The sequence below is a fragment of the Rhinatrema bivittatum genome, chromosome 10 (assembly GCF_901001135.1).
Source record: "Rhinatrema bivittatum chromosome 10, aRhiBiv1.1, whole genome shotgun sequence".
Taxonomy (NCBI): domain Eukaryota; kingdom Metazoa; phylum Chordata; class Amphibia; order Gymnophiona; family Rhinatrematidae; genus Rhinatrema; species Rhinatrema bivittatum.
In genome coordinates this window covers 26,111,568-26,688,283 of record NC_042624.1, presented here as the reverse complement: position 1 = coordinate 26,688,283, position 576,716 = coordinate 26,111,568, and the positions used below count along the sequence as shown (strand labels likewise).

The following is a 576,716-nucleotide window of genomic DNA, read 5'->3' as shown; positions in this document are numbered from 1 at the left end:
GGACTAGCCCGATGAGCCAAGCGGTCCGGGTCATACCCTGGGGTTCTGACCCTGAAATGGCGGATTCTGAGGTCCATTCTGTAAAATAGCCCTTGCCAGATCCCAAATCCTCCCTCCAGACCAGGAACTCCTGCAGGAGACCGTCCCCTGGCAGGGCTGTTTCAGGTTGGTCCTTATTATGACTGGTCTGGGCACCCAATGCTGTTGTGGGCACACAGCCACCTCTCCTGGGCACCTGATGTTTTTGAGTGCTGGGGATGCACAATTTGTCCCTTGTGCATCCTTTTTAATGCACCAGCTTATTTAAATATTACATCGGGTGTCCAGGAGAGGTGGCTGTGTGTGCGTTAGGAAAACGGGTGCTCAATAATGAGCACCCATTTTACCAAACATGATATTGCATCGGCCCCATAATGTTTAATAAAATCATATCCATTGTGGAGAACCCTAAGTAACAATAAAAGTTCAAGCTGCTAAATCATATAAACCACATTAATTCAACATACCCGGCAAACAAAGGACATCTTCCTACAATGTCTCCTCAAATTTTTTGTGGGCTATATGTGCAAAAATGTTCTGTGCAATGCAGTGTACAAATGTGTGTGAGGTGTTCTTTTAAAGATCTCACACTGGTAAACAAAGGTTTTGTTTCCTTCAGGCTTTTTGGTGTTCAAAATAGATTTTTTGATGCTGATCACAGATATTACTTCGAAATTTGTACATCACGTAAGGTTTTTGAGAAACAGCCAATTTTGTGTTACAATAATTGTGAAATTTTAAAACAATCTCGTGTACATATATTTTCTTGCTGGACAGTAGTTTTTATGATTTTTAAAATTCATGTCGTATTTTTGACGACCTTAAGCAACGTAACATGTAACAGAGACTAACCTTTTTTAAAATACACCAAGAAACTCTGCCTGATCATGCCAGAACTTGCTCGGGCAAGCCCAGCTCGGCTGCAAGATTCCAACTTGTTTCCATGACAACGCAGCCTTATATAAGCAGCAGCAATGAATGGTCTCCTATGCAATGTCTGTTTGAATGAGCAAATCGTATCACTAAAACTGTTTAGTTTAAAGCTTGTGGATTTAATTTCATATACTTTATGAAATGTCACGCCAATGTCGTAATAGCCGTGACACATTTTGTTACATCTGTGGTGAGTTTACTCTGAAAGCACAGAAAAGGAGTATGACTGCACTCATTAAGAAGGCATATGAGTTATACTTCAGGTTCAAAATTGGTAGCCAGGACAGAGCATGGGCTCCTCATATATGTGGCGCATCTTGCGGCAGTAGTCTGCGAGCTTGGCTGAAAGATGTGCGACCATCCATGCATGACGAATGTGTCAGTATACTCAAAAACAGGAAGTTTGAGTATCCTAACTTTGCATCGGCAATGAGACCAGTGCCACATAATGACAGCCTTCCTGCTCCAAAACCGCCAGAGGTGTGGACACTTGATGACGAGGTAGGCGATGATGGCGAGCTGTCGCAGATGGAAGCTGTGGCTGATTCTGACTTTGTGCCATCAACATCCAGCGATCCTCATTTAATATCTCAGTCAAAGCTGAACGATCTGGTCAGAGATTTGGCTTTATCGAAGAGTCAGGTGTTGCTGCTTTGGTCAAGGCTGCAAGGATGGAATCTTGTCATCTGATATTAAAATTTCAGTATTTCGCAGCAGTCATGAAGATTTGACAAAATATTTCAACCAAGTAGACAGTCTGACCTTTTGTTATGACATCAATGGATTGTTTTGTGCTCTTGGATGTGATCACGACCCAACAGAATGGCGACTGTTTATCGATTCATCAATCTTAAGTTTGAAGGCTGTTTTGCTGCACAACGGCAATATCTACCCATCAATACCTGTCGGACATGCCGTTCAGATGAAAGAAACGTATGAGAACATGCAGCTACTGCTGAACCATATTGAGTACTTGAGGTACAACTGGAATTTGTGTAGTGATCTCAAGGTAGTTGCAATCCTACTGGGTCTGCAGCTTGGTTACACCAAGTATTATTGTTTCCTTTGTGAGTGGGACAGTCGAGCAAGAGATTTGCATTACATCAGAAAAGTCTGGCCTCTCCGCAAGAAGTTGGTTCCAGGGCAATAGATGTTGGGCATGACCCATTGGTGGATCCAAGTAAGATATTTCTTCCACCTTTGCACATCAAACTTAGGCTGATGAAAAACTTTGTTAAGGCAATGAACAAGCAAAGTAAAGCCTTTGATTATTTGTGGCAAATGTTTCCACGCATAAGTGATGCCAAAATAAAAGAAGGTGTTTGTTGTCGCACAAATCCAAGCTGTGATGGACAGCCACTTTGATGGTCTTCTGCAAGGTACAGAACATGTTGCGTGGACAGCCTTCAAGAATGTCGTTTCTAACTTTCTAGCAACTATAAGGCAGCAGACTATGTTGAACAGGTTGAAAATCTGCTTCAGGCATACAAATTGATGAAGTGCAACATGTCATTGAAGATACATTTTCTTCATTCCCACTTGGACTTCTTCCCAATCAACCTTGGTGCTGTGAGTGATGAACATGGTGAAAGGTTTCATCAAGACATTGTCAAAAAGGAGAAATGGTATCAAGGCAAGTGGACTCTCATCCGCCAAGCGTCGGACAGTGATTACAAACAAAAATCTGTGGCAAAACATTTTTTAGTTTTGTTTTCTGGTGCTAACATTGCCATTATAGCTTATGCCGCTACAGACACGTAACAATGCTTAATGTATATCACACTTTTCTGGCAAACGGTATGTGATACAGACATAATAAATGCATATTTGTGTTCAGCTTGTTAAAATCTACTTGCTTCACCGAAGGTTGTGGAGGAAACAAAAAGTTCCCAGAAATTAGTTTACCAGAGAGATCTTTCTATCTTCCTTTTCTTGTGTGCACTATGGTTTCCTTTGCATGCTTGATTCATAATCTGTGCATGCACAGCTTGCAGGGAACACTGTCCTCCCACCTTCTCACATCCTTAAAGTCTCCCAGGACTGGAGCAGGGGTGATGTTAATCCTCAGATGTTTGAGTTTTCACCACCAAGCTTATTTTCTCATTCAGCTTTAGATTTGTTAGCTTGAGACGGCCAACTCTTCCAAAAGGGGAGGGATGGACTGCAGCGGCAACATAAAATAGGAGAGCATGCTGTGTCCACTTACAGTCTGACGTTCTGCTCACAATCTCCCTCATCAGGACCCTAAAACCGTTCAGTGTGACTGCATCCTGGTGGCAAGAGGCTGAATCAATAGATGTGGCAGTGAGCCAGCAAGGTTAAATGTGGCACTATTAGCAAATACCTCAGCATGGGGCTACATATAAAGACCTCCCAAAGCTAAAATGAAGCAGAACGGCCCTCAGAAAGTTAGAATTCACTCTATGAAATGCCTTTTCCACTTTGAGGGGGCCAAGCAAAGAAGGTTTTTTTTGTTTTTTTATTTGCTTACTAGCATGATTCCCTAAGTGTGGTAAGCACTATCAAGGCCCTCCTATCACTTATAAAACCTGTTGGCCTCTTAGATTTGGTGAAAGATGTTCCGTGTGGATTGCCAGGATTTTTGTGAGAATTATCTCTGCATCAAGCGCATGATAGGCCGATAAGAGCCTCGGTTCACCCTTCTCATCTAAGACTGGAAGGAAGGCCAGAAACATTGATTCAGGTTTCAACGCTGTGCTGGGGGTAATTATCTCTTCCTCCCCTGCTCAGAAAGTTTAAGAAGAATATGCAGCTTCCTGCCTGAACAGAAAGCTCTCCCTCGGGCTCAGGCTGAGGTCTGCTTGGCAGCACAGAGGAGAGTTTCATGGCTCTTTACCAGGGAGCGAAAATATTCACCTCAGGGGGAAAAAGAAACCCAGCACAAGGCAGAGCAGCCCATCCTCCTAACTGGATTTCCTGCTCTGCTCATGCAAGCAAACCACAAGCCTTCCAGGGACCGACGCATGGTGGGAAGGTTATTTAGCAAGGATTTAAAGTATTACAGGACAGATGTCTTGTGTTGTACAGCGATGTCAGTGCTCAGATTGGGGGGGGGGGGGGGGGACTATGAGGCTGGAGCTCCTTCCCTTATCTGGACAATCCTCCTCTGCTGCTGACCTTCCCCTCCGGTGCTACTGATGGCAGAGATCTGAAATTGTATACAGGAAAGCAGTGATGAGAGCATCTGCAGATGTGATTCAAGAAGTGTATCGAGTAGAGATTGATTGTTAAAAAAGGGACGAAGGGGCTCAGAGCACGGGCCCGGGGAGGAGGGAAGGGGCTCAGGGCACAGAGCGCGCCCGGGGAGGAGGGAAGGGGCTCAGAGCGAGCGCCCGGGGAGGAGGGAAGGGGCTCAGAGTGAGCGCCCGGGGAGGAGGGAAGGGGCTCAGAGCACAGAGTGCGCCCGGGGAGGAGGGAAGGGGCTCAGAGCGAGCGCCCGGGGAGGAGGGAAGGGGCTCAGAGCGAGCGCCCGGGGAGGAGGGAAGGGGCTTAGAGCGAGCGCCCGGGGAGGAGGGAAGGGGCTCAGAGCACAGAGTGCGCCCGGGGAGGAGGGAAGGGGCTCAGAGCGAGCGCCCGGGGAGGAGGGAAGGGGCTCAGAGCACAGAGTGCGCCCGGGGAGGAGGGAAGGGGCTCAGAGCACAGAGTGCGCCCGGGGAGGAGGGAAGGGGCTCAGAGCACAGAGTGCGCCCGGGGAGGAGGGAAGGGGCTCAGAGCACAGAGTGCGCCTGGGGAGGAGGGAAGGGGCTCAGAGCGAGTGCCCGGGGAGGAGGGAAGGGGCTCAGAGCGAGTGCCCGGGAGGAGGGAAGGGGCTCAGAGCGAGTGCCCGGGGAGGAGGGAAGGGGCTCAGAGCGAGTGCCCGGGAGGAGGGAAGGGGCTCAGAGCGAGCGCCCGGGAGGAGGGAAGGGGCTCAGAGCGAGCGCCCGGGGAGGAGGGAAGGGGCTCAGTGTGTATCTGAGGGGTGGGAAGGGGCTCAGGCTGTAGAGCTTTGTGGGTTGGGCAGCTCAGCTGAAGAAATAAGGAAGAGCATCTCATGCACAGGGGGCCACCACTAGAAGGAGCAGGAAGGAAGTCAGGAGGCTGCGCAGGGTGAAGAAGGAGTAGAAGCAGCGTTGGCTGGGTCCATGCATCAGAAGACAGGAAGAGTCTGAGGCCGCATGGGGGCTGAAGGTTCAGGAACATCGTTGGCTGAGTTCCCACTGTGAGAAGATAGGGAGCTTCAGCATGTACTCAGGGCAAAGGAGGAGGGAACAGCGTCTGCCCACAAACAGAAGAGGGGAGAGAGAAGACGAGTTGAGATCTGAAGGGCTCAAAGATCACTAATCCATGACAATCTCTGGCTGACTGGAAATCAAAGTGATAAAAGGGATGAAAGGATTCTCCTATGAGGAAAGGCAAATTTAGGGCTTTTCAGCTTAGAGAAGAGACAGCTGAGGGAAGAAATGATAGAGATCTATAAAATAATGAGTAGACTGGAATGGGTAAATGCAAGTTGGTTGTTTACTTTTTTTCAAAAACTACAAAGACTAGAGGATATTCAATGAAATTACTAAGAAATACATTTAAGACAAATAGAAGGTACGGTATATTTTTACACAATACATAATTAAACTCTGAAATTCATTGCTGGAGGATGTGGTGAAAGCACTTATTGTAGTTGAGTTAAAAAAAAAACAACAGTTGTGACAAGTTCCTGGAAAAAAGGTCCATAAACCATTATGTTGGATTTGGGGAAATCTACTGCTTATTCCTGGGATAAGCAACACAGAATCCATAGACCTATTGGGATCCTGCCAGGTACTGGTGACCTAGAAAGGTCACTGTTGGAAAAAGGATACTAGACTTGGACCTTTGGTCTGACCCAGTATGGCAAATTTTATGTTCTTATATTAAAGTTCCCAGGTATGGAGAGTGGGAGATTTATTTTACCCTAATTAGTTTTAATTTTTGGGATGTTATTTGATGTATCTGCTCTTTTAAAATATATTATTGCTGTTTGGGCAATTTTTAAAAATTTGTATATGAGTTTTTAATTATTGGATGTTATTCAATTCATCTGCTGTTTTGAAATGTTCTTTTTATTAGTATTGTTTTACTGTAATGATTGATGCTTTTTATATTTCATGATTTTGTTTTCTGAGGAATAGTGGTGATTCTGTTTTTCCTTTGTTGCATGCATATAGAATCTGGTGTGTTGTGGTTTCTAGTTCAGCTTTTGTCTGCATGTTTCTATTAATTTTATTGTCTCTATATTTGGTGAGAATCTGTATTCTGCATGTGTGACTGAGGTGCAATATTCTGCTAGCGTGTAGTTTCTGTGTAGGGATATATAACAGCTTGGCTTATTCTGTTTTTCTAATAGGAGGTGTGTTGGAGTTTTGGGCCTGGGGTAATATTTGCAGTGTTACTGTTTGAGTGCTGGCAGTTAGTGCTGTTTTGGTATGGGATGTTTACTGCACTGTAATTGTAATTCAGTTGTGTTTAATGCAGGGTTTTCTTGTTGGACCAGATTAATGCATGTAAATATAAACATGTTGTTGTAACGATATTTTATCTCAGAATGTCTTTTTTTTTTTGCCATAATCTTTTTTTATTGAATTTTCAGTAACACACAAAGAAATCAAACTGTGGTTTGAAAAACCTCCATACAATTAATGCAAATCTTAAACTACAGCCCCCCACCCCCTGAAATTTCAGCAATAGTGAAATCACAGAGTACAAATAAACATCTTTATATAATAAAATATGCAGCAACACTGGGTGAAGCTAGTCATTTTACAAAACTCCCCTACATTCAAGCTGTATAAACAAAATTAAGATGCAATTCCATAGGTAGAGAAATAATAAATGCATCCCATATGTTTCTAAATTTCCCTAAATAGAGTTGGGGTTTAATTGTAATGGATTTAAAGACCATGCATAATAAATCCATCATATTTGCCTTCCACATTTCCAAGCTTGGCAATGTATCTGTTATCCACTTAAGCAATAATACAACATTTGTAAAAGAATATATCTTCGGTGGTGCCATCATGGCCTAGCAGGCATAAAGTACGTAATAGCACACAGGTAAATATGAAGAATATCTTAACAAGCTATCCCGACTCCCTGCTGGTTACGGAGGACGCAGGGTCTGAAAGCTCCTGCAGTGCTCCTGAACAAAAATAGCTGCCACGGGATACTCCCGATACCTTTTCTACCCACAACAAGAACAGGAATTAGAGCTGACAGAAAGGGCGGTCAGAAACCACGGGATACGAGCTGTAAGATGCCGTGCACTGCATGTGCCAAAGTGAAAAACAAACATGGGCCAGCAGTGGGAGGCGGGACAAGCTTAGTGGCCACGTCTGGAGAGATGGTTGCGCAGATTTCAAAAAGCAGGGCTGCTGCGATAGACATTACAGGGAGCCACAGAAGGGGTTAAAAAGAGCCTGGACGCAGCAGAGTTTAAAACTTCCTCTCAGGAGGAGGATAGGACGCTGCAGCTCCAGAGAGAAAGTGCCCAACTTCAGGCCCAATAACAAACGCTGGCTGAGAGGGATGAACGCCGAGAAAACGGACAATGGAGGAATAATCTCCAAATAATTGGCCTTTCCAAAACAGTTAAAGACGCTGAATTGCTATAATAGAAAATTGGCTCCCAGAACAGTTTGGAATAACTGAGATGGGAAAGAAGCTGATGAGGGAGGTCAGAGAGTTGACAAAGATAACCGACCCCGGTCAGTGGTGGCAAGAATCCTAAATTGGGACCATAAAACAAAAATTCTTGAAGCGTTTCAGAACGCCGAGGCATTAAATTATGAGGGTGAAAAATTGCAACTCTTCAATGCCGATTTGGCGCCTTTTCTTCTGGAGCTCTACAAAAAGGGATTCCCATGAGCGCTGATGTTTCCCACGAAAATAAAGCTCCAGTTTCAGGGAAAGTCGTGGTTTCTCACTTCCAAGCATGAAGCTCAGGGCTTGGTGGCAGCGCTACCAGGCCCAGCTGTTTGAATCGAAGGCAATGCGAATCGGGCGGAGGCTGACATGAGCGCATGTCCCACAGAAACGTGGCGATGGACACGGGCTGACTAAACAAGGGTTTTATCATACTCAGAGTCACTCTGAGATGGGGACGAGACAAGTACTTGCTCCTAGTTGTGCCGGTGTAGGTGCCGACTGTTCGTTTATTCCAGATTACGCTTTCTGAGTTGCTTGGGGTCTAAATACAATTAGGCTGAGGGGCAGATGCATCTTATTAGTGCAGATGAAGGCTGACAAACGTTACATGCTGGAATGGGCTGCCCAGGCTGGGGGTCACCCAGGCTTTTCCAACTACAACAAAAACTGCTGCTGCCACATTGGTGGGGGCAAACAAGATGAGACACTGCAGCAATAGGGTAAGGATTAATGTTGGAACTTTAAATGTGGATGGAATTCACTCGCCGAAAAAGCAAAAGAAAATGCTGTGTCCATTTAAAAGCATGAAATCTTATATAGTGTCTCTACGAGAAACATACAAAATGACAGCAATACCGGGCACAGCAATGCTCGCCGTCAAAGAGGGACTGACATTTTAATCAGCCTAGAAAAGCAAATTCAGGGTGAGGAAGGCATTGACTCCTCATTCTGCTGGGATCTAGCCCCGTGTAATGTTTACGCACCCAACACGTATACACATTCTTTTTTCCAAAATATACTGACAAAACTGCTGGGTTATTCAGAATACTCCATCGCTATGAGGGGAGGTTTCACCGTGAGCAAATACAACGTTAGACTGCAAACTTTCCAAAGGAAAAAACCCGAGAGGAATTCTGCCTAGGGGTTAATTTTGTATGGAAAGAACTGGGCGTGCTGGATGTGTGGTAGCTTCTCCACCCAAGGGAGGCGGATTACACGGCTTACTCTAATCCTCACAATACATACTCCAGACTCAATCATATCCTTTGGTCTGGAAGTCTCTCTAACATGACAGATGCTGAGATAATGAGATGGGTCCTATCAGGTAATGCTCCGGGAAAATGGAGACAGACATCGGGGAGCTTAAAACAAAGGCCTAGGCCTGGAATGACTCCCGGGTTATATTTACAAGAGGCCTGGAAGGACTACCTGGTGTAAAATGATCTTCCCAAAGCAGCACTGGAGATGTTTGAGGAGGCAGGAAAAGCAGTCAGGAGGGCACAAATAACAGCATTCACGGGCTAAACCAAACTAAATCAGGACTGCTGAGATTCTGAAATTATATAACTATTACAGGAAATGCAAAATAAGCAGAAAATGACTTATTAGGGGAGCGAAAACAGAAAGATACAAATTAATAACCTACATCATAAAGCTGCAAAATCCTTGCAATGTTTCCAATATAAATTATACAAATATGAAATAAAGTGAGTAAGCTACTGGGTAATCTAGCAAAAATCACTTCTCATGAGTACAAAAATAAGCAAGCCCGGCTCCATACTGCTCCAGAAAGGAGAGTTTTGTCCAGTATTATGAAACTTTATAGAGCGCTCAACATCTAGATTGAACCAGTGGGAGCAGCTCTTTCTGGAGTTTTTTTTTTTTTTTTTTCCCATTTATAACTTTTATTGGCAGAAAACAAGACAGAAATGCACTCTGACCACAGATCACGGAATTTGAGTGGAGTCGGTTGAACCGGGACAGCACAGATTCTGAGGTGTTTCGAGTTGTAGGGCTTGGGAATGGAATATTACGAGAGCCTAAAGTTTCCCATGCTCACGCCACTGGCTAAATTCTACAATGAGACACTAAGACCGACCCCGTTGTCCCCTGACAAATCAATCTGCGATTGTGCTCCTTCCAAAAACGGTAAAGATCCACAGGAAACTGGCTCATAGCACCCAATTTCTTTGATCAATGTGGACCTCAAGGTGGCAAATAGGATTAATAGCATTCTACCAAACCTCATACACCTTTGTGATGGGGAGACATGGGATAAAGAACGTGTGCCGACTGATAAAGTAGGAACCACGAAGCCATGGTCCTCAGCTTAGACGCTGAGAAAGCCTTTGACGCCATATCCCGGGATTATATATTCAGGGCACTTCAGAGGTGTGGCCTTCAAAGAGAAATGTTAAAACGGCTCCAGCAATTGATAGTACTCCTACTGCACGCCTTCTTATCAATGGGACAAGGGGTGCACCAATGGTCTCCCTTGTTGCTCCTCTTACTTCTAAGCTATTGAACCGTTTTGTCCAGTATTATGAAACTTTGAGTGGAGTTTGTTCAAACAAATGGTGTTGGAACCCACGAGAGAAGGTGCTATACTCGACTTATTGCTCAATAATGCAGATAATGTCTCAGATGTCCAGGTGGGCGCCCACCTCAGCAGCAGTGATCATCGAACGGTATGGTTTAATATCACTAATAGAATAGGGAAAAGAACCACAAAGACCCGAGTTTTACAGTTCAAAAACACAGACTTTGAGGAAATGGGAAAGTACCTGGAGGAAGAACTTAAAGGATGGGAGAACGAGAGAGATGTGGATCAGCAGTGGACCAATCTAAAAGGAGCAATCACCAAGGCAACTGCTCTATATGTTAGAAACATAAAGAAAAGCAAAAGAAAATTGAAACCTATCTGGTTCTCAAAGGAGGTGGCTGACAAAATTAAAGCTAAAAGAACAGCATTCAAGAAATATAAAGGATCCCAAAGGGAGGAGCACAAAGAAGAATATTTGTATCAACTGAGGGAGACGAAGAAAACAATCAAGTTGGCAAAAAATCAAGCAGAAGAGAGGATTGCCAAGGAGATAAAAAATGGTGACAAAACATTTTTCAGATACATCAGCGAAAAGAGAAAGGTCCAAAGTGGTATAGTGAAATTGAAAGGTGGTAATGATCAATGTGTGGAGACAGACGAAGAAATGGCAGAAATATTAAACGAATACTTCAGCTCTGTGTTCACTAAAGAAGACCCTGGAGAAGGACCATCTCTACACAACAAGAAACTGGAGGGAAGTGGAATAGATGAAAATCCTTTTACAGTAGAAAATGTGTGGGAAGAGCTAAAGAACCTGAAAGTGGACAAAGCCATGGGGCCTGATGGGATTCATCCAAGGATATTGAGGGAGCTCAGAGATGTTCTGGCGGGTCCGCTGTGTGACCTGTTCAATAGATCCCTAGAAACGGGAGTGGTGCCGAGAGACTGGAGAAGAGCGGTGGTGGTCCCGCTTCACAAGAGTGGGAACAGGGAGGAGGCTGGCAACTACAGGCCGGTTAGCCTCACTTCGGTGGTGGGAAAAGTAATGGAGTCTCTGCTGAAAGAGAGAATAGTGAACTATCTACAGTCCGGAGAATTGATGGACCAGAGGCAACATGGATTCACCAGGGGAAGATCCTGTCAGACAAATCTGATTGACTTTTTTGACTGGGTAACCAAGGAATTGGACCAAGGAAGAGCGCTCGATGTCATATACTTGGATTTCAGCAAAGCTTTTGATACGGTTCCGCACAGGAGACTGGTGAATAAAACGAGAAGCTTGGGAGTGAGTGACAAGGTGGTGACCTGGATTGCAAATTGGTTGACGGACAGAAGACAATGTGTGATGGTAAACGGAACCTTCTCTGAAGAGAGAGCGGTTTTAAGTGGTGTACCGCAAGGATCGGTGTTGGGACCGGTCCTGTTCAATATCTTTGTGAGCGACATTGCAGACGGGATAGAAGGTAAGGTTTGTCTTTTTGCGGATGACACTAAGATCTGCAACAGAGTGGACACGCCGGAAGGAGTGGAGAGAATGAGACGGGATCTAAGGAAACTGGAAGAGTGGTCGAAGATATGGCAGCTGAGATTCAATGCCAAGAAGTGCAAAGTCATGCATATGGGGAGCGGAAATCCGAATGAACTGTATTCGATGGGGGGGGAAAGGCTGACGTGCACGGAGCAGGAGAGGGACCTTGGGGTGATAGTGTCTAATGATATGAAGTCTGCGAAACAATGCGACAAGGCGATAGCAAAAGCCAGAAGAATGCTGGGCTGCATAGAGAGAGGAATATCGAGTAAGAAAAGGGAAGTGATTATTCCCTTGTACAGGTCCTTGGTGAGGCCTCACCTGGAGTACTGTGTTCAGTTCTGGAGACCGTATCTACAAAAAGACAAAGACAAGATGGAAGCGGTACAGAGAAGGGCGACCAGGAAGGTGGAGGATCTTCATCGCATGACGTACGAGGAGAGATTGAAGAATCTAAATATGTACACCCTGGAGGAAAGGAGGAGCAGAGGTGATATGATACAGACTTTCAGATACTTGAAAGGTTTTAATGATCCAAAGGCAACGACAAACCTTTACCATAAGAAAAAAATCAGCAGAACCAGGGGTCACGATTTGAAGCTCCAGGGAGGAAGATTCAGAACCAATGTCAGGAAGTATTTCTTCACGGAGAGGGTGGTGGATGCCTGGAATGCCCTTCCGGAGGAAGTGGTGAAGACCAGAACTGTGAAGGACTTCAAAGGGGCGTGGGATAAACACTGTGGATCCATAAAGTCAAGAGGCCGCCAATGAAGAGTGGGTGACTCGCCAGAATGATGGCTACTGCCTGGAGACAATACCCTTAGTCAATAAACATACACATGGTTACTGTGACTCCAACATCACTCTAAGATTCAACAGCAAGAGGAAATGTGGAAAAAAGGATTTGCACTCACAATGACGGGAGTAGCTGGCTTGTTACGGCGGTTACTACCCCAAACCAAATATCCAAATTACTACCTCCACCTTCCTCTATTCCTGATGCCTTTCAACTAGCTTGATCACTCCATTCTTATACTTCACTTTCAATGCATATCCAGCATAGTTCTCTGCTTCAACAGCAGGGGAAAAGAAAAACTGTTACTTCACACATCCAGCAGAGCTCTCTGCTTAAACGGCAGGGGAGAAGAAAAAAGGGTTCGCACTCACAAAGCGGGGAGTAGCTGGCTTGTTACGGCGGTTACTACCCCAAACCAAATGTACCTGATACTTCACTCTCGACGCATATCCAGCATGGCTCTCTACTTCAACGGCATCGGAGAAAGACTGATACATCATGAATTTCCAGCATAGCTCTCTGCTTCAACGGCAGGGGAAAAGAAAAACTGATACTTCACGCATATCCAGCATAACTTCAACGGCAGGGGAGAAGAAAAAAGGATTCACACTCACAAAGCGGGGAGTAGCTGGCTTGTCACGGCGGTTACTACCCCAAACCAAATGTGCCTGATACTTCACTTTCGATGCATATCCAGCATAGCTCTCTGCTTCAACGGCAGGGGAGAAGAAAAAAACTGATACCTCACGCATATCCAGCATAGCTCCCTGCTTCAACGGCAGGGGAGAAGATAAACAACCAATAAGGGCTGTATAACATAATCTGGGTAAAAACAAATAAGCATGGGTGTAGCTTGCTTATTGCGGCGGTTACTACTCCTACTACCTCTAACTAATCAAGCTAGATATTTCACTTGGATGCAGCTCCTCCACCGCTCTCTACATTAATGGCGGGGGTGGAAGGGAATTAGAACCAAGAGCTAAGAGAAACAGATAAATATGGGAGAAGAAATGAGGGAAGCTTGCTGGGCAGACTGGATGGGCCATTTGGTCTTCTTCTGCCGTCATTTCTATGTTTCTATGTTTCTATGTTTCTATATGTAAAACTACAGTCTATGAAGGAATATGAGAGGGAATACAAATTGGCAGGCTTCACTTAAAAATGTCTCTTTTTGGGCGATTGTGTAGAAGCACTGTGAGCGTGGAGCTTCTCTTGCGGATATTTTTCCTAATTTCTTTCTTGCTAAAATGCCGCATTCGGCCAGAAAAAGGCGTGCACGGGAGAAAGCATTACCTGGGGCTACTCTCGAAATGCCAAATTTCGGCCCGATGGACGCCAACGTTACATGAGGAGCTTGTGCATCGGAAGGAGAGTCACTTCAGCAGCACTAACTCCAAGAAATGAGACAGCAATAGCCCTGCCCATGAAAAGGCAGCAGCTCATCACCAGCGCAATATAAAATTGAGAAAATACAACAAATAAGGCTGATACAAACCTCTAGTAAAGTCCCTCATCTCAGTCACATACACACAGAGCACAGACAGACCTGCCTTCACCAAATATAGAATAAAGACCACAAATTACAACAAAACCTGGAATGGAAACCCCAAGACCCCTTCTGCATGGAGACTGGAAACAGAAATATATTTCCTCCTACAAAGAGAGAAGAAATGCATATTCTCAAAACTGACATAGGATGGCCCTTGTACCCGGTCACTCCCCTCCATGCCCCCAACTACTCAATCGTCCCTTCACCTGCTCATATCCCTGTCACCCCCACCCCACATCCTCTTCCCCATGCTCCCTCCCTCCCTACCCAGAATGCCTCTGATCACCTTTTCTACCCCTTCCTGCTCAGCATCTCCCATTCCCCACTCCCCTGTCCCCCAAGTCAGCCACCCCACCCCACACCTCCACTTCCATCTCTCCTCCCTGCCCAGCAGCCCCCAACCTCCTTCCCCCACCCCTGACTCCCTATCTTCCCACGCCTTCCTGCCCAATACATTTCCCCCTCGTCCTGGCTCCCAGCCAGCAGAAAAAACTTCAGTCTGATCCAGTCTCCCTCCTCCCTCTTTATCAGCAGCAGATGAGGGCAAGACTCACTGATGAGAGGAAGATGAGGAGCAGCAGCAGTGGATCTACAGAGCAGGCACCTCTCTCCCTTATGCTTCTGCTTTTACATCCAGGCCCCATGGGGTGAAGAGGGCATCAGCAGCCTCACTGCCAGGCCAGGCAGGGGAACATAAGAACATAAGAAAATGCCATACTGGGTCAGAGCAAGGGTCCATCAAGCCCAGCATCCTGTTTCCAACAGAGGCCAAACCAGGCCATAAGAACCTGGCAAGTACCCAAAAACTAAGTCTATTCCATGTAACCATTGCTAATGGCAGTGGCTATTCTCTAAGTGAACTTAATAGCAGGTAATGGACTTCTCCTCCAAGAACTCTCCAATCCTTTTTTAAACACAGCTATACTAACTGCACTAACCACATCCTCTGGCAACAAATTCCAGAGTTTGTGCGTTGAGGGAAGATAAAGTTGGTGTCCTGCCGGGCCTATATGAACAGGAGTTGGTGATATCGCCCTCTGATCTGGGAGGAGGAGGGAACAACCTCTCACTGGCCAGGGAGAGGAGAAGGAAGCAGGAGCAGCTTCCAGTCACACCCAGTAAAAGAGAAGCCAGGCGACTCCTGCCCAGACTGATGAGGAAGGATCAGCCGTCTGCCGGCTCTGCGACAGCTCCCGGGACTTCCCGACACACCTGGTCTAGGGCACCTAATACCCTCGCACCGAGCCCTGCTGACACGTGAAGGTGGCGAGGAGAAACGCAGAAAATGCATGAACACAACCAGGCTCCTTTCCCCTATCACTGATGTTCCTGGAAAGGGCTGATATAACCAAAAGGAGCGCACACTGCACCAATAACTCTGAAAAAGGCAGCGACGACCGATTTCCCATCAATGTCTTTTTTTGTTTTTTTACAGGAAGGATGGTGGATGGCCCTCTCAGGAGAGGTGGTGAGAATTCAAACGGGCGTGCGAGAAACGCAGAGGATGAGGGAAAGAGATAACCCCTGCTAACTATTATAACCTGCGCAGAGCAGCAGTTACCCTGAGAATAAAATCATCGTAAAAACTAACTTGCAGGACAGACTGGATGGACCACGTGGGTCTTCTTCTGCAGTCATCTACCTCTATTGCATCCTGGCAGGAGCTTGCCTCGGCTTTCTCGCACTCTGGGACAGCAATGCTGTCCTGCCATCTGCTGATCTGAGAGGTCAGATGCTGTGCCCTCTGCTCCTGCTCCCCGAGGCTCTTTAGACAGTGCAGGACAGAGCGAGCCAGTGCCGACGACGTGGGGAGCTGGACCCACAGAGAGTGAAGCGTGACCCTCGGCCCTGGTGACATCCCAGCCCTCTGCGCTCTCTGGCTGTCTCTTTCTGTCTTGCAAGCCAAGTCTGGAAGGTTCATGCCACTGTATCTCCTAAGTGAAAACAAGCTTCCTGACTACCCCCTCCCCGTGCTCCCCGCCCTATAAATACACCCTGCCCTAAGCTGCCTGCCTCAGACAGCTGGAGGAGTCTCTCTCACATGTCAACTGCAGCAGCTGCTCAGTAAACCCAAGCCATGGCTCCAGCACAGCTGCTTTTGCCGCTGCTTGTCCTCTGCCGGGCCTCAGTAGCCCTGGGGAGTGCAGACCCATTCAAAAGGGCCAATGACCAGAATGGCAAATGCACCTACACCTTCACTGTGCCCAGCCAGAGCGAGGAGAGCTGCCCGGATCCGGGCCAGACCATGTCTGCCATCCGAGCCCTCCAGCAGGAGCACAGAACCTACCAGTTGGACCTGGACTCCGTCAAGAGCCGGCTTGGCCTCCTGGAAAGGCTGTTGAGCCAGCTGGATAGGATGCATGGAGCAGCAGTGCCAGGAGCAGGAGAGCTCCAGCGGGAGGTGGAAACCCTGAGGAGGGAGCGGGCTCAGCTGCAGGGAGCAGCACGCAGGCTGGAGGAGGCCCTGAGCAACCTGCAGAGGGAGAAATCTGCTCTGGAAGAGGAGAGGCACAGGCTGCAGCGAGCCAACAGTGCCCTGGTGCAGAATCTGGAGAGCAAACAGCGAGAGGTGGCAGAGCTCCGGCAGAGGCCGTGCCCGCAGGTGGCAGAAGCCTCCGTCCAGGATGCCCACCTGGAGCCCAGGCAAGGTAAGGGCGGGGTGCAGGGAAGTGGGATATATTCTGCACCACGGGGGCCCTAGAAGCTTCACTTTCTGCAGCTCTTACTCTGCCCCAGTGGGAGGAAGGGAGCAGAGCTCTCTAAAGCTCGTCACAAATATATTAAGTCAGCCCAATAAAAAGGTCCCACCTTCAACTTCTTTGCTGACCTTCAACTTCAGAAGCAAAAAGTGTGTGTATGCAGGTATATAATTGTAAGTCAAAATATTAAATCTGAGTTCTAAGGGAAAAAAAAATTGAAATTGTTTAATTTTCACTCATATTTGGGGTTTTTCACAATTTTGGGAGGTAAGAAAGCTTTTAACGTGCTTCTTCTGGGACTGAAATGAGCCCCTTTGGGTTGTTTTGTTGTGCCTGCTCTGGAAGGTGCGACCGGGCTGCTCTGCGCAGTTAAACCACATCCTCGGGCTCCCAGCGGCTGCAGAGTGAACGTGGAGCGGGAAGCTCGGGATGTCTTCACTCCAGAGGCTGTGAGAAGAGCAGCACTCGTCTGCTGACATCACCTGGACAGATTCCCATCCTGTGCTTCATCCTCTTCTGCCACTCTGCAGTAACTGAGCATGGAAAGAAGCAATTCTGACCAGCAAAGTCTGCAGATGAGAGCCAGAGGTCAAAGAGCAGCTGCGCATAGGCGACTCCATAGGCTCATGATTAGTCTGTGACTTAAAAGCAGAGAGACATGTCAAGGATAACTAAAAACCCCTCAAAACAAGCAACTACTTGCATTGGTTATTTTATAGTTAAGAATCCATCCATCCCTCTCCAGTCTTCCCCTAGTTTCTCTCCCCTTTCTGCAGGAGAATATTGCAGGTGTCCGAATAGCACAGTCATGGTGTTGCTGTTCTGTTTATCATCAGAAACCGCTGTTGCAGACAAGCATGAGCAGGGCTTACAGAGCCCTTGGCAGGAGTGAGACTGTTAAAAGCAGTAAGGGGCCCTGGCCTTCCCTGTGACTTTCCCCCAGTACAACATTTTTTTTTTTTTATACTAAGGATTGAATCAATTAGGAATCCTCCTAGGAATACTTGTGAACAGAAAATAAGCAGAGTGGAAAACATCAGCAGCAAGAAGATGACAGATAATAACTCAAGTAACAGCAGCAGGAGGAGGGCTGGAGAAGGTTGCTGAAACGCAGAGGATGTGGAGATTCAAGAAACATTTATTGCCAGGATAATCCAGGATAATTTATATGCCTATTGCCGAAATAATGCAGAAAGTGGTAAAAAAAAAAAAAAGTACAGAAGAGAAATTACCCAGCTGATTCCAGCGCTCTGGTGCTGCTGTTTAGCATTATCTCTGGTCATGCTGGGGTCAGTTTTCAGAAACTTACTGACTCACGCATTTAAATTAAAGGAATAATTCAGCTTCCTAAAAATATTGGGCGTAAAATTGGCTGCCAAAAATGCAAAGGCATTTTGGGGGGACATATTCTTCACTTATGTGCATATATTTAGCTGCATAACAACTCAATAGCCAAACCCAGTTTATGAGGATATTTGTTGTCTGAAAATTGTGCTTTGCATGGGCTTAAAATGAAATTACACACATAACTTTGCTGAAAAATGTACTCCTTTATGTAGGATACATCATAGTTTACAGCCATAGCTGCTGTTTCTCCTGGGTTTCTCCTCCCCCCAGGATTATTCAGAGTTTTTCCCTGCTCATTCCTTTGTGGGAAGTTTCTCCATGTATTTCTAAAATCTTTGCATTTTGCAAAGCACGGGAGGAAATGCATTTTTGTTTCCATTTCTCTGGTGTTGCATTCCATACAGACTCTGGCTTCTTGGGGTTACAGTTAGGTTTTGACTGCACATTTCTACTTCTACTTTTCTGTCGATGATCAGGGCTGAATTAGCCTTGACATGTGGGCAACATCATCTGGCAGCACTGAAGGGACTCGTGTCTCCTAGCTAGTAAAGCTTTGAGCTCTCCTGAGCATGTGTGGGAGTTCCCACATGGCAGTAGTGGGCAGCAGGTAATAAGGGTCATTGGCCCCTAACCACCTATCCGAGGCTAGGAGAGAGTGCTGTGGGTCCTTGGGCACTGCCCTATTGCGCGGATGGTCAGTCCACCCCTGCCACGTGAGTGTTGCCTCGGGAGCCTCCTCAGCACTTTTTCTCCGAGCACCAGCATGGATGTGTACTCAAGTCTCTCCTTACATTTTTTTCTGTAAACTTTATATTTGATATTTTGTCTTACTAATTTCCTATATTTAGTTGCCTTGCTGCCTCTGCAGCACCCCCAGAAGCATTTCAAGTGCTACTTACAAAAAAGAAGAAGAGAGAAAGTTGTTGTTTCAAAGGCCTTGCCTCCTCAGAACATGTCAGGAAAGGAAAAAACGATAAGCAGATTCAAAAACTGCATCACGGCAAGGATTATAAGAACATAAGACTTGCCATACTGAGTCAGACCAAAGGTCCAAGAAGCCCAGTATTCTCTTTCCAGCCGTGGCCAATCCAGGTCACAAGTACCTGGCAGGATCCCAAAAAGGTCAATAGATTCCATGCTGCTTACCCCAGGGATAAGCAGTGGATTTCTTCAAGTCCATCTTAAGTTCCAGCTCTTGCCAATAGCTGCTTCCAGCCAGGCTTCCTCAATGGGAGAATCATCAGCCTAAATCCATGCAACAGGCAGAGGTGAAGCCTGGGCCCAGTTTTGATCACTCTGAACAATCCTTACCCATTCAGTTGGGGACAGAATCCAGGTTCTCATAGAAGCATGGCGTCAAATAACCAAGGACTAAGGTTTTCAAGATCGTGTAGTCTGGATACAGTTTGTGTTTCTCCCAGCTACCATTCCTTCCGCATCAACAGATCTCAGTCAAAATCCATCTCATCTAGCATAACTTCACCTGGAAAGCCAGTCATTGCTTCAAAAATGAGCAATAGACTCAGGCCCTGTGTTCCAACATGGACGGGGTTTCTGCTCCCAATACGTATTCGTCCCAAAGAAGTTGAGAGGATTGAGACTCCTATTGGACTTGAGAGACTTAAACATCTCCAGGAGAAATTCAGAATGAATTCCCTCAGCACATTTCTCCCTTACATATAGAAGGTTGAAAGGACGGGTGCCCTGGACCTGAAGGATGCATATGCTCACATACCCCTCCATCCTTCTCTATGGTGCTACCTTTGCTTCAAGGTTGATTCTTCCCAATACCATAAGAACATGCTATACTAGGTCAGACAGAGGGTCCATCAATCCCAGCATCCTGTTTCCAACAGTGGCCAATCCAGGCCATAAGAATCTGGCAAGTACTCAAAAACTAAGTCTATTCCATGTTACTGTTGCTAGTAACAGCAGTGGCTATTCTCTAAGTCAACTTAATTAATAGCAGGTAATGAACTTCTCCTCGAAGAACTTATCCAATCCTTTTTTAAACCTAGCTACACTAACCACATCCTCTGGCAACAAATTCCAGAGTTTAATTGTGCGTTGAGTGAAGAAGAACTTTCTCCGATTAGTTTTAAATGTGCCCCATGCTAACTTCATGGAGTGCCCCCTAGTCTTTCTATTATCCAAAAGAGTAAATAACCGATTCACATCTACTCGTTCTAGACTTCTCATGATTTTAAACACCTCTATCATATCCCCCCTCAGCCGTCTCTTCTTCAAGCTGAACAGTCCTAACCTCTTTAGTCTTTCCTCATAGGGAAGCTGTTCCATCCCCTTTATCATTTTGGTTGCCCTTCTCTGTACCTTCTCCATCGCAATTATATCTTTTTTAGATGCGGCGACCAGAATTGTACACAGTATTCAAGGTAGGGTCTCACCATGGAGCGATACAGAGGCATTATGACATTTTCCGTTTTATTCACCACTCCCTTTCTAATAATTTCCAACATTCTGTTTGCTTTTTTGACTGCCGCAGCACACTGTACCAACGATTTCAATGTGTTATCCACTATGACACCTAGATCTCTTTCTTGGGTTGTAGCACCTAATATGGAACCTAACATTGTGTAACTATAGCATGGGTTATTTTTCCCTAAATGCATCACCTTGCACTTGTCCACATTAAATTTCATCTGCCATTTGGATGCCCAATTTTCCAGTCTCACAAGGTCTTCCTGCAATTTATCACAATCTGCTTGTGATTTAACTACTCTGAACAATTTTGTATCATCTGCAAATTTGATTACCTCTGCTCCAGCATGATATAGACAGATTTGGTTTACATATCTCATACAACTCTCCAGCAGTCCCCTCATACATCTGTTAGCCCAAGATGAAGGGATGCTTTATCATCCCTCCCTCACAGCCCTCAGCCCAACAGCTTGGATGTTGAGCACTGATTGTGAATCTAGACTTGCCTAGGTAAATTAAAGACATTAAACTTATCTAGAAAGTCATCAAACAGAAGAAATTATGGGTTCAAATGGACACAGTTGTTCTCCTGTGATCCCAACCATTTGCTTAAATATGTGCTCCACTTTTCTGTTTCAGGTCTTGCCCTGTCTTCAGTGTAAGTACATCTCAGTGCCATAGAAGCATACTATAATCTGGTTGATATTGAAACATAGAAAATGATGGCAGAAAAGGACCAAACGGTCCATCCATTTGGCCCAGCAAGCTTATGGAAGCATCTGCCGCACCATACAAGTCACTCCCTTACTTAGTTTCCCAAACCGTGAAAGTCAGGGCCCTTGTTGGTTGGTGTCTGAGTCCAATTCCATCTTACCTCTTGCCATTGAAGCAGAGGGCAGTGTTGGAATTGCATCCAAAGTATCAGGCATATTGGTTAAGGGTAGCAACTGCTACACCAGCAAGTAAACCAATTTCTACTCATCTGTTGATATCTAGATTCATGAAAGGTTTATCGCATGTCAAGCCTCCAGTGCAAAAAATGCCAGTTCCATGGAACTTAAATGTCCTCTCAAATGATAAAGCCTCTTTTTGAGCCAGCGGAGTCAGCTTCACTAAAATTCATAAACATGGAAAGTAGTGTTCCCCCGTAACAGTTATTTCAGCTATGAAGAGTTAGCAAACTCCAGCCTCTAATTCATTGCTCACTGTATATATATTTCTTCCATAACAGAGTGGTCCTCCATACTCATCTGAAGTTTCTACTGAAGGTAGTCTGTGCTTTTCATTTTATTTCATTTCATTCAACTGAGTGTATTGCCTACCTTTTTCCCAAGACCTCATACACAAGAAGGAGAAAAAGCCCTTGGAAGGTAAGAGATTACTAGAAACAAACTCAGCTGCATCCTCTCAGTCTTCTCAACCAAGCGCACTTTGGATAGCTGAGTGCATTCAACACTACTTCATCTTCGCATGATTGCAGATCACGGATTCCTTAAAAGCCCATCAAGCGAGAGCTATGGCTTCTTCTATTACTCATCTCCAAGAAGTGCCTCTTGAAGACATCTGCAAAGCTGCAACATGATCTTAAGTTCACACTTTTTCATTCCATTATTGTCTGGACAATTGTATCAAGGACTGACAGTAAATTCACAAAGGCAGTTTTCTGAAATCTGTTCTTGTAGTAGTCCACACTCCATGTTGAAGTCCAGGTTGCTTAATCAGTAAACACTCTGCTGCAACCCTCAGCTTGGGATGTCCCACCTGTAATGGCTAATTCAGCCTGCTTGACAGAAAAAGCAAGTTTGCTTTTCCATAGCGCACAGGATGAATTAACCATGGAATGCCCACCCATGTTCCTGGAGGGGGGTTGACTACTCAGCTAGCATTAGCTCTGTTCAGGGCCGGTGCAAGGGTATTAGGCACCCTAGGCAAACCTTACAGTCTGGCGCCCCCTTTATATGCATTTATAACATTTTACATGAAAAATGACATTCTGAGGTAAAATTAATATACAAGTTGTTGTGATAATTTCATGCACTGTTGTGATGCCAACAAGAAAACTTTGCATCTTGGAATTCATATGGCATCATACCTATTATGATATATTTCGGCATGGTCCTTCCATATCAACACAGTACTATCTGCCAACACTCAAAGAATAACAACCCTACCTATGAAAAAGAATACCACAAATATTACACCAGAATCTAAAGTATCAATACACCTCCTATCAGGAAAACAGAACAGGCCAAGCTACTACAGATCCCTACAGAGAAACCACATGCTAAAAGAATGCTTCATCTCAGTCTTTGCATGCAGAACACAAACCCTCACCAAATACAGAATAAAGCCACATAAAGTATAAATAGAAATGTGCAGACAAAAACTGAACTGTAAAACGTATCACGCTAGACTCTATACAGTGTAACAATGGAAAAACAAAAATTTCACCATTCCTTGTGAAACAAATCAATAAAATAAAGATATATAAATCATTAATCATAATTATAAAATCATACAAATAAAATAAATTCAGAACAGCTAATGAATAGAATATACAATAATTAAAGACTCATGCAAATTTTGAAAGCTTTACCAAACACCAATAAAATATTTCAAACAGCAGACACATCACGTACTACCCAATAATAATAGTAGTCAATGAAGAAAAATGAACTTAAAAAGCCACCTTTACTTACCCTCTCCAGCAGTTCTCCTACTCCTTTTCCCTTGCAGGTCATACCAGAAGCAGCAGTAGCTGCTGAAGCTGTCCTCACAGTCCTCTTCCTTAGGGACCACAACCAGTCTCTTCTCTCTCTCACATACACACACACCAGTCACACCCTCTGGACCAGTTTCTGTCTCTCACACACCAATCATCTCCCCAACCAGTCTCTCTCTCTCACACACACACCAGTCATCTCCCTGATCAGTCTCTCTCACACGTCACCTCTCTGGCCAGGCTCTCTCACTCATAGAATCTTCTCGCTCTCTCTTACTTACACACAGGCTTTCAATCACACACATGCTCTATTTCACTTACAAACAGACTCAATCACACACATGCCCTCTCTCACAGCCACAAGCCAGCCAAAAACATGCTCCCAACTCTCTTGCACACACACACATTGATGCACAGAAGCACCCTCCGTGACTCACATATACACCACACACATACATGAAGCACCCTCCCTGTTTCACATACACATTACTCTCACAGAAGCACCTTGCTTTCAGACTTGCAGCATTTTTCACTTTTACTAAAAGTGAAAGTGATGCTCCCAACCGTTAAATAAGAAAACCACATTCCTATCAAAAGGCGAAATGACACCCTTCCTTCAGGTTCTTTCCTCCCAAGGGACAGCCACCCACACCGTACAGCTTTTCTTGTTTTACGCTTTCAGGCAATAAAGCAAGTGTCTTTCTTCAAACTCAGTGGTATGATTATTCATGTGGGAGATATGGAACAGAAAGACATCCTTAGTCGGCTTCCCTTTTAAATGGGAAGATTCCAGTCTTAGTCATTTAAAAATATACATTTTCTAAAGGCTTAAAAAAAAAAAAAAGAAAAACCATTTCGGATTCTATTCTAGTTTCATGCTTAAATTATGCTTAAAAAAACAAACCAAAAACAAAAAAAAACAAAACACAAACCCTACCTGGCATCAGTATCTTAAATTTGTGATTTTGCTGAGATGAACATTTTAAATTCTTTAATTTTTTTTGCTTTAGTATTTGTGTCTACCCACTTTGAGTTAAATATTATTTTCCAGGATGCTTAAAATTCAGTAATCCCAAAATCCCGTGCTCTCATCTACAAAAAAAGTTCTAAGTGAACCATCCTATTTTTATTTCCTATCAATTGTAATAAAATATATAGAAGAAAGAGGTAAGTTTCATATTACTGGTGCATGCCTCCACGGCCTTGCGCCCTTCTTGTGATATAATCATCAACTTGCCTCCTTCCTCCTTTTGTTCTTTTTGTTTATTTTATAAATAATTTTAATGTGATATTAATCAAAAAATTTTTTTAAAAAACAATTGTAATCTCCACTAGGCATAAAACAGGATAATATAACATATTTTTTCTCGTATTGCTTTCAATTTCATTTAAATTTTTATTGAATAGCTAATTTACGTTATCCCTATGCTTGTGGGAGATTGTATCTCAATCTCCGTTTTATCTATACGCCTTTCCTTTAAATACCCCAGAAGGGTTTTATGAACGCCAAGATCTTATATTTTAGACTGCCAATGTCCAAATAAAAACTGTTAGAGACTTATCTCCCGACACAGCTGCGTTTCGTTCTTTCTTCGTCAGGGGAGTATGTCCATTCCTGTTGTCTATTCTATGGTTAATCCAAAGTTTGTAGCTTATTTGTTCAGGCTATCTGTTCTCTCTCTCTGGCTCATAAGCTCCGAGTGGCGGCGTTGTTTTTGAGCGCGTCTTCCGTGTTTTAAAAACTGGTCAGCAGATCATAACTCGACCAATGGGGTTGGATCCGTGTTACGTGCTACGTCATCTTCACAACCAATTGCTAGTTGGTGGTCTCAAAATTAAAGAGCCGCTTGTCCCGAGTGGACATATGTCAGTGCCCCTTCCTTCTTAGATTAAACTCGCCCACTCCACTTCTTCATTTAATCCTCGTGATGCCCCTTCCTTCTCAGATTAAACTCGCCCACTCTACTTCTTCATTTAATCCTCGTGGTGCCACTGTATTCAACCTAAAGATCCATTGTTGTTCAATATAGTTCAATTTCCTCCTTTCGTCTCCACCTGTGTGATCAACCTTATCGATGACTGTCCATCTTAATTGATCAAAGACATGATCGTATTCAATACAATGTTGCACCATAGGTGCTTCCACAGTTTTTGTATTTAATTTCGATCTATGCTCGATCAATCGAGTTCTTATAACCCTTGATGTCCTGCCTATATAGTTTTTAGGGCAAGGACACTAAATCAAGTAGATCACATTTTTTGATGTACAATCGGTGTCTCTATTTCTCATTATACAGTATCCTGTAACGGGATCCTTCCATTCATTGCCCTCAATGGTGGTATCGCACATGTCACAACGTTGACATGCCATGTGATTTCTTCTTATAGTTTTCTCTTCAGTTTCTCTAATAATATCTGCGTGAACCACCATATCTTTTATGTTAGATCCCCTCGTTGTAGCTATTAGTGGGAATTCTCCAAATGCCTCATGTACGGATAAGATAGGCCAATGTCTTCTTATGGAAGCTGTAATGGATGCCGTTGCTGTACTTTGAGGAATAATGCAGGTTAGTCTACCTTGTTCCTTCTTTTTTCGGTATTGGAGCAGTTGGTTACGATAAGCATATTTTGCTCTTTTATATGCTCTATTTATAATTTTTTTAGGATATCCTCTATCCTTAAATTTATTCTTCAAGTATTCTGCTTGTCTCTCAAATTCTTCAGAGGTGGAACAGATTCTTTTATATCTAAAAAATTGGCTTGCTGGTAATCCTTGCTTCAAAGACAAGGCATGATGACTGATATTTCAGGAGAGTATTTCTCTCAGTTTTTTTATGATGTACAGTTGTCTCCAATGTTTGTCCTTTTCTTTCTATTAATACATCTAAGTAAGATATTCTTTGTTGACTACTCTCTGATGTGAACTTTAAATTCACATCTACTGTGTTTATCCACAGTAAAATCTTGGACCACCATCCCAATGGTGGTCCAAGATTAAATATTGGCGTTGATACATCGACGACGTCTTTTTGATTTGGATGTCAACTAAAGAAGAATTGGAAAACTTTTTACTGTGGATAAACACAGTAGATGTGAATTTAAAGTTCACATCAGAGAGTAGTCAACAAAGAATATCTTACTTAGATGTATTAATAGAAAGAAAAGGACAAACATTGGAGACAACTGTACATCATAAAAAAACTGAGAGAAATACTCTCCTGAAATATCACAGTCATCATGCCTTGTCTTTGAAGCAAGGATTACCAGCAAGCCAATTTTTTAGATATAAAAGAATCTGTTCCACCTCTGAAGAATTTGAGAGACAAGCAGAATACTTGAAGAATAAATTTAAGGATAGAGGATATCCTAAAAAAATTATAAATAGAGCATATAAAAGAGCAAAATATGCTGATCGTAACCAACTGCTCCAATACCGAAAAAAGAAGGAACAAGGTAGACTAACCTGCATTATTCCTCAAAGTACAGCAACGGCATCCATTACAGCTTCCATAAGAAGACATTGGCCTATCTTATCCGTACATGAGGCATTTGGAGAATTCCCACTAATAGCTACAACGAGGGGATCTAACAAAAGATATGGTGGTTCACGCAGATATTATTAGAGAAACTGAAGAGAAAACTATAAGAGGAAATCACATGGCATGTCAACGTTGTGACATGTGCGATACCACCATTGAGGGCAATGAATGGAAGGATCCCGTTACAGGATACTGTATAATGAGAAATAGAGACACCGATTGTACATCAAAAAATGTGATCTACTTGATTTAGTGTCCTTGCCCTAAAAACTATATAGGCAGGACATCAAGGGTTATAAGAACTCGATTGATCGAGCATAGATCGAAATTAAATACAAAAACTGTGGAAGCACCTATGGTGCAACATTGTATTGAATACGATCATGTCTTTGATCAATTAAGATGGACAGTCATCGATAAGGTTGATCACACAGGTGGAGACGAAAGGAGGAAATTGAACTATATTGAACAACAATGGATCTTTAGGTTGAATACAGTGGCACCACGAGGATTAAATGAAGAAGTAGAGTGGGCGAGTTTAATCTAAGAAGGAAGGGGCACTGACATATGTCCACTCGGGACAAGCGGCTCTTTAATTTTGAGACCACCAACTAGCAATCGGTTGTGAAGATGACGTAGCACGTAACACGGATCCAACCCCATTGGTCGAGTTATGATCTGCTGACCAGTTTTTAAAACACGGAAGACGCGCTCAAAAACAACGCCGCCACTCGGAGCTTATGAGCCAGAGAGAGAGAACGGATAGCCTGAACAAATAAGCTACAAACTTTGGATTAACCATAGAATAGACAACAGGAATGGACATACTCCCCTGACGAAGAAAGAACGAAACGCAGCTGTGTCGGGAGATAAGTCTCTAACAGTTTTTATTTGGACATTGGCAGTCTAAAATATAAGATCTTGGCGTTCATAAAACCCTTCTGGGGTATTTAAAGGAAAGGCGTATAGATAAAACGGAGATTGAGATACAATCTCCCACAAGCATAGGGATAACGTAAATTAGCTATTCAATAAAAATTTAAATGAAATTGAAAGCAATACGAGAAAAAATATAAGTTATATTATCCTGTTTTATGCCTAGTGGAGATTACAATTGTTTTTTAAAAAAAATTTTTGATTAATATCACATTAAAATTATTTATAAAATAAACAAAAAGAACAAAAGGAGGAAGGAGGCAAGTTGATGATTATATCACAAGAAGGGCGCAAGGCCGTGGAGGCATGCACCAATAATATGAAACTTACCTCTTTCTTCTATATATTTTATTACAATTGATAGAAAATAAAATTAGGATGGTTCATTTAGAACTTTTTTTGTAGATGAGAGCACGGGATTTTGGGAAGACATACACTTATATTTCTCATTACAAGCGGAGAAGGATACAGATCATTAAAATTCAGTAATTTCATCTTTCATCCAACTTTTCTAAAGTTCAGGTATATGTATTATCATATTTCATTTTTTTAAACTGGCAGATTCGTTTCTCACATACACACACACTCACAGAAAGAAGATCGGCGCTAACCAATGGCACCGTTAGCCCTGTCACATGGTAGGGGCTGAAGGCCATCGGTGCCATTTTGCTTAGTGGCAGCAGAGGTCCTGGGAGTGGCAGATCGCTCCCGGGACCTCCGCTGGACCACTAGGGGGGGGTGTCGGGAGGGTGGCACTGGCGGGGAGGCAGGGCGAGTCGGGAGCTGGCTGCCTGCCGCGGCGCCCCCTAAGTCTCGGCGCTCTAGGCACAGGCCTAGCTCGCCTAGTAGTTCCTCCGGCCCTGGCTCTGTTACAGGCTAGGAAGCTCATGAGGCAATTCTCTCAATTCTCAGTAGAGCTAAAAGCTCTACTAGCCCTAGAGAGAGAAGTCTATTTGGTGCTGCTGTATGACATCACCTACATGTAGTGCCTAATTCATCCTACTATCTACAGAAAACACTGTATACGGTAAGAAAACTTGCTTTTATGGTCACTTTATTCTGTATATCTGACAAAGGTGAGGTGGTCTGCAAGTGTATAGTTTTTCTGTAGGGCCTTTGGGAGGCATGGACAAGATGAACAGCAGCTTGGGGGGCATCAGCCTGCTTTGTTAGGGTACAGGATGCCAGAGGTCCATACCACTGGTACAGAGGCTGGGGCTCTCCTGAGTACTTATACAGCCATATCAGAGGGGGGCTGTTCAAATCATTCAAGAGAGTCCTAGTCCTCCCATCATTGGCCCTGCCCCACCCTGTGGTGAACTTTTCCCCATGGTCTGCTGGTTGTTCCAGCAGTGGGCCTGGATCTGTAGCAGTTCAGCTTGTTCTCTTTTCCAATCTGCTTCTCCCTATAGGAGGTGTATTGGTGTTCCAGGGCATGTTGCAGTATTACCTTTTCATCAGTAGGGCTGTTGCTAACTGAGCTCTGTTTTGGATGGGAGGTTTAATACACATGTGCTGAATGTGGGGTTTGGGGTTTTTTTTGCAGTTTTGTGTTACTTCCCTCGAGGTGGCGGGAGTCTGTGTCACTGCTATTGAGGTGACACCTGAATCTAAATATTCTGTTTTGTATGGTGAGTAGTTAGAGGAAATCTAGTTTTGCTCTGCCCCCGTTATTAGACATTTTCTGGGGATATGGCACGTCTGTGTGCAGAACTGGAGTTCTGTCCCGTTCTATATGATTTTGTATCAATAATAGACCTCACATTTCAGACTTATAAAGGAAGATTGGGCGAATGGTGCATGATCTACCCTCCCATTCATTTGGCATTACAAAGAAGCAGATAGAGAACAAGCAGTGCCATTTCTCACCATTGATGGGGGTATTCATTACTGCTTGGGTGGCTTCCAGCTCAGTCAGAACCAGGGTTGGAATCCAGTACCAGAAGCCTTTATTTGCAATTACCTGGGGATTTTTTTGCCCTGTTTTAGAATCTCCTCCCAGCTCATCTAGCACAGCTACAATCCTCAGCCATGGACCATGCACCAGGGCTCCTCTCTGCAGCCATGGCCAGCTCAGGGAACGACACGACCCACAAACTGAACCCCAGGACTGTGGTCTGGTAGCAGTGCCACTGAACTACTGGGCTGGCCTCTGCTTCTGCTCTCCATGTTCCCACCGTAGCCACCCTGCTCAGTAGCAGACATGGTCTCCCTACCTTCTGCTGTTAGCTTGGAAAAGTGCCAGAGAAGCAGCACGGACACCGAGCTCAGGCAATGTATAAGAAGAGGGAACAGGTCAGTAACACTAGGAATAAATGCTTTGCAATAGTGAGAGTGACCCATGGGCCCTGAAGTCTGCATTGTATAAAAGGTAATCTTTACCCAACAACTACGTTGGCATTTTGTTTTAACCACTTTTAGTATTGATGGGTTAAACATGCTCCTCTTATTACTGTCATTCTCTAGGTGTAGTGCGCTGCTATACAGACAACTTACAAATGCCATTTGTGAGGGAAATAGGACGCACATGGTGGAACAGTAAAACCCCAGGGGAAATGCATCAGACCGGATGGACAACTGACCCTTACTGAAGCAAACACCTCCAGGTGCAGGACCAGTTACTCGCCCGGGACCTGCATCAGCTGCCGCTATAAGCAGAAGGAACGCTTGGCACCGTTCATAAGCCAGAGTTATCTTCTGCTGAGCAGGAACCAGAAATAGGATGTGATGAGATCAGCACGGACATTGCAGAGCAGCAGGAGGTCCTTTTCCTGTGCCTCCTATCTAAAAGATGGAACTAGACACAGGCGTTTACTTGGGCAGGCTTTGGCGTGTGACGTAAGCTTTATGGCCAAATATGTGCCAGTAAGGAATCGCTTAACCTGAGAGGCGTTACAAAACATTTAGTTTTTCTGCCAAACTCTTTGTGGCTGGCACGGGTCCAGTGCAGAGAAAGAGAAGAGGTGAGACTGGAGGGAAGAGCAGGGGTCCTTGTGCTCTTGCTTGATTTATCTATATATACACTAAACCCGCAGTGCACTCTCCTCAGTCCAGATATAACCCACATAAATAGGAGCAGTGAAATACATTCTGTAATGGTGAAAACTCAGCACAAACTGTTCCTATATAAGAGAGTGTCAGCGAGCCAGGCAAATATGCAAGAGCACCTAAACAGGCAGTAGTCCGGACCTCTCTATCGTTCACAATTAGCGTTTGGAAAAGGCCACGTCGATAAACAGCATATACTATAGCACTATGTGTCATTACTTATATATTAAGCACTGTTTTTTTAAGCAAATAAAAATGCCTATAGGCAGCTCAGAGAAATTTACATGATAAAAGAGAACAAAAACTCCAACGTTAGCTGGTGTTTCGTATCTCCTGCGTCAGGGGGACTTATTCAAAACAAGCGCTCCATCTGGATCCACGGATCTCCAGCGAATTAAAAGAGGCAGTGCTCGATTTATTGACAGTGCTGTTGGTTTTATCCACCTGACTGGCACAGAGAAAGAAGCCGAGTAAGATGCTGCTGGTTCTCCGTGAGAAAGTTTTCTACAGAGAAACCTACCCAGCCACGGGATTGCAAACAGATCACGTTAGAGGGATTTGATCCACGGAGTCAGAGGAATCGTGCCATGTGAATAGTATTAAAAGAAACAAATCACAAGCAATGGAAGATATAAAACAAAAAAAACTTTACATAGGATGCAGTGGTAATCTCTAGAACAAACCAAAAAGGAAACCAAAGGCAACTAGGTCTGGACTTGCAGTGGCCTTCACTTGCAACTCCAGCTACAATAGAGAAAAGGTTCCCGGTGATTTGGCAGAAAAGTCACCACTGCTAGGACAGTCTCTCTTCCCTCAACCATTATGAAGAGGGAGTCTCTTGCTGAAAGCTATAGTGACATTATGCAAAATACAATATCATAGGCTTGCAAATTCCTACCCCAACAAGCACCAGCAAAACTCCATGAAAACTCAGTTCTATTCAATATAAATCAGTAGATTTTCTGTAAATAACTGAGAGAACTTCTGAATATAGAGAGAAAATGACCTAGAGAAAAAGGTGCATATTAAAGCAAAGGGTGCCTATATCAGGGGTATGTGAAATTTGTCCATGAAGTGTATGTGTGCGAGGGAAAAAGGTCAAGTCGTTGATCTCCTTTCTGGAGCTCCCTCCTTTGGGAGGGAGCTCCAGAAAGCAGGATCCGCCACCAAGGTGAACCTCCTTTACTGAAGGTAAACTTAAAAGATGTTTTTGAGCAGAGCACAACTGATCCAATATAAGAAGTTCTTTTATTTCAAGAGACCCATGGGCCCTGAAATCACACAAAAATAAATGAACAGGATCTTGAATCAATGATAAAGCAGCAAACAGAAAAAACAAAAACAAACTACAAACAATAAGCACAATCCAAATAAAATGAGATGCGTCTCTCGGCTTTCCCCCTCCCCTGTGTGCACCTGCCCTCAGGATACCCCATCCAACAGATCAGTACTGAATCACACCAACATCCATACCCACTCGTACAGCCTCTCAACAGTTAAGCATGTAATGCTAGAAACCATGCAAACAAAGATTGAGTTTCCACCGACAAAGTGGCAACAAACTTATTTTATAACTGAAGAGATAGATATATAGATATACACACACACACACACACACACACAACACATTCATACACACACATATAAATATATATATATATACATACATATATACACACACACACACACACACACACACAACACATTCATACACACACATATAAATATATATATATATACATACACATACATATATACACACACACACACATATATACACACACATACACATACACACATATATACACACACATACACATACACACATATATACACACACATATAAATATATATATATATATATATATATATATATATATATATATATATATATATATACACATACACACACATACACACATATATACACACACACACCGACATTCGATCTGAGATATCACACCGGTTTACATTCAGGTACTGTAGGTATTTCCCTATGCTCAGAGGGCTTACAATCTAAGTTTTTGTACTTGAGGCAATGGAGGGTAAAGTGACTTGCCCAAGGTCACAAAGAGCAACAGCGGGACTCGAACCCTGGTCTGTAACCCACTGCTCTAACCACTAGGCTAGATTCCTTCACCCTGATAGACTTTTGCCATTGTAAATGTAAAAAGTCAATATAAAAGTAAGTTGCCATTATCTGCTCCCACTGGGTAAGACTGGGAGGGGAATCAGATGCCCAATGAGTCAAAATAAACTTTTTTACCCAGCAAAATAGCCAAATACAGGAACTGATTTTCCATGGCCATATAACTATCCTCCTCTATATCAACCCCCAAAATAATTAATACAGCCGTCAAGTCAACCTGCTTCTCCTCGAGCGTTCTTATTCTATTTTGAATACCCGACCAAAAAGACTTCAACTCCTCACACCAGGCAAACAAATGTATGCAAGTCCCAGCATCCCTCTGACACTTCAGACCTGGGTCTGTATCCCAGAAGCCAAATCTGCATCCTCTAACTATCAAGATAAGCTCTGTAGAGATGTGAATTGGAACTGAAATCCGAACCGATTCTGGTTCCGATTCACATCTCTAAAGCTCTGTGCAGCAGTTTGAACTGTGTTTCTCTGGTATAAAGATCAGCAGTTAGCTTATATACAGAAGAGAAGACTCGACAAATCATCCTCAACTAATTCAATTCCCAAGTCCCCAGACCATTTGTATGCTAAAATCTCAAAAAAAACAGATGTCAGCCATATTTCACAGGAGTTTACACCACTAGGCAGTCTTATTCAGTTTAGCAGGTCTATTCTTTATCTGCTTGTCTAGTGCCCTCACTGAAGATCTCACAGATTGTTGCTTGGAAAGTGACATTACAAGATGACGTGCCTGTAAATAAGCAGAGAAACCAGGGGAAGGAATATTCCACTTTTCTCACAACTCCTCGAAGGATGCGATATCAGAGGAATCAGTACACAAGAAGTCCCAAACCCTATTCAGACCTCCAGCTTTCCACATGTGAAAAACACCATAGTCTTGACCCAGAGAGGATTAAGCATTGATTAATGAATTGTAGAAAAGATGAGATGTAAGGAGATAATTTGCAAAAACTCCAAAGGTACCTCCAAGCTTGGACTAAGGCGTGAAATACGTAAGAATGACAAACTCCTTTACAATGCAACAAGTTAATTAAGGATATGGGGCTGTTTTCAGCTTGTAATATAGGAATATCATAATATAGGCCGTCAATAAATCTGCAATTAATCTCATCTGGCAGGCTCCATTATACCAACGCAAGCCTCCCAGTCCTCTGTCATTTACCAACTTGTAACTGATCCTGGCTGATTTCCCTTGCCAAATAAATAGTGGAGCTGCAGATTTAAAAAGCCCCAACATCACCCTGTTTAACCCAAGAAGGAATCATCTGGAAGGGATATAAAAACTTCGGTAATGCTATCATTTTTACTATAAAGGGAAAGCGTTGGATGGGCTACCTTCACCAAGATTTGAGCACTAGGAGAACTTTACAACGTCCGATGCCACTCATCCCATGAAATCCATATTCAGACAAAAACCATGATGTGACCAATTGTCCTTGTCAAATGCTTTTTCAGCATCTAAACTGAGAAAGAGCATTAGGGTCCTTAAAGACAAGCAGTAACTATATTGACCAGAAAAAATCTGTTATGTATGAAGACCACTTGATCCAAGCTTACTAACGAAGGGATAACCCCAACCGAGTGGCCAGAATTGAGGCAAACGGCTTCATCTCTGAGTTGAACAGGGAGATGGGCCTAAAAGATCCTGGTGACAAAAGATCCTTCCTCTTCCTATGCAGGTTGGTGATTAACGTTATTCATATCCTTTCAAAACTGACTCTGTTCTACCGCTTCCAATGAGTGCATCCACTCCTGCCTCAATACCTTGTAGAAATCATGCTCCAGAACATCTGGTCCAGCTGCCAAGGCCAGTTTCAATGATTGAATTGTAATTTACCAAATCTGATTTTGGACTATTTAAACAGGATATCTGGGCTTCCGTTAACCAGGAAATAGGTAAGGTCTGAAAGAAAAAAAAAAAAAAAAGCTTGAGAGAGAGGACTGACCCAGGTTGTGAAGGATACAACATCTGGAAGAAGTCAACTAGTATCTTTGAAATTTCAGAAAGTTTTGTGCTCTTATTACCTTCACTCATCTTTAGAGAGAGCTATGTATATAATGCAAAGTCATGCTAACAGCCTCCCAGCCTTACTCCCAAATGTATGCAGATTAAAGTTACAGAAGATAGACTGCACTTGAGCTCTCTGTTCAAGCAGTTTATGCAGCTGCTTACGAGCTTCTTGCAAAATTATTTAGTCTGAAGCTTGCAAGGTGCACATATGCATCGGTTTCAATCTATGAATATTACGGGTCACCTGCAAACTACAGACTTCACTCTTCCACATCTTTCCCACCATGTAAGCAATGATAGGTCCTCTTAAGATGGCTCTCAGCCTCCTAAAAGGTTACCTTACTTATATCAGAAGTTGAATTGTCTGCATAATAAGTTGACCGAGCTTTGGCCATAATAAAGATTAGCGTTCATCCTCCAAGGGCGAGGCACAGCTCTTTCCCCACAAGTTAGAGCCAGAGAAACAGAGTGATCAGACAATACATCATCAAGTATCATAGCAGATGCAACCTTTTTTGTAAATGAGATATTAGAAATGGCAAAGGCGTCCAGTTCTGAGTAAGCACCCCGAGAGATGTATAAACTCTCCAGATGTCCAGGAGTTGCAATTCCAACAAGAGAAGATTTCTACCATAATGACTTTGAAAACCCTTTATCTACCCTACCGTCAGCTGTACTATTAAATCTATCATATGATAGCCAGATAACTGGGTTAACAAACATTTGGGGCATACACATTGCAGAGGGCAAACTTGTTTACCCAGAACAGAGCATAGACAATAACATATCGTCCCCTTGGGTCCTCAATACATTTTTTCAAGTGGAATGGGACATTTTTCCATATTAAAATGGCAACACCACAATTCCAAGAGGAAAAAGAAGCTGCAAACCAGTGCCTCACCCATCCTTTACACAATTACAAATGAATTTCCTGCAGAAATACCAACATCTGCTTTGTGTTTCCTAAACAATGTCAGGATCTTTTTTACCTCTCATTAGGGGAATGGACACTGTCTTTTTTCCTAAATAGAGTTAAAACTAACCATTACCCCAATTTAAGAGACACCATCTGCAAAGACATAAAGCAGTGGCCAAATGGTACCTGCCAAACCCACTCACACTCAACCTGCTATACACACAAACCTCCCCACCTCCTCTTTTCCAAATCCCACCGACCACACCAACCACAGTAGCAACCCAAGAACCATTAACTGTTTCCATCCTACCAACTCTACCCCCTTCATAAAACCTCAGCCCAAGAAGCACTCTCTTCTTCTGCAAACCCCTCTATACAAAGTTTCCAGTATATTGAAAATTTAGATCCTGGACTTCACATTTAAATCCCGCACTTTTTATACACATGCCGTAAATGCAAATATAAATATTAAGTGCAATGAATTTTGGGAGCATTCATATCCTTTCTAGAAAATTCTACACAGTCTACAGAATGAGATGTAGACATTTTCTCAACAAAAAAATTGAAGTAGTTAACTCCCATTAAGTCCAAGTTTAAAGAGAAAGTATATGTGCTGGATAACACAAGACCTGCTAGAAATAAAATACGGATATGATCTCATACTGGGCAAAGAGAAAAGAAAGCCACAGCTCGTTCCTAGAAGTCAGGATAATAATGTCTCCCGTTAGCCATGGTAGCAAAGTCGGCACCAAACCATTGCAGATCCTCTGCATGAAGTAGTGCGGTGCATATCTTGCACTCAGGTGCGAGGCTCCCACTCCCCTACATTGCCGCAGCCTCCATGCACCGCCTAAAAAACAAAACAGGGCAAAACATGCTCCGCCCCCTGACTCACACTGGTGAAGGAGCTCTGATAAATAAATAAAATACTATGATCAGTGTGAATAGGGTGCGTGTGCAGGGAATGGGGTGCAACTGGATAAATGTCTGTATCCAGGGAGGAGGTGGATAGAGGGTGTGTGAAAGGTGAAATAAGTACATTTATTTCTTCAAAAAAAAAAAGGGTACTGATCTTATTGGAAAGGTATTTGTATACTTTGTTTGCAATAACACAGATTGCTACAATCCTGTGTTTTAGCATCGAGGTGGGACACAGATAGCGTGGTCTACCAGGAGCTGAAGTCTGAGAGATCAGAGGTCCCTGCTTCCACACATCTTCAGGAGAATCCCTCTTTTCCCAACAGACCCAGCAGCACAGAAGACATCAATACTGGTAATTCTCAATATTGTCTTTTTCTTGGCCCAAGCTGCTTTATAAGAGAGTGAGTTTTTCTTGTCCTGACTGCAGATTTGCCAGTCTATCCTGCCCCCTTTCCTTGCATACATTATTTGCAGGGCCCACTCAACTCTGTTAACCTCATGAGATCCACAACAGTTCTGTGGGTAGAGTCAGAAGAACTAGAGCAAGAGAAGGTCTAAAAATATCATAAAACAGCAGTGGTGAAAGACTCAGAGTCAACTCAAAGCCAGAATTATTGAGGAGAAAGGAATGAGTAGCACTTACACACTGAAGTGATAAGTGCTGAACATAAGAACATGCCATGCTGGGTCAGACCAAGGGTCCATCAAGCCCAGCATCCTGTTTCCAACAGTGGCCAATCCAGGCCATAAGAACCTGGCAAGTACCCAAACACTAAGAAGAACCCATGCTACTGATGCAATTAATAGCAGTGAATTTAATCTATCAATAGAATCCAGATGCAAAGAGCCTAACTCACAGAATAACTGGAGATCTGCATGCATAGTACACCCAGTGATGAATCTGCAGTACTGATTTTTCATCTACACATGATTTAATGCACATGATTTATCATGTGCATTAATACACATTTAGCCACAGCTCTGTACCAGCTTATACCAAATGCAGAATTGGTATAGCACCACTAACTGCTCCTTCCATACTAACACTAGGAAGTTTGATTCATGGCTGATCTAATTCGCTGGATTAGAAGACTAGTACAAGGGTTGGCCCAGTGGCTATGCTGTGCATGGCCATGCAGAAAGTCCCCGCTTCAATCTGAGTCAAATCTCCTTCACACTGGGTTAGCTGGGACGGGAGATCCTGCTGAGGTAGCATTCACAGTCCCCAGGGTGGGGGCGAGGGTATTGCAGCCAATACTCAAGGGTGACACCTAGAGGTTGGAGTTAGGGTCAATAATTACAGGGTTCCAGAAAGAGCTTTGAGCATGGCTCCTAGTCCAAGGCTGCCACTGCAATGAGCAGACTAGGTGCATTGGAGTCGGGATAATTTAAAAAAAGACCATTTCTCCAGGTTCCCAGTCCTAATTCCAATTGTGTTGGAGGCCCAAAGGAACAGGAGGAAACTGCTGGGTAAAAGAAACAGAACTACACGAACAGGATAATATATATAAATAATGCAACATTAAGGTCAACATTTTTCCATTCAGGACCTGTTTTTGAGCTATAAACAAAATCGCAACAATTGATAATATAAGTCAGAGTGAGATCCTTTAAGCTTTAATGTAGCATATGGGGTGATGGACATTGACAATATCTGCCCACGGTGTTGCATATGTCATGTTTCTGATTGATTTACTTGTGTGGGGACCTTCTCTTGCAGCTCTCAGAAAGCTTTTCTGGACCCACAGCATAGGAACCAAAGGAGAAAGCCTGTTCCACTGGTTACCACTCTCCTCGTTCTTTAAATAAGGGCCAGGCAAGGAGAACAGTGGATGCAACTTCTTTTTATGGTTTATATAGGACAACATTGTAAAAGTGATAGAAACTTAAAAATGAAGACTTTTGTTGCAAATTGACTTGGAGAACATGACGCCACATCTCCTGCTCAGCTTTATAGTTCCTTCCGCTCCACGCTCCCTGTCGCTACCATCTTCAGAGGGAGGCTGCTCCTTGAATCAACCACCCCTTCTATAGAAAGAAAGATTCCTTAGATCACTCCGGTCTACTCCCTTTCACTTTCCTCCCGTGACTCCTCATTTCAGAGCCTCCTTTCCAACGAAAGAGACCCACCTCCTGTGCATTTATTCCTTAGAGATATTTAAATGTCTTTCACAGCTTTCCTCTAGGGCAGAGGTGGCAAACTCTGGTCCTTGAGAACCACAAACAAGCCAGGTTTTCAGGATATCAAAAAGGAATATGCATAAGATAGCATACAATGGAGGCAGTGCATGCATATTCATTGCAGATATCCCGAAAACCTGGCCTGTCTGTGGCTCTCGTGGACCAGTGTTGGCCACCCCTGCTTAGGTTATTCATCTTTTGCCCCGATGACAGCTCCTGATAACCCCCAAAATGCTACAGCTCATGCCCAAGAAATGGAAGTTCCAAGATTTCCCAGTTGCATCCACTTTGTGAATGACCCTAATGCAGCGTAAAGTCACTTAACCCATTTTATTAAGTTCATAGCCTACGTTCAGAAATTCATATAAAATGGTAGAGAAACTTATGGTGCTGAAATATGTGGAAGATATTTCAGCACTAAGCCCATAATTTTCTCTACCACTATATGACCATTAGCATGTGCAGAAGAGATAGCAGAGGTAGAATTATGCAGCACCTTTGTCAATACAGTGTAGAGAGGATCCTGTGCTCATGCACTGACCCAATGGGATACAACAGTAACTTAAATTATTTCAAAATGTGTTATTAAAAGCTGTGAAAATCTGATGAGTAGTTTTAAATAGCAGCAAAAATGTACATGTACCAGGTATTTCACAGAACCAGCTGCTCGGTAGCTGTAGTTGTGTCTTTGGTTTTGAAATTAACCAATCAGGCTCATTTGCTACAGCTGCTGAGAAAGAAGGGTTAAGTTTAGAATTTCTTTGACAGATTAGAGATTCTGACCCAGGAAGTTCCCCTATGCTAGTTGCTGTCTTCTGGTCTTGCATAAGTCAGTGAGCAGTTTGTCTCTCTCGTTATTTCACAGACTGTGGAGAGCTAGTGTGGGTCGGTGAACCCGTCACATTCCGCAGGGCCGAGAATATCGCTGGCAAGTATGGGGTGTGGATGAGAGACCCAGAACCTGTGCCACCTTATACTCATGAGACCACATGGAGAATAGACACCGTGGGCACCGACATACGACAGGTCTTTGAATATGAAAATCTTGATCAGTTCATGAAGGGCTATCCCTCAAAAGTTCACGTATTACCACAGGCCGTAGAGAGCACGGGGGCTGTTGTATATAAGGGTTTCCTTTACTACCAGAGGCGTAAGTCCAGGCTCTTGTTCAAGTACAACCTGAGAATGGAAAGTCTGGCTCTTCAGAAGGAACTTCCCAACGCCGGCTACCACGGACAGTTCCCCTACTCCTGGGGTGGATACACAGACATTGATCTGGCCATTGACGAGACTGGGTTATGGGCAATCTATAGCACTGACACGGCCAAAGGTGCCATAGTCCTCTCCAAACTGGATCCAGATACCTTGGAGGTGCAGCAGACCTGGGAAACTGCCATCCGCAAGCAATCCGTTGCCAATTCCTTCGTGATCTGTGGCACTTTATATACAGTCAGCAGCTACTCTTCACTAGATGCTATCATCAGCTTTGCTTATGACACCAGCACTGGGGAGAGCAGGCAACTAAGCATCCCCTTCAAGAACCGCTATCGATACAATAGTATGATGGACTATAACCCTACCCTGAAACAGATTTTTGCTTGGGACAATTTCAATATGGTCACGTATGATGTACAACTGTCCAAGATGTGAGGGTGTGTGGAACAGTCAGAGAGCAAAGTTATCAAAGGCTGATAAACAGCACACAAAGAACCTGTCCATGAAGGAAGAACAGAACACATGTATTTTCCTCCTGCTCTTCCCTTTTCCCACAGATGCATGGATTTCTGGCATGGATCACAGAAATAAAAACCCACAATCCGATTCCATGTCATGAGGAGTTAGCGTAGGTCTAGCTTTCTCACATATTAGTTCTTTTTGGCACATGGAATCCTGCTATTTAGGCCAAGTACCAGAGCAGACGTCAGTCGGATCAGAGCACCGACGGAGTGGAAGTCTTCTGGCAACAATTGTGTCTATACGAGCATTTTTCAAAAGCTGACGTGGTTTGTAAAACCTTGGTTGAGTTGCAAAAGGCATGGAAAAGTAGTTTCTAAAGCGATACTATCAATGACTGAGTGACATTTTAATGACAATAAGTCCATTGTATTATTTGTAAACATTTCTACAAACCTTTTCTAATCTATTGTACATTCTCAGCTGAAGCAGCCATTAATATATTTGAGGTTTACTTAATGAAAATAAAAAATGGCTCTATTAGTAGCCTGGATAACCAAATATCGATGTTTAAATGTTGCAGGTGTGCAAATAAGAAAGTGCAAGTCTTCCATTCTGACAGAAATAGAACATAAGAAACGCCATGCACAGTGATCCATCGAGGCCACCATCTTTTCTCTGATAGTGGCCAACCTAGATCTCTAAGAAGACACACCAAACAGATCATTTACTTTTGTTCAAGCTCGGTACAGTAAAAAGTTGGATTAGAATGCAATATTGCAATTTACAGTGGGGAAAGAGGGAGGGGACGTGCATCTGTCACAGTCTGAGAGGCAGACAGAGGGGTGATGGGGGGTCTCAGGTCTCAGAATCATTTGCTGCAGCCTGGCGAGAGCTTGCAGAAGAGGCAGAGAGCTGTACTGGGGGAGTAAACATGGAACCCAATACCGATTAAGTCTGGCCCCATCCAGAACTAATTCATCCCCCTTTTAACTCATCATCATTTCTGGCTAGAAAGGCCAGTGGCCTAGTTACCGCTCTCTACTTGGAAAATTGACCATTTAGCTTTTCCATTTCTTATCCTTAAACCAATTACATTCACAGTAGAACTTTTTCTCCTATGCCCTAGCTTCAGGAGGGGCTTTCTGAAATGTTTTCTGAAAATTCGGTTACTACAGGCACCTGGCTTACCTTTGTCTACATGTTCAAAAGGATTCTAATAGTAGGGTATGACTTCCTTTGCTAAATCCATGCTGGTTTTCCTCCATTAAGTTAGGTTTATTCATATGCCCAGTAATCTTGTTTTTAAGTATAGCTTCCACCGTTTTGCCTGGCCCCAGTATCTCACTCACTTGTTTGTAGTTTCCAAAATCATACCTGAAACCCATTTTAAAAACTGATGTAACATTGGCTATCCAGTATAGTGGCAGATTATAATGATCTGTTACAGATTACCAGTAGGAGGTCTCTAATTTCATATTTAAGTTCCTTTACCAGTTTGGAGTTGAGTACCATCAGGTCCTAGTGATTTAATACTATTTAGAAATGTATAAGTTTGCTTCATACAGGCCCAAATGGAAATAAAGCTACTTGACCAATTTGTATTTCATAAAGGGTTTTTATGAAGCTGTTTATTATCCATCTTCTGAAACTTTGCATAACTGCTGCTGGCTAGGACCCATAATTTAAGTATTTTGCAGCTAGCTGGAAGAGAAAAGTAGAATGGTTTCCTGCAGGAGGCAGAATCACACTTACACATGAGGAGGACAGAGTGAGTTTGGAAAATGGCACAGAGGTGCAGTTATTCAGTTCTCCATCTAGATGGCCTAGGGGGATGGTACACGATTACAAAGCTTTTAAAACGACTACTTCTTGCTTTTCTGAATTTAAGACATTTTTAGCCCCGTCACCTTCTCTGTGAAGAAATGCCTACTGCTATTATCTCCGCTGTGGACTGAATTTCAATTTTCAACAAAACCTGCCACATGCAGTACTGATACTCAAGATACTGCAGTTTCATACTCCTCCTTCCTTTCCACAGGGGTGGGCAAGTCCGGTCCTCGAGGGCTGCAAACCAGTCGGGTTTTCAGGATACCCCTAATGAATATGCATGAAATAGATTTGCATACAACTGAGGCAGTGTGTATGCAGGTCTCTCTCATGCATATTCATTAGGGGTATCCTGAAAACCCGACTGGTTTGCAGTCCTCGAGGACCGGACTTGCCCACCCCTGCACTACAGCATACTAGTTAGGTCCTAAATTATCAGCTGATAAGGCTTACAGTCAGGCCGAGCGCACAGTTTAACCCCGTTTGGCCACGCGTTTTAGATGCGCTATTATTACCCCTTATACTGTAAAGGGTAATAGCGTGTGGAAGATGCATGGTCAAACCCCCCTGAAACTAATAGCGCTCATCACATGCAAATGCATATTGATAGGCCTATTAGTTATTCCCCCAGAATACTGAAAGTAAGGCCTGGCCAAGGGCAGGCGTTAACTTGAAAGCACCAGGAAAAGTGTAGAGAAAAAACTGCTTTTCTGTACACCCTCTGACTTAATATCATTGCGATATTAGATCAGAGGCACCAAAAATACAAAATAAAAAAAAAAAACCTGCCTGCTGATTTTGCGAATCCGTGGCTGTCAGTGGATTAAAAAAACAACGCCGGTAAAATTAAGCGTCGATTGTCGGACCCGCTGACACAGCCGCCGCTTCCGCTAATAAGGAGGTGCTAGGGACACACTAGTGGGTTCACAGCTGTCAGAGGTTTTGGGACTGGAGGTGAAAGGCACCAAAATAAAAGTGGATCGAGCCCATATAACTTGACCCTTATGCCAGATATAACAGCAGGTCTAGAGCTATTATTGCTCACATTTATAGTTCTGTGGAATCACAGAAGCAGCTCAATGTTGGGTGAACTTAGTTACCAGGGCAAAAGAAACTTCATCTTTCGGGACTTCTCTCAGCAGAAATGTCTGCAAAGCTTCACAAAGGTGAAACACCAGCTGAGGCAAGAGGAGACCAACCTGCCATGGTCTACCCGGCAAAGCTTAGGATCTTGGACAATGAGAAAGCTGTTTTCTGGATTTGTCCTGAGGAGGCGAGTGACTTTGTGCAGCAAAACCTGAAGGGAACTGCAGCTACTTGAGCAATTCTGGATGGAGCATTGGCTGAGGCACAGAAGATTTGCTTTCTATATGTTATGTTAATGCTACGCAATGGCACAGGGTTCTTATATAGACTTCAGTTCCAATGAGTATGCCATTTAAAATTGCTTCTTTGAATATTTTGGGAAAATCTACTCTTGACAAATGGTCTAAGATATTGCAGTTTAAGAAGCAAAACAGGACAGGACCCAGAAGGGAGATGTTATTCTAGAAGGGACCCTGTTTGATGACTATTACCAGGGTCAACGTATGTGAGCCTAATGATAACCATGGAGAATTTTACCAATCTCTCTAGCTAGCCTAATCTGTGCGTTAATACTGGATGCTAAAATTCAGCACACAGTTTAACGCACAAGTTAAATGTGTTTTTTAAACTCCTGATGCAGTAAGTTAATGCATCAGCAGGTCAATACAATATGGGAGCGATGAAAACAGGCACTCATTGAGGCGCTAGGGGAAATCGTGCATCCCTAAGCATCTCCTCAGCAATGGGTACCCGGGAGAGGTGGCTGTAAGTGCGGGTTAGGAAAATTGATGCTCAATACGAGCGTCCGTTTTCTCCTGCTACCAGCACAATATGCATGGCCTGAGCTGAACACAAAGAGGGAAGTAACTCCTTCTGTTTTATATTAACTTAAAAATCTAAAAAAATTTTTTTTGCAAAGTATTATATCGGAGTTTCACAGTGCACAAAACCAAAGCATCAAATGCACACAACTCTGTGCTTTTCTAATGGACTACTGGACAGATGATTAAATATGATCCACAAAAGTGCAAGTGCAGCACCATGGATGTTATGAAGGTCCCTAAGCTACAAATGAGATATGTAAATAAAGTTTGAGCCTTGATACCTATTTAGCTAAAAACTCTGGTTACAACGTCTTCTCTAGATTATATCATGCGTTGAATACTCTTTTTGAAGAATTTTTCATTTTGGTAATTGAAATCTCCCATTATTATTGCACTGCCAAATTGGTTTGCTTCCCTGATTTCTCTTAGCATTTCATCATCTGTCTGACCATTTTGTCCAGGTGGACGTTAATATACTCCTCTCACTATATTCTTACCCAACACACATGGGATTACTACCCATATAGATTCTACTGAGCATTTAGTCTCTTGTATGATCTTTATCCTGTTGGACTCTATACCCTCCCAGACAAAGTGCCACACCCCCACCAAGTTGATCCTCCCTATCATTGCAATATAATTTGTACCCTGATATAGCACTGTCCCATTGGTTATCCTCCTTCCACCAAGTCTCTGTGATGCCAATTATGTCAATCTTATCATTTGCTGCTATACACTCTTAACTCTCCCATCTTACTTCTTAGACTTCTGGCATTGGCATACAGACATTATAAAGTGTGGTTTTTGTTTATATTAACAACCTGCTTTTCAGTTTGGGATAATTCAGAAACCTATTAGCTTCAGTGATTTTTTACATACAGGCATATGGACTGGGTTTGCTTTTAATGGAACCTCTCTGTCGGGATGCCCTAACTCTCCTGTTTCATTAGTATCCTTCAAGGATACATTTCTTCGAACCATGCATTTCTTTTTGTATGCTAGTCAGTACTGTATAACTTGCATCTTCATTATCGAGTCTACGCTGTATAACACACGTGGTGAATAACCTGTAATTTCCAATTTTGAGATTGGCCCAACCCACCAGTCAACTATGCCTCCTTTAATCTGCGACTGCTCATTATTCTATCAACTCGGACACCACTCAAATATTCCTCCTTTAAGATTCCACCAAAACACACACCACAAAACCACACACAATAAAAGAAGGCTTATTCTGATCCCCACTTTCACTCGCAAACAAGCCATCAGTCTCTCACTCATTTCCATCATTTTGCTCAACGCCCAATCCCTCCAGAAGAAAACACATCTCCTACATGGCATTCTAACTGACTCCAAACCAGAAATATGTGCTGTCACTGAAACCTGGTTTAAACGACACTCCCCTCATCAACCAACTTCCCACAGACAACTACGACGTGTTCTCAATCCCACGTAAAAAGAAAAGAGGCGGTGGCCTACTCTTAGCTGTAAAAAAGGATCTCCAACTTCTATCCCAGAAGTGCGATCTCCCAAAACAGTACGAAGTAGGCTTTTTCAAATCTAAGTCGCTACAAATCTGTCTCATTTACACCCCCCCAGGTCTACTAGAGAAAGACTCATCCCCACTTATTGAATTCTTTGCTAATTCCCTCTCTGCTGACATACCCACAATTCTCCTTGGAGACTTTAATTTACACGTGGATGCCCGCCCACAATCCCCGGCCTGTGAATCTTTCATTTCCTCCCTCGAAGCTATGGGTTTCCAGCAAATTGTCCACTTCCCTACACACAAAGCTGGCCACACCCTAGATTTGATTTTCATCAACTCACCCATCAACATAAGCAATCCCCCATCCTGCCTGGCAGTACCCTGGTCTGATCACTCCATGATTCTTACCAACCTCACTCTCCCGCAAACCTCACCCACTTCACTTTGCCAGCCCATATCCTTTAAATACCGTAAAACATGTACTGTGGACACTATCACACAAGCATGCTCTGACATAGACAGTCAAATTGACCTCTCTTCCCCAGACAACGCCTTCTCTTGGGTTAACATCACCCGGAGCATTGCCAACAAGCATTGCCCTATAGCAACAAAAACCCTCAACCCGAACAGTAGAAACAGAAAGCCCTGGTACACTCATGACCTCAAAATTCTTAAAACTCAGCTTAGAACTGCCGAAAGATGCTGGCGCAAACACCACTCCCCTGCAGCCAAGACCAACTATTACCAGCGCATGCACGAATATAGAAATGCCATCCTCCATACTAAGCGCGAATACTATGCCAGAAAAATACACGGTCTTCAACATAACCCCAAGGCCCTTTTCACTATGGTTGCAGACCTTACCACTCCCTCTCACACCCAACAACGAACAACCCCCTCCAAGAACCGATGCAACGATTTAGCACACTTTTTCAGAGATAAAGTTGCATCCATCACAGCACACTTTTCACACAACAACAACAACGCTCCCCTTCCTAGTATCAGCACTGCAGCAGCTCTTTCCTCCTTTGACTCGTCTTCCTCCTTAGAAATTGAGAATATCCTAAAAAAGATGAAACCCTCCTCTCATCCCTCTGAAACCATCCCCTCTAAGCTTCTACTATCTATACCCAAAGTTATTGCCAAACCTCTATCCAACATTTTCAGCTGCTCCCTAGAGCAAGGCACAGTTCCTACCTTTCTCAAACAAGCAGTAGTGAAACCGCTACTCAAAAAACCCAATCTGGATCCTGCCACATTGTCCAATTACAGAACAGTTTCCAACCTACCCCTACTAGCCAAAATTCTTGAAAAACTAGTTAACTCTCGCCTTTCTCTCCACCTAGAACAACATAACATTTACCCATCAACCCAACATGGTTTCAGGAAGCATTTAAGTACTGAAACCCTGCTACTCTCTCTTTCTGACACTCTTATCAGAGGAATAGACTCAGGATCCTCCTATCTGATTGCCATGCTAGACATTTCTGCTGCGTTTGACACTGTAAATCACTCCATTCTCCTCAATATCCTCAGTAGTATTGGGATCTCTGGAAGCGCACTCTTCTGGATACGATCCTATCTCCAAAATCGCTCTTTCACTGTCTTAACTGATAACAATGAATCTGAACCTATCAGTCTCCCGCAAGGTGTTCCCCAGGGTTCTTCCCTCTCCTCTACTCTCTTTAATATCTACATGCTCCCCCTTACCACCCTTCTCTCAAACCTTCACATCAAGCACTTCATCTATGCAGACGATGTGCAAATTCTCTTCCCCTTTACGGACTCCCTCCAAACTGCCCTACAAAACTGGGAATCCTGCCTTGCAGCAATTAACCATCTCCTCACAGACATGCACTTGGCTCTAAATCCCAACAAAACTGAACTTCTTATCATCTCTAATAAGCATCCTCTCCCAGCTATTCCACCCTCACACGCATCTACATCCTTTTCCGCACACACTCGCAACCTAGGAGTCATCATTGATAACCATCTCACTTTCAAACCATTTATTAACGCCATCTTAAAGGACTGCTACTTTAAGCTACAAACGATAAAAAAAAACTCAGACCATTACTTCACTTTTCCGACTTTCGCACAGTTCTCCAGTCTATTATCCTGTCTAAAATAGACTACTGTAACGCACTCCTCATTGGCATCCCGTCAACGCATACCAAACCATTACAACTTTTACAAAACGCCGCAGCTCGTATACTGACAAACTCGAGAAAAAGAGACCACATTACTCCAACACTTATCGGGCTTCACTGGCTCCCAATACCCTCTCGAATACTTTACAAAGCGCTCTCCCTCATCCATAAAAGTTTGTTAAATGATAACCTCAACTGGATCAACCCCCCCTCCTCCCCCGCACTTCTAAGAGACCCACTCGCCCAGCCCTACAAGGAACCCTCTGCAATCAATCAAATCTATCAAACTCTCATCTACCATGAGCAGAGCATTTTCCCTAGCTGGCCCCACTATATGGAACTCCTTGCCACCTGAATTACGCATTGAGACCTCTACTCCTAAATTAAAAAAAAAAAACTTAAAACTTGGCTGTTCCAACAAGCTTACCCAAAGGGGGTAAGCTTGTTGGAACAGCCAACACCTCCCACGCAGAAGAACAGCCAACACCTCCCACGCAGAAAAACCTCCAACAGCAAGCGAGTAACAAGTCGAGTAGCTGACCCGGTACCCCCTCGCCGAATATGATTAAGAATGCTGTAAATATACTGTACATTGTAGTTATCTTATGATAGTTCTGTTTATTTATATTTATATTTACTCAGTTGTATCTGCTACCCAGTCTCAACAATAGTTACTGTTACTGTAATTGCATATTATACCCCTATTTTAGTTACTTTGTCATTTACTAATTATCTTCAACTGTTACTTGTAAGGGCCCTGCCCAAAGGTTATTTGTTCGATGTAAACAGATACGATGTGTGAACGGCTATCGGTATAGAAGAGACGTTAAATAAATAAAATAAATAAGTGACTGTCAGCTTTCCCCCTTGTTCTAGTTTAAAAGCTGCTCTATCTCCTTTTTGAAAGTTAGTGCCAGCAGCTTGGTTCCACTCTGGTTAAGGTGGAGCCCATCCTTTTGGAAAAGTCTCCCCTTTCCCCAAAAGTTTCCCCAGTTCCTTACAAAATTGAATCCCTCTTCCCTGCACCATCGTCTCAACCACGCATTGAAACTCTGGAGCTCTGCCTGCCTCTGGGGACCTGCACGTGGAACAGGGAGCATTTCAGAGAATGCCACCCTGGAGGTTCTGGATTTCAGCTTCCTACCTAAGAGCCTAAATTTGGCTTCCAGAACCTCTCTCCCACATTTCCCTATGTCGTTGGTGCCCACATGTACCACGAGAGCCGGCTCCTCCCCAGCACTGTCTATGATCCTATCTAGGTGATGCGTGAGGTCCGCCACCTTCGCACCAGGCAGGCAAGTTACCAGACGGTCCTCATATCCACCAGCCACCCTGCTATCTACATTTCTAATAATCGAATCACCAACTATGATGGCCGGCCTAACCCTTCCCTCCTGGGCAGTAGTCCTGGGAGATTTGTCCTCAGTGCGAGAGGACAATACATCACCTGGAGAGCAGGTCCTTGCTACAGGATCACTTCCTGCTACACCAGGGTGATGTTCTCCTACTGGGAGACCTTTCTGATCCAAGGCAGCACTGGGGCTGCCAGACTGGATTTGGGACTTGGCTACTATGTCCCTGTAGGTCTCATCAATGTACCTCTCTGTCTGCGTCAGCTCCTCCAAGTCTGCCACTCTAGCCTCCAGAGATCGGACTTGTTCCCTGAGAGCCAGGCGTTCTTTGCACAGAGTGCACACATACAATCTCTCACCGGCGGGTAAAAAATCATACATGTGACACTCAATGCAAAAGACCAGAAAACCCCCCTCTTGCTGCTGGGCTGCTGCCTTCATCTTAGTTTTATTGAGTTCCTAGTTAAGTTTAGGATACTAAGGGTGTTGGAATGAGAGTAGTTTAAATTTACAGGTGAATTTAATCAATCAATCAGCTAGTGTCCTACAAGGGGATGATTAAACTTTCACTGAGCTTTTCCCCACAAATCCATATCAATCTAATGACTCCAGTGTTTCACATCCTGCTACCATGTTAAACCACACAAATATTGCTCTTCAAACTGTAATACATAGCAGTTGGGCATGTCCGGTACCATCGCCATCCCCATTGCTACTCCATGTATTTGAAGGTAAAATGGAAAAAAAAAACAAAAACAGGGATCCATGTTGGGTTCAAGCTAAGTAATATGTATCAAGATTTTATTGCATGTGAAAAATAATTTGAAAAAAGTGGACAAATGAGGACATTTACTGGTGCCTTTGGGTTTGATATATGAAGGTCCATCTCTAATCTTAAAATGTAAAATGATAGGAATCTTTTCAAATTTTTGTTTTTGTCCTTTCAAGGAGTCTCATTGGCCTGTGCCTTTTTGTAGAAATGTCATGTGAAAGGGAAGAGTATAGGAGTGGGTATATTATTACATCAATGAAATGTTAATGTAACCCCTCCTTTGCAAGGACTCACCTTCCAAGCCAGAGAAAACGGTGGATGAGAGAGAAGTTCTGGGTCCTGTGGAATAAGGGCAGACAATCCTGCAAGGCCACAGAGAGGAAGCTACATCTCCAAAAAGCATGGGCCACATGAGGTTGTGCTCCAAACAAGAAAAAAAGCTTGAGGAGAAAAAAAATAGTACAGTTCAGCAATTACAGCAGTGAGTCCATAAAAGTTGCACTGCCAAGGAAAAGCAAATCTCTGTTCTTCAAAAAGCACTCTCAAAGCACAGTTCTTACGCAAAGTCAGTCAGTTAATCTCCAGAACTCCCTCCTCCCACTTGTACTCTGTTCAGCCCAGGAAGGAAGAGACAAGAAAATAGTCCCTCTTGAAATGTCTCCAATTACTCGCACTTTGCTGAGCTGCCCAAGTTCAATTTCCTACTTTCCTCTGGGTGGATAGAAAGTTCTGGCTCACTGTTGCCTTCTTGCAATGAATCTTTATCTTGCCCAGAAACAGTCCTGGCAGCCCAGGTTAGGGGACCCAGCTCCTTGCTGCTCCTTACTGTCTTCCAGTTTCTTCACACAACACTCGTCTTTAGCTTCAAAAATCTCCTCACCAACTCCAATCTAAGAACTCCCCCCAAACCCTCAGTGAGTGATCTCAGCAACAACCATTTCCTAGCTTAACTCTTGAGTGAGTCCTTCCAGACCCCTTCCCAGTGCTCTTGGGAGCACAATATATATCCTCTGAAACCCCCATACACCTTTAGGAGGAAGAATCAATGTCTCTCAATGAAACACATCCACTCTCTGAACCTTCCATTGCTAGAAAACTGTTAGAATATAGCACATCTCCGGGTTTTTAATTAATTTATTTAGCAAATTTTCTAGACCATCTTTCAGTTATAGCATCACAAGGGTTTACATAATTAAGAGCTGAGCGCACCGTTTAGCCCCCGTTTGGCCATGCGTTTTTGACGCGCTATTGTTTTCCCTTATACTGTAAGGGGTAATAGCGCTTCAAAAACGCGTGGCCAACCCCCCCCAAAACTAATAGCACTCATCACATGCAAATGCATGTTGATGACTATTAGTTAGTACCCACAATACAGAAAGTAAAATGTGCAGCCAAGCCGCACATTTTATTCTCAGAACTTAACGCCTGCCAAAGGCAGGAGTTAATTTCAGATGGCAGCGGGCAAGTGTACAGAAAAGCAGAAAACACTGCTTTTCTGTACACCCTCCAACTTAATACAGGTTCAACAATAGACGCCGGTAAAATTAAGCGTCGGCTGTCAGACCCGCTGACAGCCGACGCTTCTGCCAATAAGGAGGCGCTAGGGTCACGCTAGCATCCTTAGTGCTTCCTTATTAGCATGGGCCCTAATTTAAAAAAATAATCACGTGCCCAGCGCACATCGGGAGAACAGGCGCTAGCCTTGGAGCGCCAGCTCTCCCACGCACTTTACTGAATGGGCTTGTAAGTCATCTAAAATAATTAAATATCAAAGCCATAAAATATAAGTAAAATAGAGATAAAACAAAAGAAATGTTAGTTTACATTCAGGTCTCAGACAGCTCCATTATAGGCTCTGCTAAACAGCCAGGTTTTCAGATTTCTTTTAAAAACCTTAAAATCGGATTGCATTCTCAATTCAGAGGGTAGCTCATGCCACAGTTTCGGATCTGCTAGTGACACTGCTCTCTCTCGCACTTGACATAGCCTTGCCAAGCTTACAGACGGGATAGTCAAAAGGCCCTTGTTCACTGATCTAAGATTTCTCTGTGGGGTATGTAGTCGTATAGCAGCTTTTAGCCAGTCATTTTGGTATCCGTATATTACTTTGTGTAAAAAGTACAAAACTTTAAAATGAATGCGTGATTCAATCAGGAGCCAATGGAGGGCGATTAAGAGGTGTTATGTGATCTATTTTTATTTTAATCCCCAACAGTATTCTCGCTGCAATGTTTTGTTACTCCAGTGTTTAGATAAATATCTCACTGAAACATGCTACATACGTAAAAGAATTTTTTCCCCCCGTCTACATACCATAAATGACTCTTTCATGGAGCAGCTGGTCCTAGAACAAACAATAGGGGGAGCTACTTTAGATCTAGTTCTTGGTGGAATACAGGACCTAGCACAAGTGGTAACAGTTTAGGAGCTACTTGGAATTTAGTGGTCATAATGAAATCAAATTTGACAATGATTGGAGGAAGGACATCAATTAAAACTATTGTAGAATAATTTCCTTTTATTAAAAGGAGACCTCAACAAAATGAAGATATTTAGTGTTTTGTAATCACTGCTTTTGAGTATTTTTCCAAAAGTTAAAAGTTTGCATGAGGCATGGATTGGGTTTTAAAATACTATAGTAGAAGCCCAGCTTAAATATATTCCACACCTTCAAAGTTAACGTAAAACCAGAAAAATATTACCATGAATAAATGTTGAGCTGAAAGAGGCAGTTAAACCAAAAAGCCATCTTTCAGAAAATGGAAAGCAAATCCAAATGAGGAAAATGGGAAAGAGCAAAAGCACTGGCAAGTTAGATATGAATCACTAATCAAGCAGGCCAAGAGAGAATTTGGAAAGAAGCTTGCCCTAAGAGGTAACATAGTAATATAATGATGGCAGAAAAGGACCAGATGGCCCAACTAGTTTGCCCAGCAAGCTTATTATGGCAGTATCTGCCACTCCATGCATGATACCCCCAATGTTTCTCTGAAGGGTAGTAACTGCCACTCTGTGCAGTTACCCCCCCTAGTCTTATGATAAGGATAGTAATATTTACAATCAAAACCAAGCAACTGTCAAACCCATAACAAATTACTGCTAGCAACAATTTTACTGAGAGAGGAGCCTTCTTGATGATAATTCAGACAATGCTGCTTGTCATTCTTTGCTTTGGGATTTGTTCATAGAAGTTGTCCTGTGCTTTTTCTCTAATGTCTGTGTGGCAATACCCCAGACCATAAAAGTGAGGGCTCATGTCTTTTGTTGTCTGACAGTAGGAGTGGGGGGGAAGAGGAATTGGATACAAAGTGGGGCCTGTTGTCACAGCTGCATCAAAAGCATCAAGACAATTAATCTAGGGTAGTAATCCCCATGCCTTCTATTAAGGGTAGTAACTGCCGCTCTGTGAAAGTTACCTCTACAGACCCTCTTCTTTCCATCCTCTGGCCTTTATGGATCCACAGTGTTTATCCCATGCCTCTTTGAATTCATTGACCATTTTTCTTCTTTACCACCTCCTCCAGTAAGGCATTCCAAGCATCAGTCACCCTCTCCACGAAGAAATATTTTCTGATGTTGATTCTGAGTCATCCCCTTGGAGTTTCATTTCGTGATCCCTAGTTCTACTGTTTCCTTTCTGAGCTGAAAATTAATAACTTTTTTTGAAGTAAAATGCCTATGAGAGAGTCAGTTGGGCTCCTAGATGACTAAGGGCATGCACTCAGGGATTACAAAGCCATAACAAAAAAATTAAATGAATTCATTTCTGTCTTTACTGAGGAGGATATTTTAAGGGGATACCCACACTGAATATGCTCTTTGAGGGTGATAACTCAGAAACTGAAGCAAATGACTGTGCATATGAAAGATGTATTAAAACTAAAGAGTAACAAATCACCAGGGCCAGATGGTATTAACCCAAAAGTTTTGAAATTCAAATATGAAATTGCAGACCTATTAATCATCTGCAAGCTATTATTAAAAACAGCTAAAGTATCTGAAAGATACCAGCATTTTTAAAAGGGCTCTGGAGTGATCTGGGAAACTATGGGCCAGGCAAAATGGTAGAAATTATTCTTAAAACAAACGTTATTGGCAATAGGGATAGACATATTCTTAAAACAAACGTTATTGGCAATAGGGATAGACATATTGGTTCTTCCTCATTAGAGGAAGAACCAATATGACTTTAGCAAAGGGAAGTCTCAAGTTACCAGTCTACAAGATTTTTTTTTAAAGCTGGTGTTAAACATTTGAAGGTGATGCTCTGGACTGGTAGCTGGTTAAAAATACAGAAGTTCTAAATGGACTAATTGTACATGTGCTTGATATAAAAAAAAAAAAAAAAAAAAAAAAAAAAGGACTAGGAAAGGTAAGTAATTTCTTTGTATCTTTCTTGATCTCCCATCCATCCCTGAGCTCATTCTTTGATTTATAAACCCTTATCCCATAGAAGAGGACAAGAGCTTTTCACATAAAAAAAAATCAGTAATGTATTTATCTAAAACAAGAGTGTCCTAGCCCTTAATTAATTGTTCCCTTGATGGTCATTGCCAAATCATCATTAAATACACCACATGATTTAAAGGATTTCACATCCCTATTCTCATAACAACCTAAATTAAGAGCTCAACAATATTAAGGCGTGGACAGTAGTCCAGCAGTGAGATGGGGCCTTCCAGTCTTTTGCATTGAGTAATCCTATGTGTATAATTATCTACCAGTTGGTGAGAAGTTTTATGTGTGCGCCCAGTGCAAGAACTCCTGTCGCTTAGAGAACGAGTCTGATCTCTGGAGACTAGAGTGGAACACCTGGAAGAGCTGAGGCAGACAGAGGTATAAAGAGGAGACCTTCAGGGACATAGAACTTGACTAACTCCAGTCTGGCAACCTCTGTGCTGCTTTGGAGAAGCAAGGTCACCTGGTTGGACAGCATCACCCTAGTGTAGCAGGAAGTGATCCTGTAACACTGATCTACTCTACAGGTGGTGCATTATCCTCTCACAGTGAGGTTGAGTCTCCAAGGGCTAGTGCCCAAGAGGGAAGGGTTAGGTTGGCCAACATAGTTGGTGATTCGATCATTAGGAATGTAGATAGCTAGTAGATGTGAGAATCGCTTAGTAACTTGCCTGCCTGGTGTGAAGATGGCAGACCCCACCTATCACCTAGATAGGATTTGAGATAGTGCTGGGGAGGATCCGGCTGTCATGGTACATATGGGCACCAACAGGAAAGTGTGGGAGGGAGGTTCTGGAAGCCAAATTTATGGTTTTAGATAGAAAGTTGAAATCCAGAATCTCCAGGGTAACATTTTCTGAAACATTTCCTATTCTATGCTCAGATCCCAGAGGCAGGCAGAGCTCTAGAGTCTCAGTGAGGATGGAGACAATGGTGCAGGGAAGAGGTCTTTAGGTTTGTTAGGAACTGGGGAACATTTTGGGGAAGGGGGAGCCTGTTTTGAGAGGATGGACTCCACTTTAACCAGGGTGGACCCAGGCTGTTAGTACTAACCTTCAAAAAGGAGAGAGCAACTTTTAAACTAGAACATGGGGGAAAGCCAAAAGTCACTCAGCAGCGCATGGTTCGGAGGGAGGATTCTTCAAAGGATTCTAAAATAAGAGAGAAATGAGGGCAGCCCAATAGAGAGGTTCCAAATAAAAGCAAAAGTAGTGCATGTGCTGGAAGTAAAGAACTACCTGAATTAAAAGATTCCAAATTACCCCATCAACTGTTAAGCAGATTGTTATTACAGATTGTTATTACAGATTAAAAACATGCATACAGAGATTTCAAAGTCAGTGCCAGAAATCTAAAAAGTAAGATGGGCAAGTTAGAGTGTATAGCACTGAATGATGAGAGACATAATTGGCATCTCAGAGAGATGGTGGAAGGAGGATAACCAATGGGACAGTGTAATACCAGGGTACAAATTACATTGCAATGATAGGGAGGATCAACTTGGAGGGGGTGGGGGTTGGTGCTTTGTTAGAGATGGCATAAAGATCCTGCCAGAGACTAAATGCACAGTAGAATTTTTAGGTGTGGAAACTTCTTGTGTGATAGGGAAGAGTATAGTGCTGGGGGTATACTACCATTCACCTGGCCAAAATGAACAGACTGACAATGAAATGCTAATAGAGTTTAGAGATGATAACATATTGACTGGGTAAATGTAACATCAGGACATGGTAGGGAGGTAAACTTTTAGATGAAATAAACGATTGCTTCTTGGAGCAGTTGGTCCAGGAATTGACAAGAAGGGGAGCCATTTTAGACCTAATTATTAGCGGAACATAGGATTTGGTGTGAGAGACAATGGTGGTGGGGCTGCTTAGCAACAGTGATCATCATAGTACCATCAAATTTGATGGTACTAACTGGAGGAAGGCATTAAGAAAATCTACAGCTCTAGCATTACACGTTCAAAGAGGAGACCGATAAAAAGAAGAAAATAGAAAAAAACTGAAAGGTGTTACAAAGGTTAAGAGTTTACATCAGGCATGGTCACTGTTTAAAAATACCATCTTGGAAGCCCAGTCCAGATGTAATCAATGCATTAAAAGTGGAAGGAAGGCCAAACGGCTGCCAGCATGGTTCAAAGGTGAGATAAGAGGGTATTTTTAGGCAACAAAACTTCTTTAAAAAAGACAAGCAGCCTTGAATAAAACCAGTCTGGTCAGAATGCACTACAGTTGGCATAACATGCTCCAGACAAAATGTAAGTATTTTAGCAGAGGTCTTGATGTCAGCATTAATAAGGGATGTGGGCGAAGTACTCCTGCGGGAATTCTGCATGCTTTATATTGGTCAGAATAATACTACACAGTAAAATCATAGCTTTTGAGTAATTTAAAATGTAATAAAGAAGTTAATACTCAGAGGCAGAGTTTTTTTTAAATATTTTGAACAGGATTTCCCTAGAAGTGCACTGTAAAGTGTCCCACCCTTTCTCCCTACTCCCCTGGCCAGACACCTTTAACTTTGCCCTCTCAGTGGAGGGTGCAGGAACCGGGGCCTCTCTCCCCTTCCCCCTCTAGGCTCAATCCTTACACTATCTTCACATCTCAACCCTCCACTCCCAGAGTTTGATCCCTCTGTCCCTCCCTCTCTCACACACAAGCTCCCTCTCTCATGCACACACACCCTTTCACACAGGCTTCCTCTTTCACAAGCAAATATGCACTCTTACTCCCTCATACATATACACCAGCAACCAATCTCTCCTCACATTCACACACACGCACCCTCACACAGGCTCCCTTCTCTGTCTCTCTTGCACACATATCCATGCACCCTCACACAGGCTCTCATTCTCACACACAACCTTGCACACAGACTCCCCCTATCTTTCACACACACACACACACACACACACACACACACACACACACACCCCACCTCTCTCACAAACAGACATGCATCCTTACTCCCTCATACACACAAACACACACTAGTTTCCAATCTCTCAACTCATATGCACTCCCTCATATTCAGACACCCATGGCATGAACCCTCGCACAGGCTCCCCCCCTCTCTCTCATACCTCTGCACATAGGCCTGGTGAGAGGGAGCCTCTCATCCCATCGAGCATGTCGCATCTTCACTGTGAATGGTATGGGCTCTGCTCGCAGCCACCGGGCCTGCCAGATGTTTGCCGCAAGTGGGATAGACTCTGCTTGTGGCCCGCTGCCAGTGTCTTCAAATTCTACACAGAAAATGGAAATTCTGCGCTCTACAGAAGCACAGAATTTCCCCAGAAGTAGCCAATTCCCCTTTGATTTATTAAAAAAATATAAAAGTCATTTATGGCTTCCAGTAGATCACTAGAGGCAGGAACAGACATTCCCATACAATTAAATAACTTTTGAAATATTGGAAGAAGATTTGTCTGGAAGTATTTCTAAAAGACGAGCAGAAACCCATCCAACCCAGGACTTTTATTCACAGCCATATTTACGTGCTCACATAATTTAAAAGTCAGCGATAGGATTGTCTAGAGACAAACATAGTAACTTTACAGAATTTAAAAATTGCTCAGTGTCTTCTGCATTAGTTCCCCCTGGGTCCACATATAAAAGATCAAAATGAGTTTGAAAAGTATCCAGCAATTGCAGTGGACACATCCTCACTATCTTTATCAGCAGTGATTATTGTTATCTTCCCTTGAATTGTAAGCCACTTTAGCCATAAGGGATCCCAGCTTGTTCCCACTCTTGGAGAATTTTTGTCTCGCATACCACATAGATTTTTTGATCTGGGTGCTCTGAAGAGTATTCAGTTCGTCCCTTACCAGCCCCAAGTCCCTGTAAACCTTCTGAGAACCTCCTTCTTTACGGTTGACTTCTAATTCCCTTAACCGAATCAAGAGCTGCTCCTGCTTCAACAATCTCTGCTGATCAAGAAGACTAGCAAATGCAGTAATACATACCTGTAAAGCTGTTTTTAATGTTTTATATTTATTTATTTTTATATACCGATGTTCCTGTATAGAATACATATCGCACCGGTTTTCCAACAAAGCAAGGGATTGAAAGTATCTGATAATTAAAATTAGCAATAGCCTCCCTAATTAGGAAACCAAATTCTCTCATCTTAACCATAGAAAGATTCTTTCCAGCCACCCCTCCTACCCTCCCTATCTAACAAGAAGATAGTATTAGAGACAGGAGGATAGATAGCAGGACAAAATATCACAATCATCGATCCTTGCTGATGAACGCTGAGAACATGGGAAATAATCTAGCCTACTATTTGTCCCAAGGCATGGAGCGTAAGGAGTATAATCTTGACTACTTGGAGTCCATATCCTCCAGATATGTAAGTCCAACCATTGCATTCCTGTCTGCATACTACAAGGGGGTGGGGTGAAGTAATGATGGGAGGGGTTACGCCGATCCAATTTAGGGTCAACACAGACGTTCCAGTTTCCACCCATGATCAAATTAGATGTAAAGGTACCAAGCCTAAGAGACAGGTGGATGCAATAAAGTTTTGCTCACAGTGGTCTCTTTTGTGCATGGAAACCTTACGCCAATGCAGCAAAGGGTTTTATGCATGTAAATCTGTGCAGATTGCTTAGAGCCCTTGAATGAAAATCCCATGCAAATGTGGGGGTTACGCAGAATCTCCAGTGCAGAAAGGCTTTCAGGTCTAATCCAGGTTCTCTTAGCACTGGAAATTTAACTCCTGGTCAGAGCAGGAGGAAAGTTTCCAGCAGACAAAAACTGCCAAGTTCTGCTGCTTCAGCCATTCATGATCCCAGGTAGGAAGGGAAGGGGCTTTGTGGGAAGTCTACAGGGGAGAGAAACCAAAAAGTTACATATTTTTTTAAAGCCAAAGCCAGGCAGGATCAGGGCTGATTGGATGCTGACTAGCAGTGGGGAGGGCCGGGGTACTTGACTCAGTGACTGAATTCAGCCCTCCCTACAGCTAAAGCCAGGCCCTTGGTGCCAGAGGGTTTAAAATGTGCATTTGGCTTGAGCTGAGAACACACTTTCCAGCCTGTGCCCTTTTTATAAACTCCTGTAGGTCAATGCAATATTGGGCACTCAGGCCAGCGCACCGGTTAACTAACACCTGATGCACTAACTGGATTAGCGCATCCAAAACGCACATGCAATCAAGCGCATAGCTCATCAGATGGAAATTCATGTAAATGAGGCTAGACATTACCCCGGGATGCAAAAAGTGACTGTGCACCCAACTCGCCTTGTTTAATATGTACTATGCACCCCAATCCTGCTAGCACAAAATACTGTAATGTAAGTAATAATAATGTAATAATGTAAGTAATAATTTTGTGTATGTTTTATCTTGTAAACTGCCTAGACGGATAGACTCCTACCCCACTGTGCAGTATATAAAAACTTTTAAATAAATAAATAAAATTTTAATGCCAGTCCCGGGGCTGGTGTTAAGTCATTCCACGCTAAAAGAATGACTTAACACCATGCTTTCTGTGGTTCCTCCTACAAACAGCATCAGTCATGATTCTAAGTAGGCACCCTGAAATTTCCCCCTACTAAAGCTTCACGCCTCTCGATGACCAAAGACAGAGCTTTTTCGATAGCTGGCCCATCTATCTGGAATAGCATCCCTTCAAGTCTCAGATTGGAGCCTTGCCTGTTAACTTTTAGAAAAAGACTTAAAACCTGGCTCTTTCACCAAGCCTTCACCAACCCACCAGACAATCACTAGTTGTCCTTCACGCTTACCCGTTATGATGATTATACTCACGAATGGACTCTGACTCTCCCAGGTTAAAGCACCATTAAGCTTTGACCCGTACGCCCTATGGCATCACTTCATATTTATTTCCTGCCTTATCTTCTTTCCAGCTTGTTGCAAGCTTCCAAGTTCTCTTCCCTGTTGATTGTAACTTTGACTCATTCCTACTTACTGTTTATCTTTCGTTTACTTGAATAGTTACCCCAGTTTTTTATTCTTGTTAATTGTAAACCGATCCGATAGGGTTATTTACTATGAAGGTCGGTATATAAAACTGTTAAATAAATAAATAAATAAGTAGGAGGAACCACAGAAAGCTGTATGAAGACCAAAAAAAAAGGTTTGACAGGGAAGAAAAACATATGTTCATATCTTCACATATGACATGCTGAAATCATATGTGAAGATAGCCCCGAAATAATTATCGGGATCTCCGTGAATGAGTAAAGTGGAGTTTGCACCCGCAGAAATATTGCGGCTGAGAACGCCGAGCCATGCAAGTCAGCCATAAACATCCCTGAAGCAGCGGACCGCGAAACGCGTGCGCGTCTGACTCTGGCTTAAAAATCTAAAAAAAATTTTTTTTGCAAAGTATTATATTGGAGTTTCACAGTGCACAAAACCAAAGCTTCCAATGCACACAACTCTGTGCTTTTCTAATGGACTACTGGACCGATGATTAAATATGATCCACAAAAGTGCAATATACAAGTACTAACTTGCAGCACAGTGGATGTTATAAAGGTCCCTAAGCTACAAATGAGATATGTGAATACTAAAGTTTCAGCCTTGATACCTATTTAGCTAAAAACTCTGGTTACAACGTCTTCTCTAGATTTCAATTACCCCAATATTGACTGGGTAAATGTAACATCAGGACTTGCTAGAGACAAAGTTCCTGGATGTAATAAATACTGCTTGATGGAGCAATTGGTTCAGGAACCAATAAGAGAGGGAGCTATTTTAGATTTAATTCTTAGTGGAACGCAGGATTTGGTGAGAGAGGTAATGGTGGTGGGGCCACTTGGCAACAGTGATCATAACATGATCAAATTTAAACTAATAACTGGAAGGGGGACAATAAGTAAATCTGCAGTTCTAAAACACTAAACTTTCAAAAGGGAAACTTTGATAAAATGAAGAAAATAGAAAAAACTGAAAGGTGCAGCTGCAAAGGTTAAAAGTGTTCAACAGGCTTGGACATTGTTTAAAAATACAATCCTAGAGGCGCAGTCCATATGTATTCCACACATAAAGAAGGTGGAAAGAAGGCAAAACGATTACCGTCATGGTTAAAAGATGAGGTGAAAGAGGCTATTTTAGCCAAAAAACCATCTTTCAAGAACTGGAAGGAACCATCTGAAGAAAATAGAATAAAACAAACATTGTCAAGTTAAGTGTAAAACATTGATAAGACAGGCGAAGAGAGGATTTGAAATGAAGTTGGCCACAGAGGCAAAAACACATAACAACTTTAAATATATCCGAAGCAAGAAACCTGTGAGGGAGTCGATTGGACCATTAGATGACCAAGGGGTTAAAGGGGCTCTTATGGAAGATAAGGCCATTGCAGAAAGACTAAATACATCTTTGCTTCCATGTTTACTAATGAGGATGTTGGGGAGATACCAGTTCCAGAGATGGTTTTCAGGGGTGATGAGTCAGACGAACTGAACGAAATCAATGTGAACTTGGAAGATGTAGTAAGCCAGATTGACAAACTAAAGAGTAACAAATCACCTGGACCGGATGGTATGCATCCTAGGATACTGAAGGAACTAAAAAATGAAATTTCTGATCTATTAGTTACAATTTTTAACCTTTCATTAAAATCATCCATTGTACCTGAAGACTGGAGGGTGGCCAATGTAACCCCAATATTTAAAAAAGGCTGTAGGGGAGATCTGAGTAACTATAGACCAGTGAGCCTGACTTCAGTGCCGGGAAAAAATAGTGGAAACTATTCTCAAGATCAAAATCATAGCGCATATAGAAAGACATGATTTCACGGAACACAGTCAACATGGATTTACCCAAGGAAAGTCTTGCCTAACAAATCTGTTTCATTTTTTTGAAAGGGTTAATAAACATATGGATAAAGGTGAACCGGTAGATGTAGTATATTTGACAAAGTCCCTCATGAGAGGCTTCTACGAAAACTAAAGAGTCATGGGATAGGAGGCGGTGTCCTTTCGTGGATTACAAACTGGTTAAAAGACAGAAAACAGAGAGTAGGATTAAATGGTCAATTTTCTCAGTGGAAAAGGGTAAACAGTGGAGTGCCTCAGGGATCTGTACTTGGACTGATGCATATATATATATAAAAAAGTAATACGACAAGTGAGGTTATTAAATTTGCAGATGATACAAAATTATTCAGAGTAGTTAAGATCACAAGCAGACTGTGATACATTACAGAAGGACCTTGCAAGACTGGAAGATTGGGCATCCAAATGGCAGATGAAATTTAAAGTGGATAAGTGCAAGGTGTTGCATATAGGGAAAAATAACCCATGCTATAATTACACAATGTTGGGTTCCATATTAGGTGCTACCACCCAGGAAAAAGATCTAGGCGTCATAGTGGATAATACTTTAAAATCATTGGCTCAGTGTGCTGCAGCAGTCAAAAAAGCAAACAGAATGTTGGGAATTATTAGAAAGGGAATGGTGAATAAAACGGAAAATGTCATAATGCCTCTGTATCGCTCCATGGTGAGACCCCCACCTTGAATACTGTGTACAATTCTGGTCACTGCATCTCAAAAAAGATATAATTGCAATGGAGAAGGTACAGAGAAGGTACAGAGAAGGGCAACCAAAATGATAAGGGGAATGGAACAGCTCCCCTATGAGGAAAGGCTGAAGAGGTTAGGACTTTTCAGCTTGGAGAAGAGACGGCTGAGGGGGGATATGATAGAGGTCTTTAAGATCATGAAAGGTCTTGAACAAGTAGATGTGACTTATTTCCTTATATTTCTGCACAATAGGGGAAAGCTGTTGAGAAATAGAGCTCTGCCGCTCTACGATGGCATCCCAGAGCGTCTCCAAAGTAAACTCAGCAGATCTCTGAACCGGAGACAGCGATGAAGACAAAGAGTTCCCCAGAACTTCCCCGGCATCTGGCACTGTTCTACCCCATATTCAGTCTCGTAAATCATCCTCAGGCAGCTGTCCTAGAGCAGCCAAAGGACCGGCAGCTGCCGAAATTACCCTGCCACTCCCTGCGGAGAGTGCCATAGGCAGAGCCAGATCTGCCAGCATCTCAATTGGGTCCTGGGGAATTCTTGCAATTGTGGGATGCCAGGCATATTCCCTCTGCTGGGCTTAACTGTGAATGAGAGCGGAGCTCAAATTCCCCTCCCACTCTTTCCAGTGGCTGTGCCTCCAGCTTTGGTCTGCTGAGGAAAACATGGGTATCCATCGGGCCTGCCGAAGAGGACGTTGGAAGGGCTGCAGGGAAATGCACCATCCTTGGTTTTCTCTTCCTACCCAAAGGAGAAAAGAGACCGAAAGCAAAGAGAACAAAAAGGTAATCACCCGGAAAGGAGTCCACATGCTGCAACCTATTGGTCAGCCATCTTGGATCCCAGTGCTCTGGATTCTAAAGTTTTAATAGATTATGAGTACAGGAGTGCACCCTTTTCAGGCATCACCACTAAATATGGTGACACCAGACATCTTGAACACAATTTATTGTGGTGTGAAAGCTGTCCCCACAGAGGTTTTCTCCACTAGCCAATTCCATCAGCATCGGATATTGCAAGCCATTTTCTCAGCCAAGAGTATCCTTTCACCCTAGTAAGGAAAAGTATAGTTTGTTTTGAGAATCATCATATAAACATTGAACTACAGCTTCTGAATTGGTAGGATAAATTAATGTGCCTAATAAGTTGTTACAGTCTGGCTTCTGTACATCAGAACTAGCATGTTTTAGCTTTGTCTGGAGGGTATAGATCACCCCTGTGCATGGCCTATAAGGGGGTAAAAATATTCATGAATTCATTGTCATGGTATTTGTCTGCCAATCATGTGGAAAAATAAATTTTGTAGCTCAACTATGGAAGGCATGCGGGCTCTGGGAAGGAGCATCATATGTAGAAATGTATGCCTGGGTAAGAGGATTCATGTAGGACACAGATTCAAATTAGACTTATGGAAGACTGGAGCTGTGTATTTATGAACAAGCTATCGGCTCCAACGAGGCAGCATTGTATGGAGCACAGCACTCTGGAGCTGTAGGATTACAACTGAGGGTGCATGGGACTTATTTAAATCCTCTGAGCACCTTAAAAACTGGTGACTCCTTATGGATTAAATGAAGCTTCGGCATGGAATTCAGTCATTTAGGTCAGGGGTACTCAAACCAGTCCTTAGTGTCCCCCCTGCCTATTCATTAAGGTTACTCTGGAACCCTGATTGACAGGGGCTCAAGGAGCAGGTTGAGTGCACCAGATGTTTGCTTCGTAGCATTGTTTCCTGAAACGAGCATGTTCTGGTGGTAACCGATTAGAGAAGCTTAAGCAGTAGATCATGCTGGGATGACTAAACCTACTTACTTTTTCATAACAAAAAAAAAAAAAAAAAAAGGGAGCCTTTGTTTCCTTTTGCAGTTTCAGACGCTGGTGAAGCAAACCCTTAATGTTTTGCTGAAAGCTGTAGATTAGCTGTGAGCCCCTGCTGCAGAGCTACATCTCAAACCGTGGATCTAGGTCAGGATTAAGCTAAATACTCTGTGCAATGTACCAAGATTTTATTGTACATATTTACATGAAACAATGGATAAGTAAGGATCTCTGGCCGCTCTCGGGTTTCATAAAGAGCCATCTCTAACCTTACGTTGGCTGTGTGAAGAGGACGGGTCTTGATAGAAATACATTCATCCAAAATAAGTCCTATCCATACAGATTGCACAGTATTTTATTTCTGGTGGTACTTCACCTGCTTGGCTGCCATCCTTATGATATAGGGTTAGCCAGCCACCAAGAGGATTAGCCCTCTGCCGTCACTATAATCCGCATCCTGCTCTCAGTGCGCCATGGGTTATGTTACAGCACAGCCCAGATGACCTCTTTAGTAAGTACCATGTCTACCGCTCCACTCTTACAATATATTTGTATTCACAACCACTTTATTAGCAGCTGATAGAGGCAATTCAGAATCTTTGTGCACTTTAATTGTAGCAGAGGGTACTTCATCCTTTACCCCAACTTCTATTGGCCTATACGAGGGTCTGTTATGCCAGTATCATTAGAAGAAACCTCCAAACCCTGTACAACCTCACATCTAGTTTAAAAGCTACTCTCCCTCCTTTTATGTTAGCACCAGCTGCCCATTTCTAGCTGTTATGGCTGAGGTGGCCCCTACCTCACAGGTTCCCTCCTTCCTAATAAGTCTAGAGCTGGTGTTCAAGCACCATTGGCCTAGCCACCCATGGAGACAGAGCAAGCATTTTTAGGACTGCAACACTGCAGATTCTGAATTTCCATATCCTACCTAAAAAGTCTTAAAATGTGGTTTCCAGAACCTCCACATGGTTGGCAGCTGCTTGAATCTTATTGAGTTGCTAAAATTATGCAAACATTTGTAGAAGGCAAAGGGGCTTTGTTAATTCCATTTAAAATAAACTAAGCTAAATTCCCTTAAGTTTATGAATATAAATCAATGACCTGCAACCATAGAATTTAAATCCCTGACAACCATAGAAGAGAAACTTTCAGTCTATGGCACTGACAGGGGAGGATGGAAAAGAAAGCAGTGGTTATTACTCCAGGAAGCAACTCTACCTCAAAAGAATGGACACTTGCAAGCAATTAATAAAAAACCCCACAACCAATTTTAATCATAAACCCCTCTCGTGCAAGCTTTAATTACACTTTATCTAGCAGACCTGCTCACTGACCAGCAGAACGAATTGGGCAATCTGCACTCACATAGGATTCGTTTTAAAGCAGGCTGCTTCACTATCAACTTAGAGACCACTACAGTTAAACAATCAACTTATTTTACTTTTTCTTCCACTAGCAGGGAAAGCAGTTTGGATAAGGTACGAGATGAAGCCCAAGCAATACAAGATAAGATCATGGACTAGATGGGACACTGGTTAATGCTACTGAACATGCACCAGTGGCAAGAGATGTAGAAGAAAGGGAGGAATCCCAAAGAGATCCAGAGTGAAAGGAACAGGATGGAAATGCACTTGGAATGGTGATATTCTCTTTTGCAAGTCCTTTAGAGTTGGAGGAATTACAATATAATAAGTTGTCTGCACTTTAAAGAGCTGTGGAAGATTTAAGATGCAGAAGATTGTATCCTGGCTAATAGTTTGAGTAAAAGTGATCTCATGCACAGAAGTCGTGAACCAAGAATAACTTGGAAGAATGGTTTTATTGGGGCCACTCTACCTATGAAGGGTTCATGAAGACTATAGCAGCATAGAAGATTGAGAACATGTTAGGATATTGCAGATAAACTCACTCTTAACAAGGACTGGCAAGAAATTCCAGGAGCATAGTGCAGTGGAGAACAGACGTAAACACTTATGGATCTATTACATTACTGATGACTAAAGGATAGAATCTAGAACTAATTGCTACCAAGACCAGATGGCCACTAACAAGCATAGGAGAGCAGACTGGCCTCAAACTGCCACGTTGGCCTGTGATCCTAGGCCTCAGAGGCAGATGCAATAGAGTGCGTCCAAAACTGGGTGCTTTTTGTTTTTAAGCATCGAGGGTACTAGCTAATAGCCTCATCAATATGGCATTTACATGTGATAAGCACTATTAGTTATGTGCTGATCCCCTTATTGCATTAGGGATTATGGAGATGCATCCAAGTGTGGGTTACCTGTGTGCACAATATTGTATTAGCCTGCTAGTGTTTTAAAACACTGGTCTGAGGACCACCAGCAGTTCCCTGTGGAATGGCTCCTCCTGCTCACCTGCAGCCACAAGTAGGACAGTTTTTGCTACCCCAAGCCACAAAGGTCAAAGCATCCTGTGGTGGCTTCACTCTAGGCCCCAGTGTTGTACACGGCTTTGGTTTCCAGCTGTGGGGACAGACTAAGGACACTTCACTACCCCTGAACAGACCAGACATGAAAAGATTGGGTTCATGTGAGCCCCAGAATGCCCTCACTGTGGCTCTATAAATAAGAGAAGAATATCCAAGGGGCTACGGGAAGGATCCTGAGGTAGCATCTATCCCAGGCCCTGGCTATGCCATCCTCTACAAAGAGAGGGAGACCTGATTTTTCCCCCCTCCCCTGTGTGCAAGGGAAGTTTGTTAACATTAGAGGGTGGCTGGGCTGAGACTCCTGAGGAGGAGAGAGAGTGCATATACTCCTGGTGCACTTTAACCCTAGGGAGGAGTGCCTGCTCCCCCTATCCATCAGGAGCCTCTCCGCACCTCTACACCAGTTTAGGAGTTCACAATAAGGAGGGGCCATCAGGTATCAGTCTGCTGTCAGGCAAAGGAACTGCTTAAAATACTAAAAAGTGTAAATCCTATGCCGGTGGGATCAGAGGTCTGGCAGAGAATAGATATCAGTTTTTTTGGAAGTCATTTTGCTCTGCCAGACCTCTGATTCCACTGGCATAGGATTTACTCTTTAGTATACCAGATGCCACTCTTTAGTATGATACCAGATGCCACCTTTTGAGGGACGGCCCCTCTGTTATTGTGTATTCCTTGGTGAGGGGCATTACTATTGGTGCATTTCCTGGTATTTAGGAGGAGTTTGGACAACTGGCATTAAAACTATGGAGCCTGGCTGCTTGCTCTCCTCCCTAACACATTCACACTCCCCCCTCCCACAGACAACCAAGAAAGAAACATTTAGGCCATGCTCTCCAGATTACTTTGGCGAGTTGCAGCTTTATTTTATGCTGAAAGAAAGTCCAAGTGCCCACAGTAATAAATACAGAACATGCACAAGTTACATGAGATTTCTGTGCAGGCCACAGCAGTGCCCTGCTCTTCAGTTTGCTGTTACTCAGGAATACCCTCAGCAGGAGACGGTGGAGGGGCTGGGGGGTAGGCTGCCAGAGGGGAAGGGATCTCCCTGGACAGCGTTATGTGCACAAAGCTCACATAGGAAACCTTGTCCAGCAGGCACGGCATCCTCAGGGCTGCTCCTCGGTTCTCACTGTAATGCATTATCCTAGCAACAAAGCAATTAGAGAAGCAGTTTTACAAGTTATATTTGAAAGGCCATGCTTTATTCTGGTAAATTGCACCAAACCTTGGGCCTGAGAAACACTGGACGGTACCAGCAGTCACCAAGGATGCCCAAGGTGTCTCCCGCAGAGCGGCGAGATACTCTGATTGGTCTAAAGACCAGGAGTCAGAAGCAAGTTAATGAGAAGCCAGGAAGCTCGCAAAGTAGGGGCAGGTGAGCCTAGCACAGGGGTGAGCCTAGCACAGGGGTGAGCCTAGCACAGGGGTGGCCAACCTTTCATGTACAAAGAGGGGGAGGGAGTTCCCAACAGTATCACTCCCTCTCTCAGTCCTCCCACCCTGACCCTACTGGTTCCTCTCAAACCCATTCTGTCAGTCCCCAAAACCTGTCCTCAGTCTCTGAATCATATCCTGCTCTCAGTCTCCCTTAATCCTCCCATCCTGTCCCCCACCAGGTCTCCCTCAATCCTATTCCCCCCCAATCTCAGTCTTCCTATTGGTCTACTTCAGTTTCCCAAGCCTGCCCCCACCAGCATCTATCTTAACCCTCCTACCCTGTGAGCAGCATCTCCTCCTTCTCTATCATGCTCTGCCCAATAGCTGTGTCTTATCCCCATCAGTAACTCAGTCCCCATCCCTGTACCTAGCAGTATAACATTCCCTAAACCCTTCCAGAACAGCTCCGACATTAACCCTTCCCTTCATACCACTAGTGCGAGTCTGCTCCCCATCAGTATCCCCACTACTCTCGTTCTCTTGCATACATCCTAACCATTACCCATTTTGCACTACTTCCCCATGTCTTTTCCAATTAATTCCCCCTCCAAACATCTCTGGCTTCACCCCTTCCCTCTCCCCCCCCCCCTCTACCTATGACTAACCTATCCTCACTGCCTTTTAAATTTGTCGGCTCACACCCCCCCTCTCCTCACCCACTGCTGAGTTTGATACCCTCGCCTTCGCTGCTGGCTCTCACTGCTCCATTTTTTTGAACCCCTTCTGTCCCCACCCTGGGCTCTCATTTCTCTGACAGTTATACAACTCCCTATCCCAGCCCTCACTCTCTATGACCTGGTCCCATCTTCCCAATTTCAGAACAGGTGGCAGCATGGACCTTGGGGAGTGCCACACAGTCCAGTTTGCATTGCTGACTTCAGGGAGATGGGGAGGGAACCATCTTCCCCCAGCTTCTCCTTCTGCTCTTCCCAACACTTGCAGCATTAATTCCTTTCCACAACACTGCCCCGGAAGCATTCACCCCCTCTTGCACCAGATCTCCTGCAAGTATTCACACCCCCTCACTTCATGCACTGCTCCTGCAAGTACTCATCAGTCACAGCGACTCCCTCTTGCCACAAATTATTCTGGCCTGACCAGAGGTCTGGGTGACTTCTCCCCTCTTCTGTCAGTTGAATCCCAAGTCTTAGGAGCCCAGCAAGTTGCTGAGCCTGGTGCCGTGTACACTCCAGCCCGCAGAGCAGATAAGAGCACTTTACTGCAGGCAGCAGGTGGAGTGGGGTTTGGGGGAAGGATGGTGAGGGCTGAGAAGAGACCAGCTGGCTCTGTGTCCTGTCTGCTCCAGCCTCATCCCCTCCTCTCCCGGCTTCCACTGTTGCCAGGAAGAGCAGATCTGGGTTGAGCACAGAAAACCCTTTGATCCCTGCTCCAGCCCCTCCTGTCTCTGCAGCAGCACTGAGGTCATGAGGGGGCTGAATAGCTCTTCTCTGCTCCTTTTCTGACCTCTATTGGTATTCAGAGGCCATGAGCTACAGGCTAGCAGGTCTCCATATTTAATAGATTTGTTATGAATAGCCTTTCATAGCTCCCAGCATGCCTCTGGGCATCTCTGCTTGAGTAGGAGCTTCTACAGCTCTCCTTTGCCCTTTTGAAAAAATACCCAGGGTAGATAATTTGTCAGATTTTAAAGCTTGTGCTGTGTGCATGAGGTGATTCATTTCCATGGCTGCCACATTTTCTATTAACATTAAAAATAGTACCGGCATTAGAAATGCAAGCTTCCCACTGCCATATCAATGTGTTTCAACCTCCGCTCTGAAGGACACATCCTTCAAGCCCCAGAGACTTCCCTTGGTACCTGGACAAATCAACTCAGTCACATGGGGTGGATTTTCAAGAGTTCTAGCTACCCAACTACAGAGTTAGGTACAGAGTTAGCATCCGACTAGCTGAGGTTTGTCCCTGCAGAGTGGCCAGCTAAAATGATAGCCACTTATTTTCACTAAGCAGTGATACTGACCTTCATACTTCTGATCATCCCAACTCACAATTGAACTTTCATGAATAAGCCTCAGAATAACTTCTCTCCAACCAGAACCTACATACCCTCCTCCTCCCACATCATACTTTCTGGACTTGAAATGTTTTAACTTCCGTTTAATATCCACCTTGTTATACTTGTTGCACAACTGTTAAGAAAATGTATATTTTGTAAACCCGAATGACTGTATATAAGACTCAAATAAATAAATATTTAGCTGCTTTCAGAGACAGCAGCCATTCCTGGGGCATTACCTTAGCTGATTGACTTGAATGTTCAGTCCTTGCTGGCTAAGTTTGGCCAATGCCATTGACATAGGCAACTAAGACGCCTGAGGTGGTGGGAATGGACCTGAAGTGTGAGCCATGCACTGCCTGTGCCTTACCTCGACATGCTCCCAACATGGAGGTGGGCCATGGGATCCAGGCAGCATATGATGCCATCTATCACACTGGGAGAGCACACAAATACCCCCCACCCCCAGCAGCTTTAGCTATGTTTGGGTGACTTCAGCCACATCCTAGCTGACATGCAAGCTTAGTTGACTTAGTTGTCTTGGCACAGAGTTGCTCATTGAGCAAAATTCACCCTACAGTTACTATCTGAAGTGCGTTTGGTCCTTCTTGACTGAAGGAAATCTGAAGTCATGGTCTACAGAGTCAAAGTTCTGAAATGTTGTGCCATCTATTATTCTGTTGTAATGGGGCTTGTCTAATTGCTGGTCACACTCAGCCAACCTCAGTTAGTAAAGGAACTGTCAGCTAAAAGAAAAGTCACTGACACTTGCTGCAAATGCTGTTATGATTAGAGTCCTCTCTAGATGTCTTTGGGAACTATGGCTATTGTTTAAGGGCTATGAAGATGTCTATATTCAAAAATGCTTATGCACTGAACCTATGAGAAAAAACTTAGTCAAAGTCAGACAAACTGGGAGTAGCAGGGCACAGAAGCAAAATATCAAGTACCAAGTTTTGAGAAGCAGATGTTTGCAACTGATAAAAACGATGGAAGCAGGGTTAGGAAAGTCCTATAAAGTGAGCAAAGCTGTAAGAATCTCAGCATTGTTGTTACTTGTCAGACTTCAAGCTGATACTGCAGACAAATTCCTTTGACCCATTTCAACTTTCATTGGGATTGCAAGCTTTGCTATCTTTATATGTATCTTAGTACTTTTCTAGTAGTTATTTGCTTGCAATCAACTCTAGTGCTTGCTGTTATGTATTTTGTGTTATCGTTATGCTTAGCAAGTGCTCAAATAAGCTTATCAATACCTGGATCCTGGTATACTGACTGTATGTGTGCATGTTTGTTTAATCGGAGAAGCCCCAAGACATCTCCCTCTTTACAGAGGATGAGCTCCAAGGTAGGCCTGTGGGAAGACAGGCAGAGTCCCTCAATATATTCTGTGTCCTGAACCCCTAGGTCTCCCACCTGTGCTGAGCATGCTGTCAGGTGTAGCTAACTTATCAAAGGCTTAGGCACACATCGAGATCCAGACTGAATACTCTTTGCTCCAAATTTGGTATAGAGAACTGGGTACCAAAATTGTTGGCGAGCCAATCTGAATTGAGGAAAGTTACCATGACATCTTGGATCGGAGTCACATTTTACAGCTCTGGAGAGAGTTCGAGTTGATCTCCGTTACCTAAGAAAATAGATTCTGTAACTTTTGAATATTTTTTTTCACCAAAGAAGGAAATGCTAGAAAACATGGAGCCAAAATGAAGTGAGGTGACATCAGTGGCTCAGACTAAGGAAAGATTAGTGGCTAGTACGGTCCAGACAGAGAAATTCTGACTGTCAAATTCGCAGATCTATGATCTCTATGCTTTCATCCCCACACCCAAACATCCCCTCCTGGAGGCTGCAGGCATACTTTGATATTGTACTCACCGTTGGCACATGGTAGAGCGCCGCCCCAGCACTATCATGGCAAGGTCCTTATAGGTGACGGCACTACCTCTGTTTCCAGTGGTCTCCTGCACCAACTTCTTCAGCTCTGAGGGGGTTCGGAAAAAGCCCAGCTCCCTTATCAAGATGCTCAGAGTGTCATAGTCTGAAACAGATGGCACTAGATAAGATGACGCGCTCGTAAGGACTCTTACAATTTGTTATATATGGCTGCCATGTAATGCCTTTGTGCTATCCCTATCTCAGGTTAAACCGTCGGCCCTGACAGTCCTATCTTGCCTCGTAAACTTTCCATTTACCAAATGGGGTTTCTACTTGCCTCTGGCCAAGTTCCCTGTTCACAAGCTGTTCCAAGGGTTTCTAGAGTCACTGCAACCCAAGGTCATGTTTTTCCCGGGAAGGCATTCACAGACCATTTACTAAAACTACTACAATGCTATAGCAACTCATTTACCTGGTTTGCTAATCAATCAAGGCATAGTGAACTCTCAAAGCTGAACACAGGGGAAAGAAATGGGATTTTCCTAAGAGTGACTGATGTACATAGATCTGTTGGTCTACAGGTGATGCAGTGCATTTCTCAGATAGAATCCCAAATAGCCTTTTGCTGCCAACCCACAGCTGTTCTCCCTAGCTAAAATGGTTCAGTTTCCAACTTTTCCTCTCTCCAACAACAGAGTGTCATCAGCTCATTCAGACTCATCATCCTTGTCTACTCCAGCTACTGACGACTATAATACTATATCGTATGCTGCCACCTACTGGCCAGGTCAAGATCAGAAAGTGTGTTTTACGGGACAAATACTAACCATTCAAACTCTTTCATACAGCACAGTGGCATAGCCAGAACTGATTTTTTTGGGTGGGCCATAGGCATACAGGTCTATTTGTATTCTTATTGATAACTGATGCCATATACTGCACCCTACAATAGCTTTCTACAGTCATTATGCATGAAACTAAACATGTCACCTTATTTCAAGCATTTACCAGCATTAAAAATGCATTAATCTGTTTTATATTTATTGCAGTTTATAAATGCACAAATATATCATGTAAAAAGTAAAGAAAACATTCAAACATTAACAAAAATCCATGTATTCTTCCATGAATCATTTTTGCAGAAAGCCAGAAGTTAACTACAATAAAATATCAATTAGAACATGTGCAGAGCAGAGGTAGGACAATTCACAACCAACAAAAAAATTCTGGTGTCAACTCAGCAAAAAGATATCCCTCCATTGCTAACACATTTTATGAAATAAACTCCTGCAAAAAAAAAAAAATCCCACATGACATGTAGAGCCTTGCCATACAATCACAACCCCGACTCAGGACTCAAACAGCAATGCAGATACGACACCAGGCCCTAGAACATTAATACACCACCTATGGGAGTAACAGAACAAGCTGGACTGCTACAGAGAAACTACATGCTAGCAGAAATACTGCACTTCAGTCACACACAGGCAAAACTGAGACCGACCCTTACCTAATATAGAAATAAGAGACTACAAATTACAAACAGAAACATGCAGACAAAACCAAGATAGAAAGCCTGAGAAACCAGACACTGAAGAACAAGATACAAAAATAAGGAGTGCACATTCCAATTGCTAAAACTGGAAAATACAAAGGTAAAAAATTTTGCAATTAGTTGGTCCCAGTCTTCCCCACTTTTCCCTTTTTGGTCACTTAATTTCAGGGAATCTTCACCCCCCAGCTCCCATTCTTGGCTACCGAATGTCTGAAGAGGACATGGGTGAGTTCATGTGCGGGTAAAGAACACGCACAGGGCTTTACTACTTTTCTCACACTGATTTCCTGTGGAGTCAGGGGAGTGAGACTGCTCAGTACATTACGTGGCCCTGTCTGACATCCCATGAAGAGCACTTCTAGCTGATCACCATTATAGCACTACAGCTGTGAGAGACTTAGTGCTACGGTCTCCCAAGCAGCAGGAAAGGATGCTTTACCGATTTCTCCTCTGCGTGAAGAATCATACTTCATGAACATATCTGGAAGAGAAGAGGGAGAAATTTAATGTCTGGGAAAGGACTAGCAGCCATCCTCACCACTCTGCGGATCTCTCTCTTAAAAAGAGTTCTTGGGACATTGACAGGCAGTTTTGTTTCTTTCTGGTTTCACTTTGAGGGAAGCGACTCTTAGCAAGAATCTCCTCCTCCGTATCCCCTCTCCCTCCCCATGTGTTACACACGCTCTCGTTACCCCTTATACTGTAAGGGATATGCAAATGCAGGTTGATGAGCCTCTTAGCTGCAGGATACTGAAAGCAGGTGGTGTGGCCAAACCGCACATTTTACTCTCAGATATTAACTCCTGCCCAAAAGCTGCCGTTAATCAGGGACGACACTGGGAAAGGTGTTCAGAAAAGCAGAAAAGCTGCTTTTCTGTACAGCCTCTGACTTAGTGTCATGGTGATATTAAGTCAGAGGTCCCAAAAATATTTTTAAAAAAAAGCTGTCCGCTGGCCTGCGGGTTGGAAACGGATGCTCAATTTTGCCGGCGTCTGTTTCCTGAACCCGTGGCTGTCAGCAGGTTCGACCAGTGACACCGGTAAAGTTAAGCCTTGGTTCTCAGACCTGCTGACAGCCGCTGCCGCCTCATTAGCACAGGCCCCAATTTAAATCAAGAACCGTGAGCCAGGCACGCGTCGGGACAGTGGGTGCTCGACTCGGAGCGCCGGCTCTCCCGCAGAGTTTACTGAACTGAGACAAGCCTAACCCCCAAAACCCAAGCCTACTTTGATCTTGCTCCTCAGTGCTGCCTAAAGAAGAATTTTGAAGGCATTAACTCCCAAATGGCAGTGCATAAAGTTGGAGAGACATGGATAGGCAGGCCAGACAGGTCATGGGATCTTATCCGCTGTCCTACTCTATGTTTATTGTTAGTACGGCTGAAAACGTCTCCTGCTCTCTTCTCCCACAGGCATTGCTTAAATTTTGCAGAGGGGAACTGTGGTGAGTGCAGACAGACAAACCCAGAAACAGTTCAAAGAAGTTTAGTGACCGGTGGGCCAAAACAGACTCTGCTTCTTAAACAGTTTATGAGTTTGTAACGGTGCAGCTGAGGCGAGAGGTACTGCCATCCTGGGACACCGCTCCTCTTGCAGGCGCTTGATCACAGATGTCTCTGCACTGGGGAGAGCAGTTCCCCAATCTAGAACCTTCTCCTGCGAGGCCCGGATTAAAGAGATGCAGCTTTGGTTTCTTGTGTCAGAGGTTTAGACATTCCTGTACTGCAGCTTGCAACCCACACAGGGAGAGGAACGTGCCTGAATCCCTTAACCAAAGAAACTTACATTTCAGTTTTTCCAGCTTCCCTTGGAGATCCCCAATATCCTGGAAGGGTTCATCAGTAAGGTAGTCCTATAATCACAGGACAAGAGCGAAGGCACAGTGAGACAGGAGTAAACGCCCCATGGAGCTAAAATCTCATTAGGAAGCTGAAGATGTTAGTCTGCCACTTACACAAGCCAGCTACTGTTACAAGAGGCTTAGGATGATATCCTTGCTCTGCAGAGGCAAGTCCCGTCTATGCTGTGTGTCAGGTCTGTGCAATATCGGCGTGCATTAAGCACCCACTCAATGCATGCGATCCAGCACTCCCGAGCACCCAATTTTATATTTAAGTGGCCTACAGTGGTAAAAAGACGGCACCAGGGAAAGCTGCATGTCCCTGATGCCTCAATGGCAACAGGCACCCAGGAGAGGTGGCCGTCAGCGGGTTAGGAAGACAGACACTTGCTAACTGAGCACCTGTTTCCCTAACCTGACCCGCAGCGCACTTCACACTCTCCCTTAATACCTTCACAATATTAAGAGTGAGGAGCTACAGAAAAGCGTTACTGCTTCTCTAAACATTTGGGACACCAAGAATTCGTGCCTGCTCCGGGGCAGGCGTTACATTTTGGAGGGTAAGAAGGTGCGCACTGGGTGCATTCCCCCCACCCCCCACACACACCCGGGTAATAGCTGAGATCCTCAGCATGAGTTTACATGTTGTTATGAGCAGTATTAGCTACGTGCTCCATTAGTCACGCTAACCCCCATTTCGCACACGCGTCCAATCGTGTGCAGAGCCGTGCGCTGGCCACAGCGCATAGAATTGCAGTGGCCTGAGCGTATTTACAGCACGTGGCTTTATCTAAGCCATACAGCTAAATACCTGCAAGCATATACAAGTCTAGTCTTCAATTAGACACTATTGCTACAGTGCTAGACTTGTGCAGCACCAGACACCACTGCCTATTTCTCCCTAAACGCCCCTTTAATTGTTTCACACAGGTAAGAACATACGCTGAACTCTGAAGCCTGTTTTCACAGGACTGGAGAGCTCCAGAAAAAATGAGATTTTAGCTAACTGAGCAGACATCTTGAGTCCTAGCAACTGCTCCTAGAAGACTCCTAATGCACGAGCTGTCAAAGTTGTCACCTTCTTGCTGGCCAATGCAATATCGTGCACGCAAAGACACAGGTTCATGCCCTCTCTATGTAACACTCAAGCGAGCTGGCGCACTGAAAGGGACACACAATGGATAAATTGCATGTCCTTAGTATCGAATGTCCAGGAGATGTAATTTTGCACAGGTAAGAAGATGGACACTCCGTTTTCCGAACCTGACCACTGGCAAGATGTTTCTTCTCATGCTGCAGCTTTGTGATTCCTGCTGCTTAGTATTGCAACGATATTAGTTAGGAGGAACCTCAGAAAAGCTGTAATTTTTGCTTTTTGAGCATGGCTTGGGTTGAGGCCAGCTCTGGGCTGCCATTAAATATTGAGGGTTAAAATGTGAACTTTTTTTTTTTTTTAAACATTGGGGTACTAGCTAATAGCCTCATCAACATGGCATTTGCATGTGATGAATACTATTAGCTATGCGCTGGTGTGGACACGTGTCTAGAACACACTAAGCCAGCAATTGTACTGGGTATGTTTAGCGTGTCCAGAACGTGCTTATCTCACTGCCCGATATTGCATCGGGCCCTTGGTTTAGATGCATCAGCACCTCTCATTCATGTAATCGGGGAAGAGTTACCAGAAGCTGAAAGCTGTGAGCAGTAGCACCGGGAGGGGAAGGGCCAGATTAGTTGTACTCTAGGGCACCAGCCCTGTATGCCATGCTGATGTAGAAATGATGGCAGAAAAAGTCAAACGGTTCAGCCAGTCTGCCCAGCGAGCTTATGGTAGCGTCTTCCGCACCACACAGGTCACCCCATCCAAATTAAGGCCCTTGGTGGCTGCTGTAAGAGTCCAGTTCCCCCTTACAGTACCTGAAGCTGGTAACTGTCCATATTACTCATTGTGTACCCTTATAATTTTAAATTACTGCTATTAGCACCATTTCTTCACCTAACTTCGTGTGGTGCTTTGCATTACAAGATTTTTGTAATAAAACTTCCCTGAATATAGATCTGAGAAAAGCAGCAGTGGTGTCTCTTGCAATCTCAGTTCCTCACTGGTGCTTCTCCCCTCATCTCATGACGGTAGCACCGGAGGTACAGCAGGTAGAAGCACTGCTCTATGCTCTCCTATGTTATTACCTGCAGGAGGGAGGATGGGAGAGATCGAGCTCTGACTAAAGCCTACAGGTAGTTCAGCTACCTGGGGTGGGCACACCCCGGACACAAGGCTGGGAGAAACACTAGAGAGAAAAGGCTGCTGCCTACAACGCCAAGATCCCAGGGTGGCAACATGACAGCCGGCATTAATTGGGCATTGCCCAAGAGGAGAAGTGGCTGCTGCAGCTATACAGGTAGTGACCCAGCCGATCACAGCCACTTTGCCCTATACCCTCCCACCCCCCTTTCCAATCACCATTACTGGGAGCCCAGAGGCTGGAATGGAAAGCAGGAAGTCCTTGTGCCTGCATTCAGCAGCAAAGCACGCGCACTCGAGGAGGAACAGAGCAGGAACAGGGATGCATGGGAAGGAAGAGCACCAGCAACCCTGGCCAAGGGACATTGAGGACGGGGCAGCAGCACTGCAGACCTGAGCACTAGAGGAGGAGAACAGGTGCAAGTCACGCTGCAGCTTAAGTCAGCCAGGGGTCATTTTCCACCTGGGAAAGAGCCATCAGGGGGTTGCAGAACAGGAAAGGAAAGGCTGGGTCAGAGAGCAGCCCTAAGGGGAGGACAGGGTCTCAGGAGAGGGCATGGAGGGAGAAAGGTGGCTGAAGAGGAGAGAGGAAGTTTGTAGATTAAAGGGGGAAGAGAAGAATGGGTGGGGGGGGGGGGGGGGGAGCGTCCCCAGGTGGAAGAGCAGGTATTTGGATTGGTGGTGGGGACAGAAGGAAGGAATGGGGGGGGGGGGGGGATTGAGTGAGAGCAGGAACGTGAGGAATTGGGGGAGGGGGAGAGCACAGGCTTGGGTGATGTGGTGAGGATGCTTGTGGAGGGGGCACAGGTACGTAGCTAGAGTTTCACATAAGGCACCGAATATCCTTGCACCAGCCCTGACGGAACATAATCCCGAGTTCCCCATCCATCCCTCCCCCCTCCCCACTAAGGAGGGCACTGCAGAGTAACCACACCCCAAGTACAAGGGCTGCAGGACATCAGTGGGAAGGCTTGGACATGGGGGACACATAACGTACAAGATCTTACATGGTTTTACCTGCAGCCAGGCAGCTCTGAAGCAGTAGCTCCAACAATGTTTTTAGAAGAGAGCACAAATACTTATAAAGAAAGAGGCATCCTGCAGTCATAAGAGAACAGAGGGCCAAGAGACAGCAAGTTAGCAAGGGCCTTTGCTCTTTAGTAGAACGAGCAGGTGGAGTCTCAAGATCTTAGTGCAGAGCTTTAGTCGGGATCAGCCTTCTACTCACAAAATATCCAGGACAGGTTTTATAACATCAGAATGCAGGTACTCTAGCCCTGGATATCACTTTATGGACGTTTTCCTATGTGCTTAAACTCGATCTAACAAAGCCAGCTCAGACCAGTGACCTTCCTTCAGCTTAGTCCCTCACCTAGGGCTGTGCTGGGGTTTCTCCATGTGCTTAAACGCGATCTAATAAAGCCAGCTCAGACCAGTGACCTTCCTTCAGCTTAATCCCTCACCTAGGGCTGTGCTGGGGTTTCTCCATGTGCTTAAACGCGATCTAATAAAGCCAGCCCAGACCAGTGACCTTCCTTCAGTTTAGTCCCTCACCTAGGGCTGTGCTGGGGTTTCTCCATGTGCTTAAACTCGATCTAACAAAGCCAGCTCAGACCAGTGACCTTCCTTCAGCTTAATCCCTCACCTAGGGCTGTGCTGGGGTTTCTCCATGTGCTTAAACGCGATCTAATAAAGCCAGCTTAGACCAGTGACCTTCCTTCAGCTTTGTCCCTCACCTAGGGCTGTGCTGGGGTTTCTCCATGTGCTTAAACTCATCTAATAAAGCCAGCTCAGACCAGTGACCTTCCTTCAGCTTAATCCCTCACCTAGGGCTGTGCTGGGGTTTCTCCATGTGCTTAAACGCGATCTAATAAAGCCAGCCCAGACCAGTGACCTTCCTTCAGTTTAGTCCCTCACCTAGGGCTGTGCTGGGGTTTCTCCATGTGCTTAAACTCATCTAATAAAGCCAGCTTAGACCAGTGACCTTCCTTCAGCTTTGTCCCTCACCTAGGGCTGTGCTGGGGTTTCTCCATGTGCTTAAACTCGATCTAACAAAGCCAGCTCAGACCAGTGACCTTCCTTCAGCTTTGTCCCTCACCTAGGGCTGTGCTGGGGTTTCTCCATGTGCTTAAACTGAATCTAATAAAGCCAGCTCAGACCAGTGACCTTCCTTCAGCTTAGTCCCTCACCTAGGGCTGTGCTGGGGTTAGTTTGGGGGCACACACACTGCCGTAGCTTTTCACACATTTCTTTTCCTGTTAGTAGAACAAACATCTCAAGCTTACCTTGATAACAAAGTTAATCTCCCTCTCTTGAAAGTCCTGCTCTTCTAAGTGGAGAAAGAAACAGAAAACACATGAGAAGGTACCAAGACATCCCACACAACTCACAGAGCAGTTGCTTAAGGCTCTGAAAAAGCCACCAAGTCTCAGAGTAAGGAGCAGAGAATAAATTATATAAAAAAAAAAAGCAAATCTACTTACCAGAACACATGTTTTGTTTTTTTTAACTCAAAATAACAGGCTTAGTGTCCCTCACCCCTTATAAAGGAAGCAGAAGCACTGCTCGGCTGCTCCGCCCATCTCAAGAAGCTGAATAATTGAATAATTGAAGCCGAAAGCTCTCAGATTAGCGCTTACTTTGTTGTCAATCACAATCAAGCGATTTCCTCCCCTCACTCTCAGAGTTGTGCGGTATCAAACGGGCTCTCAAAGCCACATTGCAATCAGATCAGGTGTCATGATGTCCACAATGAATATTCATCAGATGGATTCGCAAAAAAAATAATGTTTTTGGCTAAGATCCATGTATAAAGCTGAAGCCAGAAGCTGAAAATGGACACTTTTTGGGGTTAATTAAGAACCTATAAGACACAGAGCTTCCCAAACCTTTTCTGGTGCCTGCACAGTCAGATGGGTTTGGCGTGAGATACGTTTGCATACACTAAAAACCCAACATATGCAAATGTATCACATGCATATTCATTCCAGATACCCTGAAAGCCCATCCATCAGGTTATGGAGTCAGCAGCTCAGATTTGGGAAACCCTGCTGTATGATATGGGGGAGGGGGACTTTAACTCCCTGCAGGAGGACCCAACACTATGGACCCTGGACCTAAATGGAAATAAGAAAATGCCATACTGGGTCAGACCAAGGGTCCATCAAGCCCAGCATCCTGTTTCCAACAGAGGCCAAACCAGGCCATAAGAACCTGGCAATTACCCAAATACTAAGAAGATCCCATGCTACTGATGCAATTAATAGCAGTGGCTATTCCCTAAGTAAACTTGATTAATAGCAGTTAATGGACTTCTCCTCCAAGAACTTATCCAAACCTTTTTTGAACCCAGCTACACTAACTGCACTAACCACATCCTCTGGCAACAAATTCCAGAGTTTAATTGTGCCTCATCTTAAAAATTGCATTTTCACCTGGTGTAAGCAAAGGCTTCTTTGCACAGCTTGGTGAGCCTGCAGCGTTTGCATCCCTCAGGATCATGGGTGAGAGCCCCTAGATTACAGGGGATCTCTCCATCGCGCTCCTGCCAGCAGAGCCCTCGCTGCCCCAAGGCTAATTTGGCCTTAGTGATGGATACTGTCCAGCAAGCGTCCCGCTGCTGCTGGAAACAGCTGCCGCTCGCCCTTTCTCATTTCAGTTTTGCTAATTTAGGATTTTATTGCTTGGTTTGGTACATTTCTTTCAATCTGATGGATGCTTTACAAATGTGACTATGACAGGGAGCTAAGTTAGCTGTTGTTTTTACATTTTGTAACAAATCTCATGACTTTCTCACATTTCCTTCTGACTGCTTATGATTTTCCTGTCTTTTAGCAGCGCCATTCCCTTTGAGATCCTCGTGATTTATTCATTTCCACTGATCAATGCTATGCATGCAGGAAGGGCCCAGCACACTCTGTAGCACCAGGGCAGGAGAAGTGGCAGAGGGGGGCTCGTGTGAGAGGAGCAGCTGCTGAGTGTGGGCAGGGGCAGTAGAGCCAGGGAAGTTTCTGGGGTGGGCTTTGGTGTCAGATTACAGGGGCAGGGAAGGACTCCTCACTGAGGGAGGCCCTGAGCAGTAGGGTAACAACAGATCTACTTGTGTGTGGCTAAGAGACTCTCCCCACCCCACATCCAATCTACAGCAACCTTCAGGTGACAAGAATGCAAAGGTTGGTGCCAGCATGCAGAGCAGTAATTGGGCTCTAATGATCTTTCACCCTAGCTGGAGACTTTTCACAGCAAATCACTTAATGTTCTTCAAGGCCAAAGAAGCCTTGGCTGCTCCAGCCCTTCCCCCCATGGTGCTGCTTCTTCTGTCCCCTCCTCCTGAGATGGACTGTGGGGCACAGGATCAGCTGCTGCACTTCCCCCCCCCCCCCCCCCCAACTTCCTGCTGCTCTGCCCTTGCCTGTGGTGCTGGGGGGAGTCAGTGGCAGGAAGAGGATAGAAGCTCTGGCACGGAGCTACCACGCTCAGGAGACAAATACGAAGGAAGGGGGGATGATGGAAACAGGGAGGACTGGAGAGGGAGGATGGAAAGTGAGCAGAGGGGGATGGGGAGGAAGTGAAAGTGTGAGGGAGAGGATGATTTGGGAGAAGAGAGGGGTTTCAGACAGGAAGGATGGAGGCAACCGTTGAAGGAAAGGATCAGGGGGAGCCAGGCAGCTGAAAGGAGACCAACAAGAGGCAAGCAGAAAAAAAAAAGACGAGGAGCAAGTCCTAAAAGAAACAAACTGTGCAGGCAGAGGTGAGGAGAGGGGATCTTCAGTTCTCCTCACCTTTTGGAAAGAAGTGCAAAGTACACAGCAGAAAGAGAATTTCCCTTACTGTCAGCTTGAGTCCCAAACTCTTTATTTATTTATTTAGTCTTGCAGTAGAGATCATTTTGAAGATGACGGGTGAGTTTCTCTTGCAGATTCTCATGGCTGCCCTGTCCGCTCTCTTCAGGCCACACAAGATGGAGAAAGTGGCAGCGATCAGAAGGGACACAGGCTGGCAACGTTTTCTAAAGCTTCGGCAGGAATCCCCGCATTTCATCATATGGAGGGGCTGCTACTGTGGACAGAAAGGCTAGACTGCTATAAAAAGGTTATATTTTATATACGATAAGCGGAGAGTTTGTAACAATTTAAATAAAAAAATTAAATATCCAGATGACAAAATTAGAAAAAAAGTATTTTATTTGCAGTTTAGTGAATGTGACGCTTGGTAACGTGCCTCATGTGATGCCTTTTTATTTTGCACAGTACTCACAATTCTCTTTCTTTTTCTCCTTCAGGCTTCCAGGAAAGAATTTACTTCCACATTTTTCTTTCCAATCTGTTGTCACGGGAGGTGGAAGGAAGAGCAGGGGCTGGGGGTGATCTTAAGGTGGATAAAGTGACAGTAAAAGCCAGAAATATGCCTGGCTGCATAGGGAGAGGAAAGGGAGGTGATATTGTCCCCTGTACAGGTCCCTGGTGAGACCTCACTGGGAATACAGAGTACAAGTCTGGAGACCGCACCTTCAGAAGGATATAAACAGGATGGGGGTTGGTCCAGAGGGAGGCTACTAAAATGGTCAGTGGTCTTCATTCTAACGTATATGGGGATAGACTTAAAGATCTAAACATGTACACCCTGGAGGAAAGGCGAGATAGGGGAAATGTGATAGGCACAGAAAAACCAAGTGCACGATGCATGTGCAGAGCCGACATACTGTGCACACTGATGCCTGTAGAGGGCAGCGGAACATGTACGAAAGCACACGAAAATGGCTGCCTCTGCCTACCATGCAAGAAAAAAAAGCCTACGTACAGGGCCTCCGGGGGCCACTCAAACCACAAAGGCTGCCCAGTTCCCCACCCCAACGGGAGCAGGAAGGAACATTGGTTTGGAACGCTGAGCACGGAGACCGGAGGAAGTCCTACAACTCCTTTGTCTCTGATTCAAGGTAAAACTTTTTTTTTTTTTTAAATCTTATCTCGGCTCAGCGCTTACCAGCTGAGCACAGACACGGTCTCCAGCTGCGGGGAGAGAGGGCAGCTGCTGCCAACACTGTGCTTGGCCTCCTGCACCTGTTGCCTTTCAGCTGAACTAGCAGCTAAGCTCATGCCAGGAAACCCAGCTACCGGACCAAGGCCCACCTCTGAGGGACCACGGTAATCATCTCAGGAATTCTCAACTGGGAGAGGGAACTTTAGGTATCACCGCAGGAGAGTGGGACTTTCTTTCCCTGAATTTAGAATTTCAAATTTCTCTTTCCAAAAAGCTCGAAGCAATCCCCATAGGGAGATGCATGTCCACTAGGGATGTGCAATCGTTTTCCCCGAATTAGGCAATTGCCTAATTTGGAATTTATTTATTTATTTATGAGCTTTTCTTTACCGACATTTGTAAGGCACATCATGCCGGTTTACAATGAACTGAAAGGAGGAAAATTACAATAAACAAGGGAGCGGAGATTGGGCAGGCAAGAAAAGGGTGAAGAGGGAAGGGGAAAGAGATGAGGTGGAAATAAAGGAAGGAGTTGGAAATCAATAATAAACTGGGTACAAAGGAACTGCGTACCAGATAGAAGTGAATGCAATAGGATCTATATACATCTTATATATCACTATGTACATCTGTAGACATCTTATCCGTCAAGGCTGCTATCAATTGCCTAAATATGTAGGAAGTAAAGGGGGGGAAATGAGGGAAGGTAGTTGGGGAGGAGCTACGGTGGGAGCGCTGGGGTAGGGAAGGGCAAGGTGATGGATTGAGGAAGCCATAATGGCAGTACTGTTCAGGGGAGACAGTCTATGTTTGGTTTGTATCAGGGTAGGCCTGCTTGAAGAGCCATGTCTTGACTCCTTTCTTAAATTTGTGCAGGGATGGCTCTAGACGGAGGAAAGTGGGGAGGGAATTCCAGAGGGAGGTACCAGCAATGGAGAAGGCCCTTTCCCTGGTGAGGGACAGATGCGCAGATTTGAGAGATGGGGTGTGAAGGGTGCCTGCAAGGGCGCCTCTTGTGGGGCAGTCAGTGGAGCGGAAACGTGGCATTTTGTCTAGCCAGGTGTGATTGTATTTGTATAGTGAACAGTGAAGAACGATAAGAGTTTTGTATTGTGAGCAGAAGGAAATAGGCAGCCAATGCAGGTCCTTTAAAATGGGGGTGATATAGTCCCTTTTACAGGTGTTAGTTATGACCCTGGCCATGGAGTTTTGCAGAATCTGGAGGGGTTTGATGGTGGAGTCGGGAAGGCCAAGTAGGAGGGAGATACAGTAGTCCAGTTTCGTGAGCATAGTAGTCTGCACTACAGTACGGAAATCTTGAGTGTGGAGTAGGGGAGATTTAGTTTGGGAAATACTTAGTTTGTAGAAACCCCCCTTTAGGAGAGATTTGATGTAGGGTTTGAAATTTAGGTGTTGATCTATGAGGATACCCAGGTCTCTTACGGAATGCAGCTGGGTGTGGGCTGTGGCTGTGTTCTGGAGTGTGAGGAGGGAAGTGCGGTCATGATTGGAGATAAAAAGTAGTTCCGTTTTTGATGCATTTAGAGTTAGGTGGAGGTTGGATAGCAAGGAGTTTATGGATTTAAGGCATGATTCCCAGAATTGCATGGATTCATTTATTGATTTTTGAATCGGGATGAGAATCTGCACATCATCTGCATATAAGAAAAATTTCAGGCCTAAGTCGGTCAGTAGGTGGCATAGGGGTAGGAGGTAAATATTGAAAAGAGTGGAGGATAAGGAGGATCCTTGGGGGACACCTTGTGTGATGGGGATGTGTGAGGATTCGTGCCTATCAATTTTTACTATGTATTCTCTGTGGTTGAGATAGGAGGAGAACCAGGAAAGGGCTGTGTCTGCAATACCTATTTCTGCCAGGCGGGAATGGTTCGGGAGAACCAAAAAACGATCTATTTTTTCTGTCTCCATCTGCTGGAGGGTAGCAAAAACCCACCGGTCCTGCGTCCATCTTTCTACATGCTAGGAAAACTGGGATTGTTGCTGAATCTGCAGGAGGCTGCAAGAGCTGTAGATGGCCACAAACCTCTGTCCTTGGAACTGTCTCCTTCCTAACCTTGATGCCTAATACATTTGCCAACATATTCAGAAACCTGGAATAAAGGATGCCCTCTGTGCGGTGGAGCGTCAGGCAATGGGTCTGATGTTATTTCTGTTTAACCCTCCTCTTACCTTGGTACAGGAGAAATGCTGATTCATTACCCCAATGACTGAGTGGGTAGACCTCTGCTGCTTTGGAGGGGCCATGCCCCGGAAGGAAGCTGACCTAGCTGAAGCTCCTTCCTCATCCTCTGACTCAGAGTGGGACTCCCATGATCACAGGAGACAGGCTGCCACTCTTGTGGTGGGTTACACACTGGTATGGAACTAGGTAGTGCCCCAGCCTGCAAGAATACTTCCATTTTGGATAGAAGAGGTTACAAGGCTCCTCTCCTATCTTTAGGAATCAAATAAATTCTTCACCAGCTCAGTGAGCTGGTCCATCAGCTGCATGCTCTTTGGGCTAGAGGCGAAGAGGAGACATTCTTTTTAGAGACCCATATTGGCTCCTCAGACCTCTGAAAGAGCTGATGTACTTAGCTCCTCAGAACCTAATCTTAACTTGGAACAAAATGCCAAACTGGTTGGGCTCTGTGCAAAGGATCTGATGTCTGTGCTGGAGTGACCTTGTCTGGCATCTTTTTCATTGACACCAAAGGTATTGTGGATGGAATCTCTCTCTAAAACCTCTGTACCAACAGAGCTGTAGAGTGTGAGCACTGTACTAAGACAGAATGCGCCAGCACCATAGGGTCTTTTAAATGACAAGAAACAAGAAGGTAGGTCTAAATAGTCAGTTTTCCAAATGGAGAAAGGTCGTTAATGGAGTAACACAAGGACTGGTATTGGGACCTGTGCTGTTTAACATTCATAAATGATCTGGAAAAGGGAACAAGGTGATCAAATTTGCAGCTGAGACAAAATTAATCACATTTGTTAAAACAGCAACAGAATTACAGAAGGACCTCATGAGACTAGGAGACTGGGTTACTGAATGGCAGATGAAATTTAATGTGGAAAAGTACAAGATGCACAAAGGGAAAATAATCCCAACTACAGCTACACAATTCTGGGTTCTGTAATGGGAGTCACTAGCCAGGAAAAGGACCTTGGAGTTCTTGTGGATAATATGTTGAAATCCTTGCCTTGGTGCATGGCAGTGGTCAAGAAAGCAAATAGAATGTTAGGAATGCTAACGAAAAGGAATAGTGAATAAAATAGAATATATATTACCTCTGTATTGGGTGCAATTAGGTCACCCTATCTCGAAATGTAGCGGAACTAGAAAACGTGCAGAGGGCAACAAAAATGATAAAGGATGGAACATCTCTCCTATGATGTGAAGCTACACAGCTGGAAGAGATGGCTGAGAGGGGACATAATAGAAGTTTATAAAATCATGTGTAAGGTAGAACAGGTGAAAAAAAGGACAGTTACCCTCTCAAATAATACTAATACAAAGGGACACTCCATGAAGTAAACAGCATTTTCAAAGCAAATCATAGAAAATACTTTTTCACTTAGCTCATTATCAAGCTGTGGAATTTGTTGCCAAAGGATATGATCAAGTTGACTTACATAGCAGGGCTTAAAAGAAGTCTGGGCAAGTTCCTGTAGGAAAAGTCCATAACACATTATTAGCCAGGTAGACTAAAGAAAGCTATTATCCTTGAGAGAGAGATCTGCTTTAAGGGACCTGCCAAATTTGTATGACATAGGTTGGCCACTCTCAGAGTCAGAATGCTATGCTCAGTGGACCTTGGTCTGACCCAGCAATTCTTATGCATCAACACAACCCTGCTTAGGTGCCAATAATGACCCCACAACTGGGACATATGTTTTATTTATCTTCAGCTCTCACAGGTTCTGCCTCTGCGCCTCTTCAGTATTGAGCTTTTCTGCACTTTGCTTGACCCCTTGCTTGAGGTGGATCTGGAACTCTGTGCAATAGGAAGGGAGAGCCTTAACCGCAGAGCAGGGGTGCGAGGAGCTCCCTGTCAATGCTGAGTGGTGTGAGATGACATCCCACTCCAGGACAATGATCAGCTCCGATGTCTATATTCATGTGGGTGCTTACCCTTAAGTGCTATTTTGAGATCTCAAATTTTCCAGGCTCAAAATTATTGAACCCCGGGGCACATACAACTAAAACTATAGTAATTAACCAGGTCATGGTTTCAACATCTGACATCCACAGATACAGGTCTTGAAGCCACTGATGGTTGGCTTCTTCTTAGGTCTTTCTCTGGACATTAAGAGTATATCCTTCCTCTTTTATTCAGTACCATTTAAAAAATGCTATTGCGGGGCTGCCAAGGCAACAAAAACTTGAATATGTAACAAAGTAGATAAAAAATGCAATGAAAACAATATGAAAGTTACACATTTGTGTAGAAGCTCAGACAAAATCAGACTTACCCGACAGTAAATGTGGGGAAACTTCCACGCATGATCAATAAAGTTTTTACTGAGTTCTGAGAGATGGGTCTGTTTGATGCCATCTGGTGAAGTCATCCATGTGTCATGGCTAATTCAGCTCAGCTTGGTGATGGAGAACCATTGTATTAGGAAAGCGTAGAGTTGGATAAGTCACTAACCCAAGTGAGAGAAAGGGCTTTATCATTGGCTGGGCCCATACTATGGAACACGATGCCCCCCGAACTCAGATTACAGAATAATCTCAAAACTTTTCAGAAAAATTTAAAAACATGGCTCTTTAAAAAAAACCTTCACTAAAGAGTGTGGAGGGTAGAGAATGAAAGTACAGAGAAATGCAGATGAGAATGAATTTACTCAATCCTACATTTAAGAAGTAATATCTCAAAGAGATAGTAACTCAATAATATACCTGGAGTTGACCAACATTACTCAAATAATGATTTTGTTTATTAAATTGTAACCGAACTTTATTGGCACCTGTTAGAATGTACGATATCCTAGATTTACTAACCTTAGTCTATGTGCCTATTTGTAAACCGTTGCGATGGTATATAACTTAGCGACGGTATAGAAAAGTTTTAAAATAAATAAATAAATAGAGCCTGGAACTCACTGGCTGTGTGCTTGTGACTGCCAACAAAAATTTGACCTTCCAGGTCATTTAATTCAGCTCATGAGAGTCCAGAGGCTTAAAGAGCTTTCATCAACTTGACGATTACCATGGTGAGGTCCCATGATACAGTGGGAGGCTTGATGGAAGATTTCAACCAAAGCAAGACAAAGGCTGTATGGAAATGGATTTACCCTTCCATGATGTGGTATTAAGCACAGACTACACTGAAGTGAACCCTGAGGTGGTTCTCAAAGCCAACTGGAGAGATGTAGAAGGTAGTCAAGCAATTTTTACATGAAACAGGAGAAAGGATCTAGTAGGGATGTGCATTCGTTTTCTACGAATGTGCAATCCGCAACGCAAAGTCCCTATTCTTTGTATTCGTGGGTTTGCGAAATGCATGGCGATCCCCCACGAATAAAACATTTATTTATTTTTAATTTTTATATACCGACATTCTTACATCCGATGTAAATCATACCGGTTTACATTAAACAGAATAGCAGGAAATAAATTTCCATAGTCTAATACAATGAACATTTCTAATTAAAATTGTACTTCAGAGAGTAGTGCTAGCCCAAGCAGGAGCAGCACTCTGTCAGCGACAGCTAGTACTTCCTCCTCTACTTCAGTATGCCAAAGCCATGATGCCCATAAAAAATCATCTCTTCTGGAATGGGCTAGAGAGAAAGCCTCTCAGCCCACCCAAGCAAAGGAGACACCAGCACAAATGTCAGTGACACGGTATCTCTCAGAGCCCACAGATTCGCTGGAATATTGGGCACACAAGTCCACTGTCTGGCCACACCTAGCCAAAGTGGTTTAGCGATATCTGTCATGTCCACTAACTGGTATGCCCAGTGAACGTGTATTTTCAATGACAGGGGATATCATGAGCCCTCATCGCTCAAGGCTGGCACTAGTTGATGGAAATGCTAGTGTTTTTGAAAATAAACATTCCTTTGCTTCGGTTTCCAAATTTTCCCTGTGAATGGCAAGATGAATAAAAGCAATTGAAAGCCTTGCAGCAGCTCCAACTGCCTCCTATGCTGCAGATAATATCAGCACATGTACCTGACCTGAAACGCTGTGTCACTCTGTCCAGGCCGTACATCCCTGCAAGGGCCTGACCTCAAACGCTGTGCCTGTCTGAGTTTAGTTCTAGTATTTCTAATTTCAGTTTCATGTATTTGTGCATCACTTCTTTCCAGAATATTCTTTTTCCTGTTTTGCAACATTTGGAATGTAAGAACATAAAAAGCTGACAAGATATTTGGAGCTTGCATATTTCATATGCTCAATAGTTTTCATGACCTTATTAATATGGGCCATTTTCCCTAAATCTTTCTTAGGTGCCAACATTAATGTTTCTAGTACTATAGAAAACTGGTGGTAGTTGCACTCTAGTTCATCCTCTGTGTTCCCATAGTTTACAGAGGTACTGTGTAAACTACAAAGTCAAAATAGGTTGATATTGTAGATTTGGACTTGAGTAGCGATTTTCATATTTCTGAGAGCTCTTCAAGTTCCTTTGTTATCAGCTGAAGTGCATAAGTACAGTTAATAGCTTCTGGGTATTTACAAGGGCTTGGCCTCTAATGCTGTGCCTGTCTGTCCAGGCCTTACGTCCCTACAAGGGCTTGACCTGAAATGCTGTGCCTGTCTGTCTAGCTTGGATATTTCATATGCTCAATAGTTTTCATGACCTTCATAATATGGGCCATTTTCCCTAGATGTTTCTTAGGTACCAACATTAATGTTTCTAGTACTATAGAAAACTGGTGGTAGTTATACTCTAGTTCATCCTCTGTGTTCCCATAGTTTAAAGAGGCACTGTAGGGTACAAAGTCAACATAGGTTGATATTGTAGATTTGGACTTGAGTAGCAGTTTTCCTATTTCAAGTTCCTTTGTCATCAGCTGAAGTGCATAAGTACAGTTAATAGCTTCTGGGAACTCACTAGAGGCCAACGGAACCACCACACTCTAGGGGCCAACCCATTTCAGGGAGCCCTTTCCTGCACAAAGGAAAGGGAACTCTCCCCGGGCATAGCTAGCCTCTCTCTCAGCACCCGTTGACCCATGTTGAACCGCTGTTCACATGGAAGCCTCCTCCATGTCGACTTGCCATGCTTGAAGGCTCGTGCTCCACTCTAGGGGCCAACCCTTTCTAGGAAGCCCTTTCCTGTGCAAAGGAAAGGGAACTCTCCCTGGGTGTAGCCAGCCTCTTAGTACCCTTTAACCCATGTTGAACCAGAACCAATGTTCACATGGAAACCTCCATGTCAACTCACCACGCTTGAAGGCTCGTGCTCCACTCTAGGGGCCAACCCATTTCTAGGGAGCCCTTTCCTGCGCAAAGGAAAGGGAACTCTCCCCGGGTGTAGCCAGCCTCTTAGTACCCTTTAACCCATGTTGAACCAGAACCGATGTTCACATGGAAACCTCCTCCATGTCAACTCACCATGCTTGAAGGCTCGTGCTCCACTCTAGGGGCCAACCCATTTCAGGGAGCCCTTTCTTGCGCAAAGGAAAGGGAACTCTCCCTGGCTGTAGCCAGCCTATCTCTTAGCACCCGTTGACCCATGTTGAACCACTAAATCTCCTCCACGTCGACTCGCCACACTTGAAGGCTCATGCTCCACTCTAGGGGCCAACAATCCATTCTAGGGAGCCCTTTCCTGCGCAAAGGAAAAGTAACTCTCCCCAGGTGTAGCCGGCCTCTCTATTACACCCGCTGACCCATGTTGAACCGCTGTTCACATGGAAACCTCCTCCGCCTCGGTCTTCAAAATTCTCGTTTGTATATCTACTACGGCCCTCCAGATTTTAAAAGACCAGCGAGAGCTCACTAGACGCCAACGGAAACACCCCACTCTAGGGGCAAACCCATTCTAGGGAACCCTTTCCTGCGCAAAGGAAAGGGAACTCTCCCTGGGGCCAGCCTGTCTTGCCCCTATCAAAACCACAGGGACCCCATTACCCTCAGCTCTGCCAGTCTGTCTTGTCCCTATCAACTTTCTGCCTTACACCAGACGTCTCACTCTACTCTCCTTGTGGTGTTCTTGCCATTATCATGGTTCAGTGTGCTGGTGCTAGTCTTTCTGCTGCTTTGTCCCTTTATCGGCACCTTGTGTTTTTTTCTGACACTCTGTTTGCTATGTTCCCCCTTCATTGTGCTGTAGGATGTTGATGCCACTTGTCTTGCCACTTTGCCTGTCATGCTGCCTTCGAGGATTCATGCAACTGTTATCTCTTTTGAAGCTGTGGTATGTTTTTGACACTCTTGCTGCTGCTTTGCACCTCTGTTAAAGTACTCTTGCCACTCCTGGTACCCCTTTGCCCCTTTACAGTGCCTTACGCTATTCATGCCACTTTGCCACAGTTCTAAGTACCTTGGAGCTCTTTTCTCGTTCTGATGATTGCTCCTCAGAAGTTTCATCAGAATTGATAAGAAAACCCCAATTCTGCAGCCAAAAATAGGCTGCAAATACTTCCCACATTGACTTTAATGGGAAAACGGAAAACGAATAAAACTAATCAACGAATTGGTTATTCCCTTATGAAACTAATGCAACGAATTTGGGTCCCAGCGAAACGAAAACCGAATCGAAACAACATTTTTCCTTCTGCACATCCCTAGGATCTAGGGCCATTCCCTCACACCACATAAAAGACTTCCATTCTAAACCACAGGATTTTCTTGTGAAATCCTTCTTGGGAGCCAAAAGAATAAGACAATTTACTGGACAAATTCAGGAGTTACAGGGTTAGCCTTTCAATGTCCAGTCTCAATTGCATCCAGGGAAAACTGGAACCCATTTTATAATCTTAATATTTCAGAAACATCCCTACAGTCATTTCTGGGGCTATGTCTAGAGCCTGGACAGCCTGATCCTCTATTGTTACCATCATCCAGTTATACATGCTTGGGTAAGGAAATACCATAAGTTTTCCAAAGTCACAGAGTGGCAGACTATTCACATTTGTGTCCCAGAACTTTGACTTGTAGCTTTCTGATTATTAGACTGCACTTCCTTCTTATAATTTATAACAGGTGTGTACAGCTGTTTCAGTAAACAAGACAGGAATACAGAGCCTTTCACCAATATGCCTGCATGGATTAGTGGATTGTCGTGGAGGCAAATTTGTTGGGTAATGTAGGAAGGACTGTATTGTTCTCACTACCAGCACTGTACACATACTTATTCTGTGGTGGTGAAGTGCATTAGTGGGTGGGAAATGAAACTTCAACAGCAATAAATCTTCAAGGAAAAACAGCATTCATTTAAGTTATTTAGAGAATATTTTATTAGTTTCTGTAATCAAACCAAGATAATGTAAAGACCTTACATATTTAATACAGTGCATTAATCCCCTATACAAATGTGAATTGTTTTCATCTGACGTTTTCTTCTAGACCAATATGGCTGTTAAGTTTTCTGTACAACGTCAATTGAACACAATACTAGTGGGATCTACATTTCTCTTTCTAGCATCCTTCCCCAAAAAGTTGACATCACAGCTAAAGTTTAAAAAAAATTCAAATTATATATATATATTTATATATATATGTATATTAAAAAAAAGACAGATCTGCCAAACATCATAGCAGCAACAGCCTTTTCCAGCCTCTGCACTGCGTGACCAAAATTATACAGATTACTTTTAGCTCACTTGGTTGAAAAAAACAAAACAAAACACCAAAACAAAAACAAAACCACCACAAATCAAAATAAAGCTAAGATCTGGGGTTATTGATGTGGTACCTTGGCTTATTTACTAGTTATCTTGATCATCTTCTGGAGTCATAGCAAATCCCCCCCCTCCCCCAAAAAAAAACCACCCACAAAGATCCTCCCCCCAATCCCAACCTCTGTCTAGAAGATCATCATTAAAAAGAGCGGTGGTATAACAATGTCACAACTACGCATTATAAGCAGGTACAGAGCATTTTACATTCAAGTATAGTACAATACTCTCCTATAGCTAGACTAGCAGAGCATACAATTCTTTTGCATTTTTGTTTAAAAAGGTGTTTGGTTTGACTTGATTCTACTTACCAGGAGCTCCAATCAAGAGACTGATTTTTCTGGTTTTGAGAACTCCTTTTTTTTGTAGTTAGATGCACAATGTTAAGCGCGCCCTGGTCTATGATGGACAGCCAGGGCAGTTTCTCCACTTCTTTTTAATTATACGTGTACATCTGCTCAGCTTTTCTAGACAAGTGCTGGGTGAGAATTATCACTAATTGTATTCAGTTATTTAGAGCCCTGGTGAGGTCTGATACAGCAGAAGAACCTGCCCTCTAATCTCTCCAGGCAGAGGAAAGCTGCTTTAGAGACACAGTGGCTCCAGTCTGGGACACAGAGTGCACACATACAGAGCAGGAAGTGACAGTCCATTGTCCCAGAAAATAATGAAACCTTATCTGTGTCACTGAGAATGCAGATCCAGACGCAGCCAATGAATGGGCTCTGGAGGACAGGCAGACTCATCTCATGGCAATGGACATCATGTGACTTGCATATGTTATTATTCTTAATGTATACCCAGAGACATGCCTCAAAATTTTGAACAAATAAACTCAGCACAAATTTGAGAAGTTTCTAGTTGTGGGTGAAAACAGCCACCGACCCAGAGCAGGTTCCCAGTGCTGCTGCTTTCATCATGTATTATACATTTCTACACATGTATGTAAGTGTAAATAGAGGTATATATAGATATACATATGCACCTATCAGCAGTGGAACTCAAGTTACAATACAGCAGCAGCCAGGTCAGATGAGAGTTAGCATAGAAATACAGATTTCAGTGGTACTGCTAGAATGGCTTTCCATGAGTTGCCATCACTAGCTCCTATGACCTTCATGCTGCTCACAGAACCCATGAGACTGAGATCATACCGATCTCCCAACAGCTTGGGATTCTGCTTTTTTAGCTATAATTTCCCTGCACTGCTACTATGTAAAATTAAAACCATAAAAAGAAAAATCCAACAAAACCTGCAGCTGAAAACCAAAAGGAAATGTATAACCCCCCTTCTAGCTGGCTTCAGGACTTAGTCTCTTCTGTTTTGATTGATTGAGGTTTGATTGGTCCAGTTCGGATGGGCTTTGCTGCTGGGGTTGGTGGCGGGGGTGGGGGAGTGGGTATCTCCTGAACATTGTCCTGCATAACGATAGGGGTATCAGTCACAGTCTCAGGGGAGCTGGCTGCATTGCCATCCAGTTTGGGTGGCTTGTGCTGCTGCTGCTGCTGCTGTTCAGAGAAGAATCGCTGTGTGGACTGCAGGACTTCAGCTCTCTGTTTTGCCTTAAGAGAAGGGGAGAAGCACATTCAGAAACCAGGTAGCACAGAGTTACAAGAAAACGGCAATGAAAGGAATCAGAGGAAAATGTGCACCGCCACACCAAGCAGTTCACCACCCCACAATTCCTCAATGACCAGTTTACTACTTCCTAATCAATTACTGCAGCTTCTGCTGTGCTGAGAACTAAAAGGAAAATTGGTTCTTACCTGCTAATTTTCGTTCCTGTAATACCACAGATCAGTCCAGACAAGTGGTCTTTGCAGAAAACCACTTGTCTGGAGGCAGAGCACAAAAACTTTGCAACACTGCTACATATCTGAGAATGCCACCTGCAGTCTCTTAGTATTGACCTGTACCCAAGCCATAAAGTAGATAGAATTCCCCTTACCCAAGGTGAACCAGAAAAACCCAGGGTTGGAACCCCCTGAACTGAAGATCAACATGTCTCCAGTCAAAAACTAGTTTCAACCATGTGAAAAAATCTTTGATATATAGTGAATACATCCACCAGGAAATTCAGTCTTTCGGCAGCAGGTCGGGCGGGTCTCTGGACTGATCTGTGGTATTACAAGAACGAAAATTAACAGGTAACAACCAATTTTCCTTTCCTGTTCATACCCGGATCAGTCCAGACAAGTGGGATGTACCTAAGCACCCCTACACCGGGCGGGAACCCAAAAGACCTGCTCTCAACACACTTTCACCGAAAGTCGGATCCCTCTTGTGCTCTAACATCCAACCGGTAATGTTTGGTGAAAGTATGCAGTGAAGACCACACCACAGCCCTGCACATCTCTTGGGGAGACACTGACTGACACTCCACCCAAGAAGCCACCTGTGCTCTAGTCGAATGTGCCTTGAGACCCATCAGAACTGCACGACCCTTACAAATATAGGCAGAGCAAACAGCCTCTTTCAGCCAATGGGACGACGTAGCCTTTGAAGCTTACTCCCCTTTCTTCGTTCCACCAAACACCACAAAGAGATGGTCTGTTCGCCAAAAACTATTAGTAGCTTCAAATATTGCAACAGAGTGTGACGCACATTGAGAAGATGAAGGTCCTTATCCTGCGCAGAATCCCTAGATCACTCTGGATACGCAGGCAATTTAAGTCTGATTCACATGGAAAGCAGAAACAACTTTTGGCAAAAAGGATGGAACCATACGCAAGGTCACCCTGTCATCAGCAATGCGCAAAAAGGGATCTCGACAAGCCTGAAGCTCCAAAATCCTCCTGGCTGAACAAACAGCAATCAGTCTTAAGCATAAGGTCCTTCAAAAGAAAATAGTCTTAAAAGGATCAAAAGGAGCTCCACAGACACTTACAAAACTAAACTGAGGTTCCAATCTGGACACACCTTCTGAACCAGAGGTCATAAATGCTTAACTCCTTTCATGAAATGAACTACATCGGGATGAGCAGCCAAAGCCCTTCTCAGTCATTTGTCCCTCAGACAACCCAAGGCTGCAATCTGGACACAGAGCAAACTATAGCCAGGCCCTCAGACAAGCCCTGTTGCAGAAAGGACAAAAATGTGCGGGACTCTCACCCACAGAGGATCCATCTGTTGCTGAAGACATCAGGCCTCAAAAACCTTCCAACCCTGATATACGCCATAGACGTGGAGGACAGTGGAAATTACCGATTCCGAGTAACCTTTCAGGCGTAGCCGCTGCCTCTCAAAAGTCAAATTGCGAGACAAAAGCGAGCCTCCCGGTCCAAAAACATGGGTCCTTGCCAGAGCAACCCTGGCAGGTGAGCCAAATGAAGAGGCTCATCCACCACTAGATACACCAGATCCATGAACCATGAGTGACACAGCCACTCCGGCGCCACCAGCACCAGTATCCCTGGATGTGACTATGCGCCTTAACTCGACTGATGAGTGGCCAAGGAGAAAATATATTCAGAAGAACCGCTCTCGGTCAGGGGTACATGAGAGCGTCCAGCCCTATTGAACAGAGCTCCCTTCGGCGACTGAAAAATCGTGCTGTCTTGGCATTGGCTCTCATTGCCATGAGGTCCAACTGGGGAATGCCTCATCTGGCACAAATGCGATCCCAAACTTCCACAGCCAAATCCAGCTGTTGTAGGCTCGGAAATCTGCCTGAACGTTGTCTGCACCAGCAACTGAGATGCTGCAATTCCCTCAAGGTGCCGTTCCGCCCACATAAACAGCTGCCGAGTTTCCCTATCTAATGCAAGACTCTTTGTTCCTTCCTGGTGATTGATATACCCTACTTTTGTCGCATTGTCCAAGAAAACTTGAACCATCCCATCCCTTGACCCAGGGCAGGAACACCTCCAGAGCCCTGCACACCGCTCTAGTTTCCAGACAATTGATGGGCCAGGATGCCTCTGCCACTGACCAGAATGACCCATATACACTGTACCCCATCCCGTGAAGCTGGCATCCATAGTCACTACCACCCAGTCCGGGGTCTCCAGGTCCACTCCCTTTTTCCAGGTTGCGTCGCTATAACCACCACGAGAGACTGGATCTGGACTCTGCTAGAAGTGGTAACAGCAGATGATACTCTTCCAACAATGGACTCCATCTGGACAAAACTGCTCTTTGCAATGGACGCATGTGAGTGAAAGCCCACGGAACCAAATCCAACGTCGAGGCCATGGAACTCAGCACCTGCAAATAGAGCTAGACTTTTGGAAATGGCAGACGCTTCACCTGCACCTTTAACAATCCGTCTGCTGTCAGGAACACTCTGCCTTTCTGGATATTGAAGAGGGCTCCTAGGTACTAAAATGACTGAGACAGAACCAGATGACTCTGTCAGATTGATCACGCAAGCCAGCGAACTCAAGGTATCTCTCACTCACTGCACAGACTGAAGACACTCCTTTGCCCGAATAAGACAACCGTCCAGATATGGATGGACCAGAACCCCCCTCATCTAAAGGGCTGTCACCACTACCACCATCACCTTTGAGAAGGCTCGAGGAGCTGTGGCTAACCTGAAAGGAAGAGCCCGAAACGGAAAGTGCTGCCCCAGCACCATAAATCGCAGAAACTTCTGATGGTCTTGACGAATGGGGATTTGAAGATAAGCTTCGGTCAGATCCAAAGGTGCCAGGAACTCTCCTTTGCAGACCGTTATCGCAGTATGCAACGTCTCCTTGTGAAAACGCAGCACCTGCAAGGCATCATTGACCTTTTGCAAATCCAAAATATGATGGAAGGTGTCCTCCCTTCTTGGGAACCACTAAGTAAATGGAGTACCTCCCTCGTCCTTGTTTGCCCTGCAGAACTGGAACTATGGCTTCTAAATCTAGTAACCTTTGCAGAGTCCCTCCCACTGCATTCCATTTGCTTAGCGACGAGCAGTGGGACTCCAGAAAGGTTTCTCTGACTGGGCACGAAAATTCTAAGGTGTAGCTGGTCTCTTACTACCTCCAGAACCTACTGGTCCGAGGTGATCTTCAGCCACTACCCGTAAAAGTGGGACAACCTGCCCCTATCACTACCACCAAGTAAGTGGCCAAGCCTGGCTTCATTGCAAGGCCTTTCCCCTCCAGTCCCCTGACTGGAACCCTGAAAGGACTGCTGGCATCCTGACTGCCTCGACCCTGAGGTTGTAGCCCCTTTGCTGTAACGTAACTTCCTCGAATCCCGGAAACAGGACCTGGGAGGAAAGGTCTTCTTATTGCTCTTCTTATCCTCCGGAAATCTGTTCCCTTTGGACTCATTTAGGGACTTCATCAACTAATCCATATCCTCCCCAAACAGTAACTTCCCTTTAAAAGGAATATTACACAGTTGAGTCTTGAAACACATGTCCATTGTCCAATTGCACAACCACAGAATCCTTTGCGCAGCCACCACCAAGACCATGCTCCTGGTGGACGTACGCATCAAATCATACAATGAAATCACATATGCCACTCCAAACGCAACGCATGAACTTCACTGAACGCGCCAGTAGATGACTGCTCTTGTGCCTTCTGAACCCAGCACAAGCAGACCCGCTGCATCACGCTGGCAAAGACCGTGGCACAGAGGCCCAGGGCTGACACCTCAAATATTGCTTCAATTGAATCTTCAGCTTGCGATCCTACATATCCCTAAGAGTGGTGGAACCCGCCACTGTGCTTGTGGTAATCTTAGTCACCGCAGAGACCCCTGCATCCACCTAAGATGTCTTCAGGCAATCCAAATGGTCCTCCATCAAGGGATACAGCTTCGCCATAGCCCTACTGACCCTCAAGCCTGCTTCCGGGAAATCCCACTCCCAACTGATCAGCTTCTGAATCTTCTTAGGTAAAGGAAAGGGACTCTGTGGACCACGCAGTCCATCCAGGATTGGATTCATGTCTTCACTATCTGACTCTTCCTGAGTAAGCTTAACCCCCAGTTCCTGGAACAACTGAGGGATGAGAGGGTGCAGCTCCTCCTTCTTAAATAGATGGACCAGCCGAGGGACATCACCCTCTGGCACAGCACCCTCATATGGATCAGGATCATCCTTGTTGAAATCAGGATCAGGAGTCTCACCTCCATCTGGATCCATGTCTGGGTCTGCCCCCCTGCGGAGGCGCTGGATCCTCCTGAAACTCATCTGAGTCATCCAGGTCCTTGAGGCCGCCCTCCGCTCCAGCGTGATGCAACCCAAGGCGCTTGAGCAACTCAATGGTCTTTTGGGCGGAACAGGCCATCTCTTCTTGGACGTCTTTGCTCCCGTAACCTTCCTAGCCAGGAAGGCTTTGCGCATAAGCAGAACAAACTGTAGAAAAAACCCCTCTGGATGCTTGCCCCCTGCTCCAAAGTCTGCTCCCTCTCCTGGCCTTCCTCAGTCCCTGCACCGCAGGAGAGAGAGGAGGAGGGCAATCACCAGACCCTGTCAGGTGGGGACCCCTGAGCGTGATCCCCTGTGGGCACTGAAATAGCAGAGACCACAGCTGTGGTCTGAGAGGATCAGGGGGCCATTCTGGTCCTAGCATCCCCCTGCCCCTGAGGAACCCTACTCCCCGATGTATAGCCCTGCAGAGTGAGCGGGCCCTGCAAGCTGCCATGCATGGCGTCGCCGCCATGAGAAACGTGATCGGCAAATTGAATATGGCCCAAGCGCATCGCTCCGAAGTAGGCATCACGTGTCCAAGCTGCTGAGCCACGCAACCCCGCTGACAGAAGCACCGCATGGGAAACCTTTGCTGGGCAGACGCGACTCTCCAATGGGCTTGCCGCGCTCCAAAGAAAATCCACCCCCTCCCGGAGGAAAACAAGAAAATTGTGGCACCCACCTAATTCACCCTCCTGCCAATCTCAGCAGCCCAGCTGACTGCCCCACACTGAACAGAGACAATCTCCTGTCTCTGTGCTTTTTTTTTTTTTTTAAATAAACTATTTCCCATAAAGAATAGAAGGGGTTCTTTCCTGAAAAAGACAGCAGCAGGCAGGAGGGGGCCTTCAGAGGCCCAGAGGGAGCTAGAGGCTATCAAGGCCTCCGGATACCAGCGAGCTACAACAATCAGGGGCATCCAAGACCCTGGTCTCCTGGTTCGACCTGAAGGATGGCCCACAAAGGAACCCAGCACCTCAGGGAGCCACTCCAATCGACTGGAAGCCGAACACTTCTCCTTAACTCCAAAAATGTTAAACTCTCAGTCAGAACTGCAGGTTTGCACCTCTACCATCTGCTGGAAGCAGAAAAATACTGAGGGACTGCAGATGGCACTCTCAGATAAGTAGCAATGTCTCAAAGTTTTTGTTATCTGGGCCATGTGCTGTAGGGATAGAAAAATTACTTTGTCTGGATTGATCTGGGTATGAACAGGAACTATGAATTAAACTCAGGTAAATCAGTGCAGGAACACTCTGAGGACAGATACAAAATTCTTAAACAAAATACTGAGTCATCTGTGGGTTTTCAGAGCATAAGGGGCACAGAATTAATGGCCTCTCTTCAGGGTGATGCACCAGTAAATAAAAAACAAAGCTCAAGTCAAGTCTAATGCAGTCGTTTAGAAATTGCAGATAAAACTAAGCTGATTCCTCTAGAAAATTGTCTGCACAAAATGGACTGTCAAAGTATCACCACCAGACTGTCTATAGCTCCAAGCTAAGCGACGCCTTCCTCCCAATACTCTTATCTGGCAATCTGCAATCCAGGGACTGGGACATGAAGATTCTTTTCGTGGCAGTTTGGAGTCCTGGTTCCAGTCTTCGAGGGGGGATGGAGCCTCTCTCTGGCAGTTCAGCATCAAGGGCAGGGAATCAAAGTCCTCTCTGGCTGATGCAGAGCCAGGGCTCCATTCCATGGGGAGTGGGTGTGTGCTGCTGATACGACACAGTCAGGGTTCTTGTCCCTTGTGTTGGGGGGGGGGGGGTTGTGTGGAGCAAATCAGAGTTAGAGTCCCCTGTATGTGCCAAGCACTAACCTTCATATCTTGCTCAGCCTTCATTGCAGCATTGCCTTGGTTAACTCTGGCTCCAGAGGGTGGCCCAGGAGGACCCCTGGCCATGTGATGCAGGCGTGGGTGATTCATTAGGCCTGCGGGCATCTGTGGGGGCATCTGACTGGTTAGTGCCATCGGTGGCCTCTGAACAGAAGCAGGAAAAGTGTTTGTATGTGGGGCTCTTACCAATGGCGGGACCAGGTTGGGCTGAGAGAGGATCTGAGTGAAAAAGGAGAGAAATATTTTGACTGTTAGAAAATTGCCAATTATGCCTAAACTTTTTATTACCTCATGGTGCCTGTAGTCAAAATGTCTGCAGTAGTGATACACAGGAGTTGTACTGGGCTCAGTTGTTGTGAAAAGTGTGTCCTCAAAACCTTTACAGGGAACACTGAGTCCTTCCAATTCTAGCACAGGTGATGGGCACACTTGGAGCCTGCTGTTGTAAGGTTGAATTAACCACCAAATACTTGGCCAAGAATAAGGTGAAAAAGGTAAGATGTTTGCATCAAATGTCAGACAAGATATTGAATCTAGTTGCCTACATTTTCTAGACTTATTACTGGGCTTGCTGAAAACAGAGGAAGTATCACTAATGAAATATACTCTCATCATGACATCACAGAACAGGCTAGCAGAATTTGAAAGAAGAACTTAGCTTACTAATTAAATCTGTTATCACAAATTAACATTTATTTTTATGTATTTATTTAAAACTTTTTTATACCGACATTCACGGGGATATCACATCAGTTTACATTGAACAGGAGATGGAAATTAGAAATTACATGTAATGATGGGAGCTAGAACAGAGTAAGCGCTAGAGTAGCTGAGTCAGGTGTGTGCAAGGTTTGATAACAAATAGTAACATAAACAGATATTCACAAAAGAGGTTTAACAATTATTTACAAGTGCTCCAAGCCGACCACATTGCTCCTACCATGTGACGGGGCTGACCAATGGCACCGGTAGCCCCTGTGACATACTAAGGGCAAAGGGCCACCGGCGCCAATTTGAGCTGACGGCCCAAGAGCAGAAGATCGCTCCCAGACCCCCGCTGGACCACCAGGGACTTTTGGCAACTCTTGGGGGGGGGGGGGGGGTTTGTAGTTAATTAAATTTAAAGGATTGGGGTTATTTTTTTTTTCCCCAGACAAAGAGAATGATACAAGTTTTCTGATCCGGGGAGTGGACCGAAATGGCCCTCCCCAGACCTGAAAACTAAATGGGGACATAAAAAAAAAATGTTATGCACTCCCCTAATTTGCTCCATGAGATGCACAGACACCTGGGAACAGAGACGGTTTAGCACACCATATTTTTTAAAATTTTATTTCCCCCCTCTGAATCCTAGGTGCGTCTTATGGAGCGAAAAATACGGTATCTTTTTTTCTATTCACAGGTAGCTGCTACTAATCCATACTGAGAGGACTATCTAGCTAAATGCTAAAGAAAATGATCAGTATTAGTCTCCAAATGAAAAGACAATGTCCCCAACATGGCGAGAACACAAAAACTGATAGTGATGTTAGTCCTGTGGAGCCCAGAATTCCCCTCCAGCGCAGCATCTGGCAGGTCCCGGCATGTCGTGTGCAGGATGGCCTCTCCCAGGTCAAAAAGGTTGAGAGGCTTAACGCTGAGCTAGGATAATACTATTACATGTTACTGTGGAAGGCTTTAGTGTCATCAGGTCAACTATATATGGAGTTCCCATTGACAAACTAGTGGTAGGAATAATTACAGTATGCGTACTCTGGAATTGGTTTTCAATCCAGGCTTGTGGATATATTTATTTATTTATTTATTTATTTAACAACTTTTAATATACCGACGTTCGTGAGGCACATCACGCCGGTTTACAAGTAACTCAGTTAAAGGAGGAAATTACAATGAACAGGGGGCCGGGGGATGGGAGCAGGCCAGAAAAAGGGGGGGGGGGGTAAGGGAGACAGGAAGGAGAGAGGGAAAGATAGGTAGCATGAGTGAGAGTGAGAGTATAAAAAACAACCGTTAACATAAGAAATAAAAGGAACTTATTTACAGAAAAAGGAATATTTACATTAGTGACAATTAGCATAGGATTGATTATATCGGACTAGAATGAACAATTTTGTAAAATTGTAGGAAGATAAAGGGGGAAGGGCGGGCAAGGAGAGGCGAAAGGGAAAGCCTTGGGAGGGGGGGAAAAGCCTAAGGAGGGGGGAGAAAAAGGCCTAAGGAGGGGGAAGAAAGGGAAAAAAAGGGAACGCCTTAGGAGGGGGGGGGGGGGGAAAAGGGCGGGTGGGGGGGGGGGGATGGAGGCTGGGAATCTGGGTGGGGGGGGGGATTATGTGGGAATGTATAGGTTTGGTTGGTTTTGGGGTAGATTATGTGGAAATGTTTAGGTTTGGTTGGTTTCCGGGTAGGCCTTTCTGAAAAGCCACGTTTTTATGCCTTTTTTGAAGGTGGCCAGGCAGGATTCAAGGCGGAGAAAGGTAGGGAGAGTATTCCAGAGTGAAGGGCCCGCTATGGTATAGGCCCTTTCTCTCGTGGAGGTGAGATGGGCGATTTTGAGGGAGGGGGTATGTAGGGTACCTGCGTGGGAGGATCTGGTAGGACGGTTGGTTATGCGGAAGTGGGGTGAGTCCTTGAGCCAGGGGTTGGGTTTGTAGAGGAGGTTGTGTAGTATGGTGAGGGTTTTATACTGTATACGGAAAGAAATGGGTAACCAGTGAAGGTCCTTCAGTATGGGGGTGATGTGGTCTCTTTTTCGTGTGTTCGTTAGGATTCTTGCCATGGCGTTCTGCAGGATTTGTAGGGGTTTGATGGTCGACTCTGGAAGGCCAAGGAGGAGGGAATTGCAGTAATCCACTTTGGAAAGGATAGTGGTCTGCAAGACTAGACGGAAATCTTGTGTGTGGAGTAGTGGTTTTAGCTTTTTCATGATGTGAAGCTTGTAAAAGCCTCCCTTAAGAAGGGATTTAATGTGGGCTTTGAAATCGAGGCGCTGGTCAAGTTCGATGCCAAGGTCTCTGACAGTTGGAGATGAGACGTGGGGGGAGGATGTAACATTGGGGAGGGTAAGTTCAGGTTGATTAGATATTATGAGTATCTCAGTTTTAGAAGCATTGAGGGCAAGGTGGAGGTTGGAGAGGAGAGAATTGATGGATGTAAGATAGGAGTCCCATAGTTGGAGGGTTTCATTTAGAGTATTTTGGATAGGAATGAGGATTTGAACGTCGTCGGCATATAAGAAAAAGTTCAATCCTAGGTCAGAGAGCAGGTGGCAGAGGGGCAGTATATAAATATTGAACAGAGTAGAAGAGAGTGAGGACCCCTGAGGAACTCCTTGTGTGAGGGGGATGTGAGAAGACTCAGCTTTGTCAATTTTTACTATGTATTCTCTATTGGCGAGGTATGAGGAGAACCAAGATAAGGCAGTGCCTGCGATGCCTATTTCTGCTAGTAGGGAAAGTAGGATTTGGTGATTGACTGTATCGAAGGCAGCTGAGATATCAAGGATTGCGAGGAGAAAGGATGTCCCTTGGCCCATACCTATGAGTATGGTGTTGGTGATTGCTAGCAGGAGATTTTCTGTGTTACGCTCCTTGCGGAACCCAAATTGAGATGGATGTAAAATGTGGTGGTCCTCGAGGAAGTCTGAAATTTGGGAATTGACTACCTTCTCAAGTACTTTGGCAATCAGGGGGAGGTTGGATATAGGACGATAGTTTGCTGGGTCAGAGGGGTTGAGGGATGGTTTTTTGAGGAGGGGTTTCCAAGTAGTTTGTATGTGGAATAAGAGAAAGACTATGGATTTGCCCTCACACCAGATGGAACTCTCCATTTGAAACCATGACCTGCTGATTAATTCATATAGAAGCCTGAAGAACCTCAGATACTATCAGGTTGTCTGAGTATCAGAAGTTCCAAAGCATCCTTGGGTAATGGGTACAGCTTGGACATAGCTCTTCCCACCTTTAAGGCCTTCTTCAGGGGTATCCCACTCCCTGACCACAAGTTTCTTTAACGACCTATGAAAAGGAAAATTCATCACTGGCTCATGCAGACCCTCCATGACGGGGTCTACTCCCTCATGATCAGATGCATCCTGGGGGACCTTAATAACCAATTCCTGCAACACATGCAGAATTAGTGGTCTTAATTCATCCTTTCTGAATAGCTTGACCACTTTGGGGTCATCCCCCTCAGCTACTGGGACCTCCTCTGGATCAGACATTCTTATTTATTTATTTATAACTCTTCTATACCGAAGTTCAAATAACAGAGTTAATTATCACTCCGGTTTACATTGCAACCATAAAAACAGTGACAAAGTTGTCTTACATAGAACAGGGGGAGAGAAAAACTTGGATACAGCTTAAGCATGGGGAGTAACATGTCCTAAACTGGTAAGAACTGATAAGAGTTGGCTTTTTGGGGTAACAAGGTGGTAGGATACATTCTTATCTGTATCCCCATCTGGTATGTCCCTGCCAGATCTCCTGTTCCATCCAAACCACTCTCTGGTTGTCCCCTGAAGCTGAGAAGACAAAGGATTCCTCCCGACTGCACCTGTGGGTACCGTTTGCCTACCTTAGTCTGCTTCTGGACTTCCTGTGGATGAGCTTGCTTAGTTGCTAGCCCCTTCTTTACTAAATAAGCTTTATGTAGGAGCACAAAATCTGTGGTAAAATCCTTGGAATCATCTGACCCATCCTCCATGGGCTCTACTGCTGCACCAGCAATGTCCCCTCCCCTAAGCGGAGCAGCCTGCTCATTTTGTACATGCAGACAAAATGGCTGCCATTCCCATGTCTTCAGAGGCCCGAACTGCCTACACCCAGCAACTAGTTCACTCTACTATTGCTCTGATTGCTGCTGGCCGCTGCCAAACTGCCCACTCCACCAATGCGAATACCCACATGTCCTGCACCTTTTTCTACGGTTTGCCGATGCCGCCATTATGATTGCATCTAACCCCTGATTCCTGTCGCACACACTGCTGACTCAGAGATAACTTGCCTGTTTAGTTCGCAAGAACCCTTCTTCCCTTTAGCGGCTCTCCTGAACTGAGTGGATCTGTGTTTTTTCACTGCCGCTGATTGACCCATCCAGGAAATCCAAAATAAAATGTTATACTTTCCTGACAACTGGCCGAAGGGGTCACAAGAGGAAAGAAGGTCTACTGGGAAGTGAAGGGAGCCAAGAACACTGGCTTTCAAATCCCTCACCCCCCTCCGATTAACTGCAGGCAGAGTCACCTCAGGACCACTGACCCTCTCTGCTCGCCCTGCTCACAACCAGGGTTATAGTCCATCCAGGCACCCAACACTAAGAGCAAGTTTAAATGGGAAATTTCTTCTTGATTTCGTTTTTTTTTTTTTCCCCAAAATCTCCAGACTGCAGGATCTTGCACCTCTACCATTTGCTGGAGACAGAGAAATACTGAGAGACTGCAAGTGGCACTCTAGGTTATGTAGCAGTGTCAGTGAACCTTTTTGTTCTCTGCCTCCACCTGCTGATAGGGATGCAAAGCCTGCTGCTCTGGACTGATCTGGAATATGAATACGAGCCCCTGCTGCTCTGTATCACCTCTGATAGGCCTTCCACAATTGCACAGAAAACACTTCAGGGCTCCTCATTTACTACAAATTTCCTGTGCTGAGCAGATAAACGAAATGTCTTCGACTCGTGTTACAGCGGAAGAAATAGAGGCAAAACATCGAAACTCACCCCCAGAGCAGCTCCCTCATAGTCCTGCCATGAGGAAACCACAGCCATGCTGCCCAAGCCACCAGCAGCTCTTTTTTGTTTTTGTGCACTTTACCATACCACCATAACAAAACAAGGCTTCAACTCTGTCTTATTTTTAAAGCGAGAGGAGCTCCAATATAGAGAAGCCTGAAATTAGCCAGCAGCAGCCAGGACTGGAGGGCACAGGGGGGAGAACAAACTAATGCAAGTCCTACTAGCCACGCTGGCATCTCACAGGTCCTGAAACCACGTCTTTCACTATGGGAAGTCACTGGATAAAAAGCAAAAGAACCCGAACACTAGGTTTTCACCTTGGGAGTACCTCCAAATAGCTTTTACTACCTTAATCCGGTCTATAGCATGGGATACTAATCCATCATCTGCTGGAGACAGAGAGAATAGCAGGCTGAGGTTAGCACAGATGCATATAAAGAATAACATCAGCAAACCTGTTTGGTGAACTGGACTGGTCTGACTGGATGAAGAATTTTAGAATAGAGACGTAAGGGTAATTGGAACTGATATTACTGTAGGTTAACAGGTGTTGCTATGGCTCAGCTGTAAAGAATGAAATAGGCCAAACTTGTGTACAGTATCTTAAAGAGCAAGACACTTGTAGCAACAAGTGAAATGTAACTATAAATTATATTTATAGCTACTCAATATAAAAAGTGCCATAGGAAAATTGGTTCTTACCTGCTAATTTTTGTTCCTGAAATACCACAGATCAGTCCAGACATGTGTTTTGCAACCCTACCAGCAGATAGAGGCAGAGAATAAAAACTTTTCAGGCACTGTTACTTAACCAAGAGTGCCACCTACAGCCCCTCAGTACTGACCTGTACTCAAGCCAAGATGTCTAAGCCCAGACTCCAAGGATCTCTCCCTCTAAAGCTAGATGAGGAATAAGTTGGAACTCCCAACCAAACTGAACTCTGAATTAGGGTAAAGAAAAGGAAATTTTGAGTCTTCAATAACTGAGAACTATGTACAATCTCATTCATAATTCTGCAGCACCAACTTAAATTTTGCATCACCAGCTGCATCCAGAAGCAGGAGAGTTCTTTTGAAAAATGAATCATAATGGGACGGGAGTCTGGACTGATCTGGGGTATTCCAGAAACGAAAATTGGCAGGTAAGAACCAATTTTCCTTTCCTGCTCAGACCCCAGATCAGTCCAGACAAGTGGGATGTACCCAAGCCCCTCTACACTAGGTGGGATCCAGAAAGACCTGCACGCAGCACACTTTCACCAAAGGAGGCCTCCTCTGGGGCCCTCACAACCAAATGGGAATGTCTAGTAAAAGTGTGCAAAGAGGGCCAAGATGCTGCTCGACAAATCTGCGGAGACACCAACTGACTCTCTGCCCAGGAGGCCGCCTGTGCCCTAGTGGAATGCGCCCGCACTCCCTCAGGGATCGACTGAACCTATCGCCTCCTTTAACCAGTGAGCAATCATACTCAGTTGCATTGCAACCCTTCTTTGGTCCACTGAATAATACAAAGAGATGGCCCGAGCTCCGAAATCCATTATTCACCTTGAGGTATCTTAGGGGAACCCGACGCACATCCAAAAGATGAAGTTCCCTCCCATGGGGAGAAGCAAACGTCAGGTATGAAAACCCCAGCAACTTCTCCATCTGGCTAAGATGAAAAGCTGACACGACCTGGCGCAAAAAGGTAGGAACAGCAAGCAGCGAAACACCATCAGAAATCCGCAAAAAAGGCTCTCTACATAAGGCCTGGAGCTCTGAAATTTGTCTCTCTGAGAAAATCACCACCAGGAAAACAGTCTTCAGGGTAAGGTCTTTCAAAGAAGCCCTTCTCAAAGGCAGGATCACATAGCACTCGAAGAACCAAATTAAGATTCCAGGACGGACAAATCCTAAAGACTGGAGGATGCAAATGCTTCGCTCCCTTAAGGAAACGTATTATGTCCGGATCGGACGTTAAAGGTCGTCCCTACAACCTACCCCTGAAACACCCAGGGCTGCCACCTGGACTCAGAGAATTATAGGCTAAGCCCTTTGACAAGCCCTCTTGCAAAAAAGCCAAGACTTGGGCAACATTCGCCTGTAAAGGATCAGCACCATGGACCCCACACCAGGACTCAAACAATCTCCAAACTCTGATATACCCCAAAGAAGTAGAGAATCTTCTAGCCTGAAGAAGAGTAGTAATCACTGGCTCTGAATACCCCTTCAAGTAGAAACGCTGCCTCTCAAAAGCCAGGCCACTAAACAGAAGCGATTAGCTTGTTCTGAAAAGATGTGTCCTTGAACACAGCACTCCCCCCAGGTGGCTTAACTGAATGGGCCCGTCTACCACTAGCTGAACTAGATCCACAAACCAAGAACGATGGCCACCGGTGCTACCAGGATCACTCTTCCTTGATGTTGCTCAATGCGATGCAACACTCGACTTACGAGTGGCCACAGGGAGAAGACATATAGCAGAAGCCTCCATGCCCAAGGCTGAACTATGGCATCAATCCCTGCAGAGCCGAACTCCCTCTGGTGGCTGAAAAACTAGGGATCACCCCACCTGCACCCAAATGAGCGCAAAGCCCTTCGCTGACAGCTCCCATTCCCCTGGGTCCAGCTGTTGTCTGCTAAGAAAATCTGCCTGTACATTGTCCACTCCTGTCACGTGAGAGGCTGCAAGCGCTGTTAGATGAAATTCCACTCAGGCAAAGAGTTCGTGAACCTCCTGAGCCACCAAGCGACTCTTCATTCCACCCTGCCAATTGATATAGACTACAGCTGTCGCATTGTTTGAGAACACACGTACCCATCTATCCCTGAATCCGAGGAAGAAAGCAGCAGCGCCCCCCCCGGACAGCCCGTTTCCAGATGGTTGATTGACCAGGATGCTTCCATTGGGGACCACTGCCCTTGGGCTGCAGATCCCTGACATATCGCTCACCAACCGCTGAGACTGGCATCCGTGGTCACTACTACCCAGTCTAGAACTTCCAGATCCACACCCTTGTCCAAATTGGGCTGAGACAGCCACAACAAGAGACTGATCCTGGATTCCTCCTAGAGTAGCAACGGTAGCTGAAATTCCTCCAACAATGGATTCCAACGGGACAGGAGCGCCTTCTGAAGAGGACGAATGTGCGCAAAAGCCCATGGCACCAAATCCAGTGTAGAAGCCATGAACCCTAGCACCCGTAAATAATCCCAGACTTTGGGGACTGGCAGATCCCATAGATGAACCACTTGCACCTGAAACTTGATCATCTTCTCTGGGGTAAGAAACATCCTGCCTAATCATTTCTCAGTTCTGTAATATTTTGTTTAATCTACAAACCTATTTCATAAATGTTATCTTCTGTTAGCAACCATTTGAACCGTTTCTGGAAACACTGTTAAACATCGTAACTTTGTAAACCGTTGAGATGGCAAAACTGAACGACGGTATATAAAGCTCGACAAATAAATAAATAAATAATTCAGTGCCAAATTGTGCTCCCAGATAATTCAAGGGCTGGAATGGTTCCAGATGGCTCTTTGCCAGGTTTATCACCCAGCCCAGGGATCTTAGACTTCTGTCATTAGCTGAATGGAAGAGTGACACTACCTCAGACTTTGCCCGAATTAGCCAATCGTCCAGGAACGGATGCACTAGTATCCCTTCTCTTCTGAGGGCCACCACCACCACCACCATTTATTTATTTAAAAGGTTTTGTATACCGCAAATTGGACATTGGCATGACAGTCTAAGCGGTTTAGAAATAAAACATACATAATTCAAAGTAACGATTCAAAAAACAATAAAACATACCTCTTAAAAATTACATTTAACGTTAAAATACATAGTAGTTAGATTTGATAATGGTTGCGTGGGAGATTATTATTAATATGATAAAAGTCTATCAGATGATTGTATATGCCTTGGTGAAAAGATGTGTTTTTAAAGCTTTCTTAAATTCTTTGGTGTTTGCCATTAAACGAATTGCCTTGGGAAGCGCGTTCCAGAGGATTGGTCCAGCAATCGAAAAAGCACAATTGCGTGTCAATTCCAAGTGTGCTAATTTTACTGATGGAATTTCCAGAATTCCTTTATCCATTGAACATAAGTGCCTAACTGGTTTGTAAATTCTTAAAAGTGTACAAAGCCATACTGAATTGGTGTTATATAATAAATTATGTATAATTGTAAGAATTTTATAAGTAATACAATAGGATATTGGCAACCAATGTAAGTGTTGTAAAACACTTTGTAAACATTCTTGGTGCAGAAGCCAGCCCGAAGGGAAGAGCTTGAAACTGAAATGCTCTAACACCATAAAGCAAAGAAACTTCTGATGGTCTGCTCTGATGGGAATGTGGAGATCTGCCGCCATTAGATCCAAGAAGACTAGAAATCCTCCCTTGCACAATGCTGCAATCACTGTCCGCAACATTTCCATCCAAAAACAAAGCATGCGCAAGACTGCGTTGACTCTTTGCAGATCTAGAATGGGCCAAAACGAGCCCTCCTTCTTGGGAACCATGAAGTACACAGAATACCTTCCTTGACCTTGCTCCTCTTGCAGCACTGGGATGATGGCTTCCAATCGCTGCAGCTATAGATGAGTGTCCCGCACTGCTGCCCGCTTGACAGGCGAAGCGCAATGGGACACCACAAAGGCCTCTTTGAGGGGATTGACAAAATTCTAAGATGTAGCCGTCCCTTATTACTTCCAGAACCCACTAGTCGGAAGTGGTTCTGGTCTACGCCTCGTAAAAACAAGACAACCTTCCTCCGACAGCCACCAGGGAGGAGTGAACCAGCTCACCTTCACTGGGCAGGCAACCCTGTGCTGCACTATCTCTGGTTGGCCTACGGGCTTCTCGAAAGGTCTGTCTTACCAAACCCTGCCTTTTGCGTGGATCCGGAAGAACTTCTGTTGGAGCAAAATCTCAACTCACAGAAGCGAGCATGCGGCGGAAATGTCTTCTTGCTTCTTTTATTATCCTCAGGCAATCTATTCCCTTTAGAATCCACCAAATGCTTCATCAGCTTCTCCAGGTCCTCCCCAAACAACAACTTTCTTTTGAAGGGGAGATTACAAAGCTGTGCGTTTGACCACACATCTGCTGACCAATTATGTAACCACAGGAGTCTGTGAGTAGCTAAGGACACCTCTCCAAATGATTCAGAACACGGCAGCAAGAATCCTAACAAACAAGAGGAGAAGAGATCACATTACGCCAGTCCTTAAGGACCTGCACTGGTTGCCAATCCACTACAGAATAATCCATAAATCTCTCACCACAATCTACAAAAATATTCATGGACTGGCTCCACTCCATCTACAAACAGAACTCAAAAAACACTCCTCCAACAGACCCATCAGAGAAACATACAGAGAATATCTACAGGTACCACACGCCAATACCACCCAACATATAACATTGAGAGACTGGGCCTTCTCTACAGCAGGCCCACCACTATGGAACTCAATCCCCTTAGATTTACGACAGGAACCATGTCTTCCAACCTTCAGAAAAAGACTTAAAACATGGCTGTTCAGGAAAGCCTTTCCGGACCCTTACTGATTCTCCTACACCAAAATACAGCAAGACTGATCATCATCTATTAAACTGATATAGACATTAACAACCACCGCAAAGTTCTACTTCTTGTTAAACTTCTATCATCCTCTTCTTCTACTCCCAGTTAGAATCATCCCTGTTTTATTGTAACTTCTTTTTCTGAGCACTTGTTATAATTTGTTATAAGTTGTTATAAGTTGTAATGTATACGCTCAAGTTAGTTATGTATTGCTCACCCCTTGTTTTATGTAAACCGACATGATACGAACTCCGTGAATGCCGGTATAGAAAAAAACACAAATAAATAAATAAATATTCCTGGCCGAATTGTGAAGCATATTATAGAGGGCATCTGCCACATAGGCCATCCTGCCTCCAACTGAGCATCCTGGCCAAGATCAGCAGAGCCCCCCTGAGGTCTTTTCCTACGCCTTCTGCACTCAGTACAAACAAGTCCTCTGCATTAGACTAGTGCAGATCGTAACTCTATGGCTCAGAGCCAAGACCTCAAACAGCTTCTTTAACAGGAATTCCAGCTTCTGGTCTTGGACATCCTTTAATGCCTCAGACCCTGCCACAGGGATGGTTGTCTTCTTCCTCACCACAGACACCACTGCATCCACCTTTGGAAGCTTCCAAAGCTCCAAGGTTTCCTCTGGCAGGGGATAACAACCTGGCAAACTTTAATCCTGCTTGGGAAATCCCATTCCTGATCAATCAGCTTCTTCACCTTCTTCAGTAAAGGGAAGGCCTTCGGTGATCCATGCAGCTTGTCCAACATCGGGTTTACCCCCTGGTTGTCTGAATCCTCTTGCACAAACGTGATCCCCAGCTCCTCCAGAACCTGAGGGATGAGAAGCCGCAACTCCTCCTTATGGAATAACCTGACCACCTTTCTGCAGAAGAACATCCTCCACATCTGGGTCACCACTCACCAGGCCAGCTGCAGTCACTATGCGGATCCCCCTGAGGATCATCGCCGTCAGAATCTTCAGAGTCCTCTGCTCGTGACTGATCCAGGCCCAATAGGCGCAAAATGCCCCCCGACTTCGGAGGCGCTTCAGCTCGAGACTTCTTAGCCTTGCCTTGGGTTCTCTGTGTGGCTGGCCACTTACCTGCTAGTTCCTTCTTGGCGAGGTAGGTAGGCCTCATGCAATAACAAAACAAAATCCTTGGAAAATCTATCACGGGCCCCCTGCTCTGCAGCTGCCATGTCCTCCCCTGGTCCTGCTGGCACCTCTCCAGATTCCTGGTGCACTGGAGGGGAGCCTCTGTACTCCCTGTCTATGGCAGGGCTCCTGCCATGTGGAGCCAAAATGGCCACTGTCTCTTTCACCCCCTGGGGCCTCCTGTACAGGGCCTGCCGCACAGGTGCATCTGCCTGCTTATCCCTCTGCTGACGCTCCCTTGCCTCCAGAGGTACAGCCAGTGCAGAGGACAGCTGCACTGAGATGGGATCGTTTCCTCCTGCAGGCCTGACAGACTTTCCCACACTTTGCAGGAAGCGGCATGATCAGCAAAGTAGCTAAAAATAACCACGAATGGGAGCGAAGAAAAACAGACACTGTCCCAGCTCAGAGTGCTGAAAAACAGCAAGAGCCATGCGGGTTCCCTGCACATCCTGATACCAAGATCAGGCCTGCCCGACACTCCCCCCCCCCACCCCAAGAAATAGCCTCCCAAGCAGCCCAGAAAAAACAAAAAAAAGTTATACTTTCCTGTTTCTGGGTGTTCCTGGCTGCTGCAGATGGCCGGATTGGGTGAGAAGGCCTCGGGGGAGCGAGGGAACCAGGACCCTTGGCTTTCCCTCCCCCTGGAATCAAGGGTTGAGCTTGGCCAGGGAAGTATAACTCCCCGTTTGCCCTGCTCAACCAGAGGGATAGCCCATGAAGGAATCTAACATCTTCACTTCAGTCTTCTCTTTAAAACCTATTCTATCCTAAAACTATATCTTTTCTCCTTTTTTTTTTTAAACTAAGATCAGACTGCAGGTTTGCACCTCTACCATTTGCTGGAGACAGAGAAATACTGAGGGTCTGCAGGAGGCACTCTCGATTAAGTAGCAGTGCCTGAAAAGTTTTTCTTCTCTGCATCCATCTGCTGGTAGGGATGCAAAATCCACTTGACTGGACTGATCTGGGGTATGAACAGGAACGAGAAAGATTGCCCCAGATCTTACATTTGCACAGTCTAACAGCAATTCCATTGCATACATTAACATGATCAAAAATACAGGCAGAAAAAGAGAAGAGAGTGTCAGTCAATCAAGCAATTTCATTCTCTGAACTCTTCATAGTGCTTTCGAATACCATTACTAAGTACTTTTGCAATACAATATTGATGTAAGTAAAGGTTGTTATAGCTTTTACACACTGGTCAGCAGGAGACTAGAAGTGACCAAAAATCATGCTGCATCTTTAGTCAGAAAACACTGTCCACAGTAAACCCTCAGCCACTGTACCAGAGGCGACCATCTGCCTGACATCTAAGCCATCACAACTAGTCCTGTAAAACAAATGATTAAAAACAAAAAACATCCATCGCGATTAGAAGTCTTCCCCAAATCTGGGAATCTGTCATACTATTGTATGGGCAATTTCAATTCAAAGTTATAAATTAAAAACATCTATTAAAATATGCAGAAGAGGTCCCAATTTCACCGGAAACGGTTTTAGCTGTAATCCTCCCCATATACCTTTTTCAAAATTTTATATAGCAATCACAAAACACACCTTTCAACATGAAACGTGAGCAGGATTTGTAACCAGGATGCAGAATTTTGATTTTTCTGACCATCTCTTTACCAACACTGAATGACCAACACTGTGACAGAAAAACCACATCTATGTAGCAGCTGTCTTACAAGACACACTTTCCTCTTTCTTGCTGCTGTGTAAGTACGGTGTACACAACTTCTCACTAAAATGCAGGAAGCCCAGAAACCTGATCCAGGTCTTGTACCTGTCATATGAAATTAATTCTGCAATATAATCTTTTCAGAATCTGAAATAAGATTTGTTCTATTTTCTCTCCTACTTCAAGACCATACTAACATACATGTTAAAGAGCAGCAGTAATTCATTCTTGCACTCATTATAGTTTTGCCTCAACTTAAGTTTTTGAAGTTCCTGCCTGCACTTATCCAGAATATTTCTCAGCTATCTGCTTTACAATTATGCTGCAAAAGCACATGCAGTCATAGGAAAGCCAAGGCTGGCGCTGCATGACTTAACTGCTTCTAAGGGAATGGGAAAGAGCTGCTATGTTATTTACTGGATTACAAATAGATCAATGTACATTCAAGAGATCTCTCCCTCAAGTGCTCCTTTAGCCTTCTCATGAGCTCCATACTACCCCATTTCTTGTTACCATCCTAAAACAGATTTTGAACCAATGCTCAGCGACCTACCTGTGGTGGGAACTGAGCAGGAAAGGGTTGTGCCATCCTCACTCCTGCAGCAGCCGTTGCAAACTGATGCTTCTGGTAGACAATGCTGTTCAATTTACTGGTCTGGCTGTTGGGACTTGTAGAACTGGCCCTGGGAAGAAAGGAGGTCTGCTAATAACCTGGTTTTACCTTTTTTATGAACATGTAAAAAAAAAATGTATTTATGAATTTTCCATAAACATTTCAAGAAAATCACTTGAATTGCAAACAAAGACAAAAAAAGAAAATACATTCTCAATGGGAAAAAAGAAAGAGGAAATTGGAAATATCTGTCTCTCATAATCCAAGTCCACAACCTCAGGGAACTTTCTTTCCAATCATTACAAAATAAGAACTAGCATATACAGGGCCCATACCCAATATAAACACTCATTGCTAGAATCTTTCACAGAGTCTGAAGCAATAGGAGAAGAACTTAAGACAGACGGTGCTTTATCGCTCAGAAAAAAGGAAAGCTGTGCAGGTAAAAATAAATAAATAAATAAATATATGAAGCATTCTAGTATTTAATAATACATTTGTGGGGAAACCTGAGGAGGGAAAAAAAGCACTCAGTTCTAGTACTCTGGGCTTTAACAATAAGAACTGTCTCTTCTTCCTTTGGGTCTATCTTGCCAAATCCAGATAAAGACAAACTTTGAGATCCAGAAACATGACCATACAATGACGAACACATCTTTAATATTCATTCTCGGTAGGACTCCAAGAGAAAGAGTTGCTTACCTGTAACAGGTGTTCTCACAGGACAGCAGGATGTTAGTCCTCACATATGGGTGACATCATCAGGATGGTGTTCCCAATCACGGAACACTTTTGTCAAAGTTTCTAGAATTTTTGACTGGCCCTACTGGGCATGCCCAGCATGGTACCAACCCTGCATCCAGCAGGGGTCCCCCCTTCAGTCTCATGTCTAGTAAAAAGTATGTGCGAAAAATAAAACAAATCGCAAGCGTACCCAACTCCGCGGGGTGGCGGGTGAGTTCCGTGAGAACACCTGTTACAGGTAAGCAACTCTGCTTTCTCACAGGACAAGCAAGATGGTAGTCCTCACATATGGGTGAATAGCGAGCTGAGGATGCCCGAGCAATGTACCAAAAGCACCCAAAGGCGTGCAACTGGCACAACAGGGGTGACTTTGGAAGAGGGCATCCTGAAATTCCCAGCGGGCCGTTGGAAGGAAGTTGGGTATTAAGCTGAGAACAAATTGCGCAGGACAGACTGGCCAAAGATAGTGTCTTGGATGCCAGCCTTGTCCAGGCAATAATGAGCTGCAAAGGTGTGGAGAGAACTCCATGTAGCAGCCCTGTAAATGTCAGCAAGAGGTACAGACCGAAGAAGAGCTATCGATGTTGCCATTGCTCTAATAGAGTGTGCTTTAACGCGTCCCTGGAGTGGAAGGCCTGGTTGTTGGTAGCAGAAGGAAATACAGTCCGCCAGCCAGGAGGACAGGGTCTGCTTTCCCACTGGGATTCCCAGTTTAATTTTATCAAAGGAGACAAATAGCTGGGTGGACTTCCTATGGCCTGCAGTGCGTTCCAAATAAAAGGCCAGCACACGCTTGCAGTCCAAGGAATGCAGAGCCTGCTCACCTGGATGTGAGTGGGGTTTTGGCAAGAAAGTAGGCAAAACTATGGATTGATTTAAATGGAACTCAGAGACTACTTTCGGTAGAAATTTAGGATGAGTGCGAAGGTCCAACTGATCATGAAGAAATTTTGTGTAAGGGGGATAAGTAACCAACACCTGTAGCTCACTGAAGCTGTATGGATCCCAGTGTGAATCTGAGGAACGGTTCCAGACAGGATAGTGCTTGAAGCTCAGAGATGCGACGGGCTGAACATATTGCCACTAGGAATGCAGTCTTCAAGGTCAGGAGCCGTAGAGACAGATCGTGTGTAGGTCTGAAGGAAGTTCCCGCTAGGAAGTCTAGTACTATTTTGAGATTCTATAGGGGCACCGGCCACTTTAGTGGAAGTCGGATTTGCTTGACCCCTCTCAGGAAGTGGGAAACGCCATATTGTGATGATAGACTGATGCCGTCCACTTTGGCTCTGAAGCAGGCCAGCGTGGCCACCTGAATCTTGAGGGAGTTGAGAGACAATCCCTTCTTCAAGCCGTCCTGCAGAAATTCCAGGATCATGGGGATTTTGACTGTTCGCGGAAGGATATCGCAGTCCTCACACCAGGCTTCGCATATTTTCCATATTCGTATGTAAGTTAGAGACGTGGAAAACTTGGTGCTCGGAGCAAGGTGTCAATCATTGCCTTAGAGTATCCGCTCATCTTCAGGCGACTCCTCTCAATGGCCAGACCGTAAGAGAGAATAGAGTTGGGTCTTCGTGGGGGATTGGTCCTTGCCGGAGAAGGTCCCTGTGTGCAGGTAGGCACAGAGGGTTCTCCGCAAGAAGTCTTCGCATGTCTGCATACCATGGCCTTCTTGGTCAGTCCGGGGCCACTAGAAGTACTAGCCCCCTGTGGTGTTCTCTCTTGTGGATGATCCCGCCCAGTAGTGGCCATGGGGGAAAGGCGTACAAGCAGGTCTTCCTGTGGCCAGGTCTGGACGAGGACGTCTATTCCCTGGGATTGTGGTTCTCGTCTGCGGCTGAAGAACTTGGGAACTTGGGCGTTGGACCAGGTTGCCAGGAGATCCATGGCTGGGGTTCCCCAGTGGTTTACTATCAACTGGATGGCTGTGGTAGACAGCGTCCATTCCCCTGGGTCTAGACTCTCTCTGCTGAGGAGGTTCCCAGTGACTTTGTCTTTTCCAGCGATGTGGATGGCTGAGATCCCTTGCAGGTTTGCTTCCGCCCACGCCATTAGGGGGTCTATTTCCAGGGACACCTGTTGGCTTCTGGTTCCTCCCTGGCAGTTGATGTAGGCAACTGTTGTGGCGTTGTCAGACATGACTCTTACAGATTCGCCCCGGAGTCTGTGACTGAATTTTAGGCAGGCTAGTCTGAATGCTCGGGCTTCCAGTCTGTTTATGTTCCATCCCGACTCTTCATTGTCCCATTGCCCCTGGGCCATCAGTTCCTGGCAGTGGGCTCCCCACCCCTGCAGGCTCGCATCAATGGTGAGCAAGATCCAGGTCGATGGGGATAGTCTTACTCCCTTGCTCAGATGGTCTTCCTGTAGCCACCATTGGAGCTGGGTCCAAACCTCTGCCGGTAGCTGGAGGCCAATGGAGTAGCTCTGGGACATTGGGTTCCATCGTGACAGTAGGGAACGTTATAGTGGGTGCATGTGGGCCCTTGCCCATGGGACGACTTCTAGGGTTGATGTCATGAGATCGAGAACTTGGAGGTAGTCCCATACCTTGGGGTGAGTATAGTTCAACAGTTTTTGCAATTGGTCCATTAGTTTCCTTCTCCTTGTAGGGGGAACAACAACCCTGTCTTGTTTGGTGTCGAACCGGACTCCCAGGTACTCTAGCGATTGGGAGGGCTGCAGGCAGCTCTTGGCTGTGTTGACAACCCACCCGAGAATCTGCAAGAGACTGACTCTGGTGGTCGCCTGGTGACTTTCCTCTGGAGATTTTACCCTGATCAGCCAATCGTCCAGATACGGATGTACGAGGATGTCTTCTTTCTTCAGCGTCGCTGCTACTACCAGCATGATTTTGGTGAATGTCCGAGGAGCAGTAGCTAGTCCGAAGGGTAGTGCCCGGAACTGGTCATGATGGTCCAGTATTGCAAAGCAAAGGAAGCGCTGATGGTCGTGGTGGACCGGGATGTGGCGATAGGCTTCAGATAGGAATTCTCCCAGTGTACTGCCCTTATGACCGAGCGTAGATTTTCCATGCGGAAGTGCGGTACCTTCAGGTAGCGATTGACAGTCTTGAGGTCCAGGATGGCCTGGATCGTTCCCTCCTTCTTGGGAACGATAAAATAGATGGAATAGTGACCAGTATTTTGTTGATGCATGGGCACAGAGGTTATCGCCTTTAAGCTGAGTAGTTTTGTCAGTGTGGTTTCCACTGCCATCCCCTTGGACAGGGAGTGGCACGGTGATCTCACAAATTTGTCTGGAGGGATGGTGTGGAAGTCCAGATAGTATCCCCTCTCGAATCATGGTTAGGACCCACTTGTCTGACATTATCTCGACCCATCTTTGGTAGAAGAGAGTAAGTCTTCCCCCTTTTGGCTTCTTCCTGTGGATGAGTCTGTTGATTCTCATAGTGGGGTGCGGCCGGGGCCTGTACCTGAGCTGGCTCCCCCCTCTTGTTGTGTGTGTTCCAAAAGGACTGGGCCCTGCCAGTGCGGCAAGGTGCTTGGTATGTGTTTTTGTACGGTCTAAAACGCTGGGCTCCTCTGCCCTTGGTTCTTCGGAGAGAGGAGCGCTGGGTTCTTTTGTTCATGTCCTTCGGTAACCGGGGTATTGAGGATTCGTCCTATTTGTTGGCTAACTTCTCCAGTTCACTTCCGAACAGGAGGGATCCTTTATAAGGCATTCTCGTGAGTTTCATCCTGGAGGTCGCGTCGGCTAACCAATTTCGGAGCCATATTTGCCTTCTGGCGGCCACTATGGATGAGACGTCCCTTGCTGAGGTGCACAACAGATCAGAGGTCGCATCCGTGAGGAAAGATATCGCTGGTTCTAATATTTCGGCGGAAGTGGTTGCCTCCCTGGAGAGCAAGCAAGCAGGCACGTGTCACAATGGCGCAGCAGGAGGCAATCTACAGGGTCATTGCTGCGACATGAAATGACTGTTTAAGGATAAGAACAAGCCATACTGGGTCAGACCAAGGGTCATTCAAGCCCAGCAGCCTGTTTCCAACAGTGGCCAATCCAGGCCATAAGAACCTGACAAGTACCCAAAAACTAAGTCTATTCCATGTTACCGTTGCTAGTAATAGCAGTGGCTATTTTCTAAGACAACTTAATTAATAGCAGGTAATGGACTTCACCTCCAAGAACACAGATACTAACTGCACTAACCACATCCTCTGGCAACAAATTCCAGAGTTTAATTGTGCATTGAGTAAAAAAGAACTTTCTCCGATTAGTTTTAAATGTGCCACATGCTAACTTCATGGAGTGCCCCCTAGTCTTTTTATTATCCGAAAGAGTAAATAACCAATTCACATCTACCTGTTCTAGACCTCTCATGATTTTTATTTTATTTTATTTATTTAGGTTTTTTATATACTGGCATTCATGACAACAGTCACATCATGCTGGTTCACAGTAAAACAGGGGTGCATAATAAACTTCAAACTGGAACTATGGTGCGGAAAAAAGCAGTTACATATAACAAGGGTAGATGAACAATTTTAAACACCTCTATCATATCCCCCCCCTCAGCTGTCTCTTCTCCAAGCTGAAAAGTCCTAAGCTCTTTAGTCTTTCCGCATAGGGGAGCTGTTCCATTCCCCTTATTTTGGTAGCCCTTCTCTGTACCTTCTCCATCGCAATTATATATTTTTTGAGATGCGGCGACCAGAATTGTACACAGTATTCAAGGTGCGGTCTCACCATGGAGCGATACAGAGGCATTATGACATTTTCTGTTTTATTCACCATTCCCTTTCTAATAATTCCCAACATTCTGTTTGCTTTTTTTGACTGCCGCAGCACACTGAACTGACAATTTCAATGTGTTATCCATTATGATGCCTAGATCTCTTTCTTGGGTGGTAGCTCCTAATATGGAACCTAACATTGTGTAACTATAGAATGGCTTATTTTCCCCTATATGCATCACCTTGCACTTATCCACCTATCTAGGTGATGCGTGAGGTCCGCCACCTTCGCACCAGGTAGGCATGTTACCAGGTGATCGTCACGCCTGCCAGCCACCCAGCTATCTACATTCCTAATAATTGAATCACCAACGATGACGGCCGACCTAACCATTCTCTCCTGGGCAGTAGGCCTTGGGGAGATATCCTCGGTGCGAAAGGACAATGCATCACCTGGAGAGCAGGTCCTTGCTACAGGATCCTTTCCTGCTGCACCCGGTTGATGCTCTCCAATCATGAGACCTTCTTCCTCCAAGGAAGCACTAGGCCTGCCAGTCTGAAGTTGGGACTTGGCTACTATGTCCCTGAAGGTCTCATCTATATACCTCTCTGTCTGCCTCAGCTCCTCCAGGTCTGCCACTCTAGCCTCCAGAGATCGGACTTGTTCTCTGAGAGCCAGGAGCTCTTTGCATCGCATGCACATGTACAACTTCTCACTGGCGGGTAAAAAATCATACATTTTATTTATTTATTTATTTATTTAGTGTTTTTCTATACCGGCATTCATGATAAAGTATCACATCATGCTGGTTTACAATTAACAAGGGGTGTAAAAGAACTTGAAACCTGGAACAGGTGAATAGAAATCATGAAGTTACAATAAAACAGGGCTATTCAAACTGGAGAAGAAGAAGCAGCTAGAGAAATTTAACAGAACAAGGAGAAATTATGTACAATGTGACACTCGATGCAAAAGACTGGGAAGCCCCCCTCTTGTTGCTGCCTTTATCTCAATTTTGTTCAGTTCCTAGTTAAGTTTTAGGTTGCTATGGGAGTAGGAATGTGTCTAATTAACGTCCTTTAAATGTATTAGTGAATTCACAATATGTCTGGTAGTGGCCTACAAGGGACTGATCAAACTCTCAATAAAGTATTTTTTTTTTTGTGAAAGTGGCACCTGCCTATAAATTAAAGGATGAGCTAGGGTTGGGAAATCCAAACAGTCTAACTTCAGTTAGTCAGCCAGAGGGACTCACTGCTCTCTTGATTACTCTTGATTATCAAATGTTGGTACCTAATCAAACCAAATCACATTACCTCAACACCTTTCCAAGGTGAGTAACTGAATTGAACTTTTCAACCTTTTTACTTAGATATACACTGCTCCTAGCTTATTTCTAGCTTCTGGCTAATTTTTTTTTTTAAATACAAACAAACACTCAGTTCTGCTTACTAGGTGCCTTACAGACTTTTAAAAATAAACACACTAACTACTGCTCACTAGCTGCCTTACTGACTGACCACTTAAAAATACAAACAGTCTAAGCCGGGCAAAAGCTTGGGCATCCTTGAGTGCAGCTCCTCCTTCGACTGGGATGGTAGTGCACTTTGAGTGCAGACCATGGCGTCCACTTTGGGGAACCCTAGGAGTTCTTTGGCTGTGGGTTCCAGGCGGTATAGGGCTTCTAGGGCCCATCCTCCTTAGCATTCCATTCCAGGTCAATCAGTTGTTGTATGGCCTGCTGCATTAGACATAGCATGAGGCCTGACGGAGGCCGACCAAAACTGGGTTCGTCTTTGGCTCCACCGTGGTACTGGTGCCAGGAATGACCAGCATCTTCAGGCTCAGACACACGAGATCTGGTAACTCGTCTTTGGAGAAGAATTGCATCATGGTTTGGTATGGTTCCATCCCTGGAGGGATTTCCCCTTCCTCCAGGGAGTCAGGCTCTTCCCCCAAGGTGTCTTTGTCCCATAGGAGGAGGCTTTTGCCCGGCTTAGGCACTTCTTGGGGGGGGGGGGGGGGGCCCCAAGAAGGGCTTGGAAGGTCTTGCCCTTCTGGTGGAGACTGTGGCTGTGTCGCAGGCCGTACCGATTGCGCCTGGACAAAGGTTTACAGCCCTTTGAAGAATTCCACCCAGGAAAAGGTCCCTGGGTCCATATTGAATCCAGTGGAGTTCCCCGAGGTGCCCATCTGAGGAGGGTCCGAGCTGGAGATAGAGGTACGGGGTACTATCATTGGTGGAGCCGGATTCCTGTACTGGCTGAGGAGGGCCTTGATTCGGTTCCCCCAGAGTCTCTTTGCACTGCAGGCATAGGGCGGAGGCCACTTCGGGTTACGTAGCTCTCAGGTGGCAAGTTGGGCAGAGGGCTTGTCCCTTGGCTTTCTTGGCCAGCGGTGCCATGATTTGTACGTGTGGAATGGCTCAAAACTCGTCTGTGCGCACGCCGGGAGACTTAGTTGTGTGCTCTGGGTGCGCAGACGATGTGCGTGCAGGCCGCTATTGGTGCGCTTAGCGGGGATGCACGCGCCGCTGTGCACACAGGCCTATCTGTGCGCCTGGCACAGATGCGCCCAGCTCAGTTGAGTGGGCAATGCGGCGATCAAAGGAGGGATATGGTGCAGACGACCACGTGGGCAAGATGGCGACCCCCCCCAGAGGGTCTCCACGTGTGAGGACCCTCGCACCAGATCGGGGTCTAGCCTGGACGGGGCTGCTCAACCCGATTTAACAGACGCCGGAAGGACGGTCTGTGCGGCTAACCGAGCCTCGGAGACCGGAGACTTAAAGAAAGTTTTCTACCTTACCTTGTCTCGGCGCTTCCCGGTCTCATGCCGGGTGGTCTCCGGCTGCGGGGGGGAGAGGGAAAATACCTTCACCGCCGCACTCGGTATCGCACCCGCTGCCTCTTAGCCACTCTGGGGGCTAAGTCCATGCCGGGACCGAGGCTTACCTCTGAGGGATCTCAGAAATCACCTCAGGAATTCTTGACTGGGGGAGGGACCCTTAGGTATCACCGCAGGAGAACGAGGCTCATTTGTAGAGGTAAGATTTTTTTCTTCTTTGGTTTGGATTTTCTAACACTGTGCAAGTGTATGTAGTGTCCCTAACTGCTTAGGAGAAGGAGAGATACTGAAGAGCTAAGCTTCCTGTACGGGCATATGTAGGCTGACATCAGATTGAAATCTGACTCAGTCTCCCAACTGCTATCAGGAGAGCACAATACCCATTGGTCCTGAGTCCATCTGCTACATGCTAGGAAATCTTTAATTTTAATTTATTTAATAACATCTACAGTACTGTGTGTTTATATGTTTTACAGGACAAGGATTAATGCCTAGTCCTCACTTTATTGTACACCGATGTGAAGTGCAAACAAATGTTCGGTATATAAAAATGCAAAATAAATGAATAAATAACTGAGCTACCATCCCCTGCTGAGGAGCCTGTTAGGGGAGTTCCAAATTCAGATGCCCCATCTGAGATATCTTTACCCAGACCTACCTCCGGCTGGGAAGAACCAGGCTTAGCGAAATCAGAGAAAGACAAGTTACCCTGAACCTCCAAACAGCGCTGGCACAATTCGGCGGGCACTCCTGGCTGAGACGCATGAATATGACAAGCAGTGCAAAGAGAGAGACGCTTAGGCTTCTCAGGCACAGGTGCCTTAATGGCCGACAAGGCTTTACTGGGTGGCCAAAAAGTTGTGTGTCCAATATTTATGTGCGTGCACACCTAGGCGCTCACCCAGACGGCCAATGGGAAAATGCACAAAAAAAAAAGCACACAGTGCTGGATGTGCACTGATGTAGGTGCGCGGTCACTAGGCGGCACTTAATGTGGACACTCAGAGGATAAGGCCTTACTGTTTGCCCAAAAAACTAGGCGCACAAACTAGACACACAGTGAGATGCACACACCAAACTGACAAGCCTGTAGAGGGCAACCTAATAAAGCACGCTAAAAAGCATTGCGGCCTACCACAAAGCGCGCAGTGAAAGCCTCGGAGCGGAGCATAGCCTAGATAGGCTGTTCAACCCACCAGGCTGCCCACGACCTTCAACTTCCCACATAGCGGGAAGAATGTCGGAACGGTGCATGGAGACCGGAGGGAGAAGGAAGTCCTAAAAGTAAAACCTCCTGCTAAGTCTCTGAATTTTTTTTTTTCTTTTTTAAACTTACCAGAGCTCAGTCTTACCTGGCTGAGCACAGAGACGGTCTCCAGCTGCAGGGGGAGAGGGCATTTGCCGTCACTGCTGTGCCTGGCTTTCAGCACCTGTTGCCTTTCAGCTGCTCAAGCAGCTAAGCCCATGCCGGAAAACCAGCTACCAGGTCAAAGCACAGCTCTGAGGAACCAGCAAAATCACCTCAGGAAATCTCAGCTGGGAGAGGGACCATTTGGTATCACAGCAGGAGAGAGGGGCAGTAATTTTCTTCCTTAATTCTCCTTCTTAAAATTGAAGCAATCCCAGTAGGGAAATACACATCCACCATCTGCTGGAGAAGGAGAATACTGGCGGGCTGTGGTCACTGCAGGGGTATATGTACTATTGCTTCAGCTTGCTCCGTCTCCATCTGCTGATGGGGGTGCATAACCCATTTGTTCTGGAGTCATCTGACTGGACGCTAAGAAATTCTTCCTTTTTTTTTTTTTTTTAAACTTACTGGAGCTCAGTGCTTACTAGCTGAATACAGACTGTCTCTGGCTGTGGGAGGAGAGGGCATCTACCCTCACCGCCCTCGCTCAGACTCCTGCACCCACTGCCTTTCAGCTGTACAATCAGCTAAGTCCACGCCGGGAAACCCAGTTACCGGACCAAGGCACGCATCTGAGGGAACTTGGAAATCACCTCAGGAACTCTCAACTGGGGGAGAGACAACTTGGTATCACCACAAGAGGGCGGGGCTTTTCCTCATGTAATTTAAAATTCTCCTTCCAAAATCTGAAGCAATCCCCATAGGGAGATGCACGTCCACCATCTGCTGGAGAAGGAGAATACTAGCGGGCTGTAGTCACTGCAAGGTTACATATACTGTGATGTCAACTTGCTCTGTCTCCATCTGCTGGCAGGGGAGCATAAACCCACTGGTCCCGAGTCCATCTGTTTATTTATTTATTTTATTTATTTAAAAACTTTTTTATACCGGCATTCGTAGGACACATCATGTCGGTTTACAAAAAACTGAGAAGGAAAGGAAATTACAAAGAACAGGGTAGGGGGTAACTGGGTGAATATACAAGTATAAGAGAGTAAAGTTAAAAGGCAGCGATACAACTATTTGCATTCGATTCGGATTAGATATGCAAAAGAACTAATATACAATGTTACATGGCATGTGCATTTGATACATTTAGCATATGGAACTTATTTACAGTGCAACATGGCATGTGTACTTGATATACAGTGATGGTTGCGGGGTGGGGGGTGAGGGGGGAGGGGGCAGGGGGGGTGGGGAGGGTTGAAGAGAATAAGGTAAGAGGATATAGGGTAGGGTGGGATTGAGGTGAATCAAGGAAAAATCTGTTAGGATTGGGTGGAATTAGGGTATGCTTGTTTAAAGAGCCATGTCTTGATTCCTTTTTTGAAATGGCTCAGGGACGGTTCTAAGCGGAGATTGACGGGTAGGGAGTTCCAGAGGGTGGGGCCCGCAATGGAGAAGGCTCTATTCCTAGTGGCGGTGAGGTGCCCAATTTTAAGTGAGGGGGTTTGGAGAGTACCCGCAAGGGAGTTTCTAGTGGGACGGTTAGCTTGACGGAATTGTGGCATGTCTTCAAGCCAGGGTGGATTGTTGTTGTGTAGCGTGTTGTGGAGAATGGTAAGTGTTTTATATTGGGAACGGAAGGTGATGGGGAGCCAATGGAGGTCTTGGAGTATGGGAGTGATGTGGTCAGTTTTTCTAGTGTTTGTTAAAATTCTTGCCATGGCATTTTGGAGGATTTGGAGTGGTTTCATGGTAGAGGATGGGAGTCCTAAGAGGAGGGAGTTGCAATAGTCGAGTTTGGTAAGTATGGTGGTTTGCATAACCGTGCGGAAGTCATGGGCGTGGAGAAGGGGCTTCAGTTTTTTGAGGATTTGTAGTTTGTAGAAGCCCCCTTTTAGAAGGGATTTAATGTGAGATTTGAAGCAGAGTTGATTGTCAAGGGTTACTCCTAAGTCTCTGACACTAGGCGATAGTGTGTGAGATTGTGAGGCGTTGAGGATCATTTGGTGGATTGAGTTGAGGGGTTGGTTAGCTAGGATGAGGATTTCGGTTTTCGAGGTGTTAAGTGCGAGATGGAGATTGGAGAGGAGAGAATTAATGGATGTCAAGCATGTTTCCCAGTATTGTAGGGTTTCGCTGATGGATTTTTGAATTGGAATAAGTATTTGTACGTCATCAGCGTACAGGAAGAATTTTAGTCCAAGTTTAGAGAGGAGGTGGCAGAGAGGGAGTAAGTATATATTGAAGAGGGTGGAGGATAGAGAGGAGCCTTGGGGTACCCCTTGTGTGAGGGGAATGTGTGTGGATTCAAAATTGTCAAGCTTGACTAAGTATTTGCGGTGGTCTAGGTATGAGGAGAACCAGGATAAGGCTGTGTTTGCGATGCCTATCTCTGCTAATCGTGATAACAGGATTTGATGATTCACGGTATCGAATGCGGCTGAGATATCGAGAAGGGCGAGTAGATATGATTGGCCGTGGTCCATGCCTTTGAGAATGGTGTCCGTTAATGCGAGTAGGAGTTTTTCGGTGCTGCGGTCTTTACGAAAACCATATTGGGTGGGGTGTAGGATATTGTTTTCTTCTAGGAAATCGGAGAGTTGCGTGTTTACTCGCTAGGAAAACATTGAATATTGCTGATAATAAACACGTAAACTTAAAAAAGCATAAACAAGTATAGTATTCCTCTACTCAGCCATTTATTTCACCTTCAGTGTCTCTCCTCCTTGCTTACCCTGGCAAAGCATAAACAATTTTGAAACAGATTCAAAACAGACCTTTAAGCAAGGCTCCATTGTGTCCTCTGCTTATTGTCTCTCTCTGTCCTGGAAATATTTGCTATTACACAGATGTTAGAGACACCTTGCACAAGAGTGCTGTCCTTTCTGAACAGCATCAGATTATTTTTTTTATTTGTATTACTTACCGGAAAGGACTGGATGTTGGAGTGGTGCTCCTGCCAGCAATGGGAGGAGTACCTGGTTTAACATGATCCATGCTACTTCCATAAGGCTTCAAATCCATTTCTGTCATCTGCCAAAGAGATGACGGGATATTGGTAAGTAACAGAGCAAACCTTACACAGTCAGTATCCCACAAAGTAGTGCTGTAAAGCCTGTTAGCATAAGTAGGTTCAAGACTTGAGCAGTAGATCAGAGGTCATTTCAGATAAGGGGGTCATTCATATTGCACAAGTACAACAAAAATGGCCTTGGGCAACTGTAACAGAAAAATGTTGCTTTTTCAGAGATTAGTAAAATTGTGCTTTTGGTGAGAACATACATTTTTCATTAGCAGAAGATTTATTTGGCTGTGCTAAAAAGGACTATGAGCTTTATTGGTTAGTGAGGCACATGCTTTGCTGGCTCACTGTAAGAGACCCACTGCTATATGTAATCCAGATTCTGCCCTATCAGGAAGATAATTTTGGCATCAGACTGTGCAATTGATAAACTCTCTGTATGAACACGAGTCTCAATCTTCTTGTTCTGTTGTCACTTGAAGCTGAACCCCATGACACAACACTTAATTCCCATTTCACATACAAGCTTGAAAGAGGGAAGTATGGGGATCTCCAGGGGTGCAGATTATGACACTCACCTGCCTCTACAATATTTATTTTATTTAAAAACTTTTCTATACCGTTGCTAAGTTTAAATACCATCGCAATGGTTTACATGTAGGCACATATTTAATGTAAGTAAAAGTGTACTATAGTACATTCTAACAGGTTTACATGTAGGCACATATTTAATGTAGGTAAAAGTGTACTATAGTACATTCTAACAGGTTTACATGTAGGCACATATTTAATGTAGGTAAAAGTGTACTATAGTTCATTCTAACAGGTTTACATGTAGGCACATATTTAATGTAGGTAAAAGTGTACTATAGTACATTCTAACAGGTTTACATGTAGGCACATATTTAATGTAGGTAAAAGTGTACTATAGTACATTCTAACAGGTTTACATGTAGGCACATATTTAATGTAGGTAAAAGCGTACTATAGTTCATTCTAACAGGTTTACATGTAGGCACATATTTAATGTAAGTAAAAGTGTACTATAGTACATTCTAACAGGTTTACATGTAGGCACATATTTAATGTAGGTAAAAGTGTACTATAGTACATTCTAACCGGTTTACATGTAGGCACATATTTAATGTAGGTGAAAGTGTACTATAGTACATTCTAACAGGTTTACATGTAGGCACATATTTAATGTAGGTAAAAGCGTACTATAGTACATTCTAACAGGTTTACATGTAGGCACATATTTAATGTAGGTAAAAGTGTACTATAGTACATTCTAACAGGTTTACATGTAGGCACATATTTAATGTAAGTAAAAGTGTACTATAGTACATTCTAACAGGTTTACATGTAGGCACATATTTAATGTAGGTAAAAGTGTACTATAGTACATTCTAACAGGTTTACATGTAGGCACATATTTAATGTAGGTGAAAGTGTACAAAGTACATTCTAACAGGTTTACATGTAGGCACATATTTAATGTAAGTAAAAGTGTACTATAGTACATTCTAACAGGTTTACATGTAGGCACATATTTAATGTAGGTGAAAGTGTACTATAGTACATTCTAACAGGTTTACATGTAGGCACATATTTAATGTAGGTAAAAGTGTACTATAGTACATTCTAACAGGTTTACATGTAGGCACATATTTAATGTAAGTAAAATGTACTATAGTACATTCTAACAGGTTTACATGTAGGCACATATTTAATGTAGGTAAAAGTGTACTATAGTACATTCTAACAGGTTTACATGTAGGCACATATTTAATGCAGGTAAAAGTGTACTATAGTCATTCTAACAGGTTTACATGTAGGCACATATTTAATGTAGGTAAAAGTGTACTATAGTTCATTCTAACAGGTTTACATGTAGGCACATATTTAATGCAGGTAAAAGTGTACAAAGTACATTCTAACAGGTTTACATGTAGGCACATATTTAATGTAGGTAAAAGTGTACTATAGTTCATTCTAACAGGTTTACATGTAGGCACATATTTAATGCAGGTAAAAGTGTACTATAGTACATTCTAACAGGTTTACATGTAGGCACATATTTAATGTAGGTAAAAGTGTACTATAGTACATTCTAACAGGTTTACATGTAGGCACATATTTAATGTAGGTAAAAGTGTACTATAGTACATTCTAACAGGTTTACATGTAGGCACATATTTAATGTAGGTAAAAGTGTACTATAGTTCATTCTAACAGGTGCCGTCAAAGGTTCAGTTACAATATATCATTAGACATAGTCATTTAGCAAAGTAGTTCATGACCAATTGTACCAAGGTACTTACACGGGTAGTTTTATCATACATAGTATTATAGTTATGGTTTATTGTGGTGTGGAGTTCATAGACTACTCTACTGTATCGTCCTAAGGACTGTGTGTCGGTGCCTTTCTGTCTTTTCCTGAAATATTTCTCTATTCTCTTGTCTCTTTGTAAAATGCTTGTTTAACAAAGAATAGCAATACAGTATATGCTGAATCTTTGTAGGAGATGGCTATAAAATGATTGATAGCTTAAGATATTCATGCCTACAGTACCTTCCCCGATGCCTACTGACATTATACTATATGTCAAATATGACAAGAACAGAGGTGCAGGAACTTCAAAGTCAATAAAGTTTATCTTTAAAATTTCATTTTAATTTTTTATGTATTATATATTCTTATTTTATATATATATTTTTGTATCGAGATATGCTATCAGAGAATCAAGGTGCATAGATTTAATCCACTCTTTTGCTCGCAGTGGGCTTCAGGCAGTATCAGTATTGAAGCCCCAACAAATCAAATCATTTACCATAAACTCTATAATAGAGTCAAGAAAATTCTTTATTTTTATCACTCACTTTTATCACTTTTTTTTTAACCAAACGCAAAATCTCAAATTCCTTAAAATTATGAGAAGAAATCTTAAACTTTCTTTATATATTTTTCCCTGTACGTACCCAGATCAGTCCAGACTCCTGACTTTTGCCTCCCCTCCAGCAGATGGAGACAGAGAAAGTTTTACTGACACTGCCACTTAACATGAGATGCCACTTGCAATCCCTCAGTGTTTCTCTGTCTCCAGCAGATGGTGGAGGTGCAAAGTCTGCAGTCTGATTTAAAAAAAAAAAAGAAAAGAAAAGATTGGACTACAGATTTCAGTGGTGCTTGCATCCCAGGGGGGTTGTTAGGTCCTGTGGGGCCATCTCCCCTGGCGGACGAGCAGGAGGTCGGGGGGGACCCTTTTGTAGCTCGCTCCTTGATTGCCGGGGGGTCCTAGTTCACTCGCCCTGGGGGACGGACTGAGCCTGCAGCCATTCTTTGAGGGAAGTGCTTATTCATTCATTACACTTATTTATTACTTAAAGTTTTTGTTTGAAAAAAAAAAAAAAAGATTAAGAGCAACAGAAAGGATTAAGAGGACAGCTCAACGAGAGAACAGGCAGGGGCGGCTATGAACAACTTGTTTTTGCCCAGCTCTGCTCCTTACTTGATCGAGCGGCTTGGTTGTTTTCTTCCCATTCCTCTGGTGGTTTTTGCGCTTGTTGCCTGGCGCCAATTTTTATGCCGCTTGGTACGGCCTGTGCGGCTTGCAGGGACACGCAGCAGCAAATGCTCCCGGTGCCTCTCTGGTGGGGAGGGCACGTCGGGAAACACAGCAGCAGTTGTAGGCCCGGCGCCATGAGCCTGGGAAGCTCTCGCTGGTGCGGCAGCCCAATGATCCCTTTCTGCTAAGCACAGGAAGAGTGGCCATTTTATCCAAGTTCAGGGCTGCTGCACGGGCCCGTGGAGGGGGATTTCCCATCTCAGTTATCTCAGGTGGTGGTGACCTCCAGGGGAGGTCCAGGCACCAAGAGGCCCCCCCTTTAGGAAGTGAGAAGGACCCCAAGGAGCACTCAAATGCTGCTGCTTCTTTCTCCTCAGATTTTGCTCTTTTGTTGCACAAAGCCTATAAGGCCAGAAGGACCACAAGATGCATATATGAGAAGGGGGCTTCTGTAAGGCTGGCAAAGAGATCCAGGCCCTTCGGGGGGATGCAATGGCCACGAGGGTCAGGTGACTCCTGAGGACCCTGGCGTTGTCGCCCGCTGAGGACAGCTCCTCAGAAGCTTCAGGAGCGGATGATCAGCAAGCACAGGACTCTCCGGGGTTAGATGTGGGTTTGGTAGATCAGGACCCAGATCAGGGGCTATTGAAGGACTTGACCATTGACGGCGATGATCCAAAGGTGGTACGGTTGTTCCACAAGGAGGAGCTAGGTCCCCTCATACCCGCGGTTCTGGAGGAACTGGGTATAGAAATCCCGCGAGAACTCCAAATTGGGTACAGTGGACCCAGTCATGGTTGGCCTCAGGGGTCCAGCGAGGTCTTTTCCATTTCACTGCTGTTTAGGGAGTGGGATGCTACCAAAACAGGCCTAAAGGTCAGCAGGGCCATGGATAAATTGTATCCTTTGCCTGAGGATACGCTTGAGCTTCTGAAGGGGTCCCAAAGGTGGATGCATCTGTTTCGGCTGTTAAGAAGACAACCATTCCGGTTGCCGGTTCTACAGCTCTGAAGGATCTTCAGGATAGGAAGTTGGAGGTGCACCTCAAGAAGATTTTTGAAGTGTCTGCTATATGTAGCAGTTTTATGTTGAGGGCAGCAGTTATAAGTGGACAGGTCCTTGTCTGAATCTGAGACCCAACAGACAGAGTGAATGCCTTGTACGATCTCCTCAGGACCTCCTCCAAGACTATTATGTCAACAGTTTCAGCCCGGAGACTCCTCTGGTTGAGGAACTGGTCAGCAGATGTTTCATCCAAGTCTCAGCTGGGAGCTTTGCCCCTTAAAGGGAAACTGCTCTTTGGCAAAGACTTGGAGGAGATTATCAAATTTCTCGGTGAGAAAAAGGTTCATAAATTGCCTGAAGATAAGCCAAAAGGGAAAAGGTCCTTTCTTCCTCGTTCCCACTTCAGAGGGACTTGGCGCTCTCAGGTGGCCAGAGCATTGGAGAATACACAGAGGCAGATCTCAAGCAGACAACCGTTCTGGAACCAGTCATTTCGGGGGTGTAGGTCTGGCAGAAAAGACTTGTCAGGGTGGAGGAGGAACCAAATCAGCCTAATTATGTGAGGCTGGTCCACTCCTTGATTCCAGTGATAGGAGGCGGGCTGGCTCTGTTCTACAAGGAGCGGACCAAGATCACATCGGACCAATGGGTCTTAAGCATGATAAAACAAGGTTTCACTTTCGAATTTGCTTGGGGCTAAGAGATTGGTTTATGGTCTCCTCGTGCACTTACAAAGAAAAAAAATCTGGCAGTGCAAGAGACCATTTGTTGCCTGTGCAGACTGGGAGCCATTGTTACCCTTGAGGAGCAGGGGGCAGGTCGCTATTCCATTTATTTCATAGATCCCAAGAAAGAGGGCATGTTCTATCCAATCCTCAATTAAAAAAAAGGTGAATGTGGCTCTGAAGGTTCCTTGGTTCCGAATGGAAACCCTGCGTTCGGTGATTTCCTCGGTGCACAAGGGGGTGTGTTTCTGGCGTCTCTGGACTTAACAGAGGCTTACTTGCACATAGGGCTCGATCAGAGATATCAGACTTATGATTCTGGGAGAATATTTTCAATTTTGTGCTCTGCCCTTCGGTCTGGCAACAGTGCCCAGGACCTTTACCAAGGTAATGGTCATGGTGGCTGCAACTCTCTGGAGGGACAGGATACTGGTCCACCCTTATTTGGATGACTGGCTGATTCTGGTGAAATCGGAAATCCTTTGTCAGAAGGCAGTGGACTTGGTCCTCTGGTGCCTGAGATCAATCGGTCCAAGAGTCATCTTGTCCCTTCCCACATTTTGTAATTCCTGGGGGCGCATTTTGATACAAGGGGGGGGGGGGGGGGGGGAAGGTATTCCTCACTGAAGATCCGATTTCCAAGTTGCAAGCGCATGTTCTTGGATTGTTGAAGTAGCAGGTACCCAAGGTCTGGGATTACTTGCAATTTCTCGGGTCTATGGCTTCCACCTTGGAGTTAGTTCCATGGACGTTTGCTCACACGAGGTCCCTCAGTTGGCTTTACTATCTCGCTGGGACAATTTCAGCTACCTCTCCCTCTTCATGGAGTGTGCTTGATCTAGTCTTTCCTGGTGGCTCCTTCGGGACAAGTTAAGACTAGGTGTGGATTTAGACATTCTGGTCTGGACAATCATCACCACCGATGCCAGTCTCTCGGTGTGTGAGAACCAGTCAGTACAAGTGCAGTGGTTGGTGGAGGAAGCCTCGTGGTCCATCGATCGTCTAGAGACAAGAGCTGTTTGCTTGGCCCTGCAGACGTTTGTACCCCTGGTGAGGGGAAGGCCGGTGAGGGTCTTGTTGGACAATGCAACATAGTGGCTTACATCAACCGACCAGGGGGGGCACCAAGAGTTGAGCAGTAGCTCAGGAAGCCCGAACTTTGATCGCTTGGGCAGAACAACATCTGGAGCGGTTGGCAGCCTCCTACATGGCGGGCACAGACAATGTGCAAGCAGATTTTCTGAGCCAGCGGCAGCTGGATCTCAGAGTGGGAGCTGTCAGAGGTGGGGCACGCAATGCGTGGATTTAATGGCGACCTTCCGCAATGCCAAGGCCCCGTGTTTCTTTAGCCGGCAAAGTGAAAGAGGAGCAGAAGGGGTAGATGCCTTGGTTCTGCCCTGGTTGGCGGAAGTTCTTCTGTATGTGTTTCCTCTGTGGTCATTACTAGTCAAGATCTTGCAACGCATAGAGATTCATACTGGCAACATGATTCTCGTTGCTCTGGAGTAGCCAAGGCGTCCATGGTTTGCGGACTTAGTCAACCTAGCAGTGAATGGACCATTATGGCTAGCTCATCTGCCGAACTTTCTGCACCAAGGTCCCGATTGTTTAGATCAGGAAGATCGCTTTTGACTAGCAGCTTGGCTTTTGAGAGGCAGTGTTTGAGAGATAAAAGTTATTTGGAAGGAATCATCGCCACCCTCTTGCTGTCTAAGAAGACTTCCATGTCCCTGGCCTAAGTGAGAGTTTGGAGAGTTTTTGAGGCCTGGTATTACAAGCACAAAGTGAAGCCTATGCGAGCTTCGGTGGTGCATATCTTGGCCTTTTTGCAGGAAGATTTGGTCAAAGATTTATCCTTTAATTCCCTCAGGGTTCAGGTGGTGCTGTGGGATGTCTTCAAGGTAAGGTTTGGGAGCATTCCTGGTGGCTCATCTGGGCGTTATGCATTTTCTTCGGGAAGCGAAACATTTGCATCCCCCGATTCGGAAGCCTTGCCCTTCCTGGAGCCTTAACATGGTTCTAAAGAGCATGTGTGCACCTCTGTTCGAACCTCAGATGAGCGGATATGAAGGATCTCACCTTGAAAGTGGTTTTCCTGGTGGCAATCTGTTCGGCTCAACGAATCTCCAAGCTTCAGGTCTTATGTAGGGAGCCCTTTTTGAGCATTTCGGATGAGGGAGTGTCCTTGAGAGCGGTTCTATCCTTTCTACCGAAGGTGGTGTTATTCCACTTAAATCAGTCAGTGGAGCTCCCGTCCTTCCCAAATCTAAATCCTATGGCACCTCAAGCTAAAGAGTTACGACAGTGAGATGTGACGTGCACTTTGTTGCAGTACCTGGAAGTTATGAACAGCTTCTGTTTATCAGATCATCTCTCTTTGTACTGTGGAGTGGTACCAAAAAGGGTCATAAGGCATCAAGAATCACAATTGCACGGTGGTTGAAAGAGGCAATTAGCTCTGTGTATATCTGTCAAGGTCACCCTATTCCAGAGGGGCTACGAGCACATTCTACCCGTTCTCAGGTGGCCTTGTAGGCCGAGTGTCAGCAAATTTCGCCATAGGAGATCTGTACAGCAGCTACTTGGAAGTCATTGCATACTTTTGCCAGGGATTATTGTCTGGATGTCCAGGCCCCAGAGACCATGGGCTCTGGTGAAAGTGTGCCTCGAGAGGGACTCTCACAGTCCCACCCTGTTTAGGCAAGCTTTGGTACATCTCAGGAGTCTGGACTGATCTAGGTACGTACAGGGAAAGGAAAATTGGTTTTTACCTTCTAATTTTTATTCCTGTAGTACCACAGATCAGTCCAGAGTCCCACCCACTGGAGGAAAGGGAGAATTGAAGAGTCTGCTCGATTTGGTTTTTTTTTATGGGATTACTTTGAAGAATGGCAAAGGTGATGTTAGTCCTACACAGGGTTTTGTGTGGGAGCAGTTTTCAGTTAAAGGTTTTCTCTTCCCACTGCTTGTTCAGGGGAGGTTAATTATTCAAGATGTTGGTTTTGTTTCTTTCATTTCTGGCTTGGGTACAGATTAATACTGAGGAACTACAGGTGGCACCTCATGTTAAGTGTCAGTAATACTTTTGTTTTCATCTGGTGCGAGAAGGCAAAACCCAGGAGTCTTGTCTGATGTGTGGTACCACAGGAACAAAAATTAGCAGGTAAGAACCAACTTTCCTATATATCTCTCACAAAATGGCTGTCGAAAAGTACTTAGCTTCACTGAATACTAGAAAATCATGTTTCAAGACCACAATTCAAATGACTCATTCAGGACACAGCATCCTGAAAGTACCGAAAATATATCAATGAACTTCTTAGGAAGGCATATCTTGCCAAAACATGGGCCATGCTTGAGTCGCCTGAATGAGTCATTTGAAATGTGGTCTTGAAATATGGTTTTCTGGCATTCAGTGAAGCTAAGTACTTTTCGGCAGCCGTTTTGTGAGATATATATATATATATATATATATATATAAAGAAGGTTTAAGGTTTGTTCTCAAAATTTTAAGGAATTTTAGATTTTGGGTTTGGTAAAAAAAATTGTGATAAAAAATAAAGGATTATATTATAGATAGTTTATGGTAAATGATTTGATTTGTCTGTGCTTCAATACTGATTTTGCTTGAAGCTCATTGCAGGTAAGAGACAGTGGATTAAATCTATGCACCTTGATTCTCTGATACCATATCTCTCTACAAAAACAAATATAAAATCTACCTTATAAATGGGCTCTGACAGATGGCCCGCAAATGCGCAGTAGAGAGCAGCTCTACTGCGCATGTGCGGAACAAAGAGCCCTGCCCAACGTGCCGCGCATGCGCGGGTGAGAGAGCACGTCTGTTAGAGCGGTGGACGTGGCGTTTTGCGGTATTGAGGAGCAGCGGCAGCAGCGGTATGTGAGTGTTGGTCGGGCCAGCAACGTAGAGCGGTGGACGCGGCGTAGAGGAGCAGCGGTGGTGGTAGCTGAGCGTCGGGCGGACCAGCAACGAGCCCGGTGGTGAAGCGCGCACGAGATCGCCGCTCCAAGAAAAGGCTCCTCAGACATGTTAACAGCCTGAGCTCGGCCCTCTGTCGCTGGGAAGGGGGGGAGGGAGGAGGTCCCTCCCAGCCGGCCCTGTAGAAGAGAAAAAGAGGGAGTGGAGGAGGGCTGAGGGAGAGGGAAGGGGTTGTGGATGACGTGAGAGGGGAAGGAAAAGGAAGATGAGAGGGGATGGATGAGTGAGTAAGTGGGAAGGGTAAAAAGTTGTGCAGAAAAAAAGGAGCGGAGGAGGGCTGAGGAAGAGGGAAGAGCTTGTGTTGTGCATGAGGTGACAGGGGAAGGAAAGGGAAGATGAGAGGGGATGGAAGGAAAAGGGATGAGTGAGCAAGTGGGAAGGGTAAGAAGTTGTGCAGAAGAGAAAAAGAGGGAAGATGAGAGGCGATGGAAGGAAAAGGGAAGAGGATATGAGTAAGTGAGAAGGGTAAGAAGTTGTGGAGAAGAGAAGAAAGCGGGTGTGACTAACGGAATCTCGCCCGTTTGAACGGGCTTAACGGCTTGTATGAACATATAATACATAAAAAATTAAAATGAAATTTTAAAGAAACTTTGATTATTGACTTTGAAGTTCCTACAACTCTGTTTTTGTCATATTTGATTTAAACTGGGGAGATGGTGCTCTTTTGTGCCTAGATTATAATATTATGTAGAAGAGGATTGCAGAACACTTCCAGGGCTACCAAACTACTTTCAGCAGGTTCTAACAATGTGACAGCAGAATAAGGACCGGTTCTATAACAGCACTGATGCTTGCATCTGTCGTAGGCAAACAAGGCTGGAGAAGTTTGAATACAATTGCTGATTACTGAACAGCAGCAAACATTGGGATAGGAAATACAGCATACACATTGCAGAAAAACAAAAATGTAGGGAATAAAACAGGTAGTATGAGAGCTGAATGTAGATAAATGCATAACATTGCGATGGCATGAGACCAGAAAATGGAATAATTATTTTTTGGGTTTTTAGCCTGTCCTGCCAAATAATGCTCAAGGCGGCTTACTACATTTGTTTTTAGAATTCCGGTACAATGTACATGTCTGTATTTGTTGCTGATTCCTGCTGATTGAAAGAATGTCTCCCTAACATCTCAGGTGTCATATAAAAGCCTTATTTATTTAAAGAATTTTTTTTTATTTAAAGAATTTTTATATACCGGGGCACGTAGCAAAACATCACCTCGGTTCACAGTGTAACATAACATAGCAAATAGCTTTACAATGAATATAAATAACGGTTCACAATATAAAATGATATAGTAGCAGGCTTTACAAAAGATTATTATCTGCTTGTAAACTATATACAAGAGACTGAAAATTAACTATATACAAGGGAGGATGCAGTCAAATTTGACTGATAACATGGGCAACAGTAAAGGTTTGGGGAGGAGGGGGGTGGCGGAGAGGTAGGGTGAGCTGAAGGGAATATGGAATGGTAACATGGGAAACAGTAAAGGTTAGGGGAGGAGGGGGGTGGCGGAGAGGTAATGTGAGCAGAAGGGAATATGGAAGTGGGAGGAGGAGGGAGATGAGAAGGTGGGTAGATGCGGGAAGTGTATTAGTAAGTTTGGATCAGGTAGGGGGGTAGAGTTGTAGATGTGGATGGTAGTCAATTAGTCGGGGTATGCTCGTTTGAAGAGCCATGTTTTAAGATTCTGTTTGAATTTTTTGTGGCATGGTTCCAGGCGTAGGTGGGGGGGGCATATTATTCCAGTGGGAGGTTCCTGCCATGATGAAAGAGCGTTCTCTAATAGAGGCGTGTTTCATGAGTTTGGGGGACGGTGTTGGGAGTTTGGCCTTGTGTTGCTGTCTAGTTGGTCTGGTAGGGTTGCGGAGTTGGAGATGTTCAGTGAACCATTGCATGTTTTGGTTGTGAATGGCTTTATGTATGAGTGTGAGGGCTTTATATATTATCCTTGAGGCTACAGGGAGCCAATGTAGGGATTGAAGGACAGGGGTGATGTGTTCGTGACGGTGCGTGTTGGTGAGAATGCGGGCAGCAGCGTTTTGTAGCAGTTGAAGTGGTTGGAGGGTATTTTTTGGTAAGCCTAGGAGGATAGCGTTACAGTAGTCAATCTTGGATAGGATCATGGCCTGTAGTACTGTTCGGAAATCGGACGCATGTAATAGGGGTTTGATTCTTTTCAGGGTGTGAAGTTTGAAAAATCCGCTCTTAATCGTAGCAGAGATGAATTTTTTTAGGTTAAAATGGTTGTCTATCCATATGCCTAAGCTGCGGACCAGTTGTGTGGAAGGGCAGGGGGAGAGCGAGGGGGGAGAGAGGTTGAGAGGGGGGTTATTAGGAGGATAAAGGATGAGTAGCTCTGTTTTGTTGGTGTTGAGTGCTAGAAAGTTATCTGTGAGTAATTTGTTTATTTCAGATAGGGCGGAATTCCAGATCTTCATTGCGTTTGTGATGGAATCAGTAATTGGTATGAGAATCTGCACATCATCAGCATAGATGAAGTGCTGGAAACCCAGTTTGGAAAGCAGTTGGCAGAGGGGGAGGAGGTAGATGTTAAAAAGGGTTGACGAGAGGGACGAGCCTTGGGGTACTCCTTGTGAAAGCCTAACAGGTTTGTGGTTATGGCACTGAGTGATCATTTACCAGAGGTCCAGTGGATCATTTACCAGAGGTCCAGTGGAATGACAGACCTAGAAGTCCACATTATCATAGGTACCACCTACCATAGAACACTACTTCCTGGTTTATCATGAGGTTACCTTGCCGGCGATTATACTGTGCTGGGTCGCAGTTGGTATCAGGCCTCTGAAGGGCTGATTTACTGGTGCAGTCCTAGCCAAGTTCTGGTGTTGAGGCTGCGGTGTAGGCTGTAGGGAAGGCTGCAGGGATTGGGGTAGAGCGATTAGAGGCTGCCCAGCAGTGGATCCAAAATTGGGAAGGGAGAGCTGTGAGCCTTGCAGTGGTACAGTTACCTAGAATACAGAAGAGGCAGAGTAACTTAGGTCATTTTATCCAACATGCCCCAAACAAAATATATCTTCAAGTTTTTCAAAGTTCTACTCCTTTGCAAAATATAGACCCAAGTAAATTAAAGTGCTACTCTACTGTTTACTACCATCCTGAGCAAATGAAAACAAATACAGCATGACTACCTGAAGAATAAAATACAAAGCTTATAAATTAAAAATATGCCCTTCCTGAAAATGTGAAAACTGACTTTCCTCTGGGGCTTTACCTTCATGTACAAAGAAACATATATCAATTTTGAAACTTGATGAGAACAAATGTGATTTTAAGATTTGTTAGTTTTGTATGTAAATTTAATCCTGTTAGGTTGTTTTAGATAAAACGAAAAATGGTTTTAATTATATATATTTTAGCTGCAAACCACTGCCAGATAAGGAGGTATAAAAATAATGCAACTAAAAAGAAATAAAGACCAAGCAGCACCCTGACAGTTCAAGGATGGATATGGCATGACCAGAAGCGTGACTAACCTCCGACACACCCAAAGTGGAATACAGCATGAACCACTAAAGTTGACGTTTGAGCGGAGAAGCACAAAAAAAAAAAAAAAAAAAGGGGGTGGGAGAGGTAGTTCTCAAAATCCAACACCATAAAACCAAGACTTGAGCCAAGAAAGGAAAACTGGTTATCATCTGCTAATTTTCGTTTCTGTAATATCACAGATCAGCCCAGACAAGTGGGTTTAATTCATCCCTACCAGCAGATGGAGGCAGAGGACAAAACTTTGGGACACTGCTACTTATCAGAGAGTGCCACCTGCAGTCCCCTCAGTATTGACCTGTACTCAAGCCAAGATAACTTAACAGGGCGAACTAAAACCTCCTGGGATGGATAACCCGAAATCGGATAGCCACCAACCAAAGTAAATACAACCTCCAGTAAACTGTAAAACTCCAGAAAAAAAGGAACAATCTGAAACACTTTCTAGAGAGCACTTAGGCCCAGCAGCAGAACAAGCAGTCTTTTGGCAAACATACCAAGGGTGGGCTTCTGGTCTGATCTGTGGTATACAAAGCAGGCGGTGTAAATAGCACACAAAAAGTTTAGGATGAATGAAAATAAAAACGATGGCTGCTGTGTTGTGTCTTTCAGCATTGGAACTTGTCAGTACAGCCCACAATTTAGAGTCTCACCCGATCCCAACTGGATAGTCCTTATTTTTCTTCATTTTTCTTCATTTTATGTATGTAGTGTGCTTCAACTTTGTTTACAGTTCTCATTTTTATTTTCATTCATCCTAAACTTTTTGTGTATATCCTGATTGGTGCACTTTGGATCACATGTTCAAATTTTGGCGCGATTCCCTCTTTACTTAACTCAGACATGGTTAGCTCTACACTACTGTTTAGACAGTCAAAGAATTTTTCTGCAAAAAGAGGTTTGTTTGAGGTCTGTGCGCTCAACTATTCTCTGAGTTTTTTACATTTTTTCCTACTTCTCACCACGGCTGTTTCGTTCCTTTGAAGTCTCTGTTTAGCCGACATTTTGTAATTTGTTGCTTTTTGTTCCTACAGCGATATTATATTATCTCATCTATTTGAGATTCCACTCCGGACACACGTTCCGTAGAGGGGACGCAGATGCTTAATACCGTTCAGGAAATGCACGACAGAATGAGAGGCCAAAGACCTGCCCTGTACCTTCCCTTCTGAGACAACCCAGGGTGGAGACCTGGACCCGAAGCGAGCTATACGCCAAACCCCCTGGACAAGCCCTGCTGTAAAAAGGACAAAACGTGCGGGACTGAAACCAGCAGATCTTACCTCTGCTGACCACACCTGGTCTCAAAAACCTTCCACACCCTAGAATAAGCAATGGGAGTAGCAGGACATCGAGCCTGAAGGGTAGCAATAACTGGTTCCAAATAACCCTTCAGGCGCAACCCCAGCCTCTCAAAAGCCAGGCCGTGAGACAGAAGCGATCTGCCCGATCCGAAAATATGGGTCCTTGGCGAAGTAACCCCTGCAAATGAACCAGCTGCAGAGGCTCGTCCACTGCCAGATGTACCAGATCGGCGAACCATGGACGTTGCGGCCACTCTGGCACTACCAGCACCAACGACCCTGGATAGGCTTCTATACGCCTGAGCACTTGCGCAATGAGGGACCACAGAGGGAAAACAGAGAAGGATCCCTGTCGACCATGGGTACACTAGAGCATCAAGGCCCACTGCCCCAGACTCCCACCTGCGACTGAAGAATCTTTCCATCTTGGCATTGGTCCGGGTTGCGTCCAGCTGAGGGGTCCCCCAGCGAGCACAAATGTGATTCCAGGCTTCCAAGGACAGCTCCTACTCCCCTGGATCCAGTTTTTGCTGGCTGAGAAAATCCGCTTGTACAGTGTCTACTCCTGCGACGTGAGAGGCAGCCATGCCTTCAAGATGAAGTTCCACCCACACAAACAAGAGCTGAGTCTCGTGAGCCACAGTGGGACTCTTGGTTCCTCCTTGGCTTTGATGTATGCTACTGTTGTCGCACTGTCCGAAAACACTTTCACCATCAGACCACGAACCAAGGGTAGAAATACCTGCAGGGCCCTGCACACCACCCTGGTCTCCAACTGACTGATGAACCAATTCTGCTCCGACGCTGACCAAAGGCCCTGGGCTGACTTCCCTAGACACACCGCCCCCCAGCCCCTGACACTGATAATCTGTGGTGACCACCACCAACTTCGGGACTTCGAGGGGCATTCCTTTCTCCAAATTGTTCCCCGACAGCCATCACGCTCGACAGGATCTGGCCTCTCTCAAGAGAGGCAGTGGAAGAAAGTACTGTTCTGACAGGGGGCTCCATTGGGACAATAACACCTTCTGCAGCAGGTGCATATGAGCGAATGCCCAAGGAACCAGTTCCAATGTCAAAACCACTGAGCCCAGAACCTGCAAATAATCCCAGACCTTCGGGACAGGGAGGCGGAGCAGGTGAGTTATCTGAGCCTGGAACTTGGCCACCCTGTTGGCTGAGAGAAATACTTTGCCCAGCCGAGTATCAAACCGGGCCCCCAAGTACTCCAGGGACTGAGAAGGCACCAGATGACTCTTTGCCAAATTGATGACCCAGCCCAGCGACTCCAGCAGAGACCGCACTCAGAGGACTGAATGCGAACACTCCTCCTGTGTCTTCGCCCGGATGAGCCAGTCATCCAGATAGGGGTGCACCAACACTCCTTCCCTTCTCAGGTTTGCCGCGACCACCATCACCTTCGTGAAGGTTCAAGGAACTGTGGCTAGCCCGAAGGGAAGGGCCAGAAACTGAAAATGCTGATCCAACACCTTGAAATGAAGAAACATCTGGTGGTCCTGCAGAATGGGGATGTATAGGTAGGCCTCTGTGAGATCCAGGGACGCCAAAATCTCTCCGTTTCAGACCACCAAAATCACGGTACGCAAGGTCTCCACACGGAAGCACAGCTCCATTAAACTCCGATTCACCTTTTGTAAGTCCAAAATGGGGCGAAAGGTGCCCTTCTTTGGAATCACAAAATAAATGGAGTACCTTCCCTGCCCTTGCTTGGACAGTGGAACCGGGACTCTAGCCTCTAGGCTTATCAATCTTTGTAGCTTCTCCTCTCTGGCCACACGTTTGCTTTGGGAAAGACAGCGCGACTCCAGAATGACCTGTCTGGGTGGATGAGAAAACTAAGGCTTAACCTTCCCTGACAACCTCCAGAACCCACCGATCGGAGGTGATCTTGGTCCACTCCTCGTAAAAGCGAAACACCCTGCCTTCAATTGCTGACTGCGAGGAGTGGACCGGCCTGACTTCATTGGCAAGATTTCTTTCTGCCCGCTCCCTGAGCAGGCTTGTCTTAGAAGGCTTTCCCAAACCCCGAAAGGGCTGCCTCATCACTGAGGTCCCAGGGCCCCTCCCGGAGTGAAACCTCCTCGGCTCACGAAACCGGGACGAAAAGGGTTTCTTTGGCGTTTTCTTATCTTCCGGTAGCCTGTTGCCTTTGGTTTCTCCCAAGGACTTCGTAAGCTGGTCGAGGTCCTCCCCGAACAGAAGCTTGCCTTTGAAAGGAAGGTTACAAAACAGACTTAGATGACAAATAGTTGTCCTGCCGCCATCACGGAAACCATACGCCGCGCCGTGATGCGCATGAGATCATACAAGGCATCCGCCACATACGCGACCCCTGTCTCAAGACCGGCAGCTTGGCCAGGTGACATCTTTCCCGAGAAAGCCTGCTCCTGTGGCTTCTGGATCCAGCATAAACAGGCACGCAGCATCAGAGTGGCACAGACTGCAGCATGGAGACCTAGCGCGGACACCTAAAAAATCCGCTTAAGCTGAATATCCAACTTGTGGTCCTGAACATCTTTCAGAGCGGCTGCAGCAGCTACTGGGATGGTGGTCTTCTTTGTGACTGTCGACACGGTGGCGTCCACCTTTGGCGTCCTGATGCGATCCAAATGTTCCTGCAGCAAAGGATAAAGCTTTGACATCGTTCTCTCTACCTTCAAGCCAGAGTCCAGGGAGTCCCACTCCCAGCTAATCAGCTTCTGGATCTTATCTGGAATGGGAAAGGCACTCCCCCCAGTGCCTTTCCCATTCCCTGGGAATGGCTTGCAAGGCCCCCCCGCCTTGCAAGCCGTCCAGAACTGGACTGACACCCTTGCTATGAAGAGCTTGACCCCAATTCCTCCAACACCTGGGGGATAAGAGGTCACAATTCCTCCCTTTTGAAAAGGGGGACCACCCTAGGATAATTGCTCTCCGCCTCAGACCCCTTGATCGAGATCTGATCGTCCCTCTGGATCCTGGGGCTGCGCTTCGCCAGGATCTGCATCCATCCGAATCCTCCAAGTCCCTTGGATCTGAATCCACGCGTGCCGAATGGGATATCCAAGGCCGCTCACGCGGGCCCATGGAACCTGTCAGGGACTCCAGAGGCCCTTTGGCGGAGTCCGAAGGACTGTCCTTAAACCTCTGCTTTCCTGCTTCCCGGACCAGGAAAGCCTCTTACAGGACAATGACAAATTCAGGCGTCCCGTGACGGCCCCTCCGGACTACTGAGTCCTGACCCAGGCCCCTCCTCTTCGCACCGCTGAATCACGGAGGGGGGAAGGTCCCCAGATCCTTGGGAAGTCCTTCTTTCCCTTCAGTGCCGCCGCTAAGACCGCCATAATTTTGAAAAATGTTCTGGGAGCAGTTGCTAGGCCACAGGGCAATGCCCAAAACCTCCCTGGACCTCTCGGAGACCTACCTTCATATCTGTCAAGACCACCAGCGTTTCCTACACTTTGCGGTATTGGGCCGCCATTATCAGTTTTGGGCATTGCCCTTTGGCCTAGCAACTGCTCCCAGAACATTTTTCAAAATTATGGTGGTCGTAGCGGCGGCACTGAGGAAAGAAGGGATCCTGGTGCATCCTTATTTAGACGACTGGCTGATCCGGGCAAAGTCGTTGGAAGACAGCCTTCAGGTGACTACCAGCAGGGTCAGGTCCCTGCTTCAGGAGCTCGGTTGGGTCATGAACATTGACAAGAGCAGCCTCAAGCCCTCTCTTCCTCCCGGTTGTACGGAAGTGAATTATCCGCAGATGACGACTGACGCTTCAGGCCCAGGATGGGTCGGAATGAACCTTCCCTTCTTGGGAACAATGAAATAGATGGACTAACCCCGTTGTATTTTCCTGGGGTGTAGATATCAGATTTACTGCCCTCAAACTGAGAAGCCTTATCAACATGGATTCCACTGCCAGTTCATTCACATCCTCTAGACTTTATGGATCCACAGTGTTTATCCCATGCCCCTTTGAAGTCCTTCACAGTTTTGGTCTTCACCACTTCCTCCGGAAGGGCATTCCAGGCATCCACCACCCTCTCCGATAGGTCTAGTGAAGTTAGAATTTTGCCATGCTATATGGACAAAATGACTGATCACAGAGTTTCCATATGGACATGTGGCAATATCTTGTATTGAAAGTGATCTTGCAAAGTGAACCTAAGAAATTTCTTAAGGTCTGGATGTTTAGATGTGTGTGTATAAGTGTCCTTTATGTCTATGGACGTTAACCAGTCCCTTTTTCTGCAGAAGGGGAAAAATGGTACTTAAGAATTCATCTTGAATTTCTCCATCTTTAGATAAAGATTTAGATCTCAGAGGCCTAATATTGGACAGATGTTTCCTGTTTTCTTTGGAATTAGAAAGTATTTGGAATAGAAACCCTTCCTCTCTCTGATGTGGGGGAAAAGGTTCTATTACTCTGATGTTTAGCAGATATTCTAATTACCTCTGAAGAACAATATGATTCAAATGATTTTGATGGTAAACTGGAGGAGAAGCTGGTGGTTGGCTTTGGAAATTTAGGATGTATCCTTTTGATATAATACTGAGAACCTTTTTGTCCGAAGTAAGCTGTTTACATCATTTCCAATAATATTTGGAATCTTCCAATAACTGGAATGTTTGGGCATGGGTTTGTGTTATGATACAGTTATCAAAATCCCAAAAGGGATGGTATTGCAGGCTGCTGCAGCTACATCTGCTATGATCTCTATTTCTTTTTCTTAACTCTTGCTGTTCAATCATAATTGGACATTGCTTATAGCTATGGTAATAAGGATTATAACATCGAGTGCTATAGTATGATTTCTGTTGATAAATGTATTGTTTGTAGCATCTCTGGGAGGAATGATACTGCTGATGCACTGATAAAGACTGAATAACAGAATTTTGATCTTTTGAGTGTTCCACTGCTTTCTTCACTTTATCTTCAAACACGTTTTCACCTGTTTAAGGTATATCTGCGAGGTTCTCAGGATCATCTGAGGACTGAAGTTTTAAACCAAGCTAATCTTGTTGAAATAACTGTAGTCAAAGAGCTAGAAGCAATCTCAAAAACATATGTGGATCTCATCATATGCTTTGAGCAATATTTGGCATCCATATCTATTTGATTTATTGCTGAACTGAAGTGAGCTGATGACAAGTCTTCTAGATTTTGAATGGTGTTGTACATATACTGGGCCATCTGCATTTAGTGTTCAGCAATTCTCAATATCAGAATGGCTGACTGGAAAATTGAATTGCCTATAACATTTAAGGGCTTTGCATCTCTTCCTTGCAGAGTAGACAAGCATGTTGTACTTCTCTTAGCTCTTTTAGCACAGTTTCTTCAATTACTGAATCATGTTTCGTCTGACTTTTTGACTGACCTGGAAATCTGAACTTCTTGTCAACAGCTTTGGACACAGCTGATATGGAATTAGGGGTTTTACACCTTTTTACTTGCACTTCCAGTAAGGCATCATACATAGGTATTGTCCTCTATTGTTAAGGAAGATGAATAAATTGGTAAATGCCCTCATATTGTTTAGCTCTTAGGTCTTCTCCCAATAGAATTAATTTGTTTAGTTCTGACACTTTAAGGTACTCCGGGTATGTTGAGTCCTCTGGAAGTGTTGATAATGGCACATCCGAATAAATAGGACTAGATTATGTGAATTTTTGCCTCAAATTATCAAATTTCTTTGCTGTCTCAGTATTAAACCTATCCCTCTGGGTCTGAGGATACTTCACCTTCTGGAGGATGGTTCATAGATCTTAGGTTTTATATGAGCATCAGACATATAATTCTTTAGAAAGTCAGCCAATAATTTACTGAAGAATCACTATTTGGATCTGGCAGAAATTGTAAATTCATTTTTCTCTTCCCTCAATTTTTCAATTGGTACTAAATGCAGTGGTGAACCCAAAATTCTGCCAATTAATCTGTGTCTTTCTGATAATGTATGACTCTATGAAGAGTAAACTAGCTGAGGTGATAAGACACTACGATTTTTGTGGGAGAAATCAATCTTTAGTTGTTTTTCCATCAGCACCGTACTTTGACACTGAGGAAATGTCTTCAGGCCCCGAATGCAGATACTTTCTAGTCAGTGCTGTGTTTTGATGATGAAGGTTTCTGTGCAGTGGTTTTGGCATGGTATATCAGCGACATGCTTTTGGAGTGGTTTGTCAGTGCTATATTTATGGTACCGTGAGTTGGCATAGACATTATGCTGTACTTTGGCAAGAGGGAGTCACTTTCTGCAGCATACACTGGTACTAACACTGAGCTGTTGCTATCTCTTGGGTGGTTTGATTTTTACGCTATTAATTCTGTATCAGATGTTTTTTGGTGCATTTTGAAAAGCGGCACCACCCTTACTGTTTGAGCTATAGGACTTATAGTGCTTATAAGATCTCTCTGGAGATAATCTTTTTCGTTTCTTTTTTGATGAGTTTTTGGATTTCAGTAACTAACTTTGAGACCTCTATAACAGTGGGCACGAGGTTAGTATCATGGTCTGGTCCTAAACAAGTTAAGCATAGTTTATTTTGATCTCGACTGGCCATGGTTTTAAAACAGCATTTGAAGTTAAACTTTTTATTTATTTTTTTTAACCTTTTCCAGAGGATATATCTTTTTTGAGACATTTTAATTGTATATCTACCATTTTTTTTATCTAACTAATCTAAAACTATAGAAACTAGGAAATAAAGAAATTAAAGAAGAAAACTAATAATAAAAACAAAAAAACCCCCACAGCAACATGAGAAGTCTCAGTGACTATTCTGTACACAGAGTAGCTTGCGCAACGATGTGAAGGCAATGGCACATGCTCAGGAAAAATTTAGAAATCCTGAGCTAGGAGAGACAGTACCCGACTCAGTGCTATCAGATGATGTCATCTAATTGTGTGGTTGTATTCTCTTGGCTTGTCCATGGAAAACCTTATATTACCAAAATAGGTATATGTGTAACATGCGGGTTGCAGGAAGGACAAGCAAGACATGCTGGCAAGCCTGTTGACTAGAGAAACTTACAAGGCTTTGCTTACCTGCTGAAGTGCTGAGGGAGACTGCGCTGTATTGTAGAAGTTAGTTTGCCCTGGCTGCTGAACTTGTCCCGAGTAAAGGTTTGAAGGCTGGCCCAGGCTCTGTCTTGCCTATGAATACATTTTTAGATGTTGGAAAATGGATTCACATTTCTATACTTTATATAACCCTTTCTGCAACAATGCATGACAGAACCAATGTGTTAAAAAGAAATCTAATACCAGTTTACATTTGTAGTTGAGCTACACTTTAATCCTATGACTGAAAATCTGCACATTAGCTATGGACAAGTGTCCATTATATTGTGACTGACCCCTGAATCATAATTCATCAATATTGTCTTACAATCTAGAACAGAGCAATACCACCCCCTTTTAGTCCAGTGATATTTACATGGATACAATGAACATAGGGTAACTATTTTTATAAAAATATATTGGGAGCAATTATGGGTCTGATAATTTCCATGCTTCCTTTTCTTGGAGGAAATATATTAAAGTATCAACACTATCTCATAGGTCACACAAAAACATTACGATACCAAGAATGCTCATTCAGATCTCTTACCTGGAGAAGGTGTGTATCTATCAGCTGGGAGCCTCCTAGGCTAGACTGGCTAAGCTGATGCTCATACAGGATGGGAATGGTCTGAGTGCTGGAGGTCTGCTGGAAGGCAAGGCTGGATTGTGCTTTGGCCAGCTCCTGGTGCTGCACTGTTGGGAAGTTGTGTAAGGCAGTACCAGACAGTACCATGGGGGATGGCTGCGACAGACTGCTCTGCATGAAAGCTTGCTGCGATCTGCATAGAAAACATTTAATATATTGAAACAGCAAAATATACACACACAACACTACTGGGCATCTATTAAAAAATCAGCACTACACAATGCAGCAGGAATCCAGCGCTCAAGCCTCAAATCCTCAGGCTGGGAATTCTGCTGGTGCACGCCTAACTCCTTTGGAGATAAGCAAAAGGTATTGCTCTTGTACTTCACAGAAGAGCAGCTTGAGAAGACAGACAACAGCTTTCTGCTCTCAGAATAGGAAGGTAATGCAATACTGGGTCAGAGTAATAAACTGTGGGAGTAATGAAAGAGAAATAAGAAAGGAACTACTCCTCCCAGCCACGTATTGCACTGAAGCCACTGAAGTGGCTCCAAAAGAGAATGGTCAAACAATGCCTGCTTCCATTAGTCAGCATCATATTCAAATTCTCAAAAATAAATTTAAAAAAATGGTACAGACCAACAAGCACAACTTTATACCACAACTTGCATGGAAAGATCTATGCTCTCATAGTATTGGCTTTTGATGACAATCAGCACAGCACCATACATTTGCTGACTCACTTCAGCAGAAGTCTTGCTAGAAACCAAAAAAAGACTTGGCTGGATGCAAGTTTTTTCCAACTAATAAAGCAAAGTTACAAACCTAAAACATACACATAAGTTTTTACACATGGGTGATGTCATCTGACAGAGGCCTGGTTGGAGCAACTCCCAAGCTACTAGAGCAAAGGTGGCCAACTTGGCCCTCAAGAGCCACACAGGCTGGTTTTCAGGATGCCCATAATGATATGCATGAAATATACTTGCATATATCAGAGGCAGTGCATAGATATCCTGAAAACAAAATCTGGTTTTGTGACTCGAAGATTGGAGTTAGTCACCCCTATACTAGAGTTAAAAAAAAAAAAAAAAAGTGCGCTCTACTGCACATGGGTGGATGGTCCTGCATCCTGGCCTTCATGGAGAGCCTCCTTAGTCTGGTATACAGCTACAGTTTAGTAGAAACCAACTCCTTCAAGAGGTGGGAGAACTGATATCCGGTCTTAAGAACACTTACTATAGGTAAGCAACTTTGCTTTCTCAGAGGACTAGCAGGATATGCAGCCCTCACACATGGAAATTCCTAGCTACAGGTTGCCTTTAAACAAATAGATCAAAAAATTAATCATCGAATGCTAATGATGACGTGAGGAAATTAAAGAGACCTTCATAAAAACATAGCCGAGCAGACTCAAAATGGCATTGTAACTGACTCAAAAGTCATAATGAGTGCTCATAGGCTATAAAGGAAAATTGGTTCTTACCTGCTAATTAATTTTTGTTCCTGTAGTACCACAGATCAGTCCAGACTTCTGGGTTTTGCCTCTCTGCCAGCAGATGGAGACTACAGAAAGTTTCACAGATACTGTACATAACCCAGTGTGCCACCTGCAGTCCCTCAGTATTGACCTGTACCCAAGTCAAGATGACAGTAACAACCATATACATTCTAGGCAAGCTTCTAAGCAAACTCACTCCCCTCCACTAAGCTGGAAGAAGGTGAAGTTGCCCATAAAGACAATGGAAAACTCGTTTCCCAAATTTAACATAAGTGATCAGTATTGAAAATTTCCAACTCTGCACTATATACAAAGCAACAGTATGAGCAGCAGACTCTCCTCCTCAGTAAATGGGCAGGTCTCTGGACTGATTTGTGGTACTACAAGAATAAAAATGAGTAGGTAAGAACCAATTTTCCTTTCCCTGTATGTACCCAGCTCAATCTCGACTCCTGGAAAGTATCTAAGCTCCCCTTAACTCGGGTGGGATGTGGAGAGTTCTGCTCGTAGAACACTCACTAAAGCACATGGAAGCTGGAGCCCTGACATCAAAGCGTTAATGTCTAGCAAAAGTGGGCAATGATTTCCCAGTAACTTCCAATAACAGATTCCAGCGGGAGAAGAGCCCCCTAAAGAGGCCGCATATGTGCAAATGCCCAATGCATTAATTCCAATGTCGATGCCATAGAACCCAGACCTATAAATAGTCCCAGACCCTGGGCACTGAAAACTCTAGCAGAAGGCTAATCTGACTCTGAAATTTCAACTCTCTCTCCGTGTGAAACAACTCTGATTCAGGGGGTGTGTCTGGGTGACCATCATTATAAACTCTCACTTTTTGCGGACAATATTTTTTTCACTCTGACTGCCCCCAGTTTGTCCTTAGCTGGTATAGAAGATGAGTTGGAACACTTTAGTTCAGTGTTTGGCTTTAAAGTAAACAGACAAGTTGGAGCTCCTAAATATTACCTTACCTGCCCAGGTTGTCTTCTATTCAGCAGCAATTTCCCTTTTGATGGGCTAAAAACTCGCTTAAATATCTGGGAGTATGCTTGGGTACGCACATCTCTGATTTCTTTAACCTTGATTATACTCCTTTGCTCTCTGCGCTAGAGAAAGATCTGGAAAAGAGGGAACTTCTCTTGGCTTGGTTGTATAGCCAAAGTCCAGATGAATGTCCTGTCTCGTTTTTTATATTTGTTTACCACTTTACCCTGGCAATCTTGTTCTTCATGGAGGCCGTTAAGATGTCTGCCTCTTGCTCTCCATACTTTGATAAAGGTTTGGATACTAAATTGGTGGAAACTTCACAATATTTTTATTCTCTCTCGATTTTTCATAATGTGTTGCTTCCTGCTGGGTTTCAAACTAACTTATATCTTACCTGGAAATCTGCGGGGTTCTTCACCATAGGCCACTTAAGGCAGGACAGTATAATAGATTTAATACACTTGTGACAGTACTCCAGTTAAACGTTTTAGCTTTTGCCCAAGCCCGCCATTTTATTCAATCATTGATACAAGCAGGAACCCTGAGAAAGGGTAAGTCCGTGATTATCAAGGGTACGAGCATCAATGGTATTGAGGGCTGACGCAGCATCAATGCTATGCACCTCAACAGCATGGAGATTGTTTCAACCTCGACAGCCCTGAGGAGTGTGGCCATGCACGCACCTTGATGGATCGAGGTTGTTTATGGCATTGAGGGCCCCGTGGGCGAGAGCACCATGGGCATAGAGGGCCCAGCGGCACTGATGGTACAGTGGTCATCATAGCATCAAGTGCAAGGGCACTGTGGCAATAGCACCGAGGCATCAAATGCATCGAAGGCACCGTGGCATCGAGGGTACGTCATTGATGTGCCGCACCGTGGCACTGAAGGCACTACAGCATCGACTTGCGCTGTACTCCGCCCCCTCGATGCCCAAGCCGGTGCAGCAAGACTCCAGTTTCTTTGTGCCGACAGCACAGAAGGCCACTATGGCATCGTGGACGGTCACACACCTTGATGGCTACGAGGGATACCCTGGTTCTCAACGGCGTCAAGGGTGACTATGGTACCTGAAAGTGGGCCCGGTTCCTGAAGTGGTCCCAACATCAATGTGTTGGATGAACGGTGTGCTGGTCACAGCCGTGCACAGGTTCATGGGCAAGGCACAGAGGTGTGGCAGCAAGCTGATAGCCCAGGCTTCGCTCACCCTCTCTCCTAGGGAGACTGCATTGCCAAGGCTGGCAAGCAGAAGGGTAGGCATCATCTAGTGCTCCTGCCCATGAAGACTAGTTCCTTGAGATGTGGGGAGGATGATCTAAGAATCATTGACCATGCCGTTCGATCGGTGAACTACCATGGAATTCCGGCTGGGGTAAAACTCAGGTGAGTCCCCAGGCTCAGCGGCCTATACGGATCACAAATGGACTGCACCGTGGAAAAAAGAGAAAAAACAGACAGAGCAATGAGAGGACATAGATTAAAAAAAAATCCAACAGTTTTTGTAAGTAACAGACTCTGCCAGGCTGCAGAGGGGGAAGCCCACCATGCGGCCGGTCAAAGTTGGAAAGAGGAGGAAAAATAGAACAAAACTACTTTAAGATAAAAGGGAAGAAAACACTGCAGCTCTAGAAAAAAACCACTTACACAAACTGTGGGAAGAGAGCAAAACTGAATACTGTGAGCACACAGTTTCCGCGACCACACAGCTTCATGGAAAAAAAAGACTGAGGGATTCTGCCTAGAGGGTGGGGTGATGACTACAGCTGCACATGCTCAGCAGGGCATGCTGAAAGCTCTAGAATCTTTGAGATCAAAGTTCCATGCCGGGCTCCATCCGATGTCACCCATGTGACAACTACCATCCTGCTTGTCCTAGGAGAAAATGTATCATTTGATTGGTAGTGGTGAGACACATAAGCAGGATGCATTTTAAGAAACTTCTAACCATTTTTTCCTCCCAGGAATTAGATAAGTGTGGCAATGACTTCAATCATGGCTGACCAGATGTGTTTAAATCTTGCTTTCTAACCCAGGTTTGATTCCCAGGCCAGCTGGGGATGCTGCATTCACAAACCCTGTAGGGAACTTAAGTCTCCGCCACTGCTCATGAAAACTCATGATGCTGTAGTAGAACAGAGGCTGATTTTGATCAATAATGGAAACTCAAAGGAGCAGGAGGAAACTGCCAGGCTAAACCCACATCACACTGCTTTCCAGTGCGCCTGCTTTAAATGAAGCACACTGCACCCTAGTTGTCCTCCTGCACTAGCTGTCACTATTTGCTGCAAATATTTTCTGCTATATCCAACAAAATTGAGTAGCTGTGCAACAGGCTGGCTTTTGTGGGGGCTAGAGATGGTGGTGGTGAGGGAAATAGATTAGCTTGATTTTGCAATCACAATGCACTACCTGTGTGTGGTATGGGGGAGTGGTTAGTGGCCAAAAGTACATTTAAGGAAGAATAGTGGAATATTATTGCTTGTCAGTTATAAGCTGCTTACCTGTAAGGCTGTAAGGAAGGAGGGAACATCTCCTGGGCCTGGGATGCTGATGGGCCTGCTCCCAAACTCAGCTGGGCTTGATGCTGACTCTGAAGCGGAGCATAGATGGGGATCGGAAACTGCTGAACAGAAGCAGGCTGTAATTAAAAAGAAGCAATAGAAGTGTCCTAAAGCAGGTTAGACAATTCTCCCCAGCCAGAGTGTCCATACTAACCAGAAACAACACTCAGCATGGAAAGTATCCTAGTAAAGGAAGCTTAAAACATAAGCCCCAAAATGTACTATGGAAAAATGGTCAGCTGTGGAATGAAGGCCCCAGGATGTGAGCTTTAATCAATGCCATTCAAAACCTCACCACCCAAATACATCAAGAAAAGCTGCAAGCATATTCTTGCTTCTAGTAGTCAGAACATTTACTATTTTGCTTTGTTTACAAGCTTTTAGTTTAGGTGTATAATCAGTTAATGTGTATAGCAAAGCATGGAAAAGCAAGGGCTGTTCTATAGACTCTAAGCAAACAGTTCAAATCCCTAGATTTATTCCAGGTCTTAGAATTCTGCATGTTTCTTTCATGCTTCTGATTTAAGCATGAGCAGTGCTTGTTGCTATTGACACTGCTCAATAGAGCTGACCCTAGGATTGGCACAGCAGGGTCCCCCAAGCCCCAGGATTTGGGGGACTTTGTGCATTGGCAAGAAAGTGCTTTTCCCAGTGTGCCATCTGCAAACCTCACACTATATTGCGGCAGCCTTGCCCCCTTGCAGGAAGATCCTCCTTCTCCCTCCCTTTTGCCAGGAGAGTAACAGCACTTCTTACCTGCATCTATTCATCCTTTGCCAGCTTCAATCAGAAATCTGAATGTGCAGGGCCCATGATCTCAAAGGGTGTGTGGACATGTAGGAACAAAGACTGTGGCATGAGCATGTGTGTGTCAGGGCAGGGGTGGAGGGGAGAGAGAGGGAGGCTGGAGTGAGTGTATGGGAGGAGGGAAGAGAAAAGCACAACTGTATGGGTTTTCTGGGGAGGGAGAATAATTGAGTCCTCAAAATAGCACATTGCTCGTTTGCCCTTAGTCTTGCTGTCATGTTCCTTTCCCAGGTTTAGTCCCTATATCTTCTGACATTTGAGATTAAAATACATTTACCTTTTATTATGGCCTATCTTATCCTTAATCTTTTTTTTTTTTTTTGAGTTCCGCTCTTCAGCAGTATGCATCATATTCATACTTACAAATATCACTACAATGCCCGTATGGCATTTTAAATACTTTCCATGCTGCAGAGCCTCAGTTTACTTAGATTACTGAGAATGGCTATGCAGGATGAACATTTCCACAATAATACCCCCACCGGAATGAAAATAGAATTAGAAAGAGACAAATATTTTACTTAAGTGAATTCTCTGACGCAATGGTTCCCAAATCCAGTCCTTAAGAGCCCCCAAACAAATCTAGTTTTCTTGAATACTCAAATATTCATTATATTTGTATGGGCTAATCCGATAGACCTTGCTTCCAGGCAAGATATCTGGGGTCAGTGACTGAACTCTTTGGGTAGGTTGGGCATAGCATGGAGGCACAGTTAGCTTCCAGGTGGAGGGAGTTCTCAGCCATTGTAGAAATTTTCGTTCCTGTAGTACCACGGATCAGTCCAGACAATGGGTTATGTCCACCTTCCAGCAGATGGAGTCAGAGAAAACTCTGAAGGGTGCTCCCATATAAGCTAGTGCACCCTCTGACATCCTTCAGTATTACCAAAGCCCGAAGAGACAAGATGGATGGATCAAGGTTTAAAACCCTTTCAACTTGAACTGCACAATGTGTACTAAACTTTAAGAGGCAACTAAACTTGCAAAATGAACCATGAAACAGCCACTAAACATGTGGTATACGGAAAACAATTTGAGCAGAGAGAGAATCCCAATCCCATAAATCCTTAGGGTGGGCGTCTGGACTGATCCGTGGTACTACAGGAACGAAAATTAGCAGGTAAGAAATAATTTTCTTTTCCCTGTACGTACCCGGATCAGTCCAGACAGTGGGATGTACCAAAGCTTCCCTACTTAGGGTGGGCATCGGATAGCCCTGCTTGAATGATCCGATTGGCAAAGGAGCCGAAAACTGGTGGCTGTAGATTCAAATGATCGTGCCGAGCAAAGGTATGTAAAAGACTTCCAGGTGGCTGCTCGGCATATCTCCTGAGGTAAAACGGATTGACTCTCTGCCCAGGAAGCCGCGTGAGCTCGGAGGGAATAGGCCTTGATGCCCACCGGAGGCTGTCGACCGGCACCAATATATGCTGAGCCGATGGCCTCTTTCAGCCAGCGAGCAATGATGGGTTTCGAAGCCTTGGCCCCCTTCTTTGGGCCACTCCAAAGTACAAAAAGATGATCCAACAAACGAAAGTCATTTGTAGCCTCCAGATAGCGAATGAGGATGCGCTTAACATCAAGCTTGCGTAGCTCACGGGAATCTTCAGTTGAGAAAGACGGGAGTTCCACCGTCTGATTCATATGGAACGGGGAAACAACCTTGGGCAGGAAAGAGGGTACCGCACACAAGGAAACTCCTGAACCTATGAGACAGAGATAGGGCTCCCTGCACGATAGCACCTGAAGCTCTGAAATCCTGCGGGCAGAGCAAATAGCCACCAGGAAGACTGTCATGAGCGTAAGATCCTTGAGGGTAGCGGTTCAAAAGGTGGGCCGCCTAGAATTTGAAGAACTAAGTTGAGGCTCCATGAGGGACACAGAGCGTGAACTGGAGGCTTAACGTATTTCACTCCCTTTAGAAATCGGACGGAGAGCGGTGACGTCACCCGCTGAGATGGCCGCCTGAGTTCCGTGCTCTCCCCTCCTCCGGCAGCAATCTTCCCCCATTGCGGAACCAACCGGATAAACATTATAAAATTTAGCGATTCCGAGACGGGAGACCTCAGCGATGACCACTCCGCGGAAAAAACCTGACCTTAACAGATTTTCTTTCACGTCGGCAGCCACGGCCGCGGCCTTGGCTAACGAGGAAGGGGACAAGATGGCGCCGGCCCGCGAAACCGCGGAGGCCCCGGAGGCTGCAGCAGAGACTGGTGATCTTGAGGTGCCTACCCGGCTAGAATTTAGAACCTGGTTTCAAGAGCTGAGGGGTGACATGGCTCGTTATCGGGCGGAACTCGGAGCCATGTTTGCAGGAATTCAGAAAGAGGTTCAGGAGATAGGAAAAAGGGTGGATGAAACGGAATCGGGGCTGCAGGAGACGCAGACGGAGTTGGAGAGGGTCCAAGACGAACAGGGGAAATTGAGAGACTCGCAGGAGGAGCTCCAGAGGCATGTGGAGGACTTAGAGAACAGAGCGCGGAGGGTAAACCTCAGTTTCAGAGGGGTACCTGAAGGGGAAGACTACAGAGACAGCGCACAAGTGGTGCACAGCATTTGCGCTCAACTTTTGGATCCCGAGGGCAAGGCTGAGCGGCCCAGGGAGGTAGTCCTGGAGCGGGCCCATAGGACCTTTGGCACCCCACGGAACAACTTGCCTCGAGACATAGTGGCTTGTTTCCACAGCTTTTTAGTCAAAGAGCAAGTAGCGCAGGCTGCACGAACTCTGGGACATATCATGTGGAAGGGTCACAAGATTGAGATATTCCAGGACTTAGCTATCTCCACTATAAAGAAGCGGAGAGCTTTCCGAGATGTTATTCAGATCTTACGGTCTCACAATATAAGATATCGCTGGCTCTTTCCATTTGGATTGCAGTTCAACATTAGCGGAGTAACGTCCCGAGTACATCAGGTTATGGAAGCTGAGGATATTCTCCGGGCAGCGGGGTTACCTGATCCGGCTTCGGAGGGCTCCACGGAGCTGGCCACGGACAGCAACAATCGAAGCGGACAAAGACCCAGATGGAAGAGAGTGGACACTGGCAGAGGGAGACTGTGCCGGAGATCGGGAGGCCATTCGGAACTCGAGGATCCAGGCTAAGACTGCCAGGGGGTTGCATTTGATCTCCCAGCATTTTGGCCAGGTCTTTTCAGTCAAGCTGGCAAGGTTTTTCTAAACTGAGGAGTCTACACTGCTGTGTATAGCAGACCAGAAAGCACGCTTATACATTGTTTCAACGGTTGTTTATGTAAAGGTTGTGGAGGGAACCGTTTTGTTCCTTAGTTCACAGGGGGGGGGGAGAAATAAGGTTTACATGTTCCAGTCAGGAGGGGGGAGTTACAGGTCTAGGGTAAACGGGGCACGTCAGCTCTCTCATGGAAATGAACCACGTTGTGGAGAGTGGTTGTCAGAAGGGAGGGGTGGGGGGGAGGGGTGGGGAGGGGGAAGGGGACGACGCGGCTGTTTGGTTAGGTCAAGCTCAGAATAGTAGTTTGTTCATTCACGGTTATCTGACTACGATCGAGGTGAATTTTGGGAGAGGGGGAGCTATTAAGGGGGAAGTAATTCAGTTATTTTTGAAATGCCTATGGGGATCTTAAATATTACGTCTATTAATGTGAAGGGTCTTAACACCTATCATAAACGTCAGCTCTTGCTAAAAGAAATGACCCTCATGAAGGCGGATATTATATTTAGCCAAGAAACGCATATTAGGAAACGCTATGAGAGGCTGCTTCCCTCTAAAGGGTACCCTCAAGTATACCACGCTGCAGCTACAGCCCAACACAAATACGCAGGAGTGGGAATTTTCTTTGCACAATCTCTGGTTGCTGATATTCTTTCGGTCATTAGAGATGTGGAGGGACGATATATCTTAGTGAAAGCTACAATTAATGAAGTGTTGTTTACCTTAATGAATGTATATGCTCCGAATTCAGATCAGACCTCCTTCTTTAATAAAATATCCACAGTACTTAGTGAATGGGCGGACGGGTACCTTATAGTGGGTGGTGATTTCAATTTCACCCGATATCCCTACCTTGATAATACTGGTGGTGGGGGAGTCGGGAGTAGGCTTACCAGACACGCCTTAAAGCACTTACTAGCTGATAGGGGCCTAGTGGATGTGTGGCGGTTACGGAACCCCACCTCTCGCAACTACACCTTCTATTCTAAACCACACCAGTCCTACTCTCGGATTGACTATTTCCTTGTAGATAAGGACATGGTTGGGTTGATTAGGGATGCGGATATAGGTATTATATCATGGTCGGACCACGCCCCCATTTGGATTAAGCTCTCCCTGGAAGGCCCACAGGCGGGAGTCAAATTTTGGAGGCTTAACGACAGATTGTTGGATGATAAACATTTTGTGGAAACTATAAAGGATAAGATAGCCCAATATTTAGAAATAAATGACAATGGGGAAGTTTCACCTGGAGTGTTATGGGATAGTTTGAAAGCCTATGTTAGGGGTCTTTTTATTGCGCAGGCCGCGCACTTAAAAAAGGAGAGGGAAAGGAAACGACTCTCGTTAATGGAAACCGTATCCAGGCTGGAGCTGCAGCATAAACGCACTCTTGACCCCAGTCTATTAGGGAAACTTGAGGAGGCCAAAGGGGAGCTACAGGCCTTAGATATGGATAGGATAGCGTTTCAGCTGCAGAGGCTGAAGCAACAACATTACGAGTGGGGAAATAAAGCAGGGAGGCAATTGGCCAGGAAGCTAAAAGAACAGGATTCACAATCACAAATTATTAAGATTAAGGGGCCCCAGGGCCAATATGTATATTCACAAAAGGAAATTGGACACTGTTTTAATCAATTCTATCGTACACTGTATGATTCGGAGCAGTTGAGTTCTCCGCAGGAGATCGACCAATTTCTTCAGGGTATCCAACTTCCGGCCCTATCTGAAGAACACAGGATCCAGCTCAATGCGGAACTTCGAGAAGGGGAGGTGTCCCTAATCATTAAAGATCTCAAATTGGGGAAAGCACTGGGATTAGATGGATTTACGGGGAAATTTTATAAAACTTTTAGTTCGGAACTGACTCCTCCATTAGTGTCTATGTACAATGCCCTAAGAACCGATGGGACGCTTTCTATTGAGTCAAATACTGCGGGCATCACGATATTGGCTAAGCCGGGTAGGGATCATACACTCTGTGGTTCTTACAGACCGATCTCTCTGATTAATATCGATCTAAAAATCTTGGCGAGAGCGCTGGTGCTCCGCCTGGGGAGGGTTGTCCCAGGTCTGGTTAATAGTGATCAGTCTGGGTTCATTCCCGGAAGACTGGCATCAGATAATGTACGTAGGGTGGTAGAACTGATGTGGTGGGCCCAAACTAGGCGGGTACCAGCAGTACTGCTGACTATAGACGCCGAAAAGGCGTTCGATCGAGTGCATTGGCCTTACTTATTTAAGGTTCTGGAGGCTATGGGTCTGGGGGAATTTTTCATCACCTGGATTAACAAATTATATGGGAATCCTCACGCCAGAATTAAAATCAACGGGGCTTACTCGGAACCCTTTAGTGTAAAACGGGGCACGAGACAAGGGTGCCCTTTATCGCCATTATTGTTTGCCCTTTCGTTAGAACCCTTTGCAGAGAGAGTTCGCTGTCATCCAGATATACAGGGCATACAAGTTAATGACGTGTCATATAAGCTCACGTTGTTTGCAGATGACTTATTATTTACAGTTACCAAACCGGAGGCCTCCTTACACTTGTTGCTAGAGGAAATGTGCAAGTTTGGTAGGATGCCTGGATTTAAAATCAATGCAGACAAATCTGAATTGTTAAATGTATCGTTGCCCGCAGACCAGTATGCAGCGTTGGGGAGTAGCTTGCCTTTTTGTCTAGCTAAGGATTCCATTAAATACCTGGGTGTTAAAATTGGGACCCACCTGGCTGATCTTTACTGTTTAAACTACGAGGCCTTGATGTCACGCATCCAGCAAGATCTAGCCAGGTGGGATAGGTCTGATCTCACGTGGTTTGGCAGAGTGGCTGCTGTCAAGATGAATATCTTACCAAGATTTTGCTACCTGTTCCAAACCTTACCCGTGGCGATTCCGGAAGGGGCAATGAGAGTATGGCAAAGGAAACTCTTCCAGTTCATTTGGAAGAGGAAGCCTCCTAGGGTGTCCCGTACCATTTTATATAAGGATAAGTCGCGAGGGGGTCTCAACATACCGAACCTTCATTGGTACTACACAGCCATTATGCTTGGAGTGGTTATTAGTTGGCAATCCAAAGTAAGCCGCAAGTCATGGGTGGCAATAGAGCAGGCGGTTTCGGAGCCCATCCCACTGGCCTCTCGGGTGTGGACTAGAGACATCAGGCAGGTTATTACTACATCGCTTACACCGTTCACTCAGTCAGTCTTACGGCACTGGGCGAAATGGAGGGGACAAATGGTGGGGGAGAAAAGTATTTATCACCTGACATCCTTTTTATTGCACCCACGTTTCCCCCCAGGGCAGGCTACAGCTTTTGTTCGGCGGTGGCGGCAACTGGGGATCACCACTGCAGGACAATTTTACCAGGGTTCCCAGTTGATTCCGGTTATGGACCTGCAAGATGCCTATGTCCTGTCTCCCAATGATATGTATTCATATCGGCAAATACTACATTTCCTGCGCTCGGAAGGGGCAACAGGAGAATTTCTTAAGGGCAAGTCCTTATTTGAATCGTTTTGTGAACAGACTGGGCCCATATCCAAGCCTATCTCTAGGCTATATATGCTTATTAATAGTGGCCCTAAAGTTAAGATGTGCTATCAGATTCGGTGGGAAGGAGACCTTGGGCAAGTCCTCTCAGAATCAGACTGGGACCAATGCCATATGATTATGGGTCGGAGTTCTATCTCTGCTGCTATTAAAGAGAATGGCTATAAAGTACTATATCGGTGGTACATGGCACCGGATAGATTACATTGTATACAACCCCAGTATAGCGACCAATGCTGGCGTCAGTGTGGGGAGAAGGGCACATTCTTCCATATGTGGTGGTCGTGTAACATGGTACAGGGTCTGTGGGCTGGGGTGACCCGGTTTGCATCTAAGATTCTGGGAGTAACTATACCACTAGATCCTAGGGGGTGTCTGCTAGGGTTGATTGGAGGTACCTGTAGTGATCAACAACGGAGGCTATCATTGCAAATTTTTATAGCCACTCGGAGTGAAATTGCGTTTAGATGGAAGGCTGACAACGCTCCAACTCTCACAAATGTTTATTCTAGGCTGGAGAGAGTTTACCAGATGGAATATCTTACTGCAGTCCAGCATGATAGAGTTAACAAATTTTTTGCTATATGGGAACCATACCGAGAATGGAAAAATAAGCAGACTTCACCATAAAACAGTAGTGGATGGAGCAGTTCAATACTGGGCAGGGGGGGGGGGGGGGAGGGAAGAGTGGGTAAGGGGGAGGGGTTAAATTCCAACCACAAACTGTTCGCTATGTTCAAAGAAAGACAGAATACTTGTTGTTGCATGAACTGTTTATTTGTTACTTTGCAAGTATTTAAACCAATACTGCCTGGATTGAGGATATATTTCACCATTACTGTATGCAGGGCTATGTATACACTGTATGCGATATTGGATGTTACTCATCTGAAGGATTGTTATGTCTTCTGTTCTGCAAGAGTATAAATAAAAAATTTCAAAAAAAAAAAAAAAAAAAAAGAAATCGGACGATGTCCGGGTGAGAGGAAAGGGGGGTTCCCTCCCGGTGCTGGATCAAGGAACAGAGGGCAGCCACCTGCACCCTCAGGGAATTGTAGGCCAATCCCTTTTCCTGGCCCTATTGCAGGAACGAAAGTATCTGAGCCACTGAGGCGTTCTGCGGCGAGACAGGTACGGAGCCACATCAGGTCTCGAAGACTTTCCAAACTCGGACATAGGCAATGGATGTAGAGGTCTTCCTAGCCTTGAGGAGGGTCGAGATCACGGCCTCCGAGTATCCTAGTCTTCTAAGCTGGCGCCTCTCAAAAGCCAGGCCGCAAGACAGAAGCGATCTGCCTGGTCGAAAAGTACCGGACCCTGGCACAGTAAGCGTGGTAGATGTCCCAAGAAAAGAAAGCCGTCCCACTGCGGTTGACCAAGTCCGCGAACCCAGAAGACGTGGCCATTCTGGCGCCACCAGAATTACTGGACCGTGAATCTCTACTCTTCAGATTACCTTTCCCACCAGGGGCCATACCCAAAAAAAGAAAGGAAGTCTGTCTAGCAAAAGCGTGAGGAATATAAAACAAAGAAGCCGAAGTCCTCAGAAGTATTTATTAAAGAGGCAATATTCCAGTAAGTGCCCGACTCAAGGCCTGAGTTTCGCCCGAACACGGACTGCTTCAGGGGCTTTTCATGACAGATTTTGTCAATTGACAGGAAACAATACAGTTATCTCATACCTTTAAAAGTTGCGTAACGTAGGTACATTCAAAATTGAATGAAATTGCTCCAGATCACACAGTGTTATGGTTTAAAACTGGAGAGTAGAACAAACTGAGGAAATAACGCATTCCACCGTGTTTGGGCGAAACTCAGGCCTTGAGTCGGGCACTTACTGGAATATTGCCTCTTTAATAAATACTTCTGAGGACTTCGGCTTCTTTGGTTTATATTCCACCAGGGGCCATGGCAGAAACACAGAGGAGAATGTGCTGCGGCCAGGGAAGGACTACGGCATCCACTCCTTCCACGCTGTGCTCTCTTCTGTGGCTGAAGAATTGTGGAGCTTTGGCGTTCCGTGGAGTGGCCATCAGGTCCAGGTGGGAAGACCACCACTGACTGAATAGAAGTGCCACTGCTTCCTCGGAGAGTTCCCACTCTCTGGGATCTATGCGTTGACGACTCAAGAAGTCGGCTTGAACGTTGTCCACTCCTGCGATGTGAAAGGCCGCTAGGCGGGAAAGATGGACCTCTGCCCAGGCCAGCAACTTGTCCGTCTCCCGAGAAAATGACGACTCTTTGTTCCCCCTTGACGATTGATGTATGCTACTGTTGTTGCGTTGTCTGACAGAATCCAAACCGCCCGACGCTAAACTAGGGGGAGAAAACGCTTCAACGCCAGGCGTACCGCTCTGGTCTTCAAGCGATTGATCGGCCAGGATGCTTGCAACACCGTCCACGTCCCCTGTGCCGATTTCATCTGACAGACCGCTCCCCAACCGGAGAGACTGGCATCTGTGATGACAATCACCCACTGAGGGACTGCCAAGGTTTCTCCCTTTAACAAATGATCCAGGTTGAGCCACCAGGCCAGACTGTCCTTGGTCCTCTCTGGCAGCAGGAGGATGGCCTGAAACTCCCGAGAAACCTGTTTCCAGAAGGAGAGCAAGGCTCTCTGCAGAGGACGCATATGCGCAAAAGCCCAAGGTACCAGATCGATAGTGGATGCCATAGTGTCCAGAACCTGAAGATAATTCCAGGCTGTGGGAAGAGAGCGCGAAATGAATCGCGCAGCAGTACCTTGCCCACAGCTGTATCGAAGTGTGCTCCTAGGAAGTCCAGGGACAGAGATGGAGTAAGGCTGCTTTTGGAGAAATTGATCACCCATTCGAGGGACTGAAGGAGATGCACTCTATCTAACGCTCGTTGACACTGGACCAGAGACTTTGCCTGGATGAGCCAATCGTCCAAATAGGGGTGGAACAGGATTCCCTCCCTCCTGAGGGCTGCTGCCACTACTACCATTATTTTGGTGAAGGTATGGGGAGCTGCCGCCAGTCCAAAGGGCAGGGCTTGGAATTGAAAATGCTGTCTCAGAATCTTGAAGCGAAGGAAGCGCTGATGCGCCTTGAGGATGGGAACGTGGAGATAAGCCTCCGTCAGATCCAAGGAGGAAAGAAATTCTCCACTGTGTACCGACGCTATCACTGAGCATAAGGTCTCCATCCTGAAGTGTGGGACCCTAAGGGCTTTGTTGACCATCTTGAGATCCAGGATCGGACAAGAGGAGACCTCCTTCTTGGGGACTACAAAGTAGACTGAGTAATGCCCGGCTCACACTTCCGTCGGAGGAACCGGGCGAATTGCTCCGAGGGCCAGGAGCCTGTCGAGTGTCTGGCGTACTATGAGTTGTTTCTGTGGTGGTCCACAGGGAGAAAAGAGGAACCTGTCTCTTAGAGGACAAGCAAAATTTAAAGCGTAACCATGCTTTAGAATATCCAGGACCTACTGATCTGAGGTAATCTTGACCCACTTCTTTTGGAAGAGGGAGAGACGGCCCCCTATCCTGGGGACCGAGGAGTGCGCCGGCATGGCCTCATTGTGAAGATTTGGGAGCTGCCCCCTGGGGAATATTATCCCGGGCTGGTCTTCGGCCACGAAAGGAATGAGACCAGGACTGGGAACGCGAAGAGGGTGGATGAAAGGCAGCTGTTCTTGATTGACTGAAACGTCTTTGGCTCTGGAAACAGCTTCTAGTGGAACCGAAGGTCCTAGCAGCCTGCGGTTGATCCTCCAGCAGCTTGTGGACCTTATTCTCGCCGAGTGACTTGATAATCCGTTCCAGATCATCTCCAAAGAGTAATTTCCCTTTGAAGGGTAGAGTGCCCAACTGGGTCTTGGAGGAGGAATCCGCCGATCAGTTGCGGAGCCACAGGAGGCGTCTGGCTGAGACTGCTGAAACCATAGACCTGGCCAGAGCTCTGAGCAGGTCATATAGCGCATCTGCCCCATACGCTATCACGGCCTCCAGGCGGTCAGCCTGCTGCGCTTCGGCAGGAGACAGCTCTTGTGTACTGAGGAGCTGTTGGACCCATCAGAGTCCTGCCTGTTGCGTGAGGGAACTACAGATCGTAGCTCTGACACCCACAGCTGACACCTCGAATACTCTCTTGAGATACACCTCGAATACTCTCTTGAGATACACCTCGAGCTTTCTATCCTGCATATCCCGAAGGGCAGCACCTCCCGTCACTGGAATAGTAGTTCGTTTCGTCAAGGCAGATACCGCCGCGTCCACTTTGGGAATCTTGAGGAGCTCCAGAAAATAGTCTGGGAGGGGGTATAGCTTATCCATAACTCTACCCACCTTGAGAGAGGCTTCAGGGGAACCCATTCCAGGGACAGCAATTGCAGTAGCGTAGGATGGGAAGGAAAAGACCTAGACAGTGGATGTAGACCTGAGAGCACGGGTCCCCCTTCTTAGCTGGTGGAGAAGACCCTGGAGGGTCTTGTGGATCCTCAATATCCAATTCCTACATGACATATGGGATGAGCAGATCCAACTCATCCCGCTGGAAGAGACGCAGTACCTGGGGATCATCCCTTTCCATCTGAGCCATCAGAGAGGGTTCATCCAGGTCTGGGTCCGGGAGAGGGCATTGAGGAAGAGGAGCCAAGTCCCCCGGAGGATGGACCACTTGGACCCTGGAGGCACCTTGGTGAACCCCAGGTCCTGAGGCCTCCACTCCCTGAGGGCATCCCGGAGGCCCTAGGGGATCAGCCATCCTGCTCACCTTAGGAGGAGACCCTGTTGGATCTTGCTGCTGTCCCATTCTGGCCAGGTAGGCATTGTGAATTAAAAGCACAAAATCTGCCGAAAACGGAGGTGGTCCAGAAGAAGGCACAGAGGGGGGTCTCCTGCGGGTCCAGGGGGTTTGACAGGGGTCAGGATCGGCGGCAGCACTGAAGAACAGACGTCTGAATTGTCCCCTGGCTGCTCTGGAGCAGTCTGCTCAGAATCAAAGATTGCCACTGTTCCCGCGTTGGGCGGGATCAGGAGCGGCCTCAGTGCATCGAGGCAGCAAACCTGCTCATCCTGCCGGCAGCTAGGAACCCTCCCCACCAGGGCGGCATCTTGCACAGATCCCCTTCGCGGGAGAGCCGGGAACCAGGTTCTCCGCTCACGCAGCACCTCGAGGACTGTGGTATGGGACTGTGAACTGAATCGCTGGTGAGTGGCTGTGAGGAGCAGGGAAAAACCCCGTCTGCAGCACTACTCCTTCTCCCCGATCTGCCTGAATTGCTATTTACCCCACACAGAGGAACGTCGTTGCGTCTCTGTGGAGGCTGCCCCGAGGCAAAACGACTTCTCAGGGCAGCGGGTCGGCTCGGAGGAAAAGGGGGAGAGGATGGACCACCAACTTGCACCCCGGGGTTTACAAATCTATAACCTGCAAGTAAGAAAGGTACAAATACTTACCCCCACAAAGCAAATACAGCAATGGAGACTGAAAAACAGCTCTTCCTGCAAGTTAGATTGCTGGGCCTAGACAAGGGTCTGAGCTTTCCCTGTCTTTTTTTTTTTTTTTTTACTATCCTCTTTTAACCTTGATCCATCTTAAGATAGGAAGGAAGCTAAGAAATTGAGAAAAGAGCACTAAATTTAGCTTTTCAGAAGTCTTAGTGGGGAACGAGAGTTCAGCCACTCTCATCTGCTGGAGCACCCTTCAAAGATTTCTCTGACTCCATCTGCTGGAAGGGGGACATAACCCACTGTCTGGACTGATCCGGGTACAGGGAATAAGCAGTGACTAGATTCAGGAAATATGCATTCCAGGTTCTGGAGGGAAATCAAATGGCTTGTGGATGAAAGTGGTGCTGCAACAGCTGGACTAGGTTGGTTATTCATGGAAAAATAAGACTGACTAGGTGTGAATGAAGGCTGATGGCATTTTATCTCCAATAAAGGCTAGTCATGATTGAGCTTGAAGTCCGAAAAGACAAGGAAAACTCCCAGACTAAAAACAGCAAGACATATTTACATACAAAAGTTTTAACAGGTTGAATTTCCATAATTTGTTACCATGAATACCAGACCTCATAGGGATTTCACAAGGACAAGATTTAGGAACCACAGCAGCTTTAAATAAAAATGCAGTGCACACCTGGGAGAGGCCTGGCTGGAAGCCCTGCTGCTGTGCCAGGGAAGGTGGAGCCAGACGGGCATGCTGGGCACTGAAGAGATGACTAGTATCCATATAGAACGCAGGGATCTGAGCAGCAGGACCTTGATAAAGGGCAGAGATAATTTCTTTCATTCATATTCAGTTTTAGATGACAGCAAAGCTATACTATGCGGATAATGAGCACAGACATTTTAAGGTCCACAAAACCACATGCAATTGGATGATTATAGTTTAAAGATGATCCCACTCTGAAAGAGTGGAGGGAAACTTAGGACTATTTTCCATCAGAAACTAGTCTCATGCCTTATATACTAGTCTCATGCCTTATATACTAGTCTCATGCCTTATATACTAGTCTCATGCCTTATATACTAGTCTCATGCCTTATATACTAGTCTCATGCCTTATATACTAGTCTCATGCCTTATATACTAGTCTCATGCCTTATATACATAACAGATCTCAACATTGTAAAGAAAGAAAAGCAGCAATTAAAACCTGGTTGTTAAAGAATATGAATGAACCACAAAACAGACACTACATTACCATTATCAGATATTTAGCAGCTCACCTGCTGCAGCCTGCGACACATAGACCTGTGGGCTCTGCTGCTGCTGGGTCATGAGAGATGGCATGCAGCTGAGCTGAGAGAAATGGCTGGTTGAAGCCATGCTGCTGGTCTGTAACTGCTGAGGTTTCACTTTACAGATATTGGGAGGGTCCGAAGTGCTGGTTGTCTTGGTACTCAAAGAAGAGGTAGTATATGTCCCACCTCCTAGATGGGATAGGAGGAAGAGAAGATGCATGTACATGTTTTACAGTGTTAGTGCTTCAACAACAAAGAACACTATATAATAACTAACCAGTCTACCCCCAACTAAGGTTTATTACAAAAACCAGTTCTAAGGCTCTTGCTGTAGAGCTTGCCTTATTTTAATAAAGGGCTTTTAATGTTCATGTTTGTGGGTAGAAGCCATTCATTTAATTCGCTTTTACTGTACAATTTTTTGAGGTTTTCGTTCTAATTTCCAAATTTCAGTGAAAGCTGTAGCTCTGTTTTAGCAGACAGCACTTTTGTGTTAGTAATATGAGCATTATGATATCTTTGAGGAAGGTCGGTATATAAAAAAATGTATAAATAAATATTCTGCGGCACCATGTGCCAACATATGAGAATACAATGTACAGGAGGCGGCAATGGAGAGGGAGGAAAGGACACCTCTACTGCAATTTAATCTCAGGTGCTTCAGGTTGTGCCAACAAGTGAAGAACGTTTGGAAATTAAGTCATAACAGCTTCTGTACTGTTTTACTTAATTTTTCACTTGGAAACCTGACATTTTATGCAACTAGCATGTTGTGCATGGCTGTTCTTGGTCTTTCAGCAGTACACTGCAAGGACATGTGCAATAAACTTATTCCTGCATTCCCAAGGAAATGGTGATCATAACAAGCTGGTCACATTATCAGGGCAGGTAAAATATTAATATTTGAATAATGATGGAAAATAAGTCATAAGGCAAAACAAGTTCTCACAGTAAACTGTGTTCTCCTTCGACAGCAGGATGAAATAGCCATCACATGTGGATGCCATCAGTGGCACCCAATGGACCTCTCTCTATTAGCTAGTAGAGCTTTTGCTCTACCGAGCATGTGTGGTAATTCCTACTCAGGCGTTGCCTCATGAGCTACTCTCAGTCAATTTCAGAGCTAATTCTAACTAGATAGTGGACTCTCAGGGTGGGGGTATTCAGCATGGCTAATTCATCCTGCTGTCTATGGAGAACATTATTTACAGTAAGCAAGCTTGCTTTCTCCATTGACAAGCAAGGCTGAATTTAGCCATGACATTTGGGGAGTCCCAAGCATTGTTTGCTGTGTAGGCTACTCGGTAAACAGGCTGTGCAAAACTGCTTGTCCAAATTTACTGTCATGCTTTGAGAAATTGTCCAGATAGCAATAGAATGCAAAGGTGTGTACTGATGGCCATGTAGCAGCTTGGCAGATGTCTTCCAGTGGTATGGCTTGCAAATGAGCCACTGATGCAGCCATGGCTCTAACTTGCTGAGCCTTGAAGGTGTCTAATTTGTAGGTATGCTAGCATAGAGCTGTGGACAAATCAGTCTGCTAGCCTGCTGGACAATGTACATTTGGCTACTGCTATGCCCAGTCTGTTAGGATTGTAAGAGACGAATAGCTGCAAAACCTGACGATGTGGCAAAAGTTTTTTGTTTTTTTTAAACCAAGGCTCTTTTACAGTCTAATGTATGAAGAGCTTTCTCACATTCATGCACATGTGGCCTTGGGAAGAACATAGATAATACAATGGATTAATAGGGAACACAAACTACTTTTGGTAGAATCTGTGGGTGGGTGGGTGCTCTTCCCTGTTGTAGAAGAACTACATGTAAGACGGCTAAAACTAAAGCCTGAAATTCACTGACTCTCCTGGCTGCCATTGCCACAAGATATATTACTTTCCATATAAGAAGCTTGAGAGAAGCTGATTCCAATGGATTAAAAGGCAGCTTCATTAGCTGTGCCAGGATCAAGTTTAGGTCCCATGGAACAGTGGTTTCATAACTGGAGATTTAGTATGCCATAAGACTTTCTTGATTTGGAAACTAATGGATGAGTAGAGAAAGGCTTACTTTCAATATGAGTGTGGTAAGGAGCTATGGTTCTCAAATGTACTCTTACTGATAAAGCGCTTACAGACAGAGCAAAAAGCTTAGTAATTCTTTCGATTAGCATGCAAATGGATCCAAGGTATCGCATTGAAACCATGTGCAGAATCTCCATTTGAAACAGGCTCTTCAAGTCTAGGCAAACACTAGTATGTCATCCATCTGCTTGGGTAAAGATAATGCAGCAATCATTGAGCACTCAACATTCAAGCTGTCAAGCTATGGGAGGGAAGGTTTGGATGAAATAGGCATCTCCTTGAGTTAAAGATGCATTTGGCTTGAGAGGGATCGAAGGATTGCTGAATAGCTGTACTAGATATGTAAACCAAATTTGTCTGGGCCATGCTGGAGCTATGAGGATTAGATGAGCACTTTTTGCACTGTTCTATCAGGGGAACTGGTGGAAAAGCATACATAAGATCTGCATTCCAATTGAGCAAAAAAGCATCCTGGAAGAATGGAGCAAAAATGTCAGTTTTAGGTTTTGTTCTGAAGCAAATTGGTCTATTGCTGGAAGTCCCCGTGGAATGAATAGTCTGTCAACTGTTGAGACTGTGGTCAAAATCTCTTCTAAGGTGATCTGCTAACATGTTAGAGATCCCTGGAAAGTAGGTCACTTGCAAAACAACTTCGCATGCCCAGTCTCATATTTTTATCGATTCGTGGCAGAGTCCATGACCCTGTGCTCCCTAGCTTGTTCACAGAGAATATGGCTACTTGGTTATTGGTTTGAATGAGAATGCTCTTCCCCTAGAAGAAGTGAATGAATGCTGTTAGAACCAGAAACCGAAACCAGAACCCAGGTTCTGGTTCCGGTGTCTGGTTTCTGGTTCCAGGTTCTGCCACAGAACCTCTTTACCACAACAATGGTAACAGAGTAGGGTAAATAGTAGGGATGTGCATTCGTTTCATCCGTTTCCTATACAAGCATGTAATATGAAACGTATAAAACGAATGCACATTCCTAGCAAATAGTGTCTCTGGCTCGCTTTACTGCAGGAGCACATCCACAGGAGCATGGCCATAATAACTGCCGCTTTGACAAGGGGCTAAAATTAGCACGCAATCCTTTAAAAGCCACTGAGATTTTATGTATTAGAGTAAAATAAAGGTCCTATCCAATGGCTGAAGGCAGAGAACACTGGATGATTTGATTCCAATCTGCGTTTATGTTCTACTGATATTTAAAAAAATAAAAAAGTTTTAGAACTCTGCCTCCATTTGGCTGGATGGGGAGGATAAACCCATAGGTTCAAGACTTGTAGAGCAGAAGATAATGAAAGGCAACTTTAAAGAAAAAAATATCAATATTTTCACAGAAAAACAGGAGGTACACATTCGTGCTAATGCTCATATGAAAAAAGACTGAAGTGGCTCATGAGAATGCTTGAGCGGGAATTCCCGCATTTGCTCAATAGAGCAAAAATTCAGGTCTGTTCATTGCTGCCAGATGGTGTCACCCACATGTCATGGCTAATTCAGTTCTATTTATCAACAGAGAATGTTATTTACCACCGCTTTGTATGTGTTTTAATTCCTTGGTTGCTTTTACTCAAATTTTCAGGGCCACAATATTCCATGCCACAATGAATGGCATTTGTCGACACAGTTATGGTACAAACTGAAGTGAAAGACACAGCTACATCTCAGAAGAAGGACTGAATCTGTCATTTTGGTCCACAGACCTTTGCTTGCAAGTGCTGAAATAGTAAACATTTTCATTTTACGTTTTATCTTCATAATGTTCTGTTAAAGATCAGAATACAAAGTTTTAACATTTTAATTTAGAACCCAGACAAGAGCAGTATCTTAACTGTAGTATTTTAGCTGGAAAACCATGACAACCACAGCAACTGTGAGAAAATCCAGTTCTGAGCAATCAGTGATAGATCCTCAGCCAAGCAAGTCAAAGATTAAAGGTGTAGGGCATAACATCCACCCAGTCCCTGGCTTGTGATTAGTGAAGGCTGTACACTTAAAATATAGCATGCTGCCCTTTGCCAGGTTGGCCTGAAGTGAATGTAAGACAAATAATTGGAAAGCTGTTACCTGATAAGGAAGTGGTTGGTGTAACAGATGCCACTGGGATCACAGGCATGGATGCACTGGAGAATGAGCCATAGGAACTGCCGTTGGGTCCACTGGTAGTGCTACCACTGCTGCTGGCAACACTGCCACTAGTGCCAGAGCTGGTGATAGTGATGGGAGATGCTGTTGATGTCACTGGAGAACTCTTGTCAGTCACATTGGGAGAATTTTCCCAGGCTTTGCGGGCAGATTCCATCTATTTAGATAAAGGTAAGGTGTCTTTTCCTTCTCAGTAATCAAGCATACAGTGCCATGTAAAAGACTTCACAATCTTATACATTTTTCACGTTCTGTCTAAAAAATACAAATCTAAATGCATTAAAGGAGGAGTTTGTTTCACTGATCTATGCTTTCACTGTGCTGCGGCAATCAAAAAAGCAAACAGGAATTATTAGGAAGGGAATGGTGAATAAAATGGACAATGTCATGACGACTCTGTATCGCTCCATGGTGAGACCACACCTTGAGTACTGTGTACAATTCTGGTCGTTGCATCTAAAAAAAAAGATATAGTTGCGATGGAGAAGGTACAGAGAAGGGCAACCAAAATGATAAATGGGATGGAACAGCTCCCCTATAAGGAAAGGCTAAAGAGGTTAGGGCTGTTCGGCTTGGAGAAGAGACGGCTGAGGGGGGATAGGATAGAGGTGTTTAAGATCATGAGAGGTCTTGAACGAGTAGATGTGACTCGGTTATTTACTCTTTCGGATAACACAAGGACTAGGGGGCACTCCATGAAGTTAGCAAGTAGCACGTTTAAAACTAATTGGAGAAAATTATTTTTCACTCAATGCACAATTAAACTCTGGAATTTGTTGTCAGAGGATGTGGTTAGTGCAGTTAGTGTAGCTGTGTTTAAAAAAGGATTGGATAAGTTCTTGGAGGAGAAGTCCATTACCTGCTATTAAGTTCACTTAGAGAATAGCCACTGCCATTAGCAATGGTTACATGGAATAGACTTAGTTTTTGGGTACTTGCCAGGTTCTTATGGCCTGGATTGGCCACTGTTGGAAACAGGATGGTGGGCTTGATGGACCCTTGGTCTGATCCAGTATGGCAATTTCTTATGTTTTTAATTCTAGAAATATTCTAAAAGATTAAAAATATAACTTGATCGCACAAATGTTCAAAATCCTTAATACTTGGCAGAAGCCCCTGCTGCAGCAATACCAGCCATCAGTTGTTTAGGATAAGTGGGTCTACCACCTGTGCACAGCGGGCTGGGGCAGTTTGTGTCCATTCGTCTTGGCAGAAGAGCTCAAGCTCTTTCAAATTAACCGGGATGGCCTGTGGACTGCAGTCTTCGTCCTGCCACATATTTTCTGTTGATCCAGGTCTGGGCTTTCACGGGGCCACCTGAGGACATTTACTTTTTTCTTGCTGAGCCAGTCCATTGCTGCTTTTGCTTTGTGCTTAGCATCATGGTCCTGCTGAAAAGTGAATCCTCTCCAGCATCTGCCCACCCCATTTAAAGTTCCCTTCATCTTCACAAGCTTCCCTGACCCTGCTGCTGCAAAGCATCCTCACAATATAATGCTGCTTTAATATGTTTTATTTATACCATACATATAGCTTAACATTGAGACTAAAAAAAATACTCTCCCCCCACATGCATGCAGTATTTCTTTGTAAATGCTATGCAGCATATCATATGGCTTTTCTTCAACAATGGCTTCCTTCTTGCCATTCTCCCATACAGGCCACATCCATGGAATAAGCTTGAAATTGCTGAAAAGCCAACATTCTCCTCAGTTTCATCCAGAGAACTTTGTAGTAATCTTAGGCCTCACAGTGACATTTCGCAGTAACCACAGCTACTGACTGATTGCAGTAGTGTTTTTGTGGTGCCAAACTTTTTCCACTTTACAATGAAGGACCTGACAGTGCCCCAAAGGATACTGGAACACAAATATTCTCTCATCTCTTCCGCAATCTGTACCTTTGAATAAGCAGAGTTGCTTACCTGTAACAGATGTTCTCAGAGCACAGCAGAATGATAGTCCATACACATGGGTGACATCATCAGATACAGCTCGGCATGGAAAACTTCAGTCAAAGTTTCTAGAACTTTGATTTCGCATACTGCACATGCTCAACATGCCCTATAGCATGTGTCCACGCGGGGTCTAGTTTGTCTTATATATCACAGAATTAGATTGAAAAAAAAAAAAGGAAAAACCCTACTCTGCGGGTTGGCAGGCAGGTTTCGTGAGGATTAACATCTTACTGTCCATGGAGAATACCTGTTACAGGTAAGGAACTCTGCTTTCTCTGAGGACAAGCAGGATGGTAGCCCTCACAAATGGGTGAATCCCTAGCTACAGGCTGCTCCCCAACACAAAAGGGGACCAACAGAAACCAACCAGGTGCCAATGGGCACAACAACAATGCTTTGGTGACAGAGGGGAAGACAGCCTGAACCTGAACAATGGGCCCTAGGCAGGGAGAGTTGGGGTCCGTATCTCAAAACTGTCACGTCAGCCATCCCTATCCAGACAACAGTGCAAATGTGTGGAGAGAACTCCACATCGCAACTTTGCAGATTTCTTCCACGGGGATTGCTCTCAAGTGGGCCACCGAGGCTGCCATGGCTCTGACAAAATGAGCCTTGACATGACCCTTAAGATGCAGTCCCCCCTGGGCATAACAGAAGGAGATGCAATCTGCTAGCCAACTGGCAACTCCCCATCTATTGCTATCAAAAGAAATACAAAGTTGGGAGGACTGTTTATGGGTTTCTGTACATTCCAGACAGAAGGCTAAGGCTCGCTTGCAGTCCAAACAGTGCAGGGCTCATTCACCTTGGTGCGAAAGGGGCCTGGGAAAGAATGTTGGCAGGATGATTGGTTAAGATGGAAGCCCTTCACCACCTTAGGTAGGAACTTAGGGTGCATACGCACGACCACCCTGTCATGATGAAACTTAGAGGCTTGGAGCTTGCTGACCCTGCATGCTGAAGTGACTGCCACCAAAAATATGATCTTCCAGCTCAGGTAATTCAAGTCACAGGTATACTGGGGCTTAAAAGGAGCTTTCATCAGGTGAGCCAACACCACACTGAGGTCCCAAGACACAGCAGGAGGCCTTAAGGGAGGCTTCAACTGAAGCAGACCCCACATGAAACGTACAACTATAGGCTGAACAGAAATAAGAACATGCCATGCTGGGAAAGACCCAGGGTCCATCAAGCCCAGCATCCTGTTTCCAACAGTGGCCAATCCAGGCCATAAGAACCTGGCAAGTACCCAAACACTAAGTCTATTCCATGTTACTGTTGCTAGTAATAGCAGTGGCTATTTTCTAAGTCAACTTAATTAATAGCAGGTAATGGACTTCTCCTCCAAGAACTTATCCAATCCTTTTTTAAACACAACTATACTAACTGCACTAACCACATCCTCTGGCAACAAATTCCAGAGTTTAATTGTGCGTTGAGTGAAAAAGAACTTTCTCTACATGCTAACTTCATGGAGTGCCCCCTAGTCCTTTTATTATCTGAAAGAGTAAATAACCCATCCAACCCCATAAATTTCCGCCCCATTGCCAACCTACCTTTCATAGCCAAGCTAATGGAAACACTGGTCAATACTCGACTCACAGACTACCTCGACTCCCTGGACATTCTATACCCATCACAATTCGGATTCAGGAAACGCAGAAACACAGAATCTCTCCTTTCATTAACGGACAACATCCTGATGGGCCTCGACAAAGGTCAATCATACTTGCTAGCTCTGCTAGACATCACGGCAGCGTTCGACACAGTTAACCACACAATCCTCATCAACCATCTGATGGAAACAGGCATCTCAGGTTCTGCACTCCTCTGGTTAAAATCCTTTCTAAGCGACAGGTATTACAAAGTAAAAATAATCAACAAAGAGTCTCCCCCTGTAGCGGCCAAGCAAGGAGTTCTCCAGGGTTCCTCGCTCTCGCCGACCCTATTCAACATATATCTTCTCCCCTTATGCCAACTACTCAATAACCTCAACCTCACCTATTTCATTTATGCGGACGACGTGCAGATCCTAATCCCCATCAAGGATCCCATCTCCGACACTCTAAACTATTGGAATAGCTGCCTACACGCTATCAATCTTCTTCTCACAAGCCTCAGCCTTGTTCTCAATACATCCAAGACTGAACTGCTGGCCATCTCCCCCAATGATAATAACCCACTAGCCAACACTACTAATACACCATTAGTAAATCAAGTGAGAGACCTTGGAGCCATCCTAGACTCCAGAATGAACCTTAAAAAATTCATTAACTCCACTAAAGGAGGCTTTTACAAACTACAGGTCCTAAAACAGTTAAGACCTCTCCTTCACTTCCATGACTACCGCTCGGTCCTTCAAGCCATACTATTCTCAAAGATTGATTACTGTAATGCGCTTCTGCTTGGTCTCCCGGCCTCTTCTACCAAACCTCTTCAGATGCTGCAAAACGCTGCAGCCAGGATCCTCACAAACTCTCGCCGTATGGACCACATCACACCAATTCTAAAAATACTTCACTGGCTACCCATCCGCTACAGAATTCTCTTCAAGACACTGACCATCATTCACAAAACCATATTTCAGCAATCCTCTCTCCAACTCACCATACCCCTCAAACCACACTCCTCAGCAAGACCAACCAGATCTGCATACAGAGACTCACTCCCTCCAGGTTCCCCCGAACAAATCTGCTATACATAACGCCATTGAAAAACGAGCGCTATCAACTGCTGGTCCGCATCACTGGAATTCTCTCCCGCCAGATCTCCGCCAGGAACATTGTCATATCACATTCAGAAAAAAATTAAAAACATGGCTGTTCGCCCAAGCATATCCTTGAAGAAACCTTATGGTAACCCACACAGACCAACACTCCTCGGTTGTGTCCTCTTTCCACCTCACAAAGGAACTGTTTTCTGCTAACTCGCTCTTATATAACTTGCCTAATAGACTCCTCTGTGTAAATTGTATATAATTTTTACCATGTAAGCAACTGCTCTCTGCTTACATGCACGGCTCTCCAGTTAGAAATTGTTAATCTATCCCTTTTTTTCTAACAGCCCTGTTCTACATTCCCTGTTGTAATGTAACTTTCGCTTTCAGTGTTAACTGGTTTACCCCCTAGTTTATTGTAAACCGGTATGATAAGACTTGGTCTTGAGCATCGGTATATTAAAAAAAAAAAAACCCCGATTCACATCTACCCGTTCTAGACCTCTCATGATTTTAAACACCTCTATCAAAACCTGCCCCCCCCCCCCCCCCCCGCCGTCTCTTCTCCAAGCTGAAAAGTCCTAACCTCTTTAGTCTTTCCTCATAGGGGAGCTGTTACCTGGTGGTATGCGCCAATCACACTCAGGTTAACTCTAACGGGGTTGGTCTTTAAGCCAGCTTCCGAGAGGTATAGAAGGTAATCAAGTTTTTGTGGGAGGCAGAAGAACAGATCTAAGGCCTTCTGCTCACACCACACGGAAAGCCTTCTCCATTTCAGTCCATAGGACTTTCTTGTGGAAGGCTTTCTAGATGCCACCAGGACCCGAGATACATCTCTGAAAGATTGAGTGGTTGCAGAATTAACCTCAACATTCAGGCTGTGAGAAACAGGGCTTGGAGTCTGGGACTCTGCAACTTTCCTTGATCCTGTGTGATGAGATCTGGGGAAGTCCCCAGACCAATCCGTTTCCGGATGGACAACTCCCGTAAGAGTGGAAACCAGTCCTGTCTTGGCAAGTGAGGAGCTATGAGGATCATAAGCCCTTTGTTCTCGCGAACCTTCAAGAGAATCTTCCCCAGCAAGGGAATTGGGGGATATGCGTACAGAAGACCCTTACCCCAATGATGGGCAAGGGCATCCGAGGCTGGTTTGCTGTTTGTCCTGTACAGGGAGCAGAACCCAGTCACTTTTCTGTTCCACGGGGATGCGAACAGATCTACATCTGGGCTCCCCCAGAGGCGGAAGATTCGATTGCTATCTCCTGGTTCAGGGACCACTCGTGGGGCATGACTCAGTCTGTCCGCCACCATGTTCTCCGTTCCTACCAGATATGTTGCCCTGAACACCATCCCATGGGATAGGGCCCATGACCAGATCTGGACCACTTCCTGACACAGGAGGTATAATTCCATACCTCCCTGTTTGTTGACATACCACATTGCTACCTGATTGTCTGTCTGGATCAGGACAACTTTGGTGGAGAGCCGATCTCTGAAAGCCCACAGTGCGTACCTGATTGCCTGGAGCTCCAGGAAGCTGATCTGGCAACAGCTTTCCTTAGCAAACCAGAGGCCCAGGGTGCAGAGTTCCTCTACATGAGCTCCCCAGCCCAGGGTGGATGCATCCATGGTTAGGTAATTTGAGTAGGATGACTCTGGAAAGAGATCCCCTATTCCAGTTTGGAGAGTACCTGCCCACCAAGACAAAGAGTCCAGGAGAGATGGGGTTTCTCAGATGCAATCCTGGAGGCTCTCTGTGGCCTGGTGCCACTGAGACCTCAGGGTCCATTGGGCTCTGCACATGTGTAAATGCGCCAAAGGAGTGACATGGACAGTTGCAGCCATGTGGCCCAACAACCTCAATATGTGCCTTACTGACACCTGCTGGCTCCCCTGGACCTCTGCTGCTAGGGATGCTAGGGTGGTGGCCCATGAACAAGGCAGGAAGGAATTGCCTGAGCCGTATTTAGCAGAGCTCCTTTAAAGTACAATTCAGATGATGGTCTGAGATGGGACTTTGGGTATTTGATGACGAATCCTAGTTACTCCAACACCCGAATTGTCAAGCGCATGGACTGAATGGCCCCCGACTGAGATGTACTCCTGACCAGTCAACCGTCCAGATAGGGGAAAACATGCACTCCCAGCCTGTGGAGGTGCGCCCCTACTACGGCTAGGTTGATGCTAGCTCAAATGGCAACACACTGCACTGGAAGTGCTGTTTTCCCACTATGAATCAGAGATGCTTCCTGTGACTTGGGAAGATCTTGACATGGGTGTGCACATCCTTCAGAACAAGGAAGCATAGCCAGTCCCTGTTTTGTAGAAATGGGGATCAAGGTGCCCAGGGAAACCATCTTGAACTTTTCCTTTTTTTTCCTAGAAATTTCTTCAAGACCCTTAGGTCTAGGATGGGACGGAGTCCTCCTATTCTATTTGGAATCAGGAAATACCTGGAGTAGAATTCCTGCCCTCTCTGCCTTGATGGAACAGGCTTGACTGCCCTGGCCATTAAGAGGACAGAGAGCTCTGCAAACAGTACCTTCTGTTGTGCTACTGGCCCCAAAATGGGCATGAAGGGCAATTTGGCAGGACACCCAATGGATTTAATTGGTACTCTTGATGGACTATGGACAGAACCCACTGGTCTGAGGTTATACTGGGCCACCACTTCACGAAGAACCATGGCCTACCCCCATCTGGGGGATCCAGCATCTTGGGCACAGGCAACTGGCCTTATGCTACCTCTGATCCAGTCAAAACCCCATCCCCAGAGTTGACTGAGCCGCTGGCTGGGGTTTGGTAGCTCTCTGCTGCCTGAGACAGCCTCAGGAGCTCACATGCTGCTGATGGTTGCGAGGGGGTGGAGGATAGTCCTTCTGGCAATAGATTTCCTGTGTCCCTGCCTCACCGACCTCCTGGAGGAGGAGGAGGATTGGCCCGGAGTGCTGGAAGAGAGCTGTTGGAGGGTCTCATGGTGTTCCTGTAACTGGGTCACCGCGTCCCTCACCCCATCTCCAAAGAGATTCTCCCCAGTAAACAGCACGTCAGCGAGCTATTCCTGAACCTCTAGACGGAGATCTGAGGCCCGCAGCCATGCCATTCTGCGGGCGCTGATTCACGCTGCAAAGGCCCTCGCTGCCGTTTCAAAATCATCATAAGTTGCACAGACCTCGTGTTTTCCGCACTCCAGGCCCTTATGCACCAGTGACATGAGGAAGTCCTGCTGCTGTTGAGGCAGCAGTTTGGCTACCTCCTGCACCTGCTTCCAGAGGTCCTGCAAGTAATTACTCACGTAGAGCTGGTAGGAGGCAATGCAGGCAATAAGCATAGCTGCCTGTATCACTTTCCTCCCAAGAGCATCCATTGCTCTGTGGTCCTACCCCAGGGGCGAGGAAGAAAGAGTCCGAGAGCGCTTGGTCCTCGAGGGCAGATTCAATGGCCAACAAGTGCTGGAGGAGCAGATACTTATCGAATCTGGTAGCCTTCTGGACAAGGTAGACCCCATCCACCTTCCTGTTAATGGGAGGTACTGTGAGGGGGACTTCCCATATCATCATCAGCAGCTCCTTAAGGATATCGTGCACTGGGACCGCCAAAATTTCCTTAGGAGGCGCCACAAACTGGAGGTTCTCCAGTACCTTGTGCCTGGCATCCTCATCAGTCAATAACTGAAATGGAATGGCTTTTGTCATTATCCGCACAAAACCTGCAAAGGATAAGTCCTCTGGCAGGGACTTCCTTTGCTTTTCTGGAGGAGATGGCTCTTAGGGGAGACCATATGAGCCCTCAGAGGAGGACTCTGAAGTATCATACTCCCAGGGGTCATAGGGAACCTCATCTTCACTGTATTCTACAGGGGATGGGGCCCTGGGTGCCTGGCCTTTGTCCAGAGGCACATTCATCAATAAAAACAGTGCAGGCCCCACAAAGCTGGATGGGGGGCAGCAGACCGCAGTGTCTCTGCCGGTCCAGGCGGAGTTTACTCCTCCTCGGAACTGGCAATGACCACCGTATTGGTCGGGGGAAGCATCGGAGCCCCGTCGGGCATTGATGGCCTCCCAGGAACCAACTCCAGCCAGGTCGGTAACACTCCAATGAGCACTTTGGGCCATTCCAGCAGCAGATCCAAAGCGAACAGGACCGGGGTTCATTGTCGACGGTGCCACAGAAGCGATGGCCTGCATTGCCTGCTACACCACCAGCTGGACGTGCTGCTCCAACTCCTCCTCAAAAGTTGCTAAAGCTAACACCGACTGGGAGGAAAGAGGGGTGGCCAGATCTTCCTTGGATCCTTGATGTGGATTAGTGACTGGCACCAGGACTGGTGGAGACTGTTGCAGACCCCTGGCATTGATGGAAGATGGGTGCTCCTTGCCACGGGATCACTTCAAGGGCATCATGGCTTGAGCTGGCGCACCCTTGTGCCCATTCTTGGCCCGATCTTTCCCCGGTGCCGAGGTCGAAGACAAGGAGCCCGACCTCCTCAACCTGGAGGAGACTGAGCACTGTTGGTCTCTAGCACACCTATCCACCTGCAGCATCGATGGAATCGGACAGTCCCACCAATGTCGATGGCAAGGTGTCCATGAGAGAAGCTCCAGGGACCATCAGTGCTGATGCTGCTGATGGCGAAGTCGATGGCTCAGACTTCTTCGACTCGAAGGGTTTCTCCATCTTGTCGAGTTGAGCGCAATATCCTTTTGGTGGTCAATTGGATGCACTTGCGGCAATCCCAGACGTTATGCAATGTCCCCAGGCAGAAGACACATATCATGGGAGTCCGTGATAAGTCATGGCCCTCGGGAATTGGGACATCGATGAAAACCGGTTGTGGCCATGACAAACAAAAGAAAATAGTGGGACGCAAAACAACGATGGTGTCAGGCTATGATGACCTGTGGGGCACAGACGCACCACCACCATGGGGGAGAGATTGATGCAAAAGAAAACTTACCTGAAACACTGAAAAACCTAGCTGAGGAGGCTACGGGAGGGACTGAGGGATCAAGCATCGAAGAAAAAAAATTGGGGAAAAATTTTCCAAAAGTTAGAAGTAGAAAAAACCAAAAGCTCACACAAACCATGATGCAACAGGTCTGCGGAAAAAAAAAATAGACTGAAGAGGGATCCCACATGGACATGTGGTATAGGGCATGCTCCGTGCTGAGCTCCATCTAATGATATCACCTATGAGTGAGGACTACCAACCTGCTTGTTCTCGGAGAAATATTATGGAGTCTTTTGGCAGTTCTTCGTTCTGCATCTTTTTGACTTTTGTTTCAAATTTACTTAAGACAAACAGCTTGATTCTTCATTCAGGAGTATTTGAATCAGCTCAACCAGTGTGATTAGACACAGGTGGGCTCTATAGCTTATAATGGCAAGATTTTGAATAGGAGTTAATTTGCATTTGCTATCACAAAAAGTGTGAAGACTTATGTAATCAAAATGTTTTTATTCTTAAATACTTTTAGAATATTTCTACACTAATTTTTCTTTCATGATGAAAGTGTACAATGTGAAACTAATACTTTTTGATTTTTGTTTTAGGCTGCAGAATGTGAACAATGTATAAGGGTCTGAAGACTTTTGCAAGGCATTTTACAGCAACTGTTGACATGCAATTCTGAAATGTTTTCAATTTTAAAACTGAAAAATGTGTGTGATATGAGTAAAGGAACAATATGATTCTGCCCCCCCTTCAAAGTTTTAGTTGCAGATCCAAATTTGTTTATAATCTATTTTGCATTTTTCAAAGAATTTCACTCAATGTTATGAAATATTTGCATTATAAATGCTTACACCTCATTAGTGCAAGACTATTGTACTTTTATTCGAAGAACTGAAGCAAAGCAACAGCAAATGGTGTGTTCTAGCAGTAATTTGGATGGAGATGATCAGTTCATTTGCAAGGTATCTCCAGGGACAGAGATGTACTGTGTCAGGGGTGGCCAACTCTGGTCCTCAAGAGCCACAAACAAGTCTGGTTTTCAGGTTATCCACAATGAATATGCATGAGAAAGATGTATATAAACTGCTTCCACTGTATGCAAATCTATCTCATGCATATGTGCAGCTCTTGAGAACTGTAGTTGGCTACCCCATTTTATGTCCTTTTCAATAACAGGTGTTTCACACTGGTCACGTCAAAGAAGAATCACAAAGTGGACTTATACCCAAACAAAAGCTATGGATTTGGATACAATCTATCTGGAGTTCCTGAAGTTGCCATAGTGGTAACACATTGATAGAATGCCAAATAGATTATTATATATATTATCAGGTCAATGCTATTCACCCTTTCAAGAGTTCTTTAATGGATGTCTCATTAGATAAAGGACACTGATGATGCTCAAAACCTAATAGATCATAAGGAGATCTAATATTAGTTATCACAACTTATTTTGCTTGGAATGACCCATGTAGAGTACAAATACTTCCTGCATGACTCCAGCCACAGGAGGTTCTTGTGAAAGATTTAAGATAGTGGACCCAAGTCTTTACTTACATTCATGTATCCATAGGATCAATTTTCAAAATCCCTATTTGCTGTAACCAAGCAGCAGCCTTCAACTATCTATTCAATGACATCGTATAGCACACAAGGTTGGCCAAGCAATATCAGACTTGGAGTAACTCCTGCCTTCATCTGCATACATACTGGGAAAGCATCAGAGCACAAAGTGCAGGCCTGCAGATTTTGATGTTTATTATCTCAAATCACTTACATTCTGTGTGTTCACACTTCCACTAGAAACTTGTATTGTGTGAAGCACTATCTATATTAATGGGAGCCCCCAGTGGGCAGGGCTAGTTAGTTATAACAGCATTGAATAAGAACAACCTCCAAATGTCAAATTTCTAGATGGTTAAAAAGTATCTGCTGCTGTAAATAACTCGTTATAAACACTTAACTTTGAAAAGTCACAAAGCAAAACTGCACTCAGATCAGAATATGGGGGACACTGTGTAACAAGCTATAAATATGCCAACAAAAGTACCACTACACCAGGAACTGTCCTGTGAAACTCCAGCTTCTCTGCCCCTCATCAACATGAGCAAGAAAACACTGGCTGAGCTATAAAAGTCATTTCCATTGCAATACCACCATAAAAATATTTTATTTGGTAAACTGAGTAGGCGGGAACTAAAGGAGAAAACATTATACCTTAGAGGTCTCAGATTATGGTTTGTGAATGCTATTCTCCATTTCTACATAAAGGTACTCTCAATATATGCCGTTTTCACATACTAAAGCAAATAAAATCCTAGAAAGGCATGCTACCACTCTTTCAAGGCAAAGTTAACGAGTTCTCATGAGACACGGGAGCAGATACAGGACTTTCTGGGCGCAACCAGAATAGAACACTTAATGTCAAGCACTTTAAAAATGTATATCTCCAACACAGATGGGACTTGCTTTATTCATTCAGTCAATCACAATATTTACCTATATTAAACACCAATCAGAAAACACTTCACCCACATTAGAAGATACTGTTGGCTTTGCACTGATGCAAGGGTCAGATGATGTCCCAAACTCTCTTCAAACTACTGCAGAGTATTTTAAAGAGAGCAGGGAAAATTAAGATGAATATCCAGCATGGCTCTCTGCTTCAGCGGCAGGAGGGGAATGAGGAAAAGAGGATTTACATCCAGACAACATCTAACAAGGCATTGATCTGAGCAGTATGATTATACAAACATCGGGGTAACTTCTCGTTACGAAGGTTACTACCTTCAAACATTAAGCCTTATACTTCACTTTGCTGCAGCTCCAACACTGCTCTCTGCATCTATGGCGGGGATGGAAGGAAACTGGAATCAAAAAGTTATCAATAAGGGCCCTGAACTCAGCGGTTGGGATAACAGAAATGTATGGGAAAATAAGTGTGAGAGCTTGCCGGGCAGACTCTGGTAATTATTTTTGCAGCTCTAACTATAAAATGACTAAATGTTAAGTGGCCAGGATACATGATATGTAGGGCAAGGAACCCAGTCGTACTGAGAAATGGACTGCTGGATCAGACATCTTTACATAGAATTCGGAAGCCATTTGTCTGGCCTCGTCAGGCAGAAACAACAGCATATTTTTAGAAAAGCTGAGTAGTAAAAACTTCTGAACGCTAAATGTGTAACAGTACCCAAAGCCTTTCTGTAAGAACAAGCATTTTCAATAGCCAGTCCAACACTTTGGAACTTATTTCCTACACAACTTCAAAACATCACTGATTGAAAAATGTTCAGGGTTAGGGTTAATAGTGCCTTCAGTGAATTAACAGCATTCACCCCAACCAATTAACTTGAAAAAAATTTCTTACAATTGTTCCTAAGTTTCCAGCTATATAGGGTCCAGACCCTTGCATCTGTTTATTTTGTATGCTTGTTTATGCAATTCTATGGTGTTTTTATGTTAACTGCCTTGAACTTATCACCTATCCTGCACAAATTAATAAAGCTACCTCATATCCATGTAACGTTCCTAGGCGATGTTAAGTTCACTGTTAACCAGATTGTTCTATGTAATGCTCTCATGCGAAGTTATGTTTACTGTAAACCGGTGTGATTTGTACTCTATACAAGAATGTCGGTATATAAAAGTAAAAAATAAATAAATAATCTCAGCTACTGCTGAAAACCAGATAAAGTGGAACTCCCCATTGTAAAATGTTAGGATGTCTCTTTACCCCTTCTAGCTGGACCAAGCCGGTTTCATGTGCTCATAATTCATACTAGGGATGTGAATCTTTTTTCTAACAAATTGAAATATCGTACGATATTTCTAAATTCGTTAATATATCGGGAAAAAAAAAATAAACGATCACTTTTCCCCCCGAATTTTCGTAAAAATCGTTTTTCGGGTTAGCGCGCGCTAACGCACTATCCTGAAAATAAAAACGTTTATTTTAGTTATTTTTTGTTACATTTTGCTATTTTTGTTAGCGCGCGCTAACCCGAAAAACGATTTTTCACTAAAAAAAAAGATCTTGGGGAAAATGAGATTTTTCCGCGGCCAGACGGTCCCGAAAGCAGGAACGATCGGGCACCCAATTCACATCCCTACTTCATACTAACACTTCAGGTCCAGTTTCCTCACACATAGCAAAGAAAGTGAGATGCCTTAAAAACATCAACCCCTGCCTCTCACAAAGGTCACCAAGTCTGATCTGAAATGTAAATGGGTAGAGCCCTCACTTCTGAAATTTCATCTCTTTTCAAATCTGTACAGCAACATAATTCACTTAATATCCTTTACCATCTGCCAACAAAGCTCTGATGGAGACTTCTGCAGAGCAATGTGTATAACATAATACGGTGTAAAGACAAGATCAGGTGAGTCATTTCAGGCAAATTTAGCAGCCCCTTTCTGTAAGACGGAGTTTTTATGCTAACACAAGGAGTACTAACCAACAAACCATGTAAGTATTGGCCCTTACAGAAGCCATTTCTGCTTTTATGACAATGGATGGAAATGACAAAATGATATGGATTAGACAAGGGTGGATGGTCTGATTCTCTCTCTTGGGGCCAAATCAACCAGGCTTTCATGATAGTTAATACATATACAGAGTAGGATTATTATTCAAATTTGATCCACTATATATAAACTGTGGGCAATTAGAACACACACACACACACACATATATATATATATATATAATCTCTAGAGGCAAGTCCCCTAAACCCATAGGGATTTTTGCTCAAGTCTTTCTCAGGATATATGTTTGCTCACACACACTGTAAATTTTCTCTCTTAAATTCTCAGTATATGGCAGTACCTATTATTATGTATTACAAAATAAACTAGTCTAAATTATTAGATGCAAACAATGATTGAATATTAATTATCAAAGCATCCAAGTCAATTTTTTTAAAATTACTTATTCAAATGCATTTTAAACATTGTGGCAAAAAAATAATCAGCTGCTGAATGAGACCTTCAAACCACCCACGCATTGGTCAAATTAATTTTAAGACCTAAAATGCTTCTCAGGTCACTTAATCATCACTCAAAAAGGTCACAAGAATAGCATCTTTAATCACTCCTCTCTCCTATATCAATATTTAAAAAAAAATGTTTTTTATATAAATTTGCATTTAGAAAATGAAACGAAATCATTTAATAGTTCAAAACTAAAAGGCACTTCCCTTATTGAGTTCTATGTCACATCATTTTTTCCCAGCATGCTGTTTTATGATCCTTATGACATTGCATTAAGGGCTTCAATGAAGCATACGTTTGCCGCAACAAATTTTAAACATTTTAGCAAATGGAATCTTCATTAATTAGAAGCAGCCATTCAAAGTATTTCACAGTGAGCAGGGGGGAAAAAAAAGGGAACACATCTCCCCTACTCTTCAGAACCTACACTGGCTCCCCATCAAATTCAGGATCCTATTCAAGGTACTCACGATTATCCACAACCTCACCGCCCTCAACACTTCCACCCAACTAAAACCACATACCTCTTCCAGACCTATCAGGAGTGCCTACCAAGACACCTTGTACGCTCCCCCAAGCCAAAACATCAATCAGAAAACGCGCCATTTCGACAGCTGGTCCACACCAATGGAATGCGTTACCCCCCCGACCTCAGACGAGAATCCTGCCCTTCTGTCTTCAAAAAGAGACTAAAAACATGGCTTTTTAGCCAAGCCTTTCAGGACACCTAATCTCCCTTTGCCTTTAACCTAACTCTCCCCTAGCAAACTCTCCAGCTAGACCCCTCAATCCAGTTGTTTGCCCCATCTACCACCTCTTCGGTTTCTTCCGTTTCCCCGATATGATTTATTTTATTTTATTTCTTGTTAAGATGAGTTTCATGAGTTTTCAGGTTATGTTTAGATGAGTTTTTGACATGTTTTCAACTGTTAACTGGCAACATTGTCCCTTGTACCGCCCTTGAGCGGAATTGAAGTTTCATTGTTAACTGATATGATTTGTATTTTTACAGGAATGTCAGTATAGAAAAAATAAAAATAAATAAATACACTGCTTTTCCTGCCTGCTCGCTGCGATTCTAGCAAGCCTGAAGGCTGCTTCTATTTAATGAAGATTCCATTTGCTAACTTATGCTCCATTGAAGCCCATGATGCAGTGTCGTAAGGATCACGAAACACAGCGTGTTGGGCAAAGATGATGATGTGAAATGGAACTCGATAAGGAAGGTGTCTTAGTTTTTGAAGTACTAAGGGATTTCATTTTTCAAATACACATTTATAAAAAAGATTTTAAAAAACTGATATAGGAGAAATGAGTGACTGAAGATGCTATTTTTATGAACTCAGACCGATGACTATAAGTGACCCAATAAACATTTTAGGACTCAAATTAATTTGGCTGATGCACGGGTGGTATGAAGAAATCGTTCAGCAGCTGATTATTTGTTGACGCAATGTTTGAAATGATGTATTTAAGAGTATGCACTTGAGCACCTATTTAATCATCAGATGTTCACCTGAACGTTATCAATGTGCACAAAGTCCTTGTACATGCAGGAAGCTGGTACATGCTTTGTGCTTCCAGGTACCAGCTGCTTCATGCAAATATGTGCAGTATGATGGAAATGACCCCTGGAAGTTCTCAGACCAAAGATGTGACTTCAGCCTTACTGGACTCCAGAAGCAGTAGAAAGTTTAAATAAAATGGTCAGGTTAATTCAAGAAGTGGGCTGTGTCTGACATGCTCTCCACTGCTGTACGGCACGTCAATGCACAGGACCTCATTCCCTTAGATGGAAGGTATAATTATAACCTTGTTCCACTCTTCCTTTTCGTGGAAGCACAATGCAAACAGACCAACCACCAGCAGCATTGCAAAGGTACTGATTATTATACTTAAATACAAATTAAATGTTGGAGGTTCACATTACACTGAACCCTGCTATAAGATTTTTTTTCCCCACAATCTAGTGCATGCCACTGTGGTTCCAGCTCCAGTGGCCATACAATTCCTCATGGATGTCTCTGGAAGCCCCATCCATGATATTCCTGGAAAAGGTGGGAGTCAAAGGGAAGCTGAATCTATAACATCCAGAAGCAGGTCTCAAAATAACGTTATAAAAAGATTGTGTCTATCTACAGCATTATTACACACTGGTGGGAAGTATTTTAGCACAGTTGATCAAGTAAGCCAGCTGAAAATCCTCTTTAAACTACACAACCTTTTATAAGTTCCACTTTATTGGACCAACTTAACAGTAAACAAATTCAATCAGAAGAACCCCATCTACTAATGCAAAGGTTACATCCACCACATTAATTTCTGGCTTCTGTTTTATTTAGCATCTCAAGATACTTGCTGGAAAATAAAAACCACTTGCATCAGCATATGGAATAATTTAAAAATATTTTCTTCAGCAAATGTTTCAATTTATTTCATACACTTAAATTCCTATAAAACAGAAAGCAATTAGCTACTTTTTTTGTGAAATGCACACAGTTTAAGATAAGTAATACTACCGGCTTTAAGACTTTACATGACTGTAGGTGCTTACCTTTCGTTATTGCTTGGATTTTGCAGACAGTAGTCTTATGAGAGATTTGTCAATTGAACAATGTTGATTATTTCACAAAAAAACCAGAGAGACCATAAAGTGGACTATCATTACACAGCATACTACACTGAGTATTTGCTGACAAGTATGGTGGTCCTTTATTTATATATATTAATACTAGGGATGTGCATTCGTTTCATCCGTTTCCTATACAAGCATGTAATATGAAACGTATGAAACGAATGCACATCCCTAATTAATACTACAGCAGTTATATGTGCCTTAAACAAACTGTTGAATCAAATAACCAAGATCTGTTCTATTTTTTTTTTTTTTTTTTTTTTACATTTTATGATTTTTGATCTTGGAATATGTGCAGTATTTGGGCGTTGTTTGGTGATAGACATAACGGATTACTTCCTGCCAGTCATATGCTGGTCATTAAGCTAAGCACTCGAAGCATCTGCTGTCCTCCCCACCCCAACCTGAAACGGGGACAAGATAATGTGAGCATCCCCCACTGCTACTTACATGAACTTCACAGCATGAGAAACTACGATCTAGCGACCAAAGGGAGTCCTAACTTTCCTTCTCTACTACTGACTACATTATCTCGCAGTTGCCATTCATTTCTAAGTGCATCAGTTTCACCAACTGTGACTGTATATCACCATCTTCCCCCTTGCTACTTTTTGGCAGTTGTCACACAGTACAGGTGCCAAAAATGAGATAGCAAACTATCCTCCTCTGAAGTGGCTGTGCCCATTTTTAAGTGCCATCACAATAAAGTGACTGGGGATCCTGTTTGGATAGAAATCCAAACTATTATTGGCTTAATTGCAAAGAAAATTGTGCCAAAATGATAACCAGAACTCTGGAGGCAAAGGCACTGGTACATTTACAATGGGCTGTTGGGGAGAAGGAGAATCCTCTAGCCACCAACCCGAGATGCTGACTAGTACCACAGAGGAAGAACTCTTCCTGGATTCCTGCACTTTAAATGCAATACTTTAAGATGGATTTTTATGCTACCATTAGTCTCTATACAAAAGGAGAAAAGCATAGGAAATAAAAGGAAGGCGTATAAAGAAAAAGGTTGACCAGCTCATGCGCTATTAAACCGAAAGATTTTTCCTGCATGCAAAACAGAATGAGCTTTAGCGGGATGTGGTACATACCTTGAGGGTGAGGTCGACGGTAGCGGGAGAGGCTGGAGTTAGGCTGGAGCTCTGTTGTAGAGTCTCCCTCCTAGGCAGGGGAAGGGTGTGGGGCGGGGATACCTGAAAGGCAGGCAACACATGTCACATTCTAACTATGGCTTATTATAAAAGCCTTATAAAAAACGAAAAAAAAAACCCTTATGGGGGAACTAATGAACAAAAAAAAGGTGTTCTGAGGGTTTGAACAGCTTACAAGCAAAAGGATGTTTAGCAAGAGACAGTAGTTTGCACTTTGGCAGAAAACTGATTTTTCTGTGCAGATTCCCTGGTGGCATAATGGGTGAAGAGGGGGGGAGCTGTGGGATACAGCCCATCTAGCCTAAGTATAGAACTGTGAAAAATATTTATTTCCAACATGCATGGTTTAGTTGATATTAAGTGCATGGACACATGATTTCACTCCAGCTCCTACCCCTCAGTTTTATCCTGGTCAATCCCAAAGAAATCAAGAGCCTCATTTTTCAACAGTTTACCAGCAACCTTTCACTCAATGAAGCCACATTCTTCAGCAAACTCTCCAGCAGGAGGGCCTAGTAACACCCCACCTCATATCTTGGGCATGGCCCAGACTACTGTGGGAGCCAGCGGCGGACTCCTGAGGAAGACCGGCCCGGGGATTCGCCGCCCAGGACAATTCACGTGGTCGGCCGCGCACGGCAGACCACGTGACTGGAGTGACCGGCCCACCGATCCCCCGATAGGCCAATCTGCCCCTGGTGGGTGCACACAGAAGACCTGGTACAGGCTTGCTTAAATTGAAGTAATCTGCCTGTGCCAGCGGCCACTTCCATGAAGCTCTCCTGTAAAGGGCATTGTAAATGAACATGTCGAAGCATCTTGTACTTCTCAAACAGAAGACATGTTACTTGGCTCCTGTTTGGAAGGGTGGAATTGTCTGATGTCCACTCACAATGCTCTGTCACTTGCAGCCAGCAGAGCTTTGGCCCCAGGAAAGGAAAGGAGAGATTGCTGCCATAACCACTGCTGAAGTTGCAGTTTTGGGTTGAGAACATTTTAAGGCCAGATTACAACTGTTACCCCAGTTAAGGTCATGACCCTCATGTTGTGTGTGCATTTCAAAACAAAGTATTTATCTCACAAAAGGAAAAAAAAAAAAGCTGAAGGAGGCATAAATAAAATGGCTAAGAAATTCTGCAAAGTGCGCCTGTGAGGAAAGTCCCTCTAAATCAGGGGTCGGGAACCTTTTTGGCTGAGAGAGCCATGAACGCCACATATTTTAAAATGTAATTCCGTGACAGCCATACTAACTACAACCCCCCACCCTCCTGACTCCCCCAAGACCTACCAAATTAATTTACTACAAACCCCACCCTCCTGACCCCCCCAAGACCTGCCAAAAGTCCCTGGTGGTCCGGGAGCGATCTCCTAGACTTGGGCTGTCTGCTGCCAGTAGTCAAAATGGCGCAGACGGCCCTTTGCCCTCACTATGTCACTGGGGTCGACCAATGGCGGTGGTAGCCCCTGTGACATAGTAAGGGCAAAGGGCCATCAACGCCATTTTGATTACTGGCAGCCGACGGCCCTTTGCCCTTACTATGTCACAGGGGCTACCGCCACCATTGGTCGACCCCAGTGACATAGTGAGGGCAAAGGGCCGTTGGCGCCATTTTGACTACTGGCAGCCGACAGCCCAAGTCCAGGAGATCGCTCCCGGACCGCTCCTGGACCCCCGCTGGACCACCAGGGACTTTTGGCAGGTCTTGGGGGGGGGGGGGGGCGCAGGAGGATGGGGGTTGTAGTAAATTAATTTTGGAGGTCTTGAGGGGCATCAGGAGGGTGGGGGATTTTGTTAGATTTTTACTTTTTTATTAAAGATTGTCTGCGAGCCAGATGCAGCCATCAAAAGAGCCATATCTGGCTCCCGAGCCATAGGTTCCTGACCCCTGCTCTAAATCCTTCAGGTCTATGGTCTACTTGAGAGGTGGAGAGGATGAGTCAGTACTGCACGTCACTGATAACCTGAAGTGTATCCATACTCCTACCAGTCAGTGATGGGTACGTCACAAGCAGCTCGGATAGTAAAACAAACATATGCAGACAATTTGTACACATTTTTACTCAGTCATATGGATTCCCCCCCCCCCCCCAGGTTGTTCTGTTGATAAACACAAACGCTGTGAGCAAATGACAAAGATATCCACTTCTTGCAATGGAATATTAACACATCAGAGAATTGGCCCATATACCTCGTTCTTAACTTCCGTTCCAAGACATTGGTTTTGCGTAATAAAAGTTTAAACAAGAGTTCACGTAACCTTGCAGTCTGCATATCCCTCAAGATGTTTTTACACTGATAAGCATGCTTGAAAATTGCTTGACCCACTTCATGTGGCTGGATGTACATGCTTGCATTCCCGACGGCCTGCATTTTCACAGGGAAAAGGAGCCTGCAGGACCCAGGGAGACGGAAACTTGCCCCTGAGGAAATGTCACAGATTTTTGGGATAAACCAAGGCCTTTTGTAAACAGCACAGAGGGCAGGTGTAGGATTCTCAGCATCAGACGTCTGTTGGGGGGGAAGGGATGGAAAGTATGGATTACATCAAGGCCCCATTTTCATAGCAATGCAGTAAAGGATGGCAGAAAGACCAAACTGGCCCATCCCGTCTGTCCACTTGCAATTTTTACACTTTGGATAGTGACGCACACAACCTAATCTCCTCCTCCTCATGTCATTTATCTGAATGTTCAATCCTTCCATCTCAGGCATGCCCAGAAGATGACAAACTATAAGGCTCCACTAGCAGGCAACTTTACAGGAAATATCATCTCTTGTCATTTTAATAACTCTGAGCCCCATCCTCAACCCCAGGTCCCTCTTACTCCATATGCATGAGTGTTTAATAGGCAAAGCTGTACAATATACTCCTGCCCCACTGAAATCCACAGAGAAGGGAAAGAGTGGGGAGGAGGGACCCAACTTTTTTTTTTTGTTTCTTTAAAATGAAAGAAACAAAGAACAAACCACAAAAAGAAGACGTGTTCAAGGCAGACCCCTACTAGTCATGCTCTATGATTTTTACAAGATAGCCTGCCATATCTTACTGCCAAGTTTTATAACAATCCATACAGATATCACAACTAGGGAAGCCACTGTCCAAAATATCCAGCTGATTGGCATTTGGGTTTCAATGCTTTCTGGAGAGTCACCCCCACCCCCACCACACTGAGCAGGTTAGCCCTTGGCTGCCATTAGATCATGCTGATTTATCCCTTCATGTTTTGCAAATTGCGATCCTCTGCATTTATCTTATAACGTTTTGAAAACATACCATTTTAGCTTCCACCACTTGTTCTAGGAAGGCATTCCTGGTATCCGCTACACTTTCTGAAAAAATATTTTACAAATTTGTTCCCAAGTCTACTTCCTTACAGCTGCATATCAACTCTAGATCTACAACTTCCTTACACACTGAAAAAAGTTTACTTGTTGTACATCATCATATTTAAATGTTCATCATGTACTCCAGTTTCTTCTTTCCTATTGGGTATACATTTTTAGGTTCTTAAGTCTCATCTTATATGGTTTTGGGTGCTGACCCCACAACATTTTAATTCTCTCTGTCTAGACCTCCTCTAGTTTATCTATATCCTTTTTTGAAGGTATGTATATCAGGAACTGTAAGGAGGCATTACCACCTTAGTTTCCTGCTAGTTATGCCTCTCCCTTCCTACCCCAGCACATCTTCAAATCAGGCATCAACACCCCAAGATTTCTGTCCTATCGGTGCATATCAGGTTTTCATGCTCAAGATTTATTGCTCCCTCTGATTTCTGTACCCCACTGCATGACTTTTTTTTTTTGCGCTTTGAATCCAAAATGCCAACCATTTGACCACACCACTCAAGAGTTTTTAGATTCTCTCATTCTGTCTATTTTCTTAAGGGTGTCCACTCTGCTGATCTTTGTCTCATCCACGAAAAGGAACATTTTTTCTTCTAACTCCTCTACAATATCACTGAAGTATATTTTCACAGAACCAGCCCCAGGACAGATACCTAAAGAACGTCCATCACATTTCTTTCCCCCAGAATGAATTCCATTTACCACTACTATGCAGTAGTTTGAGAGTGGCAATTCAGCACCATATTTACATTTAATTTAATGTACAAAAAAGCATATTTATTGCATATCTATTCTTTGAAGTGTTTCTTTAAAATATTTCTCCTATTTGTGTGCAACAAAAATTTTTCAATCTCCCATTTCTACTCCGTGCACTAGTTTCTCCTGCTCTCTCAAAAGAAGCTTTTTCCTTCAACTGCCTCTACTGTATAGCAAAATTGCTTACCTTGTAATAGGTGTTATCCCAGGACAGCAGGATGTAGTCCTCACATATGGGTGATGTCATTGATGGAGCCCTATTGCGGGAAAACTTTCTGTCAAAGTTTCTAGAAACTTTTGACTGGCACTCTTGAGCCCACTGAGCATGCCCAGCATGCCATGATATTCTCTGCCACAGGGGTCTCTCTTCAGTCTCGTATGTAGCAATAAGCTTTAGCAAAAATAAAATAAGAAAAGGTAACATACCCAACTCTGCGGGGTGGTGGGTGGGTTCTGCGAGAACTACATCCTGCTGTCCTGGGATAACACCTATTACAAGGTAAGCAATTTTGCTTTATCCCAGGACAAGCAGGATGCTAGTCCTCACATATGGGTGATTAGCAAGCTATAGGCTGAGTCATTTTGTAGTGAAGCAACAGTGAAGTATTGTTGTTGAAAATGAGACAGCCGAAAATCACAGCAGGTTGGATGTAGGAGGAGTTGGGATTAAACTGGAAACAAGTTCTTTAAGACAGATTGTCCACAGGCTGAATCTTGTCGTCCTTTGTCCAAACAGTTATGAGCTGCAAAGGTGTGAAGAGAACTCCAAGTTGCTGCTTTACATATGTCAAGAATTGGCACTGAACGATAGTGTGCTACTGAGGTTGACATTGCTCTTACTGAATGCGCCTTTACTTGCCCTTGGAGAGGAAGGCCTGCTTTTTCATAGCAAAACTGTATGCAATCTACTAACCAGTTGGATAGAGTGTTTACCCACTGCTTTACCCGGTTTGTTTGGATCATAAGATACAAAGAGCTGAGTGGATTTCCTGTGGACTGCAATACAGTCTATGTAAAATGCTAGCGCATGTTTACAGTCCAAAGTATGTAAGGTCCGTTCTCTTTGGTGAGAATGAGGCCTTGGAATAAATGTGGGTAAAACTATGGATTGGTTCAAGTGGAATTCCGTGACAATCTTGGGAAGGAATTTTGGATGGGTATGGAGAACCACTCTGTCGTGTAGAAATTTTGTATATGGTGAGTACGTGACAAGTGCTTGTAACTCACTAACCCTTCTAGCTGATGTAATGGCTATGAGGAAGATAGTCTTCCATGTGAGAAATTTAAGGTCACAGGAATTCATGGGTTCAAAGGGAGAACGCATGAGTCTTGTTAAAACCAGATTCAGGTCCCATTCTGTGACTGGTGGCCGAATTGGTGGTTTAAATTGAGTTAACCTCTCATAAATCTGACAAGAGGTTGTATAGATATTGGTGCATCTCCCATCTTGTTATGGTAAGCTGAGAATGCACTTAAATGTACTCTGACCGATGAAATCTGGAAACCAGAGTCTGACAGATGGTATAAGTAATCTAGCAGAGAAGTTGTGGGGCAGGGGAAAGGATCAATACTCTTTTGCCTGCACCACAAAGTAACCTTTTCCATTTTGAAGAATAGTTCTTCCTTGTTGAAGGTTTACGTGAAGCTATAAGCATTTGAGATACATTGGTTGAAATATTGAATTGTTGTAAGATCAAGCTTTCAACATCCATGCTGTCAGGGATAGGGATTGAAGGTTGGGATGGCGCAACAGACCCTGATCCTGAGTTATGAGAGTGGGAGCTACACCCAGACGAATAGGATCCCTGATCGAGAGGTCTAGAAGTGTGGGAATCCATACTTGTCGAGGCCAATGTGGGGCTATGAGTATCATGTACCCCATAACCTGTTGAAGCTTCACTAGAGTTTTGGTTATGAGCGGTATTGGAGGATACGCGTATAGAAGGTCTGAGTTCCAAGGGCGAGAAAAAGCGTCCTTGGCTGGCTTGTTTTTCTGTTTGTGTAGAGAACAGAATTTGTCCACTTTGTGATTCAGATGCGACGCAAAGAGGTCTATTGTTGGTTGTCCCCAACGTTGAAATATCCTGGTCACTAGTGAGGGATCCAGGGACCACTCGTGTGGTTGGAACTGATGACTGAGTCGATCCACCACTACATTGTGAATGCCTGCCAGATAAGTGGCCCGGAGGAACATTGAATGGTTCAGGGCCCTGCCCCAAATCTGTGCAGTTTCTTGACAAAGGAGATACGAGCCCATACCTCCCTGTTTGTTGATGTATCACATGGCAACTGTGTTATCCGTTTGGATGAGAACAATCTTGTGTGAAAGGCAGTCCTTGAACGCATGCAGTGCATAACGTATAGCTCGAAGTTCTAGGAAATTGATTTGAAATGTCGCTTCGAGTTTTGTCCAAGTACCTTGGGTTTGGAGATTGTCTATGTGAGCTCCCCAACCCAAGGTGGATGCATCTGTAGTTAAAGTTATCTGTTGGACTGGTTGGTGGAAGGTTAGGCCCTTGCGCAAATTGTCCTTGTTCACCCACCAAAGAAGAGAGGAACGTAGCTGGTGGGTTACTTGAATTGGAGAGTACAGTGGTTGAATGGCTTGGATCCATTGTGATCTTAAAAGTCCATTGGGTTACTTGCCATAGGAGTGACATGAACTGTGGAGGTCATGTGGCCTAGTAAGGTTAGAAACTGATGAGCTGCTGCTTGTTTCGTTGAGTGAATGGAATTTGCCAGAAGGGAAAGTGTCTCTGCCCGATCCTCGGGTAGAAAAGCCTTTGAGAGGATGGTGTTCAATTCTGCTCCTATGAATTGAAGCAGGTGAGACGGAGTGAGATGGGATTTTTGATAACTGATGAGAAAGCCCATGGAATTAAGTAGAGTAATTGTTTGACTGACAGAAGCCAGAGCTCCTTGTTGAGATTGACTTCTGATGAGGCAGTCGTCTAAATAGGGAAATACATGGACACTTTCCTTGTGCAAGTGTGCTGCTATTACTGCCAGTCATTTGGTGAATACTCTGGGAGCAGAGGCAAGTCCGAATGGTAGTACTCTGTACTGGAAATGTTGATGACCTACCATGAAGCGCAGATACTTGCGGAGGAGGGAATATTGGAATGCGAGCGTAAGCGTCTTCTAGATCCAGAGAACAAAGCCAATCTCCTGTTTGAAGAAGTGGAAGCATGGTGCCTAGAGAAACCATCCTGAACTTTTCTTTCTTCAGAAATTTGTAGAGATTTCTGAGATCTAGGATGGGACATAGGCCTCCGGTTTCCTTTGGAATGAGGAAATAACGGGAATAGAAACCTCTGCCCTGCTGAGTCCTAGGTACTGGTTCTACAGCCCTGGCTTTCAGAAGGGTGGATAATTCTACTTGCAATTGGAGTATGTGACTGTCGCTGAGAGAAAGAGGTCTGGGAGGAGAATCTGTTGGAATTGAGAGGAAATTGAGTTGGTAACCGAGAAACTATTGCAAGTACCCATTGGTCTGTTGTTATTGGAATCAGATTGTTGTAAAAGCAGGATACTCGACCTCCTACTGGAGGTTCAGGCTGAGGATTAGAGAGGTAGCTGTGTTCTCTGGAAGTGGTTTCAAAAGCCGGCAACAGGCCCTGTCTGTGGCGTAGGTTGAGGCCTAGTCACCCTAGATTGTCTGGGCTGAGGCCTTTGCTGTGTTCTAGAAGGCCTGGTCCTAGATGTAGGAGGGTAGTACCTCCTTTGTCTATAAAAGGGTCTTTAGTTTCTTTCCTTTGAGGCCTACGCCCAGAGTGAGTAGGGGGAACCTGTGGAATTGAGGAAAGCTGTCTCAGGGTTTCAGTATGTTCTTGTAACTGAGTAACTGCATCCTGGATTTTGGATCCAAAAAGATTATCTCCCAAGCATGGCAGATCCACTAATTTATCTTGGACCTCAGGCCTGAGGTCCGAGGCTTTAAGCCATGCCCATCTCCTGGCACTGATCCCCGATGCAGCCACCCTGGAAGCTGTCTCAAACCCATCATAGGCGTACCTCATGTTTACTTGCCTCCAATTCCTTGTGGATGATTGCTTGGGCTGCCTCTTGATATTGAGATGGAAGAGATGGAATAAATTCTTGCATTTGTTTCCATAAATCTCTTTGATATTGGGTCATGTAAAGTTGGTATGAAGAGATTCTCGAATTTAACATGGCCCCTTGGTAGACCTTCCGGCCTAGGGAATCCAAAAACATGTGATCTTTACCTGGGGGTTTTGAGGAATGTGGTCTAATTCTTTTGGATTTTTTCTGTGCAGACTCCACCACTATCGATTGGTGAGGGAGCTGCGTCTTCTGGTAGCCAGGAGCAGACTGCACTAAGTATGTACTTGTCCATTCGTTTATTGACAGTTGGCACTGAGCAGGGATGTTCCCAAATACGATGTTGCAAATCTAGGAGAACATCATGCACTGGTATAGCTACCACTTGCTTTGGAGGGTCTACAAATTGAAGTACCTCCAGGGTTTGCTGTCTGGTATCCTGCTCTGTGACTAATTTGAATGGAATGGTGTCAGTCATTTCCTGGACAAAAGTTGTGAAGGAAAAATCTTCTGGAGAAGATTTCTTCCATGGATCTGGTGGAGATGGATCTGACATAACATCTTCAGATGAAGTATCAGATTGTGTCTCACTCCAAGTATCATATTCTTGGATTTGTGGAGAAGTTGTTGAAGTTTTAAGAGGTGGAGGAATTCCTGAAGGTCCTGGTAATGGATCTTCAATAGGTGACTCCTCCATATGCTCTTCCTGTGGATTAGAAGGAAGAGAATCAAGCAGATCCTGATATTTTTTCATTAAGGCCTGATATAGTGCTGACTCTGGGTGTCCTGGATCCCCAGGAGGGAGTGGCACCGATGGTGACGGCTTCAGGACCAAAGATGGAGCTGTTGTCTTCGGTGGTCTTGAGTTGATATGCTTACTCCCCTGCTCAGGTGGTCTTCCTGTAGCCACTACTGAAGCTGAGAACATGCTTCTGCTGGGAGTTGGAGATGGATTGAGTAATCCTGGGATAGTGGGTTCCAGTTTGATAGTACGGAGCACTGGAGAGGTTGCATATGAGCCCTTGAACATGGAGCAACATCCAGGGGTGAGTTGAAACATCCTGGGGTGAGTTGAAACACTCCCACCCCCACCCCAGCCGGCCTATCCCCGCTCGGATTTGGCCCCTTAAAAGTAACGGAGCGTCCTGGGGCGTCACGCACCGGGCGTCACGCACCCGAAGGAGCGCGCCCTAAGGAGCTTGCTCCTTAGTGCGCTCCTTTGTGAGCCTCTTTGGGTGTCTCTTCTATGGACCCTGACGTACGGGAGACCACCTAACTTGTGCTCTCCTCAAGGACCCCATTGCCACCTAACTCCCACCAAACAGGCTGGCCACAGTCCTCCGCTGAACTGTCCAGGACCAATGACGATCACTTTACTCTTCATACAGAATATAACTATTATCTTCCCAGCTCAGATCTTATCCACCTAGTCTCTCCGACCCGGTCGGATTCTACAACAAACAGCATACCACCGCAGGGTAAGGCCCTACCCCTCCCCCCCCCCCCCCCCCCCCCCCCGAGCCGGACAGCAAGGCCCACCTGCTAGCTTGTATCTATTGTACTGTACCATCAGTGCTTAGCCCTGTATCTCGCACTGATTTTCATACTTGTACTATATCCACCTGCATTCTGTATTATATTATATTCTGTATGATTTTCTGTATTTTATCTGCACTCCAACTGCATTCTGTTTTATACATGCACTCTGCACATGTATTGCATCCACCTGCATCTATTTTATTGCATATCCGCCTGCTTCCACCTGCTTTCTGCACATGTATTGTATCCACCTGATAACCTCCCACTACAGCATTCTTCTCAGTACCCCCCCCCAATCCCAGAGAAAACAAAGCATCCTACCCCCCACCATCCACCCCCCTTGACCCTCTCACTCTCAACCCCCCCCCCCCCCGCACCATAAACTACGTTACATAAGAGCCAGAGCTCAGACTCTTTAAACCCAAGAGCCAAAGCACCTCTGCCCTTCACTCCAGTCGATATAACTCCCTGCCTCCATCCCCCTCTCACTTTATACCTCTCCCCCTCTTACTGGCAAGTCTCCCTCCTCAGAGATGTGCCGTCTCACCATCCCTATCCTCCCACACAACCAGCCGACCCAAAACAAATACCACCAGCCATTGCCCAATTATCACCCAAAGATCACTAATACCCATCATGATTACGCCCCTCACACAATTCTTAGGCCTAGCCTCACTAGTCATATCCCTCGTCAACGCCCAATCTATCTGCAAAAAAGCTCCAATTCTTCATGACCTACTTACTGATGCCAGCCCCCGACATATGTGCCATTACTGAAACATGGCTAAAAGATTCTGACCACGTCTTCATCAACCAACTCCCCTCTCAGACCTATGATATCTTCTCTATCCCCCGCCTCAAAAAAAAAGGGGGAGGATTACTCCTCGCCGCTAAAAAGCACCTCAAACTCAAACTCCACCCTTCTAAACCACCCCACAAACTGGAAAATTGGCCTCTTTAAATCTAAGACTATGCAGATCTGCCTCATCTACGCCCCCCCAGGCCTACTTGAACACGACACATCCCCCCCTCATAGAATATATAACAAACAACATCAAACTTGACTCTGCAGCAATCATTCTCGGAGATTTCAACCTCCATGCAGACAACAACCCTATCACACCTGCCTGTGAAACACTAATGATCACCCTCCAAGCATTAGGCTTCAAGCAACTCATCACCTCTCCCACACATAAGGCTGGTCACACACTGGACCTCCTCTTTGTCAACAAGCACATCACCTCACACAGCACCCCTACCTCCACTCCCATCCCCTGGTCTGATCATTTCATCATTAACGCCCACCTCCACAACAATGCCCCCTCCTCATCCTCTCTCTCTCTCGAGATAAAACTCAGGCCACCAGCAAGACTATTGCCTTCCGCAAGCACTGCTCATCGGAAGACATCTCCCGTGCCTTTGAGAAAGCAAACAAATCCCTGGACCTCTCCAATCCCGAACACAGCTTTGCAATCTTGGAATAACATCAATGCCAAGATAGCGGAGGAAGCCTGCCCCATGATACACAAAAAAATACCCTTAGCCAACACAGACAAAAAACCATGGTACACCAAAGAACTCAAAACGATCAAACAGGACCTTAGAGCCAAAGAACGCACCTGGAGTAAAAACCCCACTCCCACACACAAGTCAGCATATAAACATTCATTACACCACTACCGTCAAGCCACTAACCAAGCCAAAAAAGACTTCTACGCAGCCAAAATCCACAATTATCAATTCGATGCAAATGCCCTTTTCACGTTTGTTGCTAATCTCACTGCCCCCCCCCACGCCCCTTCTCCCCAGAACAAAACGCCAAAGAGAAATGCACAGAAATGCTAATTTCTTCAAGAATAAAATTGACAACATTCTCCTTCGCTTCACCACCAAGCCCCCCACCACTTTCCACCTACCTACCAAACACATCCAGAACCAATCTGCAAACGTTTTCGAACAAACATCTACCCTTGAAATTGAAACCATTCTAAAAAGAATGAAACCTGCTTCCCCATTCTGCTGACACCATCCCCTCTAAGAACCCTCCTATCTTCTCCCACATCCATATCCAGACTCCTATCTGACTTGATCAACTGCTCTCTTACATATGGCAAGGTCCCAGACCCACTCAAACTTGCAATAGTCAAGCCCCTCCTAAAAAAGCCCACCTTAGACCCCAAAGACCCCTCTAACTACCGGCCTATATCCAACCTCCCTTTTGTATCTAAAATACTTGAAAAGGTTGTCAATACCCAGCTCTCTGACTACCTCGAAAACCACAACATTCTGCACCCCGCACAATTCGGCTTCCGTAAAGGTCGCAAAACGGAAAACCTCCTTCTGGCAGTCACCAACACCATACATATAGGCATGGACCAAGGAACCTCATTCTTACTCGCTATACTAGATATCTCTGCTGCTTCGACACTGTCAACCACCAAATACTCCTATCCCGGCTATCAGAAATCGGCATCTCTGGCACTGTACTATCATGGTTTACCTCATATCTCACCCATAGAGAATACCTGGTCAACATTGACAACTCTGAGTCCCCACGTATACCCCTCCTCCAGGGTGTCCCCCAAGGATCCTCCTTATCCTCCACCCTCTTTAACATATATCTTCTTCCCCTCTGCTATCTACTTTCTAACCTCGGTCTCAATTTCTTCATGTATGCGGATGATGTACAGATCCTCATCCCCATGCAAAAAACCCTACAAGAAACTCTAAACTTCTGGGAATCCTGTCTTGCCTCCATTAACTCTCTCTTAGACAGCCTCCAACTCGCTCTTAACACAGCAAAAACTGAAATCATCCTCATTTCCAACAAACTCGAGGTACCCTCACAGGCCTCTACTAAAACTACCCCCCACAACCCTCCCCATCCTGCCATCTGTAAGAGACCTAGGTGTTGTATTAGACAAACACCTTAATTTTCATCCACACATCAAATCCCCTTCTAAAAACCGGCTTCTATAAACTCCACATCCTCAAAAAGCTCAAACCCCTCCTCCACCTTCAAGACTTTCGCCTTGTATTGCAGTCCACAATCCTATCAAAATTAGACTACTGCAATTCACTTCTCCTAGGCCTGCCCTACGCCACAATTAAACCACCTACAAATCTTGCAGAACTCCATGGCACGAATCATCACAGACACTCGTAAGAGGAGAACACATCACACCCATTTTAAAAGAACTGCATTGGCCTCCCCATCCCTTTCCGTATAAAATACAAAACCCTTTACAATACTCCATAACATGCTTCACAAAAAATGACCACGAATGGCTCAAGGAAACACCACGTTTCCGTACATCCAATCGTCCATCCAGAGCCTCCACGGCGGGCACTTTACACATCTCCCACCCTCAAAATAGCACACCACTCAACTACCAGAGAGAGAGCCTTTACCATAGCCGGCCCCTCCCTCTGGAATTCTCTTCCCACGTATCTCCGCCCTCTGGAACCTTCCTTACCCAACTTCAAAAAAGGCATCAAAACCTGGCTTTTCTTACAAGCATACCCTGACTCCAATCAGACCTAAACCCCCTCCACTGCCACTTCCAATTCCCTTACCCCTTCTAATCCGTGTTGATGCATCCTAGGGAATTGCTGATTTTGTAAATTTGTTAATTTTTTATTCTCAGTTTTTTTAACACAGTTCCTATCAATTTCTCTCCCCCCTAGCACTTCACTACCTTTCTCCTTCCCGCAACTTCTGCGCTTACTGTCACCTGACCCCCATCCTCTCCTTTTTCCTTCACTGCTCCACCTCCCCCCTCCCTGTTATTTGTAATTTCCTCTTCCTCCTTTACAATGTTGATTGTGAACCGGCATGATATGTCCTATGAATGTCGGTATATTTTAAAAGCATTTAAATAAATAAAATAAATAAAATAAGGGTTGATGCCATGAGCCAGAGGACTTGAAGATAGTCCCATACCTTGGGAACATGTACTGGTCATAATCGTCATAATTGTTCCATCATCTTCCTCCTCCTCGGGGGGAGGAAGACCTTGTTCTGATTGGTGTCAAAACAGGCTCCCAGGTACTCTAGAGACTGAGAGGGCTGTAGATTGCTCTTGGCCATGTTTACGACCCAACCGAGTTTGTGCAGTAGTTTCTTGACTCTGCTGGTCACCTGCCGGCTTTCTTCCGAAGACCTCACCCTGATCAGCCAGTCGTCCTAGTAAGGGTGCACCAAGATCCCTTCCTTCCTCAGTGTTGCCGCCACGACCACCATAATTTGAGAATGTTCTGGGGGCGGTTGCTAGGTCCGAAAGGTAGCGCTCGGAACTGGTAATGGTGTCCCAGTACCGCAAAGCGTAGAAGAAAACGCTCGTGATCTTGATGGACTGGGATGTGAAGGTTAGGCTTCGGAGAGGTCCAGGAGGTTAGGGACTCTCCCTGTGTACTGCCATTATTATGGAGCGGAGAGACTCCATGCGGAAGTGTAGTATCCACCCAGTGACTGTTGACGTTCTTGAGGTCCAAGATGGGTCGGAATGATCCTTTTTTCTTGGGACGATAAAATAGATGGAATAACAACCCGTATTTGTTGGGGCATAGGGTCTGGAGTTATTATCTTCAGACTGAGTAGTCTTGTCAGAGTGGCTTCCATTGCCAGTTCTTGGTGTGGGAGTGGAAGGGTGATATCATAAATTGTTCTGAGGGATGCTGCGGAACTCCAGAGAGTAAGCTTCTCGAATGATGTTTAGTACCCATTTGTGAGACGTGATCTCGACCCATCGGTGGGTAGAAGAGGGAAAGTCGACCCACCTATTTCCTCTTCCTTTAGATGGGTCGGCCCTTTCTCATGGGATACACAGCTGGAGCCTGCCCCTGACCCGTCGGTTCCGAAAGGGCTGGGACCATTCCGGAGGGCCGAGGTGCTTGAAACTGCGAAGTTCCTATAGGGTCGAAATCGTTGAGAGCCTCTGCCCCTGGTTCTTCTGGGGGAGGGGCGCTTGGGATCTTTTACTCCTATCCTCCGGTAGCCGGGCACTGGGGATTCGCCCCCACTTGCTGGCTAACTTCTCTAATTCGCTTCCGAATAAAAGAGATCCTATAAAGGGCATCTTTTGAGATTCGCTATAGAGGTGGCGTCAGCAGACCAATTCCGCAACCATAACTGTCTTCTGGCCGCCACTACCGAGGCTATCCTCTGGATGAGGTATGCACTAGATCTGAGCTTGCGTCTGTCAGGAAGGCTGCTGCAGGTTCAATCGTTTCACCGGTATACGTACCGGAGTTCTTTGCATCTCTCGAGAGGAGCAAGCAGGAACATGCCACCCAGTGCTCAGCAGGAAGCAATCTGCAGCGTCATTGCTGTTGTGTTGAAGGCCTGCTTACAGATGGATTCTAATCATTATCCTGGTATCCTTCAATGAGACGGCACAGACATGGTGTCCACTTTTGGGAAACGGCAGGCGTTCCTTAGCTGCTGGTTTCAGAGAGTACAAGGCTTCCAAGGCCCGACACCTTAAAGCTGGTCTCCGGGGCATAAAGCTGGCCTCTGGGGCATCCCACTCCAGGCCTTATGAAGGGACACCAAATGGAGTTCTTCTTTGGTTCCGCCACATGATCCGTGCCTTGGATCACTAGAGTCTTCAGTCTGGGAAAAAAGGGCTGGTAATTCATCCCTGAGAAGAAGCGAAAGCATGGGTTCTGTATGGGGCAGGCCTGGAGGGATTTCTCCTTTTTCCAGGGAGCCACCATCATCATATGAGGTACCCGGGACACCGTCGGGAATTCTTGGTTAGGTGAGGCATGTTTCGAGGCATCCGAGCAGGGCCGGGAGGATCTTGTGCTTCCAGCAGGGGTTGAACCCGGGTCACAGCCGGGACTGATTGTGCCTGAACAAAGGTTTGCAGCCCCTGGAAAAATTCTAGCCAGGAGAAGGTCCCTGGGTCCATGTTAACCCCAGGGAGAGTCGTAGGGGCCCCGAAGGTGCCCTCTTGTGGAGATGCCATTTTGGAGTTGCATGGATTCGGCGTGCTATTGTATGTAGTAGTTCCGGACCCATCCTCAGAGTGTGAGGGATCAGGCTTTGGTTCCCCCTGGGCTTCTTCACAATGATGGAACAGGCAGGACGCCAGTGCAGGCTGTGCGGCTCTGATGTGGCAGGCTGTGCAAAGAGAGGGCCTTCTGGGCTTCTTGGATGCCAGTGCAATTGCCTCTATGTCTAGGCACACAGGTAATATGCGTAGAGCAGCCTTGCTTCCGGAGGAGGGGAGAGAGTACTGGCAGTGTAAAGCAACGAAGCGACTTACTCTTCTTGCAGCCCCCCTCCAGAGACTGACATCGGGCGAAAGCAGCCCCTGTGCGTGCAATTGGGCCTCAAGACGTGATTGTCACATGCCGTGACGCCAAACGTCGTGACGTCATGCCTTGAGCGGGCCCAATTGCACGCACAGGGGCCGCTTTTGCCCGTGCAGGGCATCCATCTTCGCCGGCAGCTGCCTCTGTCTCCGCCGATGTCCGTCTCTGGAGGGGGGCTGCAAGAAGAGTAAGTCGCTTCGTTGCTTTACACTGCCAGTCCTTTCTCCCCTCCTCTCGAAGCAAGGCTGCTTTACGTGCCTTGCTTCGGCGAGAGAGGACTGGCAATCCCGAGCTTAGGAGAACCGTCCACTTCCTGGTACCTTTTTTTTTTTGCTTTTTCGCTTTTTTCCGCTTTTGTTGCTTCGGGAGGAGGGGAGAGGATAGGGGCTTGCCCAGAGAGACCAGCACCCATGGACGCGGCCAGGGCAGGTGAGTGGGGGCTGGGGGAAAGTTTGCTGCCTACCCTTACCCCTGCCTCTAACGCAGGGGTAAGGGTAGGCGGTAAGTTAGCAGGTTAAAACGCCGGCAAAACGGCAGGTTAAAATAGCGATAGTCGGTGCACGCGTTACTGTATGGGAGGGAATAGCTAATTCGATCGTTTACATCTAATATACATGCCGCGGGCGGAAGTGGTTACCCGGTGATTTAAAGAGGCGGTAAGAATGGGTTAAAGGGGATAGTGTATCGCGGGTTGGACTAATGCGGCCGAAAAGTGAGTAGAAAGCGGGTTAGGGAGCAGGGTGGTAACCGCGGCCACACTTTACTGTATTGACCTGACTGTGCTAGAGTGTGGGTTAGTGTCTGCATCTGCTAGGAGACGGAAGAGATACTGAGGAGCTGAGGTCACTGCCGGGGTATATTAGGGTGATGACAGCTTTGCACCATCTGACTGTCTCCCATCTGCTAGCAGAAGAGCACAATACCCAATGGTCCTTAGCTCATCTGGCTACACGCTAGGAAAATACATATTTTTCCAGTGGTAATACTCAGAAAACTTCACAGGCTCTGCGGAAAAGGGAAACTGAGTGGGGGGAGGGGCCAAAGGTGAGGACTGCGATACAAGACAACATGCACATGCTCAGTGGAGCATGAAGAAAGCTATGCGACCACTGCATCAACTAGGGCTCCCTCAGATGTCAGCCCATGGATGAAAACTACATATCATGCTTGCCCTCAGAGAAAAATCAAACACAATATCATCATATAAAGACAATAAACTATATGAAACAAGCAAACAGTTTAAAAACTCCTTTGCATCTAAAACTAAAAATGTAACTCTGGTTTAACTTATTCTTCTCTTAACCACTAACCATCCTAGACGTATACAATAGCCACTAACTCAGATCTGCCATAATCCTTCAAAATCCAGATATACACCCTCCATATACACAACAAATCTCCAGTACCCAACTTATATATCCCACAGTCTTTATCCCAATTATCTAAAATCCCTGGAAGGAGTTCTTCTCCTACTACTACTTTATTTCACCAGTCATCCTCCAGCACCATCAATCAAATCTTCCAAAATTAAATCTATCAAAAAGATCAATTTTAATTTATTTTCTGAATTAATCAGAGGTCAGCTATGTAGCCATCAGAGGTCAGCTATGTAGCCATCAGTGAATGGTTCCATAAACATGGTTCACAAGATCTAAAGGCTTGGTATAGAATGGAAATCAAGTAGACTTCTTTCAGGTTTGTTCCATGAACAAAGCTCTTTGAGAGTAGTGCAAGTTCCAAGTAGGGGAAAACTATTTCAGCTTCACTTGAAGAAAACAAAGCATTTTAAACTCATTCCAAGATTCCACTGGCAGCCAATGGAAAGTTTATAGGACTGGTGTCATCCTGTCCTATAACTTACAGTTGATTACTATATGGGCTACTGAATTTTGCACTAACTGCAGACAAGCACAAACTTCTTGGGCACCCTTATAGATTGGGCACTGCCATCCAGCATTTAGGAATTCAAGGCATGGACCACTTTAACCTCAATTCCAAGTGTTGAGACCATTGTCTACAAGATGGTAGCCTCAGCACCAGAGCAAGCAGCTAAAATGTAATGTACAAATCTTGATTTTTGAACCCTTTCCCATAAAATGTACTGCAAATAGCGCCCAAAACATTTCTTCATGTCCATGTTTCCTTGAACCTACTCCTCCTCTCCAGTCACCAGACCCCACTACATCACAATTTCTGTTATCACAACATTACAGAATAGCGTTAGTACGCAGATTAAACAAGCACTTCACTTGGCAGAATCAAGTCAGCCAAATTTAAATGATTCCCTATCCATATCACTGTAATATTGGTTGGGGCAGGAAGTCACCTTTAAAGTTGTAATTTATGGCCAGGTCTAATCAGACAGCTGCACTGGGAGCATGTTGGAACACTACTGCAGTTTCTCTAATGCTTTAGGAAAGTGGGGAGGTACATGGGAAATAGAGCTTTAGTAGCTTTGGACATCCAAAGAAACAGATAAAAATGGGTTTGAGAAGTGGCTGCTTGCTGTACTGGCTGGAGACACCAGTGACACATACAGAACCTCTGCTTAACTGCTTAGAATGGCTACGGTTCTGATAGTTACAGGATTTAAAATCAGTTCATGCCAGACTGAATTCTTTTACTCTGCAACTCACATCCACCCCCACTATCCCCTCTTCAGTTAACTGAAACATTTACCTGCTACCGGTCTCTGACTTTATTCTTTGCTAAGGATTCTCTCAGGCAACTCTTGAGGAAAACAGTTGGTAAATCTGGCTTTGAAATTCTTTTGGCTGTTTCAGCACAAACCCTATCCCTTCTTTCCTAGTGCCAAATCTACCCTCACTATTACCTTCTTGGAAGGAGTTTCTTTCTGACATGAGGCACCGTTTCCATGCTAACAGGCTTGCATTAGAAACTGAAACACCAGCTGTAACTCTCAACTATCAGCTAAGTACAATAACATCAGCACAACTCCACAGAAGCAAAACGCAGGAAGCTGCAGACTTGAAGCAGAAGAAAGTCCCCCTATTTTCAGTGATGAGGATAGCAGAGCAGAGTGGTGGAAGTGCGAGAGTGAGGGAGGGGTATGGCACAGCATCACCTTTTGCATTTCTGGGACCTTTGCTGCTTCCATAAGCAGCAAGAGACTGCTCCAGTATTTATCACTTCCTGCAAGGAGCTCTGAACATTTCCTCATGATTTTCCTGAAGGTCCTGGCTACTTTCATATTGTTTGATGCTTTAAAATCTCACAATTTGTAAGCACCTACTAGATTTGGTTATAGCTATAAGCATATCTTTAAATGTACCTCCAGCTATATAAGTAGTAAATATAGAATTGGTAAGCCTAAAGCACCTGAAAGTTTTATACAAAAAGCACAACTTCAAAGCAACCAAGCTTTCCTAAATGGTTTACAATGCACTATCTTGCACAAATCTGTCACCTTGGGAGGAGACTCCCTAGCTTTCTGCTCTTTTTTTTAAAATGTCATGCTACTCTTCCCTGCTTTGTGATCACTGCCTGCAGGTGGTTTCATGTTTACAAAGCGGTTTCCATCACTAGTCTGCCCCTACAAGTTAAATGTGACTGTTCTAGTCCTCCAGAATGCTCTCCTTTCACAATGCTCATCCAACAGATTTGTACTGTTCACAAATACTGCTTCTGAAACACATGAAACATTCAGAGACTGGCAAAAATATGACTATTTATGATTAAAAATTCTATACGGTTTCTGGGTAACATTGGTCAGTGACTGATCAAACAAATTCCAAGACCAGTTAGTTGCCTGTCCAGTACTACTTCGTGCCTGCTGGAGTCAGACTGCAATTGCAGATAGCGATATTTTTTGTAGAGAAACTTTCCCTTGCATTCAAATCTCTACCAAGGAGATTTACTACTTACGTTTGACACCAAAGTCTCCTCCATTTTTGCAGTGCCAGTAGCCACAGTACTAGGAAGGGAATTAGAAGGGGCAGTGTAGTCAGTCACAGATTCCTTTGGAAAAGCAAAGGGAGATCAGAACAGTCATATGCAGTATGCGGCTCAGATAGTCAATGTATACAGTATTTAAGTTACAAAAAAATATTTCATCACAAGCCTCTGCTCTCAAGGGAAAATTTAGTATTACCTGATACTTTCCTTTCCTTGAAGCCTTAAACACTAGTCAAGACGTGGGCTTTTTCTTCCTGTTAGCAGATGGACAGAGGATACAGCTTTTTCTGTGATATCACTGATAGTTACCATAGTACAGCTCCAGCAAAAAGGCACTATTCTTATATCAAAGCCATTGAAGAAAACAATCAGTAGTTGATTCAGATTCTTAAAAATGTACATCATCTGAATCACTTAATAAAGAATCCTCTGAAGAAATGATCCTTCCAAGCTTTTCTTGGGTTAATGAAGAGGAAGCAAAAAAGAGAGGAAGTGAAAACTCAGGTTGCCTCAATCTCTGTAAACTGAGGTACACTGCTGGCTCACCTTCCTGGGAGGGTCTTGGAATGGTGTAGCAGGACTCAAGGGAAGGAAATCAGGTAAGATTATATTTCTCTCCTCTTTTCATCCTGCTACACCAATCCAGATGTGTGGAAAGGAAGGAAGTTAGGGCCACCCTGAGAACACCAGTTTCAAAGGCTGGGTCTTTCTTTTGCACGAAAATCCAGACTGAAAGAATGTAAAGACGACCAAATGGCCGCCTTATAAATATCCTCCAAGTCAGGGTGGAAGCTCTGCCCAAGAAAAAATTAGAGCTTTTGCTGAGTGTACCCCAGCGATCTACGGAGACTGACTGCCTGTCAAAAGTGAATTGCTTTTTTTTTTTTTCCCCCCTAAACCACCTAGTCAATGAGGCTTTGACCTTATGAAGCCCTGCAATTAAAACAATGTCAGATTTCTGGAAAAAAAAAGATTCAGTATTTAGCAATTTCTAAAAACCACCAGATGGACATCCAATAGCTGAAGTGATCCCCCCCCCCCCCCCCCCCCCAATCTTTTGTTAACACCAGTAGAGATAGTGTCCAATTTAAGTGGACCACAGAAACCAATTTAGGTTAAAAAAAAAAAAAGAGTGGTCTACGAGACACTGAAAACAATAATATCAGAAAAGGATTTCTACAAGACAAAGCTTGTAATTCAGAAATATCTCTAGCTGAGCCAAAGGCCACCAGAAAAATCAGCAGCAGCAATAAATTCTACAGAGCAGCACTATTAAGAGGCATGTATGGCAAGACTACTAAAACTCTGTGACCCAAATTAGGGTTCCACTGAGGTACCAAGGACTTAAAAAGGACAAACATGCTACACCCTTCTGAGGAAAATGAGAAGAATCTGGCCAAGAGACAAAAATCCCTGACCTACAACTGCTATAAAGCACAGTTGCTTACCTATAATAGGTGTTCTCCTAGGACAGCAGGATGTTAGTCTTCACATGTGGGTGACATTTTGCGATGGAGCCAGGCACGGAAAACTTTTGTCAGTTTCTAGAAGCTTTGACCAGCACACTGAGCATGCCCAGCCTGCTGCTATCTGTGCATCCATGCGAGGTCCCTCTTCAGTCTCGTAACATAGAAAATACGAGCGAAAAATAAAACGAACCAGAAGGAGAACCCAACTCTGTGGAAAGGTGGGAGGGATTCCTGAGGACTAACATCCTACTGTCCTAGGAGAACACCTGTCACAGGTAAGCAACTGTGTTTTCTCCTAGGACAAGCAGGATGGTAGTCCTCACATGTGGGTGAATACCAAGCTCTAGACTATCCCTGTGAACAGGAAAGACCAACAGAGACCGAACAAGGTCCAACAGGCACATCACAATTGCGGCGCTGTAGGTCAGGGGACTGTTTGGTTCCCATGGAAGCACAAAGAGTTGGGTTCAGGCCTGCAACAGGTTGTGCAGGACAGACAAAGGCGCTGTCTTGATGCCCATCTTTGTCCGAGCAGTAGTGGGCCTCAAAAGTGTGAAAAGAGCTCCAGGTTGTGGCCCGGCAGATTTCGACGGGGACTGCACACAAATGCGCCAACGAAGTCGCCATAGCCCGCACAGAGTGAGCCTTCGTTCTACCGGCTAGTGGGAGGCCTGCCTGTGCATAGCAGGTGATGCAATCTGCCAACCAGTTCAACAAGGTCTGTTTATCGTTTATCCACTGCCATTCCCAACCTGTTGGAATCAAAGGACACAAAGATCTGGGTGGACTGTCTGTGGCCCACAGTGCGATCCAGGAAGAAAGCCAAAGCTCTTTTACAGTCCAAGGTATGAAGAGCCCATTCCCCCAGGAATGAGGCCTCGGAAAGAAGGTGGGAAAAATGATGGAATAATTGAGGTGGAAATCAGTCACGACCTTGGGCAGAAACTTAGGATGCGTACGCAGGACCACACGATCGTAGAAGAATTTTGTGTACGGGGCATACGTATATAAAGTACTCACGCTTATACACAAAGCCATTCATAACCACGACATGCAATGGTTCCCAGAACATCTCCTGCTTCACACTCCGACCAGACCCACAAGAACGCCTCACCAGGCCAAACTCCAGACTCCCTCTCCCAAGCTCATGAAGCATACCACCTTTAGAGAGCGATCATTCATCATTGCAGGAACCGCCCACTGGAATAAAATGCCTTCCCAACTACGCCAGGAACCTTGCCACAAAAAATTCAAGCACAATCTTAAAACATGGCTGTTCAAACTAGCGTACCCTGACTAACGAATTGACTCCCCCCCCCAAAGATGCGACATGACCACCCGACTGACTCTCGCCCCATCTACTTACTCACCCTACCCTCCACCCTCTGTGGGTATACTCCCCTCTACCCCTCCCCTATTAATACTTTCCCCTGCTTATTACTCTGACTGCTTTGATGAACTCACTTGTTAAAACTAACTTGTACATATGTATATAATTCTCGTATTATCTACTCCTGCCCTTGTTAACCCTCTCCCTGTTAAAAAATGTTATTATTGTAAAGCCTGTTGCTAAGTTATGTTACATTGTGAACCGAGGTGATGTTTTGCAAACGTGCCTCGGTATATAAAAAACCCTTAAATAAATAAATAAATACGTAACCAGAGCCTGAAACTCGCTGACCCTACGAGCCAAAGTGAACGCTACCAGAAACATAACTTTCCAGGTGAGAAACTTCAGGTCGCAGGATTACAGCGGCTCAAAAGGTGGTCGCATGAGTCGTGCTAGGACAACGTTGAGGTCCCAGGACGTGACCAGAGGCTGCAGAGGGAGTTTCAGCTGGAGGAGGACCGCATGAAACGGCCTACTAAGGGTTGGACTGAAACGGGGGTGTCAACGATACCTCGGTGGTACTTACTGACGACACTGAGATACACCCTGACTGAGCTGGTCTGAAGCCCAGACTCAAACAGATGGCACAGGTAGTCTATCAGCTGGGGAAGGGGGTATGAGAAAGGATCATGGCCAGCACACCAGATGGAAAATCTTTTCCACTTCAAGCTGTAGGACATCCTGGTGGAAGGCTTTTGAGACACTACTAGGACCTGGGAGACAGTCAGAGAGCTCCAAAAGCTGGAGGACTATGCATTCAATATCCAAGCCGTGAGGACGAGCGCCTAGAGGTTCAGATGGTGCAGAGTGCTCTGCATCTGCGAGATGAGGTTGAGCGCCGTCCCCAGCCAAATGGGTGCCCACACCGTCAGGTCCCGAGAAGCGGATACCAGATCTGTCGGGGCCAAGCAGGCGCCACAAGTATCATGGTCCTCTGTCCTGCTGAAGCTTCAGCAGGGTCCTCAGGAGGAGTGGTAGTAGGGGGTATGAATACGGCAGGACTGACCTCCAGTGGAGGGAGGAGGGAGAAGGCATCTCAGGCTGGATGGCTGTCCTCTGGGAAGCCTGCTGCCACTAGGACTGTAGGGTCCATTGGGCCCTCCTCATGCAGAGGAGGACCAGAGAGGTCACATGGATGGAGGCCGCCATGTGACCCAGCAGGCGGAGCAGAAGGCGAACTGGCACACTCCAGCAGTTCCGGACAAGGGTAGCTAGCGAGGCAAGGGTGACTGCCCGGTCATGGGGCAAAAAAAGCTTTCGCCTGCATCGTGTCCAACCTGGTGCCTATGAAGCCCAGCTGAGGAGACTGGCAGAGATGAGATTTGGGTAAGTTTATGACAAACCCCATCGTCTGCAGTGTCTGCACTACAGGGCCAGGGCCTGCAAGGCTCCAGAGCGGGAGCTGCTCCTGATCAGCCAGTTGTCGAGGTAGGGGAACAGGGGCACTGAGCGACGTCTGAGGTAGGCGGCCACCACTGCTAGGCACTTGGGAAAGACGTGGGGTGCCAATACCAGCCTGAAGGGCAGCACTTTGTACTGGTATTGTGCTTTCCCCACCACAAAGCGGAGGTACTTCCAGTGACTGGGGACAATAGCAATGTGTGCATAAGCCTCCTTGAGATCCAGGGAGCAAAGCCAGTCTCCTCTTCAGAGGAGTGGGATCAGCGTGCCCAGAGAGACCATCTTGAACTTTTCCCTTATGAGAAACTTGTTCAAAGCCTGGAAGTCGAGAATGGGTTGTAAGCCGCCATTCCTCTTCGGGATGAGGAAATACCTCGAATAGAACCTTCGGCCTTGCTGATGGTGAGGGACCGGTTCCACTGTGCCCGCTACGAGGAGGGCGGTGAGTTTCGTCTGCAGTATGACCTGGTGGGTCATACGGCTCCCAGAGACCTCTTCCCCATGTCCTACGAAGGACATGGGGAAGAGGTCTCTGGGAGCCGGCTGAAGTTCAAATGGTATCCTTGACAGATGATAGAGAGGACCCAGCGGTCTGACGTGATCTTTTCCCAGTGGTGGGCGAAGCCCAAGAGTCTGCCACCAACCAAGGGATACAGTGTCAGGGGTATGGTGAACTGACCTTTGCTTCCTCGCCTCCAGTCAAAAGCCCGTGGCCGAGGTTTGCTGGGGCGCTAGTTGAGGCCTGGGCGCTTGCTGGTGGCGAGGACAGCCCCTGGAACCAGTGTGTGGTGTACAAGCCTGGGAGGCTGGAGGATATTTCCTCTGCCAATAAAAGGGCTTCTAGGAACATGGCCTGGAGGATTTCCTAGCTGAGGACGGACCTTCAGAGGAACTGGCAGACAGCTGCTGAAGGGTATCATGATGGTCCTTCAATTGCGCTACCAAATCCCAGACTTTATCCCCAAAGAGGTTTTCAATTGTGCAGGGGAGATTGGCTAGCTGGAAGTCAAAGGCCTGGAACCATGCCATTCTCCTGGCGCCGAGGCCCACCGATGCCACGTGGGCCGCTGTCTCAAAAACGTCATAGGTGGAACGCACCTCATGCTTTCCCGCTTCGAGACTCAGCAGGGTAATGTCTGAGAGGGCCGCATGCTGCTGTTGAGGAAGGCCCTCAGCAAAATCCTGGACCCTCTTCCAGAGATTGTAGTTACATTGGGTCATATAAAGCTGGTAGGCAGCGATTCGGGCCACCAGCATGGCACCTTGAAAGACTTTCCTTTCCAGGGCATCGAGCTGCCTGTGCTTGTGACTCAGAGCGGCGGACGCATGGGATGCAGGAACGCCAGGCCATTTTTTAAGGCGAACTCCACAACCACTAAATGGTGAGGGAGGTGCCACTGGTCAAACTCCACGGCCTGCTGTATCAAGTACGTGGCATAGGCCTTCCTAAAGAAGGGGGAAATGGAAATGGGGTGCTCCCACATGCGGAGGTAGTCCTTAAAAATATCGTGGATAGGTACTGCCACGATCTCCTTAGGAGCTCAATGAACTGGAGCACTTCCAGCATTTTATGTTACGCATCCTTCTCAGTGAGCAGCTGATAGGGAATGGCTTCAGCCATATACGTGGCAAACCCTGCAAAGGATAAGTCCTTGGGAGACTACCTGTGCCATTCCTCCAGAGGGTCGTACGAGTAATCTGAGGACAAGTCTGTGGAGTCATCACCCCAAGAGTCGTAAGGTCCTTCTTCCTCACTGGGGCCAGGATGCTATGGGTGAGGCCCATGAGGGGTATCAGCCCTGGGCTCCAAAGGCATTGACGGTTCCCCTGGAATCGTGGGGACCAGAGGCCTCGGTAGGCCGGAAGGACCCGGCAAGCGCTCGGAGAGCCGTGCTCTTGGAATCACGGTACTGAATCGGGATTTCTCCGGTGGGGGGCATTGGTGGCACTGGGAACCGAAGGTCCCTCAGGCACCAGTTGTGTCAGAAGGTCACCCAGACGCTCCAGCAGGGGTATTAGCATCAAAGGCGGGGGCTCGGGCACTTATGGGGGCCTTGGCATCGGCAGTTCAACGCTCTGGAGAGCTTTATGCACCGTGGATTGCACCCTGTGGTCCAGCTCCTCCTGAAAGTCCTGGGCAGCGAGGACTGATTGAGGGGGACGAGGCGTCACCAGTTCTTCCTTGGGTCTCCGAGGTGGCACGATGCCCAGCACCGGTGTTGGTGGGGAACGCCGAGGGCTAACGGGGGCCTCCAATGGCCGGTGTCACTTCGATGGCAGCCCGGCAGCTGCCGGTGCCGCTCTGGAATTGGAGCCATGCGATGGTAACCGGCGGCGATGTTTGCGGGATCTCTTGCGGTGCTCGGCCCGGTCTTTCCCTGGCGCCGAGAAAGCAGACGATCTCGATGTCTGGGAGACCGGTGAGGCCAACAAGGATCTATCACAGTCCCCTCGATCCTTGGAAATACTGGCAAGAGGCACGGCTAGGGAAGCGTGTCCGAAGGCTTCCCGCGACAAAACTGATGCAGGAATAGTTGGAGCAGACTTCAGGGCCCCGAAAAGTTTCTCCATTTTATTGAGGCACACACAATGCCCTTTGGGGGACATCTGATCACTCAGATGGCACCTACGGACGTCGTGCGAGGCTCCCAGACAGAGGATGCAGACTTCATGCGGATCCTTGATAGACATGGTCCGCAGGCACTGGGAGCACCGACGAAAACCAGTTGACGCCATGAAAAAGAACCCGGCATGTGGTCGATGACTGGCGGTCACCTTGGGGTGAGAGTTGGGAATAGACTGCAAAGATGGGAAAAATTGTAAAGAAAAAACCTAGCTCACAGAGGGGGCACAGACCACAAAAGCGGACCCGGCGAGGAGAGCACAGAAACCCGAATTCTATTGAGGAAAACAGGAAAAAACATGGAGTTCCACGACCACAAGGAAACTATACTACGGAAAAGAAGAGACTAAAGGGGGACCTCACATGGACACATGGATAGCAGCAGGCTGGGCATGTTCAGTGTGCTGGTCAAAGCTCCATCGGATGATATCACCCACATGTGAGGACTACCATCCTGCTTGTCCTAGGAGAACAGGATTTATTAGCCATTTGAAACTTCGGAGAATTTTTTTTTTTTTTATCAAGCTTGAATGCAACTCTCTGAAAGGCAGCCAAAATGTTGGCAGTATTTGTCGCCACAGTGATACAGATCACTTCCTGCAGCATGCTTCAAAAAGATGCTAGATTCAAACGAACTGGCAAAATGGTATGCTTACAAGCCTTCAACAGGATAAATGTTACAGAGATGAAATATCCCCGACTTTGCAGTTACAACCTTTCAAGAACCAGGCTGGAAGATAAATGAAGCTAGACCCCCCATGAGAATCAGACCCTGATTCAGGAAACCTTGATGCCTTAGTAATTGTATCTGAAAATTAACCTGTAGACTCACAAGATCTGCATGTTAAGGATTTCTTGGCCAACCTGGAGCCAGTGAAACGAACTGCGAAAACTATTTCAGTGTCTTTTTCAACATCTTTCTCAGAATCCAAGGAGGAAACTGTCCTCTCTCCAGCCACAGCTGGATCAGAATCTCTCTCTCTTTGGAGTCATATTTCTAGTGACAAATGAACTAGAAGGCCTAAAGAATGCCAAGGCCTTCTAGTTCATTTGTGCATAAGAGTTGACATCAGGACCATGTTTAGAGGTTTCTATCAATCCTTATCTTCTAAAATCTCCCAATTAGGTTTCCACTCTCCGGGAACCAACACATCTCCAAAGATGGACTGGATGTTTTCAGTCCCACAATATGAATCATGGAAATTGCTCTGCTCATTGAAAAACAGAATGCTTGTTTCTTTGGAGACTCCTCAACTCTGGGTGCCTCCTTGTCTGTTTAAATATGTCCATGCTATGGAGGACATGCAGCAATACCAATCTGAAGGCCCTGGTTTCCAGTCTGTTGATGGACCATGAGTCCCTCCTCCTCTGACCACAGTAACCTGGTCCTAGAAGTGGACTCCTCACCCTAACAATCTTGCCTCTGTTTTGAGAAGCATCTACTAAGGTAGTCCTAAACTCATTCTCTTCAGCAAGTTCAAGTTCAGTGGTGTCTATCCCCTAGAGAAAATCTGCTTTTCCAAACCAGGAGAGGAAGAAACTTCATAGTCCAGAGATTGAGGGGGTCCAGCAAGACAGAAGGAAAATTGCAGAGGACACACATGGGCATTGGCCCACTGAACCAAATTTAAGGAGACTGTCATGAAGCCCAGAAGCTTTAGATTCTAAGCTCTGAAAGCTCTCAGCACAAAATTTCTCTACCTGATTCACAATTGTGACCATTCTTTCCTCAGTCAGATAAATTTGGCCTGCTTTGACATCAGAGAGAGATACCTGGTATTCCAAAGCCTGGGAAGAAACAGTTTGCTCTTGGCTAAGTTGATTGCCCAGCCTAAGCCCTCTAAACTTGCACAATTGTGTTGGACACTATAAAGACCTTCCTGTTAAGCAATCAGAGTATGGACGAACCACAACCCAATTCCTTTTATAAGAAAAGCTGCCATTACTATTATTATCTTGGAAAGGGATCCTGAAGCCGTGGCAAAATGGGACTGCCCTGAACGAAAAGTGCTTTTTCAGGATGCAAAAAAATGGAGGAACCTATGATGACCTTCCAAGAAAGAAATATGGAAATAAGCCTTTGAAAAGAGAGAAATTATCCCTATTGCAAAGTCACTAATAAGGACCAGAGAGTTTCTATACTGAAATAGAAAATGCGAAGACTGACATTTACCCCTTTCATCTCTAGTATGGGTCTATCAGAACTATTGTTCTTTAGGACCACAAAATTAATGGAGTATCAGCCACAACCATGTGCTTTACATGGAACTGGAACCACTGCTTGCAAGTGTGGAAGCTACTTGAGAGTAGTAAGAACAGCCAAGCTCCAGCAGGCGAAACGTAAGGAGAGATCATATATGCATTGGGAATTGAAGTGGCAAGAACCAGAGTAACTGTGAAACTGTGGGACCACTCCTGGTACAACTGCTAAAGGCAAATGCCTACAGGCATCCTTAAGGAAAGAAAGCACCTTCATTGGGTGGATCAGGTGGACACAGTGGAACTAGACGATTTATCTCTTGGGCATATGGCCCCTTGAAAGGACTAATTTCTTCTGAAACTGATCGATTGGAAAGTTGACCACTTCCCATTTTGCTTCCTCTAGGCCCTTTATAAGTTTAAAGTCCTTGCCAAAGAAACAGTATTTTACTTGAAAAGAAGCACCTGCTGTCCAGTGCTGTACCCACAATAGCTTTCACTGTGTAGCCGACGAGCTACAGAACTAGAAGAGATACCAATAAGGTCATACAGTGTGGTTCCCTGTAAAACAACCCCAACTCCAGCTGAGTTGCCTCCTGTCCTTCAAGAAGCTGCTGTACTCAGTGCAAGCACAAATTACAATTAGTGATTTGCACCAGTAAAGACAGATGAAAAGGCACATTTCAACAGAACCTAAATCCTGGTGATCTTTGACAGCCGTACACCATATTAATGAATAGGTTTTTTTTTGGAAGGGGCCCATCAAATCCAGGCTCCTGCAAGCATCTGAAAGGGAAAAATTGGTTCTTACCTGCTAATTTTCTTTCATTGAGTCCCATTTGACCAGTCCAGACAGTTGGGTTTTTCTCTATCAGTTGATGGACAGAACAAAAGCTTTACTATACACTTGGTACTTAACACAGTGTGCTAATTTTATATCAAAACTAACAACCTCATGAGCAGGGGAAAAAAATTGTCATCTGTGAATCTCGAAACTAAGGCTGACCCTTCTCATCAAGGAGTGCATATGTACACCCCAAGAGAAAAAAATGACTAGAACATTACAATCCTTAAAGTGACAAGCTTCCTAAATATACATACAGAAAAGCAGTTTTTAGTGCAAAAGGACATGATTCTGGACTGGTTTAGTAGAACTTAGAGGAAGGAAAATTAGCAGGTAAGAACCAATTTTTCCTTCCTTATTGCCCATCGGGCCAGTCCAGACAATTGGGATACAGCCAAGCCACCTTAAACTGGGAGAGAATGCAACAGACCTGCTTACAAAATGTTTGTCCTAAAGGCAGCAGCATCCGGACATCCAATCTATGAAAGTGATGATGAAAAAAAAGGCACATAAAAGACTAAGCACCAAAGTTTTGTGGAAACAATTTACACTCCACCCATAAAGCTGACTGACCCCCAGTGGCATAAACTTTAAGGTCCTCAGATACCTCCAGCCTTTGGAAATATAAGCTAATGCAATCGCCTACATAAGCCATAAGAACATGCCATGCTGGGTCAGACCAAGGGTCCATCAAGCCCAGCATCCTGTTTCCAACAGTGGCCAATCCAGGCAATAAGAAACTGGCAAGTACCCAAACACTAAGTCTATTCCATGTTACCATTGCTAATGGCAGTGGCTATTCTCTAAGTAAAATTGATTAATAGCCATTAATGGACTTCTCCTCCAAGAACTTATCCAAACCTTTTTTGAACCCAGCTACACTAACTGCACTAACCACATCCTCTGGCAACAAATTCCAGAGCTTTATAGTGCGTTGAGAGAAAAAAGAATTTTCTCCAATTAGTCTCAAATGTTCTACTTGCTAACTTCATGGAATGCCCTCTAGTCCTCCTATTATTCGAAAGTGTAAAGAAGAGTCACATCTACTCGTTCAAGACCTCTCATGATCTTAAAGACCTCTATCATATCCCCCCCTCAGCCATTTCTTCTCCAAGCTGAACAGCCTTTACCTCTTCAGCCTTTCTTCATAGGGAAGCTGTTCCATCCCCCTTTATCATTTTGGTTGCCCTTCTCTATGTCTTCATCGCAAATATATCCTTTTTGAGATGTAGCCTGTACACCCTTCTTCCGACCAGAAAACAAGATGACAAAAAGGTCCAATCTCCTGACCGTATTTGTCACTGACAAAAATTGAAGCAGAAATCCAATCACATCCAGTACATAAAATTCTCTGCATCAACCCTTTGCTGCACAATTGGACTGCCTGAAGAAAGCAAACTCCACAGACTGATCCTGATGGAAGGGAAAAACCACCTTAGGTAAAAAAGGGACTGTACAAACAATTCCCTGTGCCAAAATACTCCCACACAACACTTGCAGTACAAAAATACGCATTGCCAAACAGCTACAAGAAGACATCGTTTAGAGTAAAATCCTCGCAGATAGGCTCAAATGGTGCCATACACCACACCTTTAAGACAAATTGCAGAACTCACCTAGACATCCACTTCCGAAGAGGAGGACCATAATCTGATAAAAAGCCACAGACTCTAAACCTCTAACAAAACAGCGCAGTGACTTGAACCTTAATAGAATTTTAGACGCCAACCCTTTGTCACCCTTGCTGCAGAGAAGGAAGGAAAGTAAGAAATCATAAGATATGTCCATACTGGGTCAGACAAAGGGTCCATTAAGCCCAGTATTCTGTCTCCAACAGTGGCCAATCCAAGTCACAAGTACCTGGCAAGTCACCAAACATTAAATAGATCTCATACTACGAATGCTGACAAGAAGCAGTGGCTATTCCTTATTAATATTTATTTATTTAACACTTTTTTATGCCGACCTTCATAGTAATAACCACATCGGATCGGTTTACATTTAACAAGGGTATAACTGGAGCGTAACTAAAGTAAATTAAACAACAGAGGTGAATAAGGCAAAGTTACATTCAACATGGAGAAAGAACTTGGAAGCTTATGTAGCTGGAAGGAAGTAAAAGGTGGTAATAATCAAGAAAATACAATAGAGGATACGGTTTAAAGTTTAAGGTGCATTAACCTAGAGGTGCCATAGTCCATCGTTCATGAAGATCAAGGCCATCGTCCAAGTAAGAGAAGGGCAACTAGTGATTGACTGGGGGATTCCCGAAGGCTTGGTGAAAGAGCCACGTCTTGAGTTTTTTTCTGAAAGTTAAAAGGCAGGGTTCCAATCTGAGGTCTGAAGGGATATTATTCCAGATAGATGGGCCTGCGATCGAAAACGCTCGGTCTTTGGTCGAGGAGAGGCGTGTGGCTTTAGTCGGGGGAAATTTCAGAGTTCCTTTATGAATATCTCTAGTTGGTCTGTTGGAGGAGTGTAGATTGAAGGGGAGTTCAAGATCGAGTTGAAGTTGATGGTGGATGAATTTGTGTATTAGGGTGATTGATTTGTATAATATTCTAAAATTCACTGGTAACCAATGTAGGTTTCTGAGAATGGGAGAGATGTGTTCACCACGGCTGGTGTTGGTCAGCAATCTCGCTGCAGCATTTTGTATCATCTGCAGTGGTTTGGTGGTAGATTTGGGGAGGCCTAGGAAGAGGGCACTGCAGTAGTCGATCTTAGCGAATAGCAACGCTTGGAGGACTGTCCTGAAGTCATAGAAAAATAGGAGTGGTTTGAGACGTTTTAGAACCTGTAGTCTGTAGAAGCAGTCTTTGGATGAGGTGTTGACCATTTTCTTTAGGTTTAGTCGATTATCTAGAATTACCCCGAGGTCTCTGACATGAGTATGGGTGATGTGGGAGTTGTGTGAGGATGAAGGGGGGAAGTTTTCTTCCCCTTCATCCTCTTCTCCAGAGATGTATCCAAACCTTTTTTTTTAAACCTAATTACATTAGCTGTCAACCATATCATTTGGCAAGGAATTCCAGAGCTTAACTGTGTGGTGAGTGCCCCCTAGTCTTTGTATTTTATCCGAAAGAGTAAAAACCAACTCACATTTACCAGTTCAAGTTCTTTCATGATTTTGTAGATCTCTATCATATTCCCCTCTCTGCCATCTCATCTCCAATCTGAAAAGCCCTAACATCTTTAGCCTTTCCTCATTGGCGAGCCTTTCCATTCCTTTTATAATTTTGGTCGTCCTTCTCTGTACTTTCTCCATTGCAACTATATCTTTTTTTTGAGATACAGCAACCAGAATTGCACACAGTATTCAAGGTGTGGTCTAACCATTGAGCAAATCAAATGCATTATGACATCCTCCGTTTTATTTGCCATTCCCTTCCTAATGACTCCTTAGATTGTTTGCTTTTTTGATCACTATAGCACACTGATCTAATTTCAATGTAATTATGACATCCAGGTGGTAGCTCCTAAAATGGAACCTAACCATGTAACTACAGCAAGGGTTATTTTTCCCTATATGCATCATCCTGCACTTGTCCACATTATATTTCATCTGCTATATTGACACCCAATCTTCCAGTCTCGCAAAGCTCTCCTGCAATTTATCACAATCTGCTTGTATTTAACTATTTTAAATAACTGTCAATTGCAAATTTGATCACCTCTCGTCATACCTCTTTCCAGATTATTTATAAATATATTAAAACGCACTGGTCCAAGTACAGACCCCTGAGGCACTGAACTGTTTACTTTCTTCCACTGTGAATACTGATCATTTAAGCCTGTTTCCTGTCTTTTAACTAGTTTGCAATCTACAAAAAGACATCTCCTCGTATCCCATGACTTTTTAATTTTCTTAGAAGCCTCTCATGAGGGACTTTGTCAAAAGCCTTCTGAAAATCCAAATACACTATATCTACCGATTCACCTTTATCCACATGTTTATTAACCCCTTCAAACAAATGTAGCAGATTTATGAGGCAAGACTTCCCTTGGGTAAAACCATGCTGGTTGTGTCCCATTAAATCATGTCTATCTATATGTTCTGTGATTTTATTCTTTGTAATAGTTCCCCAGCACTGAAGTCAGGCTCACCGGTTTATAGTTTCCAGGATCACCTCTGGAACCCTTTTTATATATTGGGGTTACATTGGCCAGCTTCCAGTCTTCAGGTACAAAGGATGATTTTAAGGATAGGCTACAAATTACTTGTAATAGGTCTGAAATTTTATTTTTTAGTTCTTTCAGAACCCTAGGAAGTATACCATCCGGTCCAGATGATTTGCTACTCTTCAGTTTGTCAATCTGCCTACTACATCTTCCAGATTCACCGTAATTTGGGCCAGTTTATTTATTTATTTAAAAACTTTTCTATACCGTCGTTTAGTAATGCACCATCACAACGGTTTACATTGTTTTCTAAGTTATCCATGCGGTGCCAATCATCACCCTTGAAAACCATCTCCGGAACGTGCATCTCTCCAACATTCTCCTCAGTAAACACCGCAGCAAAGAATTCATTTAAACTTTCTGTAATGGCTTTATCTTCCCTAGGTGCCCCTTTAACTCCTAATGGTCCAACCGACTCCCTCGTAAGGCTTCCTGCTTTGGATATATTTTATGTTTTTATGATGAGTTTTTGCCTCTATGGCCAACTTCTTTTCAAATTCTCTTTTAGCCTGTCTCAATGTTTTACATTAACTGGCCAATGCTTATGCTTTTTCTTATTTTCTTCAGATGAATCCTTCTTCAAATCTTTAAAGGAAGATCTTTTGACTAAAATAGCCTCTTTCACTTCACATTTTAACCATGTTCGTAATTGTTTGGCTTTCCTTCCACCTTTCTTAATGCATGGAATAGATCTGGACTGCACATCTAAGATAGTATTTTTTTTTAAACTATGTCCATGCCTGATGTACACTCAACCTTTGTAGCTGTACCTTTCAGTATTTTTCTCATTTTATCAAAGTTTCTCCTTTGAAAGTTTAGTGCTAGAGCCAGGGATTTACTTAATGTCTCCCTTCCAGTCATTAATTCAAATTTGATCATGTTATGATCACTATTGCCAAGCAGCCCCACCACCATTACATCTCTCACCAAATCCTGCACTCTACTAAGAATAAGATTTAAAATAGCTCCCTCTCTTGTTGGTTCCTAAACCAATTTCTCCATAAAGCTGTCATCTATTTCATCCAGGAACTTTATCTCCCTAGCATGCTCTGATGTTACATTTACCCAGCAGAAAGGGCTAACAAATACAAAACTGCCACAAAATACTCCACCAATTCAGGCACAGGGTGAAGCCTGGGAGTCAAGTTCCTGCTATAACAGAAAGTATGTCCTGATACCTGCTGGAGACAGAGAATACTGGGCTTTTTGCTGGAGCTGCACTATGGTAATTATCAGTGATGTTGCACAAAAAGGTGTGTCCTATGTCTCCACCTATTAGTAGGTGGAGACATAGTAGTAGGAGAAACCATCTGGACTGGAGTAGCAGATAAGGACTGGTGTAGTAGGATAAGGGCAGACTAGATGTTCATTCTGGTCTGATCAAGTATGGTGGCTCTTATAATTAAAGCTGCACTAGTCTCTAGTAATGTCACTTGCAATTTGCCCCTTATCTGAGGACTCAAACTTGCATCAAGAGGTTACAATATAAGAACATGAAGCCAGTACTGGAGGAAAATCCTCATCATTTACACAGCATCCTCATATGCATTTTGCTCTTCACAGATTACTGAATGGCTTCAGAAGACAGAGGGAACAACATAACAATGGAATAGACATAGCTTTCACATATCTCCATTATACAGTATATCTGATATTAGTAAGAGCTACAATACTGCTAAAATAAGTGCCTAAAGAAGCTTAGTACCTTTGGACTGGCTCCAAATTCCGGTGCAGGCACAGCTATCATTGCTCCTATTTCTGTCACTGCTTTGCTCTCCTTCATGACGACAGGGTCTGGGCTGCGGACTGCTGCAGAGTTTGGCTTGTTCTGTCCCTCAGGCTCCGCTGGCTGCACATCTTTTACCTTTCTGTTCTTCAATGAGCGCTCTTTTCCAATGGGGCCAGGTTTATGCTCTTTGTTTTCTACTGGGCTTAGGTCTGGAAGCTAAGAGCAAACTTACAGCAATACCATCATATGAAAATCTTTCCAACCAAAGTAAGTTTTCTTTTCCTGCCAAAATCTAAAGATCCTTAGAAAGATGGCAGGGTCTAGTGGTAAAGAGAGAGATAAGAATCAATCTCCTCTTGCACCAACTGCATGAGCCTATATAAATTACTTTATCAACTTCAGCTCCAATCGTCCAGCCATACCCTGCTAAAAGCATTGCTCTCCTAGGAAACTTCCATAATATCTAGGTGCTAGAAATTTTAAGATTTGGGAGAGTGGGTGGCCTAGTAATTAGATTAAGTGGAATCAGGAAATGTGAGTTCAAATCCTATTTAAACCCCAGATACTTGTGACATGAGATAAAACGTTTTGCCTAATTCTCTCAAGACTCCCCCTTAGACTGCAAGCTCTCTGGGGTAGGAGTTCATTGTGGGAAACAAAGGAGAAGTGTTGCTCGATAGAGACTGAAATATCCCTTCTGCAGAATATACAAGCAGCAGAGAGAGAGAGAGAGAGAAAGAGAGGATGCTTTTCAAGGGGCTTTGTTCAAACAAATGGTAATGGAGTGATACTTGATTTGCTCACAAATGAGGACATCTCAAATGTCTGAGTAGGTGCCAACCTGGGCACTAGTGATCATCAGATGGTAAGGTTTGATATGGCAAACAGGATACAGACTGTCGAAATGGGAAGAGATGTGGTGTTTTTTTTTTTTTTTATTAGCTGGATGGACACAAATTGTGTTCACCTATGAAGATATTCCTATGGTGCTTGTATAACAAGCCGAGATATAAAGTGGCTTGTAAAAGTATTCAACCCTGAAAAAAAGTCATCAGATTTGTGCGGATCACAAATGACATTTACACAGATTGATCCAGATAGTATATTTACTACAAACCGGTATGCTCTTTAAGTAAATTTTCAAAGACAATTCATTATTTCTCTGCATTTTTTTGCAAAATAAAATTAAAAACTGAAAATTGCTGCTAGCATAAGTATTCAACCCTGTGCTCTGGAAGCTCCAGGTTTTCACAGATTAAAGATACTGCCCTAGCAATTGGCCTCTATGCAAGAATCATTAAAAAAGGTCAGCTTTTCTGGATAAAAGACCCCCTAATTCCAGTACCATTGGTCAGACTGTGAATCTGAAGGAAAGCTGTGAAAATGAAGACCAAAGAGCATTCTAAGGAAATTAAAAGATAAAGTTGTAGATATGCACAAGATAGGAAAAGGCTACAAAATAATATCCAAATGTTTGGATATCCAAGTGAACACTGTTGGAGCAAGTGTGAGGAAATGGAAACTGCATCCTACCACCCAGACACTGCCTAGACAAGGCCATACCTCAAAACTCAGCGTCAGAGCAAGGAGGAGACTTCTGAGGGAAGCAACAGAGGGACCAACAATCACTTGTGAAGGAGCTACAGAGACAGAGACTGGAATGGAGGTGCATCAGTCAACCACATCAAGAGCTCTGAATATAAGTGGCCTACATGGGAGGGTGTCTAGAAAGACACCATTACTGAAGAAAGTGTCTGGAGTTTGCCAGAAAGCATCAGAGTGACCCAGCTAAAAGATGGGATAAGGTTTTGTGGTCAGTTGAGAAAAACGGAGCTGTTTGGCCAAACTTCAAAGCTAATACTGCCTATTCTTCCGCAAACACCATCCCAACAGTAAAGTGTGGGGTGGCATCATCAGCACCAGCAGGGACTGGGCATCTTATTAAAATTGAAGGATGAATGGATGGTGCAACATAGGAAAATTGTTTTCCCGCTAATTTTCGTTCCTGTAATACCACAGATCAGTCCAGACCAGTGGGTTATTCATCCCTTCTAGCAGATGGGAGTCAGAGAACAAAACTTTGAGGCACTGCTACTTAACTGACAGTGCCACCTGCAGGACCTCAGTTTTAACCTGTAACTAAAACCAAGATACTTTTGAAACCCCTTCACACAGACATAGGGAACTAAAGAGTGGATACCCCTGAACTATAAACCTCGTTAGTCAAGAACCAAACAAGACAAGGAAGTGAATCCCATAACTGCCCTCTAAGAGAAAAAGTCTTTATTAAACAGAAAAATTCTGCACTGAGCAGCAAAACGACATAAAATCAGTCTTTCGGCATCAAACGGGAGGGCCTCTGGACTGATCTGTGGTATTACAGGAACGAAAATTAGCAGATAAGAACCAATTTTCCTTTCCTGAACATACCCACATCAGTCCAGACCAATGGGATGTATCCAAGTACCCCTAAACTGGGCGGGCCCCCGAAAGACCTGTGTGCAGGACACTCTCCATGAAGTATGGCTCATCCTGCGCCCCGACATCCAGACAATAATGCCTGATAAAGGCATGAACCGAGGACTACACTGCTGCCCTACAAATCTCCTGTGGTGACAGAAGTTGACACTCAGCCTAGGAAACAGCCTGCACCCTAGTGGAATGTGCCCACAAACTGACAGGAATTTGTCAACCCTTACAAAGGTAAGTTGGACAAATGTCTTCCCTAAGCCAACGAGATATGGTAGCCTTAGAAGCTTCGTCCCCTTTCTTCATCCACTGAAGAGAACAAACAGATGACCTGAGCCACTTTAGACTTTTTAGCTGCAGGGGCCCATGGGCAATCCCCTGCCCACCGTCTTCCTCCACTTCTCCTAGCCAGGTAGGCCTTATGGAGAAGGAGAATAAAATCTGGGGAAAAATCCCCGGATTCCAGGGGACTGTCAGCCGCCTCACCCTCCACTTCCAAGGCATCCTGCCTGATCGGGGGAAGAATTGCCTGACCGCTCTGCGGTCTCCTGCACTTCCTTCCCGGCGGCAATGGGAACAGACTGTGCTGACCTCCTGCTGCAATTTCCTGTGCGGCTTGAGGGGTCGTCCTGCCCCGAAACACACGCCGGGCAGAGGGAATGTGAGTTCAGACCCACTGCCGCCGCGCCACATGTGCAGCAGGCGGCCATTTTAGTTTTTAGTGCCATGTATTCCGATCGCACCACACAGTGCTCCCCCACGAGGCGTGTTGAGTGCCAGACTCGGTCCCACCGAGTTGCCGCCAGGAATAGATAAAATCCCCACCAGGGAATGCCTACAGAGTCCAGTCGGCCCCAACAGAACACAGGACTACACAAGGAACAAGGCCCTGTGGTTCCCTCCCGGCACTAAAATCTCAATCGACCGCGAACCCCCAGGTTAACAGCCAGGCGACCGCCACTCAGACCTGCACCTCCTGCCGAAGTTCCTGCTAAGCTCTGCTCTTCTGCTTCTTGTACGCTGTTTTTTTTTTGTTTGTTTTTTTTTTAAACAGGGAATTTAAAGAAACTTTATTAAGCGGGTACTTCCATGTCCAGAGGAAGAAGGGTGAGAAAGTGCCTCAGAGGGTTGAGGGAGCCAAGACTCCTGGGCTATCGGATCATTCGGTATACTGCGGGTGAACCAAGTCAGGGGTATCCAACCCCCCCCTCCCTCTGGGCGGCCCGGCTCCACCTGAGGGATGGCCCATGAAGATGCCTAACACCTCAGGGAGCATCTGTGATCTGGAACCTAAAACTATTGTAAAACAAAAAAATAATTTTCCTTTTTTTTTTTTTTTTAAACCAACAGCCTGCAGGAGCAGCTCTACCATCTGCTGGAGTCAGAGAAATACTGAGGTCCTGCAGATGGCACTGTCAGTTAAGTAGCAGTGCCTCAAAGTTTTGTTCTCTGACTCCATCCGCTGGAAGGGTTAAATAAACCACTGGTCTGGACTGATCTGGGTATTTTCAGGAAACAGGGAGATACTGCAATACAACCTGCTTCAGTCTACTAAAAAACTAAAACTTGGGAGAAAGTTCACCTTTCAGCAGGACAATGATCCTAAGCAGAAGGCCAAAGCAACACAGGAGTGGCTGATCAACAAAACTGAATGTTCTACAATGGTTAAGTCAAAGTCCAGATCTCAATCCAATCAAGAATCTGTGGTACTACTTGAAAATTGCAGTCTAAGCGTCATCCAACCAACCTGAACAATCTGGAGCAAATCTGGCAGGAAGAATGGGCAAAAATCACTCCCAATGTGCAAAGCTAGTAGAATCTCAACAGACAAAGTTATTGCAGCAAAACATGGATCTACCAAGTACTGGTCTGAAGGGGTTTGAATGCAAGCAGCATTTTTCAATTTTTAATTTCAATTTATAAAAAATGCAGAGAAATAATGAATTGTGATTTTGAAAATTTACTTTAAGAGCACACTAGTTTGCAATAAACATACTAACAATCTCTGTGTCCTTTGTAATCCACACAAATCTGCTGACTTTTTAGGGGGGAAGGGGGGGGGAATACTTTTGCAACCGTGTATTGAAACATGTATTATGTTATGATCCAACTTGAACAGTATAACTGAGTGGGAAGAATATACATTTTTGTAAATAAAACTTAATTTTGCCATTTTTGATGTATTTTCATCTGATCTCTTATAAGGAGGAACTGGATTTCTATCAATTTTGTTTGAAAGGAATGGTCTAATATTATACAATGTGAATAAATTTGCATTTTTCATTGGTTAGAGATATAGTTAATGGAGAAATTACTTACCTGATAATTTCGTTTTCCTTAGTAGAGACAGGACAGATGGACTCAGGACCAATGGGTATTGTGCTCTTCTGCTAGCAGATGGGAGACGGAGTCAGATTTCAAAGCTGACGTCACTCTAGATCAGAGCTTTCCAAACTGTGTGTCGGGACACGTTAGTGTGTCGCCTGCAGTGTGCATGTGTGTCGCGCAAGCCCGGTCAACTCTGATGCGAGTTTGGGCTTTTTTTTTTTCTAGAGATTCACTTTTTTTTTTCAGTTTATGGGTTGCTTATTATTGGGTGATTTTTGCTGTCAATCGCGTTTTTTTGGGGGGCTTGGTGGGTGGAACAAGCCCAGCCATCCTTGCATTGGCTGCTGCTGTCGATGAGGCCTGGCCATGAGGAGTACTGACTGCAAGCAGCAGTGTCTGGTGATCATGGAAGGGAGTGAAGCACTTAACTGGCAACAATCAAAAAGACGAGGTACATGAGTGTGGGGGCCAGACATGTGCTGGGGGGAGAGAGATGAGTGAGTGGGGGGCAAACGTGCTGGGGGGACAGACATGTGCTTGTGGGGGCCAGACATGTGCTGGGAGGGAGGAGAGAGATGAGTGTGTGGGGGACAGACAATTTGTTTTATTATTGTTTCTCATAAATTATAACAATAACATGAATCTTGGAATATATATTTTTAATATAAATTTAAGGTTTTCATGAGATAGGTTGTGTCGTGAAACATTTTATTTATGTATATATTTAAGGAAACATACATAAATTGTCGAAATATGTTTCGTTCGTTTAACCTTTAACCTCTGGTTTACTAGTAGACTGAATTACCGTGTCGTGAAATTATGTTTGTCTAAAAAGTGTGTCACCAACATGAAAAGTTTGGAAAGCTCTGCTCTAGATATACCCCTGCAGTAACCTCAGCTCTTCAGTATTCTCTTCGAAAAGCCACTGTGGATATATCTTTGCTTAAATAACTTGATTAAACTTGAATAAAACGTGAACTGGTTCAACTAATTTCCAAACTGGAGACCGCCAGTGCACTCAACCAATTAATGCCGACACTGGACAAACTGTGGGTGTCTTGAACTAGGGGGTAGGCTGCCGCTTACCCATATTTGCTTAGTCTCTAGGTTTGCTATCCAAGGTTCTCCTTTTCCGGGGCAGCCATGGGCAGGATGCTGAGTCCATCAAGAAAACAAAATTATCAGGTAAGTAATTTCTCTATTTCCAAGTGTGTAGCCAGATGGACTCAGGACCAATGGGATGTACAAAAGCTACTCCTAGACAGGGCGGGAGGCTGCCCGTGGCCTACTTAGTACGCCCTTGCGAAGGCTGCGTCTTCTCAGGCCTGAACATCCAGACGGTAGAACCTGGAGAAAGTATGCAAGGAGGACGACGTCGCCACCCGACAGATCTCGGTGGGAGAAAGCAGCTTGGTTTTTGCCCAAGAGACTGTCTGGGCCCTAGTAGAATGAGCCTTAACTTGTAGAAGTAAGGGCTTTCTTGCCGCTATGTAGGCTGCCTTAATTACTTCTTTGATACAGCGGGCTATGTTCGCCCACGAGGCCACTTCTTGTTTCTTCCTGCTGTGAAGAATGAACAAGCAATCCGTTTTGCACACCGGTTCCGATCTTTCCAGGTATTGCATCAGGAGTCTGCCGACATTTAGATGGCGAAGAAGGTGTGAGTCTTCAGAGTCCTTATGTTCATCCGGAGATGGAAGCGAGATGGTTTGGTTCAAGTGAAACTCGGAAACCACTTTAGGTAGGAAGGAGGGTACAGTGCCCAGTTGTATGGTTCCAGGCATGAACCTAAGGAATGGTTCCCGACAAGATAGTGCCTGTAGTTTGGAGATGCGACGAGCTGAACATATTGCTACCACGAATGCCGTCTTCAATGTTAAGAGGTGTAATGACAGACTGCATTTTGGTCTGAAGGAAGCCCCAGCTAGGAAGTCTAATACTAGATTGAGATTCCATAGAGGCACCAGCCACTTTAAGGGTGATCGGAGTTGTTTAATCCCTTTCAGGAAGCAGGACAAGTCCGGATGGGTTGATAGCCGGATACCGTCCATTTCTGGTCTGAAGCAGGCCAGTGCGGCTACTTAGACCTTGAGGGAATTGAGACACAACCCTTTCTTCATACCGTCCTGTAGGAACTCCAGAATCATGGGAATCTTGGCTGTCCGCGGGAGAATCCCGCGGTCCTCACACCAGGCTTTGAATACTCTCCAGATCCGTATGTATGACAGGGATGTGGAGAAATTGCACGCTCAGAACAGAGTGTCAATCACGGCCGTTGAGTAATCGTGCTTCTTCAGGCAAGTCCTCTCAAGGGCCAGACTGTAAGAGAGAATCGAGATGGATCTTTGTGGAGAATTGGGCCCAGAGGGTTCCCCGCAAGGAGTCTTTGCATGTCTGCGTACCATGGTCATCTTGGCCAATTCAGGGCCACTAGTAGAACTAGTCCCCTGTGATGTTCTATCTTGTGGATGACCCTGCCCAGTAGTGGCCATGGGGGGGGGGGGGGGGGGCGGGGAAGGTGTACAGTAAGTCTTCCTCTGGCCAAGTCTGGACGAGAGCGTCTATTCCTTGGGATTGTGATTCTCATCTGCGGCTGAAGAACCTGGGGAATTGGGCACAGACAGGTGGCCAGTAGATCCATGGCTGGGAGCCCCCAGCAATCTATCAGTTGGAAGGCTGTGGCCAACAACATCCATTCCCCGAGTCCAGGCTCTCTCTGCTGAGGAAGTCTGCTGAGATGTTGTCTTTTCCTGCGATGTGGGAGGCAGAGATCCCTTGTAGGTTTATCTCTGCCCATGCCATGAGAGGGTCTATCTCCAGAGACACCTGCTGGCTCTTGGTTCCTCCCTGGCAGTTGATGTAAGCAACCGGTCATGTTGTCTGACATTATTTGAATTGCTTTGCCTCAAGAGTCTGTGGCTGAATCACAGGCATGCTAGGCTGACTGCTCAAGCTTCCAGGCGGTTTATATTCCATTCCGCCTCTTCCTTGTTCCATTGTCTCTGGGCCTTCAGTTCCTGACCATGGGCTCCCCACCCTTACAGGCTCGCATCCATGGTGAGCAAGACCAGTTCGGTGGGGACAGGTTTACTCCTCTGTTTAGATGGTCTTCCTGTAGCCACCATTGGAGTCGAGAACGTACCTCTGCTGGTAGTTGGAGTTGAATTGAGTAGTCCTGGGACAGTGGGTTCCATCGTGACAGTAATGAGTGCTGGAGCAGGCGCATATGGACCCTTGCCCACGGGACAACCTCCAGGATTGATGCCATGAGGCAGAGGACTTGAATATCATCCCATACCCTTGGGGTGTGCATTGGTCATCAACCGTCGTAATTGTTCCATCAGTTTCCTTCTCCTCAGAGGAGGGAGGAAGACTTTGTTCTGTTTGGTGTCGAAACCTGCCCCCAGGTACTCTAGCGATTGAGAGGGCTGCAGACTGCTCTTGCCCGTGTTCACGACCCAACTGAGTTCCTGCAGTAGGCTCTTGACTCTGCTGGTCACCTGCCGGTTCTCTTTCGAAGACTTTGCCATGATTAGCCAATCGTTCAGGTAAGGGTGTACCAGAATCCCTTCCTTCCTCAGTTGACGCCACGACCACCATGATTTTGGTGAATGTTCTGGGGCGGATGCTAGGCAGAAGGTAGCACTCGGAACTGATAATGGTGATCCAGTATCGCAAAGCGCAGGAAACGCTGGTGATCCTGATGGACTGGGATGTGAAAGTAGGCTTCGGAAAGGTCAGGGAGGTTAGAAACTCTCCCGGTTGTACTGCCATTATTACGGAGTGAAGAGTTTCCACATGGAAATGTAGAACCCGAAAATGATTGTTGACATTCTAGAGGTTCAAGATGGGCCGGTATGATCCTTCCCTTTTGGGAACGATAAAATAAAAGGAATAGCGCCCCGTATTTTGTTGGGGCATGGGAACTGGAGTTATTGCCTTCAGACTGAGTAGTCTTGTTAGAGTGGTTTCTACTGCCAGTCTCTTGGAGTGGGAGTGGCAGAGTGACATCATAAATTTGTCTCAATGGATGCTGTGGAACTCCAGAAAGTAACCTTCTCGAATAATATTTAGAATCCATTTGTCCAACGTTATCTCGACCCATCTTTGGTAGAAGAGGGCAAGTCGACCTATATCCTCTTCCTGTGGATGGGTCGGCCCATTCTCATTGTAGAGCACGGCTGGAGCCTGCCCCCAGGCCTGCTCCCTTCTTGGTCTGTCTGTTCTAAAAGGGCTGAGACCTTCCGGGGGGACGAGGTGCCTGGAACGGCGAGTTCCTGTAGGGTCTAAAGTGCTGCGATCCTCTGCCCTTGGTTCTTCTGGGGGAGGGATGCTGAGATCTTTTATTACTATCTTCTGGTAGCTGAGGCACTGGGGATTTGCCCCATTTGCTGGCTAACTTCTCCAATTTGCTTCCCAACAAGAGAGATCCTTTAAAAGGCATTCATGTGAGATTCGCTTTAGATGTCACGTCCGCAGACCAATTCCATTGCCATAGATGTCTTCTGGCTGCCACTACCGAGGCAACACCCCTGGCTGAGGTGCACACCAGGTCTGAGCTTACGTCTGTGAGGAAGGCTGCTGCAGGTTCCATTGTCTCACTGGTATAGGTTCTGGAGTTATTTGCCTCTCTCGAGAGGAGCAAGCAGGAACAAGCCACCAGTGTGCAGCAGGAAGCAATCTGCAGTGTCATTGCTGTTGCGAAGGCCTGTTTAAGGATGGATTCCAATCTTCTGTCCTGAGTGTCCTTCAATGCAGCCCCTCCCTCAATGGGAATCGTTGTTTGCTTTGAGACGGCACAGACCATAGCGTCCACTTTCGGGAAATGCAAGCGTTCCTTGGTTGCTGGTTCTAGGGGGTATAGGGCTTCCAAGGTCCGACCCCCTTTGAAGCTGGCCTCTGGGGCATCCCATTCCAGGATGGCTTCCATCATTGGAAAGTAGCATGAGGCCTTACGAAGGGACACCAAGATGGGGTTCTTCTTTGGTTCTGCCACAGGGTACGTGCCAGGAATAGCCAGCGTCTTCACAGTCTGGGTAACAAGGGCTGGTAATTCGTCCTTGTGGAAGAAGCGAAGCATGGTTCGGTATGGTTCCATTCCTGGAGGGATTTCTCCTTCTTTCAGGGAGTCACTCATCATCTGAGGTGTCTGGGTCCCTGTTAAGGAAGTTCTTGGTTAGGCGAGGCATGTCTCGAGGCATCTGAGCCGGAAGGATCTTGTGCTTGGTTGAGCACTGGTTGAGCGTGGGGCGCAGCTGGGGCTGATTGCGCCTGAATGAAGGCTTGCAGCCCTTGGAAAAATTCCAACCAGGAGAAGGCCCCTGGGTCCATGTTAATCCCAGGTGGAGTTGAAGTAGGGGCCCCAGAGGTGCCCTCCTGTGCGGAGGACATCTCAGAGATGCAAAGGTCCAGGGAGCTATCGTCAGTAGTTCCGGAAGCATCTCCCACAGAAAGGGACCAGGCTTTGGTTTCCCCCTGGGCTTTTTCGCAATGTTGACACAGGCAGGACTCTAATTCAGGCTGTGCGACTTATGTGGCAGGCTGTGCAGCGTGCCTTCTGGCCTTCTTGGGTGCCGGTGCCATTATCTCTATGTGTTTGCATGCGTGCAGTTGTAAACACGGCTGTGTATGGAGTTGTGCGTGCAGCTATGCACACATATACTGGACACGCGCAAGTTAGGCGCCTCAGCTGCCTGGTCTGCCCCGCGCATACCACCGGTTAAGGAGGGAAGATGGCACCAACGATCCCCGCGCGTAAGATGGTGCCCCCCCCCCGAGGGTCTCCACATGTGTGGACCCTTGCACCGTTTCAGGGCCTAGCCCAAGCAAGGCTACTTAACCCGATCAGTGCTCCCTTCTAACCATGCTGGGATGGATTCTGTACGGCAATCCGAGCTGTGTAGACCGGAGACCTGAATTTAAAGATTTTTCCTTACCTGGTCTGGCGCTTACCGATCGTGTGTCGGTCTCCAGCTGTGGGGGGAGGGAATTACTTTCACCGCCACGCTTGTTTATGCTCCCGCTGCCTTTCAGCCACACTGGGGGCTAAGTCCACGCCGGTAACTGGCTGCCGGACCAAGGCACACCTCTGGGGGATATCAGAGATCGCCTCAGGTATTCTCGCCTGGGGGAGGGACCCTTAGGTATCACTGCAGGAGAGCGGGGCTCAATCTTCCTTAAGGTAAATTTTGTTTCTTCTTTACTGTAATTCTTAACACTATTCTAGTGTGTGGGATAGTGCCCACATCTGCTAGGAGACAGAGATACTGAAGAGATGAGGTTATTGCAGGGGTATATCTAGAGTGACGTCAGCTTTGAAATCTGACTCCGTCTCCCATCTGCTAGCAGAAGAGCACAATACCCATTGGTCCTGAGTCCATCTGGCTACACGCTAGGAAATGCAAAGGTTTTTTGTAACCACTGGTGTCCTTTCTAATATAAAAAGATATCAAAGTAAGGACATCTCACAGCATCTCTAACTTCTTGAAGTTCACCGTCTGCATGGTAAGCAATCTGAAATCAGAGCCTGTAATGATGTCTTTTATAGTGTATACAGATGTCCAATAAGTGGAATTGTGCATAAAAGACAGAATAATGGAGAGGCTGTAGAACACAAGTGCCAAGATGCTCTGTATTACCTTCTGTGCCTTGATGGGTCCTGCTCGAGGTTGCTTTTGTCTCTGCTCTTTGGGCTCTGGAAGTTTTTCTGAAGGCTTCTCAGAGATTACAGGGATCACTTCATTCTCAGAACCACTGCATGCTGGTGCCCCAAACTGAATTGACTCTATTCCAAGCTCCAGTCTGCTCTCTTGTCCAGTCTTTGCTCCCTATAACATTTTATCAAAATAAAAAAGATTTACAAATCTACACCATCATCTTACTAAAATGTTCCTAGCAAAATACAAAAGTTAATGCACAGCACAAACTACTGTTACCAGCAAGCTGCTCTGTTGACAAAGAGTAGCAGCTTTGCAGTAAATGGAGCAGGGAACACAAATGTCCCTGCAAGGGTGAACACCACTAGCACAGAATATTAAAGAGTCCTGTCTCAGAGAAAGCAGAGTTGCTTACCTGTAACAGGTATTCTCCCAGGACAGCAGGATGTAGTCCTCAAATGTGAGTGACATCACTGGACGGAGCCTATCACGGAAAACTCTGTCAAAGTTTCTAGAAACTTTTGAATGGCACAGCATGCCATGATCCCTGCAGTCTCGTTTGTAGCAATAAGTGCGAGCGAAAAAACAAAATAATAAAATGTTTCGGACCCAACTCCGCAGAGTGGTGGGTGGGTTTCATGAGGACTACATCCTGCTGTCCTGGGAGAACATCTGTTACAGGTAAGCAACTGCTTTCTCCCAGGACAAGCAAGATGTAAGTCCTCACATATGGGTGATCAGCAAGCTACAAGCAGACTCGTATTTGTATGGACCAACAGCGTACAACTTGTGCAACAGGCACAACAACTGGCGTACTGTTGGGAAAAATGAGACAGCTTGAAAATCACAGCAGATTGGATGTGGAAGGAGTTGGGATTATACTGGAAATAAGTTCTTCAAGATGGATTGGCCAAAGGCAGAGTCTTGACGTCCTTCCTTGTCCAGGCAGTAATGTGCAGCAAATGTGTGAAGAGAGATCCATGTTGCAGCTTTGCAGATGTCAGCAATAGGTACTGAACGGTAGTGTGCTATCGATGTTGACATAGCCCTTACTGAGTGCGCTTTTACTCGTCCTTGGAGAGGAAGGCCTGCTTTCTCATAGCAGAATTCGATACAGTCTGCTAGCCAATTGGAGAGAGTTTGTTTGCCCACTGCAACTCCTGGCTTGTTTTTGTTAAAAGAAACGAAGAGTTGGGTGGGTTTCCTATGGACTGCAGTGTGGTCTAGGTAAAATGCAAGTGCACGTTTACAGTCCAATGTATGCAAAATTCTATCACCCTGGTGAGAGTGGGGCCTTGGGAAGAAAGTGGGCAAGACTATGGATTGGTTTAGGTGAAAATCCGTTACTGCCTTAAGTAGGATTTTGGGTGAGTGCGGAGGCCCACTCGGTCATGCAGGAACCTTGTGTAGGGCGAGTATGTGACTAGGGCTTGTAACTCACTGACCCTCCTAGCAGATGTAATGGCTACTAGGAAAAAAGACTTCATGTAAGAAATTTTACATCACAGGAATGCAAAGGCTCAAACAGGGATCGCATGAGCCTTGTAAGCACTACATTTAGGTCCCATTCTGTAACCAATGGTTGAATGAGAGCTTAAGTTGAAGTAAGCCCCTCATAAATAGACTCACTAGGGGTTGCGCTGTTAGTGGGGCATCTCCTATTCCTTTGTGGTATGCCGGAATGCCACTGAGGTATACATGTACAGAAGATGTCTGGAGACCAGAATCTGAGAGGTGCCATAGATAGTCTAACAGATATGGACTGGGGCAGGAAAAGAGGTCAATACCTTTTTGAGTGCACCACTTGGTAAATCCACCCGTGAATCTTACCTAGAATGGTAAGATTCACGTGTGGAAAGCTTTCGTGAAGCAACGAGAACCTGAGAGACTTAGAAGTTGAAAGACTTGAGTGGTTGTAGGATCAAGCTTTCAACATCCAAGCTGTCAAGGCAAGGGTTTGTAGGTTTGGGTGGTGTAATTTGCCGTGATTCTGTGTTATGAGTCTGGTGCCCAGACGAATGGGTTTCTGGGTCGAGAGATCGAGAAATATGGTAAACCATACTTGTCGAGGCCAGTACGGGGCTATGAGGATTACTGACCCTCTGTCCTGTTGTAGCTTCACGAGAGTTTTGGCTATGAGCGTATCGGAGGATACGCATAAAGGAGGCCTTTGTTCCAGGGGCGAGCAAAGGCATCCCTGGTGAACTTTTGTCGACTGCTGTGGAGGGAGCAGAATCTTTCCACTTTGTGGTTCAGTTTAGACGCAAAGAGGTCGATGGTCAGTTGACCCCAGCGATGAAAGATTTTGCTCGCTATACAGGGATCCAGAGACCATTCGTGGGGGTGGAAACGTCGACAGACTGTCCGTAGGACATACTGTATGCCTGCCAGATAAGTGGCCTTGAGATGCATGGAATGTGCCAGGGCCCAGGCCCAATCTGCACTGTTTCTTGGCAAAGCAGATATGAGCTGTGCCTCCCTGTTTATGTACCACATTGCTACTATGTTGTCTGTTTGTATCAGCACAGTCTTGTGTGAGAGGCAGTCTTTGAAGGCATAAAGGGCATAGCGTATCGCTCAACGTTCTAGAAAGTTGATTTGTGACTTTGCTTCGAGCAGGGTCCACGTACCTTGCATTTGGAGGTTGACGTAAGCTCCCCAACCCAAGGTGGATGCATCTGTAGTCAAGGTTACTTGAGGTGCTGGTTGCTGGAACGGTAGGCCAGTCTGTAAGGCAGGTTTGCTTGTCCACCAGCGAAGTGAGACGCGTAACTGGTGGGTGACTCGTATTAGGGACGATAGTGGCTGAACAGCATGGAGCCACTGAGATTTCAAAGTCCATTGACTCCTTCTCATGGCTAATTTTGCCATAGGAGTAACGTGGACTGTGGACGCCATGTGGCCCAGTAGTGTAAGAAATTGATGGGCAGAGGCTACTTTGCACATGCTCAGAGAATTTGTAAGTTTTGCAATGTTGTGTGCACAGTCGTTCGGCAGAAAAGCTTTTGCGACTGTGGTGCCGAGGTCTGCTCCAATGAAGGTGAGGAGCTGAGACGGGTTCATATGTGATTTCTGATAGTTGATTAGGAATCCCAGGGAATGTAACAGTCATGGTGCTTTTTACGGCAGGAGGAGCTCCTTGCTTGGATTGGCTCCTGATGAGCCAATCGTCTAGGTAGGGAAAAACATGAATGCTGTTTTTTCTTAGATGTGCAGCAGCTACTGCAAGGCATTTTGTGAACACCTGAGGTGCTGAAGCCATTCCGAATGGTAGAACGCGATACTGGAAATGTTTTTGCCCCACTATGAATCGTAGATATTTTCGATGTTGTGGGGAAATGGGGATGTGAGCGTAGGCGTCTTGCAGGTCCAGAGAACAGAGCCAATCTCCTTGTTGTAATAAGGGAAGAATGGTCCCGAGGGAGACTGTCCTGAATTTTTCTTTTTGAAGAAATTTGTTGAGATTGCGTAGGTCTAGAATGGAACGGAGGCCGCCCGTTTTCTTTGGAATTAGGAAATAGCGGGAGTAGAACTCTCTGCCTTGTTGAGACCGGGGAATGGTTTCGACAGCTCTGGAATTCAGCAGGGTGGAAAGTTCTGATTCTAGATGTGATGTGTGGTTGTTATGTGACCACAATGGAGTGGGTGGTGAATCCGTTGGTATCGTGAGAAATTTGAGACGGTATCCTCGGTTCATGATGGCTAACACCCACTGATCCGTGGTTATAAGACACCAGTTTTGTATGAAATAATGGAGGCAACCTCTTACAGGCAAGTCTGGTCTTGGATTGTTGGAGTGGCTGCTGTTCTCTGGAAATCTTTCAAAACCCAGATGCCAGTCCTGTTTGCAGGGCTGGTTGAGTCCTGGTTTATTTTGTCTGGCGTGAACATCCCCCTCCTACAGGCAAGTCTGGTCTTGGATTGTTGGGAGTGGCTGCTGTTCTCTGGAAATCTTTCAAAACCCAGATGACGGTCCTGTTTGCAGGGCTGGTTGAGTCCTGGTTTATTTTGTCTGGCATGAACATCCCCGTTGAGGTTGTCTTGTAGGTCGCACATTAGATGCATGTGGGTAGTATTGACAAGGTCGGTAGAAGGGTTTTCTAGTGTCTCTTCTTATGGGCTTTTGAGCTGAGGATGGATGCTCAGCCGGTAACTTTGAAAGCTGGCGTAGTGTCTCATGATGGTCTTTTAACTGAGACAGCATCTTGAATTTTATCACCGAATAGGTTGTCTCTGGTGCATGGAAGCTCTGCCAGCTTATCTTGCACTTCTGATTGGAGATCTGAAGCTTTATTTTTTTAAATTCTTTATTTATAGACTTTTCTAGATTTTACAAACCAATTACCAGTTCATAACAGTGATAAAGGATATTCCACATTCAACATTTTACATCTTACAGAAATTATCCAAAATATCTTTCTATTGATAAAATCCTATTTTACAATCAATGATTCTATTCTTGGGCTAGAATAGGGGAGTTACAATATATAGATAATTTATAAAGAAAACATAAGATTAAGTGATCACAAGACTTCTGCTGTACTTATAGTTATGACTCTGGGGATGATGTAAGATGTTTTTTTGAATCTATAAACCTTGCTAACTGGTCTGGAGCAAAGAAAAATTACATTCATATCTCCTTTTTACTAGACATTTACAAGGAAAACAATAAAAATGTATATCCTAATGCAATCACGTCTTGACGAAGTAGTAGGAAGTTTTTACGTCTTTGTTAAATAATTAACGCAAGGTCTGGAAATATTCTAACATTCAAATCATGAAATTTTCTAGGATATTTTCTAAAATATATTTTCATTATTTTGTTTACATCTGAGCATGTAATTAGATAGACCAACATAGTTTCCTTATCTATTACCACAAAATCTGAGTTCTCTAGAAAATTTGTCAAGTCATCTTGGAACGGTATATTGGAATCTCTATTTACCCTTCTAGAAATGGGCAAGAAATAACAAGTATTCACTTCTGGCATATCAGAATCCGTAAAGCCCAGAGTCTCACAGAAAAGAATTTTAAGAGTAACATATGGTGTTTCTCCTACAGAGATCTGAAGCTTTTAACCAAGCTGATTCCTGTAGCTGACATTTTAAGCACTGATTCCTGTAGCTGACATGCGTGCAAATGTTTTGAAGGAATCATATGCCGCTTTGACCTCATGTTTTCCTGGCTCAAGGCCTTTTTGTATAATGGCATTGAGTGGTTCTCTGTTGTTGTGGAAGATTGTCTGTTATATCCTGTACCTGTTTCCACAGGTTCCTCTGATACTGTGTCATGTAGAGTTGATAGGCTGCTATATGTGACACTAGCATGGAACCTTGGAAGATCTTGTGGCCTAATACGTCGAGAAATTTTTGTTCTTTCCCTGGAGGCTAGAAGAATGAGGGTTTTGATTTCTGGCTTTCTCCTCCACTGATTCCACCACCACTGATTGATGTGGTAGTTGTGGTTTTTGGTGTCTGTTGTACAAGGTACATTGCATCTGTTCTTCTATTAATGGGTGGAACTGTACAGGGTTGTTCCCAAAGATGGTGCTGTAGATCTAAAAGCATTTCATGAACCGGTATAGCCATGACTTCTTTGGGGGCATCGACAAATTGGAGGACTTCCAGTGTTTTGTGTCTGGTGTCCTCTTCTGTGACCAGGTCAAATGGTATTGTTTCAGACATTTCTTTTATAAAATTTGCGAAAGATAGGTCTTCTGGGGGAGATTTTCCTCTTTCCTCCTGTGGAGAAGGCTCTGATATGAGATCATCTGTATTTGTGTCCGTATTCACATCTTCCCATGGATTATACTGGGGTTCTAAATGGGACCCATGTGGAGGAAGAATATCCTGTATAATAGGACGTTTTGGCATCGATGAAATTTTTGATGCCTTTAAAGGAGGATACTTTGGCATCGATGGAGGTAAGTCAGGCATCGATAGTGATTCAGACGGCATCGATGGTAATCGACGTCCGGTGTCCCCCGATGGACCGGGCAGAGGCATCGAAGGAAGTCTCGGCCGGTGGGGTTTTGGAAGTCCTGATGGACCAGTAAAGGATCCTTGGCCAAGCCCTGCTGCAAGAAGGACAAAACGTGTGGAAAAGAAACCTTAAGCGGATTCAGACCCTGTTGCCCGCACCAGGACTCAAAAACCTTCCATACTCTGGAATAAGCAAGGGAGGTAGCCGGTCGCCGAGCTTGAAGCAGTGTAGCAATAACTACACTGACCAGTCGTCCAGATAAGGACGTCAGGGAAGGGTCCGAATATCCCTTCAGATGCAACCGCCGCCTTTCAAAAGCCAGGCCGTGAAACAGAAGCGATCTGCCCGATCCGAAAATATGGGACCTTGACGCAGCAACCTCTGCAGGTGGACTAGATGCAGCGGCCAGTCCACCGCTAGATGAACCAGATCTGCGAACCACGTGCGCCACAGCCACTCTGGCAGTACCAGCACCACCACACCTGGATGAGCCTCTACCGCCTGAGGAGCGGCCATGGAGGAAAAACAAAGGAGGATTCTGGACAGCCACAGGCACACCAGAGCATTGAGGCCCATCGTCCCGGTCTCCCTCTGTCAACTGAAGAACTTTTCCGTCTTGGCATTGGCTCTTGTTGCCACAAGGTCCAGCTGAGGCGTTCCCCAACGAGCACAGATGAGATCCCAAGCATCCAGGGACATTTCCCACTCCCCCAGGTCCAACTGCTGTCAGCTGAGCTAGTCCACTTGGACGTTGTCCACACCTGCAACGTGAGATGCAGCAATGCCCTAGAGATGGAATTCTGCCTACTCGAACAAAGCTGAGCCTCCCGAGCGGGACTCCTGGTTCCCCCCTGGCGGTTGATGTAGGCCACAGTCATCGTGTTGTCCGAAAACTCTCTCAACATTCGACCGCAGACCAACGGGAGAAACTCCTGGAGGGCTCTTTGCACTGCTTGCGTCTCCAACCAGTTGATGGATCACAACTGCTCCAAGACCAACCAGAGGCCTTGTGCTGTTCTGTACAGGCATACCGCCCCTCAGCCCAGAGACTGGCATCCATGGTCACCACCACCCAATCCAGGACTTTGAGGGCACTCCCTTCTCCAGATTGTTCCATGTCATCCACCACGTCAGACTGGACCTGGCTTCCCTTGGAAGGGGCAGAGGAAGAAAATACTGCTCTGAAAACAGACTCCATCAGCGTAACAAAGCCTTTGCAGGGGACGCATATGCACAAACGCCCAAGGAACCAGCTCAAACGTCGAGGCGATCGACCCCAGGACCTGCATATAGTCCAAGACTTTGGGAACAGGAAGGCGCAACAACCGAGCCACCTGAGTTGGGAGCTTGGCCACCCTGTCAGCAGTGAGAAACACCCTTCATCTTGAGGGTCGAATCGGGCTCCCAAGTATTCCAGGACCTGAGAAGGCATCAAGTGACTCTTTGGCAAGTTTATGATCCAACCCAGCAACTCCACAAGAATCCGAACACGAAGAACTGACTGCGAGCACTCCTCCAGTGACTTTGCCCTGGTAAGCCAGTCATCCAGATACGGGTGTACCAGGATCCTGTCCTGCCTTAGCACTGCCGTGACGACAACCATCACCTTTGTAAAGGTACGAGGAGCCGTGGCGAGTCCAAATGGAAGGGCCTGAAACTGGAAATGCTGGCCCAGCACTTTGAAGCGAAGAAACTTCTGATGGTCCTGCCGAATGGGGATGTGGAGATAGGCCTCGATGAGATCCAGGGACGCCAAGAACTCCCCCTTCCGGAACACCGCTATCACTGTCTGCATCGTCTCCATCCAGAATCGTGGCACCTTTAAACTCCTGTTGACCTTTTGGAGGTCTAGGATTGGTCAAAAAGTTCCTTCTTTCTTTGGGACCACGAAATAGAAGGAATACCTCCCTTGTTCCTGCTCCGAAATCAGGACTGGGATCACGGCTTGCAGACTTAATAATCTTTGGAGCGTCTCCTCGATGGCCCCCCTGCTTGCTTCGGGAAAGACAGCGCGACTCTAGAAAAATAGATCTGAGAGGCTGAGAAAACTAAGGCGTAACCTTCCCTGACGACCTGTAGAACCCACTGGTCGGAGGTGAGCTTGGTCCACTCTTCGTAAAACAGCCCCGAGGCTGAACCACCCTCCCCTGGTCCACCTCCCCCGAGGGAGGACCAGGCCGAGGCCCTCCCCTTTCACTGCCGACTGAGGGGATCTCCGTGCTCTTGAAGGCTTGCCAGAAGCCCCCTCTCCCCCCTCTGCACAGTCGGTGCAAAGGGAGAGGGGATTGAGACAAGCAGACCATGCTCCACAGGCCAGACAGGCCTCCACCAGCGGCCTGTCAATCATCAGGCCTGCAAATGGAACTCCGCATGCCGAAATCACGGGCGGGGGGGGGGGGGGGGGGGGGAAACACATACACGACTCACCACGTGGCCGCCGAAGCAGGACAGCAGAGCGCAGTGTCGCACTAGTTCCCGCCGGCGCGAAAGAAAAAAGTGCTGCTGCCGTGGGAAACGCTCAAGGGCAATGGGGAGGCCAATTTCCCCCCACCCAGAGGCACTCTCCCACCATTGGCGAGCCGCTTCTCCTCCCCTACTAAGGCTGACTCTTCCCGGGCTGACCCCCTGACGATCCCGCCAAGAAGCCTGGCTCTTAGGCAGCTCAGACCCACTGCCTGAGCTGCTGCTGCTTCTCCTCTTTTTTGTTTTGTTTTTTAAAAGGGGAAGCTCAAGCAGCCCAAAATCACCCAGGGAATAAATAAAATAGCCCCCCAAAGGGGGATACACTATCCTGAGTCCCAAGGGTTGGAGGGGAGGCTTCGGGCCCCGACTGAGGGAACCAGTCCCCTGGTTTTCAGTGGACCCAGGGTTGCAGGCTATAACCAGCAGCCAGGGGTATCCAACCCACCCGTTTGCCTGACTCAACCCGAGGGGATGGCCTTCTACAGGAACCTGACACCTCAGGGAGCAGAAAAAGGGAAAACCTCCAAACCGAAGATCAGTCAAGACTGCAGGTAACACTACCACCATCTGCTGGAGGCAGAGAAATACTGAGGGACTGCAGGTGGCACACTCTGTTAAGTAGCAGTGCCCAAAGTTTTATTCTCTGCCTCCATCTGCTGGTAGAAATGAATAAAACCCGCTTGTCTGGGCTGATCTGGGTATGTTCAGGAACTTGTTTATTTCCTTCATATATAAAATGGAATAATGACTTGTACCTTCCTGCTTCTTAGGAACTGGAACTACAGTTTTAAGTCAATCAGCTGTTGTCATGTGGTTTTTACAGCTGCTTTTTCTCTGCAGATTTTCATGGGAAAACCCGAAAAGCGCTTTTAGGTGACCAGAAAAATTCCCAGGCATAGCTGTCTCTCTCTCACCACCTCCAGCACCCACTGGTTTGAGGTGATATGGATCCACCCTTGATAAAATTGAGATAGATGTTCGCCTATCTCTGATAGCAGAAGATGGACCCCCAAAACGTCATTGCAAAGAATGGGAAGCTCCAGAACCAGAGTTGCCATTCCTACCAGTCTTCTTTGACTGACGGGACTTATTAGTTGGGTTTTTTCCCTTACAAAACATTTCTTTCCCAGATTCCTCAGGATGCAATGCACAGAGGAACCTGGAAAGCAAATATGGCACAGAGGAACCTGGAAAGCAAATATGGTACTCGGTCCTTTATGGCTCCACTGAGGGCGTGAGGAGGATACTATTACCCTAGGAGCTGCCCACAAGAGAAAAATAATCATGAGGGCACCTCCTATACAGACTACATTGGAACCGGGGAGCATGGGAAATGCTCCTGCAACCATCTGACTCTCCACTGAGTCAAAGAGGAAGCAGTCTCCCTGAAGAAGCATATATGGAGGAATTTTGGTTCCAGTTGAAACCCTGAGAACTCAAAACCTCCCTACCAGTCTTGTAGCTTGCTGCTGAGGGCATCAAAACTTCTCACAATCTTAGCCTCTTGGGAACACCCACATAGGGCCATTACATTCCAAACTGCTACAAGGTAGCAGACCCTTAGCAATATTAAAAAAGAAAAAAAAAAAAAAGTTAACTTTAGGACAAGCAAACTGTTAGGACCCAGGCAACTTAGGACCCCATGCTTTTCGTCCCGAGTATCGGGGTGCCAGGGACAATCCCTCCCAAGTCATCTATACCCAGAGCAGTCAAACCTGGAGAGAACATGTACACAGAGCTCTCAAAATGGAACCCGTGACCAGAATCAGTCTGTTCACAGCAGCAGTGGAGGTGTGATTTTATCTGTCTACGGCAACAGCCTGAACACAAACATCAGGAAACACAAGCTGCAACCTAGAAAGGTACTTCATTTAGAACAGGGCCAACCAATCTAAGCCCCACGAGACTGAGCACAGGGCCTTTTGACCCTGTCTCACTCTCCCATATCTCAAGATGACCGCTGTTTCAACCTATGAGTGAAACTCCCGGTGGGAACAGAAAGACAACAAGGCTTGTCCCCCTTGTAACAATGCTTAAAAATGCCTCTCTCCTTGTTAATTTTAAGGCTTAAAAACAGTGCAGCAATAACCATAATGGTTTCCAGAGCAGTGCTGGCACGTCCCACAGGTGCAGTCAGGCACTAACATTTTCCCACACTCTCTGAGAGGCTCTGATCCCGGCAACTTATGTTACTATGTTCGTACGGAGATCTTCCCATGGGTGCCTATAGTGCAAATCATCTGGCTAATAAGGTTCCTTGCCATACTTGTGAACTTGCACATGTCAGGAGACAGCCAATTGTTTCAGTTAGTAAAGCTACAACCATCTGCAGTTATGCTATGCTGCCCTGCTGCCACCACCAGAGCAATTCCCCACAGAATTAACTCTCTCCACCACTGGGACACTTAATATGCTTGGAGACCCCGCCCAGAATTTCAGCACGTGTCCTCAATGGCCCTACACCAAACAAGTCGTCTACTTTTTTTTTTTTAAAGACAGAAATCCAGCTGATGGCAGAACCAGCCTAAAAAAGGATAACTGCCCTATTTTCTTAGCCATCGATAACTGTCCCAGCATCCACAATGAAGAGGCAGAAGAAAGATGGAGAGGGTGGGCTGGGGATGAGAGGCCACTGCAGGTCCCCAGAGGTGCTCTACTAAGAGAGGAGACCTGCAGCTATCACTTCAGGAGCTGCCAAACTCCATGTCTGATCAGGCCAGGCTCAACAGGAGCTGCCCACCATATTTTTCCTGTTCATCCAACCTAAATGGGCCTTAGCTTTCAGTCATAAGAAGCCCGTCCACCATCTGCTGGAGATGGAGAAAACTGGCAGGCTGATGTTGGTGCAGTACTATATAAGGATGTCATCAGCTAGTCAGTTTGTCTCCATCTCCATCTGCTGGTTGGAGTGCATAACCCACTTGTGTGGACAGGCCTACCTGAATTCAAAGGAATATGGATTTTTTTTCTGCTGTGATTTCAACTGCTTAAGTTAAGGAAATAGTCCGCTTTGTTAGCTTACATCCACATATGGCGGGTGTTTGAGATGTCCTGTGAAGCTACATCAGAGTCCCCCCCGGACGGCCACGGTTCCAGGTATTTTGGTCTTTCTTCAGGAAGGTTTGGACAAAGGACTTGCCCTGCATTCTTTGAAAGTACAAGTAGTGGCTATTTCATGTTACCAAGGAAGGTTGGGTGGCGTTTCTATAGGACCCATCCAGAGGTTTCTCAGTTTCTTAGGGGTGTCAAAAGGTTGCAGCCTCCTTTTTGGCCCATTGTTCCACCTTGGGACCTTAATTTCTTTTTGATGGCTCTGATGGGAGCTTCTTTTGAATCTTTGAGACAGATTTCTTTAAGGGATCTGTCATTCCTAGTGGCTATTTGTTCTGCTCAGTGTTTGAATTCCTTTCCTGTATGGGTGATCCTGATTCAGTGCTGGTGAATCTGTGCACAGACATCTTGGCGCCAGCAAATCTGTGCCTCAGTGTTTCAGCATCAGGGATTCTGAGCACTGATGTTTCAGTGCATTGATGCTTTGGCACTGCTGCTGTCATGTGCTGATGATCTGGTGCCAGGACTGCTTCCTAGCTCCAATATTTCAACTCAGACTCTCTTTAGTGCAGACATTTCATGGCTACAATCTGGTCCAGCACTTTGGTTCTTAGGTGTGACGATGATTCTTGGCTTTCCTGACCTGGAACTTTTTTTTCTGCTAGGCTTGGATTTGGTATCTCTCAATGAGCTTGGAAGCTTGTATTAAAGTTGGAGCTTTATATAAAATTAGCATCCTTGGGGACATCAGTCTGCAGGTGCCAAAATTAAATAAGTCTTGATCTGGTCCTAAGTGTTTTAGACAAAGAATGCAAATTTAGTATAGACATTTTATGTCCACGCTGCTGGTATTTTTTTTTTAAACGGGCTCTTTCCTTTCTTTTCAATGTTTATCAATGATTCTGAGAGAGAGACAATTTATGACAGTTTGCTGAAGCAGATGAAAATAAACTTAGGAGCCACGCATGTGGGGGGACACTAATGCAGGAATGTACACAAATGCACAGAAAACAAATAACTTTCTGGGCTTTGAGAGAAAAAAAAATCACTTGACTTTGCACTGGATAAATCACGATCTGTATGGCTATTTGTTGTGCTTGTCCAAGGAGAAAGAGGCAAAATTGCTCCTGTATAAGTCCTTGGTGAGACCCCATTTGGAATGTTTTGCATCTGTCCATAGAATGGCTACTAAAATGGTCAGAGGGACAGTGTTAAAGATCTATACATATATACCCTAGAGGAAAAATGGGATAGGGGACATATGATGAGACATTTAAAATATCTCCAAGATTTCCATGCACAGGAGGAAAGCTTCTTTCAATAGAAAGAAGGCTCTAGAATAAGGGTTAATGGATGAGGCTGAAAGGACAGATTACGGAAATATTTCTTTACAGAATGTAGTGGTTGCATGGAACAGTCTCCCCACGGAGGTCTTCTGCAATGTATGTTCCATCCTACATTTTATATATATATATATATATATATATATATATATATATATATATATATATATATATATATATATCCTACATATATACATATATATACATATATATGTATATATATGTATACATATATATATATATATATATATATATATATCCTACATATATACATATATATACATATATCTCATAATTAAGATGTAAATGTTATATTATATGTAAATTGTATACTACTAACTTGTTACTCTCTGAGTTGTTCTCACATTTTTATGTACTTACTTTTCAAGTTTAATCTCTGTTACATGTATGAATTTGTTACAATGTAAACCGGGGTGAAGGCTTTTGGCTATACTTCGGTATATAAAAGAATTTAAATAAATAAATACATACATACATTAAACCATCAATAATAAACTTTTTTCTGGCTATGCACCCCAAATGCATGCTTTTTTAAGGTGCTCTATTTAGACTTACCTCAGTAGTCACAGATCCAAAGGCAGAGAGTGGCTTGTTCCATGCACTGACCGGCGGAGGGCTGATGGGTCCCACTGAAGATCAGGACAAATGCAAAATACAATAAGAACACACAGGAAAAATGTACTGCACAGCAGCTTAACTTTGAGATACTAAAGGGCTATTTGACGTATACACAGGCATGAAAACAGCAAATTCTAATCAGCTTCCTCAAAATAATGTGTCCAGCTCATTACTCACTTCCTCTTGGGATCATCACCTAGATATTCTTATTAACTGAAAACTTGAATAAGAAAGTATGGAATTTTTTCTCATTTTTAATTTCTTCTGCTAAGGGTTTGCTGACATGAGCAATTTTGGTTTTTTCTTCTTCCTGTGTTTCAGATAATGAACATTTCTATCAAGTCGGCCATAAGATACCACAATGGCTTGTACCTTTCTACATGTGGTTGCATAACTAGACGGACAGTATGAAAAGTTCCATTATCTCCCTAGTAGACGATGTTCATAACTCAGCTCATAACTGTACATCTGAGCTCCTTACAGGACACGTCAGCAATCCATAATGTCATATCTTATTTGGGGGAATAATTCAGTGAAACTCAACCCCCTTTACCCTTTTCCTCTAAAACAGAAGGCAAATGCCCAAGGAGCATGCACTTACACTTCTTGGAGATGTCACTGAGAACTGCAGGGGGTGCCATCTTGTTTTCCCATAATTCAGTTCCCAGGCTGCTCTGGGGCGGTGGGGTTTGCAATGCTTTGCTTGTGCCGGAATACTCTGTACTACTGCTGGTCACAGCTGTTGGGACTGGCTGTGGCTGTGGTTGTGGCTGTGGCTGGCTGGGGGTCTGGGCTGAGGGTTGGGATGGAATTTGAGCCTGAGCCTGCTGGGCTGCTGCCTGTTGCTGCTGCTGTTTCTTTGCAAACCTTGGAGGAAGCTTGGAATTCTGACCTCTTCCCTTTTCACTTGAACCCTTTTTATTCCAGCCCTTAAATATGAGGAAAAAAAATATAATCATGAATTATTAGGTCAAGTAGTACAGACTATTTTATCTTGGTTTTATTCTGAAAATGTAATACAGGAAAAGCAAAAAAAAAAGTGTTTAGAAACTACTTATGAATGGTACTTTTTTTCCAGATTGTGTACAGTAAGAGCAATTTGTTCAGATTATCATCTGTGGCTCAAGGTGGTGCTTTTTTTTTTTTTAAAGCATGTCTCTCCTCACTTATTGGAACAAGTACAGCTGGCAACACATCACCAACATATGACTAAGGGGATAAGGCAACTCTCCCAGAAGCTGTACACATAATGGAGTCCTTCAACGATATAGGATGCATCTCCAACAAACCACCATAGGGTTGTGTAATTGCGACATGCATCATTACTGCATTTGCTACAAACCTGCACACTTTGCTCTTCCTTCTTCCTGCGCTCTTCATCTTGCAGTCGCTTCTGCTGCTTCTTGGACACCACCTCCGTAAAGCCATCGTCATTCAGATTAGACTGGGTGTCTTCAGTCGTTGTCACTTCTGGATGGTCATCGATTATTACAACACCTACAAGTTCAAACCAAGGTTGTGAGCTGTACTGTCTTTGTAAACTTCTGACGATGCTGTTAGTAGGTGGTGGTGATTTCCTTTTTTTTTTAATACTAGTCTGACTCAATATTAGTGTAAACATTATAAAGGTTATACTAACCAGATAAAAGAAAAAATGCGTCATACCTTTCAAATCACATTGTTTGTAAACCTTGTCAGATAACTTAAGCTCTGCTCTAAAACTATTTTAAGAAAAACTTTTTTCAGGAGATTAACACTGAAAAGCTCCTTCTATGAAGGGCACTTAGAGCACCTAGAAAACAAAGCCTGTTTCCTAGGGTTCAGGTCCTATTTGGGGGTTTTGAAATCAGGCTCAGGTCCCGAAAAATCCAAAAGGTTATAAGAAAACACTTGATTTTAAAGGTAATGGCAAGATATTCTTGCTTTTAAACCCTTCCCTTCATTTGACCTGAAAAGGCATTCTCTTCAAATAATCCAGAATGCTAGCAGACCAATAGAAATATTACGAACCAGATTTACTGGCATGTAAATGCAGGGAGAAGTCAAGTTGCTGATCTATAAATAAGTGTTCTCTGAAAATAGGGAAATGGGAGACATCGGCACTTGGCACCAAACACTTTCAGAGCTTTTAAGGAAATTGGAGAAATTACTTTCCTGATCATTTTCTTTCCTCAATGTAGACAGATGGGACTCAGGACCAATGGATTATGTGCTCTCCTGCTAGCAGATGGACACGGAGTCAGGTTTCAAAGCTGACGTCACCTTAGATTTTCCTCTTCAGTGACTTCAGCCATTCAGTATTCTCTTCAAAAGCCATTGTGGACAGATTATTGAAAAACAATTAAAATTTGATTACAACTTGATAAACTTGATTAAACAGATGATTCAACCAAACATAAGCGCTGAATCCCAGCAATATTATAGATGCCCTGGATCTTGGGATAGGGTGACAGCATACCCGTAACCTCTTGGAATAGAGATTCACCTCACAGGCGATTCCTTGGCACGTTCATGGGCAGCTGTGGGCAGGATGCTGAGACCATCTGTCTACACTAAGGAAAACGAATTTATCAGGAAAGTAATTTCTCCATTTCCTAGCGTGTAGCCAAATGGACGCAGGACCAATGGGATGTCCAAAAGCTACTCCCGAACAGGGCGGGAGGCAGCCTGCGGTCTGGTTAGCACTGTCCTCGCAAAGGTTGCGTCCTCTCGGGCTTGGATGTCCAAGCAATAGAACTTGGAGGTGGTGTGCAAGGAAGAACTCGCTGCTGCTAGGCAGATGTCGACGGGAGATAGTAGCTTAGCTTCCACCCAGGATACTGCCTGGGCCCTAGTACAATTAGCTTTAACCTGAAAGGGTAAGGGCTTCCCTGCCTCTACATAAGCTCCTGTGATCACTTCCTTGATCCAGCGAGCTATGGTAGCTCACGAAGCTGCTTTGCCTTGTTTCCTTCCACCGTGAAGAACAGGCAGTCCATCTTGCGCACCAGTTCTGAGATTTCCAGATACCGTACTAAAAACGGTAGTAGGCTTAAGTGGCATAGGAGGCAGTAGTCTTCCTTGTCCTTATGTCTATCTAGGGAAGGTAAGGAAATGGATTATTCAAGTGAAACTCAGACTACCTTTGGCAAGAAGGAACAGTGCGAAGCTGTAGCGTTCCTGGAGTCAACCGGAGGAATGGCTCCTGACAGGACAGTGCGTGTAGTTCAGAGATGTGGCGAGCTGAGCATTATCGCCACCAAGAATACAGTCTTCATTGTTAACAGGCGTAGGAACAGGCTGCACAGTGACTGAAAGGAAGGCCCTGCTAAAAAGTCCAATACAAGATTGAGATTCCATACGGGGACTGGAAACCATAAGGGTGGTCGGAGGTGTTTAACCTCTTTTAGAAAAAAGGGCCAAGTCTGAATGTGCTGACAGACGGGCTTTGTTCACCTCGCCTCTGAAACAGGAGAGGGCTTCTACCTGGACCTTCAAGGAGTTGAGGGACGACTCTTAGTTCAGGGTGTCCTGTAAAAATTCCAGAACCATGGGGATTTTGTTCGTCCGAGGGGGCACCCAGTGTTCCTCGCACAAGGCCTCAAATTCTCCAGATCCGCACGTATGCCAAGGACTCAAGAACTTCCGCACATGGTGGCAATTACCGCCACTAAATATCCACGCTTTATCAGGCGAGCCCTCTCAAGGGCCAGACCTTAAGACAAAACAGTTGGGTCCTTGTGAATGATTGGACCTTGTTGGAGTAGGTCCCTGTGCAGAGGGAGGCATAGGGGGCTCTTCACCAGAAGCCTCCCCATGTCTGCATACCACGGGCATCTGGGCCAATTTGGGACCACTAGAAGGACTAATCCTCTGTGGCGTTTGATCTTGTGAATGACCTTGCCCAGTAGATGTCACAGAGTGAAGGTGTACAGTAAGTCTTCCTCTGGCCAGGTCTGGACAAGGGCATTGATTCCTTGGGAATTCTGATCTCTTCTACGACTGAAGAATTGGAAAACCTTCACATTGTGAGATGCGGCCAGTAGGTCGATGGATGGGAGGCCCCAGATATCTATCAGGAGCTGGAAAGCTCTGGCTGACAATGCCCATTCTCCTGGATCCAGACTCTCCCCCTGCTGAGAAAGCCTGCTTTGATGTTGACTTCTCCTGCAACATGGGAGGCCGAGATCCTCTAGATTTAACTCTGCCCATTCCGTGAGGAGATCTATTTCCAGAGACACTTGCAGGCTTTTTGGTTCCTCCTTGGCGGTTGATGTAGGCTACTGTTGTGTTGTCCAACATCACGCGAACCGCCTAGCCCTAAGTCTGTGGCTGAATTGTAGAAACGCTAATCTGACAGCTCGGGCTTCCAGGAAGTTTATGTTCCTGTGTGCCTCTTCCTTGGTCCAGTGCCCCTGGGTTGTCAATTCCTGATAGTGAGCAACCTACCCTCGGTGGCTCGCCTCCGTCGTGAGGACTAGCCAGTTTGGTGGGGACGGGCTTGCACTCTTGCTTAGATGAACTTCCTGTAGCCACCACTGGAGCAGAATCGAGCTAGTGGGTTCCAACGTGACAGCAGGGAGTGTTGGAGCAGACGTATGTGTGCCTCGCCCACAGTACAACCTCCAGGGTTGATGCTATCAGACCGAGGACCCGGAGATAGCTCCACACCCTGAGGCGCATTATGTTCATCAACTGACGCTCTTGGCTCATCAGTTTCCTTATACTCGAAGGTGGGAGGAAGACTTTGTCCTGCTTGGTGTTGAATCGGACTCCCAGATACTCTAAGGACTGAGAGGGCTTGAGGCTGCTTTTTTCCATGTTCACGACCCAACCAATTTCCTGGAGCATGGACGTGACCCTGCTGGTCACCTGGAGGCTTTCTTCCAATGACTTCACCCGGATCAGCCAGTTGTCCAAGTAAGGGTGCACCAGGAACTCTTCTTTCCTCGGCGCAGTCACCACGACCACCATCATTTTGGAAAATGTTCTGGGGGCGGTGGCCAGACCGAAGGGCAATGCCCAGAAATGATAATAGCAGCCCAGTATCGCAAAACGTAGGAAACTCTGGTGGTCTTGTCAGATTGGAATATGAAGGTAGGCCTTCGAGAGGTCCAGGAAGGTTAAGAACTCTCCCGTTTGTATGGCCATGATGGAGCGAAGAGTTTCCATGCAGAAATGAATTATCTGCAGATGACTTTTGATGCTCTTTGAGGTCTAAGATGTGGAGAAAGGAACCCTCCTTCTTGAGTACGAAACAAATGGAATAACACCCCGCATTTTCCTGGAGTGTAGGTACTGGGATTATAGCCCTCAAATTGAGGAGCCTTATCAAGGTAGATTCCACTGCCAGTTTCTTGTGCTGGGAATGGCAAGGTGACACCATGAACATGTCCTGAGGAATGCTGTGAAATTCCAGAGCGTATCCTTCTAGTATGATATCCAGTACACATTTGTCCGACGTGATCTCGATTCACTTCTGACAGAAGAGGGATAAGTTGACCCCCTATCTCCTTGTCCCGTGGATGGTTGGCAAAACTTCATTGGGAAGTTTGGGGAGAACCAGAGCTCGAACCAGTCCCTCTTTTTTGGTCGTCGGCTCTGAAAGGGCTTGAAACCTTCTCGAGGGTCGAGATGTCTGAAATGGCGAGTTTCTTTAGGGCCGAAAGCACTGGGAGCCCCTGGTCCGACCCCTCATAGGCGAGGGGCGCTGCGACCTCTTATCATCATCTTCCGGTAGCTGAGGAACTGGAGATTCATCCCACTTATTTATTTAAAAAAATTTATATACCGTTCGAATTTACATCACAATGGTTTACAAAACTACATCAGAAGCAAAGATACAATGTAATTATAATAAAATCATACAATTGGTATTAAAAATTACACATCAAGTAGTTCAAAAATAGGTAAAGCTAACTAAAAAGAGAGTGTGTTAAAATCCGGATAAAAGGAATATATACAGTTTCCGGAGGCTAGATGTTAATATCCTTCCTTGGTTTGGTCTGAATAGGCTAGCTCAAAGAGCCATGTCTTAAGATCTTTCTTGAATTTTTTTTGTCTGTCTGTAGTCATAAGTCTACTGGCATAGTGTTCCAAAGCATAGGCCCTGCAATCGAGATAGCTCTCTCTCTGACCTGTGACAAATGTGCTGTATTTACTGTCTGGATTTGTAATAGGCCTTTGTTCGCTGATCTTAGAGATCTTTGTGCGGTGTGTAAGCGAATAGAAAAATTGAACCAATCAGTTCTATGTCCATGGATTGCATTGGTATAATGCAACATGTTTTGTACCAAATTCTCTGTATAATGGGGAGCCAGTGTAGATTTATCAATATCAGAGTGATGTGTTCTCTTTTTTTTTTTTTTTACTGTCAGTTAGGACTCTGGCTGCCGAGTTCTGCAACACCTAAAGTGGACGTATTGTGGAAAGTGGAAGACCTAATAGCAAAGCATTACAGTAGTCTAAGAATGAGAAAATAAAGGATTGAAGGACTGAGAGGAAGTCGTTAAATTCTAGTAGAGGTTTTAGGCGTCTGAGCACGAGGAACTTGTAGTATCCTTCTTTTAGTTCAATTGAAATGTGCTTTTTGAAATTCAGTTCACAATCAATGATTATTCCACGGTCTCTGACTGTTTCAGCTAGTTTTAGTTTGATATTGTTTGGAAGATTTAGAATATTGTTTGGTTCGTTTTTTGGTTTTCTGCCTAGCAATATTATTTCATTTTTTTCCATATTTAGTACAAGCTTCATGTGACCCAGGAGTTGCTTAATTGTTGTTAGGTACATGGTAATCAGTTTGAATGTTTGGTCTAATGTGTCAGTGGCTAACTTTTCCAATTCGCTTCCAAATAGGAGGGATCCTTTAAAGGGCATCTTTGTGAGGTTTGCCTTAGAGGTCGCGTCCGCTGTCCAGTTTCATAGCCATAGTTGTCTTCTGGCCGCAACCATTGTGTTCACTCTTCTGGTCGAGGTACGAACTTGGTCAGAGCTCGCATCTGCTAGAAGGCCACGGCAGGTTCCATCGCCTCTCTGGAATGCGCCCCCCTGAGAGAGAGAAGGAGAGAGAGAGAGAGAGAAGCAGTGCACGAGTGAACTACCAGGGCACAACAGGAAGCAATCTGTAGTGTCATTGCTGTTATGTCAAAGGCTTGCTTAAGGATGGACTCCAACTGCCTATCGTGTTCATCCTTCAAGGCCGCTCCTCCCTCTACTGGGATAGTTGTTCACTTCGAAACGGCACAGACCAGGACGTCTACTTTTGGGAAATGCACACGTTCTCTGGCCATAGTCCAGAGGGTACAGGGCCTCCAATACCCAACCTCCTTTAAAACTGGCTTCCGGGGCATCCCATTCCTGCTCACTCAACTCCTGGATGGCTTCCAGCATCGGGAAATAGCAGGAGACTTTCCATAGACACATCAGGATGGGATTCTTCTTTGCTTCAGAAATAGGGTCCGTATCGGGAACTCCCAGAGTTTTCAGAGTCTGGGAGACCAGAGCCAACAATGGAAAAACCGTAACATCGTCTGGTATGGCTCCAAGCCTGGAGGGATTTCCCCATCCTCCAATGAGTCTGCATCTCCATCATCCATGGTGTCTGTGTCCCTGTCAGGGATACCCCCTAGTGAGGGGAGGCATGTCCCGAGGCATGCTGATAGGGCGAGGCCTTCCCGGCTGGGGCTTGGTCCGGGCAGCGGCAGTAGCTGACTGTGCCTGAACGAAGGCTTGAAGGCCTTGAAAGAATTCTACCCAAGAAAAGGCCATCAGTTCCATACCTAGCCCAGGAGGAACTGGGTTAGGTGCTGCTGAATTGCCCTCTCCTGAGGTAGACGCAGCCCTGGGATTAATCAAAGCCGGAGTGCTGGCAAATAATGTTGTGGCTGACCCATCTTCGGAATGGGAGGGACCACACTTGGAGAAGTTCTGGGAATTCAACCCTCCCTGGGCCTCCTCACATTTATTTATTTATTTTATTTTAAATCTTTTCTATACCGTCGCTAGGTTATATACCATTGCAACAGTTTACATATAGGCACATAAATGAATGTAGGTGAGGGCGTACAATAGTACATTCTAACAAGGGCCGTTCAAGGTTCAGTTACAATATATCATTAAAGACAATCAATTGTTTAGTGAAGTAGTTCATGACCAAATATACCAGTAAGGTACTGTTCACGGGGAAAATTCACTATTCATATCGTTACAATTATGTTTATAGTGATGTAGAGTTTGTAGACCACTCTACTGTGCACCAGCGTTCTTCTGCCTATTCCTGTATATTTTAAAAAGCCATGTTTTTAAACTTTTCTTGAATGTTTTGAGATCTCTTTGTAATCTGATCTCTAGAGGCACTGTGTTCCAAAGTATGGGGCCTGCTAGTGATAAGGCCCTTTCTCTCACTTAGGTTAGTCTTGCCGTTTTTACTGAAGGAATGGTTACGAGTGCTTTATTTGCTGATCGAAGGTTTCTGTGTGGGACGTGTACTCGTAATGCTGTGTTTAACCAGTCTGATTTATCATGTTTATATGTATGGTACATAGGGTTTTGTATTTAATTCTGTATTTGATGGGTAACCAATGTAATTCCACCAGGGTTTCAGTTATATGGTCTCTCCTCCGGTTAGTATTCTAGCTGCTGTGTTTTGAAGTATTTGAAGTGGTCTTAATGTTGTGTTCGGGAGTCCTAGTAGAAGGGCATTACAGTAGTCTGTGCTGGAGAAAACTAGTGCCTGTAGAACTGTTCGGAAATTAGTGTTAGTAGTGGTTTTAGTTTCCTGAGCACCATGAGTTTAGGATAGCCTTCCTTTACTTTCAGTGATATGCGCTGTTTTAGATTGATTTCAGCAATTGATTACATTGATTTCAGCAATTGATTACATTGCTGACAGGAAGGATTCCAGGTCAGATTGTGTAGCCCTAATATGGCAGGCAGCATAAAGTGTCGCTTGTGCTTCTTTGCTGCTGGAGCCATAGTCAATTGTAACTTGTGCGTTCAGCCGGCTAGCACTTGGACTCAAGCACGCACAAATCCGCCCAGATGCGCTCAAGTATAAGCGCCCTTATGTGCAAATGTATGCATTCGGTTGTGAGCAAGCATATATGTGCACTTATGCGCGCAGTTGTGTATGCTGGTATGCGCACAGGTATGTTTACACATATGCACGCGCTTAAGACGCACAGCGGGGCCGACCCGACCTGTGCGTACTAACGGTCTATAGGGGAAAATGGCACTACATAAAACTGCACTCAAAATGGCACCTTCGCAGCCTGCCACGTGGAATACCCACTTAGCTTGAAGCAGGGCCTAGCCTATCGGGGGGGGTGCCGCTCAACCTGCTCGGAAACCCCCTTCCCTTGCTCCTACGGGATCGGGAACATTTGTCAGTACGGCGCACTGAGCAAGGAGACTGGAGGAAAGACTTACAGAAGCCCTTCCACTTCTCTGAATTGCAGGAGTCCTTTTACTTACCCGTGCTCAGCATTTACTGGCCGAGTACAGAGATGGTCTCCGGCTGCGGGGGGAGAGGGCATTAGCCGACACTGCCGCGCTCAGCTTCCTGCACCTGCTGCCTTTCAGCTGCTTCAGCAGCAAAGTCCACACCAGAAGCTGGCTACTGGACCAAGGCACACCTCTGAGGGATCTCGGAAATCACCTTAGGAATTCTTGACCAGGGGAGAGACCTTTAGGTATCACCGCAGGACAACGGAGCTCAATCGATCTTCAATTTAAAGGAAATTTTCCTCTTCTATACGAGTACTGCAATCCCACTATACCATCAATGCTGGTGTAGGGAAAGCACGACCACATCTGCTAGGAGACAGAGATACTGAATAGCTAAGGTCACTGCAGGGGTATATCTAATCTAACGTCAGCTTTGAAACCTGTCTCCATCTGCTCACAGGGGAGCATATAACCCATTGGTCCTGAATCCATCTGGCTACATGCTAGGAAAGTCAGAAATCTTTCTGAACATGCTTCCATGTGCCTATGCTGCCATGGCTACATGGCATGGCTCAGTTATTCCTTTTGCTCAAAAAATCTCAACTCCAAAAAGGAAGGTGGAAGGAGATGTACTACTGGTGGTTCACCTGTCTTAAGAGGGCACCTGTTAGAGGTAAGCAACCTTCTCCAAAGACAAGATCTGCGTAAGTTAATCGTTGAACGGGATATTCAGCAGCAACCCCTACTGCTGAATATACCTAGATAAATCCTAAATTATCCAGGTAAATTTACCCAGATAAGTTTGGACTATCCTTCGCATGACAAAAGTTATCTGGGTAACACTGAATATAAGCATTAAGCTAACTCAGCCTTACCCCGAAATACCTCTGATTTATCCAGGTAAGTTTTAACCATCTATGCACATATCCAGTTAAAACAGAGGTGGTGAGCGCAGTAGGATTTTTAAATCCCATGGTGTATCCGGCTAACCGAACTTAGCTGGACAAATCTTTTCAACAGACTACTGTTGAATCATCAATCACACAACTTAGTCTCCCCCGTTAAAGATGGTTTTAAATAAAGGGAAAAACATAACTCTGCCCTTGGGGGCAACATTTTTTGGTTGGTTTGAACTCTTGTTTTTATTTTTCATTTTACAAAGACAACAAATTATAAAAATAGGCGTAGGAAGGCTGGAGTTGGGCTCTAACCTTCAAGGAGATCCCAGAGAACAGACTGACCAAACCCACTGTCACATTGGTATTTTGCATCAAGGCAGTAATGGGATAAAAATGAATGGACCGAAATCCATGCTGCAGCTTTGCAAGTCTCTTCAATTAAGGTTGAAAGCCTACTTCTTCCACTGATGCTCTTTGTGCCCTTGGGCAAGCCATTTTACCCTCCATTGTCTCAAGCACCAAATTAGATTGCAAGCCCCTGGGACAGGGACCTACTTACTGTATCTGAATTGCAACTTGCCTTGCGTAAAGGTTTGGAAAGGCAGGTCACAATCTAAAATCGAAATACATGTTCTGAGCTATTGCAAACAGATTTCTCTCAGTAGTTCCCTACCAGAGAACATTGCTGTTTGTTGTGCTTTGATTCAAGGACCACTTGAGATGGTCTAGCTGGCAACTTAGTCTGTTTGCCAGTGTCTTTTGATCCTGTCAGATACGTGGCTGTTTGAAGCCATCTCAAACAGGATGACCCTATCTCATAGTCTGACAGCTCCCTGCTTGCTGAAGTAGAACATGGCTACCCAAATTTTGGGTACAAGTTAGGACATTTTGTTTGGCCACCCTATTTCTGAAAAACCGTACAGCCTAATGCATTGCCCCTAAAAGTTAAGATGGTGAAGTGGAATCATTTCTCCTGGAGAGAGCGGAAGCCTTGGGCATAGAGTCCATTTAGGTGAGATCCCAGCTCAAGTTAGATGCATCTGTGGTCAAAACAAATGAATGAGGTTGAATTGGAAAGGGCAGTCAACAGGGACAGGGAGTATCCAAGCTTTTCTGATTCATTCCTGAAAAGTCCACAAGTGGCTCGATTCTACTGAAACTTTAAAGGTCCATTGAGCTCATCACATATAGACATATATGCCTGAATGATTGAGGTCATTAGGCCCAATGTTCTCAACACAGTCACATCTGTATGCTTCGCTCTCTTCACTGCAGACTTCCTGGAGTGTTGCTAGCATGGATGAAATTTATGGCTTTGTTCCTAGTACAGCTCCTATGAATTTCAAATGCTATGAAGGCCAGGTTAGGATGTGTGAGTAGTTTATGACAAACCATAGAAACTGTACCAGGATGGTACTGTGTATAGATTCACCTGCCTGAAAGCTACCCTTGATTAATCTGTTGTCCAAGTAGAGAAACACATAAATCACTAGTCCGAGAAAAAAATGCCATGACAACTATATGTTTCATGAAAACCTACAGAGCTGAAGCTAGGTGAAAAGACAGTACATCGTACTGGAGGTGATGTGTCCCTAGTATAAATCACAGAGATTTCTGCGACTTGGGTATCCTCTGTGGGTATATATTTCAAATCCAGAGAACATAGCCAGTCTCTGTTTCATATAGGAATTACAGTACCTAGTGTAACTATCAAACTTTTCTTTCACTTCAAGACCCTTAAGGGCTAAGATAGGACAAAATCCTCTAGATGTTCTGGGGACCAGAATTACCTGGAATAAAATTCTCATCCTCTCTCTTGCACTGGACAGGTTTGACCTCTTGGCTCTGCAAGACAGAGGAGACTAAGCAGGTTTTGGTTTCTATTGAGTATCGATATTCTTTTGGAAAGGCATTCCAATAAGATGTAATTTGTAGCTCTATTATCCAAAGGATCCAATTGTTGGAGATTATAGTAAAAAAAAAAAAATCTGACTAGATAGCAGCATGAAGCTTAGCACTTTAACCTTCATTTTGGGAGGCCTGACGCTGCCTGGGATAAGCAGAGCCCTGAAAAAGCTTTTTCTGCTGAAGAAAACTGCTTCTGAGTCACCTGTGGTTATCTTCCAATAGATTCACTGCCTCCTTGAAATTTATTTTTTTTAAAAAGAGATGCTCTCCATCACTTGGTACATCTGTGAGCATTTCCTGAAAATCCTCAAAGTAGCCAGGTGCTTGGAGCCATGAGTCTCTGCATTAATCTACAGCAATATCAGAGGTAAAGCCTTAGTGGGCACAAATCCTTGAGTCGACTGCTTTGGCATGAAGTCAACTCCTGGGGCCAGCCAGCATTGAAATGGAAAAAGTTGCTCTTCTGTACTTCATCAGCTTTGCTTTAGTGTCCCTGTTACCAAACCACCTACATTGTGTTAAAAGCCCAGTGTTGGTGTCAAGACATCCATGCCAAAGATGAGAATCACTTTACTGTTTAAGTGCAGTTGAGCTAGTTGATAACAGCCACTCTGTATTCTTTATAAGCTGAGCTACCTTCTTTGCTGTTGTCCTCTGGGAGCTGTCTTGAATATCTTGTAGTCAAGTGTGTTGGGTAGACCGACCTTCTCCAAGGGGTTCTGAAGCATCTCAAAGACCCGAGCTGAATCTCTGGAGACCGCTTCTGCAACAGTTCTGGATGGGAGGCACAGCTGACCTCCAGGTGTAGCTATTTTGGGGGAAAGGGAGGCATCTATCAGTTTCCAGAATCCTTCTTCATAGCAGTGAGTTAGGAGATTGATGCTATTGCTTGTCTCCCCACTGAATTTTCGGTACAGTGTCTCCTTGGCTCCATCCTTGAATATGTAGAACCTGATGCTTGGCACAAGTTCTCTCTCTTTTGGTGCCAAAGGAGTAGAAGATGTTTCCTTTGGCACATCTGTGTCAACTGCAGTCATTATGGCTCTGTGGTCCTTTGGCACAGATCCAGTCTTTAGCTCTGCAAGACCAGACTTGAGATTAATTCTTTGGTACTGTGACATTCTTGAGCAATTGCTACAAAAGGCTGAATCATGTTTTCCTTTCCAAGCACATGAAGCAGACTTGACTGTCCATGATGGAGATCATCTGTATGAACTTGGGATAAAAGTTGAAAATACAGGTCTTCCTTGACATGGTGCGAAAAATGGTCAAAGCAAAATCAAAAGAAATTTTCACTAGATGACCAGAGGAAGACCCCTCCCCCCCCCAACCCCCCCCCCCCAAAACAAAACAAAAAGCTGATAAAGTAGGCTCACTGCCAGGATCATCGAAAAAGCAAAGGTGAGAAAAAAAAACCCAAACCCAAATGCTGCAAAAAACCTAACTAGGAAAGACTAAGAGGAGAAAATAATTGTTCCAAGGCAGACTGCAGGTTGAAAAAACCTGAAATAGAAAACTGCTTAAAGGTTCAAAATCAAAAGCTCGCTGCTCTGACAAAAACATAACAAAGACATGCTGCACAGCTTTGGTAGCACAACATCTGCACATGCCCAGAAGCACTTCTAAGATTTACTAGAAAGCTCTGGGGAAAGCCCAATTGGTGCTGTAAGACAAGTGTGACTAGTGATTCACCTGGTCTAAAGAGGAAAATCTCATGTAAATCCTAAAGTTGAGACAGAAACATGCTTATCCTTAACAGGTGTTTCTCTGAAAACATCAGTTTAATCACACACTGTCACATAACCTCACTTGATGTCTAAAGGAAGATTCTTTTCTTGAAAAGGCCTTTCATTGACCATACACAGAATGCTCCTCAGTTCTATGTAAGAGGGTGGGGAGGAGTGAGGAGACCAACTCAAAAGGGGCGGAGGGTGTGCAACTGGAGAACTGCTGTTTTCAAAGAGCTTTCATTATGAGTAGGAATCTTTGCTTTTTCTGTAGACAAGCAGTTCAGTGGGTCATACCATAAGGGTGGTCTTCCACAAAAAAAGACCAAAAAGAACTGCCAACATGTGGGAAATATTCTGACTGGAAAAGAATCCTGAAACTATAAAATGAGCCCTACAAGGGATAGAATTAGACTCAAAGCAGCTTTGGAGCATGGGCAATCCAAAATTACTAATCCCCCCACTGAGAGGCTGTGTCTAGACAGCAATGGGATGTAAATGTAAGTCGCAGCTTTGCAAATCTCCACAATGGAGAATTTCGGTGGGTGGCACTATAGCTCTAACATTAAGGACTTTGACGTGACCCTTTAAGAGTAGACCAAAAGGCGATGTATTATTGTATTTGCTTATTGTATTATTTTTTTTGTTGAAAATAGTATTGGGCCTATTTGGAGAATGAAGATATAGAAATATAAGTAGAACTAGAAATCTGCTATCCAATTAGAAATGATGCACTTTGTCCTATTAAGATCAAAAGAAATAAAAGCTAGATTGACTTTCTATGGACTTTAGTCCACTTCAAGTAAAAGATAGTTCCTCTTGTAATGGACAGAATGGAGAGCCTTCTCATCTTCATGAAGATGTGTCCTGGGGAAAATTTTGGAAGGCCGTCTGATTAAAGGAGGAAATCCAACATCATCTTAAGCAGAAACTTAGGGTGTGTGCTGAGCACCAACTTTTTATGATCAAATCTGGTATAAGGCGAATAAGTCATTAGGACCTGTAGTTGTTTCTCTGCAAGTTGAACTGTCTTCTACCAAAAATGCAATCTTCCAGATTAGATACTAAAGCTCAAGGGCCCAGGAGCCTAGTTCCTCAAGGGGGCATATATCACCTGGGTGCGAACCATGTCATTCCTTGACACTGCAGATAGCTGGCCGAGATGCTTCAATTGAAGCAAGCACCACATGTATCTGATAATAAAAGGCTGTAAGGTATGAAACCTAACAGTTGCTTTTTAGGCCAGAAGATTGATTTCAAGAAGACTGTCTGTGGGACAAGAGAAAGATCTAGCTCTCACAACAGATGACAAAATCTTCTTAATTTGAAACCATAAGACCTCCTGGTGGATTCCTTTCCAGACAGAAGGATTTCAGACACCTTACCAGAGAAATCAAGAAATTGTATTATGTCTCCTTTAACAGCCAGGCTGTTAAAGTCAGAGACAGGATGTTGGAATCTAGCAACATTCCCTGGTTTTGTGTTATCAGAGTTAGGGAAGCTCCCAGCTTGATCATCTCCTGAAATCAAATGTGTCTTGGCCAGAAGAGAACTATGTGGATGATGGTTTCCCAATCCCAAGTTTCATCAAAGCTTTGGTCAACAGAGGTATGGGAGTATAAGCATACAGAAAAATCCAAACGCCAATAAAGGGAAGGGAGAAGGCATCTGTCACTAGTTTGTCTTTAATCTCTTGAACAGGAGACTGGTACCCTTCTGCTCAGGGCTGTCACAATCAAACCTTATTTGTTCCCCATTCGCTGGAGATTGTTTGCTACATCCTGATGTATGCAGCACTCATGGGTGACAATGTCTGCTATGATGTTGTCTTTTCCTTGCCAGGTACATAGCTCTTAGGGTCATCCCATGAAAGATGGCCCAGTTCCATGCCTTGAAAGTTTCCAGACACAGGAGAATACAATTTAAAAAAGCATTGTAGACTGTATGAACCAAATGTTTTTCATACTCCTCACCAGATTCTGTCAGGTGATGATACTTTACCTGTTGTTCCTCAAGGCAGAAACTGGGTAAATTATTAGATTATAAAATAGTATCGCAAAGTGTAATCTTGGTAAGCAGCAACATGGTACTGGAGCATAGTGTTCTAATAATGTGCCTTCCTAAAAAAGACAGGAGTTGGAGAAATTAAGCTTATGTGTTACCTAGGCATAGGTTCTAGACTTTGTCCCTTTTTCAAGGGAGTATTCAACCACCATGCTCTGGTGCAGAAACTGGGGCTTGTCAAATCTTTCAGCTGCCTGAATATACTTCATTATTTACCTTCTTACCAATGGAAATGGGGTATGTGAAAGGGCAGTACCCATAATCTTTAGGGGCATCTAGGTACCTGGAGACCAAGAAGAGGTGCAACCTGTGCATAACAATCTGAAAAAGAGAAGGGCCTTAGCAATCCTCTAGATAAAATGAGGAAAGGAAAGCTCTTCAGATGCCAATTCATGGGCATCTGATGGGAGGCCAGTAGAGTATCCTCCTTCAGAAAGTACTTGTGAGATATTTGGGCCCCAGGACTCTTTAAACTGACTCAGAAAAGATTAACTAAATAGCCTGGAAACACACTGACACCAGAACCAAAGATCTCTGAGACCTAAAACTTGAGACTGGCCATTGGGGGTCAAGCAATGTTGAGGTGCAGGAGACCTTTTGCTCCAAACATATTCAACTTCAACTCAGCACAGACTGGCACTGAGACAGGCTCAGAATACCAAACCTGCCTCTGCTGACACACTCAGCATTGAAGGGGAGGTGCCAAGAGGAAGATTGCTCAATGCACTAATTGGTTTTTCTGAGCTCCAACAGAGCTTTTTTCCATATTAGTGCCATCAGATGACATCACCCCTTTACCACTTCTGTGGCCGATTCATCCTGCTTGTTTATGGAGAATCCTATCCAACTCTGCAAAAAAAAAAAAAAAAAAAAAAAAAGCATCAAACACAACAGAGAAGTTGGCCTCACAGCAGAGTGTATATCCTCCACATCTTTCCGGAGTTTGATGTTGATGGCACTGGACTGGAACTGTAGAGATCAATACAGCAGCATCTGAGTCTGGAGGCAGAGCTCATTCACCACAAGTGGCAGCTTTGGATGGTGCAGAATCTCCTCAACCTCCTTGCTATTTCAAGTCATGTTGATGGTTTAGATCCTCTATTCAATTCTGGTTCTCTGGTTTTGTGCTCAAATGCTGACACAGCCTTTGTCATTGCTCAGGCAGAGTGATTTCCCTCAACTGCTGGACCTGTTGTCTGACAGAGGCCTCAAAAAAGCTGAGGATCTATTGGGTGTGGCCTATCCCTCACATTGGTATTACAGCTTCTTGGTCCTCATGCTCAACCTTCAATGCCTGCTTTGTTCTCTTGCAAGCCAGGCAAGAAACCTCACATTCTGGGCCCAAACCATTCTGAACAACAGTCTGCGGGACCTGCATAAAAGTGAATTGTCTCAGACAATTAGTGATGGACATCTGTGCATACATGGGATAGAATTTGAAGTCACTGATCTGCTTCTTTAACATAGAGGATGTTTTTAACGTGGAAAAATCAAGTACTCTTCTAAATGACTGTGAAGAGATGAAACCATTTGGATAGTTGGATTGCTAGGGTATAACTGAAGGGAAAAAAAATAAAGATGTGCTCAAAAGAAAGAAGGAAAAGGAAAATACTTTTAAGAAATCTATCTAGAGTGATTTAGGGGGCCTGGGAAATAAAGGTTTGAGCTTTGCAGAGCCACTGGAAAAATGTATGTTCTTGGTGGACAAAAATTAAGGTGAGCCAAAGAACTACAGCAGCATGGACAGTGAAAGGTCTTTAGACCTTTTCCATTTTTCCAGAAGAACCTGACCATTTGATGTCAAATGCAGTCATGTGACCTGCATGTGTATGACTGGTAAACTGCTTAGCCTTCAGAGAATCCTGGCTCTTCTCAGACTGATCTGTGTGTATGAGATATTCAAGCCAGTAAGGGTTCCCCTACCCCATCCATATGGCATAGGATTAGCAATTCAGTATAAAAAACAAAAGGGAACACTGAATGCTTACCACCAATGCTGGTGGTCAGATACACAATGAAATATAATCTACTACACTCATGGCCGACTTCCTCCACATAACCACATTTCTTGATTATGTTGAAGCACCTACACCTTCCCCTTATTCTGAATGTATGCAATTTTATAAGGTATGCACAAAAGTAACCCCTTTATCTTACATCCCCTTAAGTTTCTAGTGATCAGAAGGACATACTTGCATAGTTGTTGAGATCAAACTGTGAAATGGCATCAACCTTCTCCTTCGGCTTCTTTGGCACTGCCTTAGGCTCTTCTTTCTTCTTGCCAGAAGCTTCCCTTGAGCTCTTCTGTGCTGTGAAACTGCCACCAGTCTCTTCCATGTACTGCTGAGGCTGATGAAGATGGTGGTGATGTATGATGTTGCTGCTCGTGGGATCAATACCACTCATACCTGCTGTCTGGTCTTCAAAGGGCCTACATCATATGAACCATATAAAAAAAAAAAAAAAAGCAAAGCTCACCACCATCCCCCTCAGTGTTTCCCTCAAGCAGGGATATAAAAAAAAAAAAAAAAAAAAGAGGTAGCTGGCAGATTATGCAAATCTGGGGAGGTCAGGGCTACATGGCCAGGTACTGCATAGATTACAAATTATATGCTAAGCCCATGGCAATGCCTTTTGCAAAAAATAAAACAAACTTAAAAAAAAAAAGCATAATGGTTGCCTATTACCTAAATGTAGTGCTCATACCGAACACTGATCAGGAGTAAGGGAAAGGCCTTTAAACCTCATAATTGGCCAAGCTATGAATTAGAGAAACATTACTCATGAGAAAACATTTTCTAGAAATCCTCTGCATTAATGGCTCTCAACCCAGTCCTCAGGACACACTTAGCCAGTTAAGTTTTCAAGATATTCACACTGAATATGTATGAGGTAGATCTGCATACAATGGAAATATATGCAAATCTCATGCATATTCACTGTAAATATCCTGAAAACGTGACTGTTTGTCCCAAGGACTGGGTTGAGAACCCGTTTACCTGAGCATTTCAGATCATATTCCTTCTCCAGATAAACTAATAGTCACTACAACTCTGTACTATATAAGAAGTAGTGGAGAAATTACTTACCTGATAACTGTTTTCTTTAGTGTAGATAGATGGACTCAGGACCAATGGGTTATGCTCCCCTGTCAGTAGATGGAGACAGATTGCAAAGCTGACGTCATACATATACCCCTGCAGTGACCTCAGCTCTCCAGTATTCTCTTCAAAAGCCATTGTGGACATACTAATGAAAGGACTTAATTGAAAATATGATTAAAAAACATAATCGTATCATCCATACCATAATCATACCAACCAACCATAAACACTGAAATCCAGTAAGAATATGGATATCTTAATCTAGGGAATGGATGAACACTTACCCTTAGATTTGAGGCCCGTTCCATGGAGGACCTGTGGTGAAGATCTTGGGCAGCCGAGGGCGGGATGCTGAGTCCATCTGTCTACACTAGAGAAAACAAAATTATCAGGTAAGTAATTTCTCCATTTCCTAAGTGTAACCAGATGGACTCAGGACCAAAGGGTGTACAAGAGCTACACCTGAACAGGGTGGGAGGCTGCCCACAGTCTGGTCAACACTGCCCATGCAAAGGTATTGTCCTCTCGGGCCTGTACATCCAAGCAGTAAAACCTAGAGGAGGTGTGCAAGGAGGACCACGTCGCCGCCTGGCAGATATCGACTGGGAGACAGCAGTCTGACCTCTGCCCATGAGACTGCCTGAGCCCACGTGGAAAGAGCACTAATCTGAGAAGGTAATGGCTTTCCAGCCTCCACATAGGCTCCCGTGACCACCTCCTTAATCTAGTGAGCTATTGTAGCCTGCAAAGCTGGTTTGCCCTGCTTCCTTCCTCCGTGAAGGACAAAACATGCGGTCTGTCTTTCAGACCAGGTCTGAGACTTCCAGATACCGCACTAGAAGTCTCTTGACATCCAAATGACAGAGGAGACAATATTCCTCCGCGTCCTTGAGCTAGGGATGGCAACAAAATGGACTGATTCAAATGAAACTCCAAGACTACCTTGGGCAAGAAGGATGGAACAGTAAGTAGCTGTAACGCCCCTGAAGTCAAACCCAGGAACAGCTCCCGGCACGACAATGCTGCAGTTCAGAAATGAGAAGTGCTGAACATATAGCCACCAGGAACACCATTTTCAAAGTCAATAAAGAAAGACTGTGCAGAGGTTGAAAGGAAGGACCTGCCACAAATTCCAGATCTAAATTAAGATTCTACAAGGGGACCGGCAACCACAAGGAAGGCCGAAGGTGCTTCACTCCCTTCAGAAAACGAGCCATGTCTGGATGAGCTGACAGGGAAACCCAGTTCACCTCATCCCTAAAACAGGAGAGAGCCACTACCTGCACCTTCAAGGAGTTAAGGGCCAAACCTTTATTCAAGCCATCCTGCAAAAATTCCAGAATAAGTGGGATTTTGACCGCCCGAGGGAGGAAACCACATTCCTCGCACCAGGCCTCAAATACTCTCCAGACCCGCACATATGCTAGGAATGTGGAGAACTTCCGAGCGCGGAGTAAGGTGACAATTACCACCGCAGAATTTCCCCGCTTCATCAGGCGAGCCCTCTCAAGATCCAGACCGTAAGACAGAACTCATGAAGAACCGGTCCCTCCTGTAAAAGGCCCCTTTGCGGTGGAAGGTGCAGAAGGTTCTCCACCAAGAGTCTCCACATGTCCGCATACCACAACACCTGGGCCACAATCTGGAGCTACTAGTAGGATTAGTCCCCTGTGGCGTTCGATTCTTCGAATGACCCTGCCCAGCAGGGTCCATGGAGGGAAGGTGTATAGCAACTTGTCCTCTGGCCAGATCTGAATGAGAGAGTCTATTCCCAGGTACCACGGTTCTCTTCTACGACTGAAGAATTGAGGAACCTTCGCCTTGTGGGATGCGCCAGCAGGTCGATTGACTGAAGGCCCCAACAATCTATTAGTTGAAATACTTTGACCAACACCCCCCTACTCTCCTGGATCTAGACTCTCCCTGCTTAGAAAAAGTCTGCTCTGACATTGTCTTTTCCTGAAATGTGGGAGGCTGAGATCATCTGTAGATGTACTTCCGCCCACTCCATAAGGAGGTCTATTTCCTGTGACACTTGCTGGCTCTTGGTTCCTCCTTGGCGGTTGATGTAGGCCATAGTCGTGGCGTTGTCAGATATCACGCAGATTGCCTGGCCCTGGAGTCTGTGGCTGATCCATAAACACACAATCTGACTGCCCGGGCTTCCAGGCAATTTATGTTCCAGATGGCCTCTTCTTGTGTCCAACGTCCCAGGGCCATCAGTTCCTGACAGTGAGCTCCCCAGCCCCGGAGATTCGTGTCTGTCGTGAGAACCAGCCAGTTCAGGGAGGACAGGGACACTACTCTGAGATGAACTTCCTGTAACCACCACTGAAGGTGAGAACAGACTCCCCTCGGTCAGTGGAGACAAACTGAATAGTCTTGAGACTGTGGGTTCCACCGTGATAGCAATGAGTGTTGAACTGGATGCATGTGAGCCCTTGCCCACGTCACTACTTCCAGGGTTGCCGCCATCAAAACAAGAACTTGGAGATAGTTGGTGAACACTGTACACCCAGTGTGGAGCTATCGGACCTGGTACATCAACTTCTGTATCCGTGTGGATGAAAGAAAGACCTTGCCCCGCCTGGTGTCGACTGAACTCCCCAGATACTCCAAGGTTTGGGAAGGCTTGAGGCTGCTCTTGGCCAGGTTTACTACCCAACCGAGCTCCTGTAACAAGGAAATCACCCTGTTGGACACCAGGAGGCTCTCTTTGACAGACTTGGCTCAGATCAGCCAATCTAAGTATCTTTTCTCAACGCTGCCGCCATGACCACCATAATCTTGGAAAAAGTTCTGGGGGCGGTGGCTAAACCAAAGGGCAGCGCCTGAAACTGATGATGTTGACCCAGCACCAGAAAGCATAGGAAACTGCTCCAGTCAGATTGGAATATGTAGGTAGGCCTTGGATAGGTCCAGGGAAGTTAGGAACTCTTCTGGTTGAACGGCCTTTATCACAGAGCATAAGGTCTCCATGCGAAAAAGTTACTCCCAACTGACGGCTGATGCTCGAGGTCCAGGATGGGGTGAAAGGAACCTTTTCTTGGGGACGACAAAATAAATGGACCACCACCCCGTATTTCACTGGGACCTAGGAACTGGGATCACAGCCCTCATCCTAAGGGGTCTTAGAAGTGTAATCTCCACTGCCTGCTTCTTCTGCTGGGAGTTGCAAGGAGATATCATGAATACATCCCAAGGAGTGCTGTGGAATTCCAGTGCATATCCTTCTCATAAGACTTCCAGTACCCATTTATCCAAATTAAACTCGACCCACCGTTGATAAAAGAGACAGGTGAGCCCCTATCTCCTCGTCCCAAAGGTGGGTTGGTAAAATTTCATTGTGGGTTTTGGGACGAGCCTTGACCTGAACCTGACGGGTACAAAAGGACTGAGACCCCCCAAGGGGTTGAGACCTCCGAAATGTCACATTTCTGTAGGGGTGAAAACGCTGGGAGCCCATAGGACAACCCTTCTTAGGCAAGGGGTGCTTTGTTGTTTCCTCTTATCCAGTAACTAGGGAACTGGAGATCTACCCCATTAACTGGCCAGCTTTTTCAACTCTCTCCCGAATAGGAGTGATCCTTTAAAGGGCATCTTTTTAAGATTAGCTTTGGAGGTTGCGTCAGCTGACCAGTTTCGCAGTTATAGCTGTCTGGCCACCACCACTGAATCCAGTCCTCTGGACGAAGTACGGACTAAATCAGAGCCAGCAACTGCTAAAATGGTGGCAGCAGGTTCCATAACTACTCTGGAATTCACCCGTCATCAACCTCCTGAGAGAGAAATAGACACGAATGAGCCACCAAAGCACAACAAGAAGCGATCTATAAGGTCATTGCTACAGTGTCAAAGGCTTGTTTAAGGATAAACTCCATCTGCTTATCATGCACATCCTTTGAGGTCGCTCCTCCTTCCACTGGGATAGTTCGCTTAGAGATGGCACAGACCAGTGCATCCACTTTAAGGAAAAACAAACGTTCTCTTACTGCTGGGTCTAGAGAGTACAGAGCTTCCGCTTGGCACCCTTTAAAACTTGCTTCTGGGGCATCCCATTCCAGGTCAATCAACTTCTGGAAGGCATCTATTACTGGAAAGAAGCAAAAGGCTTTTCGCAGGGAAATCAGAATGGGATTCTTCTTTGGTTCCATCATAGAATCCGCCTCAGGAACTCAGAGCATCTTCAGGGTCTGGGAAACTAGGGCAGGCAATTCATATCTATGAAAGAATCGTAACATGGTCCAATACGATTCTAACCCAGGGGGGATTTCCCCATCTTCCAAGGAATTTGGGTCCTCCTCTTTGTCAGTGCCATCCGGTCCCTGCCAGGGATAACCTTGGTAAGGCAATGTCCTTTCATGGATTACAAACTGGCTAAAAAACAGGAAACAGTAGTATTAAATGGACAATTTTCTCAGTGGAAGGGAGTGGGCAGTGGAGTGCCTCAGGGTTCTGTATTGGGACCCATACTTTTCAATATATTTATAAATAATCTGGAAAGGAATACGATGAGTGAGGTATTCAAAGTAGTTAAATCACAAGCAGATTGTGATAAACTGCAGGAAGACCTTGTGAGACTGGAAAATTGGGCATCAAAATGGCAGATGAAATTTAATGTGGATAAGTGCAAGGTGATGCACATAGGGAAAAATAACCCATGCTATAGCTACACAATGTTAGGTTCCATATTAGGAGCTACCACCCAAGAAAGATCTAGGTTCAGTGGGCTGCGGCAGTCAAAAAAGCAAACAGAATGTTGGGAATTATTAGGTTGGGAATGGTGAATAAAACGGAAAATATCATAACGCTTCTGTATCGCTCTATGGTGAGACCGCACCTTGAATACTGTGTACAATTCTGGTCGCCGCATCTCAAGAGATATAGTTGCGATGGAGAAGGTACAGAGAAGGGCGACCAAAATGATAAAGGGGATGGAACAGCTCCCCTATGAGGAAAGACTAAAGAGGTTAGGACTGTTCAGCTTGGAGAAGAGGCGGCTGAGGGGGTATATGATAGAAGTGTTTAAAATCATAAGAGGTCTAGGACGGGTAAATGTGAATCGGTTATTTACTCTTTTGGGTAACAGAAGGACTAGGGGGTACTCCATGAAGTTAGCATGTGGCACATTTTAAACAAATCGGAGAAAGTTCTTTTTCACTCAACGCACAATTAAACTCTGGAATTTGTTGCCAGGGGATGTGGTTAGTGCAATTAGTGTAGCTGTGTTTAAAAAAGGATTGGATAAGTTCTTGGCGGAAAAGTCCATTACCTTCTATTAAGTTCACTTAGAGAACAGCCACTGCCATTAGCAATGGTACCATGGAATAGACAGTTTTGGGTACTTGCCAGGTTCTTATGGCCTGGATTGGCCACTGTTGGAAACAGGATGCTGGGCTTGATGGACCCTTGGTCTGACCCAGTATGGCATGTTCTTATATCTTGGGGTCCTGCCAGTAGGAATGGGAGAGGGAGGGGTCACCGGCTGAAGTTCTGTCCGGACAGGGGCAAATGAGGCAGTAGACTGTGCCTATATGAAGGCATGTAGCCTCTGGAAAAACACCCAGGGAAAGGCAGCCAGATGCATGCCTAGCCCAGGAGGCACTGGGGGTGGGTCCAGTTGAATTTCTCTCTCCCATGGATGACACAGTCAAGGGTGCACTCAGAACCGGCGTACTTCCAGTTAAGGCTGAGACCAACCCATCACCTGAATGGGAAGAGCCTGGATTAGCAAAGTCCGAGGAAGCCAACTCTCCTCGGGCTTCCTCATACTGCTGACAAGTTGGAATCCAGGTCAGGCTGAGCAGCCCTAATATGACAAGCAACGAAGACAGCAAGGTGCTTATGTTTCTTGGCTGCCGGTGCCACTGGCAGAGGTAACTGTTTTTGATTGGCTCAAAAATTTATGCGCACAAATTTTGAGCGCCTAGGCAAGACGCGGAGAGCGCACACACTGCCCGTGTGTCCAGCCTTTTCTGTATCCTGTGCTTACTTTATTGTGTGCGTAAGTACGTGCACATTATACTTAGAGCCGAAACACTGAGTGTACCGACGTCTTACGGTGGAGCAATACAAGACTAACAAAGATGCGTGCAAGATGGCACCGCCTTGGCCTACCACGCGGTGTGCAGACTTAAGCTTAAAGCGAGGCCTAGCTCACCGTGAGGCCGCTCAACCCACTCAGAAGCCCACTTCCCTATGCCCCAGCGGGAACAACACTGGTATGGCAAGCCGAGCAAGGAGACCAGAGGAAGTCTTACAAAATCCTTCTTCTCTGAAAGTAAGTCTTCCCTTTTTTTTTTTTTTTTTTAAAGCTTACCTGGGCTCAGCGTTTAGCGGCTGAATATAGAGACAGTCTCTGGCTGCCGGGGGACAGGGCTTTGGCTGTCACTGCTGCACTCAGTTTCCTGCACCTGCAGCCTTTCAGCTGTTTGAGCAGCAAAGTGCAAGCTGGGAACCGGTTATCGAACCAAGGCACACCTGTGAGGGATATCTGAAATCACCTCAGGAATTTTCAACAGGGGGGGGGGGCGGACCTTTAGGTATCTCCACAGGAGAGCAGGGCACAATCTTTTCTTAAATTTTAAAGTAGAATTTCTTCTTCCAAAAGGTACAGCAATCTCCATAGGGAAAGCATGTCTACATCTGCTGGAGACAGAAATACTGAAAGGCTGTCACTGCAGGGGGTCCCAACCCTGTCCTGGGGGCCCCCCCAATGTGGATATCCTGAAAACCCGACTGGCTGGGGGGGGCCCCCAGGACAGGGCAGGGAACCACTGATCTAGGGTGACATCAGGTTTGAAACCTGACTCCGTCTCCATCTGCTGCATGGGAGCACAACCCAATAGTCCTGAGTCCATCTGTCTACACACGAGGAAAACCCAACTTTAGTATTGCTCGCTTTAAATAGCTATGGTTGCAAGATAAGAGTCCTCCAAAAACGCCAGCTGGAAGAGGTTAGTAAAACTTGGCAGTCACAAAAGTACATGCAGGTTTAACCAACTTCGGGTCCGATTTACTAAAGCAGGGGTAGCCAACCTTTCATACACCAAGAGCCAAGGAATCAGAATGCAAAGTACTAAAGAGCCTCATGATTTCAAAATAGAAGGGGTATAGGGGAGTCCCCGCCATACCCCCAGTATCTTTTTTGTCTTTCCACCCTATCCCCATTAGTTTCTCTTTCAAATTTCCCACCCTTCCCTCACCAGTATTTTTGAAGCCCTCCACCCTGTGCTTACAAGCTCTCACTCAATTCTCCCTACCAGTCTCTTCTCTCAATTCCCCCAACCTGCCCTGATCAGTCTCAGTCCTCCACCAGTTTCTCAATTTCCCAAACCTGTCCCCAATCAGTATCTCTCTCAATTCTCACACTTGTTTCCCCTCTCTGTGCATTCATACACTGACCAGTGTCTGCCTCGCTCTCTCTCGTCCCTTCAGTCTCTCTGTCCCCCACCCTGTTCCTACCAGTCTCTCTTTCTGCTGCCCCAGCATAACATTCCCCAAACCCCACAAGAAAGACAGGGGCTCAGCGGTCCCATCTTCCACACCATCCCTTGCACCTCCTTGCCCTCCCCCCTCTCTTCTCACCCTCTGACCAGCACCAGTATCTCTTTGCGACCCCTCCCCTCCAGTGCCATCTTTGGCCATCTCATATAACCCTCCGCTATAAACCCCTTCTGGCTCTCATACACCCCCTTCTCCCCTAACATTCGCTCCTTTGCAAGTCAATTCCAGACATTTACCACATATTTCAATTTCCCCCATCTCTTTCTCTCTCAAACCCTTCCCCCTCCCAATCACAATCTCTGGCTCTCTCATGCCTCCATTCTCATCATACCTCTGGCTTTCATTCTTCACCACCCCCTTCCCACATCAACCTCTGTCTGCTTTTTCATCAACTTTGGCTCTCTTTCATCCTTCTTTCCACTTTCACTGCCTATGGCTCTCACACCTACAATCTACCACTACCTCTGCCTCATCCTGTTCAAATCCCTGTGGTACTCCACTGACTACCTTTCTCTACTTGGAAAACTGACCATTTAGTCCTACCATCTGTTTTCGGCCTTTTAACCAGTTACCAATCCACAATAGAACCCTGCCTCCTAACCCATAACTTTGCAACATCCTGAGGAGTCACTCTCACGGAGGACTTTGTCAAATGCAATTTGAAAATTCAAATACACCATTATTAACCTGTTCATCTTCATCTACATGTCAATTTAAACCTCCAAAAAATGATTGGTAAGATGACTTTCGCTTGCAAAAACCATGTTGACTTTTCCATTATGCCATGTCATGATTTTGTTTCAATACTAAATATATAACCAAAACCTCTTTTGGCGGGAAAAACTACCAATAACACATATATATTAATTTCCAACTGTGAATAGAACAAGTACTATTTTTTAGCAACCTTCGTATGGCACTAGCTTCCCGATGAGTGTATCGGGTAACCTGCCAGAGCCACATGAGCTTCTGAGTGCAGTATGGTTTAATCATTGGTTGCTGCAAGTTAGTAAGATACTTAACTTAAGGGTTGCTGTAAGAAGCCACGGCAAGTACTTGGGGTTTTAAAGTGCTTGCCTTCTGCGGGGATGTGCTGTAGTTTTAAAGAGAAGGTCCCTTTCAGGTACGTGGATGAGTGCCCCAGCCGGGGCTGCAGATTGAACATCCTGCAGTGGGGTCCCTTTCACGTCCTCTTTCGCCGCTCGCTGTCTGCAGGGTTTCGGAACTGCGTTCTTCTTCAGGGGTGCCTGACGTCAGACGCTGTAGTGATCCCCGTTTGGACGGGAAGATTACTCTTTCTTGCGCTGATGTCAAACATCAAGTTGCTTGCTGCACCCCTGAAGAAGAACACAGTTCCAAAACCCTGCAGACAGCGAGCGGCGAAAGAGGACGTGAAAGGGACCCCACTGCAGGATGTTCAATCTGCAGCCCCGGCTGGGGCACTCATCCACGTACCTGAAAGGGACCTTCTCTTTAAAACTACAGCACATCCCCGCAGAAGGCAAGCACTTTAAAACCCCAAGTACTTGCCGCGGCTTCTTACAGCAACCCTTAAGTTAAGTATCTTACTAACTTGCAGCAACCAATGATTAAACCATACTGCACTCAGAAGCTCACGTGGCTCTGGCAGGTTACCCGATACACTCATCGGGAAGCTAGTGCCATACGAAGGTTGCTAAAAAATAGTACTTGTTCTATTCACAGTGGGAAATTAATACATATGATTTTATTTCAAGCATTCACAGCCTTCACCTCTCCCATTCGCTTCATGCACCAACACCCCAACTAAATATTTATCAACTACATTCACCCCCTTTCCCTTGCCACAACACATTCTAACCTGCCTGGAGCTCTGGGTGACTCTTTCCTCCCCCTCTGCTGTTAGCTGAATTCCAGACAGCAGGTATCAAGTAGGGTGGGAGCTGGATAGGATGGGGAGGCCTGGAGTAGGGAGCTGGCTGCTCTTTGCTGTCTTGTCAGCTCCAACCTCACCCTTTCCTGGTCTTCCACTGCTGCTGATGGAGGACAAGGGGGAGGAGAAGAACAGGAATAAGGAGAGATAAACCTCTAATCCTTGCTCCAACCCTCCCCCTTCATTTTCTGCAGCAACTAGCAGCACTATGTGGTCAGGAGGAAAGGGCTGGAGCAGGGAGCAGAATGGCTCTTTTCTGCTCTGTTCTATTGTGTGCTTCCTGCTCCAGTCCTGGCCTATCTTTACTCTGCAGTATTTCTCAGTTGCCATCTGACCAGGAGGACAAGGGACATTTTGCACATGAAAGATCCACATGTGGCTCATAAGCCACAGGTTGGCTACCCCTGTACTACTTATTCTGTATTAATGGGGAAAAAAGGTTAGTAATTCGGTCCTTAGTTTGTGAAGGAGATACGCAATACAAAGTCATCATGTCATACAATTAGGTTGATGCACCTGTACTTTCATCAGATTGTGGACATAAGCAATTTTTTAAGATAAGGTAAAAGGAACCCTTTTACCTTAAGTTTCTAACATTCAGGGCATAGATGTGTGTGCACACACACACAAACATACATTAGCAGATATAGCTAGCAAAGAGTGAGAATTTATTGTTCGGTTCTGTACTTCTCTATGTTCCACATTTGCAAGTTACTTACACCCCTTGGTCCTTTAAAGGTCTTCTGCCAGCTGTATTCGAAATATGACTGTACTGATAAATGTGGATATGTAACTCTTTGATCTAGGCTACCAAGGATATTGGGGGGGACCCTGAATTTCTGGTTATCTGACCATGCTCTGCCTGGCTGCCGTACCACTGAAGGAGAAAGTAAAAAGACCTTTTGCCTCAGAAGCTGCTATTCTTTCCATTAAAGCTAACCTCAACTGGGGAAGGGAGGCACGGCCTATCACCATATGAGATGCCTCTAACAAAGGTTCCTTTCCATCTGGCCTAATTGAGCCTTAATCCATATCACAGGATGCACGTCAACCATCTGCTAGAGACAGAGAATACTGGCAAGCTGATGTCAGCACAGAGGTATATAAGTAGTAACATCAGTGAGCCTGTTGATATCTGTCTCCATCTGCTGGCTGGCGAGCATGATCCACTTGATGAAGCAGAAAATGTACAGTACAAATTAATGCCATGACCGATTTGCCTTTTACTATTACACATTTCTACTGTGCTTGGATATAAGAATCTTTGATTTCTGTAGGATGGGATCTCACTCAGGTACTTTATGGCAAAGGGAAAAATGGCACCAAATTCTCCCACATTTTTGCTCTCCCTTGCTTTAACATGGTCTAACATTTTATGTTTTGCAGAAAGACTGAAGTGACAACTTTTGATCAATCAATTTTATGACAAACATTTGCAATAAGTGCTGTCATGTAGCTAGAGGCCAATCTTGGATACCCAAAGAACAAGCAAGTCTGCTCCATTGCTATGAGCCCTGATAGTTCAAACAGGAGCAATTCATAAAGGCAATGTTCACACTTCATTATTTAGCATGACAGTACTAATCCATATTTGCAAAATATAAACTTGCTTGTTTCTTCTTTATTTTATTCCTTTTCCTAGTTCTACGTTTCCTCTGTCAATTCTTATTTCTAAATGAGCTTTACCTTGTAGCTCTCATTCTCATTTAAAAGGTGGCGCTTCCAAGACAGTTAACAAGTTGACTGGGAGCACTAGTGGTTTTTCCTCTAATTGCAACCTTCACCCCCATCTATCAAGTCAGATACAAGGAGCTTAAAAAGCCCACCTATCTGACAGAAGTCTCTGCTTCAGCAGAAATCCTAAAAGGGCTCTTTCAGGAACCTTTGGCTCTAGCTGCAAGGAGTCAGCCAGTAGATAGCACTAAAGAATGAAGGCCCTTCCCCCACCATGGACTATCACACATCCTTTCAAGCCTCTCATGGGAGCTCACAGACCCCACAGTTGAACCCCCAGCTTTATTCTCCTTTCTATTTTTGGGAAACACTGGATCAGTTGACATCAATTACGATTTCCCCAGTAGCTCAGGTAAGTATCCCCACTGTTATGCATATGAGAATACTGTATAGAATAAGAACCATCCATATGCAATAAATGAACCCTTACATCTGAATTATTCTGACTCACTGACTTATGGATGCCACACAAGAGAGCCATACTTGGTTCCCAAAACCTCTATCCCATGTTATAATCACTGATTTTGCTCTTAAACAGGCAGATACAGCTTTACCCCTTATTCAGTAAGGGGTAATAGCGCGTCGAAAACGCGCGTCCAACCCCCCCAAACTAATAGTGCCCGCAACATGCAAATGCCAAGCTGCACATTTTACTTTCAGAAATAAGCACCTACCCAAAGGCAGGCGTTAGTTTCTCTCGGCACCGGGAAAGTGTACAGAAAAGCAGTAAAACCTGCTTTTCTGTACACCCTCCGACTTAATATCATGGCGATATTAAGTCGGAGGTCCCAAAGGTTAAAAATAATCAAAAATGTAAAAAAAATAAAATAAAATTTTAAAATGGGCCCGCAGCTTGAAAACCAGACACTCAATTTTGCCGGTGTCCAGTTTCCGAACCTGTGGCTGTCAGCTGGTTTGAGAACCAACGCCGGCAAAATTGAGCATCGGCTGTCAAACTCGCTGACAGCCACCGCTCCTGGCCTGGCCTATGCGCGTGCATTTCTTTCTGTATCGGCCTGATAGTATGAAACTCCTGAAGATACTGAAAAAAAAATACAGCACATTTCCATAACCAGTTATTCCAAGAAATTCTTCACTACCACAGGAGTGTGTCTTGGAGATGAGTGCCACAGATACGCTCCTAAAGGGCTCCCATGTGTGCAGTTGTAAGAGATAAATACTTTTATTCAGATATGAGAAATTCTGATGAGAAAAATGTATTTTCTAGATATTAGTGATACACTTGACTCACATCTTGGAGTTACTAAATAGTAAGATTCTTACCCTCTCTTTCCTCGCTGTGACGAAGCTCCGCTTCGCCTTTCCCCACGTGGTCCAGAAAAGTTCCTGCCTGGCTTGGGTACTCCACTATTGCCTCGGCGATTCTGCCGATCCACTCCAGGCCGTTGACTAGAAAAGCTCCTTTTTGCAATCTCCCGTTTCAGGACAGCTGTGCTTTCAATTGTCTTGGCAGTGGATGTGGTCTGTACAGTGGTGGCTACTGTTTTCCTCTCATCCCTTTCTCGTCGTTCATTGAAGTCACTGCTTTCCGAAGCAGTTTCCCACTCTTCATTTGCTTGATCAGAAGAGTTCTGATTGGACAGGTCTGGTGTCTTGGTGCCAGACACTTCCAGAGCTGTGACAGCAGACTCTTGTACTGTGCTACTAACAGTAACACTCACAGGTGAGCCAGAAGTCACCTCATTGACTTTTGTTGCAGCTTCTCTCTCCTTTAGTCGCCTGAATCTTGGTGGCTTATCTTGCCTAGGTGGCCGAGCAGGCCTCTGCCTTCGAGGTCTCTCTCTAGCAGGATCAAACTTCCTCTCAAATTTCAAAGGTGGCCTTTTATCTCCCAGCGGTGTTCCAATGTGTTCAGGCCTTCGCTGTTCTCCCTCTTCAGACCTGGGAGGCTCAAGTAGCCTTTGATCTAGAGGCCTTGGTATCCATTGATTGTCTCTATAACCTGGCCTCCTGAATGGCGAGGGTCGTGGTGGTCTTCCACTAGGTTCCCTGCCTCCACGTCTGAACATTCCTCCTCTACCACGTCTTGATGGCTCTCCCTTGGGAAGGAAGCCAGGTCTGGTCTTTGTCTCATCCTCTCTGATGAAATGCCTCTCTGAAGGCCGGTTGTCTGGTTTGGAGCTTACTTCTGCTTTGAAGGAAAGCAGGGGCTTTGGGGCCTTTTTAGTGTCTGTTCTTGCCTCCCTTAGATGCTTGCCTTTTATTACGCTATCTTTATCAGAGTGTGGGGTATCACTTGCACTTTCACGACCTTCACTGTCTGAATCAGTTTCTGAACCGCGCTGCCTTCGACGTTTTGGGACAATTTCAAAATCTGAACTCTCACTACGTGTCTCGCTTTCCTCTCTCTGTCTAAGTGGCCCAGGAGGCATATGTTCTAGTCTAGGCTTTGAGTCTCTGTAATGTGGATAATCTCGAGGATGGCCTCTCCCGCCTCTACCCCGTCCTCCATAAGAGCCTCTATAACTGCGACCTCTAGAATAATATTCTCCCCGGCCTCTGCCTCTGTATCCCTGGTCTGGGAACCAATCTCTGTCCCTGGCCTCCTTCCGGTAACTTCTTGGAGGTGGCAAAGCATTTTCTCTTCTTGGTGGGAGTGGCCTTGCATCAGGGCGGAGCTTCTCTGTGGTGTGGTCTTTGCTGACAACTTTTTCTGGTTTCTCTTCCTTGGGAACATGTGGGGTAACAACTGGTTGACCAACATGTTTTACAGCAGGTTCTGGAACAATGTCTGCCTTATCTCCAGCTGCTGGTGTAATGAGGGATACTTTTTTAACTACAGAGGAACTTTCTACAGGTGGCTTTTCTGGCTCTGGCTTGGTAGGTGACTGAAGTGGTAGTTCTTTTTTTTCCACTTTCTCAGATTTGATGGGTTTTTCATGGGCGAGCTTTTCTTCCTCCTTTTCTTTCCTCAGCTCACGCTCTTCTTTCATATCTCGAAGCACAGGTTTTTTAATGGGCCCAGACCTTCGCACGGGCCTGTCACTGCCTTCCTCCCTTCTGCTGTAACCTGGTCGAGGACCCCACCTGGTCTCTGATTTTGATTTGAATGGCTTTTCTATTTTGGGTCCATCAGAAGATTTCAGGTTGATGAAGCTTTCCTTTTTGGGCTTCTCCTCTGGTCTCTCAGTTGGCTCCTTAGCATTTTCTGGAAGCCTACTACTGACTTTGGGAACACATGGCGGGGGTTCTGTCCTAGACTCCTCTGATTTAAGGGAATGATTTGATCCATGGCCAATATTTATCTTCAGTGTGGGCTGGCTCTCAATGAAGGTTACTAGCTCTTCTTGAATATTATGAGCCCTACTTTTCTCAACCTCAAAACTGGTAGCAGCAGGTAGTGTTGCTGGACTATGCTCCTCTACTGTTAGAACCTGCAACTCCTCAGGAGTCTGGCTCTGAGCTCTTTGCACTTCAGTTTCTTGTTGCTCTGTAAAGTCAGCCTTTGGGAGAGTCTCCAACTGCTGGTGCTCCAAAGGATAGGCTGCTGGAGGGTCCTCCTGCTCCACTGTGGCTTCTGGCCTAAATAATAAAACACAGTTTGTTTGTTTTTTTACCTTAAATGAAAAACAGAATTTAGTTCTCTCATTTTCTTACATTTTCCTAGGTAACAAGCAAACATGCCACAGCCTCCCTTTGTACGAGTCCTCATAACTCCTTTTTTCCTTTGCTTGTCCTCTTCTTCCACCCACTAGAAATTAGTTGTTTAACTGAGTTAAGTCAGTAGTTGAAACAAACTAAATACAGCTTGTCCCAGTTGTCCTACGTTTAAGAACGGAAAGGACTCACCTTAGGTCCTCTGGCTCCTCTGACAGCTTGGGAGGATGTTCTGCATGAGGATACGGGTCTGACCCCCACACCACTCGAGGCTCTGAGCGGGGTACACTGTGCTCTCTCAATGGGCGAGAAACATGCTCAAATGACTCTGCGCCGACTGCAGATCCTTCCATTTGATCTCTTCTCAGCAACTGCTTGGGAGGTAGCATTCCTAGCACCCAAAGCACACAGATAAACAGCAGCCATTAATTACCCTCACCTGTAAACCATGTCGTGATCTGCCTTGTTCAAGCATCCAATCTCAACTATCTTCTCCCACAAAATTACAAGCGTAAACCTCCTAATAAAACCAATACAACAAACCCAAGTAATGAGCCCCGGACGAATACTGACACTATTCTTCTGTAACAAACCTTTTTTTATAAAATGTGTTGGCCTCAGATGGTAAAAAAGACCACTCATGATAAAAACCATATATCCAGTTAATCATTTCCTTGATGTGGCTGTTTGCTATAGCTTATTTATAAATAAGACTTCTGATTTAATATAAAAATGGAGACAGACAATGTCAAACGAATTTCATCATTTATATTTCCTGACAAAAATAGATTAACAGGCAATAAATGTACAAAATAATAGAATGGATTAAGATAAGCACAAGTAAGAAAAACTGTAGATTCAGGCAAGCCACTGCTGTATAACTAATTTAGGAAGAAGAATCTTATTATGCCTGGTGACCTCTGCCTATAGGAATGGCTTAGACCTGGAGTATATATGAGTAGATATCAATGAGCGCCAGCAACAGCAAATGATAAGTGAAAATTTTCTTCCCCCTTAGGCAGAACACAAGGTATGAAAACACAGAAACCTGTTAAATAAAATTTAACAGATTTCTGGCCCTATGCGCCACTTTTGATTATTGATATTTTTGGGCAGAGACTTTGTAATCCTGTGAATTATCTTATGTAGTGGTATATACAGTGAATTCACAAACCACATTTATTCACAATATATGTTCTCAGATGAAGGCAGCTCAATAGAGTCACATTTGTGCTGTGTGAGTTGGGAAACATCTGAAGAGGTCTGCAGAAAGCCTCTGAGCATATGTGGAGTGGATCCACATTGACACTGGGCCAACTACCACTCAGTTTACAATTAGCAAACACAAAGCAACAAAAAAAAACTAAAATGTGAAGCAGATGGACTGTGACACTCCACCAAGCTGTTGTCATCAGAACATGAACTTTATTGATAATTTTATTTTCTCTGAAGACAATCACCCTTGACTGACTCACACGATTAATTAGCTATAGGTTTTCTTCATATAAACAGGGCAGACATTAAAAATGAGCAGGGCTATCTATCTAGGAGGGTTGAGAACATGGGGAATCAATTTAAACATTTAAATTTGAGATTCACCAATTTTCCTAAAGTTATGGGTGAACTTTGTGTTACTTTGAAGAAATATCTGATAAATGTTTTGCATCTTTCGGATGAGCAAATTGTGGATAAATGTGGTTTGTGAATTCACTGTATATACCACTACATAAGATAATTCACAGGATTACAAAGTCTCTGCCCAAAAATATAAATAATCAAAAGTGGTGCATAGGGCCAGAAATCTGTTAAATTTAACCCTGGGTTAGATATGGAGAATCTATCTGCATTTCTGGAGATATCTAATGTGGAGCTTATTGAGAGAATCATTCAACAAAAGGCAACATGAATCAAAGGGAAATTCAAGAAATAACCTAAGGGAAAACTTTCCCATAAGCCATGTACATTTTTATGTATTTATTACCAAAACCCTTACATACATTCTATAATGTCATCATACTAGACACTAACGGTCTTCAGACCTTCATTATCTTATATTTAATCATTTGGCAAGATAGGATACTTTTTTTGGTATAGTTTTTTTTTTATTGCATATACTAAAAGACTGAACTTATGCGAACAATTTTGGATTTTTTTAATTTGAATTCAGTGGCTTCCCAGGGTTTAAATTTAGAGATTGAGTGGTACTCCATTATTTAACAGACGAAGCATCAATCATCATGAAACGTATGTCATTAGTTTGACGTTTCAGGAAGCTACTCTTTATCTGTCATTCATGGCATTGTCTTTTCCGGTTTGAATTTGACGCCATTTTCGCCAACGCTGTTACACAATGTGTGAGTAGAATTGATAATAAAATGTATGTGATTGGCACATGTTTTTTGGCTTTTACAGAATTGAGAGACACTTCTTGTTTATGAAATTACCCCCAATGCAGAAACAGTGGTTTCGAAACGTGGATCGTGTCGGGGTGGGATATGTGTTCTTTGAGCTCAGATAAGTTTTTATATGCAATAAAAAAATACTATTTCAAAAAAAGATTCATATCTTGCCAAATGATTAAATGTAATACAATGAAGGTCTGAAGACCAGTAGTGTCTAGTATGAAGGCATTATAGAATTTATGTAAGGTTTTTGGTAAAAAAAAAAACCAACATATGTACATGGCTTATTGAGAGAATTACATTGTTTCCTTTTTTAGTGAGCAAGATAGGAAAATTGGTTCTTACCTGCTAATGTTCATTCCTGTAGTACCACAGATCAGTTCATAATCCGGGGCTTTGCCTCCCCTTCCAGCAGATGAGAGAAAGTTTTGCAGACACTGCCACGGTACCTGGTGTGCCACCTGCAGTCCTTCAGTGGTAATAAATACCCAAGCCAAGATAGCAATAACGAATTACTATCCCCCTGAAGGAGCAGTAGGAAATGGAAACTTAGAACAGATAACTTTGCCCACACTAAAAACATGCAGGACTAACAAAACCTGTGCCATTCTTCAGATTAATTACAACAGATCGAGTGGATTCTCCAAATTTTCCTTCCTCAACTGGGTGGGACTCTACACTGATCTGTGGTACCACAGGAATGAAAATCAGATCAGAACCAATTTTTCTTTCCCTGTACATAGCCAGATCAGTCCAGACTCCTGGGATGAACCAAAACTTCCCTAAACGGGATGGGACTGCGAGAGTCCTGTTGAAGTACACTACCAAAGCCCATCGCCTCTGGGGCCTGGACATCCAAACGATAATGCCTGGCAAAAGCATGCAATGACTTCCAAATAGCCGCCCTACAATCTCTTGTGGCGAAACTTGCTGACATTTGGCCCAGAAGGGTGCCTGGGAATGGGTAGAATGAGCCCTTAATCCCTCCAGGATAGGATGACCCCGACAGATATCCATGGAGCCGACTGCTTCCTTCAACCAACGTGCAATCGTGGCTTTTGATGCCTTATGATCCCTTTTGGCACCACTCCATAATACAAAGAGGTGATCTGACAACCGGAAGCTGTTAGTGACTAAGATACCGCAACTATGCACGCTTGACATGACATCCAATAGTTGCAACTCTCTTGCATGAGGCGCCATAGAATCCAAATTTGGAAAAGCTGGGAGCTCCACAGATTGATTTAAGTGGAATGACTATACCATCTTTGGCAGAAAAGAAGGAACCGCCCTCAATGAGGATCTCTACATGACAAGGCTTGAAGTTCTGAGATACTTCTAGTGGAACAAATCACCACCAAGAAAACCGCCTTTAAAGCGAGATCTTTCATAAGCCCTTCTTAGTGGCTCAAACGGCGCTGCACACATGTTCTTAAGGACTAAGTTAAGACTCCAAGAGGGACACAGTCTCTGAACTGGAGGGCACAAATGCTTGGTGCCCCTCCCCCCGGAGGAAACGCACCACATCCAGATGCGCAGCTAGAGCCGCTCCCTGCACCTTGCCTCGAAGACGGCCCAAAGCTGCGACCTGAACTCTGAGGGAGCTAAAGAACAAACCCTTCACCAACCCTTTTTGCAAAAAGGTCAGAATGTGCACTATGGAAGCTCGCATGGGATCAACCCTTTGTTCTGTGCACCACTTCTCAAAAACTCTCCAGACCCGCACATATGCCAAGGAGGTGGAAGTCTTTCTACCCTGCAATAGAGTAGAAATGATATCCTCGGAATATCCTTTTTCCCTTAAGTGTTTCCTCTCAAAAGCCAAGCTGCGAGACAGAAGCGAACCGCCTGATCTAAAAATATGGGACCTTGATGCAGAAGCTTGGTAGATGAGCAAGCCTCAATGGTTTGTCGACTACTAGGTTGATCAGATCTGCAAACCAAGGCCTCCAAAGCCACTCCGGAGCCACCAGAATTACGTCTTCCGGATGAATCTCCACTCGCCGCAATATCTTGCTCACCAGTGACCATGGCGGAAACACAGACCAAAGAAGAACCAAGGCATCGACCCCTCTGATCTGCACTCTCCTCTGCAACCGAAAAAGCAAGGTGCCTTAGCATTTCGCTAAGTTGCCATTAAATTTATGTGAGGTCTGCCCCATCTGCAATGGATGAGGCGCATTGCTTTCTCAGACAACTTCCACTCTCCGGGTCTAGCTGCTGCTGGCTGAGCTAATCCGCTTACACATTGTCGATCCCGGCTATGTGAGAAACTATCAATGCCAGATGCTGCTCTGCCCAGAGGATCAGCTTCCCCACTTGCTGAGCCACCGCCTAACTCTTGGTACCACCGTATCAGTTGATGTAGGTCACCGTCGTCACAATGTCTGACAAGATCCCAACTGGACGTCCGTGCAAGACGTAGAAACGCATGCAGTGCCAACCACACTGCTCTCGTCTCTAAGCGACTGATAGACTACAACACTTCCTCCGCCGACCACTGGCCCTGCATCGACTAAACTTGGCAGACAGCTCCCCACCCAAAGAGACTGGTTTCAGTAGTAACCACTCCAGAACCTCCAAGTCCACCCCGTGACACAACTGGTCCCGACCAAGCCACCATGCAAAACTGGACCTGGCTAACTCCATAAGTGTTAGTGATAGTTGAAATTGCTCTGACAACGGATCCCACTGGGAAAGCAACACTGCCTGCAGAGGCCTCATACGACCAAATGCCCAAGGAACCAGCTCCAAAGTGGACGCCATGGAACAAAGAACCTGCAAGTAATCCCAAACCCTGGGCACCTGGCTCTTCAACAACCTGAACTTGTGACTGCAATTTGACAATGCGCGCCTCGGTGAGAAAAAATTTCTGCATCCTGGAATCGAAACACGCCTCTAGAAAGTCCAGCACCTGAGAAGGGGAGAGATGATTCTTGGACAAATTCACCATCCATCCCAGGGATTGCAAGAACTGCAGCACCAAGTCAACCACTTGTCTGCAAAGGACCTCTGACTTCATTCGAATAAGCCAGTCCTTCACACTCTCCTTTCTGAGAGCCACCACCACCACAACCTTGGTGAAAGTTCTTGGAGCCGTTGCCAGACCAAATGGAAAGGCACAAAACTGAAAATGCATCCAGAGGATCATGAACCTGAGAAACCTATGATGGTCCAGCCAGATCCCTATATGCAAGCATGCATAGGTCAAATCCAGGGAAGCCAAAAGCTCTGTGTGCCGCTGCGATGTGAGGAGATGTATATCCAGACATATCTGGTGTAAATGACCCTTTCACTCTTGCCCTACTCCCACAGTGGTGCTTGTTTTTGCAAGTACTATTTGTGAATATGAGAAGCAAGAAAAAGGGAAGTGATAAGAAATATATAAGTAAATACTCAATTGTTCCCTTCAAGTGGGCACCAAAGGAAACTTAGCAAGCCAGAGGACAAGTGCAGGTCCCTATGAGTGATGGCTTATTTTTGACAATACAGAAGTGAGAATACCATAGAGAGAAACAGATGCTGGGGTGGTTGATGTAAAGGAGAGGGGTAATAAAATATATGCACGCAAACACATGCAGGCATTTATGATTCACTATGAACTTTTGCATCTTTGCACAAAGGAAGAGAGGAAACTATGCATACATTGGAAATAAATGATAAAAATAATCAAGAGGGATGCAAGGGTGGGAGAAAAAAGGAAAATATGTATCATGGCACCATGAGGTAAGGGTCGATCACAAACAAGGTATTGTAAAAAACATGTATATAGATGACAGAACGCAGAGTTTCCATCAGGAAATGAGGAACGTTTAGAGCCACATAATGTTCTATGCCATTACTTTGATAAGTAACATGCCTTGAACTCCTTGACTGGAAAGGCATGCCATAAACAAGCAAAAATGACGATTTGTGCTCTACATTGAAAATATTTATTTTAAAAACCCACTGATAAATTTATTGAATGCCTTACGAAGTGAAAAGGAGGATCAATGATGGAAAACAATTAAAACGATCATCTTTAGTGCTCTTCAGCAATCTAAATATTGAACAAACCAGCTGTACCTGGGTGCATAGGTGGCATGTCCATAGCAGGCCTCCCAGACATCATTCGTGGGTCCATGTAAGGCTGCATCATAAGCCAGCGGGGGTCAAAGCCCATGGAAGCCAGATGCTGAGGATGTGGTCCCAAGGGTTGGTAAAGGGGCCTGTGCTGTGGAGGGGGGACAGGGCTGCTGGAAGGCTGGGACTGTGCAGGTTGTGGAACAACTCCTTGTTGCTGCTGCCACTGCTGTTGCTTCATCTGCTCCTAAGGAAACAAGTGGAAGATGAAGAAATGCTTAAAGTGAGAAAGGGTTCCAAATAAAGTAAAGCTGCTTACTTGTAACAGGTGTTATCTATAGATAATAGGAAAAATCAGTCACATAAGTCAGGTGCCAACACGGAACATGCTCTCAGAGCTCAAAGACCTAGAAATTTTGCTGAGCTTACACGGATGTTCTTGCACGGCCACCATTGCACAAGTCTCTTCAGTCCCTTTCCTGACTAAACTTCAACCCCAGGGAAGAATGTGGGATAGATAGTATGGCTGGTTTGTACTACAATTCACAGAGAACAACTATTATAGGTAAGCAACAGTTTTCTCCATGGACAAGCAGGATGAATCCAGCCACAGAAGAGAGGACTCCCAAGTTGAGAAATGCGATGAAGTATTTTACAATTTTGCTGGATACAAATGAATTTCGATCTGGATAAAGAGGAAGGCAGCAGTTCTTAGTTAATTGTTTGCAATATGCATTTTAAGGAAATTGCTTTAAAGTTATATGGCTTATGGACAAGCATTTGCCCCCAAAGAAGGGAAGTTGGAATCAGTTTGTCTTTGGAAAGCAGAGTTGCTTACCTTTAACAGGTGTTATCCGAGAACAGTACGATGTCCGTCCTCACACATGGTGACAACAGATGGAGCCCGACCTTTGAATAGACGACCCCCGCCATATCCAACCGCGCACATGAAGTGCTCCACAGCTGCATTAACTCTTAATGGAGTCCACATGTACAGTGTGATGACAGCGCCCCCAGTACCACTAGAGTTCTGATTATGGCTGTTCCTGGTGGTGGACAGCATCTCCCCCTAGTAAATATGGTATCTGTCAACAGTCCAAGAGGCTAATTGCAGCCCTTGAATTGGGTTTATGAACAACATCACCCTTTCTGTCACAATGGCAGAAGGGAAGCCCAGGGTAACTGACGGTGCCATGGTGCTCTGCAGCATCCAACCATGTCCACCAGCACCCACAGTGGCAATGGTGCCCCAGTACCAATAGCGCCCTCTGCATTCACAAGCGATGGATCACATCAATGGCACTAATGGCACCACACCTAGGACTCAGACAGCACTTCACTGCACCACAGGTGCCTGGCATGCTTGACGGCATACAGCACCATCTATGGCATCCCAGGTGCCTGCAGACAACCACCAGGTAGCACCCTTTGTGTACATGGCGCCTGAAGATGCCAATGGCTCGCAAACACCACAGGCTGAAAATGGTGCCTGAAGATTTTGATAGTCCGGTAGTACAGATGACGCCCGTGGTGCCTGAAGGCGGAGGGCCCTTTGGAACTGATGTGCCACTGGGTGCCCCAAAGAACCGACACACCAGCACCCTTTATGGTTCCCCTCGGCTCAACTATGCATCCGAGTACGTTGATGCTTTGGAGTCACCGGTGTCCATGCCAGTGTCTATGGCAGACACTAACCTTGATAGCAACTCTGTTGCTCCAAGTCCCGTAGGGCCTCTGATGCCTCACAGCCATAATGCATTTGGCACTGTACAGTGATTCTGGGCACCTGAGAGCATCCACGCCCACGGCACCCGATATGCCATCAATAGCATATCTTGATGCCTTTTGGTATCCCTCCTGGACACCACCAATAGGGCTTGTCTATGCCCCCAACATTTGATAGCCTCAAGGGTACCTGGCCATGGTTCACCCTGGGTGCCTTGGTGCTCCAGGATGCCTTGGGTCGATGGTGACCCCAGCCACCCCAGACCCAAAGCCCTTGTTGGCTGAGTTTCCCCATGGTGTTCAAGAGCTTTCAGGACCCCACACCCTGGTGGACAATGGCCTCTAGGATGACCAGGCGGTTGATAGCAAACACAGCTTCCCCTGGTACTAGACATCAGTAAGAGCAGCCACGAATGGCATTGCTGGCAACACACCCGATAGCCTCGTGGGTGGCCCGCAGCTCGATAGCCTCAAGGATAACCTTGGCGCTCGATAGTAGTTCTGGTTCCCAACCTAGTGTGGACCACGACATGTCAGTGCCGCTACTCCACTGCATCGATGACCATGGCGCTCTATGACAGGTTGATGCTGTTCCTCTGGTGCATTAAGAGTCCATAGTGCATGATGGTGTCTATGGCACCCACCTACAGCAGGAAGGCCCAGATAGGGCAATCAAAAGCATGCACGGCACTTGATAGTGCTCAGTGTCAAAAGGCCCTAACAGCGTCAAGGGCAGTCACGCACCTTGAATGCAGTCCTGTTTCCTGATTCGGTCCTGACATTGACACATCAGACCATTAGTATGCTGGCATGGGTGAGTTTGGGCACCTATTACTGGGCATGGCATCAAAGGTGCAGCAGAAATGCTGCTTGCCTAGGCTCCTGCTCACTCTCTCTCACAAGACGACTGCACTGCCATTACTGGCAAGCAGAAGGTGAGACTATGTCATCCAGGGCACCTGCCCATGGAGACTAGTTCCATAGAATGTGGGGAGGATGAGCTCTTCCACTGCCCCCCAAACAATGCAGTCCTTGATCTACTGTCCACGCCTCCATCGATGCTGATCGATTGGTGAATCAACATTGAATTCCTGTCTAGATATAATGCAGGCAGCTTCCCCAGGCTCAGTGGCCTACATTGCCCACGGACAGCATTCTGTTAGCTCCAGCGGAAATACACCAAACACAGAGAGAGCAAGGAGAGGGCACAGAAAAACTGCAGATGCAGTATTTATTTATTAAGAAATAGAATTAGATTCTGCCAGGCTGCAGAGCGACTAAGGCCCACCATGAAGCAGGCAGAAAGTTCCAGGCCAGATTCCATCCGATGTCACCCATAGGTGAGGACTAACATACTGCTTGTCCTCAGAGAATGTATGCTTCAAATATGTTAACACCTAAGGCCTGGCAGAGAAATGTGTACAAAACTTGCAATACAGTGGGTGCATACCTTTTGGCCACATAACATTTCTAGCATTCTGTATTTCACATTTTCATGATGTCTATTTGGGATACAAATACAAAAAAAAAGCAGGCACAGTTAAACTACAGGAAGCTGTGTGGTGGCATACACTGAAGTTACAAATGTTTATATTTCAAATCTCACAACAAAACCTGTTTGAATAGAATTAGGCAGTGCCCCTAATTTTGCGACAGCCAGATTGATCCAAAGGCTTAAAATCTATTATATATATTCTGCAGGTTTACAAAGACTATATTAAATCAACATAAAACTCTCTGCATTTAAGACTGTTGCCGTATCTTACATGTTCCATGAATAATTTTTTGTTACCTTCATATGTACAATACAAAACCGTTTTCTTTAAATCTGTCTGCAACAAGTCTTTTTTTGGCAGCTCCAGTCAAGGATTATATAGCTCCTTAATGCCACAAATAAGTTTCCATACACCAGCATGATTATTCCTACATTTGTGCCCACAGTAGTACTGTCCACCACTAAGAACCTTCCTGAGCCATGGGTCATGTGCATAAACCTGCAGATTTAAGGAATTTCTTTGAACTGGAATATCTGATTAGTTACCAAACTATTGTTTAAAAACCTTCTGTAGAAGGTTACCCCCAAAGGGTCACAAATGTTGCACTGTAATCTTTCAGCTGCTGTTGCTTACCTGTCTCTGGAACCTGGGGGGAAGAGATTTCTGAAAGTGTTTGTGATACCCTGATGAAACAGTGGGTCGTGGCTGAGTTCCTGAATCTGGCTCGTTTTCATGGGCTAGTGGAGGTGCTGCCACCGAAGCCGGCACTTCTGTTGGTGATGGCACTCTTACTTCCTCGGTCACTACTGATGGTGAACTTTCTTGCTCACTGCAATTGCTGTCTTGTCTAGAGAAGACTGGCTTATCTTCTGCTAAGAGAAAACGCAGTGTTATTCTGTTTTACTGTTATAAGTCATCATGCACAGTCAAGCCTCTATCAAAGTATGCTACAAAATCTAGACGATTACCTAACCACTGCACAAAGCAATCACTAAGTTTACCTGGATTTACCTGCACTTAGGGCCATCTCCCAACTACACAGCACTGTAGTGGCTTACACTGTGTTACTCCTCAATGCCTGGCATTTAATACTCAAATCATGCTTCCAAAAAATGAACCTAAATAATACAATCACGTATCTCTGTCCTCACTCTGTGCCAGGCCCATGCATTTACCAAAGAACAAGCTAATACCACTTGCTCAGCATCAAAGTGACAAACTATGCCATAAAAACTGAAAAATGGAGAAATTACTTACCTGATAATTTCGTTTTCTTTGGTGTAGACAGACGGACTCAGGACCAGTGGGTTATGTGCTCTTCTGCCAGCAGATGGGAGACGGAGTCAGATTTCAAAGCTGACGTCACTCTAGATATACCCCTGCAGTGACCTCAGCTCTTCAGTATTCTCTTCGAAAAGCCATTGTGGATACATATTTGCTTAAATAACTTGATTAAAACTGATTAAACTTGACAACTAATTCAACTGATTTAAAAAACTGGAGACCGCCAGTGTACTCAACCAATTAATGCCGACACCGGACAAACTAGGAGTGTCATGAACGGGGTAGGCAACGGCTTACCCGTATTTGCTTAACCTTGAAGTTTGCTTTCCGAGGTCCTACTTCTCTGGGGCAGCCATTGGCGGGAAGCTGAGTCCATCTGTCTACACTAAGGAAAACGAAATTATCAGGTAAGTAATTTCTCCATTTCCTAGCGTGTAGCCAGATGGACTCAGGACCAGTGGGATGTACAAAAGCTACTCGCGGACAGTATGCCCTTGCGAAGGCTGCGACTTCTCGGGCCTGAACATCCAGGCGGTAGAACCTGGAGAAAGTGTGTAAGGAGGACCACTTCGCCGCCAGACAGATCTTGGCGGGCGACAGCAGCTTGGTTTCTGCCCAAGATACTGCCTGGGCTCTAGTAGAATGAGCCTTAACCTGTAGAGGTAAGGGCTTTCCTGCCTCTATGTAGGCTGCCTTGATTACTTCCTTGATGAAGCGAGCTATGGTCGCCTGAGAGTCTGCTTCTCCCCGCTGTGGAGAACGAACAAGTGATCCGTTTTGCGCACTGGTTCCGATCTTTCCAGGTATCGCACCAGGAATCTGACGACATTTAGATGGCGAAGAAGGCAGCAGACTTCAGAGTCCTTATGCTCCTCCGGAGATGGAAGGGTGATATCTTGGTTAAATGAAGCTCGGAGACCACTTTCGGTAGAAAGGAGGGAACGGTGCAAAGCTGTATCGTTTCACGAGTAAACCTAAGGAACGGTTCCTGACAGGATAGTGCCTTCAGCTCGGAGATGCGACGGGCAGAACATATTGCCACCAGGAATACCGTCTTTCAATGTTAAGAGGCGTAGTGACAGACTGCGCATTGGTCTGAAGGAAGCCCCAGCTAGAAAGTCTAATACCAAATTGAGATTCCATAGGGGCACCGGCCACTTTAGGGGTGGTCGAAGTTACTTCACCCCTTTAAGGAAACGGGCCAAGTCCGGATGCGTTGATAGATGGATTCTGCTCACTTTGGCTCTGAAGCAGGAGGGGGGCTGCTACTTGAACCTTGAGGGAGTTGAGAGACAACCCTTTCTTCATACCATCATGTAGAAATTCTAGAATCATGGGAATCTTGGCCATCCGCGGGGATACCCTGTGGTCCTCGCACCAGGCTTCGAATATTCTCCAGATCTGTATGTATACCAGAGATGTTGAGAACTTGCGCGTGCGGAGCAGGGTGTCAATCACGGCCTTCAAGTAACCGCGTTTCTTCAGGCGAATCCTCTCAAGGGCCAGACCATAAGAGAGAATAGAGATGGATCTTCGTGAAGAATTGGGCCCTGCTGGAGAAGGTCCCTGGGTGGAGGCAGGCACAGAGGGTTCCCCGCAAGGAGTCTTTGCATGTCTGCGTACCATGGGCGTCTTGGCCAATCCGGGGCCACTAGTAGAACTAGTCCCCTGTAGTGTTCTATCTTGCAGTTGATCTTGCCCAGTAGTGGCCATGGGGGAAAGGCGTACAGTAAGTCTTCCTCTGGCCAGGTCTGGACAAGTGTGTCGATCCCTTAGGAGTGCGGCTCTTGTCTGAGGCTGAAGAACCTGGGGACCTGGGCACAGAGAGGTGGCCAGTAGGTCCATGGCTGGGACACCCCAGCGATTTACTAATAGTTGGAAGGCTGTAGTTGACAGCGTCCATTCCCCCGGGTCCAGGCTCTCTCTGCTGAGGAAGTCTGCTGAGACGTTGTCTTTTCCTGCGATGTGGGAGGCAGAGATCCCTTGTAGGTTTACCTCCGCCCATGCCATGAGAGGGTCTATCTCCAGAGACATCTGCTGACTCCTGGTTCCTCCCTGGCGGTTGATGTAGGCAACCGTTGTAGTGTTGTCAGACATTACACGAATCGCTTTGCCTCGGAGTCTGTGGCTGAATCGCAGGCACGCTAGTGTGACTGCTCAAGCTTCCAGGCAGTTTATGTTCCATCCCTCCTCTTCTTTGCTCCATTGTCCCTGGGCTGTCAGTTCCTGACAGTGAGCTTCCCACTCTCGTAGGCTCACATCCGTGGTGAGCACAATCCAGTTCGGTGGGGATAGGCTTACTCCTCTGCTTGGGTGGTCTTCCTGTAGCCACCACTGAAGCTGAGAACGAACTTCTACTGGTAGTTGGAGGCGAATTGAGTAGTCTTGGGACAGTGGGTTCCAGGCATGACAGTAAGGAGCACTGGAGTGGTCGCATGTGAGCCCTTACCCATGGAACGACCTCCAGGGTTGATGCCATGAGCCAGAGGACTTGAAGATAGTCCCATACCTTGGGGCGTGCATTGGTCATCAATCGTCATAATTGTTCCATCAGTTTCCTTCTATTCGGGGGAGGGAGGAAGACTTTGTTCTGTTTGGTGTCAAACTAGGACCCCAGGTACTCTAGAGACTGAGAGAGCTGCAGATTGTTCTTGACCATGTTCACGACCCAACTGAGTTCCTGCAGTAGGTTCTTGACTATGCTGGTCACCTGCTGGCTCTCTTCCGAAGACTTTGCTCTGATCAGCCAGTCGTCCAAAAAAGGGTGTACCAAGATCCCTTCCTTCGTGTTGCTGCCACGACCACCATAATTTTGGAGAATGTTCTGGGGGCGGTTGCTAGGCCTAATGGTAGCGCTCAGAACTGGTAATGGTGTCCAAGTAACGCAAAGCGAAGAAAACGCTGGTGATCTTCATGGACTGGGATGTGAAGGTAGGCTTCAGAGAGGTCCAGGGAGGTTATGAACTCTCCTGGTTGTACCGCCATTATTACAGAGTGGAGAGTTTCCATGCGTAAGTGTAGTACCTGCAGACGACGGTTGACATTCTTGAGGTCCAAGATGGGTCGGAATGATCCTTCTTTCTTGGGAACAATAAAATAGATGGAATAACGCCCCATATTTTTCTGGGCGTAGGTACCGGAGTTATAGCCTTCAGCTTGAGTAGTCTTGCCAGAGTGGATTCCATTGCCAATCTCTTTGTGTGGGAGTAGCAGGGTGATGATATAAATTTGTCCCGAGGGATGCTGCGAAACTCCAGAGAGTAACCTTCTTGAATGATGTTTAGTATCCATTTGTCAGAGGTGATTTTGACCCATCATTGGTAGAAGAGGGAAAGCCGACCCCCTATTTCCTCTTCCTGTGGATGGGTTGGCCCATTCTCATTGGGAAGCACGGTTCAAGCCTGCCCCCAGGCCTGTTCCTCTCTTGGTTTGTCGGTTCTGAAAGGGCTGGGACCTTCCGGATGGGCGAGGTACATGGAATGATAAGTTCCTGTAGGGTCGAAAACATTGGGAGCCTCTGCCCCTAGTTCTTCTGGGGGACGGGCATTGGGATTTTTTACCCCTGTCTTCTGGTAGCCAAGGCACTGGGGATTTGCCCCACTTGCTGGCTAACTTCTCTAATTCGCTTCTGAATAGGAGAGATCCCTTAAAGGGCATTCTTGTGAGATTCGCTTTAGAAGTCGCATCTGCCGACCAGTTCCGCAACCATAACTGCCTTCTGGCCGCCACTACAGAGGCTACTCCTCTGGCTGAGGTACGCACCAAGTCTGAGCTTGTGTCCGTCAGGCATGCTGCTGCAGGTTCGATCGTTTCACCGGCATACTTTCCAGAATTATCCGCCTCTCTCGATAGGAGCAAGCAGGAACTTGCCACCAGCGCGCATCAGGAAGCTATCTGCAGTGTTGCGTCGCATGCTTGTTTAAGGATGGATTCTAATAGTCTATCCTTTTCAATGCTGCCCCTCCCTCCACAGGAATGGTTGTTCGCTTCGAGATGGCGCAGACCATGGCATCCACTTTCAGGAAACGCAGGCGTTCCTTGGTTGCTGGTTCCAGAGGGTACAAGGCTGCCAAGGCCCGAACTCCTTTAAAGCTGGCCTCCGGGGCATCCCACTCCAGATCAGTGAGTTCCTAGATGGCTTCCATCAGTGGGAAATAGCATGAGGCCTTACGAAGGGACACCAAAATGGGGTTTCTTCTTTGGTTTCGCCATAGGGTCCATGCCTGGTATCCCCAGAGTCTTCAGGGTCTGTGAAACAAGGGCTGGTAATTCATCCCTGTGGAAGAAGCGAAGCATTGTTCTGTATGGTTCCAGGCCTGGAGGGATTTCCCCTTCCTCCAGTGAGGCACCATCATCGTCTGAGGTGTCCGGGTCCCTGTCAGTAAAATTCTTGGTGAGGCGAGGCATGTCTTGTGGCATCCGAGCAGGGCCGGGAGGGTCAGGAGCTCCTGACTGGGGTTGGACCTGGGTCGCAGCCGGGGCTCACTGCGCCTGAACGAAGGCTTGCAGTCCCTGGAAAAATTCCAACCAGGAGAAGGCCCCTGGGTCCATGTTAGCCCTAGGGGGAGTCAGAGCAGGAGCCCCTGAAATGCCCTTTTGTGGAGATGCCATTTCGGAGTTACATAGGTCTGGGGTGCTATCGTATGTAGTAGTTCTGGACCCATTCTCAGACTGTGAGGGACCAGGCTTTGGTACCCCTTGGGCTTCTTCGCAATGATGGCACAGACAGGACTCTAGTTCAGGCTGTGTGGCTCTGATGTGGCAGGCTGTGCAAAGAGAATGCCTTCTGAGCTTCTTGGATGCCGGTGCCATTGCCTCTTTATATAGACACACAGGTAATGCGTTTCAATATACGCAAAGTTATGCGCGTGAGCACTTTACGCGCGTTTAGCTATGAGCGCAGCTGTGCGTGTGTCTATATTGGATGCGCTCAAGTTGGGCTCATCGGCTGTCCAGCCTGCCCTGCGCATACCGCCGGTCGAGAAGGGAAGATGGCATCGATGCCCCCCGTGCGAAGGTGGCGCCCCCCCCAGGGTCTCCACCTGTCTGGACCCCTGCACCGGATTGGGGCCTAGCCCGACCAAGACTGCTCAACCCTATCAGTGCTCCCTTTTTAACTCGCCGGAAGAAAAACCGGAATTGGTACTGCAATCTGAGCCCCTGAGACCTTAAAGTTTTCTGCTTACCTGGTCTCGGCGCTTACCGATCATGTGCCGGGTGTTCTCCAGCTGTGGGGGGGAGAGGGCTTTACCTTCACCGCAGTGCTCGGTTGTGCATCCGCTGCCTTTCAATCACTCTGGGGGCTAAGTTTACGCTGGGAACCGGCTACCAGACCAAGGCACACCTCTGAGGGATATCGGCAATCACCTCAGGAATTCTCAACTGGGGGAGGGACCCTTAGGTATCACCGCAGGAGAGCGGGGCTCGATCTTCTTTAAGGTAAAACATTTTTCTTCTTTGCTGTAATTCTTAACACTAATTCTAGTGTGTGAGATAGTGCCCGCATCTGCTAGGAGACTGAGAGATACTGGAGAGCTGAGGTCACTGCGGGGGTATATCTAGGGTGTCGTCAGCTTTGAAATCTGACTCAGTCTCCCATCTGCTAGCAGAAGAGCACAATACCCAATGGTCCTGAGTCCATCTGGCTACACGCTAGGAAATTCTCACACTGAGAAGTCCAGCAAGTTGACCAGTTGGTCGAGTGATCAGCAACGATTTGACTAAACATCAGTTGGCACCTGCACAGCACTACAGCAATTGGGATTTTGCAAGAATGATCCCTAACCAGCTGTCATCTAACCATTGCTGAAACCAAGTGACAGCCCAAATCTGTGTGCATTGCCATCTCTACTCTCAATTATGATTGCTTAAAATATATTAGCAGCACTTAATATTTCTAGGACAGAAATCATGGTTTTTATCACGTTACAGAGTTCAAACATTACCTATTTCTCATTTGATTCTCATTGTATTAACATTTCTCAAACTGTTTTTAATTTAGGAGTTACTATTGACCCTCTCTTTCTCTGCGTAATCAAATAAAGATTTACCAATTTGTCTTTTTACAAACTGCACTTAGTCACCTTAAACCTTTTTTTGAGCACTCTGATTTTCAGTCTGTTTTTCAGTCTTTACTTTTGTCTCGTACAGATTACTGTAACTCTCTCTTAATAGGTCTCCCATTATACGCTATCCATCCCTTACAGATTATACAAAACTTGGCAAGACTTCTAGCTGGCACTCCCATCTATGAACATATTACTCCAGTTCTTTAAAGATTACACTGGCTCCCAATTTCACACTGCATACAACATAAGCTTGCTATGATTATACATTTATCTATCTATAATATACACTCCCCCTGGATCTCTTCGGTATTAAAAATTCACACCCCTTCCCGGTCTCTCAGGTCAGCTAACTTGTTACTCGACATCCCATCTCCAAAGCTCGTCCATCTTGATGAAACCAGAGAGCGGGCCTTCTCCTCTGCATGTCCTCTTCTGTGGAATAGTTTGTCAAATGAAATGAGATGTCGCCTCGAAAGAGCTTTCTTTAAAAAAACTTTTCTAACTTTAAGTGATAATATATAATCCCTGACGCTACTCCCTTTTGGAGATCCCTCTAGCCTCTTTGGTTTTTCTAAGTCTTTTTTGAAGGACTTAATGCCTATATTATGTCTGGTTTTATTCATATAGTTTAATTACTTAATAGTTATTAGTTATTTTTATGTTTTTTTTAATTTGTGTGTGTTCTTAATGTACCCTGCCCTGATTATAAGAAGGGCGGGTAATAAATGCTTTTAAATAAATCAGTATTCATAACAAAAAATATTTGAGATCAGCAGTGGAAGAGTAATTTTTCCCCACTTTGTTCCCATTTTGTTCATTATTAAATAGTGAAATTCATGGGAAAAAAACTGAAAATGAAGGTCCCAAGATATATCTGGTGGGCAAATGACCAAAAGCAACAACTTGCTCATTTTCCACCCCCCACACTCTTGACATCTAGCTCAGTCATCACAACTATATTCCATATCTCTGGAATCCAGCCCAATGGTATCATTACAAAAAACAGGGTTCTCCTCTCTTCAGAGTGAGAGAGGCTGTAAAATGTTCCTAATACAGCAATCCTACCATTTTATAATTAGTGATATTATGCCATATAAAAACCAACATCCACCAAAACAGATTACAGAATATTTTGTCCTCAGAATAGCACTCATCATCTGTAAGAGGTGTAAACACAAAACATAAGAACATAAGAAAATGCCATACTGGGTCAGACCAAGGGTCCATCAAGCCCAGCATCCTGTTTCCAACAGTGGCCAATCCAGGCCATAAGAACCTGGCAAGTACCCAAAAACTAAGTCTATTCCATGTAACCATTGCTAATGGCAGTGGCTATTCTCTAAGGGGTAGATTTTCAAAAAACGCGAATAGGCGTACCCCTGCTGGCGCATCAGGCGCAAGCAAAAGTACGATGGATTTCAGTAGATACGCGCGGAGCCGCGCGTATCCACTAAAATCCTGGATCGGCGCGCGCAAGGCTATGAATTCTGTATAGCCGGTGCGCGCCGAGCCACGCAGCCTACCCCCGTTCCCAAGAACAAGGGGGCTACCATATGTCTTTCAAGACTGATCCATCTGAAGAGCAGCAGAATGGAAGGACATGGAAGCATGAAATCTGGATAACAAGTTCACTCTTATCACAGTATATGATTTCAGAAGTTCTCTCACACCCGAATGCCTTCATTTGTACACTGCAATCTAGTAGCTGACTGCTGATTTTCTAGGAATGCTTTTAGGCATGTGTTACAATATTTCTCAGAATTGTAAACCACTGCAGTAGATACTGGCGGCAGTGTAGCAAGATGATGCTTAGAGTCACAGACAAATGGAGAGATACCTTCATCCTTTGCTTCCAGTTGTGTCTCTTCCTTAGTAACAGTGGGAGGGCTGCTGCTCCTTTCAGGTTCTTCCGGTGACACTTCTTCAGGCTCCTTTTCTGGCTCTACAGGCTCCACTGGCTCTGAAATTTCCTCTTCTTTTTGCTTTACAGGTTCTGGGGGCGGTTTTTCCACACGGGAAAACTTTTCATTGAGTCGTTTCAGCTTCTCTGCGCAGGCAGCTTTCCTTTGCTCTTCCATTCTGCGCTCTTCCTCCTCACGGCGCTTGCGGGCTCGCTCCACTGCTGCTGACACTTCTGACTGCTGTCGTCGCCTCTGCTTCCAGATTTCATCTTCATCGGGTTTGGGGGAAAAGGGAATCTGCTTTCCATAGCCAGCTGGGCGACTTGGAGGTGGGTGCTGGAGGACAGAAGAGAAGATAAAGACGTATCTAGATTTCAGGCATTTTATTTCCCTTTTTGCTATGGATTAATGATTGTGCTATTCTGTGATGCATAATTTTAATGCGTTTCAAATTAAAACTAACAGCAGTGGCTTTTTTGGATCACTCATGTTTTCTTAGAATGCTACATATCTTACAAACTCTGCCAGGGAAATGTAAACTTATAAGAACAACTGTATTAGACTGAGTAACTGTTAGAAAAGTGGTATAAAACAAGACCTTACTTTTGAAAACCCAAAATTGCTTTCCAGGTGTATAACCCATTGGTTGAACAGGCTTGTAAATCAGTTTTGCTTGGTGTTTTTTGATTATGATGTTTTGTGTTGAAATGTTTTTCTATTCCCTGCCAGTACCGAAAATGGAAAAATCTTGTTACCTGTTCATTTTCTTTGCTTAAATTCTGCTACATCAGTCCAGCCTATTTCCCTCTGCCAGTAGATGGGCGAGGCAGAGAACAGTTCTCTCTGACACATCATCAGAACTACTTACAATGGCTTACAAAAGTATTCAACCCCCTAAAAAGTCAGCAGATTTATGTGGATTACAAACACACTTACACAGATTGTTCCAGATAATATATTTACTGCAAACCAGTATGCTCGTAAATTTTTAAAGTCAATCTAGTTCTCTGCATTTTTTGTAAAAACAAAAACTGAAAAATGCTGCTTGCATAAGTATTCAATCCCTTCAAGACTAGTACTTGGTAGAATTACCTTTTGAAGCAATAACAGCTTTAAGTTTCTACCTGCTGTGTCACTGTTTGGGAGTGATTTTTGCCCATTCTTTCTGGCAGATTTGCTCCAGGTTGTTCAGGTTGGTTGGATGATGCTTATAGATTGCAATTTTCAAATAGTGCCACAGATTGTTTAAAAATACAATCCTAGAGGCACAGTCCAGATGTATTCCACGCATTAAGATAGACTAAATGAATTCTTTGCTTCCGTGTTTACTAATGAGGATGTTGGGGAGATACCAGTTCCAGAGATGGTTTTCAAGGGTGATGAGTCAGACGAACTAAACCAAATCTCTGTGAACCAGTCTTATCTCAGATTGGCATTAATGGTACAGTACTACAATGGTTCTCGTCCTTCATTACAAATCGCCCACAAAGAATTACAATGGGTAAATCTAAATCTGATTGGTACACTACAAAAACAGGCGTACCGCAAGGCTCAGCACTTTCAGCCCTGTTGTTCAACATATAACTTTTACCCCATGCTGTCTCCTAGCCAGACTAAGCTTAAACTTTAAAAATCTATGCAGACGACATACAGTTTACCGTTTCCTTTCGCTGAATCCTAGTCCAAAACATTTTCTTTATTACAGCTCTACCTAACAATAAAAATATGGTTCTCATAACAAGCTAAAATTATACACCACCAAAACAGAGTTTATTTATTTATTTTATTTAAAATTTTTATATACCGACATTCATCCAGGATATCATATCGGTTCACATTGTAACGCAAAAACAAACGCACGGCATGGCGCTTTACATTGAACAGTAAAAAACATGATAACAAGGCATTAACGAGAGGGGGGAACAATAATATGGGAAGTTTTGCAATAAAATTATATACAAGAATTGCAATTATATACATATGTACAAAAGAAAGAAAACTATGAGGTTAATTTTAATCAGGCTAGGAGATAAGATGGGGAAGAGAAGGGAGGAGAGCAAGGAAAGAGGGGGGCAGAGAGAAAGAAAAGAAGGTGGCGGAGAAAAGGGAGGGGAGAGTGGGGCGGTAGAATGGGAAACAGGGGAGGAGTGTGGAGAGTGGGAACAGTGGTGAGGTATAGTGAAAAATTAAGTGTATGCTTTTGCAAAGAGCCAGGTCTTGAGCTTCCGCTTGAAAGATTTGAGGCATTCTTCTTGCCGTAGTTCAACAGGCATTTTGTTCCAGAGGGTCGGCCCGGCTATCGATAGTGCACGGGCTCTTGTGGAAGTGAGTTTATAGAGTTTAGGAGAGGGGATAGGCATGGTTGCTAGATGTGCTAGTCTGGTGGGCTTATTAGACTGGTGTAAACGGAAGGATTCATTGAACCAGTTCATTTCGGGATTGTATAGGGCTTTGTGGATGAGAGAGAGAGCCTTATATTGTATGCGGGAGGCTATTGGAAGCCAATGTAGGTCTTTTAGAACAGGTGTAATATGGTCATGTCTACGTAAATTGGTCAAGATCCGGGCTGTGGTGTTTTGTAAGATTTGAATGGGATGGATGGCATTATTAGGTAGGCCGAGGAGTAGGGAATTGCAGTAGTCGGTTTTGGCGAAGATTGTGGTTTGGAGAACTGTACGGAAATCGGGGGGATGTAATAAGGGTTTGAGTTTTTTTAGTGTGTGGAGTTTAAAGAAGCCGTCTTTTAGAATGTTATTTATGAATTTCTTTAGTGTGACGTGACCATCAAGAATGATACCCAGATCACGGACTTGTTGAGTAAATTGGAACTGAGGAAAAGGGGGGAGGATCGGTTGGCTTTGGGGTGAGATGAGCATAATTTCAGTTTTATTGGTATTAAGAGCAAGGTGGATGGAGGAAAGGAGATTGTTAATGGAATGGAGGGTTTCATTCCAGAAGTCCATGGTTTTTGCTAGGGAGTCAGTGATGGGTATAAGCAGCTGAACATCATCAGCATATATGTAATGAGGGAGGTTTAGACTGGAGAGGAAGTGACAGAGGGGCAGAATGTAAATATTGAATAGGGTTGAGGATAGGGAGGATCCCTGAGGGACACCTCGGTTGAGGGGGATGGTCTTGGATACGTGATTTCCTAGCTGGATTTTGTAATCTCTATTACTAAGGTAGGAGTTGAACCAATTGTGGGCAACACCTGTAATACCGATTTCAGTTAGCCGCTGTAGGAGAATGGGATGACTAACGGTGTCGAATGCGGAGGAGATGTCAAGGAAGGCAAGAATGTATGATTGCCCTTTCTCAAATCCTTTGATAATGTGGTCTGTCAGGGAGAGTAAAAGAGTTTCAGTGCTATGAGATTTTCGAAAACCGTATTGTGCGGAGGCCAGGATATGATTTTCTTCTAGGTATTCTGTGAGTTGCTTGTTGACAGTTTTTTCAAGTAGTTTAGAGATGAATGGAAGATTGGATATGGGGCGATAATTAGCTGGATCAGAAGGGTCAAGTTTGGGCTTCTTTAGAATAGGTTTGACTATTGCCTGCTTCAGGGGGAGCGGCACCTGTCCAGAGCTAATGGATAGGTTGATGATTTTTGTTAAAGGTTTGGCAATGATGTTGGGTATTGTAAGAAGATGTTTAGTGGGTATGGTATCAGATGGGTGGGTGGAAGGTTTGGCTTTCTTGATAAAGGTTTCTATTTCTAATGTTGAAGTACAGTCTAGGGAGGAGAGGGCATTGGTGTAATTGCTGGTTTTTGTTTGATTGATGTCAGATTCAAAGTGGTTGGTAGGATTGGCAGAGGAGGAGAGCTTGGATAGCAAATTGTCGACTTTGGTTTGGAAGAATGTGGCAAGTTCTTCACATTTGGATTTGGCTACTACATCAGGGATGTGAGGGGTAGCTGTTTTAGTGAGAGAATTCACGTAATCGTATAATACTTTAGGGTTGTATTGGAATTGATGAATTTTGTTGGCATAGAAGTCTCGCTTTGTCTTGTTAAGATTGTCATTATAGAGATTTAGGGAGGATAATCTATCTATCAACGGTACCGGACTCAAACCATCAGCCGTCTCAAACCTTCACATTTGAGAACCAATGCATACCTATAAAATCCCATGCAAAGAATTTAGGAGTGATCATTGACTCTGGACTATCAATGACTGACAATATATCAGGAATAGTAAAAAAAAATCCTTCTTCAAAATACATGTGTTAAACTCAAACCGTTACTACTACCATCTGACTGTTGTTTAGTTACATAAGCTCTGATTCTCACAACCCTAGATTACTGCAATTCCTTATATTTATTTTATTTATTTAAATTCTTTTAATATACCGATGCTCAAGACCTGGTCCTATCGTACCGGTTTACAATAAACTAGGGGGAACCAATTAAGAGAGCAAACAAAAACAAAAGTTACATTATAACAGGGAATGTGAAACTAGGCTGTTAGAGAAAAGATAGGTTAAACAAATTCTAACTGGAGAGAAGGGCAAAAGCAGGAGAGGGTGCTTACAGGATAAGAATTATGTACAAATTTACATAGTGTATATGAATTAAGCAAGTTATAAAATAGTGCAAATATTCGGACAACAGTTCCTTTGCGTTGCTGAAATGGACGCATCCGTGAGGTAAGAGACTGTGTGGGTGACCCTGAGGCTTTTCAGGGGTAAACTTGGGCGAACAGCCAAGTTTTTAATTTTTTTCTGAACGTGGTATGGCAATGTTCCTGGCGGAGATCTGGCGGGAGGGAGTTCCAGTGATGCGGACCAGCAGTAGATAGTGCCCATTTTTCAATAGAGTTGTGGAAAACGGATTTTTTGGGGGGAACCTGGAGGGAATCTTTATATGCAGATCTGGTGGGTCTTGTAGAGGAGTGTGGTTTGAGGGGTATGGTAAGTTGGAGCGAGGATTCTTGAAATAAGGTTTTGTGGATAATAGTAAGTGTCTTGAAGAGAATTCTGTAGCGAATGGGTAGCCAGTGAAGTATTTTTAGAATCGGGGTGATGTGGTCCATGCGGCGGGAGTTTGTGAGGATCCTGGCTGCGGCGTTTTGCCATATATCTTAAATGGCAAATCTTATATATCTTATATCTTGGATTACCCCTATCTACAATACAACCGTTGCAACGTATTCAAAATGCCACAGCAAGAATGTTACTTAATGTGCCACGCAAAGAAAACATTACACCTATATTACAGCAGCTACATTGGCTTCCAATACCGCACTGCATTACATATAAAATTCTATTATTCACAACTTACTATATAACTCCAACTCAATCGGGCTGTGCTCATTACTGAGAATATACAGTCCCACCAGACAACTACTGGAAATTCCCTCAGTAAGAACTGTCAGCTTAGCATTAACCCGAAAACGAGCTCTCAGTTGCAGGTCCGACCTTATGGAACTCTCTTCCAGAATATATCCGTTAAACGGCAAGTCGTAAAGAATTTTAAAAAATGATAAAAAACCTACCTTTTCACACGTGCTTATAATATACAATAATGAACTTTTCTACTCTGAACCTTACAGTGTTTGCTCAATTAATAATTTAATGTAAATATGATGTATTTTAAATGATGTATGTTATGATACTGTTTTAGGTACGGCTATGTATTGACGTGTAAGGAATGACGAGAGTAGACGTCAGTTCCGGGATAATGTGAGTATGGAGCAACATGGCTGTTGTAGTAGAATTGTGATGCTGGTAAGAAAGTTAATTTTGGTATTTTTGAGATTTGAGCATTATATGTTTGATTATAGATGCTGAAATTGATGTTCGTTCGGGGACTTATTTATTATTTATTTATTTAAAGTCTCTTTTATACCGATGACCGTTCACACATCGCATCGGTTTACAATTAAACAGTAACAGATGGGCGGAAACCCTTCCATATAACATTGTAAAACAGCGTAACTTTTGGGCAGGGCCCTTACATGTAACTGATAAAAAGGAGGCTAAAACTTGGAAGGGTATAGAGCTGACTATACTGGGCAGAGTCCATGTAGTCAATAAATAGATACAGCATAATCACTATATACATATAAGAACACAAAAGAAAATGTTGAAAAATCAATTGGAATTTGTAGGACATATATAAACTTTGTGGAATCATATTGATATATATGTGGTTTTCACATATGTGGTAAGTGGACAGATTATTTGGGGAGAGAGTAGAGAGTTTTGAATATTAAAGTACAATTAGTTTTTTGTATTTTCAGAATGAGAACGAAAGAAGCTCGTTTTATGAGTGTTTGGGTTAGTCCCTGAGGAAGCCCTTATTGAAAGGGTGAAACGGAGATATCTTTGTTGGACTAGGAAAAGAGAGTAATACCCGAAGAAGAAAAATATAGAGAATAGTATTTGGAGAACATTGAATAAGTGAAAATAAGGAAAGATGAAGAAATATTGTTAACAGAGAAAGTAAATTGTATTAGTGCAATATAGTTATAATTAAAGTGCAATATATGTTTTTATGGATGAATGGAGTATGTTTGAGATAGATAGTTTTTAATTGTCTAGAGAGGATTCTGTATTTTTGATATAATAAATATATGTTAAAATGTATATTAAATAGTGGTGTTTCGCTTTATATGTAGAGTAATTTGAGTGGTAGAGAAATTAATAATAGTACTCTCTGTTTTTGTGATACCATATATAAATACACCATAATCTATAATATTTTGCAAGGACATATTTATTTCCCAAAAGAAATTGGTGCCAACGAATTCCCCAGATCAACAAATTGTCAAGGATTTGGATACCTTCTTAGTAAACTCCTCCCTCCCACCACACCCAAGTTTAATATTCTGCTATTGTCTTTCACAGGGCTTGTAATAGAAGGTGAGTGAACCAGACAGCAATACACTGCCTCCCAAACAAGCTTAGTTAAAAAATGTTACATGAAAATCTTTATGCCACTATTGTATTGTGAGAAAACAACTGAGACATGCAGAAAGAAAAATGGTTAGTGTTGTAACATCTCAAAGAACTACGGCAGAATGTTCATCCCACGTTGTCTTTAGACTAGATTGACTCCCCGGAGTTTCTTCTCAGACTTCCTTCCTTCCCCATTCTTTGCCACCACAGTAAATCTTCTTTGAAAACCATTGGTCTGACTGCATACTAAGGTAAGCTTAGGGCAGCGATTCCTGCGTTGATCAAAATGGTCACTGCTTCCTCAATGGTTTTTACTTTGGAGGTTGTCCCCCGAATCGACATCGCCAAGCCAAAGAGATATAACCAATGATGAGGCCCTCTTTTTGCAAAGCAGTGGTGATATCTTTAAATTCCATTCTCTTTTTAACTTTTACTGGTGATAAATCAGCATAAATGGAGATAAGAGTTTGTTTCCCAGGACCAGGAAAGTTGCTTCCTTGCTGCTGCCAACATTTGCTCCTTAACTGTATAACGATGAAAACAAGCAATTATATCCCTAGGTTGGTTTGCCACTTTAGACCCTAACGACCAGTGAGCTCGTTCCAGCTCTACTTTCAGGAGTTCAATCACAACATTCTCTGTTCCATTTTGTTGTTAACAGGAACACACAAATTTTTTGCGCCACTGCACAACATTCAGAATATTCATCATTTTCTGGAATGTCACGGAAACACAGATTGCAGCGCCTCGCACTATTTTCCCTGTCCTATAATTTTTCTTGTAGAGAGATGCTCTCCATATCTAAGCGTATACACTGAGAACGCAGATTCTTAATCTCCTCTACCTGATGGTCCAGACAGACATTGTATGCATCCACTCAATTCCAATGTCGGCCATTTCTTCTTGCAATCCAGAAATCATAGAGTATCTTTCCTTTATTCCTTTATTCCTTTATTCCTTATGTTCCTTATGTTCTATTCCTTTATTGTTTTATTCCTTTATTGTTCCTTATGTTCTACAGTTCTATGTAAAGCCCCCATCCGCTGTTGGGCAGTTCATCGTTTTATGTAAACCGGAGTGATTTGTAATTCCAACAAGAACTTCGGTATATAAAAATTAAAAATAAATAAAATAAATAAATAAATAAATCTTTCACCATTTTACAGAGATGACAAAAATCACTGACTGAATTCATCCTGGTTGATATCTGCATTTGCATGTGTCTTACCGCGTTCAGTTTCATTTTCTGCAAGCGACATCCTCCATTTCCTCCAGTATGTGTGCCCACTGTAGATTTTACATATGAAAATTGTCTGAAATCAGGCACTTTTTTCTTAGAAGACGTGTCAATATTGTTAGAAAGCAAGTCCAGCAATTACCAGAGCCAGATGATAAAGGATGTCGTACATCTCAGAAGGATTAGCTTGTCTGGGTGCAGGAGCTCAATTCCTAAGCAGTCATTGCTGACTGTGACATCACATCCTCCTAAGGTTGCCCCTTCTAAGAGGCTCAAACGGAGCCGCACACATCCCCTTGAGGACCAAGTTAAGGCTCTAGGAGGGACACAACTTCCGCACCGGAGGATGCAAATGCTTCTCCCCCCAGAGAAAACGCACCACATCAAGATGTGCAGCTAAGGCTGCTCCCTGCAGCTTGCCTCGAAGACAGCCCAACGCCGCCACCTGAACTCTGAGGGAGTTAAAGGCTAAACCCTTCACCAAGCTTCACTGTAAGGTGGTCAAAATGTGTACCACGGACGATTGAGTAGGCTCAACTCTCCAGACCCTCATATAGGCTAAGGATGTTGCAGTAGAGTGGAAATAACATCCTCCAAATACCCTTTCCACTTTAAACTCTTCCTCTAAAAAGCCAAGCCACAAGACAGAAGCGAGCCACCTGATTTTAAAATATGAAACCTTGGTGCAGAAGCTTTGGTAGATGGGAGAGACGCAATGGCCCATTCACCGCTAGATTGACCAGATCCGCAAATCATGGCCACCAATGCCACTAGAATCATCTCTCCCGAATGAATCTCTATTTGCCGCAATACTTTGCCCACCAGCGGCCGTGGCAGAAACACATACAGGAGAACACTTTGTGGCCATGGAAGCATAAAGGCATCGATCCCCCTTTTGCTCTGCGTTCCTTTCTGCAACTGAAGAAGCGCAGCAGAGCCTTGGCATTTTGCCGAGTTGCCATCAGGTCCATGTGGAGTTCTGTCCCATCTGGCACGGATAAGCCGCATTGCTTCCTCTGACAACTCCCACTCCCTGGGAGCTAGCTGGTGACAACTAAGAAAATCTGCCTGCACATTGTCTATCCCGGCTATGTGAGATGCCGCCATTAATTCCATGTGCTGCTCTGCCCAACAAATTAACTCCTGGGCTTCCAGAACCACCGCCCAATTCTTGGTACCACCCTGTTGGTTGATATAAGCTGCCGTTGTCGCACAGTCCGATAAAATCCTTACCATACGCCTGTGCAAAAGAGGTAGAAAGGCATGCAACGCAAACTGCACTGCTCTCTGATTGATAGACCACAATGCCTCTTCCGCAGACCACTGGCCCAGCATACAGTTCCCCATCCGGAGAGACTGGCATCAGTACTACTAACCAATTAGGAGCCTTCAAATCCACTCCACGGACTAACCGGTCTCGATCAAACCACCATGAGAAACTAGACCTATTTATCCCTTTAAGAGGCAGTGGCAGATGAAACTCTTATGAACATGGATTCCACCAGGAAAGCTGCAGAGGTCTCCTATGAGCTAATGCCCAAGGAACCAACTCCAACATGGAAGCCATGGAATCGAGAACCTGCAGGTAATCCCAAACCCTGGGTACCATTTTCTCTAACAAACTGCGAGTCTGCCTCTGCAATTTGCAAATGTGCACCCTGGTGAGAAACGCTTAAGAACATAAGAAACTGCCATGCTGGGTCAGACCAAGGGACCATCAAGCCCAGCATCTTGTTTCCAACAGAGGCCAAACCAGGCCACAAGAACCTGGCAATTACCCAAACACCAAGAAGATCCCATGCTACTGATGCAATTAATAGCATGGACCTATACAGAGGCATTATGACATTTTCCATTTTATTAACCATTCCTGTCCTAATAATTCCCAACATTGTTTGCTTTTTTGACTGCTGCAGCACACTGAGCCGACAATTTTAAAGTATTATCCACTATGATGCCTAGATCTTTTTCCTGAGTGGTAGTCCCTAATATGGAACCTAACATCGTGTAACTACAGCAAAGGTTATTTTTCCCTTTATGCAACACCTTGCATTTCTCCACATTAAATTTCATCTGCCATTTGGATGCCCAATCTTCCAGTCTTGCAAGGACCTCCTGAAATGCATCACAATCCGCTTGTGATTTAACTACTCTGAATAATTTTGTATCATCCGCAAATTTGATAACCTCACTCGTCGTATTCCTTTCCAGATCTCATATATATTATATGTCCAAGTACAGATCCCTGAGGCACTCCACTGATTACTCTTTTCCACTGAGAAAATTGACCATTTAATCCTACTCTCTGTTTCCTGTCTTTTAACCAGTCTGTAATCCACAAAAGGACATCACCTCCTATCCCATGGCTTTTTAGTTTTCTTAGAAGCCTCTCATGAGGGACTTTGTCAATCGCCTTCTGAAAATCCAAATACACTATATCTACCGGTTCACCTTTATCCACATGTTTATTAACCCCTTCAAAAAAAATAAAGATTTGTTAAGCAAGACTTCCCTTGGGTAAATCCATGTTGACTGTGTTCCATTAAACCATATCTTTCTATATGCTCTATGATTTTGATCTTTAGAATAGTTTCCACTATTTTTCCCAGCACTGAAGTCAGGCTCACTGGTCTATAGTTACCCGGATCGCCCCTGGAACCCTTTTTAAATATTGGGGTTACATTGGCCACCCTCCAGTCTTCAGGTACAATGGATGATTTTAATTATAGGTTACAAATTTTAACTAATAGATCAGAAATTTCATTGAGTTCCTTCAGTACCCTAGGATGCATACCATCCAGTCCAGGTGATTTGCTACTCTTTAGTTTGTCAATCTGGCCTACTACATCTTCCAGGTTCACAGTGATTTGGTTCAGTTCATCTGACTCATCACCGTTGAAAACCATCTCCGGAACTGGTATCTCCCCAACGCTTCCCCAATCCTGGTGTCAAAACATGCCATAGGGAACTCCAAAACCTGAGTAGGGGTGAGATGACTCTTTGACAGACTCACTACCCAAACCAGGGATCTTAACCGCTGCAGTACTAACACCACTGCTTGTCCACAAAGAACCTCTGACTTTGCTCAAATAAGCCAATCATCCAGATATGGGTGAACTAGACTGTCCTCCTTCCTGAGAGCCACCACCATAACCATCACCATGTTGAAGGTCCTTCGAGAAGTTGCCAACCCAAAAGGAAGAGTGCAAAATTGAAAATGTGTCCTGAGAATCATGAACCTCAGGAATCTCTGATGATCTGGTCAGATAACTATGTGCAAGTATGCCTCGATCAAACCTAGAGTAGCCAAGAACTGCCCTTTGCACACTGCTGCAATGACAGAGCACAGGGTCTCCATCTGAAAACGAGGAACTTTTAGAGCCATGTTCACTTTTTAAATCCAAAATTGAGCAGAAGGTCCCTTACTTCTTTGGGACCACAAAATAAATGGAATATCTTCCCATCCCTCGTTCCCCTATGGGGACAGGAACAATGGCTCCCTGCATCTGTAAGCTGTTGATGGCTTTCTGTACCACCCGTTATTTTGTTTACAGAAGTGCAAGGAGAGATCATGAAAAAGTACTTTAGTGGGTGAGCAAATTCTAAAGCGTAACGTTATCTTATAACACTTAGAACCCATTGGTCCGTCATGATCATGGCCCACTAGTAGAAAAGAGGCAACCAACCTCCTATGACCGGCACTGATGAGTGGACTGGCCTCAATTCATTGGGCGGACTTGGCTCCAGGTGCCCCCTGGCTGGAACCATCTCTGGTCAGCTTTTGCCCTCGAAAGGACTGGTTCCAGAACTGCTGCCTCTTAGTGCCTTGTCTCTGGGCTCCTCCCGAAGCCCTATTCTTCCGAAACCGCCTATTCACCCTAAATCGAGGCCACATAGAGAAGGACCCTTTTCCGCCTTTCAGCTTATCCTCCAGAAATCTAAGCCCTTTATTCTCTCCCCGATGTTTAACAAACTCCTCTATGTCCTCTATGAAAAGCAGTTTCCCTTTAAACGGTAATGCTCTTAAGACTTAGACCAAACAACCGCTGACCAGTTCCTTAACCAAAGGAGCTGCCTGGCCAAGACTGCTGACACCATAGTCCTAATGACATTCTGATGAGTATACCACCTAACATGCGACAATACAAACAATCACCTAACCCTACAAGAAAATCAATGCAATGATGTAGCTCAATTCTTTAAAGGAAAAAAATCCCCGTAACTACAAAACAAGAGATTAAGATGCCCACGAGAGACGTCAGTATTTGGTCAGAATTTGAGGAGGTATCACACACTGAAGTAGAAAAAATGATTAAGCTATTAAACCCTGCTACCCACATAATAGACACCATACCCATTACAGAATTAAAAAAAATAGCTGACAATAACCCCAACCTTAACTAAAATCATCAACCTCTCACTAGATGAAGGAGTAATGCCGGATACCTTGAAAGGAGCCGTAATCAAACCAATTATTAAGAAAAAGAGCCTTGACCCCTTAAATCTTAGCAATTACAGACCAGTCTCCAACTTACCCCTAATAGCCAAACTAATTGAAAAATCAGTTCAAAAACAACTATCAAACCACCTCGAAAATAACATATTATACACAGCACAACATGGATTCTGCAAACACTACAGTACAGAAAGGTTGCTATTAGCTCTATCAGACAATATCCTAAGAGGATTCGATACAGGAACACACTACATTCTGGTTCTATTAGATCTCTCTGCAGCGTTTGACACTGTAAATCACAAAATACTACTCAATAGACTGAAAGAAATAGGACTCACTAATAAAACAATAAAATGGTTCGAGTCATACTTAAACAATAGATGTTTCCAGGTACAAATAAAAAATACACTCTCAGACAAAGTCACACTGCTAACTGGTGTCCCACAGGGATCAGCCCTATCTGCAACACTCTAACATTTACCTCCTCCCAGTATGTCATTTACTAGCAGGACTGGGAATCATACACTACATTTACGCAGATGATATACAATTACTGTTACCCATTCTAAACACCATCGAAGAAACAGTGAAACTAGCCAATATGTATCTAGAAATAATCAAACAGCTCCTAAACCAGATGGAACTGTAATAAACTGACAAAACTGAATTCTTACACCTTGAACGTAAAAACACACAACACACAACATTCACAATCAAAAATATTCAAACCGCTGAGTTAGCAATAAAAGTTAGGAATCTAGGAGGAATAATTGACCCTGAGCTAAACATGAAACATCTCACAGAAAATAAAAGGTTACACAAAACTAATGATCCTGAGAAGACTAAAACCTCTACTAACAATTAACAATTTTTGCACAGTCCTACAAGCAATGATATTCGCAAGCACAGATTATTGTAACTCCCTGCTTTTAGGATTACCTCAATCTACAATTCGGCCCCTGCAAATATTGCAAAATTCTGCTGCCAGAATTTTGACTGGCAAAAAAAAAAAAAAAAGAGTGACCACATTACAGGAACACTTGCTAAACTCCACTGGCTTCCAATTGAACAAAGAATACAATATAAGGCACTTTGTATAATCCATAAACTAATCCACGATGAAAAAGCCAGCTGGCTTTATGACTGACGCCAACATCACTGTCAGCCTGCAATTTCTGTTCCCTGTGTGGACTGGCCTGAAACATAAAACTGCTGCAAACTGCAGCATGAATGCCCAGGGAAGACATCACAAAGATCTTTTTCAGAAGGACCTCTAACTTCCTGACCTGCTCCAGAACCAGCTATTGGAATGGTTTTCTTCGTAACCGCAGAAACGGAGGCATCTACCTTTGGCAGCCTCAACAATTCAAGTGTGCCCTCTGGTAACACACAATTTATCCCTTGCTCTACCAACCTTCAAACTGGTCTCTGGAGTATCCCACTCCCTGACCACTAACGTCTTCACCGATTTATGGAAGGGGAAGGCTTTCGTTGGACCTCTTAAGCCATCCATTTATTTATTTATTTATTTAAAATTTTTATATACCGGCATTCATGTTGCAAACACATCATGCCGGTTTACATATAACAGGGGTGTACAGTAAACAATTCAATAACCTATTTGTGTAGAAGGAAGCAGTTACAAATAACAAGGTAATAGAACTGGGAGGAGAGAAGAAAAGAAAGAGAATAACATTAGGTATAGGTATTTACATTAGTAATAACATTTTTACATGTGGAAGTGGTAGAATCTGGCTGAATAGAATTAATCGGTGTCCGGGAAAGCTTTTTTAAACAGCCAGGTCTTAAGTCTCTTCCTGAAGGTTGGGAGGCTGGGCTCCTGTCTAAGGTCCGGTGGGATGGAGTTCCATAGAAGGGGGCCGGCTGTTGAAAAGGCCCGATCTCTCAAGGTAATGTGTTTGGTAGTTTTGGCTGGGGGCACTTGAAGAGATCCTCTGAGTGTGTCTCTTGTTGGTCTGGAGGAGTTATAAATTTGGAATGGGACTTGTAAGTCGAGTGGGGTGTGTTGATGGATGGTTTTGTATATTATGGAAAGAGATTTGTAGAGGATTCTAAAGTGAACAGGCAACCAGTGGAGTTCTTTTAGGATTGGAGATATATGGTCCCTCCTCCTGGAGTTTGTCAGTAATCTTGCCGCAGCGTTTTGTAACATCTGGAGGGGTCTAGTATAGGAGGAAGGTAGGCCCAGAAGGATAGAGTTACAGTAATCGATCTTAGAAAAAATGATAGCTTGTAGAATGGTTCTGAAGTCCTGAGTGTGGAAGAGTGGTCTAATTCTTTTCAGAACTTGGAGTTTGTGGAAACAGTCCTTGGTGGTTCTGTTGATGTAAGCTTTAAGGTTCATCCGGTTATCAATTAATACTCCTAGATCTCTCACCTGTGTAGTAGTTGGGATAGTTGGAGGATTAGAGATGGCATTATTATCTGGGGAGATGAGAAGCAGTTCTGTTTTAGAGGAGTTTAAAACTAGGTTTAGGTTAGCCAGGAGATGTTTAATTTCGAAGAGACAGTTTTCCCAGTGAACCAATGTTTTGTGTAAGATTCTTTAATGGGTATCACGATCTGGATGTCGTCGGCGTAGAGGAAATGTTTGAGGTTAAGGTTGGAGAGGAGTTGGCAGATAGGTAAAAGATAAATGTTAAAGAGTGTAGGTGACAGTGAGGAGCCCTGGGGGACACCTATGGATGCGTCCATTCGTGAAGATTCTTTGTTCTGTATCTTAACCTTGAAGCCTCTGTTGGAGAGAAAAGATTTAAACCATGAGAGAGCTGTGCCTGAGATACCTATAGAAGCCAGAATGGAAGTGAGAATGGAATGATTGACCGTATCAAAGGCGGCTGATAGGTCCAGTAGAATTAAGAGGAAGGATTGGCCTTTGTCAAGGCCCATTAATATGAAGTCAGACATGGAGATGAGGAGGGATTCTGTGTTCAGTGACTTGCGAAATCCGTATTGTGATTGGAATAGGATTTTGTTTTCTTCTATGTATTCGGAGAGTTGAGTATTGACAACTTTTTCTAGAATCTTGGCTATGAATGGGAGATTGGCGATAGGACGGAAGTTGTTGGGGTCTTTAGGATCCAAGTTGGGTTTCTTGAGTAGAGGTTTGATGGAGGCCAATTTGAGGTCGTCAGGATATAGTCCTTGGGAGAGTGAGCAGTTTATGATGTCCGACAAGGTTTTAGCGATGGAGTCAGGGATGGCCAGGAGCAGTTTGGTGGGGATAGTATCCAAAGGATGGGAGGAAGGTTTCATTCTTCTTATAAGAGTTTGTATCTCTAAGATAGAGATGGGTTCAAGTGTTTCCAGACCATTGTTGTTGAGGGATGATTGTTGAAGAGACTGGTAAAGAGCAGGGTCGGTGGGATTAGAAGGCAGATGAGTTAGAAGGCTGTTGACTTTGTTGTGAAAATGAAGAGCAAGTTCTTCAGCTTTGGGTTGTGCTAGGTCGTTGGGAATCTCCTGTGGGATGATTTGGGTGAGATTGGAGACATAGGCGAAGAGGGCTTTTGCGTCGAAGATTAAGTGGTGAATCTTGGATGCATAGTAGTCCCTTTTGGATTTAGAGGTAGTTGACTTGTATTGATGGAGGGTGGCTTTGTAGATGGATCGTGTATTGGTGCTTGGGGATTTGCGCCAGTCGCTCTCTTTCTGTCTTAGATTTTGTTTTAGCTTTCTTAGTTCTTCCGTGAACCATGGTTGTCTTTTGGAGGCGTTTGGGAGTGATTTTTGGTTGCTAGCGGACATAGCTTGTCGGCTATGGAATCTGTGATGGCTTTCCAAGAGCGGAGAGCTGTGTTCGGGTTTGAGAGATCAATGGATGGAAGTTGAGAGGCTAGGTGGGAGCTGAGGTCTTCTGTAGAGCAGGATCTTCTGTATGGGAAAGATGGTGAGGGCCCTTTGGAGGTGGAGGGTTTGTTCAATGAGAATGCGGTTGAGATAAGTGAGTGATCAGACCAAGGGACCTTCTTGCTTTTGAGGCGTGAAGAATGTTTGATGCCTGGGTTAATAAAGATAAGATCCAGCGTGTGGCCTGCTTTGTGTGTGGGTTTGGTAACTAGTTGTTTGAAACCCAGGGCTGAGAGGGCAGAGAGAAAGGATTCACAGCTGGATGATGGGGTAGGATTGTCCACATGCAGATTAAAATCTCCTAGGATAATTGCTGGAGCGTCCAGTTTGATGAGGGTTGTGATTTCCTCTACTAAGGGGGAGGGGTCTGTCTCAAGGAGGCCCGGAGGGGCGTAGACGAGTAGGATTTGTAGTTGTTCCGAGGTGAAGAGACCCATTTCTAGTTTAGAGTCTGAGTTGTATGGGTGCTGGATGAACCCGAGGTCTTTTTTTGATGCAAATAGGAGTCCTCCTCCTCTTTTTTTCAGTCGGGGGATGGAGAAGATGTCGTAGTTTGATGTGGGAAGTTGGTTTATAATTGCTGTGTCCGTGGGTTTGAGCCATGTTTCTGTTATAGCACATATATCTGGTTTGGTATCAAGGAGATAGTCGTTGAGGATTAGAGATTTCTTGGACAGAGATTGTGCATTGAATAGTGAAAGTGAGAATACAGTGAGGCCTAAGAGTTGGGTGATGGGTGTTATCATAATTGGGGTGAATGATTTAAGGTTTCGGTGTAGCGCCTGTCGTTTGTGTTGTAGTATGAATGATCTGTTCGGTTTTCCTATTGCTGACAGGCTGTGTTGTAAAATAGGTATTGGGAAGGTGGGGAACATTTTAGCGTGTAGTGCTTGTGTTGTAGTGGTGCTGCGTTAGTGCTGTTGATGGACCGAGGGGCGAAGGCAGTCTTTGTGAGTCTTTTGTTTTAATGTAGAGTGCTGAGAGGTAGTTGTTTTGCTGTTGCTTGAGTGTTGTTTGCTCAGGATGGTTGCTTGTTCAGGATGGTTGTTAGCTGAATGCTTGCAGGATGGTTGCTTGTTGAGAGCTTGCTGAGATGACGCTGGCTGGGTGCAGTATGGTGCTTGTTGGGAGAGAGCTGGAAGAACGTGAAGCAGGATGGATGCTGGCTTACTTATGAGGGTTCACATTGGTTTCAATATAACCAATTAGGTTACTTGCTGTTAGGAGGATAATGGATGAACCAGCTATTATCATAGTCATGTGAGAAGTTGGTGGAAACCATCAAACATTTAGAGGAAGGATCCCTCAATATGGGAAGGGACTTTTTGTTTAGCCTGGTGTTGCTTGGGCTGGTCGTCCGGGGGTTTCACTGTTCATTCCGAGGAAGCCATGCGGTGGTACTGCTTAGAGATGTCCGAGGGTGCAGGGAGCCACATCTATGTCCTTCTGGGCTGTCTGCAGGGGCTGCTCGAAGGGGCGCTCAAAGGGGCAGGCCCCTTTGTCGCGCTCCTTCGGCGCGTGACGCTAGGCGCGTGACGCTTGACCAGGTTAGATTTTTATAGATGACTCTTTTTGTGTCGCTCAAAAGTGATGTCATCAATATGGGTCTTAGCATCCAGCACAGAGATTTAAAAGCGGAGTCGTTAGAAGCAGGGCAGTCTTCCAGCTGGGGGAGGGGTCAACAGCCACGAGGTGGAGGAGGAGGAGGGGGTCCAATGGAGGGCTGGGTGCAGGAAACAGCTCAATCCAAGCCCATGACTGGATCCACCTCTTCCTGATCAGATTCTTTTCGCGGAACCTTAATCCCCAGCTCCTAAGGAGACAGGGAATCAGGGGCCACAGCTCTTCTCTGTGGAAAAGACAAACCACCTTCGGATCATCCCCCTCAACAGTTAGGGCTCGACCATGCTGCTCTTCCAGATCCTGTCCCTCTGGAGAATAATCCGCCTCAGAAGGGTCCTCTACTGGGGGCTCCCCATCCTCCAAATCCTCCAAGGCCTCTTCCACAGCACCTGAATGTGCAGCTCTATCAAGGACTCACCAAATCCTGGTCATACCAATGGTCCGTGAAAATGTGGACCTTTTCCTAAGCCGTGGACTCTGAGAACCTTGTCTGGGAAAGTGCTGTCCTGCGGCCTTCCTGGCGAAATATGCCTTACATTTCCAAAGAACAAATTCAGAAGAAAAACTGTAGGATCATCAGTATCCTCCCCAGGAGGTCCTCATCTTCTCCTGACAGAATCCCAGGCTCCCCGGGGCTCTGATCAGCCGGGAACCACGGAGGAGATCCCCCCCCAGCTTCAGAGGCAGCTGCAAGTGAAGCCAATATGGCCGCCGTTCCCGCAATAACCAGGAAGGAGCCCACTGCTACGCTTGCATCACCCACAAGCACTGCGGGTTGTCGATGACTCCCTGACCATTTTTTGGCCATTTCACAGCCACTCTATCCCCTGGAGAGGCAGCGAGAACAAACGTCAGCTTGGGACAGGCATGCGTTGCCGCACGCGGAGCACAGACTGCTATGCGGCATAGCTCTTGCCAGCTTGAAAGTGTGCCCCAACAGCTGCTCAGAGGATGCCGAAGAAACAATGTGAGAGCTGTTGCAGCTTTACCCCTCCTCAGCTGTCTGTAATCTGCACCCTAGTCGACCAATGCAAACAAAATAAAAAAACTTTTTTTTTTTTAAACTTTAAGGACACTTCCTTTGAAGATGGTCAGTAGGTTCCGCATGTCGTCCTCAGGGAGAGCGAACTGGCCCCACCAATTGTCTACTCCCGGCGACAAAAGGACAGAGCCAAATAAGGGTCCCCAACACCCTGAAACATAGAAACATAGAAATGACGGCAGAAGAAGACCAATCGGTCCATCCAGTCTGCCCAGCAAGCTTCACACTTCTCTTTCTCATACTTATCTGTTTCTCTTGGCTCTTAGTAACCTTAGGTTCTATTTCCCTTTCACCCCCACTATTAATGTAGAGAGCAGTGATGGAGCTGCTTCCAAGTGAAATATTAAGTTTGATTAGTTGGGTAAGCGGCAGCATAGCTCTCTGCCGTTGAAGCAGAGATATGCGTGAAGTATTAGTTTTTCTTCTCCCCTGCCATTGAAGCAGGGAGCTATGCTTGATATGCATTGAAAGTGAAGTATGCCTTGAAAGTCACATTAACTATCAAATATTGAAAAGCCTAATAATTGGTAATTGAATAAGCCTAATGAATGGTAATACCTATAGCCCATGAACCCATCCGTTTTTTGTTTTTTTTTGTTTTTTTTCTTTTTTTAATTGGGAGATGGCAGCCCTCCATCCTTCCGCTCCGTGAAGGTGGAACACAAACCACTGGCATCCCGCTCCGTGAATGCCTCTGTGGCTACTGCCGCTCCGTGCAGTGTTTTGCTGCCTGCTCTTTATACGCGTCCTCTAGACCTGATGGATCCACAGTGTTTATCCCACGCCCCTTTAAAGTGCTTCACAGTTTTGGACTTTACCACTTCCTCCGGAAGGGCATTCCAGGCATCCACCACTCTCTCCGTGAAGAAATACTTCCTGACATTGGTTCTTAGTCTTCCTCCTTGGAGTCTCAGCTCGTGACCTCTGGTTCTGCTGATTTTTTTCTGACGGAAAAGGTTTGTTCATTCATCTCAGCACCAGAAGGAATAGTCCCCACCAGGACCTGCCAAACTTCAGGGAGGAAATCCTCTCTCCTTTTCTTTTTCCCTCTCTCTTATTTATTTATTTTTTGAAACTAATTTCCAAGACTGCTGGTTTTCTAACTCGACCACCTGCTGGAGAAATACTGAGGGACTGCAGGTGGCACACCAGGTTATATGGTACTTTCAGTAAAACTGTCTCCATCTGCTGGAAGGGAGGCAAAAACCAGGAGTCTGGACTGATCTGGGTATGTACAGGGAATGATCCTTTTCAGTGCTGTCACACGTTCCCCCTCCCTCCCCCCCCCCTGGCTCTACTAAGCCTGCTCTAGGACTGGGAACCATCACAACAGGGCTCACAAATCAGGTGCATGGCTCAGAGACTGTTAGGGATAAGCAAAATCTGCAAATCTAAACTGCCCAAATTACCTCACTAGGGTAAGCAATTCCCTGCTTAAAAGAGCCTATCCTACTGTACCACCAGTACGTCCTACCATTTGCAGGGCAGAAGAATATTGGCTTTTTTCTGGACTGCACCATATATAAGTAACTGTAGTGACAACAGAGAATTCTGTGTTCTTTACCTCTGTCTGCTGGCAAGGAGAATAACTTACTTTCCTGAACTGATGTAGCAGGATGAGGAGGAAGGGGAGGTTTTCCTGTATATTTTTTATAAAGTAAAATAAAATTTACTAGAGTTAATATATTTAGTATTTAGTTAGTTTTGTTTTATGCATACCATGACAGAAATTGGAGAAATTACTTACCTGATAATTTTATTTTATTTATTTTTATTTTATTTATTGTTTTTTACTATACCGGCTTTCATGACATGGATCACATCAAACCGGTTTACATTTAACAAAGTGTGCAAGAAAGTGATAACTCAAACAACTGTAACAAGAGCATTGTAAGGAGAGTAACAGTTACATTAAAACAGGGAAATAAATAACTGGGAGTTAGAGGCCATAATTTTGTTTTCCTTAGTGTAGATAGATGGACTCAGGCCCAATGGGTTATGCTCCCCTGCCAGCAGATGGAGACCAAGCAGGTTTCAAAGCTGATGTCACCCTACATACACCCCATGCAGTGACCTCAATACATCAGTACTCTTCAAAAGCCATTGCGGACATACTAGTGAAAAAGCTTGATTAAAAGCTTGATTAAAAACGGATAACTGTAACTGTACTCAAACACTGAACTCCAGTAAGATTATAGATGCCCTGATCTAGGGACTGTATTGACGGCTTACCCGTAGTCTCCTGGAATCGATATTCACTTCACGGGCAAATCCTTGGCTCCGTTCTTGGGTAGCCAAGGACTGGATGCTGGAGTCCATCTGACTACACTAAGGAAAATAAAATTATCAGGTAAGTAATTTCTCTGTTTCCTAGATTATTGCCAGATGGACTCAGGATCAATGGAATGTAGAAAAGCTACTCCCTATTGGGGAGGGAAGCTGGCCACGGTCCAGTTAACACTGCCCTTGCAAAGGCTGCGTCCTCTCAGGCCTGAAAGTCCAGGCGACAGAACCTGGAAAAAGTGTGCAAGGAGGATCATGTCACTGTTCGGCAGATATCAATGGGAGACAAGTCTAGCTTCCGCAAACAAGACCACCTGAGCCATAGTGGAATGAACTTTAACCTGAAAGAGTAATGGCTTTCCTGCCTCCACATAGGCCCTTGTGAACATCTCCTTAATCCAGCGAGCTATGGAGGGTCTGTGAAGCTGGTTCGCCCTGCTTCTTTCCACCATGAAGGACAAACTGGCAGTCTGTCTTTCAGACAATAAGAAAATGCCATACTGGGTCAGACCAAGAGTCCATCAAGCCCAGCATCCTGTTTCCAACAGTGGCCAATCCAGGCCATAAGAACCTGGCAAGTACCCAAAAACTAAATCTATTCCATGTAACCATTGCTAATGGCAGTGGCTATTCTCTAAGTGAACTTAATAGCAGGTAATGGACTTCTCCTCCAAGAACTTATCCAATCCTTTTTTAAACACAGCTACACTAACTGCACTAACCACATCCTCTGGCAACAAATTCCAGAGTTTAATTGTGCGTTGAGTAAAAAAGAACTTTCTCCGATTAGTTTTAAATGTGCCCCATGCTAACTTCATGGAGTGCCCCCTAGTCTGAAACTTCCAGATATCGCACCAAAAGCCTACTGACATTCAATTTACGGAAGAGGTGGTATTCTTCCGTGTCCATGTGCTTATCTAGGGATGGCAACAAAATGGACTGATTCAAATGAAACTCCAAGACTACCTTGGGCAAGAAGGATGGAACAGTACTGAAGCTGAAACGCTCTGGGAGTCATCTGGAGGAACAATTCCCAACACAATGCATGTAGTTCAGAGATGTGACATGCAGAGCATATAGCCACCAGGAACACCGTTTTCAAGGTGAATAAACGCAAGGAAAGATTGTGCAGCGGTCGAAAGGAAGGCCCTCCTAAAAACTCCAATACTAGATTAAGATTCCACAAGGGAACCAGCCACCGTAGGGGTGGCTGGAGGTGCTTCACCGCTTTCGGACAACAGGCCATGTCCAGAAGAGCTGACAGGTGGGTTCCGTTCATCTAGCCCCTGAAACAGAAGAGAGCGCTACTGAGACCTTCAAGGTTAAACCTATATTCAAGCCATCCTGCAAAAATTCCAGAGTTAGTGGGATTTTGACCGAGGGGAAACACAGTGTTCCTCACACCAGGCCCCATATCCTCTCCAGACTCGCACAAACGCTAGGGACGTAGAGAACTTCCGTGCTTGGAGTAAGGTGGCAATTCCTGCTCCCAAATATCCTCCCTTCATCAGGCGAGCCCGCTCAAGGGCCAGACCATAAGACAGAATAGAGTCGGATCGTCATGAAGGACCGGTCCCTGCTGTAGCAGGTCCCTGTGAGGTGGGAGGAAAAGGGGGTCTTCACCAGGAATCTCTGCAAGTCCACATACCATGATCCCCTGGGCCAATCTGGAGCTTCTAGTAGGAATAATCCCCTGTGGTGCTTGATTCTGCGAATGACCCTGCCCAGTAGGGGCCACAAAGGGAAGGCATATAGCAGCTCCTCTTACGGCCAGGTCTGAACGAGAGCGTCAATCCCCAGGGTCTAGTGATCCCTTCTGAGACTGAAGAATCGGTAACCTTCGCATAATGAGAAGCAGCCAGCAGGTTAATGGATGGAAGACCCTAGCAATCTACCAGCTGAAAGGCTTTGGCTGACAACACCCACTATCCTAGATCCAAACTCTCCCTGCATAGAAAATCTGCTCTGACGTTGTCTTTTCCTGCAATGTGAGAGGCTGAGATCATCTGTAGATGTACTGCTGCTCATTCCATAAGGAGATCTATCTCCTGTGACACTTGCTGGCTTTTGGTTCCACTCTGGCGGTTGATGTAGGCCACCTGTTGCGTTGTACGATATTATGTGGACCGCTGGACCCTGGAGTATGTGGCTGAGTTGTAGACACACCAATCTGACTGTTCCAGAGGGCCTCTTCCTTGGTCCAACATCCCTGGGCCATCAACTCCTGACAGAGAGCTCCCCAGGCCCGGAGGCTCGCGTCTGTTGTGAGGACCAGCCAGTTCGGAGAGGACAGGGGTACACCCCTTCCCAGATCTTCCTGCATCCACTATTGGAGCCCGAGAGCATACTTCCATCGGTAAGTGGAGGCAAATCAAATAGTCTTGAGACTGTGGATTCCAACATGATGCAGGGAGCATTGAAGTGGTTGCATGTGTGCCCTCACCCACGGCACTACTTCCAGGGTTTCTGCCACCAAACCAAGAACTTGAAGATAGTTTCACACTGTCAGGTTTATCGTGTTCATCAAAAGCAGCATTTGGGACATAAACTTCCATATCCACATGGTTGGGAGGAAGATCTTGCCCTGCTTGGTGTCGAACCGGACTCCCAGATATTCCAGGGGCTGGGAGAGTTTTAGACTGCTTTTGTCCACGTTTACGACCCAACCGAGTTCCTGAAGCAAGATCACCCGGAGACTCTTTTCCATGGACTTTGCCCGGATCAACCAGTTGTCCAAGTACGGGTGCACCAGGATTCCCTCTTTTCTAAATGCTGTTGCTATGACCACCATAATCTTGGAAAATATTCTGGGGGCAGTGGCCAGGCCAAACGGCAGTGTCTGAACTGATAATGGCAACCCAGTACCACAAAACGTAGAAAATGTTGTTCTTTCCAGATTGGAATGTGTAGGTAGGCCTCAGATAGGTCCAGCGAGGTTAAGAACTCTCCTGATTTTATGGGCATTATCACAGAGTGTAGGGTTTCCATGCGGAAATGAATCACTCGTAGATGTTGGCTGACGCTCTTGAGGTTCAGGATGGGGCAAAAGGAAACTTTCTTCTTGGGTACGATGAATTAACACCCTATATTTTCTTGGGGCATAGGTATTGGGATTATAGCCCTCATCCCGAGGAGCCTTAACAGGGTAGTCTCCACTGCCTGCTTCTTGTGCTGGGAGTGGCAAGGAGACATCATGAATATGTCCTGAGAAGTGCTGCAAAATTCTAGCGCATATCCTTCTCATATGAGCTCCAGTACCCATTTGAAGTAATCTCGACCCACTGTTGGTAGAAGAGGGACAGTCAACCCCCTATCTCCTAGTTCAGAGGGTGGGTCTGCAAAACTTCACTGGGGGGGGGGGGGGGGGGGGGGGGGGGGGGGGGGAGAGAACGGACGACCCTGAACCAGAGCCTGATCCTCTCTTGGGCTGCCAACTCGGAAAGGACAGACCTCCCAAAGGACAAGATCTCTGAAATGTCGAGTTTCTGTAGGGGCGAAAGCATTGGGAGCCCCTGGATAGACCCATCATGGGCGAGGGGTGCTGTAACTGCTTTCTCTTATCTTCTGGTAGCTGGGATAGTGGAGATTCGCTCCATTTAAGGCCAGCTTTTCCAATTCACTTCCAAAAAAAAGAGTAAAATTAATTTTATATAGATGTAGTATAATTTAATGATTTATATACTTTTATGAATGTATTTTAATTTGATCATGTCGTGTTTTATTGTATAGATGTAAACCTATATGATGTCCCCTCAAATACTGGTATACAAAAGTGAATAAATAAAAAAAAAAAAATCCTTTAAAGGGCATCTTTGTGAGATTTGCGCCTTGGAGGTTGGGTATGCTCATCAATTCCGTAGCCGTAGCTGTCTTCTGGCCACTACCACTGAGGCCACTCCTCTGGTCGAGGTATGGACTAGGTCCAAGCCCTCATCAGCTAAAAAGGTGGCAGCAGGTTCCATAACTGCTTTGGAATTCACCCCCGAGTCATCCACCTACCGAGAGAGGAGCAGGCATAAACGAGCTACCAGGGCACAACAAGAAGCAATCTGTAAGGTCATTGCTATCGCATCAAAGGACTGTTTAAGGATGGACCATCCGCCTATTGTGCGCATCCTTTAAGCCCACTCCTCCCTCCACCGATAGTTGCTCACTTAGAGAAGGCACAGACCAGCAATCCATTTTAGGAAAACGCAAATATTCTCTCACTGCCGATTCCAGTGGGTATACAGCTTCTAACACTCGTCCACCTTAAAAACTTACTTCTACGGCATCCCATTCAGGTCAATCAACTCCAGTACTGGAAAATAGCAAGAGGTTTTCCCGTAGGGAAATCAGAACGGGATTCTTCTTTGGTTCAGACGGAGTCCGCCCCAGGAACTCAGCATCTTCAGGGTCTGGGAAACCAGGGCTAGTAATTAGTCTCTATGGAAAAACCGTAACATGGACCAATATAGTTCTAAACCTGGGGGAATTTTCCCATCTCCCAAGTAATCCGTATCCTCCTCTTCGTCCGTGCTGTCCGGGTCCCTGCCAGGGATACCCTTGCTGAGGTGAGGCATACCTTGAAGTCTGCCGATAGGACTGGGCTGAAGTTCCATCGGGCGGGGGCAAGTGAGGTAGCAAGCTGCATCTGTATGAAGGTTTGAAGGCCTTGAATAAATTCCACTCAAGAGAAGGCAGCCGGGTCCATGCCTAGCCCAGGAGGTACTGGGGTAGATGCCACAGAATTTCCTTCTCCCATGGATGACCCAGTCCCAGGGTTACTCAGATCTGGGGTACTTCCCGTTAAAAGGCTGTGGCTGACCCATCCTCGCAATGGGAGGAGCCGGGCTTAGCAAAGTCTGGAGAGGCCATCTCTCCCTGGGCTTCCCTCACAAAGCTGACTATGCAGCCCTAATATGACAAGCAGTGCAGACAGAATGGTGCTTATGTTTCTTTGTCTGATGGACCATTAGTGACAGTAACAGCACTCGACACCATAATCTTGGAAAATGTTCTGGGGGTGGCGGTGCTTAAAATTTTATGCGCACAGATTTCGGGGGCCTATGCGGGCTGTGGCGAGGTGCATGCACAGCCCCTGCGCCTGGCTTTACTTGAATTCTGCACTTAATAAGCTGTGCGTGTATATACACTCGCTATGTTGTGTTCAAGGCCGACACACACTGCATGTACTGACGCCCTATAGAGTGCACGAAGCACACACAAAAGAAGCGTGCAAGATGGCCTACCACTCAGTATGCTGACCAAGCCTAAAGCGGGGCCTAGCCCACTGGGGGGCCGCTCAATTCACTCGGAAGCCCATTTCCCATTACCCCAATGGGATCGGGAGCAATGCCGGTACGGCGCACCTAGCAAGGAGACCACAGGAAGTCTTACCGAAACCTCTCCAAACTTCTCTGAATCAGGAGGTCATTTTTTTTTAAACTTACCTGGGCTCAGCACTTACCGGCCAAGTACAAAGACATGAGAGGCTCTGGCTGTCACCACTACGCTTGCCTCCTTGCACCCGCTGCCTTTTAGCTGCTTCAACAGCAAATTCCACACCGGACTTTGGCACACCTCTGAGGGATCTCGGAAATCGCCTCAGGAATTCTCAACTGGGGGAAGGACCTTTAGGTATCACCGCAGGAGAGTGGGGCTCAATTTTTTCTCCAATTTAAAAGTTGAATTTCTTCTTCCAAAAAGTACTCCGATCCCCATAGGGAGAATTAAGCCCACCATCTGCTGGAGACGGAGAGATACTGAACGGCTGAAGTCACTGCAGGGGTGTATGTAGAGTGGCCTCTGCTTTGAAACCTGACTCCATCTCCTGGCATGGGAGCATAACCCATAAGTCCTGAGTCCTTCGAGCTACACGCTAGGAAAGAACCTATTAAGTCAGTATATATGTTCCTGTTTTTACTTGAGAACAAACCTGTGTCTCGGGCTGGGAAGGTTTGCTATGGGGAGCTTTCATTGAGGCTGGCTGAGAGGATGGAGTAGAGGAAACATCACTCCTTTTACTGATAAGACGTTCATCCATTTCCTTATGGGCTTCAGAACTTTCAGAAGTTCGTGTACGCATCCGCTCGGTTTTAGCAATCTTTTCATCCCTATAAAAATCCAGCACAGTAGATGAGCTCAGTACAGTTAAAAATCCTTCACAGTAGCACAAACACCTTCAGACACGTTTAGAACAAAGATTTCTTGACCTGAAAGCTATTCTTGTTCAGCCTGCCATGCGAGAATATGCCACATTAGACTGCATTAACTGGCATCAGAGGCGTTTTAGAAATTGGCTCATATTCCAGGAGCACCACAGATGTACATATAACATTCAAACCTGGAAGTGAGTCTATACTGATCTATACAAATACCCTTACAATTTTCTGCTTTGCTTGCTCTGGCAAAATGTACATTCCAGATCTTACAGCGCAACCTGTCATTCAAGTGGCATGACTGTTTATATCAGTTTTTGCTTTATTAGGCCCTATAAAAGCCATCTAATGCTTGCCAAACTGCAAGTATAAAACCATCTAGAAGAGAACCCGCTGCAACAAAACATTTGTGAATTTCATTTTCTAAAAAAAAAAAAAAAAAAAAAAAAAAAAAAGGCCATGTACATATATTGGACATGTTAAGACACAAAAAGGGGCTGAATTAGCACAACTTTGAAACTTGTGAGCATAAACTCCAATCATAAAGGCTTTAAATGATTCTCTAGTAATGGAGAAATTACTTACCTGATAATTTCGTTTTCCTTAGCGTAGACAGACGGATTCAGGACCAATGGGTATAGTGTAATCCTGATAGCAGTTGGAAGACTGAGTCAGATTTCAAGCTGACGTCAGTCTACATATACCTGTACAGGAAGCTTAGCTCTTCAGTATTCTCCTCGAAAAGCAATTGTGGATATATGTGTTTTGGTAATTTTTTATTTAAATTTAAAAACTTTTCTATACCGTCGCTAAGTTATATACCATTGCAACGGTTTACAAATAGGCACATAGACTAAGGAAAGTAAATGTAGGATATCGTGCATTCTAACAGGTGCCAATAAAGTTTGGTTACAATTTCATAAATAAAATCATTATTTGAGTAATGTTGGTCAAGTCCAGGTATATCATTGAGTTACTATCTCTTTGAGATATTACTTCTTAAATGTAGGTGTACTTTCATTCTCTCTACCCTCCACACTCTTTAGTGAAGGCTTTTTTAAAGAGCCATGTTTTTAAATTTTTCTTAAAAGTTTTGAGATTATTCTGTAATCTGAGTTCGGGGGGCATTGTGTTCCATAGTATGGGCCCAGCCAATGATAAAGCCCTTTCTCTCACGTGGGTTAATTTTGCTGACTTTACTGAAGGGATTGTTAGTAGTGCTTTGTTTGCTGAGCGGAGGTTTTTTTGTGGAACGTGTACTCATAAGGCTGTGTTTAGCCAGTCTGCTTCTTTATCATATATTACTTTGTGTATGGTGCATAAGGCTTTGTATTTTATCCTGTATTCGAAGGGTAACCAATGTAAGTCTGCTAGAGTTTCGGTTATATGGTCCCTCCTCTTTTTTCCCGTCAGTATTCTGGCTGCAGTATTCTGAAGTATCTGGAGTGGTCTTATCGATGTGCTTGGGAGTCCTAGTAAGAGTGCGTTGCAGTAGTCAGTGCTGGAAAAGATAAGTGTTTGCAATACTGTTCTGAAGTGGGCGGGTGTGAGTAATGGTTTCAATCTTCTGAGGACCATAAGTTTTGCGTAGCCTTCTCTTACTTTTATAGATATATGTTGCTTCAGGTTGATTTCTGGGTCCATTATTTATTCCCAGATTCCTTACTTTTTTGGCTAGCTCAATTTTTTGGTTATTTCTTAGGGTTATCGGTGTTTGAATGATTTCAGTATGTTTTCTCTCAAGGTGAAGAAATTCAGTTTTGTCAATGTTGATAACCAGTTCCATTTGGTTTAGTAGTTGTTTAATTATGTCTAGGTACATGTTAGTTAGACAATGTTTTTTCAATTGTCTCTATTGGTAGAATTAATTGAATGTCGTCTGCGTAAATGTAATGTATTATCCCTAGGCCTGCCAGCAGATGACATAAGGGTAGCATATATAACTTGATTAACTTAGCTAACTGGATTTTCAGAAGGCGTTTGACAAAGTTCCTCATGAGAGGCTTCTAGGAAAAGTAAAAAGTCATGGGGATAGGTGGTGATATCCTTTCGTGGATTACAAACTGGCTAAAAGACAGGAAACAGAGAGTAGGATTAAATGGACAATTTTCTCAGTGGAAGGGAGTGGACAGTGGAGTGCCTCAGGGATCTGTATTGGGACCCTTACGTTTCAATATATTTATAAATGATCTGGGAAAAAATATGACGAGTGAGATAATTAAATTTGCAGATGATACAAAATTGTTCAGAGTAGTTAAATCACAAGCACATTGTGATAAATTGCAGGAAGACTTTGTGAGACTGGAAAATTGGGCATCAAAATGGCAGATGAAATTTAATGTGGATAAGTGCAAGGTGATGCATATAGGGAAAAATAACCCATGCTATAGTTACACAATGTTAGGTTCCATATTAGGTGCTACAACCCAAGAAAGAGATCTAGGCGTCATAGTGGATAACACATTGAAATTGTCGGTTCAGTGTGCTGCGGCAGTCAAAAAAGCAAACAGAATTTTGGGAATTATTAGAAAGGGAATGGTTAATAAAACGGAAAATGTCATAATGCCTCTGTATCGCTTCATGGTGAGACTGCACCTTGAATACTGTGTACAATTCTGGTCGCCGCATCTCAAAAAAGATATAATTGCGATGGAGAAGGGCTACCAAAATGATAAGGGGAATGGAACAGCTCCCCTATGAGGAAAGACTAAAGAGGTTAGGACTTTTCAGCTTGGAGAAGAGACGGCTGAGGGGGGATATGATAGAGGTGTTTAAAATCATGAGAGGTCTAGAACGGGTAGATGTGAATCGGTTATTTACTCTTTCGGATAATAGAAAGACTAGGGGGCACTCCATGAAGTTAGCGTGTGGCACATTTAAAACTAATCGGAGAAAGTTCTTTTTCACTCAACGCACAATTAAACTCTGGAATTTGTTGCCAGAGGATGTGGTTAGTGCAGTTAGTATAACTGTGTTTAATAAAGAATTGGATAAGTTCTTAGAGGAGAAGTCCATTACCTGCTATTAATTGAGTTGACTTAGAAAATAGCCACTGCTATTACTAGCAACGGTAACATGGAACAGACTTAGTTTTTGGGTACTTGCCAGGTTCTTATGGCCTGGATTGGCCACTGTTGGAAACAGGATGCTGGGCTTGATGGACCCTTGGTCTGACCTAGGACTGGTTCAACTGATTTCCAATTGGAGACCGCCAGTGCACTCAACCGAAAAATGCCAACACCCGGCAACTATAGGTGTCTTGAACTAGAGGTAATACCTGGCTTATCCGTGCTTTTCTTGCTCTCAGGGAGTCACCCGAGGTTTCCTGATTTTGGGGCAGCTGTGGGCGGGATGCTTAGTCCATCTGTCTAAACCAAGGAAAACGAAATTATCAGGTAAGTAATTTCTCCATTTCCTAGTATGTAGCCAGATGGACTCAGGGCAAATGGGATGTACAAAAGCTACTCCCGAACCGAGTGGGAGGCTGCCCGTGGCCCACTTAGTACTGCCCTTGCAAATGTGTCCTCCCGGGCTTGGACATCCAGGCGGTAGAACCTGGAGAAGGTATGTATGGAGGACCATGTCGCCGCCCGACAGATCTCGGTGGGTGACAGCATCTTGGTTTCTGCCCAGGACACTGCCTGGGCCCTTGTAGAATGGGCCTTGACTTGTAGAGGCAGAGGCTTCCCTGCCTCTACATAGGCCGCCTTGATTACTTCTTTGATCCATCGGGCTACAGTTGCCCGCGAGGCTGCTTCCCCTTGTTTCTTCCCGCTGTGAAGGATGAATAGGTGGTCCGTCTTTCGTACGCATTTCAATCTTTCCAGGTTTCGAACTAGGAGTCTGCCGACGTTTAGTTGGTGAAGATGGCATGAGTCTTCAGAGTCCTTATGTTCATCTGGAGATGGTAGAGATATGGTTTCGTTGAGATGAAATTGAGAAACCACCTTCGGAAGAAAAGAGGGGACCATGCGTAGTTGTATGGATCCCGGTGTGAACCTGAGGAACGGTTCTCAACAGGATAGGGCTTGAAGCTCGGAGTTGCAACGGGCTGAACATATTGCCACTAGGAATGAGTCTTCAAGGTCAGTAGCCATAGTGACAGACTGCGAGTAGGTCTGAAGGAAGCTCCCGCTAGGAAGTCTAGTACTAAATTGAGATTCCATAGGGGCACCAGCCACTTTAAGGGTGGGTGGATTTGTTTGACCCCTCTCTCAGGAATCGAGAAACATCTGGATGGGTTGATAGACTGATGCCGTCCATTTTGGCTCTGAAGCAGGCCAACGCGGCCTCCTGAACCTTGAGGGAGTTGAGAGACAACCACTTCTTTAAGCTGTCCTGCAGAAATTCCAGGATCATGGGGATTTTGCCCGTCCAGGGAAGTATCTCGCAGTCCTCACACCAGGTTTCAAATAGTCTCCATATTCGTATGTAAGCTAGAGACGTGGAAAACGTGCGTGCTTGGAGCAAGGAGTCAATCACTGCCTTAGAGTATCCGCTCTTCTTCAGGCGAGTTGTCCCAATGGCCACACCGTAAGAGAGAATAGAGTTGGGTCTTCTTGGAGGATCGGTCCTTGCCGGAGAAGGTCCCTGTGTGGAGGTAGGCACAGAGGGTTCCCCGCAAGAAGTCTTTGCATGTCCGCGTACCATGGCCTTCTTGGCCAGTCCGGGGCCACTAGAAGTACTAGCCCCCTGTGGTGTTTATCTTTCTATACCGATATTCGTGGCGACATCATATCAGTTTACAGCATAACAGCAGGTAGAAATTACAATGAACAGGTATAGGGGAGGGGGTACAAAGGAACAGTAAGATTAGCAAGGAAGAGACAGGATCAAACCAGTCAAACATCCACTACTTAAATAACAATTATAAAATATAAATACAATTATAGTTACCATTACAGTTATAGTTATATTATATTTATATTCACAACAGAGCTATGTACAGTGTTCTATCTTGCGGATGATCCCGCCCAGTAGTGGCCATGGAGGAAAGGCATACCGCAGGACTTCCTGTGGCCAGGTCTGAATGAGGGCCTCGATTCCTTGGGATTGTGGTCCTCGTCTGTGGCTGATGAAATCGGGAACTTGGGCGTTGGACCAGGTTGCCAGATCATCCATGGCTGGGGTTCCCCAGCGGTTTACTATCAACTGGAAGGCTGTGGTCGACATCGTCCATTCTCCTGGGTCTAGGTCTCTGCTAAGGTACTCCACGATGTGGGCGGCTGAGATTCCTTGCAGATTTGCTTCCGCCCACGCCATTAGGGGGTCTATTTCAAGGGACACCTGTTGGCTTCTGGTTCTTCCCTGGCGGTTGATGTAGGCAACTGTTGTGGCGTTGTCCAACATGACTCAGAGATTCGCCCCGGAGTCTGTGACTGAATTGCAGGCAGGCAAGTCTGACAGCTCGAGCTTCCAGTCGGTTTATGTTCCATCCCGACTCTTCCTTGTCCTACTGCCTCTGGCCATCAGTTCCTGGCAGTGGGCTCCCCAACCTCGCAGGCTCGCATCCGTGGTGAGCAAGATTCAGGTCGGTGGGGACAGTCTTACTCCCTTGCTCAGATGGTCTTCCTGTAGCCACCATTGGAGCTGGGTCCGAACCTCTGCCGGTAGCTGGAGACGGAGTAGTTCTGGGACATCGGATTCATCGTGACAGTAGGGAACATTGTAGTGGGAGCATGTGGGCCTTTGCCCATGGGACGACTTCTAGGGTTGATGTCATGAGACCGAGAACTTGGAGGTAGTCCCATACCTTGGGGCGAGCAAAGTTCAATAGTTTTCACAACTGGTCCATCAGTTTCCTCTTCCTTGTAGGGGGAAGAACGATCTTGTCTTGTTTGGTGTCGAACCAGACTCCCAAGTACTCTAGCGATTGGGAGGGCTGCAGGCAGCTTTTGACTGTGTTGACAACCCACCCGAGATTCTGCAGTAGATTCTCGACTCTGGTGGTTGCCTGGTAACTTTCCTCTGGAGATTTTGCACTGATCAGCCAATCTTCCAGATACGGATGTACGAGGATTCCTTCTTTCCTCAGTGTCGCCGCCACAACCACCATGATTTTGGTAAACGTCCAAGGAACGATAGCTAGTCCGAAGGGTAGAGCCCGGAACTGGTAATGATGGTCCAGTATCGCAAAGCGTAGGAAGTGCTGCTGATGGTCGTGGTGGACATGTGGAGATAGGCTTTGGAGAGATCCAGTGAAGTCAGGAATTCTCCTGATTGTACTGCCCTTATGACTGAGAGTAGTGTTTCCATGCAGAAGTGTGGTACCTTCAGGTAGTGATTGAAGGTCTTGAGGTCTTGGATGGGCCGGAACATTCCCTCCTTCTTGGGGACGATAAAATAGATGAAATAGTGACCAGTATTTTGTTGGTGCGTGGGCACAGAGATTATCGCCTTTAGGCCGAGTAGTTTTGTCAGTGTGGTTTCCACTGCCTTCCTCTTGGAGAGGGGAGTGGCACGGTGATCTCACAAATTTTTCTGGGAGGGATGCTGTGGAAGTCCAGATAGTATCCCGCTTGAATGATGGTTAGGACCCACTTGTCTGACGTTATCTCGACCCATCTTTGGTAGAAGAGGGCAAGTCTGCTCCCTATGGCTTCTTTCTGTGGATGATTCTCATTGTGGGGTGCGGCCAGGGCCTGTACCTGAGCCGGCTCCCCTCTTGTTGTGCCTGTTCCAAAAGGACTGGGCCCTGCCTGTGGGGCAGGGTGCTTGGTATGTGTTTTTATATGGTCTAAAACGCTGGGCTCTTCGGGGAGAGGAGCGCTGGGTTCTTTTGTTCCTGTCCTCCGGTAACCGAAGGACTGGAGATTTGCCCCATTTGTTGGCTAACTTCTCCAGTTCCCTTCCGAACAGGAGGGATCCTTTAAAAGGCAAGTTTCGTCTTGAAGGTTGCGTCGGCTGACCAATTTCAGAGCCATAGTTGCCTTCTGGCTGCCACTATGGATGAGACGCCCCTAGCAGAGGTGTGCACCAGGTCTGAGGTCACATCCGTGAGGAACGATATCGCCGGTTGGGGACTAAGATGGCTGCTGACCTGTGAGGACGCGTGGGCTGGAGCTTCCGTTTGCTGTTTAATTCATTGTGGGCTTTACCTTTTGAAATTAATACTTTTAGTCGCGTTTTTCCTCTCTTAATATGCCGCATACAAAGAGGAAAGCCCATATTAGAGAATTTACCTCAACTCCTGATTTTGACTCTAGGCAAACGAAGATTGAAGCCGCCTTCACAAAAATGCCGCTGACGAACCCGGAAGCTGTGGTCGCTGGGGCAGGCAAGGAGCAACTACCTAGCCCCCAGACTTTGGAAACATCGTTGAGCCCGGGATGTCCGGCTATGCCTGGCCCACCTGGGAGACGGTCCAGCAGTGTGGAGTCGTTTGGAGGGCCCCTCCCAATAACAAGTGGCATCCAGAGAAGAGAGGAGGAAGTCTCTTCGGTGACCCCAATGGAATCGGGTTCCAGGAGCCATAAGAAACAGGCCCAACATCACCCGGAACAACTAGAAGAGTGGGGAAGGACTTTTGGAGGTAGGAACCGCGATGAACAATATACTTCTTTTTAGTTCCACTCCGGTTTTATCCTAATAACTATGCATAAATCTATTAATACACTTACGGCTACGGTGCAGGAAGCTATGGCAAAATCTCAAAGTAGAAGAATTGTTGACAACAGTGGAGACAAGAACTGATACTTTGGAAGGGAACTGAAAAACATCGAGGACATACAAACAAACAAATTTAATGAAATCAGAGAAAATGGAAAATAAAATGGAATTCGAGAATCAGTTGAAGAGGGCTAATTTGAGATTTTTAAATTTCCCTAAAACTAAGTTGCAGTCTCCATTAGATTTGCTGAAAAGTTATTTGGTTAACATATTGAAATATTCATTGGAAGTAATACCATCTATTTCAGCAATTTATTATCAATCACAACGCGTACTCCTATGGAAAAATTTCATTCTACAAGAGAATCAAGAAGAAAAAAGTTTGAATTTAACAGACTTTCTTGAAAAATCCTATGAAATGGATATTACTTCAAGAGCTACTTTGCTTGTGCAGTTTTCCTCTAAGTTTGATAGAGATAATGTGTTGAAACACTATTTTAGATTTCGGAAATTAAAATTTTATGGCCAGCCCATTCAAATTTTTCCCGATATAGCAAGAATAACGCAAATAAAAAGAAAAAAATTCTTAGCCATGAAAGGAGAGGAGTAAAATTTATGTTACGCTTTCCCTGACATTGTATATTACTTTTTGGAGATGTCAAGTATGTATTTACGGATCCCTTACAACTGCGTAACTATATAGATTCTTCACCGTGATCCTAAGAAACACCAAAAGTAGCTGGTAGATAGAAAGTTATGGTGTTACGCGCAGGTTGATAGCATAATTTGAATGTTATAAGTTTTTTCTTTTCTTATATCTGCTAAGGTACCCTTAGTCTCCCGTATTACTTAATGGAATAATTTCAATGAGCATATGATCAGATGTTTCTCTATTTACTGTATTGAAGAAAATACAAAAATAGATTTACTTGTAATAATTGTATATTGCTTATCTGGAATATGTAAAATACATTGAAATATTTTCCTGTAATTCTAAACAGTAAAATGTAATAAAGTTCAAATTAGAAGGAAAGATATCGCCAGTTCTAATGTTTCGGCAGAAGTGGTTGCGTCCCTGGAGAGGAGCAAGAGGCACGTGTCACCACAGTGCAGCAGGAGGCAATTTGCAGGGTCACTGCTGCGATATCAAATGACTGTTTAAGGATGGATTCCTGGCGTCTATCCTGAGCATCCTTGAGTGCAGCTCCTCCTTCGACTGGGATGGTAGTGCGTTTTGAGATAGCGCAGACCATGGCATCCACTTTTGGGAACCCTAGGAGTTCTTTGGCCACGGGTTCCAGGGGGTTATAGGGCTTCTAGGGCCTGTCCTCCTTTGAAACTGGCCTCCGGGGCATTCCATTCCAGGTCAATCAGTTATTGTACGGCCTGTAGCACTGAAAAATAGCATGAGACCTGATGGAGACAGACCAGAACTGGGTTCGTCTTTGGCTCCATTGTGGAACTTGCGCCAGGAATGGCCAGCGTCTTCAGGCTTAGAGACATGAAATCTGGCAGCTTGTCTTTGGAGAAGAACCGCATCATGGTTCGATATGGTTCCATTCCTGGAGGGATTTTCCCTTCCTCCAGGGAGTCAGGCTCTTCCCCCAAGGTGTCTGTATCCCCTAAGATTGTGCCTGGACATAGGTTTGTAGCCCTTTGAAGAATTCCACCCAGGAAAGGTCCCTGGGTCCATACTGAATCCAGTGGAGTTCCCAGAGGAGCCCATCTGGGGAGGGGCCGGGTCTTAGATACAGAGGTCCAGGGTACTATCGCTGGTGGAGCCGGATTCCTCTACTGGCTGGAAGGGGTCTTGCTTCGGTTCCCCCTGAGTTTCTTCGCACTGCAAGCATAGGGCAGAGGCCACTTCGGGTTGCGCTCTCAGGTGGCAGGCAGGCTGGCGCTCTCAGGTGGCAGACTGGGCAGAGGGCTTGTCCCTTGGCTTTCTTGGCCGTGCCATGATTTGTGTGCGTGGTGTAGCTCAAACCTCGTCTGTGCGCGTAGGTGCGCGCGCCGGGAGACTTAGCTGTGCACTCCGGATGTGCCGACGATGTGCGTGCAGGCCGCTATTTGTGCGCTTAGCAGGGACGTGCACTGCTGTGCGCACAGGCCTATCTGTGCGCCCGGCACAAACGCGTGCGCCGCTGTGCGCACAAGTCCTTTGTGCGCCCGGCTCACTGCTGTGCGCACGGCTCAGTTATATGGACAATACGGTGATCAAGGGGGGGAAATGGCGTGGATGACCATGTGGACAAGATGGGGCCCCCCCTCCCCGGAGGGTCTCCATGAGTGTGGACCCTCGCACCGGATTGGGGTGTAACCCAGACGGGGCTGCTCAACCCGATGTGACAGACGCCGGAAGGACGATCTGGGCGGCTATCTGAGCCTCGGAGACTTTAAGAAAGTTTTCTACCTTACCTTGTCTTTACGCTTCCCGGTCTCGTGCCGGGCGGTCTCCGGCTGCGGGGGGAGAGGGAAAATACCTTCACCACCGCGCTCGGTATCGCAGCCGCTGCCTCTCAGCCACTTTGTGGGCTAAGTCCATGCCAGGAACCGGCTACTGGACAGAGGCTTACCTCTGAGGGATCTCGGAATCACCTCAGGAATTCTCGACTGGGGGAGGGACCCTTAGATATCACCGCAGGTGAGCGGGGCTCATCTTGTAGAGGTAAGATTTCTTTCTTCTTTGGTTTGGTTTTTCTAACACTGTGCAAGTGTGTGTGTAGTTTCCCTAACTGCTTAGGAGACGGAGAAATACTGAAGAACAGAACTTCCTGCAGGGGTATATGTACTAGGGGCTGACGTTAGATTGAAATCTGACTCCGTCTCCCAACTGCTATCAGGAGTACACTATACCCATTAGTCCTGAGTCCATCTGCTACACGCTAGGAAACTAGTGTTTTAAAGAGGTACTAGACTTAACAATGAAAAATTAATTTCTGTATCTACAGAAAAGGTACAGCAGAGACAGCAATGCAGGCTTCCCTCATACACACAGTACCCTACCACAGAATAAGTACATCACAGACAGAATAGGGTGGGGGTGCTCAAACCGGTCCTACGGGCCCCCCCAGCCATTCAGGTTTTCTCTAATTAGCATGAGATAGATTAGCATGATTTTAGAACAGTTCTGCAAGCACTCCTCTTTTCAAAAATAGACTATTGCAATGCTTTACTTTTAGGCCTTCCTGCCTCCACCATTAGATCCCTTCAACTCCTGCAAAACTCGGCTGCCAGAATTCTAACAAATACCAAATTAACAGAACACATAACCCCAATCTTAAGGATTTACATTGGCTCCCAATTCATAAAACTCTGTACAACGATAAGATGGAATGGCACACTGCAGCACTTCATTTTCACACCCCACAGAGAACTACAAGATCTGCAAGCAATGACACCCTACCTAGAACCTCCCCTAAATCAGTGCACTTTAACACAGTGAGACAAAGAGCCATATCAATTACAGGTCCACAGTTATGGAAGTCACTCCCTCAAGAGCTGAGACTGGAGCCAAATACCAGAACATCCAAAAAGGGCATTAAAACCTGGCTCTTTCAACAAGCTTTTACTTAACATTAGACGATACACTCTATATCTTACTCACCATTTATTTAACAGTTTTATATACCGAAATTCTTGTAAAAGGTTACAAATCAGTTCGGTTTACATTGAACAGTAACAGTGCTTCCGAATATGAAAGCAATTACATTGAACAGTAACAGTGCTTCCGAAAATGAAAGCAATTACATTGAACAGTAACAGAGCTTCAGAAGCGAACAATGTCCATAATTCTCAACCATTTTTTTTTAGAACTTTCAGGAATTTTAGTTTTACTGTGTTTCATGATATTGAATTCTATTTTGTGATATGTTGAATTTTTCATTTCATTTAAAGTTTATTCTGTTTAGTTTTACTGAATTGTATACCTTATTTTATTGTAAACCGATGTGATATATACTTTGAACGTTATGCAATTCTAATTCATGCATATTCATTATAGATATTCTGAAAACCTGACTGGTTAGGTGTACCTCCACGAAAGATTTCCAAAACACTGGAATATGATACAGCCCAAATAGCAAGAGGGAAAAATGTCCCATAGTAGATACAATATAAACAGAGGCAACAAAGGGAAACCTAGAAAAAAAGGTCAGCAGAAACAGCAAAAAATTTGCAAGTACATGTTTTTAGAAAGTTGCTTCATGTTGCTACTTTCACAGTTTCACCAACGCATGAAAGTTACACAGTGAATTCAATTCAGTGCAAAAGTAAGCGTGTGAGGTCATTCACCTCAGAGAAAGATAGATTTAGTAAAATTATGTCTGCAGAAATGCATTTTGCAATGCCAGGACAAAGATGTTCAAACAAACAGCCCTTGGAGCTAGCCTGACAGCACACATTCCAGCACCGGCTCAGCTGCTCACAAGCTGGCAAAAGCAACCACTTACCAGCTCTCCCCTTTTTCCTTTGAACCTGACTGATCCTCATCATCGCTGAAGTTGAGCTGCTCTGTGTAATCCACTTCCATCTGAGCCCCTATTAAATGTGGAAAAAAAAAAGAATAAGACTAACATTAAAGGCAGCAACCAAAACCTGTATTACTCAGTTGCTTACCTATAACAGGTGCTCTCAGAGGACAGCAGGATGTTAGTCCTCACACAAGGTGACATCATTGGATGGAGCCTGGTATGGAAACTTTATGCCAAAAGTTTCTAGAATGGAGAAATTACTTACCTGATAATTTCGTTTTCCTTGGTGTAGACAGATGGACTCAGGACCAATGGGTATTGAGCTCTCCTGATAGCAGATGGGAGACTGAGTCAGATTTCAAAGCTGCCGGCCTACATATACCCGTGCAGCATGCTTAGCTCTTCAGTATTCTCTGCGAAAAGCCAGTGTGGATATAGGTTGCTTAATACTTGATTACCCTTGATCAAACTTGAACTGGTACAATTGATTTTATATATATAAACTTTGGACTGGAGACTGCCAGGGCACTCAAACAATAAATGCCAACACCTGGGTAACTGGGGGTGTCTTGAACTGGGGGAAAGCCGTGGCTTACCCGTACTTGCTCAGTCTCAAGATTTGATATAAGAGGTTCTCGATTTCTGGGCAGCCTTGGGCAGGATGCTGAGTCCATCTGTCTACACTAAGGAAAACAAAATTATCAGATAAGTAATTTCTCCATTTCCTAGCGTGTAGCCAGATGGACTCAGGACCAATGGGATGTACAAAAGCTACTCCCCTACCGGGTGGGAGGCTGCCTGTGGCCCACTTAGTGCTGCCCTTGCGAAAGCTGTAGCCTCCCTGGCCTGAACATCCAGGCGGTAAAAACTGGAGAAGGTGTGTAGGGAGGACCATGTTGCCGCCCGACAGATCTCGGCTGGAGACAGTAGTTTGGTTTCAGCCCAGGAGACTGCCTGGGCCCTTGTAGAATGCGCCCTGACCTGTAGAGGTAATGGTTTTCCTGCCTCTATGTGGGCAGCATTAATTACTTCTTTGATCCAGTGGGCTATGGTGGCCCACGATGTCGCTTCCCCTTGTTTCTGCCCGCTGTGAAGAACGAACCGTGGTCAGTTTTGCGCAAGGATTCCTATCTCTTCAGGTATCGGACTAGGATTCTGCCGACATTCAGGTGGCGGACGAGGCATGAGTCTTCCGAATCCCTGTGCTCATCTGGTGATGGTAAGGATATGGTCTGGTTCATATGGAACTGGGAAACCACTTTTGGGAGGAAGGATGGTACCGTACACGTAGCTGCGTGCGTGCCTGATTTAAATCTCAGAGGAAGGACGGTACGGCTGTTCGAGCCTTGGAGACCGGAGACTTAGAAGTAAAGGTTTCTACCTTACCTGGTCTCGGCGCTTATCTGTCACGTGCCGGACAGTCTCCATCTGTCAGGGGGGGAGAGGGAAATACCTTCACCGCCGCGCTCGAATCTGCACCTGCTGCCTTTCAGCCACCCTGGGGACTACGTCCTCGCCAGGAATCGGCTGGCGGACTAAGGCTCACCTCTGAGGGATATCAAATCACCTCAGGAAAATCTCGACTGGGAGAGGGACAGTTAGGTTTCACAGCAGGAGAAGCGGGTCTCTCTTCTTAAAGGTAAATTTTCTTTCTTCTTTCTTGTAAATGTTACACTATTCTCGTTTGGGATAGTGTCCGCATCTGCTATGGAGACTGAGAAATACTGACGAGCTAGGCATGCTGCACGGGTATATGTAGGCTGACATCAGCTTTGAAATCTGACTCAGTCTCCCATCTGCTATCAGGAGAGCATAATACCCATTGGTCCTCAGTCCATCTGGCTACAAGCTAGGAAACTTTGATTTAGCCTCCCTGAGCAAGCTCAGCCATCATTATACCACGCATCCATGTGAGGTTCCCTTCATCATAACACACAGAATTCAATGATAAAAATAAAAAAGGAGAAGAAATCCACATAGTGGAAACCGAACTCCGCAAGGTGACAGGCTGGTTTCATGAGGACTAACATCCTGCTTGGCCTTGGAGAAAGCAGATTTGCTTGCCTGTAACAGGTGTTCTCTGAGGACAGCAGGATGTTAGTCCTCACACATGAATCCCTAGCTATCCCCAAAATAAAGCAGAGTTGCTTACCTGCAGAAGGTGAACGCCTAGGACAGCAGGATGGTAGTACCCACACATGGGTGACATCAGACGGATGCCGGCACGGAAAACTTATGTCAAAGTTTCTGGAAATTTGACAAGTCACACTGAGCATGCCCAAATCCATGAGGGGGGGGGGGTGTTTTTTTTGAGCTAGGCGCTCAACTAGGTGCCTAGAAATTATGCATCCAACACTTAGGCACACACGTAGGCGCTTACCTAGGCAGCCAAAAATTAAGCGCACAGTACCACTTTGCACATAGATAAGCATGCAGCCATTACGCATCGCATAACGTGTGTGCACAGACTACAAGGATCCATTGTGTGCCCAAATATAGACGCACATGCCGAACTGACAATCCAGTAGAGGGCAGCCTTAGAAAGCGTGTGAAAAGCCGTTGTGGCCTACCACACGGCACGCAGCAAAAAGGCTCAGAGCAGGGCCTAGACTAAGGAGGCTATACAACCTACCAGCCTGCCAACGTCCCTCAACTTCCCACAGAGCGGAACAAACATCAGACCAGGGGAGAAGGAAAGAACATGCCATGCTGGGACAGACCAAGGGTCCATCAAGCCCAGCATCCTGTTTCCAACAGAGGCCAAACCAGGCCACAAGAACCTGGCAATTACCCAAATACTAAGAAGATCCCATGCTACTGATGCAATTAATAGCAGTGGCTATTCCCTAAGAAAACTTGATTAAAAGCCGTTAATGGACTTCTCCTCCAAGAACTTATCCAAACCTTTTTTGAACCCAGCTACACTAACTGCACTAACCACATCCCCTGGCAACAAATTCCAGAGCTTTATTGTGCGTTGAGTGAAAAATAATTTTCTCTGATTAGTCTTAAATGTGCTACTTGCTAATTTCATGGAATGCCCCCTAGTCCTATTATTCAAAAGTGTAAATAACCGATTCACATCTACTCGTTCAAGTATCTCATGATCTTAAAGACCTCTATCATATCTCCCCTCAGCTGTCTCTTCTCCAAGCTGAACAGGCCTAATCTCTTCAGCCTTTCCTCATAGGGGAGCTGTTCCATCCCCTTTATCATTTTAGTTGCCCTTCTCTGTACCTTCTCCATCGCAACTATATCTTTTTTGAGATGCGGCGACCAGAATTGTACACAGTATTCAAGGTGTGGTCTCACCATGGAGCGATATAAAGGCATTATGACATTTTCCGTTCTATTAACCATTCCCTTCCTAATAATTCCTAACATTTTGTTTGCTTTTTTTTAATATTCTTTATTTATTGCTTTCAATAATTTATACAATAAACAACTTACATTGAAAATATCTTAAATGTCAAAGTTGAACATAAATCAAATAACATTTCCTTCAATCAACTTTATACTCTATATCAACTACTTTCATTTAAGAAACCCAAGGGAATATAGTAGACTCTTCATCATATTGGATCAAATTTTCATCAATTCTAATTTCTCTTGCACAACAGAACCGTCCTGTACCCCAATCCCTTGGTCAGATCACTTCCTGATTGAATCTTCCTTATCCACACACAAACAGACACACACCTCTCCACACACTTCTACCATTCAATTCAGGAAAGCATGTCCATCTAACATACTCAGCGATCAGCTATCCAAAGAACTCTCTAACCTAGACCTAGCTAATCCTGACTCAGCAATATCCTCCTGGCAAAAGATTACAGAAACAGTCGCAAACAAATGGTGCCCAATAATCTCCAAATCACTCAACCCAACAAAAAAGGGAAACCAACCCTGGTTCTGCTCGGAACTGAAACAGATGAAACAGGACCTACGCCAGAAAGAAAATAGATGGCGCAAAACCCCTAACAAAACAACACTTTCAACATACATGGGATTCTTACATCACTACAGGACCGCCATTCTACAGAAAAAAAAGGAATACTATGCAAACAAAATACACCATTTTCAGTATGATGCCCAGGCCCTATTCGCTTACGTAACACAAATCACTAAATCGACCTCCCCACCTATTCCAGATGAACAAGCTCTCTCCAAAGCTAATGAACTCGCTTCTTTCTTCCAACAGAAGATCTTAAATACCCTCGCCCTCCTTCCTACAAATACAACTCCTCCCAAGTCAGGAGAGAATTCCAGTTCTCTAAATAGACCCAATTTTGACTGTTTCAAATCAATCTCCACTAAAGAGATCGAATCCCTTCTAAAAAGACAGAAACCATCTAGCCATCCGGCTGATAATATTCCATCGAGACTCCTGCTTCTCATCCCAAACTCGATCTCAGGACCTCTGACCAGCATCATAAACAGCCTCCTAACCCAAGGAAGTTACCCAGATAGTCTAAAAACCGCTTCACTTAAGCCCCTCCTCAAGAAACACAATTTAGACCCAAATGTACTAGCTAATTTCAGACCCATCTCTAACCTCCCATTCATCGCCAAACTAACGGAGAAACTGGTAAACACACAGCTTTCTGATTATCTGGAAGATCACAAGATCTTACACCCATCGCAATATGGTTTCCGTAAATCACGCAACACTGAAACCCTCCTCATTTCACTAACAGACCATATTATTATGGGGTTAGACAAAGGACACTCCTCCTTACTAGTCCTATTAGACATCTCGGCGGCCTTCGACACCGTCAACCATACCATCCTGTTGGATCGCCTAGCAGATATCGGCATCTCCGGATCTGCTCACAACTGGTTCAAGTCCTTCCTCAGCAATAGGACTTACAAAGTCAAAATCAACAATAAAGAGTCACCCCTAACAAAATCTAACCTTGGCGTACGACAAGGATCTTCTTTATCCCCAACCCTCTTCAACATATACCTCCTCCCCCTCAGCCAACTGTTAACAGATCTCAACCTAATTCATTATCTGTACGCCGACGACGTACAGATTCTAATCCCCATAACAGAATCAATCTCGAAAGCGCTCACCCATTGGAATAACTGCCTACTATCTATCACCAATCTACTCAACAGCTTAAACTTGGTCCTCAACGCCTCTAAGACAGAGCTTCTCCTCATCTCCTCAAACGATAACAATATCTCCCAACCACCACCACTAAACTCTCACATCACCTGTAAGCAGGTTAGAGATCTTGGGGTGATTTTAGACAACCGACTAAACCTAAGGAAAATGGTCAACACAACAACTAAAGACTGCTTCTTCAGATTACAGGTCCTAAAACGACTTAAACCACTCCTATTCTTCCATGACTTCAGGACAGTTCTCCAAGCGCTACTGTTCGCCAAATAGACTACTGCAGCGCCCTTCTACTAGGACTCCCCAAATCCACTACCAAACCTCTGCAGATGATTCAAAATGCGGCAGCAAGATTGTTGACCAGTACCAGCCGCTGCGAACACATCTCACCCATACTCAGGAACCTTCACTGGTTACCAGTAAATTTCAGAATTCTATACAAATCAATCACCTTAATCCACAAAACCATCCATCATCAACTTCAACTTGACCTGGAAATACCTTTCAAACTCCACTCCTATAACAGACCAACTAGAGATATTTACAAAGGCACTCTCAATGTCCCCCCCACTAAAGCCACACGCCTCGCTACGACCAAAGACAGAGCCTTTTCGATAGCAGGCCCTTCTATCTGGAACAGCATCCCATCAAATCTCAGACTGGAGCCTTGCCTTTTAACTTTTAGAAAAAGACTTAAAACCTGGCTCTTTCACCAAGCCTTCCCTGAACCACCAGTCAATTACTAGTTGGCATTCATTCCTACCCGGTCTGGCACTCTGTCTTCTCGTATAAAATGGACTCTGAGACGTTCAGGTTATAGCACTGTTTAAGTTTTTTAATTTGTTCACTCTATGGTAACAATACTTTACCGGCCTTTCTTCTTTCCAGCTTGTTGTAAGCTTCCAAGTTCTCTCCCCCTGTTGATTGTAACTTTGACTTATTCCTACCTATTGTTATCTTTCGTTTACTTGAATTATTAATCTAGTTTTCCCTTTGTTAAACTGTAAACCGATCCGATATGGTTATTTACTATGAAGGTCGGTATAAAAAACTGTTAAATAAATATAATAAATATTGAACGGTATACAGGAATAAAAACTAAATCAATGAACATATACATCTATCTATGACCCAATTTCAATTTGCCGGTCATTGATCACGAGGAGATCTTTAAGACCCTGTGGATCATGGAATACATAGATCTTCCCTTCCATTTTAATAACACACTTACAGGGATATTTTAATATAAATTTCCCCCCTTTATCTAGTACCATTTTCCTATATTGTAGGAAATGCCTTCTGCGAATCTGAGTATTTTTAATGAGATCTGGAAAAACCCACACCTTTTGACTGTAGAATGTATTAAGTCTATTACGAAAAAAGAACCTCATTATGTTGTCCCTATCTGTAGCAAAAGCAAATTGCACTAATAAAGTTTCCCTTGTTTTTATATCAATTTCCTCCTGTGATTTTTGTAGGAGGTCTGATAATTCTATGGAATTTTCCCCAATTTCTATCCCTTTACCATTCTTTGTTAGATGTTCTAAATCAGATTCTTTTTTTCTTACTCCTAGAAAAAAGCTTTAACAATTACTGGCATACATTTTTCAGGAACCTTTAAACTTGACTTAAGTAGGCCCTAAACAACTCAATGGGATCCATTTTTCTTATCACTGGGAAATTATTAATTCTTAAATTTAAAGATCTTACTGTATTTTCTAAAATTTCTAATCTTTTATCTATTTCATTCTCCTTTACCATCTGATGACATTGGATTTTTTCAATCTGAAGTACCTTTTTATCCAGCATATTTACATCTTCTCTTTGTTTTCCCAATTCTGTTTGTTGTACTAATGTATTAGAGGTTTTTATAACTACTTCCATCAGTTTACTTAGAGGCATCTAATTTTTCCATAAAATTCCATAAACTCTCCAATGTCACGTTTACAGGTTTTTGGTAAACTGTCCATTTTAATTATCACTTCAATATTATCTTTATTACTGCTAGTAGGGTCAATATTTCTAGGTGTACTAGATTCTCTTGGAATAGGGGTGAAGTTTTCCAGCATTCCCATCAAGATTACATCCTGTTTCAGTTCTTTAGGGGACGATTTTTCACTTCCTTTTTCCAATTCCACTCGAGAATCCACAGAGCTCACATTTTCCTCTGATAAACCACTCGGGTTTACTGGGGAGAACCCCCTCTCTTTCCCAGGTGGTGATGGAGGAGCCGGCGCCCCTGGGCTCAATGATATTTCAGTAACCAGGGAGGAGGCACTCCGTTCCAGTGCTAATCCCCCAGCGGCTTGCCTTAACGGGGTATTCTGTGGGTCTAACCATTCCAACACCATTTTTTGTCCTAAATCAACTACAGCCACATCACTTGAAGGCTTTAATTTTGCCTTCCTTTTAGTGTGTGGCATTTTAAAAGGGGCAAAGAAGCTAGTCAAAGACAAAACTTGTGTTACGATGGTTCAATGTATATCTAAGATGAAGAGTCCACTTATGAGGCCATGAGTAGGTTTGAGATTAATTTCAGTCCTACCTGAGGGTATCTGTCGTATCAGGTATCTTTCATCCCGTAGTCAATCAAAAAGGTATAAAAAGAGATAGGAAATTTTCTAAGGTAGCAAATGTGGCGAGATCCCAGCGAGTCCCGGCAAAGCCCTGCTCAACCGCGCGCGCGGCTTAAGCAGCGTGCCGGTGTCGGCTGCGCGCCGCAGTAAGTTCTCTTAAATAGCTTGACTTCCGGGTTCGCCCCGGTACACGCCCCTCCGGCGTCCTTGACACAGGAAAATAGCAGCTGAAGATGGATTCGGGCTCCGTAGGGGCAACAATCTCTTACCCCCGGGCTTACTCAGCTGCAACAAGGTAATTGTCCCTTCTCCTCACGACCTAGAGAGATGCCGCAGTAAGTTCTCTTAAATAGCTTGACTTCCAGGTTTGCCCCTGGTACACGCCCCTCCGGCGTCCTTAAACTGAAAAAAAGTTTTTGTCAGAGCTAACTCTGCAAGTTTCACCAAAAAGGTTGTGGGAACCAGCAGATCAAGGGCACAGCCATGGGAGCCACCACGGCCCCCAGTTTGGCGTGTCTTTATGTGGCAAGATTCGAAGAACTCTTTATTTACTCTTCTGAATGGTTTAACCTGATTTCTCTGTGGTTACGCTTTATTAACGATGTATTTATTTATTATCTGGTTGGGGACTGACATACAGTTCTTTATGTTTTTAGATTGGTTAAACTCGCTTAATCATCATTTACAGTTTAACTTTTCTATACATCCATCCCATATAGCATTTTTAGATATTTTGATTTCTGCTGACTGTGATAGGTTCCATACCACAATTTTTCAAAAAGATACGGACAGGAATACTTTGTCGTCATTTGACAGTTGTCACCCACGTATTCTAAGGCATAACATCCCGACAGGCCAATTCTTGAGGCTTCGGCGTCTTTGTTCCACACGTGGGGAATTTTTAAAACAAGCTAAAGTTATGACATCACGGTTTAGTGTAAGAGGTTACCCCAGTAAAGTGATTAGGAATGCTTTTAAGCGTGCCCTTCACATAAACTGGGACTTGCTCTCTCTCCCCCAGGTCCGCTCCTCTGACACCACTAATAATTGCATCTTGCCTTTTTCTACTTTGAGTCGGGCGGTAACGAGCATTGTGCGTAAACACTGGCAGGCGCTAGCACTGCATCAGCTCTTCCAGGGCTCTTTACGCTTTACCTACCGGAGGGGAAGAAATCTAAGAGACAGATTGGCTCACGCGGATTACTCGCAGGTTAATGAGGACCCTGCAACAGTAGGTACACATAGACCATGTGGAAACTGCTCGCTATGCATCATACGGATATTATGTTATCCTTTAAACATCCTATTACTCAAAAAACTTTCTCTTTGAGATCTAACTCTGACTGTACCACACAGGGGGTTATATATGTTATCAAATGTCCTTGTTCTCTACTTTATGTAGGCAAAACATCTAGAAGGATTAAAACACGCATTATTGAGCACTGCTCAAATATCAGGACCTCCCGCGAGCAAGAACCCTTGGTGGAACACTGGGCCAGTCATTCTCATACTATTTCTGATTTGTTCTTCTTTGTCATTGAAGTTGTCCCTAGGCCGTCTCGGGGTGGGAACTATGCTGAACACTTAGGCCGTAAAGAACAAAAGTGGATTTTTACTCTAGATACTGTAACACCTAAAGGCTTAAATCGAGACGTCGAATGGTACCTTTTTACATGACTTCTTTCCATTACTTTTTTTCATTACCTGTACGGCAATCAGTCCGCTTGACTGCGATTGGGTGCCTCAGGGTTGTGGGAGCCAGTGATTGGTTCCCCTGAGTTTCGTGATCGCCTCACCTGAATTTTCGCGCCTAAACTTTGCTGGGTTTAAATACCTGTGTTGTACTGAGGGTTAGTGCACTCCCTGTTATGCTGTAAGTTTCTGCATCCAGGTATGTAAACCTGCTTATTCTGTTACATGTAATCACTTTTAGTTCGGCGTTAAGTCCATTTTTGTGTCCTGATCGTTGATATGCTTTGTTTTCAGATTGTTATAAATTTGGTGGTCCCTCCCGATGCAGCCTCCGGCGAAACACAGGACCGTGTCGGGGGACTTTTGTAAAAGTAACTTTTGGAATTGAACACAGTGGAGTTGCCGCAATAAAATTATACAATTCACTTTATATACCTCGAGTTTGGAATTCCTTGATTGGGACTTGAACTTTGTTGGTCTGCACTTTTTCTGTTGGATATTTTATGACGTGCAGTGTTTGCTCGCATTCTTCTTTGGCCGGTAATTGAAATCCCCCATTATTATTGCACTGCCAAATTGGTTATCTTCCCTGATTTCTCTTAGCATTTCATCATCTGTCTGACCATTTTGTCCAGGTGGATGGTAGTATACTCCTATCACTATACTCTTATCCAACAATCATGGGATTGCTACCCATATAGATTCTACTGAGCATTTAGTCTCTTGTATGATCTTTATCCTGTTGGACTCTTATACCCTCCTGGACATAAAGTGCCACACCCCCAAGTTGATCCTCCCCATCATTGCGATATAATTTGTACCTTGATATAGCACTGTCCCATTGGTTATCCTCCGTCCACCAAGTCTCTGTGATGCCAATTATGTCAATCTCATCATTTGCTGCTATACGCTCTAACTCTCCCATCTTACTTCTTAGACTTCTGGCATTGGCATACAGTCATTTCAAATTGTGCTGTTTGTATTAACAGCCTGCTTTTCAGTTAGGGATAATTCGGAAATCATTCGCTTCAGTGATTTTTTATATATAGGCACATAGACTGTTTGCTTTTAATGGAACCTCTCTTTGGGATGCCCTAACTCTCCTGTTTCATTAGTATCCTTCAAGTATACATTCCTCCGAACAATGCACTGCTGAGTGACTGTCAGCTTTCCCCCTTGTTCTAGTTTAAAAGCTGCTCTATCTCCTTTTTGAAAGTTAGTGCCAGCAGCTTGTTTCCAACTCTGGTTAAGGTGGAGCCCATCCTTTCGGAAAAGTCTTCCCTTTCCCCAAAAGTATCCCCAGTTTCTTACAAAACTGAATCCCTCTTCCCTGTACCATCGTCTCATCCACGCATTGAAACTCTGGAGCTCTGCTTGCCTCTGGGGACCTGCACGTGGAACAGGGAACATTTCAGAGAATGCCACCCTGGAGGTTCTGGATTTCAGCTTCCTAACTAAAATCCTAAATTTGGCTTCCAGAACCTCTCTCCCTCCTGGTAAGTCTCTGTATATATAAATATATTTTTTTTAAAAACCAGAGCTCAGCCGTTCCTGGCTGAGCACAGAGACAGTCTCCGGCTGCGGGGGGAGAGAGCATGTGCCATCACCGCCACGCTCGGCTTCCTGCACCTGCTGTCTTTCAGTTGCTCAAGCAGCTAATTCCAGCTGGCAAAACCAGCCACCTGTCAAGGAACACATCTGAGGGACCACGGAAATCACCTCAGGAATTCTCAACTGGGGGAGGGACCATTTGGTATCACCACAGGTGAGCTGGACCAATTTTATCCTTAATTCTCCTTTATTTTAAAATGAAGCAATCCCCAGTGGGGAGAAGCATATCCACCATCTGCTGGAGACAGATAATACTGCAGGGGTGTATATGCTATGACATCAGTTTACTCCATCTCCATCTGCTGGTAGGAATGCATTTCCGTGCTAGGCTCCATCCGATGATGTCACCCTTGTGTCAGGAATACTGCTTGTCCAAAGAGAAATGTGCAATTCCTGATATTTGTGAGACTATCTGGGCAGGGGGGGAAAATGTGTGTCCACAAGTTACTTCTCTTGGAGAAATGTTCCTTTTAAAATTACCCCGGATACAAACTATTAGATTTAAGGGCCTTTTTTTTTTCCCCCATAGTCAGCTCACTTAGATTTCTATGTAAGGGGTAAATTCAGGCTTCAATCTGTTGTATTTTTTCTGGCTCTCAATGTACAAATTCGAGCCTATGTTTTTCCAAAGCTCTTCAGGAAACGTTCCACATAGTTACTGTTGGATGACACCAGCTACTTGTATTGCTGATTATTCTGCTTGTCCTCAGATAACATATGGATCTTAGCTTGGCAGTATCCTTCCTGTGAGGCAATCATGTTGTCCAAGCTAATTATCTATAAGTCAAAATTCTTGTGTGAAAATAACATCTTTCTACCAAAGCGGTATCAAGTTTAAGAACTAAAGCAACAAGACTGAGATGAGTTATCAACAAGATGCATTTTGCTTGAAGGTGACTAAGCTGTGATCTGCTTACCAGCCCAGCCTTCATCAGCCTCCGTGTCCAGGTTATCAAGCTCCTTCAGTTCACTTGCACTAATGATGGAAGGGCGTTCCACACCTTCTGTCGCCCAAGACTGTGGCTGTGGAGCGTGCCTACCCCTGGGCATTCTAGACAGAAGCAAAAAGTGGAAAGCACTATAACAAGGTAGATCACCATGCTTTCAGATGCATGAAATATATATGATTAAGGGGAGGGATATTCTGTTCTGATAAACTGCAGGACAAAGTATTATAGGTCATTCTCTACAGACCTGATGAAGGGAGCATAATTCAAAACACGGGCACAAAAGTATTAAGTTGGTCCAACAAAATGGTATCAATTACTTTGTTAATCTTGATTTTTGCAGCTTAAGGAAAACAAACTGATCAAATTTCACTGTTGCACATAGTTTCATGAATTGCAGTAAGATGGCATAGTACCACTGGTATGATTATACACAAGATCCCAACTATGTGTTTTAGGACTGAATTATTCTTAAAAATACCAATTTTTGGAAAATGTATTTACTTAGAACAATTAAAAATGTAATTTTAAAGGGCAATTAAAACATTAAAATGACAAAAAAAGTGCAGGGAAAGCTTCAGTCTATTTTTCACACTAACTCTTGACTCTGGCAGCAAGCACATTTGTTTCAGTACACAGGCACTTTGTTGAACTAGCCCCGGATATAATGGAAGATTTTCTGTAAACATCTTATAGCAAACTGCTCCATAATAATCTACAGCTAACTCTTGCTTCTCCATCAGGTTCTCTCCAACCACTGGACTATATACAAATCTACCAGTACATGCCATCAAAAACAGGAGAACCTCAAAAACATGGGGCCTTAAAAGTGCTCAGCTCCCGCTTTCTGCTATTTCTGTGGGCAGCTGACTTATTTACCATCAAATGTCTCATATGGATTTTAAAAAACTTACTTGCTTGCTTCAGCTGGAGTAGGATACCTATTTGGCATTGGAGGGAATGGCACTCTGGGATATGGATGGAACATCTGTAGAACAAAAAAAAATTTATTTTTTTTTTTAGAGCAAGGTAGCAAAAACCAATCCTTGAAGGCCACAAATTGGCTTGCTTCTGGGGATAATCAAAATATATAATGAACTATACAAAACAGCCATTGTATGTAAAAAGAATCATGAATACTTGCAGATGTCCTGAAAACCAGAGATTGCTCTTGATAATGGAGAAATTACTTACCTGATAATTTTGTATTTCTTAGTGTAGACAGATGGATTCAGGACCAGTGGGTTTATGCTCCCCTGCCAGAAGATGGAGACTGAGCAAGCTGATGTCACAGTATATTTAGCTCTCCAGTGATCCCAGCCTGCCAGTATTCTCTTCAAAAGCAACTGTGGACAGGCTAGCAAAAAACTTGATTAAAACATGGTTAAAAACATGCAACCATAACTGTACTTAACCAACAAGAAACACTGAACTCAAGTAAGATTCAAGGTACCCCAGTAAGCCCTTGGGATCCGTATCCCCACAGGAGGACTATTGACACACTCATGCGGCAGCCAAAGGCGGGAAGCTGAGTCCATCTGTCTACACTAAGGTATATGAAATTATCAGGTAAGTAATTTTTCATTTCCTAGCGTGTAGATAGATGGACCAGGAACAGTGGGATGTACCAAGGCTATTCCCGAACAGGGTGAGAGGCTTGCCCATGATCTAGTCAATATCGCATGTGCAAAGGCTGTGTCCTCCTGGGCCTGCATATCCAGACAACAGAACCTGGAAAAAGTGTGTAGGGAAGATCACGTAACAGCTCGGCAAATGTCACCGGGAGAGAACAACCTAACCTCCTCCCATGACACTGCCTGAACCTTAATCTGATTAGGCAACAGCTTTTCAGCATCCACATACACAGCCGTGACTACCTCCGTAATCCAATGAGCTATGGTAGTCCGTGAAGTTAGAGCAATCTGCTTATTCACGATATGTGGAGAACAAACAGGCGATCAGTCTTTCAAAAAGGTTCAGAAACCTCCAGATACTGCACAAGTCTCTTGGCATCCAAGGAGAGCAAGAGGCGATACTCCTCCACAACCCTGACCTTATCCAGGGATGGCAAGGAGATGGACTGATTCAAATGAAAGTCCAAGACTACTTTCGGCAAGAAGGATGAAACAGTATGCAGCTTTAACACCCCCGGAATCACCCGAAGGAATGGCTCCCGGCAAAACAAGGCCTGCAACTCAGCAATTCAACATGCTGAATGTATAGCCACCAGGAACACAGTCTTCAAGGTCAACATCTACAGGAAAGGCTACGCAGCAGTTGGAACACAAGGCCTGCCAAAAATCAAGCACCGAGTTAAGACTCCATAAAGGGAACCAGTACCCTTAAGAGGGGCCTAAGAAGCTTCACTCCCTTCAAAAAATGAATCAAATCAGGGTGAGATGACAATGAACCACCATGCACCTGGCCCCTAAGAGCTGCAAACTGCACCTTCAAGGAATTAAGGGCCAAACCTTTATTCAACCCATCTTGCAAAAAGTCCAAAATGAAGAACACCACACTCCTCACACCAGGCCTCAAGAACTCTCCAAACCCGCACATAAGCCAAGGAGGTGGAGAACTTGCGAGCGCGGAGAAAGGTGGCAATCACCACAGAGAAATAACCACACTTCAACAGGTGAGCCCTCTCAAGGGCCAACCGTAAGACAGAAGAGAGTCGGATCCTTGTGAAGAACTTGTCTCCTGATGTAACAGATCCATGTGCGGTGGAAGGCGAAAGGGGGTCACCACCAGGAGTCTTCGCAAATCCGCATACCATGGACGCCTGGCCAGACCAGCAACACCAGGAGTACCAATCCCTTGTGGCCTTCAATCTTTCTAATTATCCTGCCCAACAAGGGCTATGGAGGAAAGGCATAAAGGCAAGCTGTCTTCCAACCAGACCTGTAAAAGAGTATCTATTCCCAGGAACCACTGATCTCTCCTGCAACTGCAGAATCTAGGAACTTTTGCGAGAAGTCGTCAGATCTAGGATGGTAAGGTGCCAGTGATCCACAATCAGCTGAAATGCCTCGGCTGACAACACCTACTCTCCTGGGTCCAGACTCTCCCTGCTTAGAAAGTCCGCGCCCATGTTGTCTTTTCCTGCAATGTGAGCGGCAGAGATCATCTGCAGATGACCTTCCACCCATACCATAAGTTGGCCCAATGCCTGTGACACTGTCTGGGGCTCTTGATTCCTCCCTGGAAATTGATGTAGGCCACTGGAACATCATTGGCACTCCAACGCCTTTGGGCCATCCACTCCAGACAGCGAGCCTCTTCAACCGTGGAGACTCGCATCTGTCATAACTATTGTGTTGGAGACAAGGGAACTCCCTTCCTCAGATGATCCTCCTGCAACCACTCTTGGAGGCGGGAGAAGATTTCCATCAGAAAGTGGAGATAGATAGCATAGTCCTGAGATGTGGGCTCCAACGAGACAGCGGAGAGCACTGAAGAGAACACATACACCCTCACCAATGGCACCACTTCTAGGGTTGCCGCCATCAAGCAGAGTACCTGTACGTAGGTCCACACCACTGGACGCATGGTGTTCACCAACTGACACACCTGAGACATCAATTTCTGAATCCTAACGTCCGGTTGGAATACTTTGTCCTGCCCCATGTCGAATTGGAACCCCAGACACTTCAATGACTGGGATGGCGGAAGATTGCTCTTGGTCAGGTTGACCACCCAACCAAGCTGCTGCAATAAGGAGATCACCTTGTGTGTCACCAGGCTGCTCTCTTCCTGAGTCTTGGCTCAAATCAGCCAGTCGTCCAAATACGGGTGCATCAGCATCCCTTCTCTTCGCAAGGCCACCGTTACCACCACCATAATCTTGGAAAATGTACTGGGAGCGATGGCTAGACCAAAAGGCAGTGCCCGAAACTGATAATGGCGCCCCAACACGGAAAAGCGTAGAAAGCATTGGTACTCCAATCAGATGGGAATATGAAGGTAAACCTCCGACAGATCCAGGGAGGTCAGAAATTTCCCCAACTGGATCGCCATCATCTCAGAGTGTAAGGTTTCCGTGCAAAAATGAGTCACCTTCAAATGACGGTTAACCCTCTTGAGATCCAAGGTGGGATGAAAGGAGTCCTCCCCTTCTTGGGCACAACAAAATAAATGGAATAGCGCCCCATACTTTGAGCCGTGGGCAGCAAAACCACAGCCCTCAACCTGAGGAGCCTTTGAAGCATGAACTCCACTACCTGCTTCTTCTGCGGGGAGTACAAGGGAACACCATGAACACGTCCTGAGGAATACTAAAAACTTCCAGCACATATCCTTCTCATATCATCTCCACGACTCATCGGTCTGATATGATCTCAAACTCCCCCACCTCCCAATAAAAGAGAGAGACATCCTCTATCTCAGGCTCCTGAAGGTGGGTCAGCGAACCTTCAATGGGAGGGTACAGGAGCCTGCACCTAGTCTTTCACAAATGCCTGGATCCTGCAGCACGACTTCTCATGATAAAGAGGTGCTGCACCTGTCTCTTATCGTCTGGCAAATGAGGAACTGGAGATTTGTTCCACTTACTGGCCAAGTTCTCCAACTTGTTGTCAAATAAAAGCGAGCCATGAAAAAGCAATTTGGTGAGATTAGCCTTGGAGGTCACAGCATCTGGCCCTCACAATCAAAATCACCCCTCTGGATAAGGTGTGGACCAAGACAATCCACATCAGCCAAAAAAGGCAGCAGCTGGTACCATAACAGAGCTAGGATTTACTCCAGAGACAGCAACCTCCTGGGAGAGAAGCAAACAAGAGCAAGCCACCAAGGAACAGGAAGCGATGCAAGGTCACTGCCACAGCTTCAAACGGCTGCTCAAGGATAGTCTCAATCTTGCTAACATGAGCATCCTTCAAGGCCTTTCCCCCTTTCACGGGAATAGTAGTCTGCTTGGAGACTGCACACCCAAGTGTATCTACCTTTGGAAAACAGAATCACTCTCTCACCACCGAATCCAGAGGGTACAGGCCTTCCAAAATCCAATCCCTTTGGAAATATCCTCTGGGGCACTGCTCTCAATTCTAGAATAGCTTCTATCACAGGGATCTCCTTGGCTCGGAAACGGAATCTACCCCAGGAACTCCAAGCATCGTCAAGGTCTGGGAAAAAACAGAGCGGGCAGTTCATCTCTATGAAAGAACCATCATATAGTTCTATATGGCGCCAATCCGGGGGGGGGGGGGGGGGGGGGGGAGTGGTTCTCCATCCTCAATAGGCAGGACTGGCGCCATCATGGACATTGGCTTTCCAGGTTAAAGAATAAGCTCTAACTCGTTAAACTATTCGTATCGTTATATTTATTCTACCTGCCTTTATCTTCCTTCCAGCTTGTTTTAAGCTTCCAAGTTCTTCCATTCCTTTGTTGATTGTAACTTTGACTTATTCCTTTTCTCCTTTGTTTATCTATTGTTACCAAATTGTCACCTCAGTTTACCCTTGTTAAAATGTAAACCGATCCGATATGGTTATCTACTATGAGGGTCGGTATAGAAAACTGTTAAATAAATAAATAAATAAATAAATCATCCGAGCCAGCCTGAGCTCCATCCAGAGGACCCACTGCTGCACAAGGGGCACTGCGGTGTTGAAAAAAGGTAGAAGCATGCAGACCAAGAGGCATCTGAGAACTACTTACTGAGCCACCTTCCCCTGCTGAGGAACAGTTAGGGGAGGACAAAGGTCAGGCACCCCACCTGAGACGTCTTCAACTAGACCATATCCGGCTGGGAAGAACCAGGCTTAGCCAAAAACAGAGGAAGACAAGGCACTCAGCCTCCAAGCAGCGCTGGCACAAAGTAGTGGGCGTTCCAGGAAGGAGATGCCCGAAAAGAACAGGCAGTGCAAAGAAAAGGTGCTTAGGCTTCTAAGACACATGTGCTATCATGTCCGACAATGCGCTGAGTGGTGGCTGGAGGCGTGTGCCTAGCTGCCTTGTGCCTTTTTTTTTTTTTATTTATAAACTCAACCAGGTGCCCAAAATTATGCATCCAATAACTTATGTGTGCACACCTAGACATTCACTCAGGCGTCCAAAATTAGAGCGCATAAAAAACCTCAAGTGCACAGTGCCACTTGAGCGCTGACAGAAGTGTGCGGCCACTAGGAGGCACTTGTTGTGGGCACGCAAAATTCAAGGTGTTACTGTGTGCCCAAAACCTGGGCACACAGTGAGACGCATAAGCCAGACTGACAAACCAGTAGAGGGCAGCCTCTGAAACTGCGCAAAAAGTCGTTGCGGCCTACCAAACTGTGCGCAGCAAAAAGCCTCAGAGTGGGGCCTAGTCTACAGAGGCTGTTCACATTCCCAATCTCCCACGGAGCAAGACAAACGTCGGAACGGTGCACTGAGCTCAGAGACCGGGTGGGAGAAGAAAACCCCGTACAGTAAAGCTACCTGCCAAGACTCTGTATATATCTATTTTTTTTTAAACTTACCGAGCTCAGCCTTACCTGGCTGAGCACAGAAACTGTCTCTGGCTGTTGGGGGAGAGGGCAATTGCCATCACCGCTGCGCTTGGCTTTCTGCACCTACTGCCTTTCACCGTTCAAGCAGCTACGTCCACGCCAGCAAAAGCAGATACCGGGCCAAGGCACATCTCTGAGGGACCATGGAAATCACCCCAGGAATTCTCAACTGGGGGAGGGACCTTTAGGTATCACCGCAGGAGAGCAGGGCTTTCTTTTCCTTAATTTAGATTTCAAATTTCTCTTTCCAAAAAACTCGAAGCATTCCCCATAGGGAGATGCACATCCACCATCTGCTGGAGACAGAGAATACTGGCAGGCTGGGGCCACTGCAGGGCTATGTATACTTAAAACGGTTGAGACCCCTCCTCCACTTCCAAGATTTCCGAACAGTTTTACAAGCAATCATTTTCTCTAAAATCGATTATTGCAATTCACTCTTACTTGGCCTCCCTGCTAACATTATAAAACCTTTACAGATGTTACAAAACGCTACAGCAAGGATCCTAACCAAAACCAACAAAAGAGACCATATAACACCCATTCTAAAGAACCTGCACTGGCTCCCAATCAAATTCAGAATCTTATTCAAAGTCTTATCAATCATCCACAAAGCCATTCACAACATCACCCCACTGAATCTCATGATCCCATTTCAGCCTCGCTCCACATCCAGAGTGGTGAGACAAGCATAGAGAGACACTCTACAGGCCCCCCCCCCCCCTATCAAAACGTCATTAAGGAAAAGAGCTCTCTCCACCGCTGGCCCAAAACAATGAACTCGCTCCCCTCAGACCTCAGGCTTGAACAATGTCCGATCACCTTTAAAAAAAAAAAAAAAGACTCAAGACTTGGTTGTTCAACCAAGCCTTCTCTTAACTCAGCTATCTTATCAAATCGCCTACTTGTAGACTCTGCCCTTGGCAAACCTCTAAAGGTACTGTCGCTTTAATAAACCCGCCATAGTAGCACTCAATCCCCGTGCCCTAATCCTAGTCACCGAACATTACACCAACTAGCATTATGCTCACCGGCCAAGTCTCCTTTGACATACTCTATGTTAAACCCAGTTCTTTGTATCCAAGTTTGATCACCCTGGTTTAATGTAAGACATTCTCTTGTCATGGTTTTTGTTGAAATGTAAACCGAAGTGATTGGTAACTCTGTTACTTGAATATCGGTATATAAAAGTGCTAAATAAATAAATAAATATACTTGACCGTCAGCTTGCTCCGTCTCCATCTGCTGGCAGGGGAGCATAAACTTGCTGGTCCTGAGTCCTTCTGTCTACATGCTAGGAAATCATAGTTTGACTACCTCAAAAGACTGTTTAGTTAGCAGAAAGCATCAGTCACTGCGTCCATAGGATTTCAGATATTGAAGACATATGTTCTAAAATCCTCAGGAGGCAACGTGACAGCAGGAGAAATATGCCTCCCACTAACCAAGTCAAAAAAATTCAGAAGCAGATGTCAACAGCAGAAAAGGCCTATTTTGCCCATTTGTGTAAACATATTAAATCTTTCCAATTTGTGATAATCTTCCACCACCTTCCCCCAAAAAAGTCCTAATGAGTTTATCCCATACATTAGAGCTTTCCAAACTGTGTGTCGTGACATGTTAGTGTGTCGCCTGCAGTGTGAAGGTGTGTCGCCCGGTCGACATAGCAGCAGGGCCGGCGGAAGCAGGGAACTACAGCAGGAAGATCGGCGGAGCCGTGGTGGCGCTTACCTCACCACGGCCCGAAGAAAAGGGTCACGTTCACTCCTTCCTGCCCCGGAAGAAAAACATTGCTGGAGCCGCATAGGCAGGATTGAGGAGCAGCATCTGCCATGTACAGAAGAAGAGCAGCGTTAATGGGCCGCCGCATATCCCACATTGCGGTGGCCCGAGAAGAGGAGGAAACCCGGTAGTAGGGCCGCTGTGAGAATGAGAACCTGATTGTGTGTTTGAGGGAAGAAGACAGATGAAGATAAAAGAAATAGAAAAAAAAAGACCCTGTAAAAGGAATTGGCAAAAAACCAAGAAAGAGAAGGTGGGGAAAAAAAAGCCTGTGACCAACAGATTAGAAAACTAAGATCAGACAGCAAAGGTAAAAAAAATTACTTTTTAGTGATTGGCATGTTATCTTTGGGACTGTGCAAGAGTAGCACTTTCTCTATGCTGATCTCGCAATGTACGAGATCGGCATGGAGGAAGTGGAAGCCCACAAATATTTAATACCGCGGGGCCTGTACAGAGGAGGCAGCAGAACGGGCTTCAGTGCCAATAGCAGCAATCAGCCACCTCCCCAAATATCCACATGGCAGCAGTGACAGCAGTAGCAGAGGAATGAGAGAGGCTCTGAGGTTGCTGGCAAAGGAAAGAGGGGGGGTCTGCCTTCAATGTCTGCAAGTGCATGACTAGGACTCTGCCTGGGGGTGTATGCGTGTGAATGCATGGGTGCCTGCCTGAGGCTGTATCTGTGTATGAGAACGAATGGGTGTCTTCCTGGGGGCTGTGTGTGAGAGAATACATCGGTGCCTGCCTGCAGGTCTCTGTGTGTGTGAGAGAATGAATGTGTGCATGCCTGGGGGGGTGGGGAGGGAGCGGTGTGAAAATGAATGGGGGCTGCCTGGGGGTCAGTGTGGGTATAACATTATGTAATCCACAAAAACGTATGTATATATTTAAGGAAATATACATAAATTGTCGAAATACGTTTTGTTCGTTTAACCTTTAACCTCTGGTTTGCTGGTAGACAATTACTATGCCATGAAATTATGTTTGTCTAAAAAGTGTGTCACCAACATGAAAAGTTTGGAAAGCTCTGCCATACATGCTTGAATTTTGCAATGGTTCTAGATTATACCACATCTGTAGTATGTTTCAGATGTCCACCATCCCCACAGTGAAAGTGTTCTCAGACAATCCTTAACAACCTTCAGCTTCATATGACTACATTGAGCTTTTCATTCTATTGAAACATTCCAGAAAACTGAACTTTTGTATCATGTCACCCCTTTCCTTTTTCTCTTCTACAGAGTATGACTTTAGCATCTTCAGCCTGTGTATGGCTTACAGTGCAGGTCATGCACCATTTTTGGTGACTCTCCTTTGAATTGCCTCTGCTTTATCAATGTCCTTTTTTTAGATGTGATCTCCAGAACTGCACAACAGTCTTCAAGGTGAGTTTACATCACAGACCTATATAGAGATAGTATTACTTACCTTTTTCAACTAGTGATGCCTCTTTTTATGCATTTGAGTATACCAATAGCTTCCTGAGACACAAAACCCCAAGGGGAGTGATGAGTGCCAGCAAGAAATGTACTCCGCATCACAGAAAACATTACAAGCAGGGTTTCAGGTGAGTAAACCCTGACAACGACGGTAGGTCTAGAACCTCCTGGATACAGGAAAAAGTCTAGAGATGTAAACAAGAGAAGGACTCCTGGACGAAGACTGCACAGTTTTCTTTGCTCTTACAAGGCAATCGAAAAACCAACTGGGGCTCAAGAACTCCCCCAAAAAGAGCTCCGTGGTGGCAATGAGGTAAGGCCTACCTGGCCCCCTCCTGCCGCCATTCCAACAGTAGCGGTGGCAGAAACCTCCCCCCCCCCCTCCCAGGAGAGGGAAGCCGGCGCCGAGGGCCGCCTACAGCCTGCCCACCGCCCACTGAACACCGTGGTGGTGACGCCGAAGGCGCTTGCACGAAGGAGCGTGACAAAGGAGCTTGCCCCTTTGTGCGCACCGGAAGTGCAAGCCAGAGGTGATTTTACCCTTTAATACTGGCCCCTCCTGGCACACACTCTCTCAACAATGGAACAAATATGCAATACTGAATCTTTACTTGGACAGGGTATATATGGAGAGCTAAGAAGGAAAGCGCTAAAAAAGAAACAAAGAACACAAAGCTGATCTTCTCTATAAGTAAATCTTCCTCATTCTCTTCCTGCTTTATGTTTACTCTGCACCTACTGAATGCTCAATCTCTATCACAAAAAATCCCTCTTAACAGCGATCTGCTAGAGGACTTAAATCTCTCCATTTGTTGCATAACTGAAACCTGGCTGAAAGACAAAAGATAATGTGCTATTAAACTAAATATCAAATGATAACTATGATATATATCACTTTTCAAGACCCAAACGAAAATGTGGGAGATTATTTAGTAAAAAAAATAAATAAAAATTCAAGCTAGTACCTGACAAGGTAAAGATTAACTCACTATATGAGACTGCAATTCTAAAATCTCCTCAAACACAGTCCCCCAGGCATACCCAGGCACTCTATACACCCCCCCAAGCAAAAATATCCCTAAGGAATAGAGCCCTATCCACGGCAGGTCCTACTCAATGGAACGCTCTCCCACCAGACCTCCGACAAGACCCCTGCTCAATTTCCTTAAAAAACCAACTAAAAACGTGGTTATTTAGATCAGCGTTTCCAGAACCATCAAGTTAGCCAAACCAATTCACCGTAGCTTGTCTTATGGTACCCAGCAAGTATTGTATATTGTATTTAAGTTATATCAATGCATTTATTAACCTTCTTGATTAATGTCACATAGCTCTTCAGGCTAGCTCTATGTCATTGGTATCATTTATTAAGTCCTTTGTATCTCATTTATTAACTGTTCATCCTTGGTTCAATCAATGCCCCATCTGTTTAATGTTATTTATTCAAAGTTTATTATGTGTTTAAGGTTCTATGTAACGCTCTCATGGTTGTTGTTTCACTGTAAACCGGTTTTGATTTGTATTCTATACAAGAAGACCGGCATATAAAAGTAATAAATAAATAAATACAAAAAGAATGCTCACCACTGATTGAACTATTCACTAAGGCAGCGATTCTCAACCAGTGTGTCACATGCTACCCGTAGACGGCGGGGCCGAAAACCAGAGCAACTGGCTGCTGCTGCCCAAGACCAGACCAACGGGGCCAAAGACAAGCTGTTCAGCTGGGGGCTGGTGTGTGTGTGTGCGTGTGGTGCCTATGTGAGACAGGGAGGGTGCTTGCATGTGTGTGTGGTGTGAGTGTGAGACAGGGAGGGTGCTTGTGTGTGTCAATGTGTGTGTGCAAGAGAGAGATGGAGCATGTTTTTGGCTGGCTGTGAGAGAGAGAGGGTGTGTGTGTGTGTGTGTGTGTGATTAAGCCTGTTTGTAAGTGAGATAGCTAGAATAGTTCACATTTAGATCTTTCTATTTGGTAAAATAAGTAGTGTCTCAAGCATGGAAATCACACAATCTCTTATTTGCATTAGATGTGTGCTCTGTATAGTGGGGATAGTTAATCTTTTATTTTGAGAGTGACACTATAACATTACAATCCTAAATGAACACCAAATCTCAAAATAAAAGATTGACTGTCCCCACTAAAAATATGGCTATTCAAAAATGCATATGATCTAACTTAAAAACATCTGAAGATATTGAGCCATAAAGACAAGAAGGATAAAAGATAATAGAATCATGAAGAATAAACCAAATAAGAGAATATAAGATTCTAAAAACAACACACAGCATAAGATCAAATGCTACCACTTAGTTTTATTTATTTATTATTTATTTATTTATTTAGAAACTTTTATATACCGGTATTAGTGGGGACATCATACCGGTTCACATACTAACAAAAGGCTTGAAAATACATATCAACAGGGAAGAAGAACTGGCCGGGGAGTTAACCAAGGGCAGTATGGAAAAATAGATTAAAAAACAAGAACCAGAAACAATTTACAATATAATTAGCTCCTTAATATAAGGAAAGGGAGGTCACCAGGGGGTGGTGTAAGAGATGGTGTGAATGGAAGGAACTATTCTGAGTAAACTTGAACAGTAGTGTTTTTAGTTTATTTTTAAATTTGATCACACATGGTTCAAGGCGCATGTGGACGGGCAGGGAGTTCCAGAGAGCCGGACCAGCAATAGAAAGGGCGCGGTCGCGGGTGGAGGAAAGATGAGCTGTTTTCAGGGAAGGTACATGTAGGGTCCCATTGCTGGCAGATCTGGTAGCTCGAGTGGACTTGGGGGCATTGAAGGGAAGGTGAAGCCAGTTGGAATTATGGGTGTGGATAGACTTGTGTACTATGGTCAGGGTTTTGTAGTGTATGCGGGAGAGGATGGGGAGCCAATGTAGATCCTTGAGGATAGGGGTAATGTGTTCATGTTTACGTGTGTTAGTGATAAGTCTTGCTGTAGCATTTTGCAACATTTGGAGAGGTTTTATTGTAGACATGGGGAGCCCTAAGAGGAGTGCATTGCAGTAATCTAGTTTGGAGGTGAGGGTGGCTTGGATCACTGTGCGGAGATCTTGGGTGTATAGTAGGGGTCGGAGTTTTTTAAGAACGTTGAGTTTGAAGAAACCTGCTTTGAGAATAGAGTGGATGTAGGGTTTCATGCTTAGAGCATGATCAAGAAGAACTCAGAGGTCCCTAACGGATGGTTGTGCTGTGAGAAGGTTGAGTTTGGGGTCATTAGACAGGGGGGGGGGGGGAGGAGGGGGTTGCGAGGAGATGAGTAGGAGTTCAGTTTTATTAGCGTTGAGAGGGGGAGGGGGGTTGCGAGGAGATGAGTAGGAGTTCAGTTTTATTAGCGTTGAGAGCAAGGTGAAGGTTAGTGAGGAGGGAGTTGATGGCTGCAAGGCAGTTTTCCCAGTGCTCTAGGGCTTCAGAGATAGAGTTGTGGATGGGAATAACGATCTGAACATCATCAGCGTAGAGATAGAACTTGAGCTTAAGGTCGGAGAGGAGCTGGCAGAGAGGGGTGAGGTAAACATTGAAAAGAGTTGAAGAAAGTGATGAGCCTTGCGGGACTCCTTGTTGTAAAGGGTGTGAGGCAGATAGGTTGTTTCCAATTTTAACAGAGAACTTTCTGTTTGAGAGATAGGATTTGAACCAGGCGAGGGCTAGTCCTGAGATGCCAATGCTTTCTAGCCGTGTCAGGAGGTGGTGATGGCTGATGGTATCGAAGGCCACCGAAATATCGAGGAGGGCAAGGAGGTAGCTGTGGCCTTGGCCCAGGCCTCTGAGGAGATGGTCGGAAAGGGAGAGGAGTACAGATTCGGTATTAAAGTGTTTCCTGAAGCCAAATTGGGAAACATGGAGGACAGCATGATTTTCGAGGTAATCCATGAGTTGAGAATTAACAACTTTTTCCAGCAGCTTGGAAATAAAAGGGAGGTTGGAGATTGGGCGGAAATTGGAGGGGTCTTTTGGGTCTAAGGAGGGTTTCTTAAGGAGGGGTTTGACAACTGCGTGCTTGAGAGAATCTGGGACCATCCCATGTGCGAGGGAGCAGTTGATAATATCTGCTATGGCTCTGGCTATAATGTTAGGGATGGCTATTAGAGCTTTAAGTAGGGATGGTGTCGTTGGGGTGAGAGGCAGGCTTAAGTTTTTGAAGGAGACTTATGATTTCTTTAGAGGAAGTAAAGTCAAGTGTGGCCATTGTGGGTTTAGAGGGTGAGGGGACAGAGGGTAGGTTGGTGGGGGAACAGTGATTGGAGGGAGGAAATCTGGAAAGGAGGTTGGAGGTTTTACTTTGGAAGTAATTGGCCAGTTCTTCACATTTGGATGCAGCCTCGGTGTCTGGTATAGTGGGGGGAATAGAGGTGGTGAGGCTTGCAACATAGGAGAAAAGCACTTTGGGGTTGAATTTGTAGTCATGGATTTTTTTTGCATAGAAGTCTCGCTTGTGTTTGAGGGTAGAGAGTCTGTATTTGTGTAAGGCTGTTTTATAGCTGGAGGAGTGTTGCGGGGTTGGGTCCTTGCGCCATTTTCTTTCTTTTCTGTACCCTTTGCTTTATGTAAGCAATCATTATTTGTATGTTGAGTTATAATTATGAATGTCAATTTGTAAACCAAATTGATCTATACATGGAACGACGGTATATAAAATGTCTAAATAAAATAAATTGCGCTCCACTGACAGAAGGAGGACAGAATGTATCTGCAGAAGTATGCCCATGTTTGTCTAATGGACAATGTGCAGAAAACACAAGCAACGCTTGGAAAAATAATCAGCAACAGCAGCAGGGTCTGTGACAGACTCTAAGAGCCAAAGCACCAGGCATAGTTGACCATGCAGGACAGCATCAAGAGTTTCAGGTGATGAAAGGTAATCCCTGAAGGAGATCGCTAGCCCAAACCCCCGAGCAGGGAGATGTTAAGCCTAAAAACTCATCCACACTGTCAAGGGCAGGGCTATCCATCCTGTCTATGGGATAATTCAGGTAAGCAGGAAGGCACTTTGGATAACCTAGCGAAGAGAGAAAAGCTAAAGGCAGTACTGGTCAGAACTTGGCAAAAATATAGGGGAAAAGTGGTGTCTTTCCCTCCATATATACATTAAGATATACTACAAATGCCTTAGCTTTCCCCCCTCCCCCGAAATTCTAACTGGAGATCGGAAGGAGCAAAGAACACAAGGCAGCAGACCGGGGTAAGCAGAAGTCACTAGTTTTATAACTTACCCATCGAGATAGAGCCCTTAGCCTGCTTGAAACAGCTGAAACTGAGAACGAATTCCACAGGGAAGAAATCAAGAGACACCCCACTAAGAGACAGGAAGCCAGGGTGCTGTAAATGCAAACCCAAACCCCTGTCAAACAGGATAACTTCATTGGCCTGGAACCTCTAAGGGTACCAGGGAAAGGCAAGGGCGATCTCAGAACAGATTGCCGCAAACCTGGCTTAAGTATTAATACCTCAGCCATGATAGCATATACTTCCACCACGGAAGCACGTGGTCCAGTAAATGGAACAATTGATGCCTGAACTAGGATTCCCTTGTCCGCAGTCATGGTTATCCCTAATATGGGGGAAGCATAGCTTGCAAGCCACTGCAATCAAAGAGCAGCACCTCTGTTGCGGGGTCTTTTGTCCTCCAACTCCCTCAGCCATGGATTGGCAATAGGTTGAAAGGCATACTCGCCAATTAGATGGATTAGAACTCTCCTCACTGAGGTAGGGTCCTGCAGGCGAAAATGATTGGCAATAATGGTCCTTAACAAAAAATGCTCACTGAGCTCAGCAGGTATCAAAAGGTGACTCCTGGATGGGAGAAACACCTAATCTTCACTGGGGAGCTACATTGGAAAGGCTCTCTTGCAAATAGACCTGCTGTGCCTTAGGACGCCCTACAAGGAACCAAAAGCGACCACCAGTCAGAAGCAGTGACATGCCTTCTCCAGTAAACTGAGAACGAGGGACACCCCTTGCAGGGATGGACAACCAGGCATCCAGAGTGGAACCTTAAGAGTTGCCCTGGAACTCAGTCGAATCCCCCTTTCCTGAAGGGACAGGTAAACAATAGGGGGCCTCCCGATCACGAAAAATCTGATCGGGAGGCTTCCCGAGCACGAAAAATCTGTCAACACTCCAGTTGAGAGTTAAGACACAAACACTGATTGCTGAAGTTCAGAAGTGACAAACCTGCTATTGGCAGCCACTCTCGGATGGGAAAGGCCATCACGGTAATCAACAAAAACAGTTAGATGACCGCTACTGCCGTCCCCTGGCCTTAGCCTACAAGGAGAAGCACTGATTCAAAGAATCAAGGCTTCAGTTCAGCAATGAACCTGCCAGGAACAGAGCCCCAGGGGCTTCCCCACAAAGAGGAAGATGACTCCTGATACTACTCTCCTGGTGTCTACTCCTCTTAAGGTGCAACCAGAAATGCAGTCCTAGGTCTGTTCTGTGGCAGTGGTGCACAATCTCTTGTACTCGCCACGAGGGAAACACACACACAGATATGGTAGAGGGCAGCTGGAGAAATAGAGGGCCTTGCTGAAAATGCATGCTTAACAGTACTCATACTGTTAAGTGATATCTCATCCTCTAGATGGCAGTAAACCTATAAGCCCACTCGCTGTGCTTGTGGGTAGAATCCCACGGAACAGCAAGGACTGAGCACCACTTGCTAGAGTCAGTGGCTGTGTATTGCAAAGGCTAGTCACAGAGTGTGTGATGACGCCTTCCTCGCCAGTGCTCCCCAGCACTTTCTGGTGCAGAACCGATGAGGAGGTGGTGACCTTGATACGACGCTGACAGAACCCTGGCATGGCTGAGAACTGCACAGACAGGGAGAATGCCACCTGCCATCGCCTGAGGCGTATGGAGTAGATGCCTTGCCATATTTAACTGTGCATGCTGTGCTCCACTGTTACAGTAACTCCCAGTGGAGTGCATAGGAACAAAGTGACAATGGCGTGCCCAGTACCACTAGGGCTCTGGGTGTGGCATAGTGGTGGGTGGCCTTCTATGACGTTGCCCACTCCAGTACCTGATAACGCTCCAAGAGGCTGGATACAGACCTTGAAGACTGCAGCTCACCGCCGTTTCCCTCATGGAACAGCAGCAGCGAAATCCATGGTGACAGACAGTGCCCATGGTGCTCTGCGGTTTTGTCCTTCGGCGTACGACCACGGTGGTGAAGGCACTCGTAGGGCTCATAGCGCTTTTACACTCACCAACAATGTATCACATCAAGGACTCAAACAACGCAGCACCAAGCGCTTCAACAGCACTAGGCCAAACCTTGATCAGTTTGATGGTATGTAATGCCGCCACAGGCGCCCGTGGACCTCAAGAGCACCAATAGAGACTCCATTGCCCGAAGACATTGATGGACCAACGTGTTGGGGCTGCAGCACCTCTAAGCAGAGGTGCTGCAGCCCCAACACGCCTCACTGGTGCCCAGAGGAACAGATGACTTCCAGCGCCATCGACTCCTCCCTTTGGCTTACCTATTCAGAGGACATTGATGCTGGTAGCTCGATGGGGTCCCTCTCCAGCGGCTATAGCCAACGATAGCCTCACTAGAATTCATTAATACCGATGGTGCAAGAATCCATGTGGGATCTCAGATGACCCCCAATTCCAGCAGCTCAAGGCCCTCAAAATCATCGGCATCCATGGTGCCTGACAGCAGCAGGACAGTGATGGGACAGCATAATATCCCTCAATGCTGTGTCGGGTCACTGCCAAGAAGCCTCAATGGCACCAGACTACTGCACCTGGATGCTTTGGCGTACCAGGGAAAATGAGTAAATGGCGATCTCTGAGCTTGATCCATTTAAGGCCAAAAACCCTGTCGCTTGAGGGCTTCAGTGGCACTTGAGGGCTCTCAAGAACCACGGCGGATGATGACCTTGGGGACGACCAGGGTGCTCAAAAGCAATCCTAGTGCCTCGTTGGTGGTGCTCGACACTGTCGAGAGCAGCAACAAAAGACATCAGTAGCCAACATGCCACATGGACTCCTTGGTGGCCCTGTACCACGATGCCATGGGCCACGGCACAGATGGCAGCCACTTACGCACCTCGGCGGCACTGAGGGCATCGAGGAGGACCATCGCGCTTGATGGCAGACCTGGTCCCCGACACTAGAGGTCTGTGCCGGTACTCTGCCACAGAGGCCCAAGATGCTCGATACATCGGAGCATTGAGACTACACGTCCACAGATGCCTATGGCACAAAAGGCCCTTAGAGCATAGAGGACGGTCATGTACCCCGATGGCAGAGGGTGCCCTGGCACTTAGACGGCATCAAAGGTGACCATGATACTCACTGGCAGTTCTAGTCCCTCATGTTGCCCTGACATCGATGCACCAGATAAACGGTGCGCTGGTCACAGATATGCATGGGCAACCATTACTGGGCATGGCACCGAAGATACGCCAGCAAGCTGCTTGCCCAGGCTCCTGCTCACCCTCTTTCACAAGGAGATTGCACTACCATCACTGGCAAGGAGGAGGGAAGGCTATGTCATCCAGGGCTTCTGCCCATGGAGACTAATTCCTCTGAATGGGTGGAGGATACAAGACCCGTGATTGCAACAACTGGTCACAGATTCTGCAAAATCAGATTCTTCACCAGTACTGAGGTCTTTTTCTCTTTTCAAAAACATTTTTTACTCGTTGGGAAAAATAAAAAAAAGGATATTTTAGTCACATAAATACGAAATTGCATTCACTTAGAGAATAGCCACTTAGAGAATAGCCACTGCCATTAGCAATGGTTACATGGAATAGACAGTTTTTGGGTACTTGCCAGGTTCTTATGGCCTGGATTGGCCACTGTTGGAAACAGGATGCTGGGCTTGATGGACCCTTGGTCTGACCCAGTATGGCATTTTCTTATGTTCTTATAGAAGGTGGAGAATTTATTTATTGAGAATTCGATCAGATCCCAGTAGGCCACTACCAGACATATAGAGAATTCGATCAGATCCCAGTAGGCCACTACCAGACATATAGTGAATTCACTAATACATTTAAAGGAACTTAGACACATTCCTACTCCCATAGCAACCTAAAACTTAACTAGGAACTGATCAAAATTGAGATGAAAGCAGCAGTCCAGCAGCAAGAGGGGGGCTTCCCAGTCTTTTGCATCGAGTGTCACATGTATGATTTTTTACCAACCGGTGAGAAGTTGTACATGTGCATGCGATGCAAAGAGCTCCTGGCTCTCAGAGAACGAGTCCGATCTCTGGAGGCTAGAGTGGCAGACCTGGAGGAGCTGAGGGAGACAGAGAGGTATATAGATGAGACCTTCAGGGACATAGTAGTCCAGTCCCAACTTCAGACTGGCAGCCCTGGTGCTGCCTTGGAGGAAGAAGGTCTCATAATGGGAGAGCACCAACCAGATGTAGCAGGAAAGGATCCTGTAGCAAGGACCTGCTCTCTAGGTGATGCATTGTCCTTTCGCACTGAGGATATCTCCCCAAGGCCTACTGCCCAGGAGGGAAGGGTTAGGTCGGCCGTCATAGTTGGTGATTCGATTATTAGGAATGTAGATAGCTGGGTGGCGGGTGGGCGTGAGGATCGCCTGGTAACATGCCTACCTGGTGCGAAGGTGGCGGACCTCACGCGTCACCTAGATAGGATTTTAGACAGTGCTGGGGAGGAGCCGGCTGTCGTGGTACACGTGGGCACCAACGACATAGGAAAATGTGGGAGGGAGGTTCTGGAAGCCAAATTTAGGCTCTTAGGTAGAAAGATTAAATCCAGAACCTCCAGGGTAGCATTCTCTGAAATGCTCCCTGTTCCACGCGCAGGTCACCAGAGGCAGGCAGAGCTCCGGAGTCTCAATGCGTGGATGAGACGATGGTGCAAGGAAGAGGGATTCAGTTTTGTTAGGAACTGGGGAACCTTTTGGGGAAGGGGGAGTCTCTTCCGAAGGGATGGGCTCCACCTTAACCAGGGTGGAACCAGACTGCTGGCGCTAACCTTTAAAAAGGAGATAGAGCAGCTTTTAAACTAGAACAAAGGGGAAAGCCGACAGTCGCTCAGCAGCGCATGGTTCGGAGAGATGTATCTTTAAAGGATACTAATGATGCATTAGAATTAGGGCATCCCGACAGTGAGGTTCCAATAATTAGAAAAGTAGTCCAAGTGCCTGTAACTAAAAACTCACCTGAGCTAAAAAATTCTAACTTATCCCTATCAATTAAAAAGCAGAATAAAAATACAATCAAAAAACAAACTTTGAAATGTTTGTATGCTAATGCCAGAAGTCTAAGAAGTAAGATGGGAGAATTAGAATGTATAGCAGTAAATGATGACATAGACTTAATTGGCATCTCAGAGACATGGTGGAAAGAGGATAACCAATGGGACAGTGCTATACCGGGGTACAAATTATATCGCAATGACAGAGAGGAGCAGTCGGGAGGAGGTGTGGCGCTTTATGTCCGGGATGGCATAGAGTCCAACAGGATAAACATCCTGCATGAGACTAAATACAAAATTGAATCTTTATGGGTAGAAATCCCTTGTGTATCAGGGAAGACTACAGTGATAGGGGTATACTACCGTCCACCTGGTCAAGATGGTGAGATGGACAGTGAAATGCTAAGAGAAATTAGGGAAGCTAACCAAATTGGTAGTGCAGTAATAATGGGAGACTTCAATTACCCCAATATAGACTGGGTAAATGTATCATCGGGTCACGCTAGAGAGATAACGTTCCTGGATGGAATAAATGATAGCTTTATGGAGCAATTGGTTCAGGAACCGACGAGAGAGGGAGCAATTTTAGATCTAATTCTCAGTGGAGCACAGGACTTGGTGAGAGAGGTAACGGTGGTGGGGCCACTTGGCAATAGTGATCATAATATGATCAAATTTGATTTAATGACTGGAAAAGGAACAGTGTGCAAATCCAAGGCTCTCGTGCTAAACTTTCAAAAGGGAAACTTTGATAAAATGAGAAAAATTGTTAGAAAAAAACTGAAAGGAGCAGCTACAAAAGTAAAAAATGTCCAAGAGGCGTGGTCATTGTTAAAAAAATACCATTCTAGAAGCACAGTCCAGATGTATTCCACACATTAAGAAAGGTGGAAAGAAGGCAAAACGATTACCGGCACGGTTAAAAGGGGAGGTGAAAGAAGCTATTTTAGCCAAAAGATCTTCATTCAAAAATTGGAAGAAGGATCCAACAGAAGAAAATAGGATAAAGCATAAACAATTGGCAAGTTAAATGTAAGACATTGATAAGACAGGCTAAGAGAGAATTTGAAAAGAAGTTGGCTGTAGAGGCAAAAACTCACAGTAAAATCTTTTTTAAATATATCCGAAGCAGAAAGCCTGTGAGGGAGTCAGTTGGACCGTTAGATGATCGAGGGGTTAAAGGGGCACTTAGAGAAGATAAGGCCATCACGGAAAGATTAAATGATTTCTTTGCTTCGGTGTTTACTGAAGAGGATGTTGGGGAGGTACCCGTAATGGAGAAGGTTTTCATGGGTAATGATTCAGATGGACTGAATCAAATCACGGTGAACCTAGAAGATGTGGTAGGCCTGATTGACAAACTGAAGAGTAGTAAATCACCTGGACCGGATGGTATACACCCCAGAGTTCTGAAGGAACTAAAAAATGAAATTTCAGACCTATTAGTAAAAATTTGTAACTTATCATTAAAATCATCCATTGTACCTGAAGACTGGAGGATAGCAAATGTAACCCCAATATTTAAAAAGGGCTCCAGGGGCGATCCGGGAAACTACAGACCGGTTAGCCTGACTTCAGTGCCAGGAAAAATAGTGGAAAGTGTTCTAAATATCAAAATCACAGAACATATAGAAAGACATGGTTTAATGGAATAAAGTCAGCATGGCTTTACCCAGGGCAAGTCTTGCCTCACAAATCTGCTTCACTTTTTTGAAGGAGTTAATAAACATGTGGATAAAGGTGAACCGGTAGATATAGTATACTTGGATTTTCAGAAGGCGTTTGACAAAGTTCCTCATGAGAGGCTTCTAGGAAAAGTAAAAAGTCATGGGATAGGTGGCGATGTCCTTTCGTGGATTGCAAACTGGCTAAAAGACAGGAAACAGAGAGTAGGATTAAATGGGCAATTTTCTCAGTGGAAGGGAGTGGACAGTGGAGTGCCTCAGGGATCTGTATTGGGACCCTTACTGTTCAATATATTTATAAATGATCTGGAAAGAAATACGAGTGAGATAATCAAATTTGCAGATGGCACAAAATTGTGCAGAGTAGTTAAATCACAAGCAGATTGTGATAAATTGCAGGAAGACCTTGTGAGACTGGAAAATTGGGCATCCAAATGGCAGATGAAATTTAATGTGGATAAGTGCAAGGTGATGCATATAGGGAAAAATAACCCATACTATAATTACACGATGTTGGGTTCCATATTAGGTGCTACAACCCAAGAAAGAGATCTAGGTGTCATAGTGGATAACACATTGAAATCGTCGGTTCAGTGTGCTGCGGCAGTCAAAAAAGCAAACAGAATGTTGGGAATTATTAGAAAAGGAATGATGAATAAAACGGAAAATGTCATAATGCCTCTGTATTGCTCCATGGTGAGACCGCACCTTGAATACTGTGTCCAATTCTGGTCGCCGCATCTCAAAAAAGATATAATTGCGATGGAGAAGGTACAGAGAAGGGCTACCAAAATGATAAGGGGAATGGAACAACTCCCCTATGAGGAAAGACTAAAGAGGTTAGGACTTTTCAGCTTGGAGAAGAGACGACTGAGGGGGGATATGATAGAGGTGTTTAAAATCATGAGAGGTCTAGAACGGGTAGATGTGAATCGGTTATTTACTCTTTCGGATAGTAGAAGGACTAGGGGACACTCCATGAAGTTAGCATGGGGCACATTTAAAACTAATCGGAGAAAGTTCTTTTTTACTCAACGCACAATTAAACTCTGGAATTTGTTGCCAGAGAATGTGGTTCGTGCAGTTAGTATAGCTGTGTTTAAAAAAGGATTGGATAAGTTCTTGGAGGAGAAGTCCATTACCTGCTATTAAGTTCACTTAGAGAATAGCCACTGCCATTAGTAATGGTTACATGGAATAGACTTAGTTTTTGGGTACTTGCCAGGTTCTTATGGCCTGGATTGGCCACTGTTGGAAACAGGATGCTGGGCTTGATGGACCCTTGGTCTGACCCAGTATGGCATTTTCTTATGTTCTTATGTGGAGATTCACATCAATAATTAATTGTACTAATATACTAGTTAATATTTTTCCTTAACTTTAAAACCTATCCAACTATCTTTGAATATCACTGGTTAGGCACCAAGGGTTTTTGGTCTGATTCCCAGCCCCCCTGCTCCCCCCAATTCAATGTGAAAAACTGTGCCCTGCTAGCATAAGCTTCCTCGTCTACCTCACCACACCCCTCTGAGTCCTTGTCAAAAAGGAAAATGTAAAGAGTCACTGCCACCCCCTCCGATTAAGGCATCCTGTTAAATCTATTCTCCCCCACCCAGACAACCCCTCCCATACTCCCATGTCAATCCTCCCACCCACTGGGCACCTTTAGAACCTTTTCAGTACCAGGATCATGGGACCTTGTGCTCTGACAGCAATGCTGGAAGCATAATATACAAGCATTGCTCTCAGATCCTTTTTTAGCCAGACAGGTGCCTTCAACTTTCAAAACTCAGCATTTAGCTGGATAACTCAAACGTTATCTGATTAAATTGCCTTTGAATATTGACTCTAAAATGTTTAGTAAAGCAAGGATATTTACTGTACAGGCTCCCTATCCATTCCCGCATACAGTTCAAGCTTCTCTTACTCACCTGTAAGAACCTTCACATTGCAGCTCCTCACTACCTCTTCTCTAATCTCTCTCTACACCCCTTCTGTGCACTCTATGCCCTTCTCCTTTACCTCAATCCTTCTATCATGTACACCCTTCAAGACCGCTCCTCCCTCCTCGGGGATGGTTGTCCGCTTAGACATGGCACATACCTGAGAATCCACTCTGGGAAAACGCAAATGCTCTTTCACAGCTGAAACCAGGGGGTACAGGCTTTCCAATGTCCGACCCCCTTTAAAATTTGCCTCTGGGGCATCCCATTCCAGATCAATCAATTCCTGGATGGTGTGCATCACCAGCAAAAAACAGAGGCTTTACATAAGGAAACCAAAATGCAATTCTTCCTTGGCTCTGACATAGGATCCGAACCAGGAACACCCAGCTTTGTCAGGGTCTGGGAAATCAGGGCTGGCAGTTCATCTCTATGAAAGATCCGCAACATGGTGCTACACGGTTCCAGCCCTGGAGGAATTTCCCCATCTTCCAGGGAATCAGGATCAACCTCATCAGTGCCATCCGGAATCCTGTTGGGAACACCTGCAGGGAGCTAAGGCCTAGGACTGGAAGAGGGAGGAGCCACCGGCTGAGGGGAAGCGGAGGACTGCACATGAAGAAAGGCTTGTAAGCCTTGAAACAATTTCACCCAAGAAAAAGCAGCCGGGTCCAGACCAAGCCCAGAAGGAACTGGAGCTGGTCCCACAGAACTGCCCCCCGCCAGCGGAGGAGCCAGTCAAGCAAGAACCAAGATCTGGCGTCCCCACAGTCAAGGTCATGCCCAACCCATCATCAGAATAGGAAGAGCCAGGCTTAGCAAAATCTAAGGAAGACAACTCTCCCCGAGCGTCTGAGCAATGTTGACACAGATTAGAAGCCAGGTCAGGCTGAGAAGTCCTAATATGACAGGCAACTCAAATGGGAAGACGCTGGAAAATGAAAAGCGCCCAAAAAACAAGTGCCTAGAAGAAAGCACAGCAAGGTGCACGCACAATCTGTGCGCCAAGTTAAATGCATTAAAAAAAAAGTTTGTGCGCGTAAAAAGCGCGCCCAAAAACAAAGCGCACAATGCGTGCGCAGAGCCGACACACTGCGCGCACAAACGGCCTATAGAGAGCAGCAGAACATGCACAAGAGCGCGTGAAAATGGCCGCTGCGTGCAAGAAAAAAAGCCTACGTGCGGGGCCTAGCCCACCACCAGGCTGCCCAGTTCCCCAACCTCAACAAGTGCAGGTATGAACATCGGCACAGCACGCTAAGAACAGAGAGAGGAGGAAGTCCTGAAACCCTCATTCAGGTAAAACTTTTTTTTTTTTTTTTAAATCTTACCTGAGCTCAGCGCTTACTGGCTGAGTACAGAGACTGTCTCCAGCTGTGGGGGAGGGGGCATCTCTACTGTCACCGCCGCACTTGACCTCCTGCACCCACTACCTTTCAGCTGAACTAGCAGCCAAGTTCATGCCAGGAAACCCAGCTACCGGACCAAGGCCCACCTCTGAGGGACCACGGTAATCATCTCAGGAATTCTCAACTGGGGGAGGGACTTTTAGGTATCACCACAGGAGAGCGGAGCTTCCTTTTCCTGAATTTAGAATTTCAAAGTTCTCCTTTCAAAAAGCTCAAAGCAAATCCTATAGGGAGATGCACATCCACCATCTGGTGGAGACTGAGAATACTGGCAGGCTGGGCTCACTGCAGGGTTAGATATACTGTGATGTCAGCTTGCTCTGTCTCCATCTGCAGGAAGGGGAGCATAAACCCACTGGACCTGAGTCAATCTACACACACACTAGGAAATGTTCCATTTAGACCACTATATTCTCCGACCCAGATGTCAGAACATTTATGTTAGAGAAAGAAGATTCTGGCTCTAGATCCTATCGCAGGCCCTTAATTATGTAACAGTTTTCCTTTGGAGCTTAGATGGGACTAGATTTTGCAAACTGCTTAAAGTCCTTTTTGCCAAAGCTATTCATTAATGGAATTGGACATGCACTTTTTTATATTACTTATTTGTAATTTAGTTATATTGTTTTATGTATGCATATGTATTGTGTTCGTAGTAAACCTTGCTAGCTATTTGTGATATTTTATTTATTTATTTATTTATTTAACACTTTTTTATACCGACCTTCATAGTGATAACCATATCGGATCGGTTTACATATAACAAGGATAACTGAAGCAATAAATAAAGTGATTAACAATAGAGGAGAAAAAGGTAAAGTTACATTCAACAGGGTGTAGAAACTTGGAAGCTAAAAATAGCTGGAAAAAATATAAAGGCAGGAAGTATTGTAACATAATAGTATAGGATGTGGGTTTTCCTGTAATGATCTGATGTTACATAATAAAAAAGAAATAAAAGTAATATGAAGTACAATTCTGGTCGTCGCATCTCAAAAAAGATATAATTGTGATGGAGAAGGTACAGAGAAGGGCAACCAAAATGACAAGGGGAATGGAACAGCTCCCCTATGAGGAAAGACTAAAGAGGTTAGGACTTTCCAGCTTGGAGAAGAGACGACTGAGGGGGGATATGATAGAGGTGTTTAAAATCATGAGAGGTCTAGAACGGGTAGATGTGAATCGGTTATTTACTCTTTCGGATAATAGAAGAACTAGGGGCACTCCATGAAGTTAGCAAGTAGCACATTTAAAACTAATCAGAGAAAATTCTTTCACTCAACGCACAATTAAGCTCTGAAATTTGTTGCCAGAGGATGTGGTTAGTGCAGTTAGTATAGCTGTGTTTAAAAAAGGATTGGATAAGTTCTTGGAGGAGAAGTCCATTACCTGCTATTCATTAAGTTGCTATTACTAGCAACGGTAACATGGAAGAGAATTAGTTTTTGGGTATTTGCCAGGTTCTTATGGCCTGGATTGGCCACTGTTGGAAACAGGATGGACCCTTGGTCTGACCCAGTATGGCATGTTCTTATGTGATAAAACTAATTTGTTTAATATGTCTTCATGTTTGTTTTAATTTGCTTTATTCCTGCCGGCTCGGAATCCCCGAGCCGGCAGGAATCGAAACAGACTTAAAAAAAAAGAAAAAACGCCGCGGTAAGCCCGCCCCCAAGCCGACGTCAGACAGGCGACCGGAGCCCTTTAAAGGGCTCAACGCTGCTAGGCGTCGCGCGCACGAAGGAGCGCGACAAAGGGGCCTGCCCCTTTGTGTGCCCCTTCGTGCGCGCCGGAGTAACACCAAGCAAGGCACCTTTTCTTTTCAAAGCCAGCACAGCCTTGCACCTAGACTCTGCCACGCCATACCTCACCATTAAACAACCATTCTGCACTCATTCATCCATGCTCCTTTCACCCAGCTGATCAACACGCTACAGACCAGCACTCAACGGAATCACTCCACGGACCAGCACTCACTCCACGGACCAGCACTCAGACTCACTCCACGGACCAGCACTCACTCCACGGACCAGCACTCAACGGACTCATTCTACAAACTGATAGATATCACAAACTAACTGACATCCACCTATTATTCACCCCCCTTAATCATCAGACACTTCATCAAACACCCTTCCTGAACACAAACAGAACATGACTCAAGGATACCCAATTCCCATCCTCCACCACAACAACATTACCAGGGAAATACCGCTCACACTTCTCCGGACACGCACCACCAGATCCCTTATACCAATCCTGGTCTCACCTTTAACCCAACTACTGGGTCTCGCACTAATCTCAGTATCCCTTTTTAACGCTCAATCAATCACAAAAAAATCACACATTCTAAATGACTACCTCCTCGATGCAAACCCAGACATCTGCGCCATAACAGAAACTTGGCTTAAACCAACAGATGCAGCCCTGGTTAACCAAACCCACTCATCAATATGATATCTTCTCTCTTCCCAGACAGAAAAAAGAGGCAGCGGATTGCTCCTAGCAGCCAAAAAGGAACTTAAACTTACCCTCCAACCAATTAAGTCAGCCCCTAAACTAGAACTAGGCCTGTTTAAATCTGAACACCTGCAAATCCTCCTTACATACGCCCCACCTGGTCTACTAGACTCAGATGCATCTCCCATAATTGAAACCATAGCCAAACACATCAACCTAGATGCCCCCGCATTGATATTAGGGGATTTCAACCTCCATGTCGATTCAACCCCGCACTCTCCCAACTGTGAAGCATTCCTAACCTCTCTCAAGGCGATGGGCTTCACACAAATCATCAACAATCCCACCCACAAAGCGGGGCATATTCTTGACCTGATCTTCATCAACTCCAATTTTTCTCCTTCTACCCCCCCGGAATGCACTCCAGTTCCCTGGTCCGACCACTCCCTGATTACTGTCTCCCTCACAAGCAAGGAATACCACAAAACTCAACCCACCCAATCAACAATTCAATACAGGAGATCCTGCTCCTCAGAAGTCCTCAGCGAGCTCCTAACAAAGGAACTCCACAATATAGAAGTCTCTGACCCCAACTCAGCACTCTGCTCTTGGATTAGTATCACAGAATCAATAGCGAACAGAGTTTGCCCGCAGGCAACCAGAAGAAGTAAACAGACGCCTAACAGGAAACAACCATGGTTCTCCGACGAACTCAGAGAGCTTAAGCGAAACCTCAGACAAAGAGAAAACAAATGGCGTAAGACCCCATGCCCGAGCACACTAAACGCTTACAAATCGACCTTACACATTTACAGAAACGCCACACACCGAGCAAAAAAAGATTTCTACGGCCACAGAATCCATGACCTCGTCTTTGATCCCAAGGCTCTTTTCTCCTATGTAACAGAGCTCACTAAAACCACCACCCCTTGCATCCCAGACGAAATGGCACAAAGGCAAATGAATTGGCAATTTTTTTCCACAACAAAATCTCTAACTTACTAAAAGGCCTGCCCATCAATTCTTCCTCCTCTCACATCCCCAGCCCCCCCACCTCAAACTCCGGACCCTCTCTAGAGTCATTTGAACCCACCTCCTCCCTGGAAATCAGATCAATTTTAAAGAAAATGAAACCTTCATACCACCCACTGGACCCAAATCCCAACCAAGCTCCTTCTATCGGTGCCAGACTGCATCTCCAAATACCTAGCTGACATCATAAACTGCTCACTATCACAAGGAATCTTTCCGGACGTCCTAAAAATTCCCACCCTCAAACCCCTTCTTAAGAAAGCAAATCTAGACCCTAGAGAACCCAACAACTTCCGGCCTATTTCCAATCTACCTTTTCTAGCAAAGATCATGGAAAAAATAGTTAACACCCAATTATCAGAATACTTGGAAGATCACAACATTCTCCATTCATCTCAATATGGATTTCGCAAAGCTCTAAACACCGAATCACTCCTCATCTCCCTCACAGACCATCTCCTCATGGGTATGGACTCCGGACACTCCTTCCTGCTAATACTACTCGACATCTCAGCAGCATTCGACACGGTGAACCATACCACCCTTCTAAAACGACTTTCGGACATCGGGATAACAGGTACAGCTTTCAAATGGTTCGACTCTTTTCTCACGAACAGAGGTTACAAAGTAAAGATCAACAACAAGGAATCTCCGCTCATCAACACTACAAGAGGTGTTCCTCAGGGCTCTTCTCTGTCTCCTACACTATTCAACCTATACCTTCTCCCCCTTTGCCAGCTGCTTACGAATCTTAAACTCAAACACTATCTCTACGCCGACGATGTCCAAATCCTGATCCCTATAACCGAATCCCTTACAAAAACACTGAAATTCTGGAACAACTGCCTCAAAGAAATCAATGACCTCCTGACTACCTTAAACCTTGTACTCAACACGTCCAAGACAGAAATGCTCCTTATATCCCTCAACCACAAAGATAGCCTACTCACAAGTCACAACAACACCCTGGTCAACCAAGCAAGAGACCTAGGAGTTATAATCGATAACCAACTAAATCTAAAAAAGTTCATCACCAACACAACCAAAGACTGCTTCTTCAAGCTGCAGGTATTAAAAAGACTCAAACCACTACTGTATTTTCAAGACTTCAGATCGGTACTCCAGGCCATTATATTCTCCAAATTGGATTACTGCAATTCCATTCTGCTAGGCCTCCCCGCCTCTTCCACCAAACCACTACAGATGCTACAAAACTCGGCTGCCAGAATTTTAACAAACTCCAATAGAAGAGACCACATCACACCTATCCTGAAAAACCTACATTGGCTCCCAGTAAACTTCAGAATTCTACACAAATGTCTCACCATCATCCATAAAGCTATATACAACAGTACACCCATCGACTTACACATCCCTCTCACGCTGCACTTCTCTACCAGACCCATCAGAGAAGCATACAAAGGTACGCTACACCCCCCCCCCAGCCAAATTCACACACCTTTCATCCACTAAAGATCGAGCCTGGGGGCAAGATGGCCGCCAGATAGGACGTGCAGGAAGCGAGCTCCTCCACAGCGTTTTTCCCTTTGTAAGAATACCTATTGAACATGCCTCACACTAAAAGAAAGGGAAAGGTTCGGGGAGCACAGACCAGTTCCCCGATGCCAAGCCCTTCTCAGCCGAGGATAGAGGGCTTCCTGACGGCGGTATCCACGACGCCACAAGGGCCGGTCGCTGGGGGAACGCTGGAGGAGCATGCGTATTCTCCCCTGACCTTGGATGTTACACTGAGCCCTGGCGAGCCGTTACGGCCGACACCTCCTACGCAGAGTCTTCTTTCCTTCCCGGATCTGACCCGAGGCGGCGTCCATTCTGAGACCTCGGGCGGAGTACAGGTGATTACCCGGGGTGTAGATGTGGACACTACTGCCCCGAGAGGTACAGAACCCGGCGGTATATTTGAGGTGATAACTGGAGAGTTAGACACTATCCCTGAGGGGAATCCAGGAAAACAACAAACGGCAACTTCTGGAGTGCAGGAAAGACCACGACAGGAAACCACAGAGATTAGTGTTAACCTGGGACTGCCTGAAGATATAACTCTTGGAAAGGTATGGTACGCCTTAAAAGCTATTGATTCAGCATTAAAGTCTATTGCACAGTCGAATTTTGAACTTAAAAACCAGATTAAAGAAAATAAAGAAACTGTTAAAAGTTTTGAAGGGAAACTGCAGAGCCACGAGGAACGCCTGCAAAAAATGGAAACTTTGCAGAAAAACTTTATAACATCTGAAATGGCCATGGAAAGGAAAATAGAGAAACTAGAGAATAACTCAAAATTACTAAATTTGCGTGTATTAAACTTCCCAGTGGTCAGAGTGATATCACCCATTGAGTTATTTAAAACATATTTGAAAGAAATACTAAAGCTTCCAGAGGCGGCTCTTCCAGTTTTTACAAAAGCTTACTATCTCCCAGGAGTGACAACTCAGGCAGAGAGAGAAGAGTTACCATCGTTGGATATATCCCAAGTATTGGAACTTTCGATAGAAACTGAAATTAAGGAAAGGAAATCAATGCTAATATCTTTTGCGTTCTTATCTGAGCGTAATCATGTTTTGAAATTGTTTTTGCGAAACAGACAAGCTCTATTTTATGGAGCAAAGATTTGGGTGTACCCTGATCTTACTAGATCAACTCAGCTACGCAGGAAGGAATTTCTTGCCTTAAAAGAAAGGGTCACAAGTATGGGGGCCCGTTTTGTATTAAAATTTCCCTGTAAAGGTTGTGTTTGGTACCAAAGTAATAATTATATCTTCTTTGACCCTAAACAACTGCGAGATTTCTTGGTGGGACATCCTAATACTACTCCAGAAGTGTAATTGAAAAAAAAAAAAAAAAAGGGGGTACCTTCCTATCATTTTCCTAGTATTTTTTTTTATTGCAATTTATTTGCTCCTTATGTTCTACTTGCCCCCAAATTTCCTATATTAAGGTATAATTTCCTTTGTTACATATTGTATGTTTTAAATGAAGAAAGGTGTGTAACCTTGTTGTCCCATTATGTTACCGTATTCTTATTATGTTTATTTCATATATTGTATGTGAAAAATCTGAGAAATAAAAAAAAAAAAAAAAAAAAAAAAAAAAAGATCGAGCCTTCTCGGCAGCAGCACCAACCATCTGGAACAACATGCCCACAGACCTTAGACAGGAACTTTGCACACAAAACTTTCAGAAAGAAACTCAAGACATGGCTATTTCTACAAGCCTTCCCCGATCTATGACATCCCCTACTGCTACAACTAGGTATAGGATACCATGTATAGTGGATTACATTCAGTCCTGAATACTAGAGTCTATTATAGCCTTATGTATATATCTGTATATTATTTATTTCTGAGACTAAATACTACCTATTTCTATGCTAGCTACTACTCTGGCTTTTCCTCCTCCCAGTTCAAGTACCCCTGTTTATTGTAACTTTTCACTCTCTCCCTCTCTCCTAGCCTATTGTTCACGAAGTTGTTAATTTTAATGTTATTGCACCACTGTTTATTGTAAACCGATACGATATGATTGGTATCATGAGTGTCGGTATAAAAAAGACCCAAATAAATAAATAAATAAAATATGGGATTCTGATTTAATAATTTCTTTCCTGTAACAGGTGTTCTCCAAGGACAGCAGGACATCAGTCCTCATGCATATCAATCACTATTGTATAGCAGTGAATATTTTAAAATTATTGCTGGTACCTACTTATCAAAGCTTGTCGGACCTGTAAACCCAGGAATATTGTATTCTAAGTATCCTTGGACTTTGTTTAATTGGTGCTTTTAATTATTTTTGTTCTTTTTTTATGCACTGGTATTCAAAATCAAACTAAGGTGCCAATAAAAGCTATTGAGATCAACTTAACTGCGCAGTTACTGTAAGTTGATCGCAACAACTTCTACTGGCACCTTAGTTTGATTTTGATTACGAACACTAGTGCATAAAAAAAGAACAAAAATAATTAAAAGGACCAATTAAACAAAGTCCAAGAATACTTAAGATTATAATATTCCTGGCGTTTACAGGTTCGACAAGCTTTGATAAGTAGGCACCAGCAATAATTTTGAAATATTCACTGTGGGATACAATAGTGATAGTCTTGTTGATTCCCATTTAGTTTGTCTGGGCTTTATGTACAATCCTCAATCCCATGCAGCGTCCTTCAGTCCATGATAAAGCTAAGACTTGAAGAAACTAACTCCAAGGGAAAGCCATAGGGTTTTGTTGGGACTAATATCCTGCTGCCTTCAAAGAACACCTGATTCAGGTAACAATTTTCTTCAAGGACAAGCAGGATAGCAGTCCTCACATGGGGAATCCTGAGCTACAGGTTGCTTAAAAAAAAAAAAAAAAAAAGGGAAAAAGGGAAAAAACAAAACTCAAAACAGCACCAGGCCATCCTAATGTTTTCCTTTTTTTTTTTTTGTGGCAGTCTGGAAACAAAAAATGGACTCCAGGAGGGATGAAGTTGGCTCTACAAACTCAAAGAGGCTCTAAAGGACAAACTAGCCAAAACTACCGTCACAGAGTTGCTTTTCAAACAGTAGTGAGCTGCTAATGTGCCAAGAGAACTCCATGTCATAGCTTTGTAGACCTCTTCAATGGAGACGGATCTCAGGTGGGCTACTGATGCCACCATGGTTCTAACATTGGAAACCTTGACATGGCCTACCAAACCCAGGGCTGCCTTGACACAACAGGACACACAATCTGCTAGCCAAACAGAAGTACAGCACTTGGCTATAATTCCAGGTTTACTGGTGTCAAATTATAACTGGGGCTTCACTCTGTCCCAGAAAGGCAGCTATGTCCAATGACCTTCATGGACTTCAACACAAATGTAGGCAGAAATTTAGGATGTTTAGGACCACATCATCATGAAAAACTTTGTATAAGGCATATAAAACACTAGGACCAGGAGCTAATGGACTGTGTGCTGAAGTGACAGCACTAAAATGACCTTCCAGATTAGCTACTTCTGCTCATAAGAATCCAGAGGCTTGAAAAATGCTTTCATTAACTGAATAAGTTCCATGTTGAGGACCCATGACACAGCAGAAGACTTCAGCTGAAGCCAGTCCAGTCAACCTAAATTAGACAACTAAAGGCTATATAGAGATGGATTTACCTTCTATGTGATAGTGAAGCACCAATTGCACGTGAACCCCAAATTGGTTCTCAAACCCATCTCAGAGAAGGTTGTCAAGCTTTCTGTGTCAAACAGAAGGAAGGAGCAAGGGCTTTCCTCTCACAAACAGCAAAAGTCTTCTACTCCAAACCACAGGATTTCTTCTTGAAATCCTACACAGAAGCCAGAAGAATATGAGACACCACCAGACAGATACAGGGGGGTTATAAGGCTACTCCAACATGAAGGCTTTAAGAGCCTGATACCCAATGTTGGGGTGTCCTAACAGCTCCTTATCCTGAATAATCAGCATTAGGGAAGATTTAACCTGACTGGTCCTTGAGAGACATCTCTAGAAGGAGCGGGAACTACTCACCCAGCCGGCAAAAACCTCCCTGAGGAAACGCGCACTATCCACAGCCGGCCCCACACTCTGGAACTCGCTCCCTCCAGACCTTTGCCTCGAACCGTGCCACATTACATTCAAAAAGAAGCTAAAGACTTGTTTTTTTTGCACAAGCTTTCCCGGAGATCTAAGAGCCGGAAGAACACAATATCTGCTTAGACTCTGACCCACCATCACCTCCTGTACATAGTTTACTGAATAGTTCGTTATCGCTATTTAACTAGACATGCTTATTCTCTGTAACCTCCTTTAAGTTCCTCTGCCCCTTTATGTTATCTGTTATCTTGTTTCAATGTAAACTGCCCACCGAGGCGTCAGTTTTATTTCCTTGTAAACCGGTGTGATATGTATATTATACAGGAACATCGGTATATAAAAATGAAAAACAAACAAACAAATAAATAAATAAATCTGTCTCGATCAATAGGGAGCTTTAAGGATCCTAGTTTTCTGGTTTCTTCTGATTTTTCAAGGGCATGTGAACAGAATTGGAGAATACACTTACAAAAACCCTCAACTTTAATCTAGGGCAAGATTATCCAAGGCTAGTTGCCAAGTGTTCCTCTCTAACACAGTGGTTCCCAACCCTGTACTGGGGACCCCCCAGCCAGTCAGGTTTTTCAGGATATCCACAATGAATATGTATGAGAGAAAATTTGCATATTATGGAGGCAGTGAATGCAAATTTTCTCTCATGTATATTCATTGTGGATATCCTGAAAAACCTGACTGGCTGGGGGGTCCCCAGGACAAGGACCTTTCTATTCAGAGGAGATGCTAACAATTACCACAGCTCTGTTCCACCTATGGAATACCTGTTCTGCTATTCCCCTACCCAGGGACCATTTGAGAGGTTCAAGGATCTGACTCAGCTTGTCCAAGAGAACAGGCACCTCGCCCACCAGATATATTGCTCTTCGGACAATTCTGTAAGAAAGACCAGTGCCATATCTGGTCAGTCTCCTGCCTCTTGTTTCTCTTTGCTTGCTTGCTGAGCTACCTGAATGTTTGGACAAGAACAATTTGTTGGGCAAATGAACCCCGAAAGCCTTCAAAACATACCTTACTGACCTTATCTCAAGGAAATTTCTTCTCAGCAGACAAAAGGTGATGGGTGCAGAGCCTCTCCATATGAGCTCCCCAACCCAGATTGGACACATCTGTGGGCAGGACAATTTGTACTAGAGGAATATAGAATGAATTGGCTACCAGGATAGAGTCCCTTCAGGCTGGGTGATGCAGATGCAGTCCCAGAGATGCCAGTAGCTGAAATTCATGGAGATCCTGATTGTGAAGAAGTGCTGTAGGAGTGATGTATACTCAAAAGCCAAAAGGACCACAATCTGGAATTTGTCCTCTGCTGTCTGCAGACTTGTTCCTATCCCTCTCTGCAGCAGATATGTTAATTGTTTTGCAGGAGAAGGGCTTTTGCCAGAGTCTCAACTAGCAAGGTTCTTATAACCCCAACTGAAGCGATGGGTTTGGGTGGGGATTGAGAGTAATTAATAACAAACGGTAGCAATTCCAACACCCAGATGGTCTTGCTGATTAATTCTGTGGCACCTCATTGAGATGTGCTCTTGACCAACCAATTCTCCAGACAAGGAAAAATAACCAATTCTAATTCATGCAGGTGGGCAGACACTACTGCCAGGTATTTTATATACAAACAGGATGCTGGCACAAGGTCGAAATGTAGTACATGATACTGGACATACATTTTCCTATTGTGACTCAGATCTCTTTAGTTCTTATTTGGGTTTAAGAATCCCTGAAATTTAGGTGACTCAGCCCTTCCCTTTTTCCTAGAAAAGGAAACATGGTGACGAGGGAAACTTGAGTTTACCCTTACCAAGTACCTTTATAACATCCTCCAGTGAGGGATGGAAAGCAGAGTTGCTTCCTATATCAGGTGTTCTCAGAGTACAGCAGGATGTTAGTCCTCACACATGGGTGCCATCATTGGATGGAGCCCGGCACGGAACTTTGATCTCAAAGAATCTAGAACTTTCAAACATGATCCATTGAGCATGTGCAGCTGTAATCATCACTCTACCCCCTAGCCTGAGTCCCTCAGGACATAATACAGCTAATACATGGAGAAACCAAGTCCCAGGGGAGGCGGTTGAGTTTCGTGAGGATTAACATCCTGCTATCCTTGGAGAGCACCTGTTACCTAAACAACTCTGCTTTCTCCGAGGACAAGCAGTATGGTAGTCTTAACATATGGGTGAATCCCAAGCCATAGGCTGTCTGAGAAGGACAAAGCAGGAAACTGCACCGTGCTGAAAGCAATACCTCTCTCCCTTTTGCCTGTGAGGCAGAAGACCCACACAGGAGTCTACACGGGAAAAGGGTTGGGTTTCTACAAAGAGAAAACCATAGGAGAGAAACACCCTGATGCGAAGCAGAGGCACCTAAGGCAGGGGAGTGATGCAAGTGCCAACAAGAAACATACTATGTATCACGGAAAACATTACAAGCAGGGTTTCAGATCAGTAAACCCCAACGACTACAGTAGGTCTAGAACCTCCTGGATTCAGGAAAATGTCTAGAAATGTAAACAAGAGAAGGACTCCTGGACGAAGACTGTCCAGTTTTCTTCGGTGTTGCAACACAACCGAAAAACCAACTGGGGCTTGAGAACTCCCCCCCCAGAAAGAAAGTGTGGTCCACTGACATCCAAAGAATAGAATGTCTGTGCGGAATTTTGCTCATGTTTGGCTACTAGGCATAATGGGCAGAAAACCCAAGCAATGCTTGGAAAAATAATCAGCAAAAATGGCAGGGTCTGTGACAGACTGTATGAGCCAAAGCACCAGACACAGCTGACCAGCAGGACAGCATCAAGAGTTTCAGGTGATGAAAGGCAATCCCTGAAGGGGATCGCTAGCCCAAACTCCCAAGCAGGGAGATACATTAGGCCTGAAGTTCACCATCACTGCACCCTGTCAAGGGTAGGGCTATCCATCCTGTCTACAGGATAGTTCAAGTGAGCAAGACAACACTTTGGGCAACATAGTGAAGTTAGAAAAGTTAAAGGCAGTATTGGCCAGAATTTGATGAAAATACAGGGAAAAAGTAGTGGATCTTTCCCTTATACCATAAATGCCTTAGCTTTTCAACTCCCCCAAAATTCCAACTGGAATCAGAAGGAGCAAAGAACACAAGGAGGCAGACTGCTGGACAACCGGGGTAAGCACAATTCACTAGGTTGTATAAATAAACCCCAAGCGAATATATCACTGCCGATTCCAGCAGGAAGTTACCAACTGAGATAGAGCTATCAGCCTGCTTGGAAAGGCTGAAACAGAGCAAATTTAAGAAATCCACAAACACTTCACTAAGACAGGAAGCCAGGGTGCCTCAAGTGCAAAACCTTATCGAACAGGATTTCTTCACCAGCCTGGAAACTCTAAGGGTACCAGGGCAGGGTAAGGGCAATCTCGGAACAGATTGCTCCAAACCTGGCTTAGGTATTAATACCTCAGCCATGACAGCATATACGTCAAGGAAACATACAGTCCAGTAAATGGAACAATCATGGCATGAACCGGGACTCCCCTGTCCGCAGATAGGGTTATCCCTGAAATGGGGGAAGTATAGCTTGCAAGCCACTACAAGCAAAGAGTTGCGGGGTCCCTCATCCTCCATCTCCCATATGGCGATAGGCTGAAAGATATTCACCAATTAGGGTCCCGCAGGCGAGAATGACTGGCAAAGTGGCCCTTATCAAAAATTGTCCACTGAGCTCAGCAGGTATCAAAGGTGACTCCTGGATGGGAGAAACTCCTAATCTTCACTGGGGAGCTACACTGGAAAGGCTCCCTTGCGAAATAGAATTGCTGTGCCTTACGATGACCTAAGGAGAGCACTACCATTCACTGGCTCCTGGATCCCCACGAGGAACAGAGAGCACATGACAGTCAGAAGCAGTGACATGCCTTCTCCGGGAAACAGAGAACAAGGGATACCCCTTGCAGGTATGGACAACTGGGGGTACAGATGGGAACCTGTAAGAGTTGCCCTGGAACTCAGTTGAATCCCACCTTCCTGAAGGGAAAGGAAAGCAATGGGAATCAGGGCGTCCCATTCCGAAAAACATATCAATTCTCCAATTGAGAGTTGAGATTCAGAAGAGACCAATCTGCCACTGGCAGCCACCCTCGGATAGGGAATGCTACCATGATAATCAATGAAGGTGCCCCAGCAAAATGGTCAGATGATTGCCGCTGCTGTCCCCCAGCCTTGGTCTACAAGGAGATGCACCAATTCAAATAACTGAGGCTCCGGTTCAGCAATAAACCTGCCTGGGACGGAGACTCAGAGGCTTCCCCACAAAGGTGACTTGTGTCACGAATGGGGGGGTAGAAAGACATTCCTCTTCTGAGGAAGGAGACACCCGACACTATCCTCCTGGTGTTCACTCCCAGGAACGCAGTTATAGGTCAGTCCGGTCGCTACAACTCACAATCTGTTGTGGTCTCCATGAGGGAAACACACACATACACCCACCCATACAGTAGAGGGCAACTGCAGAATAGAGCCCTGCGCTGTAAAAGCACATTAACTAGTATTCATATGGTGATATTCCATCCTATGGAAGGAGGCACACCTATGACCCCACTCGCCGTGATTGTGGGTAGAATGCCACGACACAGAAAAGACCGAGCACCACTAGCTAGAGTCTTTGGTTGCGCGCTACGAAAAGGCAAATCACAATGTGTGTGATGAAGCCTTCCTCACCAGTGCTACCTAGTAATTTGTGGTGTAGAACGGATGAGAAGGCTGAGACCTTGACGTGACGATGGCAGACCCCTGGCATGGCTGAGAACTGCACAGACAGGGAGAATGCCACCTGCCATCGCTCGAGGTGCTTGGAGTAGATGCCTTGCTGTAACTGACCACACGTCTCACACTCCACTGTAACAGTAACTCCCAGTGATTTGCATTGGAACAGTGTGATGACAGCATCCCTAGTACCACTGGGGCTCTGGGGTGGGTGGCATTCTATGGCGTTGCCCCCTCCAGTACCTGATAACATTTCAAGAGGCTGGACACAGCCTTTGAAACTGTGTTGGGAATGGCTCACTGCCATTTCTCTAATGGAATGACAGCAGCGAAGTCCATGGCGAACGATGGTGCCCACGGTGCTCTGTGGTTATGTCCTGCGGCATTGGACCACATCCACTGGTTTATTTATTTGTAGATTTATCGCCTATCTACAATTCTAGGCGATTTTCAATTAACATACATAGTCCAATATAAGCAACAATGATAAAACAAAACAGCAAAAATTAAAAGGACATAAAATTATCCAATATAAATGATTAAATCATGAATAGCATTTGAATGTTATAGCTGATAATGCTGTGTACATAAAAAGGCCTTTAACATTTTTCTGAAATCAGCTTTTTATTTATTTTTAGCTGTTTAGATAAAGCATGCCACAATTCTGGTCTCTGAACACAAAAAAAAAAAAGACGATCCCTAGACCCTTCTACATGAACACATTTGAAAGAAGGAACATCTAGGTTCAATTGGGGGGATTCCATGAAGTTAGCAAGTAGCACATTTAAGACTAATCGGAGACAATTCTTTCACTCAACACAATTAAGCTCTGGAATTTGTTGCCAGAGGATGTGGTCAGTGCAGTTAGTGTAGCTGGGTTCAAAATAGGTTTGGATCAGATCTTGGAGGAGAAGTCCATTAACTGCTATTAATCAAGTTTACTTAGGGAATGGCCACTGCTATTAATTGTATCAGTAGCATAGGATCTTCTTGGTGTTTGGGGTAATTGCCAGGTTCTTATAGCCTGGTTTGGCCTCTGTTGGAAACAGGATGCTGGGCTTGATGGACCCTTGGTCTGATCCAGCATGGCAATTTCTTATGTTAATTGGGATCCTGACTTCTGGCTGGGCAATAAGCTTAAGGGTAGTATTCCTACTATGAGGTACAATGCCTTTCACTCCTTTGTATACTATCATTAAAACTCTAAACTTGATCCGTCAAGCCACAGGAAGCCAATGGTGTTTCAATAGATATGGAGTAAAGTAAACATAAGATGGAATTCACTCTAGTATTCTCATGGCAGAATTTTATGCGTATTGTAAAGCTCATATAGCATTTTTTTTTTTTGGACTCCCCAAATAAAGGGCACCACAATAATCGATGCTGGACAAGGCTATTGAATGAATCATTTTTAAGACAGAAACATCCAAAAAGGGCCAAATTCATCTAAGTATCCATAGCTTAAAGTATGAGGGTTTTTTTTTTTATCTGAAGACGAGTGATAGCTTGGTATCCATTATAAAACCTAGATTTTTCACTTTTTCACTAACAGTAATCGATGACCCATCTACATCCAAATTCCATGTGGGATATCTGGCAAGGTAAAACATTTCAGTTTTAGACCTATTCAAGACAAGTTTGTTCTTTATCAACCACTGATTCAAATACTTTAAGCAAACAAGTTTTATACAGGGTTTCATCTTTGGTCCCTCTCACGGGTACAAAGAATTGTATGTCAGCGAAAATTCGATACCCAACATCCAGGACCATTAGGGGCCAAATAAACATTAAATGAAAGTGCTGCTAGAGAGGATCCTTGAACAACCATTTTCAATTTAAAGAAACTAGAGATTTTTCCTGAAGATACCACCCTGAGATCTTCAAGAAAGACGTAAACCATTTTAAAACCACATCACCTACTCTATTTCTCTTAAATGTTGTAGCATAATCTTATGATCAATCGTGTCAAATGCTGCGAACAAGTCAAGAACCACCATAAAAAATTCAGTGCGCAAGTCAAAGCCACAAGAACAATAATAAGGTATCCGTGCTATAGCCTACTCTAAAGCTAAATCGTTCATAATCTAAACAAGAGCATAAATCTAAAAACTCTTAACAGTAGCTTTAAGACAATTTCTTCAAGGACTTTAGTTATAAAAGGTAAATTTAAGATGGCTCTATAGTTATTAATGTTATCAGGAGAGAGTTTTGGTTTCTTTAGAACTGGCTTAATATATGCCATTTTTAGGATGGCAGGAATGCTTCCTTCATTCAGGGAAAAATTCACTTATTGTGATAAAAAGGGGGCAAGTTCTTCCTTCAAACATTTAAATGGAGAAATTATTTACCTGATAATTTCGTTTTCCTTAGTGTAGACACATGGACTCAGGATCAATGGGTTATGTGCTCTTCTGCTAGCAGATGGGAGACTGAGTCAGATTTCAAAGCTGACGTCACCCTAGATATACCCCGGCAGTGACTTCAGCTCCTTAGTATCCTCCTCAAACAGCCATTGTGGATATATATCTTACATACACAACTTGATTAAAACTGATTCAACTGATTTTAAAAACAGGAGACCACCAGTGCCCTCAACCAGGTTAATGCCGACACTAGACTAACTGCGGGTGTCATGAACTAGGGGTAGGCAACAGCTTACCCGTATTTGTTTAATCTCAAGGTTTGCTTTCAAAGGCTCTTCTTCTCTGTGGGCAGAATGCTGAGTCCATCTGTCTATACTAAGGAAAACGAAATTATCAGGTAAGTAATTTCTCCATTTCCTAGCATGTAGCCAGATGGACTCAGGACCAGTGGGATGTACAAAAGCTACTCCTGAACAGGGCGGGAGGCTGCCTGTGGCTCACTTATTACTACCCTTGCGAAGGCTGCGTCTTCTCGGGCCTGGACATCCAGGCAGTAGAATATGGAGGGTGGTGTGTAGGGAGGACCACGTCGCCACTCAACAGATCTCGGCGGGCAACAGCAGTTTGGCTTCTGCCCAGGATACTGCCTGGGCCCTAATAGAATGAGCCTTAACTTGTAGAGGTAAGGGGCTTTCCTACCTCTATGTAGGCTGCCTTGATTACTTCCTTGATCCAGCGAGCTATGGTCGCTCGTGAGGCTGCTTCATCTTGAGTCTTCCTGCTGTGGAGTACAAACAGGCGATCTGTTTTGCACACCGGTTCCGATTGTTCCAGGTATTCTACCAGGAGTCTGCCAAAATTTAGATGGCAAAGAAGGCGGGAGTCTTCAGAGTCCTTATGTTTCTCTGGAGATGGTAGGGAGATGGCTTGGTTCAAATGAAACTCGGAGACCACTTTCGGTAGGAAGGAGGGGACGGTACGAAGGTGTATCGAACCGGGAGTAAACGTAAGGAATGGCTCCCGACAGGATAGTGCCTGTAGCTCGGAGATGATTGACAAACTGAAGAGTAATAAATCACCTGGACCGAATGGTATACACCCCCCGAGTTCTGAAGGAACTATAAAATGAAATTTCAGACCTGTTAGTAAAAATTTGTAACCTATCATTAAAATCATCCATTGTACCTGAAGACTGGAGGATAGCTAATGTAACCCCAATATTTAAAAGGGGCTCCAGGGGCGATCCGGGAAACTACAGACCGGTTAGCCTGACTTCAGTGCCAGGAAAAATAGTGGAAAGAGTTCTAAACATCAAAATCACAGAACGTATAAGACAGACATGGTTTAATGGAACAAAGTTGGCATGGCTTTACCTAAGGCAAGTCTTGCCTCACAAATCTGCTTCACTTTTTTGAAGGAGTTAATAAACATGTGGATAAAGGTGAACCGGTAGATGTAGTGTATTTGAATTTTCAGAAGGTGTTTGACAAAGTTCCTCATGAGAGGCTTCTAGGAAAAGTAAAAGTCATGGGATAGGTGGCGATGTCCTTTCATGGATTGCAAACTGGCTAAAAGACATGAAACAGATAGTAGGATTAAATGGACAATTTTCTCAGTGGAAGGGAGTGGGCAGTGGAGTACCTCAGGGATCTGTATTGGGACCCTTACTTTTCAATATATTTATAAATGATCTGGAAAGAAATACGACAAGTGAGGTAATCAAATTTGCAGATGATACAAAATTGTTCAGAGTAGTTAAATCACAAGCAGATTGTGATAAATTGCTGGAAGACCTTCTGAGACTGGAAAATTGGGCATCCAAATGGCAGATGAAATTTAATGTGGATAAGTGCAAGGTGATGCACATAGGGAAAAATAACCCATGCTATAGTTACACAATGTTAGGTTCCATATTAGGTGCTTCAACCCAAGAAAGATCTAGGCGTCGTAGTGGATAACACATTGAAATCGTCTGTTCATTGTGCTGCAGCAGTCAAAAAAGCAAACAGAATGTTGGGAATTATTAGAAAGGGAATGGTGAATAAAACAGAAAATGTCATATTGCCTCTGTATCGCTTCATGATGAGACCGCACCTTGAATACTGTGTACAATTCTGGTCGCCACAACTCAAAAAAGATATAATTGCGATGGAGAAGGTACAGAGAAGGGCTACCAAAATGATAAGGGGAATGGATCAGCTCCCCTAAGAGGAAAGACTAAAGAGGTTAGGACTTTTCAGCTTAGAGAAGAGATGGCTGAGGGGGGATATGATAGAGGTGTTTAAAATCATGAGAGGTCTAGAACTGGTAGATGTGAATCGGTTATTTACTCTTTTGGATAATAGAAAGACTAGGGGGCACTCCATGAAGTTAGCATGTGGCACATTTAAAGCTAATCGGAGAAAGTTCTTTTTTACTCAACGCACAATTAAACTCTGGAATTTGTTGCCAGAAGATGTGGTTAGTGTAGTTAGTATAGCTGTGTTTAAAAAAGGATTGGATAAGTTCTTGGAGAAGTCCATTACCTGCTATTAATTAAGTTGACTTAGAAAATAGCCACTGCTATTACTAGCAACAGTAACAGGGAATAGACTTAGTTTTTGGGTACTTGCCAGGTTCTTATGGCCTGGATTGGCCACTGTTGGAAACAGGATGCTGGGCTTGATGGACCCTTGGTCTGACCCAGTATGGCATGTTCTTATGTAACAGAGACCGATCTTCGTGAAAAGTCAGTCCCTGTGTGGAGGTTGGCACAGAGGGCTCCCCGCCAGGAGTCTTTGCATGTCTGCTTACCATGGGCCATGACCAATCCGGGGCCGCCAGTAGAACTAGTCCCCTGTGGTGTTCTATGTTGCATATGGTCTTGCCCAGTAGTGGCCACTGGGGGGGAGGAGCGTACAGTAAGTCCTCCTCTGGTCAGGTCTGGACGAGGGCGTCTGTCCCTTGGGAGTGCGCATCTCATCTTCGCTGAAGACCCTGGGGACTCTGGCATTGAGAGAGGTGGCCAGAAGGTCCATGGCTGGAAGACCCCAGTGATTTACTATCCGTTGGAAAGCTCTGTTTGACTGTGCCCATTCCCCTGTGTCCAGGCTTTCTCTACTGAGGAAATCCGCTGAGATTGTGTCTTTCCCTGCGATGTGGGCGGCCGAAATCCTTACTAGATTTACCTCTGCCTATGCCATGAGAGGGTCTATTTCCAGAGACACTTGCTGGCTTCTGGTTTCTCCCTGGCGGTTGATGTAGGCAACAGTTGTAGCGTTGTCCGACATTACTCGGATCACTTGCCCCTGGAGCCTGTGGCTGAATCGCAGGCACACTAGTCTGACTGCTTGAGCTTCCAGGTGGTTTATGTTCCATCCCGCCTCTTCCTTGTTCCATTGTCCCTGGGCCATCAGTTCCTGACAGTGAGCTCCCCACACTCGTAGGCTCGCGTCTGTGGTGAGCATGATCCAGTTCGGTGGGGATAGGCTTACTCCCCTGCTCAGGTGGTCTTCCTGTAGCCACCACTGAAGTTGAGAAAGTACCTCTGCTGGGAGTTGGAGGCGAGTTGAGTAGTCCTGGGACAGTGGGTTCCAGCATGACAGTAAGAAGCACTGGAGAGTTCGCATGTGAGCCCTTGACCACGGAATGACCTCCAGGGTTGATGCCATGAGCCCAAGGATTTGAAGATAGTCCCAAATCTTGGGACATGTACTGGTCATCAATCGTCTTAATTGTTCCAGCTTCCTCCTCAAGGGAGGAAGACCTTGTTCTGTTTGGTGTCGAAACAAGCTCCCAGGTACTCTAGAGACTGAGGGGGCTGTAAACTGCTCTTGGCCGTGTTCACTACCCAACCGAGTTCCTGCAATAGGTTCTTGACTCTGCTGGTAACCTGTTGGCTCTCTTCTGAAGATTTCGCCCTGATCAGCCAGTCGTCCAAGTAAGGGTGTACCAAGATCCCTTCCTTCCTCAGTGTTGCCGCCACGACCATAATTTTGGAGAATGTTCTGGGGGCGGTTGCTAGTCCGAAGTGTAGCGTTCAGAACTGGTAATGGTGTCCCAGTACCGCAAAGGGCAGAAGTATAGTAACCACAGTTGACGGTTGAAGTTCTTGAGGTCCAGGATGGGGACGATAAAATAGATGGAATAACGCCCCTTATTTTATTGGAGCATAGTAACAGGAGTTATCGCTTTCAGACTGGGTAGTCTTGTCAAAGTGGCTTCCACTGCCAGTCACTTGGAGTGGGAGTGGCAGGGTGATATCAAATTTGTCCCGAGGGATGCTGCAGAACTCCAGAGAGTAACCTTCTTGAATGATATTTAGTACCCATTTGTCTGATGTGATCTCGATCCATCATTGGTAGAAGAGGGAAAGTCGACCCCCTATTTCCTCTTCCTGTGGATGGGTCGGCCCATTCTTATTGGGGAGCGCGACTGGAGCCTGCTCCGGGCTTGTTCCTCTCTTGGTTTGTCGGTTCCGAAAGGGCTGGGGATCTTCCCGAGGGATGAAGTGCCTAGAACTGCGAGTACCTGTGGGAGCGAAAGTGCGGAGAGCCTCTGTCCCTAGTTTTTCTGGGAGAGGGGTGCTGGGATCTTTTACTCCTGGTCCTCTGATAATCGAGGCCCTGGAGACTCGCCCCACTTGATGGCTTACTTCTCCAATTCGCTCCTGACTAAGAGAGATCCCTTAAAGGGCATTCTTGTGAGATTCGCTTTAGAGGTCGTGTCAGCAGACCAATTCTGCTACCATAATTGTCTTCTGGCCGCCAGTATAGAGGCTACTCCTCTGGCTGAGGTACGCACCAGATCTGAGCTTGCGTCCGTCAGGAAGGCTGCTGCAGGTTCAATCGTTTCACCGGTATATGTTCCAGAGCTATTTGCCTCACTCGAGAGGAGCAAGCAGGAACGTGCCACCAGTGCGCAGCAGGAAGCAATCTGCAGTGTCACTGCAGTTGCGTCAAAGGCCTGCTTAAGAATGGATTCAATCGTCTATCCTGAGTATCCTTCAGTGCAGCCTCTCCCCTCAATGGGAATGGTTGTTCGCTTGAGATGGCTCAGACCATGGCATCCAATTTCAGGAAATGCAGGTATTCCTTGTTTGCTGGTTCCAGAGGGTACAAAGGCTTCCAGGGCTCGAGCACCTTTAAAGCTGGCCTCTGGAGCATCCCACGCCAGGTCAATCAGTTCCTGGATGGCTTCCATCATTTAGAAGTAGCAAGAGGCCTTCCGAAAAGTCACCAAGATGGGGTTCTTCTTTGGTTCTGCCATAGGGTCTGTGCCTGGGATAGCCAGGGAAATAAGGGCTGGTAATTCATCCCTGTGGAAGAAGTGAAGCATGGTTCTGTATGGTTCCAGGCCTGGAGGGATTTCTCCTTCTTCCAGAGATCCACCATCATCATCTGAGGAGTCCAGGTCCCTGTCAGGGAATTCTTGGTTAAGCGAGGCATGTCTCGAGGCATCTGAGCAGGGCCAGGAGGATCTTGTGCTTCCGGCAGAGGTTGAACCCGAGTCGCAGTTGGGGCTGATTGTGCCTGAACGAAGACTTTCAGCCCCTGGAAAAATTCTAACGAAGGTGCCAGAGTCCATGTTAGTCCCAGGGTGGAGTCTGAGTAGGGGACTCTGAGGTGCCCTCTTGTGGAGAAGCCATTTCGGAGCTGCATAGATTCGGGGTGCTATCATATGTAGTAGTTCTGGACCCATCCTCAGATAGTGAGGGACCAGTCTTTGGTCCCCCCTGGGCTTCCTCACAATGACGACACAGGCAGGACTCGGCTGTGTGGCTCTGATGTGGCAGGCTGTGCAAAGAGAGTGCCTTCTGGGCTTCTTGGACGCCGGTGCCATTGTCTGTGTATAGGCGCACAGGTAACGTGCTGCAATATGCGCGCAGTTATGCGTGAGCACAATGCGAGCGTGTAGTTTTAGGCGCAGCTGTGCGTGTAGCTGTGCACGGGGTTGTGCGCATGTCTACGTTGGAGGCCCAGAAGTTGGGCGCATTGACCGTACCGCCGGTTGGGAAGGGAAGATGGCGCCAGCACCCCCCCGAGGGTCTCCACGTGTTCGGACCCCTGTACCGGACCGGGGCCTAGCCCAACCAAGGCTGCTCAACCCAATTGGTGCTCCCTTTTACCTTGCCGGATGAAATACAAAATTGGTACGGCACTCTAAGTCCCAGAGACCAGAGAACTTAATTTAAGGTTTTCAGCTTACCTGGTCTCGGCGCTTACAGATTGCGAGCCATGACTGTCTCCAGCTGTGAGGAGGGAGAGGGCTTTACCTTCACCGCTGCGCTCGGTTGTGCATCCGCTACCTTTCAGCCGCTCTAGGGGCTAAGTCCACACTGGGTTGCCGGCTACCGGACCAAGGCACACCTCTGAGGGATTTGAAATCACCTCAGGAATTCTCAACTGGGGAAGGGACCCTTAAGTATCACCGCAGGAGAGCGGGGCTCGATCTTCCAGGTAAATTTTGTCTTCTTTTGTTGTAGTTTCTTAACACTGTGCTAGTGTGTGGGATAGTGTCCACATATGCTAGGAGACAGAGATACTGAGGATCTGAGGTCACTGCAGGGGTATATCTAGGGTGACATCAGCTTTGAAATCTGACTCAGTCTCCCATCTGCTAGCAGAAGAGCACATAACCCACTGGCCCTGAATTCCATCTGGCTACACGCCAGGAAATGAAGCATTAGAGCATTCTCTCAGGGGCAATAACTGGAATTTAATTTCCTAATAAAAAACTTTAGTAGGATTAGTTTCTTCAAATGATTCCCATAACACTGGTACAGATCTAGTATCTTCGATTACTTCATCATTAACTGCTGGTAAATCAACTTTATCAACGAACTATCCTACGTTAGCTAAATCTAAAGGATGGTTTACACATTCAGATTCCCTCCATGAGATCACATTTTTACAATGCTAAAAAGTTCAAGGAGATGATTAATGGTGGAATTAATCCCGAATGAAAAAAAAAAAAAAAGGTGCATTTGGCCTCATTTGTTTGATGCCTGTACATATTAATTTTGGATAGATTTGCCTATCATGCTCCAACCAGCTCTTATGCCAGCAACATTCCAGCTGACGCACATTACATTTTAACTGTACCAGATTTGGGGTAAACAATGGAGCTTTATATGATCTTTTGGATAATACCTCTTTTTTGGAGGCAATCACTTCTAGAGCAGAAATAAGTGATGAATCCAATGAGTGGTTGCATTCGAAACATTGTCAAGAGGATATCTCAAAGCCTTGGTAGGAAAACACTAAGCACTCTGGTTTCAAATCTACTTTACTTCTTAATGACACACATTGAAACATCTTTCTTAGGTCATTGCTTAGTCAATTTCAATTGAAGATGAATTAAAAAATAGTCTGACCAAGGGACTGGTATAAAATTCAATAAAGCATTAGAAAATAAAGAAAAATTTGGTTGGATATAGATCAGGTCTAGCGAGTGGCCAAACTTATGAGTTACCTAAGTGACTATATGTTGCCACCCTAAAGCTTTCATGATGGATAAGAAAATTTGGGAACTGTCCGAGGGAGAAGAGGCATCTACGTAAATATTAAAATCTTCTAGAATTAGGAGTTTGTTAAAATCAGCATTAAATGAGGATAAAATATTGGCAATAGCTGTACTAATATTCACTGGGGGGGGAGCGCAAAGATTAAACAAATTCCTCAAGTCTTCATTAGTTATAGCTAATACTTCTAAATTGTAGCGAAAACAGACATTTGAAGTGTTTCCTTACTCAGATTCAAGAGTTCTCCATTCTATTTCAGGGAACGATTGAGATAAAAAAAATAGATCTGGTAACCATCTAAAGAGAGCTTGTTTAGAAGTACAACATCAGTATCTAGTAGCCATGCTTCAGTTAGACGAACTACATTAGGAGCATGCTTCATGATAAAATCAATAGGGACTTTTCTCCTAATAGACTGGACACTGATCAAGAACAAGGAAAGAAGGTTGGGGAAAGGAACAGATAAATTATTACACAATTCAACAAATGACAATATACATGTTGACCTTTCATGTGCATTCTTTCCTAAACCAGCATATTTTCCCTTACCCCAAACTGTAGGAATAGGTTCACCCTCCAGCATTTTTCAGAATTACTAACTCAATTTCCAATAAAGCACACAAAGAGGCAGGCTCCTTTTGCATGCAGCCTTGACTTATGTTTGGTGCTCTGATGACCTCAGCAGTGGGAGAAGCTTCAGCCATAACCAGCGAAAGGAGGCAAGATAGGTCAGGTAAGGCAAAAGGTTCCTCAATGGAAGGAGGAGCTCTCAGTTTCAAGCAGAACAGTTAGTGCAGCTAGTGAAGTTAGTGATAGTGACGGCGCCCGCAAGGCCAATAGCGCTTTTGCGCTCACCAACGATGATCACATCAAGGGCACCAAATTACGCTGCACCTAGAGCTTTGACAGCGCTTGACTGAATCTTGATCAATTTGACAGTATATAGCGCCACCCCCAGCACTACAGCCCAGCGGCACCGATAGAGACCCTGGTGCCTGAAGGCTTTGATGGACCAGCGGTACCAGGGATGCCAATGCCATTGACTGTTCCCCTCAGCTCACCTATCTATCCGAGGACGTCAATGCTGCGGAGCTTGATGGCGTCCCTCACTAGTGGCTATGGCTGACAATAGCCTCGCCAGCACTCATTAACACCAATGGTGCACGAATCCAGGCAGGGCCTCCGATGCCCCCTGATCCCAGCGGCTCAGAGCCCCCAAGATCATCGGCATCCATGGTGCCCAATAGCTGTAGGCCAGATATGGGATAGCACAATGCCCCTCAGTGCCCCGTTGGGACACAGTCAAGAAGCCTCAAGGACAGCAGACCACTGCATCTGAATGCCTCAACATACCAGGGTGACTCGAATAAATGGCAGCTATGGTGCTCAATCCGCTCAAGGAAAAATTCTTGACACTCGAGGACTTCAGTGGCACTTGAGGGCTCTCAAGAGCCCCAGTGGTTGACCAAAGCACTCAATGGTGAGCCTAGTGCCTTGTTGTTGGTGCTAGACTTTGTCAAGAGCGGCAATGAAAGGCATCGGCAGCCAACACACCCCAAGGCCTCCATAGTGGCCCCACACCTTGACGGCATCGAGGCCATGTACCATGACGGCATGGAGGGCAGCCACGGCATTGAGGCCATGCACCTTGATGGCACCAACAGCATCGACTTTGAGGGCAGCTCCAATGGCATCAAGGGGGACCATTGGGCTTGATGGAAGACTTAGGTCCTGATAATAGAGGTCAGTGCCGCTACTCCGCCACATTGAGGCCCAAGGTGCCTCAAGTGCATCAAGATTCCATGTCCACAGATGCCTATGGCACAGAAGGCCATTTCGGCATCAGGGGCAGTCATGCACTCTGATGGTATTGAGTGCACTCCAGCACCTTGATAGTGTCAAGGGTGATCATCGTGCTCAATGGTAGCCCTAGTCCCTGATGCGGTCCTGACATCGATGCATCTTTGCGCTGGTCACAGATGTGCAAGAGCAACCATTACCGGGCATGACACCGAAGGTGCAGCAGCAAGCTACTTGCACAGACTCTTGTTCACCCTCTCTCACAAGAGACTGCACTATCATAACCGGTCAGCAGGAGGGGAGGCTATGTCATCCGTGGCTCCTGCCTATGGAGACTAGTTCCTTTGAATGTGGGGAAAATGAGCTCTTCCCACTCCCCCCATAGGAACAATATGGTCCTCATTCTCTAAACTGTCTGAATCTCCACTGATGTTGATCGATCAGTGACATGACATGGAACTCTTGCTCGGGTAGAACTCAGCAAGTCCCCAGGCTCAGCAGCCTACACGGATCACCCATGGAATGTATTCAGTCAGTCCTGCCAGCACCTGACAAAGAAACAAAAACTGAAGTGGACACAGATACTAAATAAAGGATAGTAATACTCTGCCAGTCTGCACAACTACTAAGGCCTACCAATGCGGCTGGCAGATAGAGGAAAGAAAAAAAGGGAAAAGAAATAAAACTACCGTAAGGTAAAGGAAAGAAAACAGCTGCAGCTCTTGAAAAAAAAAATCACTTACAAAAAACCTGTGAGGAGAGAGCAAAGCAGAATATCATGAAACCCACGCCTCCACGGCAAGGGGGGGGGGGGGGGGGGGGAGGGTGTAGAGACCTAGGGACTCTGCCTAGGTGGCAGGGTGATGACTACAGCTGCACATGCTCGATAGGGCATGTTTGAAAGTTCCAGATTCTTTGAGATCAAAGCTCCGTGCCAAGCTCCATCCAATGTCGTCATCCATGAGTGATGACTACAATCCTGCTTGTCCTTAGAGAACTGAGTCTCCCATATGCTTGGGGGATCAGGAATTTATTTTAATTTCGTTTTGATACCAACTTGTCGGACAATCAAGGCGGTTCACAAATACATACAAGATAAAAACCAAAAACATACAGTCAAAATACTATAACGGCAACTTTAACAGTATCTAAAAAAACTTGTCCTCTTACATCTGGTAAACCGGGTTCAATCCATGGGCTTCCAGGAGGAAGAGAAGCTCTTTTAGTAGAAGGTCCTGATGCGGAGAGGCTGCAAAGTGCTTCTTGGTGGGTGATTTGGAGTTATCAAACAAGTGTATCTCCTTCTGATTATGCTAAGGTCACAGGACCAATTGTTTACTGGTAAACTCATCATACCTCCCAACTGGAAGGTTCTCCGGCAGATAGTGTAATCTGGGCAATGCTCTTCCCAATCCAAACAAAGCCCCCAGTTTGGCTGACTACAGGATGTGGCTTTGGGCCCTCTGTTGCCCAAGGCGAAAACAAGAACCCTGCACCGGCCCTTGAAGATATGCTGGAGCGGCAGTGGTATTACCATATCATAATATTAAAAAACGTCATAAGTCAGACCACACTATTTCCTTATCCCACGGCATCGACACTAGCAACTTTACAGATGTAATGGCATCTGAAGGGTTGATAGGAGGCTATGAAAGCCCTGAGCTTACCTCCTTGATATACCTTCCTCCTAAAAGTGCCCAGAGTAGAGCGAGTCCTAAATCTCTAAGTCACCCTCTGGGTGTAACTGATGAAAGACTGATGCAGTAGCAGAAAGGAGAGACCCTATATATTGTAAAACTGGTCCTCCTGCAAGTCAAGCATAATGGCATCCACCATTCTCTTCAAAAAGTTGTCGAAGGAGAGATCCCCTGAAGGAAACATTCTCCTTTCCTGAGGAGAATGGTCAGATTCTAATCACAAGATACATCCATGATTACCCTGCCCAAACTCAACGAGCATGATGGGATAGAAATTGGGATCTTACCCAGCTAGCAGGCAATATCCAGCACACTCAGATACCTATTGAACCTAGCTAGAAAATCTGCATGTTGAGGGAGCTTCCTCCACTAAAGCATTGGAATGATGCATCAGTGCCCTAGCACCAGAAGGGTCTGGACATTAATCTGTATCAACACAGATGCATATGCCCAAGCACAAATATTCTGCTTTTAACTCCAATGCCTCCTGATGCTTTCTGTTCAGCTTCTCCTCGAAACTGCCAATGACAGCACAGACTGGGAAGCAGAAGGGGAAGCCCCATTTTCCTGGACACCAGAGGTGAATTGGATGACTTAGGCTTTAAGAGACTGATGTGAGTTTTGGACTGTCGCGAGAACAAACTCTCCTCCTCACAGGAATGCTTTGGGGCGGGGGGGGTGGGGTGGGGAAAGCAGATTCACGGCTGTTTCCATAATGTCCCCTCTTCTGGCACAGTGCATGAGAACTGTCTCATACCTTTTAATCCTTCCTGGTGCCTGGAAACAAGAGGGAGAGGGGGGAATTGACGCCACCCAAATGTTGATTCCTCATCAATTCCTGATGAAGCTTCTGGGTCCCTTGATGCTGTAATTCTTATTGGCCAGGTTAAGTCTCCCAAATTGTAGGCACTCCCGCCAGGAATAAATATCAGTCATAGCCTCACCTAGACAGCAGCCTAAAATGTTAAGTTCAGCAATCCAAGCAAAGTGTCCACTGATGAAGGGGCATAATAGACCAATTCCGGCTGGGCTAAGGGTACTCACCTAAACCACAGGCGTTTCAAGTTATCAGATTAAAAAAAAAAAAAAAAAGAAGTCAAATAAATTATTTGATGCTGGAGCAAACCCTCCCCCCAACCACAAATCATTGCAGCCCTGGAGCACCAGAAATGGTTTGCCATGTGGCCAACAGAAAATAAGGAAACAAACATGAGTACAGCAACCCCCTGGTCAGTGACTAGATGGCCCTAGATCCCTGCCATAAACTTTTCAGTTTAGAGCAAGAGACCATTCTTATGCAGCAACTCCCCGTGAGGTTGCCTGTGATTGGTAGTCTTAGTCCACTTGGGGGGCTAAGAGTTGGAGTAATATGGTCATTTTGGTTACGCATCCGAGGAATGAGGAGCTATTTTTGGTTTCCCTTGAGTGAGGCCTAGCCACTTCATTTGGTATTTTGTCACTGACGAGATTCCAAGCTGTGCACTCTGTCTGCGAGGATCTGTCTCTTTTTGATAGACTGTGCTAAGATTTTTTTGTCTATTTTCGTGAGGTCTGACTGGTGTATCTTTTTGGAGATGGTCATCCACCAGATCCAGAGGTCAGGGAGGTGAAGATCTGCAAACTACACTTCTAGTCCACAGAAGGAGCTGCAGCGACAGCATCACACCAGAGTGATTGTTTTTGGCTTTTAAGAGTGTTTCTCTTTTTGTGTTGAAGTTTTTTGATCCACCCCCCTCCTCACAGGGAAGCCAACTGGTTTCCTGTTCACATCAGACTTTTCCATCAGAGAAGTCATGACTATAAGAAGTTTGGGAAGAAGGAGCAAGATCTAGGAACCCTCAACAGGATCTCCAAAAAGACCAGGACACAGGCTTGGTGGAAGAGACTGAACATTTGGACGCAGGAAGGATATTTCCAGGATTTAGGGGATCCCCCACCAGTAGAAATTCCCTGGCCCACTGGGACAACATGCACTCAGTAGAGGAGTAATAAGCCAGGACACATGCCCAGAGCAAGAGAGCAGTGTAAACGAAGACAGCTGTAAGTCTCACTTTTTTTTTTTTATTAATTATTGGACCTTTATTTCCTTGTGAAGAAATCAGTAAATGTATTTTTAACACCTACATCTGTGTCCAGCCTGTCCATACAGCCCTGCATCACAAGAGTCATCAGAGATGTAGAGATACTAGAAGAAATTCACTTCAACGCCTGGGCCAAGGTGGTCTGACTTCACCACACACCTTGCGGACAAGCAAGAGGGATCATGAAGACAGCCCCAGAGAATCAAATGTTTATGTACGCCTTTGGAAACAGTAAAATCCATAAAAAAAAAAAAAAAAAGAAGTATGGAACCCTACAAGACAGCTCCCACCAGCTCCAGATAGTTTCATTATGGCAGAGAAACTTTGACCTGCAGACTCCATAGAAAAGATGAGACTAAAAGACCCTGCATGAGCTACAGGGCAGTGGCCAGGGGCAGACACGCTCAAAGCTTCTGGAAACTTTGATATCAAAGTTCAAAGACTGCCATCCTGCTTGTCCTCTGAGAATATGCAGTTCAAAAATCTAATTTATAAGTAAGTAAATAAAAAGTACTAAGGAAAAACCTGCCTCAGTACTCAATGGAGTGTTTTCCTATAGAAAACAGCCAAAAACTACCTCCTTCAGATAAAAGGGACAAATTCTATTAGGCACCACACTATCATGATTAGATAACCCCTTCAGACTGCAGAAGTCACAGGAATCACAGTAAGGGGATACGTAGAACGAGCAAAGCTGCACCAATAAAAATTCTTCATCAAGTACACAGGAGCTAGGAAAATGGATATGATAAAATGGAAATGCAGAATATAAAAAAATAAAACACATTTGGAAGGCCTTTTCTTTTAAAGAGACAAGAGAAGATTATAGGCATAGGACAGGGCAACTTACATTGTTGACGAATGGTGGCATCAGGGCTCTGTGCTGGGCAGTAACACCAGGTAGTGGCTGCTGCTGCCCATTCACCTTGGGAGGAGGCTGCTGTGGAGGGCCAACCGGAAGCCATGCCTCGCGCTTCTCAGGTACTTTGTTCTGCTCTTCAGATCCTGCTGTAGTACTGGTGCCATTCACATTTTCCGGGGTAGAGGGGTTTTCTTCAGATGGAGATGTTCCTGTGCCAAGATTCTTTCCTCCGCCTTCTCTCCAGCTGGCAACATCTGTGTGAAGCAGCAGAGAATAAGCATATACAAACCAATTTTTCCATTAGCTAAAATATGAACTATAATTTTCAAATGAGCTTTCCTTCTTAAGAGCTCCTGTGGTAAATATCATGTGCCAGCCCTACAGGCACCAGTCTGTCAGAGGACTAAGTTTCTCTCATGGAAATGATGAACTCTGGCAGCTGGATGGCGTGAGGGAGGTTCATACAGTTTGGCGAAAACCCGCTAGCTTAGGGCACTATTTCTGATTAGCTTCAGAAGCAGCATCCTTCCCAGTAACTTTGCTAATGGGACCCCTCTAAGGTCAGTGAAGCATGGAACATGGTAATTGTATGATTAAGGAAAAATACAGACAGCAGAAGTGAGAGGTTAAGGAAAAATGCAGACAGATACAAGCAAAACTTTTCCATACCCCCCCAACACACACCAAGACATTACTATGTAAATTTGGTGTTTTCTATCTGTGGATGCTCTGAAGCTTTGGAGTTAGTTACTGGTTAATATTAATTTTAGATACTCAGTTACTGCACAGAAAACATGCAACATGAAGCTAAGATTGTATTCTTTCCCAAACTGATGTCAAGCAATAGGTCAGTTACCGTCTAATGGTATCAACTGAAAATGCCAGTTCAGAAAAGTACAAATTCTAAGCCTAGCATGTCACCTATATATTAAAGGAAGCAGGTGCAGAGCATTTAAAAACACAAAAAAGAAAGGAATTTAAGACGTTTTACAACTTTAGGACCATATAGGAAAATTGGTTCTTACCTGCTAATTTTCATTCCTGTAGTACCACAGTTCAGTCCAGGACAGCTGGGTTTTGCCTCCCCACCAGCAGATGGAGACAGAACAAGACTTTGTGGACTCTGTCCTATACACCCCTGAGGTGCCACCTAGTGTCTGCCAGTATAATTCAGTACCCAAGCAGAAACAAAGATATAAAAACCAGAACTGCCAACTAGAAAAAAAAAACTACCTCCCCCCGAAGAGCAGAGGATAGGAAACACTGCAAAAACCGCATGAATCAAACAAAACATGCCGAAACAGAACCCTAAAGAGGGACAGTCAATAAAACTTGCAGAGACGTTAACTAGCCACCAGCCAAGCGGACTCTCCATCTTCTCTCCGGGCGGACGTCTGAACTGATCCGTGGTACTACAGGAACGAAAATTAGCAGGTAAGAACCAATTTTCCTTTCCCTGTACGTACCCGGATCAGTCCAGGACAGCTGGGATGTACCAAAGCTTTCTCAACCAGGGTGGGACTGAGAGAGTCCCGCTCGGAGCACACTGGCCCCAAAAGAACCGGGCTCTGGAGCCCTGACATCAAGCCGATAATGCCTTGCAAAGGTATGCGGAGACTGCCAGGCGGCCGCCCTACAAATTTCCTGTGGCGACACCTGCTGACACTCCGCCCAAGAAGTCGACTGCGAGCGAGTGGAATGAGCCTTAAGTCCAGATGGAATCGGACGACCCTGGACCAGGTAAGCCGAGGCTATCGCCTCTTTCAACCATCGGGCAATCGTGGACTTAGAAGCTTTCTGCCCTTTTCGGGGCCCACTCCAGAGAACGAAAAGGTGATCCGAGAGCCGAAAACCGTTCGTCACCTCCAAGTAGCACAATAGAACCCTCTTAACGTCCAACTTCTGCAACTCCTTAGACTCAGGAGAAGAAGCGTCCACCCCCGCGAAGGAAGGGAGTTCCACGGACTGGTTCAAATGGAAAGAGGATACCACCTTCGGCAGAAAGGAAGGAACGGTTCTCAAGGAGACCCCTGCCTCAGAAATCCTCAAGAAAGGCTCCCTGCATGATAAAGCCTGCAGCTCGGATACCCACCTGGCGGAAGAAACCGCCACCAAAAAAACCGCCTTTAAAGTCAGATCCTTCAAGGTCCCACGTCGCAAGGGCTCAAAAGGGGCAGAACAAAGTGCTCTGAGCACCAAGTTCAACCTCCACGATGGGCAAGGACTCCGGGACTGGCGGACGAAGATGCTTAGCGCCTCGTAAGAAACGAACCACGTCTGGATGAGAGACTAGTGCAATTCCCTGCACCTTCCCTCGAAAGCTGCCCAGAGCCGCCACCTGCACCCGCAGCGAATTGTATGCAAAACCCTTGGCTAGGCCTGCCTGTATGAAATCCAGGACTTCTGGAATAGACACCCTGGGGGCTGCACTTGGTGGTCGATACATCAAGACTCAAACGCTCCCCAAACTCAAACATACGCCAAAGTAGTAGAAGTTTTACGGGAACATAAAAGCGTGGCCACCAGCGCATCCAAGTAACCCTTACTCCTCAACCGGTGCCTTTCATAAGCCATGCCGCTAGACAAAAGCGATCTGCCTCTGCGAAACAGACGGGTCCCTGCCGCAACAGTGTGGGAGATGGACGAAATCTCAGTGGACCGTCCACCGCCAGATTGAAAAGATCTGCAAACCATGGGTGCCTCGGCCACTCCGGGACCACGAGAATCACTCTTCCGGCGTGTTGCTCGATGCGGCGTAGGACCTTGCCCACCAACAGCCATGGGGGGGAACACATACAACAGAATGTCATTGGGCCAAGGGAGGACCAGGGCATCCACTCCTTCCGCCCCTGGTTCTCGCCGCCGGCTGAAGACCCGAGGAGCCTTGGCGTTGGTGTGCGTTGCCATCAGATCCATGGCCGGTCTGGACCATCGGTTGCACAGAAGACGAAAGGCGGAGAGAGTTCCCACTCCCCGGGATCCAGTTGGTGGCGACTGAGGAAATCCGCTTGATCGTTGTCCACGCCTGCAATGTGAGACGCCGCTATCCGGTAAAGATGCTTCTCTGCCCGGAGGAACAAGAGCTGTGCTTCCACCGCCACTGGACGGCTCCTGGTGCCACCCTGACGATTGATGTAGGCTACCGTCGTCGCATTGTCAGAGAGCACCCTCACCGACCTGCCCTCCACCAAGGGGAGGAGGGCCTGGAGCGCTAAGCGAACCGCTCTGGTCTCCAAGAGATTGATCAACCAGGAGGCTTCCTGCCTAGTCCATTGACCCTGGACTGCCGTATCCAGACAGACCGCTCCCCAGCCGGAGAGGTTGGCATCTATGGTCACTACGATCCAACAGGGAGTCTCCAGGTCCATCCCCTGACTCAAGTTGTGTGGTAAAAGCCACCACTGAAGACTGGAACTTACCGCCCCCGACAGAGGCAGGACAATGTCGTAAAGCTGTGAGCGAGGCTTCCAGCGGGACAACAAATCTGAGTGAAGAGGACGCATATGTGCAAACGCCCATGGCATGACGTTGATGGTCGAGGCCATGGAGCCCAGGACCTGCAAATAATCCCAGGCTGTAGGCTGAGCTAGAGATTGGAAATCCGCCACTTGTTCCTTGAGCTTCAAGATTTGTTCTTCCATTAGAAATACTTTCCCTAAGGCAGTATCGAAACGAGCCCCCAGGAACACCAAATTCTGAGAGGGGGTCAGATGACTCTTCTCGGGGTTGACCACCCATCCTAAGGAGTCCAACATCCAAAGGACACACGCCACCGCGTCCCTGCAGAGACTTTCCGACTTTGCGCGAACTAGACAATCGTCCAGGTAGGGATGGACCAGAACCCCCTCTCATCGCAAGGTGGCCGCAACCACCACCACACCTTGGTGAACACCCTGGGTGCCGTCGCAAGACCAAACGGGAGGGCGCAGAACTGAAAGTGGCGCCCCAGGACCGCAAACCGCAGATACCTCTGATGATCCGGATGGATGGGGATGTGGAAGTATGCCTCAGTCAGGTCCAATGAAGTCAAGAACTCCCCCTTGTGCACCGACGCTATGACCGAGCGAAGCGTTTCCATCTGAAAACGGGGCTCCTTCAGAGCGTGATTTACTCGCTTCAAATCAAGGATGGGACGAAAGGACCCATCCTTTTTTGGTACCACAAAGTAGATGGAGTAACGCCCACGCCTTAGCTGCTCTGCAGGCACTGGAACTATGGCCCCTAGATCTTGCAGGCGTTGCAGGGTGACTTGCACTGCCCTGCCCTTTTGGCTGTATGTGCAAGGGGACACTATGTAATGGTCCTTGACCGGCCGAGCAAAATCTAAGGCTTGGCCCTGCTCTATTATGCCGAGGACCCATTGATCGGAGGTCAGTTGGGCCCATGCCTCCCGGAAACTAGACAACCGTCCCCCGATTCTTGGAACGGAAGGGTGGGCTGGCCTCACTTCATTCTGCAGCCTTGGAGCCCCCATAGGACTGGGGGGGCACCGTCCCTAGCTGGTCGACTGCCTCAAAAGGACTGGTTCCAAGAAGCCTGGCAGGGCGCGCTCTGACGAAACGACGATCCTGTGGACCGAGAAGACCGGAAACGACGATTCCCCCGGTATTGAGTTCGTGGAGGAAAGGAACTTTTGGACCGGGGTTTATCCTCCGGCAACCTGTGGACCTTATTCTCACCCAGACACAATCAAATCCTCCAACTGTTGTCCGAAAAGGAGCTTTCCCTTAAAAGGCAAGGAACTCAGCTGCGCTTTTAGAAGACGTATCCGCCGCCCAGTGCCTGAGCTATAGGAGCCTGCGGGCGGAAACCGCTGAAACCATAGTCCGAGCAGACGTCCTCAGGAGATCATACAGGGCATCTGAGCTGTACACGCCACTGCTGCTTCCAGCCGACTAGCTCAAACCACCGCTGCGCCGGATAGGTCCGACTCAGCCTGCCAATCCTGAACCCAGCGGAGACAAGCTCTCTGGGCAAAGCTGCTGCACATCGCTGCTTGGACCCCGAGGGCCGACACCTCAAAGATCTTTTTAAGCTGCAGCTCCAGCTTGCGATCCTGTAGGTCCTTTAAGGCAGTGCGCCCTGTGACCGGAATGGTGGTCCTTTTGGTGACTGTGGTGACTGCAGAATCCATCTTGGGAAGCCTGAGGAGCTCCAATGCGTCCTCCAGGAGCGGATACAATTTGTCCATCGCCCGACCAACCTTCAAACCAAGATCTGGATTGTCCCATTCCTTGAATAACAAGTCCGTGACCGACCAATGAAAGGGAAAAGAATGAGTCGGACCTCGGAGACCCACCATGACGGGGTCCTATAGCTCCAACCCTGGAATCCTCAGGTGGGACTTCAATAGCGAGCTCCTCCAGGATGACAGGTATCAGTGGCCCCAACTCATCCCTCCCAAAAAGCAGTACTAAGCAATAAAAAGGAGAACCAAACTACCCCTAACTTAGCACCACCAAGAGACAATAGGCTTTGCACCTCCACCACCTGCTGGAGGCAGAAGAATACTGGCAGACACTAGTTGGCACCTCAGGGGTATAGGACAGAGTCCGCAAATTCTTGTTCTGTCTCCATCTGATGGTGGGGAGGCAAAACCCAGCTGTCCTGGACTGATCCGGGTACGTACAGGGAACTCTTATACCAGTACCCTAGTGGGTTTAATTTTTCACAAATGAATATTCATAGCGCATTGTAAAGCAGCAGTACCAACAGTTAAGTTGCATATTTAATAGCAGAATGGGTTATTGTAATAAAAAGTAGAGACTGCATGAACAAGTACAATGGAAAAAAAAAGATGTAAAATGATCAAATATGATAGCCTATGTACTGACACTGCTTGCAGTACAATTCTATTGCATGTGTTGAAGACCACAATAAAACAAAACAGCAGCAGTGGAATCTGGCAAGGCACTAAGGTTTTCCTTATATTTTTATTTGAATAAAAAGCATTCTTATACTTTTATTTGAAAAAAAATGCTTCTCAAATGCTGGGAGTCTGTGTTGAAGGAAATAATTTGATATTTCAAACAGCAGACTGTAATAGCAATGTGTTTCCCAGGTGCATTAAGTCCAATAGGCCTTTGCTGCTCTAGTAAATCATTCCCTCATTGATATAAATGGGAATAGAACTTCAGGTCAACAAGTATGCCTTGCCAATTTACATTTCTGGTTCTAGCTCAGAACAGTAATCATACAGCACCTTGTGTTCATTTTCTCAGACTATTAGTGTGTAGACCTTTGCAAGCAAATTTCATTATTTGCCTGGAATGTACCTGGGCCCTACATGCCTTACTTAATCCATGCAGGAATGGAGAAAATCAGCATAGACTTTTCAGCATCGCTATGAGAATCACAGCTACACTCCCTCACTTGCTATGGCACACAAACAATAGGTGACTGAACTAATCTTGGCAAGCTTGGTTTTAAGAAGCAACTTTCCTATCACAGTTTGGGCACATAACCTAGAAAGGGACTTTGCACGTGCACATACTTTGCGGCCGTAAGCTGGGTCCAGGCCCATAGGGTTCGTCCGTTGCATCTTTGTCTTTCCCAGGCTTCTCTTGATCCCCAGCTGCCTGCAGACTGGGGAACTCTTGGTGGAAGTAGCTATTTAACTGAATTCCTAGAACAGAACAAACCGATTCAGAATAGGAGACTCACTAAAACCAAAGCTGTTAAAAAGCACCACACTGCTCTCCAATCCCACAGCGAGTAGTCATGGCCATCCAACCAAGCATAAGAAAGTTTTTAATTTTTAGCACTGCTAAGATGAATTTTGTATCTGTTAATTTAGCACTGCTGAAAATTGCCCCTTTGTATTAAAGAACATGCAACAAGTATCTTTCAATTCCTTCTCTCAAGCAGGAAACAGTTCTGCAATTCTCCAGTTTTTCCATAATTTTTCACAATTTACACTCTTGTGATGCTGTAAATTTCTTGCTACTGGGGCTAGTCAGATATTCTAACCTTTAGCAATTTCTGTCATACAGCTTTCCAAACATTACAAAGCAAATATGGCAAATCAATCAGTACCATCACCACAGAACAAATCTGGGACCTTCAAACTTGCTTTCTACATCCATGGGAAACTGGGCAGCCATGTGCCCTACACACAGAGCTACCCTCACCATGGCTAAATATGCCAATGAAGATCTCAAATCCAATCTGGCAACTACTTCCTTCCTTTCTAGCTCCCTGCAAACAATGTCAACTTTTCCCCTTCACTTGTCCTTGATCATCAACCCAGGGTCATCAAAGAGCAGTTAGTGCATCTCCCTTCAGGGAATACTCTTATCCAAGTTACAGGTAAGAAAGTCCAATTTGTTCCTTCTTTGCACTGATCACTACCTGCCCCCTGGATTTTCATCCACCTCCCTCTAAACTCACATTTCTGCACACAGTACTAGCTGTTGTGTTCAAACTTCCATCCTCTCTCTCTAGGTTCTATTGTTTCCTCTGTGGGCCTTTATGGGAATTAACATTTCTTAACTTTTCAGGGGGATGAAAAGTATCTTCTATCAAATTACCATACTTTGTTCTTGGAATTGTCCTTCCTTTATCCTACTCAGCATCTGTTCCTTCTATATTTATGCATCATACATGCGATACTTGCACTGGTTGCTCATCAAACTGCACCTAGATTTAGACTTATAAAACGTGTGAGCGGCTAAATAAGCTTTCAAAACTTTTACACTAAATCTGAGGGATGCAATACCAAATCATAACAGAGGGATCTTTATGGCTGTTGAAATCACTAAATTTTAAAGTTGGTACTAGTGCTAATTTAAGCAATTTTTAAAATTCCGGACAGCTCTTATGATTTGAATTTAGCAGCTATCACAGTCTGCTGCCTGAGAACCAAATATTCATCTCATACTTCTCACACTTCAGAACACAATTTTCACATTCCTCAAACTAAACAGGATTCATTTAGTTTAAGAGCTACTGAGCCTTTTGAGACAATTTATCATACATTCTACTTGCATCATTTTACATGCCCTTGGTTTAGTTACATCTGCTTGAAAACAAACTGCTTGTCCCAAAGAGGCAATTAGGACTGTGATGAATCCCATGAAATCACAAGTTGCTGTGGGAAGGAAAGAAGGGAATAAGTGGTATCGTGACTCATTTTAAAGGAACCTTCCCTGTAAGAATAAAAATGGTACCACGACTAAAAAAAACAAACAAAACACCATCCTGCAACAAAAGTGTACAGGATGTCTGTTTTCCTCTACTCTTGTCGTTGCATGATTCCAGCTTTAGAGGAACACATCCCTGCATTGTTTTGAGATTGAATACAGATCTATGTTTGGTCTTCTGAGCATCTTAGTTTATCTCTCTCTCCATCCCTATACCCACTGGTGTGTTTTGTAGCTAAAGATATCTGGTTTATGTAAATAAAACAAATACTCCTCTTTGAAAGCTGCTCTATTGGCTCAGACATATTGTTCTATGGCAGAAGTTTCCAAACCAGTCCTGGGGAAACCCCACCAGTCAGGGTTTCAGGATACCCACAACGAATAAGAACATAAGAATTTCCATACTGGGTCAGACCAAGGTCCATCAGGCCCAGCATCCTGTTTCCAACAGTGACCAATCCAAGTCAGGATTGCATACACTGCCTCCCATTGCATGCAAATTTCTCTCATGCATATTCATTGTGGATATCCTGAAAACCTGACTGCCTGGAGTCCTCCAAGACAGATTTGGGAACCACTACACTATGGCTTTATCACTCAGAACAGAAATGGCTCATGATTCTGAAGTAAATTTGCCTGTAATCTGTTATAACATGTGTCTTAAGGTCCTGTCATATCCATCTAGGAATAAGTCTTTCTAAATCTGGCCTTCATATTTCATTTTTACTGTATAAAGAAGTGATTGAATCGGAAACCTACAAGATAAACTGAAAATCAGATGCAGACAATCCCATTACCTAGTTACTTATCGCTGCACAGCCACAAAGGAACTGGCAACATAGATTGGAGAAGTTACTTACCTGAATTTCGTTTTCCTTAGTGTAGACACATGGACTCAGGACCAATGAGTATTGTGCTCTTCTGCTAGCAAATGGGAGACCGTCAGATTTCAAAGCTGACGTCACTCTAGATATACCCCTGCAGTGACCTCAGCTCTTCAGTATTCTCTTCGAAAAGCCATTGTGGATATATCTTTGCTTAAATAACTTAAACTTGAGTAAAACTTGAACTAGTTCAATTAATTTCCAAACTGGAGACCACCAGGGCACTCAATCAATTAACGCCAACACCGGACAAACTGTGGGTGTCCTGAACTAGAAGTAGGCCGTGGCTTACCCGTATTTGCTTAGTCTCGAGGTTTATTATCCGAGGTTCTCCTTTTCCAAGGCAGCCGTGGGTAGGATGCTGAGTCCATCTGTCTACACTAAGGAAAACGAAATTCAGGTAAGTAATTTCTCCATTTCCTAGCATGTAGCCAGATGGACTCAGGACCAATTGGATGTACAAAACATACTCCCAGACAGGGCAGGAGGCTGCCCGTGGCCCACTTAATATTGCCCTTGCGAAGGCTGCGTCTTCCCAGGCCTGAACATCCAGGCGGTAGAATCTGGAGAAGGTGTGTAGGGAGGCCCACGCCACCGCTCGACAGATCTCGGTGGGCGACAGCAGCTTGGTTTCTGCCCAGGAGACTTCCTGGGCCCTCGTAGAATGAGCTTTAACCTGTAAAGATAAGGGCTTTCCTGCCTCTATGTAGGCTGCCTTGATTACTTTGATCCAGCGGGCTATGGTCGCCCGCGAGGCTGCTTCACCTTGTTTCTTCCCGCTGTGAAGAACGAATAAGCGATCCGTTTTGCGCCCCTTTTCCGATCTTTCCAGGTATCACACCAGGAGTCTGCCGATATTCAGGTGGCGAAGAAGGTGCAAGTCTTCCGAGTCCTTATGTTCATCCGGAGCTGGTAGCGAGATGGCATGGTTCAAGTGAAACTCAGAAACCACTTTCGGAATGAAGGAGGGGACAGTGCGCAATTGTATGTTTCCAGGTGTGAACCTGAGGAACGGTTCTCGATAGGATAGAGCCTGTAGTTCAGAGATGCGATGAGCTGAACATATTGCCACCAGGAATGTAGTCTTCAATGTTAAGAGGCATAGTGACAGCCCACGTGTTGGTCTGAAGGAAGCCCCAGCTAGGAAGTCTAATACTAAATTGAGATTCCATAGAGGCATCAGCCACTTTAGGGGTGGTCGGAGTTGTTTAACCCCTTTCAGAAAGCGGGACAAGTCCGGATGGGTTGATAGCCTGATACCGTCCATTTCTGCTCTGAAGCAGGCCAGTGCAGCTACTTGGACCTTAAGGGAGTTGAGCGACAACCCTTTCTTCATACTGTCCTGTAGGAACTCCAGAATCATGGGAATTTTGGCTGTCCACGGGAGAATCCTGCGGTCCTCACACCAGGCTTCGGATACTCTCCAGATCCGTATGTATGACAGGGATGTGGAGAACTTGCGCACTCGGAGCAGGGTGTCAATCACGGCCTTTGAGTAATCGTGCTTCTTCAGGCGAGTCCTCTCAAGGACCAGACCATAAAAGAGAATCGAGACGGATCTTCGTGGAGAATCGGGCCCTGCCGGAGAAGGTCCCTGTGTGGAAGTAGGCAGAGGATTCCCCGCAAGGAGTCTTTGCATGTCTGCGTACCATGGTCGTCGTGGCCAATCTGGGGATGACCCTGCCCAGTAGTGGCCATGGGGGGGGGGGGGAGACGTACAGTAAGTCTTCCTCTGGCCATGTCTGGGAGAGAGCGTTGATTCCTTGGGATTGCGGCTCTCGTCTGCAGCTGAAGAACCTGGGGACTTGGGCACTGAGATGGGTGGCCAGTAGGTCCATGGCTGGGAGACCCCAGCAATTTACTATCAGTTGGAAGGCTGTGGTTGACAGCGTCCATTACCCCAGGTCCAGGCTCTCTCTGCTGAGGAAGTCTGCTGAGATGTTGTCTTTTCCTGCGACGTGGGAGGCAGAGATCCCTTGTAGGTTTATCTTCACCAATGCCATGAGAGAGTCTATCTCCAGAGACACCTGCTGGCTCTTGGTTCCTCCCTGGCAGTTGATGTAAGCAACCACTGTCGCGTTGTCTGATAGGTAAGGGTGTTCCAAGATCCCTTCCTTTCTCAGTGTTGCCGCCACAACCGCCATGATTTTGGTGAAGGTTCTGAGGGCAGTTGCTAGGCCGAAGGATAGTGCTCAGAACTGGTAATAGTGACCCAGTATCGCAAAGCACAGGAAGCGCTGGTGATCCTGATGGACTGGGATGTGAAGGTAGGCTTCGGAAAGGTCCAGGGAGGTTAGAAACTCTCCCAGTTGTACTGCTATTATTACGGAGCGAACAGTTTTCTATGCGGAAGTGTAGAACCCGCAGATGACTGATGACATTCTTGAGGTCCAAGATGGGCCGGAAAGATCCTTCCTTCTTGGGAACAATAAAATAGATGGAATAGCGCCCCGTATTTTGTTGGGGCGTGGGAACCGGAGTTATTGCCTTCAGACTGAGTAGTCTTGTTAGAGTGGTTTCCACTGCCAGTGTCCTGGAGGGTGACAAATTTGTCTCGAGGGATGCTGCAGGAGTAGCCTTCTCGAATGAAGTTTAGAACCAATTTGTCCGACGTGATATTGACCCATCGTTGGTAGAAAAGGGCAAGTCGACCCCCTTATCCTCTTCTTGTGGATGGGTCGACCCATTCTCATTGTGGAGCATGGCTGGAGCCTGCCCCCAGGCCTGCTCCCCTCTTGGTCTGTCTGTTCCGAAAGGGCTGGGACCTTCTGGAGGGACGAGGTGCCTGGAACTGCGAGATCCAGTAGGGTCTACAGTGCTGCGATCCTCTGCCCTTGGTTCTTCTGGGGGGAGGGACGCTGAGATCTTTTACTCCTTTCTTCCGGTAACCGAGGCACTGGGGATTCGCCCCATTTGCTGGTTAACTTCTCCAATTCGTTTCCGATCAAGAGAGTTCCTTTAAAAGGCATTCTTGTGAGGTTCGCTTTAGATGTCGCGACCAATTCCGTAGCCATAGTTGTCTTCAGGCTGCCACTACCGAGGCAACGCCCCTGGCTGAGGTGCATACCAGGTCTGAGATTGCGTCTGCGAGGAAAGCTGCTGCAAGTTCCAACGTCTCACTGGTATACGTTCCGGAGTTACTTGCCTCTCTCGAGAGGAGCAAGCAGGAACGTGCCATGCCACCAGTGAGCAGCAGGAAGCAATCTGCAGTGTCATTACTGTGCGAAGTCCTGCTTAAGGATGGATTCCACTCGACTGTCCTTCAATGCAGCCCTCCCTCAACGGGAATTGTTGTTCACTTTGAGACAGCACAGACCATAGCGTCCACTTTTGGGAAAAGCAGGCGTTTCTTGGTCACTGGTTCTAGAGGATACAGAACTTCCAGGGCCTGACCCACTTTGAAGCTGGCCTCCAGGGCATTCCATTCCAGGTCAGTCAGTTCCTGGATGGCTTCCATCATTGGGAAGTAGCATGAGGCCTTATGAAGGTATACCAAGATGGGGTTCTTCTTTGGTTCCGCCATAGGGTCCATGCCAGGGATACCCAGCGTCTTCAGAGTCTGGGAAACAAGGGTGGTAATTCGTCCTTGTGGAAGAAGCGAAGCATGGTTCGGTATGGTTCCATTCCTGGGAGGGATTTCTCCTTCTTCCAGGGAGACTCATCATCTGAGGTGTCTGGGTCCCTGTTAGGGAAGTTCTTGGTTAGGCGAGGCATGTCTCGAGGCATCCGAGCCGGGCCAGGAGGATCCTGTGCTTCCGGCACTGGTTGAGCCTGGGACGCAGCTGGGGCTGATTGCGCCTGAACAAAGGCTTGCAGCCCTTGTAAAAATTCCAACCAGAAGGTCCCTGGGTCCATGTTAATCCCAGGGGGAGTCTCTGAGTAGGGGCTCCAGAGGTGCTCTCCTGTGGGGAAGTCATCTCGGAGATGCAAAGGTCTAGGGAGCTATCGTCAGTAGTTCCGGAACCATCTCCCGAAAGTAAGGGATCAGGCTTTGGTTCCCCCTGGGCTTCTTCGCAATGTTGACATAGGTAGGACTCCAATTCAGGCTGCGCAGCTCTTATGTGGCAGGTTGTGCAAAGAGTGCCTTCTGACCTTCTTGGGCACCGGTGCCATTGTTTCTATGTGTTTGCGTGCGTGCAGTTGTAAACGCGTCTGTTCATGTAGTTGTCCACATGGCGTGCGCCGCGGTACGCTCAGTTGTGTGCGCAGCTATGCGAGTGTCTGTATTGGACGCACGCAAGTTAGGCGCATTGGCCGCCCGGCCTGCCCCGTGCATACCGCTAGCAAGAAAGGAAGATGGAGCCCCCGAGGGTCTCCATGTGTGTGGACCCTTGCACCGGATCGGGGCCTAGTCTAACCAAAGCTGCTCAACCCGATCGGCGCTCCCTTCTAACCTCGCTGGGACGGATTCAGTACGGCAATCCGAGCTGTGGAGACCGGAAATCTAATTTAAAGATTTTTCCTTACCTGGTCTTGGCGCTTATCAATTGTGTGCCGGACAGTTTCCAGCTGCTGGAGGAGAGGGGATTACCTTCACCGCCGTGCTCGTTTCTGCACCTGCTGCCTTTCAGCCACACTGGGGGAGGGCTAAGTCCACACTGGGTACCGGCTACCGGACAAAGGCACACCTCTGAGGGATATCTGAGACCAACCTCAGGAATTCTCGACTGGAGGAGGGACCCTTAGGTATCACCGCAGGAGAGCGGGGCTCGATCTTCCTTAAGGTAAATTTGTTTCTTCTTTGTTGTAATTCTTAACACTATTCTAGTGTGTGGGATAGTGTACACATCTGCTAGGAGACTGAGAGATACTGGAGAACTGAGGTTACTGCAGGGGTATATCTAGAGTGACGTCAGCTTTGAAATCTGACAGTCTCCCATCTGCTAGCAGAAGAGCACAATACCCATTGGTCCTGAGTCTGACTACATGCTAGGAAACAATCATTTAGAGTGCAGAAAATGATAGCAACAGAATCATATCATTAAGTTACAGTTTTTACAGTTTTAAGCTTATGAAACTAACAATCCAGCTGACATGGAAAGACAAGTTGATCTTGGTGTCTTACATTATGCTTCATAGATGCGCTGCAGTGTTTCACAACCTTTTGTATGCCAGGGACCGGCTAGCTACCTTCTTTAAGTTACGTGGACTGGTTGCAGCACTGATGTATGAGGGAGGGGTGTGTGGATATAATCACTCCCAACCTGATCTCTAATATCATGGGATAGCCCTACAGCTGGTCTTTGTCATTTAAGAAGACAACCAGCGAGTTTAAGAAAATTAGTTTTTTTCTTTTTTTTTTTAAAGTTGCTCTTATTATAAAGCCCCCCCTCTCTCCCCCGCCTTCCTGATCCCAGCCAGCCAACAATATTGTCCTCAAAAGAACAAATATCTCCCTCTCTCCTAGCAGCCACCAGTTGATAAATGAAAAAAAAAAACCCTCCCTTCTTTCCCGCCACATACAGTTATCCACCAGTTGGTCATAAAAAATCCCTTCCCCCACCTGCCAGGCAGCAATAGTACAATTAACCCTCTCACCCCAGTTAGGGCAGGTCACAAGGCCCAGTCTCTGGGAGGGGAGCAATTGCAGCTGAATGTTAACGAGTCGGCATGAGACTGCATCAGTCATGAGGTGGCTCCATCCCTTCCTGGTTTCTGAATGAGAGATGGGGCTTGAAAGTGGAACAGACTCCAACTCGGTCTCACAACAGCTCATTAACATTCAATTACAGCTGCTTCTCTCCCTGAGATGAGGCCTCAGGACCAGCTCCAACTGGGGAAAATAAAGGTCTGTATGACAGTGGGAGGGTGGTGGGGGAATTAGTAAAAAAGTCTCTGCTGGCTGTGATGCAAGGTGCAATGCAGAGTGTTCAGCGACAGGGCAGATCTTGCTTCCTCTTCATCCTTTTGCAATCACTCTCACTCCATGGACCAACAAATGTCGCCAGGGACTAGTGGTTAAACTGCGCTATTCAAATGATGATGATGATAAAGTCCATTGAAATAGCAATCTTTTACTTTTCATTCATTCTCATCTTGTTTCCTCAGCATTGGTGCCAGCTCTGGGGATACTTGAATACTCTCAATAAATCATACCTGCCAAGTCACTGCATCAGGAGTCCATCTCCTGTTCAAGACATGGACATGGCAGATGCAGGAGGACTTGAGCTAAGCGACTGTCTCACCCAACTCGGGAACTTAACTGCTCCATGTTCCTTTTGCTTTGGATCTGTCGGTCAGCAGCACAAAACAGTAACAGCAGTGAGGGTTGTGGGGACTCAGTATGCACAAATCTTCCAGTCACCACAGCCCCCTTACTTGTTTTATGAGCACTATGGACGCCTGGACCAGATTTCCAGCAAAGGTTACAAGAATCAAAACAGCAGCAGGATTCAATATAGACACAAAGGAACCGTAGAGCTGGAGGGAGGGGGAAGAACACAGATCAAGTAAGACCTTGTCAACACAGCAGATAAGGTACAAATGAACAGGTTGGGTGGACCGATGGTCCTTCTCTACCAATATCCCCCTCCTCACTCCCCAGGGACTATGAGCATTGCTCCGCAGCATCCCCAGCCCTGGCCAACCTGGAAAGTAGAATACCTGAGCTGGAAATCAAACCCAGGACCCTCCTCATGGCAGTGTACAGCACTACCACTGAGCCAGACAGGTCCCCAGGAATTATATTTTTATTATATCATGTGTGGAAAACTGTAATTTCTCACTCAGAACTACAGTGTAGAGTTCAAGCAGTTGTACTGGCCCTGTAGAAAAATGGAGTCTTTGTAGGTCCTGTAATACCCCCTAGCAAGTCTGATTTTCAGGATATTCACAATGAATATGCATGAGATAGATTTGCATACAATGAAGACAGTGCATGCAAATTTCCCATACATATTCACTATGGTTATCTTGAAAATTGGAATGGCTAGTGGTTACTCCAGGACTGACTTGAGAAACATTGCAAAAAAGGTATTACAGCCTACAAAGATTCCTTTGGAAAAATGGAGTTTCAATGGCTTTGAAGGAAAAGATACTGGAGTTCAAGAAATTACAAATTTTTAAGTAGCAAATTAAATTGTATGATTACGATCCCATACTTGTTTTTCTGCTTTTCAAAATAAAATAAAAGCAATTTACAAACTAAATTCATATCAAATCAATAAAATACATATAATACCTACAACAAAATAAAGGTATAAAACAATAAAATAAAACATTCTAATCTGCTTAAATGATTGCTTGCAAATCTCAGGGTCAGCAGAAGTTCCATATATAGATGTGTATGGCAAGGTGATTAGGAATTTTTATTTATTTTTAACACAGGGATGAGCAAGCAGGAGACTGATGGGGACTATGTGGTTCTCTTTTGATCACAAAAGTCCTTCCTATGTTTACACCACCTGCTCTGCTCCAGACATTTAAACATAGTCTAGTAGGCACAAGCCATACCTGTAGCACTTTTTGGTTTTCAGCCAGGGTGGTGGGGGTAAATGTGTGTGGATTTTAGCACTCCCAATCATTTTGAAAAGCTGGCTCTTATAACTGTAGATAGCATGCACAACAGATGAAAGGGTAAATGTGGCTACTGCAATGAACTCAGGGCATTGAGTGTGATTAATGTTACTTTCAAATTGGTTCTTTCCATGTTAACTGAATTGTATATATGTTAAAGTGCTGCATAATACTTAAAATTCTATTTTTGCCATTTGCTCGTATTACTTTGTGATTATACTTCTCAAACATGAGTCAAGAATGATAAGAAAGCAATTCTGTTATGAAGAGGTGACAAACTCACTTTGGGATAGGAAACCCAGACACTTCTCACAAAAAAAACAAACAAAAAAAAAATCTTACTGCATTCATAATTGCTAGATGGTTTCAAAGCTTCAAGCAGGATCATTTGTTTTAATTTGGATGCAGTTGGCTCCAAACTCTAGTATCCTCCCATGTAACTACTACATATTTCGGAATACTCATTTCATCAGTCTGTGGTGTCAGGAGAAGTCTCCTGTGTTACATATTCTGCAGACAGGCTGAACACATATGCGATACCCATTACCTTAGCATCATGCACTGAGAAATTAAAATGAAACACAACAGCTCAAATTCAAGGAATTTTCAGTGAACCTGCAAGGCAAGTTCTTGGGGGAGTGAGGAGGAAGATTTAAATACTGAAGGATTCTATATCATCTTTTTCCTCCTGCTCCTTTGGACTTCCAATTCAATTAGAACTTGCTTCTCCTGGAGCTATAGAATTCACCGCCTTCATTTTCAACCTTAACCTCCAGCCATCACAGTGATAATCCTCAGCCTGTACCTCCCTCTCCCCCTGTCAGCTTGCATCAGCAGATATCACTGAGAGATGTTAGGACGTTCCTCCTACCAGATTGAAAATGCTGCCACTATAGCATCCTCCAGTTGGCCCAAAGCGCAGAAACCAGGTTTGGAAACTGAACCTGGGTATTCCGTATTACACTGTGCAGTATGGCTGGTGAACCATTGGACAAGCCTTGTGACATCGTCCAAATGAAAGATTAAGCAGCATAAACCAGGCAGATCTTGCAAATTTTCATAAATAATGCGGAAGGTAAACAAACAATATAAGGCAAATTACGCCTAAGAGTTGTACTGCTTAAAAAATGCTTCTAGAGGCATCAGTAGCTCTCCAGTTGCACTGCTTACCATCTCCTTGCCCACCTGGCTTGTTACTGGCCCACGATTTGGCAACAGTCGGTGCTGCCTCTTGAGGAGCAGGGACTACAGGTTTTGGCTGTACCTCCACCACTTCTGTTACTCTGAAAAGTAATATAAAAAAAAAATTAGTAGTGAACAAGCCAATCCTAAAGTGACTGCAGTGTTTTTGATGGGGCTGCCACCATTTTTTAATCTGGAGTGATTCCATTCACAATAACTGCAATACAGACTGCTTACAATACTTTCCTGCACGTTTAACAACTCAATAACAGACTCTCATTGGAACTGGTTGGTTTGTTCAGTTTGCAATTCATTATGATTTGATATACCCATTTACCAGGGAAACTGGAGAAATTACTAACCTGATAATTTTATTTTCCTTAGTGTAGACAGATGGACTCAGGACCAATGGGTTACGTACTCCTCTGTAGCAGAAGGAGACAGAGTGAGGTTTCAAAACTGATATCACCCTACGTATACCCCTGCAGTGACCTCAGCCCTTGAGTATTCTTCTTCAAAAGCCATTGTGGACAAACTATTGAAAAAACTAGATTAAAACTTAATTAAAACCAACTCAACTGAAAAAAAAAAAAAAAAAAGATAGCTATACTCAACCAAACACTGAATCCCAGCAAGATTATAGATGCCCTGATCTAGGGATTGGGCGATTGCTTACCCATAATCTCTTGGAATCGATATTCATTATACTGCGATTCCTTGGCACCATTCTTGGGCAGCCGTAGGCAGGATGCTGAGTCCATCTGTCTACACTAAGGAAAATGAAATTATCAGGTAAGTAATTTCTCCATTTCCTAGCGTGTAGCCAGATGGACTCAGGACCAATGGGATGTACAAAAGCTACTCCAGATCGGGGTAGGAGGCTGCCCGTGGTCTGGTTAACACCGCCCTTGCAAAGGCTACACATCCTCTTGGGCCTGAACATCCAGGCGATAGAAACTGGAGAAGGTGTGTAAGGAGGACCACATCGCCACTCGGCAGATGTCGAGGGGAGAGAACAGTCTAGCTTCCGCTCTGGAGACTGCCTGAGCCCTAGTGGAAGTGTAACCTGAAAGTGTAAAAGCTTTCCTGCCTCCACATAGGCTCCCGTGACCACCTCCTTGATCCAGCAGGCTATGGTAGCCCATGAGGCTGGTTCACCCTGCGTCCTTCCACCGTGAAGAACAAAGAAGCGGTCCATCATGTGCACCAGTTCAGAAAATTCCAGATACTGCACCAAAAGCCTACTGACGTTTAAATGGCGAAGGCGGTATTCTTCCGCATCCTTGTGCCTAGTTCTCAATGAAACGGACAGATTCAAATGAAACTCCATATTTTCAGAAAGCTTTTGACAAAGTCCCTCATGAGATGATTCTAAGAAAACTAAAAAATCATGGGATAGGAGGCAATGTCCTTTCATGGACTACAAACTGTTTAAAAGACAGAAAACAGAGTAGGATTAAATGGTCAATTTTGTCAGTGGAAAAGGGTAAACAGTGGAGTGCCTTAGGGATCTGTACTTGGACTGGTGCTTTTCAATATACAGTGGACCCTTGAGTTACAACCGGCTTTGACTTACAAACTTGGGTTACAACCAAAATTTTAGTTTTGAGTTACAGGAATGCAAGACAAGGCCATGTGTATCCGCTCATGCGTGCGGTTGCTTCTCATTGGATGTTTTTTCCTGTCAATCTCAATTTTTTGTGGGCTTGGTGGGTGGGACTTCTGCTCTGCTGTTGCAGTGATTGGCTGCTGCTGCCACCGATGAGGCCTGTCCATCTCAGGCGAACCCAGGGCTGCAAATGTTCACAGGAGCACATAGGCAGACCCGGCACGGCATTGCAGCAAGCAACAGCATCACTGGGACCAAGGAAGCTTCTGTGCAGCAGCAGACAGGGAGTGTAGCTCTCAGCTGGCTACAGCAAGGTATCAGGAGGAGAGGAAGGAGTATGCTGGGAGGGGGGAAATGAATGTTTGGGGGCCAGAGATGTGCTCTGAGGGGGTGGGGAGGGGGGAATCCTCCCCCCCTCCTCCCTTCCTACAAGCCAAAGATGTCAACTTGAATGGTGAGTACAGTATGAAATTGTTTCTGGTAGGCTAGGCACATTTTATAATTTTGGTGAGTACACTAGGAAAATTATAGGTGTTTCTGGTAATTATGCACATTATACAACCCTTTTTTATTATGAAAATGTTAGGTAAGGGGTGCTTTGGGAGGTTCGGAACGCATTATGGGTATTTCCAATATTTCTTATGGAAAAAATAGTCTTGACTTACAACCAACTTGAGTTACAACCAGCCCTCTGAAACAAATTGAGTTCGTAAGTCAAGAGTCCACTGTATATATAAATGATCTGAAAAGGAATACGACGGGTGAGATTTTCAAATTTGCGGATGATACAAAATTATTCATAGCAGTTAAATCAAGCGCGGATTGTGATACATTACAGGAGGATCTTGCAAGACTGGAAGATTGAGCATACAAATGGCAGATGAAATTTAATGTGGACAAGTGCAAGGTGTTGCATATAGGGAAAAATAACCCTTGCTGTAGTTACACGATGTTAGGTTCCATATTAGGAGCTACACCCCAGGAAAAAGATCTAGGCATCATAGTGGATAATACTTTAAAATAGTCGGCTCAGTGTGCTGCAGCAGTCAAAAAAGCAAACAATATTAGGAATTATTAAGAAGGGAATTGTTAATAAAACGGTCCAGGTCATAATGCCTCTGTATCGTTCCATGGTGAGACCGCACCTTGAATACTGTGTACAATTCTGGTTGCCACATTTAAAAAAAAAAAAGATATAGTTGCGATGGAGAAGGTACAGAGAAGGGCAACCAAAATGATAAAGAGGATGGAACAGCTCCCCTATGAGGAAAGGCTGAAGAGGTTAGGGCTGTTCAGTTGGAAAAGAGATGGCTGAGGGGGGATATGATAGAGGTCTTTAAGATCATGAGAGGTCTTGAATGAGTAGATGTGAATCGGTTATTTACACATTTGGATAATAGAAGGGCCAGGGGGCATTCCATGAAGTTAGCAAGTAGCACATTTAAGACTAATCGGAGAAAATTCTTTCACTCAACGTACAATTAAGCTCTGGAATTTGTTGCCAGAGGATGTGGATAGTGCAGTTACTGTAAATGGGTTCAAAAAAGGTTTGGATAAGTTCTTGGAGAAGTCCATTAACTGCTATTAATCAAGTTTACTTAGGGAATAGCCACTGCTATTAATTGCATCAGTAGCATGATATCTTCTTGGTGTTTGGGTAACTGCCAGGTTCTTGTGGTCTGGTTTGGCCTCCGTTGGAAACAGGATGCTGGGCTTGATGGACCCTTGGTCTGACCCAGCATGGCAATTTCTTAAGTTCTTATGTATCTTGGGCAAGAAGGATGGAATGGTACGAAGTTGTAACGCTCCTGGAGTCATCTGGAGGAATGTTCCTGACACGACAACGCCTGTAGTTCAGAGGTGCGATAAGCCGAGCATATAGCCACCAAGAACACAGTTTTCAGGGTTAACAAGCGCAAGGAAAGACTGCGTAGTGGCAAAAAGGAAGGCCCACCCAAAAACTCCAATACTAGATTAAGATTCCGCAAGGGGACAGACCACCATAGGGGCGGCCGCAGGTGATTTACCCCTTTCAGAAAAGGGGCTATGTCCAGATGAGCCAACAGGCAGGTTCCATTCACTTCGCCCCTGAAACAGGAGAGCGCCACTACCTGGACCTTCAAGGAGTTAAGGGTCAAATCTTTATTCAAGCCGTCCTGTAAAAATTCCAGAATTAATGGGATTTTGACCGTCCGAGGGGAAACACCGCGTTCCTTGTCTAAGCCTTACTCTCCAGACCTGCACATACACTAAGGACATAGAGAACATCTACACGTGGAATAAGGTGGCAATTACTGCCGCCGAATATCCACGCTTCATCAGGCGAGCCTTCTCAAGGGCCAAACCATAAGACGGATCCGCGTGAAGGACCGGTCCCTGCGCAATGGGAGGCATGGGGGGGGGAGGGGTCTCAGCATACTACAGATGCCTGGACCAATCTGGAGCTAATAGGACTAATCCCTGTGGCACTCTATTCTGTGAATGACCCTGCCCAGCAGGGGCCACGGAGGGAAGTCGTACAGCAAGTCCTCTTCCGGCCAGGTCTGAATGAGAGCATCGATCCCCAGGGACCACTGATCTCTTCTGTGACTGAAGAATCGGGGAATCTTTGCATTGTAAGATGCGACCAGAAGGTCAATAGACAGGAGGCCCCAGCAATCTACCACCAGCTGAAAGGCTTTGGTAGACAACACCCATTCTCCTGAATTCAGACTCTCCCTACTTAGAAAGTCTGCTCTGATGTTGTCTTTTCCTGCGATGTGGAAGGCCAAGATCATCTGTAGATGTGTTTCCACCCATTCCATAAGGAGATCTATCTCCTTTGACTCTAGCAGGCTCTTGGATCCCCCCTGGCGATTGATGTGCACAGAGCAGGAGAGAGACCTTGGGGAGATAGTGTCTAACGATCTGAAGTCGCGAAATAATGTAACGAGGCGATAGCTAAAGCCAGAAGGATGCTGGGCTGCATAGAGAGAGGAATATCGAGCAAGAAAAGGGAAGTGATTATCTCCTTGTACAGGTCCTTAGTGAGGCCTCACCTAGGTCTGTGCTCAGTTCTGGAGACCGTATCTCCGAAGGGACAGAGACAGGATGGAAGCGGTCCAGAGAAGGGCTACCAAAAAGGTGGAGAGTCTTCTTCGAATGACTTATGAGGAGAGATTGAAGAATCTAAATATGTACACCCTGGAGGAAAGGAGGATCAGAGGTGATATGATACAGACTTTCAGACTCAGAACCAATGTCAGGAAGTATTTCTTCACGGAGAGGGTAGTGGATGCCTGGAACGCCCTTCAAGAGGAAGTGGTGAAGATCAAAACTGTGAAGGATCATGCAAAATTTACGGCTACCAGGCGCAAGGCTTTTCTTACTATGTGCCCTTGCCTCCAAGCACTAGGAACTCAATACGGCCTACTCTACCCAGCAAAAATGAAAGTCACCTGCCATAATCAAACAATTTTTCCACCTCCCTGAAGAACTAGAAGAGTTTCTCTTCTCTGGAACAAACGCAAAATAATGGAACTTGAGAAGGCTTACTGCATTTTTTTTTTTTTACATGCTCACTCAAAAAAGAAAATGCAGTAAGCCTTCTCAAATTACCTTATTTTGCTGCTATATAAACCAATCGATCCTAGTGAGTTACAGGCCTTTTGGTCCCTTTTTCCACTAGATGTTCATTCCTCTCTGACTATGAACATTGAATTGCGGTGAGCACCCGGCAGTGCTCTAATCTTTTTCTTTGGTTCCATTTTATAGCGGGCTTGGTTCTGAACATTCATATAATTAGTATTTTTTTTCATACTTGTGGACAGCGGGATCTTGCTGAGTCACTGGCCTGCCCTGAGGCTCTTTTTCATATGGCGCCTTTTTCTGGCCCTCAAGCTACATTTTCAATGCTTTATTAATTTTTCTATTTTTATTGATTTTTTTCGTATTGTTTCTGATATCAATGTTTTTCCAGGCTTTCATTCAGGGAACTGGTTTTGTGATATACTATTTAGCGAAGAACTACCTAAGCACTTTAATCACCACCATTTGTGGTCATCTTCGAACTTCAACAATTTATCATGGCATCTAAAGGCACTGTCCCTTCAAATGGTTTCTCTAAATGTAAATGGCCTTTCACATCCAGGCTTAGTAAAATCAGAGGACGATAATTCTCCCTGAGATTCTAAACAGCGCTGGGACAAGTTAGAGGCACCCCAGGCTGAAATGCCCGAATATGACAGGCAGCACACAAGGCAAGACGCTTAGGTTTCTTAGCTATAGGCGGCAACATATTTGTTTTACTTTTATATACAACCAAAATTTAGGCTTCCAAATTTTAGGTGTGTCTAAGGCTAGGCATCCAAGAATTAGGCGTCCCAACTTAAGCGCACACAAACATATGCCCAAATTTGTGCACACAGGATAAGCATGTGTCCAAGCCAGACACCACTTAACCTGGAAGCCCAAGTCGACACTCAACTAAGCGTACCGCTGTACCGACATCCTATAGAGGGCAGCCAAATGCGTAGGCAAACGTGTGAAAACACTGTCACGGCCTACCAGGCAGCACGCATTGGAAAAGGCTTGGAGCGGGGCCTAGCCAAAAGAGGCTGCTTAACCCGCCAGGCTACCCTGGTTCCTGAACCTCCCTCAGGGCGGGACTAACATTGGAACAGCGTGCCGGGCTCGGAGATCGAGGAAGGAGAATCCCTAAACAACCCTCCTTCACTGTCTCTGTAAGGTATCTTTCTTTAAAAAAAACAAAACCCTTACCTGAACTCAGCCCTTCCCGGTTGAGTACAGAGACAGTCTCCAGCTGACAGGGGAGAGGGCATCTGCTGTCACCGCCATGCTCAACTTCCTATACCCGCTGCCTTTAAGCTGCAGAATTAGCTAAGTCCACGCTGGCTGAAAAACCAATTACCAGACCAAGGCACACATCTGAGGGACCACGGAAATCACCTCAAGAATTTTCAACTGGGGGAGGGTCCATTTGGCATCATCGCATGAGAGCGGGGCAATCAATTCTCCTTTTATTTTATTAATTCTCCTTCTAAAATCTGAAGCAATCCCCAGTAGGGAGATGCCTGTCCACCATCTGCTGGAGAGGGAGAATACTGGCAGGCTGTCACTGCAGGACTATATATATATTGTGACATCAGTTTGCTCCGTCTCCATCTGCTGGTCGAGGTGCATAACCATGGTCCTGAATCCATCTATCCACGTGCTAGGAAAGCTTCTCAATGCAGCCCAAATTCCTCTGGCCTTAGCCCCGTCTTATACATTGCTTTGCCACCTTCAGATTGGACACTTATCACTCAGTGATTTCTCTCCCAGTCCATCCACATCAGAATTTTGTGGCCCCCCCCCCCCCAGTCATGTACACTTCCTTTGTATTTCTGCACCCCAGATGCATCACTATTTCTTGGCATTGAATCTCCTTCAGGTATGTCAACTTTGTTGCAGATCTTAATGTTGTCAGACCCCAAGAAATTGTGGTAATCCAAAAGTCCCTTTTAGTCTCTCTGTATTAGACTGAAAAATGATGCAGTTGGACCCAAATTTGCTGCAATTTGGAATTCTCACTTGTTACTGAAATTGTGTACCCAAGAGAATAGCCTGAATATAGGGAAGCAGTTCTAACATATGCAGCTAAAAATACACCATATATATATATATTAGTACTTTTTATTCCATACAAGGTAAACTTCAGAGACCTAGCCTTACTTATGCAAAATAACTATCTTTTAGGAGTAAACTACTGGTTATATCTAGTTAAAATTTACAACTTTTATATATTTTGCCCTTTAGCCTACTTTCTCTCTCATCCTGCCTTAAGCTGTGCGGCCAACTATATGAAATGATACTATGCCCTACTGCGCAGCCTCAGCATTGCCAACCCTAATGCATCACTATATAAGGGAATTAATTAGATATTGCATTGGATTAGACAGTGCCATCTAGAAAAAGACAAAAAACTTTTCCTTTTAACCCTTACGCAAAATCACTCAAAGATATTGAACAGAAATGGTCCCAGAACCGACCCCTAAGGCACTTCCACTCATCACGCTTCTCTCCTCAGAGTAGGTTCCATTTACAACTGCTCGCTGTAGTTTCAGGCAGTCAATCAAATGCTGATCCATTCTACTTCTATGGGACCCTTTCCCAGGTTTTTCAATTTGTTCTTGAGCCTCCTATGTGGGAATGTATCAAAAGCTTTGCTGAAATTCAGATGAACCACATTAAGTGCTCTTGCTTGATCTAATTCTCTAGTCACCCAATCAAATGTCTGTCGTGATCTTCCTCTGGTTAAAACATGTTGCCTCAGATCATGCAACCCACTGCTTTGTAGAAGGTTCACTATCTTTTCATTCCGAAGTGTCTCCATTAGTTTTCCCCACCACAGTATTAAGGTTAACTGACCTCTAGTTTCCAAGCTCCTCCCTGCCACTTTTTGTGTGAAGCAGGACTACAATCATCCTTCCCCATTGTGCGGCACCACTCCAGTTTCCAATTATCAATTGAACAGGTCTTTCAGTGGACCCACCGGTATCTCTTTCAGTATCCTGGGAGGTCTCATCTAAACTTAACATAAGGCCAAGGGCCCATCAAGCCCAATAACCTGTCTCCAACAGTGGCCAATCCAAGTCACAAATACCTGGCAAGTACTCAAACAGATCCCATGCTACTAATACCGGTAACGAGCAGTGGCTATTCCCTATTGATTAATAGCAGTTTAAGGACTTCTCCTCAAGGAACTTATTCAAACCGTTTTTAAACCCAGCCTTTCTAGTTGCCTTAACCACATACAAGACCGTTTTGAGGTACAGGGTTACCCAGCACGTATTGTGAGACAAGCATATAAAAGAGCTAAATATATTAATCGTGATTTGCTTTTGACTCCAAGGAAAAAGGTTTAATCCCCCTCTATAGTATGTGTGTTGCCTTTTTCAAATAGGGTAGGGGACCTTATGTATGTTTGAAACAACACTGGCATTTAGTGAGTGGCTTTTCGGGTTTGGAAGATCCACCGATGTTTTCTTTTCGGAGATCTAAAAATCTTAGAGATATGTTAGTACACTCAGATTTGATAGCTGGTGATTTTTTGGAGAGATCAGTGGGTGATCATAGTCCCTGCAATAATTGTGGGGCATGTAAGTTTTCTATGACTATTAGGGATTTTACATGTCAAGCTACTGGGTGGAAAATTGTGTTGAAATCAGTGACCACTTGCCAATCAACATTTGCTGTTTATGTTATAAGATGCCTATGTGGCTCATATGTAGGAAAGACAACTAGAAAGATAAAAACAAGGATACTGGAACATTGCAGTCTGATTCATAATAATGTTGAAACAGCCCCTTTAGTATGTGTCTGGCGTGAGCATGAACATTTGATTGATGATTTGAGGTTTTTTGTATTGCAAATTATTTCTAGCAGAAGAGGAGGGGATGTGAACAAACTATTGTTAAAAGCAGAACGATGGATTTTTTCTTTAAAAACCTTGATATCTATGGGTTTAAATGATCGATTGGATTGGGTAGCCTGTCTGTGAGATTGTATCTTTGTCAGTTGCCTGTGGGAATATTGTTAAATTAATTGTTTTGCCAAATAATGTAGGTAAGTATGTTGATAGGTGGATTGGGAAGAGTCTTAGATGCAGAGAGCTGTTTCAAAAAACTAGGTTGGTAAAAATAAGGCTTAGAGTTTTTGATTGATGTAGAAAGCCCTTTAAATTTTTCAGAAGCATTGTCGCAAAGAGCCCTTTAAAATCTTCTTTTAAAAGCGTCGGCTCTCTAACACCTTGGTGAAATAGGACGTAAAAACGTCCGTGAAGGATTTGTAACTTTTGAATGAGTGAACCCTTTAAATCATCGAGAGAGTTAGTTCTCAATCACGTTAGTGAAGGAGGACGTAAGAATGTCTGAGATTAGATGGGAGTTTTTTGATTGGTCATGGTTGGATTTAAAATGGGTGTTCAAGAGCCCTTTAAATTGCTCTGCTTTTAGGTTAACAGCTGTGCGAGAATGCTGAGTACTTGGGAAAGCTGATTTTTTGAGTGTTATAGACAGTTTCGTGAGACCTTTCTTTCTTAAAAAGTTCTGTAGCTTTTTTTGAGAAATGGTTTTTGATTATAGCTGCATGTTTTTGTTTTTTAAGTTAACAGCAAAAATATTTCGACTATGTGCACTCTCTGCAAGATGGGAGTGTCGGGAAGAGCTCTTTAAATTGTTTATTGCTCAGAAATAGCTGTGTGAGAACGCTGTTTGGGAAAGTTGATTTTTGAGCGTTACTGATGGTGAGCTATTTCGGGTGATCTCTCCATTTTAAAAAGTTCTGTAGCTATCTTTAAGAAATGTTGGTTTTTGATTGTGGCTGTACATATTTTTGTCTGTTTTCTTCAAGGAAGTCAACGGTAAAGTTTTTTTGGAGATGTGGACTCTTTGAAAAATGGGAGTGTTGGGATGAATGCTTAAACTGAGTGTTTTTGTAGAAGGAATTTGTTTTAAAGAGTTCTTTGTAAGAAATTGGTGAGATTCATTTTGAGAAGCTATGGGCATTATCAAGGGGTTTCTTTGGGATTTAGATGGTTTTCTGTGTTCTCAGATTATAAAAGATTAAGGTGAAACTGTGGGGCCAACAAACTTGATTTGTTGGTATGTGGCAAGAATAGGATACTGTGAATTTTGAGGTTAGTAAATTGGTGCTGATTGAATATTGAATGCACCTTTGTAATTAAAAATGTTTAAGAATTTGTGAAAATTATGACGAATTTTTATTGAAATATTTTTCATAGTGTGGATACACTTGGGTGATTTTGTGGAGGAAACTTTTGAAGATCTGTGTATTATGCTCCCCTGAAGAAGCCGATTGCATGGCGAAACATGTTGGGAGTATGATTATGTGAATTTGAACAATGGAAGAAATCAAATACAATGATGTAAAGAGGGAGTGGAACAACTGTATTATACAGATTCTCTAAAAAGAATAATTTTTAATGATATGTTTGAGTGTATGTATGTGTTTTTATGGTGAATATTTGTTATTTACTCTATGTATCCAACTATGAATAGTAATTAAATGTTTTGTGAAGATTTGATAAAATGTTTTGTATACAACAATAAAAAATGTTTTCTAATGAATTTATATGTCACTATATATATGTTGTATTAGAGTGCCTGATGCATATACTTTATACATTTGCCATTTTTTGTGATCTTGACCACATTCTCTGGCAACGTATTCCCAGAGCTTGATGGTGCGTTGAGTGAAAAAGAATTTTCTACGATTTGTTTTAAATGTGTTACTTGCTAACTTCAAGGAGTGGCCCCTAGTCCTTGTATTACCTGAAAGAGTAAATAAGTTTCACATTCACCGTTCAAGTAGTTTCATGATTTTGTAGACCTCTATCATATCTATCCTTCGCTATCTCTTCTCCAAGCTTAACAGCCCTAACCTCTTTAGCTTTTTCTCATAGGGGAGCTGCTCCATCTTCTATCATTTTGGTCATTCTCTGTACTTTCCCCAGTGCAACAATATTTTTGAGATGCAACCAAAATTGCATACAATATTTAACGTGTAATCTAAACATTGAGTGATACAGAGGCATTATGACATCCTCTGATTTGCCATTCCCTTCCTAATAATTCCTAACATTTGCTTTTTTGACCTCCACAACACACTGAGTCCTCCTACAATTTATCACAATCCTCTTGTGATTTAACTACTCTGAATAATTTTGTGTCATCTGCAAATTTGATCTCACTTGTCATACCTCTATCCAGATCATTTATATATTAAAAAGCACCAGTCCAAGTACAGATCCCTAAGGTATGCCACTTTTTTCCACTGTGAAAACTGACCATTTAATCCTACTCTGTTTCCTAACTTTTAACCAGTTTGCAATCCATGAAAGGACATCGCCTCCTATCCCTTGACTTTTTAGAAGCCTCTCATGAGGGACTTTGTCAAACGCCTTCAGAAAATCCAAATACGCCACATCTACCGCCTCACCTTTATCCACATGTTTATTCACCCCTTCAAAAAAATTTAGCAGATTTATAAGGCAATACTTCCCTTGGGTAAATCCACACTGGCTATGTCCCATTAAATGTCTATGTGTTCTGTGATTTTAATCTTTATAATAGTTTCCATGATTTTTCCCCAGCATTGAAGTTGAGCTCACCTTTTTGCCTTTAATTTTTCAGCCACCTCTTTAGAGAATCATTTTGGTTTTCTTTTCCTCTTTTTATGGTTTCCTAAATATCAATGTCTTTATTATAGCTCTTTTTAATTCAGCCCACTGTTCCACTTCTCCCATCTCCTCCCAGCCTTCTGCCTTCTCAAGGTTCCTCCCCATTTTTTCAAAATCTGCATTTCTCAAATCCATAACTGATCTTTATATGGAATTTCTATCTTAGTCACTACATCAAATCATACCATCTGATGACTGGCACTCAGTTGGGCATCTACCTGGACATGTGAGCTACTATTTGCATTTGTGAGTACCAGCTCCAGTAGTGCTCCTCCCTTTGCAGGTTCCATCACCATTTGTCTAAGCAGAGCCCCTTGAAAGGCAATCTCCCTGCTTCTTACAGATTCCATAGGAGGAATACTCCAATCCACGTGGCAGATTAACAGTCTCCAACGAGCAATATTTCTCCATTTTTTCCCCACTTGCTGGATGTCTTCAGCCAAATCTCTGTCCAGTTTTGTGTCATAGACTACACCAGAGTAAATGGAAGGCTTTTTTTTTTTTTTTTTTTTTTTTTTTTTTTTAAGACAGCTCAGAGCACTTTCTCCTTACCTCACACTCCCTGCATTTTGGTTAGTAAGATAATATTTGACAAACATTTACTCCTCCCCTTTTTTCCCTCTTTATCCTTCCTCAACAGGTTATATCCCAGGATGGCCATATCCCATTCATGAGATTTACTGAACCAAGTTTCTGTAATAGCAATATCCAAGTTCAACTCCACCACCAGGGCCTGCAAATGTGAAATTTTGTTACTCAGACTGCAAGCATTTGTGCATATAGCTTTCTTCCCTCAGCTTGCTGCTCATACACGTTTTCTGCATTTTTATCTAGAAGTGGCCTAATTTTTAATTGTTTTTCTGCACCTTCTTCTGTATTTCTATGCACTGGGAATTACACTCATCCTTTAGTTTAAATGCCTGATGACATATGTGGTTCTGAGTTTGTCACTTAGGCCATCTTTGCTATAAAGACTTATTCCATATGCTGCCTGAACCCCCACTGTATGTAAAACCTCCTCCTTGACACCAGGTTTTAAGCCATGCATTGAAGTTGTCTATATGACCTAACCTTTCCCTTGCAAAGACAATAGTCTGAGCTGTGTGCCTAAGCTTCTTTCCCAGATTCTGGAAACCTCTCTTTACTTCTTGGATTGTGTTTCTAGCAAGGTCATAGGTACCCAGATGGATGATAGCTTTACATTCTTTCTTTCTTCCTTAATGGTACTGACAACTTGGTTTGTATTTCTGCCAACTGAGGATCCTGAAAGGCGTTTTACTCAAAATGAGTCCCCAAGTTAGATCCTCTGATGATGAAGTCTATTAGCAGAAGGAGCTCTCTGTTAGGGTGCTATGTAGCATTTTGTGGTTTCTTTGCTCTCTGCTGAAATTGTCTCCCAGTAGAGGAGGCATTTCGCTTCAGGGCTTGATGACTTTATGCGGTTTTAGCATGCCTTGAGTACCTCTTCAAATACCACCTCAGTTTCCATTTTTGGATATCCTCATTTTCCAGTGCAGAAAAGGTGTTTTGTAGGGGTATCATTTGGGAGGGTGGGTATCTTTGCCACTGGTCTTAGCCTTCCAGAGCCCACTGTAATCCATTTATTCATGGGTTTCCAAATCCTCTGAGGAAGTGGGGGCAAATATACTGGATGCCATACAGTTGGGCAGTATTTTAGTTAGTTTTTGGGGGGGGGGGGGGGTTTGGGTTTTTTTTAACTAGATAGTTCCTGTTTCAGTTGAGTCAACTCCTTTGTTACTTCAGACAGCCAAAGGCAAATTGGACAAGCCTTGAGCTTCTAGACAGTCTGCCTTAAGACCAAAGCATAATTGTTACAAAGAATATCAGCCATTTGTAGATTTACTTCAGAAAACTTGTATTGTGATAACGAGTTTCTAAAAAACCTTATCACTCAATTTTAATTACCCTTGTATATGTGCCCTAAGGCTATATAAGAAAAACAAGGTCAGGAGTAGATGAGTGAATAGGTAGGGTGAGAGGGTTTTTGTCAGGGCATTTTAAACCCAAAACTAACTTTCTTAAATGCTACTGAAAAGGTTTTTTTCCAGAAGAGTACAAAGATTCCTAAAAACAACTTGACTTTTGCTTCCTCTAAAAAACAGACTGTATAAGTAAATAGCCCCCCTTTTCTAAATATACATTCAAAATTTGAACTGGGAAATATACACAAATTTTCTAAGCACTTAATAAAGGGCCAAGCAGCCCAGGATTAGAGATCTCTGAACCCTTCTTCAGATTAGTAAAGAGAGGCAAGGCAGTATGAAATTAGCAACTTAAATGCAAATAAAATAGCTACCAGATGAAGAAAAGAATTTATAAGCAAGCAGAAATTAAGAATCATCAAATATAAAAAGCAAGGCAAGCAAAAACAGCTTTTGGAGTTCAGTCCTGTGGGAGCAGAATCACCAACATGCACTTCTCAACTGGCTACCTCTTCCCCTCCCCCTGTTTTCTTCCTTTTCGCTATTTAACTGTGCCTAGGTAAGCACACTTTTCTCTCTTATTCAAGGGAGATACGTTCGTGCGATACAGGCAGCCAGTTTGGTTAGTAATCTTTGCTGCTCCTTCACTGCTGTTACTTCTGACACTCAAAGCAAGTGACATTCAGTTCTCAGTGCACATTTAAAACAAAATTGGAGAAAATTCTCACTCAATACACAATTAAGTTCTGGAATTTGTTGCTGGAGGATGTGGTTAGTGCAGTTAGTATAGCTGGGTTTAAAAAAGGATTGGATAAGTTCTTGGAGGAGAAGTCCATTTACTGCTATTAATCAAGTTGGCTTAGGGAATAGCCACTATTACTGGCATGGGATCTATTTAATGTTTAAGTACGTGCCAAATACTTGTAAACTGGATTGGCCACTGTTGGAAATAGGATGGTGGGCTTGATGGACTCGGTCTGACCCAGTAAGGCAATTTCTTATGCTATGTCTCATTCAGCTTGGGGATAACATAGAAATGACGGCAGAAGACGACCAAACGGCCCATCCAGTCTGCCAAGCAGGCTTTCGTACTTATTTTTCTCATGCTTATGTTACTCTGACCGCTGAGGTCAGGGCCCTTATTGGTAACTTTTTGGTTCTAATTTCCTTCCACCCCCGCCATTGATATAGAGAGCAGTGCTGGAGCTGCATCAATGTGAAGTATCAAGCCTAAATGGTTAGGAGTAGTAACCGCCGCAATAAGCAAGCTACTCCCTCGCCTATTTGTTTACCCAGCCTGTGCAATTTATTCCTTGTTGGTTGTTGTCTTTAATATAAATCCTCTTTTCTTCGTTCCCCCCTGCCATTGAAGCAAAGAGCTGCTGGGATATGCAATGAAAGTGAAGCATCAGGCTAATTTGGTTTGGGGAAGGACTCAAAGACAGGGAAGATGTGTGCAATGCATAAATGGGTCCCAGGTACCTCTGTGCCCTGCATGCCGCCTCTTGATTACCACATTCCTGGATTAATTCTGTAGATAGAGGCGGCATACAAGACTACACATTCTCAGAAAGGAGTTCCTATATATTTAAGAGCCACTGCTGTCTCTTATTGCTGCAGTGTGTTGAGAGCAGAGCCCAGATGCAAGCACACCTGATCAGGCCTGGTTGGGAAATATGTTAAGAGGTATCAAGGAGCAGACAATATCAAATGCAATGTTATTATACAGTTTGCAGAGGAAAGCATGAAGAATACAGTTTCAAACACAAAGGAACGTGTTGAATGAATTATTTGTTTTCTGTATCAAACAAGACTAGAAGCCTGTACAAAGGGCCTAAGACTCAAACATCATTGGGATAATGTCAAGTACCTTCTCACTGGGAAAGGGTACAAGACAAAAGTTATCCCTTATACCCATTACTTTTTGTTCTTGCAATGACATTGTTAGTTGTGTTTGTTCAGCATTCACTGGCATCATATGATTCTGTGATGAAAATTACTCAATACTATTTTCTCTACAGATGATACTGACAAACACTCACTAGCTCAAAGAGATTTTTGAGAAAATACGAAAAATAGACAGTTAAAATTTGGGAAGCCCAAATATCTAATCTAGAGAAACTATGTAAATCTGATTATAAACCACTATTTGAGAGGATGAAGCAGATCTTAATAGTCCCCTTACTTATCTTGCATGGGGAGGACTGAAGTGATAAAAATTAATATTCTTGCAAAAATATTCGTGTATGAGATATTACCCACATACCCTACCCAAAGTTAGAGATTTTAGGAGCGTTAAATAAGGTTGCTACTGTTTGTATAGCAAAAGTCCATTAATGGCTATTAATCAATTATACTTATGGAATAGCCACTGCTAATTAATTGCATCAGTAGCATGGGTTCTTCTTAGTGTTTGGGTAATTGCCAGGTTCTTGTGGCCTGGTTTGGCCTCTGTTGGAAACAGGATGCTGGACTTGATGGACCCTTGGTCTGACCCAGCATGGCAATTTCTTATGTTCTTATGTAAAAGAAAAATCCTAAAGTTCTGCAGAAAATTTTAAATAGATCTAAGATTGAAAGTTGATTTGCACAACTTTCAGTTAAATCAGAAAGCTGTGCATCTTAAAAGTGTAATAATTTAGTGTAACAAATCAAGAAATATACACTGGATCTCTCTTGAGAAAGAATTAAAAACTTCTCCGAATTAGTATGGGTTCCAAACAAGTTTCAGAACTTCCACATGTTATCCATTCAAATAAGCTCTTGTGTATATGGCGAGTCATCTTATATAGAAAATAATCTGCCATTAATTCCTTGCCCTTAATGCCATTATGGACTAAAGAAGAGTTTCCGAGCTACCCTACAAGGGTTAACTTTTCTATGTGGAATGAACTCAATGATGTGAGCACACAGCAATTGTTTCAGAATTGAAAATTTAGGATAATTCAGTAATTTAAGCAGGTGTACAGGACAGGAAATATATTTTAAAGTTTTACACTTGAAGGATCTTCTAAGCAAAGATCACTACAAAAAGGGCTACAACAGAGCACTTACATATTAAAAAGCAGTGTTTGGCCTAATAGTCAATAAAGGTCTAATATCTAAGAACATAACATATGAAATGCCATATTGGATCAGACCAAGTCCATCAAGCCCAGCATCCTGTCTCTAAGAGTGGCCAATCTTGGCAGATGCCATAAAATAGATTTATTTCTTCTTACTCACTCCCAGGGATAGCAATAGCTTTCCTTAGTCTACCTGGCTAATAAAATGTTATAAATTTTTATTACAGGAACTTGTCCAAAGCTCATTTAAACCCCGCTGTGCTAGTTGCCTCCACTATGTCTTCTGGGAACCGATTCCACAGCTTGATGGTGCACTGAGTGAAAAAGTACATGCTATTTGTTTTAAATCTGCGGATTCTTAGTTTCATGAAGTGTCCCTTGTTTTAGTAATTTTTGAAGGGGTAAGTAACTGTCCATTTACCTGTTCCATCCCATTCATGATTTTATAAACTATCAACCATCACTTTGCCAAAAGAACCCAAGCCTGTGTATCCTCATATCATAGGAGAGATAATCCATCCCTTTATCATTTTTGTCCTTCCTTTGCACCTTTTCTAGTTCCGCCATGTCTTTTTTGAGATAGGGTTGCCTAGAACTGCACACACTACTCAAGATTTAGTGGCATCATGGCTCGATACAAAGGCAATATGATATTTTCCATTTTATTCTCCATTCCTTGCATTCTATTTCCTGCATACTGGGTTGAGGATTTCAACATAATAGAAATTAGCCTTTTGATAATAAGAGAAATTTCTATCACCAAAGCCTAACACCCAGAATGGAAGAGTTTTGAATACCAGCATGAAGATAGGCAATTTTCTTTAGACCATTGTTTCAAAAAAGTATTTGAAGTACAGCCTAGGCTTCTAAGGCCTATTCTGTCATGGAATTTAACTCTTGCTTCCTTAGCAAGGTTTGCCTTTTAATCAGCAGACCATGAGCCACAGAAAATTAAAGTTTGGATAAAGAACTTGCCCCTGCTTCAACTGGTCTTCTAGCACTGAAAGTCAAAGTGGATCTGCCACTAACTCCTCTTGGAATGTGTACCATTCCACTATTTATGCTGTGGTGCACCATGTTTGTAAAACGCTTTGAACTCTCTGGCTGGAAAAGTGTGTCAAATTAGGACTACCACCGATCTGTAGTTTCCTGCAGCATCCCTCGAGCCCTTTTTAAAAATGGCATTAATTTGGTTACCATCCAGTTCTTAGGTAACTGATCTGAATGAGAAGTTAGAGATTACTAGTAGTTAAATCTGCAATTTCATTCTTGAGTTATTTCAGAACTCTGGGCTGTATACCAACCGATCCATGTAATTTGTTACTCTTGTTTTTCAGTTTTCCAATGGAAGGTAAGCTGTAGAACTAGGGGTCAAAATATGATATTCCAAGAGAATACACTCAGGAAATATTTCTTCAAAGAAAGCGTGATGGATGCATAGAGTGCCCTCCCAGTAGAGGTAATAAAGATGAGAACTGTAATGGAATTCAAAAGAGCTTAGGATAAACACAGATGATCCCTAGAGGCTAGAAATGAAGATAAGGGATAACCTGCAAGCAGCAGTAGTTACTACATTAAAAGATTGAAAATAAAGAATGCTTGGGTTTTACTATGTTACATCTTCCCGGTTCACTGCGATTTGATTCAATACTCAATCATTACCATCAAAGATTTTTTTCAGTATAGATATCCCCCCCCCCCCCAAAAAAAGACCAAAGAAAATAATTAATTTAATGTTTCTGCTATAGCCTTGCCTTCCTGACTGTCCCCCTTTTATTCCTTGGTCATCCAGTGATCTGACTGATTTCCTCACAGGCTTCTTGAGTCGAATATAGTTGAAAAAGAGTTTAATTTGAGTTTTTTCCTCTTTAACAAGCTTCTTTTCAAATTCTGTTTTGGCTTGTTTTATTAAATCTACCTCACCAACATTTATGCTCTTACCTATTTTTTTTCATTTGGATCCAGCTTCAAATTTTCAAGAGATATCCTTTTAGATTTAATTATTTGTTTTCACCTCACCATAACGGCAGTCATTTGGTCTTTTTTCTACCTTTTTTATGCATGGAATACATTTAGTCTGGGCTTCCAAGATAGTGTTTTTAACCAGACTCTACACCACATGCAAACTTAGCCTTTCAGTTTTTTTCTAAGTAATTTCATTTTATCATAGTCTCCCTTTTAAAAAGTAACTGCGACTGCAATAGTTTTCCTCAATGTCTTCCCTTCAGTGATTATGTAAAAATCACTATTGCTCCTGCTTTGCAGCGAGAATTAGATTTAAAGTACAGCTCCCTCATCAGTTCTAGGACAAGCTACTCCCTTGTCTCCCCCCAAGATATTTACCTAGTCAATACTGACAATTGAATCTCAGATTATTACTTTGTTAGCTTTCCTAATTTCTGTTAACATTTCACTATATCTCTATCCTGGCCAGGCAGATGGTAGTATACTCTCACCACTATACTCTTCTTCCCCATCTCACATGGGATTTCTATCCAGAGAGTCTACATTGCATTTTGTCTCTTATAGGGCTTGTTCCTTGTTTCAACTCTGTGCCATCCTTATAGTGCCACGCCTCTACCAATCTGATTTAGCCTCATTTCAAAAACATCTGATTCCTAATATCATAGTGTCCAATTGATTATCCTCTTTCCACCAGGTCTCTGAGATGCCTATTATGTCTACCCCTTCAATTCAACACCATACATTCCAACTCTCCAATCTTATTTAGACTTCTGGCATTTGCAAACAGACATATGCTTTCTATTGTATTCACAATTTGTCTAACAGTTGAAATGGGTAGTTTGGAAACATTTATCTCCATCTGTTCTTTATTTAAAATGCACCTAGGCTATATCTGCTTCTATCATAACCTCTCTATCAGGATATTCTTGCTTCCCCTTTTTTGCCAGTATCCTTCCCATATGCCGCACATGATTCAATTAAAAGCTCTCCTTTGTAAACATTAGCGCCAGCAATCAGGTTCCACCTGATTCACATAGAGTCCATCCTTTTGGAATAGGTTACCTCTTCTCCAAAACGTTACCATATTCCTAATAAATCTAAAGCCTGTGCATATTGAAATTCCAGAGCTCTGCCTGCTTTTGGAACAGAAAGCATTTCTGAGAGTTCTAGATTTCAACTTTCTACCTAAATCCTAAATTTGGCTTCTAGAACCTCCCCTCCCACACCTTCCTATGTTGTTGGTACCCACCCAGTTCCTACCTGGCACTTGTTAAGTCCGCCACATTCACACCAGCCACCCAGCTATGTTCTAATGACTCAATTACCAAAAAAACTTTGTTCTATGCACTCAATACAGTATGAGGGATTAAATATCACTCTATATACTCTTCATACACACACACACAAGCACAAACACACCCACATACATATACACACATCTTTTACAAAAGGATCTTGTTCATAATAGTAACCATCATACTAGGCATCATCAGAATTGCTATCGCATTGTAATTCCACATGCTTTATCTATAATCATGGGTCAGCAAATATTTGTATCATATCAGATCATTCATGAATGGCTCTTATTTTGCAAATAAAAATGAAATGTCTAAAAATAACACTTATCTTCTCTATGGCATTCTTCTACAGGCATTACTCTTAGATATTCAAAGTAATCTTAAGGTTCTTAAATGGTCTTATGTCTGACACGGGTCCATGTTTCAAACTGAATTCTCTCTCAGGGAAAAGGTCAATTGTGACTGAATTGCCAGCTACAATGGCCACCCTAATCCTTCCCTTCTGGGCTCCTGGCCCTGAAGACACATCCTAGGGTCTAATAGGATACACCTGGAGGGCAGGTCCTAGCTATAGGATCACTTCTGCCACACCAGGGTGATGCTTTTCTTTCAGGTGATCTTATTCTGTCAAGACAGCACACAGGCTACCAGACCGTAAGAGGGACCACACTTCTATGTCCATGAAAAGTTTCCTTTATACATCTGTCTGCCTCAGCTCATCCAGGTCTGCCACACTAGCCTCCAGAAATCAGATCTGTTCTGACATCCAGGAGCTCCTTGCACTGGGTACACACATAAAACCTCTCACCAACTGGCAGATCATACATGTGGCACTTGGTACAAACACTGGATAGCCCCCATTCTTGCTACTGCACTGTCAGCACCTTTACCTTGAGTTATTTAATATTGCTAAGGGAGTAGGAATGCTTAATCTAACAAAATACACCAAATACATTTAAAGAACTTTACATTAGTTGGCAATGACCAGCAAGGGAACAGCAGTTTATTTATAAGAACAAGGTCACTCCCTCATATATAGAACCTTGACTTGACTTGTGAAAAATTTCCCTCTTCTTTTAATTGGGATAACAGCCTATAAATCAGAAAATGTGTTTGGGGTGGGTGGGCAAAACGACATAGGAATAAGCTAGTTTGTTTTAAATTGTATAATTACTCAATCATTTAATCTAGCTCTTAAAAGTCTATTACCCATTCTGTCATCAACAGCACCTAGGACAATACCTTGCTCTGGCCAGGACAGATATGGCTTGCTTGATACTTACTTTTCTTCTTCAGGCTGTTCTGGTTTCGAAGCCCAGCCTGAGCCATCTTTGGGCACAAGGCTCACATTAGGGTCATTGCCTTTGTTCTCTGCCTTGAGACTGGGGAGGTTGGCAGGGGGAGGCATTCGCCGGGAACTGGCCACTTTTCCCAAGCTCTGTAATCCATGGCGAGCGGCAACTGTAAAATTAAAGCTAAAATTAAACTCTTGAACGCAGCAGCATTTCTCTAGACCTATGCAGCGACAGTAACACAACAGGGAGTACTCCCTGGAAAAAGGCTTCGGGTAGTCAAAAGCCAAGTGACTGAAAAACAGAAGCACCATTATATTGTCCAGGTAAATCTTTCAGCTATATTGCTAAATGTATAAAATCAACTGTAAGCATTTCCAAGTTATTCCTTTGCAACCACTGCATACATCTTAAAAATGAGATCTCAAGCAAAAGCCTGCCAATAAATTATCAGGTCATTAAATTTGATCTTTCATTTTAGATTGAAAAAAAAAAAGGTAGCCTGAGGCACCACATTTTTGTAATAGCTAAAATACTTAAGAGATCAATGCCATATAGTCCATGAATGTATGAATCAGATTCAGTGAAGTGCGCCGAAACATGGAACTCATTACTTTATGCAAATATCTTTTGCAATTTCATTTGCATGTCAAAATCCACAGTATACATTCATTGCTCTACATACCACAGCAATGAAATAGATTAGTGCCCAAAACTTGGGAAAAAAAAAAAAACAAACCAACTTGTCAGCCAGACACTGACAAGCAACCTTTTAGGGCTTAGAAACAGATTTCCCCAGTAGCTGCAATACAAATCTCGTCAGCAGATGGCTTTAAGGACAGGTAAAAAAAAAAAGCATGTAGGCTACCTGCCAGTAACTGGTGTGAAAGAGAACAAACTGCATATTTCAGTCAAAGACCTTTTCTACCCTCTGTGGCCTCATTCCATACATCTCACTATTTTCCCTAGCAGGCTTGCCATCTCCCTCCACTCCCTGTGGTCTTTCTCCTTTGAGAGAACAGCAGAAACCAATCTACAATTCTACTAGTATAAAAGATGCTGCAACCTAATTTCAGTTTTTGGTGGTTGAACATAGAAAATACAAGTGCAGCATCTTATAACAGCAGAGCTGGTAGAGGTGTGAGGAGCAGCAGAGGCAAGAAGCAGATAGGGAGTAACGGAGGAAAATAAAGGTTAGAAAGAATCAGAAAGTTGGGGTGTAATTAGCAGCAAAGGCTCTGGGGTGAGATGTAGATGGCATGGGACAAGCAATAGAGGGAGAGTGGAAAAGAGATTTGAAGATCAGATGGAAGATGACAGAGCAAAGGAAAAAGTAAGGGAGTGAAAGTAAAAACAAGGACTGAAGCAAGAATGAATAAAAAATAAGAGGAGACAAATGGCAGAAGTGGAAGAGTTAAGGGAAAAAATGTTTAATTTGTCATTTAAAGTTTACTAGGCCGGAGGAAAGACTTACCGAGGCCCTTCCACGTCTCTGAATTGGATGAGTTCTTTACTTACCCGGGCTCAGCACTTATCGGCCAAGTACAGAGATGGTCTCCGGCTGCGGGGGGAGAGGGCATAGGCCATCACCGCCGCACTTGGCTTCCTGCGCCCGCTGCTTTTCAGCTGCTTCAGCAGCAAAGTCCACACTGGGAACCGGCTACCAGCCCAAGGCTCCCCTCTGAGGGATCTCGGAAATCACCTTAGGAATTCTCAGCTGAGGGGAGGGACCATTAGATATCACCGCAGGAGAACGGGGCTCAATCTCTCTCCAATTTAAAGGTAAAATTTCCTCTTCTAAGGAGAACTGTGTTCCCGATAGGGAAGGCATAAACCACCTCTGCTAGGAGACGGAGAGATACTGAATGGCTGAGGTCACTGCAGGGGTATAGCTAGGGTGATGGCAGCTTTGAAACCTATCTCCATCTGCTAGCAAGGGAGCACCATAACCCATTGGGGTCCTGAGTGCATCTGGCTACACGCTCGGAAATTTCAATTCACTGCTACATAAAATTGTCTCCTCATGGGGTGAGGCGGAAGAGAGGCTGTGGCCAAGCAGACTCATTTCACCACTGGCTGCAGAGAGCTGCTCTTCCTCTCTCTACCTTCAGCAGTAAAAGCAAAGATGTCACAGTGAGACTAGGCATGTCCTCCTGATCCTGGCAACAGCTCCTCCTCCCCCCAACATTTCCCCCCCCCCAAAAAGGAAGGCGGTTACAAGTCTGACAAGCAACTTTTTTCCCCTCATAGGGGAGTTTAAATATGGCATTAACATATGCTAAACTGAGAAAAGAAAATATTTAAAAAATGTTTTTGCCTTTATTGTGAAGGTCTGGCATAGCAAAAAACCTTAGTCACTGTGCAGCTTTTACCCCTCACTCAGTGCTACCATGCACAAGACACTACAAAACGCATATCCACCATAAATCAAAAGAAAAAAAGGCATGTAAATTATACTGTAATTAAGGAAATGCTCTGTTTAAGCAAAGTCTTTTTTTGCACCACCCTGAAGAGAAAAAAAAAGCCCTACAAATAACCTGGACTTCAGTTTCCCAGGTGTAATCACAAGCAATGGGTTTGTTTCTATTGTTTTTAAAACCCTGCTGAGATGCACACACACTGGTCCATGCTCAGTAGTCAGGTATCAGCGCTAGAGTGTCAAATGCTGCAGGATATATTTTATCATTTCAAAATTAAACTCAAGCAGAACTTCTACCGAAAAACAGATAATTCAACATGAATACATAAACCAAAATCATAATAAAAAGGAATACAATAAATTACTGAATATTCCCCATGGCTTACAGGAAATAAAGGGGGAGACTGACCAGATCAGAGCAAAAACCCCCCAAAAAACAGAACACAAAAATAAAAGGAAACAGGAGAGAGAAAACGTCCGATATACTATAAGCAGCCTCAAAAGTTGCTTAACTGAGATCGGCATGAGAATCTAGAAAACATCTCAACTGAGAAGGCTCAAAAAATACAAACTTTCACATTAGTGTCTCTCATGATATATTGGCAGGGGTAATGGAGAATCCCAAGAGCCTTAGCTTCACAGTGCATTTCAAGAAATGTCTTCCTACGCATCTGTGAAGGTTTGGTGATGTCTGGGAAAACCCAGATCTTCCAACCGTAAAATAAAGCATGACAGTTATGAAAAAACAAATCTCAGAGTCTCAGTCCTGTGACAAAACAAATTTAACTAATAGAGTTCCAAACCCAGTAACCTGGGTATCTGTAGAAGATTCCAAGACGACAAATCCATTTCTACATGTTGACCCGCAAACTTCTCTGGTAAGATAATAGACTTTGGAAATAAGAGGCATAGCATCAACAGGAAATTTCAAAACATCCACCAAATATTTTTTTTTAAACGAAATCAAAATATATTTATGCAAACCCAGGAAAATGGAATACTCGCAAATTAAGATAGAGAATTTTCTAGTTTTCTAAGTTTTAGCCTTAACCAAGTTACTTTGAATTAAGTTCCCTTGTACATTATGTAGACCAATCACTCTTCTTTCCAGGTCTTCCAGTTTTTCCTTTTGAGAAGAGCTCTTTTAGTTATATGTATATAGATACTAAGAGGTGACACAGATAAGAAAGGAGACTCGACTTCTCTAAAACCAAAGTTAATCAAACAAACAATCTAAAGTCACAGTTTGCAGCTTCTCTATCGCTGCATGGTAAATGGTTCTTATCGCAACCATTTCTGGAAGCAAACTATGAAAGAATACGTCCATTGTCCTCCAGACCACTGACTGGGGGTGAAGACTGAACCTGCTGATCCACCTCAGCATTCCAACTCAAAGGGGAGCCGCCGAGATTTTGCTCCGCGGACACAGCCCCATCCGGGGATCCCGGGAAAGGTCCTCCCTCGACAAAGTGAAACTTCTACAGATGCCACCACTTTGGGCCTCAACAATTGCCCTGGCATCCAGTGGGGGAAGGAGGAGGAACAGTCAGCACTCCAGGTCTCAGCAATGACTTGCAACAGGGAGTCTGCTCGCTCCACAGATCTCTCCACAATGGAACTGGCACCTGGAGAAGCTTCGGAAGTGCAGGTAAGGAATTCCACAATTTTCGACTGTGAAGGGTCAGACACAGGATTACCTAGGGGCTCTTCCCAAATTCTGGCTTTACACTTGGTATGAGGCATAGTAGAACAAAAGTATGGGGATTTGGAGAGCTCTCATACACCATCTTGGTCTCTGCTGCAGAATATTCTTATTTACCCAATTACAAAGTTCACACATAATGTAGGTTCAAGCTATAAAGATGTCATGATTCTGTATTTGTTATATATATATATATATATAACATGCTGAATGCACTCAGATGAGGTGACCTGAAGCAAACAGTACCACACATATAAACTCTCAATGTCCCAGCTCCCAATATTCTCAATTTCTACTAAAGTACCACAACATTCCTCAAAAAATGGTACCGGAAATGACTGAATTTACCTAACTTTATACCAAGCCATGCCTCCTCGTTGGATAAATGCAAGAAATTCTTAGAAGTTTGTTAGCACTAGCTCAGTCCTAAAATCTAAGCTCCTATACACAATCAGCGCTGCATGCAGACAACTTCTGAAAAGAGAATTCAACACAGCAGAAAGGGAAAACACAACCAGCTGATTTGGCCCAAAACTGACAAATGCATGTACAGTGCAACTTACATTTGTCTCAGAGCCATTAATAATGTCTATTTATATTGGACAAATTGAGGCAAAAATGCAAGGGCTGGGACATTATAGTAGTTTCCCCAAATGCTTTTGTCAAGCTCTATAAACATAGAGCCGCAGGTGTTCAAAATTACCACCTTTCCTTCAGACACCAGGCTAACAGCAGCAATTGTGTTTATAAATAGATCCAGTTATCCCAGGAGGGCCACAATGTGTTTACAACCAGCTCTTCACAAACCAGCACACAGCCTCATCTAAACTGGATAATGTGCTCACCGGATACAAAGAAAAGCAAGGAGCAGCAGCGCAGCAATACAGAATTCATTTTAATTATTCATCTTTTATTGATATGATGGCTCAATGTTGCTCCTTGGCTACTGGCCTTGGTTTCTTCTTCAGGCTTTGTTCCTAGAGTTGTGTCTTTTTGTTCTAACAGGTTTCACTCATGAGAATTTTCAAAAGCAATTTATGCAGGTAAAAAAAGCAGCGTTGCTTACCTGTAACAGCCATGTGGCTGGCAGACAGTGGAAAGAAGAGGAAATAAGGAAAAGAAAATAAACTACTATAAAATAAGGGAAAGAAAAACAGCAGCAGCTCTAGAAAAAAAATCACTTAAAAACGGAGGCAAGAGCAAAGCTGAATAACATGAGACATGGCTCCCGCGACCACAAGGCTCCACGGGGAAAGAAAAAAAAAAGAGAGACCAAGGGACTCTGCCTACGGGGCAAGGTGATGACTACAGCTGCACATGCTCAATAGGGCATTTTTGAAAGTTCTAGAATCTTTGAGATCAAAGTTCCGGCCCGGGCGCCATCCAATGATGCCACCCATATTTGAGGACTAGAGGAAAATTGGTTCTTACCTGCTAATTTTCGTTCCTGTAGCACCATGGATCAGTCCAGACTGCAGGGTTTTGCCTCCTTTCCAGCAGATGGAGACAGAGAAAAACTTCAAGAGTGCCCTCTCTTAACCTGGTGAGCCACCTGCTGCTCCTCAGTATTTGTTCATACCCAAGCAGAAATCACTTTATAGATAAAAAAACTCATGAATTAATTTAATCTCTATCCCCCCAAACGAGCAGAGGGTGAAAACACAGAACTCTGAAAAAGAAACGACCCAAAAAACGGCCGTAAATGAATAGGACACACCTATACTTCTCTTCAGGAAAATATTATAGAACATAGATCAGTTCGAGCAGACTCTGCTTCTACACCCTTCAACCCATTATTGGGTGGGCGTCTGGACTGATCCGTGGTACTACAGGAACAAACGTTAGCAGGTAAGAACCAATTTTCCTTTCCCTGTACGTACTCCTGGGATGTACCAAAGCTTCTTCTAAACAGGGTGGGACTGCGAGAGTCCTGCTCGAACACCGCTGGTTCCAAAATGGCAAGCCTCCGCTTGCTGTACATCTAGCCTGTAGTGACGAGCAAAAGTGTGCAGATTTCCAGGTAGCTGCCCTGCAGATTTCCTGCGGGAGACCAATTGGCATTCCGCTCAGAAAGCCGCCTATGCTCGAGTGGAATGAGCTTTCAGTCCTTCTGGAACCGAGCGACCCCGACAGGTATGTGCTGATGCAATCGCTTCCTTTAACAACGAGCAATAGTGGGCTTAGATGCCAGCTGACCTTTCTTAGGGCCATGCCATAAGACAAAAAGATGATCCCACACCCGGAAATCATCGGTAGACTCTAAATAGTGTAGCAAAGCACGTCTAACATCTAGACGCTTCAACTCCCTAGAAAGAGGATCTAAAAGTCACATCCGCAAATGCCAGAAGCTGCACTGACTGATTCAGGTAAAAAGTGGAGACTCCACACTCAGCCTGATCCGCCGTGGCGCTGACATCTGGGTCATCCGAGGGATGGCGAGGGGCCACCGGCCCTGCCCCCTGGTCAGAGTCATTCGAAGAGGGCTCCGGGTCTGCGTCCTTCAGGGCCAAGGCCTGAATCCGGCGAATACGTGTCGCCACGGGTGTCTCTTCCCTTCGGGGAAACTTGGGCAGAAGACCGGCAGGCCCCTGAGGGGGAAAAGGGCCCCTCTTGTCACCCCCACTGGCCAGAAAGGCCTGATGCAGCAATAAAATACTGTGGGGAAAAGAGCGCAGGACCCGTCGAGCTACCCTCCAAAGGGTCAGAAAAATCATCAGGAAAGCCCCCACTCGCTCCCCGGGCCACACTAAGCGGGAATGGGTCCCCCGGGGCCTCCCGGAGCTAGGCTGCTGCGATTCCCCCGTCGTTGCCCTCTCCTCCAGAGGCACCGGCTGCAAATATTGGATGCAGCTTGACTGGGGAGCCATTCACTGCATCGGGTGGAGCGGCCCTTACGCGGCATGGCCAGACCAAAAAGAAAAAAACGCTGCGAGAGAAGTGCCGGCCGGCCCGGGGAATCATGCCACAAAAAAAAAAAAAAAATTGATTAAACTCCGGCTCCTGGCTGAAAAGAATAGAAACACCTACCTGCCACCAAGGGGAAGCCCCAAACAAGAACTCCCGGCATCACTCTTCCTGTGCCTAAAACTTTTTTTTTTTTTTTTTTTTTTTTAACTAAACTTTACTTTTCTTGAAGAATCTGGTATGGCAGTAGGGGAGCGAAGTGAGGGGGAGGGAGCTGGACCCCAGCTATCACCCCGCCGGCCACAGTGGAAACAAAGCTCGGGGCTCCCAACCCCTGCTCGTCAGAAATACGCCTGTGACCAGGGGGAGGGTCCCACCAGGACCTCACAACCACCTGGGAGATTCCTAGAAAATTTTCAATCACCAAAACTTTTGTTTTTTCTTGCTTGGATCAGAACCACAGGTTTGCACCACCTCCAACTGCTGGAGACAGAGAAATACTGAGGAGCAGCAGGTGGTTCACCAGGTTAAGAGAGGGCACTCTCGAAGTTTTTCCTCTGTCTCCATCTGCTGGAAGGGAGGCAAACCCCAGCAGTCTGGACTGATCTGGGTACGTACAGGGAACATCCTGCTTGTTTTCTGAGAAATATTTTACCCATATTAATGAACTGTCAAAAACCTACCTCCCTCAATGTTTTTCAAGGAAAATAAATGCATAGAAAAAAAAAAATCACACATTATTTCCTTCCCTCAACGTAAACCCTCCCAAGAATCCCTCCTCTTAATACTGCCAAAAGGACACCTATTTAACACACGTAGATTGCTTTATCTCTATACACATTATTCTCCATGAACAAAGTAGGTGCAGAACAAGTACCTGTGGATACTTTGTACTAATGGTAAGTTTCCAAGAGAAAGTATGCAGGCACTTTTGCTTTAAAAATTGGTATGAAGGTCGTCAAAGGCAAAATGCGGACAGTTTGAAAATTGCCCCCTCTATTTACATATTATGAAATAAAGGATGGGTTGCACCCATATCTAAAATAAATACAACTTTACAGCTAGGTCTACTGTACTTATAACTTACTTGCTGTAGAGGGTTGTGGTAAGGATTAGCATATCAGAGTCCTAATTAAGAACCTGAATATAATCCGCCTTGACGTGCCTGAAAAGCGGAATATAAATCAAATAAAAGAAAAAGATGAGGAAATAAATGTGTGCTGAACCTCAGCGCACATTTTCTTTACTCACGTGGTACAGATAAGCTAATGAAATTGGAGTTAAAAAAAAAAAAAAAAGCAACCTAACTAAAAAAACCACAAAAACGTGCGCCCAAAAAGTTCCAGGCCGAAAACACATTTTATGCACACAGTATTTTGTATGTGCATAAAACATGATCTATGTGCACAAATCATTTTCTCTGTAAATAGATTCCGAGTACAGGACCCCCACACCACAAACTCCAGGTTCAGCCTTATAGACTAACACTTAAATTTCCAGTGTAATCTGCTTTGAAGTGTCTGAAAAGCGGAATATAAGTCAAAATAAATAAGAATACACGTTTAAATCAATGCATCTCTCTGCATTGGGGAAATAGTTAATGCCTGGATCAACATGGGATTTGCAAGAAGAAGCATTAATTTGGGTGCATAGTTTTACTGACATTTGTGCTAAACTTGTTAAATCGAAAGTAAAACTATGGACAAAAATATATGCAGAGCCAAGCACACATTACAATGGCCTATAACAGATTTATAATGGTGAGAGTGACTAAGCAGGTGGCACTTTTAGGTTTTAAACATGTCCTCAGAAATTTAATATAAAGCTGAAAAAAATGAAAACCTCAATGACTTTGTTTTAGACACCAAATTAACTATTATTCACTATTACTCAACAGCCTGACCCTCATCATCTCTTGGCCCACAATCATTTGCTTTGTGCTGCTTTTAAGGAGTTTTGATTGGGAGAGTTGGACATTTCTCAATAAAAACTGTATTCTTCAGTAAACATTAAAGAGCAAAGACTGCTTCATTTCAGCGTTATTTCTTCTTCAAAAGTGACTTTCCATATTCCTTCCTCTTAGCACTAGGAATTAAAGTGGTCACTGAAGTGGACAGACTAAATTTTGAAAAATCAGGGCTACCCTTGAGCTTTATGTTTGCGAGGCTTTTGAACATTTAATTCTACCTTTGTTGGCCCTGCTCATGTCAGATCATGTGGAAGCAGATACAGCAGTAAGCCAAAATGCAATTTTATTTTCAATTAAGGAACAAAAAAAACCCCAACCAGATTCCAACTGCAGCACAGAAGATATGATGAATGTCACAAAATAATAATAATAATACTGGTCTGCACCCAGCATTGTAGAAGTAGGTTTCACCCCACAAGTCTCCATTTCCAAAAGCGTTGACATTGCTTACCTGCAGTTTTCTGAGTCTCCAGCGACTTTCCTTTGTAAGTATTAAACAGGCTGAGTGTTGCATATTTTTTCCCATCCTTTGCTTTTGTGCTCTGGCCTGACTTTTCCGACATTTCGGTAGAAATTCATCGAGTCTGGTACCTCCTCTCTCACCCCTCCAAACCAGCTATCACCTGCAGAAGAAAGTTACATTTTAATAAATGCTAACTGGAAGGAGAAAGTTTTAGCTCAGCTTTTCATTCCTTCCTCCTCTAGTCTTAACAGACACCTAATTCTATTATAAAAAAAGTATACCCTCTATTTGATTTATAGTCCACCTTTCAGGCGCTTCAAAGTGGATGATATTCAGGTACTGCAGGTATTTAAAATGTTAAATCATGATGTCATTGAATGGAAAACAAAGCTTGCAGTAATTATCAACATGTGGCCTTGCTCTGTGGTTCAGGATCCAGCGCTCTGTGCCATGGCAGAGTATCTGGGCTCAAATTCACTATCTAATGGGGAGCAGCTAGCCCTGGTGCACATCCTCAGGCCTTCGGAGGAAGGGAAGAGAGGCATTGATACAGTAGTGCTCCAATCACACAACTCAGACCATGTGTCCCCGGCACTGGCAAGGGGTTTCTGCTGGCCACAGGAGCAGGGAGAAGGGGTGCAGAGAATACAAACACTAGGAAAAGACCGAGAAAGTCAAACAATTATACAGACCCCTGGGGCATTCTACTAATGACCTTTCTCCATTCGGAAAACTGAATATTTAGACCTACCCTCTGTTCCTGTTTGGGGGTGTGTGAGAGGAGGGGGGTGATCAGGAGGATGTGAGAGAGCGGGGGGGGGGGGGGGGGGGGGTGGGGGGGAGCGGGGGGGGGGGGGGGGGGGGGGGGGTGAGACAGAGCAACCCTATATGAGGTGCCACTTTCACAAAAAAAACAAAAACCCAACCTTATTGAGAGTTTGATTATTCCCCTTGTAGGCCACTACCAGACATATAGTGAATTCGCTAATACATTTAAAGGACCCTAATTAGACACATTCCTACTCCCATAGCAACCTAAAACTTAAGTAGGAACTGAACAAATTTGAGATGAAGGCAGCAGCCCAGCAGCAAGAGGGGGGCTTCCCAGTCTTTTGCATTGTGTCACATGTATGATTTTTTACCCACCGGTGAGAAGTTGTACATGTGCATGCGATGCAAAGAGCTCCTGGCTCTCAGAGAACGAGTCCGATCTCTGGAGGCTAGAGTGGCAGACCTGGAGGAGCTGAGGCAGACAGAGAAATATATAGATAGAAACATAGAAATGATGCAGAAGACGACCAAATGGCCCATCCAATCTGCCCAGCAAGCTTTCACACTTTTTTTTTTCTTCTCTCATATACTTATCTGTTACTCTTGGCCTTTAGAAACTTTTTGGTTCTATTTCCCTTCCACCCCCGCCATTAATGTAGGGAGCAGTCTGGAACTGCTTCTAAGTGAAGTATCTAGTTTAATTGGTTAGGGGTAGTAACCGCCGCTATAAGCAAGCTACTCCCACGCATATTTGTTTACCCAGTCCGTGCAATTCAGTCCTTGTTGGTTGTTATCCGAATATAAATCCACTTTTCTTCATCCCCCCTGCCGTTGAAGCAGAGAGCTACTCTGGATATGTATTGAAAGTGAAGTATCAGACTTAATTGATTCGGGGTATTAACTGCCGTAACAAGCAAGCTACTCCCTGCTTTTTTGTGAATGCAAATCCTTTTTTCCACATTTCCTCTTGCTGTTGAAGCATAGAGCAATGTTGGAGTCGCATTAACCGTGTGTATGTTTATTGAATAAGGGTATTATCTCCAAGTAGTAGCCGTCTTTCCCGCAAGCCACCTTCTCTTCATTTCACATCCTCTAGACTTTATGGATCCACAGTGTTTATGAGACCTTCAGGGACATAGTAGCCAAATCCCAACTTCAGACTGGCAGCCCTGGCGCTGCCCTGGAGGAAGACGGTCCTATGATGGGAGAGCATCAACCTGGTGCAGAAGGAAAGGATCCTGCAGCAAGGACCTGCTCTCCAGGTGGTGCACTGTCCTGTCGCACCAAGGATGTCTCCATGGCCTATTGCCTAGGAGGGAAGGGTTAGGTCGGCCATCATAGTTGGAGATTCGATTATTAGGAATGTAGACAGCTGAGTGGCTGGTGGGCGTGAGGATCGCCTGGTAACATGCCTACCTGGTGTGAAGGTGGCGGACCTCACGCATCACCTAAATAGGATTTTAGACAGTGCTGGGGAGGAGCCGGCTGTCGTGGTACATGTGGGCACCAACAACATAGGAAAATGTGGGAGGGAGGTTCTGGAAGCCAAATTTAGGCTCTTAGGTAGAAAGCTTAAATCCAGAACCTCCAGGGTAGCATTCTCTGAAATGCTCCCTGTTCCACGCGCAGGTCACCAGAGGCAGGCAGAGCTCTGGAGTCTCAATGGATGGATGAGACGATGGTGCAAGGAAGAGGGATTCAGTTTTGTAAGGAACTGGGGAACCTTTTGGGGAAGAGGGAGTCTCTTCCGAAGGGATGGGCTTCACCTTAACCAGGGTGGAACCAGACTGCTGGCGCTAACCTTTAAAAAGGAGATAGAGCAGCTTTTAAACTAGAACAAAGGGGAAAGCCGACAGTCGCTCAGCAACACATGGTTCGGAGAGAGGTATCTTTAAAGGAAACTAATGATGCATTAGAATTAGGGCATCCCGACAGTGAGGTTCCAATAATAAGAAAAGTAGTCCAAGTGCCTGTAACTAAAAACTCACCTGAGCTAAAAAATTCTAACTTATCCCTATCAATTAAAAAGCAGAATGAAAATACAAACAAAAAACACACTTTGAAATGTTTGTATGCTAATGCCAGAAGTCTAAGAAGTAAGATGGCAGAATTAGAATGTATAGCAGTGAATGATGACTTAATTGGCATCTCAGAGACATGGTGGAAGGAGGATAACCAATGGGACAGTGCTATACCGGGGTACAAATTATATCGCAATGACAGAGAGGAGCACCCGGGAGGCAGTGTGGTGCTTTATGTCCAGGAGGGGATTGGGAACAACGTAAGAACTGCGCGCCGAGGAAGGAAACCGGAGGAAAGACTTACCGAAGCCTTTCATGTCTCTGAATAGGAGAAATTCTTCTCTACTTACCTGAGCTCAGCGCTTACCGGCTGAGTACAGAAATGGTCTCCGGCTACGGGGGGAGAGGGCTTAGGTAGTCATCACCACACTTGGCTTCCTGCACTTGCTGCCTTTCAGCTGCTTCAGCAGCAAAATCCTTGCTGGAAACTGACTACCGGACGAAGACACACCTCTGAGGGATCTCAGAAATCACCTCAGGAATTCTCAACTGGGGGAAGGACCCTTAGGTATCACCGCAAGAGAGTGGGGCTCGATCTTTCTCCCAATTTAGAGGTAAGTTTAAATTTCTTCTTCAAACTAGTGCTGCAATCCCACTAAACAGCACTGCTGGTGTGGGGATAGCGTGTCCACATCTGCTAGGAGACGGAGAGATACTGAATAGCTGAGGTCACTGCAGGGGTATATATATAGGGTGATGTCAGTTTTGAAACCTGACTCCGTCTCCATCTGCTATCAGAAGAGCACATAACCCATTGGTCCTGAGTCCATCTGGCTACACGCTGGGAAATTATTGTCGCTTACTCCCAGAAGTAAGGGATGGTGAAATCAAGTTTTGTTTTGTTTTTTTTTGTTTTTGTTTTTTTTACCGGAAACTGTGTTTTCCATAGATAGGATGAATTAGCCATTACACGTGGGTGATGTCCGGTGAAACAAACTTCCATCTCTTAGCTAGTAAAGCTTTTGCTCAACTGAGCATGTGTGGGAATGCCCACTTGGGCATTGCCTCATAAGCCCTCTCAGTTAATTTGAGAACAAATTCCAGTTAGTTAATTGAATCTCCCGGGAGGCCCTTTGCCCTTACTATGTCACAGGGGCTACCGCTGGCATTGGTAGACCCCAGTGACATAGTAAGGGCAAAGGGCCGTCGGCGCCATTTTGATTGCTGGCAGCCGACGGCCCAAGTCCAGGAGATCGCTCCCGGACCCCCGCTGGCCCACCAGGGACTTTTGGCAGGCCTTGGGGGGGGGGGGGAGGGGGTTGTATTTAATTAATTTGGCAGGTCTGGGGGGGGGGTCAGGAGGGTGGGGGTTGTTAATTTAAAGGGTTGGGATGGGGTTTTGGGGGGGGTGTCTCCCACAGAATTAGAAAGACAAAAGTTTTCTGATCTGGAGAATGGACCGAAATGGCCCTCCCCAAACCCGAAAACAAAATGGGGAGAAAAAAAATGTTATGCACTCCCCTAATTTGCTCCATAAGACACACAGACCCCCGGGGACAGAGCCGGTTTAGCACAATTTTTTTTTTTTTTTTTTTTTAATTTCCCCCCCCTCTGAATCCTAGGTGCGTCTTATGGAGCGAAAAATTGGCTGAACAGGCTACACAAAACTTTGTCCAAATTTACTGTCAGTCTTGGAGAGATTGTCCAGAGAGTAAATCCGTAGGTTCTAGTTGATGGTTACCTGGCATACACTATTATATGTTCTACCTGCTTGGGAAAGGATAACTCATTGATTACTAAGCACTCAACATCCAAGCCATCAACTTAACAGAGGGAAGGTTCATATGAAAGAGACTTTCTTCTCCTCGAGTTAAAAAGGATGGATCCAACCTGAGAGAGATCGAGGACTGCTGATAGCTGTACCAGATACACAAACCAAAAACGTGTCTAGGCCATGTTGGAGCTATGAAAATCAGACAGGCCCACTCTTTGAGCATTTTTTGCACCATTCTGGCTATCAGTGGAATCGGTAGAAAAATCATACATGAGATCTGCATTATAAATTGAGCAATAAAAGCATCCTGAGCTGATCTGTGCTCTCTGGGAAAAATGGAGCAAAACATTTCTAGCTTTCTGTTTTGCTCTAAGGCAAACAGGTCTATTGCTAGAAGACCCCTTAGACCAAATAGTCCAACAGCTGTTTGATGCAGAGACCATCTGTGTGGTCAAAATACTCTGCAGAGATGATCTGTTAACATGTTGGAGATTCCTGGAAAATAGGTCACTCCACAACAGCTTGATTTTGGTATGTTCATTCCCATATCTTTATCACTTCTTGATAGAGTCCATGTTCCTGTACCCCTTTACTTGTTGGAGCAACACAATGGGTTAGATGCCAAGAAATGTCCGTTTAGAATCTTTATTATGGAGACTCGTTCATCCGATAAAATGCCTTTACTTGTTTTTACAGAATAGGCAACTTAGTTTAAATATGAATACTCTTCCCTTGGACGAAGTGAGTGAATGTCAGAGTGTATCTGATCACTCAATTCTAGGAGATTGATTTTAAATTTTTTCTATGAGTTTGGAAGGCTCCATATGGGCCCTCCAACCTTTAATGGAGGCACTTGCCAGCAATGTAATGGTGAGGAAGTATTCGGAGTGGAGATTCCTCCTAAAGGATATAGGGATCTAGCCACCAATATAGATCCTGTTTCATTTCCTGTGAAATGCTCACTTTGCATGCCAGGGGTTGAATTAGCTGGTCCCAATGGGAGTGGAGATCCCACACTGTTGGAGTTGCATGGTAATGCAGCCTAATGGAGCTATGTGAATGGCAGTGCCATATAGCCCCGAATGACTAGAATTTCTTTGGCTGTTGACAGATCTGTATTCAGCAGTTTGATCATCATGGATTTGAGAGTATTCACCTGATCTGATAGGAGGAAAGCTCTCTCCTGTTCAGAATCTATCCATGCTCCAATGAATCTGATTTTCTAGGAAAAGGGGGGTATCAGAATTGATTTCTCAAAATTCACTAGAAATCCTAGCAATTGTAGCAGTTAGATAGCACATCTTCTTTGGAGCTCGTCTTCACAAGCTAGTCATCCAGGTAAGAAAATACTTGAATGTCCTGTTGTCATAGATACACTGCTACTGCAGCCAGGCAACTTGGTGAAGACCCTCGGTGCTACTGAGAGGCCAAAGGGGAGCACTCTATACTTGTGAGGGGAAGAGCACACGATAAAGCACAGGTAACGCCAATAGAGAGATGGAGGGGAATATGAGTGTATGCATCCTTTAGATCCAGAGCTGTTGGAAGATATAGGGAGTTAGTTAAAAAGTGGATTGGAAGACTTTGTACGTGCAAGTAGGAAATAATAGTGGAACAAAGCAATCCCCAATCAATAAATGAATTAATGTGGATCAATACATATTGCACAGCTTAGAATAAGACATGATACTGCTGCATACAATTTTTTTTCCCCTTCTTCTCTAAGCTTGCTCATTAACTGGTTGAGATAAGAACAAGGAACATCTGTTTTTCTGTCTGATAGGTTTCAATGTTGGACCTGTCTGGGGCTATTCAGTACCAGAATGCCTAACAAGCTACGGCTGGGGCATAAATCATGTCAAAGCTGTGAGTTCTAATTAGACCAACTAGCTTTGCAAAACCTGAACTAGAGTCAGAAAATTAGAATAAGAAAACAGCAATTAAAGCAGGGGTCGGGAACCCATGGCTCGCGAGCCAGATATGGCTCTTTTGAGGGCTGCATCTGGCTCGCAGACAAGTGTCGCCATACTTCGCGGTTCCCCGCTGACCCAGCTGCTCCCCGGTCCTCCGCCGCCCGGGCTTAAAATGCTGTCAGCCCGGGCGGAACGCGGCAGGACAGCTGGAGTCAGCGGCACCGGCGTGCTCTCTTCTCCCCCCCCCCCCCCCGCGGCCCGGAAGAGGAAGTGGAGAGCATCGGGTGCCTGCGCGGGAAGAAGAGACCACACTAGCGTGGTCTCTTCTTCCGCGCAGGCACCCGATGCTCACCACTTCCTCTTCCGGGCCGCGGGGGGGAGGAGAAGAGAGCACGCCGACTAGAGTCATCCGGGTGCCTGCGCGGGAGTCATCGGGTGTCAGCCGGGTGCCAGCGCTGGAGTCATCGGGTGCCTGCGCGGGTCTTCCCGCGCAGGCACCCGATGCTCTCCACTTCCTCTTCCGGGCCGCGGGAAGAAGAGAGCACGCCGGTGCTCTCTTCTTCCCGCGGCCCGGAAGAGGAAGTGGAGAGCATCGGGTGCCTGCGCGGGAAGAAGACTGCAGCGCGGCTCGGAGGAAAATGAAAATCTTCAACCGCGGCCGATGGGACTCCGCCTTCGCCTCCGCGAGGGCTGAAAATGAAGGAGGTTAGCGTTGGGAGGTGGCTGCTGCTGCCGCGAGTTCCCGGGGGGGGGGGGGGGGGGGGAAGGGAAGGGGGAGAGAGAGAGTGAATGAATGAGCGAGCAAGCATGTGTGTTTGAGATCCTGTGTGTGTGAGTGAGAGATTGCATGTATGTGAATGATTGAGAGCCTGTATATGTGAAAGAGAGTATGTCTGTGATTGAGATCCTGCCTGTGAGAGAGAGAGAGAGAGCATGAATGTAAGTTTACCATTGGGAACCTGTATGTGTAAGTTTGTAATTGAAAACCTGTTTGTTTGAAAGAGTATGTGTGTATGATTGAGATCCTTTGTGTGTGAGAGAGATCATGTGTATGTATGATTAAGAGCCTGTGTGTATAAGTAAGAGAGAGATCATGTGTGTCTGTGTCTGATTGACAGCTGGTTTAGGTGATGGAGCATGTGAGTATGTGATTGAGAGCCTGTGTTTAAATGAGAGAGAGAGACCATGTGTGTCTGTGTGATTGAGAGCTGATTTAGGTGAGGGAGCATGTGAGTATGTGATTGAGAGCCTGTGTTTAAATGAGAGAGAGAGACCATGTGTGTATGTGTGTGATTGAGAGCTGATTTAGGTGAGGGAGCATGTGAGTATGTGATTGAGAGCCTGTGTGTAAATGAGAGAAAGAGAGGACATGTTTGTAAGCATGTGAATGAGAGTCTGTGTGTGAGAGAAAAAGACAGCATGTATTTATGTGATTGAAAGCCTGTGTGTGTGTAAGCGTGAAAAGATAGACAGCATGTGTGTAAATGTGTAATTAAGAGCCTATATAAGTGAGAGAGAAAAAACATTTGTATATGTGAGTGACTGAGAGCATGTGTGTATAGGTGTGTCATTGAGAGCCAGTGTGAGAGAGAGCGCTGGTATGTGACTGAGAGAGGAGAAAGTTCCAAGCAAACCACCCCACCTCCTGCTAATTCAGAACAATCTCAGGACACCTGGATATCAAACGTTCCCAGGTATGCAGAGCAAAAAAATTTTTGTATCCTTATTATTTTTCATTACTGGATCTTTGTGTCTGCTATTTTGAAATATTTTGTTGGTATCTGGAAATGTTTTATATGAGTTTTTAATTATTGGATATTCCACTCATCAGCTGTTTCGAAATATGTTCTTTTTGTTAGTACAGTTTTACTGCTGATGATTTTATATTTCTTGATTTGTTTTATAAGGATGTGTGATGTTTCTTTTTTCCTTTGTTACACTGCATACAGAGACTCTGGCTTGTTGCAGTTTCCAATTCAGTTTTTGTCTGCATGCTTCTTGTTATGCGTTTTGGTCTCTTTATTCTATGTTAGGTGAGGGACAGCACGTGATTCAGGTGAGGTTTTCTGCTGGCGTGTAGTTTCTGTGTAGGACTCTATAGCAGCCTGACTTGGTCCGTTTTCCTAATAGGAGATGTATTGGTGTCTTAAGTCCTGGTGTAATATTTTCAGAGACTTATTGTACTTTAAAAGTGTGATCTTACATAAAATGCACACATTTACTTGTATTTAGTTTTAAACATATTGTATGGCTCTCATGGAATTACATTTTAAAATATGTGGCGTTTATGGCTCTCTCAGCCAAAAAGGTTCCTGACCCCTGAATTAAAGCGTCCTTAAGAATTGCCAGAGGGTGAGCACCAGTAGTCATCCCTTGGTCTTTTTTCAGTTCTGTGTCCTTTGCTTCATCCCCGTCCACAGATATGTTGACTTACAACAGAGGGACTGTGAAGGAGGTATCTTTTTTGTATAAAGATATATATTTTATTATTGCAACGCTATTTGTTTTTCACTGATTCATGCAATATCGGTCTGATGCTGTGTGATATTTACCTTTGCTGATTTTTATCATATTTTACAATATTTAGTAAACTATTTTTGCTTTTACAAATCTGTGTTTGTGTAAACGTTGTTTCCGTAGATAGCAGGATGAATTAGCCATGCTGTCATGGGATCTGTCCATCAGGTCCGGGAGGCGGAGCTTGATAAAGCAGAGGTTGATTTTTGTATCCTCTGCGCCTGCGTGTGTGTGTTCCCGCGCAGGCAGATCTACTCTCCTCAGTCTGTGATTAAGCAGTTGAAGTGTTTGAAGTACTGTGATTGCCAGGGTGGCGGGCGGGTCAGCATGGCTAATTCATCCTGCTATCTACGGAAACAACGTTTACGGTAAGCAAACTTGTTTTTTCCCGTCGATAGCAGGGCTGAATTAGCCATGCTGTCATGGGAGTCACAAGCTCCCCATTCTATGATCGGAGTGGCAATCACTTATTATGCTGTGCTGCAGATTGTAGGACCGTGCAACCTAAACTAGCATCTGCTGACGTCTGCTGATCTAGACAATGTGTAGTGAAGGTATGTAAGGAAGTCCAAGTAGCTGCCTTACAAATGTCTACTGGTTGAATGTTTCTGAGATGAGCCCAAGATGTCGCTAGGGCACGAACTTGGTGAGCTTTTGGCTTACATGAGAGAACCTCATTCCTTTTGTCATAGCAGAACTGAATACATTGGACTATCCAGCTGGAAATAGTTCGTTTGGAGACTGATTGTCCAGGTGCTTTAGGATCGAAAGATAGAAAGAGTTGTGATGGGCGGGTCGAAGAAGACGTCCTATTTCTGTAATAAGCGAGTGCCCTCTTACAGTCCAGGGTGTGAAGCAAAGCTTCCCTTGGCGTTGTATGTGGTTTTGGAAAAAACGTAGGAAGTTCTATACTCTGATTAAGGTGAAAGGCAGAAACAACCTTCGGTAAAAATGAAGGGTGAGTTCGAAGAACCACCTTTTGGTGAAAGAACTGTAAGTAAGGTTCATAGTGTACTAGTGCTTGCAACTCACTAACTCTTCTAGCTGATGTGACTGCTACGAGGACCACCACCTTCCAGGTAAGGAATTTTAAGTGTGCTGATTCCATAGGTTCAAACGGAGGAAGCATGAGTTGTTCCAATACTATATTAATATTCCACGGAACCGGTGGTTTGGTCGTGGGGGGTCTGATATGTAGTAGACCTTTGAGGAAACGGGCAAGCAAAGGGTGAGTTGCTATAGAGCCTTGCTTATATGGCTTGTGATAGGCCGCGATGGCACTGAGATGGACTCTAATCGAAGTCGTGGCTAGGCCTGTTTCAAATAAGGAATGAAGGTAGTCTAGCAACCGTTGAGGCAAACAGTCCATAGGTGATACCTGTTGGGCTATACACCATGTAGTATACCTTTTCCATTTATATTGGTAATTGCATCGGGTAGAGGGTTTCCTAGATTCCATTAGGATACGCTGAGCCTGAAAGGAGACGTTCTGTTCCGTTAGCACCCACCTGTCAATCTCCACGCCGTCAAGTGTAGGGACGAATGCAGTGGGTGTAACAGCGTTCCCTGGTCCTGCAATAGCAGATCTGGGCGTTGTGGTAGTCGTATCTGTGTGTCGCTGGAGAGGTGCAGTAGGTAACTGTACCAGGGCTGTCTCGGCCAGGCTGGAGCAATGAGGATCATCTGAGCCTTGTCCAGTATGCATTTTTGAATTGTTCTGGTGATCAAGGGAATGGGCGGAAATGCATATAGCAGTCCCGACGTCCATGGAATGAGGAAGGCATCCTGTACCAGCCGGAACTGGCTTGGACGAATGGAACAGAACTTTGGAAGCTGGGCATTGAGTTCCGTCGCAAATAAGTCTATCTGTGGCGTGCCCCATTTGGCAAAAATGCCGAGCAGTACTTCCCTGTTGAGGGACCATTCGTGTGGGTGGAAGATTCTGCTCAATCTGTCCGCTCTCGTGTTTGCTATACCTGGCAGGTATGTGGCCTGGAGATGTATGCAGTGCTGGTGCGCAAATTGGAAGATGAGTAATGCTTCCTTGCAGAGGGTCCAGGAGCCCGAGCCTCCTTGTTTGTTTATATAGAACATCGCAACCTGATTGTCCGTGTAGACCATGACTCTTCGGCCTTTCAGAAATTGCTGAAAAGCCTGAAGAGCGTTGTGAATCGCTCGAAGCTCCAGTAAATTTATCTGCATCGTTTGTTCCGTTGGTGACCAAAGACCTTGTGTCTCGGGGACCTCTAGATGTGCCCCCCAACCTTTCCGCGAAGCGTCTGTTGTTAGAACAGAATCGTGCATTGGTTGTCGGAATAGAGCTCCCTTCACTAATGTGGACGGGAGGAGCCACCAGGTTACATCCCTCTTCATTTCTGCGGTGAGGGCAATTGCCTGTGTGAGTGGTTGGGAGTGTTGACGCCATTGTCGTTTGAGTCCCCACTGTAGCCGTCTCATGTGTAACTTGGTGTTCGGCACTAAGAAATTGGTGGCTGCCATGTGGCCAAGAAGAACTAGGATTTGTCTGGCCGACGAGGCTGGTCTCGGTAAGAGGTCGCGCAGAAACTTCTGCATTTGCACTTGGCGGTCCTGTGGCAGATATGCCCTGGATTGGGTGGTATCCAGATACGCTCCTATGAATTGTAGTTGTTGTGTCGGCGTTAGGTGAGACTTCTTGAAATTTACCACTAACCCCAGTTGATGCAAACAATGAAGTATTTGATTGAGATGGCAGAGAAGGCGGTCCTGTGATGGCGCTACTACTAGCCAGTCGTCTAGATATGGGAAAATTGTCATACCCCGTTGTCGGAGATGAGCCACCACCACTACCATGCACTTGGTGAACACTCTGGGTGCCGCTGATAACCCGAAGGGAAGTACCCTGTATTGGTAGTGTTGCTGCTTGTAAGTGAAGCAAAGGTACTGCCAAGAAGAAGGATGGATTGGAATGTGAGTATATGCATCCTTCAGGTCGATGGAACACATCCAATCGTTGGGTTGCAGTAAGGGTAGGATTGATTTCAGGGATACCATCTTGAATTTCTCTTTTATCAGACATTTGTTGAGGTCCCCGAGATCCAGAATGGGTCGGAGGCCCTCCGGTTTCTTGGGAATTAGGAAATATGGGGAATAGAATCCTCGATTGTAGTTGCTCGAGGGTAATCGCACTATTGCCTTCTGTTGGCAAAGGTGTAATATCTCCATTTGGAGTTGTAGATGGTCCCGGGACGGCCTGAGGGCTAGGACGTGTGGAAGATGTGGTTTGAACTGAAATTGAAGACGATAACCTTGATTTACAATGTCCAATACCCATTGATCCGATGTTATTTGATCCCAAAGCGCAACACGGGCTTGGATTCTTCCCGGCGGCGAAGGGGTGAGTGATGGTGGCTGCAGGCTCAAAAAGACTGAGTGGCTTTAGGAGCAGCTGACTGCTGTTGCGGTTGTTGGCGCTGCGCATGTGGCCTGCCTCTGCGGGGCAGATTAGATTGTTGCTGTTGATGCTGCTGCCTCTGATAAGGCTGATACGCCTGGTAGGTTTGAGATCGGTATCCTGAATATTGACGGAAAGGTCTTCTGCCGTAGGCGGATCTACGTTGGTAAGGATAAGCCCGTTTCAACGGCTGATAATGTGTCTGAGAGTGAAGGGATTGAACCGCCAACGCCTCATCTTTAAGTTTACCGACTGTTTCCTGTAACTTCGCTCCAAATAGGTGATCACCGGCACAGGGAAGGTTGGCTAGCTTCCCGTGCACATCCTCTCTGATGGAGCTGGATCGAAGCCATGCCGTCCTACGAGCTGCTATGGCTGTCGCGGAAGCTCTTGAGGAGGTCTCCATACCTTCGTAGACTGATCGGAGCAGGTGTCTGGAACATTCCTCCATATCATGTAGGGTTTGAGGTGTCTGAGCGCCTACAGTCGAAAGGAATCCTTTAGTTGCCTGGATGCAGTCATACAAATATTGCACCATATAAAACTGGTGGTGCATAATGCGCGTGGTAAGCATCGAGTTTTGGTATATTTTCCTTCCTACTTCATCCAGATACCTATTGTCCTTACTTGGCGGATAGGTAGTATGGATTTTTGGCTTCTTAAACCGCTGCATAGCGGACTCGACCACTACTGATTCATGTGGTAGTTGTTGCATAGTATATGGAGCTTCTTTTTTGATCCTAAACTTAATATCGGATTTCCTGGATACCGGTTGTATAGTTTGAGGAGTTTCCCACAACTTCAATAGTAGTCGATGGAGTAGGTCATGAGGCGGGAGTGTGGTTGGTTCTCCTGGCACATCGAAAATTTTCAGAAGCCCCAACGTCTCGGCTCTGGGGTCAGGATCTTTTTGAATTTGCAGGTGAAGGATCTTTCCAATCTTTTCCAAAAACTTCGGATAGGAGAGATCTTCCGGAGGTGAATATGGCTCCTGTTGACCTTCTGGAGGGTCAGAGGGAAAACCTGTTGATGACGTAGGGGAATCAGAAAAAGAGTCGTCAGGCTCATGTGATACCGAAACTGCTGGAGAAATCGAGATAGCGCGTTCTGCGAGGGGAGATTGTTTGTCACTAATGTCCTCGAAAGGGTCCGAAGATCCCTGATCTTGCGTGGGGCGTGCGTTATCCTTGTCTATGATAAAGCAAATGTTGCTTACCTGATGTAACAGGTGTTCTCACAGGACAGCAGGATGTTAGTCCTCACAAATGGGTGACATCGAGGATGGAGCCCACCACGGAAAACTTCTGTCAAAGTTTAAACAGAACTTTGACTGGCCCCTACTGGGCATGCCCAGCAAGGCACTGACCCTGCAGCCAGCAGGGGTCTCCCTTCAGTCTGATTTTCAAAGCTACAGGCAGTGCCTAAAAAGTAAAAATAAAACGAACCCAGCACCGCGGGGTGGCGGGCGGGTTTCGTGAGGACTAACATCCTGCTGTCCTGTGAGAACACCTGTTACATCAGGTAAGCAACATTTGCTTTCTCACAGGACAAGCAGGATGGTTGTCCTCACAAATGGGTGAGTACCGAGCTGAGGATGTCCCGACTTGCACCAAATGTACCCAACGGTGTGCAGCAGGCACAATAAGTGAGGAGAAATTTGGGAAAGGGCATCCGCACCCAACCGGGTAGGTGGAAGGGTGTTGGTACATCAGGTTGGAAAAAGGTTACGCAAGACGGACTGGCCGAAGATGGAGTCCTGTCTTCCAGCCTTGTCCAAACAATAGTGGGCTGCAAAGGTATGGAGAGAACTCCAGGTTGCAGCCTTACAGATGTCAGGAAGCGGCACCAATCGAAGGTGTGCTACTGAAGTCGCCATGGCCCTCACAGAGTGTGCTTTGACACGGTCTTGGAAAGGAATGCCAGCTTGCTGATAACAGAAGGAAATGCAGTCCGCCAACCAGGAGGAAAGAGCCTGCTTACCCACAGGTTGTCCTAACTTGTTAGGATGGAAGGAGACAAACAATTGAGTACTCTTTCTGTGAGCAACTGTACGGTCTAGATAAAACGCTAGAGCTCGTTTACAGTCTAGGGTATGCAGAGTCTGTTCCCCAGAGTTGGAATGGGGCCTGGGAAAAAAGATAGGTAGTATGATGGATTGATTGATATGAAATTCAGAAACTACCTTGGGTAAAAATTTAGGGTGAGTGCGGAGTACCGCCCTGTCCTGCAGGAGTTTAGTGTAAGGCGGATAGGTGACTAAGGCCTGTAACTCACTAACCCTGCGAGCTGAAGTAATAGCCAAGAGGAATAATACTTTCCATGTGAGATACTTCAATTCACAGGAGTGCAGAGGTTCGAAAGGAGGTTTCATAAGACGACCAAGAACCAGATTAAGGTCCCAAGATGGGGCCGGAGGACGTAAGGGTGGCTTCAGATGGAGCAAGCCTTTAAGAAAGCGTGTCACCAGGGGTTGTACTGAAATAGGGACACCCTCTATACCTTTATGGAAGGCGGCTACCGCACTGACATGCATCCTAATGGAAGAGGTCTTTAGACCGGATTCTGATAGGTGCCATAAATAGTCCAAGAACTTAGAGATTGGACAGGAAAGGGGATCAAGGGACTGAGAAGTGCACCATGATGTGTACCTTTTCCATTTGTATGAGTAAGACTTTCTTGTGGAAGGCTTTCGTGAAGCTATCAGGACCCGAGAAACTGAATCTGAAAGGTTAAATGGTTGAAGGACTAACCTTTCAACATCCATGCCGTCAGGGACAAGGCTTGGAGGTTGGGATGGAGGAGGCATCCGTCGTTTTGAGTGAGAAGATGCGGGTCCATTCCCAGAGGAATGTGCCTGCGGATGGAGAGATCCTGGAGTATTGGAAACCATACTTGGCGTGGCCAGTAAGGTGCTATCAGGATCATGGTTCCTCCGTCCTGGCGTAGCTTCACGAGAGTCTTTGACACAAGAGGAAGTGGAGGGAATGCATAGAGCAGACCGGTTGTCCACTTGAGGGAGAATGCATCCCTCGGCCGAGAGTGCTGGCTCCGAATGAGAGAGCAGTAATTGTCCACTTTGTGGTTCTGAGGGGACGCAAAGAGGTCTATGCGGGGAGAACCCCACTTGTGAAACAGAGTGGTCGCTACCAGAGGATCGAGTGACCACTCGTGTGGTTGGAAGACACGGCTCAGCTGGTCTGCCAATACATTGTCTACTCCCGGCAGGTAAGTGGCCCTGAGGTACATGGAGTGGGAGAGGGCTTCCGCCCAGATCTGCGCAGCTTCCTGACACAGAAGGAAGGAGCCTGTGCCTCCCTGCTTGTTTATGTACCACATGGCCACTTGGTTGTCCGTCTGGATTAAGATTATCTGATGGAATAGATGATCTTTGAAAGTTCGGAGCGCATAGCGGATTGCTCGAAGTTCCAGGAAATTTATCTGGTGTTCGGCTTCCTCTTTGGACCATAAGCCTTGGGTTTGGAAGTCGTCCACATGGGCTCCCCAACCGATGTGAGAAGTGTCGGTGGTTAGGATTACTTGCGGATCCGGTGGAAGAAAGGGTAAGCCCTGAAGGAGGTTGACCTGAGTCGTCCACCAGGTTAAGGATAGGCGTAGCGCCTGTGTGACTGTGATAATGGAGGACAGAGGCTGAAAAGCTTGAATCCATTGGTGTCGTAGAGTCCATTGTGTTACTCTCATGGCTAGTCGGGTCATGGGAGTGACTTGAACCGAGGATGCCATGTGTCCTAGGAGAATGAGGAACTGGCGAGCCGTGGCAGTGTGTTGCGACTGGAGCTGGCGAGCTAAGGACATGAGAGTGTGGACTCGTTGAATTGGAAGGTAGGCTTTTGCCTGTAAGGTGTCCAAGTCTGCCCCAATGAAGGATAAGGTCTGAGATGGGACCAAGCAGGATTTCTCGTAATTGACAAGAAACCCTAAGGAAAGGAGTGTGTGAATTGTTAATTTTAGGGAGGATTGAGCAAACTGAGGGGTAGAGGCCCTGATGAGCCAATCGTCCAGATAGGGGTAGACGTGGACACCTTCCTTCCTGAGAAATGCTGCTACTACTATGAGACACTTGGTAAAGACTCGTGGAGCAGATGCCAGACCGAAAGGTAGTACCCGGATATTGATAATGGTCGTGGCCTATCAGAAACGCAGATACTTGCGATGAGATTGTGTTTATCGCAATGTGGGTATAAGCGTCCTTGAGGTCGAGAGAGCACAGCCAATCCCCCTTTTGCAACAGAGGGAGCAAGGCGCCCAGGGTTACCATCTTGAACTTTTCTTTTTGCAGATACTTGTTGAGGGCCCGAAGGTCCAGAATTGGACGAAGCCCCCCTGATTTCTTTGGTATTAGGAAGTACCTGGAATAGAATCCTTTCCCTTGTTGACAAGGAGGGACGGGTTCTATAGCATTTGATTGTAGAAGAAGGAATACTTCTTGTTGTAATTGAGTCAAATGGCTGGTTAGACTCCATGCCTGAAGGGGCGGGGAGTCTGGCGGAAGTGTTATAAAGTTGAGGTGGTAACCCTGTGCGATAATTGCTAGCACCCACTGATCTGAGGTGATCTGTTTCCAACGGTGTAAGAAGTGGTACAGACGACCTCCCACAGGGATGTGTGGAAGAGGGAGTTGGCTTGTGCTCAATACAGGGAAGTCAAAGGCCCGCCGCAGGCCCAGGAGGTGGGGCTACAGTAGGCCTTTGCTTTCTCGGCTGACGAGTCTGAGGCCTGTTAGAGGACCGTGCAGGACGAGCCCTAGTTGACGGAGGGTAGTAGCGGCGTGGTCGAAAGAACGACTTTTTAGAGTCCTTCTTTTGCGGTTGCTTGGAGATCACCTCAGGTGGGATAGACGAGAGTTGTTTCAACATCTCATGGTGGTCTTTTAACTCTGCCACAATCTGTTGAATTTGTTCTCCAAACAAATTGTCGCCTAAGCAGGGTAAATCAGCAAGACGATCTTGGACCTCTGGGCGAAGGTTGGATGACTTTAACCAAGCCCAACGTCTAGCTGAGATGGCTGTGGCTGAAACCTTCGTGGAAGCATCGAATATATCGTAGGCAGTCCTAATCTCGTGCTTCCCTGCCTCAAATCCCTTGTGAAGAAGGGCTTGAAGTTGCGGTTGGTACTGGTCCGGCAACGTGTCAGCGTAGTCTTGCATCTGCTTAAGGATAGCTCTGTTGTATTGAGTCATATAGAGTTGATATGAAGCTATGCGTGAAATCAACATAGCTCCATGGTACACTTTTCGTCCCACACTATCCAGGAATTTGTTGTCCCTGGTAGGTGGGGTAGAAGAGTGCGGCTTAAGACGCTTGGCCTTCTTCTGTGCAGACTCAACTACAACAGAGCGATGATCCAGTTGAGGCTTTTGGAAACCTGGTGCTGACTGGACAAGGTATGTGGAGTCAGCTTTCTTATTAACTGGAGACACCGATGAAGGAGATTCCTAGTTTTTCTTGAGCAGATCCAAAAACACCTGGTGTATAGGGATGGAAGCGATGATTTTTGGCGCATCCAGAAATTGAAGGAGTTCCATCATTTGGTGTCTATCATCGGCTTCAGATTGTAACTGAAAAGGTACAACTTCTGACATCTCTTTTACAAAATTAATAAAAGAGAGATCCTCAGGAGGAGATCTTTTTCTACTCTCTGTAGGAGATGGCGGCGACGGCAAATCTGTGTCAGAAGACGTATCATCATCATCACCCCAGGTATCGTAGGGATCATGTGGGGCTTGTAGCCCTGATGGACCTGGCTGAGGTTCTGAGGGCAACCGATGGAAACCGAGGTGGAATCGGTGCCGTAGGTGGAATCAGAAATGGCATCGATGGCTTCGGTGCTGCCGATGGAATCGGTGTCTGGCGCGGAATCGATGGAGCCGAAGGATATAATCGGTGGAGATATGCCAGGAGGTACCGATGGAACCACCCCGGAAGGGGGAATCCGAAACGGTGTTTCTCCTGCCGATGAGAATCCAGTCGGAGACGGTGGTGTTGTCGATGGCACTGGAATCACCGATGGAAGGGCCATCATGAGCGCCTCCATACGGCTGAGTAGCGGTGCTAACGCTTGTATCAACGGCTCGGTGGTCGGTTCCCTCCTCGGTGGCGAAGCCGGTGCCGGTGTCGGTGCTGGGGGCGGCACTGGAACCGGTGCCGGAGACGGTGCCGATGGAGGTTGTAATTTCTTCATCGCTTTCTCGATGGCCTCCTGGACCAGCCGGTCCAGTTCTGCCCGGAGACCAGGGGTAACCATACCCGGCTCGACGGGAGAGGGAGGCTGAGGCAGGGCCGGAAGTACCACCGTAACCGGTGGGATCACGGCCCCCGCACCCCGGGAGGGTGAGGGTTTCCTCGATGCCAACGAACAAGACGTGGAGGATGTCCGGTCTGTTCGCGGCTTCTTTGTCGGTGGCTCGGCTTGAACAGAGGTCGATGGCTGTGGATCCTCGACAGGCCGAGACTTGTGCCGTCGATGGCGATGCTTTTCTGTCCGGTCCCCTCGCCCATCCGGGGAAGGAACGGGAGTCGATGGCCGAGAAGCGATCGATGGCGGACGGTCACCGGAGGGTTGGCGATGATGGTACAACTTCGACGGTGCCGGTTCCGATGACGTCGATGCTATCGATGGCGTTGGGGTGGGTGCATGGAAGAGGAGCCCCATCTTCTCCATCCTGGCTTTGCGACCCTTGGGTGTCATTAAGGCACATTTGGTGCAAGTCAGGACATCATGCTCACTACCCAAACACATTACACAAACCCTATGGGGGTCTGTGATGGACATAGTCCGGGTACAATCCGGACAACGGCGGAACCCCGTTGCCATGGCTGGAAGCCAAAATTTAGGCTGGGGATCGGTAAGTGCCAACAGGCCTCAAGGGCCAAAATCGACGGCAGTCGATGGAAGAAGGCAAAAAACTTACCGGGTTCCGAAAGATGACTAAAAAATTTGTCGAAGGGAGACCCCTGAGGGGCAAATTTTCTTAGGAAATTAATTTCCAAATTCCTGTCAGGAACGTGGTTAGAGAGCTCCTTTCACCGCGTGGCAACTGCTGCGCGGAAAAAAGAAGACTGAAGGGAGACCCCTGCTGGCTGCAGGGTCAGTGCCTTGCTGGGCATGCCCAGTAGGGGCCAGTCAAAGTTCTGTTTAAACTTTGACAGAAGTTTCCGTGGTGGGCTCCATCCTCGATGTCACCCATTTGTGAGGACAACCATCCTGCTTGTCCTGTGAGAAATGACGTTTGAATGGCTTCGTAAAATCCTGACAAGGATTGTGACAGTTGCCAAAAGGCATCCTTTGTGGCCTGTGTCATCACTTTTGGTGCTTTTTGCACTTGTTGATCTTTCAGAGGACTAGATGGAGGATGTGGGCGTTCCCGTCCACCCCCCGAACCTGGAGAAGCGTGCGAGGATGAAAGATATATCGGGGAGTCGTGGTCCTTGCGTTGAGACAACCTTGAGGATCTAGACGTGGAAGGACTGATTTCCCTATGACTTTGATGCTTATGTCTATGGCCCGGGTCTGGATCTCGTTTTCTTCCCTTGCCATGATGAGAAGCTGAATCATGTGAAGAGGTATGAGTTCTCCGGGAGTCGTGTGAAGAGGAACTTGACCTCCTATGTTGAGAACTGCGTGAAGTGGAGCTGTGAGTGTCCGATCTTTTACGTTTGTGACTCCCCTTCTTCGTTACAGATAAAGAATACAACTTTGGATCTCTGTTAGTAGGTCACGACACAAACAATCCTGTCTGCTCCTTCGTCTGCTGTCGTGGTGGAAGGAGGAATGCCTCTTTAGAAGAAGCTAGTGTCTTCATTACCATTTGCGGCTCCGGCCCTTGTATCGGCGCCGCTTGGCCTTCCGATCGCAGAGGAGTCTCAGGCGCCGTATGGTGTTTCTTTTCGTTCTGGCTTTTCGGAGCCGGTTGGTCCTTCGACGCCGTGTGGCTTTTCGGCACCATGGTACCCTTGGGCGCCTTATGGCTTTTCGGCGCCGTGTGACCTCTCGGCTCCTTTTGGCTCTTCGGCGCCGTATGGCTCCCCGGCGCCATTATGTCGTCTGGCGCCAAGCGGCCTTCCTGCGCCATATGTTTGTCCGGTGCCGTATGTGGTTTCGGCGCCCTGCCGACTTTCGGCGCCGTAATGGTTTTCGGCGCCGGCGTGATCTTCGGCGTCTTACGATCGAGCGTCTTGGAAGACGCGTCTTTCGGGCCCTTAACTTTCGGCGCCAACATGTGCCCCTGTTTTTCCGGCGCCATGGAGGCGTGTAGGGCCGGCACCGACCCCTTTAGTGCTGTGCGGCGCCGTTCCTGCTCTTCTCGCCCCGTGTCTCCCGTAGGGCGCGGTGATCTGGGCCCTAGGCTCGGCGTCGTGTGGCGCGAACCGCCATTACGTCTATGAGGCGATCTGCCTCGCTCCCGGCCTTGACTATCGGATTTTCGGCTATGAAGGGTTGCAGGGCCCTACTCCCCTGTTACCTGGCTATCTGAAAGAGCCTTAGGTGCCGAATATTTTACCTTCTTCACCGGTCCCGGTGAAGAATGGGCCTCCGAAGCCTCAGGAGTGCTTAGGAGTTCTTGAAGTCTGTAGGCCCTTTGTCTTTTCGCCCTGGGGGACATTTTTGCACAAAACTCACAGTTAGAAACATCGTGTGCGCTGCCGAGGCACCGGTCATGGCCATCGGTGACAGACATCACCCGGTTGCAGCGGCAGCGTTTAAACCCGCTCTTGGACATGAGGAAAGTCTTGGCTCCGCGTGCGATCCCGCACGCGGAAAAAAACAGACTGAGGAGAGTAGATCTGCCTGCACGGGAACACACACACGCAGGCGCAGAGGATACAAAAATCAACCTCTGCTTTATCAAGCTCCGCCTCCCGGACCTGATGGACAGATCCCATGACAGCATGGCTAATTCAGCCCTGCTATCGACGGGAAAACTCTATGATGTAATTACCACGATTCAGGCTACCACTTACAAGAGCGCACATCCACCTCCCCCCCTCTGGATAAGACTGTGTGGAGGGAATTCATTTTTTAACATCTTCTGAAATATATGCTTGTTCAGTCTTCTTAAATCTAGGATAGGTTTCAGCCCCCTAGATTTCTTAGGGAAAAGCAAGTAGCAGGAGTAGAATCCTTGACCATGGCTATGAGTAGGAACCTGTTCTATTGCCTGCGGTTTGAAGAGTGATTCCACCTCCAGGCTGAATTGCATCAAATGAGAAAAATCCAGACTGAAGGCTAAGCAAGGAGTAAGCCGTGAGAAACCAAGCAGTATTGACTCCTCAATTTTCAGGACGCAGCGATCCTTGATCTTGGACCACTTTTTCGAGTAGTGCTGGATTCTGCCCCTTACCGCTCATTTCCCCTCCCCTCCCCCTCCACCCCCACTCCCTAAACCCACCTCCCGTTTTCCGTTTCCTCTTTTCTGTAATCATTTACATACATATATTTCATTTTCACTATATAGTCTTAACACAGAGTGCAATAAATGCAGCCACTTGTTTGAGTCACGTTATCTGTTTATGATTTAGATTTGGTGTTTAATTAATTCTATTATTTTAATATTGAACTATCGACACTCACTGTCGCCGTCAATCAATGGCTGACATGTGAAAGAACATATATCTAGATCCGGGTTAAGGCACACGATCTATAGCATTTTACAGAGTGATATTGGTGACAGTGTTTCTGGCTTATATCGTAAGTTACAATATCTGGATTATACGCTTCTGTTCTATCCAGTATCTTCTCATTGTCTTTCACTCTCTTATTTTTGAATGGCAAAGTTGCCATTAAAGACTTATTGTTTAGAGTTTCAAGTAATTTATCTTCATCTGTCATAAGTATTGATTGCTTTTTTTTAAGGATCTATTCCTCGGCATTGTAGCTTTTTTTTTTTTATTAGTACATTGATCTATTGTTTTGATCTATTCTCCAACCAGATGCTGTTTAATGTGGTACATTTGTTTCTCCTACAATTTTCTTCTTCCTTTTTCATCTCCCCCCCCCCCCATTCCTGTGCTCCCCTCTTGCTAGACCCCTCACTACCCCCCCCGTGTTTCTTTTCCGCTTAATTAAATCATGGCAAGTTGAGAATATATTGACTCACATTCTGATATAGAAACATAGAAATGACGGCAGAAGACCAAATGGCCCATCCAGTCTGCCCAGCAAGCTTTCACACTTTTTTTTTCTCTCTCATGCTTATCTGTTACTCTTGGCATTTAGTAACCTTTTGGTTCTATTTCCCTTCTACCCCCACCATTAATGTAGAGAGCAGTGCTGGAATTGCTTCTAAGTGAAGTATCTAGTTTAATTGGTTAGGGGTAGTAACCGCCGCAATAAGCAAGCTACTCCCACGCTTGTAAACCCAGCCTGTGCAATTTAGTCCTTGTTGGTTGTTATTTGAATATAAATCCACCTTTCTTCATTCCCCCCTGCCGTTAAAGCAGAGAGCTACTCTGGATATGCATTGAAAGTGAAGTATCAAGCTTGTTTGGTTTGGGGTAGTAACCGTCATAACAAGCAAGCTACTCCCCGCTTTTTTGTGAACGCAAATCCTTTTATCTACATTTCTTCTTGCCGTTGAAGCATAGAGCACTGTCGTAGTCGCATTAACTGTGTGTATGTCTATTGAATAAGGGAATTATCTCCAGTTATTAGCTGTCATTCCCGCAAGTCACCCTCTCTTCATTCACATCCTCTAGACTTTATGGATCCACAGTGTTTATCCCTCGCCCTTTTGAAGTCCTTCACAGTTTTGGTCTTCACCACTTCCTCCGGAAGGGCGTTCCAGGCATCCACCACCCTCTCCGTGAAGAAATACTTCCTGACATTGGTTCTGAGTCTTCCTCCTTGGATTTAATTGCAGCCTTTGAAATTAAATGGTAGTATGTGACAAATAACCACAATCTTCAATATATATATTTTTTTCAGATAAGATCTGCAACCGTAGGTTTCGCTAACAGATACTGGTTACAGCAGTTTAGACTTATAACAGCGTCTAGATTACCTGTTTCCATCTTACTGTGGCTCTTACAAATAAATGTTTGTGCATTTTTGACTATCTAGTTGCCACCATTGGCAGAGTCCATGGTTTAAGATTTTTTTTCTCTTCAGTTTTGTAGTGCCGATTTCACATGCATACTATTTCGATTTGTTCGCCATCCAGATGCCCTTTATCATTCTCTAATGGTACATACACCAATGTTTTCTGACAATCAGTAGAAGCATTTCGATTCAACAGGCAATTTTAGATTAATTTCATCTCTTTTTGAAACTTTGTTTACCTCCTCTCCAACAATTTCTGTGCAATAGTATAATTTTTTCATTCAATGGGTTTTTCTATATAAACCGTAATTTGCCTTCTTTTCATATGAATTGTTTGCTTAATTGATATATGTATGTCATTTCCAGCACTGAAATGTTTTAATATTTATGTATTTGCACACAGACAAGTTTTCAATGATTTAATTTATCATTTAGACGCTGTTCAATTTTCTTCATATCATTCGGTTATACTACTACCTTGGTGCACTTTTAAAAGCATCTTATTTGACCCTCCTTATTGGTATTTCCATTTGTTTTACTTTTGGTGGTGTCTTAATAAATTTTCAAGTTTTTTTTAGGTTCCTTTATGCATCCTGTGTATTGTGCTGATTCTATTAATTTTATTTTAATATAATTTATTTTATTTGTATTTATAATTTTCTGTATTTTCAATATATTTCAGCCTCTGATGCAGACACTTGTGCGAAACTCTGCCAAAGTTGGGCATTTTTTTTTTAACAATTGTGCAAATAAAGCTTTTCCAACCTAAGGCGACAGGTCTCTCTCACATTTCATCTGCCCCTAACGAAGAGAATGGTTGCAGAGTCTGAAGAATGGTCAAAAGCTTGATCCAGACTTTGGCTGGCCTTGTTGCATTATTTTTGGTTGACAGTACTCGCATGATCAAGTGCAAGTTGAAAGTTGTTGTTGCGCAAGTAGAGACAGCATCCTATATCACCGGACTTGCCAAAAGGGGCATTTCTGTAATACTGTCTTCTAAAAGCATAGTAAGGGCGCCTTGCATAAGACTGCTCCTGTCCCATGGAGAGGGACTGGACTACCATGTTTCTTTATTTGAGCAACTGTTTCTCTAAGCTTTTCTCTGAAAAGGTGATTGATTACCCAGGCATTAGATGTCTGCCAATTTGTCACTGACATCAAGTAGACTATTAGACCTCAAAGTCATAAGACACTCAGATAGATGCTGTATTAAATAAGATAGCATAATATACTCTTCAGCATCTAAGAGTGGTTGAGGGTAGATGATTCCACCTTCACTGGGTAGAAAAAAAAGGGTTTCAATTTCTGTACACAATAGTGAAAGTTTTGAACAATGTAGAAATGATGAGCAGAAATTGCTCCATTAGGGATAGACCTTTGAAACACTGTTACCAAAATAGCCCAGTAGCCTAGAATACTTACCTGGAGGAGTATTCAAGAATATCATTGTTTTCTTTGCTATTTTAAGGGCTGATTCTACAACTGATCAGTGAGGTAATTTATACTATTCCAAAGCCTGGGGACTTTTGTACTAGATGAGAGAGATAACAAGGGAGCAAATGGAATTTGGAGTCTTCAGGTATAGCCCTTGTTCCAATAATCTTGTTAGTGTAAATGCTCTAGTAATTGGTGGGGGTAAGTGTACAGTATCCCCCTCTGCTCATCAAAATTCTGGGCAAGCCAGCATAATACAGTTGCTTTGGAAGAACTGCAGCACTAAGCATCGATGATGGGAGAAACCTGCCCCAGTGGTAGTATTGAGGACTGATGCACTTCACGCTCTGCGTCTCGAGGAACAGATGGCACCCCTGCACGGATGGTGCTTGGTGTTTTTTTGCACACCATCTGCTCAGGCAGCTCCTCAGAATGGCACATCATCTTCAATGCATACTTTTGCTCACTTAATCCAGAGGATTCAGTCTATTCCGCCAATGGGTGAGATACTTTTGAAAAGCTCCTGCTCAACTCAATTCCTAGGAAGGCAGACAAGGCTGCATGCTCTGAGAGGAGCACAGACCGCGGCTTCTGAGAGACTTACGCTGTTCCTCCTTTTTCCAGGCACTTGATCTTTGGGTGCAGAGGGACATCCAGCCATAACCCTAACAGTTGGCCTGATTGTGGTCCAGTCCCAGACAGTGGTAGCAGAGGTTATGTCCATCGGTAATGGACATTCTCCTTCCACAAATACAGTCTTTGAACCCACTTACTGTGGGTTTCTTCTTATCACACAGACATGGCAAAGTTAGGGTACCACTGCATAGTGCTGTGTGAGGACTGCTGAGGCAGCAAGGCAACTTCGAAGAAAATGTTTAAGATATTGACAGAAAAAAAAAAACGAGAGAGTCACGTCCGTTCTGATGCCTGGATGAAAACAAAGGCCAAAGCAGGAATTTCCACACATGTTCAGTAGAGCAAAAGCTGGATGACGTCACCCACATGTAATAGCTAATTCAGTCGTACTTATGAATGGAAAATCCTCAAATATACCTGGCTATTAACTGTTTGGAAAATTTCCTAGAGGAAATGTCCATAAACATGAAATGTTTATGGACACTGCCACCACTAAGTCCAAAAACAAGAAAGGAAAAGCAAACGAACAAAGTAAGCAACGCGCCGACACTTATCCTCTCACATACCTTCCCTGGGCTCCCTGACCTCCAATCAGGAGACGGGAGCCATGCCTACGTAGGCGCCTGGGAGGAGGGGCACTCTGCCCTTTAAATCAGGGCACGCTGCAGAGGATCGCCCTTTTAGCGCGCCGACCTTCACCCACTACCCGATCTAGCGACCCGAGGCCTCCTTCAGCGACCGAACCGAGCATTGCGACAACCGGAAACCCGACGGGCTCCACAAACCGGAAGTAACTGTGAAACTACGGAGAGAGGCAGAGAAAGGCCGCGCGACAGAGAAACAAAGAGTGACAGAGAGAAAAGAAACGCCGCCACAAAAAGATCCCCACGGAAAGAAATTTCAAAGAATCGCCGCCCCACACTGCCACCACTACGTCCAAAAACAAGGGAAAAGCAAACAAAGTAAGCAACGGGCCGACGCTCATCCTCACTCACATACCCTCCCTGGGCTCCCTGACCTCCAATCAGGAGACGGGAGCCGCGCCTACGTAGGCGCCTGGGAGGAGGGGCACTCTGCCCTTTAAATCAGGGCACACAACCGCGGCACCGCGCGCACGAAGGAGCGCGACCTAAGGGGCCTGCCCCTGCCCCTTGGTGCGCCCCTTAGTGAGCACCTCTTCCTAACTTTACAACCCAACACCATCTTAGAATCCCGCACCGACGGACTGAACAGCTTCTCAATGGGACCCTCCCCTTCACGATCCGTGTCATCTATCAGCACTCCATACAGACTCTCGCCCGCTCTTTGGCCAGCTACACAAAGACCCCCGACTGTTTTGTACCTTGATGCTATACCTGATACTATAATTGCCACAATTTTACTGTATGTTACCTGCTGCACCTTACTGCTTCCTACTCACGGCCCTCTCCCAGTGCTCCCCAGATCCTCCTTCGCTACCCCCATCAGAAACCCCTCCCTAGAAGCACCCCACCCCCCCTGCATACCACCCTTATACTACCTGCCATCCCCAATGGCTGTGTACCCAATCCCTCGTATCCACTATCCTCTCTCCAGACTATCCTCCCCCCCCTTTGCAAATCCCTAATCCCCATTCTCACCTCTCCTTTGACAACTCCTAGGTCTCACTACCCTCTCCATAATACTCTAACGCACAATCCCTATCCAAAAAGACACCTATCCTTAATGACCTCCTCATTGATTGCAAACCAGACATCTGTGCTGTCACCGAAACATGGTTCAAAGACTCAGACACCGTTCTCATTAATCAACTCCCCCACGACCTCCTATGACATCTTCCCTATCCACCGACCCAAAAAAAGAGGACTCCTCTTGGCAGCTAAGAAACACCTAAACCTTAAACCCATCTGCATAGACACCCCACCCAAGCTTGAAATAGGCCTCTTTAGGGCAGCTTCTCTGCAAATCTGTCTAATCTATGCTCCACCCACCTTCCTCGAGTCCAACCCCTCCCCTCTAATCGAATTCATTGTTGAGTGGATAAAAACTGACATTCCCTTGATTATCCTCGGAGATTTTAATCTCCATGCTGATTCACTTCCCCTCTCCGCGTCATGCGAAACTCTCATTCAATCCCTCCTCACCATAGGTTTCCGGCAAATCATAGCATCTCCCACACACAAAGCCGGACACACATTGGACCTGATGTTTATCAACTCAGACATCCTCACCACCAACACCCCCACTTGCACTCCTGTGCCTTGGTCCAACCATTACCTTATAGAAGGCCTGCTCTCCACCAAAGCCCCCCCACCACCACAATTTCCAGAAAATCCTGTCCTAGCAACAAACTAGCAGACGCACTATCTATTCTTTACCAAGTCTAGTCTGCCCAGATCCTCACACAGCATTAGCATCCTGGAATAGCCTTACAAGTAACATTGCTGACAAGCTCTGCCCAATCTCCAAACGAGTCATAAATGCCACCTCAAAACCCTCTAACTCTGAGGTGTACCAGGGCTTAAAAACCCTAAAAAATAACCTCAGACAGAAAGAGAGAAAATGACGCAAGGACCCAACCCCGTAACACTCCTCCAACTACAAAAAACAGCCCTACACAGTTACAGACTCTCCACCCTCAAACACAAGCGAGACTTCTACACAAAAAAAATCCATGACTACAGATTCAACCCCAAAGTGCTTTTCTCTTACGTCGCAAGTCTCACCACTTCCATCCCCCCCACTATACCAGACTCTGAGGCAGCATCCAAATGTGAAGAACTGGCAACTACTTCCAAAACAAAATCTCTAACCTCCTTTTGAGATTTCCACCACCCACCAACTGTCGTCCCCCCCCTGACCTTCCCACCCTCCCCACATCCTCCCAACCCACATTGACTGCGCTAGACCTCACCTCCTCCAAAGAAGTCGCAAATATCCTCCGAAAACTTAAACCTGCCTCTCATCCCAACGACACTATCCCCACTAAAGCCCTTATAGCCATCCCTAACGCCATAGCATTAGCAGATATCATCAACTGCTCACTCGCCCATGGATTGGTCCTGGACCCGCTCAAGCATGTGGTAGTTAAACCCCTCCTAAAGAAACCCTCCTTAGACCCACGAGACCCCGCCAACTTTCGCACCATTTCCAACCTCCCATTTATCGCCAAGCTGATGGAGAAAGTTGTTAACTCACAACTCATGGACTATCTCGAAAATCATGCAATTCTCCATGTTTCTCAATTCGGCTTCCGGAAACACTTTAATACCGAATCTCTACTCCTCTCCCTATCTGACCACTTCCTCAGAGGTCTGGGCCAAGGCCACAGCTACCTCCTTGCCCTCCTCGATATCTCAGCAGCATTTGACACCATCAGCCATCATCACCTCCTGACGAGACTTGAAAGTATTGGCATCTCAGGACTAGCCCTTGCTTGGTTTAGATCCTACCTCTCGAACAGAAAGTTCTCTGTTAAAATAGGAAACAATCTATCCACCTCACACCCTTTACAACAAGGAGTCCCGCAAGGTTCTTCGCTCTCCTCCACACTCTTCAATATTTACCTCACCCCGCTCTGCCAGCTCCTAACCAATCTCAAACTTAAGTTTTATCTCTACGCTGACGATGTTCAGATCATTATTCCCATCCACAACTCCATCTCCGATGCCCTAGAGCACTGGGAAAACTGCCTTGCAGCCATCAATTCCCTGCTCACTAACCTCCACCTTGCCCTGAACACCAATAAAACCGAACTACCACTTATCTCCTCTCATTCCTCCCCCCACTGCCTAATGGCCCCAAGCTTAACCTCCTCACCACACAACCATTCGTCAAGGACCTCGGAGTCCTCCTTGATCACCAACTAAGCATGAAATCCTATGTCAACTCCATCCTCAAAGCAGGGTTTTACAAACTTAGGGCCTCATTTTCCAAGCACTTTACCGCGTGCGATAAATTCGCAAATCGCGTTAACAGCTGTTAACGCGATTTGCGAATGCAAATTAGTAATTTGGTATTCAGGGGGCGGAGCATATGTAAAGCGGGAACCTGTTTATCGTGTGCGGCGAAACAGCCGCAGTGTTAGCGCGGCTATCTACAACCCTCAAATTTGCGTTATGGACCAGAAAAGGATATCGCCGTCCACGATAGCGCCAGACAGAGAGAGAGAGAGAGAGACTGGGCCACCTACTAACTCGGGGTGGGGATTAGGTATCAGCGTCGGGGGCCACTTTCGCATTCCACATGAGACCTACGGAAAGAACAGTGGTCTCTAGTGAAGATTTGCTGGCCGGAGTGAGGAAACTCACTCCAAGAAGAGATTTGGGCAACGTTCTCTCCACCTAGCTTGCTGGACACTCTACCTGGGCAACAACAAGCTAGGTGGAGAGAACGTTGCCCAAATATCCTCTTGGAGTGAGTTTCCTCACTCCGACGGCCAGCAAATCTTCACTAGAGACCACTGTTCTTTCCGTAGGTCTCATGTGGAATGCGAAAGTGGCCCCCAACCCCCGACGCTGATACCTAATCCCCACCCCGAGTTAGTAGGTGGCCCTCCCATAGGGATTAAAATACCTGTCTAGGGCACAGGCACTATAGTAAGTCTCTCTCTCTCTCTCCCCCTCTCTCCGGCGCCTGAAACAGGCTGTCCGGAACTATCGTGGACGGCGATGATTGAAGTGCAAAAACCGGCAAATATCGTGCACTGCGATGAAACACCGAAAGAATCATCGCACACTGGGAAAACATCGCGTGCGGTGCTAATGTTTTCGCGAATGGCGAAAACATCGCTGCACGCGATGTTTCCCCACTGCACGAAAGAAGCCTCATTTGCATTGGTAACGCCCCCTAATGCGTTACCAATGCGATATTGGAAAATGAGGCCCTTAATGTACTTAAACTCAGACCCCTACTTTACACCCAGGATCTCCGCACAGTGATCCAAGCCACCATATCCTCCAAATTAGATTACTGCAACGCACTCTTCCTAGGGCTCCCCCTCTCTATGACAAAACCTCTACAAATGTTACAAACTGCTACAGCAAGACTCATTACAAACACATGTAAACACAATCATATTACGCCCATCCTCCGAGATCCACATTGGCTCCCCATTCTCTCCCGCATTCATTACAAAACTCTGACCATAGTACACAAATCCATTCATGCTCATAACTCCAATTGGCGTGACCTTCCCTTCAATGCCCCTCAGTCCACTCGTCCTACCAGATCCGCTAACAAAGGCACCCTTCTCGTTCCCTCACTGAAAACAGCCCACCTCTCCCTCCACATGTGACCGTGCCCTCTCTATGGAACTCCCTGCCCGCTCATATGCGCCTTGAACCATGTATGATCAAATTCAAAAAGAAACTAAAAACACTACTGTTCAAACAAGCTTATCCAGAATAGATCTTCCTCCGTCGTATCTCCCAGACACCACCTCATGGTTATCACACTTTCCTTATATTAAGGAACTAATTATGTTGGTTAATTATACTAGTTTTGTGTAATCTACTTGTTGGTTAATTATATTAGTTTTGTGCAATCTACTTGTTAACCTATGCTTGTTCTGTAGCAATCTTATTTTTCATGCTACCCTTCGTTTCCCCCTCTCCGAGTTCCATTTCCCTGTTGACATGTACTTTCCAGCCTTTTGTTCGAATGTAAACCGGTATGATGTCCCCACCAATACCGGTATATAAAAGTTTCTAAATAAATAAAAATAAAATAATTCCACTATCCCTCAACTCCGTCCTCTGGCAACAAATTTCACAGTTTGAATGCGCATTGAGTGAAAACACACTCCGATTCTGTTTTAAACCTACTACCTTCTCAGTTTTCATTGAGTGTCCCCTAGTCTTAGTACTACTGGAGAGAGTAAATAACCATTCTCTATGTATCTTTTCCATGCCACTCATGGTTTATAAACTATAAGAACATAAGAAATTGCCATGCTGGGTCAGACCAAGGGTCCTTCAAGCCAAGCATCCTGTTTCCAACAGAGGCCAAACCAGTCCACAAGAACCTGGCAAGTACCCAAACAACAAGATCATCCCATGCTATTGATGAAATTAATAGCAGTGGCTATTCCCTAAGTCAACTTGATTAATAGCAGGTAATGGACTTCAACAAAAATTCATCAAAACCTTTTTTAAACCCAGCTACACTAACTGCACTAACCACATCCTCTGGCAACAAAATTCCAGAGCTTAATTGTGCGTTGAGTGAAAAATAACTTTCTCCGATTAGTCTTAAATGTGCTACTTGCTAACTTCATGGAGTGCCCCCTAGTCCTGCTGTTATCCAGAGAAGGGCAACAAAAACAGTGTGGAGTTTGTATCGGAAGATCTATGAGGAGAGGCTAGAGGATCTGAATGTGCATATCCTGAAAGAGAGGAGATACAGGGGAGATCTGATACAGACCTTCAGATACCTAAAAGGTTTCAATGATGTATGGACTTTGAACCTTTTATATTGGAAAGAAAACAATGTAACAGGCATGAACAAGCAAAAGGGTAAAGGAGGAGCCAATTGCTGGGTTATAAAGACAATGCACTATGCAAGAGTAGGGTGGGGCATGAGGGATGAATAGATGTAAAGGTTTGGGCTGAAAAGTGGCGACCAGAATTGTACACAGTTTTCAAGGTGTGGCCTCACCATGGAGCGATACATTTTCAGTTTTATTAATCATTCCCTTCCTAATAATTCCTAACTTCTGTTTGCTTTTTTTGACTGCTGCAGCACACTGAGCCGACTATTTCAAAGTATTATCACTATGATGCCTTTTTCCTGGGTGGTAGCTCCTAATATGGAACCTAACATCGTGTAACTACAGCAAGGATTATTTTTCCCTATATGCAACACCTTGCACTTGTCCAAATTTCATCTGCCATTTGCATGCCCAATCTACCAGCCTCGCAATGTCCTCCTGTAATGTATCACCATCTGCATGTGATTTAACTACTCTGAATAATTTTGTATCTGCAGATTTGTATCTGCAGATTTGATACCTAAGTAAAATGTGCAGCCAAGCCGCACATTTTACTTTCAGAAATTAGCGCCTACACAAAGGTAGGCGCTAATGTCTCCGGGCACCGGACCTCCGACTTAATATCATGGCGATATTAAGTCGGAGGTCCCGAAAGTTAAAAAAAAAAGAAAAAAAAAATCTGAAATAGGCCCGCGGCCGAAAACCAGACGCTCAATTTTGCCAGCATCCGGTTTCCGAACCCGTGGCTATCAGCAGGCTCGAGAACCGATGCCGGCAAAATTAAGTGTCGGATGTCAAACCCGCTGACAGCTGCCGCTCCTGTCAAAAAAGAGGCGCTAGGGTCGCGCTAGTGTCCCTAGCGCCTCTTTTTACCTCCGGCCCTAATTAAAATAAATTAAAATACTGAATCACGCGCATAGGAGAGCGGGTGTTCGCCCGCTCTCCCATGTTTTTACTGTATCGGCCCGTTAGACTGTAAGCCCTCTGGGGATAGGGAGTACCTACAGTACCTAAATGTAATCCACTTTGAAGTGCTGAAAAAGTGCAAAAAGCGGAATATAAATATAAATTAAATAAATTGATAACCTTACTCGTCGTATTCCTTTCCAGATCATTTATAAATATACTAGCCGTTAAGCCCGTAACAACTGGCTACATTAACTTTTTTTTCGGTCCATTTCCTTACCCCTCATTCTCCCTCACCCTCTAGTCTCCCACCTCCCCCCTCCCCTCACTCTCTCCTTCCTCCTCTCAGTCACTCCCCTCCCCTCCCAGCTCATTCACAACCCCTTCGGATGGCGCAGACGGAAGATCTCTGGGGGAGGTCCGTCCCTCCCTCCCTCCCTCCCTCGTGCGTGCCGCCGGCAAAAACTAAGTTTATCCCATGCTACTGTTGCTAATAGCAGCAGTGGCTATTCTCTACGTCAACTTAATTAATAGCAGGTAATGGACTTCTCCTCCAAAAACTTGTCCAATCCTTTTTTAAACACAGCTATACTAACTGCACTAACCACATCCTCTGGCAACAAATTCCAAAGTTTAATTGTGCGTAGAGTAAAAAAGAACTTTCTCCGATTAGTTTTAAATGTGCCCCATGCTAACTTCATGGAGTGCCCCCTAGTCCTCCTATTATCCAAAAGAGTAAATAACCGATTCACATCTACTCATTCAAGACCTCTCATGATCTTAAAGACCTCTATCATATCCCCCCTCATTCGTCTCTTCTCCAAGCTGAAAAGTCCTAACCTCTTTAACCTTTCCTCATAGGGGAGCTGTTCCATTCCCTTTATCATTTTGGTAGCCCTTCTCTGTACCTCTCCATCGCAATTATATCTTTTTTGAGATGCAGCGACCAGAATTGTACAGAGTATTCAAGGTGCGGTCTCACCATGGAGCGATACAGAGGCATTATGACATTTTCCGTTTTATTCACCATTCCCTTTCTAATAATTCCCAACATTACTTGCTTTTTTGACTGCCACAGCACACACTGAACCAATGATTTCAATGTGTTATCCACTATGATGCCTAGATCTCTTTCTTGGGTGGTAGCTCCTAATATGGAACCTAACATTGTGTAACTATAGCATGGGTTATTTTTCCCTATATGCATCACCTTGCACTTATCCACATTAAATTTCATCTGCCATTTGGATGCCCAATTTTCCAGTCTCACAAGGTCTTCCTGCAATTTATCACAATCTGCTTGTGATTTAACTACTCTGAACAATTTTGTATCAGCTGCAAATTTGATTACCTCACTCGTGTATTTCTTTCCAGATCATCTACCTTATAAATGGCCTGTGACCGACGGCCCGCAAATGCGCAGTAGAGCGCAGCTCTACTGCGCATGTGCGGGCAAGGATGTCGATCAGGAAAAAAAAATGGCGGTGGGGCCGCAGGAGCGGGAGGAGAAGCAGCGGCGCCGCGCGCGCGGGCGGTGCCGCTGCTTCTCCTCCCCAGATCTGCCGGCAGATCTCGGGGGGGGGGGGGGGGGGGGGGGGGGGGGGTTGTCACTCCCGCGCCCCCCCCACCGAGATCTGCCGGCAGGAGCAGGAGGAGAAGTAGCGGCACCGCGCGCAGCGCGGTGCCGCTACTTCTCCTCCCCAGATCTGCCGGCAGATCTCGGGGGGGTCACTGCCGCGCGCGCGGGAGTGACCCCCCCCCCGAGATCTGCCGGCAGGAGCGGGAGGAGTTAATGGAGCCGGGTGAGGGTTACGGGAAGTCGCGCTTACGGCGCCGGGAGGAAATGGAGGTGGGTGAAGGGAGGGAGGGAGGGAGAGGGGGACTGAGTGAGTGGGAGGGAGAGGGGGACTGAGTGAGTGGGAGGGAGGGAGGGAGAGGGGGACTGAGTGAGTGGGAGGGAGGGAGGGAGAGGGGGACTGAGTGAGTGGGAGGGAGGGAGAGGGGGGACTGAGTGGGAGGGAGTGAGGGAGAGGGGGGACTGAGTGAGAGGAGAGGGAGGGTGGAGAGGAGTGGGTGGGGGAGGGGGGTGGTGAAGAGTGAGGGGAGAGAGAATGAGGGGGAGGTGAGAGACAGAGGGATGTAGCCCGTTTTAACGGGCTTTACGGCTTGTTTATAAATATATTGAAAAGTACAGGTCCCAATACAGATCCCTGAGGCACTCCACTGCCCACTCCCTTCCATTGAGAAAATTGTCCATTTAATCCTACTCTCTGTTTCCTGTCTTTTAGCCAGTTTGTAATCCATGAAAGGACATCGCCACCTATCCCATGACTTTTTACTTTTCCTAGAAGCCTCTCATGAGGAACTTTGTCAAATGCCTTCTGAAAATCCAAATATACTACATCTACCGGTTCACCTTTATCTAGATGTTTATTAATCCCTTCAAAAAAGTGAAGCAGATTTGTGAGGCAAGACCTGCCTTGGGTAAAGCCATGCTGACTTTGTTCCATTAAACCATGTCTTTCTATATGTTCTGTGATTTTGATATTTAGAACACTTTCCACCATATTTCTGGCACTGAAGTCAGGCTAACTGGTCTGTAGTTTCCCGGATCACCACTGAAGCCCTTTTTAAATATTGGGGTTACATTAGCCACCCTCCAGTCTTCAGGTACAATGGATGATTTTAATAATAGGTCTGAAATTTCATTTTTTAGTTCCTTCAGAATCCTGGGGTGTATACCATCCCGTCCAGGTGATTTACTACTCTCCAGTTTGTCAATCAGGCCTACCACATCTTCTAGGTTCACCGTGATTTGGTTGAGTCCATCTGAATCATCACCCATGAAAACCTTCTCTGATACGGGTATCTCCGCAACATCCACTGAAGCAAAAAAATCATTTAATCTTTCCACGATGGCCTTATATTATCTAATTGCCCCTTTAACCCCTCGATCAAACGATCCAACTGACTCCCTCACAGGATGCTTCGGATATATTTTTTAAAAAGTTTTTACTGTGAGTTTTTGCCTCTACGGCCAACTTCTTTTCAAATGTTCTCTTAGCCTGTCTTATCAATGTCTTACATTTAACTTGCCAATGCTTATGCTTTATCCTATTTTCTTCTGTTGGATCCTTCTTCCAATTTTTGAATGAAGATCTTTTGGCTAAAATAGCTTGTTTGACCTCCCCTTTTAACCATGCCGGTAATCGTTTTGCCTTCTTTCCGCCTTTCTTAATGTGTGGAATACATATGGATTGTGCTTCTAGGATGGGTTTGTTTGTTTTTTTTTAACAATGACCATGCCTCTTGCACACTTTTTACCTTTGTAGCTGCTCCTTTCAGTTTTTTCTAACTATTTTTCTCATTTTATCAAAGTTTCCCTTATGAAAGTTTAGCACGAGAGCCATGGATTTGCTTACTGTCCCCCTTCCAGTCATTAATTCACACTGGATCATATTATGATCACTATTGCAAATAGTTACAAATTTTAACTAATAGATCTGAAATTGTCTTGGCCTTGCCCGGGGAGTAGATCATTGAGCCCTGGACCTCGGTGCTAGCAGGTAGTATTTTTGAGGCCAATAAAAAGATCTAAGAACATAAGAAATTGCCATGCTGGGCCAGACCAAGTGTCCATCAAGCCCAGCATCCTGTTTCCAACAGAGGCCAAACCAGGCCACAAGAACCTGGCAATTACCCAAACACCAAAAAGATCCCATGCTACTGATGCAATTAATAGCAGGTCTTTTCAGATATTGCCGTGGGGGCTTCTTGGATGGCTGGGTGTCAGAGATACTAGCTGACAACTGCTGAAGGGTCTCCTTATAGACCTTCAGCTGCGCCACCGCCTCCTTAATTCTGCCGCCGAACAGATTTTTCCCCATACATGGCAAGTCAGCCAGACTGTCTTGGATTTCAGGGCATAGTCTCAGCCATGCTGCCCGCAGGGCTCCTATCTGGCTTAACTTTGACCATAAGTCCTTTGGGGTAGGGATCCACAATGCTCTGCACACTCTGTTTTCTATATATTGCATATTTCATCTGTTATGACCACTCTTGTGCAGTGGTGTGTACGTTGATTGCCCCCAAGTCTAAAATGAGGAGAAGGAAATAGCCAGGCCAAAAAACAAAAGCAGTCTTCCTCAATATTAGTCAAATTTAATCAAAAGCATTAAGTAATCCTATCAATTCTTTGTCCATATCCAAGAACTATTGCAAAAATACTGCTGAAGAAACACATGAAAAAAATCTATGAAGTACTTTATAAGAACTACAACCAAGACAATGGGTAATGAGAAAACTTGAAACAACTTAGTCCTATGCATAGTTTTAGTTAAAGTACAAAGCTGACTTGTTTTAAGTATATGCATCACAAAACATGGGACCAATTTACTAGGCTTTCCTCTCCACCCACCACCAATTCGGTGTCTATGGATAGAAAAGCTTATTAAATACAGCCCTATATTAGTTTTTTACCCACTAAAATTAGTCTTGCCAAATAATTTCAAAGTATGAGCCAGCAGGATTACTGAAAATCACCACCTATGTATTTTATGCATGCTACAATTTAAACTGTTTTTTCCTATAATAAACATTCAGAATGTAACTAAACCCCTCAAAAATCGAAAACGAGAAAACCTTTTCTGCACAGAGTAAAAAGCTGCATTAATTTGCAAAGGTCAGACTGTATATCCTGATCAGAGAACAATTATAAATATCACATCAGGTTTGATAAGAAAGTGGATTTTCTCCTTGTTAGGCTGAAAATCCATTAGCATGCTTCTCTCGGAATTAAAAAAAAAAAAAGAGAGGGGCACACCATTTTAATTCAGATGAACACTACATACAGATAATGCCAAACTGCTTTATAACAACCTTCATTTTTTTTAGTGTAATCAGCAATTTTCGCTGTTATATCCATCCACTGCCAGGACTTTTCCCAGCATGTTCAACAAGCAATAAAAGGAGAGAGACAGAAGCTGCAGTGCACAGAGACCTCAAACAAGGCTCCTTAACAGTAGCATCTCTTGGTCGCCATGGACCACAGAGACAAAAGAAAAAATCCTACACTGAGTTCCGGGGATTTTACAGCCACCGTACCTTCTTTCTCCAAGTCCTGCCCATTTCCAACTCAACATCACTTAATGACAAAACCAGCCATGAAATCCTCTCCTCAATGCAGTCCTATTATCACATCTGAAGCCATTAGCTCACACTTCTTATGAATTTTCATTTATCTTTTAATCTGAGAATGTACAGATAGCTCCCCATAATTTATTTCACCTTAAATATAAGATGTTTGCCATCTGTAGAAATAATTCAGGAAACCCTAAGCACCACGGCAGCCAGCATAAATCCAAGAAATATAATCAAATTATAATCAAACCACCCCCAAAATGGTGACCCATTCCATGGGGATGCTCAAATTCAAAACTAAACATCCGCTAGCTGAAGCAGGGTTTCATAAATAAAAAGTATGATTTTACAGCTCAGGGAAAACAAACAAGTTCCTTAGTCAGAACTCAAGACCCAATATGTGACCTCCTCAATTCCTACAGCCTTGCTCATATCAAAAGTCTATCTACTATACCTGTCAAATTCCCAGAAAATATAAAAGGCATTAGTGTGTGCGTGCGTGTGTGGGGGGGGGGGGGGGGAGGTTAGATACAAAATTGAAAATGTAATTACTTCTCAAATTAGCATGATGGTTAACATATAGAACTGTTCAATATATTTGTTTTACATTTTATTTGAAAAATGACAAGATACTGTTAGGAATAAGCTACTGCTGCACACTACAGTATTTAATATATTTTTCCATTTACTGGCAAATATGAAAAGACCAAGACACTGAAAATACAGACATCAATATTGTCGAAAACAAATCTAAAGGTTCGAAAATAGTGTGGAGATAGATCTGATCTTTTCATGCAGAAGAAAAGACTAAGAATAGTTTTAAATTTTATGATTTTTTTATTGATCATGATTTGAATTGTATTTTTTTCCAACTGTTTATTTCTTATTAGCATTTTATTTCATTATTAGTTAGTATTTTAATTTCTTCATTATTGTAAACCGCTTTGATCAATTTTTGCATTGGTAAAACGTTATATAAATATATTTTAAATAAAATAAATAAGAATCAACTTTATAAAATGCAATTACAGCACAATACTAAGAATATTTATGTATATACCCAAAGTTTAAAATAACAGACCAATAATGTATTATATACTGGACTTACAAAATGTATAATTGTACAGAAAACTAGTCATCTCAAATTAATATGACAATGACAAACAATGATGGAAATGCTAACATAGCTCAAGCATTTCCATGTCAAAAAGATGCACAATATTCAATTCTTATCTCCATGTAATTTAGAAAACTGAGGTTTTCCATGAAGTGAAACAAACCTCTTGATTAGAGGGGTAATAAGGCAACATCATGGAATACAAAACATGTATGTACATACCAGGCATTCAAACAATCAGGCACCTCATTCACCTAGAATATTTTCCTAGGCAACCGAGGCACCCAAAGTACCTTTTCTTCCTTTGCCCTGACCCTAAACTATCATCAGCATGGCAGCAGTGACTGCATTCTCCTGATCCCCTTGGTTGTTCCTCTACCATGCTAACGTAGGCTTCCATTCTAAACAAGTAGAGCAAAGGGGGGAAAACGAGAGCAGGTGCTTATTTAGTCCCCAGGCCACTAGCTGTCAATCCCACTATTAAGGACCTAACAGAGCAATCTGAAAGGTAAATGGGGAAAGAGTGGTGAAAGAGGAACCACTTTGTTTCAAGGGAGTTTCAAGTTGTTTCAAGGGAGGAGAAATAGCTTAGTGGTTAGAGCAATGGGCTATGAACCAGGAGACCAGGGTTTGAGTCCCGTTATCGCTCCTTGTGACCTTGGGCAAGTCACTTTACCCTCCATTGCCTCAGGTACAAAAACTTAGATTGTAAGCCCTCTGAGCATAGGGAAATACCTACAGTACCTGAATGTAAACCGATGTGATATCTCAGATCAAATGTCGGTCTATAAAAAAAATAATAATAAATAAATAAATCCATAAATGTAGAGCCTCTGGGTTTTTTTTAGTGGGTTCTGAAGATCTAAAGCCTTAATCAGGCATAAGCAATGGAAAAGAGAAGCTCTGGAGAAATGTCTTTCCTCATCAGATCTCAATTTACATGGTATTTTGTTCCAGATACAGCCTGGCGACAGAAGGCCCGAAAGAAACAGACACTATACACAAGACCCATCTCAATCAAAATGCAATTCTGTATTGCAGTTACTGACCTATCTATAAGGCTATTTGTGATAAACCTCAAAAAATGTAATACAAATAAAATATTAATAAACCCTATAAAACTGCTACCAACCCAGGTTAGATACAGCAGAAAAACAAATATTTAAACAATACTTTACATCAAACAGGCAGGCCGATGCAATATTGGGGCTAAGACCAGTGCAACGATTAACTTTACTGGACACACGTTTTGAACACGCTAATACCTGATGCAATAAAAGCATTGGCGCATCCAAAATGTGCATCCTATCGCGCTCATCATATATAAATTCATGTAAGATGAAGCTATTAGTCATTACCACAGGAAGCAAAAAAAAAATATGATAATGTGCCAAACTCGCCCTGTTTAATGCGGAAAATTTAATGCCAGCTCCAGGACTGGCTTTAAGTCATTTCATGCTTAAGAGCTCAACCAAAAAGCATAAACAAAAACTATGCTTTCTGTGGGTCCTCCTACAAAATATTGTCGCAATACTAAGTAGGAGGAACCACAGAAAGCTGTATGAAGACAAAAAAAAAGGCTTGACCGGGAAAAAAAAATTTCAAGGTGCTAAGCCATATACACGGTCCATGCTGTGAACATTATGCTTGTAGCAGGAGAAAACGGATGCTCATATTGAGCATCCATTTTCCTAACCCGCACTTTCAGCCACCTCTCTGAGGCACCTGTTGCCGAGGAGGTGCTAGGAACGCACGATTTCCTCAGATCCTCTTTTCTAACACAGCAGCTCATTTCAATACCTACAGTACCTGAATGAAATCCACTTTTAAGCACTGAAAAAGTGCGAAAGGTGAATTATAAATCTAAATAAATAAATGTCCTTATTGCATCACACCCCCAGGAGAGGTGGATGGGTGTACATTTGGAAAATGGGTGCTCAATATGAGCACCTGTTTTACGTGCGCCCATAGTGCATTGGCCCCTTAGAACAATAATACTAAAAACATAAGCTTAAAATAAACCCTGCAAATGGTGAAAAATAGGTAATACAAGGTTTATACCGCATAAATCACATACTCTCATGGTTTTGAGCCCCAAATCATGATATTCAGTGAGCTAATTCAGCGTTTCCCAACCAGTGTGCCGCGGCACATTAATGTGCCATGGCTGTAGCCTCATTTCCTATTTCCCTCCTGGCCTGCAGGGGGCATGGGAGAGCAGCGCTTTTTGGCAGCTGCTCCTATTTCCCCTCTGCTGGCGTTTCTGTGCAACAGAAAATGCACGGGGCTCTGTAGGTTTGTGAGACCTGGCGCGGGAGAGCAGCGCTTTTTGGCAGCTGCTCCTATTTCCCCTCTGCTGGCGTTTCTGTGCAACAGAAAATGCACGGGGCTCTGTAGGTTTGTGAGACCTGCTGGCCCCGTGCGTTCAGATTACAGAGGGAGGTTGGCAAAGGAGGGAGAAGCAGCACTTGTAAGCCTGTTCCCAAACTTTTGCTGTTCAGGGATTGGGGGTGGAGTGTAGAAAGGGACAGATCAATGTGCCACAGAATGTGGGGGAAGAGGGAACGGAAGGTGATGATGCCAGGGATTGGGGGAGAAGGGTGGAGGGAGAGGAGGAAGATGATTTAAGGGGCGGGGAGGAAAGGTGATGATGGCAGGAGGTGAGGGAGAGGGCAAGTGATGCCAGGGTTGAAGGGAACGGGACTAGGTGGTGACCTAGCATGGGGAGAAGCGGGAGGGGGAAAAGACAGCGATGATGCCAGGGGATGGAGAGAGGGAAATTGATGATGCCAGAGTGTGAGGGAAAGGAGTGGAGAAAGAGAGGAGGAGATGATGCCAGGGGGGCGAGGCGAAAAGGGAGAGGGAAGGTGATGATGTGAAGGGGTAGGAAGAGGTGGTGATGATGCCTGGGTGTGGGGAAAAGGGATGGAGGGAGAAGGAAGGGGAGAAGGGGATTATCATGCTAGGTAGTGGGGGAGAGGGACGGTAATGACGACAACACAGGAGTTGAGGAGGGAGAGAGATGATTCCGCCAGGTGGTGGGGGAGAGGGCTAGAAGGAAAGGGAAAGTAGTGGTGATAATGCCAGGGGTGAGGAGGTGATGTTGATGCCAGGGAATGAGGGAGAGGGAAGGTGATGATAATGTGATGGAGGGGGACGAGATGATGGGAGGGGGTAATGTGATGACAGGGAAAGGAAGAAGATGATGATGCCAGGGAATGAGGGAGAGGGAAGGTGATGATAATGTGATGGAGGGGGACGAGATGACGGGAGGGGGTAATGTGATGATAGGGAAGGGAAGAAGATGATGATGCCAGGGAATGAGGGAGAGGAAAGGTGATGATAATGTGATGGAGGGGGACGAGATGATGGGAGGGGGTAATGTGATGATAGGGAAGAGAAGAAGATGATGATGCCAGGGAATGAGGGAGAGGGAAGGTGATGATAATGTGATGGAGGGGGACGAGATGATGGGAGGGGGTAATGTGATGATAGGGAAGGGAAGAAGATGATGATGCCAGGGAATGAGGGAGAGGGAAGGTGATGATAATGTGATGGAGGGGGACGAGATGATGGGAGGGGGTAATGTGATGATAGGGAAGAGAAGAAGATGATGATGCCAGGGAATGAGGGAGAGGGAAGGTGATGATAATGTGATGGAGGGGGACGAGATGATGGGAGGGGGTAATGTGATGACAGGGAAAGGAAGAAGATGATGATGCCAGGGAATGAGGGAGAGGGAAGGTGATGATAATGTGATGGAGGGGGACGAGATGATGGGAGGGGGTAATGTGATGATAGGGAAGGGAACAAGATGATGATGCCAGGGAATGAGGGAGAGGGAAGGTGATGATAATGTGATGGAGGGGGACGAGATGATGGGAGGGGGTAATGTGATGATAGGGAAGGGAACAAGATGATGATGCCAGGGGACAGGCATGACTATGATGTTGGGGGAAGAGGGAAATGAGAAGGTGACGATACCATGGGGTAGTGGAAGAGGGAAGAGAAGAGAAAGTGATGATGGGGAATGAATGGTGTGCCACACAAAGTGACCCCTGTACTAGGTGTGCCATAAAACAAAAAAGGTGTCTTTGTTCTATCCAATCTCAGTAAACAATGCATGCAACCATAAACTTATCCAAGCATCAGCTTGTTTTCAATACTGTCTCAGGATGAATTGCACTTTAAGTAATATCAAATAAAACCGTCATCACACAAATGGAAACACACTAAACATCACTCCTGCTCATATGCCTATTGAAAGAGAAATTCCTTTACCCATCTTCTGAAATTTCATCAAGGATTTCTCAAATTTAATTCCAATAACTAGGGCCCACAACATAAAACTATCCCTAATTTTGGATAAGCTTACTTGTTTAAGTGAAGGAATGACCAAATTATGTTGTGATTCGGATCTGAATGTTTCTTTCATAGGCTGATAGATCTTTAAAATAACGTTAAATCAAGGAGGTGCTAGTCCATGAATGGCTTTAAAAACAAACATCAAAATTTAGAACTGAATTTGAAAAGAAAGGGGCAACAGGTGTATTTGTACAAGACCGAGGGTGATATGCTCATGAATGCCTACACCTGACACTATTCAAGCAGATGCATTTTGTATAACCTTATTGGTAGAGATAACCAAGGTGTGAACAGTTTTTAAAATCAATCTCAGATTGTTTTTAAAAGCTCTGTTTTGAGACAAGACTTTGTACAATACTCTTTTGTAGTTTAAGAGAAGAATCCATTACCACACCCAAATTGCACACCTGACTGGAAATTAGCAGAAAACTCATCAAAAAGTTATGAAGGGAGAAAACCTAGATTTAAAGTAAAGGAAATAACATGAGCTTGAAAGAGACTCAAAATATCCCAGCAACTTATCTAGGATTCTCCCTTACTTATTCAGAGCTCCCAACATAAGATTCTCCTATGCCTTAATCTTTCTCTTGGAGAGAGGATAGATGCCTGGAATTCCTTCCTGGGCAGGTAAACAAAGTGCATAGGATAAACACAGAGATCCCTAGTGACAGGAGAATGGTAATGAGGGAACTGCGCAGCTTTCACTGAACGACATTTGCATCATGGGGCAGCAAGGATATGGATGGCATTGGGGAAAATCTCACAGAGATGCAGTTGCAACTCTAAAGGAGTCAGGATCAATTTCCATGTGGGAATTTGAATTATGTGGGTAAATGCACATAAAATCACTGCTGGCCAGACTAGACAGGCCTTCTGGTCTTATCTGCCAACACTTACAATGTTTCAAACAGTGGTTTGCAAAATATTTGACACCCTTAAAAAAACCATAGCACTGTTCCTATCTATTTCTCTCTGCCACTGCGACCCTCTCTCTTCTAGCCTGTTCCCCTGCCTGCCCCTGTTCATTATAATTTTCCTTTCTTTATAGTTGCTTGTAAACCAGCGTGATGTTCCTACGAATGTCGGTATATAAAAGTTTATAAATAAAAAGGTGTGAATTACAAATGTCACTTACACACAGATTGTTCCAGATAGTATGTTTCTTACAAACCGGGATGCTCTTAAAGTAAATTTTCAAAGTCACAATTCATTATTTCTCTGCATTTTTTGTAAAATAAAATTAAAAGCTGAAAAATGCTGCTTGCATTAAGTATTCAACCCCAGTGCTGTGAAGTTCCAAGTTTACACAGATGAAAGATACTGTCCTAACAACTGGTTTCTACTTGAGAATCATTAAAAAAAATAAATAAAAATAGGTGGGGGGTGTCAGCTTTCCTGAATAAAAGACTTCCTAATTCCAGTACCAATGGACAGACTCTGAAGGAAAGTTACGAAAATGAAGACCAAAGAGAATTCTAAGGAAATGCTTGGATATCCCAGTGAGCACTGCTGGATCAGTTTTGAGGAAATGGAAGGTGTATCATACAACCCAGACACTGTCCCCCAAAACTCAGCATCAGAGGAAAATGGAGACTTGTGAGGGAAGCCACAGAGAGGCCAAAAATCACTCTGAAGGATGTACAGAGTTCATTGGTTGACTGGAGTGGAAGCACACCAGTCAACCATATCAAGAATCAATCGTATCAAGAGCTCTGCACACATCTGGCCTGCATAGGAGGGTGGCTAGAAAGAAGCTCGCTAAAGTGTTCGGAAAAAAACAAAAAAACCCACACCAAAGTTCATCTGGAGTTTGCCAGAAAATAAATTACTACTAACCTGATAATTTCCTTTTCTTTAATAAAGATAGGTGGATCCACAACCAATGGGTTACGCACCTCTACCAGCAAATGGAGAAGGAGCAAAGCTGATGTCACAGTATATACATCCCTGCACAAACATCAGCCCGCCAGTATTCTCTGCAAAAGCCAACTGTGGACAAACTAACAAAAACGTGATTATTAACAGACAACCACTCAAGCACTTAGCTAACAGGAAACACCGAGCTCAGACAAGGAGTGTAATAACACTAGTCTAGGGATTGGACCGACACTTACCAGTAATCCCTGGATCACGCAGCCATGCAGGACAACAGTAAAAACATCTGGCAGCCGAGGGCAGGGAGGTGGATCCACCTATCCTTAAAGAAAAGGAAATTATCAGTTAAGTAATTTCTCCTCTCTTAGCATTCGGATAGGTGGATCCAGCACCAGTGGGCTGTACCAAAGTTACTCCCAAACAGGGCAAGAGACTGCCCGTGGTCCAATCAATACCACACATGCAAAGGCTGCATCCTCCTGGGCCCGCACATCCAGGTGCTAACACCATGGAAGGAAGACCATGGTGTAGCTCGGCAAATCTCAACGGGAGACAGCAGTCTAATCTCTGCCCAGACATTGCCTGAGCCCTTGTGGAATGAGCGCTAACCTGACTAGGCAGCAGCTGCTCACCATCCACATACACGGCCATGACTAACTCCTTAAGCCAGGGGGCTATTTTAGCCCGTGTCGCCAACTCACCCTGTTTATTTCCACCACGGAGTATAAACAACCGGTCTGTCTTCCTGAAAGGCCCAGAAACCTCTAAATACCTGAAGATATGCCTCTCGACATCAAAGGACTGTAACAAGCAATATTCCTCCACATCTCTCCCTGTTCACAGTCAGCAAGAAACGGATTGATTCAAGTGACCACCTTTAGTAAATAAGACGTAACAATACACAACGCTTAACCTACAAATCCCATTCAGAAAATATACCTCCTCCAGACCCATCAGAGAATCCTACAGAGAATCCCTACAGGTACCACATGCCAAAACCTCTCAGCACATAACCTTCAGAGACAGGGCTTTCTCCACTGCAGGACCGACACTATGGAACTCCATCCCACCGGATTTGCGACAGGAACCCTGCCTTCCTACATTTAGGAAAAGACTCAAAACATGGTTATTTATGAAAGCCTTTCCAGACCCCAACTGAACCTTAATTCACCATTAACTGACGCTCAGACTTTACCTTAACATGGTAATCAATAACTTTACCTTAACATGGTAATAACTTTGCAAATTTCATAACTTTGTAAACACCATTAATTGACAAATTTGTTCTCTCTGTTAAGTTCCTATCACCTTTTCATTGCTCCAAGTTGTGTATTTCCCTGTTTTATTGTAACTGCAACCTTTCTTTCAGCACCTGTTAATGTTTAATGTTCTTATGATATCTTCTTTTTCACCCCTTGTTAATTGTAAACCGGCATGATGCGTTTCCCATCGCGAATGCCGGTATAGAAAAACTCAAAATAATAATAATAACTGTATTGCCCCCGGAGTCACTTGCAGAAACAGTTCCCAGAAAGACAATGCCTGCAGTTCGGAGACTCTACACGCAGAACAAATTGTCACAAGAAAATGTTTTCAATGTAAGTAACCTCAAGGATAGGCGGCACAATGGTTTAAAGGTGGGACCCACCAGGAAATCCAAGACCAGATTAAGACTGCACAAGGGTACTGGGAACCACAGGGGAAGGCAAAGATGCTTCACCCCTTTTAAGAAATGAACCATATCTGGATGAGCTGACAAGGGTCCACCATCCACTTGACCTCGGAAACAGGCAACAGACACAACATATACCTTCAATGAATTAAAGACCAACCCTTTTTGCAATCCATCCTGCAAAAATTCCAAAATGAGTGTGATCTTAACCGAACGAGGGAGGATACCTCCATCCTCATACCAAGCCTGCACATAGGCTACGGAAGTGGAGAACTTTCTCGCTTGTAGCAAGGTGGCAATCACCGCAGTGGAATAGCCATGCTTCAGCATTCAAGCCCTTTCAAGGGTCATACAGTAAGACAAAAAGGAGTCAAATCTTCATGAAGAACAGGCCCCTGCCATAGCAGATCCTTGTGAACTAGTAATTGGATAAGAGGGTCCACCAGAAGCCTTCGCAAGGGATCTTTCTTTGGCTCAGGCATAGAATCAGCCCCCAGCATCTTCAATGTCTGGGAAATTAGAGCCGGTAACTCATCTCTGAAAGAAATGCAATCTGGGAGTGGTTTTTGCCCATTCTTCCTGGCAAACAGTATGCAAAGCTGGTAGAAACTTAACCCCAACAGACAAAGCTGTTATTGCGCAAAAGGTGGTTCTACCAAGTTCTAGTCACTTATGCAAGCAGTATTTTTCAGTTTTTACTTTTATTTTACTAAAAAGAAAGAGAAATAAATTGTGAGTTTGAAGATTTACTTTACGAGCATACTGGTTTGCAATAAACATACTATTTGGAACAATCTATGTTAAAAACAGAATACTGGACTTGAAGGACACCTGGTCTGACCCAGTAATGCAAGTCTTATGCTGTTATTTAAAATCCACACAAACCTGCTGACTTAAGGATTCAAATACTTTTGCAAGCCACAGCATCTCTTGGTTTAATGTTTTCTACCCTGCCAATCACCTCCTCCAGCTACCCACCTCACAAATAGGACTGGACTCCATCTCGCCACTCCAAACCCCCCCCCCCCCAAAAAAAAACAAAACAGGGCCCCACTCTCCATATCTCCTCCCCCCCGCCCCCGCCCCCAGGCCTGGCCCTCTATCTCTTCCTCCTCTGCTTTCTCTATCCAGCCAACCCTACCAGACCTTGTTCTTCAAATCCTCTTTCTACTCCTCCCCCCCCCCAAACAGGGCTTGGTTCTCCATTTGTTCTTCTCTCCCCTCCCCAAACAAACAGTGCCTGGTTTCTTCATCTCTTTCCTCTTCTCTCCCCCCAACAGGGCCTTGTTCTCTATCTCTTCCTTACCTCCCCCCTCCCAAAAAAACCCCCCCCAAAAAAACAAGACCTCAGTCTCTGTCACTTCCTTCCTCTTCACCCCCCTCCCCCCAAACAGTACCTGATTATCCGTCTCTTGCTCCTCTCCCCCCCCCCTCCCCAAACAGGGCCCCCGGTTCTCCATCTCTTCCCCCCCCCCCCCTCCCAGGGCCCGGTTCTCTCCATCTCTCCCCCCTCCTCCTAACAGGGCCCGGTTCTCCATCTCTTTCCTCTTCTCTTTCCCCCCCCTTCCTCCCAACAGGGCCCATCTCTTTCCTCTTCTCTCCCCCCCCCCCCTTTCCTCCCAACAGGGCACGGCTCTCCATCTTTTTTCCTCTTCTCCCCCTCCCCCCCCCCACTCCCAACAGGACCCATCTCTTTCCTCTTCTCCCCGCCCCCCCTCCCAACAGGGCCCATCTCTTTCCTCTTCTCTCCCCCCCCCCCCTCCTCCAACAGGGCACGGCTCTCTCCTCTTCTCCCCCCCCCCCCCTTTCCCAACAGGGCCCATCTCTCCATCTCTTCTCTCCCCCCCCCCCCCCTTTCCTCCCAACAGGGCCCATCCTTTCCTCTTCTCCCCCCCCCTTCCCTCCCAACGGGCCCAGCTCCATCTCTTCTCTCCCCCCCCTTCCCTCCCAACAGGGCCCAGCTCTCCATCTCTTCTCCCCCCCCTTTCCTCCCAACAGGGCCCAGCTCTCCATCTCTTCTCCCCCCCCCCTTTCCTCCCAACAGGGCCCAGCTCTCCATCTCTTCTCCCCCCCCCTTTCCTCCCAACAGGGCCCAGCTCTCCATCTCTTCTCCCCCCCCTTTCCTCCCAACAGGGCCCAGCTCTCCATCTCTTCCCCCCCCCCCCCCCCTTTCCTCCCAACAGGGCCCAGCTCTCCATCTCTTCTCCCCCCCCCCCCCCCCTTTCCTCCAAACAGGCCCATCTCTTTCCCTCTTCTCTCCCCCCCCTTCCCTCCCAACAGGGCCCAGCTCCATCTCTTCTCCCCCCCCTTTCCTCCCAACAGGGCCCAGCTCTCCATCTCTTCTCCCCCCCCCCTTTCCTCCCAACAGGGCCCAGCTCTCCATCTCTTCTCCCCCCCCCTTTCCTCCCAACAGGGCCCAGCTCTCCATCTCTTCTCCCCCCCCTTTCCTCCCAACAGGGCCCAGCTCTCCATCTCTTCTCCCCCCCCCCTTTCCCCCAACAGGGCCCAGCTCTCCATCTCTTCTCCCCCCCCCTTCCTCCCAACAGGGCCCAGCTCTCCATCTCTTCTCCCCCCCCTTCCTCCCAACAGGGCCCGGCTCTCCATCTCTTCTCCCCCCCCCCCCCCCCCTTTCCTCCCAACAGGGCCCATCTCTTCCTCTTCTCTCCCCCCCTTCCCTCCCAGGGCCAGCTCCATCTCTTCTCCCCCCCCTTTCCTCCCACAGGGCCCAGCCTCCATCTTTCCATCTTCTCTCCCCCCCCTTCCCTCCCCAACAGGGCCCAGCTCCATCTCTCTCCCCCCCTTCCTCCCAACAGGGCCCAGCTCTCCATCTCTTCTCCCCCCCCCCTTTCCTCCCAACAGGGCCCAGCTCTCTCACTCTCTCTCTCCCCCCCCCTTTCCTCCCAACAGGGCCCAGCTCTCCATCTCTTCTCCCCCCCCCCCCTTTTCCTCCCAACAGGGCCCAGCTCTCCATCTCTTTCTCCCCCCCCTTCCTCCCAACAGGGCCCGGCTCTCCATCTCTTTCCTCTTCTCCCCCATCAGGATTTGGTCCTCGATCTTTCCCCTTTTCTCTCCCCTTCCCCCAACAGGGCCTAGTTTGTCATCTCGTCTCCTTCCCCCCCACCAGCAACAGGACCGGATCATCCATTTCTCAGCCCTTCTCCCAGCAACAGGGCCTGGTTCTCCATCTACTACTACTTAACTTTTCTAAACCACTGCAAGACATACAACGCTGTAGAAATATACTCTTCCTCTTCTTTTCTCTCCCCCCCAAAAAAAAACAAAACAGGGCTTGGATCCCCATCTCTTCCTCCTTTCCTCTGCCTCCTCCTCCTTTCAACAAGGCCTAGCTCGCTATCTGCCCCCTCCCAGCAAGGCCTCTCTCTCTCAAGCCTTGTTCTCCATGGCTTCCTCCTTTTCTCTCTTCTCTTCAACTCTTTCTTCTCCTTCCATAGAACCCGGGGTTTTTCTCATCTTTTTCACGCCACCGAGACCTGACTTTCCTGTCTCTCCACTCTTCACGCTCTCTCTCTCTCTGTACTCCCCCGTTCACCGCTCTCTTTCCGGGTCCCCAGGAGTTTCAACTCTTCCTTCATACCTCTTCCTTTTTCTCGGCCTTTGGGCCTGGTTTCCCCCTCATTCTCTGGGAAATAAGCGCCCTTCCTGCCGTTTCACAGCGGCCCATCTCTCCTTCGCTATCTCCCACGGCTGGGGAAAGGCCTCAGCCTTCGGTTCCCGCTTCCCTCACCTGGGACCTCCTCTGGATGTGCTGGGATCCCCGGTACTCCGCCGGAGCTCCCTTGTCGCTTTCCCGCGGCTACTCCCCGACTTCCGCCGCCGTCCGGTACCAGAGGCTCCGGTTCACGAACCTACGCTGCAAGGCAGCCCGGGCAAAAAAAAAAAAAAAAAAAAAATGGCGGTCCGCCAACCGCTAGCGTATGACATAAGCACGCTTCCGATAAATCACAGCCGCGCGCAGAGCCAGCCACACGAGTCAAGCGTCCGCTTCCGGCGCCGTCATGTGACACCCACGTCACCGCTAGCGTATGACATAAGCACGCTTCCGATAAATCACAGCCGCGCGCAGAGCCAGCCACACGAGTCAAGCGTCCGCTTCCGGCGCCGTCATGTGACACTCACGTCACCGCTAGCGTATGACATAAGCACGCTTCCGATAAATCACAGCCGCGCGCAGACCCAGCCACACGAGTCAAGGCTCCGCTTCCGGCGCCGTCATGTGACACTCACGTCACCGCTAGCGTATGACATAAGCACGCTTCCGATAAATCACAGCCGCGCGCAGACCCAGCCACACGAGTCAAGGCTCCGCTTCCGGCGCCGTCATGTGACAACCACGTCACCGTCCGGCCGCCATGTTTGTTAAAGGAGAACGTGCTTCCCTCTGGGGTGATATCATGACGTCATGAGACAGTTGCAGCAGTAATTCTGCCTGCGGGAATTCATGTAGTGTAGCTGGCTAAAGCAGTATGTTGCTTCAGTGCACGAAAATAAAGGTTACTATACAAAGAAGAGGCGATTTATTTATTTTTTTACATTAAACTAATGGGCTAATTGAGGAGTCTACAACCTTCTAGAGAAGAAGAGCCTTTTTTTTTTTTTGTTGTCAAAATATTTTGAGAGCTAAACCACATGCATCCGTCTGAGGGATGTAGTAATATTTATTTATTTGTTTATTTATTTTAAAGTATTTATTGCCCACGCCCTCCAGTGTTCGGGGCAGGTTACAGAAAAACATACATTAAATGGACATACAAGAATAAAGTAACATAAAATAAATCATTACAATAAATGACTTAAAAATAACTTAAATTATATAACAGTGAATAGAGAAAATAAGAATTTAATTTATTGAGATTGTGTCTCACAGAGATCTGGAAAAGCTAGCTTGAAAAAATATCCACGATACATGCATCCGTAGAGGGAAGCATTTTCAAGTCCATTTTCGTGTGTAAAATAGTTTTATGCATGTAAATAGCTCAGAAGGAAATTTAGGTATCCAACAAGGCACAAAAGAATAGCAAAAACATAGCAGAAAGAGGCTTGTCCAAAAAATAACAAATTAACAGGCCAATACAGTACAGTGCGCTCTGGCATTTGGATGTGCGTTTTCGACGCGCTAGCTTTACCACTTATACAGTAAGGTTTAATAGTGTGTCAAAAACACACGTCCAACCCTCCAGAGACTAATAGCGCCTGCAACATGCAAATGCATGTTGATGGCCCTATTAGTCCTTTCCACGCGATACAGTAAGTAAAATGTGCAGCCAAGCCGCACATTTTACTTTAAGAAATTAGCGCCTACTCAAAGGTAGGCATTAATTTCTGCCGGCGCCAGGGAAGTGCACAGAAAAGCAGTAAAAACGGCTTTTCTGTGCACCCTCCGACTTAATATCATGGCGATATTAAGTCAGAGGTCCAAAAAGTTAAAAATAAAAAATAAAAAAAATGTAAAATGGGCCCGTGGCTCGCGGGTTGAAAACCGGACGCTCAATTTTGCCGGCATCCGGTTTCCGAACCCATGGCTGTCAGCAGGTTTGAGAACCGACGCCGGCAAAATTGAGCATCGGCTGTCAAACTCGCTCACAGCCGCTGCTCCTGTCAAAAAAGAGGCGCTAGGGACGCGCTAGTGTCCCTAGCGCCTCTTTTCACCACGAGCCCTAATTTAAATAAAGTTACTGAATCATGCGCACAGGAGATTGGCCTTTGCTCGCCCCGCTCTCCCGCAATTTTTACTGTATCGGCCCCTGTAAGAGCTTCTCATCCAAAAAAACATTTGAGTGAAAAAATGGCAGGTTCAAACAAGCACTACACCCAAGATGTCAAAGAGGAAGTAGTGTGAAAACGTAATCATGATGTGCTATCAAAAACACTCCAAAAATGTACTCCAGTAGTATTACATTCCCAACAAAATTCTTCCACCCCAAAGGAAATGTTTTACAATGTGAATCAGTCTACTGATCATTCTCTGAAAAAATATGAAAACGTGTACATAGCACAAATTATTTGAACGAGATTATAAATAAAACTGCCATTGAGTAAACCGCTAGAACCATGCCAGAAAAGTTCCACTCTGCAGATGTTTCATATAGCGTTGTTAGCAAACCCCAGAAAAACGGCTTTTCCTGGAGGAACCTATAAGATGTTATCAAAGAACTTAACTGACACCAAGTCTTCCTAGGGTTAACTATAAATGAAAACTCCAGAGTAGTGTTTCCTGTCTTCACAAACCCAGACACAATGCTGTTGCAAGATGTCTATCCAACAACAGATAAGATCTTTAAAAAAAAAAACCCAAACAAAATTCCTTTTAATATAGAAAACATTACAATATGTGAAATATTTATTATAAATCACATAAATGTATGAAAAAGTCCAACAATATCAGAATTTATTAGAAGTGTCCACACTTTATGAAACTGTGTATTGTCATGGGGGCCAATCTGTTGGGTGGTCAGCATTATACAGACACATAAGCCCCAAAACACAAGTATATAATACTATTGACACATGATGTTCAATTAATCACCTACAAGTTTGTATACATCATTGTAGACACTTAAAAAAATCATTCATAAAAACACAAGCCATTCAACTTCTTCATTTAGACCCTGAGGAAAAGGAGCATGTAAAAATAAACCATTATTCACAGCAAAACTGGTGCCACATTCCTACCCCATTGTAAATGTATTTGCTGAATCACAAAAAATTAAATATCAACTAGAGAATGATGTACCAATGGGGTTTCCATTGTCAGCATATACATGCATAAGTAGCCTCTACTCATGGTTCCTGTATTTTATCAAAAGTCTAAAATTTGCACATATGTCCATTCTTTTGTGCACATAAACCCATGTAAAAAAAGGGGCGGACTTGGCATTCCTGGACAAAGTGTATTTGACAAAAGCCAACAGTTATGTGTTTAAATTGCTATTTTAAAAGGCTTGTGTGTCACGGTCAATGAACCCTTTGAACTGAGGCATGGTGGACTCGACCTAGCAGACCCATGCTGTCAGTAGGCAGATGGGCTCAGGGACAAGGTCTAGACTCCACCTTTACCAACCCCTTTCCTCGCAGGTTGAGCCCTTGGATTTGGGGACTGGCAGGACTTAGGTATGGTCCGAATGAGCAAAGGGAGGCCAGGAACAGGCCAAAGGTCAGGGCAGGCAGCATTCAGGCAGAGACTAATAGCAAGCAGAGGTCTGGGCCTGCAGCGTTCAAGAAGAGTCGGACAACAGGCAAAGGTCAAGCATGAGAAATTAGTCGAGAGGAAAACAAGGGCCAAGGCACAAAGAGGAAGGAAGGCACAAACTGGAACAGGCAAGGCAGAGAGAGAGACAGGGCCAGGGAGCTGAGGCAAGAGCAGGAGCTAGGGCAGAAGGCAAGACTGGGTCTAGAGGCAAGGCAAGGTCAGGTCAGATCTGGAGAGACAGCAAGGTATAGAAACTGGAAGCAAAGAGGGGATAAGTAGGACCTGCTGCTGAGGCACTGGATGGTTGCAAAGGACTTCCTTATATACTCATGCAGGATGTGATGTTGAAGGGGTTCAATTTCGTGGCCCCCCGAAGAATGAAACAACTGAAAGTCTTCCGACTAATCATGCCAGCAGTGAAACGCACAGCCATTTTGAACGTACTAATGTTTGCAACGCAAATGACACGTAATGCGTAGTGACGCAGTTGCGCACTAATACGTAATGTAACGTAACTCCATTTTGGAATAATAATTTGTATTGTATTAATACGAATGCCGCTGTAAAATGTCTAACACGTCAATTAAATGACGAAACGATAATATGATCATAAGCTACACCTCCTAGAGGACCACGCTAGCTAATGCTTGTTCAGCAGTTTGTGAATTGTTTGTTCAGCAGAAATCAGAACGCATGTGTGAAAGATAAGAGTTGTAAAGTGCATAAAAGTTTGCTCCCGAGGGGGCGTGGCATGCAGTTGTACTGAGCCTTTGTCTTAGCTGCATCTTGCTGGCAATAAAAGTCTATCTTTACGGATCAGTTGTCTGGGCCTCCTTACTGACTAAAAAGAGACGGTTACATTTGGCGAGCCAGCCAGGAGGTACCGGGGACGCTATTTTAGCCCCCCCAGTGGGTCCGGTAGGTTGGTGGCGGAGCGATCCCCCAGACGCACCTGGTGAGTGGCCACCGCTGAGTTCAGCGATCAGGTTTCTGAGGGGACCGTTCCACAGACATTCTTCTGAGACCTCTGGGCTGGTGATCCGGGAAGAAGGCTTTCGTGACGATCGGAAGAACCCTGCAGGCGAGTATTGTGGGAATGGTGGGAGAAGTGAAGGATAGCTAAAAGAGTAGCAAATAACCGGTCCATCCCCAAGCGGACCGAGGGGGCTTTGATCACACCCCACGCCGTGGGTTAGTAGGAATCGTATTCCGAAAGCCACGCGCATAAAAAGGAAATTATAAGTAAAGTGTATAATAGCGGGAATAGGTTTCTTGTTGTGTGAAAGAGAGTGAATGGCCTCGCAGTTCTAGACCGGGCGACCGCGTTCTAGTCGGGGCAATTGTGACCCTTTTGTGTCTGGCGGATACGGACCCCTTACCTATCCGTCTTCCCTTCCCTTCTCTGTCTGTGATTCTATCCTAATGGGAGGGGGCTACTCAACTCCGCTAAAAGCTATGACGGAGCACTATAGTGAAGTGTTCGATAAACATAAATGTACGAAACCCGGAATGATTCAGCGATGCACCCATAGGTGGCCCAGTTTGTGTGTAAATTGGCCTCAGGCAGGAACTTTCAATTTCCAAACGGCCACAAGGGTCCTGAATATAGCCCTGAAACAGGGGGATACGGGTTGCCCTGAGGATTTACCGTACATAACTGCTTGGCTTGCAGTCATTGAGAATCCTCCGTCATGGGCAAAGAAGTTAGTGGAGGGAGCCGCCCTCGTAATGGTGGCGCAAGTGAACAAAATGGGAGACCGGAAGTCCCCAAACCGGAAGAGAAAGGGAAGGGCAGCCATCTTGGGAATACAAGACCATGCGTCAGCTGCGGCGGCCATGTTTGTAGTGCAAGGGAATGCACGGACTCAAGAAAAAAAAATTAAACCCCTGCCGTTCGCAGTACTGTCTGACGCAGAACATCTTCTGCCGCCACCGTATGTCCCTAGCTACCCTCCAGCGTACAATGCGCCACCAGGTCCCTCAGCCCCCGCCAATGCCCAAGCTGATCCTGAACTAGTGCCGATTCCCGAAGCACGGCTTGAAGCGGCAGCGGCAAAAGTTGAAGACGGCGGCGAATCGTCCGTGGCAGGCGGTACTCGCAGTAAAACCCAAGCCGCAAGCTTGCAGCTACCAATTAGGGAAACGACCACTGTAGTTCCCGTGGTCCCGACTGAAGAAAACGAATATCATACTACGCAAACAATAAAGTTATTTACCTACATACCTTTTACTTCCAGTGATCTTTTTAACTGGAAACAGCTTGGCCCCTCTTACGCTGATAAACCAGATCAGATGATAGATTTTTTAAGGGGAATTTTTGCAGCCCATAACCCCAACTGGGCTGACATTCGGCATCTAGCCTCCATTCTTTTTACCACTGAAGAGCGCCGACAAATACAATTAAATCTGGAAGAGGCAGCTCGATTAGGAGCTGGGGCAGACGGTAATCCTGATGAAGTAGTGAGAGCACAAGCCCCGGTTGCCGATCCCAACTGGGATTTCCAGACCGCAGCAGGGCGCGAGCGCATTGCTGCATACCAAATCGCCTTTCTTGAAGCTTTAAAGAAAGGAAAGAAGAAAGTTGTGAACATGGGAAAGATCCAAGACGTGGTGCAACGGAGAGACGAGACCCCCGGAATCTTTTTGGAGCGATTGATGGACGCATATCGGCAAAACAGTCCATTTGATCCAGAGGACCCCAAAAGTCAGTCCGTCATAGTGATGAGTTTCGTCGGACAGTCTTATCCCGATATCCGCCGGAAGTTACAGAAGTCAGAAGGATTCGAGGGAATGACTATTAGCCAATTAAAAGCCATGGCTGACAAAGTCTATGTAAACCGAGAGCCGGACGGAGAAAAGAAGGAAAAGAAAGAAAGTAGAAAGTTAAGAGAAAGTGTTAGTCTGTTAGCCGCAGCGCTGGAAGAAACTAATTTCGGGAACTCGTCCAGGCACTACCAAGGATATCCTGGACCGAGAGGAAGGGGCAGGTCGCCCTCGAGGGGGCCGCCCAGAGGACGAGCAAGTAGAGGAGGATCGTTCAGAGGTGGAAGGATGCCGTTGGGGGCCAATCAATGTGCATTCTGCAGACAAGAAGGACACTGGAAGTCTGAATGCCCGGAGTCCCTGCAAATGAAGCAGGAAGGATATACTCCATCCAAACCAAAAGAAGCTGAATGGCAGATGGCCGTAGGGGAAACTTCTGGCGAAGACAGTGAAACATGACTAGACAGGGGAAATCTTCCCCTGGATCCCTTAGTAGAAATCAAAGTAGGGACTGAGACGTTTAAAGGATTGTTAGACACCGGGGCACAAAGATCAGTCATGACTACCGCTATCACCACGCCCACTTCAAAAAATATTTCCATCGTAGGAGCCTCTGGAAAGCCACTCATCGCTCCTTTTCTCCAAAAACGACAGGTTCGAGTTGGGGGACAATTAGTATCCCATCAGTTCCTCTATGTCCCCGGATGCCCAGTCCCACTCATAGGGAGAGACCTTCTTTGCAAATTAAGAGCCAATTTACAATTCGAATCTACTGGAGAAATCAAAGCCTCCTTCGCTGATAACCCAGTCTCTCTCATTTGCCCGCTCCAAGAAGAATGGAGATTACATCTTCCTGTAGTTGAGCACATCATTACGCACCGCTATGGAGAGAACACCATCCTTAACGAAAAGCGCAGACAGCTGATGGATAGTGTACCTAAAGTGTGGGCCGAACAAAACCCAGGAGGAATAGCCATCAATGCTACCCCTATTTGGATCGAGATGAAACAGAATGCACAGGTGATCAATCAACCTCAATACCCCATTCCATATATGGCCAGGCAAGGAATCCAGATACATCTGCAGAGACTGTACGATTTGGGCATTCTCCGACGCATCCGATCTGCTTGGAACACCCCTTTGTTGCCCGTAAAGAAACCTGGATCTGATGATTATCGACCAGTACAAGACCTGAGGAAGGTGAATAGTCAAGTAGAGGATCTAGTAGCCCTCGTGCCAAATCCATATTCAATCCTAGCCCAAGTCTCCCCTGCATCAAAGTGGTACAGTGTCATCGATCTCAAAGATGCCTTCTTCTCCGTCCCGGTGGCGGAGGAGTGTCAAAAGATTTTCGCTTTCACATGGGAAAATGCACCTACTGGAATAAAGCAGCAGTACACATGGACTCGTTTGCCTCAAGGGTTTAGGCACTCACCTACGCTGTTCGGTGAGCAACTGGCAAAAGACTTGAAGATGTACCAAGTCATGTTTGGGCCAGTAATACAATACGTGGATGATCTTCTGTTGTTTCGAGAGACGTATCTCGAATGTGCAGTATCCACTCTTCAACTGCTAAAGACGTTGTACTCAAAAGGATATCGTGCAAGTAAAAAGAAAGCGCAAATCTGTGAGTTGGAAGTAGAGTATTTAGGCTTCCAGATCCGTGGAGGAACCCGTTGTCTGGGAATTTCTTGCACCAGTTCGATAAGAGGTCAACCTGTACCCACTTGCAAGAAAGAACTCCGAGCGTTCCTTGGAGCTGCAGGATACTGTAGACTGTGGATTGCTAACTATTTATTTATTTATTTATTTATTTAAAATTTTTATATACCGGCATTCATGTTGCAAACACATCATGCCGGTTTACATATAACAGGGGTGTACAGTGAACAATTCAATAACCTATTTGTGTAGAAGGAAGCAGTTACAAATAACAAGGTAAAAGAACTGGGAGGAGAGAAGAAAAGGGAGAGAATAACATTAGGTATAGGTATTTACATTAGTAATAACATTTTTACATGTGGAAGTGGTAGAATCTGGCTGAATAGAATTAATCGGTGTCCGGGAAAGCTTTTTTAAACAGCCAGGTCTTAAGTCTCTTCCTGAAGGTTGGGAGGCTGGGCTCCTGTCTAAGGTCCGGTGGGATGGAGTTCCATAGAAGGGGGCCGGCTGTTGAAAAGGCCCAATCTCTCAAGGTAATGTGTTTGGTAGTTCTGGCTGGGGGCACTTGAAGAGATCCTCTGAGTGTGTCTCTTGTTGGTCTGGAGGAGTTATAAATTTGGAATGGGAATTGTAAGTCGAGTGGGGTGTGTTGATGGATGGTTTTGTATATTATGGAAAGAGATTTGTAGAGGATTCTAAAGTGAACAGGCAACCAGTGGAGATCTTTTAGGATTGGAGATATATGGTCCCTCCTCCTGGAGTTTGTCAGTAATCTTGCCGCAGCGTTTTGTAACATCTGGAGGGGTCTAGTATAGGAGGAAGGTAGGCCCAGTAGGATAGAGTTACAGTAATCGATCTTAGAAAAAATGATAGCTTGTAGAATGGTTCTGAAGTCCTGAGTGTGGAAGAGTGGTCTAATTCTTTTCAGAACTTGGAGTTTGTGGAAACAGTCCTTGGTGGTTCTGTTGATGTAAGCTTTAAGGTTCATCCGCTTATCAATTAATACTCCTAGATCTCTCACCTGTGTAGTAGTTGGGATAGTTGGAGGATTAGAGATGGCATTGTTATCTGGGGAGATGAGAAGCAGTTCTGTTTTAGAGGAGTTTAAAACTAGGTTTAGGTTAGCCAGGAGATGTTTAATTTCGAAGAGACAGTTTTCCCAGTGAACCAATGTTTTTGTGTAAGATTCTTTAATGGGTATCACGATCTGGATGTCGTCGGCGTAGAGAAAATGTTTGAGGTTAAGGTTGGAGAGGAGTTGGCAGATAGGTAAAAGATAAATGTTAAAGAGTGTAGGTGACAGTGAGGAGCCCTGAGGGACTCCTATGGATGCGTCCATTCGTGAAGATTCTTTGTTCTGTATCTTAACCTTGAAGCCTCTGTTGGAGAGAAAAGATTTAAACCATGAGAGAGCGGTGCCTGAGATACCTATAGAAGCCAGAATGGAAGTGAGAATGGAATGATTGACCGTATCAAAGGCGGCTAATAGGTCCAGTAGAATTAAGAGGAAGGATTGGCCTTTGTCAAGGCCCATTAATATGAAGTCAGACATGGAGATGAGGAGGGATTCTGTGTTCAGTGACTATGCAGTTATTGCTCAACCCCCAAATTGCGGGGTAAAGAAACTGAGTCCCAACCTTTTCAGTGGGAAGGACATGAACTAGCAAGCTTACGTCAATTAAAAGAAGCCTTAATTGAACCACCTGTTCTAGGATTGCCAGATGTAATGAAACCATTCCATCTATTCGTCGATGAAAAAAAGGGAATGGCCATTGGGGTATTGACTCAAACCTTAGGCTCATGGGAGCGACCTGTTGCATATCTCTCAAAAGGAATGGACAATGTAGCAAAAGGATGGCCTGGATGTCTTCGAAGCATCGCGGCTGCATGTTTACTCATTCCAGAAGCAGTCAAACTAACTTTTGGTCAAACTCTGAACGTAACAACTCCCCATACTATTCAAGGACTGCTAGAGACTCATGGGCCAAAATGGATGACTAATTCACGTCTCGTAAAGTATCAAGCTTTGTTATGTGAAACTCCAGAAATTCAAATACAGGACAGTAAAAATCTGAATCCTGCAACTTTACTCCCAACTCCCATTTCAGTCACTCATAAGTGTGAGGAAATCATGGCTACAGTACATTCCAGCCGACCCGATCTACGCGATCAACCTTGGCAGGGAGCCTGGACTTTGTTCACTGATGGAAGTAGCCAGGTTCTAAATGGTGCCCGGGTCGCTGGATATGCTGTGGTCTCCGAGGACGACATTATCGAAGCAGAGCCCCTACCCCAGGGGACATCAGCGCAAAAAGCAGAACTCATTGCGCTCACCAGGGCTCTACAGTTGGCAGAGGGAAAAACTGTTAACATTTATACTGACTCAAAGTACGCTTTCCTTACTATCCAAGTACATGGAGCCTTATACAAGGAACGCGGATTCCTAACTGCTGAAGGGAAACAACTAGCTAATGCATCTGAAATACATCAATTGCTAGATGCCGTGTGGGCACCAAAGAAGGTAGCTGTCATGCATTGTAAAGCCCACACCGGGAAATCAGATCCCATCGCCAAAGGAAACCAATGGGCAGATAAGACAGCAAAAGAAGTAGCATGTGCACGTCGATTACACACCTCAACTAAAACTTGCCCACTTCTGCAATTTCCGGTTGAAATCCCTGTCTATTCGGCAGAAGAAAATGACTGGGCACAAACTGAACAATTCCGCCAGCAGGATGGTTGGTGGATTGTGCAAGGAGATCGGGTGTGGATACCCGACGCACTGGCTTGGACCATTGTCAAAGAAGCCCACAATAAAACTCATCTTGGTCGCGATGCATTAGCAACTCTATTGGCAAAAACTTACTACATTAACAGACTCATACAGCTAACTAAATATGCTGTCAATCAATGTGTCACCTGTGCAAGAAACAATCCAAGAAATGGACCTGGTCCAGCCCCTGGACATATACTACGAGGGACTACTCCGTTCCAAGTTTGCCAAATCGACTTCACCCACATGACTCCTTCAAAAGGATACAAAGCAATGCTGGTAGCTGTCTGTACTTATACTGGATGGATCGAAGCCGTACCTACGCGAACTGAGACTGCCAAGGAGGTAGTGTCTTTGCTTCTCCATAAAATCTTGCCACGATACGGATTACCACGACAAGTAAATTCAGACAACGGACCAGCCTTCACCAGTGAAGTCACACGACGACTGAGTCAAATTTTGGGTGTCCGATGGCACCTGCACTGCGCTTGGAGACCTCAGAGTAGCGGAGCAGTTGAACGAGCTAACAGGACTTTAAAGAATCAGTTAGCTAAATTGTGTCAAGAAACAAAAACTAAATGGCCAGACATCCTGCCATTAGCTTTACTACATGTTCGATGCACTCCAAGAAAGTCTGGTCTAACACCTTATGAAATGATGTATGCAAGACCTCCACCCCTTCCATCTTTTCCTGAATCATTGCAGATACAAGGAGAGATGTCTCTCAGTAACCAACTCAAAGGACTATATAACACAGTCATTGCAATTCAAAATTACACCTGTGACACTGAGCCATTAGTCCTGCTAACCCCGATCCACCCATTCCAGGTTGGGAATTCTGTGTGGATCAAAGATTGGGATGAGTCTGATTTCCTCCAACCCCGATGGAAAGGACCGTACACTGTGTTACTGACCACTCCAACAGCAGTTAAAGTCTTTGGATGCCCTTCATGGATTCATTGGTCACGAATTAAACCAGCTGCATCCAATTGGCAAGTCTCCAGGATTGGGGACCACAAGTTAAGATTCACCCAAGGCAGGCACAATGCTAGTCCTGAGCAAAAGACCTCAGTAACTTCTAAACAATATTAACGTGTCCATTTCTTTCCTTCCTTTCAGACTCCATAACTTATGACTGCAACTATCTACATCATACAGCAATGTCACAGATACTGACTTCAAAGATCTATGCGGCAACTACCTTCTACAGGAAATTGTCAATCAGCCTACCAATTTCTTTACTACTCTTCTGTACGACTACTACCTCTCTTTTCCTGCCTCTGAGCAAAAATTGTACAGAATGCATCAAGCTAATCCGCACTACAACTCAAGATGGATTCCAAGTTGTATCAACAATCATCCACCAATCTCAACCTCCTACGTCCTGTGCCACACTACCTGCTTGTGCCTTGAATACTACTCAAGGCTATCAATCTTTCCATCGATGTCTAGAGGGTAGCAAAATCATTTGTCATACCCCAACTACTCCTAAGTACTACAATGTTACCCTCACTGCTGGATTACCAAAAAGCTACACATCAAGTATTATCCCCGAAGGAAAAGGTATCTTGTACTACATCAACTCGACCAAAGTCCTTATGGGAGGAGAGTCTACCGTCACAATAACCTTCGACGCCTGTGAGGCCATTGATAAACACCCAAATGCACTGCATTGTGGGTCTCAAGCCTGGAAAAAATCCTATGTGTACAATCACAAATACCTCTGTCCATACAATCGAGCCGCCAATCCATCCAGTTGTTTTACCATGTGGAGGGGACCTGACCCTGTCAGGATGGGCTCTAGTCTGCGACTATACTGGAGGAGGTTACCTTGGCTGCCACGGCATAGGCCGGCTAACTGAAGTAACTGGTAACACTGTGTCTATACAATGGCCTATAAGAAGTGAAGGATTCCCCTGGCAAGATACTTGGGGATTTGGTATCGATGGAACTGGAAAAGACCCCATGACCTACATCACTATCACGCAGCAGAGAGACAAACCTCATCCAATTATTCACCAGACCACTGTAGTGGGCTACCAGTCTTTCTTCGATGAAATATCTCATGTGACTGAGGAATTGAAGAAACATACAATTTCTCAGCAAGCAAAGAACATGTTCGTTAATTTGGCTGAGAATATTGCTCTCTCTCTGGAAGTCAAGAACTGTTTTGTATGTGGAGGAACAAATACAGGAGAGCAATGGCCTTGGGAAGCCAAAGAAACATTCCAATCTGATCTTAATACATTGAACACAACTGTTACTTACAACCGTAAAACTCATCCATATGAGTGGGCCCTCCAGACTGATGTGATTGGCAGACAATGTATATCTTGACAACGTTCGCGTATCTATACCATACCTGTTGGAAACTCTCCATGTACTGGAGTTCTCACAGCCAATCTAACTAACCATACATGGTGGCAGACGGAAAATTCCACCATGCCTGCTCCCATCTGGACTGAATCAACTTTGAACAAGACATGGACTGCTGCAGGCGTACCCACCACCATCTTCACTGCCCCAGATGGCTACTATTTTGTATGTGGGCGAAGAGCCTATGAACAGTTACCCACACACTGGTACGGAACCTGTTTCTTGGCTACTATACGACCCAGTTTCTTCTTACTTCCAATCACTGCTGGAGAAACCCTAGGAGTACCAGTATACAGTCCCATGCGACCAAACAAACGTCGTAGAAATTCCAAAGTAACCATTGGAGACTGGAAAGATCAGGAGTGGCCTCCTAAAAGAATTGTACAATATTATGGCCCCGCAACGTGGGCTGAGGATGGTTCTTATGGGTATAGAACCCCTATTTACATGCTCAATCGTATTATCAGACTACAAGCTGTATTAGAACTCCTAACAAATGATTCTGCCTTGGCTCTCAACATCCTCGCCAAGCAGAACACAAAAATTATCACCGCTGTTTACCAAAATCGATTGGCTTTGGATTACCTCCTAGCACAGGAAGGAGGTGTATGTGGAAAATTTAATCTTTCTAATTGCTGTTTACAGGTCGATGACAAGAGTAAGGTCATTGAAGAGATCACTGATCGCATGATCCGACTGGCACATGTTCCAGTACAGACGTGGACTGGGATTCTTGATTGGACAGCCTCCTTACCCAACTGGCTTACCTCCATCCCAGGACTTAAGGAACTCTTCCTTCCCTTACTATTTCTTATTTTAACTTGTATTCTATTTCCTCTGTGTCTACCTCTTATTTTCAGGAATCTCCGATCCATGATTGAAAATATTGCTGATCGACGAGCGGCTGCCCACGTCATGATGATTAATAAGTATGTGTCTGTTTCCACATTCCCTTCAAACGATTCATCTGACTACGACACTACCGATGATTCAGATATTCCTGATGTTGATTCTGATAATGAGTACCTAACCACTAACTTATAATATGCATTACTTCTGAGTAACTAACATTTCTGAGCCACTTTTTTCGCTGTGGTAAGTCGGGCTACAAAGGGGGGTGACACCAATAGGGTCCACCCGTCTCAAACCCGTGAAGCAACCAACGACACAGCAACACATTAGGGCTCAGATCTAATGACACTGGTATTAATTCTTGTTTGTCCTTTCAGTTACTACCCAGACGATGAAGTGTGATACTTCTGCCTTCTACCCGAAGTTGAAGTATCAAAGGGGGGAATGAAGGGGTTCAATTTCGTGGCCCCCCGAAGAATGAAACAACTGAAAGTCTTCCGACTAATCATGCCAGCAGTGAAACGCACAGCCATTTTGAACGTACTAATGTTTGCAACGCAAATGACACGTAATGCGTAGTGACGCAGTTGCGCACTAATACGTAATGTAACGTAACTCCATTTTGGAATAATAATTTGTATTGTATTAATACGAATGCCGCTGTAAAATGTCTAACACGTCAATTAAATGACGAAACGATAATATGATCATAAGCTACACCTCCTAGAGGACCACGCTAGCTAATGCTTGTTCAGCAGTTTGTGAATTGTTTGTTCAGCAGAAATCAGAACGCATGTGTGAAAGATAAGAGTTGTAAAGTGCATAAAAGTTTGCTCCCGAGGGGGCGTGGCATGCAGTTGTACTGAGCCTTTGTCTTAGCTGCATCTTGCTGGCAATAAAAGTCTATCTTTACGGATCAGTTGTCTGGGCCTCCTTACTGACTAAAAAGAGACGGTTACAATGTCATTAGTCAGCCAGTGCCACAGAAAGTCCCAACTGGAGAATTTATAAAAGGAGCTCAGAGCTACAGGAGGTTCAGCCAATTTCTTTGGATGGATGCAGCATATTGCCAGAGGCACTTCAGATTAGAGATGAGGAATGTTACAAAGTGCATATTTTTACACCAGTGATATTATGTTTGAACATCTTTATTGCATGATGAGAAATTATACTCACAATTGTACATTTATAAATTGCCCAAACAACCTCAATAATTGTGATACTATTTATTTTTATTTTATTTAAAGGGTTTTTTTATACCGATACTAGCTGTACCCGGCCACGCGTTGCTGTGGCTCATTCTGGTTAAACGGAAAAGAAAGAAAAGAGAAAGCGCACGTTTCTAATATGTTTAATTTCAGAATGCTTGTGGGAATACAATATTTTTTGTTGTTCCATTGTCTGTGCAGATATAGAGATTGTCTGGTTTGCCGACTCTAGAACACGCAACATATAATTGTCCATGTGAGAAGCAATCCGTGTCTAGATGTAAACCGCATAATTCTAGAAATGAAAAAGAATGACAAAAGAAAAAACAAACTATACTCACTAAATGAACGGTATGGTAAGCGACACAGCTCAATTCCAACACAATGTCACACAAAATAATTAAATCAAAATGAAAATAAATCGAAATCTATGAAAATTCAATTTAACAATGCAATCGGAAACATTGAAATGGAATCGTAAAATATTTAGTACAAGCCGTTAAGCCCGTTAAAACGAGCGAAATTTTTGTCCCCTCTCCTCCTATGTCTTTGCTCTGCTCCGCTCCCCCCCTCCCCCCAGCACCACGAAGAGCCAGAGGCGGCAGCGGTGGTAGGAGCTGCAGCGGTGGCCGACGGGGATCTCACGAGGTGTAATGGTCCTGCCATCCCAACTCCCTCCCCCCTTCCCCAGTGGCGGAGGGACAGGCTCAGACCCCTTTCACTCTATCCTTACAGGCCCCAACTCCTTTGCTCTCCCATTCCCCTCTACATTCAACCCTTCCACTCCAACCTATAAGTGGAGAGCTGTGTGTGTGTGTGTGGGGGGGGGGGGTAGAGAATCTCTCTCTCATACATACAGCCCCCTACATAGGCTTCCTCTCTCTCTCTCTCTCTTGCACATACACTCTCCCTCTGTCCCTCACACACGCACGCCCAATCCCTCTCACACACATACACAATCCCTCACATAGTCTCCCTCTCTCTCTGGCACTCACACTCGCCTTGAGCGCACATTACCACACTTCTCTGTCACACAGTTAAAATGGGCGGGATTTTTGTCCCCTCTCCACCTAAGTCTTTGCTCTGCACTCGCAAGAGCTTGCAAAGTTCCCACGCCTGTTGTGTCTGGGAGAGTGAGGAAAACACTCCGTCCCCCCCCCTCGCAAAGGGCAGGCGACAGGCACTGCAACAGATTTGGGACATGTTGCCTAGCGTACTTTGCTCTTTCTGGGAGACCTGTGCCTTTAAGAAATCCGATCGGGGGCTTGAGAGGGAGGAGGGAGCAGGGCTCTGGCTTTCACTTTCGTCACAGTGCTTTGCTGGGAGTAGGGGTGCAGTGATGCCCATGTAAACTGTTCCCGTGGTGGCTGAGACCCACGGGCGAGTTGACAGCACTGCCTTCCCCCTCCCCCCCCCTCGAGTTGTGGGATATTTACTTGGCTTCTCCTTATCTGCGAGACTCAGGGGGTGGGGGAGGAGAGCGAGCTGTTCTCTGTTCAGCTCTTTGTGCTTTGGCTGCTGCAGGCTGCAGCTGCTGGTGATCTCTTCACAGACGCTTTCTACTGCATTTGCTCTGCTCCGGCTGTCCCAACTCCCTCCCCCCATTCCCCGGCGGTGAACGGACTGGCTCGGCGCCTCTTCTACCCTTTCCTCCTCCTGTGTGTAACTGTCCGGCAGTCCCTACTCCCTCCCCCCTTCCCCGGCGGCGGAGGAACGAGCTGAGCCGTTTCTCAGAGCGGCGACTCATCTGCCCTTTCCTCCTCCCCTCTGTGATACCCAGCACGTAGCGCAGAGCTCTATGGTCCGCACATGCGTGGTAGAGCTGCTTTCTACTGCGCATTTGCAGGCCGTTGGTGAGAGCCCATTTATATTGTAGATAGCGTGTGTTGCTTTTACGTCCAACAGATGGCACTGTTTTTCCAAACAAGCATGTTTTTACCTGTCACAGGTGTGACATCTATATAATATAGGTATATAAAAACACGCGCGTATTCAAATGCAATGTTGTGTCAAAATTTCACAGCAATCGGTGAAGAACGTTCGGAGATTTAAGATTTTGAACAAACGAACATTTACATTTTTATTTATTTAGATTAGTGGGTACATCATATCGGTTTACATCAAAAGGTAGATAGAACATACAATGAACAGGGACGGGGAGGGGACAACAAAGTACAACAACTAGAGAAAGCTAAGCAAGAGAGCGAGAAAAGAGGAACTGGAGATGTAAAATATTAACGTAATAATTAAGGAGGCATAAGTTAGTAGAAATGATTTGAATGGATGTGCATGGACTTAGTCTGGGTAGCCCTGATGGAAGAGCCAGGTCTTAAGCTTTTTCTTGAATTTGAAGGAACAGGCTTCAAGGCGGAGGTTTGTGGGAAGTGCGTTCCAGCAGGTGGGGCCAGCTATCAATAGGACATGATCCCTTGTAGAGGTAAGGTGAGCTTTCTTGTGGGATGGGATGTGCAGGGTGCCTTTAAGGGTTGCTCTGGTAGAGTGGGTGGAGGGTGTGAAACTGAGGGGCTCATTGAGCCAGCTAGAATTGTATTTGTAGATGGATTTGTGGATGATAGTAAGGGTCTTGTAGAGGATGCGAGAACGGATAGGGAGCCAGTGGAGGTCTTTTAGGAAGGGGGTTATGTGGTCAGATTTACAGGCATTCATGATGGTTCTAGCAACAGCATTCTGTATCATTTGGAGCGGTTTGATGGTGGAGAAGGGTAGGCCTAGATATAGGGCATTACAGTAGTCCAGTCTAGAAGAAAGGGTCACTTGAATGACTACAGAAATCGTGGGTATGGAGTAAAGGTTTGAGTTTTTTTTATAACATTGAGCTTACAAAAGCCATCTTTAAGGACCGAATTGATGTGTTTTTTTAGGTCTAGGTGCTGATCAATTAGAACACCAAGATTTCGTACAGGAAGCTGTGAAGCGAAAGAGCTGGAGGCTGGGTCGTATGCTAGGGAGAGCTTGAGCGTTGGTGGTTGGAGATGAGGAGCAGTTCTGTCTTGGAGGAGTTGAGGGCAAGGTGGAGATTAGGGAGTAGTGAGTTAATGGAAGTGAGGCATTTCTCCCAGAATTTTAGCGTTTTGGAGATGGATTCTTGTATTGGTATGATGATTTGCACATCATCTGCGTAGATGAAGCATTTGAGGCCGAGGTCAGATAGTAGCTGGCAGAGGGGCAGGAGGTAAATATTGAATAGGGTAGACGAGAGGGAGGAGCCTTGGGGGACTCCTTGTATGAGGCAGAATGGTGTAGATTCTTAATTGCCTAATTTTACAGAGAATTGTCTATTGTCCAGATAGGATTTGAACCAAAGGAGGGCTGTACCAGTGATGCCAATGTCAGATAGATGGGAGAGGAGGAGGTTGTGGCTTATCGTGTCGAACGCTGCAGAGATGTCAAGAAGGGCCAGGATATAACTATGACCTTGATCTAGGCCAATAAGGAGGGCGTCAGTGAGGGATAGTAAGAGAGTTTCAGTGCTCAGGTTTTTGCGAAAGCCAAATTGAGAGTGGTGAAGGATGTTGTTGCTTTCTAGGTAGTCCATAAGTTGGGAGTTGATCACCTTTTCCATAATTTTAGAAATGAAAGGAAGGTTTGAGATGGGACGGTAGTTAGTTGGGTCCTTGGAGTCTAGAGAGGGTTTTTTGAGGAGGGGTTTGACAAAAGCGTGCTTTAAGGAGTCGGGGACTGAGCCGCTGGAGAGGGAGCAATTAATGATGTCTGCCAGGGGTTTGGCAATAGTATTGGGAATGGCTAGGAGTGCTTTGGTGGGGATGGTATCAGAGGGGTGGGAGGCGGTTTTATTTTATTTATTTTTTTAATATTTATTCAGTTTTAGACATTTAATAATACAAGATCATTCTTGATTAAGAAAAGCATTAGGGTACAATTCATAATTGTTACTTAAATTAACAGTACTAAGGCAAATATATCCATAATGCAAATTTTAGTCCTCAAATATAAGGAACCAGTTTAATCTAATTTCTCATAATAAATATTTACTAATCTCAAGTAAATGTGCTTGCTACGTACTCTATATTTATTTTAGGGCTCACTGAACATATAGATAGATACTATGGAGATTCCAATTCAAGATTTCCCACTTGTGTTTTGTCACTTAGAAAAATTGATAATTGAGGGGGAGTGTAAAAAACAAAGGATTTACCCTTGTATCCTATACAGCATTTACAAGGATATTTAAGGCGAAAGGTTTGCCCCTATTTGGAGAACCTTTTCCCTAAATAACAAGAATTGTTTCCTCCTCTTCTGTGTTATTTTAGAGAAATCTGGGTAGATTCTTATGGCTAAAGTCAAAAATGGTTCTGTCCTATGTTTAAAAAATAATCGAAACACCCAGTCACGATCGGTTTCAAATACAAAAGTGATTAATAAAGTGGCACTCTGTACTAGTTCACTATCGGATGTCTCCAAAATTTTGGAAAGATCCAAACTAGTTTCCAATTTATCCATAACTTGTGTTCCCTCCTGTTCTTCCTGCTGTGTTCCTTTTCTATACATTGGAATGTAATAACTCTTCACTAATGGTGGAATAGTGTTCTCTGGTACTTTAAGGACTTCAATTAAATATTTCTTAAACATTTCTTTAGGTGTCACGTGTGGGAGCATTGGGAAATTAACAAATCGGAGGTTTTTCTTTCTATTAACATTTTCTAGATTCTCCAATTTTATTTGCAATATTTGATTTTCCTTTATCATTGTATCTTGTACTTTTTTTGTACTATCAATATCTCCCTTTATTTTCTCTAGTTCTTTAATTTCTTTATCTTTTCTTAATTCCATATTAATTAATTTTCCCTGTAGATTGTTTACTTTGTCTATCACTGGATTTACTTGAGCTATCATAGAATTCTGCAAGCTCACTATAGCTCACAGTCATGTTGATAAATCAAACCATTATCTTTCCTTGGCAATTTATTTATTTTATTTATTTAAAATCTTTTCTATACCATTGCTAAGTTAAATACCATCGCACCGGTTTACATGTAGGCACATATTTAATGTAAGTATAAGTGTACTATAGTACATTCTAACAGGTTTACATGTAGGCACATATTTAATGTAGGTAAAAGTGTACTATAGTACATTCTAACAGGTTTACATGTAGGCACATATTTAATGTAAGTAAAAGTGTACTAAATTACATTCTAACAGGTTTACATGTAGGCACATATTTAATGTAGGTAAAAGTGTACTATAGTACATTCTAACAGGTTTACATGTAGGCACATATTTAATGTAGGTAAAAGTGTACTATAGTACATTCTAACAGGTTTACATGTAGGCACATATTTAATGTAGGTAAAAGTGTACTATAGTACATTCTAACAGGTTTACATGTAGGCACATATTTAATGTAGGTAAAAGTGTACTATAGTACATTCTAACAGGTTTACATGTAGGCACATATTTAATGTAGGTAAAAGCGTACTATAGTACATTCTAACAGGTTTACATGTAGGCACATATTTAATGTAAGTAAAAGTGTACTATAGTACATTCTAACAGGTTTACATGTAGGCACGTATTTAATGTAGGTAAAAGTGTACTATAGTACATTCTAACAGGTTTACATGTAGGCACGTATTTAATGCAGGTAAAAGTGTACTATAGTACATTCTAACAGGTTTACATGTAGGCACGTATTTAATGCAGGTAAAAGTGTACTATAGTACATTCTAACAGGTTTACATGTAGGCACATGTTTAATGTAGGTAAAAGTGTACTATAGTACATTCTAACAGGTTTACATGTAGGCACGTATTTAATGTAGGTAAAAGTGTACTATAGTACATTCTAACAGGTTTACATGTAGGCACATATTTAATGCAGGTAAAAGCGTACTATAGTACATTCTAACAGGTTTACATGTAGGCACATATTTAATGTAGGTAAAAGCGTACTATAGTACATTCTAACAGGTTTACATGTAGGCACATATTTAATGCAGGTAAAAGCGTACTATAGTACATTCTAACAGGTTTACATGTAGGCACATATTTAATGTAAGTAAAAGTGTACTATAGTACATTCTAACAGGTTTACATGTAGGCACATATTTAATGTAGGTGAAAGCGTACTATAGTACATTCTAACAGGTTTACATGTAGGCACATATTTAATGCAGGTAAAAGCGTACTATAGTACATTCTAACAGGTTTACATGTAGGCACATATTTAATGTAGGTAAAAGCGTACTATAGTACATTCTAACAGGTTTACATGTAGGCACATATTTAATGCAGGTAAAAGCGTACTATAGTACATTCTAACAGGTTTACATGTAGGCACATATTTAATGTAAGTAAAAGTGTACTATAGTACATTCTAACAGGTTTACATGTAGGCACATATTTAATGTAGGTAAAAGTGTACTACAGTACATTCTAACAGGTTTACATGTAGGCACATATTTAATGTAAGTAAAAGTGTACTACAGTACATTCTAACAGGTTTACATGTAGGCACATATTTAATGTAGGTGAAAGTGTACTATAGTACATTCTAACAGGTTTACATGTAGGCACATATTTAATGTAGGTAAAAGTGTACATAGTACATTCTAACAGGTTTACATGTAGGCACATATTTAATGTAAGTAAAAGTGTACTATAGTACATTCTAACAGGTTTACATGTAGGCACATATTTAATGTAGGTAAAAGTGTACTATAGTACATTCTAACAGGTTTACATGTAGGCACATATTTAATGTAAGTAAAAGTGTACTATAGTACATTCTAACAGGTTTACATGTAGGCACATATTTAATGTAGGTAAAAGTGTACTATAGTACATTCTAACAGGTTTACATGTAGGCACACATTTAATGTAGGTGAAAGTGTACTATAGTACATTCTAACAGGTTTACATGTAGGCACACATTTAATGTAGGTAAAAGTGTACTATAGTACATTCTAACAGGTTTACATGTAGGCACATATTTAATGTAGGTAAAAGTGTACTATAGTACATTCTAACAGGTGCCGTCAAAGGTTCGGTTACTATCTATCATATGTTAACTGCTTTACTGTAGCAAAAAAAAATTTGTCTCAAACCCAGTAGCTTAATTTTGCCAGATATATATTCCTTTTTGGCATTCTCAATTGCTCATTTATATTTAATTAGGAAATCATTATAATTAGTTAAGTTAATCTCAGATTGGCTGCCTGCCATATCCATTCCAATTTTCTTAATTTTTTTTTTTCCTTCTCTTAACTGCGGGAATACCATGGTTCAGAAATCCTTCTATTTTGTTTAATAACAACAGAAGGACATAAGAACATAAGAAATTGCCATGCTGGGTCAGACCAAGGGTCCATCAAGCCCAGGATCCTGTTTCCAACAGTGGCCAATCCAGGCCACAAGAACCTGGCAATTACCCAAACACTAAGAAGATCCCATGCTACTGATGCAATTAATAGCAGTGGCTATTCCCTAAGTCAACTTGATTAATAGCAGGTAATGGACTTCTCCTCCAAGAACTTATCCAGTCCTTTTTTGAATCCAGCTACACTAACTGCACTAACCACATCCTCTGGCAACAAATTCCAGAGCTTTATTGTGCGTTGAGTGAAAAAGAATTTTCTCCGATTAGTCTTAAATGTGCTACTTGCTAACTTCATGGAATGCCCCCTAGTTCTTCTATTATTCGAAAGTGTAAATAACCGAGTCACATCTACTCGTTCAAGACCTCTCATGATCTTAAACACCTCTATCATATCCCTCCTCAGCCGTCTCTTCTCCAAGCTGAACAGTCCTAACCTCTTCAGCCTTTCCTCATAGGGGAGCTGTTCCATCCCCTTTATCATTTTGGTTGCCCTTCTCTTAACCTTCTCCGTCGCAATTATATCTTTTTTGAGATGCAGCGACCAGAATTGTACACAGTATTCAAGGTGGGGTCTCACCATGGAGCGATACAGAGGCATTATGACATTTTCCGTTCTATTCACCATTCCCTTCCTAATAATTCCCAACATTCTGTTTGCTTTTTTGACTGCCGCAGCACACTGCACCGACGATTTCAATGTGTTATCCACTCTGATGCCTAGATCTCTTTCTTGGGTGGTAGCACCTAATATGGAACCCAACATTGTGTAATTATAGCATGGGTTATTTTTCCCTATATGCATCACCTTGCACTTATCCACATTAAATTTCATCTGCCATTTGGATGCCCAATTTTCCAGTCTCACAAGGTCTTCCTGCAATTTATCACAATCTGCTTGTGATTTATCTACTCTGAACAATTTTGTATCATCTGCAAATTTGATTATCTCACTCGTATTTCTTTCCAGATCATTTATAAATATATTGAACAGTAAGGGTCCCAATACAGATCCCTGAGGCACTCCACTGTCCACTCCCTTCCACTGAGAAAATTGCCCATTTAATCCTACTCTCTGTTTCCTGTCTTTTAACCAGTTTGTAATCCACGAAAGGACATCGCCTCCTATCCCATGACTTTTTAGTTTCTTAGAATGGGTGGTCCAGGGGCGGGACCTGAGCCTCCAGGCACAGCGGCCATTTGCCTGTAACCCTTTGAAAATCTGCCTCTTAGTGTTTGGGTACTTGCCAGGTTCTTATGACCTGGATTGGCCACTGTTGGAAACAGGATGCTGGGCTTGATGGACCCTTGGTCTGACCCAGTATGGCATGTTCTTATGTTCTAATGTCTTTCTGTATACTCAACTGAATAGTTATTAGGCTATGATCAGTCCATGGTATAGGACATACCATTGGGCTTCCTTGTGCCATGTCAAATTTACCTTTATTTATAAAGCAAAGATCAAGTGTGTTTCCCGCTCTGACTGGGTCCATAATAACCTAATCCCAAACCATGACATTAATGAAATCTAAAAATATTTCAAAATGAAGAGATCTAAGATGAACATTAAAATGTACATTGAAATCACCTAAATTTATTGTTGAGGAGTGTTACGGAGGTGGACGCTTGGCCCGAGGTGGTGTTGACGCCACATGTGGGAGAGACCCCCACAGATCTCCACTGTCAGGAGGCGAGGCCGATCAGGAAGCAGGGACCAGCTGGAGCTTTGCTAATACCAGCCCTTGTTCCCTGCAGTTTGGGCCCTTGGGTGCTGGGGCCGGCTGGACTTAGGTGGGCCTCTGCATGGATGATCCTGAAGGGTAGGCAAAAGGGTGGTACCATGGAGGGCAGTGGCTATCCAAGAGTCCCAGCAAAGGATAGCGGAAGGAGGCAAGACTCATAGTTGGGTCTAGGCAAGTGGTCTGAGGCAGGCGGCAAGGCTTGGCGGAATCCAGAAACGTACCAGGTCAATACCAAAAGAGCAATCTGAGGGAACGAGGAGCTGGAGCAGGAACAGGAGCAGGATCACAGAACCAGAAGCTGGAGCTGGAGCAGGAGCAGGATCACAGAACCAGGAGCTGGAGCAGGATCACGGAACCAAGAGCTGGAGCTGGAGCAGGAACAGGAGCAGGATCACGGAACCAGGAGCTGGAGCAGGAACAGGAGCAGGATCACGGAACCAGGAGCTGGAGCAGGATCACGGAACCAAGAGCTGGAGCAGGATCACGGAACCAAGAGCTGGAGCAGGAACAGGAGCAGGATCACAGAACCAGGAGCTGGAGCAGGAACAGGAGCAGGAGCAGGATCACGGAACCAAGAGCTGGAGCAGGAACAGGAGCAGGATCACGGAACCAGGAGCTGGAGCAGGAACAGGAGCAGGATCACGGAACCAGGAGCTGGAGCAGGAACAGGAGCAGGATCACGGAACCAGGAGCTGGAGCAGGATCTCGGAACCAAGAGCTGGAGCAGGAACAGGAGCAGGATCACGGAACCAGGAGCTGGAGCAGGAACAGGAGCAGGAGCAGGATCACGGAACCAAGAGCTGGAGCAGGAACAGGAGCAGGATCACGGAACCAGGAGCAGGAGCAGGATCACAGAACCAGGAGCTGAGCAACTCGCACTCTGGACAGAGCAGGACCTGTTGTTGAGGCAAGCTCTGACTGCCAGAGCTTGGCAGTCCGCGGCAGGGAGGGCCGACAGCCCTTCCCTGCCGCGGACCCTTTAAATAACCCAGAAAGGCGCACGCGCGTGCCTAGAGGATGGGATGCTAGAAACGCATGGCGGCATCTCTGCCACGAAGGAAGCTGCAATCTGCGCTCTGTGCCACAGGGAGCAGCACACAAGGCCGCGACAGTAGGAGTCAAGACTGACGGTGTCTCCCCACTGCCGCCAGGGAGCCCTGTGTTACGTCCGTCGCTGCCCGACGGCTTCACTCCGCGTACCTTTCCTTGTCTGCGGCTCCTCCTGCTCTTCATGGACGCCTGGCTGCCGTGGCATCCGTCTGCCGTCCTCTCCAGCATCCCCGGACCAGCTTGGGCGCTGCCTCCCGCCATGCTCTCCAGGTACCTTAGGGCGTGCGCGCCACGCGGCCCTCATTCTTATTTCCTCTATGGCGCGTTCCTCAGGGGCGTCCCCCTGTGATGATGTCACACTGCCCGGATATTTAAGCCTACTGTTTATTGCTAGCCGTTGAGTTAGCAAGGGGATTCTTAAAGATGGGATTCGCTCTCCGTACCCAGCTACTCTGCCTCTCCAACTTCCATTGGACTCTTTCTGCTAATGGGGTACTCGCTCCTCGGGGGCCCATGTTCCCTGACCCACTGCCTGCATCTATCTCCTTTCCTACTTGGAGGAATTCGATACAGACACCATCAGTGAGTACTACTATCATCATCTACTCCTCAGAGCCGTCTCCCTGGAACCAGGTACTCGCTCCTCGAGTGCCTGCCCACGTTCCAGCGCCATCTCCTACGTGGAACCGCTGTGTGAGTACTTTGCCAACGAGTCTCTGTGCCCAGGGATCTGGTACTCGCTCCTCGAGGGCCAGCTCTCCCTATCTCGGGGCTTCTCCATATTTGGGACTCTGTGAATGTTCTATTGCACTCACTTTCTCAGTTCTCTCCACTACGGCACTGCTACCAGAGGAACTGCTGTTCCAGCACCCTGGGGATTACTAGTCCAGCCGGGCTCCATCTTCTACTCGCTACCGCCACCTCTGGTGGCTTCTCAAACTGTCTAAATAAAGATATAATCTGTGTTTGTATGTCCAGAACTGAGCCTGACCTGTGGCACCTCACGGGACTTCCCCCCGTGGGCGTGGTCAGCTGCCACAGTGTCCAAGGGTCCACCCAAAACCTCACTAACTATAACACCCAGACCCGCCTTGCCCCTCTGACTGCCACAGCCTGCCTTAAATAGGAGCAAGTTGCTGACATCATCAGGGAGGGCCGGCAGCCCTTCCCTGCCGCGGGCCCTTTAAATAACCCAGGAATGTGCGCGTGCGTGCCTAGAGGACGGGATGCTAGGAACGGACGTCAGCGGCATCTGTCGCAAAGGAAGCTGCAATCTGCAGCCTGCGAGGCTGCAACAGCAAGAGTCAAGGCCAGCGTCCCTCCACCACCGCCAGGGATCCTGGACCCTCCCCCACTGCAGCGGATTCCACGTAACAATGCCTAAATTATTATTGATTATTATTATTGTTGATTATTATTCGTCAAAGTTTATAAAGTGCCATTGTTCTTTAGGACCCCCATTATGCTATATTAGCATTTGTACATATGTTTGCATACTTATATTCTTTTAGACACTAAGGTTCAAGTTACACCTTAGCAACGATTGTTCAACTGTATTATATTATATTATATGTTATTAGATGCCATGTTTTTATGTTTCAATGTAACGCCTCTGCCGCGATTGTTCTGTTGTATTGTAAACCGATTTGATTTGTATATCATACAAGAATGTCGGTATATAAGAATCCAAAATAAATAAATAAATAAACAAACAAACAAACTAGGCATTTAATCAATGGAGAAATAGTAGTGGCAATTGAACCCCGGGGACAATCAACTAAAACCAAATTAAAAGACTTAGATCTGAGAAAAAGAACTTCCAAAGGTGGAGCAATTTTTAACAATATCTGTAATAAGATTAGAGATTTTTTTTTACTTAAGACCAATAAAACCACCCACCCTACAACCTATTCTCAATTGAGAATGTAGAATATAATCCAAAAAGGATAGCTCATTCAAAGTGACAGTACCTGTATCCAAGACTCTGGGATACATAAACGCGATTGGTTTTCAGACTCTAGCCTATCCCAGATTATAGGAACTGTAGTGTTTGGGAATCCTTGGAGATTGGCTCTGCCTGCAGGTTCTCACTGTCAGCAGGCAGGAGCCAGGCAAAGCAGAGACCGGTCAGGAGCTGCACCTTTACCTGCCGGGGTCAGCAGGACTTAGGCGAGGGTCTCGTCTGATGACTTCAAGACGTGGGCCAAGGCCAGGCTTAGGGTCGAAGACAGGAAGCAAACAGGAGGGTCCAAGCAAGGGTCAAAACCAGGCATCTGTCCAAGGGAGAGGAAGAGGGACGGATAGGACCGAGGCGGACTGAGCAAAGGCTGGAACAGGCAAGGCAGATGAGGACTGCTAGAGACATGCGCTACTAATATAGCTGGACCTGTTGAGAGAATTCGCATCAGGGGAGCTGCCCTTAAACAGAGCTATGCCGATGACATCATCAGTAGGGGCCGCGGGAACTTTCCCGCCACGGTCCCTTTAAATGGCCTGACAGGTGCGCGCACACCTAAGGAGAGGCATGGAGAGCTGAGCCTGGCGGCGTCCTGTTGGGGAGAGTGTCCGCAGCATCCAGCTTGCCCGGCCCTGAAGCTAAGGACGGCGGTTCGCAGGAGCAACCCATGGACTGCCGAACGCAACAGGAACCTTCTTATTAATAGACTTGAGCGTTCACTAATAAAATGCCGATGACACTGTAAGTAATTTAGACAGTGTCTGACCTATCGGGTGCAAAGCCGAGTTTAAATGTCTAAATTTTCTAAGTTGACCCTAATGCCCCTGTCCCAGGATAACCGGGATTAATTGATTAGTGCCTCCATTTTCAATGACTAAAATACAGTTACCAGCCTACCATTCAGGCAATCTTAAGAAAACAAACTTCAGAGTCACATGAAGGGATGTACAGATGAGCAAGCCCTCTGCCTGCGGTCACATAGTGTGGGGCTGGCAGGGGGTGGCTACTCTTCTCCCTGGCGGGTATCAGCAGCTCCAGATAAGCACTCTCATCACCCCTCGTGTTTCCCCTCCAAACAGGAAGCGTCTGCCAGGGAAGGCAACGAGCAGCTGCAAGGATCAGGAATGGTATTCCTGTATCTCCCTGTCCTACAGGCCGATACAGTACAGAGCACTCCGGTGGAGCGCACTATTAACCCGCGTTTTGGACGCGCTAGCTTTACCCCTTATTCAGTAAGGGGTAATAACGCATCAAAAACGCACGTCCAACCCTCCGAAACTAATAGCGCCCGCAACATGCAAATGCACGTTGATGTCGCTATTAGGTATTCCCGCGTGATACAGAAAGCAAAATGTGCAGCGCTAATTTCTGCTGGCGCCAGGGCAGTGCACAGAAAAGCAGTAAAAACTGCTTTTCTATGCACCCTCCGACTTAATATCATGGCGATATTAAGTCGGAGGTCCCGAAAGTTAAAAAAAAGTAAAAATAAAAAAAGATTTTGAAATCGGCCTGCGGCTCGCGGGTTGAAAACCGGACGCTCAATTTTGCCGGCGTCCGGTTTCTGAACCCATGGCTGTCAGCGGGTTTGAGAACCGACACCGGCAAAATTGAGCTTCGGCTGTCAAACCCGCTGACAGCCGGCGCTCCTGTCCGAAAAGAGGCGCTAGGGTCGTGCTAGTGTCCCTAGCGCCTCTTTTTACCGCCGGCCCTAATTTTAATAAATTAAAATACTGTATCGCACGCACAGGAGAGCGGGTGGTCGCCCGCTGTCCCGCGATTTTACTGTATCGGCCCGATAGCAGCCCTAATACTCTCTCTTCTGCTTTGCTTCTTCTCTGGGTCAGGTCAGTAGCCAATGTGGGAATGGGAGGCTGGCAGCCTGGACTTACCCTTCTGGGAGGAAGAACGGCAGGAGAGGTGGGTGAGGAGTTGGGCAATCTAAGAGCCACAGGAGTGAGGGGTGATGTGGGATGCAGATGGAAGGGGAAAAAGGGGAGCCTGAGAGGTGGAAATAGGGAATCAAGGAAGCTGAGAGTTATAGGGGTGTGCATGGGAAAATCTTTAGTTTAATGTTATTACTTTTTAATTTGGTCTCATTTCTGCATCAATTCCTTTATATGCTAAAACACTTTACCATGCACTGAAATGCAGAGATGAAACAAAATGCTTTTTTGTCTGTCATTTCAGATGAGAAATGACGCAAAACAAAACCATTATTTGCAACTCCTGCCCCACTGGCTACAAAGGCTTAAGGGCTCGTTGGGGAGTGCTGAACCAGATTGTGACTCATGTTCCCAGAGAGGAGAAAATTACAGTTTTTCAAGGCCGTGAGGGTGTTTAGAGTTCTTCTGACACTTTCCAGTAAGAATAACACATTGCTACACAGTCTGATGATTTTCAAAAAGAAATCCTATACTAGAATAACTGATGCAAACGAATAAAATTAGTAGAGTGCATACTAAAGGATTCACTTCCCATTTACTGGGAAGTCATGTATGTTTGTCTTAATTGTAAGCTCTTTGGAGCAGGGACTGCCTCTTATGTGTGTCTGTACAACATTGCATACATCTAGGAGCATGGGCTTTCCTCTTCTCTACCTCTTTTCCAATGTAGACAAGATCTCTGCGGTTCAGTAACTTGAACAGGCGCACTCTCCTGAACAAATGAGCTTCTGCTGATCCTTTTTGAGCTACAGCTCTGAAAGCAGACGTCCAAATCTGGCAGTTTTTTATCATGACGTCTACCAGAAATCCACTCTGCAAACGTTAAGGCAAAATCTTCCGTGAAATGCAAGGAAAATGGGATAAACTCCCTTTTCACTACTCTTCACCCCTCTTCTCTCAATCTTATCTTCCTCCTTGGACCCCAAAAACGCTCCCTCCTCCTGGAAGGCCTGAGCCTCTGTTGCCTATTCAGGATGGAAGACTGGACGAATGAATACGAGCCACGTGAGCTCATGAGAGGTGTTAAACTCGCTGCTTAGACACCTCCCACTGGGGAACATCAAGGAACACTCTACACTCCTACACTTTCTGACATTATATGGACAGGGGCAGACATAATACAGTCAGGGGCAGATTGTGAAAAAGGATGCCCGCACGTATTTTTGTTTGCGCGACCGGCGCAAACAACAGTACGCCAGATTTTAATAAAATCCGGGGTCGGCGCACGCAAGGCTGCACAAAATCGGCAGCCTGCACGCGCCAAGCTGTGCAGGCTGCCTCCGTTCCCTCCAAGGCTGCTACGAAATCGGAGCGGCCTCAGAGGGAACTTTCCTTCCACCCCCCCCAGCCCTATCTAACCCCCCTACCTTTGTTTGAAAAGTTACGCCTGCCGGCCCAGCCGCCGGCGGGTGATTCCCCGGCCCGGGAGCAGTTTCGGAGGCCTCAGTCACGCCCCCGGGCCGGAACCATACCCGCGGCCCCGCTGGGACACGCCCCCTCAGGAAAGCCCCGGGGGGTACGTGTGTATCTTATGCGCGCACCCCTTTGAAAATCTGCCCCACGGTGTCTGAAGACCATGATGACACTTTGGTGACTCCCTTCCATATTATTTTCCTTTCATTTTAAGATGACAGCACATCCTTATAGAATAGGATTTGAATAGCCTGAATACCCCGAGAGGATGGAAGTGAGATCGTGGAGCTGAAGCAATGTTGTGGGAGCAGTAGAATTAAGGACCTGATCACTGATTATTTCAGCACATGAAGATGTTGTATCCGTGGGCCCTTGGACTGGGGTGAGATTGGCTCTACCTGAAGGGAGGAGACTGCAGGCTCTCTCTGCCAGCAGGCGGACCCAGGGGAAGCAGAGACCCGTCTGGAGCTTCACCTTTACCAGCCCACGTTCCCCCCGGATTGACCCTTTGGGTGCCAGGGTCAGCAGGACTTAGGCGAGAGTCCCTGCTGACGATGAGGGATGTGGTCCAAGGCCAGGCTGAAGCCGTAGCTGGCGGCGGTCAAGCATATTGAGTGTCCAGGCAAGGGTAAGGGGCAGGCAGAGATCATGCGAATCGAAAGCCCAGGCAAGGATAAGAAGTGTATATCCACTGAGGGAGAGGAAGAGGGACGATAGGGCTGGAGCAGGCTGGAAGCAGCGTAGCAGGACCTGAGCTGCCCTGTTACAGGGTGAAGAGGATGTCATCAGTAGGGGCTGCGAGGACTTTCTTGCCACGGTCCCTTTAAGAAGCCTGACATCAGGAGCACAGGCAGAAGCAGAAGCCAGGGGCCTCCTGCTGCGAGAGGGGTCGATCCTATCCAGCCGCATCAGGGACAGCGGTGGCCGACCAGAGCATGCCGGCCACAAAGGTGAGGGCAACGGCTCATAGGCTGTCAAACGCAACACTATATTTAAAGGAAATTTCAGAAGCCCCAAAATGGCAACAACTTTGTAATGAACCAAGAATTCATTTAACTTTTAATTAGCTTGTTCAACAGTTTTATAGGTCATAAAATAGGTGTCTGACCCCTTCCAATGCCCCATGCTACCCTTCCTCTTCCTCTCACTCCTGCTGTCTCCCGTCCCATCCTGCTACTCTTCCCTTGCCTGTCTTCTGCCAACGCACCTTTCTCCCTCATTCTCCCCTTCCGCTGACACTGGCGCAGAATCCTGCTGAGGCTGAAGTTGCGCTATAATATGCCTGCAGGCCACCCTGCTGGAGGGGCCCAGGTGGTATTCCTGTGGCACTGTGCACAGAGAACCCCCATGGGCTCCATCGGGGCGCCTGGGTAAGATGGCGTTGCTTATGATCTGCAGAATTCCCAACTGGCGTCAGCGATCTGCCCTGCTTCAGCCAGCTGACCCATCACAGCAGTACCAGAGCGTGCACTGCCAGGCCTCCAGTAATATTTGGATGCTCAGTCCCTAATCAGAAATAACAACAAGTCTGTTGCATCTTGACCTAGGTTTTCAGTCTGGCACATAGTTAAATAATTTCTTTATTTTTCATTGGCAACTAGGCAGCGTTAAGAAAGTAAACATCTGTTTATATAAACTGAAAGGTAGACTGCAAGTTACTGCTGTTTCTACACACAGCCAAGATCTTCTTTCTCAAGCTGTTTAGTGGCGTTAGCATCAACGTCTTCCTTCATTTCCTCTTACTCTGCCATTCTCTTCCCTCTCTAGTTTACCCTCTTCGGCCTCTGCACTGGAAAATGAACTGTCTGGAGAGTCCGGGCTGTTACTGAGTTCCCCATCAGTTCTGTAGTATGGAAAATACCCGTTAGAGGCGTCCAGGTCAGTGAAGGTTGGCGAGTGACCGAATGGGAAGTCATCATCGCTGATGTCAGTTGATTGCCAGGGGGACTCTGGCACACAGAGTGGGTAGGATGCTTCAGTCTCTGTGTCGGAGCTATCTGTCACATGCTGTGCGGAAAAAAAGAAAAGACCTTGAATGACGCTCACTATCCACTAGCAATAATGTCTTTCTTTAAATTGAATTAATTCCCTATCCAGCAGCTCCAGGCAGTTGCACAAATGCATCTAAACCAATAACAAACATAATTAATCATAAAAATAATAAAAATATATAACATACAATTTTACAACATTTTAAAACAATCAAAATAATACAAAGACAGATCATGGCTAAAATGATGCCTATTTTGAGATAATATAAAATGCTGCAAGATAAGCAAAAATATTAAGGGGTAAAAAGCCTTCTTAAATAAGTTTTCAGCAATCGCCTAAACTTTACATAACTTCCCTCTTAAAGTTCCTTTGGATGGGAATTTCACAGAACTGGCGCTACATAGGAAAAAGATTGTGATTGGGTTCTCACTAATCTACACATTTTAAGTAAGGGAACAGTGATCACCCCCAACCCCACTGTGCAGCAAATAAACTCCAGAAATGAATGAAATGATAAAAAAGCAGGAAATCAGCAATGTGTGCTTTTTGTGCTAAATCAGCGCTCTTTCACCTTTATCAGCGCAGTGTGTGTGTCGCTGACTCGGTGCTATCAATACATTGAGCCCGATATTGAAATCTGCACTTAGCTGGCTAAGAGGCGCCGCTGAATATCCAGCTACAGATCGGGGAGGAGGCTGGATAAATTAACTAATAGAATTAGGCAGCTGACTTATCCGGCCAGCTCTGCTCGCAAAAAAAAGGCTCTGCTAAAGTTAGCTGGTTATAGATAAGATAAATACCCAGCACTAGTTAGCCAGTTAAGTATAAATAGCAGAGGCGCGCAGCGGCTGAATATGAACCTAAATGATTCTTGTCGTCAATAAAGATAGAACAGGCCAAATTTATATCCGAATTGAGCCCCGTGGTGAACGGGAAATTCCCTGGATAACCCTAGCTGGGATTTTCAGCAGAACGTATCCAGATAATTCTGTTGCTGAATTTATCTCCCTGAAATGAATCGGGTAACTTTAGCTCTGAAATGTACCTGACTTGACTTAAATACATTTATCTGGAGATAGTGCCGAATACGGATGCCACCCGCATACATTTAGGCCATAATTCTGGAATGCCCCGTCTCTGCTTCTTTTTATCCGGATAAATGATACCAGTCAGCGAGGTGGTAAATTAGTAGCCACCCTGCAAACCCTTTTCAATCTTGAATTTCCTATGTTTTTGTATTTTTTGATCTCTGTATCTGCACTGCTGTTCTTTTCTCTCTTATTACAGCTGAATAGAATCTGTAATGGTGTTAAAGTGCACTTAGTGTTATCACTTAGATGATAGCTACAGAGGTTGCTGGATGAGGGGGGAAATACATCCACAGGCCGATTCAGTACGGTGCGCTCGGCCGAGGGCAACCTGGGAAACGTCGGGGACCTGAGGCTGCGGCTCTGCTACTCACAAATGCCGAGCAGGTCGGCGTACTTAGGATCGGCCACGGCAGAGGAGAGAGGAAGGAGCCCACGGGCCGCGCACTGAGACTGGCTCTGAGCGAGGAAGGGAGTGGCAGCTGCAAAACTCACGAGAAAACCGTGCCAACGTCAGCCTGGCTCACCCGGTGGCATGGTGGGAGTCGTGGCTGTCAGCAGGTTCGACAACCAACGCCACTGACAACGGCCCCTTCCGCTAATAAGGAGGCGCCAGGGACACGCTATTGTCCCTAGTGCCTCCTTATTAGCGCGCGGCCTCATTTAAATAGAGAATCGTGCCCCCAGGAGAGGTGCCTGGGTGCGGGTCGGGAGAGCGGGCGCTCAACACGGAGTGCCTGCTCGCCCGCGATTTTTACAGTATTGGCCTGACAGTTGGATAAGGAGGGTGGATCTTGGTGCTCTTTGAAGTTTAATGAAGTATGAGTGAAGTACAACTGGACTCTCTTTATCTTGATTAAAGAGTTCACTGCAATTTTCCCAGTAGGGGTCCCAGCCTGATGCTAGGGGAAAGAGTAACATCTCGGCTCCTCCTGTGCCTCTGATGGTTTAACCTCATTTTCTTTTTTTTTTTAGGTGTAATAAACCAGAAGAGGAGGGGGCATAGGATGGGCGTAATTTAGAAGATTTGCCTGCCCAGTGGAGAAGAAAAGAAGGAAGTAATGTGGTGTGTTGTCTTGTCAAAGTAGAAGCTAAGTGGCGTATTTGGGAAAATAGCAATTCAGATGTGAAAGGGTTTGGTTGGCTGATGTAAAAATCTTTATGAAGTAAAGTGATGATCTAACCTCACAAAAGTTGAGTTGTATCAATGTATAATAAATATACTTCAAATGAAAATATAGTATATCTGTGAGGAGGTTTCTGAAACACATTGAAGACTGGAGAGGGATTTGTATATCCTCAGTTTTCAACTGAATCTCGCTCTGCCAGATGTTTGTCCATATTCTAGCGCTGTTAGGATTGACTACAGCATATAACTATTGACGAATCTGCATCATAAGATAAAAGGTTTACTTAGCTGTTTTATCATTTTGTTTTCATGTACTGGCTTTTGAGCTATAAGATGATTTGTATAAATAATTATGTGCATATCTGAGCTTATGTGTGTATCTTGGCCTTCAAATACAGACTCTTTGAAAGCAAATTCAAATTTTGGAATGGAAATAACTAGAGATTATTTCTATCAATTCCTGAAGATTAAGGCTTAAATTCTTGTAGCGTACTTCCTGGAGTTTTCCTGATCCTGTCACCCTCCTCTTCCTTTTACTACCTATCCTCCTTCCAATCCTGTTTCCCCTCATAGATGATCTTCCTATACTCCACTACCCTATTCTCCCCCTACTCCCCTTGGTCTCTTATCTGGCCATGAGTTTCTACTCTCATCTGGTTGCCATGGGTACTGGGTATATTAAATATTTGGTGGTGCCCAGCTCAACCTTTGCTTTCCCTTGCCTCTGAATGTTTGCCCACCCCTCCAACCAGGTCTTTTTGCTTTATTTACTTACAATATGTATTTCTGTATCTGTGAGGTATATCGTTTAATGTGGCTTCCTTTGTAGAATCTTGGAAACAGGATGCTGGGCTTGATGGACCCTTGGTCTGACCCAGTATGGCATTTTCTTATGTTCTAATGATTGGTCGATTTTAAAAGCCGTATGCATGCCTAAGCTGTGAGATATGCACATAACTTGGCCTGGCGCGCTCTGTGCGGATTTTAAAACCTGCATGGGTACCTCCCAGTATGTGCATAAAAAGTTTTCTGAAAAAAGGGGCGGGCCGGGACTGCACCATGAAGTCAGCACGTAAGTAGTTACATGGACTAGCGAATGTCAGGATCCCCTACCATGTAACTTTACTTCTGCTATGGACAGCGTGTAAGTCATTCAACAACAAAAAAAAAAAGGCTAGTCAGCGGGGTTTTAAGGCTTGGGGCTAATAGGGTAAAAGGGAGGCAAGTCAGGTGGGGGGTGTTTAAGAAGACCTTTCCATTACTGGGGAGAATTGGAACTGGGAAAAAGGCCTATTGTGTCACCATGCGTGCTACTAAAATTTCCCCCATTTACCCGCTCCAGACGGCATTCACGCACACATGCCCGTGTCAGTATAAAATTGTGCGTGTCCATGTGCGCAGGGCTTAAATTTTACTTCTTAGAGTACAAAAGTAAATTCTACCAGCTAGAAATCACCACACATAGCTAATAAGATGCTGCTAATTGAGACCTTCCTGAAATGTACTTAGAGGTCCGTATTCAAAGGGGCTGGTCCGGATAACTTTTGGGTTAGCTGTACAAACCCTGAGACTTTACTATCCAGTCCCTGTAACTGCACACATTTTATGTAGCAGAGGCAGAGCAGCCATGGGGGAGGGGATAACAGGGAGCACTCGCATCCCTCTGCTGCTGTTCCCACCTCCCCGCCCCTGCCCTGCGGCCTCTTGCCTTTGAGCGTGAGGGCAAGTGAATCAATAGGCAGCTGTTGCAGGTGGTAATCGCGTCCTCCTCTCCCCAAGATGCTTCTCGTGTTGTGCAGCCGGTGCGGTGAGAGAAGAGCTAGAGAGGCGAGGGGCAGGGAAGTCCCCAGATAAAAGGGTTGCTTTAGGTGTCTCCCCTTCCCTTTCAGGCTTGTGTGCTCACAGACCTGCAGACGGACTCAGAAGGGCAGCATTGGTTGCTCTTCTTGCCCAGCCTTTTCAGCAGCCTTGGTGAGGGGTAAAGGGGAGAGAGGTTGAAGACGTAAGAGAGTAAAGGGGAAGAGGCTGCAGGGGTGAGAGCGTAAAGGGGAGGTGTTAGGGTGCTTTGAAAAGGTTTTCCCCTATGAAACTATTAATGCACATTGAATAAGCGGCAGAATTATTGAAGACTGCTGACATGCTGAAATGCTAAAATGTAGGTCAAAGATGAAAAGATAGGAGCTTAGGTTTAAGTTTAATTTCTCTCTCTTCTGAGCTCAGTTTAGAAGAAATCACAAGATTTACAAGAATCCCAGCCTCATTAAAATATATATGAGATAGAAATATAATGTAGAGAGTGTGTGTTAATGCTCACCAGTTAGGAAATGTTTGTGAAATCAAAGAAACGTGGTCATAGACGTTACCCCTCTGGTCTTTGAGAGAACTGATCCTGTTCTTCTGCAGGGTGACCTCCTGTTCTCTCCAATAAGATATGCTTCATTCAGTTTATTTGCTGGTATTAATAAAAAGGACTTTTCTCCTCAAGCTGCTGATTCTAAGCATTTATTCAACCACAACAGCCAGAGGTGAGGGAGTGAACAAGAAACAGGCTGGAGGGATGAGAGAGGAAAGAGGCTGCGAACAGAGACTGCAAACGTGGGAGAGGAGAGGACTAGGTTAGGGAAAGAGAGAGGTGCAGGGTGGGAAAGGGATGAGGAAGTGAGAAGCAGCTCTGTGCTGGGGAGAAAGAAGAGGGCAGGCCGGTATTCAGCAGCCTGTTTAGTGGACAAGTTCTCCGGCCAAGGTTAGCCAGATAATTCGTCCTGGACACTGTCCCACTGAATATCCCCAATTAAAATTATCCGGCTAACAGTAGCGGGAGAAATTTAAACATAACCAACTATATTCAAAAGAATATCTGGTTATGTATAAAGTTATTTGGTTAATTTTATACATAACTGGCTATATTCAAAAGAATAAAGGATCGCTATTTAATCGGCTAAGTTTAAAAAAATAAATATCCGGGGCCTCCAGGCCCTAAGCAGACCCCTCTCGTCCCTTCCATGTGAGCTCCCAGTAGGGCTGACCCTGCTGCCCCCTTTTTAAACTGGCGGGGCCAAGGTTCGTTGCTTCATCCCTACCCCCACTCCCGGTTCCCCCTTTTTTTTTTTTATATGTTTCTTTCCAGGACCCTCCTACCCCTCACTCCAACCTTATCTCTCCCACCCTCTGTACCTTAAACTGAAGTTTTTCTGCGGCCCGAACCATGCTCCAGGCCCTGCACTTCTGCCTTTGTGTTGCTGGGCATCTACGATGCGTCACGTGGCATTTTCAGCCAGATAAATGAGTTATCTGTCTAAATGGCTTTTGAATATGGACCTCAGTATCATGCTGGCTGGAGTCTGGGAACACCACCTCCGGAGCTGGACTGGGGTTTATCTTCTGCCTAGCCAGCCCTCTCCCCTGCAGGTTAAACCCGTGGGGTCTGGGAGCCAGTAGGGCTTGGCTTCGATGGCTGAATAACATGATGCGAGTCTGGACAGGCTGGGCAAGGCAAGGCAGGCACAGGCTGAAACTGAGGTCAGGCACAGGCTGGACGTAGTGAGCAGAGAGAGACTGGAAATAGAGGTCCGGGTACGGGAACAGGCAAAGAGCTGAGGGCTAGATCCTGGAACAGGAGGGTAGCAGGATACTGAACAAGGACTGGATCTGGATACAGATGTAAGTTGGGCAGGATACCGAGCTGGGACTGGGACTGGATACAGACACTGGCTTGGGCAAGGCAAGGCAAAGCAGGGAACGGATGCTAGGAACTGGACTGGGCAGGGCTCAACAAGACCAGACAAGGACAGAACTAGCCTTGTATATTCCTGTAAATAGTCCGTTGCAGCTTTATTTATTGCTTTAATTCCTCCACCTCCTGCTCTTTGTATACTCCTCCTTGTTCGCCCTCCCTGTTCATTGTAATTTCTACCTTTAAAGTTACATTGTAAACCGGTATGATGTATGCATACTAATACCGGTATATAAAAGTTTTTAAATAAATAAAAATAAATAAATAAACTAGATAAGGCAGACAAGGATAGGATTGGACAAGGACAATACAGAACAGAGATCACTGAGTCCCGAAGGCAGCAGTACATAAGACCCGTAAGCCGCTAAGTATAAGGCCCAGAGGCCACAAGGTAAGGTAAGGCCTGAGTAGGCCACAGAGCACGGTGCAAGGTAGCAGAAGTCCCGGAGGCCATAAGGCAAGGTGCAAGGTAGCAGAAGTCCCGGAGGCCATAAGGCAAGGTAAGACCTGAGTAGGCCACAGAGCATGGTGCAAGGTAACAGAAGTCCCGGAGGCCATAAGGCAAGGTAAGACCTGAGTAGGCCACAGAGCACGGTGCAAGGTAACAGAAGTCCCGGAGGCCATAAGACAAGGTAAGACCTGAGTAGGCCACAGAGCACGGTGCAAGGTAACAGAAGTCCCGGAGGCCATAGGGTAAGGTGCAAGGTAGCAGAAGTCCCGGAGGCCATAAGGCAAGGTGCAAGGTAGCAGAAGGCCTGGAGGCCACAAGGCATACAGCCAGATGGTAAACACCCCAGAGTTCTGAAAGAATTAAAAAATGAAACTGCAAATCTATTACTAGTAATTTGTAACTTTATCATTGAAATAATCCATTGTACCCGAAGACTGGGAAATTATAGAACTGGTGAGTCTGACTGCAGTGCCGAGAAAAATCATGGAAACTATTTTAAAGAACAAAATCACAGAACATATAGAAAGGCATGGTTTAACTAGACACAGCCAACATGGATTTACACAAAGGAAGTTTTGCCTCACAGATCTCCTACATTTTTATGAAGGGGTTCAGGAGCATGTGATTAGAGGTGAACCAGTGGATGAAGTGTATTTGGATTTTCAGAAGGCGTCTGACAAAGTCCCCCATGAGAGACTCTTGAGAAAATTAAAAAGTTGAGGAATAGAATGCAATGTCCTATTGTGGATTGAAAACTGGTTAAAAGACAGGAAACAGAGAGTAGGATTAAATGGACAATTTTCTCAGTGGATAAAGGTAAACAGTGGAGTGCCTCAGGGATCTGTACTTGGACCGGTGCTTTTCAATATATTTATAAATGATTGGAAAGGTGAACAACTAGTGAGGTGATCAAATTTGCAGATGACACAAAATTATTCAGAGTTGTAAATCGCAAGCAGATTGTGAAAAATTGCAGGAGAACCTCAAGAGACTGGAAGATTGGGCATCCAAAGGGCAGATGAAAATTAATGTAGGCAAGTGCAAAGTGATGCATAAGGGGAAAAGTAACCCACATTGTAGTTAAACTATATTAGATTCCATATTAAGAGTTACAGCTCAGGAAAAGGACCAGGATATCATAGTGAACAATACTTTGAAATCCTCAGCTCAGTGTGCAGCGGCATTCAAAAAATGAAACAATGTTAAGAATTTGTTGTGGGCGTGGACCCTTGGACCGAGTTGAAGTTGGTGCATCCTGCAGGTCCCCACTGTCGGTTGGTGGAATATATACCAGCCCACGTTCCCCCTTAGGTTGAGCTCTCAGGTGCCGGGGCTGGTAAGGTCTTAGGTGTGGGCCTCTGCCGAAGGGCTGGAGATCTGAAAAATGAGTTTGTGGAGAATGGGAGCAGTCTGAGGCAAGCTCGGGTCAGGGCAGGTGGCTATAAGGAATGTCCAACATCAGGCAGTGGTCGGTAGTAGGTGGCACTCAAGGAAGGTCTGGTAATCAGGCAGAGTTCAGTGGTAGGCGGCAACCAAGAGGAATCCAAGAAACAGGCCGAGGTCAATACCAGGCATCCGTCCTTGGGAAGGCAGGATGGATAGGCAGGGCAGGCATATGAGGAGCACGCAGGAGGCAAGGCTCACAGAAGAACTGAAGACTGACCACAAAGATGATGAGATGAAGACACAAGACCGGAGGAAGAACTGAACACAAATAAAGACCAGCAACTGAAGACATGAAGAAGAGCAGGAACTTGGGCATGCTGAGGCAATTCCCTCTACAAGGCTGCAGTGAGACCTGTTGCCGAGGCATGGATTGCAGGGGAACAGGGTCTTTTATGGCCCAAGCTTATGACATCATCTGAGGGCACTGCAGGGGATTTCCTGCTGCGGGCCCTTTATGTGTGTGCACATCAGGTGCGTGAAGCTGGCGGCATCTCCTCTAGCGTCACGTCGGGCCCAGCAGCAGCAGGGGTCTGTAATGGTGGCGGCTTGCGGGGGAGGCCCGCAGACCACCAAATGCAACAGAATTATCAGAAAAGAAATGGAGAATAGAGAATATCAAAATGCCTCTGTATTACTCCTTGTTGAGGCTGCACCTGCAGTACTGTGTACAGTCCTGGTCCCTGCATCTCAAAAAAGGTACAGGGAAGGGTGATCAAAATGATAAAGGGGATGGAACAGCTCCCCTATGAGGAAAGACTAAAGAGGTTAGGACTTTTCAGCTTGGAGAAGAGACGGCTGAGGGGGGATATGATAGAGGTCTTTAAGATCATGAGAGGTCTTGAACGGGGGATCAGTTATTTACTTTTTCACAAAATATAAAGACCAGGGTTCACTCCATTAAATTAGTAAGTAGCACATTCAAAACAAATCAAAGAAAATACTTTTTCATTCAATGCACAATTAAGCTCTGGAATTCATTGCTGGAGGATGTGGTTAGTGCAGTTAGCATAGCTGGGTTTAGAAAAGGTTTGGAGAAGTTCCTGGCGGAGAAGTCCATAAGCTGTTATTTACCAAGTAGACTTAGGGAATAGCTACTAGTTATCACTGTGTGATAGCAGCAATGGATCTAGTTACTGTTTGGGATCTTGCTAGGTACTTACGACCTGGATTGGCCTCCTTTGGATACTGGATACTGGGCTTGATGGACCCTCGGACTGACCGAGTATGGCGATTCTTGTGTTCTAAGCCAAAATTGAGCCCGCACTGTCTTGTTTCCATGCTCTGTGAAACATTTCTTTATCCTGGCGCCATAGGAAAACCCCAGCACTCTCACACACAAAGTAACTCGCTCTTTCTAGTCAGAACTCATCCTTTCCTTCTACCAACCTCTTAGAAAGCTGCAGTGCCTGAGATGTTTCTCCCCATCTGCACATCCTTTATTTTCCATCTTTCATTCACAACCTTAGCCTCACATCTTTCCCTTACATGCACCATTGCAGTTCTCTGCCTGTGCATTGGTGTCATGGCCTCACAATCTTATGTCACTTCTAGGCAGGCCAGCAAATCTAGGGGCAGCGGAGCCTCATCTGTCAGGCATAAGGGTCCATTTCTGTGCCACTTACCCTGCATCCAAAGCACTCATTCCACAACAGAGGGTGTCGGCCTTCATACACTCACTCCTGCAGGCACCCTGCCACTTTCTAAAGCACGTTCATCCTACATCTTTGCATACTGCCCTCTAGGATACAATGCCCTGCACGCCTCTGCTGTCACTCATTATAAATGAAGGTAATCGTGGTATATACAGTCAGATGGCTGCTGCTGCTTACTATCTTTTTCCTCCTGAGACCTGATAGGGGATTCCTGGACCAGCGCTTACTGCATGAAAGACGAGCCTGATTCAGGCAGAGGGTCCCTGCAACAGATGGAGTAACATCCACGAAAAAGAGACCCTGTTCATTTTCAGACCATTTGTTGCTATTTTTCAACAAAACAACACCTTTTACTCTTTCCAAAGACACTCCAAGCATGTCTTTATGCGGTTACCTAATAGAGCATCCATACGCATAAGGTGCATTTGATATTAGGTTATAGATTATAATTGCACGGCGCCTACCAGGTTGCTAATAAAATGAAGGTTTGAAAAGGCAGTGCTAGGCGCTAGTTCTTTGAAAGGAAGGCTCAGTACCTCTAACCATGGATCTCCTCTCTCCTCCGCACTGTCCCACAGGGCAATCCTCTTTCTTCTTCTTCCATGGTCACATCCAAGGCACCTCTTCACCAGCAGCTTGCGTACTTTGCGTCTCGCTTTCAGTGCCTCCTCTTCCTCTTCCTCGTACAGCTGCAGAATAGTGCATGTCATGAATCGCATGTGTATCAGCAATAGCTCATAACTCTGTCTTTCCCTGAGCACCCAGAGAGACTTATTCTCACACTGCCTGTTTGGGCATTTTTATCGGTTTAAAAAAAACAAGAGGATACAAAGACTTATGGCAGTGAGACACATTTAGGCTTCCCTGTCCACCGCCATCACATTTACAAAAATGTGACACCTGCCTGATTCCCCAGTGCTAGCCTTAATGATACCCTTTTTGGACAGTCCATTATGATGTAGCCACCTTCCATGTCTATACTGATCTTAAAGTTGTTGGTGTATCAGGGCACTTGAGCATCAGTTATATTAGCTAAATGCATCGGGCCTCTAGTATTGTCGATCTTACAAAGATGAGTAATAGAAATTTACTAATTATGTGACTGTTAGAAAATCAGGAAATGCAATAACTGTTAACAGATTCAATCATATCCATCTGCTATCAGCTAATAGACCAGGCCAGTTAGCTGATAGCCGATAATGACATTTTTATCCAGCTTTGTTTTTCCGACTTCCATTCCAAGTACTCTGGGTTTTGTAGACCTGGATTTCCATGGAAGACCAGAATGAAGATCCAGAATACACTGATCTAGAATCCTGCTCTTCTGTATTGAAAATCTCCAGAGTATTATCTCTCAGTGTATTGCGTACTGAGGAGCCATTCACATTTGTGAGCATCTTACAGAGATGATGGGTAATCTGCTTGGAATAATCTGAAGTAATTGGGGCTGCTATTTGTGCAGTTAGTCCATGACTCTCCCCACCACTGTCAGCAAGGGACCCATATTAAGAGTAAACAAAGCCCCTTCATCTAATACAGTTGCCCATTAATATAAAGTATCAAGGGCGAACATGAGCTGCAATTGGAGATTTCAGATTAAATTATGTGGAAATAAAGGTCAACAAATAAGGTGTAGGTGATACTTTGTGACTAACTTTGGAGAATTATACGCTGTCTTCATATGAAAGGAACTGAACTCTTGCTAGTCAAAGTAGTATCACCTACAGCTTATTGGCTGATCTTTGCTTCTATACATTAAGGTCTATCTGTCATGGCAACCACATTACTTTATTCAAAATGGGACAATGTACATTGAATTTCAGTGCCTTGCAAAAGTCTTCGCACCTTTGTATATTTTTCACATTCTGCTTTCTAAAAAAATACAAATCAAAACGTATTAAAGTATGAGTTTATGTCATTGATCTACACAACATACTCTACACTTTCATCGTGAAAGAATAATTACTGAAATATTTCAAAAGTAATGAAGAATAAAACCCCAAAATGTCTTGGTTGCATTAGTATTTACAGCTCTTGACCCAATTCTTGTTGGAAGCCCTTTTTCCAGCAATAAAAGCCATGATAAGATAGATGCCTACCAATTTTGCCCAGCAGGCTTGGTGTAGTTTTTGCCTATTTTTATTATGTATTTTATATGTGGAATACAAATGAATGTAAATAAAAACATTCTTCTTGCCAGAAGACCTCAAGCTCTTTCAAGTTGATTGGTGATTTCTTTAGACCGCAGTCTTCAAGTCTTGCCATGGGTTTCCCATTAGATTCAGGTCTGGGCTTTGACTGGGCTTTCTTCTTGCTTCTGCTTTGTGGTTAGGATCATTGCCTTGTTGAAAGGTGAATCTTCTTAGTCCTATGGCAGACTGGTACACGATTCCTATCTTCCAGGATCTGCCTGTACTTTGCATCGTACATCTTTCCCTTGATCTTCATAAGTCTCTGTCCCCGCTGCTGCAAAGCATCTCCACAACATATTGATGCCACCACCATGCTTTACTGTAGGGATGGGGTTAGCAGGGTGATGTGCTGGGTTTGTTTTACAACACACATATAGCTTAGCACTGAGACCCAAAAGTTTTATTTTGATCTCATTAGACTACACAACCTTCCCCATGGGTGTGCAGTGTCCCCTCCGTGTTGCTTCACAAATGCTATGTGGTACATCACATGGCTTTTCTTCAGCAGACTGGTGAACAGTCCACATTTTTTCCCAGTCTGAGCCAGAGACCTCTGTAGTTCATGTAAAGTAATCTTAGGCCTCACAGTAACCTTATGCAGCAGCAGTTTTCTTAACCCTCGGCTACTGACTTTGGAGGGACAACCTGATCATGGCAGTGTCTAGGTGGTGCCAAACTATTTCCACTTTGCAATGATAGACATGACACTGCCTGCCCCAAAGGCTATTCAGACTCACAGAACTTTTCTTATAGCCTTCCTCCAGTCTTAACCTTTGATTAATGTTGTCCTGGAGTTCTTTTGCCAGCTTCCTTGTTTTGGCATGTTTTGATCTTTGCTTCAAATTCACTTCCTACAACGGAAACAATTTGATTCTTCAGCCAGGACTATTTGAATCAGCTCAACTACTATGATGGGATACAAGAGGACTGTACTTAAGTTATTATGGGCTTTGTTAAGGCAAGTTTTTGAAATGGAGCTAATCTGGGTTTGCTATGACAAAGCGTGATAAGACATACAATCAAGACTTTTTTTGTTTTTTAATTCTTAATTACTTTTGGAATATGTCTGTAATTGTTCTTTCACAATCTGAAGAACCCTTGGAAGGTCATGGGTTTGAGATGCTGACCTCTTTTGCCCTCCGTTTCAGCCAGACCTTCATGGCAGAGCCCACATTGAGGAAATGTGCTGATATATTTTGGAAGGGACATGATCAAAAGCCCTAAGCCTCTGCCATGCATGCCCGCAGGCCTTACATACCCATCTGTGGTCTATCATTGAGAAATAGATTGCATTCTGCTTTCTGCGCTGCTCTTTCAATGACTTGGCTCCTAGGATGTCTTCAACTTGTCCAGGAGCCTGCTTGCACTCTGCATGCAGTTCAGTGGCCTCCTCTCTTCTGGTCTGGCCTTCTTTGTTGTAATCATTGCAGTCAGCCACTGATTCCTGAAATATAACCCCCCCAGAAAGACTGTCATTCTCTAAGATCTATCTGGCATTAACCATAGAAAACACAATTTAAAAAAAATGTATCTATCTCATGCCTTTTCATTGGTAGCTCAAGGAGAGTTACATTCAGATACTTAAGGTATTTGTGCATCTCAGGCTCTTTTCACTAAGCAGGAACTACGCCCATCGGTAAAAGTGAGGCTGAAGCAGGTACCAAGGGGAGTCTTTAAGCATAAGAAACATAGGAGTATCCTGCTAGGGGTTTGGAGTTAGAAGAAGCCTCTGCTTGCTGATAAATTCCTTTTGATCCTTAATGGGTTTTACCAAAAGAAAGTGTACATTTTGTGGTCACTAGCATTCCACAAGTGCCTGAATAGACTTTGTTTATTTTTTGAACAATCTCAAATTGTTGTGGATGTGTTTTATTCCTAGAAGGAAAGAGATGGTTTCCAGCCCTATGCACTTCCCTCCTTTTGGAAGACCCATGGGTTGCATTCTAGCCCAGCAGCTCCCAGAAATCCCTTCTCATCTAACCTGTAGGTGAAAAGAGGGTTACAAACACATTCAAAAACTGCCCTTATCTCAGATACAACTTTTATAAATACACTCTCCCATTCCTAGGCTTGGTTTGCTACTGCTGGAGGCTGGTCAGCCATCGGTAAACACATAAACAGCCACAGATGATTATGTAGGCCTCTGGTGGTGAACTGAAATAGACCCAGGAGTTAGAAGAGAATAGGAAAGGTGGTCTTCTTCCCTGTTGGTTATGGACCATTAGTTTTTATGTCTAGATTCTTTTGGAGGAAGTTTTAATCCATATGTTGGGATTATGAGGACTGGTCCTATTTTTGTTCTGAATTCCTCCTTTTGAGGAACACAGTTCCATGTCGCAGAAGGACCTAGGGAGATTCGGACTATCATCCAATGTCCCTGAGGAGAAGAGAGCAGTGGTAGCCATCCATTGTACACCTGCTAACAATATAATCACAGAGACTCTGGAGAGGTTGATGGGGAGTGCTATCTAGGTAGCACAAGGAAGGACAGAAGTTGGAAGAGCTGTGAGAAATCTGACCTATACATCTTCATTAAGGTATGAGAGATTGGGAATTGAAGGGTGTTACCTAGACCACCCAAGTATCTCATTCCAGTTTTGTGAGGAAACTTCGCAACTGCCCTCTGAAATTGGGGAGGGGCACATATTTATTTAGGACTACCATGCTTCATGCAAAGAAATGTTATAGGGACTCGTCAACCAGATTCATATTTAATGTTGCACAGTCCTCTAATAAGTAATGTTGGAACCTTATCATGGCCTTCGGTGTGATTTTTGCTAAAATGTATTTATGAACTTTGAAATGACAGCCAGGGTCTCCCCTCCACTCCCTACTTGAGGAGTTTGGCATTTATTGAAGCGATGAGATTTTGAAAACCCTCATATTCTAGGTGTGCTCCTGGACTCCTGAAGAGGACTCTTCTCAAGGAGTTACATCTCACTCTCTCTTGTCCTCTTTATCACTTGTTCAGTTTTCTCCTTCATGAAATCCAGCTTCCTTTCTTCCTGTTACGTTTTGCGGCTTGTGGGCAGGCCCTGTGAGCCGTGGCATTCATCTGACACTGCCAGCCTGCCTGCCTGGTCCTAGTGACAGGCACCCACGGCTTGGATGCCACCCCCACCACTGCCCTTTGGGGCTGCTCTAGGCACACGCATGTCAGACCGCATGCTATTTAAGGGGCCCCCAAAGGGGGAAAGTGCCTGAGGCGCCTGTTGAGGCTGGAGTGGCATTCACTGAGCGGGATGCTAATGGTATACCACCTTCACGGAGCGGAAGGATGGAGGGGCTGCCGTCTCCAAAAAAAAAAAAACAGAGGGGTGGGTAAGAGTATATAAATTTACCAGTTAGGACATAGGCTATAGGTATTGCCAATTATTAGGCTTGTTCAATATTTGTTGATTGTTAATGTGGCTCACGAGAATGAGGGCTACTACCTGGAGATAATGCCCTTGTTCGATGTACATGCACACGGTTGGCGAGACTCCAGCGTTGCTCTGGGCTTCAACAGCAAGAGGAAATGTGGAAGAAAAAAAAGAAAAAAAGGTTTTGCATTCACAAAGAAGTGAGATGTAGCTTGCTTGTTACGGCGGTTACTTCCCCAAAACCAGATAAGCCAATGCTTTCAATGCATATCCAGCATAGCTCTCTGCTTCAACGGCAGGGGAGAAAGTCCAACACTTCTCTTTCAACGCATAGCTCTCTGATACAACGGCAGGGGAATGTAGAAAGGAGGATCTGTATATGGACAACAGCCAACGGGGTCCGAATTGCGTAGTCTGGGTGGACGGAGGCATGGGTGTAGCTTGCTTATTGTGGCGGTTGCTACCCCTAATTGAGCTAGATATTCACTTGGATGCAGTTCCAGCATTGCTCTCTGCATTAATGGTGGGGTGGAGGGGAAATAGAACTAAAAGGTACTAAAAGCCAAGAGTAACAAGTATGTGAAAAAAAAAAAAGTACATAGCTTGCTTGGCAGACTAGATGGGCCGTTTTGTCTTCTGCCGTCATTTCTATGTTTCTATGATGATGTCACCACCTCAGCCCTATAGTGGGCTTCCCAGGACTTCTTGTTTTTGTCTCAGCAACGGGTCGCCTTCATTCCCCTGTAGTTTTGAGTTGCTCCTTCTGTCTGCGTTTGAGCCCAGTCTGTCTCCTCTCTCCAGCCCAGCCTGCCTAGTTTTCCTAGCCTGGTATTATCCAGCCATTGCCTTCCTTCCTCCCCTGTTTTGTCAGTCCTTTTCCTTGTTCACTATTCCTGCCCTCGGACTGACTTCTGGATTTGACCCTAGCCTGGACACTGACCCTTCTTGCCTGTCACCTGCTACTGACCTTAGCCTGGACATTGACCATTCTTGCCTGCTGCTTGCCACTGACTCTAGCCTGACTCTTGACCTATGCCCCCCTCCCTTGCCTTCCTAAGAGACTCTTGCCTAAGACCTGCTGGCCCCCCGGAATCCAAGGGCTCAACCCAAGGGGAAAAGGGTTACTGTAGTTGAAGCTCCAGACTCGTCTCTTCCCTGTGTAGCTTTGCCAGCTGTTGGTAAAAACCTAATGGGGCCTTCCCAATAGGTTGAGCCAATTTTACAAGGGTCCACAAATCTTAAACTTCCTTATGCTCTCCCTTCTCTTGCCTTCAGATTTCTCTCCTCCTCCACATTCTTTTCTCCCCTCCTCGTTCCTCATTCCACCACTAAAGTTTCAAGTTGGGTTTTTTCCTCATTTTTTTCCTGGTTTCCCCCCATCTTCACTTTGTAGGTTCTTCTCTCCCCGTAGTTTTCAGAAAAATGTTGAAATTCCTGTCCCTCACCCCGGAGCAGCAGTAAGGTTGATAGCCCTGGAGCACACTGAGAGCGTGTGCCCCCAATTCCCATGTTGATGCCTTGCGTTCTAAACATGGGAAGGAGAAGCAGTTACAGGTCCAGGAGCACACGCGCATTTACCATGTCCACAGGTTGCCAACCTCTGACGTCTGTAGCAGGGCTGGAGGTGGAAAGAGGGAGCTTTCTTTTACTGTGCTGTACGGGGTCTGCTGGGCTGAAATTGCCTCACCTCCCCCTCTCACTGGGGCTGAAATCACATATTTTGTTGGCACTACTGACATTCTTAAGCATTTTGATATATTGGGCTCAGGCAAGGAGAAAATCTTAAGTTGAAGCTTCTGCATGGCCACATCCTTACCTTCTGCTGGGCTCCAGCCATTTGCTCTAGTCCAGATATGCTCCCCTTCTTCAGTGCCCAGATCTACCTGGGAAAAGTACCCACAGACTTTGAACGTCTTGTAGCTTTGATGAAAAACAGGTAGATGTCAGTTCTCAGGGTTTGATAAAGAACCCTTCCCACAGAAAAAAATACAATGGCTTTGGTGGGGATGATCATTAAATTATTCCACAGCTTGTCAAATTATTACTAGAAGAGTTCGAAACAGTTAAATCATCATAAGCAGCCTCTTGCTCTCTAGCTGTTCTCAGTTCTGTCCACAGTCAAATGGTCACACGCCTAAACTCCCCAGATCCTCTCCTTACATGCGTCCTGGCAGCTGACAGCCCAGTGTTGACCGAGCGGAGAATCTGCACGCCACGGCGATGTCACAAAGGCATCCAGTTCAGTGATGACACAATGGGCAGGGGCCGTTTCCAAGGACATCAATATTACCCTGGCCTGACTCACTAGCTCTGCACAGGGCCTGGGGCCTGCATAAACTTAGGGACGTTTTGAAAGCTGAGATGCATTTGGGTTGGCTGCCTCTTACTATACAAGAGTGTCACTGTGCACTTGTTGTTTTTTTTTGGGAGGACCATACATCCAGTGATGTTTGGTAAGGTAAACATGAATGTGGATAACATTATATAATAAGAGACACGAACCCAGCACACCTTAATGTGAAGTTCATCAGTCTCCATATTTCCAAATGTTTTATTCTGTCTTAGCTTTTTTCACTTTTGAATAAAGCTGTGGAAGAATAGTTTCCCCATGGCCCAAATGCTGTTCCCCTGCATGAGGGGGGAAAGGCTGAAAGCCTTTCTCATCTGCCTCTAATTCCTTCAGGAATTAGAGGCAGATGAGAAAGGCTTTCAGCCAGTTAAGCACCATGGTTGATTAAACCTGTCTTGGTGCTTTATAATATACATTAAAAACTATCACCCCCTTTCTGTCTGTGACCCTGCCTGCATTGCTCTTCTGCTGCAGAGAGCCTGCTGTGCACAGAGTAGGAAACCATGATCTGGACAGATTAGGCCCAGCAGCTGGACTGCCGCCATTAGGAGCCTGCACAATTTGGGGTGCTGCTAAGCTGATCCATACAGAGCATGAGGGCAGCAGCTGGACTGCCGCCGTTAGGAGTCTGCACAATTTGGGGAGCTGTTACCCTGATCCATATAGAGCAAGGGGGCAGCAACTGGACTGCCGCCATTAGGAGCCTGCACAATTTGGGGTGCTGCTACGCTGATCCATACAGAGCATGAGGGCAGCAGCTGGACTGCCGCCGTTAGGAGCCTGCACAATTTGGGGTGCTGCTACGCTGATCCATACAGAGCATGAGGGCAGCAGCTGGACTGCCGCCATTAGGAGCCTGCACAATTTGGGGAGCTGCCTCGCTGATCCATACAGAGCATGAGGGCAGCAGCTGGACTGCCGCCATTAGGACCCTGCACAATTTGGGGTGCTGCCACGCTGATCCATACAGAGCATGAGGGCAGCAGCTGGACTGCCGCCGTTAGGAGCCTGCACAATTTGGGGTGCTGCTACGCTGATCCATACAGAGTATGAGGGCAGCAGCTGGACTGCCGCCGTTAGGAGCCTGCACAATTTGGGGTGCTGCTACGCTGATCCATACAGAGCATGGGGGCAGCAGCTGGACTGCCGCCGTTAGGAGCCTGCACAATTTGGGGTGCTGCTACGCTGATCCATACAGAGCATGGGGGCAGCAGCTGGACTGCCGCCGTTAGGAGCCTGCACAATTTGGGGTGCTGCCTCGCTGATCCATACAGAGCATGGGGGCAGCAGCTGGACTGCCGCCGTTAGGAGCCTGCACAATTTGGGGTGCTGCTACGCTGATCCATACAGAGCATGAGGGCAGCAGCTGGACTGCCGCCGTTAGGAGCCTGCACAATTTGGGGTGCTGCTACGCTGATCCATACAGAGCATGAGGGCAGCAGCTGGACTGCCGCCGTTAGGAGCCTGCACAATTTGGGGTGCTGCCTCGCTGATCCATACAGAGCATGAGGGCAGCAGCTGGACTGCCGCCGTTAGGAGCCTGCACAATTTGGGGTGCTGCCTCGCTGATCCATACAGAGCATGAGGGCAGCAGCTGGACTGCCGCCGTTAGGAGCCTGCACAATTTGGGGTGCTGCCTCACTGATCCATACAGAGCATGAGGGCAGCAGCTGGACTGCCGCCGTTAGGAGCCTGCACAATTTGGGGTGCTGCCTCACTGATCCATACAGAGCATGAGGGCAGCAGCTGGACTGCCGCCGTTAGGACCCTGCACAATTTGGGGTGCTGCCACGCTGATCCATACAGAGCATGAGGGCAGCAGCTGGACTGCCGCCGTTAGGAGCCTGCACAATTTGGGGTGCTGCCTCGCTGATCCATACAGAGCATGGGGGCAGCAGCTGGACTGCCGCCGTTAGGAGCCTGCACAATTTGGGGTGCTGCTACGCTGATCCATACAGAGCATGAGGGCAGCAGCTGGACTGCCACCGTTAGGAGCCTGCACAATTTGGGGTGCTGCTACGCTGATCCATACAGAGCATGAGGGCAGCAGCTGGACTGCTGCCGTTAGGAACCTGCACAATTTGGGGAGCTGCTACGCTGATCCATACAGAGCATGAGGGCAGCAGCTGGACTGACCCGTTAGGAGCCTGCACAATTTGGGGTGCTGCCTCGCTGATCCATACAGAGCATGAGGGCAGCAGCTGGACTGCCGCCGTCAGGAGCCTGCACAATTTGGGGTGCTGCCTCACTGATCCATACAGAGCATGAGGGCGGCAGCTGGACTGCCGCCGTTAGGAGCCTGCACAATTTGGGGTGCTGCTACGCTGATCCATACAGAGCAAGGGGGCAGCAGCTGGACTGCCGCCATTAGGAGCCTGCACAATTTGGGGAGCTGCCTCACTGATCCATACAGAGTATGAGGGCAGCAGCTGGACTGACGCCGTTAGGAGCCTGCACAATTTGGGGTGCTGCTACGCTGATCCATACAGAGCATGAGGGCAGCAGCTGGACTGCCGCCGTTAGGAGCCTGCACAATTTGGGGTGCTGCTACGCTGATCCATACAGAGCAAGGGGGCAGCAGCTGGACTGCCGCCGTTAGGAGCCTGCACAATTTGGGGAGCTGCCTCACTGATCCATACAGAGTATGAGGGCAGCAGCTGGACTGACGCCGTTAGGAGCCTGCACAATTTGGGGTGCTGCCACGCTGATCCATACAGAGCATGGGGGCAGCAGCTGGACTGCCGCCGTTAGGAGCCTGCACAATTTGGGGTGCTGCCACGCTGATCCATACAGAGCATGGGGGCAGCAGCTGGACTGACGCCGTTAGGAGCCTGCACAATTTGGGGTGCTGCTACGCTGATCCATACAGAGCATGAGGGCAGCAGCTGGACTGCCGCCGTTAGGAGCCTGCACAATTTGGGGTGCTGCCACGCTGATCCATACAGAGCATGGGGGCAGCAGCTGGACTGCCACCGTCAGGAACCTGCACAATTTGGGGAGCTGCCTCACTGATCCATACAGAGCATGAGGGCAGCAGCTGGACTGCCGCCGTCAGGAACCTACACAATTTGGGGAGCTGCCTCACTGATCCATACAGAGCTTGAGGGCAGCAGCTGGACTGACGCCGTTAGGAGCCTGCACAATTTGGGGAGCTGCCTCACTGATCCATACAGAGCTTGAGGGCAGCAGCTGGACTGACACCGTTAGGAGCCTGCACAATTTGGGGTGCTGCTACGCTGATCCATACAGAGCATGGGGGCAGCAGCTGGAGAGTGCAGGCAGGGAACTGTGGGGGGCAAGGCCAGAAGCAAAGATACAAAAATAAAGGAGTACAAACATAAATGAAATGTATTACGACAAGAAAGAAGGAAACATAGGAATAATCCCCAAAGAGGGAGAAATAAATATATTAACCTCTGTCCCACTTTCCATTTGCACAAAAGGAGCTGTGGATCCTTTATGCACCCAATGGGGCTCCCAAGCTCTTCCTTCTAGGCCATTCTTAGGCTTTGGATCTCAAAGATACCTCCAGCAACACAAACCACCCTGCCAGACAGGTTTGGGGGTGTTCCTAAAATAAAACGTTGGCTGAAGTATTTGTGCAATAGGAGTGACTGGCCAGAATGTGTTCCGTCTTCTGGGAACATCTGTAAACAGAACAAGAGTCCAAACCGTCATAAATATCACAGCAAGTGATGCCAGACACAGCAGCAGGGTTTTCCTTTTCTCTTAACCCCCCTCCGGATACTCTTTCCTGACTCACACTCCCAGCTTTTTTTTCAGTGATTCCTCTGCAAAATGCTTTCCCTGCACAGGAATGAGATCCTCTCTCACACGTGTCGCTTCTCCTTTCAGAATACACTGGCCCTGGTTTATTTATTTTTTTTTTTAGAAGATTTTCCTGTCACTTCTCTCCTTGGTGCAGAACATCTCCAACAGCAGAGCACACGAGGACGGGAGCTCGGACCACTCAAGTGAGGAACCTGGTGAGCTTCCTCTAAGAGCAAGAAACCTGGGATAGGAATCTCCCCAGGATCCTTCTCTGAGCAGCCTCACAGGTGCTCCAAGCATCTCCCCGGCAGCTCCAGGGCCTCGGACCTTCAGTCCTGGACTGTCTGAGGAGGCAGAGCACAGAAAAATCCTGGCTACTTCACTCTATTGAAACTCTCAGTTGGGGAATGTCAGAAAAATACCACTGTACCCCCTCTGCATCAGTGCTGTGTGTCTGAAAAGATGCACCCGTCACTAAGGGAGAGGGACGTTTAGCAGAAAGACCTTTTATGATCTTATGGGTGAGCAGTTCACCCCTTATCTTGGATGAAGTCACTCTGCAGCCACAGCACAAAGTTAAAAGCCTAGCAGCCGTCCTTGACTGTGCACTGACAGAGGCCAAATAACCGCAGTGATATAAAAACTATTCTGGTCTCTCAGAATGGCCAAGCAATGACACCCCTATGACCTCAGAAGAGACAGGTGCAGCTCCCTTGCTCTCCACTAGATGGCCCCATCTCCCTGCCCTTGCACTAAGAAGGTTTGTGCCATTCCCTTCAGTCACCATCCCCCAAAGGGTCCCCAATTCCTTCCAAAACCGAATCCCTCTTCCTCCCTGCACCATCCTCTCATCCACATGTAAGGGATTCTCAGATTCCCTTCTAGTAAGGTTTTGCCTGTTATGCACCAGCATTAAGGACTTGCAGTTTTTCAGACAATCCCTAAAGGTTTCCTTCTTCTGAGGCTGGGATTTAGCAGCTTGGCCCTAAATATATTGCAGCTGAGCACATGCAGAGGGCAGAGGTGCTGGAGCGTTTTTGGCTGTGGTCCCTTGCTAGGCCCTCCCTGGCCTGGAGAAGGAAAGGGGGAAAGAGGTTTTGTGGAGATTTCATTTTTTGGAAAAGAGATTTTTTTTCTTTTGATGCTGCTGTTGGATTTTAGCGCAGTTTCAGGAGGGGAAGAGAATCTGGCTGCTTTGCTGGCCCCACACCCGGTTGATGTGGCTTCTGCCGCTGCCTGGGAAAAGAAAGACGTTTTTTGAGAGAAGCAGTTTGTTGCAGTTTTGGAAGTTTTTGGACTTTGCCACCCAAGGTCCGAGGAGCTCTGATTCCCATTAGCGAGCCTGAGACCCGGCCTTTTTTCCAGAAGCCCATTTTCAGTCACCCAGGAGTGTGGATGTGAAGTTTGTCCCTAACCCGTTGGGATTTCCGGCTCAGGGCACTGTGAACCTTTCTGTTTTTTCTGAGGATTCCTGGACTGCGCAGTTATTTTTCTTACAGTAAATCTTATTTGAACACCACCTATTGTGCCCTGCCTGTTCTTTTCCCTGAAGGCAGGATCCATCCCTGTGAGCCTCCGATCCCCTGCACTTCTTGCGCCCAGGAGGTTAAGCTTCCCCCATCAAGAGAATCCAAGCCCCGGGGCTGAAAGGTCTAGTGATTGAGAAACTGTGACTCAGCCCCAGGACTGAGTCTGTCCCTTACACCGATTCGGTCCTAACCCTGATGTAGGGAGTTACACACGCATTGAGGCTCCGGAGCTCTGCCTGCCTGTGGGGACCTGCGCGTGGAACAGGGAGCATTTCAGAGAATTCCAACCTGGAGGTTCTGGATTTCAGCTTCCTACCTAAGAGCCTAAATTTGGTTTCCAGAACCTCCCTCCCACACCATGCTTTGTCATTGCGGCCCTCATGTACCATGACAGCCGGCTCCTCCTCAGCATAATCCCTCTGTATCGCTCCATGGTGAGACCGCACCTTGAATACTGTGTACCATTCTGGTCGCCGCATCTCAAAAAAGATATAATTGCGATGGAGAAGGTATAGAGAAGGGCAACCAAAATGATAAAGGGGATGGAACAGCTCCCCTATGAGGAAAGGCTGAAGAGGTTAGGGCTGTTCAGCTTGGAGAAGAGACGGCTGAGGGGGGATATGATAGAGGTCTTTAAGATCATGAGAGCCTTCTCGATAGCAGGACCGGTAATATGGAACTCTATCCCAGGATACCTAAGCTCCACCAGAGATCCCAAAACATTCAAAAAAGAACTAAAAACATGGTTGTTTAGACAATCATTCACAGACTGATATGACATATCCTGAGTTATCCCACTTCTTGATTTCTGTAACAAAACTATTCTACTTACTTAAGTTATATGTTGCCTACTGATAATTTGTTCTAATCTGGTTTTCGCCAATTCTTTATATTTATCATCTATATTTATCCTTAACTTAAAACTCGTACTAGTTCTTTGTACGAAGCTGTATAAATCGTTCTCTGTATGAAGTTGTATAACTCGTTCTCTGTACGATGTTGTTGTTGTTTTGCTGTAAACCGGGGTGAAGGCACTATGCTATACTTCGGTATATAAAAGAATATAAATAAATAAATAAATAAATGAGAGGTCTTGAATGAGTAGATGTGACTCTGTTTTTACTCTTTCGGATAATAGAAAGACTAGGGGGCACTCCATGAAGTTAGCATGGGGCACATTTAAAACTAATCGGAGAAAGTTCTTTTTTACTCAACGCACAATTAAACTCTGGAATTTGTTGCCAGAGGATGTGGTTAGTGCAGTTAGTATAGCTGTGTTTAAAAAAGGATTGGATAAGTTCTTGGAGGAGAAGTCCATTACCTGCTATTAATTAAGTAGACTTAGAAAATAGCCACTGCTATTATTTATTTATTTATTTATTTTTAACTTTTATTTACCGACATTCCTGTATAGAATACAAATCACACCGGTTTACACTGAAACTTAAAAACATCGCCGGAGAGCGTTACATGGAACAAGAGGGGAACATTAAATAACTGAGAAATTTGAGATTTTTTACATGGAAAATAAGCGGAGAAAAAACAACTGGGATACTGGGTCTTCGAAAAGGCCCATTGAAACAAACCAAGGAGCATAACATTACTTGAAAGTATATGATGCATAATTAATCAACGGATAAATAAATACTTGATAATACTTAAAACACATAAGACGAAGTATCTGAATTGTAATAAAAATCAAATAACATAGAGAAGGGGAGGAAAAAGCAACCATTTTGTGGATCTGGAAAACAATGATAGACAGAAGTAAAGGGTTAGAGACCAGCTCTGAGAGAGCAGAGAGATCTCAAAGGAGGTTGTTCTTCTAGAGGGAGAGCTCCATTAAAGATTAAAACGCTAGGCAGGAACAATGGATCCGGAAATGAAGTAGCCAGAATGAAATGCAAGCTGAGATGCAATAAGTCAGGTCAAAAAATGAACATGAACATGAGCAGATGTAGGGTCTGAAGTCTCAAAGGCCGTAGAGATGATCCGGTGGTCTGACCAAGGGATTGGAGTGCACGTGGGAGTAGAGGATAAAGAGATGCCTTTATTGACAAAGATTAAGTCCAAGGTGTGGCCCGCTTTGTGAGTAGGACTGTTAACAATCTGTTTGAAACCCATGCAGTTGAGAGTGGATAGGAGGGTATCACAGTTGGTATCACAGTTGGGGGAGAGTGGAGAGATATTGACGTGTAGGTTGAAGTCTCCCATGATTATAGTTCTTTGTTATATGTAATTGCCCACAAGCAAGCTTATTCAACTGTTCTCTGTAAACCGATTTGATTTACATATAATCAGGCCAATCCAGTACCGAGCGGTAGGAAGAGCTGCGATAGTGCCTACGGCACCCGCGGTTACCGCCCGCACAGTGCAGCTCACCTACCGCTCGATCCTGAACCCTAATTATATGTAAATGTAAGCCGCGTCCGAAAAGCCTTAGGCCCGCGCAACCCAGGATACTGGATAGAGCGCCTATACAGTATCCTGGGTGCACGGGCCTAAGGCTTCACGGCCGCGCTGGTATCTGTCATTTCAAATGTCATTTGAAATGACAGATACCAGGAAGCGAAAAAAACCAAAAGCAAAAAGTAAGTCGCTTCCCCGCTTCACTCTTCCCTCTTCCCGGAGCAAGGCTGCTTTTCGCGCCCTGCTCCGGGTGGAGGGAAGAGTGAAGCGGGGAAGCGACTTACTTCTTGCTTTTCGTTTTTTTCCTTCGCCGCTGTCAGTGTGCTCCCCCTCCTCTCGGAGCAGGGCGCGAAAAGCAGCCTTGCTCCGGGAGGAGGGGGAGCACACTGACAGTGTCGAAGCAACGGCGAAGACAGCGTCGAAGCAACGGCGAAGACAGCGGCGAAGCAACACGAAGACAGCGGTGAAGCAACGGCAAAAAAAACCCAAAAGCAATTTTGGGGTTTTTTTTTTTCAAAGCGACAATTTTTTTTTTTCCAAAAGTGACTTACTTTTGGGATCTGTCAAGATCCCAAAAGTAAGTCGCTTTTGGACGCCTGCCAACTTACTTTTCTGAAGCCATCATCAGGAACACATGCGATCGTAGCTCCTCCCGACGAACTCAAAGATGGCCGCCTGCACGGGGGAAGCGTACAATTGGCCGCTGAAGACGTGACTTCGTGACGTCACGTTTTCAGCGGCCAATTGCACGCTTTCCCCGTGCAGGCGGCCATCTTCGTCGGGAGGAGCTACGATCGCATGTGTTCCTGCTGATGGCTTCAGAATAGTAAGTTTTGCAGGCGTCCAAAAGCGACTTACTTTTGGGATCTTGACAGATCCCAAAAGTAAGTCGCTTTTGGAAAAAAAAAATTGTCGCTTTGAAAAAAAAACAAACCAAAATTGCTTTTGGTTTTTTTTTGCCGTTGCTTCGCCGCTGTCTTCGTGTTGCTTCGCCGCTGTCTTCGCAGTTGCTTCGACGCTGTCTTCGCAGTTGCTGTTGTGCTGGAGAAAATCCGGATGTGGATCCTTGGGCCGACCGGCCCGAGGGAACAGTCGGTAGGCAGAACTCCCACTGGGCAATAGGATCTTCACCTGGAAACCCGAGACTCCTCCAGAGGAGCTGTGGGAGCCCGGGTTGCTAGGACTTAGGAGACTTCGCCCTGGAAGCCCGAGGTCCCCCCAGGAGGAGCCCGTAGGGACCCGGACCGCTGGGACTTAGGCGAGAACGAAGAAACCCAGGAGTGGAATCCGGACTGGAGTCTGGGCAGGCAGCGAGCGAGCAGAAGTCGGGGTCACGAGCCGAGGTCAGGGCAGGCTGAAGATAAGCAGGGTCCAAACTACGAACCGGAGTCAAGGCAGGTAACAGGCAAGCGGAGTCAGGCAAACCGTGGTCAAGGCAGGTAGCAGGCAAGCGGAGTCAGGCAGAGCGGAGTCAGGCAGGTAACAGGCAAGCGGAGTCAGGCAATCCGTGGTCAAGGCAGGTAGCAGGCAAGCGGAGTCAGGCAATCCGTGGTCAAGGCAGGTAGCAGGCAAGCGGAGTCAGGCAATCCGTGGTCAAGGCAGGTAGCAGGCAAGCGGAGTCAGGCAAAGCGGAGTCAGGCAGGTAACAGGCAATCCAGGAACACAACTTAGAACTACCGGAAGTAGTGAACCTCGTTGCAAGGCAAAGAAGAGAAGGGACTGCAGGGCTTAAATAGCCCTGCAGCGTCTGACGTCAGAGAAGGGAGGAGCCGGGTTTTCCCGCGCTGGTCCCTTTAAAACCGGAGGTCAGCCGCGCGCGCGCGCCTGGGGGTGGGGCTGGCCGTGAGAGCACGCCAGCAGCAGCGTGGGAGCCGGCGCATGGCGCCCGAAGGCCCTGCAGGCCCGCGGAGGATCGGAACGGCTGGAGGAATCGGTGGCCGGGGTCCTGAGCCCGCGGAACGCGGCAGCTCCCCGGGACCCGGGGAGAAGATAAGGTCTCGGGCGCCACCGTGGCGACCGAGACCGCAACAGTTGCTTCGACGCTGTCAGTGTGCTCCCCCTCCTCCCGGAGCAAGGCTGCTTTTCGCGCCCTGCTCCGAGAGGAGGGGGAGCACACTGACAGCGGCGAAGGAAAAAAACCAAAAGTCGCTTTGCCGTTGTAGTCTCCGTGGCAGCCCCAGTCTGGACATCGGAGGGGGGCTGCAACGTTTTTTACGCTTTTTTTTTTTTTTTTTGGCTTCGGGAGCAGGGGAGAGGACTGGGGCTGCCACGGAGACCGGCACCCATGATCGTGGCCGGGGCAGGCGAGCGGGGGCTGGGGGAAAGCTTTCCACCTACCCTTACCCATGCCTCTACCGCCTGGGTCAGGGTAGGCGGTAAGTTTGCAGGTTAAATGCGCGACAAAACGGCAGGGAAAACTAGCGTTAGTCGGGGCGCGGGTTACGGGATGCTAGGGAATAGCTAATTCGCTCGTTTGCATGCAATATCGCGCTAATTCGCTCGTTTGCATGCAATATGCATGCCGCGGGCGGAAGGGGTTGCCCGGGGAATTTAGGACGCGGTAGGAGTAGGTTAAAGGGGATTCGGGATCGCAGGAAAGGCTAACGCGGCCGAAAACAAAGTTAAAAACGGCTTAGGAGCAGGGTAAACGCGGCCGCACTTTACAGGATAGGCCTGAATGTAAGAAGATCGGTATATAAAAACCATAAATAAATAAATAAATAAATAAATTATTGCTGGAGTGTCCATGTTGATGTGTTTGGCGATAAATTCAATGAGTGGAGAAGGGTCTGCTTCTAGAATTCCTGGCGGAGCGTAGATAAGGCAGATTTGAAGATGATTGGATTTGAAAAAGGCATATTCTAGATTGGAAACTGAATTAGAGTGATGAAGGGTTAGCCTTAAGCCTTTTTTTGCAGCTAGAAGAAGACCGCCTCCTCTTTTTTTGATTCTAGGAATTGAGAAGATATCATAGCTTTGAATGGGAAGTTGATTAATTAGTACTGTGTCTGTGGGTTTTAACCATGTTTCTGTGATTGCACAGATGTCTGGTTTGGCTAGCAATGGTTACATGGAATAGACTTAGTTTTTGGATACTTGCCAGGTTCTTATGGCCTGGATTGGCCACTGTTGGAAACAGGATGCTGGGCTTGATGGACCTTTGGTTTGACCCAGTATGGCATGTTCTTATGCTCTTAAGTTGGAGAGCACACTGGCACAAATCTACACTGCCACACACTGACCTGGGCTAGCTTTCCCTCCTCCTTGTGCCTCAGGGCATCTCCATGCCAGACAGGCTCTGGGGAAGGTGCTGGATTGAATGGTTTGCAGCTGTCTATCCAAGGGCTGGGAGCTAGGGCCATCTAGTGGAGACCGCAGGGAATCTCTAATACTCAACTAGAATGAAGCACAGTTGGAGGTCCCCACACCCAGATGGTGCAAAGATACAATACAAAAAATGAGGAGTAATGCAAGAAAGCTGGAGGAAAGGTTAGACGTTTGGCAAGCAGGATTTAATGCAAAATAATGCATTTGGAGTTCAGAAATCCAAGAAAACAGTACATCATGTGGTTGGGAGAAGATACTGATGTATACCAAACAGGAGAGAGATTTCATGGGTGCTTGTGTCTGATGATCTCAAGGCTGAAAAAGAGTACATCAATACTGTGGCTTGTGCCGGAAGAATACAGCCCTGCAAAGAGGTACACCAGTAAAAAAAAAGGTGATAAGCCTTTCTACAAATTATTGGTAAAATCTCTCTGGATTATTGTGTGAAGTAGTTACTCACTGCACTGCTAGGAACAGCTAAACCTAGCAGAACAGGAGGGTCTGTGCTATGTTTGTACTGCCTTTCTTGTATTTAATTTTCAATGAAAAACTACTCACGTCGTTTCCCTTTGAAAATCAGCTGCAAGGTACACAGGTAGGCAAGACCTGCCATTACTGAAAATGGTTCTCTTAGCTACCCCGAAGGTATAAATAATGCCCAAAAGACAAGCATTTTTCAGTGGAAAGGAAGGTCAAATGGGATTCAGTCAGGCATAATAAGTGAAAAGGAGTTTTTTCACAGAAAGGGTGATGGATGCATGGAACGATCTCCCAGCTGCAGGCAGTGAAGGCTAAAACAGTCACAAAATTCAAGAACACCTGGAATAGGCATAGAGGGCCCTTAGCGGTGAGGACATGAAGCTAAAGTCTGGGATGCAGTGGGCTTTGTGGCATTGCAATGGATGGCTCAACCTACCGCCCCCCATAACCCCCCTCCCAACCTGCTCTTCTCATCTGAAAAAACGGGAGGAGGACTGTGGCCTTGGAGCTGCTGTAGCTCATCCTCCCTCTTTCCCAGGTCCATAGCAGAACGGTGGGGCCGGAGGAGCTGGAAGGCTGCAGCAGGTCTTCTGTCTCCAACTAAGAGGAGCCAGAGCCGGTGAGCGAGGGGATCCAGAGGGGGCAGGGACAGTGCAAACTGGGAATTGCTGGGGGGAGAGAAGGAGGGTGTGAACAAGCCACGGTGAGTGACCCGGGGAAAGTGAGGACCTTGAAAGGAAGGGGATTAATTAACTGGGTAAAGTGAGGGTTTTGGGGGGAGGGAAGGAACAGCCTCTTCCCCCTGCCTCCCACCTCTGTCCTCCATCCACTTCTGCCCTCAGCCCTCGTCTCTCTCCACTCTTGCTCCCTTCAGCCCCTCCTGCCCCCACCCATAGCCACACCCTTACCCCCAACAAGAAGAACAAGGAAGGCTCGGCAGGCCCAGGGTAGTAACATAAGTTACCACAGCAGGTTGGGGCCACAGAGCTGTCATTCTTCTTCTTGGGGGCAGACCTCTCTTTTCTCTCTCTCTCTCGCCTTCCCTTCAGCAATCCACCTATATCCCCAGCCCCCTTCTCCTTCAGCATCCAACCTCTCTCTCCCCTCTTCAGCACCATACACCCCTCCCCCATTCCCCCCTCAGCTCCTCCACTCCCTCCCCCCCTCCTTTTTCCTTGGCCTCTCTCCTGCTAACCCTGCCTCTTGCTTTCTTCTCCCTGCTCCCACCCCTCCCCGTCTCCCACAAGAAAAGCAGAAAGGCTCAGTGGCCGAACCTTTTGTCATTTTTCTGGGGGTGGGGGGTGTCGTGTTACGTAGCAGCCCTCACCTCTTGGTACCTGATGATCTTTTCTCCATGCAGTACAGAATGGCCTCTTTAGAACTGATGAGGTCAATATTCAAAAGAGATTCAGATGGACAACGTAATAGTTGTCCTTCTAAATGGCTTTGCCCAGCTCTGTCTATCCCTTACCTGGCTGAATTCCAGCTGGGTAACTAATTGCTGGGCTGGAAGTTACCCAGATAAAAAGGGGGCATTCCAGGGGTGGATGGCAGGCGTTTCGGGGTGGCCCAGAGTTAGCCGCTTAACCAATGTGACAGAGCCGCCCAAGTTTAGGATAGCCGGGTATTTTATCCAGCTGAGTAGCCGAGCCACACGGCAGCTGAAAATAAAGCGTTATTAATAGATAAATTGAGGTTCAATTTTTTCCTTTACCATGGCAAGGAGTAAAGGAAAATTGAATTCAAACAGCAACCAACGAGGGTCCTGACGTCTGTGGTCTGGTAAAGTGATTAGCATGGGGGTAACCTGCACGGCACGGCAGATACTGCCATAAGCTTGCTGGGCAGACTGGGGGGATCATTTGGTCCTTTTCTGCCATCATTTTTATGTTTCTATGTTTCAGTCTCTCATCTCATATTCATATTCTTTGGCACTGAGTCAGTCCTGTTTTCACCCCTTGCAATCTAAGGACTTGCTCTTTTTCCCTACGTAGAAGAGGACTACGCTTCATGCATGCCATAGAGTAAAGGCTATCCCTGCTGGCATGGAGCTGCTATACGGTCCCTCTGCCAAAGACATCACAACCTGCGCAGTCTGGTTCCCTCCAGCACTGATAACCTCTCCTGCAACTCTGCACATTGCAGAACTTCCAACTGCATCCAGCAGATGGAGGCAACGAGCTAACTCTGATTTGGAATTGAAAACCAAAGGGCAAAAGACAGAACCAGCAGCTCTGGCAGCAAAATACGTGG

The 576,716-nt window shown here is 45.2% G+C and overlaps 4 protein-coding genes across 11 annotated transcripts; 1 reads left to right on the top strand and 3 right to left on the bottom strand.

Moving 5' to 3' along the window:
• Positions 1-16,093: 16,093 nt before the first annotated feature.
• MYOC (myocilin) lies at positions 16,094-41,220 on the top strand. The gene is made up of 3 exons (XM_029618152.1): positions 16,094-16,713; positions 37,022-37,156; positions 39,851-41,220. Exons 1-3 carry the CDS (start codon positions 16,143-16,145, stop codon positions 40,633-40,635), a joined length of 1,491 nt encoding a protein of 496 aa, XP_029474012.1. The 5' UTR covers positions 16,094-16,142; the 3' UTR covers positions 40,636-41,220.
• Positions 41,221-68,241: 27,021 nt separating this feature from the next.
• Positions 68,242-80,966, bottom strand: LOC115100020 (allograft inflammatory factor 1-like). The gene is made up of 6 exons (XM_029618153.1): positions 80,862-80,966; positions 80,664-80,707; positions 76,082-76,148; positions 74,736-74,777; positions 72,742-72,904; positions 68,242-68,553 (listed from the first exon to the last, which is right to left on the bottom strand). The coding sequence occupies exons 1-6, from the start codon at positions 80,869-80,871 to the stop codon at positions 68,382-68,384; spliced, it is 498 nt and encodes a 165-aa protein (XP_029474013.1). The 5' UTR covers positions 80,872-80,966; the 3' UTR covers positions 68,242-68,381.
• A 12,787-nt stretch (positions 80,967-93,753) lies between these two features.
• PRRC2C (proline rich coiled-coil 2C) lies at positions 93,754-513,138 on the bottom strand. Of its 8 annotated transcripts, XM_029618671.1 has the most exons (35): positions 512,996-513,138; positions 462,141-462,312; positions 452,687-452,864; positions 431,272-431,384; positions 420,055-420,186; positions 413,550-413,815; positions 359,371-359,444; positions 358,427-358,560; positions 346,485-346,572; positions 334,206-334,383; positions 306,814-307,213; positions 298,258-298,496; positions 294,407-294,650; positions 288,132-288,330; positions 285,606-287,864; positions 272,258-272,496; positions 255,387-255,541; positions 254,646-254,973; positions 253,982-254,055; positions 240,549-240,737; positions 229,090-229,329; positions 213,247-213,339; positions 193,275-193,376; positions 174,846-175,080; positions 170,682-170,885; positions 170,090-170,211; positions 156,370-156,506; positions 151,339-151,570; positions 150,774-150,881; positions 141,676-141,888; positions 129,517-129,623; positions 116,885-117,014; positions 102,379-102,411; positions 102,175-102,297; positions 93,754-95,781 (listed from the first exon to the last, which is right to left on the bottom strand). In XM_029618671.1, the coding sequence occupies exons 2-35, from the start codon at positions 462,250-462,252 to the stop codon at positions 95,521-95,523; spliced, it is 7,941 nt and encodes a 2,646-aa protein (XP_029474531.1). In that variant the 5' UTR covers positions 462,253-462,312; positions 512,996-513,138; the 3' UTR covers positions 93,754-95,520. The 8 variants fall into 8 exon arrangements, with proteins under 8 accessions (XP_029474531.1, XP_029474526.1, XP_029474529.1 ...); XM_029618666.1 differs by having other exon boundaries at positions 102,175-102,411; positions 512,996-513,137; XM_029618669.1 differs by having other exon boundaries at positions 102,175-102,411; positions 156,370-156,491; positions 512,996-513,137.
• A 31,998-nt stretch (positions 513,139-545,136) lies between these two features.
• Positions 545,137-562,783, bottom strand: LOC115100300. Its single transcript, XM_029618694.1, has 4 exons — positions 562,414-562,783; positions 558,494-558,679; positions 555,580-555,732; positions 545,137-545,559 (listed from the first exon to the last, which is right to left on the bottom strand). Exons 1-4 carry the CDS (start codon positions 562,432-562,434, stop codon positions 545,269-545,271), a joined length of 651 nt encoding a protein of 216 aa, XP_029474554.1. The 5' UTR covers positions 562,435-562,783; the 3' UTR covers positions 545,137-545,268.
• Positions 562,784-576,716: the final 13,933 nt, after the last annotated feature.

Coding starts and splice junctions, on each gene's coding strand:
- MYOC (XM_029618152.1), top strand. CDS start 16,143: ATGGCTCCAGCACAGCTGCTTTTGCCGCTGCTTGTCCTCTGCCGGGCC. Junction 16,714..37,021: donor CCACCTGGAGCCCAGGCAAG/GTAAGGGCGGGG, acceptor CCTGTGTTTTAG/CATCGAGGTGGGACACAGAT. Junction 37,157..39,850: donor CACAGAAGACATCAATACTG/GTAATTCTCAAT, acceptor GTTATTTCACAG/ACTGTGGAGAGCTAGTGTGG.
- LOC115100020 (XM_029618153.1), bottom strand. Junction 74,778..76,081: donor GAAGCTGGAAAAACTGAAAT/GTAAGTTTCTTT, acceptor CTTCTCTTCCAG/ATATGTTCATGAAGTATGAT. Junction 68,554..72,741: donor CGCTCTACCATGTGCCAACG/GTGAGTACAATA, acceptor CTTTGTTGCTAG/GATAATGCATTACAGTGAGA.
- PRRC2C (XM_029618666.1), bottom strand. CDS start 462,252: ATGTCGGAAAAGTCAGGCCAGAGCACAAAAGCAAAGGATGGGAAAAAA. Junction 307,214..334,205: donor CTTCCCAGCCCGAGACACAG/GTTTGTTCTCAA, acceptor TCTGTCCTCCAG/CACCCACCTCCAAGTCGCCC. Junction 129,624..141,675: donor ACAGTATAATCGCCGGCAAG/GTAACCTCATGA, acceptor TCTCTTTGGCAG/ATGACAGAAATGGATTTGAA.
- LOC115100300 (XM_029618694.1), bottom strand. CDS start 562,434: ATGGCTGGAGCCCAGCAGAAG. Junction 555,733..558,493: donor CAATGATAGACCACAGATGG/GTATGTAAGGCC, acceptor ACTATTCTGCAG/CTGTACGAGGAAGAGGAAGA. Junction 545,560..555,579: donor GAGGAGATCCATGGTTAGAG/GTACTGAGCCTT, acceptor TTTTCCGCACAG/CATGTGACAGATAGCTCCGA.